At 48.5% G+C, this 576,716-nt stretch overlaps 1 long non-coding RNA gene across 1 annotated transcript; it reads right to left on the reverse strand.

The window, feature by feature from the left end:
- Positions 1–45,299: 45,299 nt before the first annotated feature.
- On the reverse strand, positions 45,300–464,207 carry LOC138471779 (uncharacterized). Its single transcript, XR_011268507.1, has 2 exons — positions 464,093–464,207; positions 45,300–48,618 (listed from the first exon to the last, which is right to left on the reverse strand). It is a non-coding gene; the product is annotated as an uncharacterized lncRNA (long non-coding RNA).
- Positions 464,208–576,716: the final 112,509 nt, after the last annotated feature.

Here is a 576,716-nt window from a genome sequence, read left to right on the forward strand (position 1 = left end):
GCATAGCTATGTCTGGGGAATGTCTGTTTAGATGCTGCAGAACTAGCTGTCTTTTGATGCTGGCACCCAATCCGTTCACGTTCCATGCCAGGAGTTTAAGCTTGCTTTGGGTTGAAGTGTACTCAGCTGCCATTGTCAGTGCGGGATCTGTTTACACAGTTGTATTTCCGTGGATGCATATGTAACAGTTCTGTGATATTAGGTTCGCATTTCGTGCTCGTCGTGCCTCTGTATGATGAACATTGAACATATGTAACAACCCCAACTCCCCCCACCCTATACTCCACCCACAACTGAAGCATCTGTCGACCCAATGTAAACTTCTGAACGATTTAACTGTCATCTACATCTGCCTGCCCCGTGGCAATCCGTTTTCAGAGTGCGGATGTACTAGATGTTGCGTCTCAGGGGGAAACACAAGGCAGGGTGTTGGAACTCCGCTATCCGGTGTTCCGGTTTCACTTAGTGTCCGGGGGCGGGATGGGGGGGGGTGCTGTTTAGACGGCCGCCAGCCGGAATTGCCGTCATCGTCGCGTTTGCGGTGTACAGTACAGCACCTTTGCGGTATGTTAGTAGTAATCTGGATATTCAAGATATTGGTAATGCCTTCTAATCCTCCGCATGTTGCAGGATTCCGTTTTGCTGTTGTTGTTCATGATCAGGTGGTCGGTCAGGGCGAGGTCTATTCCGTTCTCCTCTTCGTCTTCCGTCAGCGCTCCAGTCGCCATCTATGTGCCTTTCAGCCCAACTCCACGCCTCTTTAGGATCAGTGAAGTGGACTGTTGTGTTCCTATGAAATATTTTAAGCTGGGCGGGAAATATGAGCCCATATTTAACTCCCATTGATTGCAGTCGTTTTTTAAGGGGATCAAATGATTGGCGCGCTTTCTGTACTTCTCTAGTGAAGTCAGGGAAAAACGCAATTTTTGACCCATTATACGTAATAGTTCCTTTAGACCTCGCCAGTTGCAGTACTGTGTCTCTATCTCTATAGTTTAGGAACCGTGCGATGACTGTGCGTGGAGGTGCTCCTGGCAAGACCTTACCGGTGGGAATACGGTGGGCTCGCTCGATGGAGAAGAATTTGGAGAAGGACTGTACGTCATATATATCCGCGAGCCACCCCTCGAGGAATAGTTCCATGCAATCTCCTTCAGCTTTTTCTGGAAGACCCAGTATGCGGACATTGTTCCGTCTTGATCTGCCCTCACTTTCGTCTGCTCTTGCTTCCAGGAGTTTTATGCATGCCACCATGCCAGACATCTGTTGGTTCACACCACGAAGGTTGTCCTCGGTTTCGGAGATCCGCATCTCCGCTTCCCCGGTGCGCGAGGTCAGCTTCTGGAGATCATGTCTCAACAAGGATACGTCCGCACCTATGCTGTCCATCTTTTTCTCCATGGAAGTTCTGGCACTGGCAATTGCACCCATGATGTCTCTGAGGGAAATATTATCTTCCATGCAGTCCAGCTCCTGTTGTGTTGGCCTTTCCGGGGAGCGAGAAAGTGGCGTGGTTGCGTATTGTTCAATCCTGCTTTGTGTGGAGGTCTTCCTGGGCTTGTCTTTCCCCATTGCAGGAATGGTGATGAGGTGGCGGTAGGGGTTGATCTGGCGGGTGGGGCCCCTTGGGGGCCAGGGAGGCGAGTGTTATTGTTGGGGAGATTCGGGTATGGCCGCTTCGTGGCTACAAGAGTTCGCAGGAGGAGTATCTATGTTCCATGCGTTTGCATCTGGGTGCGTGTTGGGGGAGGCTCCACGGATGGGTTCGGCTGTTGGACCGGAGTTCTGTGCACCGCGGCTGTGTGGGTGCCCCGCAAAGTAACGCTCGTGATAGTGTGTGAGTGCGCTTCAGATGCGCGGAGGGAGTGTGACACCGGCTGGTTCCACGGGCGGCTCGGTGGGTGGACGAAAGAGTTCTGTTCAAGCCCAGGGGCTCAAGGGTGGTGGGCATACGTAGTCCGGCAGGCGCAGCGTGGTTTGTATAGCCAGGGGGGCCTAAAGTCTCTCTCCGTATCGCAGGGGTGTTCCTCCGGGGTTGGAAGCTTCGCTTAGTGGGTGCCACACATATGCTGGGAGCTGGGTTTATGCAGTTATGTCGCCCAGTGCATGGTGTGTACCCATGTATGTCCAGGGAATGTCACACAGGATGTCAGGGTCCAATCCCCCGTCTCCCCCTCTCCTTACCGCTATCCGGGTCGCCAGCGAGCGACCGGGGAGATAATCAGGAGCCGCTGTCAGGGCACTCGTGGTATCCTGTCGGCCACCGTGTCCGTATTATACTCCACTCGTGGTGCAAGCCAGCGGAATGCACAGGCAGCCTTCTTCGTGGATTGGTAGGGCCCGTTTTGGGCCGTGCACGTGTTTCGGGCCAGGAGGTGGGAATCGCCGTTCACCTCTCCCCTTCCTTCACTCCTTACCCCGGTGTTGCAGCTGGGAAGGATGCCCTCGTGTTGTGGGAATTACCGGCGGTCCAGGGGGAGGGGGAAGGCGAGTCCTCGTTGACTCTCACCGTACAAGTGAGGTGGCGGTGCGGCTCTCCACAGGCTCTCCTCTGCGCTCCGGTCAGCGGAACTCGCTGACAGCCGACCGGATCTGTTGGTGTCCGAGTGCAGCGGCTGGGTCTCGCCGTAAAAACGCGCGCGCGGGAGCAGCGGACGCCTCGTCTTTCACTCGGCGTGGCCCTGCAGCCGGGGAGGCGAGTGTGCGATTGGCTCCGGACAGTCGCTTCTTTCCTCACAGCCAGCGGGTGGGTGACCGTGCGCACCTCGCAGTTTCCTCGAGGTGGCTGCAGTTTCAGGGATCCTCGGCCTCTGTCTCTGTCTCCCCTGTCCTCAGGCGGCCATCTTGGTTTCTGGTCGCGGCCCGCAGCTTGTGTGCGCTGAGGGCTGTATCTCGTAAAGCCCGTACCGATTTGGGTCTGCGACGTTCCGACTCGAGGCAGCAATAGTTCCAACGTCGTGTGGTATTTTAAAGCTTTTAATCTCGATTTCTAACGACAGGATGGATGTAGGATTGGGCTGGCGGCCGGGAGCAGCGAGGGATCACGTCCGCATCCTGCGCCTGCTGGCCACGCCCCCCCCCCCAAAACTGCTGATTGCTTAAAAGTATTGTGTAGACATAAGAATCTCACTGAGAAGGGCAAGAAAATGGAACTTATAGAAAGATTGTTAGAAAACCAAGTCTGGGAGAATCTACCCCCCCAGCAAATGTATAAAACAGTGATGGTAGTGATCGGAATCAAAGTCTTGATAATGAGTCAGAAGAGGAAAGTGAACCTAATGAAGTTAGCCACTCTGAGCCTTTGTCCTCCTTACCTACTGTACCTACTGGGCCTATACCAGGTCCTACATGTAACCCTGCTTATTTTGAACTTGAAAAAATGAAGCTTGAATTAGAGTACAAACGTTTTATTGCTCAATCTGATAGAAACCAAGAGCTAGAGTTCAGAAGAATGAATGCCCAGGCTGAGCAGAAGCAAGCTGAGTTAAGACTCAGAGAAACAGAGCTTCATCATGAACTAGAAATGAAGAAGTTGTCTGTGGAAAATGCTTCTCTCTCCTCTGGTTCCTCTAGGAGTTCCAGTCCCAAAAGACCCCGGATGCCTAAGGAATTAGTGGGTATGTATGAACCTAAGTTGGATGTGTTGGATTGGATAAAAATGTTTGAGTATAATCATGGGCTCCAGGACATCACAGGGAATGTGATAAACAGTGTAGTTAAGGTGTGCCAGGGAATGGAAGCGCTTGAGCAAGTAAATCACGTGAGCACTGCTTGGTATTGTAACACAACTAGCTGCTGCACTATGGTGAAACAAGTAGGCACCTCAAAACCTACTACACATGAAAGAAAAACAGTCATTGTTTCACCAAATACATGTGCTGCTAGCACCACAAAATAGATATCTTACAATGAGAAAATAAGATTAGTAAATGAAGCAAAACCCTCAAGAGAGTCACTAATAACATTCGCAACGTTATCTTTCATAATTTAATCATGTCCATGTTCAAGAGTCAGAGTTATATGCCAACACGTGTTTCGACCTCCACAGGTCTTTTTCAAGGCAAAGCTCTGCTCACAAAAAATGTAATGAGAAAACAAGTTAATACATTAATTGGACACAATCCACATTCCAGAAACCAAAACAAGGACAAGGCAGGATATTACAGAACAAGGAAAACAAAATAACAAGAAAAAGTACATTTAAATAAAGACAAAAGCAAAAAGATATACAAGGAATAAAACATAAAATATACATTACCAAGACCATATTGATGTATAAAATAAACAGGAACATGTCACCACTGGTACATAAAAAATAAGGGAAAGTAACAAATGAAGACTTATACACCAAAAGAAATTTCAAACAAAAATGGCATAAAAATCAGTATAAATACTACAAAAAATGTCAAGTGGAATATAATCTAACCAATTTGAATCACATGTGTCATCAACAAAAGCCCAGTGACGAACACTGCCATGCCCGCCACCTTGCCCGCAAATGAATAGTGAGAGGCACACTGTGTAGAATGTGAATGAAAGCCTGGTTCATACTTGTGTCATACACCTAATTTCGGTGTCACTTCCATCATAATGACATCCATTAACTCAATCTTATTTCAAAAAATATTTGTTTAATGACCCAAATTGCAATGCTGGCCAAATAATATTCACATAAGTCACCATCAAAAGCCCAGTGACAAACAAAACCATGCCTGATTCTGCACCCACAGATGAATAGAGAAAAGCACACTATATGAAATGTGAGCGGAAGCCTGGTTGAATACTCTGACATGCAGTGTCCCGATATATTTCAAAAGGGGTTAATTACCCAAGTTGCAATTCTAGCCAAAAAATATATTTGTTTCAAAAAGGGACTCGGACCTGACCGCAATCGTGAGCCAGACGACCTAAATAAAATGAAAAGTGATATATCACAAAAACGATTTCTGAAACCAATTAGCTATTATCAAACGGTTCCCATAAGGTAATAATACATACCACGAAAAAATATAATTAACTAGTGAGGAAATGAAAATTCGTCGTGCAGCCACTTGTACATGGATAGCATTAGTTCGGACACTTCCAGCCTCTGAATGGCATTGCCTGTTAAAGCAAAGCAGAGTCTGTGTTAAAATTCCACAGACTTCAAATTTACACGTTCAGAATGCAAAGCTAAAAAGGTGCGGTGATAAACAAATTTACGTAAGTAGTTTGCCGTCTGTTTCTGACAAGTTTGTGACTCATAGTAGTCTGGCCGGCGTTCGTCCCGGTATTCATGTTGCTAGTAGAAAGGACCTAACGGTCACATGACGCATCCCTAGGTAGGTCACATGATTAGATCGATCACGTGATCCGGAAGAACAATTAGATTAATGTGAAATGATTAGTATTAAAAGACTAATCGTTGTCTAAAACCTTGGCCACTAGATTAAGAAAAATATATATGGATTACATGATGTTACACAGAAAAAGAGGGGGAAGGACGAGGGTCCAATCCTATAACACGGTGCCGGTCACATTACCCAATACATTCTCTTGATCCCTAAAACCGTACTTGAATAGTGACGACAGGTTGCATGATATATAAATAAAGGCTAATACATATTATAGTAAGTGGGTCATTATGTAAAATTGTGAGAACACACCCCACAAAAGGGAGCCCGTAGAACTAGTGTAAACGTGTAAAGCACACAAAATCAAAACTGAATTTAAATATGATCGAAGTGCCGGATGCTAATAAAATATAATAATGTGCTACTATATCAGCCAGTATTGGCATCAGTGCAAGCTACAAAATTAAAGTAACACATGACGCGGACATGAGCCCGTGGGATTATTCCTCAGACGAACTAGTAGCAAAGAAAAATAATGGAGGAAAAAGATCCCCAAAATCCCCCTATCCTCTGTGATAGATGGATAGCGTGTATACGAGTGCTCTTGACTACTTACAAAGTCTTATGTTAAAGATGTCTTAGTTACTTACCTGTAACTGTATTTCTCCAGCATTGGTATCTTTCATAGATTCACATGCTTGAATATTCCCCGTCGTCAGACTGGGAATCCTCGGTGATAAATTAAATAATAATAATTTTTTTTTAAATATATATATATATAAATATATATATACTGCCATATAGCAGTGCATGTACATAGCCCATTATAGCCTATGAGCCACTTCATTGTGTAGTCCCTCCACCTCACTTTGGTCCTTTATGGCCCCAGCCAATGAGGTGGCAGGGCTTAAGCTCCGCCCCCGGCAGCCATCTTCAGATTTTGAACCGTAGAGATTACAGCATGATGGATGCCAAGCCTAGGAGCAGCCTCTCAGGGGAGGCGGGCGGGCGCATGTGAATCTATGAAAGATACCAATGCTGGAGAAATACAGTTACAGGTAAGTAACTAAGACTTCTCCAGCATTGGATCTTTCATAGATTCAGATGCTTGAATAGAATACCAAGCAGTTAAAACATGCCACCATTATGAACAGATATACATCATTACAGAAAGACATATTTCTGATCAAACCTTTACCATGCAGCAACACAACGGTTACATACTTCGGGAAAGGTGGGAAAGGAGTCTGGTCCTACCTTATACAAAGAGATGGCGGAGCACTGCCTGTCCAACTGCAGTTTCTTTGTTGGTATCTTCAGTCAGGCAGTAGTGTTTCACGAAAGTATGCAGAGTGCTCCACGTGGCAGCTCTGCATATGTCTTTCAAGGCCACCCCTGCGTGGAAAGCTGTTGACGCCGCTCTTCCTCTGGTGGAGTGCGCAGACGGCGGTCTATTTAAAGGGTCGCCTTTCAACTGATGACAGTGGGTGATGCAGGACGATACCCAGCATGCCAGGCTTTGTTTGGATATATGTTGGCCCTTGGTACGGCCAGAGAAGGAAATGAATAGCCGGTTTGAGGAGCGGAACTCCTTGGTTCTTTGCAAGTAAAACTTCAACACCCTAGAAACGTCTAGAGAGTGTAATGTCCTTTCCGCTTCCGAAGCGTGATTCTGGAAGAAGGTAGGTAAAACAATGCGCTCAGTGAACGACATCTCCGAAAGTACCTTGGGGAGGAACTTCGGGTGAGGCCTTAAGATGACGCGGTCCTTCTGGAACAAGGTAAATGGAGGTTCCGAAGACAAAGCTTGCAACTCACTGATCCTTCTGGCCGATGTGATGGCTACCAGGAAGGAAGTCTTCCAGGACAAGAATTTCATATCACATCTATGTATGGGCTCGAAGGGAGGTTGCATGAGGGCTGTTAAGACGGTGTTGAGGCTCCAGTCCGGAACTGGTGTAGGTGTAGGCGGATAAGTACGCATTAGCCCTTTCAGGAAGATCTTGATCGCTGGTAAGGAGAGTAAGGCTTGCGTCTCCGCGGTTACTGTGTAGGCCGCTATGGCTGACAGATGGACCTTGATAGAGGACAGTGAGAGCCCTGATTTAGCCAGGTGCAATAAGTAAGGCAGAATTTGATCAACCGAGGCCGTGAGGGGATCGATCGCAGAGGTCTCGCACCATTTGGAAAACCTGGTCCATTTTCTGGTGTAGGTGAGTTGCGTGGACGGGGCTCTAGCGGCCCTGATGATATCCCAGCATTCTGATGGTAACTTTAGGTGCATCAGTTTACGCTGCTCAGGAACCATGCTTTGAGGGACAGGCTCCTCGGGTCGTGGTGGAGGACCTTGCGGTTCTGTTGTGTCAGTAGATATTGATGTGATTTGAGACGAATCGGGGTTTTGCAGGATAGATGTCTCAGCGTCGGGTACCAGACTTGCCGTGCCCAATCGGGTGCAATAAGAATCAAGGAACAATCCTGTTCTTTCACCCTGCGAAGTACCCTCGACATGAGGGGAATGGGTGGGAAGGCGTAGAGGAGCTTCCCCGACAAATCCACTGAGAACGCGTCTCCCAGCGATTGGTGCTCGGGGTATCTTGACGCAAATCTCTTGCATTTTTTGTTGTTCCTGGTGGCGAAAAGGTCGATCTGCGGATGGCCCCATAAGGCAAATATCCGTCGGGTTTCTCTGTCGTCCAACTCCCACTCGTGTGACGCTGTGTATTCTCTGCTTAATCTGTCCGCTAGGACATTGTCTACTCCTGGAAGGTGCTCTGCCCTGATCTGTATCCCGTAGCGCAAGGCCCATGCCCATAGCTGTTGGGCTTCTTGTGACAGAATCTGAGACCTCGTGCCTCCCTGCTTGTTTGTATAGTGCATGGAGGTCGTGTTGTCTGTCTGGACCGTAAGAACTTGACCAGCTATAACCGGTAGGAAGGCTTTCAGCGCCAACCTTACGGCCCTGAGCTCCAACACGTTGATGTGGAGCTGGGACTCTTGTGCCGACCAAGATCCCTTGGTTTGGAGGTCCGCAAGATGAGCGCCCCAGCCTGATAAGGAAGCGTCCGTCCGCAGCAGGAGGGTCGATGTGGGTGCTTGAAACGGCATTCCCTGTAGAAGATTCCTCGGAGCGTTCCACCATCGAAGGGCCTTGTGCAACGTCAATGGAATCTGGACAATGTCTTCCCAGCATCTGAAAGCTTGTTTCCATTGGTGGTCCAGAGCTTCCTGAATCGGCCTCATGCGAAGCCTGCAGTTCGGTATGAGGAATATGCATAATGACATCATGCCCAATAGGCATTTGTAAGAGCGTACAGATGTTGTCTCTTTCTGTAGGAAGTTCGAAGTTGAGCGTAGAATCGCTGCTATTCTCTCTGTGGATGGTCTCACTCTGGGAATGCTGGAGTCGAGCTCGGCTCCTAGGAAGAGAGCTAACTTGCTGGGAACGAGGCAGGACTTCGTCTGGTTGATGGAGAAACCTAACTCTTTTAGGAGGTTGACCGTCCTCGACACTGCCGAACGAGCCTTTGCAGCTGAACTTGCCTTTATCAGCCAATCGTCCAGGTATGGAAAAACGTCCGTTCTTGCTCTCCTGAGACTTGCCGCTACCGGTGCCAGGCATTTCGTGAAAACTCTTGGCGCCGATTTTAGACCGAACGGAAGTACTTGAAACTGAAAGTGGAGCCCTCCCACTGTGAACCTGAGGAACTGCCTGTGTGCTGGATGGATCGGAATGTGGAAGTATGCATCCTCCAAGTCTAAAGTGGCCAAGAAGTCGTGCTTGTTTAACCAAGGTAGCACCCCTTGTAGAGCTACCATCTTGAAAGTTATGCGCTTGATGAACTTGTTGAGAGCCCTCAGGTCCAAGATGGGCCTCCATTGACCGTTTTTCTTTCTGACGAGGAAAAATCGGGAGTAGAAACCTTTTCCCCTCTGAGAATAGGGTACTGGTTCTACTGCTGCCTTCTGGAGCAGTTTTTGCACTTCGGACATGACCTGACTTAGCATATGCACTCTGCGTGGAGTTGGAGGCAGGGAAGGAGGTTGGTCCAGAAATTCCAAGGTGTGACCCTTTCGGATCACCTGTAACACCCATTTGTCCGATGTAATTGACCGCCAGCGCTGGAAAAACTGGCTCACCCTTCCCCCCACCGGGGCGTGGCGGAGGGGGGGGGATTGGTCGTCAGTTCTGCTTGCCTTGCGACTTCCCTTGGGCGGAGCCACGTCTGCCTCTATGGGCGTATCTGTTGGATGACTGATATTTATTGGCTTGGTATGTGCCGCCTTGTGCTTTTTGACTATAGGAGGAACGACTGTATCCCCTGAACTTGGAAGATGAACCTCTAAAGGGACGAAAAGACCGAAGGTCCTTACTTTTGTCCTTTAAAGAACTGATGGCTCTGGCTGTGTCAGTGTCTGTCTTGATTGCCTTCAAATGGTCTACCTTTTTCCCAAAGAGATGTTGGCCGTCAAATGGCATGTCTAGTATCTGCGCCTGAACTTCAGGTCTAAAGTTAGTAGCCTTCATCCAGGCCTGCCTTCTGAGCACTGTGCCGTGCGCCATCTGTCTGAAGCCTGATTCGGCCACAACAACTGCTGCGTCGATCATGTGATCCGATGTTGCTTCACCATCTGCGATTATGGATCTTGCCTCCTCCTGGAGCTCCGGTGGTAATTGTTTCGCCAAGTTAGACATGCGGAGCCAAAGCTCGCGATCGAATCTTGCGGTCATGGCCAGTGCATTACCCGCTCTGATTGTAAGTGATGCAGAAGATGATACTTTCCTGCCCATGGCTTCCAATTTACGTCCGTCCTTATCCGGTGGGGCCGACAACGGTGAGGAGGGGTTGGCGAGTTTCTTTCTGGCCGCCACTGTAATAACTGAGTCCGGTTTCGTATGACCCCTCAAACAAAGCGGTGCCGAATCCGGAGCTTTATATTTCTTTTCTGGCCTGGACACCAACGCCGGAGTCGATAAGGGCGTAGATAGGATCTTGGATCCGGAATCCCAGATGGTATCGAGGAGGGGAATTGTGGTCACTGTCCTCCTTCGTTTGTCCCTGTGCTCGTAGAGCACTGATTGCCTTTCCTCCGAAGAGACCTGAATTTTAAACAGTTCTGCGGCTTTACCTATTATGGTGTGGAAAGAGACGAGATCATCCGGTGGTGAGGCCTTGCCCGGCGAGTCTCTCCTCCTGGGCTTCTCGACGACGTAGTCATCCCAATCGTCTGGCTCCTGAGTAATTTCTCCTTCTTCTGGTTCCGAAAATTCACCAAAAGGATCCTCCTGCCAGTCTGATACCGAGATGGTGGACGGTACCATGGTGGGATCTACGTCCGGAGATCGCGGTCTGTGCGATGACTGTGGTGACGGGACTCTTGTAGGTGAAGCACTGTGGGTGCTGCTCCTCGGTCTTCGAGCAGGTGATCTCATCCGTTTTTGCGGTCTACTCCTGTAGGGAGAGCAACCCGATGTGCCTGGAATCGGGGATGACTCTCTAGGAATGGGATTAATCGGAATTTGCTTCTCCCTTTGCCGTTTGTAAAATTCTTCTACAATCCTCTGCACGGATAACATGAGCACCGGGTCATGAGGATATTCGGATTCTCCCGTGGACGGGTGCCAAGGAGGGCTGTATTGTTTCGGTAAGGGACCGATGGACTCTTCCACCACTTCCGCATCGGAGAATTCTTCCTGAAGAATTATATCCGAAAGTTCTGCCATGTGCCCCAAAGGTGAAAATTGCTGTACCAGAGGTTCAGTTACAGTATTCTTCTCAATGATATTGCTTGTAATGACAGGAGCTTCAAGAGTGATAGGCAGTAATTCCTCTGTAACTGCCGAAATTTGCGGTGCCTCTGAAGGCGTTATGGATGATGTTATCCTCGTCGACGACTGAGATTTTCCCGTCGACGAGGGCTTCGCCGCCGACCGAGATTTTCCCGTCAACGACTGAGATTGTCCCGTCGACGAGGGCTTCGCTGTCGACTGAGATTTTCCCGTCGACGACTGAGATTTTCCAGTCGACGAGGGATTCGTCGTCGAAGACTGACATTTTTCCGTCGACGAGGGCTTCGTTGACGAATGTGGTTCCGTGGAAGACTGCGTCATGGACGAATGCTTCGTGGACGAGTGGACGAGTGGTGTTTCTTGCTCGTCGACGATTGCTTCGCGGTCGACATGTCCGATGACGATGATCTAACTGTCGACGATGTCTTAAGCGTCGTCATCGTCGATGATGGTTTCGTCGACGGTATGGCCGATGACGGGCCTTTACCTTTCCCTTCATTCGTGGGCGGTTTACCAGCCGACGACTGCCCCCCCCCCCCGTTTTTTGCAAACTCCTCCTTACCTCTGGAGGCAGATTTTGCTGACTTTTTCTGGCTTGACAGGTCAACTGGAGGCAGAAAGGGTATCAATTCCAGCTTCCTCTTTTTGGATTTGGGAGAGGAACTCCTTTCCACTGAAGAGGCCCTTCTCTTTGAAGTTTGCCTCTCAGATGGAATGCTGGATTGGACAGGAGCTGTTCTGACAGACTCTTCGTCCGAAGAATGATCCCTGGATTCCAGGTATGAAAGGAGTCTTCTATGCCTGTCATGAAGAGTCTTGGTGGAAAAAGTTTTACAAATCTCACATTTTTTAATGTCATGTGGGTACAGACAATAAATGCAGTGCTCGTGGGGGTCCTTGTAGTAAACCAATTTCGTCTTGCACCTCGTGCAGTCCCTGAACAGAGAAGGCTTCCTGACAGCCTGAGGTGCCTCCATTCCTGAAGAGAAGTTCAGTCGACGATTTTGAGAGGAAAACAACAAGTTTTACCACCAAGGTTAATTGGAAAGAAAGCCCCTAAGAAGGGGAACAAGATGGAATATATTTTACAAATATATACCACACAAAAGTAGAAAGAATTTGAAAAAGCTCAGAGAGCTTGAGGATTCCCTGTGTCTGATAGACTGCGGTGAAAAATCTGAAGATGGCTGCCGGGGGCGGAGCTTAAGCCCTGCCACCTCATTGGCTGGGGCCATAAAGGACCAAAGTGAGGTGGAGGGACTACACAATGAAGTGGCTCATAGGCTATAATGGGCTATGTACATGCACTGCTATATGGCAGTATATATATATATATATACATATATATATATATATTTAAAAAAAAAATATTATTATTATTATTTAATTTATCACCGAGGATTCCCAGTCTGACGACGGGGAATATTCAAGCATGTGAATCTATGAAAGATCCAATGCTGGAGAAACCTGGAGTTATATGGTAGGTCTGGTAAGGTTAGTCAGAAACAACTATATGGATTAGTGGGATATAGTATTTGACTATGTCTAATGTGATAATCTAGCAAGCGCGGCGCAAGCACACCGCTGGCCACCAGGCTCCAGTGACGACACGTGATAAAATTCTTGCAGAAAAGATTCATATCAGACTGGATATCACACCACATTGCCTACCTACAGGAAAACATGTAATTCTGTGTCACTATTCAAACCCAAGGAGGTACAGCGTAGTCTACAGATAGTACGTGCTTCCAATTGTCGTAACAGAGCAAGGCGATCACCCCCCCTTAGGTGAGATCGAGCTTGCATTAGGTCAATGAACTATAGATCTCTCACATTATCCATTTGATGGTGTTCTTGCCAATGTATAGATAATGGCAGTTTGGAATCAGGCTTATTTAAACTGACAAAATGTTCTCGGATGCGAATTCATACTTCCCTAATTGTGGATCCCACATAGACTTTGCCACATATACACAATATAGCATACACTACAAATTTGGTCTTGCAATTTATAAAGTCACGTATTTGTATAGATAGACCATTATGACACACAAAAGAGTCCGAATTGATAGCATGTTTACAGAAATTGCATGTGCCACATCGATGAAAGCCCTTCGGCTTCGGAGGTAGCCAGGTAACCGGCTGTGTAGGGTTGGATGAAGGAGCTAGAAAAGAGGGACATAAATGATCTTTAAGTGTCTGGTTCCTAGTAAGAATGAATTTAGGTTTATCCAATATGTATGGCCCTAAATCTGGGTCCAGCTGGAGTAAATACCAATGTTTGGCTAATAGTCCATGTAACATATCTGAATTCTGTACATATTTAGTAATGATGCGTACATCAGAATGGCTTTTATGTTTGCACGGTTTCTGTGCACAAAGTGTATCTTCTCGTGGTATGCCGCTGGCTTGTTGCATACCTTGTCTAATAATTTTGGCAGAGTAGCCTCTGTTCCTGAACATTTCACAAATTTTGTCGCACTCATCAACAAAGTCCGATGTAGCACTGCAATATCTATGAGCTCGATGGAACCCCCAACGGGATGTTATCTATCACTGATCGTTTATGACAGCTTGTAGCATGCAAAATTGAGTTTACAGCTGTGGGTTTTCTAAAGGTTTGTGTGTGTATCTGACAGTCAGAAATACTGATATCTAGATCCAAAAATACAATTCTATTTGGGCTGCATGCCCCACAAATTCAATGCCAAAGTTATTATTGTTCAAATAATCAGTAAATTCATGAAAAACATCCATTGTGCCATTCCAAATAAAAAAAACATCATCAATGTACCTTTTCCATACTACAATGTGGTCTGTAAATTTATGTGGGTTAAAAATGTATTGTTCTTCAAAATTCCCCATAAAGAGGTTGGCGAGCGACTGAGCATATTTGGCCCCCATAGCCACTCCTCTAGTTTGAACGTAGTAGTGACCATTAAACAGAAACTGATTATGTTCCAACGTAAATGCCAAAACGTCTTTGATCATAGATACATGTTCTGCAAAGGATGCTGAATAGTTCCGAAAAGAGAAATCTATAGTTTCAAGTGCAAGGTTGTGTTGTATAGCAGTATATAGAGAGTTGACATCAAAACTCGCTAATATATATTGATCTGACCACTGAGTGAAGATAACACCTGTAAAGTGTGCGTGGTATCTCGTAAGTAGGCAGGTAATGTAATAACCAAATCTTTGATTGCAGTATCAATATACTGGGATAGACTCTCTGTTGCCCACCCCAGACCACTTAAAATAGGCCTGACTTGTGGCAGATCAAGAAATTCTTTATGAATCTTGGGCAAAAAATACATAGTCGGCATGACCGGGTTTGCCCGATATAAATGCTGTTTCTCATCCTCAGAAATTAGTTCCCGTGAGTGCCAGTTGTGAATTAGGTTTGACAAGTTAAGAACTGTTTGTACGGTTGGATTACCCGGTAATAGTCTATAACAACCTGGAGTGGCTAAGTGTTTATCAGCCATCTTAATGTAATCAGCTTTGTTTAGTATAACTATATTTCCGCCTTTATCGGCTTCTTTTATAACTATACCTGGGTCATGCATCAAAGTAGTAAGTGCTTTTTGCTCACAGATAGATAGATTATTATATTGATACGACACCATCCTCGGGTGATCTATAAGATGGTGTAAATCCTGTGTAACTGCTTGATGAAATGTAACTATCAAATTTTCATTCTGTGAAGCCGGAATAAATTTGGATGCCCTTTTATGTTCCGGTAATTGTAAATTCAATTGTTGAATGCCCAAGTCTAGTTGTAGTTGGCTTGCATGATATCGTGAGCTGACTTGGAGCAATAGGAATATTCCTGGGTTTAAACTGTTGCACCTGCGTGTGAAAATATTTTTTGAGCTTCAGCTTCCGTATGAACTTAAACAGATCAATTTGAAAATCGATGAGGTCAGGCTTCCGGCTTGGTGCAAAGGACAAACCTTTATTCAATACAGACATTTCCACCGGGGTAAGTACTTTAGAAGAAAGATTATGAATTAGGTTTTCAGAATGGATTTGGATTGTAGGTTCCTCAGACTGGCCCTTGTTTGACGTCTGTTTATGTTGTGCCCTATATCTGATCCTAGATCCTCTTCTTCCTCTGAAGATGTAGTTGGTGTTGCTATAGTACGTCCTAAAGGGACAGTAAATCTCACATGTTTATTCGTAGTTGCATTGTAATTGGAAAAATTCCCTTTTTTGTGCCTTTTAATTTCCGCCATGAAACCCCTTCTACGATGTGTTAAGGAGGGGATAGGATTATCGTCCCCTGAGCCTTCTGATAAATTAGATGGTTCTTCCTCAGAGTCAACCTCTGAGGAGACTCGAGTTCCCATAGGTGTTTTAACCATCGGGCCAATATTATCCTTATCAAACTTGGCCTGAAATGTGTATACTCTGTCGTTTTTGTAATCTCTCTCGTCCCGAAAGAATTTCCGGATTTTGGGGATCTTTTTCCTCCATTATTTTTCTTTGCTACTAGTTCATCTGAGGAATAATCCCACAGGCTCATGTCCACGTCATGTGTTACTTTAATTTTGTAGCTTGCACTGATGACAATACTGGCTGATATAGTAGCACATTATTATGTTTTATTAGTATCCGGCACTTCCATCATATTTAAATTCAGTTTTGATTTTGTGTGCTTTACACGTTTACACTAGTTCTATGGGCTCTCTTTTGTGGGATGTGTTCTCACAATTTTACATAATGACCCACTTACTATAATATGTATTAGCCTTTATTTATATATCATGCAACTTGTCGTCACTATTCGAGTACGGTTTTAGGGATCCAGAGAATGCATTGGGTAATGTGACCGGCACTGTGTTAGAGGATTGGACCCTCGTCCTTCCCCCTCTTTTTCTGTGTAACATCATGTAATCCATATATATTTTTCTTAATCTAGTGGCCAAAGTTTTAGACAACTATTAGTCTGTTAATACTAATCATTTCACATTAATCTAATTCTTCTTCCGGATCACATGATCGAACTAATCATGTGACCGATCTAGCGATGCGTCATGTGACCTCTAGGTCCTTTCTACTAGCAACATGAATACCGGGATGAACGCTGGCCAGACTACTATGAGACGCGAACTTGTCAGAAACAGACGGCAAACTATTTAGGTAATTTGTTTATCACCGCACCTTTTTAGCTGTGCACTCTGAACGTGTAAATTTGAAGTCTGTGGAATTTTAACACAGACTCTGCTTTGCTTTAACAGGCAATGCCATTCAGAGGCTGGAAGTGTCCGAACTAATGCTATCCATGTACAAGTGGCTGCACGACGAATTTTCATTTCCTCACTAGTTAATTATATTTTTTCGCGGTATGTATTATTACCTTATGGGAACCGTTTGATAATAGCTAATTGGTTTCAGAAATCGTTTTTGTGATATATCACTTTTCATTTTATTTAGGTCATCTGACTCACGAGTGCGGTCAGGTCCGAGTCCCTTTTTGAAACAAATACATTTTTTGGCTAGAATTGCAACTTGGGTAATTTAACCCCTTTTGAAATATATCGGGACACTGCATGTCAGAGTATTCAACCAGGCTTCCACTCACATTTCATATAGTGTGCTTTTCTCTATTCATCTGTGGGTGCAGAATCAGGCATGGTTTTGTTTGTCACTGGGCTTTTGATGGTGACCTATGTGAATATTATTTGGCCAGCATTGCAATTTAGGTCATTAAACAAATATTTTTTAAAATAAGATTGAGTTAATGGATGTCATTACGATGGAAGTAACACCGAAATTAGGTGTATGACACGAGTATGAACCAGGCTTTCATTCACATTCTACACAGTGTGCCTCTCACTATTCATTTGCGGGTGCGGTGGCGGGCATGTCAGTGTTTGTCACTGGGCTTTTGTTGATGACACACGTGATTCAAATTGGTTAGATTATATTCCACTTGACATTTTTTGTAGTATTTATACTGATTTTTATGCCATTTTTGTTTGAAATTTCTTTTGGTGTATAAGTCTTCATTCTTTACTTTCCCTTATTCTTTATGTACCGGTGGTGACATGTTCCTGTTCATTTTATACATCAATATGGTCTTGGTAATGTATATCTTATGTTTTTTTCCTTGTATATCTTTTTGCTTTTATTTTTATTTAAATGTATTTTTTCTTGTTATTTTGTTTTCCTTGTTCTGTAATATCCTGCCTTGTCCTTGTTTTGGTTTCTGGAATGTGGATTGTGTCCAATTAATGTATTAACTTGTTTGCTCATTACATTTTTTGTGAGCAGACCTTTGCCTTGAAAAAGACCTGTGGAGGTCGAAACACGTGTTGGCATCACAGGGAATGAGTTACTTCCCTGGTTGTTCTCTAGGCTTCCCCCTGTTTCAACTGATGTGGTAATGGAGTTGGGGGAGGTGGATAAGAAGGATTATGAATGTGTGAAACTAGCTTTGATAGCTAGATTTGGGAAGACCCCTTCCCAGTACCTTAAGAGGTTTAGGACCCTCAAAAAGCATGATGGTACCCCTTGGGCTACCTGGATGAGTGAAAGTTTGAAAAACGTAGAGGGATGGATTAAGGGTTACAGAGTTAACACTTATGAAGGAATGAAGAATCTTGTAATGTTGGAGTCAATTTATGATGCCTGCTCTCCTGAGCTCAGACAGCACTTGGCTGATTCAAAGGAATTAGATTCCAGGAAGTTAGCTAAGGCTGCTGACTTGTGGGTTGCCAACAGGGCCACTCACAAGGATTCTGGGGCTACTCAGAAAAAGGATGAGGGAAAACAGCCAAAAAAGGACTCCAAAGAGAATTCTAATAATTCCAAAGAGGGCCCCAAACAAAACCAAAAGGGTTAGCCACAAGGGAAACCAAATCAGGCTAGTGTACCTCCTGGTGCCAAACCAGAAGGAGGTCAGAACAAGCCACCATTCCAGAAAGCATTTGGTAAATGCTTTGTTTGTGGCTCTACTGACCATGTGAAAGGAGATCCCAGATGTAAGGGTAAACCTTCAGGGGTCCATCTTGTCTCCTTAGCCTTCGCTCCAGAGGAGGAAGTACAAATGGCAAGTTGAAACTTTCTATTGCAGGCTGATGAACCCATTGGAGTCTCAGCCAGTGTTTCTTTAGTGTCTCTGGGTTTGTGGGAACAACAGAACTTAGATGTCTATAATTCTATCCCAGATAATACTAAAGAGTATTATAAGGACAGTGCCCAGGTGAATGGTCAGGAGACTCCTGCCATTAGGGACACTGGGGCCAGCATAACTGTGGTGGATGAATCGTTTTTTCAGGCTGAGGATGTTGCTAAGGCACCGAAACGCCTCACCAAGTTAGCTGGGGGGTCTGTGCAGATGCTTCCCCAATTACCAGTTCTCATCCAGTGTAATGACATGACTGTGAAGATACCTGTCAGCATACAAAGTGAGGTACCCGGAAGGGTTCTGCTGGGTAATGACTTAAAAACTCTTGGGAGTAGTGTCACATACCCCCAGACTTCCTAGTAAAAGGTTACAGGAGCTCACCAGACCTGCAAGGGAGCGAACCATGAGAGGTACTCCCAAGGAGATGATGAAGAAAGAGATGATCACTCCTGCTCCACTGGAGATGTCAGCTGCTGTCTCTAAGAAATTAGAAGGAAAAGGGAAACCTAAAACTTCTAAAAAGAACCTCACAGCCAGCACTCCAGTGCAGCCAACAAGGACTTCCCCTAGGTTGTCCAAAGTTACACCAGTAACCCCCCCTCCAGCTGAGGCTGAGAGGGAGGTACAAACCTGTGTGGTTGAACTAGACTCTGAAGAAGAGCTAGTGGAAAGCCAGGAACTCATTGGAGATCTGGATCCTGTTGACCATCCTGAGCTGCAGTCTTTACTGGCAGAACGTGGACCCAACAGGGCAGACTTCAGTAAGGGACAGAGAGAATGTCCAACTCTGGAAGGTCTTCGCCACCAGGCAGATGCTCAGGCTGAAGGGCAAGAGCCTGGGAAATATAGGTTACACTGGGAAGATGGCCTCTTCTACAGTGAACCAACAGAGTCTGCCCCTACAGACAACAAACGACTTGTAGTACCCCAAGAGAACAGACCACAGTTCTTGCAGTAGCCCATGAGATTCCTTTGGCTGGTCACTTGAGTTTCAAGAAGACTAAGGAAAGGCTCTCACTCTACTTTTATTGGCCAAAGATGGGGGCTGAAGTAGATAAGTACTGCAGGAGCTGCCACACCTGCCAGACTTCGGGTAAGGTTGGCTCCAAGAATGTGGCACCTTTAGTGCCTCTCCCTGTAGTCCCATTTGAGAGAGTAGGGATTGACATTGTTGGTCCCCTTGATCCTCCAACCTCCTTAGGCAACAGGTTTATACTTGTTGTAGTAGACCATGCTACTAGGTACCCTGAGGCCATTCCTATGAAGACTGTTACAGCTCCGGCTGTGGCTAAGGCCCTCCTTGGTATTTTTACCAGGGCTGGGTTCCCTAAGGAAGTAATCTCTGACAGGGGGTCGAATTTTATGTCCCACTACATGAAAGCCATGTGGAAAACCTGCGAAGTTACTTCCAAGGTCTCAACCGCATACCACCCCCAGACAAATCGGATGGTTGAAAGGTTCAACAGAACCATGAAGAGCATGATAGGTGCTTTAGAGGACCCCCTTAAAAGAAAGTTGGACCTTCTACTGCCATGCCTTCTCTTTGCTTATAGAGAAGTCCCTCAGGAGGGAGTAGGTTATTCTCCCTTTGAACTTCTTTATGGTCATCCGGTCAGAGGTCCATTGGCCCTGATCAAGGAAGGGTTGGAGAGTGCTCCTTCCCCCAAGCCAGTCAGAGTGACTATGTGATAGGTCTCCGAAGGAGAATGTCACAAAGATGGCAGAAGCAAGTGATAACTTGAAAGCTGGACAAGCATTGGTCAAGCACTGGCATGACCAAAAGGCTAACATGGTTGAGTGTCACGCCCCCATCCACGCTCCCCTCTGACAAACCCCGAAACCCGACCCCCACCACCACGAAAACACGGCAGGCACATAAAGCCCACCTGGTCCCCACACTTGTCAGGACACGCTCTCGCCTGCAGGCCTGCCGGCAAGGGGTTGGCCAGGAACGTCAACGCTGACTTCTGCCTCATTTCCTGTTTCGGCGTTGGCAGTGCCGTGGAGACGCGCCACAGGCGTCCTGCAACGTCTCAGTTTCCGACGCCTGGGGAGCCCTTCTTAGCACGTTCGATCACGTGACGGGTGACAGGGTCACGGTCACGTGATCGTGGTTCAGCGTTCAAAAGTGACGCGCTGACTGCCATTCAGCGCTTCACAGCTGATTCCTGTTTGGCGTTTCTACGGACTAACCTTGCTACCTCGACCTCGGATTGAATTTTGGATTCTGATTTGGTTCTTCCCCTCATTGTACTTTTACCTAGAACTTGCTACCTCCTGCATACGACCTCGGCTCCTCTCTCGGATTGGTTTGGATTTCCTTTTTGGTACCTTTGCTGGAACTTGCTTTCTCCGGACACAACCTCAGTTTTCCCATTGGACTGTTGTTGGATTTTCCCTTTGTTACAGCCTTTGACTTTGTTCTTTGGATCACGTACTATTCAGGTCTCCTCTATCTGAGTGGCTCATAGTTTCAAGTTTCCTGCATCAGGTGGTGACTACTCCTTCTCAAGTGCCTTGCCAGGCTGCCATCCTGTCGTCAACCTCTGCCGGCTGCCTCAGACAACATTCCCTACAACAACATTGGGTTCCGACCAACTACTCAGGGTAAGCCCCTTGTAGATTCATTAAGTATTCGGGTCTGGGTTTGTGTTTATTATCTAACCCACTTGTTTGCCTTACAGTGGTCGGTGGGCCATCTTCCGGCATTCCTGGTTCCGGCTGACGACATTCACCACCTGTAGCTTCAAGGATCGCTCGGGCAGTAACTTATTGTTTGCTCGAGTGGTACTTGGGGACGGAGGTATCATCGTCTATACGACCATCAAGTCTTGACATTGAGTTTACTCAGGACCAACTAGTTCTCGCTATGATTCCAACAAGGCAGAGGGCCTTGCAAGACAAATGGATGGGACCCTTCAAAGTTGTGGGTAAACTTGGAGAGGTCAACTATCTGGTGGATTTGGGCAATCCCTACCAACAGACTAAAAGCATATGTCTCCAGACCTGATGTAGGAGCTTTGCTTCTAGCATCATCAGAGGAAGAAGAAGAGAGTGAAGCTCTTCCTGATCTCCTCAGAGGCTTACCTTTAGACGAAAAAATTGAAGGAGTAAATCTCTCTTCAAACCTGACACCTGAGCAACAGGAAGAGTGCACATCTATGTTAAATCAGTTTGCCTCCCTGTTCTCACTTTCACCAGGCTTGACCCCTTGGGGACAGCATGACATACTCACTGGTGACTGTCTGCCAGTCAAAAGCAGAGGATATTGAATGTCAGAAAATGTAAGAACCCACATCAAAGGTGAGGTCAGCAAGATGCTTGATCTCGGGGTAATAGAGCCCTCTACTAGTCCATGGTCTAGCCCAGTTGTGTTAGTACCAAAGGCAGGATCTAAAGAACTTAGATTCTGTGTGGATTACAGAGCTCTCAATGCAGTCACTAAGACTGATGCTCACCCTTTGCCAAGGACAGATGAGTTGGTGGATAGACTTGGTGCAGCCAAGTTCCTCAGCACATTTGACTTGACGTCAGGCTATTGGCAAATAGCCCTGACAGGCCATGCCAAGGAGAAAACTGCATTTTCTACCCCAGTTGGCTTATACCAGTTTAAGGTTATGCCTTTTGGATTGAAAAAGGCACCTGCTACATTTCAAAGGATGGTAAACCAGGTTCTGAATGGGATGGAGGACTTCTGCATGGCATACTTGGATGACATAGCAGTGTTCAGCAATTCCTGGGAAGAACATGTGGACTACCTAAGATATGTTTTGCAGGCTCTTGGAAAGGCCAATCTGACCATAAAAGCGAGTAAATGCCAGATTGGACAGAGTAAAGTGGTCTACCTTGGACATCAAGTAGGAGATGGAGAAATAAGGCCTTTGCCCAGTAAGATTGAAGCTGTGCAAAATTGGACAACACCTACTACTCAGACTCAGGTGAGAGCCTTCTTAGGCCTCACTGGGTATTACAGGAATTTCATTGAGAACTATGGGTCCATAGCTTCTCCATTGAATGTCATCTCCCCTCCTAAATTCCCTAAAAAGGTTAAGTGGAATGAGGAATGCAATCAGGTCTTTGAAACCCTGAAAAAGGCTCTTTGCCAAGCCCCAGTACTCAGAGCTCCTGACTACCACCAAACTTTCATTGTGCAAACAGATGCGTCAAATGTAGGAATAGGTGCAGTCCTCAGTCAACTGGATGGGAAAGGTAGGGAGCACCCCATTTGCTTCATCAGTAGAAAACTGAAGGATCCTGAAACAAGGTGGGCAACCATTGAACGAGAGTGTTTTGCTATTGTGTGGGCTCTGAAGAAGTTTAGGCCATACTTGTATGGTTCTACTTTTGTCATTCAGACTGACCACCAACCCTTGAGATGGTTAATGCAAATGAAAGGGGAAAACCCAAAACTATTGAGATGGTCAATCTGCCTGCAAGGGTTTGATTTCACTATTGAGCACAGGTCAGGGTGTCACCACCAAAATGCTGATGGTCTCTCTATGATGTATGTCATCGACTAGAGGTATGAGATTCATCCAGGAGTGGATTAAATCCTCCTGTCCCTTAGTCTGGGGGGGGCGAGTGTTAGGGAGAATTCACTCTTTAGGCTGAATTTCCTAACCTAGTGAGTCCCCCAGCAGCTTTGCTAGATTTCTGGAGTTTGTTTTTTTTCTCCTGCCAAGAGTGAGACTCTTTTTCTCCCACTCTTGGACATGATTTATGGTGTTCCTTTGACTGTTTATGTGTTTTATGGGCTATGGGGTCCTTTACTCCATAGGGCCTCATGTGTTTTTACTATGTGTGTTACACAGCACCGTCCGTGCAGTGAAACAGGGGTGTCATAGTGACACCCCACCATAGACTCCATACCCTGGGACTGACTACTGTCTCCCAGGGCATGTAAAGTCACCATTGGCTTTACTAGTCCCAAATTATTAACAGAAACCGGTACAAACCATCATATTGTGGACGTACTGGTCGGGGCAATTCGATTGCCCTGGGGTCTGTTAGTCGAGGGGGCATGTCTCCGTCACCCCTGATCGAGTTTTGGCTGGTGGCAGTGGATACTACTTTTTATATTCAACCGCGAATATATCCCTATGGGATTTTCCCATTGTTCGAGGCTACCAACTTTAATTATTTAATTCTCATAGCCTCGAACATACCGCCGGTTTATTTATTTAATATTAATTCGCCGGTTGGTATTTTTTGCCAGGACTTGATTCTAAAATGGCGTTTGTGTTCTCTTCTGTGACTCCAACCCAAATCGAGCCCTTTGTTCCACTTTTTGGCGGGCTTCGCCACAGAAGTCGCCAAAAGTGGTGCCACTCTGTCTGGGTACCACATGGGGTGTCGGAGGGGGTTTAGGCACCCTGGCTCACCACTTAGCATGTTTGATTGACAGCTAGGCTGAGTGAATGGGGGTGTGCTGCATAAAAGCAGGGCTTTGGGGACTGGTACTTCAGAAGTCACCACAGGACCTGAGAATCCGACGAGGGAGAAGCTGAGCCGACCTACCACGACGACACCACTGGTGGAGCCCTGCAGAACTGACTCACCACTTCCCGACGACAGAGAAGATCTCCCAGCTGGAGAGGGTTCTTCCCCTGACTGGTGGGCACAACCAGTTTACCTTCTTTTCCTCGCATCCCAGGACGTCTTGTGGTCGAATTGCCCGTGCCAAGCACCCCAGAAACCGGATAGCCACTTACCAATGGACCGCAAATAAAAGGACTGCTCCTTTTACCTGAGAACTCCGCGGCTGGTTTCTTCCCTGGCAGTGCAACGGACTCCTGTCTTCCTCCCCGACGAGATCCTCTCTTCCCCCGGACGAAGCACCGACTTGCATCCGCTGCCAGGAACAACTTCCCCCGCTGGAGTATTCTCACCACTTTAAGGTACTGTGTCCGCCAGGCCTCCCTTTCTAAAGATTGCTACAAGGTAATAATAATTCCTTAACCTTCAGGACTGGGCTGGCCGCCTTGACCATCTAACTGGTCCCTTTCTTTGGTCCAACTCTTTCTGAACCTTTTCAAGACTTTTGTGCACTTCAACCGTGTGACCTTGGAACATTTCGTTCTGATCCTCTTAAAGTGGATCCGGCCTTCTGAACTCTAACTTCACGGTTTTACTTTGCCTTCCTCTCTTGTTGTGTTCTTGTGAAAGTGTTGGGATCTGTTTCAAATTATACTCTGCTTTTCTCTCCCTTTTTAAAACAAATATTAGAGTGCCATCTGCGTTAAGCGCTCACCGCTGTCTGAAAATAAGTGGGGCTTTACTTAAGAATTGTCTAATATTCTTTTAAGGGAGTGTATATCTTTCAGGGACCGTGTTTTTGAACTGCTTAACATTAGTGCCTGTGTATTTTACTAGATGTGGTTTTAAATAAATAATTATATCTCTTTTACACCAAGCCCTGGTCAGTGTTTACTATGTTCTTTTGACCTATTGTGAATACTCTGTAGACTGCCTAACTCTTCTTGAGGGAAGTCTGACTGCTCAGCCACAGCTACCAAGGGAATCTGTGTGGTACAGACTCCTATCAAGTGGGTTTACTGCCAAACACATGTAGTCTTAAATCTTTTGCAGTGATCCCAGAGGGAACTGCACAGGTTTCTGCCTAACAGTATAGATTTGAGCATTCTTCACCTGGTCGAGAAGTTCAGGAATGAGTGGCAGAGGATACCTATTTTTTACGGTAATCTGGTTTAACGCCCTATAATCTATGCAGGTCCTGAGGTCCCCTTCTTTCTTCGGTACGAATGAAGAGAGCTGAGGAGGCTGGAGACTTGGATGGGCGGATGAACCCATTAGCTAGATACTGGTCAAGATATGTTCATATATGATTTTCCTGCGAAGTCAGAGCGTAGATTCTGCTGCAGGGGATGTGTGCTCCCAGAACCAGATCAATTTGGCAATTTAACATTCTGTGTGGTGGTAGGGTGTTGGCTTGCTCCTTTTGGAATACATCCGCAAAGTCTTGATATTTGGAAGGCGATGAACGTGACATCCCCAAGATGGATTTCCCTTGTGTTGTAATCTCCTCACATCCTTAAGGTAGCAACCCTTGGTGCATTCTCGAGGAAAGGTCAGCTTTCTGGTGCACCAGTCAATCTGTCGATCCAGAAAAACAGACACCCCTCGATCATGGGGAAATGTACTATGTTGGCCGAAGACCAACCGTCTCATGCTCTTAGTGTTAGTAATACATAATCATAAACTTGACCGAAGTGCAGCCATTTTAAGGTGACAGAAATCGCCATCTTGTTTTCTCTAACATTTGCTTATTGCTTTCTGTTCTAAATGCTTCGCTGACATGATATTCTGCTTTACCAGTGTGCAATGCAAGGCCAAGGGAAATATGCTGAAACATAACGTAGCAACCTGATAGAAATACCCGGTCTCCTCCCACACGCTATCCTTGAAAGAGGGCAGCGAGGCATCCTAATCAGCCCACAGGTGCCAGTGTGTCTCGAAAACACAGTGAAAATACTCGGAACGAACATTAAATTGCTTGAATTATGTTCTTCTTTGCGGCCCCCCTTCTCGAGCCCTGTAGAGTCCTGGAGAGCAAGTTGACCCCCAGGACCCAAATAGAAACTAGGAGATAGGAAGGCCTGGAATGTGGCTCTCCTCCCCCCCACATGCAGCTTGCTAGTGAGAACAGAAGCATTCTGTTCTATGTCTGCAGCCTTACAAAATTGCAAACTGTTGCTAAAACAAATGTTTGAGGTGTCAAACTCGTCACGATTGTCAATCATCGTGCTCAGTTCAAAGGAGATGTGCAAGGGGCGGTTTTTGATGTGACACTACTGATTGTAAGATGTTAGTTTTGTATATATGTAACTGATGTCTGTGTCTCGCTCTCTTGCGTCTCCCGAGGTCTGTTAGACACACATTGCGAGGCGTGAGACCAGTTGGCCAACTGAGACTATTTACTTTGCAATAAACCCTAGCTTTTGGCAATACAACCTTGTGTCTGGCGTATCAGTTCGTGTGTGGTGACTGTGCCTTGTTTCCACAATCGAGGGTCCCTCAGGGGCCCCTTCAAATCCTTGTGTTATGGGTTTCCAGCCATGGCATTCCTAAAATCATTTGGAACTGGGGGGTCCCTATGAGATCAAACAAAATGCTTTCCCGGTGACCATCCTGACATGTCAGCATTACCTTGTCGGTATGTTGAGTTACTGGCCCCGAAGATATCTGAGAGCCATCCACGGTAGTGACATTTTCCGACTGTGGTTTTTGCTGAAGCGGAAGCCCTATCAGTGCAGCCAACCCCTGATCGATATAATTTCCCACTGCACCACTATCAATGTAGGCTTCTAGAGCATGCATTTTCAATGGTTGTTGGGGGTGGGCTATTAATACTGGAATGACCAGATGTGAGGTTGTTACAACTCTCTTGACTCTGCTCGACAAGTGGAACTCTACACTTGCCGGGCGTCCGAGTTTTCCAGCTCCTGTTCCTTGTCTTGGCTGTCATTGTCAGTGGCACCTACCACCTTCTTGGGGGGTTTTGTAGGGCAATCCCGTAGGAAATGTCCAGCTTTTCCACAATATAAACAAAGCCGCTGTTCTCTTCTTTTTTCTCTTTCAACCTTAGAATTGGGAGCCCGTCGTCCCCCTAGTTGCATAGGTTCAGGGGTTTCATGACCCTTGGTCTGAGTGTCCCAAGGCCTTATATGACAATGCATTACTTACCGTAAAAGCATTTCTGATGGTTGTATCTGCTTAGATTCACATGCTGTGCATAGGTCCGACATCCAGTGGTCACTGCAGAGTATTGCATTTTGTTTTTCGTAGTCGAAAAGGGGACGTCGACAAGGCGTGTCTGTAACACTATCCCTATAGTGACGTGTGTTGTACCCACAATCCCTCACGCTTCGAGGTCCCTCTGTTTGTATTTTTCTGCCCTGAGGGAGCCTTCTAGACGTGAGTGAGTACAGAAAAGAGAGAAATATAGAAAGATGTCTATGTTCCTTCCATCCAAGCGGGGAGGAAGGGTGGGCGCATGTGAATCTAAGCAGATACAACCATCAGAAATGCTTTTACGGTAAGTAATGCATTGTCTTCTGATGTTTGTTAATCTGCTTAGAATCACATGCTGTGCATAGACTAGCGAGCAGTACCCGGAGTTGGCGGTGGGTTATGAGAAGGAACAGTAGAGAAAAGATGTCTTAATACTGCCTGTCCCACCTGGGAGTCAGATCTAGAGTGTGCATCTAGACAGTAGTGTTTTGTAAAGGTGTGCACAGAACTCCAGGTAGCCGCTTTGCAGATGGACTCAAGGGGAACATTTGCAATGAATGCTATGGACGCCCCGTGCCTCGAGTAGAATGTGCTCTTGGCCTAAAGGGCAGCTCTCTTTTAGCAAGAGTATAGCAGAGAGTGATGCATTGAACAATCCATCTAGAAATAGTGGACTTTGAAACTGCATCCCCTTCTCTTCCTGCTGCCACCGAGACGAAGAACTGATTAGTCTTCCTCAGTGGTCTGGTTCTTTCCATGTAGAATATGACCGCTCTGCGCACATCTAGCGTGTGCAGAGTCTTTTCTCCCAAGTTGGAAGGATTTTGTAAGAACGCTGGTAGTTCTATAGACTGGTTTACATGGAATTTTGAGATGAACTTTGGAGCAAACCTTGGGTGAGTGCGTAGAACCACTTTATCTTTGTGAACTGTAACAAAGGGGTCTAGAACAGAAAGAGCCTGTAGTTCACTTACTCTCCTGATGGAGGTGATAGCTATTAGAAAAGCAGTCTTAAGAGTGAGGTCTTTAAGAGATGCTTTGTGCATGGGTTCAAATGGTGAGCCCATGAGTTTGGTAAGTACCACGTTAAGGTCCCATCCGGGAGCTGGGTCAGCTATCGGGGGGTGTATTCTCTTTACTCCCTCCATGAAGGCCTTTATAACAGGGATCTTCCACCACGACACTTTGAGTTGGGAAGTGGTGTATGCAGAAAGTGCCGCTAGGTGGACTTTAATGGAATTGAACACTAGACCTGAATCCAATAAGTGGGTCAGGTATAGAATAATATGTGTGGGAGAGCAGTCAATTGGGTTGATGGTCTTTCCTCTGCACCAAATGACAAATCTCTTCCATTTGCTAGAATAGCAGTGGCGAGTGTTAGGTTTTCTGGCTTCCCTGAGGATGTCCATGCATCTCTGCGGGAGCTGTAGATGTCCAAATTCTATGATCTCAGGAGCCAGGCTGCTAAGTTCATGTTCTGGGGGCATGGATGCAGAGTCCTGCCCCTGTCTTGTGACAGCATGTTGTACGGGCAGGGGAGTTTCACTGGGGGAGATAGAGACATCTCCATCATGTGAGCGAACCATGGCTGTCGGGCCCACATTGGGGCCACCAGTATCATGGTTACTTGTTCCTGGTGCATCTTGTGCACTACCTTGTTGAGAAGGGGAGTCGGGGGAAAAGCGTAAACAAATCTCCCTGACCATTGAATCGACAGACCGTTCCCCTTGGATTGGTTCTGGGGGTACCTGGAGGCGTAACTTTGGCATTGTGAGTTCTCCAGGGTTGCGAACAGGTCTATTTCTGGGAACCCCCATTGCGTGAAGACGTCGAAGACGATGTCTTCGTGCAGACGCCATTCGTACTCTTCGGGCAGGGGGAAATCTCTGCTGAGTTTGTCTGCCAGCAGATTGAGTTCCCCTGGTACATGTTGTGACAGAAGGAACATATTCTGTTTGAGAACCCATTTCAAAATACGTTTTGGGCCAGTTTGGACAGTCCTGGAGAGTGGGTTCCCCCCTGTTTGTTGATGTAATACATGGCTGTGGTGCTGTCTGTAAGGACCATCACTGTCCTGCCTTGTAGGTGTTCCTTGAAGGCTTTTAGCGCCTTGAACACCGCTAGTAGCTCCAGAAGATTGATGTGTTTGGATGTCACTCCCCGTGAGCAGTTTGATGGGATAGGTGAGCCCCCCATCCTGTGAGGGATGCGTCTGTGGTTAGAGTGGCTTCCGCCGCAGGTGTGGCAAAGGGTTTCCCTTTTTCTAGGTTTTCTTTTGTCCACCACCGTAGCGAGAGAACTAAGGCCTGCGAGACCACTACTAGGTCGTCCCATAGTCCGCTGGCCTGACACCACTGGCTGTTGAGCCACTCCTGCATTGGGCGCATGCGCAGGCGCGCGTGAGGTACCAAATAAATACACAACGCCATCATGCCTAGCAAGTGCATTGCTTTGCGTACCGTCACCTCTCGACCGGTCACATATTGAGGGATCTGAAACAACATGTTTTGGACCCTCTCTTTGGAGGGGAAGACGAGGCCGTCCTTTGTTTGAATTAGAGCCCCTAGGAATTGTTTGATTTGGCTGGGGTCTAGGCTGGACTTCTTTTCGTTGATGGAGAAGCCCAACTGGAACAAAAGGTCTACAGTCTTCTGGGTATTGGAGAAGCATGTTTCGTAAGAATCCCCTGTTATGAGCCAGTCGTCGAGGTAAGGGTAAACTGGGATGGACAACCTGCGCAGGTGGGCCGCTGCCACTGCCAGTACCTTCGTGAATACCCTCGGTGCTGATGCTATCCCGAAGGGTAGCACTCTGAACTGGTAGTGTTTGCCCTCTATCGTGAACCGGAGGTATTTTCTGTGCGCTGGCAACATTAAAATATGAAAGTATGCATCTTTCATGTCCAATGTTGTCATGTAATCCCCCTGAGATAGCAGTGGGATTACTTCCTGTAGGGTCACCATACGAAACTTTTGGGGTTTGATGAACTTGTTCGCTGGGCGCAGATCTAATACAGGGCGCATGGTTAGATCCTTTTTGGGTACAAGGAAGTACACTGAATAAATACCTTCCGTTACCTGAGATAGAGGCACGACCTCTATGGCTCCTTTTTTCAGCAGTTGATGTACTTCTTGTAGAAGGATGGCAAGGTGTTCCGGTGACATGCGTCGTCCCCTCGGGGGTTTGTATGTTGGGGAACTGTTGAATTCGATGCAGTATCCGTGGGCTACGGTGGAAAGTACCCAGCGGTCTGACGTTATACCCTCCCATGCTGGAAGAAAGGATGTTATCCGGCCCCCGACCGGTGTTGCATGGGAGGGGACGCGAATCTTCGTGTCACTTGGTGTTGTTAGGGGCTTGGGAACCTCTGGGGGTGGACCCTCGCCCTCTTCCTTTGCCCCGGCGCTGTCCTCTTTGGCTGTACTGGCCACTATTGGTCTGGAAATTGGTGGCAGGGTACTGTTGCTGCTGGTTTTGTTGTTGGCGTTGGCCACGAAAAAAGCTTTTATTGCCATAGCCGCGCTTGTTAGCGGGCTTAGAGATTTGGTCAAGAGTTTTGATAGTATCAAATTCTTTTTTAGCCATCTCCAGAGCCTCATCCACCGCTTTCCCGAAGAGGTTTGAGTCTTCAACAGGTTTATTTATTAAAGACGCCTGTGTCTCCGGTTTGAACCCCGAATTGCGCAGCCATACGTGTCGTTTTAGGACTATTCCCTGAACTAGGGAACGTCCCGCAGTTTCTGCCGCATCCAGAGAGCTCTTTACAATACTCTGGTTGACCTGGGTTCCTTCGCCAATAGTTGAAAGCAGGCGTGTACGTAATGGTTCCGGCGCTTCTTCGGCGTCTTTGCGTAGTTTGGCCCACTGCGCGTCCGCATAGCTAGCGAGCAAAGAATTGTTGTTGGCAATTCTTGCCGAAAAGGCGGCCGAGGATGTAATTCTTTTTGCAAGGGCATATAACCGCTTGCCCTCCTTGTCAGGTGGCGCCTCACTGGTGGAAAGTGGTACCCCTGCCCTCTTTCTTGTGTTGGTTACTACCAGGGAATCCGGAATGGAATGTCCCCTGATGTACAGCGGGTCTGAGGGTGAAGGAGTAAAAAGTTTTTCAATTCTAGGATTGACCCCTCTGATAAGTGCGGGTGTGGACAGCGAAGGGACGATTCTTCTCTTCACCGAAGCGAGGAGGGGAATTGTCTGACTGACCGGGGGTTTCTCCTTAATTACCCTTTCTACAAAGTCTAATTCAGGGGAGAGCTCCCCAGTGTCCAGTTCGAAGTGTGCTGCTGCTCTGCGCAACAGGGCATTAAATGTGGGTTGATCGTCAATGGGAGACGTATTTCTAACAGGTGAAATGTCAGGCGGATTTAGGTTCAGGACATCAGTGTCGGAATATATTGATGGTGATTGCCAGGGGTGAGAAGGTTCTTCTGGATTTTCTCTGAAGCCTTCTCCTACCAAGTCTGGGCTGTCTTCCAGACCTTCCTCCTGGTTCCGTCCGTCTTCCTCGCCCATAAAATCATCCTCTTCCTCAAAATAATGTTCCTCCCCAGTGAGGTCATACACACTGTGGAAGTCTGAGGCTGTGTCCTGGTGAGGATTGACTAATCTTGGAATTTTGGCCCTGGGGTCCTCCTGAGGCCCTTCTCTTATTCTCTTTGGAGTGGGAGGGTCTTGGGCATTCATAAACCTCTCCATTCTTTCCATGCAGAGATGGAGCCTTTCCATGGTTTCATGGGGTACCCCTGAGCGGTCTAGCGGGGGAAAATTGGTGTCTTGTAGCTGAAAACGACTCGACCTCTCCCATAACGTCGAGGAAAGTGTCCCGTCGCCCTCCGAAAAACCTTCAGGTGTGCTGGGAATCCCTTCGACTGAAGGAGATCATCCCTGTGTTTTCGGCGTGTCTTTCGACCTTTGCGTAGCGCTCGACGTGTCTTTCGGCGCACGCTTGTGGGTGTCGGCTACCACGATCCTCGCCAAGCTCTCAGCGACTCGTTTGTCAGCGGAGAGCTGTGGTTTCGACGTTATGGGTGTCAAACGCTCTACGGCGGCATGCGCTTTCTGCTGATGCGCTCCGGCCGATGATTTGGGGGCGGCGCCCTTATTTGCTGAAAGCCCAGTCGCTGGTCGCGGCTGCGGTTGCGAGAGGGGCTTCGAACCCGAACGGTCCGAGGAGGCCGCCGGTGAAACCTGCGTCTCCTTGGGCGCTGATGCTCTCTTTGCCTTCGGCAAAGAAGAGCCATGGGTTGTGTGCTTATGTGTGGTCTTGTGTGCGTCAGTGTCGCCGGGGTGTTCATCCCCATAAGCAGGGCGTGAGCCGAGCCCGTCGGGGCCGGGGACAGACGACGAAGCGCGTGTGCGCTCTCTAGGGGGGTTTACGACTTCCGTAGCGGAGGTCGTGGTATCACGTTCCTCGTCACTGTCGGAGGTAGCGACGGTGGGTGGAGCGTCAGCCTTCGACATAGCGTAGGCCGCCCACCTTTTCACCCTACGGTCTTTTAGAGTCTTCGGCTTAAGAAGCCGACAAGCCGTGCAACCTTCCTCCTTGTGATCGAGGGGCAAGCAGCGGTTACACCGTGAATGCTTGTCCTTCCAAGTAAACTTGCCCTTGCAAAGCGGGCAAAACCTAAAGGGTGTCCTCTCCATAGCCGAGGCAATAAAACGTGATAACCACCCCAAGGGAAAGGAAGGGGAAAAGGAAAGGCATTCTCAGAAAAGAATTAGAGATGTCCCACGACCCCCACTCTCCCTACTGTATTTGGCCTGCGAGGCCAGGCCACGTGTTCGGCAACGCCGAAGGATCTCCTCCGCTCGTCCCCTCCGTCGAAGATCTTGCTCGGCGGAGACAGCTTCACAACAGCGTCGAGGGGGGGATCGATATGTTCTATATTAATATAGGAAAAACGACCAAAGGTCGAGGAGATGAAATCTGCAATGTCTCTCGAGGAGCTCCGCGTAAAGGCGACCAGTAGCTGGGCGGAAAAAAACAATCTGAGGGACCTCGACGCGTGAGGGATTGTGGGTACAACTCACGTCACTATAGGGATAGTGTTGCAGACACGCCTTGTCGACGTCCCCTTTTCGACTACGAAAAACAAAATGCAATACTCCGCAGTGACCACTGGATGTCGGACCTATGCACAGCATGTGATTCTAAGCAGATTAACAAACATCAGAAACACTGATCGCCCTTCAGCCCTTGTGCGGTCCAATTTTCGGTCTTGTGACCAGTGGCCTAACTGCACATTTAGATTAAAATAGTCTGCACAGCATTCGGGTGGGTTAACAACTTGAGCTAGTACGTCCTTTAACTCACCACAAAGCCCCCGGTAAAACAGTGTGGTCCTTTTCTCCTCTGGCCAGTTGGTCTGTGCTACGAGGCGGTTGAAGGTGGCAATGTACGTCATTAAGTCATAGGGCCTCATTACGACCCAGGCGGTAAGGGGTTTACGGCAGCGTAAACAGCGCCGACCCTTACCGCCTGAGTACGAGATCCCTTAGCGCCATGGCGGATTTAACACCTGCTTTTAGCAGGTGTTAAAATCCATGGCGCTAAGGGCCCATGGAGTTAATTACGCCACCGTAATTTACGGTGGCGTAATTAACGCCTTCCCCACTCCCATTATGCCCTATGGGGCAAAAATGGGAATGGGGAAGGGTAAATGGGGATTGGGGACTTACCGCCCCGCCAAGGTCGGAATGGGGTGGTAAGTCCGCCAACCACCATGGCGTAAACGTAGTTTACGCCATGGTGGTAAAGTCACGGCCCAGGCGGTAACTTACCGCCTGGGTCGTAATGAGGCCCATAGTTTCCTTGCCTCAGAGATAGTAGTTTGTTGTCCAATGCCTGCCCTTCAGTGTGTCTGGCGAACAGTTTTTCCAATTCCCGTTGGAATTCTGCAAAGTTCCGAAGTATTGGATCATCCTGAGCCACTCATGGTATAGACACATCAGCTGTGCAGCCTCCCAAATAAGAAAGCACAAAGGCCACCATAGCACTGTCATTAGGGAAGGCTCCAGGTCGACACAAAAAGTGGAGGCGGCACTGATTCATGAACACTGCATATTTGTTCGGGTCGCCAAAAAAGCGTTCGGGTAGAGCAAGTGGAACTGCCCCTGGGAGTACCACCTGTAATGGTGGTGAAGGCTGTGGCACCGGCGTTGGTGTAATTCCGGGTAATGGTACTTGTCCTGCGTGTGTCTGAAGCATTTGTTTTGCAAGGTCATCTGTTCGTTCTCGGGCTATAATAAGGTCTCTCCTCAGGGAATTAGTCTCCTGTCTGGATGAATGCACCTAGTCCCGTAGCTCTCCCAATAGCTGGGCTAACTGGTTGGTTTTGGAAGTTTTCATAATGCCCAGGTGGAAGTTTGGACTGGCTTTGCGTTCTGTTACGCTCACCTGGTTTCCGCGGTTGGAGCCCTCCCTTGGCTTGGCTCCTCGAAATCACCTTCCCCTTCAGATAGTGGTCGGACCTGCGGCTCGGGACATGGGTGCTGCCCCTGCGTGAAGAGGCAATGAGAATGGAGTGGGGATATCATGACTTCCCCCCAGCCCTTTCGTGCCAGAATACAGTGGGCAAGCGCTTTCCCATAGAAGCTCACCTGTAGTTTTGGGATGTTGAGCTGTCTGTTCTGCTTTTCCTAGCAGGGGCACGCAGAATGGACCAATTTAATTGACTGGCCCGTGGGAGTGTTGATCCAGACTAGCTGCGACCAATCCACATAGGAGGTAAGTATTTGTTTTGATTATAGTTCGATTAGACTGTCTGTATTCCGTCTAATAGTAATTCTTGCAATGTCTCATTCCTTTTCCATAGGTACGGAGAAGTATATATGAATTGAAGAGAATCCGGAAGACCTTAGAGGCTGATGGAGTTTCTAGAGTGACAGGTAAGTTGGTCTTTATCAGGGAACTCTAGTCTCTTGTGTTATGCGGCCGTGCGATCAATATGAATATGAGTTCTAACCTGTTGTGTCCTTATTTTCTCGTAGGTGCAGGCCAACGATGAAGAATGGCGTCCGGATTGCCGATGAAGATTCACGGTTGCAGGAGGACGACTCTGACTTTGACCGTGATGGAATGCCGGTGAGAAAGAAGACTTCGGCTCCGACCGTAAAGGAATGCAGGTAAGAATCCGGCACAGGCCGCGATGAGTTGCAGGCAAGATGCGCGCTCAGCGATGTAGCGGCTGATAGCAGGTAGGATGCACGCCCAGAGGTGTAGCGGCTGCCTGCAGGTAACGCACACCCAGCGATGCAGTGGCTGCCAGCAGGTAAGAAGCGTACACAGCGATGGAGAAGTTGGAGTGAAGACGCTTGCGGCGGTGTAGCGGTAGACTGCAGGTAAGAAGTGTTCTCAGGAGTATCTTCAGGATGAGGCTGTTGAAATCCAGGGATGCGCAGGTAAGCACACAGCGGAGAGCGTTACGCTGCTTGAAAGCAGAATAACGCGAAGCGAAGGCACGTGGATGGGCTGGCCTTATATAGGCTGGTTCAGACCCCTCCCTTTAGCTGCGCCTACAAACTTCACCTTGCCCTTCTTTGGAACTGTAGCACGTGCCTCCCAGTTCTGTTCCATGGCCACGCCCGGCCCCGTTGCACACGCCCTTGGACTAGAGTGTGCAGAGCACACTTTAAAATGAGCCTGTTGCCAGAGGCGCCAGGACTGGGCCCAATGGGACCCTGGGGATGAGGAAGGACTGGCCCCATGACTAGTGACCATGACACCACTTCAGGGGAGCTAAACTTGTTCATTTACATATCGTTTGTTTATTTGTGGTTTGTTAGTCTGTGATATTGAGCTGCTCTTACTAGTGTAATGTTTTCAAACTGAAATAAATGTATATTCTTTTACCAAGAAACCTTGAGTGTTTGTTTGAATCACTGCATTTGTTGGTCCTTTGTGTAACTTGTTCTACTGCTCACTTTACTCTTGTGATAAACCTGGCTGCTCAGCCATCGCTACCACTTTACTGTGTAGTACAGGCTTGTACCAAAGGTGAAATTGTACTAACACTTGTAGTCTTAATTGTGTGTAGTGTTCCCAAAGGGTACTGCACATGATTATGCCTAACACCTTCAACAAAATTAAAGTTTGTTTCCAGGTTTCACTTAGGCTGAGGATTCTTCACCCTAGGTCCCCGTCTTCCGGGCGCTAACCCATGTTCCTCGTAGTGTTGGGTGATTGCTGTTCACCCCCTGGATCTCCCTCTTCTGGGCTTGGATCCTAAAACAGTTACTTTCGATATCAAGGCCTTTGGTGGTTGCATTTTCCTTGTCCCAAGGACCTGATAGTCCCTCTTTGTTCTCAGCCTCCCTCCACTGGGTTCACTATGGCTTTTCTCGTGTGATGGATTCACCCCTGGGTCCCCCTCTTCTCGGCGCAGACCCCTCTTTGCTTTCAGCCTCCCTCCACCGGGTTCACTATGGCTTATCCTCCCTTCATAAATCTTAATGTCTTTTTAAACAGTTCTAGTAGACATCCCTCGGCAGATTCACTTTTGCCAACACACTGTTTCTTGGAACTTTAGACTTGCTCCCTTCTCGTCAGCATCCCTCTTCCGGGTTCACTCTTGCCAACTTCACATTCACATTTACTTTCACTGTTTGCAGGATTCACTTTCCTTGCTTTCTTTAGAGTTCTTAGGTCACAGCCTTTTGACTGTACAGAGATTTTGCTCGACCTCCTATATGACCACTTTGACTTATCTTGGTGACTGTCCTACAGCCTTCTGGCATTTGCGGTTTCACTCAGACGGGGCTCGACCAGAGTATCTCGAGTTAGCATCCAGGTGGTGCCGGTTCCCTCTATAGCTGGTCTCCCCTCAACCCATTACAGTTCCTTGAACTTGGTTCAACTTGCCACTTTGCATCTTTCATTCACCACAGCCCGGTTCTTACCGGCTCTCCCCTCGAGTCACCGGCTGTGATGGACCGCTTGGCTTTCCTCCTAACTGGAGTGGAGTAGATTGTCCTACAAGATAGGATGGGGGAAACAGTGCTATATGGATTTACAACCCTGGACTTAGAGGGGTTTTTGGTGATCTCGGAAGGGTGGGTTTTGACATGAGTAGGAGGGTTTGTGAGGCACATGGGAATGACCGGAATTATTAGTATGAAGTGAACAAGGGGAATTGTGGGATTGGTAGTGTTTTGTCTGAGCAGATGGGGATTGGGGGAAATAGTGACTAGAGAGAAAAGAATGACCGGGAGTATGCGGGTAGGGAACAGGAAAATAGGGATTCTGGGTGGTGCGGTTTTGAAGTGCAAGGTGGTTTGGGCTCCTAGAGTATTTACTGGATATGGAGGGGACGTCGGAATGAGACAGTAGAGGTCCAATGGGAGGAAGGGAGGTAGATCTAGTACAGCCTACGAAGATTTCAGGGATCTCATCTGCCACTCCCTTTTCTCCACTACAATACTGCATCTCTCTTGGGTTATTCTCCTGAGCATAACCCGGGTTCCCCTACCCAGGTGATCTATTCTCGCTCTTTCGGTCCCAGTGTTGGGCTTGTAGCGCATCAAGCCTTCTCTGACCATCCATCCTCTCCAATTGGTTTTCAAATATTTGACTACCATGGCAAGCTCGGCATCTTTGCTTGCGGCTGCCTCCCACTCCCGCTCATTGATGGTACCCTCAAAAACCAAAAGAAGTCTTTGTTCTCACAATCACCCACCACACCTGCAGTTTCACCTTCATTTTCAGCCCTGAAAAGAAAATCTGCTAGTACATTTTCCTTCCCAGGAACATTTACCACAACATACACCAGTCATTGCATGGAAGTGACCCACCTAACAATCCTGCGGAACACACCATCAAGCCCTTTACTCATAGACCCTCCCACAAGTGGCTTGTGATCAGTGCACACTGTGAAAGCTGGGCCCTACAAAACCACTTCAAATTTCTTGACAGCCCACACAACTGCAAATGCTTCTCTTTCAATCACCGATTATTGCACTTCCACACACCTCAACACCCGTTATGCAAAGGCAATAACTCCGTCAATTCCTCTTTGGCTCTGCATGAGCCGTGCTCCCAAACAAGAATAATTTGCAGGAGGCATAACATAGGTTTCATGTCTGTGTCAAGATTTCCCAAAGCAGGAGCACTCGCAATGGCCTGTTTAACTTTAGCAAACTCCTCCTGAGACTCACAGGTCCAATTAAACAAAACACCCTTCTTGCACAATTCTCTAATGTTTTAACATCTGTCTGCAAAGTGCCTGACAGACTTCGAGCAGTACTTGACCATGCCGGGAAACAACATAACTCCTTGTCTGTCCTTAGGAGGCTCCACATTTATTATAGCAACTGCCAACTCCCTTTTTGGCTCTAGTCCCTTCTCACTCAACCAACGCCCTAGATAATCTGCAGAGGCTACCCAGAAATGGCACTTTTCCTCCTGAATAGTAAGTAACATGGGCCAGGATCTGTAGCTCACTGGTGAGCCTTATATCATATTCCTCTGAGTTCACACTCGAAATGAAAATGTAATCCTAAAAGTACACAATGCCCTTGATATCTGTCAACAGAATGTACATTATGTTATGTTCCGGCCATGGAAGGTTTGGCATAGATGGTCCCTTTCCCGACTTAGGTGATCGATCTATGACTAGAACCGTTACGTACGGTCTAGTCTTCTTCCAAGATGGCCGCTTCCAGGCAGCGTTTCTATAACAACGCACTGAAACCTACGTTCAGTGCGTTGTATCGCTCCCACTTCCTGTTTTGGCTTCGGTACTCTTGTTCAAGTTGCCAGCTGTTCGCTCTTGGTCCTGCTTGCGGAAGTTTCTCCGGCTTCCGCCCCTCCTCGCTCTGTACCTCTCCGCCCGGCTTCTTCCCTTGCCTTCTTCCCTCGCTCCCACTCTCTCTCATCCGGCTTTGGTTGAGTGCTCTCCTTCTGCTCGCCTCCGGCTCCCAGTGTCATCTCTGTTCGGGCCACAGGATTCCTTTCCTTTCCTGTGCCTCTGCACACACTAAAGCCCCTCTAGGCGTTCATCCCTATACCTCGCTCTGTTCTGTCTTCTTCTTCTTACAATTACCTTCCACGGAGCTTCCCCCTGAAATTGGATAATTTCTACGGTCTGCAGTATCTCAACCGCCGGTCCGATCAAGCTCCACATTCAGCCTGTGTGCTTTTAGGGTTTTTTGGTGCCACAGAAGCTTTTTCCCTGGATTCTCGGACGGGCTTTCTGGGGGTCCCTCTTGGCGGGGAGTTCCTCAGTTGCCAAGGTGGCCTCCAGTGGAGCCCGTCCCTACCTCCACGATAAGAAGGTAAAGGGCCAAAGAAAGAAGACCCAGACGGCTACTACTAGAGGAAGTAGAGGGACCTCACGAACATTGAGCACATCTTCAGGAACCTCAAGTGAGGAGGGGTCACGGGAGAGAGACCTAGCCGTTAGCAATCACGATACATTACCCTTTGAGAAAAAAACCACAGCCACAGAGACTAGGCCAAAAGGCATCTTCCTAAACCTGAATGTGCCCTCATGTGTGGCAAATGTGGTAAAATCCCTAGAATCTGGATGAAGACTAATTTGGTCATACTCTGAGGCCAAATCTAGTGTGCTGAATACCTTAGCACCAGCAGGAATGCTAACCAGCTTGCCAATATTGGCAAGTGGGAACTTATCTCTCACCACACAACTGTTTAATCCCCTAAGTTCCACACCCACCTTACTTGTCCATTGGTTTTACGGACCACAACTACAAGAGACACCCATTCAGATTTCTCATTGACCTCTTTGACACCCTCACGCTCCAGCTTCTTGATTTCAGCAGAAAAATACTCCCTAAGATGTATTGGGACACTCATGGCACTGGCTAGCTTTGGCACTGAACCATGATTGAGACGCATGCAATGTTGTAAACCCTCAAAACAACCAAGAGACTCCTTGAACACTTAACTAAACTTGTCTTCAGGGCTAAGGTCTTCAAGCTGAGCTAGTGCCGCCACATGTCCCGGTACGCTGGGATCAATTATGATCCCCATCGCCCCGCTGTTCATACCAACCTAGTGTGAAAAACTAGAGGGTGTTGCACTGCCTAGACCATGGGATCCCTTTCTCAGGTGGACAGGGCACAGCCATCGCCTTTGGACACAGACCCTGGGGGTGGACAATTGCGGGAGGATCACCTGGATGATGGGTCCTTCGGGAATGGGGGAGGAACACCCGATGGCGAGACATGGTACCCTCCCTTTCCAAATACCCCTATCCCATCCTATTTTAAAGGATATTCCAACTTCCTAGATCCCCCCTCCTTTCCTACACAAACACTGAGTCGAGGAAGAGGAGGTCTGAGACTAAAAGGAGTACCGCCCATGCAATACTTTGGACATGCCTTACTAATAAGATCAGGCAGGGTCAGGTATTTGACCTTAATTACAAACGCCTGGTACCTATTAGCTCTCCCCACATTGTTAAAAGGTTGAACACTGAGACACAATCTGAGCAAGGCGATGCACAAGAAGGTGCGGTTCTTCCAGCGCCACGGTGAACCAGGCGGAGCAGAGTGACAGGCCAAGGTACAGAACCGAGGTACGGAGAAACCATGGACACCCCGGCAAGAGATTGTTACCTCCGAAGGGCCTTGAAGGTTGCGCTAGGAAGCCCAGACAGAGAGAAGAGACCAACCTCTTCTGTATTTCAAGGATACCAGCCACCCTGCCGGGTGAATGGCAGAGTTGGGGAGGTGCAGCAGCAGTTGTGGTATCAGCATTGACTCCATGATCAAAGCCGCAAAAGAAAATGAATTAACACAGCCGGCGAGTTGATGAAAGCAATGAAAGTGCAGTCTTTGTTAAATGAAACTTGACGGCAACTGTATCCGACAAATGCAAATGTGCCGATAAAACGCAAGAGAAACCAAAGCATTGTAATGAACTGTAAATTAAAGATGCAAAGTAACAGAGTGGTCCAGCAAAAGAAGATTGCCCAATGGAAAGTCTTTGTGAAATGACTGATGCCGTAGAAGCGGCGGGAAGAGAATGAAACTGAGATGCAAGATTTGAACTGATGTTAGGTATGATCCCTGCTGAGGGAAATCTGGATGTGAGAGATGTCTTCGAACTGTTAGGTTTGATCCCGGCAGAGGGAAACCTGGATTTGAGAGATATCTTTGAACTTTGAAATAAGTACTGTGCTCAAAACTACATTTACCAAGAGGCCTTGGTGTAGGAGAGAAAAAGTGACGTTTGAGGAAAGAAGGTTGATGTGGTCATGCCGAGGTAAGAGCAAAAGCCTCACAGTTTCAAAAGTCTTTGACAGCGGAAGGAAAGTGAAAGCAGGCTTGAGCCCGACAGAGGGAAGCCTATGAAGGTGTGATTGAAGCTTGGGGAAGGGAACCCCCACAAATTGTGATTGAAAGGTTTGAGCCCGGCGGAAGGAAACCTGTACTGAATTGTGGTAACCAGAAGGAAACCAACTTTTGTTGAACTGTATTAAAAGTTAAAAGGTGACCTGGGCTGGAGTGAAAGCCGAGAGGTACAGCGGATAAACTAGTGACTTTTTGTGAAAGGTCAAGTGGGCCGTAGTCCACGAAACAAACTGCATCCTTGTGTCTGAAGCCAGAGTGTGTCGCAAGGTCCAAGTGTTCCACCTTACCCTGTGCTACAAAACGTGGGGAAGGGAGTTTATTCAGCCATACTGACATTTTGAACACCGATTTTCCTTTTTGCATTACACATTCCCTTACACATTTATTGTCTTAAAAAGAGGGAAGTCATTAGGTTTATTAGTACAGGCCATTTTATTTTGACTAAGGACTGAATTTTCATTTTATTTGATGTTCGAGAATACTCCCATCTTAGTTATAGGGCAGGATAGGCGTTTTCCAACCCCTTTTAAACCATCAATAAAGGTTTTGAAACTTGCAGCTGTTAGGTCAGTGTCTACTTGTGATATCATGCCTCCCTCATACTAGTAAACTTCCACCTTTTTCCGACACATAGGGTGGTCGCTTTACCCTAACCCTTGAGTTCTGCTTGAAACACATCTTGTATGTCAATGTGTACACCACCATAGACAATTGCTCACACATTCAGTGATCTACGTTTCACCCCTTTGAAGCTCCTCATCTAGACATGATTGTCGACTATGGTATATTCGGACTCTGAAATGATGAACAGTCGTACATCAATCCCATTCACATTAACTACAGCATGTGGCTTCGCCCCTTTCCTTGGTCTGGAGCCTATCTTACTAACATACAAACTAATACCCTCTGCATCGTCTATAGCTGCATCCTCAAATCAATATATCCGTCTGCCTGTATTTAATTTCTCGAATTCCACTCCTTGAAATGTTTTTGCAACAGCAAGCAAACTGACCCTTCTTCCCACATTTGAGACAGGCAGCCTTAATAACAGGGCAGGAACCAGAGTTGGCAAAGTGAAACGTGCTACCACATCTGAAATATTGCTTAACCCTGGCTCCTTTGTTTTCTCAGCTTGGCTCCCTTGTTTTTTCAGCTTCCTTCTTTTTTGTCTGACTCCCCCTTTAATACACTGGCTGTCTTTTGATGGGTTTGATATTGGTATTCTTCCCTTGCCTGTGACTGCCTCCCATGGCGCACACCTTGTCGGCTATTATCGATTTTTTTTCTTGTCTAATTCTTTTACATTCGCCATCATGCGCTTCATTTTGTTGCAATGTCTAAAACTTCCACCCAAACTGGAATTACCTTTAGTCCAAGGGCTTCATTACAAATCAGGCGGTCCGGAAATAATGGTGGCGGTAAACCCGCCGCCACTGTTGTTTCCGGACCGCCTAATCCCAACTCCTGCAGGTGGGAGGTGATGTTCCCGCCAGGTTTGACCTGACGGGTTTAACACCGCCCGCCTGCAGGCGGACGAGGAAACACCGGCACCATCACGAGATGCTGCCGGTGTTTCCATGATCCCCATTCCCATTGAGTCCTATAGGACTCAATGGGAATGGGGATTAACACCATTCCGCCTCCGTGATTCCCGGGAAACTGGGGTTGTAATGCCCCGGTAATTCCGGGAATCACGGAGGCGTAATGGTAATACGAGTCCGGCGGTAACCAGGCGGTTTTACTGCCTCGGTTACCGCCGGACTCGTAATGAGGCCGCAAATCTCCTTTGTAAGTTTGCTCTCTCCCACTTTTAGCATGAACTGGTCTTGCAAGCGTTCATTATGTGATTGGCCAAAGTTACAACTGCTGGCTAGCTCTCTCAGATCAGTGATGAAGTCCTCAATGGACTCATCTTTCCTTGGCTCCCTGGTACTAAAGTGGAACCTTTCCCCAAATAATACTTGACTTTTTCTCAAAGTATTGTCTTTTAGGCATTCAGCCATTCGCCACAGACTGGTTCCTCCTCTCCATTTCCTTTTTGGGCAATGCACAATTCTGGAAGACTTTTCAGTATTCTTCTATTTTCAAACCTTAGACTGTGCATGAGCAGGGCACTCTGACATTCAACATGGAAAGTAGGTCCATGCATGGCCAGGAAGTCTTCTTTCCAGGTCTCCCATATAACAGCTGGATGCTGTTTAGGACCTCGGGCGATCTGGCGTGTTATTAAGAATTAAAATCATTAAATAGGCCCAGGATAGGCAAGAACTGAGGTGGCAAACTACTCATGTTGCCTTTTAAAACCACAAAGTGGCAGGGTTGCTATGTACTTGGGTATAGTTTACTGAGTTCCCTGTATTATTTTGCACAGTGAGACTCGTTGTTGGTATCAGACGACCAAAAAATAAAAACAAGAAGGTACCTCAAAATGTTCCTCAGAGAGCAGTCATTGTAAGCGTGGTGGTGGTTAGACAAGGACCTGCCCCACCAAGATCGCTCTGTTACTGTGAGGTTTTCAGTTCCCTTGGCAACCGTAACGTCCTGCAAAATGTACAGATGCTCGTAGGTACTTTCTTCTAATGGAGCGGCTCACCAATGTTAAAGCAACTTCTTTCCTATGGCAAAGTCGTGCTCTGTCTGTTGAGAGGTGAGAAGGTTCCCCGTCACCCCAACGCCTAGCCTGGGGAGCGCCTGACAGCACCCCACTTCCATGGCCAACTCAGCTCGACGGCAGGTCGATGATTATAGGATCTGACCTGCTTTGACATCATCACAGCCAACTCCAATGGCCTGCGGCTCTGGCACCCTCAGTTGTTGTCCTCAGTGCACTGCAGCGCTCAGTGCTTCATCAATCCCCCACCCGGCAAGCTTTCTCCGAGCTTCCTCCTCCTCTAACAAGGCCCGACCAATATGCTTGGTGGCCTCTGTGTACAGCACCAGCTCGTCTCCAGTATTATATAGTCACGGAGGCACGTAAGAGTTGAACTTCTTCATTATTGAAACAATACAACTCTTAGGCTCATGGGTACAGAGACCCTCTTTAGCCAGTCTCAACTGACTCTCTCCAACTTCCACTAAAGCCTTCATTCCAGAAGAATAAAGACCCCAATTTATACTAACACATCCAAGCAACAGTACATAACTATTTACAAATGAAAATGTTGATCTTTGATTATATAACAATTCCCTTATTTTATCTTTCGCAGCCATCTACCCTCTGTTATTCTTATTTTCCTGCAGGAGATTAAGTCATGGTTATCCTTGGGCGAGTACACATAACGCTCAGACAGGGATAGGAACTTTGAGACTACTATGGTGTGGTGTTGACTTGCGTTATGAAAGGTAATCCATTCTATCTGATGCCAACGAATCAGCAGCATCAAGTGAGGTCTTAGCAAAGTTGTGCATCAGCCTGTTCATCCCTGCCCTCTTGTGCCTCCAAAAAACGGCAACCAAAAAACAAACAAACTCAGGGGAGCAGGTGATTCCCCTAGCATCTGGGAAATACAATCTATCTATATAGCAAAAGGAAAAGCACAGTGACATACAGCCCCATAACGAGTTGGGCGGTAGCCATTAAATGCAGTGGTAATGCTATTACTGCCATATTTAAGGGCTGGCCCAATCACGAGTTGGCAGAAAGTTGGAGTTTTACCTCCATGTTTTTGCTGGACGTAAAAATCTCCACTTTCTGCCAGTTTTCGCCGCTATTACCGCCGGCAGTAATAGTGCCGAAAATCCCCATAGAGTCCAATGGGGATTTACAGCCTTACCCTACTTGGGATCTGGCACGAATTGCACCAGACCAAGTGGCGGTAATGCTATGTGTTGGTGGTATCCTGGCGCAATTACCCCTGGAATACCACCAAGGATGTGATAGAGCCCATACAGCTTTACTTAAGTAGAACTATCTTAATTGGTGGTCACAGAACTCACTTCATTGGTGGTCACAATTAAAAATCATAACGATTCTTTCATATTATAGACAAGTATCGAAACAACTTTTTTATTCATTTCAACAAGGACTGGTTAGAAAATAGCATGATAACACTCCATGCATGATTTAAAACATACATTAAATGAACATACAAGGACAAACAGTGCAAGAATTAACATTAGGAGTAACATTATTTGGGAAAGATAATCACAGGTGATTAGTCACCCCTTTTTCTATACAAAAACACCCAACATGTTTTGTTCCTCAATAGTTCCAAAGGCAAGACATTCCTCAGGGATATTACAATTCCCAGATACAATTTCAAAGTGATATTGTCCCAAAGAATTATTAGCCAGGTGTGGTTCAAACAACGACGACAATCATGCTGTATAACAATTATATTTCATTTGTTATCTTGAATGAGACCTTAAAAACACAATGGAGAGAGAGATCATAATTTGAATTCTATATTTGACTCCAATTTTATCAAAAATGACATCGCAACCCCAACACTTCTAAGGTAAAGGGAGTACCTGGATATGTTTCCATGGAATCACTCGTTTCCGCTTGACATAATTTATATTATTAGCACCATCTGTGTGCATGTTCATACAATAGCCAGTGCTACATGTGTAATCAATCACACAAAGGTCTCATAAGACTACATTGGAGAAAAGTTCCCCAAAGATCTAGTATTCTCATACTGGTACCACAAATGTTAGTACAACATTGTTGCTTACCCTACTCATCTTGGTGTGTGTTATACCTTCTATCGTGGATGTGGTGAGTCATCTAGGGTCTGTCAATGAGATTGAGGAAGATTATAAGTAATTCACTCTTACAGGGGTCTAATACCTTAACCTTATTTTCCCAAACATACTAATGCATCAAGAACTCACCACAAAGTGGGTACTTAAACTCCTGCATAGCCTGTGGGATTTGTTGGATCGGCGTACTGGCTAACAATGGCCGCCACCTATATCATGTGATGCTCTGCATCACATAAACGTACGGACGTCATCACATTCTGTATTCAATAACAGTAAATGTATTACTACACAGGTAGTCGCCACCATAACAAGAAACCAGGGTTTAAAAAACTAACCATATTTCTTCTATATCCATGTTAAGCCACTGTGTAGTGAAATTTGAGATGTGAGCGTAATGAGTGCGTGGAATGGCAGAAGTAACTTGATATATGGACATCAACTAATTGCTGGTTATTTACCTTCTTAGATGCTTCTCATCCACACATTAGATTTACACGGTGTAGTTTTAATTACTGGCGAGGAAATATTACCTTTGATTTATTTGGTAGCATTTCAGATTGATATTGAATTTTTCCAAACTTTAATACAATGTGGTTGGTGAGCTCATCATTCTCCCAATTCTCCAGTTTTGAAAGCCCTGTGTCCCTAGCAGATGTGAGCACTGGTCCTAGAGCTGATCTCCTAGCCTCCTCCCGCCTTTAAAGCAGGCTCGATTCTTGGTTCTTTGCTTCGTCTCTCTTTCTGCTCTCTGACTCTCCCTGCTGCTTTGCTGCTTTCTCTTTCCACTGTTTTCTCTCTCTTGCCAGCGCTCTTATCCCCCTATTATAGCCTAATCTCACTTTGCGCTGTTTATTCCCTCTCTGATTGGGCCTCTGTGGTTTCTGGCAGTTACAGGCCTCCAGATTGGTTACCGGACAATAAAGTTCCTCCATCTCTTAACTTGAGTCTTTTAAATAGCTAGTGGCCATTTAGATTCACGCAAAAGTTCACAGGGATGCTGAAAGGGTAATCAGTTTTGGTCTAGCATTCCCCACTCTTCTCTGTATTTAGTTTTCTCTCGAGGCTTCTTGCTCCAGTGAAAGGGCCTTGTGTGGGCTGACTCTGCTTTTTGGACTCAAACATTTAGGTAGCAAAGGGGCGACAGGTTCACCTGCAGTTCAAGTAGTATTGGTCAGGCGATAAAACCACCTGAACAGAGGTCTGAAAACTGTTGTTCTGTAGATGTGCAGTATAACTCCTATAATCTCTACCCATTGACAATGCTGGCTAGGGCTGATAGGAGCTGTAGTCCAAATCTTCAGGAGAGACAAAAGTTGCAGACACCTGTCATTTTGCATTAGGTTTAATTTAGGTTATTCGCTTTGCTGCATGATTCAACTTTTGGGGACTATGCTGTATGCCCTCATGTATATGTGAAAAGTAATTATTCTGCTTAATCAGTCGGCTGTAGTCATTGAGGCTATGAATTGAGAAAAGATAGAACGCATGAGTTCTGATATTTACATAACCTTTTGCAAAATATACATTACAAAGAGTTTCATGTGAATGACGCCAATGCCTACACATAGGTGCTGACACGTTTCTACCTCCACCTCCAACAATTAGAAAGATGCCCAAACCCCCAACCTCCACCCCCTCAACTTCCTGCCCCGTCACACTCTCTGTCTCTCTCCTTCTCCAGCGATGCCATATCATGCTGTCAACTGTCTACAACAACTGAACCATCCTAAATTTTAAACAGTGCACATGTTAGCAATTCCTTCACTTAAATAACTTAAATATCAGCTAGGAAAATTGTGCTGTAATGTTAATTAACAGTGAAGCCTTTGTACCCACTAGTTTGTTTTGTATTGCTTGCTAATGTGTTGGCACTGACTAACAATATTATTGTTTTTACCATTTTTCTCGGAGTCTGTTAGACACTCGTGTTAGCAGGATTTGTCCAACAAAGACTTAAATACATCATTTTTGATCTGAGTGTTTTTTCTTTCTTTCAAAACAGGGACACCCCTTGGAGCCTAAAGTATGTTGATGCAGCATGGCCTAAGACTATCATCTTTCACTTGTTGTCTTGTTGTTTGTGATAATTGATAATGAAGGACAGTACCAAGAACGCTTTAATAATGTGAATCCATGAAACTATGATGATCTGTCATTGAGTGAGTAATGCACTGCTAAATTTAGGCACATTCATATGTATCTCTCAGTCAATAATGTTAATTAGTCGGATAGTTTCCCATGAACCAGAAACAAATTATTGTGTCTGGTATATTGACATCATAGTTGTGCAGAGAGAGAGTTTGGGAGAACAATACAAGGAATGCACGCTTTTTTGAAGAACTAGAAATGAAAAAAATGCTTTGAAAAGACTGAATCTATATTTTTCAAGGGAAATCCTATATAGACTGAAGAGACATTATGACTGTTTTTGAGTGTACTAAATAAATTTCACTGCATTAACATGACAAAATAAAGTTTATTGAGTATTTTAACAAATAATCTATAAAATTCTCTTTTCTTAAGCAACAACCTTGGCTCTGTTACGTTTAGGACTTCAAGACGATGTTCCACTTCTTCTTCCCTGTTCTTTTCTAAAATAAAAGTAAAATAAGACTTTTGTCAAACACACATATATGAATCGTTGTGATGAATTTTGCATTCCTTTCTTATTTTACTGAACATAAATAGGTATTTGACAAAGGAAATGTTTAAAGCAACATTTAGTACAATCTGGTCAAAACCATTCAATTGTGACACGCAACAAAGCCCTTGTTCTGAGCAATTACAAAGCTGACGAAATATCCTCATGTCAATATGACTGAATACATTGGCAAGCAAAAACATCAGATAATTGGCAGTGACGCTATGCAGTGGTACAGATAAGATTTTGGAGTGGGAGTATTTTACTCCCTATTTTTTTTTAAGTTGGCACTAAAATGATTTTTTAGGGAGTAAACATTTAAGACCAGTTCACAATGGGAGTATTTTATAAGCAAGTACAAATATATGTTTTAACTGGGAAACGGAAATGTTTCTGTAATAATTATTTCTTTGCACCTAGTTATGCATAGAGATTAAAAGATGCATGTTTACTTCTTCCGATCACGCTGTCATGATAGCAGTTTTTGCTATCTGCACTGCTTGTCCAAACATATCCAAGGAGCTGCGGGAGTGCAAGCAGGGGTATAAGCTCATATGTGTCTGTTTCCAATTTTTTTTTGGGAGTATTTTTGCCCCCTATTTTTATTTGTTCACAGTATTTGTTTATTTTAGGGAGTAAAAGTGGCCGATACACCCCTTATCTGTAGGGCTGATGCTACGAATCATAAAAGACAAGGGGGGTCATTCCGAGGTTAGTGCTAAGGGAACGATGCCGGTAAAGGAATACCGGCATCGATTACCGCTACGGGCTATTCTGACCAGCCTGACCGCTATTATAGGCATCGTAAAGTACAGTGCTGTTAATAGCAGTCTGGGCGCGGGCACGCCACCCACCATGCTGGCAATAGCGGCATGCCGTAAACTGGAATAGATCACAAGTGAAGCGGACATGCAAATAACGGCCTCATGAAGGCGGAAAAAGTGGTTACCGGCATGCTGTAAATACTGGCATCGCCGACCTAACGTAAAATACCCTGAGCAGTGTTCCCAACTGCCACAGGTGCACACAATCAGCACAGGTGGAGGCAATGGAGTCAGGCCCAGTACAAAAGGAGCACACCCACACACCACACCCTCTCCCACACCAAGATGATTCCAATAGTAGTAGCATTACTGGAGCTGGAGGACATGCTTGCATTGCCACAACATCAACAACAACAGCCGGCACCACAGAGAAGACGAAGGAGGAGAAGGAGGGTGAGACAGGCCCAGCATGCCCCACCAGTGCAGCCACCGTTACCACGCTGGCAGGCCCCAAACCCTCACATCAGAGCCAGTCCTTTCAACCTAACCCCTGAGCAGATCCACACCCTGTACCTTCTGGACCGGGACACCCTCACCACCATAGTGGACCTGATACACGACGACATAGTGAGCCTCATTGAAATACGCACCGCCATCCCCCCTCTACTGACGGTAGTGTCTGTGCTCCACTTCCTTGCCACAGGCACCTACCAGCACACAGTGGGGCACATGCATGGCATTTCACAACCCTTTTTTTCCCGGATTCTGAACCAAGTGCTGGATGCCCTCCTCAAGCACACAAGGGACTACATATCCCTACCACGGACTCCCTAGGAGATATTTGATACAAAAGTTGCCTTCCATGCACTGGCAGGCATGCCAAATTGTGTAGGTGCCCTCGACAGCACCCACGTGGAGTTGGTGGTCCCGCATGCCATGGAGGTGGTGTACCGCAACCGCAAGCAATACCACTCCATCAATGTGCAGATGGTATGCAACGCCAGCAAGATCATCACACATTGTTGTGCCCGATATCCCGGATCAACTCATGACTCTATGGTCCTGCGGAACTCCACACTACCATGCTTCATGGAGCGACATGCTGGACGACGTGCCTGGCTGCTTGGTAAATTGCAGGACTGGCACATGGCATTGAAATGGGGGGAGAGATGCACACACCACCATGCTGCCAATGTTGATGTGACTGCACGATGTGCACATCACCGAACACTTTGCCCCAAACCATCACAAACTGTACATGACACCCAAATCCCATATGAATGAAGTAAGGTCGACACCTATCACTACATGACTAACAGGAAACCACACCACATCCCACAACACGTGCACCACTCATCAGCGGCCCTCACCCTCCGTAATGCCATCCTGCACCATGCAGTGCATATGCACTATGTTGCTGTCTCCAGCATATCACCACACATGACAAGCATCCCTGTGAGTGCATCAAAGTGAACCTACTAGGGAATCCACTGTCTGGCACAGGGCCGGCACACTCACAGGAGTGCTGCATGTCACCATGGGAATGATCAGTGCTGATTGGCCAATATTGCACAGACTACTGCCAACGCTCCCTCTAAGTAAATCTCACAGAACACAACACCTCACTAATTTGACACTAACACAGCTGTATGCATACACGATGCATGTGCAACAAGACGTCAGTGCACACCATGTATCATCTTGAAGATGCAACCCACACCATTAGTCCATGGCACAAGACACATTGAGGGACTGAAAATGGCGTCAATGTATCCAGGGACATGTGGGCAACGATAACCTGCAGGCATGTGTGACTAGTACAGCTGTCCAACTTGAATCGCCTAACATTTACCTTTAATTGCCTATCATGCAGGTGATAGTGGCTATCCCTTGAAGATGTGGCTCCTCACCCCTGTCCGAAACCCACAGAACAGGCACGAGGAGGACTACAATCGTTCCCATACCCGTACCCGTGTGGTCATCGAGCAGACCTTTGGCCTTTTGAAGGCACGATTTGCTTAGCCGGTCGGGTGGGGTACTCCTCTATAGGCATGAGAAGGTGGCCAAGATCATCATGGCATATGTCATGCTGCACACTATGTGCATCCGTCGGAACGTGCCCCACCCCCTGACATTGAACTGCTACCACCTGGTGATGGTGAAGGGGAAGAAGATGTGGCTGGACATCATCGCGGTGCCGATGCACAGGAGTTGTGCGCCAGTCAGTGATTGCACAATATTTCTGACACACATGGCAGCAGAGGGTGACATGATGGTTGGAGAGAGGGCACTGGGTGTGGGGGTACATTTACACTATGCACTGTAAATGAATAAATGACACATGCGTAATGATGAATGTCCACTCAGGTCTTGTTTTTCACACAACGGGTGTATTAAATATAACAATGTAAACGTAAGTGCAAAAACCCTCCACCACCCTCACCCCCTCCCCCTACCCCCCCACACACCCTCCCCCTTCCCCCCCCACCCCCCACAACTCTCACACACACCCTCCCCCTTACCCCCACAACTCCCCGACACAAGTCCCATTGAGTTTACGAAGCCTACATGAGGCTGCCCTGACAATTAATCGGAACTCCCTGGTCCAGGGGACAGCATGTCTTGCTGGCACAGGGTACGGGCCGACCTGCGGAGCGGGCTCGTTTGCGTAGAACTGGAGGAAGACGGTGTGGCCGCCTGCTGTGGTTGTGTAGCGGGATGCCCTGCCTCCACGGCATCCGCTATGCGGCCTAACACCTACCGGAGGGCTGAGACCTTCTTGCAGAGGCGGCTGGTGTTGTCAGAGAATGATCTAACCATGGAGGCAGTGTTGTCCGTGATGGACCTGCCTAGTGCGGCTAAGTCCTGACGCCACTTCTCTCTGGCCAGCCTGTTGTCCTGAACAAACTCGCGCGCAAGGGCAGTTAGCAGGTCAGACCGCTGCGGCCCTGCGGGTGCACCTGTGTAGGTAGTCGGCACATGGCTGTCCTGTCCAGCCTGCTCAGCCTCCCTAGCCCTGGAAATTGGACTGAAGTTTCCCTCTGTCTGCTCATGACCAGACTGCTCCGGGGTGGTGGCCTGCTCTGTATCGAGCGACGATACTTGGGGGGAATGCTGGTGGAGTTGGGGTATGGACCACATCCAAAACATCGTCCTCCATGGGGATCCAGATGTCCTCCTGTGTGTCCTCCAGTCAGGGGTGCCGTGGCTGCAACCTCCCCAGCCAAACTCGACTCCTCCGATTGTTGTGCCTCGCATGCATCATCAGGCTGACCAATGGGTGGAGGTGGTGCTTCGCCCTCCACGGGCCTTGTTGGCACCGGTGCAATGGGTACCTGGGGTGACTTGGATGTTGGTACACGGCACCCCCTGGGTTGTCCCCTCGAGGTTGAAGGCCGGTTGCTGTCATCCTGGGACCTCTTTCGGGGTATGGCCTGTGCAGGTGTTGCGTCCTGCCCATCGCTTTCATGGTCAGTGCCTGTGGGGGTCGAAGAGAGGGACGACATGAGTGATGTTTTGATAGGCATCATACATACATTAGGACAATTGCTCATCCACACAATTTGGGGTAATAGGCATTTGTGTTAGGATGGGCATGTTCTTTGATACATGGGTGGTTAATGCAGGCATACGTCTGCATCACTCATGTTGCCCAGGAGTAGTGTTATCTGACATGCATAGTATTTTGGCCATGCACGCTGTGTGACTCGTGGCATTTCCAACTTTGTGTGGTATGTGTCATTTACAATATTGCCTTGCATCGGGCATCTGCATGTGTATGTAATGCATCAGCCTACTTTGGTGGGAGTGTTTGTGTGTGGGCGACCATGGCTTGGCTCTATGAACTGACACATTGGCTGACTTTCATCAGAATTGGCATTGCAATGTTTACTTTGGACACTCAACTCCATCGCCCGATGTTGTGGCGCCACACCCCATCTCGCCAACACCTTCAATGCCTTCCATCCCTATCATGCTGGTGCAGATGTCCTCCCATGGGGTAAGTTTGATCGGGGAACTGGGACCTCCTCCTGTTTCCATGGCCTGGCTGCGGTTCACAGAGAGGATGTTTCGCACCCTTAGTCGCAGGTCGTCCCAGCGCTTGCAGCAGTCTTTAATTGTGTGTGGTGTGTTCCCCACAGCACTGACCTTCTGGCCAACAAGTGCCCAGATCTCTTAATTCTTTAGCACTGCCTCTCTCCATGTTGTTAGAGAACACAATGGCAGCATGTCCTGCAGTGTGTCCACCAGCATCTGCAGCTCATCCTCATTGAACCGTTCTTTGCACAGGCGGGCAGCTCCCTTCTTCAGGGCCTTAGGCATAGTGGTGTTGGAGGTGGATGTTTTGCAAAAATCATCAGAGTCCCAGGGTCCTGTGTGGTGAGGAAGGCAATGGATTGTGTTTTTAAAGATGGCCGCCGTGCTCCTTCCCGTTCCTGTGCGATGACGCTACTTCCGGTTCCGCGTATTAGCGGTGACCGTAAATTGCGGTGACAGCTAATAACGGCGCCCCTATTTACGGTCACCGCAAATGCCGCTTTGAACAATGTCGGTAGTGTTACCTGTGCTATGCTTGATGCCGCTAAGGGCATTTTGGGTGCCTTTAACGGCATGGTGCAAAATACCTTACCGGCATGGCGTAAAGCTCGTGCCCGTGAAGTCGTAATAGTCCTCTATTAGCGGACTGGTGACAGCCCGGACACGCTATTTACGCCATACTGGTAAGGAAGGAACAAGTTATTTACCTGTAACTGTTGTTCTCCAGCATGGGTCTGGCATGGATTCACATGCTCATGAATATTCCCCGTCGTCAGGCTGGGAATCCTTGGTAAAGAAAAATCAGTATCAGTTTCGTTTCTGATCTGTCTTTCGTAGTAGTAACCAATCACTGATCTCTGCGTCATACTAACCACAGCCAATGACTGCCATCTCCCTAAGCCAATGACTGCCATCTCCCTAAGCCCCGCCTCTGGCAGCCATCTTCAGATTTGGTAGCACGTGAAGAGGCAGAGGGGTAGGTGGGAGGGTTCGCATGTGAATCCATGTCGGACCCATGCTGGAGAACAACAGTTACAGGTAAGTAACTTGTTCCTTCGCCAGCGTGGGGTCTGGCATGGATTCACATGCTCATGAATAAAAGAATACATAGCAGTACACACATGCACAACCACGGGAGGTGGCAAAGGCTCAACATTAAGCATTACATCAAAACTCAACATTAAGCAATTCTTACCTCCTCACCAGGCTCACCTTAGGCGAACAGGTTGCGCAGCACTGCTTGGCCGACCCTGGACTCCACCCTGGAATCCCGATCGACGCAGTAGAATTTCGTGAAGGTGTGCGTCGACCTCCATGTAGCAACCCTGCAGATGTCCAGCAAGGGCACACCAGATAGGAATGCCGTGGTAGCTGCGATCGCTCTGGTGGAATGGGCTCTCGGACGCCCAGGCAGCGGTCGGTTTGCCAACCGATGGCAGTACATGATACAGCTGGAGAGTCATCTGGAAATGGAAGCCTTCAAGAGAGCCTTCCCCTGATTGACAGGTCCAAAGTTCACAAAAAGTTGTGACGTCTTCCGAAAACACTTTGTGCGGTCCATGTAGAACTTCAGCGCTCTAGCCACATCCAGCGAGTGCAAAGTCCTTTCAGCCGGCGACGAAGGCGACTGGAAGAAAACAGGCAACACCAAGGGTTCATTGAGGTGGAAGTCCGACGGCACCTTGGGCATGAAGGAGGGGTGCGTCCTGAGCACTACCCTCGTGTCATGAAAGGTCAAGTACGGGGGCTTGCAGGAAAGGGCCTGGATCTCCCACCCGTCGTGCGGAGGTGATGGCCACAAGAAACGCTGTTTTCCATGACAAGAACTTCAACGGAGCCGAGTGCAGAGGCTCGAACGGAGGTCCCATGAGCTTGGTCAGCACCACGTTGAGCTCCCACGCCGGGGCCTTCACCGGCGGGAACGATCTGAACAGCCCGTTCATGAATTCTTTCACCAGACGATGAGACCACAAAGACGACCGTGCCATGGTTCTGGTGTATCGGGAGATCGCAGCAAGATGAATCTTGATGGAAGCGTGCGCCAGTCCAGCGTCAGCAGGTACGGCAGTACTTGGGGAGCCGTAATCCGTAGAAGGTTAATCTTCTTTGCGTTGCACCAGACATAGAACCTCTTCCATTTGTGTCCGTAGCATTTAAGAGTTGAGGACGCCCTTGCAAGAACCTCTCTGCAGTCGGCCGGTATGTCGTAACCTCCAGGAGCCAGGCCTGCAAGTTCAGCGACTTCAGGTCGTGATGGAGGATGGCGCCTCCTTCCCTGGAGAGAAGATCCGCGTCCACTGGCAGTTTGATTGACGGGGACGCTGACAAGTCCAGAAGGTTCGGGAACCATATCTGCCTCGGCCACGCAGGTTTGACGAGGATCATCCTGCACCGTGACCTCTTGAGCTGGTTGATGAGCCGGATCAGCAGCGGCAATGGAGGGAATGCATATAGGAACAGGCCCTCCCAGGGGAATGAGAAAGCATTGCCCATGCTCCTCGGCTGGGGAAACCTGCCGGCGAACCTCCGGCACTTGGAGTTCGTCGCCGTCGCGAACAGGTCGATCTGGGGTGTGCCCCACCGTCGGAAGAGGCGTAGTTCCCACTCGTGGCACGAGCGCAGCTCTCTGCTGAGCGAGTCGGCGATGGTGTTTTTTATTCCTGCCAGATGAAATGGCACCAGAAACATCCCTTGGGCGACCGCCCAATGCCACAGATCCTGTGCCTCCTTGGACAGGGCTGGGGATCTGGTACCACCCTGCTTCCTGATGTAGAACATGGTGGTGGTGTTGTCGGTGAAGATCCTCACCACCTTGCCCTTGAGGGACGGAAGAAAGGACCTGAGGGCCCAAAACACTGTCTTCTGGTGGCCCGGGGTCTGGAAGTCCATGCCCGCCGTCAGATGCGCGCGGGTGCCCTAGCACCGGATCGCTCGTCGGAAACTCTCGTCGAGTGTGATACTCTCCTCGAAGCTGCCCGTCGTCTGGATCCAGCGCGTGTCCAGGAACTCCTGCAACGGGCGCATCCGGAGCCTGCACAGGCGGATGAGATAAATGCAAGAAGACATCATTCCGAGGAGGGACTTGATGGACCTCACCCTGGCCGCGTCCGCAACCAGCATCCGCTGCACCTTGCCCAAGATGGCCCTCGTCCTTTCCTCCGACGGAGAGGCCAGAAGCGACACTGTGTCGAGCTTCGCTCTCAGAAACAGTGCGTCTTGCGCGGGCACCAGGTGGGACTTGGCGTAGTTTATGGAGAATCCCAGGTCCGTGAGTAGTTGGACGGTCCTTGCCGTGTGCTCCACGGCGAGCTCCTTCGTCTTTGCTCGGATGAGCAAGTCGTCCAGGTAGGGGTAGACGTGGATCCCCTCTAGACGCAGCCGCGCCGCCACCGGTGCGAGGCACTTGGTGAACAGCCTGGGTGCCGACCTCAATCCGAAGGGAAGGGCTCTGAACTGGTAGTGATGCCCTTGGACCACGAATCTGAGAAACTTTCGGTGTCCCTTTAGGATGGGGATATGGAAGTAGGCACCCTCCAAATCCAACGACGACAGGAAATCGCCCTCCTCCAGTTGACCCAGGACGTGTTGGAGGGTGACCATCCGGAACTTCTGTGCCTTGATGAATTTGTTCAGTCGTCGTAGGTCCAGGATGGGACGCCATCCTCCCGTCTTCTTCTTCACGAGGAAGTATCTTGAGTAAACTCCGGAGCCCCGAAGCCTCTTTGGGACGAGCTTGATGGCGCCCTTCCTGAGCATCGCCCTTACCTCCAAGAGAAGTTGAGGGACGTGATGTTCCTTCCTGGCCACAGGGGGGACGCGCGGGCACCTCTTTAGAAACTCGAGCGCGTGACCCTGAGCCAGGGCGTCCAGCACCCAACGGTCGGTGGAGATGGACTCCCACATGCTGACGAAACTCGCCAGCCGGCCTCCCACCGGGGTGCTTCGGTGGGGGCCCGACCCCACGGCGGGTTCAGTCCTGCTTCGATGAGGCTTTGCCGCCTTGTCTTCCTTGGCGACGACGGCGGGGTCCGCCCGACTTGCCTCGTCCCCTGTAGGCTTCCTGTGACGACGAACGGGCCGCTTGACGATAGGTGGAAAATCCGCCGCTGGAACATTTGAAGGCACCCTGTTTGCCTCCGCCGCTCCGAAAGAGCGGCCGTCGTTGCTGGAGAACACCAAGAGCCCGGGCCGTCTCCGTGTCCGCCTTGATGGCTTGTAGGGAATCGTCCACTGTTTTCCCAAACAGGTTGCTCCCGTCAAACGGCATGTCCAAGACTCTGGTCTGCACGTCCTGACGGAAGTCAGTAGCCTTGAGCCATCCACGCCGCCTAAGGCACACGCCGTTGCCCAACTGGCGAAATCCAGTGTCAGCGATGTCCGTCGCTATCGTAATGGCGTGGTCCGACGCCACTTCTCCTTCCTGCAAGATCTCTAGGGCCTCCGCCCTCTTGTCGTCTGGTAGGAAGTCCAGCAGGGGGGCGAGTTTGTACCACAACTCCCTGTCATAGCGGGCTACGATAGCCAAGGCGTTGGCAGCCTTAATCGTCGTCGCTGCCGATGAGATGACTCTGCGTCCCATTGTGTCCAATTTCTTTCCCTCGCCGTCCGTCGGGGAGGTTGACGTAGAGGCCGCGCCCCCCCGCTTTCTTCCTGGCCGCCGCGGAGACGACCGAGTCCGGTGTCGGCTGTGCCCGAAGGCACAAGGGGGCCGCGTCTGGGACCCGGTACTTCTTCTCGTACCGATCCCTTCTAGCCAGCGTTGTGGATGGGTTTTTGAGGAGGGAGAGACCCTCATCCCAGATATCGTCCAGTAGAGGTACAGCGAGGACCGTCTTCCTCTTGGTCTCGCGCCGTTGATAAAGGAAACCTTCCTTCTTCTTCTCTTCTGGGCAGAGCTGGAAAAGCTCGGATGCCCTGGCGATCATGGCGTGAAACGATCCAATCTCGGCGGGCGGGGAAGCCCAGGTGGGAGGTGACGACGGGAGATCCTCATCGTAAACCTCGTCGTCTGTACCCGTCGCGGCCGTGTCAGTCCCCGTATCATCCCCACGTGTCATGGACGGGGAGGAGGGCTGAGCAGGGCGCGATGGTTGAAAAGGAGGTGGAGGATGAATCCTTCTTCTCTTAAGAGGAGGGCTCCCAGAAGGGCCTGGCTCCGGGTCCCCCGTCGGGAGCGGTTCCTCCGTTGGTGGTAACGGAAGTCTTGTCCTTATCTCCGAGCATAAGGACTGTATAGCCAACAAAATGGCCGCCGAGTTGTCTTGCGGCACTGGTTGAGGGGGTTCCGACGGGCGATCAGGAGCCCCGTCGGCACCCTCGACGTTCTCGTCGTCTCCCACGTCGGGATCCCTCCCGACAGGATGCTCTTCTTCCACTCCAGTGCCGTGGCCTAAGACTTCGATCAGCTCCTCCTCAGAGGTTGAGGCCGAATCCACGATGACCTCGTGCCCCCCCTTTTTCTTCTCCGTCGGAGGTTTCACGGGGGTCCTGTGGATGGGCATGAAAGAGGACTCCCTCCGCGGTGGCAGAGAGATTCTGGGCCCCGAGGTCGCCACCACTGGTGTAGCCTCCACAGGCTGAGCCAGGGCCGCCGCGACTGTCTCGATAGAGTCCTTGGCCGGATGGATCAAGGCTTTCACCACCTTAGGTGCGCTCGACCGGGGTCTCTCCAGGAGCTTCGCCGGGTGCTCGGCCTTCCTCTTACCCGAGCCAGAGCGTTGGCTCGTGGTTGATGGCGCCGGGGAGGATGTGCCCTGCCTGGCCCCCTGTAGAGCCCCACCGTTCGGCGCTCCCGGTGCCAGCGGACTCGCGGTGCTTGGCCTTCTGTTGGACCCCCGTCGCCGGGGCGCCCTCAAAGGTCTTAGAAGACCGCTCAGACTTCTTCTTCTTCTCGCCTGACGGGCTCTTTCCTTCCAGCCAGTTGGCGAGACGCTGATGGTGGTCCTTCATGGTCCGCTCCGACATATTGCCGCAAAATGCACAGTCCTTCTCCACGTGCGTCTTGTCTCATGCAGGCAGTAAAGGCAAAGGGAGTTTTCGTCCTCCTTAAAGACATTCTGAAGCTGGCATCCAGGGCAGACCCTGAACAGCTTTCCGGGCATCGAGCTTCCCTTCTCCTGGGCCATGCTCGAGAAGGGCCTGAGAAACTTCTGGAGTCCTCCAAAAGCGTGGCTCGACGAAATCTTCACCCTTGAGGGGCGTAGAAGAATCCGACACGGGTCCCCGTTGATCAGATAAAGAAAAGGTGGAGCTTGAGGCTCTTTTGACCGAAAAAGAGAACATTTTCCTAAGAAAAAGCGTGAAAAAAGCACTAACGCTCGAGAGCAATAGCACGAGGATCCCAACACTTGAACGTGCAGTAAAAATCTGAAGATGGCTGCCAGAGGCGGGGCTTAGGGAGATGGCAGTCATTGGCTGTGGTCAGTATGACGCAGAGATCAGAGATTGGTTACTACTACGAAAGACAGATCAGAAACGAAACTGATTTTTCTTTACCGAGGATTCCCAGTCTGACGACGGGGAATATTCATGAGCATGTGAATCCATGCCAGACCCCATGCTGGAGAACGTTACTTACCTCCAAACTCGGAAGGAGGGCCAAGGTTTCCGACGCATGTAACCCTAGGTTTATTGAGCCTATAAAAAAAGTGCAGTAAGTATGATTTACTGTTCTTTTCTTTATGCACAAGTCAGTTGTGATGAAATTACTACTGCTCTGCAGGAGTACAAGGATGAGTAGTGGCTAAACTGCCTACTCAGCCCTACACTACTCCTAAACCAAAGTGATCCTGATCACAAAGGTGAAACAGGCACAGCCGAAAGCTATTACTCCTTTGCCTTATGTGGTAGCACAGGCTGAGGGGAGGCTATGTCTTCTGGAGGGATAGCTGATGACAGTAGCAACCCAACTAACTTAAGTGCAATGGGTACAAAATACAACAATGCTTAATCAAGGTTCTATTAACATATGGGGCCTCATTCCGAGTACGGCGCTAACCAATGGCGCTATTAACGCCTTGGTTGACGCCGTACCCGGACCGGCAGCGCCTTGGTGGATGGCGGAATTACCGCCCCATTCCAAGGTTGGCGGGGCGGTAATTCCCCATTCACCAAGGCTCTTCCCCATTCCCAAATGAGCCCCCATAGGGCTCAATGGGAATGGGGAAGATGCGAATAACGGTGACCGTTCATTACGGTCACCGTTATTGGCTTGGAGGCCCCTTTGTGCCCTCGACTTTAACACCTGCTCAAAGCAGGCGTTAAGGGCGAGGGCGCAAAGGGAACTCGGAGTATGGCGGTAAGGGATCACCGCCACCGGTCTCGTTACCGGTGGCCGCTATCCCTTACCGCCATACTCGGAATGAGGCCCATAGACATGTAATCAAACAATACAATTCTATCAACAAACTAAAAATACTAGCATTGTGATTCTTGCTCCAGAGTACCCCCACTGAATATGTATGCACCCAGCTGTCCCCAATGCAAATTGGGTCTAGCTGTCCCACTGTCATTATTTCTCCTCGTTGTCCATATGTTGCTTCAGCTCCAGGGCTTCCTGATGTCGTTTTTCTTTTAAGTACCTCCACTGTAAATTGTGCTTGTAGGTGTCTGACTGTGATTTTGTTCAAGGTGTTCCCACTGTAATTTTTCTCTAGATGTCACCACTATGATTCTTGTTCATAGGTGTTCCCCCCCTATGACTTCGCTGCAGAGTATCCCTACTGTAATCTTGCTCATAGGCGACCGCACTGCAATTTTAATCCAGGTGTCTGCAATGTGTTTTTGCTCTAGGTATTTGTATTGCGATGATGCTCAAGGTGTACCACTGGGATTCTTGCTCCTTGATGTTCCCACTATGGCTCCTAGGTTTCCACACTGATTTTGTTTCTGGTGCCTCCACTATAGGTTTGCTGCAGGTGTCCACGTGGTAATTTTGATCCTGGTGTCCCCTTTGTGATTCTTTCTCCTAGGTGTCCCCTTCTGGATTCTGCTCCAGGTGACCTCTGCTGTGACCTTGCTCCTATGTGTCTTCCCTGTGATTATTGCTCGTAAGTGTTCCTACTATAGTTTTGCATCTAGTTGTCACCAATATAATGCTCCAGGTGCTGCCCACTGTGAATTGTGCTCCTAGCTTTCCCAACTGTGATTATCCTCCAAGTATCCCCACTATAACTACGTTTCCTCTTTGTCCTAACCCTGATTTTACTCCTAGGTGAGCCCCCTATGCCTAACACGCCCTAGGGGACAGGGAAAACGGGAGCCACTGGGCGTGACCCTCCCGTCCACCCACACCTAGAGGACAGGCCGTTCCTTAGCAGGGATCTGTGTCACCCTCCCTTGTCTCAGGAAGCCAATGCCTTCATTGGCTATTTAGGAATTGCACCAAATCACTGTTGGAATGTTTTACCTCATTTGGTTTCTGACCTGCTACTGTTGCCATCACAAATCCAACGGAGTGTTCCTTCTCCTTGCAGACACAGATATAAAATCCCTATGAGACCGACACGAGAGCCTGCCCCCACCTTTTGAGGCAGAGTCAGTCTCACACATACTGAGCGCTGCTGCCTGCATCCTGGCCAAGAGCTGAGAAGCTTGGCCTGCTGCACCGAGAAGAGATGCAGCCCCCTGAACATGGTCGACCGGCACCTGCTGGAACCAACACTGAAGTCCTGTTAGGAACTGACAGGAAGCACCAAGACATGTGCATCGACGGGGAAGACCAGAAAGAAGTGAAACTTTCCTGCCGCCTCCCTCAAGGAATGTCACAGCAGCGCGCCAGGTACGCAGAACATTCAGGGAAACGGGGCAGACCGGCCTGCACATACCAGAAGCTGGGATGAGACAACGAAAGGGCCAGGAGGGGCTGACGCACTATACAGCCCGAGATGGGATGAGAATTCATTTACCCCATGCCGGCTAGAGAAGGCGAAAGGCCTTAGAAAGGCTGAGGCTGCAGGTTGCCCAAGACAGCGTGAGAATAGGAATACCCCACAGCGGGGTCGGAGACTAAAAAGCATGAGAGTGGCTTAGAGCTCGAAGAGCCCAAGGGGGGCTGAGAGAGTGGATACCCCACAAGGGGTTGTAAAACCTGAGATTCCAGGGATTGGTAGGAACCGTAGGGGTTCTGAATCAAGCCAGGAGTGGCCCGGCTATCTAAGGATTCTTGAAGAGACTTTGTTTTTTGTAGAACTGTGCCACAGGCCCTGAGGCCTAGAGACATTCACTTTTCCATTATGCCAGGCGTAGGAGACCCTATGGAAACCGATGTGCTGGAACTGTAAGAAGGGCAGCAGATCCAGAGACATTGGTTGGCATCAAGGTAGGTCAGTGCAGTGCAAGTCGAAAACCAGCCGATTGGGCCAGATTCCCTTAAGTATTTTCATTTATAGTTCTTGTTACTTTGTAGTGGTAGGATTAGGATCAGGCTAGTTAGGTTTCTAGATGGAGGGCAGCTTTACCTTTGTACGACATCCTGACATGAACCCTTTCACACTCTTTTCTTTCTTTCAGCATAGGGACCAGAGTGATAGCATTAGAACAGGGTTTTGGCACTGAAATAAAAGTCTTTCAGTACAAAACAAAAGAGTCGTCCCTATTCTGATTCTGACTTACCACAAGTGGTGTTGAATTGAGATGTGAACAACCTGACACAAGGTTGGGACCTATGTTTATGAGACGCACACCTACTTGAAAGGGACACCCCCTACTTGAAAGGGACACCCCCCCAATGCGGTATCACTACATAATATCCCCAACAAAAATATTGCCGTAGATATGGCCATTTGGTTCGCCATAGGCAATATTTTTGGGGGGATATTATGTGGGAGCAGGGGTCGTGGGATGTCCCCCACACATTAAAAATGATGCAGGGGTTATGGGGGTGTCCCTCTTATGTTCCATGTGTGAATTACGCTGCAAAAATATGGCGATTATTTATTTATTTTTAAACAATTTTGATTTTTATTTTAACAAACCACGCACCAAACATTGCAACACTTTCGGACGGTCATAGTCCGCATCAAAACATCTTTTATACAATATCATCCCTCGTCTCCCTCCCCACAAACTTGAGTCGTCTCCTCCATGCCATCTGCCTGGGATCTTTCGAGTTTCTCAGTATTTATCAACTCATATGAGTCTTCCGTTTCAAGATTGACCTGGTGGGGGTTTGTCATTATGGTCACCAGTTGCCTCCAGGCTATCAAGAGAGCCCACTTCCTCCTCTAGTGACAGCTTCATACCACACCACGGTTTCCGCTTCAGCCCATTTCAAGAGGTCTGCCCACCATATCTCCACCCTGGGCCTCTGTGTCGTCTTCCAACCCATAACTATTCTACGCTTGGCTAGGATGTAGGCCAGGTCCTTCATTTTACTGACGTGTTTTGAATTACATGGTTTAGGGAAACACCCGAGCATGCATGCCCAGGCAGACCCCACATCAAGCACCACCCCTCCCCTGGCCATTTTCATCTTTATTTCTTCCCAGAATCTCTGCACCTCAGGGCAAGCCCAGAACATATGCAACAGCCCTGCTTCTACCTCCTCACACTTGGGGCATTTCTGTGTGGCCGAGCCTACGAACCTGGCTATTCTCCAAGGGGTCAAATAAGCTCTGTGGGTGATATACAGCTGTATCTGCTGAAGTCTAGCATTCCGGGATACCTTCTTGTGGTATCTCTGGACTCTATCCCACTGTCCCTCTGTCATGGGTTCCCCCATCTCTTCTTCCCAGTCATGCCTCAGTTGCAACAGCTCCTTCCCTGCTTTTGCGCTCAGGAGCTCATATATCCAGGATATTTCGTGCCCTCCCTCCGAGACATCATACATCGATTCTATGGTGGCATCAAGTTCTTCCGCTAACGCCGTCTCAGGCCACCTCTGCCTCACCCGTTTCATGAGCCTGGTGTAAGTAATATATTGGCCTTTATGCACCCGTCTCCTCATGCAGCCTCTGAAATTCCAGTGCCTCCCCCTCCTGCCATACATCTCCGAGGGTGGCTAGGCCCACTGGTTCCCAATATCTCTGGACCCCTTTGAACAGTTGAGAATCTTCCCCGCATAGCACCGCCAGCGGGACCTGCTGAGAGTGCGGGTCTGGGTCGCCCACAGTCCTCCATGCTCTGCGCCAGACTTCCCAGCCCAACACCAAAAGACTCCCCATCCCTACCATTTTATTTTTATGCAACCACACTGTCTCTCCAAGGAAGTATGGGGCTGTATCACCTCGTATGAGCCTAGCCTCAGCCGAGTCCCCTCAGTAAGCCACCTAGCCACATACATCAGCTGTCCCGCTAAGTAGTACAATTCAAGTTCGGCAGGTTTTAGCCCCCCTCCCTGTCACATGCATTTTGTAGTTTCCACAGGGCCACCCTATTTCTGGAGCTGTGCTGCACAGGCCATGAAGTCTCACAAAAAAGCGTCTAGGGATCAAATACGGGACATTCACAAAAAAATGCATGAGTCTGGGCAATACCACCATTTTGAGCAGCACTGCTCTTCCCATCATAGCAAGGGGTAATCTAGACCAGAACACCATACTGTTTTTAATTCCATCCACTGCTTTTTCCATATTGTGTTTGTGCTCTGCCTCAACACTATGGTAGATGTGTACGCCCAGATATCTGAACGTCTCAGTCTGCCAAGGTATATGCAAAATGGGAAGCCTTTCCAATGGGATCCCCTTATACCTGCCCAAGGGGAACAAGCTGGACTTTCTGGGGTTCACCGATATGCCCGAGAGGGTGGCATACCGATCCATCACCTCCAGCACATATTTCAGGTTTTCTTCCGGGTAGCGCAAGTAAAGGATCATATCATCTGCGTATAGTGATATTAGGTGTATTCCTCCTGTCATACTGATCCCCACCTCCCCGTATTGTTGCCTCAGGCAAATTGCCAGGGGCTCTAATGCCAGAATATATAACATGGGTGACCAGGGACAACCTCGTCTGGTCCCTCTGCTGAGTTGCCATTTATCTGAAATTACTGTTCCTGTTTTCACTCTCGCTATCGGGGAACTATATAACAGCTGGGCCCACCTAATGTATTCAGGTCCCATCCCGTATCCTTTCAGAGTTGCCAGCAACCACAGCCACCGCACTGACTCAAAGGCTTTAACCGCGTCCAAGGACACGATAGCTAGCTCGCCCGGGTCTCCATCGGTCTGATCAATGATGTGGTGCAGCCTCCTGTTGTTGTTATATTTCTACCGGGGACGTAGCCTGTTCGGTCTGGATGTATCAACTTGCCTATTACTCTCTTAAGTCTATTGGCCAGCGCCGCCGTGAGAATCTTACTATCCTGGTTGAGCATAGACAAGGGCCTGTAAGACCCACACTCCTCGTCCGACTTGCCCGGTTCTAGGAGCGGGATGATCACAGCCTCCCGGAGGGACGCCGGCACTTCCCCTCGCTCATAAGCTTCATTGAACACGGCCAGCAGCGGCTGGAGTAACTCCTGCTTGTATGTTTTGTAAAACTCGCTGGGTAGCCCGTCCGATCCGGGCGCTTTACATGTGGGCAAGTGTTGAATCACTGGGTCCAATTCGTCCACAGTGATGGGGGCCTCTAGCTCTGCTCGTTCCAGGTCATCCAAGGTGGGCAAACCTATGTCATCTATTGTTTCCTGTATTTCTTGGCTCATGTCCCTTCCTGATCCTCATATAGTCGTTTGTAATATTTGAGGAACTCCTTGTTTACCCCTTCCTGTGTGTTACATATTTGGCCTTCCACGTCTCTTACCTCTCTGATCACCGCGCGTGGGGTCTCATTCTTGTATAGCCATGCCAGTAACCTACCCAACTTATCCCCCCCAGCGTGAAGCCTCTCTGTATATTTCTTATAATTTAGCTTGCACAATCTATCCCAGATTCGGCTACAGGTCATCTGTAGATCCTTTATCTTGGCACTGTCCTCTCGGGTGGTCCCCCCGCTCTGTGACAGGTCCTCTAGCTCTCTTTCTGTTTCCTGTAATTCCCGTTCGATACCCCCTTGGAGCCCTTTGGATTTGGATATAGCTACCCCACGCACCACCATCTTAAATACCTCCCAGACTGTTCCCACGGAGCTTACACTGCCCATGTTGATTTCAAAGTATTCTTCGATGGCCTCCCTCAGATCCTCACGAAATCCTGCATCCTGTAGAGCCTCAGCTCTAAGCCTCCATGTCGGGATTTGCGCTCTGGGAGGTTGGTGTTGCCAATCTATGACCAAAGGTGAATGGTCGGAGAGTACCCGGGCCTTGTATTCCGCACCCACCATCTCTCCCACTATCTCAGTGGCAACAAACACATAATCCAATCTCGTATGAAGGTCATGTGGGGCTGCGTAATGCGAGTACTGTATGGCGATTATTTTGCGGCAGCATTAACACATGGAACCCCCAATGCATTGGCGTTGACTTCTTTAGCTTACCTAGACCAACTGCGAATTGTAATGGAGAAGCGATTGCTCAGCGAACCTGCACTTACCTTGGGTGTCACAGCAGTATGGCCCCCTAACACGGACTTGTATGCTTTGCATCGCAAGCCGCCCTTCTTTCACCATGACGGCCCTGTGTGAGGAAAAGGGGTGCGGCTATTTGTAACCTGCCACAAATGTCAACCTTCCTGGGCGGGAAGACAGTGTCCGATTGGTGAGGGCCAGTACTCCAATGGGAGAAGGAGGGGGAGGACAAGAGGGGCAACGGGAAGCAGGGAGTTAATGGTTGTTTGGATGAGGTCAGAGGAGGAGGTGATGACAGATCAAGAGACCAGCTGGAAGACTGCTGGTGGATTGGCGCATAGAGGTGATTTGTGGAAAAGGTGACATATTGGCTGGTGAGAGCAAGTGGTACTGAGTGGTGAGTGTGCTTGCAAGGTCATTGAGTGAAAGTGTTAGACGGAGTATAGGGAGTGAGTGGAAAATTGCTGTGAGAGTGAAAGGAGTGTGACCTGGAAGAAGGTGGGAGGAGTAATAGTAGTAGTGTGGAAATAGTGGGGAGGAGTGTGATGCCGGAAATGCATCTGAGGGACAGGGCCTCTGAATCCTTGTCCTTTTTCTGTTTTTACCGTGTGTTCTGTCATGTTTTCTGCCCAGGAGTCCATGAGGGACTCCTGGCAGTGCAGCTCTCTTTTGGTTTGGTGAACAGACCCATGGGATACCCTTATGGCACCCATGGGTAGGGGTACAACCCTGTGCCCCTAGTGTATGTTTTTGGGCACCTGTGGGTGGCCCACAGAGCAGGGTATGGGCTGGTGGCAGCTCCATGCTAAACTTGACAGGTGCTCTGGGTGTCCTCCATTTTGGGATACCCAGGCCCTGCCATTGGGATCAGTTGATTCCTGATAGAAACAAGATGGCCCCTGTGGCCTCTTGCTTTCTATTGCCTGTTGTCTTGTTTTTCCCAAAGTCCTGGGAAGCCCTGGCTCTGTCCCTTCCCCCTGGCTGGCTGTTGGGTGGAAGTTCCATATATGGTGTTGTTGTGAAGGCCCAGCTAGACTGACTGGAGCCTTCCCAGTGACTGTATGTTATGGGTACCTCCTGTGGGTGGGACCTGGGTGAATGGAGTGTGTGACCAATATACACTCCTTGTTGTGGTTGTCTGGTTTCTGGCATGAGAGACAAAGACTGAGACAGCCCTGCCCGAAACTGGCCTGAATGCAGTGTGTAGTGTTGAATGGCTGGGTACTTGTCCCAATCCACATTCCTTGTTGTGAGTGTCTGAAAGGGAGGAGTGTGGCCTGAATGCACTGTGTGCCTGATTGGCTGACTGACTGCATGAATGCCCTTCTGTGTGATTGGCTGCTGTGTGTGTGCCAGCAGTGTGGATGAGAGACAGAATAGTATATCTGGGGACCTCTCACCACTGGAAATTGTTCAGAAGCATTCAGAAGCTGAGTCTCCACTCAAGAGTAACTGGATTTGCTGATCCTCGACGTCCAGCTGGAAGAAGAAGACTTGCTGTGGCATTTGCTTCGACGGAACTGAAGGTTGTCGAAATCGTCGAGGACTGACCCGAGAGAGGACCTGGCTAGGCGCCCTCTTCCCGTGCTCCGAGGGACCATCGAGCACCGCTGAATCTTCGCCGAAGCTCCCTGGACGCCAGACCATCGAAAGGCTGCCGACCGGAGAAGGGGACTGCCGAGGAGACCGAAGTAAAGCACCCGGACATCGACGCTGTCGAAGTCCATTGCCGTCGACCAGGGTTCGCAGGTCTGTGCAACCGCTGGAGGCCCGTCGAAGTTGTGTTGCCCAGCCGTGGGAACCACTTGACGCCGAGCCGCCGACGACCGGAGCCGTCCGCTCCTTGCCTAAGAACATTTGACTCGAAGGACTCCCTCGTCCGCACCGTCGACCGCTTTTGTCCTGCCGGAGAAAGTCGAGGACGACCAACGCGCCGAGGAGAATCCGCCGGTGGGTTTCCCGCCACCTCACGACCCCAAAGACTCGAGCGACTCGACGCCCTTGTTGGGCTACCGTCCTTCACAATCTTTGCGGTCCAGAACTATTGTCGCCGAGGTGCCCCGCACGCCTCTTCCTCGCAGGACGCCGACGTCTCGACGCCGACGAGCACCGCTCGGATCGAAGCCTGCCGCCTCATCGACGCCGTTCTACCCTGTTTGTTGTCGGACGTTCGACGCCCCGTGTCTCCCGCTTGAAAGGGAAGGCATTCAAGAAGGGCCGTCGATTCCCCGACACCGAACACCGAGTTCCTCGACGCTTCTCGACGCCTCTCGACGATCCGTGACTCCTGCTTTAAAGGGGGTCATTCAAGAAGGATCTGTCGACGCCTCTTCGAAGAACTCGACTCCACCAGGTACATTGGGGGGGTAAAAACATTGTAGGAGAGAATAAGACTATTGAACAATATATGGACTGGGCTTGTGTTATATCTCTTTATTTTACAGGTTGCCCAGGTGGGGGGATCTCCACACAGAACTGTGTCCAGTAGCGAGGGCCAGTATTCTGCCTATTGTTTCAACCCTCTGTTATCTCTCCTCTCTCTATTGCTGGTTTCCTTCTTATTGATCTGTGTGCTATTTTAACAGTATTGTGAATGCACTTTAATGAGGTCTAATATTAGTGGTCCCACTTTAGAATTGTAGGTATTTACCATTATTGATTTTCCTGAGCACAAAGTGCGTTATTGTGATAAGTGTACATAACCTTTGAATATTAATTATATAAAGACTGTGTTTTCAGTAATACAGTGTGTGGACATTCCTTTGTGGGGGCTTGGGGGATACACTGTACTTAAGAACCAGCCTGCATCACCTCCTGAGAAGCTAGGCCTTGATTGCTCGTCCATTGCTACCGTAATCGAGAATCTTGGCTGGGGTCTTCTGTGCCTCTCCTCTACCATATAGAGAGCGGAAGTACAGACCCCCCCACCGGTCTTGACAAGCTGGTGGCAGCGGTGGGATGCTTATGGTTTTAAGACTCAGTGTATAACCGTGCCACTTACAAAATATCCGCACTTTATTAGATTAAGGTTTGGGTGTGTACCCAATAACTGCATTACAGGCAATGGAGCCCATTGCAAATGGTAAATTGACTCGGATGAGCTTAGAGGCTCTCCAGAGTGCTTGTGAAGCCAGGGAGTTAGACTTTGTGGATAAGTCTAGGGCTGAGCTGATAGCTGCCCTGGTGGACTACCAGACTGATGGTGAAACCCTTGATGAAGGGGGGGATGCAACCAGTGAGGACTCTGCCCCTGGGGTTGTCGCTGAATCTGTTTCTGGGAATGCCACCATTCCTGCTGCCTCTGTTCCAAACCCCAGCAATTCCATGGAACTTGAGTTATTAAGGATGAAATTGGCCTTTGAATATCGCAAGTTGGAAATAGAAGCTGAGCTTAAGAAAGAGGAGCTGGCACAGCAAGTGGAACTCAAGAATAGGGATCTTGCGCTCAAAGACAAGGACACTGAATGTCAGAGAATCCAGCTAGAGAGAGCTAGAGTGGAGACTTCAGCTAGACCAATTGAGAGTGGCAGGTCCCCAGCCACCAAGTTTATGAAAGATTTGGTTGGTGTGTTTGTGGAGGGTTCAGATATCCTCCAATGGATTGAAGCGTTTGAAATGGCTTGTGCAATTCATGATGTAGATAAAAGAGATTGGGCTAAGTGTTTGTTAAGCAGAGTGCCTCAAACTGGATATGACTGTATTCTGAAGCTGAGTGTGGAAGAAAGGGGTCAGTATGAGTGTATGAAGTCTGCTTTGATTGCCAAGTTTGGCAAGACACCTACCCAATACCTTAAAAGGTTCAGGGATTTTAAGAAAAGAGAGAATGTGTCTTGGGTTGACTGGGTGACTACTGCGCACATGAACATGATGGGGTGGATTGACGGTTACAAGGTGAAAACTTTTGTTGAGTTGTCCCACTTCTTGTTTTTTGAGCATTTTTCTGAAGCCTGTTCACCAGAGCTGCGTCAGTATGTGGCTGACCAGAACATTTTGGACCCCTTTAAGCTGGCTAGGTTGGCTGATAAGTGGGTCTCCCACCGGGTGTCCCCTAAGGACTCCAGTGGGAAGGACAAGGACAAAGAAAAGGGGACCTCTCAGAAAGCTGAGGAGTCCCAAAAGCAATCACAGTCGGGTAAACCAAAACCTTCCTCTCCTAAGACCCAAAAATCTAGTGGGGATAAGTCCTCTGTGGGTGGGAATAAGAGTAGTGGTCCACCTGCTGCAAAGCAGGTTCCCAGTGGTTCCAGTACCGTACCCCGCACTCCTGGCACTTGTTGGGATTGTGGGGCTCTGGATCACAAAAGGGGTGACCCCAAGTGTAAAGGTAAGGCACTTGGAGTACAGGCTGTCAGCCTGACCTACCCTTACCCCGTGGCTGAGGTGGAGGCCACTGTCCTCCCCTCCTCTACAGGAATCACATTTGGTGCTCCGGTAGAGATTTCCTTAGTGTCCCTTGGGGCCTGGGACCAGTACGCAGAAGTACTGGCAACTATCCCGCAGAACACCCGTAGGTTTTTGAGAAGTGTCCTCTTGAATGGCCAGCCTTCTACTGGTTTGAGAGACACTGGGGCAAGCATGACAGTGGTGGACAGGACCCTGCTCAAGCCAGAGGACTATGTAGGTGCTCCTCTGAGAACCACCAGGTTAGCTGGTGGGCCTCCCAAATTATCGCCTGTAGCCCTAGTCACACTCATGATTGGAGACAAGACAGCAAAGCTTCCTGTCCTGGTTCAGGACAATGTCCCTGCTAACATTCTGTTAGGAAATGATCTAGTAGAGTTGGGGTTGATCTCGGATGGTCTTCCCATGACTGCTGCTGCAGTCACTAGGTCACAGGTGACACCGGGTCTGGCTGTGAGTCAGGTACCCGAGCCAAAGGCGAGGCCTAAGGCAAGAAGAAGGAAGACCAAGAAGGCCACCTCTGTGGAGGGAACACCTTCTCTTCCTGCTGTTCCGACAGCACCCATTGGGATCCATGCTCCGGACGGGCTGGGTCCAGTGGAAAACCCAAACTCAACTCCTGTGGGAGAAGAGACAGAAGACTCTCCTGTGGGAGAGGTTCTCAACCCGGAGGATCATCCCGACCTTCAATGCTTGTTAGCTGAAGGGGGACCCTCCCGGGCAGACTTCTGTAAGGGACAGAGAGAGTGCCACTCTCTCGAGGGCCTGAGGAAACAGGCCCTGTCCCAGGCACAAGGTGAAGTGCCTAGGACATTCAAGATTTATTGGGAGGGTGAGCTCCTTGTTAGTGAGCCCACTAAGCCCGAACCTGGTGCCCGCAAGAGGTTGGTGGTACCCCAGGTTTACAGGCCCTTCCTACTGCAGTTGGCGCATGAGGTGCCCTTGGCTGGTCATCTTGGGACCAAGAAGACTAAGCAGAGGCTCTCTGCCCATTTCTACTGGCCACGGATGGGAGTAGAGGTGGAGTCCCACTGCAGGACCTGCCCAACTTGTCAGTTGTCTGGCAAGACTGGAGGCAGGGTCATTGCCCCACTGCAGCCATTACCAGTGGTTGGCACACCATTTGAGAGGGTGGGCATCGACATCGTCGGTCCCCTTGACCCTCCCACTTCAGGTGGACATCGGTTCATCCTGGTCTTGGTAGATCATGCCACCAGGTACCCTGAGGCAATACCCCTTCGCACTGTTACTGCCAAGGTGGTTGCCAGGGCTCTCCTGGGCATTTTCACCCGTGTTGGATTCCCCAAGGAGGTTGTCTCTGACCGAGGATCCAACTTCATGTCTAGTTACATGAAAACCATGTGGAAAGAGTGCGGGGTAACCTACAAGTTCTCCACCTCTTACCACCCCCAGACCAATGGTCTGGTTGAGAGATTTAACAAAACTCTCAAGGGCATGCTAGGTGCTTTGGAAGAGCCCCTAAGGAGGAAATGGGATCTCCTCCTGCCATGCCTGCTGTTTGCTTACAGAGAGGTACCTCAAGAGGGTGTTGGTTTCAGCCCCTTTGAGTTACTCTTTGGACATCCCGTGAGGGGGCCCCTCGCCTTGATCCGAGAAGGTTTGGAAGCCACCCCTCCAGGTCCCGCCAAGCAAGTGGGGGACTATGTGTTAGGCCTCAGGCGGAGGATGACACAAATGATGGGTCAGGCAACAGCAAATCTCAAGGCCAGCCAGGAATTGAATAAGTACTGGCATGACCTGAAAGCTTCGCAAGTGGATTGGACTCCGGGACAGGAAATCCTTGTGATGGAGCCTACCAAGCCTAGAGCTTTGGCAGACAAGTGGACTGGACCCTTCAGGATCATCTCCAAGATGGGCGAAGTCAATTATCTGGTGGACATGGGAGCCTCTGGGGTAGCCCCCCAGGTATTCCATGTCAACAGGCTCAAGCCTTTCCACAGGCGAGCAGAGGTCTCATGTCTCTTGCTAGCTTCAGGGCAAGAAGAGGATGAGAGTGAGCCCCTTCCTGATTTGCTGCATAGCAACCCTCAGGATGGCTCAGTGGAGGGAGTACAACTCTCTCCAGATTTGACAACAGAGCAGCAGAGGGCCTGCCGGGCTTTGCTCCAGCAGTATGCCCCTCTGTTTTCACTGACACCGGGCCTTACACCGTGGTGTAAGCACGAAATTGACACTGGTGACAGTGTGCCTGTCAAAAGCAGGAGCTATCGTATGTCAGATACCGTCAAAAACCACATCCAGGCTGAGGTCGCCAAGATGTTGGATCTGGGTGTTATTGAACCCTCCACCAGTCCCTGGTCCAGTCCAGTGGTCCTTGTCCCCAAGGCAAGTTCCCCGGCGGGTACCAAGGATTGGAGGTTCTGTGTGGACTACCGAGGAGTCAATGCCGTCACCAAAACTGACGCGCACCCATTGCCCAGGGCTGATGAGCTCGTGGACACTATAGGTGCTGCCAAATTTGTGAGCACCTTTGACCTTACCTCAGGCTATTGGCAAATAGCTCTGACGGACCATGCCAAGGAAAAGACGGCATTCTCCACACCTGAGGGACTCTACCAGTTTAGGGTCATGCCCTTTGGGTTGAAGAATGCCCCTGCCACCTTCCAGAGATTGGTCAACCATGCGCTCAGTGGGCTGGAAGCCTTTTGTGTGGCTTACTTAGACGACATTGCCGTCTACAGTTCCACCTGGGAAGAGCATTTGACACATCTGGATAAGGTGTTGCAGGCCTTGAAAAGGGCTAACCTCACTATCAAGGCCACCAAGTGCCAGATAGCTCAGGGGAAAGTTACCTATCTTGGTCATGAGGTAGGAGGGGGTCAAATCCAACCTCTCTCCAGTAAAGTACAGGACGTACAGAACTGGGAGACTCCCACTACTCAAACCCAGGTGAGAGCCTTTTTGGGCCTCACTGGGTACTATCGCAATTTCATGGCAGACTATGGAACCATAGCTGCACCCCTGACAGCTCTAACTTCACCCAAACAGCCTAGGAAGGTTAATTGGACTGAAGACTGTCAGAGGGCCTTTGATGGCTTGAAAGAAAGTCTGTGTAGGGCACCTGTGTTGAGTGCGCCTGACTACAGCCGACCCTTTATCGTCCAGACGGATGCCTGCGACACCGGAATTGGAGCTGTCTTGTCCCAGTTAGATGACAAAGGGAGAGAACATCCTATCATATTCATCAGTAGACAACTCAAGGGTAGAGAACTTAGGTGGGCTACTGTTGAAAAGGAATGTTTTAGTATAGTTTGGAGCCTTAGGCGTTTTAGGCCCTACCTTCCGGGGTCCACCTTCAAGGTCCAAACAGATCATAAGCCCCTGAAGTGGCTTATGCAGATGAAGGGTGAGAATCCGAAATTGCTCAGGTGGTCGATTAGCCTACAAGGGCTAGACTTCACCATAGAGCACAGACCAGGGAAGAGTCACGATAATGCAGATGGCCTTTCCAGAAGGTATGTTGACCGTCTGGATGAGGGTGTCTATCCCGTGGGAGATTAGGCACCCTCCACCTCAGTCTGGGGCGGGCGACTGTGATGCCGGAAATGCATCTGAGGGACAGGGCCTCTGAATCCTTGTCCTTTTTCTGTTTTTACCGTGTGTTCTGTCATGTTTTCTGCCCAGGAGTCCATGAGGGACTCCTGGCAGTGCAGCTCTCTTTTGGTTTGGTGAACAGACCCATGGGATACCCTTATGGCACCCATGGGTAGGGGTACAACCCTGTGCCCCTAGTGTATGTTTTTGGGCACCTGTGGGTGGCCCACAGAGCAGGGTATGGGCTGGTGGCAGCTCCATGCTAAACTTGACAGGTGCTCTGGGTGTCCTCCATTTTGGGATACCCAGGCCCTGCCATTGGGATCAGTTGATTCCTGATAGAAACAAGATGGCCCCTGTGGCCTCTTGCTTTCTATTGCCTGTTGTCTTGTTTTTCCCAAAGTCCTGGGAAGCCCTGGCTCTGTCCCTTCCCCCTGGCTGGCTGTTGGGTGGAAGTTCCATATATGGTGTTGTTGTGAAGGCCCAGCTAGACTGACTGGAGCCTTCCCAGTGACTGTATGTTATGGGTACCTCCTGTGGGTTGGACCTGGGTGAATGGAGTGTGTGACCAATATACACTCCTTGTTGTGGTTGTCTGGTTTCTGGCATGAGAGACAAAGACTGAGACAGCCCTGCCCGAAACTGGCCTGAATGCAGTGTGTAGTGTTGAATGGCTGGGTACTTGTCCCAATCCACATTCCTTGTTGTGAGTGTCTGAAAGGGAGGAGTGTGGCCTGAATGCACTGTGTGCCTGATTGGCTGACTGACTGCATGAATGCCCTTCTGTGTGATTGGCTGCTGTGTGTGTGCCAGCAGTGTGGATGAGAGACAGAATAGTATATCTGGGGACCTCTCACCACTGGAAATTGTTCAGAAGCATTCAGAAGCTGAGTCTCCACTCAAGAGTAACTGGATTTGCTGATCCTCGACGTCCAGCTGGAAGAAGAAGACTTGCTGTGGCATTTGCTTCGACGGAACTGAAGGTTGTCGAAATCGTCGAGGACTGACCCGAGAGAGGACCTGGCTAGGCGCCCTCTTCCCGTGCTCCGAGGGACCATCGAGCACCGCTGAATCTTCGCCGAAGCTCCCTGGACGCCAGACCATCGAAAGGCTGCCGACCGGAGAAGGGGACTGCCGAGGAGACCGAAGTAAAGCACCCGGACATCGACGCTGTCGAAGTCCATTGCCGTCGACCAGGGTTCGCAGGTCTGTGCAACCGCTGGAGGCCCGTCGAAGTTGTGTTGCCCAGCCGTGGGAACCACTTGACGCCGAGCCGCCGACGACCGGAGCCGTCCGCTCCTTGCCTAAGAACATTTGACTCGAAGGACTCCCTCGTCCGCACCGTCGACCGCTTTTGTCCTGCCGGAGAAAGTCGAGGACGACCAACGCGCCGAGGAGAATCCGCCGGTGGGTTTCCCGCCACCTCACGACCCCAAAGACTCGAGCGACTCGACGCCCTTGTTGGGCTACCGTCCTTCACAATCTTTGCGGTCCAGAACTATTGTCGCCGAGGTGCCCCGCATGCCTCTTCCTCGCAGGACGCCGACGTCTCGACGCCGACGAGCACCGCTCGGATCGAAGCCTGCCGCCTCATCGACGCTGTTCTACCCTGTTTGTTGTCGGACGTTCGACGCCCCGTGTCTCCCGCTTGAAAGGGAAGGCATTAAAGAAGGGCCGTCGATTCCCCGACACCGAACACCGAGTTCCTCGACGCTTCTCGACGCCTCTCGACGATCCGTGACTCCTGCTTTAAAGGGGGTCATTCAAGAAGGATCTGTCGACGCCTCTTCGAAGAACTCGACTCCACCAGGTACATTGGGGGGGTAAAAACATTGTAGGAGAGAATAAGACTATTGAACAATATATGGACTGGGCTTGTGTTATATCTCTTTATTTTACAGGTTGCCCAGGTGGGGGGATCTCCACACAGAACTGTGTCCAGTAGCGAGGGCCAGTATTCTGCCTATTGTTTCAACCCTCTGTTATCTCTCCTCTCTCTATTGCTGGTTTCCTTCTTATTGATCTGTGTGCTATTTTAACAGTATTGTGAATGCACTTTAATGAGGTCTAATATTAGTGGTCCCACTTTAGAATTGTAGGTATTTACCATTATTGATTTTCCTGAGCACAAAGTGCGTTATTGTGATAAGTGTACATAACCTTTGAATATTAATTATATAAAGACTGTGTTTTCAGTAATACAGTGTGTGGACATTCCTTTGAGGGGGCTTGGGGGATACACTGTACTTAAGAACCAGCCTGCATCACCTCCTGAGAAGCTAGGCCTTGATTGCTCGTCCATTGCTACCGTAATCGAGAATCTTGGCTGGGGTCTTCTGTGCCTCTCCTCTACCATATAGAGAGCGGAAGTACAGACCCCCCCCACAGGTCTTGACAAGGAGAGACTAATAACATTGGAGGTAGAAGATGAGAGAGAAATCAGAAGGAGAGGGGAGGAAGACGGGGAAAGGAATGATGGCAGAGCGAGTAGGAGGAAACAGGGGACAGCAATAGGAAGAGACAGGGAGAGGAACATTAGGGCATCAGCGGAAGACAGGGTGGCATTTGAGAATTTTTAAGGCACAGCCCTATAGTTCCCCTAGAAGAAGCCCCATTGGTAGTGTAGGACCAATGTAGGAAGTTCCTGAGGAATCTTAGGCAGTTTCAGTATTTGTCTTTAGGCTCTACTTTATAGCCAAGACACAAGACATTTTGGAGAAACTGGAAGTAAATACTAACCCAAGGATTAGGGATGCCAGGCTTAGGGAGAAATTGGTGCATTAAGACGAGGGAGAGAGAGCAAGAGAGTCAGTCCAAACACCCTGCCAAAAATCACAATTAAAACCCAGGAACCTTCTCTGAGAGTGTGAGTGTGTTCTTTAAGCCATCTGTCACATAAGCCACGCACAGCAATTTAACAAACCCTCCCTCCCAACTCACATCAGAATTCTACATTTCTTCAATCAACTTGTATAACACAGTCCCAAGTAATGTACCCTCACTTTATAGACGCAGGTGTCTCCCCTCTGGACACAATTACATTGAGAGCTCTTGACACAAACCACTAACAAAGGCACCTGCAAACCGTACCTGGATGCTTCTGAACTGCACTCACCAACACGCACAGCATTTTTCCTCTGTCCTCACTAACCAAAACCCACCCTTTTCTTCAAACCCCACAGCACCAATAGACCATGCAAATGGTATATAGCATGGCATACAACATAACCAAACATACATAACAAAGTAATCTCTCAGGTTTCTTCCTTTTTAGTATCCTAACAAAGGGATTTTACTAAACAGCTGTTTAATCACAATATCTACTTGACGCTTTGCCCAGTGCTTCATGATATTTTAGTCTTAATTTCCCTGGTGTCTGTGGTGTATTTCCGCTTCTCTCTTTTTTTTTTCTTTTTTTTTTATTATTATTGTATTTGGTTTATTCAAACCTTTACAAATCAATGAATATACAAAACTCATAAAACTCGTAAAAACAGACTTTCAAATCAATATAACAGCAATTTGCAACTCATTAAACAACGAGTACATTTCATAATTTTCGAAGTTAAAATCATATATCTCTTATCCTTGTTTAAGAACACATTCATCTATATAACCTTGGTCCTCACTAGGCGTTCTTAGAAGACACTTACAACCTTTATATTCTGACAATCTTTAAAGCAAGCAGTTTTGCACTTCCTCACCCCATTCCAACTCCGACTTTGCACTTGCCGGATGTTTTGTCACGTCACTTTACAGATTATTGTTAAAAAGTCTATCACTTTGCACTTCAGTGCTGTGCTTGTCCCATGCAGCATTTCAAACCACAGTTGTTCCCTAAATACATGTGATGTATCAGATACAAATTCAGAGAAGTGAACAAATCTTTCATTCGCCAACATAGGGCATACTAACAGCAAGTGACCTAATGTTTCAACCGCCTCTGAGTTTTCACAGAATCTACATGAATTCCTATACACAGTGCTTAATTTTCTAGCGTGACAGATTTCATTTGTATTTAGAACATTGAACCTAAATCTCATTACACTGTTTCGGAGTTTCCTAGACGGATACTTTTGGTTCGAGTTCAGGTAGCCATTTCCACATGGATACTACTTGATTGTATAGCTTTGAATTCATAATCACTACGTTGTTATTCACCCAATCAAAAGCTTTCATCAATGTTTTGATCTTTGTAGGTTTCTCGAAGAGACACTTCATTGAGACACCAAGATTAAATAAAATATTCTTCACTTCTAATTCTAAATCCGTCATATATTTCTCCGTTACATCATCATTTATTATTTTATATAGTGAATTAGTCCCAGCCAAAATGCATTTTCTGTACAACATCACTCTTTTACATTCCATTATGCATTTTAGTGAACAGAGACCAAACTCATATCTTATGACTTCTAGTGGTGTACACTTTGGGATGAAGAATAATACTTTTTTCCAAATTGATGCTTCTATAGTTTTTAGTATAGGAGTCAGTTTCATCGGATAGAATTCCAAGCCATATGTTAGCCTCGGTATAACCTTTAACATATAGAAATCTCTGCATCCCTTCATTGTAAATGTACCAAACTTCCTTTCAATGGCTTTTAGTTGATTTCCAGCCTCTTTCGCCTTAGATTCTAAGCATTTTTTGCAAAGCCTACCGTCATGTTACTTGCAAAGGTAAATCCTAAATATTTTACGGCTTTCTGCAATCTTAGCTTAGTTCCTTCCACACACCACACTGGCTTTGAGCTTACACTGTTACATTTCCCCAAATTTATTACAACAGTTTTTGTAGGATTAATTTTCAGTTTTAAGTCTTTAATGAAAGCCGAAAAAGCATCTATTAACCTCTGTAACCCTATCTTTGAGCGATCCATTAACAAGAAGTCGTCAGCATATGAAACACAATTCACCACAATCCCCCCGATCCTGGGTGGTAACATCCAAACAGCTTCTAGTTTAGCATTGGCTCCTGAGACATAGAGATTAAACAAAATCGCCGCCAAAGATCATCCTTGCTTCAAGCCATTTCTAGCACTTATTTCTCTAGACATCAGTCCTTCATTATTTAGCCTAACTTTTAAGACTGTATTTGTATAGAGGTGAATGATCATGGCTAACAGACCGCTTTCAATTCCTAAGGCAATAAGCCTTTGCCATAGTATCGGTCTGTCAACCCAGTCAAATGCTGCCGTTAGGTCCTTTAAGGCTGCATACAATGGCACAGACTCACTTTTCTTTGCCTTACTTTGCAACAATGCTACTAGCAGACCCCCAGCATCCGAACCTAAGTTCTTCCTAAATTCAAACTGCCTTGCGTCTAGAATTTCTTTCTCCTCCATCCATTTCAGGAGATTTTCCAATATCAGGGCTGCAAATATCTTTGCCTCTATATTGATTAAGGATATTGGCCTGTAATTCTTCGGACACTGCCTATTACCTTTTTTGAATATGAGTATAACATACGAAAGTTTCCACGAAGCAGGCATTGTTTGGGACTGGATAACATTGCTAAATATAAAGTGCAATATTCTGGCCCAAAGCTGGCCACTCTGTTTAAGTATATTACCTGTTAGGTTATTGGGACCAGGCGTGGCCGATGGTTTTAATTTTTGAATCATTATCATTATTTTGTCCACTGAAACATCTAATTCCCAAGTGCCTTCCTTCCATTCAATTTCTGCTATACTTTCAGTCAAAGGAGCATACAATTTCTCAAAAAAATTACACCATATTAACTCACTGATAGGATTAGTAGTTAGTTGTGCTTGCGATACTTCGGTGCCATTGATAAGAGCCCAGTAGTTCCTAGAATTGGTCTCCTTCATCGCGCTTATCATGGCTTCTACATCTTTCTGCTCTAGGTGGGCGCGATGGTATATCCTCCAGTTCTTATAAGCTTGTCGGCATACTCTTTCTTGGTCTTTTCTCATTACGGGAGGCAGGTTTAGTTTTTTGATAACACGTAATTGCTTATATAACACAGCTCTATGTTCCTTAACCTCTAGATAGAAGACATGCTTGCTAATCCTTTTACTGATAACTTGCCCTGTTTGGTTTTTGTATCAGAGCTAGATTTGTAAGCAGTAACTCGTCAAACCCCTCAATGGAATATGTTTCTATTTTTTGTCCATGGATCTTGTCTCATAATCATGCCACATCATATTATTGAATTTATTTACCTTACAGTTGTTCCATTTGATCCTATTTCCTCTCACATTGACATATATTGGGACACAAAAGGCATTTCTGATTTTATTTTTTTTGTCAAGGTTCAGGTTAATTGATAACATTGCATGATCGCTTTCAGGCCTCAACTGTACTAACATATTTTCTGAGTCCTTTACCAATTTATCACTCACAAAAATATAGTCAATAATGGAAGACTCTCCCCGTGCATGCCATGTACACTTATCATTAAACACCATTTCCAATCCACATGCTCTTATGGAATCAAGCCAAAGCGCTCCTCTATATCGTTTGTCTCCTTTTTGTGAGGAGGTGAAACCCTTCTCTCAAAGAAGCCATGCCATTTCTATGCCAGATAAGTTACAATCTGCATTCATGTCACCTGCTATTATGACAAAACCGCCTGGGGCACATACAAGCCATTCCTCAATTAACTCATTTACTTCTTCTAGCATCTTCTCTAGCATTTGATCTTCATATTCCCCACAGTTCCAATACACATTTATTACCATTAGACCCACCCTACCATTTAGTGTTTTTAGATAAAAAGTTGCCACCATGCAAGAAGTGTACAGAAGTTTAACTGATCGTATTTCTATATCTTGTGAGTTACGATAAGCCAGTACTAGGCCCCCCTTGGGGCGTCCTTTTTGCCCACGTATGCCTGGGAGACACATTACCACATAATCATTCCATATCAATTGCCCACATGCCCAAGATTCTTGTACGAGTACAAAATTAAAGTTCTCTAGTGCTTGGCATACATTTTTATTCTGGGCTAAGTGAGAGTACCCTCTGGAGTTCCACAACACCAGCTTATATGGGTCTTTGTCGCTATAGTGGCTTCCCTATATTTTTCAGCTGTTCAAGGGAGTCTTTAAGAGACACTGCCAAGGTTCTTAATTCCTTCATTTCTGCTAGGGACATAGAGTCCTTGTAACCATAATCATTGTCATCCTTTTTATCCAATGAATAGATGTTGTGTCACATGTCCATTTCTATTTACTGGTTCCGCAACCACTTGTTTTAGGAAATTATATGCGTCAAATCCCCTCTTTTGCAGTGAACCCGCTTCCTTCAAAATCAGCTCACGCACCAGAGGCGATTGAATCACCAAGCGCACAAAGTCGTACCTTTGTGGATGGATATAGTCCACCAGTTGTATGTCAGAAGAAGATATTAGGGACAATTCTGGGATGTCACTGAACAGACTTAATACATAAGGTCTGTTGAGGTTTGGCGAATAATGATCGTCAAAGACATAGTATAGAATAAGACTGGGAACCTCAGGAAAATGCGGGCGTCGAAGTAGATCATTGTAATCCCTCCCAACACCTGTGTAGTTGCTCTTTTCCTCCCTATTGTCTTTAGCATTCCTATCATCAGTGACATTTACCGGGGCCCACCACTCCCTCTCTCCCCCTGCGTCTTGCTTTTTCCAGTCTCCTTGTCTGAGAGTTACGGCCTGTGCACTTCCTACACATCCCATATCGTTCTGCGGCAAGGCCTTCTCTGATATAATCCTTGATTTTTCATAAAGTACACTTGCCTGTTTAATTAACCCTAAATCCTTCTCTTTCAATAAATCCTTTATAATCTTCCGCACAGAATCCTCAGTTAAATAATTTCCTGATGCGGCAGAATCAGATTCATTGCTTTTATCAGACTTCGTACCCGTAGTGTCAGAACAGCTTTGGCGTGGCATTCTGTGCTTTGAGTTTTCCAGCTCGCACACTGTATTTATATTTGTACTCCCAGGCATGCCATATGACTCCTTTAAATCACCATTGCTCTTGGGAATTATCTTTTCTGCCATGTTTGGTGGGTCCTCCTGATTTAGGACTATTGCCTTCCCATTTGCTCTTTCTTGTATGCGGTCCCCTACTCCCACAGATATATCCATACATTGTCCTGTTTCTTCTCTTTGTGGAATCTTTATGCGTAAAGGGGCGTCAGGATTCTTAAACAAATCGAATATGTCCAGCATCCCCATTTCCAAATTCTTTAAATTAGTGTCAATTCTATCAGTTACTACCTTATGTTTCATAGCTTCCGCTAAATCATTTTCTGCATCGTAGTAACTAGACCGCTTGTCAACATTTCTGGTAAGCTCTTTTTCACTCGTCAGATTATATTTAGTTTGGTTACTGCCGGCTTGCTGCTCTATAGGGGACTCAGTAACCGTAATTGCATTATCGCCCTCTTTGGGGCAGGGTTCCGCTTCTCTTGTATTGGGCTCATGCAGGAACTTACGTGATGATACATTCAGAGCCTTCTGTGCCTGCACTTGCTTCCTCTTAATTTTTTTCAGTTTTTTTTTAGAGATATTTACATTAAATATCTCAGCAACTTTAGTGGCAGGATTCGCTGCAGTAGGTAAAGAGAGATCGACATCAATTATAATGGGGGGATTAGGTATAGTCGGCACAGAGAGCTCCTCAGATAGACTCTCTGGACCAGTACCATCAGCTACACCTACATCACAACGGCCCTTCACCCTTGAACCAATCCTGGTACTCCATGGATTACTCTCTTTCTTATTCTCCTTTTGCGTATCAGGTTTTTCACTAAGGCTTCTATTTGGTACAGTCTCATTACCCTCCCTCTGTTTTTCCTTTATGTTCCTAGTCGAGGATTGGTTCTGTGTATTATCAACCGCCCCTAGAACAGGTAACCCAAATTTGGACATCTTTTCAGCAAACATCTCAGGCCACGCAGTTAGCGCAAGCAGAATTTCATTTAAGATTCTGGTCTGTGCTTTTACTTCTTTATACAACTGAGAGTTATCTATGCCCCTTTCATTAGTGTCACCCAAGCAAGGCTTATAATTTGCTTAGGTGCTTACTGTGGCCAACTTGTTTACGCCCGTGCTTGTCGCGGTCTGGTTTGAGGTATCTAAATGCTCTGATAGACCTAACATTGTTATTTTTCCTGATAGAAAAATGGGTGGTGTATCCATAAAGGATAAGCCTAGGTTTGCCTTATTGCAAGCGCCAGGTATCTCCACCTGCCTTCTTTCCTCATTGAAAAGTGATTGAGAGGACACCGGCAGATCATTTACACATTCATCATCAAAGGGGAACTTGGTGGTATTTTGTGCACATTCCACCAGCTCATCATCCGTGTCCGGGGAATCTGGGAGAGGAAGAGCAGCAGCATACGCAATACTCATTTTTCTAGTTTTTACACTATTATTCAGCATTGCACTATTGCGTTTGCTGTCTATATTTTTCCTTTTCATTACTGCAAACAGCAAAACCGAAGTAATAACAGGGAAGCAGTTACACTATTATCACATATCACTCCCCATTCCAATAGAGACCATAGGCCTGTTACCTGAGAGGACTTTTCGACCTCCTTCATTGCATTATAAGACCCTGGGCCCACCTGCACATCCTCTCAGCCTAACAGCCAAACAGCACACTTGGCGACACTTGGATGCGCGCGCAGGATGCGCGTGCGTGGTTAATTTAAAGAGAATTCTGGGAAAAAGATGAAAAAGGGGCGTGTCTATAGCTCGCCATGCATCTAAGAGAAAAAGAGAGGGGAAAAAAAAAACGTAACAGGCGACAGGTGTGCGTTCCAAGGGGCCAGTGGAAAAGATGTTGTAACCCGGGAGGAGCCACCAGCCCAGCCCAGCCCACAAGCACTCACTATAGCCCAGCCCAGCCTAGCCCACAGGCACGTAGTAACACAGTGACACACACTTTACTTTCTTGCTTGCATAAATAATTACTGTGGATAATGAAGTCCTTAGACAAAAGTCCAACAGGCAGCGTTTCGCCGCATTAGGAGAGTAGGGCTTCCTCTTGTGCATGCAACCTTTCAGCAGAGTCCGGCAGAGTCCAGTCCAAACGCCAAACAGCACACTTGGAGACACGTGGATGCGTGCGCAGGATGCGCGTGCGTGGTTAATTTAAAGAGAATTCTGGGGAAAAGTTGAAAAAGGGGCGTGTCTATAGCTCGCCATGCATCCATAAATGACTTGTTCACAAATTTCCAACCGATTTCATAACCAGATATCCGCCCTATGTTCCTAGAAGACTGACCGCCACATACTGAAACCACCAAGATACAACCTAAAACAGCAGGAGGTAGAAACTGGTCTCTTCAGGGATCCCATGTTTGGAAAGGCATCCTTCTCAAATTTTAACACAGACAAATTTGGAACTGGACATATGCTTTTAGTTGCCGCTGCAGAGTCGCAAACGACCGTTAAGCGGTTTGCGGACTTATTGTGCAACCAGGTGCGATACGAGTCTTTCCTGAAGGTTAGCGTCTTCTTCCTATCCAAGAAACTGACCCTAGCTTCTCTCTTTTGGATTGTTACGTTTTCTGTTAAGTAAGACTTGTTTATTTAATGATGACACGTTGTCTCCCATTTCCAATAGCCATTGTGGGCTATATGGTCAATCTTCTAATCTGTTACTAATTTGAGTTGCAGTTTTAAAAGAAAAACTTGTTATGTTCCGGCCATGGAAGGTTTGGCATACATAGATGGTCCCTTTCCCGACTTGGGTGATCGATCTATGACTAGAACCGTTACGTACGGTCTAGACTTCTTCCAAGATGGCCGCTTCCAGGCAGCGTTTCTATAACAACGCACTGAAACCTACGTTCAGTGCGTTGTATCGCTCCCACTTCCTGTTTTGGCTTCAGTACTCTTGTTCGAGTTGCCAGCTGTTCGCTCTTGGTCCTGGTTGCGGGAGTTTCTCCGGCTTCCGCCCCTCCTCGCTCTGTACCTCTCCGCCCAGCTTCTTCCCTTGCCTTCTTCCCTCGCTCCCACTCTCTCTCATCCGGCTTCATTTGAGCGCTCTCCTTCTGCTCGCCTCCGGCTCCCAGTGTCATCTCTGTTCTGGCCGCAGGATTCCTTTCCTTTCATGTATCTCTGCACACACTAAAGCCCCTCTAGGCGTTCATCCCTATACCTCGCTCTGTTCTGTCTTCTTCTTCTTACAATTACCTACCACGGAGCTTCCCCCTGAAATTGGATAATTTCTACGGTCTGCAGTATCTCAACCGCCGGTCCGATCAAGCTCCACATTCAGCCTGTGTGCTTCAGGCTTTTTTGGTGCCGCAGAAGCTTTTTCCCTGGATTCTCGGATGGGCTTACTGGGGGTCCCTGTTGGCGGGGAGTTCCTCAGTTGCCAAGGTGGCCTCCAGTGGAGCCCGTCCCTACCTCCACGATAAGAAGGTAAAGGGCCAAAGAAAGAAGACCCAGACGGCTACTACTAGAGGAAGTAGAGGGACCTCACGAACATTGAGCACATCTTCAGGAACCTCAAGTGAGGAGGGGTCACGGGAGAGAGACCTAGCCGTTAGCAATCACGACAAAACTTTATTCGTTTTCACATAGAATCAACAATCTGTTGCTGTTTTTGAAATACTGCCTGCATTGCGATGATACATCTCAATCCGAGATTCTGATATCATGAACTCTTGTGATGGAAACGTTTTTACATGAAGAAAGCAGTAACCAGTGATAATATCACTGGACAAGTATCATTTCTGAAATACTTTTTATTTCTATTTTCACCCAGACCACCATCCAGCACTTCCTCAAATATTTTAGGACTGGAGTTATAAAATGAACCTTGTAATAGAATATGTGGGACGTGCTTGTTGTTTAAAAAAACAATTTATTGCAGCACTATTATCACATAGAAACACTAAGAAATTAACTGTAATATCATTCATGATCCTTCTAAATTTAATATTTCCATGAACTGATTTAATTAATATACGTAAAAATGATTCTCTACTATGTTTAAAACAAACATAATGATGTTGATAAATCTGTTGTAAAATAATATAGTGTGCCTGTGTGAAAGGTGGATATGTTGTTATTCGAAATTAACCATTCGTAGCCAAGGGTAATGCTTTTACAATGATTAAGATAAGATACTGCTAAAGCTCAGACCACCCCTAACCTGTTCTCCATAGAGGTGTAACAACATGTATTGTAGGTTTACTGCCATTTGTGTGTTACTGTATTGATCAGTTTAAGTAATGCAATGTCTGAATTGAAAATCACACCCATATTTCTCTATATATTAAGCAAAAAATCTGTTAGTTTGTTCCTTATTATTATTATTCTTTATTTGTTTAGTTTTGTACGAAACTTTACAAAATCTTCATAAAACATTCACAATACATTTAAAACGCCAGATCTAAAAACATCTGCAATCAAAATATCATACATCCAATGTTTTAAAATATGAACCTATTAAAATATTAGTATTTAAAATAATTCCAATGATTTTAAAATACATTTCATTACTATTACTATTTTACCAACTATACAGTTTCCTCAATGCAATTTCTGTATTAATTCCTTTATGCTAACAGTTTACAGTATATCTATACATCTGGCCTCACATATTCTTAAAACATCCTTCAGTTTCATAAAAGTGTAAAATACCATCTATTCTATTTAAATCTGTAATGCTTAAAGGATAGTTCCGGGACTTTTTTTTATTGTCCCTATGGTTCGGCCATGTGTTTTTAAGCATAAATCGGTAGATCGTAGAAAACTTTCCTATGGACCTTACCCGACTTTTCGTCCATTAACGCACTTGAAATCAGCCGCCATTTTCTGATAATCCTATCATTTCCCCCCATCGACCTGGCTCACCTGCTTTTGCGGCACTAAATCAATCCCCCGCCCCTGAAACAGACTTTATCAAAACATTCATATTCCCCGCCTCTATCCATGACGTGACTGTGCTGCATAGGCAAATGCGCCCAGGCGTCTTCTACGCGACTCCACACAGAACCCGGAAACCAACACAGATTAGCTCACAACACAGCGCGCCACAATTCGGAATATGAAACTGTACTTTTAAATCAAACCGCAAGATTGTAAATTTGGTACATTTATTTGACATCAAATGTTTAGAGAATATTCAGCGATTTGCATTTTTATTTGCTCACGTTCCAAAAAGTTCGTTTTGAGGCACGCGATGTTCCTTTGCTGTACACAGGGTCTTAGATCATCTCACAATACAGCGCCACAATTCGGAATATGAAACTGTGGTTTAAAAGCAAACGGCAAGATTGTACATTTGGCAAAGTACATTTATTGGACATCAAATGTTTAGAGAATATTCTGCGATTTGCATTTTTCTTTGCTCTCGATCCAAAATAGTTTGTCTTGAGGCAAGCGATGTTCGTGTGCAGTACACAGGGTGTTGGTTTACGATAAAATAAGCTCTTCGGTCGCACTGATAATCGCATGGCTGTTCCAACAACGAGGCACTAGGCCACCACAATGGTGTTGCATCTAGCCGTTAGTACCGCGTAAGGGCATACTTGTTTGGCGATCGTCCCATAAAATGGTCAGGGTGGTAACGTTGTTCACGCGGAGAAGCAACTGGCGGTTGTAAAAGCCATCCGCCGGTGTCTGGTACTCGTGACACATACAATAATGAAGGATGTACCTGTTTTAAAAACATAAAAAATGAAATTAGTCTCACCATCAGATCTTTATTAAAATTATTCATTTTATATATTAGGTCGGGAAATTATTTCATAGCTAGAACAGTGCAACTGGGTATTATACGTCAAGGGTGGGCTGTCGGATACTGAGACAGTCCCCCAGTGCAGGGGTTGACAGGGAGGCAGTGCAGGTGGAGAGTGGAAGGGCCCAGGACCGAGGACGCAGACAGCGGACCAGTTGTAGCAGGGGAGAGGGAGAGAGAAAGCAGAAGCAAAGAGGAAGGTTTTGAGGTGCTTCCGTAAAAGGAGATGGTTCTCCTCAAGATAGTGCGCGGTACAAAACAATATGCCACATAGAACGAACAAGTACAACTTAACCCGTCTTTAAAGCTACTGTATAGTAATTAAATTGCGGTATAAACTCATCTAAAGAGTTACTTACATTATATTTGCATTTTCCATTGTGTCTGTGCGTAGGGCAGCCCCGAAATACCACTCCTTCTATGCCGACGTTATTTCTTCTAATGAACGAACATTAAATGGCTTTCGTTTCTGAAATTATATTCATTATCGTTTCTTACGTTATTGCCCCACACCCCCAAAAAGAAGTCTTTCGGGATGGTCCCGGCCTGTCAAGGTCAAATAACAATAGAACCTTATACTGAGTCGTGGGCCATTCCGGCACCCGAGCAAAAAATCAAAGCAGCTGACCTTCACTTTGAACGAGCACACATTCCTAGTTAGCTACATTCAGTGTAAGGCCATCTCACAGGACTCACAGAGCAATCACTTTTATTTACACAATACATAGCTACACATATTCAATGGGCCTGCGACATGAGGAGACTCGAGAGAACAGACAATCAAATTACAATCATTTAAACCGTGATGTGTATTTCTCAATGAGCTCTTCTTTAGGTGGACATGGAACAGAGGCAATGTTGGGTGGCAATGCAGTTGTCCCCTGCACAGGTTCGTTCACAACTCCATGTATGTGCCTATCTAGGACATCAACAATAAGTCTCTCAATAAAGTCATAATGCATATCCTCAAACACTGGTTTGATAACCCATTGTTTACTTCTTTTAGTGAAGGCCTTATTGTAGCGAAGCGTCCCTAAAGTTCCGGTCGTCCTACTTTGTTGACGACCAACATTATGGTTATGTGCCAAGACCGCTAGAAGAGTCCGATTTATCATGCCCTCCATGCCAAAATGCAATCGTTTTGGCCTGTACTTTAGGCACATATTGTGGAACACCTCCAAATCTCCTGTGTGGCAGAATTCCGTGAGTCCCCTCAAATCTCTTGTTATAGTTTTATCAAATACAATCTTTTCAATGGCTTTGTGAGTGGGTGATGAAGGAATCAACCACTTCTTCTTCTGTGCCTCCTCTGTGGACAAATGGCCATGTTCACAATTGTGGAAATGTTGGTTTGTGGTCCAGCGGTGAACGTTGCTACAGTATAGCATTACTGACCGCCATTTTTCCAGTAGAATTTCCAACGACCCTCCACATGTTTTTGAGCTCCACCAAAGATGGTTGCTGATTGACTTGGACCACTGTGAAATACCTTGCATATCTTTTTTTTTACCTGCAGCTGACATTTTTTTATTGATTGTTTTTGCAAGATGCCAAACGTCAAATAGGTGATTTATATTTTTGTACTCTTCTCTCATAGTCTTGGCAATTGAAACGTGTCTGTCCGTGGCTATCAGGTCGATCACCATTCCCCGCGATTGTAGTTCTTGCAATGATGCTACAAAGCCAACTTTCTCCATGGCCACTGAGGATGTACTTTGTGACACCTGCACGACCACCGAACTCACAATTTTCTTACTTTCCATGTCCTGAAAGTGGTAGGTGCAGTACTTGGCTGAAAATCCTGGGCTGTCGCACTGTCCATCACCGGCTAGCCTGAACCGTTTGCCCGCGAATGTACTATCAATAGACATTTTTTCCATTCTCCAAGCTTCGCTAATGGCTGGAAATAGATAATCGGTTTGGTATTTGTAGAACTGAGTTTTCGCAATGAAATGGATTCCCACAAACTGAAAGAAAGACTCTAACTTTTTAAAACTTGAACCACTAAAAAGTGCAGCCGCTGCACAAAGTAGATTGCCTGCTGGCAGTCGCCCCAGCATGGGTTGTGCAGACCATGAGAAAGGATGATATTTTGTACAGGTGGCATGTATTTTAAGGTTAGTGCCTCGAATTGCACGAGTCACATTAATCAATGGCTCCCCACATACTTCCCCACCAACCGAATGCCCACATTTCATCCGAATAATAATATCAATCAAACAACTATCGAATACAATGAATTTGGCCTCTTTCCTTATACTGTCACTCTGCATCCCAGCTGGTTAGGCCTGTAATGTTGAGGACATGTCACTCACATGAAAGGTAGAATCTCTGATATCGTCTTCCGCTATGTTCAGTGATATTAATGGTGTTTCATTGTCGTCCACTTCATTCTCTTCCATTGCAACATCTGTTCCTTCTCCGGCGATGGGGGAATAAAACAATTTCTTCAATTTTCTCGCGGTCTTAGTTTTTGCGGGTGTGGATTCTGTGAATTGATCTCCGACTGCATCCGAACTACCAGGAGGACATTCACTATCAATGGCTGGTGGTGGTATAGCTCCATTGTCAATCACTTCATATTCTTCCCATTGGCACGATGCATCTCCAGTCTCAAGTCCCTGCCAAAAGGTTTGACAAGCAACATCTCTCGTTCGCTTCACTGTCTGTGTAGATCTAGTTCGTACACCCACTCGCAACTAGAGGACAGATTGGAAAAGGGATGTTCAGTTTAAACACAAATTACAGTATTGAACTATTAACAGTGAAAAACAGCATAATATAGTGACCAGGACACTAACCTTTTTTTGCTTTCTTTTCTTTGAAACTTTCTTGCCTCGAACTTCAACATCAGGACGCTGTTGCTCCGACTCGTGTGTGCATGTCTCCACTTCCTCTTGCGCTGCAACGACTATATTTTCATGATATCCATCACGCATGATATCCATCACGCACTGACGCTCCATCGACTCCCTGAAACATAGAACTTTCATTAGTTTGTATAATAATATTGAAAACACGAAATGTACTTGGGGACCAATACCCACGTACATCTCAATAGCAAAACACGAATGAACGCTTTGTGTAGAACATTCAAACGACAATTATTCACGCATTGTTGATCTAGTTAGATGGAACTGTCAAGATCCATACCTCGGGCTCCTCATAGACTTCCATTGATGATATTATTGAAGATGATGCTTCAGTGACTCCCTGAAACACAGTAAGTGCATTAGTATGGTTTTCTATTTTGTTAAAAAGAACATAAACTTTGTGCAGGCGTCAACGGCTCATCTAAATAGACCTGCACAAATGATCAGTTGTCTAAAATAAATAATGGATATCTAAATATGATTCGATTTGCTCGATCGTTGGAAGTGTCACCACCCAGAGATCTGCATCAACTACTAGGGGTGATGTTCTTGTAGAAGAAGCTCCGTCATCTCCCTGAAACATAGTACTTGCGTTAATAAAGAAGGAAGTATAGCGGATGTAATCACGTAATACGATTTCGCTTGATCGAACTGTCAGTATCCATACCTCGAAATGCATAAGAACATCAAGGGACGATGTAACTGCGGTGCACACTTCTGCAAGCTGTTGCGCCGACCCGTAACTGCATGCTCCCCCTTCTTCTTGGACTAATGCTCCATCGACTCCCTGAAACATAGGACTTTCATTAGTAATGAACACAATATTGAAAAAAGAAGACACATAGGAGGGCGACGACAGAAGGACATATCAATGTCTAAAAACGAAAGAAACATTGTGTGTAACAATCACGCTACAAGAATGCAAGATCTGATGATCTCCATCGATGGAACTGTCCGGAAACGTACCTCGAGCATCTGAGTGACATCAACGGTTGTCGTCAATGCGTTGGACTCCTCAGCATCTCCCTGAAAGACAGTACTTGCATTATTTTGGATAACAATAATTAAAACTGAAAACAAAGACTAGAGGACGAGTACAAGGGTGTACCATTAGGTAAAATAATCACACGATAAATTAAAACTATTGATTTACATGCCTAAAACAAGTCAGTGGCAGAATAGCTAAGTAAGATTACCCGATAGGCGCTTGAAGTGGCTGATGACTGCAATAACGACACGTATGGAGAATCTTCCGCCTTCATATTGAGTGGATACATAAATGGGGAAATTATTGTTAGCTAATGCTACACACTACCGCAAGGCCGAGAGATAAATACGTAAACTTGACTCACCAGTGGAGGGATGTGGACGAATAGAGTGGGAATAGCGGTTGAGAGCAATTTTCGCTTCGCTCGCGGTGTGTTCTTCTTTATTAGCAATGATGTGGAGTACATGCCTGAGCTAAAGTGCCTGCTGCAGATGCGGTATCGATCACCCCTCTTGTCCGCAAAGACTTCTATGACTCTACTTTCAAGCTCAGACGGTGGATATCTGCAATATCGGACCCATTCTCTTATCTGATCTATTGTCTTAGGGAAAACATGCATTATAGTACCTTCAGATTTATTATGGGTCTTCGAAGGGCAACCGCCAATGGAACAGGCAGGCATTGTGGAAAGTTCTGAAAAGTAAAGATCAACAATTCTCTATGAATACCAATGTGTTAAAAAATTAAATGACACATAAAAGGTTCAATGCAAGGTTCGTTTTGGTTCTTGGAACTATACACGTTATTCACATGCGGATAAGTATTTGAATAACTTTAAAAAAATAGAAAAATAATTTGACTAAACGCAGAACATGTGACTAGTTCCTTGCATGTACTGTCTTGAACGAAAAGAAATTGGACGCAAAATGATTATGGTACATGGCCTTACCTTGATGAACAAACAGTTAGATGCAGGGATCAGAGTAGTTTCTTGTCGTAGAACAGGGAGCAGTTCACAGGTTGCAAACTGACGAGTTTCCTCGAAGTGGTCACGGAAGTTCACAGAGACGAAGAGCAGATAACCAGCACCTTCACGGGTTGACTAGCAAAGCGCAAAGAAGTTCTCATTAGAAATATGAAGTGGGTTATAAAGAATTCGAAACAGGGGTGTGTTTGTGAATGACGTGTATATGTCGTGGCATTATGCGGTTTGCAGGGGGGCGTCCAGCGTGAGGGGGGATGCTTGGCAGGAGACACGGGGTCTGGAGGTAGACATGGGAACAACAACCCATGCTCTATAGACCACTTTGAAGTGTACATGGTCTTTGGCACCTCTTGGCCTTTATCGCTCCCTGACAGCTCCACTTGCCAGCACAAGTACCCCGGTGCGAACTGCCTTTGATAGGGCGGGGGGTGGATTGGGGCGGTGGTCGTGCAGACAAGACACAGGAAGACTCGTGAATGGAGACACACTTATGTGGATTGCAGGGGGGCGTCCAGCGTGAGGGGGGATGCTTGGCAGGAGACACGGGGTCTGGAGGTAGACATGGGAACAACAACCCATGCTCTATAGACCACTTTGAAGTGTACATGGTCTTTGGCACCTCTTGGCCTTTATCGCTCCCTGACAGCTCCACTTGCCAGCGCAAGTACCCCGGTGCGAACTGCCTTTGATAGGGCGGGGGGGGGTGGATTGGGGCGGTGGTCGTGCAGACAAGACTCGTTTGCCGCCGGGCCTCACCAAGGAGAGGCCATCTAACTGCATGTAAGAGGCAGGCTGCAGGATCTAGTACATGGAAGGCAGGGGGGTGAGTTTATAAATACCTCACCCTCCCAGGAGAATATATGGGTGCAGTTCACCCTGGAGACCCTGGATGCCTAGGCAGTTAGTCAGCAGCAGGCTGGCCTGTGGTGGCAAGGCGGCACGGGCCAGAGGGGGTCATCTCTGTACCCGGTGCCCAAAAGGATGATTTATTATGATCAACCATATTGATTATTTACCTATAACCATGTTTTGTATCAATAAAATCCAACGGCCTTTTATTGCCAACGCTTGAACAAAGTGGTGTGGTAAGTATTTTTGGGGGAGGAGGCAAGGCCGGGAGGCTTGATGCCAACCCGCAAAATAACATATGTATGTCTGCTGCATATATGGGTTCAACGGTTATGTGGATTGAAGGTGGGCGGCCAGCGTGAGGGAGGATGCTGGCCGGAGATATGTGGTGTGACAAGACAAGGCACAGGAAGACTATTCAATGGAGACACACTAGATTCATTTAAAAAATCAAAACAACCATTGTTAAAATATATGTTGGGTTTTATTTTAGATCTTAATTTCAATTGAACATAAATAATAAACATTACACATTGTAAAGTTCCGGTTGCAGCACATCCAGGGAAAATCCGCGGTATTGTCCACTGTCGCTGGGGAAATGTTGTCTAATGGCAAGTACCGCACGGGCAGGTATTACTCTCCGAACGTGGTGTCCGAGCCTCCCGTGAAGCCACCAAGTGAAGCAACGATAGGCCACCAGCCTGTACCACCTGTGAAAATGAAAGATGCAAACTGTATTAAAATGACAAAACTTTCTTATCACTGTCGATTCAGGTAAAAAATGTCATTCTGCTTTGAAAAAAATTCTATCTAGAAAATGCACATTATGGAACCAATTTACATGCATTCGAATGATATGTAGATGTAATTTTATATGTGGGAGACGACCATGAAATAGTAGTGGCATCACTGACATCACAACCAGAGTATACTTACTCGTTACTCGGATTACGCGGACGAACAGTGCCGCGAAGTTCGTGCATAAGCACCATCATCATCCTCAACACGGCCCGTGAGAGGCAGGCTTCCCTGAACTCTGGCAGCTCGGTGATGCATTGCGGACTTGGCTCGCCTTCCGAAATGTAGGCCAAGCACCCGGAATTTTCACGGCAGCAGCAGTTCTCCTCCTCAGTTGGCATTAGCTCGCACCGATTGCACGTGCACCAGGTGGAGACGCCGTCCATGCGACATGGTCCAGGCTCTTCATCCGTTGACTGGTCCTCCCAACTACCGTCCGAATCCCCATCGTTTTCGCGTGCTTGCCTTTCCAGTAGTTCTTCCTCGGTGTACTCGGGCTCGTACATATACGGCATTATTGTAGCCATTGTGTGGTAAAGAAAGTAAAATAATTTACAGAGATGGTACAGGTGTTCACACGGGCTACAAGCGGCGAAGGTAGCTGACCAGAGCACAGAAACGAGTCACAGAATACTCAAAGTAACACAGAGAGAGTAATGGAATCGAAAATCTGCTGCTGTGTGTTGTGAAACGGTGTGTTTATACTTATTGAGGAAAGAGGCGTCCTGCCATTTCCATGGCGACACTTCATTAGCTGAGGCGCAGCGATTGTTGACACGAAACGTGCTTTGGCGTTGGGAAATGGGCGGTACGCGTCTGCTGATGTCAGGTTCAGGGGCGGGGGATTAGATTTAGTGCTGCAAAAGCAGGTGAGCCAGGGCGATGGGGGGAAATGATAGGATTATCAGAAAATGGCGGCTGATTTCGAGTGCGTTAATGGACGAAAAGTCGGGTAAGGTCCATAGGAAAGTTTTCTACGATCTACCGATTTATGCTTAAAAACACATGGCCGAATTGTAGGGACAATAAAAAAAAAGTCCAGGAACTATCCTTTAACTAAGCAACCAACACTTTATCAAAAAACCTCATCGGTGTAGTTCGAACTTAAATTTAATTCTACTTGGTTGTGATACATATACATGTGATACATATGCATTGCATTCGATAACAAGCTCAAATCTCTTTCTGGCTATTTGCCAAACCTGATAAAGGGCAATGTGTACCTTTTGGTTATCTGTATTCAAGCAGTATATGCAAAAGTCATCACTCTTAATACAATTGTAGTTTGACTCAAAGGATCCTAACAAAATCATACCCATGGTAGCACACTCCGTCAGAATATGCCTTGGTGTCTCAATGTATTCAGATAATTTACAGAGATGACAATATCTCTCACTATGATGTAGACCCAATTGTGGTCCCACTAGAGCCAGTACTTGTAGCTGATTTATCCGCAACTTCAGCCTAAAGGCACGCACTTCAGGCATGGGCATTTTGCGGTTTAAGATAACTGAGATACCCCATCCATATAAATATGGCTACCCAGGGTCTCCACATGAGAATAATTTGCCACCGAGTCCCATTGCTTTTTGAAAAAACATGCTGCAATGTTTCATAGGAGGTGCCCCTTGAAAAATCCGGCTGCCAACCTATTTGATCAAAGAGGTCGTTAACCAAACCTTCGAAACTGTCTTTTCGATGGCTGAGATCGGCCAATAGGCCAAGTAACTCACATTTGGGGTCTACATGGATTTTCATATATAATAGGCCCTGTTTTCTCCGTAATTCAGCTCTCAATGATGTCAGACCCAGTTCTAATCTAATATATTGTACAGATGCCCCAACTTTGAGTCTCATCATCCGTTTCCAAAAGCAACCTTCAATCTTATCTAGCCAAGACATATCTTGCATGGCAAGAGCTTCGAGTCCATAAAGCACCATCGGGGCAAAGCATTGTTTGTATAACATGAATATACCCTCTCGGGAGTATCCAGCTGTATCTCTTGCAAATTTCAATATCTGCACCATCAGCTTTGAAGCATTTGTCTTCTTAGCTTCTATGATACTTTTATATGTTTTAGTACCACTTATTTTTAGTCCTAAATAAGGATACAAATTGACATATTCTAGCTTCCCTAGAGACGTATTAAAGATGGGACATGTTACTTTTTTTTGCAGATCCATCCAATACTTTAGTCTTCCCCATATTGATGGTGAGTTTAGTAAGTCACATAATTACACAAAGGGCCTCATCACGAGTTTGGCGGTAACCCTTAAATGCAGTGGTAGCGCTATTACTGCCGCATTTAAAGGTCAGCCAAATCACAGCTTCGGCTGATTTCCCTAAAGCTCTAAGCTGGGGGGAAATCCGCCAAAATTTCGCGCTCTTACAGCCGGCAGGAAATCCGCCAGCGGTAAGAGCGTGAAATTTCCCCATTGAACCCAATGGGGAATGCGGAATTCCCGAATGGGCTCAATGAGGAATGGGCAATACCCGTTCCGCCAAACCCTTGATCCGGCGCTGTTAGCGCTGGGGGGGTTTGGCAGTAGGGCTATTAACCCCGTTACAGCCCAACTCGTGATGAGGCCCAAAGTCTCGAACATAGCCTTTGCACCAGAGTAAGTGTGGTTTAAAAGTATGAGTTCGTACGCATATAAGAGGCAAGGTATAGGGCAGACACCCACCCCCGGACAACATCCCACCTCTGGATTTTACCATTCTGGAAGATCAGACTTGTATAAATTATACAAGGTCTGTGCTAGGGTACAACCCTCTTTCACTCCCCTCTGCATTTCTACCATTGCTGTTTGTTATGGTGTTTAACTGGGGCAGCTTATGTATGATGTATAGAACCTTGCTGCAATGATGACACCTTGTAATATTATGCTTTGTTATTAGAATGTTACTGTTTGAGTTAGTTCAGTTGATGCTGCTCTTTGAGATGGCTGGGGGTCTTTTGTATCCAGCTTTACCTAGCAAGCAATAAACCATATATACAATCTATTTGGAGTGGTTCTTTGCTTCAAAATTTGGCGACGAGGATGGGATGGAAGCTGTGAGGGAGCAGTAACTGGATTCCGCCGGGCAGTAAGAAATACGAGACCCCCAGCCGCGAGCCTTGGTGGCGAGGAGCTGCCCTACGCCCGACCTGCACTATACGGGTAAAAGGAGCAAGCCAGCGCACGTTTTGCCTACCTGGAGACGATCGCGGCAGGCTGCTGCTGCATTGGGTGTGGAGATCTCCCTGGGCTGCTTGGCGGTACTCTGTCCCCAGAAATTGCCTGTGGTGCTGTCCTGCGGCGGGTTGCGACGACCCGTGCTTGCCGCGCGGAGGGGGTGAGTGCCAAGTTCCTTCGCCGGCTCCACTATTGGGGAGGAGGTACCCGGGAGCGGCGCAAGCTATAGCGCTGAGGAAGCGTGAGCCCGAGTGTGGAGGAAACTCGAGGAAAGCACCCGGCTCCGCAACACATGACGAGGAGCCATGCGAGTCTGAGCGTGGAGGAGACTCGAGGAAAGCATCCGGCCCCGTGACGCGAGGCACGTCACCTGTGCGGATGTGAAGCCGTCATCTGCATCGTTCGCATCTGCGGATACAGTGACGGGACGTCGCGCGTTTGGATTGAATCGCGGGAGAGGGAGAAGCACCGGAAAGCCTCGAGATACTGATACCCGCCTAGGGCCACAATGTGGAGGGCGGCAGCGTGCATCGAAAGGAGCATCAGGATGTAAGTGCAGCCAGGAATAAGTGTATCCAGGCAAGTTTGAATTGGTTAAAGGAGACGTGATAGGTGTGCTCAAATTTAACGTGTCGGGAATAAGTGCATCCAGCCAAGTGTGTGCACAACTTTTACGTGTCTGAGGGTCGACTGACTAGTGTGTAGCTTTCTGGTGCACAAAAGGGCACCAATCAACCCATAAGCAAACATGGCACTGTCTGGAATTCCAGGTCCGCAAATGTTTTTGCAGGCTCCTGGTCCTCCAAGAATCAAATGGGGGCCCTGGAAAAAGGGTTCTTTGCACTACGTACAAGCCACGTGTGGAGCAGGCATGTCAGTAGAAAGGAAGGTGTCGATGCTCATGCATCTCCTTGGATATGAGGGGCAGCGAATTTTTGAAACATTACCTGAATTGAGCGAACTGGATGTGGAAGAAGGTATGAATGATTTTGATGCAGCATTGGCAAAACTGGACAAACATTTCGAATTAAAGATAAGCACGTGTTGGAACGCTATCATTTTGGAATGAGATTTCAGCATGAGGGTGAGTCGTTTGAAGAATACATTACTGCCCTGAGACATTTGTCACTGAACTGCAAGTTTGGGGAAAAACTGGATGAACATATTAGAGACCAGTTCATGTTACACTGCTCTAATGACAAAATTAGGGAGGAAGTATGGCTGAAGGATGACCCCGATTTAGATGAAGTAGTGGGCATTGCAAAAAGAATTGAGCACACTTTGAAGTGTGTGGCGAAGCTTACTGTGAAAGAATCCAAAACTGTTCAACAGACTGAAGTCTTGAAAGTTGGTGATAGGAAAAGAGATGTGACTAAGGACCAAAAGAAAAGGAAAGGGAAAACGTCCAAACGGGGTGACATGAATCAAGGGAAGGGTGATAATAATGTCCCAATCGCCAATAAGACCATGCAGAGGGAAAGTACACAAGAGGGGAAAAAGGAGAGAGGAACGATTATGCTTTAGGTGTGGGAGCGCCCGTCACCTATCTAGCTCTCTGATATGTTTGGGGAGAAGAGCTTTGTGTAATAAGTGTAAACGATGGGGACATTTTGAAAATTGTTGTTCCAATTATAGTGTTGGAGCTGGGAGGAGTGTCATGATAGTCGAGGAGGTTGATGGACCCTCCTCAGATGAATATGAAGGTTCAGAAAATGAAATTGTTACCGTAAATATGGTCCAGTGTTCGGAAATTGATGAAAGCGAACATCCTTCAGCTTGGGTGGAGGTGAACGGTTGCCAGGTTAAAATGTTGGCAGATTCATGTTCGAAAATTACCTTAATGTCGAGGGCCGTGTATGAAAATGTTGTTGGAGGTAGGATGGATGATTTAAGCCCGTCGGACAAAACTCCGGGGGGATATAGTGGCACCAGGATTGATGTTTTGGGATATTGCCCGGCTACTTTCAAATTTAAAGACAGAATTACATGTGGTAAATTGTACATCACCAAGAAAGGTGAGACGTTGTTGGGATAGAAAGAGCAAAGGGGTCTATGCATTAAATTAGATCCTAACAGCAAAGAACAGATGTTGAATGTAGAGAAAATATCTGTGGACTGCGGTATGGATGATGTTCCCAAGAGTTTGATTGGCAAATATCCCGAAGTGTTTAACAAAAGTGTTGGGTGCTTAAAAGGAATGGTTCATAAGATTGTTTTGAGGGATGGATGCAGGCCTGTAGCGGCAAAGCTTAGGCCGTTGCCAGTGTCAATGCGTGATGCTGTGAGAGTGGAGTTGGAGAAATTAGAGAAAACTGGCATCATTGAACCAGCGAAGGCGGTCGAATGGATTTCTCCTGTGGTGGTTGTGAAAAAGTCAGGTGGTGATTTGAGGGTATGTATAGATTTAAGAGAATTAAATCGGTGTGTAGTAGCAGACCGACATCCTCTCCCGAATATGGGGGAACTTTTGACCAGAATAGGGAACGCCAAATATTTTGCCAAATTAGACTTGGCGAGTGCCTACCATCAAATCAATCTGGATGTAGAATCACGGAAGCTGACGGCTTTCATTACATACAAAGGCATCTTCCAGTTTCGGCGTATGCCATTTGGTTTAATATCAGCTTCATCGGTTTTCCAGAAAGTCATGGATAGGTTATTCAAATGTATTACGAACGTATGGTGTTTCCAGGATGATGTATTCGTTTGTGGGATTACTGAAGATGAGCTAAGAAGGAAACTGTGTACGGTTTTGGATATATTCAGGGCACGAGGTATTACGTTGAGTAGTGAGAAATGTGTTTTTTCTACTCAAGTTGTAGAATATTTACGACACGAAATATCAGAAGAAGGGTTAAAACCTAAAAAAGCTTTGGTGGATGGTATAAAAAGATTGCAGTCTCCGAAGAATAAGGCAGAACTACGATCATTTTTGGGAACAAGAGGTTTACCACCGTTTCATAGAAAACTATGCTGATAGTGTGCACACACTCAGAGCATTGTTGAGGAAAGGGGTGGAGTTTGTTTGGGATGAAGAATGTGAAAGAGAATTTGTTGAGATCAAATCCAAAATCGATATGGCCAAACCTTTGGCATTGTATGACACTAAGAAGAGGACAATTCTATCTGTTGATGCGGGTGAAACTGGCATCGGAGTAGTTATGTCTCAAGCAGGAATTGGTGGGGGAGAGTCAGTTGTGTTGCACGCATCACGCATGTTGAGAGGCCCCAAACTAAACTATTCGGTGTTGGAAAAAGAGGCTTTGGCATGTCATTGGGGGATAGAAAAGCTGAGAAACTTTGTGTGGGGACAGGAATTTGTATTGTGAACGGACCACAAACCGTTGAAGGCTATTTTTGAAAGCAAAGGTTTGGACAAAGTGTCGAGAAGGGCTGCCTGTTGGGTGACAAGTCTGCAATGTCACAAATTTAACATTGAAGTAGTTGCTGGCAAGGATAATGTGCAGGCTGATCATGCATCCAGAGTAAGAGTAAAAGATGAGGACGATGAGGAAGGGTTAGAGGTAAATGAAAATATGGTTTTTGCCATGGTTGAAGGTGTGCTGCACAAAGAAGAATGGATTGAAGCATCTTTGTCTGATGAGATGTGGAGGCGCATAACAAGTTTTATTAGAGATGGCTGGCCGGAGAAAAGATTGTTATCTGGTGAAGAACGAGCACTGTGGGAGGTGAGGGCTGAACTTTCGGTGAAAGATGGGCTAATATATCGTTGGGACAAACTTGTTGTTCCAGTATGCCTAAGGAAGAGACTGATAGCTATTGCTCATCAGGGTCATATAGGCATTTATAAGACCAAAGAGGTAATTAAGGCTGATTATTGATGGCCAGGTATGGACCGCGAGATTGAGAAGACTGTAGGAGGATGCATAGATTGCATAAGGTCGGGAAAAGGGATATCTGCTGTGGTGCAACCCGTGAGAGGAGTTGAAAGTCCCAATGTTGTCTGGCAAGATCTGGCCATGGATGTTTTGGGCCCAGTGGATATGGGCAGAGGTCGAGGTAGGTTTGTGTTGGCCTTGGTGGATAGGTTCTCGCGGTGGACGGAGTTCAAATTATTGAGAGAAGTCACAGGTCAGTCTGTTGTGGCATTTTTGGAAGAAATATTTGAGAGGGAAGGGTTGCCAAGGAGTGTGTTGACAGACAATGGTCCACAGTTCATGGGAGCATTCTTTCAGGAGTACATGTACAAATGTGGTGTCAAACATAAAAAGACGGCACTGTATTATCATCAAGCCAATGGTATGATTGAAAGGGTCAACCGCTGTATAATGGAAGGCATTAGGAATGCGGTTGCGAGTGATCTTGATGGGAAGGTTGCAGTAAAAGAACAAATGTATGCTTTGCGGATGGCCCCAAATGCTGAGACAGGAGTCAGCCCATTCGAGTTGATGAGAGGACGGACGGGTAGTACGATGTTGTCCCCGGCCTGGTTTGGTCGCGCGAGAGAGACTGATAATGTGGTGAAGGAGGTAAAAAGGAGTATGGATGAACGAAAAAAGAAGAGGGTCAAGGAGATCAATGAGAAGTTTCCAAGAAAGAGAACGACGGTTAAGGTTGGTGATCTAGTCAGAATAAGGAAAGCGGTCATAAAGAGAAAGGGTGATCTGTTGTATTCAGAGCCTGTTAAAGTCGCACAGTTTTTTGATGGAGCTGTGAAGTTGGAGAGTGGACAGGTGTGGAGTTTGGCGAGAGTTGCAAGGGTAAGGGATAAAACCTGCTGAGGGTTGCATCATTTAATCTCTCGCTGTGCAATGTAGGGTGTGCTAACCCGCATTTTTATCCATATATGCTAATAGTGTGCGTATCTAAATCCAATAAAGTGTAAATAGGTTTTGTCATTGGATAAGGGAGGGGGGTGTGTTATGGTGTTTAACTGCAGCTTATGTATGATGTATAGAACCTTGCTGCAGTGATGACACCTTGTAGTTCTATGCTTTGTTATTAGAATGTTATTGTTTGAGTTAGTTCAGTTGATGCTGCTCTTTGAGATGGCTGGGGGTCTTTTGTATCCAGCTTTACCTAGCAAGCAATAAACCATATATACAATCTATTTGGAGTGGTTCTTTGCTTCAACACTGTTGCCATGCCTTCATCTGTAAGCCTAACACCAGACTTACGCGGTAATTCATAGATTTCAGCGCAGAGGCAGCGCATGCGAGCAGCGCAGAGAGGGAGCGTGCGCCAGAGTGCGCCAGCCGTGTGCGCTAAACAGCATTCTGGCGCACCGCATATTCATGGAATTTCAAAGCCATTTTGAGCGCTGGCGCAGATGAACATCTCGCAGCGCCAGTTACGCCCCCAAGAATGCCCCTTGCGCAAGGAAAAGGCATTGAAATCCCCAATGCAGCGCAAAAGGCCGCGCTAACCCTGCACCAGTTCACAGGGCTGGTACAGTGTATTTCGGGGGTGCGCGGTAAGTATCACACACGATAGGCCTTGTGCGAGCGGGGTACATGTATTTCGGGGGTGCGCAGGAAGTTTTACATGCGATAGGCCGTGTGCGAGCGGGGTATGTGTATTTTGATGGGTGCACGGGAAGTTTCACACGCGATAGGGCTTGTGCGAGTGGGGTATGTGTATTTCGGGGGTGCGCAGGAAGTTTCACATGCGATAGGGCTTGTACGACTGGGGTATGTGTATTTCGGGGTGCAAGGGAAGTTACACACGAGATAGGCCCTGTGCAAGCGAGGTACGTGTATTTTGGGGGTGCGCTGGAAGTTTTACATGCGATAGGGCTTGTGCGAGCGGGGTACGTGTATTTTGGGGGTGCGCAGGAAGTTTCACATGCAATAGGCCTTGTGCAAGCGGGGTACGTGTATTTTGATGGGTGCGCGGGAAGTTTCACACGCGATAGGGCTTGTGCGAGTGGGGTACGTGTATTTCGGGGGTGCGCGGGAAGTTTCACATGCAATAGGGCTTGTACGACTGGGGTACGTGTATTTCGGGGTGCATGGGAAGTTACACACGCGATAGGGCTTGTGCGAGTGGGGTACGTGTATTTCGGGGGTGCACGGGACATTTTACACGCGATAGGGTTTGTGCGAGCGGGGTACGTGTATTTTGGGGGTGCGCGGGAAGTTTTTACACGCGATAGGCCTTGTGCGAGCAGGGTACGTGTATTTTGGGGGTGCGCGGGAAGTTTTACACGCGATAGGGCTTGTGCGAGTGGGGTACGTGTATTTCGGGGGTGCGCGGGAAGTTTCACATGCGATAGGGTTTGTGCGACTGGGGTACGTGTATTTCGGGGATGCACGGGAAGTTTTACACGCGATAGGGCTTGTGCGAGTGGAGTACGTGTATTTCGGGGGTGCGCGGGAAGTTTCACATACGATAGGGCTTGTGCGAGCGGGGTACGTGTATTTCGGGGGAGCGCGGGAAGTTTCACATGCGATAGGGCTTGTGCGACTGGGGTACGTGTATTTCGGGGATGCACGGGAAGTTACACAAGAGATAGGGCCCTGTGCAAGCGAGGTATGTGTATTTTGGGGGTGCGTTGGAAGTTTTACACGCGATAGGGCTTGTGCGAGCGGGGTACGTGTATTTTGGGGGTGCACGGGACGTTTTACACGCGATAGGGTTTGTGCGAGCGGGGTACGTGTATTTTGGGGGTGCGCAGTAAGTTTTTACACGCGATAGGCCTTGTGCGAGCAGGATACGTGTATTTTGGGGGTGCGCGCGAAGTTTTACACGCGATAGGGCTTGTGCGAGCGGGGTACGTGTATTTCGGGGGTGCGCGGGAAGTTTCACATGCGATAGGGCTTGTGCGACTGGGGTACGTGTATTTCGGGGATGCATGGGAAGTTTTACACGCGATAGGGCTTGACTGAGTGGGGTACGTGTATTTCGGGGGTGCGCGGGAAGTTTCACATACGATAGGGCTTGTGCGAGCGGGGTACGTGTATTTCGGGGGTGCGCGGGAAGTTTCACATGCAATAGGGCTTGTGCGACTGGGGTACGTGTATTTCGGGGATGCACGGGAAGTTACACAAGAGATAGGCCCTGTGCGAGGGAGGTATGTGTATTTTAAGGGGGCGCGGGAAGTTTTACACGCGATAGGGCTTGTGCGAGCGGGGTACGTGTATTTTGGGAGTGTGCGGGAAGTTTTACACGTGATAGGGCTCGTGCGAGTGGGGTATGTGTATTTTGGGGGTGCGCAGGAAGTTTTACACGTGATAGGGCTTGTGCGAGCGGGGTACGTGTATTTTGGGGGTGCGCGGGAAGTTTCACACGCGATAGGGCTTGTGCGAGCGGGGTACGTGTATTTTGGGGGTGCGCACGAAGTTTTACACACGATAGGGCTTGTGCGAGTGGGGACGTGTATTTTGGGGGTGCGCGGGAAGTTTCACACGCGATAGGCCTTGTGCGAGCGGGGTACGTGTATTTTGATGGGTGTGTGGGAAGTTTCACACGAGATAGGGCTTGTGCAAGTGGGGTACGTGTATTTCGGGGGTGCGCGGGAAGTTTCACATACGATAGGGCTTGTACGACTGGGGTACGTGTATTTCGGGGTGCACGGGAAGTTACACACGAGATAGGGCTTGTGCGAGTGGGGTACGTGTATTTTGGGGGTGCACGGGACGTTTTACACGCGATAGGCCTTGTGCGAGCAGGGTACGTGTATTTAGGGGGTGGTGGGAAGTATTACACGCGATAGGGCTTGTGCGAGCGGGGTACGTGTATTTCGGGGGTGCGCGGGAAGTTTCACATGCGATAGGGCTTGTGCGACTGGGGTACGTGTATTTCGGGGATGCACGGGAAGTTTTACACGCGATAGGGCTTGTGCGAGTGGGGTACGTGTATTTCGGGGGTGCGCGGGAAGTTTCACATACGATAGGGCTTGTGCGAGCGGGGTACGTGTATTTCGGGGGTGCGCAGGAAGTTTCACATGCGATAGGGCTTGTGCGACTGGGGTACGTGTATTTCGGGGATGCACGGGAAGTTACACAAGAGATAGGCCCTGTGCAAGCGAGGTACGTGTATTTTGGGGGTGTGTTGGAAGTTTTACACGCGATAGGGCTTGTGCGAGCGGGGTACGTGTATTTTGTGGGTGCATGGGACATTTTACACGCGATAAGAGTTTGTGCGAGCGGGGTACGTGTATTTTGGGGGTGCGCGGGAAGTTTTTGCACGCGATAGGCCTTGTGCGAGCAGGGTACGTGTATTTTGGGGGTGCGCGGGATGTTTTACACGCGATAGGGATGTGCGAGCGGGGTACGTGTATTTCAGGGGTGCGCAGGAAGTTTCACATGCGATAGGGCTTGTGCGACTGGGGTACGTGTATTTCGGGGATGCACGGGAAGTTACACAAGAGATAGGCCCTGTGCGAGGGAGGTATGTGTATTTCGGGGGTGCGAGGGAAGTTTTACACGCGATAGGGCTTGTGCGAGCGGGGTATGTGTATTTTGGGGTGCACTGGAAGTTTCACACGCGATAGGCCTTGTGCGAGCGGGGTACGTGTATTTTGGGAGTGCGCAGGAAGTTTTACACGTGATAGGGCTCGTGCGAGTTGGGTATGTGTATTTTGGGGGTGCGCAGGAAGTTTTACACGTGATAGGGCTTGTGCGAGCGGGGTACGTGTATTTTGGGGGTGCGCGGGAAGTTTCACACGCGATAGGACTTGTGCGAGCGGGATACGTGTATTTTGGGGGTGCGCATAAAGTTTTACACACGATAGGGCTTGTGCGAGTGGGGTACGTGTATTTTGGGGTGCGCGGGAAGTTTCACACGCGATAGGCCTTGTGCGAGCGGGGTACGTGTATTTTGATGGGTGTGCGGGAAGTTTCACACGAGATAGGGCTTGTGCGAGCGGGGTACGTGTATTTTGGGGGTGCGCACGAAGTTTTACACACGATAGGGCTTGTGCGAGTGGGGTACGTGTATTTTGGGGGTGCGCGGGAAGTTTCACACGCGATAGGCCTTGTGCGAGCGGGGTACGTGTATTTTGATGGGTGTGTGGGAAGTTTCACACGAGATAGGGCTTGTGCAAGTGGGGTACGTGTATTTCGGGGGTGCGCGGGAAGTTTCACATACGATAGGGCTTGTACGACTGGGGTACCTGTATTTCGGGGTGCACGGGAAGTTACACACGAGATAGGGCTTGTGCGAGTGGGGTACGTGTATTTTGGGGGTGCACGGGATGTTTTACACGCGATAGGGTTTGTGCGAGCGGGGTACGTGTATTTTGGGGGTGCGCGGGAAGTTTTTACACGCGATAGGCCTTGTGCGAGCAGGGTACGTGTATTTAGGGGGTGGTGGGAAGTATTACAAGCGATAGGGCTTGTGCGAGCGGGGTACGTGTATTTCGGGGGTGCGCGGGAAGTTTCACATGCGATAGGGCTTGTGCGACTGGGGTACGTGTATTTCGGGGATGCACGGGAAGTTTTACACGCGATAGGGCTTGTGCGAGTGGGGTACGTGTATTTCGGGGGTGTGCGGGAAGTTTCACATACGATAGGGCTTGTGCGAGCGGGGTACGTGTATTTCGGGGGTGCGCAGGAAGTTTCACATGCGATAGGGCTTGTGCGACTGGGGTACGTGTATTTCGGGGATGCACGGGAAGTTACACAAGAGATAGGCCCTGTGCAAGCGAGGTACGTGTATTTTGGGGGTGTGTTGGAAGTTTTACACGCGATAGGGCTTGTGCGAGCGGGGTACGTGTATTTTGTGGGTGCATGGGACATTTTACACGCGATAAGAGTTTGTGCGAGCGGGGTACGTGTATTTTGGGGGTGCGCGGGAAGTTTTTGCACGCGATAGGCCTTGTGCGAGCAGGGTACGTGTATTTTGGGGGTGCGCAGGATGTTTTACACGCGATAGGGCTTGTGCGAGCGGGGTACGTGTATTTCAGGGATGCGCAGGAAGTTTCACATGCGATAGGGCTTGTGCGACTGGGGTACGTGTATTTCGGGGATGCACGGGAAGTTACACAAGAGATAGGCCCTGTGCGAGGGAGGTATGTGTATTTCGGGGGTGCGAGGGAAGTTTTACACGCGATAGGGCTTGTGCGAGCGGGGTATGTGTATTTTGGGGTGCACTGGAAGTTTCACACGCGATAGGCCTTGTGCGAGCGGGGTACGTGTATTTTGGGAGTGTGCGGGAAGTTTTACACGTGATAGGGCTCGTGCGAGTTGGGTATGTGTATTTTGGGGGTGCGCAGGAAGTTTTACACGTGATAGGGCTTGTGCGAGCGGGGTACGTGTATTTTGGGGGTGCGCAGGAAGTTTCACACGCGATAGGACTTGTGCGAGCGGGATACGTGTATTTTGGGGGTGCGCATAAAGTTTTACACACGATAGGGCTTGTGCGAGTGGGGTACGTGTATTTTGGGGGTGCGCGGGAAGTTTCACACGCGATAGGCCTTGTGCGAGCGGGGTACGTGTATTTTGATGGGTGTGCGGGAAGTTTCACACGAGATAGGGCTTGTGCGAGTGGGGTATGTGTATTTCAGGGGTGCGCGGGAAGTTTCACATACGATATGGCTTGTACGACTGGGGTACGTGTATTTCGGGGTGCACGGGAAGTTACACACGCGATAGGGCTTGTGCGAGCGGGGTACGTGTATTTTGGGGGTGCACGGGACGTTTTACATGCAATACGGTTTGTGCGAGCGGGGTAGGTGTATTTTGGGGGTGCGCGGGAAGTTTTTACACGCGATAGGCCTTGTGCGAGCAGGGTACGTGTATTTTGGGGGTGCGCGGGAAGTTTTACATGCGATAGGGCTTGTGCGAGCGGGGTACGTGTATTTCGGGGGTGCGCAGGAAGGGAGTAGTTTCTTACCTGTAACTCCATTTCTCCAGCGTTGGTATCTTTCATGGATTCACATGCTTAGAATATTCCCCGTTGTCAGACTGGGAACCCTCGGTACACATATATAGTCGTTTCCTATAGGAAAAAACTTCCGACACTTGTGTGTCCTATCCACATCCACGTCCTCTCCGGGGCCGTCCACGCATGCCCCGTAGGACGTAATGGTATAAAAGCCCCGCCCCCGCGGGACCCGTCAGATTTCGGCCCCTCCAAAGTAGGAAGGGGAAACCTGTTTATGCACATATGTTGCACATTGCATTTCGGGGAGGCTCGTGGGCGCATGTGAATCCATGAAAGATACGAACGCTGGAGAAATGGAGTTACAGGTAAGAAACTACTCCCTTCTCCAGCATTGGATCTTTCATGGATTCACATGCTTAGAATAGATTGTATAGCAGTATCCTAGAAGAAGGAGGTGAGAATGCAATGCAACATACATCACAAAACCACTCCCAGTCCAAATATATATATATATATGTACGTAGGCAGCAACATATTTTCTGATATAAACATATTCATAATACATAATTATATATATATATATATATATATATATGTATATATATATATATATATATACTTAAAATCGACACATCAAGGAAAAACAAACATAGGCAAAGTAAGAGACAACAGCTTCACCATATTTGGGTTACCTCATTGAAAAAGATGGCGCAGCACTGCCCTTCCCATCTGTACTTCATCCGCATCCTGCCTTTCCAGGCAGTAATGGTGTGTGAACATGTGTGGGACTGACCATGCCGCCGCCTGGCAGATGTCTGTCAGAGGAATTCCTGCCCATAGCGCCGCGGAGGAGGCTGTCAATCTCGTGGAATGGGCTCTAGGGTGCCCTTGTAGGGGCCTCCCGGCCTTGGAGTGACTAAAAACAATCGCTGACGAGACCCATCAAGCCAGACCTTGCTTGGAAATTGCCCTTCCTCTCGTCGACGGACCATATGCGATGAACAGCTGTCTGGTAGTTCTGAGTTCTTGCGTTCTTTGCAGATAAAACTTTAACGCCCTTTTCACATCAAAAGTATGAAGAGCCTTTTCCGCCGTCGAAGACGGGGTCGCAAAGAAAGTAGGGAGGACAATGGTCGAGTGTTTGTGATAGACCGTCGGCACTTTCGGGATGAAAGTAGGATTAGTTGATAGTATCACTTTGTCCTTAAAGAATCTCATATATGGAGGGTCTATGACTAATGCCTGTAATTCCGACATTCTTCTAGCTGACGTAATGGCAATTAAGAAAGCCAGCTTCCACGATAGGAACTGCATGGATGAAGAGGACATTGGCTCGAAAGGGGGCTTCATTAAGGCCGCCAACACCACATTTAGACTCCACGATGGTGGGAACCGCTTTGTAGGGGGAAAAGTTCTAAAGAGACCCCTCATGAAATGTTTCACCAGTCTGTCGCTGAATAACGGTGAGGACTGTCTCCTCCTCGTGAACCTTGAGATGGCCGCCAGGTGCACCTTGATGGATGACGAGGATAGCCCACTCTCTGCTAGGTGAAGAAGATACAGTAAAATTTGTCCTGGAGTTACTTCCAAAGGCCGTATTTCGTGCTGCGTTTGACACCACATACAGAACCTTCGCCACTTGTATATGCATGACTTGTTAGTCGAAGGAGCCCTAGCCGCCTGCAGAATTCTCCGGCAATCCGACGAGACTTTCAAATTGCCAAATTCTGAAAAGTCAGGAGCCAGGCAGTCAGGTTGAGGCTGTCTGGATTGTGATGCCACACCGTTCCCTTGTCCCTGGACAGGAGATTCGGCACTTTCTGGAAAGCTATCGGCTGTTCCAACGACAGATGTAGGAGGTTGGAAAACCACGGTTGTCTCGGCCAATACGGTGCCACTAGAATGACCCGGCATTTGTATCTGCGAATCCACTGTATTGTCCTCCGTATAAGGGGGAACGGAGGGAAGGCGTACAGGAACTTGTCTGTCCACGGAAATGAGAACGCTTCCCCTAGGGATCCTTTCTGAGGCCATCTGCTCGCGAACTGCTCGCATTTCCTGTTTTCTTTCGTTGCGAAGAGATCGACTGAGGGGTGACCCCACCTTTCGAAGATTTTTTGCAGCTGAATGGTGTCCATCTCCCACTCGTGTATCTGAGCCATGCTCCTGCTCAGGGAATCCGCTTGTACGTTCTTCACTCCTGGAAGATGGTGAGCCACTATAGATATGTTGTGTTTCAAAGCCCAATGCCATACCTTTTGAGCCTCCACAGAAAGGGTCCTGGATCTCGTGCCGCCTTGTTTTATCAAGTAGAACATGGCTGTCGTGTTGTCTGTCAGCACTCTTACTCTCGACCCCTTGATATGTGGGAGGAATGATTTCAAGGCCCATCTCACTGCCCTCAGTTCCAACACATTGATATGCAGGCGTGATTCGGTCGGAGACCATCTGCCCTCTGTTTGGTGGTTGTCCATGTGTGCTCCCCAGCCCGTCAGGGATGCGTCCGTGATGATGGTATTCTGAAATTCTGGTTCTTGTAGAGGAACCCCTCTGTCCAGGTTGTGAACGCTTTTCCACCACTGGAGGGCTCGGATGATACCGTCGTCGTCGATGGTTATCCTGTCTGACCACCGGCCCGTGGCCTGCTTCCATCTGTCCGCCAGGAACTCCTGTAGAGGCCTCATGAACAATCGACAGTTGGTTACTAAGTGGATGCAAGAAGCCACGGAACCTAGGATCGCCACATACTTCCTCACTGAAAGCGTGCCATGTAAGCGAAGTTGACTCGTCAGTTGATTGATCTTTGACATTCTGTCTAGGGAAGGTTTCACTATTCCCGACTGGGTTTCGAATTGAGCTCCCAAGAACTAAGGCCTTAGAGAGGACTTTTCGAAGTTCACTGCGAACCCCAGTCGTTGCAGAAGCTGTAAGGTGGCCTGTACGCTGTCGTTGGTCGACGCCGAGGAGGATCCCCTCACAAGCCAGTCGTCGAGGTATGGGTATACATGATGCCCTTTCTTTCGCAGCCAGGCTGCCACGGGTGCCAAACATTTTGTGAACGTTCTTGGGGAGGATTTGAGACCAAACGGGAGCACTGCGAATTGGTAGTGTGTCTGACCTACCATGAACCTCAGAAACTTCCTGTGTTTTTGACACATAGGAATGTGGAAGTACGCGTCCTGTAGATCTAGAGACGCCAAAAAATCCCCCACTTGGACAGACCTGATCACTTCTTGCAGTGTAAGCATTTTGAATTTCCGACTCTGTAAGGTCTTGTTGAGGTCGCGCAGGTCGAGAATGGGACGCCATTTTCCTTTGGCTTTTTTACCACAAAACACTGTGAGTATACCCCTTGGCCTTTCTGCGATGCAGGGACTAACTCTATGGCACCTTTTTGTAACATAAGTGCTACTTCCTGCAGCAAAATGTTCAGATGTGGTTGGGGTAGATGTATCGGTCGACATTTTGGAGGTTTGCATTTGAATAGTAGAGAATGTCCGTATCTCACTGTGTCCAAAACCCACTGATCTGTTGTGATGTTTTCCCATTCTTTGACGCAGCTTGACACTCTTCCTCCCAGAACGGTGCGCTTCCCGTCATTGCTGGTCTTTCTGTTTGTTCGTCGACGACGAATAAGTCGGTCGTCTCTTGGATGACTGGAAGTTTCTGCGCCGGCTTGAGTTTTGAGAGGCGCGCCTATATCCTTGGGAAGGGTATGCCGATCTGCCAAAGGATCTATCCCTGGTTGCAGAAAATCTTGAGTTGCCAGATGCTCCTCTAAAGGGACTAAAGGAACGAAAGTGTTTACCACTCTGAAGAGAACCCAACGAACGTGCCGTATCCGAGTCCTCCTTCATCCCCTTCAAGGCCTCGTCCACCTTTTCTCCGAAAAGAAGATCACCTTCGAAGGGCATGTCCAATACTTTATACTGCACCTTGGGCCTGAAGTTGGTGCACTTAAGCCAAGCCTGGCGTCGTAGAACAACTCCGTTGTTTATCTGCTTAAAGCCCGAATCTGCCAGGTCCACCGCTATGTTAATAGCATGGTTCGACGCCTCTTCGCCTTCTCGTACCAGAGACATCGCCGTTCTTCTATGTTCCTCCGGGAGGTGGTCCAGAATAGGGGCTAGCCTGTGCCACATCTCCCTGTCGTACCTGGCCACAATAGCCAGAGAGTTGGCTGCTTTCACAGTTGCAGCACCCACGGAAAGAACCTTCTTACCAAACACGTCCTGGCGTCTTGCCTCATTATCCGGAGGGGTAGAGCATTTATGTTGGGCCTTCGCTTTCCTCGTCGCCGCTGCCGACACCACTGAATCAGGTGTAGGTTGGGCCGAGAGACACTTCGGAGTCTGGCACTTTAAATTTCTTTTCAATGCGGCCTTTGACGGACGGTTCAGAAAACGGGTGACGCATGGTTTGAACACCTTCTTTCCAGACATGATCTAAAATGGGTATCGAGAATATTGAACGTCTATTCTTACCCATATGGTGGAAAAGAAAGCAGTCCTTTTTCTCCTCCTGCTGGACCAGGCCAAACTCCTTGCACGCCTTTTCCATCATTGAATGAAAAGTGCCAATATCGTCCGGTGGTGACGGGTGAGTGGGGCTCTTTGGTGTTTCCAGTTCCACATCCGAAACCCAGGATGGATCCCTAGATGGAGACAGAGAGATATCCGATGCTGACCCACGGTCAGATAAAGAGTCTGAAAGCTCACCCTCCTCCTGGACCACTGGAGTCACCGGAACTCCTATCGTTCTGGTTGGACGGTGTGACGGGCCGGCTCGTCGACGGGGGGGGTCAACGGTACAGGTGGAAGCCTTTCATCCAGCGATTTCAGCAGCGAGTGTAAGGAGGACAGGACCTCCATGGACAGGGCCGATTGAGAGCTTGGAAGTTGGGTAAAGACCTGAGAGCAGGTTGCTCCTGATGGCGACTTGGCTCGCAGGCCAAGGTCCTCCGGGCCCGCAATCCTGAAACTGTCGTCTTCTTTCGAGGAAATCGACACTGCCTGTTCCTGCAGCAATGTGTCCGGCAACCCCAGATCAAAAACTTCTGGTCTCCAGGCCAGAACTTCGGTCGACGAGGACATTGTCGCCGTCGTCGTCATAGGGTTGATGACGGGGGAAACCAACTGCGTCAGCGGCAGTGAGGACACTGACTGGTTCGTTGTCGTCGACGGTGGGCCTGCAGGTGGCTTAGGCGGTCCCGCCTTAACAGCGCTCTCCCTGCGTTTATCCGATTCTCTACTCGTGGCAGATCTATGAGGATCGCCCGAGGAGGATTTTGGCCTTTCCTTTCCTTGTTTTTTCGACGAAGATGATGATGATGTCTTTTTTGAAGATTCTTTAGAAGAGTCCTTGGAAGAGTGGCTTCGTGGAACATCTTTTTCCGCCGGTCGAGTCTTCTTCACCGGTGGTTCCGATGAGGTTGAGCGGCGAGGGGCTCCCGATGTTTTCGTCGAGGCCACGCTGCGCACGGAGCCAACCTCCGACTGAGGGTATGCTCCCGCCCCGTCATTTAACCACGATACCAGCCGCCGGCTCCGATCTTTCAGGGTTTTCTGTGAAAAACCTTTACATATTTCACACTGGTCTGCCGAATGGTGAGGGTGGAGGCAATAAATACAATCGAGATGGCCGTCCCCCTCGTAAACCTTCTTCAATCCGCACGTAGCACACGGGCGAAAGAGAGGTTTTCCCGACATTCTGATAAAACCAATAACCTCACAGAAGCTCGTGCGAGTAATTTCAACGATAGCCTAGAAAGTAAAGACTACGCGAGGAGATCCCACTATCTTTGGAGACGGTTGAAATCTGACGGGTCCCGCGGGGGCGGGGCTTTTATACCATTACGTCCTACGGGGCATGCGTGGACGGCCCCGGAGAGGACGTGGATAGGACACACAAGTGTCGGAAGTTTTTTCCTATAGTAAACGACTATATATGTGTACCGAGGGTTCCCAGTCTGACGATGGGGAATATTCTAAGCATGTGAATCCATGAAAGATCCAATGCTGGAGAAGTTTCACACGCGATAGGCCTTGTGCGAGCGGGGTACGTGTATTTTGATGGGAGCGCGGGAAGTTTCATACGCTATAGGGCTTGTACGACTGGGGTACGTGTATTTCAGGGTGCACGGGAAGTTACACACGAGATAGGCCCTGTGCAAGCGAGGTACGTGTATTTTGGGGGTGCGTTGGAAGTTTTACACGCGATAGGGCTTGGGCGAGCGGGGTACGTGTATTTTGGGGGTGCACGGGACATTTTACATGCGATAGGGTTTGTGCGAGCGGGGTACGTGTATTTTGAGGGTGCGCGGGAAGTTTTTACACGCGATAGGCCTTGTGCGAGCAGGGTACGTGTATTTTGGGGGTGCGCGGGAAGTTTTACACGCGATAGGGCTTGTGCGAGCGGGGTACGTGCATTTCGGGGGTGCGCGGGAAGTTTCACATGCGATAGGGCTTGTGCGACTGGGGTACGTGTATTTCGGGGATGCACGGGAAGTTACACAAGAGATAGGCCCTGTGCGAGCGAGGTATGTGTATTTTGGGGGTGCGTGGAAAGTTTTACACGCGATAGGGCTTGTGCGAGCGGGGCACGTGTATTTTGGGGTGCACGGGAAGTTTCACACGCGATAGGCCTTGTGCGAGCGGGGTACGTGTATTTTGGGAGTGCGCGGGAAGTTTTACACGTGATAGGGCTTGTGCGAGTGGGGTACGTGTATTTTGGGGTGCGCGGGAAGTTTCACACGCGATAGGCCTTGTGCGAGCGGGGTACGTGTATTTTGATGGGTGTGCGGGAAGTTTCACACGAGATAGGGCTTGTGCGAGTGGGGTACGTGTATTTTGGGGGTGCGCGGGAAGTTTCACACGCGATAGGGCTTGTACGACTGGGGTACGTGTATTTCGGGGTGCACGGGAAGTTACACACAAGATAGGCCCTGTGCAAGCGAGGTACGTGTATTTTGGGGGTGCGCTGGAAGTTTTACACACGATATGGCTTGTGCGAGCGGGGTACGTGTATTTTGGGGGTGCACGGGACGATTTACACGTGATAGGGTTTGTGCGAGCGGGGTACGTGTATTTTGGGGGTGCGCAGGAAGTTTTACACGCGATAGGGCTTGTGCGAGCGGGGTATGTGTATTTCGGGGGTGCGCAGGAAGTTTTACATGCGTTTTCGCTAGCGCGAGAGGGGTACGTGTATTCTGAGGGGTGCGCAGGGAGTTACACACGCGATTTGGCAGTGTGGTCCCTCCCTGGTGTGTCCCTACCCACCTCCCCATGCCACGCAGGCAGCCCATCACCCCTGGGCATGCCCCGCAGGCAGGCCGCATGGCACCATGCACCTGGGAGACTTCACACATGTCCACCACCCACCCACCATTGACAGGTACCTGCCAGCAGGCCCCGACTCATGTCCCCCCACCCACTCACTCACCCACCCAGCAGTGACAGGCACCTGCCAGCAGGCCCCGACTCATGTCCCCCCACCCACCCAGCAGTGGCAGGCACCTGCTAGCAGGCCCCGACTCATGTCCCCCCACCCACTCACCCACCCAGCAGTGACAGGCACCTGCCAGCAGGCCCCGACTCATGTCCCCCCGAACACGTCATCACGATCCACAATCATGGCCCTTACAGCCACCCAAATACCACACCACGCCACCACAGTCCAAACACACAAGCAAGTATTACATCCATCCCACATTGAAATCCCCATCACATGATACATCCCAAATGGCAAGTATGCACATCAATACATGTTCGTCACACGCACACAATGGGTGCAAGTGAATGAGAAAACCCACATCGTGACATGCATGAAACCAATGAGAGAATACCACACATTGAAGTATGAAATAAAAATGTATTAAACACAAAAGCAAGGGAATGAAATGAAATCACACAATAATGGAAATAAACAAAATGCTGCATGTCCAAAATATAATTAAAAAAATGTGTGAAAGCAGAATCCAAATAAATCCAAATGAACATGGGTCCAAAGTGTCCGTCCCTCAAAACAAATCAAAGGTAAAAAATAAGAAAAATCCATTGATCCATGGTAAAAAAAATAATAATGAAGTGAAATCCAGTGTTCAACTATATACAAAGTACAAATCCAGGGTCCATGAGCCCAACTATGCAAAGGAAACCTACAAAAAACCCTACCTAATGAACAACTATATACAAAAACGTGGGGCATTGTCCAAGCGCTGCAAATGAAAGAAAAACAGAAAGGAACCCTAACACTAATAAACTATATACAATGGCGGCGGGCAAGTCCTACGGCTTACTTGTCGATTTCCCGGGTCAGGGCATCATCGAACTCCCGTTCTACGTACTGGAGGCGGGCCTGCTCCATGGCCCCGAGGTTTCGCAGGGATAAAGCCATGTCCACCTCCAACTCCCTGCGAATTGCCTTGAGGCACTCAGCCCGCCTCAGCGCCCTGCACATGGAGTTCTCCGCCCTGACCATAGTGAGCTGTGCCTCTTCCGCCCGCCGCCGCTCTGATTTGCTGGCCCAACCACTGCCACACGGAAGACACTCCCAATCCAGGGTCCTGCAGCCCTCCGGCCGATGCCTGCCCCTCTGATGTTGATGGCCCCGAGCCATCATTGCTCCCACCTTGAGCCTGCTGCTGCCGTGCCTGTGCCCTGCATCTTTATGCCTGCACGTCCTCCTCCTGCTGGGGTCCAGTTGTTGGGGTGCCCACCCCTGCTGGACCTCCGACTCCCGACTGTGGCAGGGATGTGTCCTCCACCAGCCTGGCCGCTGGGTCAGAGGCAGCTACACCGGGTACCCAGGTGATACTTGGGCCGGAAGATGGCACAGAGGACGACTGGCGCATAGGGGGTTCAGTTGAGGAGGGGGTCGGTAGAAGGTCCAGCACACGGAGGAATCCAGCACTGGTGACCCGTCCTAGCATCCTAGTAGGTCAACGCGGTCAAAGAGGCATCCCACATAACGTGTAGAGTCTTCACGAAAACCCTGCAGGTCATCTCGGATGCCGCGTTGACGCAACACCATCCCAGCCAGGATAGGCTCAACACGGTGCCGTATTGCCACGTCCGCAGGGAGAGGAAGGCCAGTTGTTGTGCGCTCATCCCCTCCCTGAAAACGTGTCTGGACAAAGGCATCCCTGCTTGTGCGGGATGATGCAGTCACAGGATCGGGTCAGGATTACACGCAGGCACTTCCATGGCGGCCTGTGCTGCCTCCTGTCCCTGCCCCTGGACTGCACCACTAGCACCAGTAGAATCCCCCCCTCCAGACCCTGTGTGTGTCCCTTCCACGGCCTCCTCCTCAATCAAACCCCCCACCAACCTGGATGACTCTGTGCCACCTTCCTCCATCGGACCCTGTGGGGTCTCAGCTGCCCCTTCTGCTGCCGAGGAGTCCAACTCCGACCTCTGCCTCTTGGACCTACCCTCGGCAGCTGCGGCCATGGACGCGGCACCAGACTCCTCACTCCCCGACGAGATGACAACATGGGAGGGGAGCGGGGCCTTGCGTCTCCGGCTGGCGGTGCGATCCCTGCCGCTTTGCTCCACAGCACTGTCTCCGCCCTCTTCATCAGTTGACGCTGCAGACAGGGAGTGATAGAACACAGGCATCAGGGCACTGTACAATTGTCTAATACACATATGACAGTTGCACATGAGTGGCAGTGTCAGACTTCACACATGGCATCACACTCCCTAACACACATATCATTTCAACTCACACACACGAGCAAAATCAACAGGAATGTTGCACCAGGCAGCACATCCATACACAAACAAACAGCATGAACAGCCGAATGTTAGCCTGACGTCACATGCAACACAGGGAGTGCAGAACACATGCACACACGCCACCAGACATAAATGCATCTGTACATCTCCACACCTGTCGCAGTGATTTCATTGCCATCCATGTTACATCTGCCAATCAGCCTCCTACATGTCAGTGTCACATGCATCCATGGTGTATCACAGTTGCACACTTGTCAAATACACATGCACATAGTGCAGATACATGCAGGTGAAACCAGCATCCATGTGTGACACCACAACCATGCCACAGTACATACCCAGACATTTAAACATGTGCGCACCTACACATGCATTCGACCAGCATGCAATTGCCATCCCACCCACGTTGATGCCAGCCACAATGTCCATCCAGATCCTCTTCCGTCCTTCTTTGTCGGCACACAAACTTCCAAAGAGGGCATCATACTGCCCCAGGACTCGCTCCACCAGGATACCAACTTCATTGGCACTGAAGCTGGTTGCCCTCTGCCTCTCTGCTGGGGGGTTGCCACTGGTGCCAGATGGTGTTGTGTCCGACATGGCAACCCCCGAGGCAGGTGTGGGTGGGCAACTGGGTCCCGGGGCTGGGCTGTGGAGAGATGGAATCCCAGTCGGGAGTCTTCTGTTCCAGCAGGGGTGGTCACAGCAACTGGACCCCTGCAGATGGTTGACGTCTCACACATGACAGCACTCACACGTGGCAGGCTCATGTCCCTGTACGTACACACCCATACATGGGCCTACAAAGACATATGTGCAACCTGCACACTCCTGGAACACCTCAACATGCACAGTGTCCAATCAGTACGCATGTATACTTACCGCTCGACTCCGGACACATCTGCCTCTGAAGGACCTGGAGGTGGAGCGCTGGGTGTATAAGTTCCAGGACCCTCATCCGGTTGCTGGTTAGGTGGACCAGGCACCCCTCAGCATCTGCTGCCTTCAAGAGGCGCCGGGCCTTGTTGAGGGTCCTGGGCCTGAAGCCCTCCCAGCGCTTCCGGACGTGTTGAATGTCGCGGACTGCCATCCCACCCACGTTGATGCCAGCCACAATGTCCATCCAGATCCTCTTCCGTCCTTCTTTGTCGGCACACAAACTTCCAAAGAGGGCATCATACTGCCCCAGGACTCGCTCCACCAGGATACCAACTTCATTGGCACTGAAGCTGGTTGCCCTCTGCCTCTCTGCTGGGGGGTTGCCACTGGTGCCAGATGGTGTTGTGTCCGACATGGCAACCCCCGAGGCAGGTGTGGGTGGGCAACTGGGTCCCGGGGCTGGGCTGTGGAGAGATGGAATCCCAGTCGGGAGTCTTCTGTTCCAGCAGGGGTGGTCACAGCAACTGGACCCCTGCAGATGGTTGACGTGCAGGCACCAAACAGCAGGGCACGTGGCCAGCAGGCAGGCAGGCAGCAGCAGATGGCAGGTCGGAGCGTGCTCGGGACTCTGGGGGGCATGAAAATGACTTTCTGGGCAGGAGCGTGGTCTTCCGTGTGTTGTTGCGTGGCCAGCTTGATACGGAGTGATTTGCATGTGAAAAAACTGCACGTTAGCATGTAATTCGAGGAAAGGCCCTTAGCGCGTAAGCGCGTCTGTGACATGATGCGCAAGGGCGCTTCCCTCAACACGGGTGCATGTTGATTGTACACGTGCAAAAACTGCACGTCCGGGTGTTACTGCGTGTAATTGGAGGAAAGACCGTTAGTGTGCATGCGTGTACGTGACGTTGCACGTGTGGGCTGGGTTAAAAGGTACGCATAGGACGCCATTTTCTTGTACGTGCTTTTTGTGGAGAGGGAGCAGGTAATTCTTGTACTTCTTGTCGGTTCATACGCAATTACTTCACAACGGTTCCAGTTCGTACTCCCGGTATAGTCAGACAGCATTCAATTCTTCTTTTGGCGGGGGTGTTGCCAACACGCATACGCGCGTCTTTTTCACATTCTTTTTCCAGGCAGATGGTGAGTCACGCACGTATCTTTCAACTGTGGTTGCTCCTGTGTGTCGCGTACCCACCCAGAGGTCATTGTAGCCTGCATGTACCACGCGTACGCTTATTTTTGTGTTTCTGGGTTGGGTGCCACAGCGTAGTGCGGGTTCCTTATTCCACGCACGTGGTCTACCAGGGGTCGCGTGCACATTAAATGTTGTTTTCGGGGCGCCTGAGCATTGCGTGACCAGTCATCTTCCCCCAGGGGTCACAGACAGCCTTGCTAGAGCACTAGGGTACGTATTCCATCTAGTACCCTACACCTTTCACCCCAATTGCCCAGGACAATTGTTTACTGCACATCCCATTCGCACAACAGTGTCATAGTTGGGAGGCGACCAAGCAGTAAGGGAGGCAAAGGTGGCCGACCTCAAAGAGGTGGGCGCGGTAGGGGACGTGGCCAGGATGTGCAGGGTGGCCCAAGAGGCCAGTGTGTGGAGGACCAATCAGGGACACCTCTGCCCCCCCATCAATGGGTCGGGGAGATGTAGCTGACACCATCCTAGCTCAGGGCTTCTTTTTTTTTTAAACTTTTATTTTTGAACGGCAGAAGTACACAAGGCACACACAAGGCAATAGGTGCATAGCAGTTACATCATGGAGCAGCACATCATAAAGGATACAGCAATCACAACATGGACAGCCGGGCGGTATCTGAGAGGGAGCATATCAATCCAAAAACAAAGGAACAAAGTAGGGGCTCACCCAGTGGGATCAGAGCCCGACGGGGCAGGGGACAGACCAGATTCGGGGGTGCCCTCGCCCCGGATACTAAGGTAAGTGTTAAATTCAGCCCAAATGTTCCTGGGGCGAGACTGGGCGGGGAGCATAGACAAGTATTCTTCCTCGCAATTGCGTGACCAGGTGAGTAAGCGCAACCATTTCTGAAAGACCGGGGGAGCGGGGCTTTTCCAGCTCTGGAGTATACACTTTTTGGCAATCATACAGCCTATGTTTAGGAACTTAGCTAGGCGTCTGGATGCATGGGTTTTCCAGACCCCGAACAGAATCGACAAGGGGTCAGGATCAACCACAGTTTCAGCTATGCCAGAGAGTGTTTTCAAGATGCATTCCCAGAACCCAGATAGCTCCCTACAGAACAGAAACATGTGCAGGTGATCAGCCTCCTCAGCTCCACAGCGAGGGCACCCTGCCGCAGCGGCTCGGGCGAACGCCGAAGTCCTGTGTGGAGTATAGTAGAGCCTATTGAGGAGTTTGTACTGTATGGCGCGGTAGCGGAAATTGAAGGAGACTTTTTTGGTGTGTAAGCACATTGCGCCCCAGTCGCCATCAGACAACTCCAGGCCCAACTCATTCGCCCAGCCGTCGCGCGCCCTAAGTGCTGGAGTTGTGATGGACTCCTGAAGGATCCTATATAGTGAAGAGACGACACTGCGGGCGCCGCCTGAGTTGGCAATGTATGCGATCGCCGGGTTATCCGGGGGCTCATCGGGAAATGAGGGCCATGCAGTGCGGAACGCTGCCCGTAGCCTATAGTATTGGAGGGTCTCCAAGGCGGATCTGGTGTGGCCCTGCTTCCATGTTTGGGGGTCAATGAACTTGCCTTCTGGGTAGAAATCGAACAGTGCTTGATACCCCAGCGTTCCCCAGTGTTGGGCCAAGGCGTTATCGTGTGTGGGTTCCAAGTCAGGCAGGCGCCACACCGGGAGCCATCTGTAGTAGGGGGGGACCCGTCCGTCGGACATAGCAAGCGTTCCCATGCGTGGATGGTCGTAGCGACAGGGTCAATGGGTGAATCAGGTGTGTAATGGCGATGTAAATTAAGGGACATCATGTTGGTGCCCGCGGCCGCTAGTCGCTCTAACTTGACATGTGGACGCGTTGGGGAGCCCGGGTACCAGTGGGTGGCATGTTGAGCCTGGGCCGCAGTCCAGTAAAGTAGCAGATTCGGGGCAGTGAACCCCCCTTGTTTATAGGGGAGCGCCATGTCAGACCACTTCTTACGCACTGCACCGGAGTGCCATAGGAACTGAGCGCATAGTGTATGCAATTTAGTGAAGTAGGCCTTCCCTGGCCACACGGGAACGTTGCTAAAAGTGTAAAGAAGCTTGGGGAGAAGGATCATTTTAATTAGGGAGAGACGACCAGCCATGGATAGTGGGAGCGATCGCCATCTTGACATCTTGGCCTCGGCGGTTTGCGCCGCGGTGGAGTAATTGTCGGCTATCAGAGTAGATTTAGTCAAGGATATCTGCACCCCCAGGTATCTGACACCATCCGGGGACCAGCGAAGGGGGTACTCAGTGGTGGGTTGTTGGGTAGATTTCGTAAGCGGGAAGATATCTGACTTTGAGTAATTGATCGTGAAGCCAGATTAGGTGCCGATACAGGTAATGTCCCTCAGTATGGGGTCAATGTGGGTCACGGGCTCTCTAATGTATAATAGCACGTCATCTGCGTATAGAGATATGATTTCGGGGTCATCCTTCAACCGTATCCCCTTGCGGGAATGACGAGCATGGACATAATCCGCCATTGGCTCAATTGCGAGGGCAAAGAGGATCGGGGAGAAGGGGCAGCCCTGCCGGGTACCCCTGAAGAGTGTGAAGGGGTCGGATGTCAAGGAGTTAGCCCTGACCCGGGCCACAGGGGAGGCGTATAGTAGCTTAATGAACCCAATCATGTTTGGGCCAACTCCCATCGTCTCCAGCACCAGCCACGTGTAGTTCCAAGAGACCATGTCAAAGGCCTTCTGAGCATCCAGAGTAACCGCCACGGCCTGGGCATCTTGATTTATACGGGACATAACATTAAACAGTCTCCTTATATTATGAGAGGTGGACCTGCCGGGGACGAAGCCCGCTTGGTCCTTGTGAACCAGATATGGCATAATGGGGAGAAAGCGGTTAGCTATGGTCTTAGCAATGATTTTCGTATCTAGGTTCATGAGGGAAAGGGGCCTGTAAGACCCACACTCGTCGTCCGGTTTACCAGGCTTGAGTAGTACCGTGATGACGGCCTCACGCATGGACGGGGGAAGAATAGAGGAGCGGAGCGCTTCGACCCAGACCTCGAGCAACTTGGGAGCCAGTATGGACACGTGTTCTTGATAAAACTCAGCCGTGAGGCCGTCAGGTCCCGGCGCCTTGCCTTTGGGCAGGTTAGAGATGGAGGTTACTATTTCATCCAGCGTTACCGGGGAGTCCAGCTGGTCGCCGGCAGCAGGGGAAATTTTGGTGGTGGGGATCTGAGCAAGCAGCTCGCGCATGTGTCGTTCGGAGTGTTCGGGAGGCTGGGAGTAGAGGGACCTGTATATATCTCCAAAATCTGTTGGTCAGCCCACTGTGCGTTGCCAGATGCGTCTTTGATGGAGGTGATCTGAGCTCGGCCAAATTCCCCCCTCACCACTCCTGCCAATGTCTTCCCCGGTCTGTCACCCTCGCCATATTTCCTGGCAGCCTGTGGGCGGCTGAAGTACTGGACTTCATTGGTAGCGAGCGCATTGTACGCCTGCAATTCCTCGCTGATTTTGAGAAGTAAGGCGGGATCGGCGCCAGTGGAGCATTGCTGCTCCAACTGTTTCAATTTAGCTTCAGAGCGATCAAGGCTGGCTCGGATAGCTTTCAGTACCCCGGCTTCCCGTGAGATGGACATCCCCCTGATGTATACCTTAAAGGCCTCCCACCGAACCGCGGCTGAGGTGTCCTGGAGAGAGTTGTGGTCAAAGAAGGATATAATGTCTGCAAGGATATCAGCCCTAAAGACAATGTCCCTGAGGGCCTCATATTTGAAACGCCAAGTGCTCAGTGTCGGGGTGGGTATACCCAGCCTCACAGAAAGTGTGATTGGAGCGTGGTCAGACAGAGTGCGGGGGAGAATCCAGGACCCCTCCACCCCTCCCATGGTTTCACTGGACACTAAGAACAGGTCTATACGAGACGAACTGTCGTGGACAGATGAGTAATAAGTATACTCCCGGGACAAGGGGTGTACTGTCCTCCAGGCGTCGCAGACATTGAGCGTCTGCATATGGCCACGCAACCTGCGTGCGGCACTGGTTAGGGCTCGAGAGGACGTGCCAGTCCTGTCCAGGACAGTGTCAAGAATAAGGTTTAGGTCACCCCGCCATACAATCTGGACCCCCACGTAGCCCAACAGTATGGCAGTTACCGCATCGAAGAACTCAGGAGAGTCAACGTTGGGGCATTAAGTGTTAACAAGTAGGTATTCTCTATTCACCATCGTGCAGTGTAGTATGACATAGCGACCCTCGGGACATACGTAACTTTTGTGCAGGATGAATTTGATCGATTTATGGATCATTGTGAGGACTCCCCTGGATTGGGAGGAGTAGGAAGTAAAGAATCTAGTGGGACCCCACGACGGGGCCATGGTGCCCGGAATGTGGGCATTGGAGTGTGTCTCTTGTAGGAGTAGTATCTTACAGCCATGTCTATTAGCAAAGGCCATGATCTTGCGGGCCTTGGTGTGATTGCTTAATCCGCGAATGTTCCAGGACATTATGACGGTAGACATGTCAGTGGCGGATCTCTAATCCCGGTATACCCGCATCAATGAACATCCCAGGTATAGCAGCAGTGCGCACTATCGGGGTTGAGGTCGGGAGTGCGCTTATGCTTTGCCAGTGTGCGTGCCTTGAGCCCTAGTATGCCGTTTTTTCCAAATACCCCATTCCCACCCTCCACCCTCACCGCTGACCCAACTACAGCAGTGTGAACAACACCCACCCTCAACTGTGCAGAGCCGAGCCGGCCCCAACATGGCCCAGACTGCCCAAAAGCCCAACAGGGGCTGACCCACAATAAGGGCATATACAAAAACAGTGCAATCGCAGTGGGGTGCGCCGTTGCCGTGCGGGAGCACGCTAGGAACCAATTGGTTCCGTTACAAAACGAACATTGTTAGCGGGCAATACGTGAATACCCCAATCCCACCCCATGGAGCGCAGGGAGCAACACACACATCACGGAGATCCAACAACCCAGCCCAGGCGGAGCCATGAGAAGAACCATGCCCTAGTGGTCGTGAATAGAGGGCAACGGTTGCAACCAGACCACGGGAGCTGTGCATGTTAGAGAGCAGCAGGAGTAAGTGTGGGAGAATAACTTGGACGGGGTGACAGTTGCTCCTCAAGGAGCAATAATTAAGCCCACATAGGAAAGCATTGTATACAAGTGAATACAGTGGTGTGATCACTCATGTATATGAACAGAGAGTGGCAGGAGTCAATCCACATATAAGCATAGTATCAAGACATCGCAAGGCAATCATAGAATTCACTCATTATTCATATTGTCATCAGCCGGAGGATGGAGCGGAACATGTGCCTCGATGAATTTAACCGCCTCAGAAGGCACTGTAAAACAGTATAGTTTGTCGTTGAACGTAAACCTCAAGCGTGCAGGGAAGAGGATGGCATAGGGGATGTTCCTTTCCCTGAGGAGTTTCTTCACTCCAAGGAACTGGCGACGTTCCTGCTGAACTCCGGTGGAAAAGTCGGGGAAAATCCCGATCACCTGCGAGTCAAATCATAACTCGCCTTTTTCCCGTGCGAGGCAGAGAATTAGGTCGCGGTCTTTGAAGCTCAGAACCTTGGCAATGATGGGTCTCGGAAAGTCACCGGGTTTAGGCCGGGGTGACAGCGCCCTATGGGCCCTCTCAATGGTAAAGAAGGGAGACATGTCTGGGTTACCCAGTAGTTCCCTCAAGAGATCCTCGACCGCCAATTCCAGTCGACCCTTCAGCGCATTTTCAGGGACACCAACGATGCGTATATTGTTTCTGCGCGACCTAGATTCGAGGTCATCACATTTGGCTTTAACCACCTTCATATCCGAGACCAGAGTGGACACCGTGCCCTGGAGTGTAGATATATTATCTTCATTGGTTCCAATCCTGTTTTCGGTCTCCGTGATTCGAACCCCCTGCTGATCCAGTTTGGCTCTTAGTGAGGCTACATTGGTAATTAATGTCATCAAGCTTTTCATGGAAAGCTGCAAAGTTTCTAGCCATGGATTCCATTATCGCTGTGAGGTCAGTTGTGGGTGCCTCGGCGCATGGCGGTTCGTCAGCTGGGTCGCATGGTGCGTGGGCCGAGTCGGGTCTCAGGGCGGCTTTAGCGAATTTGTCCATGGCCCCGGTTTTATTGTTATTCCTCGATCTGTTGGACATCGTGAATGATGTGGCAGGGCCCTGAGCGGCCAGAGTGAAGACTCGAGTGGGGAGATGTAGGAGAGGTTCAAGGCAAATGACAGTGGTCCAGCCCGCCGATTCAAACAGATCCTGACAGAGGCGGTAGGGGCTGTGGCATCAGGAAAGTATAGAGTAGCAGCAGGGAGGGCGCGATCCAACCGCCCTAGAGGGTGATGATGGTGTCCAGAACAGACCCCGAGTGAGCACCATAGAGAGTACCAACCGAAGGAGCGTGGGCCTTAGTGCTTAAGCGGGTATTGCATAGGGCCGTGAAGGTGATGACCAGCAGGGAAGCCGGGCCGTGCCAAAGTGTGGGCCTCAGTATTAATCCGGGGGTCGTTGCGCCCGGAGGGAGGCGGCAGCGGGCCGATTCGGGTCCACCGGGATGCAGGGATACGGGCCCAGAGACCAACCAGAGTGGCGCGGGAGCTAGCCAGGGCCGCCCGGCGCGGGGACAGAGGCCCAGGTCGAGGATGGCCTGTAGCGGATACGGGGGCTCCGGCGCGCAGCAGCCCCAGCAGCTCCTCACCTGGTATGCAGCCCGCAAGTGTCCAGTCAGGGAGTAGGTGTAGCTCCTCAGGTCCTCGGGTGTCGCCGGGGGTAGATCCGGTCTGGGCGGCAGCGCAGAGCGGAGGCCGTAAGGCGCAACCAGGCCGCAAATGTCAGACCAGTGGGGCCCCAGTCAAACGCCGCAGCCAAGCCCAGCGGCGGGCGCAGCTCCACCAGGAGGGGCGCACCGTCCAAGTGTCGAGCAGCGCAGAGGAGGGACAGCCAAGGGCCCCCCAGCACCGGGCCCCCCGGCCGGGCAGACCGGGCTAAGCGAGGCCCGAGGGCCCCAGCCCCAGAACGGGGAGAAAGTCCAGGATGGCCGGCGCAAGGCACAGCCCAAACAGCGGGCGCTGGTCCGACGAAGGGTGCGACCCAGTCCGCGGCGCTCCCGGCGCAGATCACAGGGCACCGCGATGTGCGTCTCAGCAGGCGGGCCACTGGAGGGATGCGGCAGGGGAGGACGTAGTGTGGTGGCGGGAGCCAGGGAAGGAAGGCCTCGAGGATCTCGCAGAGTAGATCTCCGGTTCCCAAGGTCCGATCCGAGCCAGGATCACAGCGACACGTAGCCACAGCTATAGGGATGCCAGTGGGTCGGTCGGGTAGGCGCAGCGCTGCATTAGCCCGCAGATGTCATCGGATGAAGAGCGGCTGTGCACGGAGCTCAAGAGCTAGGCAGCCATCTTGACGGCTGCTCAACAGCGCCCCCCTAGCTCAGGGCTTCTTAACCCGGGCCATATTGTCAACCGAACCGGCACAGGATGACTCCCAGGCTGACTTCCGTGTCACCAAGTCAAAGTCACATGTGGCGGTGAAAGCTGCTGTCACCAGGCCACGTGGATCTGGGGCAGCAATGTCATCTGCTGCCCAGTAGCCAGGGTGAGGAGGCTGCAGGGCAGCTGCAGCTCAATCCACCCCAGCTCCGAGTCTCCCAGCCGGGACAGTGTTCGTCCAAGTCCATCACACTGAGGTTGGTCCTGCCAACATCACCCAGCAGCCAATGCCTGCAGTGAGACCTTTGGTCATCATGCCTTTGGCTACTTCCAGTGCCCAGTTCACCTGCGCTTCAGCCCCTACCAATCAGAGCGGCGTAAGCCACTCAGGGTCTACACCACCTTCCAAGAGGAAGAAGGGTGCTCTTGCGGTACAGGCTGGGACCCCAGACACGGCTAACCACTCCGGCATGTCAAGGAAGCCTAGTTTCAATGATGCAGAACTAGACGCACTTGTGGGCTACGTGTCGGCCCATGGCCGTGAAATGGTGGAGACTGCAGGGTGCAAGACTAAGGGCCTCATTACACGGATGGCGGTAGGGATTTACCGGTACCGGTAAAATACCGGTACCGGTAAATCCCTACCGCCTTACTACGAGGTCCCTTAGCGGGTTGGTGCTTTAACGTCTGCTTTTTGCAGGCGTTAAAAACCAACCCGCTAAGGGACCTCGGAGCTAATTACGGCACCGCAAAATTGCGGTGCCGTAATTAGCGCCTTCCCCATTCCCATAGAGCCCTATGGGGCAGTAATGGGAATGGAGAAGGACAATGGTGGAAGGGGGATTTACCGCCCCTCCAACCTTGGAATGGGGCGGTAAATCCCCTTTCCGCCAAGGCGGTGCCGGTATTTTACCGGCATGAGCCATGGCGCTAATAGCGCCATGGCTCACCGCCTACCGTGTAATGAGGCCCTAAGACTGCTCAACGTAGGGCCCACTGACAGACCATCGTGGACCACATTAGTTCCCTTGGATTTGTGAGGCGCACAGCTGATGATTGCTCTAAGCGGTGGAATTACCTGAAACGCAGATTAAAGAACAAGCTGGCTTCCAATCATGCCTCTACTCTGGTGACTGGCGGTGGGTCTCCACCAGAGGAGGAACAACTCACTGAACATGAGTCTATCGCTGGAGCCTTCGTCACAGAGGATCTGATCCAAGGCGTGGGAGACCCACCAAATCTTAAAGCAATGTCCCGTGAGTGCCCATGCATGTGTGTGCAATCCATGTATATGTTGCTTGGGTAATGTGTTCTGATTGAGTGCCAGGTGAGGCTGTGCAGTCATGACTGCTATGGGTCACCCATGTGGTCCCTCCAAACCATTCCCCGGCCTTGGATTTCACAGTATCCCCTCTTACCGCAGTTGACAATTTGCACCTGATTACTGCACTTGCCCTTCAACTGTCATCTTGCCACAACATTGTTCATACTGTTTTCCTGTTCATTCTGCCTGATTGATGTAATCATTAGCATTTTTAACACACATTTTTATGCCGTACTGCCCCAAATGTGACATACTTCAGTCATAGATAACACCCCACAATGGCCCACATTTCTTACCTTATTATGGGAATGATTTCACCAATCAGGCTGATTGAGTAATGTGCACCTACACATGGCCTGCACACAATCAATTTGGGGACCTGTTTGAATGTTGAACATGACAATTGTCTTCTGTCATGTCGAAGTGACCAACCATTGATGTATCCATGTGCCTGCCATCACTGCATCAGTCAACACTGGCTTTGTTGCAGCGTGTCACATGCATGTTTTGTCACACTATTTTGCATGTTTTATTTCATGATGTCCATCTCACATGGATCGGTGGCAGTACTGATTTGCTACCATCTGGGTGTCCTTGTCAAATCTGCCATAGCTATGCTACATGCCATCTGTGTGCTGGAATGTGTCATGTATGTGGATTGTCCATGCCGCTCACAGGCTAATGTTTGATGCCAGTGCTATCCAGCATGCAGCACATGTTGGTTTTCCATCTTGGAGTCCTCAGTGTCTGCTTTTTGCCCCCCCTTCCAACTCATTGACAGTGCATGCATGCTAGAGTTATTGTCATGTGTGACATGTGTCATTTATGTACTGGATGTCTGGCTCGTCATGCCTATGTGTGTGGGTTATGGTGCTCATGGCTGCTTTCATTACTTTACTTTTATGTTTTTGCAGGTGATGAGGAACTTGATGCTGTTGAGGAGGAGATGGCGCAGAGCCAGGAGGACACACAGCCACAACCGGGCACCAGTGGAGGACGTGGGGTGGTGGTGGGTGAAAACCCATTACACCTACAGACCATACTGTCCACGGGTGTCTCTGGGTACAACTCCGGAGACCTCTATGAATCAGGTGCTGAATCGGACATTGAGACATATGCAGGTGAGTTTTTCTGGCAGGGATGCTGCTCTGTCCAACCCACTTGCACCGGGGGTAGACCCCTCTATGGGGCATTCAGTGTTGGAAAGTCCGCCTGTGGCGGTTACGGATGCAGGGTCACACTCCACAATATTTGCTCCTGTTCCTGGGCCAGCAGATCAAAGGAGGAATGCAGTCCTGCAGCCTCAGGCAGTGCCAGCACAGCAAGGTGCACATCACCTTGCCCCAAACAGGTGTGGTGCCCGCCAACGCGGTGGCCGTGCGCCACCAGGCAATGCTGTGTGGGAGAACTCCATCTACACTATAGCAGCACAACAGGGGGCATAGTGTGAAATGATGGCTCAGGCCATGGATAGGGTGGCCACTTCCATTCTCCCCCCTGAAAGGTAGGTGGAGCTCCAGCAGCAGGCAACATAGTCCATTTGCCACTCACACAGGGAGGACATGTTGGCATCCGACAGGGACCGAAGGGCTGGAATGGAGACTCTGCGCACAGCCATATCTGCAGAGTCACAGGCCCACAGGGAAGCGCTGAGGTTACAACACAGGTCCCTCAGAGATACTCTGTGTGAACTTGAGGTGTCCCAGAGTACAAGGTCAGAACAGCAGCTGGAGCAGCTGACACGCACACTGTCAGCTGAGCTCCAGGCAACCCGTCAGGAGATCTGGGCATCACGCAAGGGCATGCAGGCAGAAATGCGTGCTACCCGTGAGGTGCTGCATGGGGATCTCGAGACCATCATCCTGTAGAACCAAACCTTTCACACCCGCATGATTGCTGCCATGGAGGAGCATGCCAGGGCTTTGCGTGGTCTGCCTCCCATATCACGCCCACCTTCTGATGAAGCACCAGAGGGTGATGACAGCGACGGCAGTTCTCCCACTGTAGCGTAGCTGTGCAGGCCATGAGCCCATGGAGGTTTTTTTTTCTCAACATCCACGCATGTGGGTGTTGGGGTGCACCCTGTACCTCGTCCCTCCTGGGTGCCCCCCCCGGTCCACACATGGCCATTTTTATTTTTTATTTTACAGTGTGTTGCTTTGTGTGGCTCCCGTAGGCATTCACTGTGTATTCCAGCTGGGCACATGCAGGCTTGTCCTGTCTTTGGGTTAGAAACTTGGGTTCCTGACACACACACCCCTCCTGCTTCCCCTTTCCATGGGCTCGCAAAGGGTGTGACCAAGTGACAGTAACTTACACAGTGACATTGGGCTCCCATAAATTGTCTGGGCAGTCTGTAGTCAAAACTGTGTATACATCCCTAGTGGGGATTGTTCAATTCTCCACTGCATGGTGTATGGTTCTACATCCATGACTTTTTCCTTATATACATGTACCTTCTTCATGTCTTAACAAGCCCGTCTCATTTGCAGATGCAGTTCATGTTGTATGCAGTACACTGACATATTTGCCTACCAGCAACACTCTGCAGTTGGAAGGGGTCGATGTGCTGCCTTAGTCAGGTTGTGACACTTGCAGTAGTTTAATTTTTTACTGTCATATATTGCCACTGTTTGATCCTGTACTGATATTTTGTCTTGCTGGTAACTATTTTTTCATGTGTGTTGTTTTTTATTCATTAGTGAGCGGTAATTGTCTGTGCCCTGTTTCCATTTGGGACAGTGCACTTTGTGACACTTGTGTCATGTGTTGTGCATTCATTTGGTTGCTTTCACATTGCATGCCATGCCATGGTGTATTGGGTAGCTGAGATGGGGAGGGGTTGGGTGACATGCCACTATTTTGATGTGGTATTTTGCAAGGGGGTACTCCTTCATGCTGCATGAATGTGTGGCTTTTTCTGACACAGCATTGGGTGTGTTTAAGTAGGTAGGGATGCACACAATGTAGCACTTCCAGGTGAACAATCTCAGGCTGCAATGGTTGTGACAGTCGACTGTCCCTTTTGTCATCATCATTGATTGTCTGCTGGTATGTGCCAGGCCTGTGTGCACTCCGCAGGGGTGGGATTTTAGGTGAAGAAATTTGCCAAAAGCTGGGTATGGGCTGCCTCACCATGTGCCCTTTCACCACCCATGCGCAGCGGTCGTGCATGTGGTTGGGGATGTGGGGGCACCACCATGACCACCGGCACGCCCCGCGGGGTTGCAACGTTGTGCAGGACACATGCTGCCACTATGATCCTGCACATTAGTGGGGGTGCATATAGCGGCAAAGGGAGCGGTAGCGTGACTTCAGCACTCCGAATGTGCGCTCCACTATGCCCCGGGTTGCAATATGGGCTGTGTTGTATCTTACCTGGGGTGGTGTGGTGGGGATCCGAATTGGCGTCTTCATGTAGGTGCTCAGAGGTTAGGCACTGTCCCCTGGGGAGGTGATAATGGTTGGCATTAGTGGGGTTTTCACATTTCTCGGTGTCTGACATGCATGCATGTGCAGAGGCATTTATACTCACCAATTAGCCATGTGTCGTCATGCCGCTCAAATTCCAGGTCCCGGTTTAGAGGTGACATTCTGAATATGAAACTATCATGGCTGGACCCTGGATAGTTGGCATATACTGAGGTGATGATTCCTTTGGCATCACATACAACCTGCACGCTGATGGAATGCCAGTTTGCGGTTTCGATAGATGTGCTCAGTGGCCCTGGGAGGACGTAGAGCCACATGTGTTCAATCAATGTGTGCAATCAATGGCACCTAGCACTTTGGGGAAGTGTGCCACCCCGTAAAAGTCCTGGATGACAGCCTGCCTTTCTGCAGGTGTTCTGGGCATGTATATGTGCCTACGGACTGAGGGGCGTGCAGTCATGATGGCCAACACTTGGTGTAGGCAGCGTGACTGCGTGGCTTGTGAGACACCCCGACTATGGCACTTGTCCGCTGAAATGACCCAGTAGCCAAGAAGAACAAGTTACTTCTTACATGGTAACGTTCTTTCGATGGGATGTTCCTCCAACGTATTCCTTATCTTTGATAATTTCTCTCCAGCTTGCTGGCCTCGGAAAAAGAATTCTCAGTAGAGGGCGCTGCACATCGACGTCCGTCGAGTTGGTGTCCCTCGACAGCCACCATATCGGCGCCGACGTCACCAGGCCCATAAATAGCCACGCGCAGCGTCCGTTGCTCAGTTCCGTTTTGTAGCATAAGATAAGTCCTGCATGAATTGGTTATTGACCTTGAAGGAGCGTAAACTGCAACCACAAGGGAAGTATTACTGCGGGGCTGGATGGGAGGGGCGATAAGGAATACGTCGGAGGAACATCCCATCGAAAGAACGTTACCAGGTAAGAAGTAACTTGTTCTTCGAAGGAATTGTGTCCTCCGACGTATTCCTTATCTTTGATAGACTCCCATAGCAGTGGTGTGTAATTGGAGGTGGGAGTAAAAACGCCATGTTTCCCTTTAGGAATGAACAGAATGTAATACGGCTTTGCCAAACCTAGTCTCTTGACTAGAGGAGGAATCCAGGTTGTAAAATCTTGTGAAGGTATATGCAGACGACCATGTGGCAGCCGCACATATGTCTCGAACCGGAACCCCTCTTTGGAGGGCCAAAGAGGCTGCAATACCCCTGGTTGAATGAGCCCTAAGATTTTGAGGATGCTCTTTCCCTGCTAGTTTGTAACATTCTAGAATGGCCAAAATAATCCATCTGGAAATGGTCTGTTTTGTTATCGGTAGTCCCAATTTGAGCCCTGAGTAACCTACGAACAGTTGGTCTGCTTGCCTAATCCTAGCAAGTCTGATGATGTAAAAGCTTAAAGCCCGCCTTGGGTTCAGCCTATGTAGCCTTTCTTCCTCTTTCCCCGGATGGGGAGGAGGATAGAATGAAGGTAAGGTCATTTTCTGAGTGATGTGGAATTCAGAAACCACCTTTGGGAGGAAATTAGGCTTCACCTGTAGGACAACTTTGTCTATATGAAAAATTGTATGAGGGGGTTTACAAGATAGAGATTGTAATTCGCTCACCCTTCTAGCAGATGTTAGTGCCACTAATAGGACAGTTTTAAGGGTGAGAAATCTTAGCGAACAAGAGTGGAGTGGTTCGAAAGGAGTACCCATCAGGAAATTTAAGACTAAATTTAAGTCCCATAACGGAACTTGGAATGGTCTTGGAGGATAGACATTAGTTAATCCCTTTAGAAATTGTATTACTAAGGGTAATTTGAAATACGATGGCTCCTCTGCAGTGCGCTTGAAGATCTATAGCGCTGCGAGATAGCCCTTGATAGTGCCAACTTGAAGGCCTGAATTTGCCAAATAGAGTAGAAAGGATAACACCGTTGGTGTACCACATGAAAAGGGGTCGATATTCTCTTCTCTACACCAGCTGCAAAATTTGTTCCAACGGCAGCGGTATAAAGACTTTGTTGCTCGCCTTCTGGCCAAAAGCAACACCTCCATGACGTCATCAGGGAGGTCCCAATCCTTGTATCTCAACCTTTCAGAAGCCAAGCGTGAAGGTTGAGAGTTCTGATGTCTGGATGGAGAACCTGACCTCCCTTCTGTGAGAGATGATTCTCCTTGAGTGGAAGGCGAATTGGAGGGCAGATGGACATGTCCAGAAGGTCCGGGTAACACGTTCTCATGGCCCTGTCTGGGGCAATTAGGATCATGGTCCTCTGGAATCTTTTCAAGCTCCTAATCATTTGAGGAATGACAGGGACTGGTGGAAACGCATACATGAGTGAAAACTCCCAGTCCAGTACGAACGCGTCCCCTCGAGCTCCTCTCGGGGGAAATTCCCTTGAACAAAACAGATTGCACTTCCGGTTGGTACTGGTGGCGAACAGATCCACTTGAGGGGTTCCACAAAGAGCGAAGATCTCCTGAAGGACTTCCTGAGCTAGTTCCCACTCGTGGGAGACTGTGCCCTGCCTGCTCAGAGCGTCCGCCGTCAAGTTCTTATCTCCGGCTAGGTGAACTGCCGATAGAGAGATTCATTCTTGAATTGCCCAAAACCAGAGCTGCATTGCCTCTCTGCACAGTGGCAGTGATCCCACGCCTCCTCTTTTGTTGAGGTAGTGCATGGCCACTGTGTTGTCCGTCATTATCAGGACATTTTTTCCCTGTACTGATGGCAGGAAAGCTTTCAGCGCTAGTCTGATCGCTCTCAGCTCCAATAGGTTGATGTGTAGTCTGGAGTCCGATGGAGACCAACGACTGCTGATGGTCAAATCGTTGGCATGGGCTCCCCACCCCGTGAGTGAGGCGTCTGTGACTACTGTCATCTCCGGCCATGGTTGCCAAAACAGTTCTCCTTTCAAAATGTTCTCTCGATAAACCCACCATTGAAGGTCCCGGGCTACCTTGTCCGGAATCCGAAGGAGATCTGTCATTTTTCTTGAGAACTGCGACCACTGGGTTCTTTGTGCCCACTGGAGAGATCTCATTCTCAGGCGACCCTCTGGCACAAGGAAGATGCACGATGCCATGAGGCCTAGCAACCTCAAGAAGTCGAAGGCTGGGAGATGTTGGGCATTTTGAAACTTGGTGACCATCTGCAGAATATCTTGAGCCCTCACCTCTGGTGGTGAGGCTTTTCCCAGAGAAGTGTCCCGGACCGCTCCGATGAACTGGAGTATCTGTGATGGTATCATCTGTGACTTCTTTAAATTGAGGGAGAAGCCCAGTTTGTGAAGGAAGTGGCAGACATAATCTAGCTGTATCTGAGCTTGTTCCGAAGATACAACACTGATCAGCCAATTGTCCAGGTAGGGGTAGATGTGAATCCCTCCCCTCCTTAGACTTGCCGCCACTACCGACATTAACTTGGTGAAGACCTTCGGGGTGGAGGTCAGCCCAAATGGCAGAACTCGAAATTGATAATGAGAGCCGCCAATTGCGAACCTCAGGTATTTCCTGTGTTTTAGATGGATTGGCATATGGAAATAAGCATCCTGGAGGTCCAGAGATACCAGCCAGTCCTGGAGCTGGAGGGCCTGAAGGATCTGAGAGAGAGTTACCATCTTGAACTTGTCCTTCCTGAGGAACTTGTTCAATTCTCGTAAGTCCAAGATGGGTCTCAGTCCTTCGTCTTTCTTCGGTTTCAGAAAGTAGGGGGGGGAGTACCAGCCCTTGTTCCTCTCCGCTACAGTTACCGGTTCTATGGCACCTTTCTCTAGCAGGTCTACAATTTCCTGCAAGAGGAGCGGATCTGGAACTTTCAGAGAGCTGTTCCCCGGTGGATGACTCTGAGGGATGCATAGAAAAGGCAGGCAATAACCTTGGGCAACTGTCTCCAATGCCCAAGCATCTGACTTAATAGCCTGCCATTCCGTCAGATGTTGAGTTAACCTGCCCCCTACTGGTGTCTTGTGAGGATAGTCCTCAGAGCGGTTTGGAGGCGGCTGATACAGATGCCGAGGGTAAAGAGGCACCTGCTGCTGCGGCTTTTGTATTTTTAACCCTTCCACCTCGGGTGGATTTTTACTGACCCCTTCGAACTGGCTGTCCTCTGCCTCTTCCGAATGCGGAATAGAAGCGAAAGGACTTACCTCTCCAAGAGGTTCCTGAGGGTCGATATGGTGTCTGACGGATTGCAGCTCCCAGGGATTTTGCTGCTGCCTTTGATGTTTGTAGCTTTTCTAAACTGTCATCCGCCTTCTTACCAAACAAAGAAAAACCGTCAAAGGGCATATTCAATAGTCTGCTTTGCACATCTGGAGCAAAACCAGACTTTCGCAACCAAGCAAATCTCCGGGTTGTTGTACTTGCCGCCATGGCCCTGCTGATGCTGTCAGCAGAATCGATGCCAGTTTGAAGGGATTCGCACATTGCGTCTTTACCATCCTTAATGATGTTTAGAAATGCTTCCCTTTCTTCTCCCTCCGGGAGGCAGTCAGCCACTGATGAAGCACACTCCCAAAGTGTGTGGCTGAACCTTGTGAGCGTACAAGTAGCATTGATGGATTTCAACGCCATGCTACATGCAGAAAATACTTTTTTGGCCATAGAGTCATATCTCTTGTCATCCCTGTCCTGTGGGACAGTAGGGTAAGCCGATTTACTACCTGATGAAGTGGCTGCCTGAACAACCAGACTCTCCGGAGTTGGGTGTCTGGATAAATATTCAGGGTCAGCAGTAGACACCCTATACTTGGCTGATAATTTTTTGTTAACTGCCGGGATAACCTCAGGGGTTTCCCAGTTTGCCAATATTTTCTCTGTAATGCTGCATGAAATGGCACCACAGGATACTCCTGTGGACCTTTAACCAAAATGTCTGTGAGGTCGTCTTGCTGAAAAGCAGGTGAGGGTGTAGACCACCCCATAAACTCTATTATCCTTGCTATCAACGTTCTATAAGGTGTTTCAGCATGTTCCCCTGGGTCTGGTTTGGCAAATTCCACTTCTGGGGAAGTGTCCAACCCACTTGCTTCATGTAAGGATTCTTGGAGGTCCTTTAACCTACCTTCCTCAGAGGTAAATTCCTCTGGTACAGGAGTTTCATATCCCTGCAACTCAAAAGGTCTCTCCTGATACGAATGCTCCCCTTCTTCATAAATAGATGCTAAGGCTCTGGAATGATAAATCCCATTTCCAGAGCAGAAGGGGCCAAATTCGTCATAATTGGCTGAGAAAATGTCAACGTCGTCGACGCAGACATTAAAGGCTTCGAAGCCATCGAAAAAGGTGTCGAGAAAGTTGGTAGAGGCCTCGAGGAACTCGAGAGTATCGGAATTCTACTCGAGGTTGTCAACGACATTCTCGTGATCGAGGATCTGGGTATAGCCACTGGCTGTGAGGTGGCCGTGGGTTTGTCCTTTCTCGGCGTCGACGTCGAAGACAGCGTCGAATCGACTGACCTGTGCGTCGAAGAACCCTTCGATAATGGCGTCGAAGACGCAGATCTATGCGTCAAAGGGACTTTCGACGCCGGCGTCGAAGAAGCGACCTTGCCTTTACTCGAGGGTTTGTGATGCTCTCGAGTAGCTTCTTTCGCCGGGTGCTGCGACTCGCTGCGTTTTGATTTTTCGGGTCTTTCACCCAGGGTATCACCCTCAGCAGTCTTCGAGGGGGTCGAGGCCACTTTCTCGAAGACGCTAAGCATCTTTTTCCTGAATTCCTCCCACTCAGCCTGAGAGCTATGTATTGTGGGGCAGGAGACCCTTTTCGGGGAAACGGAAGAAGACGAGGAAGGGGATCTTCAACGTCTCTTTTTTGAATGCTTAGATCTCGAAGAGTGATGGAAACTGCTTCGAGACCTAGAACGAGAATGTCTTTTGTGATGGCGAGGAGACGAATGTCTCGACTCCACCGAGGAAACTTTCGAAGAAGTTTTAACTGCCTTATCTCTCTCGAGCTTCCCCTTACGCTCCTTCAAGGCTTTCGCCATCATGGGCATGCAGTCCTCGCACTCCGAACAATGGTGCTCGACTCCCAGGCACCACAAACAGATCCTGTAAGAATCCGTCAGCAACATTTTCTTTCCACAGTCTCAACATATTTTGAAGCCGGACCGCGGAGTCGTTGGTTCGGATGAGGAAGCCATCAAGTACGAGTCAGTATTCTCGAGGAATAATTAAGTATATTTGACTGAAGAACTGAGCAGCGATATTCCGAGGTACCACGAAGCGCGGAAAAACGGAACTGAATAACGGACGCTGCGCATGGCTATTTAGGGGCATGGTGACGTCGGCGCCGATACAGTGGCTGTCGAGGGACACCAACTCAACGGACGCCGATATGCAGCGCCCTCTAAAATGTTCCGAGGCCAGCAAGCTGGAGACAAATTATCAAAGATAAGGAATACATCGGAGGACACAATCCCTTCAAAGTGCAGTACATTGAGCACCTTTTCCAAGGGGCTCAGTGCTTGGGAGCAGAGGGTGGGTGATGTGAGGTCATCCTCCCACTCCCTGACCAGTTCTAGGATTATGTGTGGTGGAATCCTGTACCTCCCATACACCTGGTCATCAGGCATCCCAAAAAGGCTGGTCCTGGGTAAAATAATGCGGGGCCTGGCTATCCTCCTCCTGCGGTGTCCCACGACCACTGCTGCGAGGAACAGTATATTCATTGTAGCGTATGAGCTTGTTTGTTGTTTGCGCGCACTTTTATGCTGCGTGGGGCCGCTTATGCCTGCTTTCTGCTGGTGTACGTGTTTCCGGATTAGCATGTCTTTTTTGGCGCACGGCTTTCCCCTGTTCGATTCCATGAATATGTGTTGTTAGCTCGCGTGTGGGCGTTTCGAGCATTTACCTCCTGTACTTCTCCCGTAACGCCCACATTTTCACTCGTTGTTCCCCATTCCGCGTGTTACGCACTGTGTTCCGCCCACTTTTCTTGTTTAGTGACGTGTGCGCCCGCGTGCGCCACCCACGGATTTGGCGCACATCCTTGGTTTTTCAAGTGCAGCGCATTCCATGAATCAATGAACGGCTGCGTGCGCGGCTTCAGCACGCGTGCGCTGCGATTTTCACGCTTGCGCTCCTCTTTTCGGCGCACATTTATTCCATGAATTACTCTGTTAGTGTGCTGGTGCAGGCACTTCAGAATATTGTTCAACCAGGACGGGCCACCCCCTGCAAGTAAGTTCTCAAACAGGCATGCCTGCCCTATCTTTACTATCAAAAGCGGCCTTAAAGTCCACAAATATTAAATACAAAGTCTGTCTCCCTGTGTCAAGTGTGCTTCTTATAACTGTATCAAGGACTCTAATGCTGTGGTTCCTGCCCGGCCCGAAACCCAGTCTGAGTGAAATGTAATATCTTAAATCCTTTCACCCATACTTGAAGTGCTTCCAACACAAAGGTCGAAAATATATTACCTGTTACGTCTAATATAGATAATAATCTATAGTTTTCTGGAAGGTTCCTGTCCCCCTTTTTGTTCCTTATTCAATTCCATACAGTTCCACCAATCTACACCACATTTTGCATGGCTACCTGTTAGGACCCTCTAGACATTACTGGCTACATTACATTTGGACACCCCAACGCTTTCCCCAGATTTCAGCCCCTTCACACATGAGACGATTGCCTGAAATCAGAGAAACATCAATGTGGTCGTAGACGGACCAGAGAGAGCTAATTTTAAGCATCTCGGAGCAAGGAACAAAACTCAATTGGGACTTGGAAAACCACGTTTCAAGGCCCTAGGATGCACCATTTTGAGATATTTGCAGTGCAATGCACTGCACCAGGGTGAGGCGACAGGTGGAGAGAGCACACAGACGGTCCCAATATGCTGCAGCACGCCAACTCTCGCTTCCCCTCCACGTCTGCACCGAAGTACGTCAATCAGCCACATGCGCCCATTCTCAGCGCAGTTTACTTCAGAGTTCAAAGCACATCAATCGATAAGCGACTCAGAACAGCGTTCTACACGATCATTGATTTTCAACAATTGATGAGTGTGTTATCATGTCTGTCCACAGAACCTGTGCGCGGTGCAGGCACTTTTTGCTAGTGTCTTATAACACTGAGAGTGTGCGGGTCAGAGTTGCTGATGGCCATGAGGAAGGAAGGAGCAGAGTTTTTTTTTTAAAAAAAAAACATTTTTATTTTCTTAACCACAATATAACATACAGACTTCCATATACATTTACATGATCATATGCTGACAGTGTGTCTGCATAACCCCCCCATTTCCCTCCTCCCTTGACCCAGCCTATCTCTCCCGCCTTAATCTGTGTTGCATCGACTGCTCCTAATGCGCATTGACTTAATCCGCCAATCATGACAGGGCTTCTACTGCACTTTGCATTTAGGCATGCCTTGAGGCCATCAGTTCCTGCACTATCTGCTTCCATGACTCTAAGTGTGCATTTTATTCCCCCTGGCCTCCGCGTGCTGCCTCTTGCCACACTGTGGTTTCGACCAGTGTCCATTTCTGGACGTCTCTCCACCACCTGCTTTTGTCTGGACCTTTGGGTGCTTTACAGCCCATTGCTATCCAGCGCTTCGCTAGGATATATACTAAGTCTTTCAGCTTGTTCACGTGTCTTGCCCGCTTTGGGCGTGCAAAAACACTGTAGTGGTTAGGAAGAGGAAATAAAGAGGTATGTTGGCTTTAAGATACTTTTATTGATAACAATATAATACATGTATTTGTATACATGGGAAAGTAGATTGGACGTAGAGCCCCACCAACTGGCAGCTACAACATATCGGTTGTCCTTTGAAAAGTTGTTTTTGTTCTCTCACGCGCTGTAACACGTCTCATGCATTCCAGGAGCTGGTTCATACGCAAGCTGGATCTCGTGGTGAGGTCTCGTGACAGTAGGAAAGGATATGTACATACTACACATCTCCCCTCCTTAGCTTCCCACTGATCACCAAGAGATTACATTGAGGTCTTTCCACATGTTCCCACACAAAATCTTTCATATGGTCAGGTATGCAAATAACCCTTCCTCTCTTTGACTTGCGTGAAGAATCTGGTTTAAGTTTTGGCAACGACATTTTTGACAAACTTTTCCCATGCACTACATCTTTGACACACTCCTCATTGTCTCCTGCATCCTCACCACTACCCACAATTTCCAGATCTCTATGCACATGATCATTAGGTGTATTTACTCCATGTGATTTTACCACACACCCTCTCAATGTTCCAGATCCTACCATCCTCGACTCTTACTGCATGCCTGAAAACTTCAACCACTCCTACAGGTTAGGACCACTTCCACGGTCACTCCCTCAAGACAGGGGGAAGTTTGATCCTTACAAACCCTCCTACTGTTGGGGATGTTCTTTTTTTTTATACCACCTAGGGAACTGTCATGAGCCTGCTTGTTTTTTAACTGCATATTCCTAATATTTTCACATGCATCCCCAAAATCTTTCCTTACAACAGTTACTCTCTTCGTCCAGGGTGGAGTCAATTTGGTGTTTGCCTTGCAACCTCTACTCAATTTGAATGGGGACAAGCCTGTTGTACAATGTGGGGTGAAACGGTAAGCAATGATTTTCTTTCTCGTGGCTTCCTCCCATTTCAAACCATTTGCCCATGCCCACCGTATGGCATCTTTCAGTATTTTGTTGAAGCGCTCAGCTACCCCATTAGTCTGTGGGTGATATATGGCACTTCTTTTGTGTATAATAGAATTCCCTGCACAGAAATTCTGCATATCTTTTGAGTGGAATTGAATTCCATTATTTGTCAGGATACTCTTTGGTAATCCTTCTCTTGCACAAATCTCAGATAAAGATTCAACAACTATTTTTGCAGTCATACATGGCTTAATCAAAATCTCCACCCACCTGGTTATAAGATCAATGACTACTAGACAATACTGCTGTTTGCCATCACTGTAAATTGGGCCTAATATATCCACCCAGAGATCATCCCAGATCTTTCCTGGAATGTCTGTTACTACCATGTGATATCTCACATTCATACATACTCGTATCACTTTCATTGCAAAGGATGCAATCTTGTATGACCCTTTCGATTTGTAGATCTCATCCTGGCCGCCTAAAGTCATCACGTATCTTTTGTTTCGTCTTCACTATTCCTTGGTGACCCTCGTGACCCAAATCGATAATTCTTTGGCTTAAACTTACAGGTGGGATGATTCTGTCACTCCTCATAACTCTGTTATCCTCTATTTTTAGTTCATTTGAAACTCTCCAATAGTCTATGAGATTACACTCTTCATATTTAGTTTTCTTCAAAGAGTCTTCACTTTGAAAAATTTGTTTTAATTGCATCAACAAAATGTCTGACTCTTCTGCTTCTTCCCATTTTTTTTTTCTGATATAGATAAGGCTTCGATATTCAAAACAACTTCTGAACTTGTTTCATTACCATCGTCAATCTCGGAAATGTTGGTAAGGTGCGATAGAGAATCAGCAGCACAATTTCTTATACGTGGTACATATCGTACTGTACAATTATGCTCCTGCAAAAGTATCACCCATCTTCTTATGCGATTGGACACATTATCTAAACCTTTTGACATGCAGTAGCGGTTTGTGATTTGTGCGGAATTCCACCTCCGCACCCCAAATGAAATTCCTGAACTTTTCTGCCGCCCACTTGATGGCTTATGTTTCCTTTTCTATAGAAGCATAAGATTTTTCTGCGCCTTTCAATAGTCTGGATGCAAAAGCAATCAAAAATTCCTTTCCATCAACCTCCTGTGTGACAACTGCTCCAAGACCCAAATTACTGGCATCTGTAGTAATCACAGTTTTCTTGCCGCTTCTGAAATTCTTCAATGATGGCGCTCTGCTCAATTCTAACTTGATCAATTCAAATTCCTCTTCACACTCGACATTCCATTCAAACATTTTCTTTTTTAAGAGTTCACGGAGCGGAATAGTGTGGAGGGCAAAGTCCCGTATGAATTACGAGTAGTACTCTGCCATACCAATGAAGGTAAGCACTTCCTCCTTGGATTTGGGTCTTGGCATGTTCTTTATAGCATCAGGTGTTTCTTTGGCCGTATGCCTTCGGCTGAAATTGTGTGCCCCAAATATTCAATTTCATGACAATTAATGTTGCATTTTTCTCATACAACTTCTTGCAAGCATATAGTAGTCTTTCATGATGTAATTTTTGATCGATGGCATGTACTAAAATGTCACCTTGAAAGCAATTAATGCCTTGGTCCCCTTCAAAAAGTTTGTGCATAATCCTTTGAAAGACTGAGGCAGCAGATATTAACCCAAAAGGTAATCTTTTATATTGGTACCATCCATCCGGTATAATAAACCCTGTCATACTTCTGGAGTTCTTGTGTAATTTCACTTGGTGGTATGCTGAAGTTAAGTCTAGAGTGGAGAAATGTCTTGAAGGACCTATAGTGGACACAATTTCTTGAATATCAGGAAGAGGGTGTCTGTCAGGACCAACACACTTGTTGAGTTCCCGCATGTCCACACATATTCTTAATTTCCCAGATTTTTTTCTGAGGACGACTAATGGTGATACCCACTCACTGGCATCTATACTTTCTATGACACCCTGGTCTTCCAAATTTTGATTTCTTTCTTTACTTCTTCCCTCATAGAGAGTGGAATGTTAAGAAATTGTTGTGCTTCAGGGGTATACTCCGGTTTCATCTTGATTTCATGTGCAAATCCACGTAGACATCCAATTTAATTCCTAAAAACACCTTTCATTACTTCATCATTGTCCTTGGTCTTCATGCTCATCTCAGGTTTCATTGTGTCATTTTCAATATTCAATACTGACTCACTGGCACTGGCATCCAATTTTACCTTGAATTTGCTTTGATGGGTCCAACACAATAGGGGTGTCCTTCCTGCTTTTGTGATGTTTACTTTTCGATTTGCTTTTCTATTCTTGAATTTTAGTGTGCCCCAGAACCACCCAACGATATCTATTTTGACTCCACCATAAGCTGTGGGCATTATGTCTGGCTCATGTAAGTATTCATGTCTATTCCTGTCCCACATTGTCTGTGGTACAAGTGTATTTGGCGCCAGAATCAATCATCATGTGCATGTTAACTCCATCAACACATACTGTGGACTCTCCATTTCTTCCTCCTTCTCTTCATCTGTTATGAAAAAAATACATTCCTCATCATCTCCATCACTATGGTTATCATGACCTATCCAATTCGTCGAAGTGTTCTGTCCTCTACAAAATCTGGCATAGTGTCCTTTGCCTTTGCCACAAATAATTTTCAGAGCAGGACATTCCGGGTTGTCTGCCCAATGATCTGTATGATCACATCTGAAACACCTGCCAGTGTTCCTCCTCCTTGGACAGTTTCTTTGCCTGCCTGGGCTTCTCTTCCTTTCTTCCTTGCATATGCTCTGGAAGACCCTTTGTTCCTCTTGTCTTCACTCCATGGTGGTCTGCGAGTCCTCTCCAATCTGCCTCTCCTGCTTGTTATTTCTGCCACTTGAGCTATTGATTCATTGTTCCTATTTGTATTCATCACCGTGATATTACTTTTCGGGATATCATGTTTGATTTCCACAGTTTGTATTCTGTTTTCCAATTCTTGAACACATCTCTCAGTGTGTTCAACCTCCTTGGCTACACATAGAACAGTGTCCAGAGGTGGGTCATCTTCAGCCCATATCCTTTCTCTTTACTACTCCTGCACTACAACATGACCTAGTCTCTCAGCCTCTCATCCAACTGTGCATTATAATTACATGTTCTAGCTAATTTTCTCAATTCAGTTATGTATTGTTCGACACTTTCTCCCTCTTCCTGTACTCTCTTCCCAAATTTATAACGTTCAAGAATAGTGCTTATTTTTTTTTGTAGTGTTTGCTCATTTTTGTTACAGAGCATTCATATTCATTTAAGTTAGTATCTTCATCTGGAGGTAAATCAAAGGACTTGATCCATCTCTTCCATGGTGTAACCGGCTCTCCCACTTCAGACGAGAAAAGCATGGGTGGGACACTATTTAAAGACATGCTGGAGTTATGTTGAATCCCATATGACAAGAGTAAATGGGAATATAGATTGCAGCAGACTGTAGATTGTTCTTGTACTGAAAGCAAACATTTGTATTATGCTATCCTATGGTATTGCAATCTCTGATTCCTGAATTTCCTGCATGAGTGTACAAATGTAATATTAAATATGCCGTGCTGTCCGTATTGCTCCGTGCTACTGTGAACCTTCAAGTTTCATAGACATATAATATTCTTGCTTGGCGCTTTAAGTTTATTATTCATTGTCTTGGCGCCTTAAGTTTATTATTGAATGTCTCTTCAATCACACCACATCAGATTGCCAGCATATAGTTAATTTGTGTTGGCCTTTCCCTCCTATGCGTTGCCGGGACTTAATAAGGCGTTCCTATACCGTTTATTACTGTTTATTACGGTAGTGCGTAAGAAGAGGCAAAGAGGAAAGGAAGCCAGAAACAGATTTAGGAAAGTGCAGTGAGGCGGAAGGTTGGAGAGAGATGGTTGGCTGTGGGCAGGGCGCACAAACGAGAAGTTTCAAACTGACTTACTTGTGTCGGCCGTTCATGAGAACGGAGTGGCAAAAGCAATCCAAAGACATATTTCCTCTGAAGAGAAAAACATGGAAGACGGCTGCAAGCGGAGCAGCAACAGCAGTGCTAGAGCTGCTGCAAAGCCGCTGCGACGCTCCACGACGAGATGAACAGGAGGAGGCGGTGGCGCTCAGAACTATCCTCGTAGCCACGAGTAGTGGCTAGGAAGAGGAAATAAAGAGGTATGTTGGCCTTAAGATACTTTTATTGATAATTATATAATACTCTTATTTGTATACATGGGAAAGTAGATTGGACGTAGAGCCCCACCAACTGGCAGCTACAATATATCGGTTCTCCTTTGAAAAGTTGTTTGTGTTCTCTCTCGCGCTGTAACACGTCTCCTGCATTCCAGGAGCTGGTGCATACGCAAACTGGATCTCGCAGTGAGGTCTCGTGACAGTAGGAAAGGATATGTACGTACTACAAACACCTAGCATGCAGGCCTTGGGGGATCATGTGTCCAATGTTATACCTGCCTGGGCTAGGGCCAAGGCTATGTCATACTAATATGGACGTATCTTCCCACATGCCCTGTACATATGCACCAGGCCGGCATTCATTAATCTGCTTTTAGGGCAAGACTGTTCGGAGGCATTGTTAAATTTGGGTATTCTGCCCGGGGTTAGTTACACCCTATGTGTTATGTACAATTGGATTAGCTGGAGTCTCGCATTCCTGGACACTTTCTTATGATAAGCCAATGTTCTGCTCCATTCTGCGTCTGTCAATTTCTCTTGCAGGTACACCTCTCAACTAAGCCTAGTCTGCTCCTGAATGTCCCCCTTCTGTGACATCAATAGCTCATATATTCTCGGCACTGCGGCCCCACCTTCTGAAATATCGTAAAAGGTTTCTATCCCTTCATCCTCCTGTAACTACTCTTCCGTTCCCGGCCATTTTCCTTTAGCATAGTGATGAGCGAGGCGTATGTTACGTGTTATCCTTCATGTATACCTGTCTCCGCTATGAGTGCTCCAAAGTCCATAGGCCTGCCCTCTCGGAATAAATTGCCCACCGTTACCACTCCAATGGGCTCCCAAAACCTCCTCACATTTAATCTGAGTTGGGATACTTCCTCTCTTAATGTCACTAGTGGGATCTGAGGGGAGTAGGGTATGTCCTTCTCTAGACAGCGCAAGGCCCTATGCCATATCATCTTACCTAGTGTCAACAACAGCGGGGGTTTCAAAACCCTCTGCACCTTCGTCCATATCACCTCCTTCAGATAAAATCGGGTACATGCTGACTGTAGCAGCCTCGTTTCTTGGGAGTGCTCATTCGACAACCAACTTGGAACGTACTGCAGCTGGCACGCCAGAAATTATGCCTCAAAGTTGGGTACTTTAATACCTCCCTGATCATACAGCCTCTGCAATTTCGACAGTGTCATCCTGCATCTTGATTTATGCCATAGAAAACTACGGCATATTGTGTCGAGTGACTTTAAAAAACCTTTAGGTATATTGTACGGGATGTTAGTAAAGAAATGTAGAAGCCTAGGCAGTACCACCATCTTTAACAATGCTGACCTGGGAGCGGTAACCTGGCCCAGAAAATCATAGATTTCTCGATATTTCCAAGCGCTTTCATCGTGTTCTGTGTGTATGCTGTTTTAGGATCATGAAAGATGTCTACTCCCAGATATCTGAATTAATTCACTTCCCACTATATCAGCATTACTGGTAATGTGTTCAGGGGTTTCCCTTTATACCCAGCAAAGGGGAACAGATTTCTGAGCATTAATCGTGATACCAGATACATCCGCATATCTCTCGAGTTGGTTTCAGGGTGCTGTAAGTATAATAACATGTCGTCGGCGTGTAGAGAAATCAGATTATCGGTGCCCCTTACTGCTATGTCTGCTTCCCAATATTATTTTCTAAGAAGTACTGCTAGTGGCTCTAGGGCCAGAATGAATAACATAGGTGACCCTGGCCAACCCTGCCTCGTGCCTTTCTCCAGCAGACATTGGTCCGAGATGTGGGCTCCCGTCTTGACCCTCTCTATTGGGCTGCTATACAGCAACTGCACACACCTTATGTATGTGGGCCCTATGCCGAACCACTGCAGGACCGCGAACAGCCATGGCCATGTGAGCGAATCAAATACTTTGACCGCATCTAACAAGGCCACTGCATACTGACTTGAACTGTTTTAGGTGTGATCAATGATATGGTGTAATTTCCTTAAATTGCATGTGATATTCCTGTCTGTGATGTACACTGACTGGTCTGGGTGTATTAGCTTAGATATTGCCGGCTTAAGCCTGTTGGCCATTAATATTTTCCCATCTTGGTTAAGCAGAGACAGGGGTCGATATGATCTGCAGTCTGCCGCTGGCTTATTGGGCTTGAATAGCGAAACAATAACTGACTCTCATAACAACATTGATAACGTGCCAATTTCCAGTGCCTCATTTAACATGGCTAATAATGGGGGTACTACATCTGTTATGTATTCTTTATAGAATTCACTGGGTAATCCATGCGCCCCTCAGCCCTTGCCAGTCGGCAATCCTCTAATGGTAATTTCCAGCTCCTCTTTGGTTCTGGGGGCTTCTAGATGGTTCGCTGTCTCTGCGTATAAGTGTGGGAGATCTATCTGTTCCAAGGCTTCATTTATGTCCCATGCTTGTATTGCCGATGTCTCATTGTATAGCTCTTGATAATACTCCTGAAAGCGTTTGTTTATGCTATCGTGCACCCTATGGAGCTCCCCGTTTCCACCAGTGATCTTGCTTATCATGTCCCGTTTATGTTTGCTTTTACACAACCTGGCCAACAGATGTCCCAGTTTATCTCCTTCGGCATGCTGCCTTTCTACATATTTCCTGTAGTTCAGCATGCCTAGTATGTCCCAATGCACTAAACATTCCTGCTGCAGACGAGTGACCTCTGTGGCCCGGTCCTTGGTCGTGTCTCCAGCATTCTCTAAAACGTCCAATTTGGTTTCGGCCTTCTGCAAATCCCTTTCAATTTAAGCCTGCATTCCTTTCGCTTTAGCTATCGCCGTTCCTCTTATCACTACTTTAAAGGCTTCCCACAATGTACCAACCGATGTAACACTCCCTGTGCTGTTCATAAAATACTCTTTCACTCCTTCCCTTCCTCCCTCCCTCAGGAGTTCCTTGAACATTAGATCTTTCAGAGATTCACTTCTAGGCCTGCTGTAGGGGGGAGCCCTGCCATGTGACCACCAAAGGGGCATTGTCTGATAGTACCCGTGCTTTGAATTCAGCTTTCTTAAACTCCCCCACCGTCCCGTCACCTGTGAAGACATAGCCTAGTCTGGTACGTAAATCTTTGGAGGCTGTATAATGGGAATAACCTTGAGCTTGGGGGTGTAGTGTCCTCCATATGTCAGCTAAGTTGAATGCTGGTAACCAGATATTTAAGGCTGCAGGGCTTGGGTGTTTCTTCTTATTGTCTGATCTATCAGGTTCTGGGTGCAGTGTACAAATGAAATCTCCTCCCAATACTACTGCATCATCTCTATATAAGCCGATAAAGGGGTACAAATAAAATAGGCTGCTGTATCGTGATTTGGTTCATAAGCGTTAATAATGCACACACGTCTCCCTTCCATAAGTCCCTGCACTATAATCAACCTCCGCCATTCATCCACGAAGGTCCCAAGAACTTTAAATGGTAGTGTCAGTGCTATCCATATTAGGACCTCTCTGACGTATGCAGAATACGATGAGCCCACCGTTGTCCCCTTCCATTTTCAGCGTAGAACAGTCAGTTTCTCTGCTGTGAGATGCGTCTCCTGCAGAATCGCTATATCAATTTTCTGACACCATAAATAAGTCATTACCCCCTGTCTTTTAATGTACCTATTTAGTCCCCTGACATTCCATGAGGCTACTCTAAGTTCCCCCATCATAAATTGGAGATCCCCATTCATACGTCAACGTAAATGTCGCAGCAGTCCATCAAACATATATACATTTCTTGTGTGGATCCATAGGCTAACCCCCAACTAACTACCCCCAACTCCCTCTCCCCCCCCAACAATTGCCCAGCTCAATATCTTGTGCTCAGGCATCCCTGCTTTTCACCTCCACCCTGTTGCTTGTCCTGGTGCAGCAGGCGGATACATAACCGCTAGTATCCATAAACAAATCCTCTCTTCGGTGAAGAACACCTGCCCAGAGTACGTTCTCGGATGGGAACTACTTTCCTGGCTCCTGTTTCTGCAAAATTATTGGTGTCTGAAAATTGTTTAAACTAAAAAATCGCTCCTCGCCGCAAGCCATCTGCTGGGTCTGGCAACTTCCTCACCAGTTCACCGTAGGTTGCTACCGTGTATCACCTTCGTCCGGTTGCCCCCACCTGTTGGCATGTTTTCCGCATCCATCCATTTGTGGGCGTCCTCCGGGGTATCAAAGAAGAAGGGCTTTCCTCTGCTTATTACTTTCAGCCGTGCTGGGTACAACAGCATGTACTTGAGGTTTGCCTCCCGCAGCCTCCTCTTTACAGATGTAAATTGCATCCTCTGTTTTTGCACCTGCAGGGTGTAGTCTGGATATGCGATTATAGTAGCTGAATTGTGCTGTATCGTGCTGCCATTACGGAAGTGTTCGAGAATCCTTTCTCTATCTTTGTAATTTAGAATCTGTGCTATAATGCGTCTTGGTGGTGCTCCTGGTGGTGGTTTCCTCATCAGGGAACTATATGCCCTTTCTACAGTGAAGCCCTGGGTCGGGGTACCTGGGCCGATTTTTTGTAACAGCCTAGTCTCGATGAAATTGGTGAGGTTTGTGTCCTCCTCTCCTTCTGAGAGTTCAATAATTCTGACATTGTTACATCTGGCGCTTCCTTCTGCATCTTCCACTCTGCCCTCCAGGTTCCTCACTTGCTGCTGCAGTATTGACACGTCCCGCGAGGTGTCATTTAGGTTAGCAGTGTGAACTGCGACTTCCTTTTCTATGGCTCCAGTACGTTCTGCAAGTGATCGTACATCCTGCCGCATGTTATCATCCAAGCTGATAGCTTGCTACTTTCAGGGCTGCTACGTCGTCCAGAACTTGCTGGTCTCCCTTTGTTTGGGGCTGTTCTCCTTGTGCACCTGGGGTCGCCAGCATGGCGTTCTCCATCCCACTTGTAGATTTAGTGAAATTGTCTAACGTAGGTTGCTTTGACTTTTCTTCTGCGCCTTGGACGCCACGATTAGTTCACCCAGGGCTGGTTCTTCTGTTTCTATTTATTACGCCCCCGTTGTTGCCCGTTCCGCTAGTCAAGTCTTGTTATTAGATGGAGGCTGCCTCAAACAACTTGTGCTGTGATGTTATCATCCCTGATGCATACCGTGTAATTTGCCCCTGATCGGTGCGCCCTGGCCCGATCAATGGCTGGCGTGGTATTTCCCTCCACAGAGGTGGGTAGTCGCCCAGTTGCATGTCACCACTGAGGCAGTGTCTCTTGTACTTGATCACACCCAGCCTGTGGCTATTTGCGCCCTGTTGACCCCCTCTTGCCCTGCTGGCCAATTCACTTTGCTGTGCACTCCTACTGTCCCGGTGTAGTATCGACTGTGCCGCCGCCCCATTACCGGCACTAAACTGCATGCACTTATTCCTAGCGGGCCTTGATTTGTGGTCCAGCATTTGCCTTTGTTAGCCCCGCTTTAGGTTCCTGTCTGCGGGGGGATGTGGATTGCAGCGTCCTCCAGCGGCTTATTCTTCGATAACCCTTTGGTACTCTTGATGACAGGGGTATTGTAGCTGCCACAGTCCCTTAATACGTCAACCGTGGGTGGCGTCCTCTCTCTATAATCATTCTTAGTGTGCCTGGTCTGGCGGTGGCAAGGGGGCCGGGACCAGGCATCTCCTTCTTCCCTATGTGTGACCTAAAACTCACACGTGCCAGGTCTTCTGTCTCGGCTGTAATAAGCTGCGGGGCGGCCTGTCTCTAAAACCACAGCCCCCCCTCTCACACCATACTTCCTTATGTGCTTTCACCGGAGCGTCCCCCACAGTCCCACTACATGTGCCACTCCAGCTTGTGTTCACCCAGCCCCTGCTCCCGGGTCGTTCCTGTCTAGGCGTGGACTGCAGTAGCCCACTGTTCACATCAACAGATGGGTGTCACTTTATTTTGCAGTTCTGTTCTTGCCGATAGGGGGCCTGTTTGTGTCTATGTGTACCAATGGTCTCCTCTGTAGTCCACCTTACGCACTTTCTGCATCAGCGGATGGTTGTATTTTAAAGTGCAGTCCCTACACCACAGGCAGGGGCCTGCTTCAATATTGTGCAACAATGGTCCCCTCTGTGGTTGTCCTCGCGCACTATGTGCATAAGCGTCCGAGTGTCTCTGATTGATGAATCCTTGCTCCGCAGGCAGGGTCTGCTTCTATCTATGTGCTCCAATGGTTCCCTCTGTAGTCTGCCTTGCTCACTGTTTGCGTCAGCCGATGGGTTTATATTATTGCACATTCTTTAATCGTAGGCAGGGGCCTGCTTTCCTCTACGTGCATTAATGGTCCCCTTCAGTGTCCGCCTCTCGTTCGATTCGCATCAGCAGATAGGTGTTTTCTTGATCGTTAGTTCACTTCCAGCGCACCAGGGCTGCTTCCACCTACGCATATCGATGGGTCCCTCCTTGGTCCGCCTCCATGTTGCTCTGGGATATGAGTCCGGTGCTGGGGGCCTCGACTGACACCGGACACTCCCATGCCTTTGTGCGCTTTGTGTTCCATCCAGCGTGTAAGACACAGCCTGCCTACGCTGCTGCTCTGCCGGGTGGCTCTTCTCGCAGGCTACCACCAACACGCCCCTTACCTTTCTGTGTGCGGCTCTCACAGTGCTCCCACAGCAGGTTTTGGCACACACACTAGTCTTCTTTTCTGCCTTTTGGGTCACGGTACACTGCTAGTGAAGTGTCTATGCTGTCCGCTTCTATCTGCTTAACTCAGAGCCACCCATTTCATGTTGGACTCACAGCGGGGGCCAGCCGGGCTCCTCAAATGTTCGCTCGCCGCTCCCTCTTTGTTATCATGGCTTTGTTTTACTCATATGCTAGCTCCAGCCAAGCATCCGCCATCTTACGTTTGTCACTGCGGGCTAGGCTCTCAGCTTTTCGAACCCATGCTCGGCTTTCCGCCACCTTTTGTTTTCGCTCCCGGCTGTGCCGGCCTACTTCAGACGTACGAAGTTGTGTTGGCTGGAAGCTTCCCCCGGTAATGCCGGTATTACAGGCCAGGATCATTCATGATTGGCAGGAGCCGTAGAAGTGCTCTTACAGCATGGCTGCTGGCCACGCCCCCAAAGAAGGAGCAGGGGGTTATTCACACCAGAGAGGATGACTTTAATCCTGGATGTAATGTGTTTTCCTTCATCCAGTTCTGGATAAAGATGAATCACTTGGTAATGTGCAAGTTATTTAGCGATACAAGATCAGTTGGGCATGAAGCTGGAATGCCACAGTCATAGGCTGAATGATGGCAATACATAAAGGTAGTACATAGGTGTTTAACAATCATGCTTGCATTACTGCTCCGACTGGAACACCCACAAGAGTTTATAAATCATATTTTGGACACTAAATTATTGCAAGTACATGACGACTCCGAAGAGATATTGTTGAAATATAGAAACATGTGGTAATTTAAATTTCTAACCTGGTTTATTAGTCAGCACGTTATCTTTGAAAAACACCAGTTCTACGGATAAGATTTTGATGTGGGAGTATTTTATGCCCTATTTTCTAAAGTTGGGAGAAACATGATTTTTTTATAGGAGTTAAAGAGGAAGTCACATTCCCAATGAGACTATTTAGTAAGTGAGTACACATAAGCTTTGACTGTAAAACAAATATTTTGTAATCAATATTTTATGTACCAAGTTATTCATTCACTACTAGTCCAAACATATCCATGGAGCTGTATTATTAAAAGGATGAGGCAGGCTCCTATGTGAGTATTTTACTCCCTATTTTTATTTTTTGGGAGTATTTGTCTATTTTTATGAAGAAAGAGTGGCCAGTACATTTCTTATCTGTAGGGCGGAAAGACACATTTTTGTGTGCTTTGTGATTTCTGCCTAAAGAACACTTGTAAAAAAGAGCAAATGTTAGCATTTTTACGGCACTTTTGACATACTACATTTGTAGATACAAAATGATTCTAATATTTCATTAACTACCCCATGATACTACATTCATATCTGTCTCCCTTTCACCAATACAGGGCCTCATCACGTCTGTCTGTAACCCTTCAAAGTGTCGGTAATGGTAACAGCGCCACCAATACCGCTCTGCCGGATCATGAGCCGACGCTAATACCACCGACTGTAAACGCAGGTGGCCCTATTACAGCTCTCCACACAAGGCGCAAACACAGCCGCATCACACATCCATCCTCAGCGGTATTAGCACAGAAAATCGGCGCAGATATCACCGAAAACATGGCACAGTTATCTCCAGCATCCAACTTGAGGTAAATGGACACAGGAGGCAGGAGACAAGGCACAGGTGCAACCAATAAACTCCAAATGGCTACATAAGGCACACCCTTACCCCAAACACAGTATTCCACACCATGCTGCCATTAGCCACTGTGAGCATGCATATGGAAGCCGAGAGGCAGGAGGAGCAGGCCAGGGCACAGGGAGAGTAGGGGGAGGAGAAGAGTACAAGCAAGGTGTGCACCCATCCCCAGGGACAGGCCCTCACCCTTGACCCTCAATGACACCCAGTTGGTGACTCTGTACCGCCTCAACAGTGAGACCATTACTGAGCTGCTCAGTACAATACATGAGGACATAGGGAGCAGGATAAACATCCATACAGCTGTGCCGCCACTGCTCATGCTAGTGTCAATATTACAATTCCTAGGCACTGGCACCTTCCAGCACTCTGTTGCCATGATGCACGGCATGACACAGCCCATTCTGTCCAGTTCTTGCCAAGCTGCTGGATGCGTGCCTGCGGTATGTACAACACCACATCGCACTGCCCACCACCTCAGCCCAGGTGAATACCATGAAGGCAAAGTTCTATGCCATAGACCAATTGCCTAATGTGATTGCAGTCCTGACCTGCACCCATGTTGCGTTGGTGGCAACCCAGGCACACAAAGCAGTGTACCCATATCGCAAGCACTACCACTCCCTGAATGGGCAGGTGATCTGCAACACCAACATCACTGCCAGGATACATGAGAGGCAAAGAGGACAACAGACCTGGATACTGGGTGAGTAAAACTGCCGGAACCTATGCACTGTGAAGCACCTGACCAAATTGGGAAGGGACTTGGGGGAATAATGACACAAAGCATGGGATGTCAAAACCAGTATCCGGCCAGCTCCCGCACCAATGAAAGGGTACAGCGCAGGGAGCATGCACATGTTGAACACACCTGGACGGACATGCAGATGAACACATACAGCAGTAATCCATTCCACACACACGACTACAGGTGCCACAATGCATCAGGCATGATCACAAGCATGAACAAACACAGTTCCACATTGCAGCACACAACAGCAGCACTGCCAGGGCTGCACCCATCTGCCCATGTACACCCACCCCACAATGCTGACCCACTGCCCCCAGAAGCTTAGGAAATGCATATAGGTATCCCAGCAAGCCGCATGCTCGCGAGCAATACCCAGCCACAAGACAGCCACCAGGTACACATGTCACAGTCAGACACATCACAATACATCTGCTGCAACGTAACAGCGTGCATGTGATGCCAATACAATGAATGATACCAGTGACACAGCATGCACAGACGTTGTACGGGCACATGCCATGGAATGAAGCCCAATATGCATGCACATGATGACCATTGCCATGACTAATGACTGTGTCTCTCCCCATGCAGGTGACCCCGGATACCCGCACCTGTCTTGGCTAATGACCCTTGTGCGTGATCCACAAACACTTACAACCACGCACACAGCAAAACCTGTGTGCGCATTGAGTGCACCTTTGGACTCATGAAGGCACGTTTTTGCTGCCTAGATCGTACAGGCGGAGCCCTTATGTACGCTCCAGAGAATGTAGGACAAATAGTGCTTGCGTGTGCCATGCTACACAACATCTGCCTAAGGAGGAATGTGCCCCTACCCACTGAAGTGGACATGCCACCCCCAGAAGAACATGACAAAGTGCCTGAGGCAGAGGTCACAGCAGGCAACGTCAGAGAGGACGTGAGGGATGGGAAACTGGCTTGTAAAACACTGATTGATAATTTCTTCTAAGTCATTTTCCTGGCACAAGCCATCCCCACTGTGTGACTGTCACTACTGCAAATAAACTCCATAATGACACGGTCAGGAATGTCCTTGCATTGATGTAGTTCAACTGTTTATTCTAACTATATGCCCTGGCTATCCCCCCTACCCCTTCCCACCACTAACTCCCCAGCACACTATCCCCATGGCCCCTCCCACCACCAACTCCCCAGAACACTATCCCCCCCCTCCCACCACCAACTTCCCAGCACACTATCCCCCTTCCGACCACCAGCTTCCTGGCATGACCACTCATGTCGGCCAGCATCCCAGTGTCATTCACTTTCGGGTCCTCTCCGATCCCCTTGCCGGCCCCAGGTGATCTCGGGCACAGTAGTCGCTGTGACTGTCGTTGTGTGCCCGGCTGTGAACCGTCTGTGGGCATGGTGGAGGTGGATGGGACAGACTCTGCCACAATGTTCCGCTGCAATTCATTTCCCTGCCGTATGACTTCCACTAGGGTAGAGACTCCCTCCGTCATCTCACGTCACTTTGCGCCTAGTGTGTCACAGTGGGCGTGTTTGCACCGTTCTCGGACCTGTTCCACAAGATCTGACGCACTACCCTGAAGGTGGCCCCCTGAATACAGTTCCTGATGGACTGCGGGTGTGCAGAGTGAGTGCACCCGATTGCTTCCATCTGGAAATACCTGTGCTTCATCACACCTAGCCTTTGCAGCAGCATGCTGCGAGATGGCCTACGGTGTCTGGGAGGGGGCTCTGCACTGCGCACGGGGCTGCAGGCAGGTGAGCCATACCTTGGGGTGTCCACCACCGGCTCGGGTGTCATCACGCGCTGGCTGCATGGACTGCTCCCTGGGTATTGATGGCGCTGGCAGCGCGGACTGCTCCCTGGGAATTAATGGTGCTGGCGGCGTGCACTGCTCCCTGGGGATTAATGGCGCTGGTGGCGCACACTGCTCCCTGGGGATTGATGGCCTTCAGCAAGTGGTTACGCTGGGCTGCTGTCCCCCTCTGGCTCCTCAGTGTCTGTGGCAGGAAGTGTTGCCTCTGTCTCCGTGGTTACGGTTGTGGCTAAGGGTGTCTATGCTGGAACGGATGTGGTCGGACATGAATGCTTGGGGTCCTTTGTGGCTCAGCACCCCCTTCCCGGGTGGCAGTGACATGGTGGTGTTGGGGGGTGGCTTGTTCCATGGCGCTGTCATGGCTGTATAGGGAGCTGATGTGCAGCCGGCAGGGCAGTTCTGTGGTGCACAGTGATTGGCAGGCTGGGAACATGTCTGTGTGTGGGACGTGTACTTTCCTGTGGCTTGTCTGCCATGCCCTCTTGTAGGGCAGGCTTACTGGGCCCGATACATACTGGGGTGAATGCTGCACAGTGCCATGGTTGCTAATGCACCTCAATCCTGCTGGCACAGAGTGTGCCAGTAGGAGTGAGGTGCGCATGCCATCTGTTTGATTCACTTGCCTGCCAATCCCGCTGCTGTAACGCTAAAGGGGTGCCCTTGGTGCCCTGCCCCATGGCAGCTCTTGGGGTGGCCGATGTGCGGCCCCGTCACTCTGCTCTGCCAGAATGCCCAGCTTTGGGGTCTGCTGACTTGTGTCCCTCCCCACTGGTGCTTCTTATACTGGGTTGTCATTTGTGCATGCATTGCTGGGGTCACTCACCTCCTGGCTCCTGCCTCTGCACTGCCGACTCCCTCTATCCCCTCGAGGTTGAGCACCATACTTCATTTTCCCCCTCATGCAGTGAGGATCAGTGGCTCAGCAGTGCCTCCTCCTGTTGCCAGGGATGCCTGGCGGTGTTGGGACAACAGTCCTTGCACCTTACCCTCAGGTCGTTCCACCTTTTCTGGCAGTCCTCACCATCACGGGGTACACTGGCAACTCTTGTGACCTTCTGGGCGATATTGTGCCATTTTGCTGTCCTCGCTGCCCACTGGTCTTTCTTTGCCGGGCTCCATACAGACCTCACAGTGGGCCACTGCCTCATCTGTGAGGACCACGAGCTCACACTCGCTAAATATGGGCTTTATGAGGCGATGTTCGGCCCCCTTGCTCTTAGCCTCTCCTGAGATACTTTTGATGTTTTGCAGTGCGGGATGGCTGTAGGAAGTGGATATATTTAATGGATTGTGTTTTTCAAAATGGCCGCCACAATGCTTCCCGTTCCGGCGCTGATGCAATTTTGGCAGCTGCCAATAGTGCCGGGATTGCCGGCGGTAGCGCTATTACGGCTGGTTTTCAAGCAGTAGCCCTTATTTTGGTGAAATTACTGTTGGGCGCTAATAGCGTTACCATCGGTGTCAGGGGCGCGTGCACTCAAGGTTGTGATGCGGCGCAGATAACGTTAAACGACCTGGGGGTAACGCTATTGGTTCCATACCTCTCAGAAATAGCCTTCTCTTTTTGGACTGAACTGCTATTGAGAAATGTATGCGATCTACTTTGAATGCAACTGCAAATTTTCTTAAACTGTAAGGCACGTTTACCTGTGGTGGTCCCACATGCCAGGACATGGACTATGATGTGCCCCCTTTACATATGGCCCCCGCCGGCCGTGCACACGCTTCACGTAACTGTTTCAGCGGTCCAGTGGAAGACTGCTGCAGCATGGTGTTTCTGGACTCCTTCTAATGATCCTTCCAGATCCAGCTGCATGTCACAACGCTGTGGATTGCCAGCCTCACTCTGCCGCTAACCTGTGTTCCCTGCCCTTGTCTTCCTGTGTTCCTTGTCTTCTGACCTCTGCTTATTTGTTCCTTCCTTTGCTTCTGTTTCCTCAGATAATCCTATTCCTCTTGCTCGCCGGACTCCTGTCTTCCTGCTCCCTGGAGTTCTTCCTTTGTTCATTCCTTCTGGCTGCTTCAGCGCTGCCTCCTCACCCACTTCAGTAGCAAAGTGGAGGGATTTTCCCACAGTGGGGACAGCTCCCCCGGGGGGGTCAGTGTGTACTCTGATTTCTTATCTTGATAAGAGCACCCGCTGTGGCTGCTGTCAGGGGTCGACTACAGCCTCTTTACTACAACACCCAAAGAGGTAAGGTAAGGGTGACTACTGACATTAGGTCACTCTTCTTTTTTGCTGACCTCTATCTGCCCTCCACTAGTTGGAACAAACGTCTAGACCTTATTCTTAGATTATCGCCTCTTCAGGTAAACAGGACAGTGGCAAGAAAGACCCAGAGCATGCGTTATGGTCACCTTTTTTTTTTACCACATACACAAGTAGTTGTAAATTCCTCTGTACCATACAACTATATCAACAGAGACCTAATTTTCAGATTTCTGCCCTGATTAGGGCCCTCTCTTGGTTTTCAAGCAAAAAGTTGGTAGTGGTCTTTGCCCAGTTCCAGCTCTCCACAGGCTCTCAAGGCAACAAGGGAAGTAGGATGCTTGATCCATATCTGTGATCGCTTTCATATTCGAAAAGAGTAGCTCCTAAAAACAAGACCTCTGTTAGCTCCCACTCCATGGTAATGGCTGCCTGTATAGCCTCGATTTAGTGATTCTGTTAGGCAGAATCCTGTGTAATGCCCTTAGGGAACACTACACATAATTAAGACTACAAGTGGTAATACAAGTTCACCTTTGGTACAAGCCTGTACTACACTGTTAAAGTGGTAGCAGTAGTGGAGCAGCCAGACTTATCTCAAGAGCAAATGAGCAGTAGTAGAAATTACACAAAGGACCACAATTACTGTGACTCAAGCAAACACTGACTCAAGGTTTTTGGTTGAAAAGTAAAAGTACATTATTATTTTTAAACCATCTGTTTGCAAAACACTTCACTTCTATTAAATTAAAACCACACGTAAAATACACCACACACAACCAATTCTCTTTGTGCAGAACAACTCAAGGTAAGTGCCTTTTGATTTGGCGGACCGGTGTTGTGAAACAAAAGACGTTACCGGGAATAGATATGCAATCACTTTTTGACAGTAATGACAGTTCGATCTTAACGAAAGAACACACTTAGCACCTGAGTTAACAAAAGAGAGTTGGGGGCAAAAATCATAGGCAATACTTTTGTCAAGGCAGACAGAATCAGAGAACACTTGCTGATAGGAAAATAAAAGTCAATAGGCCTGCGCCAATGTCAAGTGGAACCGGGTTCTTGTTGTCGAGGATCACACAGTCAGATAGTTCAAGATTCAGCGTTGCCAGCAGTACTTGGATATTGTCAACAGAGGAAGCAAAAGTTATAAGAGGGAAGGAGAAGGGTTCACCATAGTTCCTCGAAGCTGGACACAGTACCTTATTCTTTGAAGAGGCTGGTGCCACGGCAGTTGTTTGTGGTAGTTTCCTGAAGACTTACAGTTCCTGGAGCTTCAGTCGTGGGGACAAGAAGGAGGACGTCTGGAGTGAGCTGCACTACGCAGGGATGAGGCCAGCAGCAGCGACAGTGAATAAAAGGTGCGCTCCTTTAAAACAGGAGAGGCTCTTCAGATGGCTATCCGGACCACTACAGCAGTGTGCAGCAATTTCGACCACGAAGAGGATCCTCTGGCTGTGGAAGATGAGCTGGTTGGCCCCACCAGGCTCAAGGGAAGAAGACTCTGGACTGGATCTTCTCTGGTCGTTGAAGGGTAGATAGCTCAGGACTGCAGCAGGGCTTCACCGGGACTCGGGGTTGCAGCAGCCGTCTTCTTCTCCGCTTCGCTTCGGTTCCTTGGAGTTCCAGTGGCGACTCTGACTTCCAGCCCAAGAGTTCTGCCTTTTATGCGAAAATCCCCCATTCACACAGCCTGGCTGTCAATCACACAACAGGGGGTTGTCCAGCCCGGACAACCACCTCAGCCAATCATGGCAAAGTGCGACTTGGGTTTCCTAGGATACCCTGTGCAGGGGGTGACTACACCCCTACACCCCTCCTCACTACAGCCCACCTAAACACCCAGGCGCCAAGAGGAGGGCTTCTTTGCAGAAGCCCGCCAAAAGACGGTGAACAAAGAAGGCAAACCTGGTTTGCCGCGCAAAGTAAAACACCAGAAGGACTTTAACAAAAAGAAATGGCGAATAAACCTGACCGGAGCCAAAAGAAAGAGTATTTGGTTAAGCGGGTTTATGTCCGAGGCTAATATAATAGCCTGGAACAATACCACGTTTATATAGTATAACCGCGGTAGAAAAGTTAGGGTAGATACCACTGCCACCAGCCAAGTCTAAATGTTAAAAGAGCAAAACAAAGCTCAGAGAGGCACAGACAAAAGGGGATAGGAATTAACCTTTTCCAGTACCCCATGTAAAATGTGGTGTACTGGGTCTGTAGTTTTAAATGACTACATAAAGTAAATGGCAACTTTTTTTTTTTAAACTTGTTTTTGTTTGTCTTGACAACACACTTGAAAAAAGAACAGAGGACGGCCACATGGCAGCAACAGCGATAGAAGTAAGCATACATCTTCAGCAATACACAATGGTTTATCTGTGGGGAAGTGGGGGGGATCAGGGTGTAAACAAGGTACCAGCATTGGGGTCGAACAGACGTACGGATAGCACGATAATCACATTATGATGAACATATGGGAGAAGACTGTGCAGAGTTTGAGGGGGAGGACAAGGAGGTCATGTAGTCACGGAACCTTCGCCAGATATCCCTTGGCCGTGAATGTGGATGTTGCATTGCACTCCAGGTCTCCTCCGTGTCATGAGCCCATGTAACTGATCTAAGCCATTGTGAGTGTACTGGTGCCCTAGGTCGGAGCCAACATAAAAGTATGCAGCGGACCGCCAGCAGCATACAGAGACCCGCAAGCCTCCTTGATTTCCGGCCCAGCTGGGGAAAGTCATGGAAGAGACAATGTAGTGGGGTGGGGGCAATGGAGTGTTCCAGCATGTCTGACAGCGTGGAGCAGATATCGGTCCAGAATTGGGTAAAATGAGGGCAATGCCAAAGCATATGAATGTAGGTTGCTTGATCCATGCCGCACCTGGGGCAACTGGAGGTGGCGTCTGGGAACATACGGTGTAATCTCTCAGGTGTATGACGATATCTATGCAGGATCTTAAACTGTATGAGCTTGAATTTCAAGTTATAAGATACATCTTGAGTGCGAGCGCACATTCGGGACCACCTTTCGTGAGTGATCTCCACCTCAAGGTCGACCTCCCAACTGTGTTTCAGCTTAGTGAAGGCGGGAGCTGCTCTAGTCTGCACTAGGGAGTATAGTCTTGACACTTTACCTCTAAAGGATAGATAGGAACAGAGTTCTGCAACTATGGGGTCATCAGGTGGTGTTGAGGGGAAATCAGGGTATCTAGATTAAGATTACTTCGAAGGGAGGAGAATTGTAGCCATGCAGTGGGCCTGCGCTTGAGGGACGGAGGAAGGTCCGACCACTCAATGAAGTTGCCTTGTTGGTATACATTGCGAAGCGACAGGAAGCCAGCGTCAGCCCAGCGGGTCACGATAGATAATGGGATAGGTGGGACATCCGGGACGAAGTTCCACAGTGGCAGGTCTCCATGGAATGGGTGCGGTGTGTTAACCAAGGCCCAGAGTTTGGTAAGGGCTAGGGAAGTGCTAGCCACAGGGTCTGCCGAAGTCGGGGTCGGAAGGTATGGGCTTGAGGATGAGGGAACGCAGCACCCGATCGGAAACTGATAGCTTCTCGAGTCGGACGTGCGTGGGGAGGAGGGGAGAGGGGGTCGGTGGTGTTGAACCAATGGGAAGCGAATTGGGATTGGGCCACCACCAAATACCTAGAGAAATCTGGGGCGCTAAAACCCCCAAGTTCCTTAGGGGTGGTAAGCGTACAGAGTTTAAGCCGGACAGCGCCTGAGTGCCAGAGAAAGTTGTTTGTAATATGGCGTAGTGACTTAAAGAATGCAATGCCTGGCAATATAGGTAGATTGGTGAAACAATCCAGGAGTTGGGGTAATACTACCATTTTAAGAATGCCAATTCTACCTGCTAGTGAAATGGGGAGCCTAGTCCAACTGGAAGTTTTAATGGCCAAGGTCGACAGATAATTCAAGTAATTGTCCTCGCGCAGCTTCGTTGTGTGGCGGGATACCTTAACCCCCAGGTATGTAAAGCTAGATTGAGACCAGGTGAAATCCATTGGATCGGAGGGGGGTCGCGTACAGTCAGTAAGCAGGAATAATGTAGATTTGGTGCAGTTAACTTTTAATCCCGATATATCACCGAACTGGGCAACATCCGCAAGGATAGGGGCAAGGTTGGTGTCTGGTGAGCAAATGTACAGAAGAGCATCGTCTGCATAAAGGGAAACTATGTCGGCCTGGCCCGCTGTGCGCAATCCCCTATGGGAGTGTGACTGGCGAATCATATCAGCGAAAGGTTCAATGGCTACGGCAAAAATTAGTGGGGAGAAGGGGCATCCCTGCCGCGTCCCTCTTGCTATCCGAAAGGAGACGGAACATCTGTCCTCAGTACGGACTCTGGCTGAGGGAGAGGTGTAAAGTAACTTAACCCAAGCCAGGAAGTTGGGACCAAATTTACATTTCACAAGAACCCGCCATAAGTATTTCCACGAGAGTCAAAGGTCTTCTGCATGTCCAGAGTGGTTGCCACCGCCTGTGCGGTGGGGTTGACCCAGCGGATCACGTTAAAGAGTCTTCGCAAATTTAGGGATGTGGACCTTCCTGGGACGAATCCTGTCTGGTCAGGGCGAATAATGTGTGGCATAATTGGGGCTAAACGGTTGGCTAGGAGTTTGGCGTATATTTTAACATCACTGTTAATCAATGAGAGGGGCCGATATGAGCTACATTGGGAAGGGGGCTTGTCCAGTTTGAGAAGGATTGTAATCAATGCCTCCCGCAGGGAGGGAGGAAGTATACCCTTTTCACACGATTCCTCCCAAAGGGATAACATGTGCGGGACCAGTAGTGACTTATAAAATACAATGGGAAGCCCATCCGGGCCAGGGGCTTTGCCAGATGCTAATGACTCAATGGCTTCGGCGAGCTCCACGGGAGTGATAGGTCTCTCCAAGGAGATACCAGCTTCGTCGGACAGGACAGAGAGAGGGAGAGAATCCAGGAAGGAATCGATTTCCGATATGGGGGGACCATCAACTTCAGAGTTCAGGGAGGTGTAGAACGCAAGAAATTCGGAGTTGATGTCCTGTGGGGACACAGCCATGGAACCGTCCGGCCTCGCTATGGCCGGGATATTAGGGGCGCCGAATTTGCGTCGGAGCAGCTTTGCCAGTAAACGGCCGGCGGGGAGTTCACCTTCGCCATATCTTCTCGCCGAGCAGGGGGAGTCCAGGAATTTGATCTCTCGTTCCGCAAGGGTACGAAAGTTATCCAGTTCCGAGCCCAATAACGAGAGCGTGGTTAGGGAGTGGTCAAGAGCATATTGGGCCTCGAGATCGGCTAGGGTTGATTCGCTAACGGAGATATCTGCGCAAATTCTCTTAAGCATGCTACACCCCTTGGAGATAGCGACGCCCCTCATATATGCTTTGAATGATTCCCAGAGCATAGCGTGTGTTGTCACAGAGTCCACATTGAACTCGAAGAACTCTTCAATGGAGGATTCGAGCTCAGCCGCAAAAGCCTGTTCGAGGAGCGTATGGGAGCTTAACCTCGACTACATCGGTCTATTGGCGTCAGGGCCCCAGTTCAGCGAGATGATAACAGGTGAGTGGTCAGATAATGTTCTGGGGAGGATAGCCTGGTGAGACAGAGACCTAACTAGCATGTCGGTAATGAGCCATCTATCTATTCTAGAGTGCGAATCGTGGACTGTGGAATAGAATGAGTACGCTCGGGAATCAGGGTACATTAGTCGCCAGGGATCAACTAGTGACAAGGTTGGGAGTGTTGTAAGTATGGTGTAGGCCGCTCTGGAGAGTTGGCGAGGACGCGAGCCCGACCTGTCTAGGGTGACATCCAATATAGTGTTAAAGTCTCCTCCCCATATGATCGGGATCAAGGGAAAGCTTTCCAGGACCGAGGCTAGGTGTAGCTAGAAGTCAGGGTCGTCAACATTAGGACCGTAAATGTTTAGGATAGCTATCTCCTGGCACTGCAGCGTGCCGATGGTTAACACGTATCTGCCAAGGGGGTCTATCCGTGAGTGATTGCACACAAATTTCAAACTTCTGTGTAGTGTAATACCTTTGGGAGCCCCACTGTTTAGTGAACCGTTCACACTGTTGGGAACGAGCATGGGTTTCTTGCAAGCAAAGAATTTTGACTCCATGGCGCTCGGCGTATAACTGTATCTGGCACATCTTTTTGTGGTTGCCCAAACCCCGGACATGCCAGCTCATGAAAGTCAGGTCGTTACTCGTCATTTGTGCAGGGATGTTGGTTCAGCCTCAGCAATGTGTTACCAAATAAGAGAAAGTCTGTCGATCCAGTCGAGGGAGGATCTCTGCCTCTGTGTATATGATGTGGTGCTGTGGAGCATGTGGCGCCCCTGGTGGATGTCAAGCCATTTTCAACCATAACTACCCCCCCCGCCCCCAAACCCCCTCCCACATCCCTCCCCCAACCAGAGGGAAGAAACCCAAACCAATTAACAACAACAAAATACTAGGCATCTGCACCTGGGGGGCTGTAAGTTAGCCTAGTGATGGCACGCTGAACCGGGGAGAGCGTAAGGATATTACACAGTGCAGCAGTAATAAGTAAAGTACATAGTGTTGGCGCGAGGGAGCTGCAGGGCTCCAGAATATCAGGAAAGGAGGAGCCTGGAGCACAAGCGAACGTCGAGGGTCCTCGGCCGCCGCCACAAGGGCGACCAGTGAACACATTATGATCCGGGTGGATCCAGAGCCCAGTCAATCAAGTCCGGGGCCCGAGATCGGCTGTGGAATAGTCTCCAAACTGGGATCTCGTCCGGGGGGCGAGGCCGCCCCGAACACAATAAGGCTGTGCGAGAACCAATGTCGGCACCGTCAAAGGCCGCTGGGACAACAAGAACAGAAGCGGCGGCCGAGAATTTCCAGCGGAGCTTGGGTGCCATAGGGAGCCTGGCAGCAATGTCAGCGTAACTGACATAAGTATGAGCAGGGGTCATCCCAGGGCTACCCTATGCAATAGGAGTGAGAGGGTCATCCGGGAAAGTGTTCATCAATGAATTTCGATGCCTCTTCTGGGACGGTGAAGAAAAAAGTGTGCTTTGAGTGTTCAATTCTTAACTTCGCTGGGAAGAGCATTGAGTACCTGACCCCCAAGTCCCGAAGCCTCTTTTTTACAGCAAGAAAGGTTTTGCGCTCCTGTTGCACAGCGACAGAGAAATAGGGATAGAGATTAATTCTTGCCGGCCCAAGGTGAAGCTCCCCCTTGGCTCTGGCTGCACGAAGCAAGGCGTCCCGATCCTGGAAATTTAGGATCCTGGCGATGATGGGTCGGGGAGGTGCACCCGGTCTAGGCTTGGCAGTAAGAGAGCGATGTGCCCTTTCGACCGCGAAGTGTGAGGAGAGCTTCGGGGTGTCTGGTATTGTTAAGAGGATACGTTCTACATAGTCCTCCATGGGCTCTTTGATATTATCCTCAGGAATGCCAACGATGCACAGGTTATTACGCCTAGATAGGGATTCAAGGTCCTCGTTCTTCTTCTCCACTGCCGAGACTCGATTGGTAAGTGTGGAAACCGCAGCCCGCAGCGATCCCAGGTCATCCTCAGCAGTGCCTACCCTGGTCTCAATCTCAGCGACCCGGCTATCCGTTCTTTCGATATGCGCTTTTATAGAAGAGATAGTACCGTTCATATCGTCCAATTTAGAGTGCAATGCGGTAAATCCCTCTCTCATGTATTCAAGCATTTTCTGCGAGTCATCGGAGGGTGAAGTTTTGAGACCGTGGGTGACTCCTCAGGGGGATCGTGCAGCGTCCTGGACGGAGTCTTGGCAAACATATTGAGCGAGCTTTGTTTCTTCCCAGCGCCAGCTCCTTTTGTCATGGTGGTGCTGGAAGTTGGGCTTCCGGGACTACAAGGGGCGCCGACAAGGGCGCGTGACCGTTACTGTGTAGATAGTTGTCTAGATGGGGGGGGGGAGTCAAAAAGGATGATGGTGAGGCGCAGTTGGCAACGGCTTTCCGAGCTGGGGTTGAATTCAATGGGTTAGGACTGCGGTTCTGTCCCGGAGGTGAGGTGCAGGATTATTTCTGTGGGTATGCCCTCCCGGTGCGTGTGGTAGAAGGGGGACCAAGGGGTCTTGTGTCCCCGACTGTTGTGTTGGAGCAGGAGAACGACTGCCAGATTGGTCACGTTGATTGTAAAGGTGGAGCTGGGGGGTGCCAAGAGTGTGCTGTCACTGTGAACATGCGATCCGGACGTCGGGCATCCACAGACTGGTGTAGTAGGCAGGAGCAGCCGGCTTGCAGTGAGTATGGGGGATCAGGAGCAGTGGACTGTAATCCTCTGGGAAAGTGGTATATGTTCAAGCAGCAATGTCGCCGTGCGTGTCCACGCAGGCCACGGAGGGGGAAAAAGGAGCGGCTGATGGAGAGTTACTGGAGTGCAGGACCGTGGCGCGAGCCCGCGCCAGTATGATCAGGCTGCCGTAGACTGAGACTGTGCAGGAGCTGAGAGGTCAGAGCCCCCCCCGCACCTCCCCACCACGCTGTTGATGCAGCCTGTGTGGAGTTGGGAGGGGGAAGGCAGAGGATGGGCGAGCAGGCCATGTGGAGGCGCGGGGCCCCACAGCGCTATCAGGCAGTCCTCAGGATCAGGCAGTGGGGGACCACGATGCCCCAAGGCATCGATCGGAGGAGGCCGCCGGTGAGCTTAATGGGCCCGTTGGGGCAGAGTAGTGGATGGACCCGGGGAGTCCGGAGCTCACACAAACGCTTGCGGTGGCCCCGCTCGCCGAGGAGGGCTCGGGTGCCCCTCCCCCTCGGCAGCCTGCAGCACCACTCTCTCAGATGGAGGAGAGAGCCTGCGCCGGGAGAATCGGGCCGCCGCAGGTCAGGACTGTGCAGGAGACAGCAGTTCAAAGCCCCCCGCAGCTCCCTACCTGGTCTCCGAAGTGGCCTGTCAGGAATCAGGAGGAGGGCGGCAGAGGAAGAGCGAGCAGGTCGCGGTAAGGCGCCGGGCACCGCAGCAATGTCGGGCACTCCGCGGTAACAGGGACCAGGGGCTCCGATGCCTCCAGGCGTCCCAGGAGACAGTCGGCGGAGGAAGCAGAGGCCCCAGGGCCAGCTGGGGTGATGTGCTGGAGGGATCCGGAAAGGTCACCAGTGGCCGCGGTGGCCCCGCTCGCCGAGGAGGGCTCAGCGCCCCTCCCCCCGGCAGCCTGCAGTGCTGCGCTCTCAGATGGAGGAGAGAGCCGCAGGCGCTGGAACCGCAGGTCGGGGCGGCCGGGCACAGCCGAGTGCCGCAGGAGGATCCTACAGGAGCGCAGGGGCACAGGAATCAGCAGGGAGATGTCGGATGGGCTCCCACGTCCACTCTGTCAGACCAGGCTAGAATGGGTGCACTGGAAGGGCATTTTTACAGGATATTCTTCTCTCCCGGTTCAGAGCCCTGACATCAGGCGGCCATCTTGTTTCGGTGCAACAGCGCCCCCCAAGTAAATGGCAACTTTACCTGTTTCTGGGGGACAGTAGTCAGCCCCAGGAAAATTGAGTCAGAGGGAAGTCTCAAAGACAACCCTGTGTTACTGCACTGAAGGTGCAGTGTAACATACATAAAAGTGGGTCCTATGGAGTGGTGTGCCCCAGAGCCCAAGATAACACAAACAGCACAAATACACAAGGCAAAACACTTTAATAGTGGGAAAAAAGGCTCACACTCTTACCAAGTGGAATAAATAAACTCCAGAAATCCAGCAAAGCTGCTGGGGGACTCACTAGGTGAGGGAAAATAGCCATAGAATGAGAATTGTCCCTAACACTCGCCCCTCACAGACTAAGGGACAGGAGGATTTAATCCACTCCTGGATGGATCTCGTACCTCTAGTCGGTTATAAACATCCTAGAGAGACCATCAGCATTTTGGTGGTGACTTCCTTCTCTGTGCTCAGTGGAAAAATCAAATCCTTGCAGGCAGATTGTAACGCTCACCTGATTCCCGCAGAGGCGCCGGTCTTGACTGGGTGAATGCCGTATCTTCAAAGGTGATGTGTAACACACGGTTGGCTCTTTGGGCTGGACCTCTGTGCACTGTATGTCTGACTTGAAGAGTAAGATGTCTTAGGTAAGTGAACGCCGAGCTCTCCATCTGCCTCGGGGCAGGGTGCCGTAACCAGTTTCTTCACTGGATAAGGGTGCAGGCCTCTTGACCTCAGAGGACTGCTGTCTGTCGTTAACTGCACGAACGGTAAGTTCTGGGCACTTCAAATGTCTTAAAAGTCTTTTGTAATGATATCTCTTGTTTTGCAGGGAAAGAAGAAGGCAGCTGCAATTATGCCTCTATTGCGGCAATTCAGGACACTTTCTTCGGGACTGTCCCGTGAAACCAGCTAAGAAGACTGTAGGAGCCGCGGATACCTGTACCACAAATCCTGAGCAGGGAAACGACCTCGCCCGTCAAGAGTAGAGGTCCTCTTGCCGAGCGTTAAGATCTGTCCCGTGACCTCGCATTTCGTGATACCCATGGTCCTCATTAGTCCTGAACGTCCGGATCGTTTGCATGCAATTGAAGCTTACATTGACAGCGGAGCAATCGGTAACTATGTGGACCGTGAAATGGTATCAAGGATGAATCTACCCCTTGTCCCTAAGGCAGTAAAAGACGTCATCACTACTGTGGATGGCACGGAGATAGCCTCCGGACCAGTAACGCATGCCACCCAAGAAGTGACGTTGCTGAGTCACAATGGACAACGGGAGAGAATAGTGTTCGATGTAATCAAGGCCCCTCAGTTCCAGATCATTCTGGGAATCCCTTGGTTAGAGAAGCACAATCCTCAGATTGATTGGCGAGCAAAGACGGTTCAGTTTCCAGAGTGTTCTACCACTTGTTATCCTAGACCTGATGTTTCATTAGCGGCGATCTCTTCTGAGGAGATTCTCAAATTACCTCCTAAATACCAGGAGTTCCAAGACGTCTTCCAGAAGGATCAAGCTAACACTCTACCTCCTCATAGGTCTTACGACTGTCAAATAGATCTGATACCTGGAACAACTCCTCCTTGCAGCAGGATCTATGCCCTCACCGAGCCACAGAACCTTCACCTCAGACAGTACCTGGACCAATACCTAGCTAACGGGTTTATCCGTCCTTCAAAATCTCCAGCTTCATCGGCTTTGTTCTTCGTTCCGAAAAAGGAAGGAGACCTTAGGACTTGCATAGATTACTAGATTACCGTGCCCTGAATCAGATCACTGTTAAAAATAGATACCCGTTACCTTTGATCCCTGAACTCCTGGACCAAGTCAAAGATGCATGTATATACACAAAGCTGGATCTCAGAGGAGCCTACCACTTGGTACGGATAAAAGAGGGCGATGAATGGAAAACGGCCTTCCGCACCAAGTACGGGCTATTCGAATATCAAGTGATGCCCTTTGGACTGTGTAATGCTCCTGCTGCTTTCCAATATTTCATGAACGATGTCCTTAGAGAGCTCATTGACGTGTGTGTAGTTGTCTACATTGACGACATCCTCGTATATTCATCATCTGAAGAAGAACATCAGAGACACGTTAAAAAGGTTCTCGAGAGATTGCGTCAACATAGTCTTTTTGCTAAGCTTGAGAAATGCGTTTTCAACGCAACGGAAGTCGAGTTCCTGGGATTCATATTGTCACCTAACGGAGTCCATATGGATTCAAAGAAAGTTGATGCAATTATCAAGTGGCCATCACCAACCTCTGTAAAAGTAGTTCAAAGCATGTTAGGATTCGCTAACTTTTACCGCAGATTAATTCCTGAATTTTCCCGGATAGTCCAGCCCATCACCGCTCTGTTGAAAAAGAACAAACGTTTTGAGTGGTCTTCTGAAGCGGAACAAGCTTTTCAAGACTTAAAAGCTAAATTCATTTCTGCACCTGTTTTAAAACATCCTCGCCCAGAACTTCCTTACATCATGGAAACGGATGCCTCTAGTCTTGCTATGGGAGCAGTGTTATCACAAAGAGATTCGGTCACAAACCAACTACATCCGGTTGCCTTTTGGTCCCGCAAGTTTTCGCCTCCTGAGATCAACTATTCAATTACAGACAAGGAACTTTTAGCCATCAGATCGGCCTTTAAAGCCTGGCGGCATTATCTTCTTGGAGCCAGACACACAGTCACCGTAATGACCGACCACCGCAATTTACAATATCTAAAGACAGCCAAAGCTCAGTCTTCCAGACAGCTTCGCTGGGCTCTGTTCCTAGCAGAATTTGACTTTATAATTACTTATCGACCAGGTAGTAAGAACGGAAAGGCGGATGCCCTCTCCCGGATGGGAGTAGATGAACATTTGATCAATCCAGATCCAATACCCATATTCCCAGAACAAAGGATTTTGGGTTTGGTCAGCACTCAATCTTTTGAAGACATCAAGACCACGGTGAAATCGCTCCTAACTCCGACCGATTTGCAGGACTGGCAATTAAAGGGAAAAGAATTCTCAGTAGATCAAGACCTACCATATTTCCGAGGACGATTGCACTTGCCCTGTGAGAAACTACAAAAACAAGTAATCTCCGGTTATCATGATTCTCTAATGGAGGGGCACCCTGGCATTACCAAAACCATGGAAAAGATTAAAAGACATTTCTGGTGGCCATCGTGGAAAAGGGATATTAGAGACTTTGTAATCTCCTGCGCTGTGTGTGCCCAGAATAAAAGTCAAAAGCAAAAACCAGCCGGCCTATTACAGCCACTTGACATTCCTCCCTGTCCATGGCATACCCTGTCCATGGATTTTATCACGGACTTACCTCCATGCTTGGGATATACTACCATCTTAGTAGTCGTGGATCTATTCTCGAAAATGGCTCACTTCATACCCTTGAAGGGTCTGCCTTCAGCCTCAGTATTGGCCCGGGAATTCTTGGCAAACATCGTTCGCTTACACGGTTTTCCTTCGGTTTTAGTCTCCGATAGGGGAAGTCAATTCATCTCCCACTTCTGGCGCAGTTGCTGTCGTCTAGCCCAAGTTGATGTAAGACTTTCGACCAGTCACCATCCTCAAACTGACGGAAAAACCGAAAGGACAAACCAGACATTAGAACAATATCTACGCTGCATGCTCCAACAAACAGAAAAACCCTGGAAGGACATTCTTTGGATCGCTGAATACGCTTACAACAATTCGACTCATTCTGGAACCGGGAAGACTCCTTTTTTCCTATTATATGGACACCATCCTAGAACCTCCAACGTGGATCCTCCCCAAGAAATTGAAGCACCTGCTGTGCATCACTTGCATTCGGAGATCACCTGTGCCTTTAAGGAAGCCACTGCCCATCTGCAAAGAGCTAAAGCTCAATTCAAAAAGGCAGCCGATCGGCACCGTAAAGAGGCCCCTCACTACGCTGTAGGAGATCAAGTCTGGTTATCCACTAAGCACCTGCCTTTAAAAGGACCCCGCACTTTCATCCCGAGATACCTTGGGCCCTACCTCATATCTACCATAATTAATCCGGTGGCTGCCAAATTGGAATTACCTACGCATATGAAAATACATCCAGTATTCCATGTCTCCTTATTAAAACCAGTACAACCAGAAACCCGATTGACTAAACTCCCAGAACCCGTTTTGGTAGACGGAGAACTCGATTTCGAAGTGAAGAACATCCTAGACTCCAAAATTTCCAGGTCTAAATTATACTATCTGGTTGATTGGAAAGGATATGGTCCCCAGGAAAGGTCTTGGGAACCCTCAGAACATGTCCACGCACCTCGTCTGGTCAAGAGATTCCATCTGAATCACCCCGACAAGCCAAAGCCCCCGGGAAAGACACACTTAGGAGGGGCCTTGAGGGGGGATACTGTCATGATCACTGCTTCCAACGAGTCAGGACCAGCCCAACGTCCTTGGAAGCAGGCCCCTAACCCTGATTGTAGGCACCAGCCGTTCCCCACAGGGACCTTTTGGACCTTGTCCTGGCGCCGGTGGCACCAGGCTCATCAGAAACATCGGTCCCGGCACTGGAAGCGCCGGGCTCATCATTGGTGTGAAGGTGCTTGGGTGGCCTTACCTGTGGCAGACCATGCTGCTTACTTACCAGACTCTTAGAAGTCCTCGGTGAACTGGGACTACTTTCTTACCTGGGTGGGGCAGCTCCACTCCCTGGATACAGCACTGGAACTCTTCTGGAAGCAGGAACTCTTTTCTTACCTAGGCGGGGCCGTGGAAGGAGACGCCTCATCACTCCTAGGCTATTTAAACCACACCCGATTGATGAAATGTGCTTCGCGTTATTCTGCATCTGCAGCAGAACGCTCACCGAGTCTGTTCCAGCCTTTCTTCTTTGGATCCTGAACCTGCAAGAATTATACTTACCATTCCTGTACCCGATCAACATCAGCACCTGCAAAAGACCAGAAACAACAGGTTAGCAGAACGAACTTTAACACGCAGTGTTTACTTACCTGATCCATCGGCAGTGGCCGTGTCTCACGCTGCATCTTCACCTGCAAAGATAAACAGCATTATTCTACTTACCGGCACGCTGTGCATTCCGGATTCTTCACGCTGCATCTTCACCTGCAAAGATAAACAGCATTATTCTACTTACCGGCACGCTGTGCATTCCGGATTCTTCACGCTGCATCTTCATAGACCACAGCAGTGTTACACTTACCGGCACGCGGCGAATTCCGGATTTCTTCATTCTGCATCGTCGTCTGCAAAGACAAAGAAAGAGACAGTAAGAGCGCTTGCCATACTTACGCAATTTCAGGCGCTTCACCGCCACGCATAAAAAGACTATAAAGAGTAAAGGTGTCCAGAAACTTACCGGTCGTGCAGACAACGACGGTACCCATCCTCTGAAGTCAAGAGGCCAACGTTTCACCAGTGAAGGAACTGGCAACGGCACCCTGCACTAGACGCAGATGGAGAGCCCAGCATTCACCTATCTAAGGTGAGCACGTTGACCTGGGAGGGAGGCTCAACAGTCAGGCTGAGAGGAGAGAGATAGGGACATTCACAACCCAGACCTTTAACCCCCATATTATTTCACCTGCAGAAACCTCACCCTTCGAGTCCGACACACAGTGCGGAGAGGTTCGACCCCAGAAGCCAACCGAATCCTGCACATCACGTTTCGTGTTACAGACACCTTCCTGCCAAGACCCGCGCCTCCGTGGGAATCAGGTGAGCGTTACACTTCTGCCATCATGTGTGACATTCTCCTTCGGAGACCTATCACAGGGTCAGTCACTCTGACTGGCTTGGGGGAAGTAGCACTCTCCAACCCCTCCTGGATCATGGCCAATGGACCTCTGACTGGATGGCCATAGAGAAGTTCAAAGGGACTGTAACCTACTCCCTCCTGAGGCACTTCTCTATATGCAAAGAGAAGGCATGGCAGTAGAAGGTCCCACTTTCTTTTAAGGGGTTCTTCTAAAGCACCTTTCATGCTCTTCCTAGTTCTGTTAAACCTCTCCACCAACCTGGTTTGGGGATGGTAGGCAGTTGAGAACTTGTAGGTGACTCCGCAGGTTTTCCACATGACTTGCATGTAGTGGGACATAAAATTGGTTCCCCTGTCAGATATCACCTCCTTAGGAAAAACTACTCTGGTAAAAATACCAAGTAGGGCCTTAGCCACAGCCTGAGCCGTAACAGTCCTCATAGGTATTGCTTCAGGATACCTAGTAGCATGGTCTACTACAACCAGGATGAACCTGTTTCCTGAAGATGTGTGAGGATCAAGGGGACCAACAATGTCAATCCCCACACTCTCAAAAGGAACTCCCACCACTGGGAGAGGCACCAAAGGTGCCACATTCTTGGCTCCACTCTTGCCAGAGGTTTGGCAAGTGTGACACCTCCTACAGAATTTGTCCACTTCTGAACCCATTTTAGGCCAGTAGAAGTAGAGCGAGAGCCTTTCCTTGGTCTTCTTAAAACTTAAGTGACCAGCCAAAGGTATCTTGTGGGCTAACTGTACTCACTAGAGGTACTATAAGTCTTTTCCAGTATCCAGGGGTTGACTCAGTCGGTTCACTGTAGAAGAGGCCATCTTCCCAGTGTAACCTATACTTTCCAGGCTCTTTCCCATCGAGCTGAGAAGCTGCCTGTAGGCGAAGACCTTCAAGAGTAGGACACTCTCTTTGCCCTCTGCTGAAGTCTGCTCTGTTGGGTCCACCTTCTGCCAGTAAAGACTGCAGCTCAGGATGTTCAACAGGGTCTAGATCTCCAGCCAGAGTAAGATCTTCTTCTAGATCTGTTTCCTCAGTATCTAGTTGAACCATACAGGGTTGAACCTCACACTCTGCCTCAGCTGTTGGAGGAGTCACAGATGTGACTTTGGACAGTCTTGGAGATGTCCTTCTGGGCACAATGGTGCTTGCTGGTTTCTTGCTGGCAGACTTGGGTTTCCCCTTTGTCTCCTTCTGTCCTGCAATAGCAGTAAGTAAGTCCTGTGGACTTGGGGTGATAGCTTCTTCTATCAAGTCCCCAGGAGAGCCTCTCAAGGTTCTCTCCCTAGCAGACCTTGTGAGCTCCTGCTTCCTTTTGCTGGGAGGCCTGAGGTACTAGACACAACTCCAAGAGTTTTAAGGTCATTACCCAACAGGACTCTCCCAGGTAAGTCACTTTGCACACTTACAGGTATTCTGACAGTCATGTCATTGCACAGGATGAGAGCTGGTAACTGGGGAACCATTTGCACAGGGCCTCCAGCTAACTTGGTAAGGTGTTTGGGTGCCTTAGCAACATCCTCTACCTTGAAAAAACACTAATCAACCACAGTTATGCTGGCTCCAGTGTCTCTGATGGCAGGGGTCTCCTGACCATTCATAAGAACACTATCTTTATAATACTCTTTAGTATTATCAGGGATTGAGTTATAGACATCTACGTTCTGTTGTTCCCAAAGACACAAGGACACTAAAGAAACACCAGCTGAGACTCTCATGGGCTCATCAGCTATTAACTGAAAGTGTCCACTGGCTATAGGTACTTCATCCACCTGGGAGAAGGCTAAGGACACAGTGTGGACCCCTGAAGGTTTACCCTTATAGCTAGGATCCCCTTTCATATGGGCAGTTGGCCCACAAGCAAAACAATTTCCAAATGCTTTAATGAATGGGGGTTTGTTCTGACCTCCATCTGGTTTGGGACCAGGTGGTACACTAGCCAGATTCGTTTGCCCTTGTGGTTTACCCTAGTTATGTTTGGGGCCGCCCTCTTTTGGATTGGAATTATTGGAATTCTCTTTGGTGTCTTTCTTTGACTGCTTTCCCTCATCCTTTTTCTGAGTTGCCCCATAATCCTTGTGAGTAGCCCTGTTGGCAACCCGCAAGTCAGCAGCCTTAGCTAACTTCTGAGGATTTATCTCCTTTGAATCAGCTAAGTGCTGTCTAAGCTCAGGAGAGCAGGCATCATAGATTGACTCAAACATTACAAGATTCCTCAAACCTTCATAAGTGTTCACTTTGTAACCCTTAACCCAACCATCTAAGTTCTTCAAACATTCACACACCCATGTAGCCCAAGGGGTACCATCATGAATTTTGAGGGTCCTAAACCTCTTAAGGTACTGGGAAGGGGTCTTCCCAAATCTTTCTATCAAAGCTAGCTTCACACACTCAAACTCCTGCTTATCCTCCTCCCCCAACTCCATTACAGCATCACTTGCAACAGGGGGAAGCCTAGAGAAAAGCCAAGGAATCAACCTTGAATCCCATGATTGTACTCAAACATTGCTAACCAATCCAAAACATCAAGTTTAGTCTCATACATACCAATCATTTCCTTTGGCATACGTGGTCTCTTAGGGCTGGAAGACCTAGAAGACTCTGGGAGAGAAGCATTTTCCAAAGACAATTTCCTCATTTCTAGAGCATGAGCCATCTACATTTCTCTTACCCTTAATTCTTGATGTTTCATGGCAGATTGTGCATCAATACGTTTCACTACTAATTCAAGTCTCATTTTCTCCAGAGCAATAAACTCAGGAGTGAGTGTAGGACCTGTGGGGGTCCCTGTGGACAGAGGTTGTGCTGTCTGAGCAGGCAAGGGAGTTGTAGGGTTTCCTAACAAGGACTCATCTACTTCTTCTAATCCAACAGTCTCAGAATCAGAAACATCACTATCCACATTTGCTGGAGGGGTAAGTCCTTCTGACCCACTCTCCGGACTTTGCTTTCCCATTAACTTAGCAACCAGTTCAGATTTCTTTCCTTTTCCAGAGCGATTATTTTCCCTACACATGGTTCTTAGAACCTCAGCAGTATAGTTTAAGAGACCCTCTTCACTGTAGTTTTCCATATTTGACATGATGTTTCAGTTAACAGAATTAGTGGTGTTTAGCCTTGTGGTTGATTGACCCAAGGTAATAGCAGCACTCTAAGTGTAATCACTATACTTAAAAATCCTCACCGCTGTACACCAGTGTTAGGCAGAATCCTGTGCAGTGCCCTTGGATACCACTACACACAATTAAGACTACAAGTGGTAATACAAGTTCACCTTTGGTACAAGCCTGTACTACACTGTTAAAGTGGTAGCAGTAGCGGAGCAGCTAGACTTATATCAAGAGCAAATGAGCAGTAGTAGAAATTACACAAAGGACCACAATTACTGTGACTCAAGCAAACACTGACTCAAGGTTTTTGGTTGAAAAGTAAAAGTGCATTTATTTCTAAACCATCTGTTTGAAAAACACTTCACTTCTATTAAATTAAAACCACACGTAAAATACACTACACACAACCAATTCTCTTTGTGCAGAACAACTCAAGATAAGTACCTTATGATTTGACTGACCGGTGTTGTGAAACAAAAGACGTTACCGGGAATACATATGCAATCACTTTTTAACAGTAATGACAGTTCGTTCTCATGTAAGATACGCGTATCTGCGGAAAGAAATGTTACCGGGGTAAAAACACACTTAGCATCTGAGTTAACAAAAGAGAGTTGGGGGCAAAAATCATAGGCAATACTTTTGTCAAGGCAGACAGAATGAGAGAACACTTGCTGATAGGAAAATAAAAGTCAATAGGCCTGCGCCAATGTCAAGTGGAACCAGGTTCCTGTTGTCGAGGATCACACAGTCAGACAGTTCCAGATTCAACGTTGCCAGGAGTACTTGGATAATGTCAAAGGAGGAAGCAAAAGTTATAAGAGGGAAGGAATACAAAGGCAAGCCTTGGATGAGGAGAAAAAGGGTTCACCCTAGTTTCTCGAAGCTGGACACAGTACCTTATTCTTTGAAGAGGCTGGTGCCACGGGAGTTGTTCCTGGTAGTTTCCTGCAGACTCAAAGTTCCTGGAGCTTCAGTCGTGGGGACAAGAAGGAGGATGTCTGGAGTGAGCTGCACTACGCAGGGATGAGGCCAGCAGCAGTGACAGTGAATAAAAGGTACGCTCCTTTAAAACAGCGAAGGCTCTTCAGATGGCTATCCGGACCACTACAGCAGTGTGCAGCAATTTTGACCACAAAGAGGATCCTCTGGCTGTGGAAGATGAGCTGGTTGACCCCAACAGGCTCAAGGGAAGAAGACTCCGGACTGGATCTTCTCTGTCGTTGAAGGGTAGATAGCTCAGGACTGCAGCAGGGCTTCACCGGGACTCGGGGTGGCACCAGCCGCCTTCTTCTACGCTTCTCTTCGGTTCCTTGCAGTTCCAGTGGCGACTCTGACTTCCAGCCCAAGAGCCCTGCCTTTTATGCGAAAATCCCCCATTCACACAGCCTGGCTGTCAATCACGCAGCAGGGGGTTTGTCCGGCCCGGACAACCACCTCAGCCAATCATGGCAAAGTGCGACTTGGGTTTCCTAGGATACTCTGTGCAGGGGGTGACTATACCCCTCCCTCACATTTAGCCCACCTAGACACCGAGGTGCCAAGAGGAGGGCTTCTTTGCAGAAGCCCGCCAAAAGACGGTGAATAAAGAAGGCAAACCTGGTTTGCCGCGCAAAGTAAAACACAAGAAGGACTTTAGCAAAAAGAAATGGTGAATAAACCCGACCCGAGCCAAAAGAAAGAGTTTTGGTCAAGCAGGTTTATGTTCGAGGCTAATATAATAGCCTGGAACAATACCACGTTTATATAGTATAATCGCGGTAGAAAAGTTAGGGTAGATACCACTGCCACCAGCCAAGTCTAAATGTTAAAAGAGCAAAACAAAGCTCAGAGAGGCACAGAAAAAAAGGGATATGAATTAACCCTTTCCAGTACTCCATGTAAGATGGGGTGTACTGGGTCTGTAGTTTTAAATGACTACATAAAGTAAATGGCAACTTTACCTGTTTCTGGGGGATAATAGTCAGCCCCAGGAAAATGGAGTCAGAGGGAAGTCTCATAGACAACCCTGTGTTACTGCACTGAAGGTGCTGCGTAACATACATAAACGTGGGTCCCATGGAGTGGTGTGCTCCAGAGCCCAAGGTCACAGAAACAGTAAAAATACATAAGGCAAAACACATGTAAGAGTGGGAAGAAAGGCTCACACTCTTACCAAGTGGAAAAAATAAACTCCAGAAATCCAGCAAAGCTGCTGGGGGACTCACTAGGTGAGGGAAATTAGCCATAGAATGATAATTCTCCCTAACAGATTCCTCCCAGCTTTCAGGTTTACTGTAGTTTATATTTGGTAGGCTGTGGCGGAAGAGGCCACATGCACGTTGTTGCCGTTAGCATGTGCATGGTCTGAGTTGCTGCATCTGTGCACTAAAACAAAGTCCATTGCCTTACTCTGGGGTAAAAGGTAAGGGAACCATAAGGGCCAGGGGCCGTCACTCATTAAGCAATGCTAGGCCCAGGGGGCTTAGTCAGTATGCAAGGAGGAGCTGTTTGCTCACTCCACTCATGTGGACTCTTGTCCCATGGATCCAATAGGGGTCATGTCGCTCTAAGGGATCTTAGTACAATAGAATCCCAGCGTGTTCCACCCTCCCTGCATGCTCTAAACTATACCGGGCAGGCTGGAAAGCACCATTGACATAGAATTACACTCAGCCCTAAGGCGTCCCCTGTGGCGCTAGTTTAGGCTTACAAGTGGGAAAACATAAGCAAGCCCATGGAGAATGGGGCTCTAGCATACTCAACTCTCTCCGCCCATGTGTCAGCGAAAGAGTCAAGATAGTGGTGTGCCCATTTGTCAGCTCAAGTCAGAGAGGCACACGCCAGGCAAGTGGCAGTATAAATGTGAGCAAGTGGCAAGGATGTGAGAGAGCAGGCTACATCAGAAAGTAGAAGTAAGGAATCTGTGACCCCACTAGGAAAGAGATTATACAGGCAGTGTGAGGAGGTAGAGGAAGACTGGGTTTTGGGGAAGAGAGACAGGTACCCTGGCCTAGCCACGGGTTGAGACTTTTAGGATAATCCTGGCATCAGACCAGCCTTCTTTCGTTTGCCACTAAGGCTTAATATTGTAGCCTTGAGGCTCAAGGAAAATGGCCTCAGGAGAATGAAACAACCCGGATGAATAGCAGACAATACGAGGAAACAAAAAACCAAAAAAGAATTAATTGTGGCATCTACAAACTGTAAGTGACTTAGTTATTTCTAGGATTCGACCAAGGAGAGCGAGACTTGGTTTCATCAAGAAAAATTTGATTGGCCAAGAGGCTTTTGCAAAGGTGAAACCCTGAAAAGCAATCCTGTGCTATTGTCCTCTTTTACTTTGCCCAAGTCTTGTATTCATCCACAATAAATACTCTTTTCCATGTTTGCTCCGTATTTATTCTCTTCTGCTTAATGACAGATCCCAGGGATAGAAGGCTCTACTCTTCACATGGATATTTTGACCTTTCAGGAGCACCATGAGGCCTTTCCACTATTGCTTTACTTTAATTCAGAACAAGGGCCAGGAGATTTATTTTCATGTCCCTTTGTACTTCCGCTCACCTCTTCTGCCCACCACGTCTCCTTCCTTATTGCTTCTCCACTTCCTTGGTGTTCGTTGCACATTATTGCTGCTCGCTGCTCTCCACTCTCTCTTTCTCTATTTCTTTTCTGCTTTCTTCACTTCTCTAACACACCTCCATTTTCTTTACTTGTTTCCCTTACTCAGCTCTTTTCTCTCTTTTCTCTTTTTTCCCGTCTATGTTTCTCACTCTCACCTCCTCCCATATTTACATTTTCCACCTCCCTCCCTTGCTCCATATTATTTTTCTCTTCCTATTGCTCTGCTCGTCTTCTTCCGCCTGTTTCTCGTTTGCACCTTCTCCTCCATTCTTCTTTCATTTACCCCTCTTTCTATTCTTTTGCCCTTCCTCCTCACCCTCTCTCCTGCCCGTGAGCTTGAATCTCCCTCCCCGACCTTAAGTCTTACCCTTGTCTCCTTACATCGTTCCTCTTCCTCCTTGTTTCAACTGTTTTCTCCTTCCCTCTTAACCAGTGGTCTTCAAACATTTTTGGCCTGGCTGCCCCAAGCAAAATGTGGGCAGGCTGGCACCCCCCAAAAATGCCAAATGGACAGTAAGTCCAAATGGTTATGAACTATTGCGCGCCGTCCCCACACCCTACTCCCAGTGTAGCCCCTGGGCTCCCCCACCTGCTCCCATCACAGTTTCTGGACTCCCTCATCCCACTACTACCCAGTCCCTGTGCTTTCCCCACCCCACCACAGACCATGGGCTCTCCCCACACTGATCCCACTAATATCCCATGGCTCTCCCCATTCTGTTCCCACACAGTCCCTGGGCTCCCCTCACCCCCTTCCCAGCATAGTCCCAGGACCAGTGGCATAAATATTTCCCCCAGATGTGCCATAGCGACCGAGCTTAGCGTGGGAGCCTGAACCAATCAAAATGGAGACCGGGGTTTCTGTCCCCAGAAACTTTTTTAAAATAATGGGTTCAAATGTTGCATTTTAGAGCATACTTTTTTTAATGGAGTAAAAAGCCAGTTTGCAATTGGCACAGAGGGGCCCAGCGCGCAGGCATGGTCTTTTTTACTGGACATATATGATAGGGTACGACGTCCTTTCATCGCCTGCTTTTTCATCCCCAGGCTTTTAAACGTGCACATTACATCGAATGTGCTCATGGAATTTTTTAGGGGGGGTGGGAAAGGGCAAATAAGGGTTTGGGCGGGTGGGCAATAGCAAATAATAAGTGTGGGTGGAGGGTTTGGGGGGACTCCCCCCAAAACAAAAAAAAAAACGGTGAGCACATTCGGTGGAATGTGCACGTTTAAAAGCCTGGGGATGAAAAAGCAGGCGATGAAATGAAATGGAACCATATGATAGATGTCCAGTAAAAAGATACCATCCCTGTCCCCCTGGCCTCACATTGCCTAACACGTGATTATGTGTGTATGCGAGGCACTGGGGGGCCCAGAGGGAAAACATGGTATTTTTGACTGGACATCTATGATAGATGTCCAGTAAACAAAATACTATACCAGTCCCCTGGGCTCCACAGCACTTCAGGAGAGCTGATTTTGGCAGGTGGGTAGGGGGATTGTATTGTATTTTATTTATATAGCGTGCCAAGCCCTGGGGCATCTGGGCACATATCTTGCAGGCACATAGAAATTATAAGTTACTCACTGTAGTGACTAACATACTCCTAGTCCTTAGTCCCCTTTCCTCCATACTGCATGGGCGTCCTTTCCTAGGGACGGGAGACAAAACCCTTTTCACCAGAAAAAACCGTCTTCCCCTTTAAATTTAGAGGCGCACGGAGGTGCAGCCCTGGGAGCATGCGCTGCCCTGAATCCACCTTGCGGCGCCACAACTCAGTACCCATAGACGCGTAGACAATAGATGAATGTTGCCTAATGACACCCATTGTACTAGGGGGGAGGATGGTGGGACGTATGGGGGAAAGGTGACTAGGGACTAAGAGTATGTTAGTCACTACGGTGAGTAACTTACAATGACTCTTACGTCCCGTCCCCTTTCCTCCATACTACATGGGCGATTACAACTGAGTGTAGCCCCAGGGTGGAGAGAAGACCCTCCTTAAGCAAACAGATTTCTAAGATCCGCCTGTCCAAAGGCCCCGTCTGATCTAGAGCCGGCATCCAAACAGTAGTGCTTGCAGAAAGCCGAAGGGGTGGCCCATGTGGCCGCCCTGCTTATGACCTTCCAGGGGACATGCCTCTGGAAAGCGATGGCCGTTGTCTTGGATCTGACTGCGTGGGCGTGCATGTTGGCAGGCAGTGGTTTATGCTGTCCCTCGTAAGCTTCTTTGATGGCAGAGACCATCCAACGGGCTATGGAGACCATGGAGGCCTGATACCCCGGGTCTTGATCCACTAAAGGTGACAAAAAGTGCGTCCCACTTGCGGAAGCCCTTGGTCCTGTCTAAGTAGAATTTCAGGGCACACCTGACATCCATGCAGTGCAGAACTCTCTGCGCCTCGTCTTTGGGCACAGCAAAAAACACAGGCAGCACTATTTCTTCGTTCAGATGGAATGCGGAAGGCACCTTAGGTAGGAATGCTGGGTGTGTCCGCAGGACTACTTTATCCCTTTGAAACGTAGTATATGGCTCTGAGGCGGCCAGTGCCTGGATTTCACCAGGGTGAGGCCGACTAGCAAGGCCGTCTTAATGGTGACCAGCCTCATGTCCGCAGACGCCATTGGTACAAATGGCTTGTGCGCTAGGGCACCCAAAACTATGTTGAGGTCCCACACGGGGTGCAGCCTCTTGATGGTCGGATAGAGCCTGGCGAGAGCTGTCAAATTATTCTTGACAATCGGGTTGGAAGAGGAAAAGATCTCCTCTGAGTTTCAGTAAGCGCCAATTGCTGCCAGGTAAGTGTGGCAAGTGTCTATCTCCACGCCAGAATGTATGAGGTGCGCCGAGAAGGAGAGCACGTCGTCCAAGGTACATGCAAGGGGGTTGATACCCTAAGAGTCTGCCCAGTGGCAGAACCTGGTCTGCTTGCTCTTATACTGGGCCTTGGTAGACTTGCTCCTGGCGCCCTGTATGATCTCTAGATTAGCCTGGGAAAGGCTGAGGTGACCTAGCATGACCTGTTCAGGAACCACGCTGTAAGGGCTAGTTTCCGTGGAGTGGGTGGATGACCCTGCCCCCCTGCTGCGTCAGAAGATGTACAGGGCTGTCGGAAAGTGAATGGGATGCCTCTCTGAGAGGCTGAACAGCTCAGAGAACCATGGCCTGGCTGGCCACCGTGGAGCTATTAGGATGATGCTGAGGTGTCGAGACTCCTTGATCTTGCAAATCACCCTGTGTTTTAGCTGTGTGGGCGTGAAGGCGCATGCTGTCATTCCATCCCACCGAATGTGGAATGCATCGCCCAGGGAGCCCGGGCTCTGACCCTGCCAGGAGACGAACAGTTGGCACTTCCTGTTGTCCCAGGAGGCAACGAGGTCCACCTGGGGGTGTCCCCATTTGTAGAAGATTTCCTGCAGTACTAGGTCGTTCAACTGCCACTCGTAGTTGCCCGCTCCCAGTCTGCTGAGCCTGTCTGCCTCCAGGTTGGATTCCCCCGGCAGGTGGATGGCCGTGAGGTAGATGTTGTTCTAAGGAACCCATTCCCACATGCTGACTGCCAGTCTGCACAGTGGGGGGATCTGGTACCTCCCTGCCTGTTGACATAGAACATGCTGGTCGAGTTGTCTGTCTGAATGAGGACGACCTTGCCATCAATAACCGGAAGGAAGGCTCTGAGCGCCAGCCAGATGGCCTTCAGTTCCAGCCAATTGATGTGGTGTGTTAGGCAGAATCCTGTGCAGTTCCCTTGGGGAACACTGCAAAAAGGTTAAGACTACAGGAGCAGCAGTAAACCAATTGGTAGCAGTCGGCACCACCCAGATTTACCTGGTAGCTGTGGCTGAGCAGTCAGACTTCCCTCAAGAAGAGTAGGGCAGTATGAAGAGTATACACAATAGGGTCAAAACACAGTAGAGCAAACAAACACTGACCAGAGCTTTGTATGAAAAGTATATAATTATTTATTTAAAACACACTTTAGAATACACTAGCACTCTCAATGAATAGTAATCTAAAACACAGTCAGGTAAGTACACACACCTCCCTTGATAACTATCAGACAAGTCAAGGTTAACGCACAACTATTTGTTAAGACAGAAGTGAGTGCTTAACCTAGATGGCACTCCAATAGTTTAGGTTAAAAAGGGAGAGAAAAGGCAGAGCATAAAATAAAACGGTTTTCAACACTTTTAAGAGTTCAGAGCAAGGGGAGAAAGGCAAGTTATACTGTAGAGCCAAAGTTCATAGACCAGGCCCACTTTAAATGGAGCCAAGCGAAATGTGCCCAGGATCACACGGTTTAAGGTCCACTGAAAGTCTTTGCAGACTGTTCAAAAGAGGTTGCGGTGAGTCAAAAGATATAGGGCCTCATTACGACTCAGGCGGTAAGGGTTTTACGGCGGCGTAAACAGCGCCGACCCTTACCGCCTGAGTACGAGGTCCCTTAGCGCCATGGCGGACTTAACACCTGCTTTTAGCAAGTGTTAAAATCCATGGCGCTAAGGGACCATGGAGTTAATTACGCCACCGTAATTTACGGTGGCGTAATTAACGCCTTCCCCACTCCCATTATGCCCTATGGGGCAAAATGGGAATGGGGAAGGGAAAATGGGGATTTACCGCCCCGCCAAGGTTGGAATGGCGTAGTTTACGCCATGGTGGTAAAGTCACGGCCCAGGCGGTAACTTACCGCCTGGGTCGTAATGAGGCCCATAGTTAGAAGGCCTGGGGCCAACCAAGTTTAGAAGCCAAGGATTTAAGGGTCACCTTTAGCAATCTGTAGAAAGGGAGGCCAGGCAGGACACAGTACCTTAAAGAGAAAGGAAGCTCCAGCGGGGGCAGTTGTTCCTAGCAGTGGTTGAGGTTCGTGGTTCCGACCAGGGGAAGAGAAGATCTCATCGAAGAGGAAACGTGGAGTCATTGCACTGCACAGGGATGAAATCAGCCGTGGAGTTCCCGATTAAAAGGTGCGGTCCTTTTATTTGCGGTCAAAAGTGGTGAGGTTGGCTATACGGCCGCCGGGGTGCTTGGCACAGGCGATTCGGCCAAGTGACGTCTTTGGAAGCAAAAAAGGGCGAACTGGTTGGTCCTACCAGCTCAAAGGGAGAAGACTCTCCAGCACAAGATGTTCTCTTGTCATTGCAAAAGTGGTGAGTTCGTTACAGCAGTGCTTCACCGGTGGTGTCGTCGGTTGCAGGTGGCTCAGCTTCTTCCCAGCTTCTCAGCTTCTTCTTCTCCCCAAAAAAGTGGAACAAAGGGCTCAAACTTGGTCAGAGTTACAGAGAGGGACACAAACGCCATTTTAGAATCGAGTTCTGGCAAAAAGACCCAACCGGTGATTTAATATAAATAAATAAACCAGCGGTATCTTTAACATTGCACCAAAAAGTGGTGCGTTTAAAATCAATGGGAAAATCCCATAGAGAATATTCCAGAGGAATATTTCACGTGGTAACCACTGCCACCAGCCAGAAACTTGACGAGGGGGGACGGGACAGTGCCCCCTCGAAAACAGACCCAGGGGCAATCGAATTACCCCTTAGCAGTACTTCCACAATATGATGGTTTGTACTGGTTCTGTTCACAATTGTGGACTAGTAAAGCCAATGGTGACTTTACATGCCCTGAGAGACAGTAGTCAGTCCCAGGGTATGGAGTCTATGTTTGGGGGTCACTGTGACACCCCTGGGGTACTGCACTGAGGGTTCTGTGTACCACACATACAGAAAAATAGATGATACCCTATGGAGTAAAAAAGAAACCCCATAGCCCATAAACACATAACAAGTCAAGGACATACCTCAAATCATGTCTAAGAGTGGGAGTAAAAGAGTCTCACTCTTAGCAGGAGAAAAAAACAAACCCCAAAAATCCAGCAAAGCTGCTGGGGGACTCACTAGGTTTGGGAAATTAGCCTTATCAGAGAATTCTCCCTAACATGGTACTCCTGCCTGGTCCAGGTGCCATGGACGCTGTGGTTGTCCATGGTGGCCCCCCAACACTCAAGAGAGGAGTCCGTGGTGATGGTGACCTGTGGGATAGGTTCCCGGAAAGGCTTACCCGTCCGCAGGTTGCAGTCCCTGGACCACCAAGTGAAGTCCGGGTGAAGCGATGGAGGAACTTTGATCATCTCTGACTGGGAGCCTCGATCCTGGTTCCAAGATGCTGCAAAGTGCAGCTGTATCCTCCTCATCCTGAGTCTTGTATGGGGACGGCCAAGAGGACTGCTGCCATGAGACCCAGTAGGTGTTGGTACCATCAGGCCGAGGTCACTTCTCTGCTGAGGAAGGGCGCTGTGGCCCTTTTGATGGCCATGATCTTGTCCTCTGAAAGAAAAACTTTCTCAGAGCATGTGTCCCAGATGAGCCCCCAAGAAGGTCAGTCTCTGCGTAGGCTGTAGCTGCGACTTCTTGAGGTTGAGTGAAAAACCCAGCTCGTGCAGTGTTCATAAGAGCGTGGAAAGTGTGGTGCACTGCTTCCGGAAATGTCACCCTGATGAGCCAGTCATCGAGGTATGGGTAGATGTGGTGGCCCTGAGACCTGAGGCCAGATTCATCAGCCTGGTAAAGACACTGGGGGCCGAGTTGAGGCTGAAAGGAAGCACCTTGTATTGGAAATGGTAGCGCATGAGCCTGTATCATAGAAAAGAACGATGAGACTGCCAGATCGGGATGTGTAAGTATGCATCCTTCAGATCCAGGGTGCACATCCAGTCTCCCTTGCACAATGTCTCCACTATCAAAGCTGGCGTAACCATCTTGAATTTTGGTAGAGCTAGGGAGAGGTTGAGGGTGGAAAGATCCAGCATAACTCTCAGGCCCACCTGGTTCTTTTTCTAAATGGGCAAAAATCCTGGAGTGAAAGCCCAAGCCTCGCTGGGAGGCTGGGACTACCTCCACTGCCTGGATGAGTGACCGGATCTCCGCCAAAAGAGTTTCTGCCCCAACTTGTGGGAGTGGAGTGGAAGAGGGAGGAAAGGCTGGGATAGGGAGGCGGTACCCCGTGGATACTACAGAGAGGATCCAGGGGTCTGCGAAATTCTGTCACCAGAAATTCGCATGGAGAGCAAGCATGCCCCACACTGGAGACACCTGGACCCGAAGGGGCGTGTCATGCCTTCTTTCCCTCTGAGGCTGTTGCAGAGGAGGGGGACTGGAAAAATCCCTTACTCCCCCCCTTTTTTTTGCTTGCACCGATGTTGGGTCGGCGAATGGTCAGGCTTCCTGGACCTCCGCTCTTGGAAGCCGCAGAACCCTCCGTATGTACGCCCCTTGTCAGAGCGCTGCTGTGACTGGGTGTATGTTTTGGGTGTGGTCTTTGTAAGGATGGATAAGGACTTGGCCGTTTGTGAGCTGTTTTTCTTTTTGTCCAGCTCCTCGTCCGTGGTGGAGTGGAAGAGGTCACCCCCTTCGAACGGAAGGTCTAAGATGCGTTCCTGGATATCCGGGTTGAATTTAGTAGCACGGAGCCAGGCTGTTCATCTCATGTCTGTGGCAATGTAGATGGCCCGGCCAGAGGTGTCAATGTGGGCCACAGTGGATTCCATGATGTCTTGTGCCACCATCTTGGCCTCTGCCAGTCCCGCCTTGAATCGTGATTGGCTCTGCGCCGGAAGCTCCGGTAGGAAATCGGCAATTTCCCGCCAAAGCCTCCGGTTAACGGCTGACAGCTTGATGAAGATGCAGGGACGCGTTGGAATACAGCCTCCAAGATCTTCTCCTCCTTGCCTAACAGCGCCGCGGAGGAAGTGGCCGATGACGACTGCGGCTTGGAGTATAGTGATGCCGCAGCGATCACCGAAGAGTTTGGCTGAGGGTGGGCTGATAGCAAGAGAGTATCCCCCTCCATTTTCCTGTACTTGGCGTCCAGGTGTCGATTGACCGGCGGGACCGAGTGGGGCTTGAGCCAGCCCTTTTTGGCCAAGACGACCATGTTCTTCTGTATTGGGATCCCCGTTCTTGATGTGGGACGCAGCATGAGGACTTCTGCGAGGACTGCCTCTGCTGGTTGCTCAACCTCTGGTTGAGGAAGTCCCAAATAGTCCCTGCAAGACGTTTGTGGAAGGCCTTGGCTGACGATGGTGTGTCGGAGTCCTCCTCCTCATTCGTGTCCACCTGAGGGTCCGGTTGGTCCAGCACCAGTGGAGGGGTGCTGGGAGCTGAAGGCTGGAGTGTGGAGACCGGAGCGGGAAGCTGCAGTGGATGCTGGTACGGAACCGCCAGCACAATTGGTTGGGGGGCCTGAGCGGGTGGCCGAGGCTGCACACGGTGCAGGGGTGCCTGCGGCGCCGGGCCATTGGTTGGAGCACGTCCCTGAGTATGACGCCCATCCGAGGAGATTTCATGAGCCCAAGGAACCTTTAAAAAAATCTGTCCTCACAGGCCGGAGTGGTAGGCGATAATGACGAGGTAGCAGGCGGCTGCTGGAGCAGTTGCGTTGCCTGCTCATACGGACGCAGCGGGAACCTGCCCTGTGCAATTGAAGGGTATGCTGTAGGCCACATACTTGGTTGACACCAGTCCCACCTTGACACATGTTCCTCCACCTGCTACCTGCCTTGGTGCGTTATCAGGCAGATGTCAGGAATGTCTGGCACGGCGGCCATTTTGTCAAGCTGCCTTCAACATGCATGCGTCGGGTTGCTCAGCTTACTGGGCCTGCCCTGTCCAGCACTCTTGAGTGTGGATCATGGGGCATATCCTGTCCCTAGACCGAGGCCTGGTAGGCACTTCGCCCTCCGCGGATCTGCCAGCAGAACTGCGTATAGGCACCCCCTCGGACATGTTGCCAGCACTAGGGCGTAGCCTCTCGGGTGAAGACCTGGTAAAAGAACCTTCCGGTCCCCCAGCACTGTCACCGGGAGGATCTACTGACCCCTCGGCCTGTAGGCCGGTAGCTGATGCAGCCTCGGCACTCATGCTGGTATGAGGAGCTAAGTGGTCCCTCCCGCGCGGGCATGTCCTTGGGAAGGAGACTCCCTTGCGGGGTGCGCTGGAAAAGAGCGGGCCTACCTTGGGCTTAGATCGATGATAGCCAAAGTCCCTTACGTCCGTTGGAGGCGATCTCTGGAAGAGCTCCCTCCACCTGGATAGTCTGTTCTTCAGAGACCTCGAGGAGAGCACGTTGCACGCGGTACAAGGTTGCCAGCCGTGGTCTGGGCCAAGACAACGTAGGCAGAGGGCATGGGGGTCTTTAGTTGGAAAGAGCTCGTCGCAGGATGGACACTTGCTGAATCCTGCAGAAGTCGACATGCGCCGGGGAGGAGTGTGACGCCTGAGGACCGAGTACCTGAATGATAAAAAGACAAAAAAGGCAGAAGAGAAGAAGTATCTGCGTGTGGAATTACATGGCCGAAGCCAAACCCAGGAGTGCTGGTGAATTCGGCCCATTCCCGTTGATGCGGAAAAGGGGACTGAGGTGTGGCGCCAGAGGGCGTAGTCAGGGCAGCGCATGCTCCCAGGGCCGCATGCCCGCGAGCCTCTAAATTTAAAGGGGAAGAAGTTTTTTTCTGGTGAAAAAGGTTCTGTCTCCCGTCCCTATGAAGGGACGCCCATACAGTATGGAGGTAAGGGGTCGGGACGTAAGAGTAAGAGAGGTATTTACAGTTACATAGTAGAGATTTGCAGTTACATATAAGAATATTTACATATGACATTATTTACATATGAAATTGGATGCATACAGTTCCATAGTATGTATATGCAAATACATATAGCATAATTTCTAAGTGGCAATATTTACATATGACGTTAGATAGGCATTGTGTAAAAATGTGATTGGCAGTACAGTCATTATAACAGGTACGCAGCAGCCTTTACAGAGCTTACAGTTTAAGGTAGAGCGGGAGCAAATATTAGTCCACGTTCATGGTGAGCCCGATTTTGACATTATTTATAAATTTGTGGAATGAGGGTTGAGTTCTGAGGGTGGAGGGTAGAGTGTTCTAGGTTTTAGCTGCTTAGACGGGGAAACTTTTGCCTCCAGCCTTTTGGGGCTTAAACCCAGGGATGATAAGGCAGTTAGCTTGTGAGGATCTGGATGGTCACATTTGAAGGGGAGTGATAGGGTTTTGAGTCTGATTCTTTGATTGATTGAGAGCCAGTGAGTACTGCGTTTTAACTCTGTGATGTGGAGTGATCTAGGAAAGTTAGTCGCTGCTCTAAGCGCATTGTTCTGGAAGGTTTGTAACTTTTTTAGGTTGTATTGGCTAGTGCCTAGGTATAGTGCATTGCATCAGTCTTACTTGGTTAAGACTAATCTTCTAGCTAAGGTGATACAGTTAATTGTGGTTAGGAAAGGCCTACAAGCGTTAATAAGCTTGCAGGTGTAGGCTGTATTAGCTGCAGTACCGTTGATTTGTCTTGATAAGGAAAGGGAGGAATCAATGTAAATGCGTAAGGTTTTTACATCCTTCGATACCTTGATGTCATTGCCGTCAATGGTGAATGAGTTAAACTGTTTGTCCAGTTTGTTAAGTCTAGCTTGGGTTCCTACAAGGAGTAACTCTGTCTTATCGTCGTTAAGACAGAGGGCCTCATTACGAGTTTGGAGGCAGCCATGGTGCTTTTAGCACCATGGCTGCCTCCAACCCGGGCTCCATTACCGGGTTCCTTCAGTGAGGAATAACCGGGTCATTCCAACATTGGAGGACCTGGTTATTCCTCCTTGAAGGAACCCTTCCCCATTCCCATTTGAGCCCCCATAGGGTTTTACCAGACGTCTGGTCCGGGTCCCGCAAAGGGAACCTCGTAATCGGCACTGACGTAATGAAGGGTTCCGGTCCCATGTCGGCACCCTTCATTACGTGAGCGCCAGGATTGTAATGAGGCCCATAGTCCTTGTTCTGCCATCCAAGATTGAATGATTATGTAGATGTCGTTTAAGCATCTGGAATCTATGTTGTAATCACCTGTAATGGGGATCAGAATTTGGGTGTCATCAGCATAATTTGTGTATGAGACACCCAAGAGATCTAGGTCATCAAATACAGGCTTTGTAACTATATTATGAAGCGTAGGGGAAACACATGAGTACAGGCACAGGTGTAGCAGATGTCGATGGGCAAATACTCTGGTGGTTCTATTGTTGAGGAATGATTGAGTCCAGGAGATAGCATCGTCAGAGAAACGGGCTGCCAATGAGAGGTGGTTGCAGAGTGTTGTGTAGTCTACTAAGTCAAAGGCCGCTAATAGATCGAGTAACAGAAAGAGGGCATGGTTGTCTTTATCTTTTATAGTTTCTATTTGTGTTACTAGATCTATCAGGGCTATTTCCCTGCCATGCCTTGGTCGGAAGCCTGATTGACGGAGCCCTAGTAGGTTTTTACTTTCCAGATGATGCTGAATCTGTAGGTAGGCAGCTCTGTCCAAGATTTTTAGGAGGAAGGGCACTGTGGTGATTGGTCTATATTGGTCGGGGTATTAGGGTCTAGGGAGGGTTTCTTTAAAAGTGGCAGGACCCAGGTGTCTTTCAGATTGGTAGGTACTGTATTGGTTGCAAAAGAGGCATTTATTAGCGAAGTGATAAAGGGTGCAAGATCCTTTGCTGTCTCTTTAATAATTGTTGCTGGACAGATATCGCCCAGATATCTAGATGGTTTTAAGCTTAATATTACATCCTCAACTTCCTTAGTGCCAAGGGGGGAGAATTTGAACAGGTCCTGTTGCTCAGGTGGCGGCATTTGAATTACGGGTTGGGGGAGGTTAGTGACAAGACTAGCTTTTTTAGTCTCACTTTTAGTTTGGAGGAGCTCAATTATGCCAGAGAGAGCTTTTTGAGTATTATTGCACCATGTGAGGTCTTTGGTACAGGAGATGGGTGGTGTGGTGGGAGATTCTAACTCTCGTAGTTTGCTAAAAGGTTCTTTTGTATTGGATTTGACTTTAGCGATCCGGTCGTTGTAGGAATTGCATTTTACTAGGAAGAGTGCTGATTTGTAGGTAGATGAGGCTAAGCTTAAGTTTTCTTTGTTAGATGTTGTGGGGAGGTTTTTCCACATGGTTTTGGCAGCTCATTGTTTTTACGCAGAATTCTTAGGTGCGGGGTGAACCAAATGTTCAAGTGTGAGCGAGGATTAGCTTTCACATTTTATGTGGTGCAATCTTATTGATAGCATTGATATTGTGGCATTGTAGAGGTCCACGAGGGCAGTAGGGTCATCATTGAGAGTGGAGGAGTTGGTGAGAGGTTGAAGAGGTGCGATTAGTTCAGGCGCTGTTACGCTGCGCATGTTTCTGGCTAGTCTAGGATTGTGCAACAAATGCATTTTTAAAATTACTTTGTTGTACAAACCTCCCCTCACCTGCCAAAATCATCTCAAAGGACCAACACAAACACACACACACACACACACCCATTCACACAGCAAGCACTCTATCATTCACATGAGCACCCATTATCATACACTCACTCATAATACAAGCATACACACATGGGCCTTATTACGGGTCCAGCGGTAGCATGGGAATGGGGACACAGGAGCACCCGCACCGTTAACAACAGTGCCAGTGCTCTTGTGAGAACTCTGCAAGCAGGTGCTGTCCTTCCCGGTAGGTCTGACCGTGGCGGGCGGGATGGCACTCGCCTTGAGAGTCGTACTGTGCCGGTCCGGTAACAACAGTGCTGGTAGGCTTACTTGACCAGCACAGTTATAATGAGGCCCACATTTAAATAAAAAAAGCAAAAACGGTTATGGGTTGGTGCCACAACAATACTAGCTGATGTAACAAAGCATCCACCTATTATTTTGGATTCAGTTTCCTGGTAGTAGTGCTACTGCTGGCCATTCATTCTAGAGACTCATGTTTTCTATAATCATGTAACGGCTCTGGTTTCTGACATGTCTGGTAATACACATGTGAAGAATTCAAGACCTACAGATTGATGGGCGAGAAGATGTTCCACATCTTTGACTTGCAGTGAGCTAGCACCCTATGCTGGTACTATTGGTATTTCTGATGCCTGTCTTGACAAACTGGGCTGTCCTTTGCATAAAACTAGTTACGCTTTCCAAGGGGTGACTCATTGCTACGTCACCAAGGGGTTTCAGGGACAGGAGGGCAGGTATACAAATATGGCTAGGGATGGAAAGGGAAGGCTGTGGGATCTTCCATATACTTCCTCAAAGATCTGCATCATGGAGCAGGTGTTAGTTCCCGGATCCCAGGATCATCCCAGTCCCATCCTGTAGCCTCAAGAATGTACTTGATAACAGTACCCACTGATGTTCTCCTCAGAATACCATGCTTACGGTGTGGGCATCTACATTTTCTCACCCTGGAAGAGATACTCATTTGAGCATGATGCATCTGGCTAAAACGTGGAGTCTTATTTGTTGAACTTACCTCAGAAGAATTATCAACTTCATACCATTGTATGTTGGGGTAGTACATTGTTGTGTTGTCCATTGGAAGTAGAACATTACTTGTCCAGTATCAATGAAAGGAAATCTTTCAGGGCCAGAGGACAACTGGTTGATGTGATAAAACTGCTCCTTTTCTACCCACTGACGCAGGGTGGATAATGTTTCCATTTTGCATTCCATGATACAGGCATCTATTAATATTGCTATTTCAGTGGCAGGGCTTCAAATCATAGCCCATTTAATCAGATTTGAAGCATTGGTCCACCATGATTGTGAAGGTAACATACTCTTGTCCGCCTATAGATCTGTATTTTACTTACACTGACCCTTCACGCAGGGCTTCAAATCATAGCCCATTTAATCAGATTTGAAGCATTGGTCCACCATGATTGTGAAGGTAACATACTCTTGTCCGCCTATAGATCTGTATTTTACTTACACTGACCCTTCACACATTACAGAAACAAATGCATATGCAATGAGGCAGAAGGTACTATGAACATGCATGATGCCACTGAAATCAGAAAAGTAGAGATGTGTCTTGCTGTTGGGTGAGATATCTGTGTGTATTTTCTACAGAATGGATAAGCATCTCTCTTGCAAAATATACATGTTTCCTTTCAGGGTGTCGATGGTCGAACCCTAGTGTGAGAGACGGGCCTCAACGACCGGTGGGGGGTGCCTGTACTTCCGCTCCCTATATGGTGGAGGAGAGGCACAGGAGACCCCAGCCAAGAATCTCTATTTGGTAGCAATGGTCGAGCAATCAAGGCCTAGCTTCTCAGGAGGTGATGCAGGCTGGTTCTTAAGTACAGTGTATTCCCCAAGCCCCCACAAAGGAATATCCACACTCTGTATTGGTTAGAACACAGTCTTTATATAATCAATATTTAAGGTTATGTACATTTATCATAATAACTCACTTTGTACTCCGGCAAAATCTACAATGACAAATATTTACAATCCTAAAGTGGTACCACCCTAGATCTCATTACAGTGCATGAACGATACTGTACAATGTCACACAGACCAATAGAGTGAAACCAGCAATAGAGAGAGGAGAGAAAATAAGATGGTTGAGCAATAGGCAGAATACTGGCCCCTACCACTGGACACAGTTCTGTGTGGAGATCCCCCCACCTGGGCAACCTGTAAATAAAGATATAGCACAGGCCCAGTCCATATATTGCTCTGCAACTCTTATTCTCTCCTAAAATGTTTTTACCCCCCCAATGTACCTGGTGGAGTCGAGCTCCTGGAAGAGACGTCGACAAACGTCGAGGAACTCGCTGTTCGGCGACAGGGAATCGACGGCCCTTCTTGAATGCCTTCCCTTTCAAGCGGGAGGCACGGGCCGTCGAACGTCCGTCGACAAACGAGGTAGAACGATGTCGATGAGGCGGCAGCTTCGTCCGAGCGGTGCTCGTCGGCGTCGGAACGTCGGCGTCCTGCAAGGCGGAGGTGTGCGGGGCACCTCGATGACAATAGTTCTGGACCGCAAAGATTGTAGAGACGGAGGCCCAGCAAGGGCGTCGAGTCGTCCGAGTCTTTGAGGTCGTCGGGTGGCGGGAAACCCACCGGCAGGTTTCTCCTCGGCGCGTTGGTCGTCCTCGACTTTCTCCGGCAGGATAAGCGGTCGACGATGCGGTCGAGAGAGTCCTTCGATTGAATGTTCTTAGGCAAAGGAGCGGACGGCTCCAGTCGTCCGCGGCACGGCGTCAAGTGGTTCCCACGGCTGGGCAACACAACTTCGACGGGCCTCCAGCGGTTACACAAACCTGCGAACCCTGGACGACGGCAATGGACTTCGACGGCGTCGATGTCCGGGTGCTTCACTTCGATCTCCTCAGCGGTCCCGTCTCGGGTCGACAGCCTTTCGAGGGTCTGTCTTCCAGGGCGCTTCGGCGAAGATGGAGCGGTGCTCGATGGTCCCTCGGAGCACGGGAAGAGGGCGCCTTACCAGGTCCTCTCTCGGGTCAGCCCTTGACGAACTCGTCAGCCTTCAGATCGGTCGAAGCAAATGCCACAGCAAGTCTTCTTCTTCCAGCTGGACGTCGAGGATCAGCAGTTCCAGTTACTCGTAGAGTGGAGACTCAGCTCCCTGGCTGCTTTGGGAGCACAATGGTCGCTTCTCAACCAAAGGTCCCTTCTGAACACTTTTCCAGTGGTGAGAGGTCCCCAGATATACTATCTTCTCTTTCATCCACGCTGCTGGCACACACTCAGCAGCCAATCATACTGCAGGGCATTCATGCAGTCAGTCAGCCAATCAGGCACACAGTGCATTCAGGCCACACTCCTCCCTTCCAGACACTCACAACAGGGAATGTGGATTGGGACAAGTACCCAGCCATTCAACACTACACACTGCATTCAGGCCAGTTTCGGGCAGGGCTGTCTCAGTCTTTGTCTCTCATGCCAGAAACCAGACAAACACAACAAGGAGTGTATATTGGTCACACACTCCATTCACCCAGGTCCCACCCACAGGAGGTACCCACAACATACAGTCACTGGGAAGGCTCCAGCCAGTCTAGCTGGGCCTTCACAACAATACCATACATGGAACTTCCACCCAACAGCCAGTCAGGGGGAAGGGACAGAGACAGGGCTTCCCAGGACTTTGGGAAAACAAGATAAAAGGCCATAGAAAGCAAGAGGCCACAGGGGCCATCTTGTTTCCTATCAGGAATCAACAGATCCCAATGGCAGGGCCGGGGTATCCCAAAATGGAGGACACCCGGAGCACCTGTCAAATTCAGCACGGAGCTGCCACCAGCCCATACCCTGCTCTGGGGCCACCCACAGGTGCCCAAAAACATACACTAGGGGCACAGGGTTGTACCCCTACCCATGGGTGCCATAAGGGTATCCCATGGGTCTGTTCACCAAACCAAAAGAGAGAGCTGCACTGCCAGGAGTCCCACATGGACTCCGGGGCAGAAAACATAACAGAACACACGGTAAAAACAGTAATAGGACAAGGATTCAGAGGCCCTGTCCCTCAGATGCATTTCCAGCATCACACCTAGTATTGCATGTTCTAAACTATTGAGGGCGTAGACTTTTCCTGGCTTGCTTGCAGGCCTAACTGCTCTAAATGATAGATCATGATGTTTAATGACTGCACAGTTGAGTCCTTCTTTGACGGTTTGGTCTTTTGCGTAACTAGCACAGATAAATATATTTTTCGTCAGAAACGCTGTCATCACTATCATGCACTAGGAAACTGAGCTGATTTAAGGATGGAAGGAAGTACTCTGTGTTGATACTTCCATTGGTAAACCTTTGGAAACACACTGTGACCTTCCATGAAGCCATTTGAAAGAAGGCTTCTGGGTGATTGATGGCTGTCAGCCAGTCTCCCTTTCGCATGTGGACTGTGGCAGAGGAAAGGCTGTTACTCTCTAGTCTCTCGTGTGCATTCCACATCCCTATCCCCGGCATCTGGTTACTCAGATTGTTGACTAGCGATAGCTAACACCAACTATCTAAGATTCTAAGATGAAGGCCTAAAGGCTGTTGCTATTTTTGTGTATCTCCTTCTGTTTTCTTTTTAAGTGGTTTCCTGTCCTGATAAGTCACGGATTAGGATTTGAGTATATTTCCTTAGTAGTCTGGTGCCCTGACTGATGCCCACTACCTGTTGCTCTGGTTTTTCACTCACTCTTGTTCATTTCACTTGATTTTCCATCACTATAATCTATCTCTCCACTCTCTCTCTCTCCAAATTCGCTACTCTCTTCCTCTCTGCCTCCTCTGCTTCTCAGTCCCTCTGATGGTCATACACTCTCCTGGTTTCTCCTCTATCCTCTAATCTCTACACTCCCCACCTTTCTAATTTCCTCTATCTTCTCTCTACTCTCCCCTCCCAACTCTTCTTCCACTTTCACTCCCTCAGATACACTCCTTACTCTCACTCACTTTCCCGACTACACTAACCCAAACACCCTTCAGACACTCCAATCATGTATTCACCCACTAAACACACACACTCTTTCAATCAGCTGCCACTCTCTCTCACAATCAACACCTCATATGTACAAATATCCACCACAATCTTCTAATTGCTCTTCTCCACCTTCCTCATTCCGTCTGATCTCTCGATCTGCCTCTGCTCCACCTGACCTAACCCAAACATCCCTCATTGTCTGTTTCCTTGTCCATCTTGTTCCCTTTCTTATCCATTGGCTCTCCTGTTCAATTGATTCCCAATCTAAACTCTGTTTCCCTCCAGGTTGTGCCACAGCAGCAGGAGATTTCAAAACCCCTTTGTAGTCCTGCCTCCTTCTTGTGTGCAGCACTCACTGCAGAACCCTCAGTTCGAGTATCTGTGCTTTTGCTGCCATTTTGGAGATGCACTGAGTTTTGAATGGAGTGGGCAATACTTTGCTGAACTGGTGAAAATGTGCTTCCTTCTCCGAGACAGCCAGCGGTTTCATTCCAAGCACGGGAAGCCCCCTTCTCTACAGGACCTTCTGGGATGAGTAGACCTGTAGAATGATAAACAGAATTCTGGCAGGCAAGAAGGACATTATGCATTGGGAGACAAGATAGTGGTTTCTGGTACATACAACATGGTACAAAGAGGGGGGTCAGAGACTGCAATCCAACTCACTCACCCCGCATCTGGGGCAGGACTGGCTTGGTTGAAGACCCTTTTAGGCCTCCTGCCCCAGGCTGAGAGGGGTGTAGGGGAGGCATGGTATCACAAGTATGACACTGACACAAAAGTTACAAGTTTCAAAACCTTTACTGGACTCTTGGGGTTTGGAAAAACTCATACGTTGCCCTAGCTATGATGAGAGTAGTCTCTACCATCAAATAATAAAGAAAACACAATCCTAGTCAGTATATAATAATAATAATAATAATAATAATAATAATAATAATAATAATAATAATAATAATAATATATGTCAAATCCAAAGGCCTCTACTAACAAAACCTAATGCCTGCCCTATCTCTTATACAAAAGTGTGTAAAGGGGAATGTGTATGCAAAGGAAAGTCAGTGTTATAACATAAAGGATCAAGGTGGCTGAGTCAGCTCTCCTCCCCACGTTGGACAGCACGGAGTAAGGCGACCCCCGTGAACAGGATGACACACTCACATTCTTGTTTTTTTGGCATATCTCACTTGTCTGAATTTAGTTCTTTATGTCAGAATGGATACCCGGCCAATAGAATTTCCCACTGATATGGGCTTGGGTTTTAGATTGTCCCAAGTGTCTCCCTGTCAAATGAGAGTGTGCAATCTCTAGCACAATCTTGCGATGGGTTTGCAGCATTATTATTTGGGTCTTACTTTGAGGGACTTCCCTTTTATTGTTCTTCTCCCTCAGGAATCACTTGCAAGAAAGCCTCTACGAGCACTGGATCATTTCTCTGGCGAAAGCTAGGTCGGGAAGGATGGTAGGTTAATCTTTCCCTTTTACTTCGATTGTATGTATCCCTCGACCTCTCCAAAGCTTAAGTTACCTCTCTTAGTTTACTCAGGTTCAGTTTCTTCCTCAAAACAGGGAAATAGAGCTTTCTCAAGAAATCCCTGTGCAATTTTGTCCCCAGGATGTATTTCAAAGGGGGTCTCGCCATGGTTCTGTAAAATAACTTTTATGTCTCTCCGAAAGTCTGGATCTATACGTGCTAGAACATCCAGACCAAACTTCCAGGCTAGGCCAGACTTTGGGCCAGTCTTTTAAAATCAACCCGCAGGGGGTATTAGAACTAAGTCAGTGGGAATCATCCCTCTTTTCCCGCGAGGGATAGTGGCTTCTGTGCTGCTGCATATATCAAAGCCTCTGGATTCTTTCGTGATGACCGAGGGGTTTGAGGCTAAGTTTCTTGAATCTTAGGGTCCCCCAATTTGTCTCAATTGAGTCATATCCCACTCTGACACCATGGATAAGGGAGGCATGGTATCACAAGTATGACACTGACACAAATATTACAAGTATCAAAAACTTTATTATATCCTTGGGGTTTGGAAAAACTCCTATGTTGACCTATAGCTATGACATTCCCTGATGACTATCCCTAGCGTGACGTGTAGTGTACCCAAAATCCCTCATGCGTCTCGCCGATTGTGTATTTTCTGCTGTGAGGGAGCCTTATGACCAACGTGATTGAGTACAGAGAGAGAAGGTGTAATATGTCTATGTTCCTTCTACTCCATGAGGGGAGGAAGGGAGGGAGCATGTGAATCTAAGCAGATCCAATCATCAGAAATGCTATCACGGTGAGTAATGCATGTCTTCTGATGCTTGTTAATCTGCTTAGGATCACATGCTGTGCATATAGACTAGCGAGCAGTACCCAGAGATGGTGGTGGGATGTGTGAAGGAACAGTAACAAAGAGATTTCTTAGCACCACTTGTCCCACCTGAGAATCAGACCTAGAGTGTGTATCTAGGCAATAGTGTTGTGTCAAGGTGTGTACAGAACTCCAGGTTGCTGCTTTACAAATGGGCTTGAGAGGAACATTTGCAATAAATGCTATGGAAGTCCCCTTGCCCCAAGTTGAGTGTGCTCTAGGCTTGAAGGGCAGATCTCTCTTGGCAAGAGTTTAGCACAGTGTGGTGCAGTTTACGATCCACTTTGAAATAGCTGATTTAGAGACAGGGTCCCCTTCCCTTCCAGCTGCCACTGAAAAGGAAAACTGTTTTGTTTTTCTTAGTGGTTTTGTCTTCTCCAAATAATAGATCACTGCTCTCCTCACATCAAGTGTGTGGAGGCTTCTTTCTGCCACGTTAGTGGGGTTTTGGAAAAAGGTGGATAGTTCTATTGATTGGTTCACATAGAACTTTTAAATAAATGTAGGCGCAAAACATGGGTGAGTGCGAAGCACCACCTTATCGTTATCCTTGTGAACTGAAAGGGCCTGGAGTTCACTAACTCTCCTTCTTGATATGATTGCCACCAAGAAGGTGGTCTTGTAGGTGAGTGCTTTAAGGCTATCCTTATGCATAGGTTCAAAGGGAGGCCCTGTTAGTCTAGTAAGTACAACGTTCAGGTCCCATCCGGGAGCTGGGTTGAAGTATTTTTACCGCCCGCCCCTATAAATGCCTTGTCTTGTGTTTGAGAGCCCATTTCCATATTTTATGTGACAGTTTGGATAGCCCTGGAGAGTGAGTGCCCCCTGTTTGATCAGGCAATAGATAGCTGTGGTACATCCGTGAGGACAAGGAGTGTCTTGTTTGTTTGTTTTATTATTTATAATGCGCGGATATACCCGGGGGTATCAAGGCGCAGCATTTACAAGAATATGCAAAGCTTAGTTACAAGTATAAAATGTACATGTTGGCAATGGAAGTATATACAGAGCATAATGAGGAGAACAAGCAATATATACAATATAAACACGAGTACAAAGTGGGTGCACAAGGTTGCACAGTGTGCGGGTAGCATGAGTGAAAGCCTTGGCACATAGCTATCTTGGTGGTCCCTCGTTTTCAACCATGAAACTAGCATGGATCGGAATTTCAAGTAGGGCATGTCTGCTCTAAGGTTGGGAGGCAAGGAGTTCCAGAGTTTGGCTGCTTTTACTGGAAAACTGTTACCTCCTGTGGTGGCAAGTTTGAAATTTGGGACAGAGAGGCAGGCTTTGTATGCAGTTCTGAGGGGTCTCGAGGATGCTTGTCTATGGAACCTGTTGATCAAATAGATCTGGCAGCATTGTTAAGAGATTTGTGGGTTAGAGATGCCGTTTTTAGGAGGATTTTGTCTCTAGTGTTTGTCTCAGAGCCAGTTGTTCTGTTGGCTGAGTCCTGAGATGTGCTCTCTTCTAGGGATGCCTAGGGCTGCTCTCAGGGCGTTATTCTGTAGGGTTTGTAGCTTGTTGGTGGTAGCCTTGGAGGTTCCCAGGTAAAGGGTGTTGCAATAGTCAAGGCGGGAAAGTATAAGGGCTTTAGCGAGTGTCTGACAGAAATAGTTTGGCTGAGCGGATTAGTTTACACGTGTATGCAGTTGAGGATGCCAGGGAATTCAGTTGTCTTTTGAAGGAAAGGTTAGAGTCCAAGTAGAGACCAAATGTTTTGACCTCCTTTCCAACTTTGATATTGTTCCCATCTATCATGAAGGAACTGTAGGCAGGGCTAAGTTTCTTTAGACTGGACGTGGTACCCAGGATGATAAGCTCAGTTTTCTCATCATTCAGGCATAGTCCATGAGTGGCCATCCATGTCTGAATGATGATGTACACCCTATTTAGCAAGGCCAAATCCTTTTCATAATCTCCAGAAAGCGGAAGGAGGATCTGGGCATCATCTGTGTAGTTAGTATAGGTGATACCGAGATGATCCAAATCATCGAAAAGGGGCTTGGTAAATATGTTGTACAGTGTGGGGGAGACACTGGAGCCCTGTGGGACACCACAAGTGATGGGAATGGGGTCTGCTGCAGCAGTGGGAGAGAAGACCCTGATAGTTCTTCCGTTGAGGAATGAGGTGATCCATTTGATGGCCTCTGGAGAGATGTGTGCTGCTGTATGGAGATGTGAGCATAGGACAGAATGGTCAACCAAATCGAAAGCTGCAGATAAGTCAAGAAGGAGGAGCAAGGCAACTTGCCCTTTATCCCTGAGAGTATCAATCTGAGCTTTTAGGTCAATAAGTGCAGTTTCAGTCCAATGTTGGGGACGGAACCCTGATTGTCTGGGTCCTAAGAGGTGGTGTTCTTCCAGGTGCTTCTGTATTTGTAAATAGGCGACCTTGTCGAGGATTTTTAATAGGAAGGGAACAGTAGTTATAGGTCAGTAATGTGTGGGTATGGCTGGGTCCAGAGTAGGTTTTTTTAATAATGGAAGAACCCAGGATTGTTTTAGGTTGGAAGGGATGAAGCCAGTGTTGAAGGAAGCGTTGATCAGTTTAGTGATGAAGGGTGAGAGGTCACGGGCGGCCTCTATCTTTGATGAGCTGTGCTGGGAACAGATCTCCCTGGCAGTTGGATGGTTTCAAAGACAGGATAATTTTTTCTACTTCAAGAGAATTGACTTTGGAGAACTTGAAGCGGATAGGATCTGTAGTCGTGTGCTTATCCTGATTTTTGGAGGGGAGAGTGTCTTTTAGGGCAGCTTTTATACTAGAGATTTTACTTTGAAGGGTCACAATCTTATTTGCCAAGGCATTTTGAATATCTGAGCACCAGTTTTTATTTTTGGTGCAAGTATCAGGGGGTAGTATGGGGGTTTCTACTTCTTTAAGTATAGAGAAGAGTTCTTTCATATTAGATTTCGCTTGGGATATGTGAGAGTCAAAGGAGGTTCATTTGGCCAGGTAGATTTCTTTTTTGTAAAGTGCGGTTAGTTTGGAGAGTTTGAGTTTGTTTGCGGCTGAAGGGGATTTTTTCCAGGTGGCCTCGCAATTTCTTTTTTGCTGCCTTAGGTTTTTGAGGAATGGGGTGTACCATTTGTTAAGGTGCGTTTTCAGTTTACTAGGTCTGAGTTTAAGTGGGACGATGAGGTCCAACGAGGAAGCCATAACCTTGTTGTATTCTTCAACCAGGATCTCTGGATCCAGGTTATCGGGGAGTGTTTTAAGTGTGGGAAGTAGATTCGGGATCAGTCTTTCTGGTGTAATGTTCTTCTTGTTTCTGGTGAGAGTTGGAGGGGCCGTAGTGTTAGGCGGAGGTGGGGTCTGTCAGTGGACAACAAGAACGATACCAGGTGATCGGTCCAGACTAGTGGTGAGGTATTGGTGATATTCGCTAAGCAGTTCTGGTCGGCCAGCCAATCAAGTATTCTACCTTTCGAATGAGTGGGTGCCATACTTCTTTGAGCAAAGCCTAATTCAGCAAGAGTGTTAGCTATGGTGCTGGCTGTTTGGTCTGCCGGGTCATTGTAGCCCATGTTAAAGTCTCCCAGGGTGAGAACTTGAGAGGAGCTTTTAAGATTGCTAGATAGAATGGCATTGAGGTCTTCATCAAAGGTGCCAATAGGGCCTGGCGGGCGATAAATCAAATGGATATTGAGGGTTTGGGTATTAGTGAGTGGGACTTTGACTGATAGTGTTTCACAAGAGGGGATATTGGAAGAGTTTGCTAGTCTCATGGACAGACTGCATTTGTGTATGAAGGCGACGCCCCCTCCTCTGGAGTTGGGGCGATCTTGCCTCAGGATGGAATAGTTATCTGGGACTGCTAGCATGAGCATGGGGCCTGCTGCAGAATGTAGCCAAGTCTCAGTGATGGCGAGGAAATCAAGATCTTCTTTAAGGATCAGGCCTGCGATTTCTGTGGCGTGAGCTACTAATGATCTGGCGTTGATCAGAGCTCCCTTGATTTTAGGGCTGGCTGTGTTTTTAGTAGTAGTTGTGTGACGTTTGTCTTGTGTTGATTCGACAATGCCCTGACTGCGGAGGTTATGAGGCGGTCTGGTGGTGGGGTTGTAGGGTAGATTAGAAGTTTTGGTGGAAGAACTGGATCGAGGAGGCTGTTCTTTGGACTTCTGTAAAGTGGGCAATGAGCGGGCTAGAGGCTCATACATTTTGGCTAGTCTAGCTCTAAGTCCTAGGTTCCTATCTATGGTAGTACGAGGGAGACTGGTGGGGAGTAGCTGAAGGTTGTTTATGTCTAAGTGTGGTGCCTGGTTAATAAGAGTAGTTGGAAAAGGCATGTTGGGTAAATGCGGAGCCATCTTAAATTGAGTTACACTGTTTAGGACGATGACGACGCATGCAAACATACTAGTAGTAGATGGAAACATACTAAGTGGTGGTGAGAATATTGGTAGGCTAGGGAATAGGCTTTGGTAACGCTAGTTAGGCCAGTGTGTATTTATATTATGGATCTAGGCCATAGGACACCAGCTAGATTCGAATATGGCAATGAGGCTAAAATGCATAGAACACCATCTAAGTTCAAATATGGCAGTGAGGTTAGAATAGAACACCATCTAGATTCAGAATATGGCAATGAGGCTAAAATGCATAGAACACCGTCTAGATTAGAATATGGCAATGAGGCTAAAATGCATAGAATATGGCAATGAGGCTAAAATGTATAGAATATGGCAATGAGGCTAAAATGCATAGAACACCGTCTAGATTAGAATATGACAATGAGGCTAAAATGCATAGAACACCGTCTAGATTAGAATATGGCAATGAGGCTAAAATGCATAGAATATGGCACTGAGGCTAAAATGTATAGAATATGGCAATGAGGCTAAAACGCATAGAACACTGTCTAGATTAGAATATGGCAATGAGGCTAAAATGCATAGAGCACCATCTAAATTAAAATATGGCAATGAGGTTAGGATGCATGGAGTGCAGTGTTTGATGAAGGTCATGGGCTGTCAGTCTTTCGAGAGAGGTGAGTGATCACAGTACTCACGGTGCAATTTCTACGTTGTTGGGCGCCGGAGCGTGTAATGCCTGTGGAATATGAGCAACGCTCATAGTTCTGGCCACAAATGCGCGGAGGAGCGGAGTTTTAGGGCCTGGGCTCTGGCAATCTCTGGACAGGTTTAGGACAGGAAGCCTTGGGAGCCTGGCCTTAGGAGGCGGGCCGGCTACTTGCCTGCCGGCAAATCACACTGGGAGTATGAGCAGGGCTCCACCCAATCCACGGAATGGTTGCACAGGGCAGGATCACAACAACGGAGGAGGGGCAACACCTGAATTACAGGCGGCCATCTTGCAGGGGGGAGACCCTCGTGGTTTTGGGTCGTCGTTGGGCAAAATTAGCATAAGCAGCAACACAGTGCAAGCTGTGTAAGCATATGTTTCAATTTAGCTGCAGAAGTCGCTTCGAGGTGCGGCTACGCTGTGTGCCGTATTGCTAAGGGTTTCCAAATTAGCAGTGGGGCAGCAACAGGCTTACCGTGTGCAGGGGGGCTCATCCGGGGGGCATCCACTGCGCCAGAAGTGGAGTCGGAGCTCCTGCTCGTACGACGGGCGTTGTGGAAGATGGGGCTTAGGACAGAAAGCCTTGGGAGCCAGGCCTTAGGAGGCGGGCCGGCTACTCGCTTGCCGGCGAATCACAGTAGGAGTATGAGGAGGGCTCCAGCTAATCCACGGAATGGTTGCACAGGGCAGGATCACAACAATGGAGGAGGGGCAACACCTGAATTACAGGCGGCCATCTTGCAGGGGGCGACCCTTGTGGTTTTCGGTCGTCGTTGGATAAAATTAGCATATGCAGCGACGAGGTGCACGCTGTGTAAGCATATGTTTCAATTTAGCTGCAGAAGTCGCTTCGAGGTTCGGGGGACGGCAGCGCTGTGTGCCGTATTGCTAAGGGTTTCCAAATTAGCAGTGGGGCAGCAACAGGCTTACCATGTGCAGGGGGGGCTCATCCGGGGGTCATCCACTGCGGCAGTCTTCCCCTGGAGGTCTGTTTGGAATGCCTTCATGGCTTTGAACAATGCTAGCACTTCCAACAGATTCATGTGGTTGGTTGCTACTGCTGGGGTCCACACGCTGTGCGCCGTCTGATGAAGGAGGTGAGCCCCCCACCCCTTTAGAGATGCATCCGTGGCGAGAGTGGCTTCTACCACAGAGGTGGTGATGGTCTTCCCTTGCAAAAGGTTTTCCCTTGACCACCACTGCAGCGATTGAACGAGGGCTGTTGAGACAACCACTAGATTGTCCCATTGTCCGCTGGCCTGATACCATTGGCTCGAAAGCCATTTTTGCATGGCACGCATGGGCAGACGTGCCTGAGAAACTAGGTAGATGCAGGAGGCCATCATCCTTAACAGTCGCATGGCTTTCCGTACCGTCACCTCGCCATTGGCTACATAGTGAGGGATCTGGAATAGCATGTTTTGAACCCTCTTGTTGGAGGGAAAGACGAGACCGTCTTTGGTCCGAATTAGAGCCCCCAGAAACTGCTTGACTTGGCTGTAGTTTAGGTTGGACTTTTTTTCTTTGATCGAGAGCCCTAGACTGAAGAGGAGATCTACCGTCTTTTGGATGTTTGTTAGTCATGTTCCGTACGAATCCCCTTTTATTAGCCAGTGGTCAAGGTAAGGGTAGACTGTGATGGACTGCCTGTGCAGGTGAGCAGCTACTACCACCAGTACCTTCGTGAACACCTCTGGGGCTGAGGCAATGCCGAAGGGAAGGACCTTGAACTGATAGTGCTTGTCCTCTATCATGAACCTTAGGTACTTTCTGTGTGCTGGCAACATTAAAATATGAAAGTATGCATCTTACATATCCAATTGCTATGTAATCCCCCTGCACCAGCAGTGGGATTACTTCTCGCAATGTTGTCATTCTGAACTTTTGCTGTTTGCCAAATTTGTTTGCTGGGCGCAAGTCTAACACAGGGCGCATGGTGAGATCCTTTTTGGGTACAAGGAAGTACACTGAATAAATGCCCTTGTTTACCTGATGAATGGGGATGACTTCTATGGCGCCCTTTTCCTGAAGGATCTGCACCTCTTCCAGCAGGATCTGCAGGTGTGCTGATGAGAGGTGTCTGCTCTCTGGTGGATGGTATCAAGGTGGCCAGTTCAACTCGATACAATAACCGTGGGTGACGGTCTTGAGCACCCACTGGTCTGATGTGACCCCCTCCCATGCATGAAGGAATGATGTCAACCATACCCCGACCGGGGAGGCTTGGGAGGTGACCCGGACTGGGGAGTCATTTTGATGCAGAGGCTGGGGATACCCTTGGGGTGGAGTTTCTGCCTCTACCCTTGCCTCTGCGTTGTCCCCTCTGCTGGTATTGGGTATTGCCAACCGAACCTTGTCCGGAGGACCATGGGGTACCTCCTACGTTATACTGTCCGTGTGGAGATCGTGAGAAGGACTGACCCCGAAAGGAACAGTGAGAGTTTGCACCTCCCTGCTGTTGAAAAGGCTTGGCTGTGATTTGGTTGAGAGATTTGAGTGGTTCATGCTCTTTGTTTACCGTTTCCAAGGCGTCATCCACAGCCTTACCGAACAAATTAAAATCTTCCACGGGCCTGTTTATCAAAGATGCTTGAGTCTCTGGCTTAAAACCTGAATTCTTTAGCCAGGCGTGCCTCTTGAGAAGAGTACCCTGTGCCAGGGTGCGTCCCGCCATCTCTGCAGTGTCTAATGTGTTTTTAAGGATGTTGTGTCACCTGCCTTCCCTCAGAAATGACTGCCAGCAGGCGTGATCACGCAGGTTCAGGGACTTGGAGGCCTCCTGGAGCAGGTTCCACTGCACATCGCTAAAGCTCACGAGAAGAGTAGTATTATTAGCAATTCTCACAGGATATGCTGGCGACGTGGTAATACGCTTGCCAAGGGCATAGAGTTTCTTGCAGTCTTTGTCGGGGGGAGACTCTGCAGTAGACAGTGGCACCCATGCCCTTTTCCTGGTGGTGGTAACAGCCAGGGAGTCTGGTGTGGCATGCCCCCAAATGTACATTGGGTCAGATGGAGAGGGGGCGAAACAGTTTCTTGACCCAAGGGTTGATAGCCCTTGTAAAGGAAGGGGACAGTGAGGAAGGTGCAAGGCACTTCTTAATGGAATTCAGCAGGGCAATAGCTTGACTTGTGGGAGGTTTCTCCTTTAGAACGTCCTCCACAAAATCAGAGTCCTGAACAGCTTCCTGTGTAGTGATTTGGAAGTGGTCTACGACCCTCTTCAGGATGGTATTGAAAGCCATTTGGTTGTCAATAGATGATGGCTGCCTCTGTTGAGGCGAGGAGGGTGAGTCAAGGCAAATAACATCTGGATCAGGAGTTGGAGTGGGTGAGAGCAAAGGTGCTTCACCTGCTGGATGATCTTCTCCCCAATCTGGACACTGGTCAGTTTCGTCCTGCCCAAAAGGATTGTCCTCCTGTTTATAGGGGTCCTTATATGTCTCCTCAGGTTCTGAAAACTCAAATACTTCTTGGTGAGTTTGAGTTTGGATTGGAAGCTTCTGCAGTTTTGGTAAAATGGGGCACAAATCCTCCTCCCTATGTCTCTTGGGAGTAATAAACCTTTCAGCAAAGTCTATAAACTGTGACATTTTGTCCATGTAATTTTCAAACCTCTCTCCGGTCCACAGGGATGAAGCAGAGGTGTCTGGAGAAGGGAAAGGCTCACTAGAGGGAGGGGATTTATCCGATAAAGCATTAGAGATGCTGGGCCCCTTCAGTGTACTCCTCTCAACGAGAGGGGGTGCTTTTTGGTCGTTCCGCCGCTGAAACAATAGCCTCAAGACTCTTGTGTAACTCTGGTGGTTGTATGTGGGATTTCGATGTGCCTGCAGGGGATTTTGACGTGCCTGTAGGCATCATCGCTGTTAACTGCTCTACCGAAACCTTTGCAGCTGACACGCTCTTAGATGGTGTGTCGGCACTCATGTGCTTTTTAGAAGAGATGCCCTTATGAGTGGAATGCGCACATGCATGCCGAGAAGTCGGATGTAGGGAGGGCGCCGGACCGTGAGGTTCGGTAGGCACCGCCGATTTTTTTTGGCGGGCCTGTTGCCGTCTGATGCTTCTATGACATATCGGTCGAGGAAGCTCAAGGGGGTTGTATGTTTATCCTTGGGTGGTGCGTGGGTACCCTGTCACTGGGGTGTGATCTCCCCACAGCTGTACCGGTGGCCTGCTTGTTGGGAACGGGAACCTGGGAACCGGAAGGTTCCGCTGAAAGATCTATGGCCTCCACATCAGAGCCATGGCTGCCGCTAGAGTCCTCGTCACTCGAGGAGACAGCGCCAACGGGGGAATGACTTTCGGCCTGCATCGTGTAGGCCGCCCACTGCTTTGTCCGCCTACCTTTTAACATTTTAGGACGAAACAGTTTGCAGGACTTACAGGATCACTCATCATGGTCACGAGTTAATCACCTATTGCATTTGCGATGGGTGTCCCTTCAAGGGGTATTTTCCGTTACAAGACGGACAAAACATAAAAGGAGTCCTCTCCATATCCAAGGTAAAAGGCAGCAGCCAGACCAAAAAAGGAAAGGGAGGGGAAGAGGAAATGCATTCTCAGAAAAGAATCAACCCAGGGCCCCACTCTCCCTACTGTAAGGGCCTGGCCAGACGTCGATCGATACACCAGTCGCTGAAACAGCAGTTGGATGGCGTCGGCTTAAAGATCCAAAAAGTGGTCGTCAAGAAGAAGTCAAAGACTAAACGACCATCGGTCGTGGGACAACAAATAATTAATTTGCAATATTAACTCTGACGAGCTCTGCATAACGCGACCAACTAGTTGGGCGGAAAAAAACAATCTGAGGGACCTCGACGCGTGAGGGATTTTGGGTACACTGCAAATCACGTTAGGGATAGCGTTACAGTCATGGCCATGTCGATGTCCCCTTTCGATCCTCGAAAGAAAGATGCAATACTCTGCGATTACCACTAAATGTCAGACTATATGCACAGCATGTGATTCTAAGCAGATTAACAAGCATCAGAAATCAATGTATACATTTCTTCAAAACTTCTTTCCATATACTAAAAGCAGCAGCCGTAATTACCATTGATGATGCGCCCAGTAGTGTAGACCAAAATTGGTCTCCAGAGCAGTTGTCGGTATTAGTAAGAATAGAGAATCTGCAATGATTTGCAATTCGTCAGTATGTGTCAACATGTCTGTATTTCTGTGTGACATAATTGGCATAGGTGTTCTTTATAAGAGAATTTTTGCCAGGCTCCAAGTAGGTCCATTGTGAAGAGCAAATACAATCCTAAATACAGGATAAAACATTTTAGTTCATTAGTACAGAACTTTATCAGGTGTGTAGATGGTGAGTGTCTACGGCAACCTAGTCTTAAAAAGTTGTTATATCTGGTTTTACCACATAACTTATTTACGTTACTTGCCATATCCCAGTGTCTAGCTTTTCTTTTGATTTTTTTTCCATGTAATTAGGATCGGAAGTCAGCACATTAGCAATCAAGCTCAATTCAGAAATAAAAGTTGTTGGGGTATTTGCAAGTTAGTCAAGAAAACTGTTTTTAGCACCCTGGTTAGTCTCTTTACCCATGAGCAAGAATAGGTCATTTGAGATCTGTTTGTTACCCAAAAACTTAGCGTATAAGAGAGTTCTTTGTACGTATCAAGAAGTTTTCAACGAAGTGACCCCGAACTCTAATCGCAATGCCTCTACAGGGACACAGTTAGCGACGCTTATAACCGAGCGCAATATTTTGCCTTCCAACTGTTCCAACCAAGAGACCTGTTTGTGGTTCCCGACAACCATGCCATATAGTACAGGAGGTACCATACTGGTGCAATATGCCTCCAGTAGTCCTTTGATATTATACCCACCACGGTTCTTAATAAAATGTTTAAGGCCTGACCATTTTCACCACGCTTTCGGAGCAATGTTTTCTTGATAGTAGGAGACTCCAGGGTTTGAAGTGATCGGGAAACCAAAGTAATTATATTTGAGCACTCTGTCTAGGTGAGTCTCGCCTATGTGCCAAGCATATTTACCCTTGTCAGTTCCTTTTTTACTTAAATGCAGTATTTTAGATTTAGGTATATTAATAACCATGGCATTCTTTTTGGCATAGTCTGCCAATGCGTTTATGGAGCACTGTAGGCCAACTGGGGTAAGGTTGAGCATGACGATATCGTCGGCATATGATAGCTACAGTATCTTTGTACCGTTTATGCTTGGAGGAAACTTGTTTATGCAGGAAAAAACTGTACTCATGTCTGCAGTGAAAAGATTATACAACATTGGTCCCAGCACACAGCCTTGCTCGAGGCCGTTATTGGTTTGCATATATTTAGTGAAGCGACCCACCGATTTCAAGAGAACTGTACATGAAGTGTTGGTATACAATTGCTGTACAACAAATCGCCATCTATAAACGATGCTATAAGTTTGTCCCAGAGTAAAGCTCGTGGAACAAGATCAAAGACCCTGCTGAAATCGATACAGCAACAATAAAGATACAGTCTAACGGTCTATTAAGCTTCTTTGTTTCCCCTGCTAGATATTGCAAGACACTTATATTTGTGATAGTATTATCATTTATTTTTAAATCCTGTCTGAAAAGGACTGAGTATATCTCTATCTTCAGCCCATCTAGTCAGTTTACGCAGAAGAATAGTAGCAAATATGTTTTGATTCATATCCATCATGGCAAGTAATCTATAATTTTGTGGGTTTAGCCTATCGTCCTTCTTAAAATTAGGGACCAAAATCGATTTTTGCCAACTGAGGGGAAGGATTCCAGTTTCTTCAATGTGCCTCTACAATAAAACAAGTATCTGTGCCCACAGAGTAGGGTGGGCCATAAGTATGACATTATGCATACCATCAGGTTCTCGGGAGCGTTAACCTTTTACATTTTTAATGATGGTACACAAAAGCTCCTCTTCAATATCAAAGTTGGCCATGCTAGGAGTAGGAACCTGAATTTTATTCCGATCTAGCACTATTTCAGAGTCATAGTACAAGCCAGCGATTTATTCTGCCCATGTTTTTTCAGAGACAGGGTTTAGCTCGCACGGGCTGGTACCCATCTTGTGTTCATTAAAGTAGGCCCAGGATGTTTTACTGTCGTGCATCTTCAGCCAACTTAACAACAGAAGCCGATTGTTATGGTTTGTTGACGATTTGTAATGTTTGTGCCAATTTCTCTTTTTTGTTGCCAGATTTTTCAAACGAGTCAATTTATCCTCACTGCTCAATGATGTTTCTTTTATGACCATGTCTCTGGCTTTGCCATAGGCTTTCCTTTTTTTCTACTATATTTATGTCATATGGTTGATTAATTTCTTTTGCAGTGCCATTAGTGATCCTTCCTCCAACATTTACCTTCTGTGTAAGGTTAACGTATATCTGAACCATGTTATTCAGGTGCCAATTTGCGTTGATCAGGGCTGATACTATACCATTCTTATCCTGTAAGAAAGCCTCATTAAAGACCTTAATTATTTTTCCTGTCCAACTTATACGGTTGCACCTTATATAGGAACCGACACTAACAGCCATGTAATTTTGTACATCGATAAGAGGTATACAACAGTGCCATTTGATCACAGCACAATTCCTCAGATTGATAAATACAGTTCTGACTTGTCTAAACACAGTTTTAGACTCTGGGTCCGCAATGATATAATCAATATGTGTCTTATAATTACCATTCGACCATGTGTAGGTCCTTCCAGTGTCTCAGAATCTCAGCTCATACCGATCCAAAAAAACAAGCCAATCATTTGAACAATTCAATTTACAAGATGAGGAACAGTGTAGATCTTTTGCATTTAAGTCACCTGCTATAGTCACTGGTCCAGTATTTACAAGGCTGGACAATAGTAAGATAATGTCTTCGATGACTGCAATAATGATCTTGGTGAATGATACTCCATAAGGTATTTGCCCCAGTGTCTCTTGGTATTGGTAGTTCTATACCACAATCAGAAAAGTTCAAAGAAATATTCCTCTTAAAGCAATCACCTTTTAACGTCCCATTTGTCAGGGTTGATCTTGACCACTGCGCATTTCAGAGTTTGTTCACTTTGCCACTTTAAACAGGACATCCAACATTTCGCAGAGACTTTCGAGTGGGCTACTTCCTTTGGCCGGACCACTCCGCTACTCTGTATCTTATCAGTATGTGCACAACCTTCAATTGTGAGATATACTGTTGCGGCATCAATCTTTCCTTGACAAAAACCGGCCTCTCATGTCTTTCACTAACTCACCGGTTGTGTTCATTCATTTCTTGTCTCTGCAGCTTTGATTCACGAGTCAAGGTTTGATATCACGGCTTGGCCTCGCCTCCCCAACTCTGTCGTTCACCCAGGAGGCTCGCTGGCGTCCTTGAAATACAATGCAGGTTTCTTCTTGTCTGGGATTTTGCTTTCTCCACGTATCCTTTATGGCTTCCCGGAGGCAACAACCTCTTGCAGGGAACTTCACGGTTTCTCTATCCTCCGCTCTTGTCCCTCGATCGGCCGTCCTGTTCCAGTGGGTTTGCCTTCGCCCTGGAAGATCTTTTCCTTCTTGTGTTCGACCTTGCTCAGAGTGTGTCTCTATGTTCCACCTTTTATCTGCGTGGGGGGGGGGGGGGTTAATCGGTATCAGAGGTATGTGATTAAGGTCAAGTGCCTGACTTGGCCTGATCTGATTAACTGGACATGTCCAATGAGATATGTATGTGTTAGCCTCTTTACTCTCAGTCACCCTGTTCCTCGGCCCAGTGTTTGTTAATAAAGGGGAGGGGTTGGGATGTTGGAAAATCCTATATAATAGGATGAGGTATGGGAATGGGAAAGGGGGGATACCGCGCCTCACCACTGGCTGCCCTACTCCCTCTCAGGTGATGCTCTGGCACCAGTCCACCCCAGGGTCTGGATCCAAAGGCGATGGCCGTGCCCTGGCCACCCGAGAGAGAGATCCCTGGGGACTGGAAAGTGAGTCACCCTTTGGTTTCCCACAGGGGTTCCTGCCCCCCTGAAAGAGCAAGCCCTTGACCCATCACAATGAGAACATTTTGTATTTCTTCACCCATTTGTTCAAAGACCTGGGATCCAAGATACATCTGAAATCCTACTGTACACTTTTTTTATTGACTATAAAATAAAACTCTATTACATTCCCTTTCCTCTTATTTTCTGCAGGACTGGTTCTATGATCTTTGTATTACAGAAAAATGTGTCTTGCTTAAGCATGGCTCATGTTTTGCAACTGCACACGGCTTACGAGGCATGTCTTGACTAGTCACCTTGAATCATATTCCATACCCCTGCTTGAAGATGGAATTGATTTGGGGGTGGGGTAGCTCTAATGCTTTTTGCAAATATACCCACTTACATGATTTCCACACCAACTACATCTTTCTTTGAAAGCACAGCAGAAAAATGTATCCTGGACCCCAATATATGCCTGACAGTAGTCATCACCAGAGGTCTCTTCCCTCATGGAACAAATGGGTAGACTTCATCTGAAACCACATCTAACTTCCTCCTCGTTATGTAAGATATGAGAACTTTGTTGGATTGCCATAACAGCGCTGCTACATCTTTCCTCAATCGGTGTGACATGCTTGGCCTGAACATTTGGTCGACCAATTCCACCCATATACGAGGTTGCTCTTTAGATACCAGTCTAACTTCTTCACACCTAGGTCTCCCTTCCATGCAAGTCGCCCGTCCTCCCTGGACAGACCATTACCACCTCCTGTCTAGTTTTCTAAAATGTTTGTATTCGATCAACTCTCTCTCCATACCCAAGGTAAGACCTATGTTGCAAGTGACCACAGACCTTTTTCCAACACCTTCACAGACCTTACAGTGAATGGATGTGACTCAGAACACCTGACCTTAAACCAGTTTAATGAACTCACAAGGACGGTGTATATCTTGGCACCACAAATCTGCAAAAAACAATATCCAAAACCATTTTCTGGAGTGATACCCATCTTCTTCTTCTAGAAGGAAATGCACATAGCATTAGAGCATGGCTGGTGCAAATCCAAGGTCCTAGGTCCTGGCAAATCACAGGGTCCTGGCGACAACAAAGCCTGCTTACACCATCTGAAAGGCTACCATGCAGCCATACTTCAGAAGAAGAAGGCCTTACTACATGACTGGATAGACTGCTATGGCCATAACTCCGACAGCTGAACTGTTCAAGATATACAGGAAAATCAAGTCTCCACTCCAATGCTCTCCTTCTAAAGCTCCCTTCAAATAATTAGTAGACACCTCTCAATGTTTTTCTGCATAGATACAAAGCATCCAATAGGATATCACTGGTCTGACCAGATCTTTTGTGCCCCCACACCCAAAGATAACTACTTAGGGGAGTTTAAATTCTTTCAAACCAGTGTAGCAATCTGATCTCATCCATTTAGCCTGATATATGATAGCTTCTGCTGAACAGGTTCACTGGTGCCCGGAAAAAACCATCAAGGAGAACATTGCTGCTCTATAATGTGCACTAACTTCTCTCGTGACGTCCCTATCTTTCTAAAAAAGTTACGCTACTAAATAAAGCCAACAATTACCCCAATATTTTTGTAATCAACTGTTGTCCAATTTGAAACACTCCATTAATCTGTAAGATCCTCAAAATAAATTGCTGCTCATCTACTGCTGGAGTTCACTGAAGCCATTAATCTTCTAAGTGATCCCCATTCAGGATTCACATCTTTACGAGGTACAGAGACCACACTTCTATAAATGAGGGATGACACCAACACCCCTGCCATCTTTCTACTAGATCTCCGAGCAGCATTTAATATGGTTAGAAACGCCCCATTGCGGAGTCAATTTAAAATCTCTTTTGTTATATATGGGGTCACCCTAAAATGTATTCCCTCCTCTTTAATAAAGAGGGACGTCCAAGTCTGCTCAAGCACTTTACTCTCTAAACTGATCACCCTATCCTATGATTTCCCGAGGGTGCTATCTTATCTTTACGGCTATCAAATGCATACATCAGGCCCCTGGAGGACATTATTTCTCCTTATTGTGCCACTGTGCAAAACTTTGCAGCTTGCTTTCAATTTATTGGGTGCAGCTGTGGACCAACAATGCATTTGCTCTTTTTTGCTAAAAACCCAAAACTGGATATTCAATAAGACTCTAAAACGAAGATAATTTACTTTGGTTTCTCCATTCCCCAGATCTCCCTTTCCCCTGTCCCTCATCAGTAGGAATCCTGCCATCTGAGTCTGCCTCAGCAAAAAACTTGGGTATGTAATTCACTTGCCGTCTCACCAACTCCCAACAGATGCATGAAGTTACGAAAAAAAATCTCTTTTCCAAGTCCAGGTTCTTAAATGCATTCTCCCCCTGCTAAACATGCCTCAAAGAGTACAAGTATCTATGGCAATGGTAAAATCCTGTCTGAGAAGGCCATCTAATGGAAGTTGTGGCAGGAAAGACTGCCTTGCTTTCTATTTTGCTTAGTGAAGCTCTGCACAAACTGGCGTTTTGGGAAAAGCATTTTGCTGCTGCATGAACTACATGAACTACATGAACTACTGGTAGCCCTTCTACCATCTTTAAATCACGCTGAGGCAGCGTTCCTGAAATCCCCCATAAAATCTGGTCAAAGGCGCTAAGCGCCGCAAAGGGCATCTAAGGTCATTCTTGGCAGGGAAGACTGACTGTATAAGTCTTGCTGTCTATTTTGCTTAGTGAAGCTCTGCACGAGCCAGCGTTTTGGGAAAAGCATGTCTCTGCCGCATGAACTACTTGTAGTCCTTCTACCATCTTTACATCAGGCTGTGCCTCCCGGACGTGTTCCGGAAATCCCCATACAACCTGGTCAAAGGCGCAAAGTGCCACTAAGGGCAGTTGAGGCTGTTGTGGTGTTGTGGCCTCCTGCCTCTGCCCTGTTGTATACATTTTGAAAGAAGCTCCCACAAGGAAGTATTGAGCCATGGAGTCACCTTAAGTGGCAACTGCAAGGTGAGTGCTATTGTTAGGAAAGATTTCTGAACAGGAGGACCCTCTGCCCTCTCTGAGCATTTGACATCTGTGGACTCAGGCACTGGAGACAGGACAAAGACATAGCTGGAAACAGACACCCTGGGCACTTGGTTCAAAGTCATCTTTAATGCAGATTCAGAAGAGAGACTGGAAGGCACAGTGAGCTCCTACTATCAGCTTGCTTATATAGGCCTTTTCAGTCTGATACAATAATTCATGCAAATTCATTATAGATTTCCAATTGGCACTCTTAATTAGCATTTACTCCCTCCTGATCTCCAATTGGCAGGCTTGCATATCAATCATCAAGCCACAGTGGCTCATCTTGGCAAGCAACCGTTAACTGACACATAATCTGTTAAACTTGTGTGAGATCCAGCCGGACCTCATTATAAATCCTTTCTCGCCTGCCAAGAAGCAGCCCCTTATCTGATTCTTGAGACCTGCCAAATTCACTTGGCAGGCTATACCGGGAATATCCTCTATGAGCTAATCCTACTTGCTGCCAAAGAATATTCCAGATCAGAATGAGTCAGCCCTTCTGACACCAGCTTGCAAGACACCATTTTGTATTTTGGCATCCACCTTAGAATCTATCTGAGCTTGTTTAGCCTACAGACTCAGCCATGCTACCAAACAGCGAATCTACTTTTGTACATAACTTATTTTCTGTCTAGTTTTCAGATTACATTTTAGATATTCATGATGTATGTCTAATACCTGAGACACCCTCCATCTCCTGGGTCATTCTGACCCCAAAAATATATGTCACCCTATATGTACTTTGTATCTTCAAAAAGCACCAAAATTCTGATTTTTGCAATGCTGGAACCACTGATCAGCATGGCATGTTACCTGTATTCAGTTTGAGGGGGGAGGGGTCTAGGACCTCCTTTACACTACCCCCCGGTCTGTATTTAGACACATATTCAATACATGACCACTACAACCAATGTCCACCCTCCCCCATATTCAGTGTATCTATGCATCCCTGTCCCAGTCACCCCCTCAGTGTGGTGATTTGTCTCAACATGGGAGGTATCATAAAAAACATTTCTACAGATTCAACAAAACTTCAATCATATTACATTCTCCTAGTCTAAAATATATATATGTATATCCATTTCTGAATCTTATGCATGCATCCTTAAAGAATACCTTTGTTTGCTTCCATCTGGATCCCCACCTCTATTACCTAATTAAATCTAAACCAACTATACACAACAGTCGATTTGGGCTACCACAAGAATCGGGAGAAATCATTCTTTGACGAAACCCACCAGCCCATTTCTTAATTGTCCACATGTGACTTTTACTGCACACTTTCCTTCCTCCTACCCCACAACACTTCCTTGCTTCCTGCCCTCCTCTATATACACATTACAATGTTTGGTTTTCTTTCATTTTTCTTCCATTTGCACATCTTTCACCCAATTCATCTTCTTTTAGTTTATTCTTCATCTATGGACCATCTTCATGGCATGTCCTTTTTGTATTCGTCCATTAGGCTGCTTTGCAGCACGTCCTTTTAAGTTCATTTGTGCTTTATATCACAGAGTACTCAGACTCTTAGTCTTTCTAATTTAAAGCCAGATAGCCAATGGGGGTATTCAATTGTTTCTGGGGAACACAAGGATGGGGGAGTTAAGGATAATTTTTTAACATAAAACAACTGTAACTGGGCATCTGGCTGGGGCCCTCGATCTGTTCCCTTTGCTCACCGGATCAGTTGCTGCCAATCTCCTGGTGTATAGGTTTCTCTCTCATCCATCTGTAATATCAAACTGAATGAGTTTCTTTCGTAAAATAAGTATGTCTTTATTGTCAGTACTTCCTCTTCAACCCCCAGCCCTTAAAAAGCTATGCGTTTCTTTTATATACTCCTGCCTCCTAAACAATTTCTACTGCATTTTCTCCATTTCTAATATAACAGGATGGCTACTTCTTTCTTTCTTTTTGCACACCTTGGTTTTACTTTATACTAAACATATACTGGCTGACACCGGGACTTGGCTATGATATGAGGTTATATAATATATACATATGCCTTTGTCTGGCATTGCCCTATTTTTCATGGGCTTTTCTGACATAAAAAATTGCATAGCGTACTTAACCCTTTAACTGCCATGGGTATATCCCCCCAGTGCCAGGGCCTTTTTTGGTGATTTCGGTATGTGGCCATTCAATGGCTTGTAACATTTTTGTTACATGAGATATCTCGGCCAAATGTGGCCCCTTTTTTTCCCACATGTAGGCGGTCGTAACGACACCCAGGAATCCTAGGTTGCTGTAGGGGGATGAGAGAAAATAAGCAAAAGGGGCGAAATTATTTTTTTTCTTTCTAAAAATGCAAATAAAATGATGTACAGAGAAGCCTGTGGTTTATTCCTTGTAAGAGCTAGGAACAAATGGTTTGCTGTGCTGAATTCCCCAATTTCCCAGCTTTCAAGAACAGGTTGAGTGGAAACGGAAAAAAAAATATTTTGATGTGGTTATCAACTGTTTTGTAAGAGGTAGGCAATTTTGGCCATTTTTGCCAATTGGACATGCATGGACGGAATGGGAGAAAAGGGTAGGAAAGCCGAATTGGAGGACAGAAAAGCACACATTTCTGAAAAGTAGAGAAAATTCAAAGTTTAGGAAGGGGTGATTTGCGTAGGTCAGGCAAACACTAGGTAGGGGAAAATGCCACAGATTGGGGGAAAAGCGGGAAAATGACCGAAAAAAAGGTATGTGTTGGACATGGTTGACTTGGAACTGCAATGGCTTCTATGAATTTTGAGAAAAGCAATGCTCTGCTACATTCCCCCGACTCTTGCAGTTAGGAAAGCACACATTTTTTGTAGTGTTTTACAAAACAAGCAATACCACAAGCCAAACACTGAGCCATGGTACACAGGACTTTTACGCTCGCGGCCTGAACAGATGCACTTTGCATGTGTAAACCGGCAAAACCAATGTGGTGAGGAACGGCAAGCACACATTTTTTGAAAGAGCACAGGCAGACCTTTTCAAGGGTAGGTGACTTGTACAGATTACAAAAGTGTATGGTGCCTAAAGCAGCGACTAAATGTAGGTCACATTTGGGAAATGAAAGGGTTGTGTGACAAAGGGCACCAGCAAATGGATCAAAACGTTATGAAAACCACACAAACACAACAAATGTTATACCTTCCCGCATTCCCACAGGTGTGCCGATGAAACCAGTACCTCACATGTGTGGGTGCACCTAACTGGGCACCAAGGGGAAAGCCTAAAACACAAGTAACCCCAAGTCTGTTTCGACACCTGAATTTGACACTTTCTCCAGACAAGCGCAACATACAGATATGGGCCTCGGGTGTCCAAGCCACCAAGGAAAACAGGGAACCCCATGCATTTCCGAAAAGAGGACACCAGTGGGAATCCGCGGAGGTATGATTTGCGCAAATCGGCCCAGAATTTATCACCCAGACACCCCTGCAAAGTCCGAAATGTTGGAAAAAAATGCATTTCACACACATTTCACTCGGCTCACCCATCGAAACACGCCCCCAACAACACATGGCCTACCGTCCCACGTTCCCACAGGTGTTGCGATCAAAACGGTACCTCACATGTGTGGGTGCACCAACCTGGGCGCCAAGGGGAAAGCCCAAAACACAGATAACCCCAAGTCTGTTTTCACACCTGAATTTGACAATTTCTCCAGACAAGCGCAACATACAGATATGGATCTCGGGTGTCCAAGTCACCAAGGAAAACAGGGAACCCCATGCATTTCCGAAAACAGGACACCCGTGGGAATCCGCAGAGGTATGATTTGCGCACATCGGCCCAGAATTTATTAACCAGACACCTCCGCAAAGTCCAAAATGTGGGGGAAAAAACACATTTTCCGCTCATTTCACTCGGTTCACCCATCGAAACACGCCGCCAAAAACACATGGCCTATCGTCCCGCGTTCCCGTGGGAATCCTCAGAGGTATGATTTGCGCACATCGGCCCAGAATTTAATACCCACACACCCCCGCAAAGTCCGAAATGTGGGGAAAAACGCATTTTCTGTTAGGCAGAATCCTGTGCAGTTCCTTTGGGGAACACTGCAAAAAGATTAAGGCTACAGGAGTAAGCAGTAAACCCAATTGGTAGCAGTCTGCACCACCCAGATTCACCTGGTAGCTGTGGCTGAGCAGTCAGACCTCTCTCAAGAAGAGTAGGGCAGTATATAGAGTATACACAATAGGGCTAAAAACATAGTAGAGCAAACAAACACTGACCAGAGTTTTGTATAAAAAGTATATAATTATTTATTTAAAACACACTTTAGGCAATATACTAGCACTCTAAATGAAAAGCAAGTTAAAAAAACAGTCAGGTAAAGTAAACACACCTCCCTTGATAACTATCAGACAAGTCAGAGTTAAAACACCACGATTTGTTAAAACAAATGTGAGCGCGTAACCTGATGGCACTCCAATAGTTCAGTTAAAGGGAGAGAAAAAGGCAGAGCATAGAAATAAAACAGGTCCCAACACTTTTAGGAGTTCTCAACAAGGGAATAAAGGCAGTATATACTGTAGAGCCAAAGGTCATAGGTCAGGCCCACTTTAAATGGAGCAAAGCGAAAAGTGCCCAGGATCACACGGTTTAAAATGCAATAAAAGTCTTTGCAGAATGTTCAAAAGAGGTTGGGGCTATTCAAGAAGGTAAAGTTAGAAGGTCTGGGGCCAACCCCGTTGGAAAGCCAAGGATTTAAGGGTCACCTTGGGCAAACCGAAGAAAGGGAGGCCTGGCAGGACACAGTACCTTAAAGAGAGAGGAAGCTCCAGCGGTGGCAGTTGTTCATGGCAGTGGTTGCAGTCCATTGTTTCGACCAGGGGAAGAGAGGATCCCGTCAAGGAGGAAACGTGGAGTCGTTGCACTGCACAGGGATGAAACCAGCCACGGAGTTCGTCAGTAAAAGGTGAGTTCCTTTTATTCGCGGTCAAAGTGGTGAAGCTTGGCTATCCAGCCACCGGGGTGCATGGCACGGGCGATTCTACCAAGAGACGTCTTTGGAAGGCGAAAGGGGTGAACTGGTTGGTCCCACCAGCTCAGAGGAAGAAGACTCGTCCAGCAGAAGATCTTATCTTGTCGTCGGGAAAGTGGTGAGGTCGTTGCAGCAGGGCTCCACCGGTTTTGTCGTCGTTGCAGATGGCTCAGCTTCTTCCCTCTTCGGATTCTTAGGTTCTGTGGCGACTTCTGAAGTTCCAGTCCCAAAGGCCCTGCTTTTATGCAGAAAACCCCCCATTCAACAGCCTAGCTGTCACTCACACATGCTAAGTGGTGAGCCGGGTGGCTCACCACTGGGCCAATCAGAATAGAGTGCGACTTGAGTTGCTAAATCAACGCAGTCCAGGGTGCCAATTCCCCTCCCCACACATCCTGTGGAACCCAGACAGAGTGGCATCATTTGCAGGGCTTCTGTGGAGAAGCCCGACAAAAAGTTGAATGAAGGACTCGACCTTGGTTAGAGTTACAGAGACGGACACGAACGCCATTTTAGAAAAGAGTTCTGGCAAAAAAGACCCAACCGTTGATTTAATATTAAATAAATAAACCGGCGGTATCTTTAACAATGCACCAAAAAGTGGTGCGTTTAAAATCAATGGGAAAATCCCATAGGAAATATTCCGGTGGAATATTTTGCGTGGTAACCACTGCCACCAGCCAGAAACTCGACAAGGGTGGACTGGACAGTGCCCCCTTAAAAACAGACCCAGGGGCAATCAAATTAACCCCTGGCAGTACTTCCACAATATGATGGTTTGTACTGGTTCTGTTCACAATTTAGGACTAGTAAAGTCAATGGTGACTTTACATGCCCTGGGAGACAGTAGTCAGTCCCAGGGTATGGAGTCTATGTTTGGGAGTCACTATGCCACCCCTGTGTTACTGCACTGAGGGTGCTGTGTAACACACATGAAAAACAGATGATACCCTATGGAGTAAAAAACCCCATAGCCCATAAGCACATACAAAGTCAAAGACATACCTCAAATCATGCCTAAGAGTGGGAGGAAGAGTCTCACTCTTAGCAGGAGAAAAAAACAAATCCCAAAAATCCAGCAAAGCTGCTGGGGGACTCACTAGGTTTGGGAAATTAGCCTTATACGAGAATTCTCCCTAACATTTTCCACACATTTCACTCGGCTCACCCATCGAACCGCGCTGCCAACAACACATGTCCTACCGTTCCGCACAGGTGTCCCGATGAAAACGGTACCTCACATGTGTGGGTGCACCTACCTGGGTGCCAAGGGGAAATCATAAAACACAGGTAACCCCAAGTCTGTTTCGACACCTGAATTTGACACTTTCTCCAGACAAGCGCAACATACAGATATGGGCCTCGGGTGTCCAAGCCACCAAGGAAAAACAGGGAACCCCATGCATTTCCGAAAAGAGAACACCCGTGGGAATCCGCAGAGGTATGATTTGCGCACATCGGCCCAGAATTTATTACCCAGACACCCCCACAAAGTCCAAAATGTGGGGGAAAAAACACATTTTCCGCACATTTCACTCGGCTCACCAATCGAAAAACGCCGCCAACAACACATGGCCTACCGTCCCGCATTCCCACAGGTGTACCGATGAAAACGGTACCTCACATGTGTGGGTGCACCTACCTGGGCGTCAAAGGGAAAGCCTAAAACACAGGTAAACCCAAGTCTGTTTCAACACCTGAATTTGACCCTTTCTGAAGACAAGCGTGTGATGCTGGAAATGCATCTGAGGGACAGGGCCTCTGAATCCTTGTCCTTTTTCTGTTTTTACCGTGGGTTCTGTTATGTTTTCTGCCCCGGAGTCCATGTGGGACTCCTGGCAGTGCAGCTCTCTCTTTTGGTTTGGTGAACAGACCCATGGGATACCCTTATGGCACCCATGGGTAGGGGTGCAACCCTGTGCCCCTAGTGTATGTTTTTGGGCACCTGTGGGTGGCCCCAGAGCAGGGTATGGGCTGGTGGCAGCTCCGTGCTGAAATTGACAGGTGCTCTGGGTGTCCTCCATTTTGGGATACCCAGGCCCTGCCATTGGGATCTGTGGATTCCTGATAGGAAACAAGATGGCCCCTGTGGCCTCTTGCTTTCTATTGCCTGCTATCTTGTTTTCCCAAAGTCCCGGGAAGCCCTGTCTCTGTCCCTTCCCCCTGACTGGCTGTTGGGTGGAAGTTCCATATATGGTGTTGTTGTGAAGGCCCATCTAGACTGGCTGGAGCCTTCCCAGTGACTGTATGTTGTGGGTACCTCCTGTGGGTGGGACCTGGGTGAATGGAGTGTGTGAAAAATATACACTCCTTGTTGTGGTTGTCTGGTTTCTGGCATGAGAGACAAAGACTGAGACAGCCCTGCCCGAAACTGGCCTGAATGCAGTGTGTAGTGTTGAATGGCTGGGTACTTGTCCCAATCCACATTTCTTGTTGTGAGTGTCTGGAAGGGAGGAGTGTGGCCTGAATGCACTGTGTGCCTGATTGGCTGACTGACTGCACGAATGCCCTGCAGTATGATTGGCTGCTGAGTGTGTGCCAGCCGCGTGGATGAGAGTGAGGATAGTATATCTGGGGACCTCTCACCACTGGAAAGGTGTTCAGTGTTCAGGAGGAACCATTGGTTCAGAAGGGACCTTGGTGCTCCTAAAGCAGCCAGGGAGCTGAGTCTCCACTCTACGAGTAACTGGAACTGCTGATCCTCGACGTCCAGCTGGAAGAAGAAGACTTGCTGTGGCATTTGCTTCGACCGATCTGAAGGCTGACGAGATCGTCGAGGGCTGACCCGAGAGAGGACCTGGTAAGGCGCCCTCTTCCCGTGCTCCGAGGGACCATCGAGCACCGCTCCATCTTCGCCGAAGCGCCCTGGAAGGCAGGCCCTCGAAAGGCTGTCGACCCGAGACGGGACCGCTGAGGAGATCGAAGTGAAGCACCCAGACATCGAAGCCGTCTGAGTCCATTGCCGTCGACCAGGGTTCGCAGGGTTGTGGAACCGCTGGAGGCCTGTCGAAGTTGTGTTGCCCAGCCGTGGGAACCACTTGACGCAGTGCCGCCGACGACGGGAGCCGTCCGCTCCTTTGCCTAAGAACATTCAATCGAAGGACTCTCTCGACCGCGTCGTCGACCGCTTATCCTGCCGGGGAAAGTCGAGGACGACCAACGCGCCGAGGAGTAACCTGCCGGTGGGTTTCCCGCCACCCAACAACCTCAAAGACTTGGACGATTCGACGCCCTTGCTGGGTTTCCGTCTCTACAATCTTTGCGGTCCAGAACTATTGTCATCGAGGTGCCCCGCACACCTCCGCCTTGCAGGACGCCGACGTCTCGACGCCGACGAGCACCGCTCGGACGAAGGTGCCGCCTCTTCGACATCGTTCTACCTCGTTTGTCGACAGACGTTCGACGCCCCGTGCCTCCCGCTTGAAATGGAAGGCATTCAAGAAGGGCCGTCGATTCCCCGTCGCCGAACAGCGAATCCCTCGACGTTTGTCGACGCCTTCGAGGAGCTCACTCCACCAGGTACATTGGGGGGGTAAAAACATTATAGGAGAGAATAAGACTTACAGAGCAATATATGGACTGGGCTTGTGCTATATCTTTCTTTACAGGTTGCCCAGGTGGGGGGATCTCCACACAGAACTGTGCCTAGTGGTAGGGGTCAGTATTCTGCCTATTGCTCAACCATCTTATTTTCTCTCCTCTCTCTATTGCTGGTTTCACTCTATTGGTCTGTGTGATATTGTACAGTAGTGTTCATGCACTTCAATGAGATCTAGGGTGGTACCACTTTAGGATTGTAAATATTTGTCATTGTAGATTTTGCCAGAGTACAAAGTGAGTTATCATGATAAATGTACATAACCTTAACTTTTGATTATATAAAGACTGTGTTCTAACCAATACAGAGTGTGGATATTCCTTTGTGGGGGCTTGGGGATACACTGTACTTAAGAACCAGCCTGCATCACCTCCTGAGAAGCTAGGCCTTGATTGCTCGACCATTGCTACCGAATAGAGAATCTTGGCTGGGGTCTCCTGTGCCTCTCCTCCACCATATAGGGAGTGGGAGTACAGACACCCCCCACCGGTCGTTGAGATCCGTTCTCTCACACTGGTGGCAGCGGTGGGATGCTTATGGTTTTAAGAATCAGTGTATAACCGTGCCACTTACAAAGGATATTTGCCCTTTATTGAATTAAGGTTTAGTTGTGTACAAGGTAACTGCATTACAAACAATGGGGTCTATTGCGAATGGCAAATTAACTCGGATGAGCTTGGAGGCTCTCCAGAGTGCTTGTGAAGCTAGGGAGTTAGACTTTGTGGATAAGTCTAGGGCTGAGCTGATAGCTGCCCTGGTGGACTATCAGACTGATAGTGAAACTCTTGATGAGGGGGGGAATGCAACCAATGAGGACTCTGCCCCTGGGGTTTCAGCTGAATCTGTTTCTGGGAATGCCGCCATTCCTGCTGCCTCTGTTCCAAACTCCAGCAATTCCTTAGAGCTTGAGATATTAAGGATGAAATTGGCCTTTGAATACCGCAAGTTGGAAATAGATGCTGAGCTTAAGAAAGAGGAATTGGCTCAACAAGTGGAGCTCAAGAATAGGGATCTTGAACTCAAAAATAAGGACCTTGAACTCAAGAGCCAGGACACTGAATGTCAGAGGATCCAGCTAGAGAAAGCTAGAGTGGAGACTTCAGCTAGAACCAGTGAGAGTGTCAGGTCCCCAGCCACCAAATTTATGAAAGATTTGGTTGGTGTATTTGTGGAGGGTTCGGATATCCTCCAATGGATTGAAGCGTTTGAAATGGCTTGTGAGATTCATGATGTGGATAAAAGAGATTGGGCGAAGTGTTTGTTAAGCAGAGTGCCTCAAACCGGGTATGACTGTATTCTGAAGCTGAGTGTGGAAGAAAGGGGTCAGTACGAGTGTATGAAGTCTGCTTTGATTGCCAAGTTCGGCAAGACACCTACCCAATACCTTAGAAGGTTCAGGGATTTTAAGAAAAAGGAGAATATGTCTTGGGTTGACTGGGTGAGTGCTGCGCACATGAACATGATGGGGTGGATCGATGGATACAAGGTTAAGACTTTTGTTGAATTGTCCCACCTCTTGTTTTTTGAGCATTTCTCTGAAGCCTGTTCACCAGAGCTGCGTCAGTATGTGGCTGACCAGAACATTTTGGACCCCTTTAAGCTGGCTAGGTTGGCTGACAAGTGGGTCTCCCACCGGGTGTCCCCTAAGGACTCCAGTGGGAAGGACAAGGATAAGGAGAAGGGGGCCTCTCAGAAAGCTGAGGAGTCCCCCAAGCAGTCACAGTCGGGTAAACCAAAACCTTCCTCTCCTATGACCCAAAAATCTAGTGGGGATAAGTCATCTGGGGGTGGGAATAAGAGTAGTGGCCCACCTGCTGCAAAGCAGGCTCCCAGTGGTTCCAGTACCGTACCCTGCACTCCTGGCGCTTGTTGGGACTGTGGGGCTCTGGATCACAAAAGGGGTGACCCCAAGTGTAAAGGTAAGGCACTTGGAGTACAGGCTGTCAGCCTGACCTACCCTTACCCCGTGTCTGAGGTGGAGGCCACTGTCCTCCCCTCCTCTGCCGGTATCACATTTGGTGCTCCAGTGGAGATTTCCTTAGTGTCCCTTGGGGCCTGGGACCAGTACGCGGAAGTACTGGCGACTATCCCACAGAACACTCGTAGATTTTTGAGAAGTGTCCTCTTGAATGGCCAGCCTTCTACTGGTTTGAGAGACACTGGGGCAAGCATGACAGTGGTGGACAGGACCCTGCTCAGGCCAGAGGACTATGAAGGTGCTCCTCTGCAAACCACCAGGTTAGCTGGTGGGCCTCCCAAATTATCACCTGTAGCCTTAGTCACACTCATGATTGGCGACAAGACAGCGAAGCTTCCTGTCCTGGTTCAGGACAATGTCCCTGCTAACATTTTGTTAGGAAATGATCTAGTAGAGTTGGGGTTGATCTCGGATGGTCTTCCCATGACTGCTGCTGCCGTCACTAGATCACAGGTGACACCGGGTCTGGCTGTGGGTCAGATACCCGAGCCAAAGGCGAGGCCTAAGGCAAGAAGGAGGAAGACCAAGAAGGCCACCCCTGTGGAAGGAGCACCTTCTCTTCCTGCTGCACCCATTGGGATCCATGCTCCGGACGGGCTGGGTCCAGTGGGAAACCCAAACTCAACTCCTTTGGGAGAAGAGGCAGAAGACTCTCCTGTGGGAGAGGTTCTTAACCCGGAGGATCATCCCGACCTTCAATGCTTGTTAGCTGAAGGGGGACCCTCCCGGGCAGACTTCTGTAAGGGACAGAGAGAGTGCCTCTCTCTCTCTCTCTCTCTCTCTCTCTCTCTCGGGACTGAGGAAACAGGCCCTGGCCCAGGCACAAGGAGAGGTGCCTAGGAACTTCCGGATTTATTGGGAGGGTGAGCTCCTTGTTAGTGAGCTCACTAAGCCTGAACCTGGTGCCCGCAAGAGGTTGGTGGTACCCCAGGTTTACAGGCCCTTCCTCCTGCAGTTGGCGCATGAGGTGCCCTTGGCTGGTCATCTTGGGACCAAGAAGACTAAGCAGAGGCTCTCTGCCCATTTCTACTGGCCACGGATGGGAGTAGAGGTGGAGTCCCACTGCAGGACCTGCCCAACTTGTCAGTTGTCTGGCAAGACTGGAGGCAGTGTCATTGCCCCACTGCAGCCGTTGCCAGTGGTTGGAACCCCATTTGAGAGGGTGGGCATCGACATTGTCGGTCCCCTTGACCCTCCCACTTCAGGTGGACATCGGTTCATCCTGGTCTTGGTAGATCATGCCACCAGGTACCCTGAGGCGATACCCCTTCGGACGGTTACGGCCAAGGTGGTTGCCAGGGCTCTCCTGGGCATTTTCACCCGTGTTGGATTCCCCAAGGAGGTTGTCTCTGACAGAGGATCCAACTTCATGTCGAGTTACATGAAAACCATGTGGAAAGAGTGCGGGGTAACCTACAAGTTCTCCACCTCTTACCACCCCCAGACCAATGGTCTGGTTGAGAGATTTAATAAAACTCTCAAGCGCATGCTAGGGGCTTTGGAAGAACCCCTAAGGAGGAAATGGGATCTCCTCCTGCCATGCCTGCTGTTTGCTTACAGAGAGGTACCTCAAGAGGGTGTTGGTTTCAGCCCCTTTGAGTTACTCTTTGGACATCCCGTAAGGGGGCCCCTCGCCTTGATCAGAGAAGGCTTGGAAGCCACCCCTCCGGGTCCCGCCAAGCAAGTGGGGGACTATGTGTTAGGCCTCAGACGGAGGATGACACAGATGATGGGTCAGGCAACAGCAAATCTCAAGGCCAGCCAGGAATTGAATAAGTACTGGCATGACCTTAAAGCCTCGCAAGTGGATTGGACTCCGGGACAGGAAATCCTTGTGATGGAGCCTACCAAGCCTAGAGCTTTGGCAGACAAGTGGACTGGACCCTTCAGGATCATCTACAAGATGGGCGAAGTCAATTATCTGGTTGACATGGGAGCCCCTGGGGTAGCCCCTCAGCTATTCCATGTCAACAGGCTCAAGCCTTTCCACAGGCAAGCGGAAGTCTCATGTCTCTTGCTAGCTTCTGGGCAAGAAGAGGATGAGAGTGAGCCCCTTCCTGATTTGCTGCATAGCAACCCTCAGGATGGCTCAGTGGAGGGAGTACATCTCTCTCCAGATTTGACAACAGAGCAACAGAGGGCCTGTAGGGCTTTGCTCCAACAGTACGCCTCTCTGTTTTCACTGAAGCCAGGCCTTACACCGTGGTGTAAGCACGAAATTGACACTGGTGACAGTGTGCCTGTCAAAAGCAGGTGCTACCGTATGTCAGATACCGTCAAGAACCACATCCAGGCTGAGGTCGCCAAGATGTTGGATCTGGGTGTTATTGAACCCTCAACCAGTCCCTGGTCCAGTCCAGTGGTCCTTGTCCCCAAGGCAAGTTCCCAGGCGGGCACCAAGGATTGGAGGTTCTGTGTGGACTACCGAGGAGTCAATGCCGTCACCAAGACTGACGCGCACCCATTGCCCAGGGCTGATGAGCTCGTGGACACCATCGGTGCTGCCAAGTTTGTGAGCACCTTTGACCTCACTTCAGGCTATTGGCAAATAGCTCTGACGGACCATGCCAAGGAAAAGACGGCCTTCTCAACACCTGAGGGACTCTACCAGTTTAGAGTCATGCCTTTTGGGTTGAAGAATGCCCCTGCCACCTTCCAGAGATTGGTCAATCATGCGCTCAGTGGGCTGGAAGCCTTTTGTGTGGCTTACTTAGACGACATTGCCGTCTACAGTTCCACCTGGGAAGAGCATTTGACACATCTGGATAGGGTGTTGCAGGCCTTAAAAAGGGCTAACCTCACTATCAAGGCCACCAAGTGCCAGATAGCTCAGGGGAAAGTTACCTATCTTGGTCATGAGGTAGGAGGGGGTCAAATCCAACCTCTCTCCAGTAAAGTACAGGATGTACAGAACTGGGAGACTCCCACTACTCAAACCCAGGTGAGGGCCTTTTTGGGTCTCACTGGGTACTATCGCAATTTCATGGCAGACTATGGGACCATAGCTGCACCTCTGACAGCTCTAACGTCACCCAAGCAGCCTAGGAAGGTTACTTGGACCGAAGACTGTCAGAGGGCCTTTGATGGCTTGAAAGAAAGTCTGTGTAGGGCACCTGTGTTGAGTGCGCCTGACTACAGCCGACCCTTTATCGTCCAGACGGACGCCTGCGACACCGGAATTGGAGCTGTCTTGTCCCAGTTAGATGACAAAGGGAGAGAACACCCTATCATATTCATCAGTAGACAACTCAAGGGTAGAGAACTTAGGTGGGCTACTGTTGAAAAGGAGTATTTTAGTATAGTTTGGAGCCTTAGGCGTTTTAGGCCCTACCTTATGGGGTCTACCTTCAAGGTCCAAACAGATCATAAGCCCCTGAAGTGGCTTATGCAGATGAAGGGTGAGAACCCGAAATTGCTCAGGTGGTCCATTAGCCTGCAAGGGCTAGACTTCACCATAGAGCACAGACCAGGGAAGAGTCACGATAATGCAGATGGCCTTTCCAGAAGGTATGTTGACCGTCTGGATGAGGGTGTCTATCCCGTGGGAGATTAGACACCCTCCACCTCAGTCTGGGGGGGGCGACTGTGATGCTGGAAATGCATCTGAGGGACAGGGCCTCTGAATCCTTGTCCTTTTTCTGTTTTTACCGTGGGTTCTGTTATTTTTTCTGCCCCGGAGTCCATGTGGGACTCCTGGCAGTGCAGCTCTCTCTTTTGGTTTGGTGAACAGACCCATGGGATACCCTTATGGCACCCATGGGTAGGGGTGCAACCCTGTGCCCCTAGTGTATGTTTTTGGGCACCTGTGGGTGGCCCCAGAGCAGGGTATGGGCTGGTGGCAGCTCCGTGCTGAAATTGACAGGTGCTCTGGGTGTCCTCCATTTTGGGATACCCAGGCCCTGCCATTGGGATCTGTTGATTCCTGATAGGAAACAAGATGGCCCCTGTGGCCTCTTGCTTTCTATTGCCTGCTATCTTGTTTTCCCAAAGTCCCGGGAAGCCCTGTCTCTGTCCCTTCCCCCTGACTGGCTGTTGGGTGGAAGTTCCATATATGGTGTTGTTGTGAAGGCCCAGCTAGACTGGCTGGAGCCTTCCCAGTGACTGTATGTTGTGGGTACCTCCTGTGGGTGGGACCTGGGTGAATGGAGTGTGTGAAAAATATACACTCCTTGTTGTGGTTGTCTGGTTTCTGGCATGAGAGACAAAGACTGAGACAGCCCTGCCCGAAACTGGCCTGAATGCAGTGTGTAGTGTTGAATGGCTGGGTACTTGTCCCAATCCACATTTCTTGTTGTGAGTGTCTGGAAGGGAGGAGTGTGGCCTGAATGCACTGTGTGCCTGATTGGCTGACTGACTGCACGAATGCCCTGCAGTATGATTGGCTGCTGAGTGTGTGCCAGCCGCGTGGATGAGAGTGAGGATAGTATATCTGGGGACCTCTCACCACTGGAAAGGTGTTCAGTGTTCAGGAGGAACCATTGGTTCAGAAGGGACCTTGGTGCTCCTAAAGCAGCCAGGGAGCTGAGTCTCCACTCTACGAGTAACTGGAACTGCTGATCCTCGACGTCCAGCTGGAAGAAGAAGACTTGCTGTGGCATTTGCTTCGACCGATCTGAAGGCTGACGAGATCGTCGAGGGCTGACCCGAGAGAGGACCTGGTAAGGCGCCCTCTTCCCGTGCTCCGAGGGACCATCGAGCACCGCTCCATCTTCGCCGAAGCGCCCTGGAAGGCAGGCCCTCGAAAGGCTGTCGACCCAAGACGGGACCGCTGAGGAGATCGAAGTGAAGCACCCAGACATCGACGCCGTCTGAGTCCATTGCCGTCGACCAGGGTTCGCAGGGTTGTGGAACCGCTGGAGGCCTGTCGAAGTTGTGTTGCCCAGCCGTGGGAACCACTTGACGCAGTGCCGCCGACGACGGGAGCCGTCCGCTCCTTTGCCTAAGAACATTCAATCGAAGGACTCTCTCGACCGCGTCGTCGACCGCTTATCCTGCCGGGGAAAGTCGAGGACGACCAACGCGCCGAGGAGTAACCTGCCGGTGGGTTTCCCGCCACCCAACAACCTCAAAGACTTGGACGATTCGACGCCCTTGCTGGGTTTCCGTCTCTACAATCTTTGCGGTCCAGAACTATTGTCATCGAGGTGCCCCGCACACCTCCGCCTTGCAGGACGCCGACGTCTCGACGCCGACGAGCACCGCTCGGACGAAGCTGCCGCCTCTTCGACATCGTTCTACCTCGTTTGTCGACAGACGTTCGACGCCCCGTGCCTCCCGCTTGAAATGGAAGGCATTCAAGAAGGGCCGTCGATTCCCCGTCGCCGAACAGCGAATCCCTCGACGTTTGTCGACGCCTTCGAGGAGCTCACTCCACCAGGTACATTGGGGGGGTGTCAAGACCGGTGGGGGGGTCTGTACTTCCGCTCTCTATATGGTAGAGGAGAGGCACAGAAGACCCCCGCCAAGATTCTCGATTACGGTAGCAATGGACGAGCAATCAAGGCCTAGCTTCTCAGGAGGGGATGCAGGCTGGTTCTTAAGTACAGTGTATCCCCCAAGCCCCCACAAAGGAATGTCCACACACTGTATTACTGAAAACACAGTCTTTATATAATTAATATTCAAAGGTTATGTACACTTATCACAATAACGCACTTTGTGCTCAGGAAAATCAATAATGGTAAATACCTACAATTCTAAAGTGGGACCACTAATATTAGACCTCATTAAAGTGCATTCACAATACTGTTAAAATAGCACACAGATCAATAAGAAGGAAACCAGCAATAGAGAGAGGAGAGATAACAGAGGGTTGAAACAATAGGCAGAATACTGGCCCTCGCTACTGGACACAGTTCTGTGTGGAGATCCCCCCACCTGGGCAACCTGTAAAATAAAGAGATATAACACAAGCCCAGTCCATATATTGTTCAATAGTCTTATTCTCTCCTACAATGTTTTTACCCCCCCAATGTACCTGGAGTCGAGTTCTTCGAAGAGGCGTCGACAGATCCTTCTTGAATGACCCCCTTTAAAGCAGGAGTCACGGATCGTCGAGAGGCGTCGAGAAGCGTCGAGGACCTCGGGGTTCGGCGACGGGGAATCGACGGCCCTTCTTGAATGCCTTCCCTTTCAAGCGGGAGGCACGGGGCGTCGAACGTCCGTCGACAAACGAGGTAGAACGATGTCGGAGAGGCGGCAGCTTCGTCCGAGCGGTGCTCGTCGGCGTCGGCGTCCTGCAAGGCGGAGGTGTGCGGGGCACCTCGATGACAATAGTTCTGGACCGCAAAGATTGTAGAGACGGGAGCCCAGCAAGGGCGTCGAGTCGCTCGAGTCTTTGGGATCGTGAGGTGGCGGGAAACCCACCGGCGGATTCTCCTCTGCGCGTTGGTCGTCCTCGACTTTCTCCGGCAGGGCAAAAGCGGTCGACGGTGCGGACGAGGGAGTCCTTCGAGTCAAATGTTCTTAGGCAAGGAGCGGACGGCTCCGGTCGTCGGCGGCTCGGCGTCAAGTGGTTCCCCCGGCTGGGCAACACAACTTCGACGGGCCTCCAGCGGTTGCACAGACCTGCGAACCCTGGTCGACGGCAATGGACTTCGACAGCGTCGATGTCCGGGTGCTTTACTTCGGTCTCCTCGGCAGTCCCCTTCTCCGGTCGGCAGCCTTTCGATGGTCTGGCGTCCAGGGAGCTTCGGCGAAGATTCAGCGGTGCTCGATGGTCCCTCGGAGCACGGGAAGAGGGCGCCTTACCAGGTCCTCTCTCGGGTCAGTCCTCGACGATTTCGACAACCTTCAGTTCCGTCGAAGCAAATGCCACAGCAAGTCTTCTTCTTCCAGCTGGACGTCGAGGATCAGCAAATCCAGTTACTCTTGAGTGGAGACTCAGCTTCTGAATGCTTCTGAACAATTTCCAGTGGTGAGAGGTCCCCAGATATACTATTCTGTCTCTCATCCACACTGCTGGCACACACACAGCAGCCAATCACACAGAAGGGCATTCATGCAGTCAGTCAGCCAATCAGGCACACAGTGCATTCAGGCCACACTCCTCCCTTTCAGACACTCACAACAAGGAATGTGGATTGGGACAAGTACCCAGCCATTCAACACTACACACTGCATTCAGGCCAGTTTCGGGCAGGGCTGTCTCAGTCTTTGTCTCTCATGCCAGAAACCAGACAACCACAACAAGGAGTGTATATTGGTCACACACTTCATTCACCCAGGTCCCACCCACAGGAGGTACCCACAACATACAGTCACTGGGAAGGCTCCAGTCAGTCTAGCTGGGCCTTCACAACAACACCATATATGGAACTTCCACCCAACAGCCAGCCAGGGGGAAGGGACAGAGTCAGGGCTTCCCAGGACTTTGGGAAAAACAAGATAACAGGCAATAGAAAGCAAGAGGCCACAGGGGCCATCTTGTTTCCTATCAGGAATCAACTGATTCCAATGGCAGGGCCTGGGTATCCCAAAATGGAGGACACCCAGAGCACCTGTCAAATTCAGCATGGAGCTGCCACCAGCCCATACCCTGCTCTGTGGGCCACCCACAGGTGCCCAAAAACATACACTAGGGGCACAGGGTTGTACCCCTACCCATGGGTGCCATAAGGGTATCCCATGGGTCTGTTCACCAAACCAAAAGAGAGCTGCACTGCCAGGAGTCCCTCATGGACTCCTGGGCAGAAAACATGACAGAACACACGGTAAAAACAGAAAAAGGACAAGGATTCAGAGGCCCTGTCCCTCAGATGCATTTCCGGCATCACAGTCGCCCCCCCTAGACTGAGGTGGAGGGTGCCTAATCTCCCACGGGATAGACACCCTCATCCAGACGGTCAACATACCTTCTGGAAAGGCCATCTGCATTATCGTGACTCTTCCCTGGTCTGTGCTCTATGGTGAAGTCTAGCCCTTGTAGGCTAATCGACCACCTGAGCAATTTCGGATTCTCACCCTTCATCTGCATAAGCCACTTCAGGGGCTTATGATCTGTTTGGACCTTGAAGGTGGACCCCGTAAGGTAGGGCCTAAAACGCCTAAGGCTCCAAACTATACTAAAACATTCCTTTTCAACAGTAGCCCACCTAAGTTCTCTACCCTTGAGTTGTCTACTGATGAATATGATAGGATGTTCTCTCCCTTTGTCATCTAACTGGGACAAGACAGCTCCAATTCCGGTGTCGCAGGCATCCGTCTGGACGATAAAGGGTCGGCTGTAGTCAGGCGCACTCAACACAGGTGCCCTACACAGACTTTCTTTCAAGCCATCAAAGGCCCTCTGACAGTCTTCAGTCCAATTAACCTTCCTAGGCTGTTTGGGTGAAGTTAGAGCTGTCAGGGGTGCAGCTATGGTTCCATAGTCTGCCATGAAATTGCGATAGTACCCAGTGAGGCCCAAAAAGGCTCTCACCTGGGTTTGAGTAGTGGGAGTCTCCCAGTTCTGTACGTCCTGTACTTTACTGGAGAGAGGTTGGATTTGACCCCCTCCTACCTCATGACCAAGATAGGTAACTTTCCCCTGAGCTATCTGGCACTTGGTGGCCTTGATAGTGAGGTTAGCCCTTTTCAAGGCCTGCAACACCTTATCCAGATGTGTCAAATGCTCTTCCCAGGTGGAACTGTAGACGGCAATGTCGTCTAAGTAAGCCACACAAAAGGCTTCCAGCCCACTGAGCGCATGGTTGACCAATCTCTGGAAGGTGGCAGGGGCATTCTTCAACCCAAAGGGCATGACCCTAAACTGGTAGAGTCCCTCAGGTGTGGAGAATGCCGTCTTTTCCTTGGCATGGTCCGTCAGAGCTATTTGCCAATAGCCTGAGGTAAGGTCAAAGGTGCTCACAAATTTGGCAGCACCTATAGTGTCCACGAGCTCATCAGCCCTGGGCAATGGGTGCGCGTCAGTTTTGGTGACGGCATTGACTCCTCGGTAGTCCACACAGAACCTCCAATCCTTGGTACCCGCCGGGGAACTTGCCTTGGGGACAAGGACCACTGGACTGGACCAGGGACTGGTGGAGGGTTCAATAACACCCAGATCCAACATCTTGGCGACCTCAGCCTGGATGTGGTTTTTGACGGTATCTGACATACGATAGCTCCTGCTTTTGACAGGCACACTGTCACCAGTGTCAATTTCGTGCTTACACCACGGTGTAAGGCCCGGTGTCAGTGAAAACAGAGGGGCATACTGCTGGAGCAAAGCCCGGCAGGCCCTCTGCTGCTCTGTTGTCAAATCTGGAGAGAGTTGTACTCCCTCCACTGAGCCATCCTGAGGGTTGCTATGCAGCAAATCAGGAAGGGGCTCACTCTCATCCTCTTCTTGCCCTGAAGCTAGCAAGAGACATGAGACCTCTGCTCGCCTGTGGAAAGGCTTGAGCCTGTTGACATGGAATACCTGGGGGGCTACCCCAGAGGCTCCCATGTCCACCAGATAATTGACTTCGCCCATCTTGGAGATGATCCTGAAGGGTCCAGTCCACTTGTCTGCCAAAGCTCTAGGCTTGGTAGGCTCCATCACAAGGATTTCCTGTCCCGGAGTCCAATCCACTTGCGAAGCTTTCAGGTCATGCCAGTACTTATTCAATTCCTGGCTGGCCTTGAGATTTGCTGTTGCCTGACCCATCATTTGTGTCATCCTCCGCCTGAGGCCTAACACATAGTCCCCCACTTGCTTGGCGGGACCTGGAGGGGTGGCTTCCAAGCCTTCTCGGATCAAGGCGAGGGGCCCCCTCACGGGATGTCCAAAGAGTAACTCAAAGGGGCTGAAACCAACACCCTCTTGAGGTACCTCTCTGTAAGCAAACAGCAGGCATGGCAGGAGGAGATCCCATTTCCTCCTTAGGGGCTCTTCCAAAGCACCTAGCATGCCCTTGAGAGTTTTGTTAAATCTCTCAACCAGACCATTGGTCTGGGGGTGGTAAGAGGTGGAGAACTTGTAGGTTACCCCGCACTCTTTCCACATGGTTTTCATGTAACTAGACATGAAGTTGGATCCTCGGTCAGAGACAACCTCCTTGGGGAATCCAACACGGGTGAAAATGCCCAGGAGAGCCCTGGCAACCACCTTGGCAGTAACAGTCCGAAGGGGTATTGCCTCAGGGTACCTGGTGGCATGATCTACCAAGACCAGGATGAACCGATGTCCACCTGAAGTGGGAGGGTCAAGGGGACCGACGATGTCGATGCCCACCCTCTCAAATGGTGTGCCAACCACTGGTAATGGCTGCAGTGGGGCAATGACCCTGCCTCCAGTCTTGCCAGACAACTGACAAGTTGGGCAGGTCCTGCAGTGGGACTCCACCTCTACTCCCATCCGTGGCCAGTAGAAATGGGCAGAGAGCCTCTGCTTAGTCTTCTTGGTCCCAAGATGACCAGCCAAGGGCACCTCATGCGCCAACTGCAGTAGGAAGGGCCTGTAAACCTGGGGTACCACCAACCTCTTGCGGGCACCAGGTTCGGGCTTAGTGGGCTCACTAACAAGGAGCTCACCCTCCCAATAAATCTTGAATGTCCTAGGCACTTCACCTTGTGCCTGGGACAGGGCCTGTTTCCTCAGGCCCTCGAGAGAGTGGCACTCTCTCTGTCCCTTACAGAAGTCTGCCCGGGAGGGTCCCCCTTCAGCTAACAAGCATTGAAGGTCGGGATGATCCTCCGGGTTGAGAACCTCTCCCACAGGAGAGTCTTCTGTCTCTTCTCCCACAGGAGTTGAGTTTGGGTTTTCCACTGGACCCAGCCCGTCCGGAGCATGGATCCCAATGGGTGCTGTCGGAACAGCAGGAAGAGAAGGTGTTCCCTCCACAGAGGTGGCCTTCTTGGTCTTCCTTCTTCTTGCCTTAGGCCTCGCCTTTGGCTCGGGTACCTGACTCACAGCCAGACCCGGTGTCACCTGTGACCTAGTGACTGCAGCAGCAGTCATGGGAAGACCATCCGAGATCAACCCCAACTCTACTAGATCATTTCCTAACAGAATGTTAGCAGGGACATTGTCCTGAACCAGGACAGGAAGCTTTGCTGTCTTGTCTCCAATCATGAGTGTGACTAGGGCTACAGGCGATAATTTGGGAGGCCCACCAGCTAACCTGGTGGTTCTCAGAGGAGCACCTACATAGTCCTCTGGCTTGAGCAGGGTCCTGTCCACCACTGTCATGCTTGCCCCAGTGTCTCTCAAACCAGTAGAAGGCTGGCCATTCAAGAGGACACTTCTCAAAAACCTACGGGTGTTCTGCGGGATAGTTGCCAGTACTTCTGCGTACTGGTCCCAGGCCCCAAGGGACACTAAGGAAATCTCTACCGGAGCACCAAATGTGATTCCTGTAGAGGAGGGGAGGACAGTGGCCTCCACCTCAGCCACGGGGTAAGGGTAGGTCAGGCTGACAGCCTGTACTCCAAGTGCCTTACCTTTACACTTGGGGTCACCCCTTTTGTGATCCAGAGCCCCACAATCCCAACAAGTGCCAGGAGTGCGGGGTATGGTACTGGAACCACTGGGAACCTGCTTTGCAGCAGGTGGACCACTACTCTTATTCCCACCCACAGAGGACTTATCCCCACTAGATTTTTGGGTCTTAGGAGAGGAAGGTTTTGGTTTACCCGACTGTGATTGCTTTTGGGACTCCTCAGCTTTCTGAGAGGTCCCCTTTTCTTTGTCCTTGTCCTTCCCACTGGAGTCCTTAGGGGACACCCGGTGGGAGACCCACTTGTCAGCCAACCTAGCCAGCTTAAAGGGGTCCAAAATGTTCTGGTCAGCCACATACTGACGCAGCTCTGGTGAACAGGCTTCAGAAAAATGCTCAAAAAACAAGAGGTGGGACAACTCAACAAAAGTTTTCACCTTGTAACCGTCAATCCACCCCATCATGTTCATGTGCGCAGTACTCACCCAGTCAACCCAAGACACATTCTCTCTTTTCTTAAAATCCCTGAACCTTTTAAGGTATTGGGTAGGTGTCTTGCCAAACTTGGCAATCAAAGCAGACTTCATACACTCATACTGACCCCTTTCCTCCACACTCATCTTCAGAATACAGTCATATCCAGTTTGAGGCACTCTGCTTAAAAAACACTTAGCCCAATCTCTTTTATCTACATCATGAATTGCACAAGCCATTTCAAACGCTTCAATCCATTGGAGGATATCTGAACCCTCCACAAACACACCAACCAAATCTTTCATAAACTTGGTGGCTGGGGACCTGCCACTCTCAATTGGTCTAGCTGAAGTCTCCACTCTAGCTCTCTCTAGCTGGATTCTCTGACATTCAGTGTCCTTGTCTTTGAGCGCAAGATCCCTATTCTTGAGTTCCACTTGCTGTGCCAGCTCCTCTTTCTTAAGCTCAGCTTCTATTTCCAACTTGCGATATTCAAAGGCCAATTTCATCCTTAATAACTCAAGTTCCATGGAATTGCTGGGGTTTGGAACAGAGGCAGCAGGAATGGTGGCATTCCCAGAAACAGATTCAGCGACAACCCCAGGGGCAGAGTCCTCACTGGTTGCATCCCCCCCTTCATCAAGGGTTTCACCATCAGTCTGGTAGTCCACCAGGGCAGCTATCAGCTCAGCCCTAGACTTATCCACAAAGTCCAACTCCCTGGCTTCACAAGCACTCTGGAGAGCCTCTAAGCTCATCCGAGTCAATTTACCATTTGCAATGGGCTCCATTGCCTGTAATGCAGTTATTTGGTACACACCCAAACCTTAATCTAATAAAGTGCGGATATTTTGTAAGTGGCACGGTTATACACTGAGTCTTAAAACCATAAGCATCCCACCGCTGCCACCAGCTTGTCAAGACCGGTGGGGGGGTCTGTACTTCCGCTCTCTATATGGTAGAGGAGAGGCACAGAAGACCCCCGCCAAGATTCTCGATTACGGTAGCAATGGACGAGCAATCAAGGCCTAGCTTCTCAGGAGGGGATGCAGGCTGGTTCTTAAGTACAGTGTATCCCCCAAGCCCCCACAAAGGAATGTCCACACACTGTATTACTGAAAACACAGTCTTTATATAATTAATATTCAAAGGTTATGTACACTTATCACAATAACGCACTTTGTGCTCAGGAAAATCAATAATGGTAAATACCTACAATTCTAAAGTGGGACCACTAATATTAGACCTCATTAAAGTGCATTCACAATACTGTTAAAATAGCACACAGATCAATAAGAAGGAAACCAGCAATAGAGAGAGGAGAGATAACAGAGGGTTGAAACAATAGGCAGAATACTGGCCCTCGCTACTGGACACAGTTCTGTGTGGAGATCCCCCCACCTGGGCAACCTGTAAAATAAAGAGATATAACACAAGCCCAGTCCATATATTGTTCAATAGTCTTATTCTCTCCTACAATGTTTTTACCCCCCCAATGTACCTGGAGTCGAGTTCTTCGAAGAGGCGTCGACAGATCCTTCTTGAATGACCCCCTTTAAAGCAGGAGTCACGGATCGTCGAGAGGCGTCGAGAAGCGTCGAGGACCTCGGGGTTCGGCGACGGGGAATCGACGGCCCTTCTTGAATGCCTTCCCTTTCAAGCGGGAGGCACGGGGCGTCGAACGTCCGTCGACAAACGAGGTAGAACGATGTCGGAGAGGCGGCAGCTTCGTCCGAGCGGTGCTCGTCGGCGTCGGGGCGTCGGCGTCCTGCAAGGCGGAGGTGTGCGGGGCACCTCGATGACAATAGTTCTGGACCGCAAAGATTGTAGAGACGGGAGCCCAGCAAGGGCGTCGAGTCGCTCGAGTCTTTGGGATCGTGAGGTGGCGGGAAACCCACCGGCGGATTCTTCTCTGCGCGTTGGTCGTCCTCGACTTTCTCCGGCAGGGCAAAAGCGGTCGACGGTGCGGACGAGGGAGTCCTTCGAGTCAAATGTTCTTAGGCAAGGAGCGGACGGCTCCGGTCGTCGGCGGCTCGGCGTCAAGTGGTTCCCCCGGCTGGGCAACACAACTTCGACGGGCCTCCAGCGGTTGCACAGACCTGCGAACCCTGGTCGACGGCAATGGACTTCGACAGCGTCGATGTCCGGGTGCTTTACTTCGGTCTCCTCGGCAGTCCCCTTCTCCGGTCGGCAGCCTTTCGATGGTCTGGCGTCCAGGGAGCTTCGGCGAAGATTCAGCGGTGCTCGATGGTCCCTCGGAGCACGGGAAGAGGGCGCCTTACCAGGTCCTCTCTCGGGTCAGTCCTCGACGATTTCGACAACCTTCAGTTCCGTCGAAGCAAATGCCACAGCAAGTCTTCTTCTTCCAGCTGGACGTCGAGGATCAGCAAATCCAGTTACTCTTGAGTGGAGACTCAGCTTCTGAATGCTTCTGAACAATTTCCAGTGGTGAGAGGTCCCCAGATATACTATTCTGTCTCTCATCCACACTGCTGGCACACACACAGCAGCCAATCACACAGAAGGGCATTCATGCAGTCAGTCAGCCAATCAGGCACACAGTGCATTCAGGCCACACTCCTCCCTTTCAGACACTCACAACAAGGAATGTGGATTGGGACAAGTACCCAGCCATTCAACACTACACACTGCATTCAGGCCAGTTTCGGGCAGGGCTGTCTCAGTCTTTGTCTCTCATGCCAGAAACCAGACAACCACAACAAGGAGTGTATATTGGTCACACACTCCATTCACCCAGGTCCCACCCACAGGAGGTACCCACAACATACAGTCACTGGGAAGGCTCCAGTCAGTCTAGCTGGGCCTTCACAACAACACCATATATGGAACTTCCACCCAACAGCCAGCCAGGGGGAAGGGACAGAGTCAGGGCTTCCCAGGACTTTGGGAAAAACAAGATAACAGGCAATAGAAAGCAAGAGGCCACAGGGGCCATCTTGTTTCCTATCAGGAATCAACTGATTCCAATGGCAGGGCCTGGGTATCCCAAAATGGAGGACACCCAGAGCACCTGTCAAATTCAGCATGGAGCTGCCACCAGCCCATACCCTGCTCTGTGGGCCACCCACAGGTGCCCAAAAACATACACTAGGGGCACAGGGTTGTACCCCTACCCATGGGTGCCATAAGGGTATCCCATGGGTCTGTTCACCAAACCAAAAGAGAGCTGCACTGCCAGGAGTCCCTCATGGACTCCTGGGCAGAAAACATGACAGAACACACGGTAAAAACAGAAAAAGGACAAGGATTCAGAGGCCCTGTCCCTCAGATGCATTTCCGGCATCACAGGGGGTAAAAACATTATAGGAGAGAATAAGACTTACAGAGCAATATATGGACTGGGCTTGTGCTATATCTTTCTTTACAGGTTGCCCAGGTGGGGGGATCTCCACACAGAACTGTGCCTAGTGGTAGGGGTCAGTATTCTGCCTATTGCTCAACCATCTTATTTTCTCTCCTCTCTCTATTGCTGGTTTCACTCTATTGGTCTGTGTGATATTGTACAGTAGTGTTCATGCACTTCAATGAGATCTAGGGTGGTACCACTTTAGGATTGTAAATATTTGTCATTGTAGATTTTGCCAGAGTACAAAGTGAGTTATCATGATAAATGTACATAACCTTAACTTTTGATTATATAAAGACTGTGTTCTAACCAATACAGAGTGTGGATATTCCTTTGTGGGGGCTTGGGGATACACTGTACTTAAGAACCAGCCTGCATCACCTCCTGAGAAGCTAGGCCTTGATTGCTCGACCATTGCTACCGAATAGAGAATCTTGGCTGGGGTCTCCTGTGCCTCTCCTCCACCATATAGGGAGTGGGAGTACAGACACCCCCCACCGGTCGTTGAGATCCGTTCTCTCACACTGGTGGCAGCGGTGGGATGCTTATGGTTTTAAGAATCAGTGTATAACCGTGCCACTTACAAAGGATATTTGCCCTTTATTGAATTAAGGTTTAGTTGTGTACAAGGTAACTGCATTACAAACAATGGGGTCTATTGCGAATGGCAAATTAACTCGGATGAGCTTGGAGGCTCTCCAGAGTGCTTGTGAAGCTAGGGAGTTAGACTTTGTGGATAAGTCTAGGGCTGAGCTGATAGCTGCCCTGGTGGACTACCAGACTGATAGTGAAACTCTTGATGAGGGGGGGAATGCAACCAATGAGGACTCTGCCCCTGGGGTTTCAGCTGAATCTGTTTCTGGGAATGCCGCCATTCCTGCTGCCTCTGTTCCAAACTCCAGCAATTCCTTAGAGCTTGAGATATTAAGGATGAAATTGGCCTTTGAATACCGCAAGTTGGAAATAGATGCTGAGCTTAAGAAAGAGGAATTGGCTCAACAAGTGGAGCTCAAGAATAGGGATCTTGAACTCAAAAATAAGGACCTTGAACTCAAGAGCCAGGACACTGAATGTCAGAGGATCCAGCTAGAGAAAGCTAGAGTGGAGACTTCAGCTAGAACCAGTGAGAGTGTCAGGTCCCCAGCCACCAAATTTATGAAAGATTTGGTTGGTGTATTTGTGGAGGGTTCGGATATCCTCCAATGGATTGAAGCGTTTGAAATGGCTTGTGAGATTCATGATGTGGATAAAAGAGATTGGGCGAAGTGTTTGTTAAGCAGAGTGCCTCAAACCGGGTATGACTGTATTCTGAAGCTGAGTGTGGAAGAAAGGGGTCAGTACGAGTGTATGAAGTCTGCTTTGATTGCCAAGTTCGGCAAGACACCTACCCAATACCTTAGAAGGTTCAGGGATTTTAAGAAAAAGGAGAATATGTCTTGGGTTGACTGGGTGAGTGCTGCGCACATGAACATGATGGGGTGGATCGATGGATACAAGGTTAAGACTTTTGTTGAATTGTCCCACCTCTTGTTTTTTGAGCATTTCTCTGAAGCCTGTTCACCAGAGCTGCGTCAGTATGTGGCTGACCAGAACATTTTGGACCCCTTTAAGCTGGCTAGGTTGGCTGACAAGTGGGTCTCCCACCGGGTGTCCCCTAAGGACTCCAGTGGGAAGGACAAGGATAAGGAGAAGGGGGCCTCTCAGAAAGCTGAGGAGTCCCCCAAGCAGTCACAGTCGGGTAAACCAAAACCTTCCTCTCCTATGACCCAAAAATCTAGTGGGGATAAGTCATCTGGGGGTGGGAATAAGAGTAGTGGCCCACCTGCTGCAAAGCAGGCTCCCAGTGGTTCCAGTACCGTACCCTGCACTCCTGGCGCTTGTTGGGACTGTGGGGCTCTGGATCACAAAAGGGGTGACCCCAAGTGTAAAGGTAAGGCACTTGGAGTACAGGCTGTCAGCCTGACCTACCCTTACCCCGTGTCTGAGGTGGAGGCCACTGTCCTCCCCTCCTCTGCCGGTATCACATTTGGTGCTCCAGTGGAGATTTCCTTAGTGTCCCTTGGGGCCTGGGACCAGTACGCGGAAGTACTGGCGACTATCCCACAGAACACTCGTAGATTTTTGAGAAGTGTCCTCTTGAATGGCCAGCCTTCTACTGGTTTGAGAGACACTGGGGCAAGCATGACAGTGGTGGACAGGACCCTGCTCAGGCCAGAGGACTATGAAGGTGCTCCTCTGCAAACCACCAGGTTAGCTGGTGGGCCTCCCAAATTATCACCTGTAGCCTTAGTCACACTCATGATTGGCGACAAGACAGCGAAGCTTCCTGTCCTGGTTCAGGACAATGTCCCTGCTAACATTTTGTTAGGAAATGATCTAGTAGAGTTGGGGTTGATCTCGGATGGTCTTCCCATGACTGCTGCTGCCGTCACTAGATCACAGGTGACACCGGGTCTGGCTGTGGGTCAGATACCCGAGCCAAAGGCGAGGCCTAAGGCAAGAAGGAGGAAGACCAAGAAGGCCACCCCTGTGGAAGGAGCACCTTCTCTTCCTGCTGCACCCATTGGGATCCATGCTCCGGACGGGCTGGGTCCAGTGGGAAACCCAAACTCAACTCCTTTGGGAGAAGAGGCAGAAGACTCTCCTGTGGGAGAGGTTCTTAACCCGGAGGATCATCCCGACCTTCAATGCTTGTTAGCTGAAGGGGGACCCTCCCGGGCAGACTTCTGTAAGGGACAGAGAGAGTGCCTCTCTCTCTCTCTCTCTCTCTCTCTCTCTCTCGGGACTGAGGAAACAGGCCCTGGCCCAGGCACAAGGAGAGGTGCCTAGGAACTTCCGGATTTATTGGGAGGGTGAGCTCCTTGTTAGTGAGCTCACTAAGCCTGAACCTGGTGCCCGCAAGAGGTTGGTGGTACCCCAGGTTTACAGGCCCTTCCTCCTGCAGTTGGCGCATGAGGTGCCCTTGGCTGGTCATCTTGGGACCAAGAAGACTAAGCAGAGGCTCTCTGCCCATTTCTACTGGCCACGGATGGGAGTAGAGGTGGAGTCCCACTGCAGGACCTGCCCAACTTGTCAGTTGTCTGGCAAGACTGGAGGCAGTGTCATTGCCCCACTGCAGCCGTTGCCAGTGGTTGGAACCCCATTTGAGAGGGTGGGCATCGACATTGTCGGTCCCCTTGACCCTCCCACTTCAGGTGGACATCGGTTCATCCTGGTCTTGGTAGATCATGCCACCAGGTACCCTGAGGCGATACCCCTTCGGACGGTTACGGCCAAGGTGGTTGCCAGGGCTCTCCTGGGCATTTTCACCCGTGTTGGATTCCCCAAGGAGGTTGTCTCTGACAGAAGATCCAACTTCATGTCGAGTTACATGAAAACCATGTGGAAAGAGTGCGGGGTAACCTACAAGTTCTCCACCTCTTACCACCCCCAGACCAATGGTCTGGTTGAGAGATTTAATAAAACTCTCAAGCGCATGCTAGGGGCTTTGGAAGAACCCCTAAGGAGGAAATGGGATCTCCTCCTGCCATGCCTGCTGTTTGCTTACAGAGAGGTACCTCAAGAGGGTGTTGGTTTCAGCCCCTTTGAGTTACTCTTTGGACATCCCGTAAGGGGGCCCCTCGCCTTGATCAGAGAAGGCTTGGAAGCCACCCCTCCGGGTCCCGCCAAGCAAGTGGGGGACTATGTGTTAGGCCTCAGACGGAGGATGACACAGATGATGGGTCAGGCAACAGCAAATCTCAAGGCCAGCCAGGAATTGAATAAGTACTGGCATGACCTTAAAGCCTCGCAAGTGGATTGGACTCCGGGACAGGAAATCCTTGTGATGGAGCCTACCAAGCCTAGAGCTTTGGCAGACAAGTGGACTGGACCCTTCAGGATCATCTACAAGATGGGCGAAGTCAATTATCTGGTTGACATGGGAGCCCCTGGGGTAGCCCCTCAGCTATTCCATGTCAACAGGCTCAAGCCTTTCCACAGGCAAGCGGAAGTCTCATGTCTCTTGCTAGCTTCTGGGCAAGAAGAGGATGAGAGTGAGCCCCTTCCTGATTTGCTGCATAGCAACCCTCAGGATGGCTCAGTGGAGGGAGTACATCTCTCTCCAGATTTGACAACAGAGCAACAGAGGGCCTGTAGGGCTTTGCTCCAACAGTACGCCTCTCTGTTTTCACTGAAGCCAGGCCTTACACCGTGGTGTAAGCACGAAATTGACACTGGTGACAGTGTGCCTGTCAAAAGCAGGTGCTACCGTATGTCAGATACCGTCAAGAACCACATCCAGGCTGAGGTCGCCAAGATGTTGGATCTGGGTGTTATTGAACCCTCAACCAGTCCCTGGTCCAGTCCAGTGGTCCTTGTCCCCAAGGCAAGTTCCCAGGCGGGCACCAAGGATTGGAGGTTCTGTGTGGACTACCGAGGAGTCAATGCCGTCACCAAGACTGACGCGCACCCATTGCCCAGGGCTGATGAGCTCGTGGACACCATCGGTGCTGCCAAGTTTGTGAGCACCTTTGACCTCACTTCAGGCTATTGGCAAATAGCTCTGACGGACCATGCCAAGGAAAAGACGGCCTTCTCAACACCTGAGGGACTCTACCAGTTTAGAGTCATGCCTTTTGGGTTGAAGAATGCCCCTGCCACCTTCCAGAGATTGGTCAATCATGCGCTCAGTGGGCTGGAAGCCTTTTGTGTGGCTTACTTAGACGACATTGCCGTCTACAGTTCCACCTGGGAAGAGCATTTGACACATCTGGATAGGGTGTTGCAGGCCTTAAAAAGGGCTAACCTCACTATCAAGGCCACCAAGTGCCAGATAGCTCAGGGGAAAGTTACCTATCTTGGTCATGAGGTAGGAGGGGGTCAAATCCAACCTCTCTCCAGTAAAGTACAGGATGTACAGAACTGGGAGACTCCCACTACTCAAACCCAGGTGAGGGCCTTTTTGGGTCTCACTGGGTACTATCGCAATTTCATGGCAGACTATGGGACCATAGCTGCACCTCTGACAGCTCTAACGTCACCCAAGCAGCCTAGGAAGGTTACTTGGACCGAAGACTGTCAGAGGGCCTTTGATGGCTTGAAAGAAAGTCTGTGTAGGGCACCTGTGTTGAGTGCGCCTGACTACAGCCGACCCTTTATCGTCCAGACGGACGCCTGCGACACCGGAATTGGAGCTGTCTTGTCCCAGTTAGATGACAAAGGGAGAGAACACCCTATCATATTCATCAGTAGACAACTCAAGGGTAGAGAACTTAGGTGGGCTACTGTTGAAAAGGAGTATTTTAGTATAGTTTGGAGCCTTAGGCGTTTTAGGCCCTACCTTATGGGGTCTACCTTCAAGGTCCAAACAGATCATAAGCCCCTGAAGTGGCTTATGCAGATGAAGGGTGAGAACCCGAAATTGCTCAGGTGGTCCATTAGCCTGCAAGGGCTAGACTTCACCATAGAGCACAGACCAGGGAAGAGTCACGATAATGCAGATGGCCTTTCCAGAAGGTATGTTGACCGTCTGGATGAGGGTGTCTATCCCGTGGGAGATTAGACACCCTCCACCTCAGTCTGGGGGGGGCGACTGTGATGCTGGAAATGCATCTGAGGGACAGGGCCTCTGAATCCTTGTCCTTTTTCTGTTTTTACCGTGGGTTCTGTTATTTTTTCTGCCCCGGAGTCCATGTGGGACTCCTGGCAGTGCAGCTCTCTCTTTTGGTTTGGTGAACAGACCCATGGGATACCCTTATGGCACCCATGGGTAGGGGTGCAACCCTGTGCCCCTAGTGTATGTTTTTGGGCACCTGTGGGTGGCCCCAGAGCAGGGTATGGGCTGGTGGCAGCTCCGTGCTGAAATTGACAGGTGCTCTGGGTGTCCTCCATTTTGGGATACCCAGGCCCTGCCATTGGGATCTGTTGATTCCTGATAGGAAACAAGATGGCCCCTGTGGCCTCTTGCTTTCTATTGCCTGCTATCTTGTTTTCCCAAAGTCCCGGGAAGCCCTGTCTCTGTCCCTTCCCCCTGACTGGCTGTTGGGTGGAAGTTCCATATATGGTGTTGTTGTGAAGGCCCAGCTAGACTGGCTGGAGCCTTCCCAGTGACTGTATGTTGTGGGTACCTCCTGTGGGTGGGACCTGGGTGAATGGAGTGTGTGAAAAATATACACTCCTTGTTGTGGTTGTCTGGTTTCTGGCATGAGAGACAAAGACTGAGACAGCCCTGCCCGAAACTGGCCTGAATGCAGTGTGTAGTGTTGAATGGCTGGGTACTTGTCCCAATCCACATTTCTTGTTGTGAGTGTCTGGAAGGGAGGAGTGTGGCCTGAATGCACTGTGTGCCTGATTGGCTGACTGACTGCACGAATGCCCTGCAGTATGATTGGCTGCTGAGTGTGTGCCAGCCGCGTGGATGAGAGTGAGGATAGTATATCTGGGGACCTCTCACCACTGGAAAGGTGTTCAGTGTTCAGGAGGAACCATTGGTTCAGAAGGGACCTTGGTGCTCCTAAAGCAGCCAGGGAGCTGAGTCTCCACTCTACGAGTAACTGGAACTGCTGATCCTCGACGTCCAGCTGGAAGAAGAAGACTTGCTGTGGCATTTGCTTCGACCGATCTGAAGGCTGACGAGATCGTCGAGGGCTGACCCGAGAGAGGACCTGGTAAGGCGCCCTCTTCCCGTGCTCCGAGGGACCATCGAGCACCGCTCCATCTTCGCCGAAGCGCCCTGGAAGGCAGGCCCTCGAAAGGCTGTCGACCCGAGACGGGACCGCTGAGGAGATCGAAGTGAAGCACCCAGACATCGACGCCGTCTGAGTCCATTGCCGTCGACCAGGGTTCGCAGGGTTGTGGAACCGCTGGAGGCCTGTCGAAGTTGTGTTGCCCAGCCGTGGGAACCACTTGACGCAGTGCCGCCGACGACGGGAGCCGTCCGCTCCTTTGCCTAAGAACATTCAATCGAAGGACTCTCTCGACCGCGTCGTCGACCGCTTATCCTGCCGGGGAAAGTCGAGGACGACCAACGCGCCGAGGAGTAACCTGCCGGTGGGTTTCCCGCCACCCAACAACCTCAAAGACTTGGACGATTCGACGCCCTTGCTGGGTTTCCGTCTCTACAATCTTTGCGGTCCAGAACTATTGTCATCGAGGTGCCCCGCACACCTCCGCCTTGCAGGACGCCGACGTCTCGACGCCGACGAGCACCGCTCGGACGAAGCTGCCGCCTCTTCGACATCGTTCTACCTCGTTTGTCGACAGACGTTCGACGCCCCGTGCCTCCCGCTTGAAATGGAAGGCATTCAAGAAGGGCCGTCGATTCCCCGTCGCCGAACAGCGAATCCCTCGACGTTTGTCGACGCCTTCGAGGAGCTCACTCCACCAGGTACATTGGGGGGGTGTCAAGACCGGTGGGGGGGTCTGTACTTCCGCTCTCTATATGGTAGAGGAGAGGCACAGAAGACCCCCGCCAAGATTCTCGATTACGGTAGCAATGGACGAGCAATCAAGGCCTAGCTTCTCAGGAGGGGATGCAGGCTGGTTCTTAAGTACAGTGTATCCCCCAAGCCCCCACAAAGGAATGTCCACACACTGTATTACTGAAAACACAGTCTTTATATAATTAATATTCAAAGGTTATGTACACTTATCACAATAACGCACTTTGTGCTCAGGAAAATCAATAATGGTAAATACCTACAATTCTAAAGTGGGACCACTAATATTAGACCTCATTAAAGTGCATTCACAATACTGTTAAAATAGCACACAGATCAATAAGAAGGAAACCAGCAATAGAGAGAGGAGAGATAACAGAGGGTTGAAACAATAGGCAGAATACTGGCCCTCGCTACTGGACACAGTTCTGTGTGGAGATCCCCCCACCTGGGCAACCTGTAAAATAAAGAGATATAACACAAGCCCAGTCCATATATTGTTCAATAGTCTTATTCTCTCCTACAATGTTTTTACCCCCCCAATGTACCTGGAGTCGAGTTCTTCGAAGAGGCGTCGACAGATCCTTCTTGAATGACCCCCTTTAAAGCAGGAGTCACGGATCGTCGAGAGGCGTCGAGAAGCGTCGAGGACCTCGGGGTTCGGCGACGGGGAATCGACGGCCCTTCTTGAATGCCTTCCCTTTCAAGCGGGAGGCACGGGGCGTCGAACGTCCGTCGACAAACGAGGTAGAACGATGTCGGAGAGGCGGCAGCTTCGTCCGAGCGGTGCTCGTCGGCGTCGGCGTCCTGCAAGGCGGAGGTGTGCGGGGCACCTCGATGACAATAGTTCTGGACCGCAAAGATTGTAGAGACGGGAGCCCAGCAAGGGCGTCGAGTCGCTCGAGTCTTTGGGATCGTGAGGTGGCGGGAAACCCACCGGCGGATTCTCCTCTGCGCGTTGGTCGTCCTCGACTTTCTCCGGCAGGGCAAAAGCGGTCGACGGTGCGGACGAGGGAGTCCTTCGAGTCAAATGTTCTTAGGCAAGGAGCGGACGGCTCCGGTCGTCGGCGGCTCGGCGTCAAGTGGTTCCCCCGGCTGGGCAACACAACTTCGACGGGCCTCCAGCGGTTGCACAGACCTGCGAACCCTGGTCGACGGCAATGGACTTCGACAGCGTCGATGTCCGGGTGCTTTACTTCGGTCTCCTCGGCAGTCCCCTTCTCCGGTCGGCAGCCTTTCGATGGTCTGGCGTCCAGGGAGCTTCGGCGAAGATTCAGCGGTGCTCGATGGTCCCTCGGAGCACGGGAAGAGGGCGCCTTACCAGGTCCTCTCTCGGGTCAGTCCTCGACGATTTCGACAACCTTCAGTTCCGTCGAAGCAAATGCCACAGCAAGTCTTCTTCTTCCAGCTGGACGTCGAGGATCAGCAAATCCAGTTACTCTTGAGTGGAGACTCAGCTTCTGAATGCTTCTGAACAATTTCCAGTGGTGAGAGGTCCCCAGATATACTATTCTGTCTCTCATCCACACTGCTGGCACACACACAGCAGCCAATCACACAGAAGGGCATTCATGCAGTCAGTCAGCCAATCAGGCACACAGTGCATTCAGGCCACACTCCTCCCTTTCAGACACTCACAACAAGGAATGTGGATTGGGACAAGTACCCAGCCATTCAACACTACACACTGCATTCAGGCCAGTTTCGGGCAGGGCTGTCTCAGTCTTTGTCTCTCATGCCAGAAACCAGACAACCACAACAAGGAGTGTATATTGGTCACACACTCCATTCACCCAGGTCCCACCCACAGGAGGTACCCACAACATACAGTCACTGGGAAGGCTCCAGTCAGTCTAGCTGGGCCTTCACAACAACACCATATATGGAACTTCCACCCAACAGCCAGCCAGGGGGAAGGGACAGAGTCAGGGCTTCCCAGGACTTTGGGAAAAACAAGATAACAGGCAATAGAAAGCAAGAGGCCACAGGGGCCATCTTGTTTCCTATCAGGAATCAACTGATTCCAATGGCAGGGCCTGGGTATCCCAAAATGGAGGACACCCAGAGCACCTGTCAAATTCAGCATGGAGCTGCCACCAGCCCATACCCTGCTCTGTGGGCCACCCACAGGTGCCCAAAAACATACACTAGGGGCACAGGGTTGTACCCCTACCCATGGGTGCCATAAGGGTATCCCATGGGTCTGTTCACCAAACCAAAAGAGAGCTGCACTGCCAGGAGTCCCTCATGGACTCCTGGGCAGAAAACATGACAGAACACACGGTAAAAACAGAAAAAGGACAAGGATTCAGAGGCCCTGTCCCTCAGATGCATTTCCGGCATCACAGTCGCCCCCCCTAGACTGAGGTGGAGGGTGCCTAATCTCCCACGGGATAGACACCCTCATCCAGACGGTCAACATACCTTCTGGAAAGGCCATCTGCATTATCGTGACTCTTCCCTGGTCTGTGCTCTATGGTGAAGTCTAGCCCTTGTAGGCTAATCGACCACCTGAGCAATTTCGGATTCTCACCCTTCATCTGCATAAGCCACTTCAGGGGCTTATGATCTGTTTGGACCTTGAAGGTGGACCCCGTAAGGTAGGGCCTAAAACGCCTAAGGCTCCAAACTATACTAAAACATTCCTTTTCAACAGTAGCCCACCTAAGTTCTCTACCCTTGAGTTGTCTACTGATGAATATGATAGGATGTTCTCTCCCTTTGTCATCTAACTGGGACAAGACAGCTCCAATTCCGGTGTCGCAGGCATCCGTCTGGACGATAAAGGGTCGGCTGTAGTCAGGCGCACTCAACACAGGTGCCCTACACAGACTTTCTTTCAAGCCATCAAAGGCCCTCTGACAGTCTTCAGTCCAATTAACCTTCCTAGGCTGTTTGGGTGAAGTTAGAGCTGTCAGGGGTGCAGCTATGGTTCCATAGTCTGCCATGAAATTGCGATAGTACCCAGTGAGGCCCAAAAAGGCTCTCACCTGGGTTTGAGTAGTGGGAGTCTCCCAGTTCTGTACGTCCTGTACTTTACTGGAGAGAGGTTGGATTTGACCCCCTCCTACCTCATGACCAAGATAGGTAACTTTCCCCTGAGCTATCTGGCACTTGGTGGCCTTGATAGTGAGGTTAGCCCTTTTCAAGGCCTGCAACACCTTATCCAGATGTGTCAAATGCTCTTCCCAGGTGGAACTGTAGACGGCAATGTCGTCTAAGTAAGCCACACAAAAGGCTTCCAGCCCACTGAGCGCATGGTTGACCAATCTCTGGAAGGTGGCAGGGGCATTCTTCAACCCAAAGGGCATGACCCTAAACTGGTAGAGTCCCTCAGGTGTGGAGAATGCCGTCTTTTCCTTGGCATGGTCCGTCAGAGCTATTTGCCAATAGCCTGAGGTAAGGTCAAAGGTGCTCACAAATTTGGCAGCACCTATAGTGTCCACGAGCTCATCAGCCCTGGGCAATGGGTGCGCGTCAGTTTTGGTGACGGCATTGACTCCTCGGTAGTCCACACAGAACCTCCAATCCTTGGTACCCGCCGGGGAACTTGCCTTGGGGACAAGGACCACTGGACTGGACCAGGGACTGGTGGAGGGTTCAATAACACCCAGATCCAACATCTTGGCGACCTCAGCCTGGATGTGGTTTTTGACGGTATCTGACATACGATAGCTCCTGCTTTTGACAGGCACACTGTCACCAGTGTCAATTTCGTGCTTACACCACGGTGTAAGGCCCGGTGTCAGTGAAAACAGAGGGGCATACTGCTGGAGCAAAGCCCGGCAGGCCCTCTGCTGCTCTGTTGTCAAATCTGGAGAGAGTTGTACTCCCTCCACTGAGCCATCCTGAGGGTTGCTATGCAGCAAATCAGGAAGGGGCTCACTCTCATCCTCTTCTTGCCCTGAAGCTAGCAAGAGACATGAGACCTTTGCTCGCCTGTGGAAAGGCTTGAGCCTGTTGACATGGAATACCTGGGGGGCTACCCCAGAGGCTCCCATGTCCACCAGATAATTGACTTCGCCCATCTTGGAGATGATCCTGAAGGGTCCAGTCCACTTGTCTGCCAAAGCTCTAGGCTTGGTAGGCTCCATCACAAGGATTTCCTGTCCCGGAGTCCAATCCACTTGCGAAGCTTTCAGGTCATGCCAGTACTTATTCAATTCCTGGCTGGCCTTGAGATTTGCTGTTGCCTGACCCATCATTTGTGTCATCCTCCGCCTGAGGCCTAACACATAGTCCCCCACTTGCTTGGCGGGACCTGGAGGGGTGGCTTCCAAGCCTTCTCGGATCAAGGCGAGGGGCCCCCTCACGGGATGTCCAAAGAGTAACTCAAAGGGGCTGAAACCAACACCCTCTTGAGGTACCTCTCTGTAAGCAAACAGCAGGCATGGCAGGAGGAGATCCCATTTCCTCCTTAGGGGCTCTTCCAAAGCACCTAGCATGCCCTTGAGAGTTTTGTTAAATCTCTCAACCAGACCATTGGTCTGGGGGTGGTAAGAGGTGGAGAACTTGTAGGTTACCCCGCACTCTTTCCACATGGTTTTCATGTAACTAGACATGAAGTTGGATCCTCGGTCAGAGACAACCTCCTTGGGGAATCCAACACGGGTGAAAATGCCCAGGAGAGCCCTGGCAACCACCTTGGCAGTAACAGTCCGAAGGGGTATTGCCTCAGGGTACCTGGTGGCATGATCTACCAAGACCAGGATGAACCGATGTCCACCTGAAGTGGGAGGGTCAAGGGGACCGACGATGTCGATGCCCACCCTCTCAAATGGTGTGCCAACCACTGGTAATGGCTGCAGTGGGGCAATGACCCTGCCTCCAGTCTTGCCAGACAACTGACAAGTTGGGCAGGTCCTGCAGTGGGACTCCACCTCTACTCCCATCCGTGGCCAGTAGAAATGGGCAGAGAGCCTCTGCTTAGTCTTCTTGGTCCCAAGATGACCAGCCAAGGGCACCTCATGCGCCAACTGCAGTAGGAAGGGCCTGTAAACCTGGGGTACCACCAACCTCTTGCGGGCACCAGGTTCGGGCTTAGTGGGCTCACTAACAAGGAGCTCACCCTCCCAATAAATCTTGAATGTCCTAGGCACTTCACCTTGTGCCTGGGACAGGGCCTGTTTCCTCAGGCCCTCGAGAGAGTGGCACTCTCTCTGTCCCTTACAGAAGTCTGCCCGGGAGGGTCCCCCTTCAGCTAACAAGCATTGAAGGTCGGGATGATCCTCCGGGTTGAGAACCTCTCCCACAGGAGAGTCTTCTGTCTCTTCTCCCACAGGAGTTGAGTTTGGGTTTTCCACTGGACCCAGCCCGTCCGGAGCATGGATCCCAATGGGTGCTGTCGGAACAGCAGGAAGAGAAGGTGTTCCCTCCACAGAGGTGGCCTTCTTGGTCTTCCTTCTTCTTGCCTTAGGCCTCGCCTTTGGCTCGGGTACCTGACTCACAGCCAGACCCGGTGTCACCTGTGACCTAGTGACTGCAGCAGCAGTCATGGGAAGACCATCCGAGATCAACCCCAACTCTACTAGATCATTTCCTAACAGAATGTTAGCAGGGACATTGTCCTGAACCAGGACAGGAAGCTTTGCTGTCTTGTCTCCAATCATGAGTGTGACTAGGGCTACAGGCGATAATTTGGGAGGCCCACCAGCTAACCTGGTGGTTCTCAGAGGAGCACCTACATAGTCCTCTGGCTTGAGCAGGGTCCTGTCCACCACTGTCATGCTTGCCCCAGTGTCTCTCAAACCAGTAGAAGGCTGGCCATTCAAGAGGACACTTCTCAAAAACCTACGGGTGTTCTGCGGGATAGTTGCCAGTACTTCTGCGTACTGGTCCCAGGCCCCAAGGGACACTAAGGAAATCTCTACCGGAGCACCAAATGTGATTCCTGTAGAGGAGGGGAGGACAGTGGCCTCCACCTCAGCCACGGGGTAAGGGTAGGTCAGGCTGACAGCCTGTACTCCAAGTGCCTTACCTTTACACTTGGGGTCACCCCTTTTGTGATCCAGAGCCCCACAATCCCAACAAGTGCCAGGAGTGCGGGGTATGGTACTGGAACCACTGGGAACCTGCTTTGCAGCAGGTGGACCACTACTCTTATTCCCACCCACAGAGGACTTATCCCCACTAGATTTTTGGGTCTTAGGAGAGGAAGGTTTTGGTTTACCCGACTGTGATTGCTTTTGGGACTCCTCAGCTTTCTGAGAGGTCCCCTTTTCTTTGTCCTTGTCCTTCCCACTGGAGTCCTTAGGGGACACCCGGTGGGAGACCCACTTGTCAGCCAACCTAGCCAGCTTAAAGGGGTCCAAAATGTTCTGGTCAGCCACATACTGACGCAGCTCTGGTGAACAGGCTTCAGAAAAATGCTCAAAAAACAAGAGGTGGGACAACTCAACAAAAGTTTTCACCTTGTAACCGTCAATCCACCCCATCATGTTCATGTGCGCAGTACTCACCCAGTCAACCCAAGACACATTCTCTCTTTTCTTAAAATCCCTGAACCTTTTAAGGTATTGGGTAGGTGTCTTGCCAAACTTGGCAATCAAAGCAGACTTCATACACTCATACTGACCCCTTTCCTCCACACTCATCTTCAGAATACAGTCATATCCAGTTTGAGGCACTCTGCTTAACAAACACTTAGCCCAATCTCTTTTATCTACATCATGAATTGCACAAGCCATTTCAAACGCTTCAATCCATTGGAGGATATCTGAACCCTCCACAAACACACCAACCAAATCTTTCATAAACTTGGTGGCTGGGGACCTGCCACTCTCAATTGGTCTAGCTGAAGTCTCCACTCTAGCTCTCTCTAGCTGGATTCTCTGACATTCAGTGTCCTTGTCTTTGAGCGCAAGATCCCTATTCTTGAGTTCCACTTGCTGTGCCAGCTCCTCTTTCTTAAGCTCAGCTTCTATTTCCAACTTGCGATATTCAAAGGCCAATTTCATCCTTAATAACTCAAGTTCCATGGAATTGCTGGGGTTTGGAACAGAGGCAGCAGGAATGGTGGCATTCCCAGAAACAGATTCAGCGACAACCCCAGGGGCAGAGTCCTCACTGGTTGCATCCCCCCCTTCATCAAGGGTTTCACCATCAGTCTGGTAGTCCACCAGGGCAGCTATCAGCTCAGCCCTAGACTTATCCACAAAGTCCAACTCCCTGGCTTCACAAGCACTCTGGAGAGCCTCTAAGCTCATCCGAGTCAATTTACCATTTGCAATGGGCTCCATTGCCTGTAATGCAGTTATTTGGTACACACCCAAACCTTAATCTAATAAAGTGCGGATATTTTGTAAGTGGCACGGTTATACACTGAGTCTTAAAACCATAAGCATCCCACCGCTGCCACCAGCTTGTCAAGACCGGTGGGGGGGTCTGTACTTCCGCTCTCTATATGGTAGAGGAGAGGCACAGAAGACCCCCGCCAAGATTCTCGATTACGGTAGCAATGGACGAGCAATCAAGGCCTAGCTTCTCAGGAGGGGATGCAGGCTGGTTCTTAAGTACAGTGTATCCCCCAAGCCCCCACAAAGGAATGTCCACACACTGTATTACTGAAAACACAGTCTTTATATAATTAATATTCAAAGGTTATGTACACTTATCACAATAACGCACTTTGTGCTCAGGAAAATCAATAATGGTAAATACCTACAATTCTAAAGTGGGACCACTAATATTAGACCTCATTAAAGTGCATTCACAATACTGTTAAAATAGCACACAGATCAATAAGAAGGAAACCAGCAATAGAGAGAGGAGAGATAACAGAGGGTTGAAACAATAGGCAGAATACTGGCCCTCGCTACTGGACACAGTTCTGTGTGGAGATCCCCCCACCTGGGCAACCTGTAAAATAAAGAGATATAACACAAGCCCAGTCCATATATTGTTCAATAGTCTTATTCTCTCCTACAATGTTTTTACCCCCCCAATGTACCTGGAGTCGAGTTCTTCGAAGAGGCGTCGACAGATCCTTCTTGAATGACCCCCTTTAAAGCAGGAGTCACGGATCGTCGAGAGGCGTCGAGAAGCGTCGAGGACCTCGGGGTTCGGCGACGGGGAATCGACGGCCCTTCTTGAATGCCTTCCCTTTCAAGCGGGAGGCACGGGGCGTCGAACGTCCGTCGACAAACGAGGTAGAACGATGTCGGAGAGGCGGCAGCTTCGTCCGAGCGGTGCTCGTCGGCGTCGGGGCGTCGGCGTCCTGCAAGGCGGAGGTGTGCGGGGCACCTCGATGACAATAGTTCTGGACCGCAAAGATTGTAGAGACGGGAGCCCAGCAAGGGCGTCGAGTCGCTCGAGTCTTTGGGATCGTGAGGTGGCGGGAAACCCACCGGCGGATTCTTCTCTGCGCGTTGGTCGTCCTCGACTTTCTCCGGCAGGGCAAAAGCGGTCGACGGTGCGGACGAGGGAGTCCTTCGAGTCAAATGTTCTTAGGCAAGGAGCGGACGGCTCCGGTCGTCGGCGGCTCGGCGTCAAGTGGTTCCCCCGGCTGGGCAACACAACTTCGACGGGCCTCCAGCGGTTGCACAGACCTGCGAACCCTGGTCGACGGCAATGGACTTCGACAGCGTCGATGTCCGGGTGCTTTACTTCGGTCTCCTCGGCAGTCCCCTTCTCCGGTCGGCAGCCTTTCGATGGTCTGGCGTCCAGGGAGCTTCGGCGAAGATTCAGCGGTGCTCGATGGTCCCTCGGAGCACGGGAAGAGGGCGCCTTACCAGGTCCTCTCTCGGGTCAGTCCTCGACGATTTCGACAACCTTCAGTTCCGTCGAAGCAAATGCCACAGCAAGTCTTCTTCTTCCAGCTGGACGTCGAGGATCAGCAAATCCAGTTACTCTTGAGTGGAGACTCAGCTTCTGAATGCTTCTGAACAATTTCCAGTGGTGAGAGGTCCCCAGATATACTATTCTGTCTCTCATCCACACTGCTGGCACACACACAGCAGCCAATCACACAGAAGGGCATTCATGCAGTCAGTCAGCCAATCAGGCACACAGTGCATTCAGGCCACACTCCTCCCTTTCAGACACTCACAACAAGGAATGTGGATTGGGACAAGTACCCAGCCATTCAACACTACACACTGCATTCAGGCCAGTTTCGGGCAGGGCTGTCTCAGTCTTTGTCTCTCATGCCAGAAACCAGACAACCACAACAAGGAGTGTATATTGGTCACACACTCCATTCACCCAGGTCCCACCCACAGGAGGTACCCACAACATACAGTCACTGGGAAGGCTCCAGTCAGTCTAGCTGGGCCTTCACAACAACACCATATATGGAACTTCCACCCAACAGCCAGCCAGGGGGAAGGGACAGAGTCAGGGCTTCCCAGGACTTTGGGAAAAACAAGATAACAGGCAATAGAAAGCAAGAGGCCACAGGGGCCATCTTGTTTCCTATCAGGAATCAACTGATTCCAATGGCAGGGCCTGGGTATCCCAAAATGGAGGACACCCAGAGCACCTGTCAAATTCAGCATGGAGCTGCCACCAGCCCATACCCTGCTCTGTGGGCCACCCACAGGTGCCCAAAAACATACACTAGGGGCACAGGGTTGTACCCCTACCCATGGGTGCCATAAGGGTATCCCATGGGTCTGTTCACCAAACCAAAAGAGAGCTGCACTGCCAGGAGTCCCTCATGGACTCCTGGGCAGAAAACATGACAGAACACACGGTAAAAACAGAAAAAGGACAAGGATTCAGAGGCCCTGTCCCTCAGATGCATTTCCGGCATCACAGGGGGTAAAAACATTATAGGAGAGAATAAGACTTACAGAGCAATATATGGACTGGGCTTGTGCTATATCTTTCTTTACAGGTTGCCCAGGTGGGGGGATCTCCACACAGAACTGTGCCTAGTGGTAGGGGTCAGTATTCTGCCTATTGCTCAACCATCTTATTTTCTCTCCTCTCTCTATTGCTGGTTTCACTCTATTGGTCTGTGTGATATTGTACAGTAGTGTTCATGCACTTCAATGAGATCTAGGGTGGTACCACTTTAGGATTGTAAATATTTGTCATTGTAGATTTTGCCAGAGTACAAAGTGAGTTATCATGATAAATGTACATAACCTTAACTTTTGATTATATAAAGACTGTGTTCTAACCAATACAGAGTGTGGATATTCCTTTGTGGGGGCTTGGGGATACACTGTACTTAAGAACCAGCCTGCATCACCTCCTGAGAAGCTAGGCCTTGATTGCTCGACCATTGCTACCGAATAGAGAATCTTGGCTGGGGTCTCCTGTGCCTCTCCTCCACCATATAGGGAGTGGGAGTACAGACACCCCCCACCGGTCGTTGAGATCCGTTCTCTCACACTGGTGGCAGCGGTGGGATGCTTATGGTTTTAAGAATCAGTGTATAACCGTGCCACTTACAAAGGATATTTGCCCTTTATTGAATTAAGGTTTAGTTGTGTACAAGGTAACTGCATTACAAACAATGGGGTCTATTGCGAATGGCAAATTAACTCGGATGAGCTTGGAGGCTCTCCAGAGTGCTTGTGAAGCTAGGGAGTTAGACTTTGTGGATAAGTCTAGGGCTGAGCTGATAGCTGCCCTGGTGGACTACCAGACTGATAGTGAAACTCTTGATGAGGGGGGGAATGCAACCAATGAGGACTCTGCCCCTGGGGTTTCAGCTGAATCTGTTTCTGGGAATGCCGCCATTCCTGCTGCCTCTGTTCCAAACTCCAGCAATTCCTTAGAGCTTGAGATATTAAGGATGAAATTGGCCTTTGAATACCGCAAGTTGGAAATAGATGCTGAGCTTAAGAAAGAGGAATTGGCTCAACAAGTGGAGCTCAAGAATAGGGATCTTGAACTCAAAAATAAGGACCTTGAACTCAAGAGCCAGGACACTGAATGTCAGAGGATCCAGCTAGAGAAAGCTAGAGTGGAGACTTCAGCTAGAACCAGTGAGAGTGTCAGGTCCCCAGCCACCAAATTTATGAAAGATTTGGTTGGTGTATTTGTGGAGGGTTCGGATATCCTCCAATGGATTGAAGCGTTTGAAATGGCTTGTGAGATTCATGATGTGGATAAAAGAGATTGGGCGAAGTGTTTGTTAAGCAGAGTGCCTCAAACCGGGTATGACTGTATTCTGAAGCTGAGTGTGGAAGAAAGGGGTCAGTACGAGTGTATGAAGTCTGCTTTGATTGCCAAGTTCGGCAAGACACCTACCCAATACCTTAGAAGGTTCAGGGATTTTAAGAAAAAGGAGAATATGTCTTGGGTTGACTGGGTGAGTGCTGCGCACATGAACATGATGGGGTGGATCGATGGATACAAGGTTAAGACTTTTGTTGAATTGTCCCACCTCTTGTTTTTTGAGCATTTCTCTGAAGCCTGTTCACCAGAGCTGCGTCAGTATGTGGCTGACCAGAACATTTTGGACCCCTTTAAGCTGGCTAGGTTGGCTGACAAGTGGGTCTCCCACCGGGTGTCCCCTAAGGACTCCAGTGGGAAGGACAAGGATAAGGAGAAGGGGGCCTCTCAGAAAGCTGAGGAGTCCCCCAAGCAGTCACAGTCGGGTAAACCAAAACCTTCCTCTCCTATGACCCAAAAATCTAGTGGGGATAAGTCATCTGGGGGTGGGAATAAGAGTAGTGGCCCACCTGCTGCAAAGCAGGCTCCCAGTGGTTCCAGTACCGTACCCTGCACTCCTGGCGCTTGTTGGGACTGTGGGGCTCTGGATCACAAAAGGGGTGACCCCAAGTGTAAAGGTAAGGCACTTGGAGTACAGGCTGTCAGCCTGACCTACCCTTACCCCGTGTCTGAGGTGGAGGCCACTGTCCTCCCCTCCTCTGCCGGTATCACATTTGGTGCTCCAGTGGAGATTTCCTTAGTGTCCCTTGGGGCCTGGGACCAGTACGCGGAAGTACTGGCGACTATCCCACAGAACACTCGTAGATTTTTGAGAAGTGTCCTCTTGAATGGCCAGCCTTCTACTGGTTTGAGAGACACTGGGGCAAGCATGACAGTGGTGGACAGGACCCTGCTCAGGCCAGAGGACTATGAAGGTGCTCCTCTGCAAACCACCAGGTTAGCTGGTGGGCCTCCCAAATTATCACCTGTAGCCTTAGTCACACTCATGATTGGCGACAAGACAGCGAAGCTTCCTGTCCTGGTTCAGGACAATGTCCCTGCTAACATTTTGTTAGGAAATGATCTAGTAGAGTTGGGGTTGATCTCGGATGGTCTTCCCATGACTGCTGCTGCCGTCACTAGATCACAGGTGACACCGGGTCTGGCTGTGGGTCAGATACCCGAGCCAAAGGCGAGGCCTAAGGCAAGAAGGAGGAAGACCAAGAAGGCCACCCCTGTGGAAGGAGCACCTTCTCTTCCTGCTGCACCCATTGGGATCCATGCTCCGGACGGGCTGGGTCCAGTGGGAAACCCAAACTCAACTCCTTTGGGAGAAGAGGCAGAAGACTCTCCTGTGGGAGAGGTTCTTAACCCGGAGGATCATCCCGACCTTCAATGCTTGTTAGCTGAAGGGGGACCCTCCCGGGCAGACTTCTGTAAGGGACAGAGAGAGTGCCTCTCTCTCTCTCTCTCTCTCTCTCTCTCTCTCTCTCTCGGGACTGAGGAAACAGGCCCTGGCCCAGGCACAAGGAGAGGTGCCTAGGAACTTCCGGATTTATTGGGAGGGTGAGCTCCTTGTTAGTGAGCTCACTAAGCCTGAACCTGGTGCCCGCAAGAGGTTGGTGGTACCCCAGGTTTACAGGCCCTTCCTCCTGCAGTTGGCGCATGAGGTGCCCTTGGCTGGTCATCTTGGGACCAAGAAGACTAAGCAGAGGCTCTCTGCCCATTTCTACTGGCCACGGATGGGAGTAGAGGTGGAGTCCCACTGCAGGACCTGCCCAACTTGTCAGTTGTCTGGCAAGACTGGAGGCAGTGTCATTGCCCCACTGCAGCCGTTGCCAGTGGTTGGAACCCCATTTGAGAGGGTGGGCATCGACATTGTCGGTCCCCTTGACCCTCCCACTTCAGGTGGACATCGGTTCATCCTGGTCTTGGTAGATCATGCCACCAGGTACCCTGAGGCGATACCCCTTCGGACGGTTACGGCCAAGGTGGTTGCCAGGGCTCTCCTGGGCATTTTCACCCGTGTTGGATTCCCCAAGGAGGTTGTCTCTGACAGAGGATCCAACTTCATGTCGAGTTACATGAAAACCATGTGGAAAGAGTGCGGGGTAACCTACAAGTTCTCCACCTCTTACCACCCCCAGACCAATGGTCTGGTTGAGAGATTTAATAAAACTCTCAAGCGCATGCTAGGGGCTTTGGAAGAACCCCTAAGGAGGAAATGGGATCTCCTCCTGCCATGCCTGCTGTTTGCTTACAGAGAGGTACCTCAAGAGGGTGTTGGTTTCAGCCCCTTTGAGTTACTCTTTGGACATCCCGTAAGGGGGCCCCTCGCCTTGATCAGAGAAGGCTTGGAAGCCACCCCTCCGGGTCCCGCCAAGCAAGTGGGGGACTATGTGTTAGGCCTCAGACGGAGGATGACACAGATGATGGGTCAGGCAACAGCAAATCTCAAGGCCAGCCAGGAATTGAATAAGTACTGGCATGACCTTAAAGCCTCGCAAGTGGATTGGACTCCGGGACAGGAAATCCTTGTGATGGAGCCTACCAAGCCTAGAGCTTTGGCAGACAAGTGGACTGGACCCTTCAGGATCATCTACAAGATGGGCGAAGTCAATTATCTGGTTGACATGGGAGCCCCTGGGGTAGCCCCTCAGCTATTCCATGTCAACAGGCTCAAGCCTTTCCACAGGCAAGTGGAAGTCTCATGTCTCTTGCTAGCTTCTGGGCAAGAAGAGGATGAGAGTGAGCCCCTTCCTGATTTGCTGCATAGCAACCCTCAGGATGGCTCAGTGGAGGGAGTACATCTCTCTCCAGATTTGACAACAGAGCAACAGAGGGCCTGTAGGGCTTTGCTCCAACAGTACGCCTCTCTGTTTTCACTGAAGCCAGGCCTTACACCGTGGTGTAAGCACGAAATTGACACTGGTGACAGTGTGCCTGTCAAAAGCAGGTGCTACCGTATGTCAGATACCGTCAAGAACCACATCCAGGCTGAGGTCGCCAAGATGTTGGATCTGGGTGTTATTGAACCCTCAACCAGTCCCTGGTCCAGTCCAGTGGTCCTTGTCCCCAAGGCAAGTTCCCAGGCGGGCACCAAGGATTGGAGGTTCTGTGTGGACTACCGAGGAGTCAATGCCGTCACCAAGACTGACGCGCACCCATTGCCCAGGGCTGATGAGCTCGTGGACACCATCGGTGCTGCCAAGTTTGTGAGCACCTTTGACCTCACTTCAGGCTATTGGCAAATAGCTCTGACGGACCATGCCAAGGAAAAGACGGCCTTCTCAACACCTGAGGGACTCTACCAGTTTAGAGTCATGCCTTTTGGGTTGAAGAATGCCCCTGCCACCTTCCAGAGATTGGTCAATCATGCGCTCAGTGGGCTGGAAGCCTTTTGTGTGGCTTACTTAGACGACATTGCCGTCTACAGTTCCACCTGGGAAGAGCATTTGACACATCTGGATAGGGTGTTGCAGGCCTTAAAAAGGGCTAACCTCACTATCAAGGCCACCAAGTGCCAGATAGCTCAGGGGAAAGTTACCTTTCTTGGTCATGAGGTAGGAGGGGGTCAAATCCAACCTCTCGCCAGTAAAGTACAGGATGTACAGAACTGGGAGACTCCCACTACTCAAACCCAGGTGAGGGCCTTTTTGGGTCTCACTGGGTACTATCGCAATTTCATGGCAGACTATGGGACCATAGCTGCACCTCTGACAGCTCTAACGTCACCCAAGCAGCCTAGGAAGGTTACTTGGACCGAAGACTGTAAGAGGGCCTTTGATGGCTTGAAAGAAAGTCTGTGTAGGGCACCTGTGTTGAGTGCGCCTGACTACAGCCGACCCTTTATCGTCCAGACGGACGCCTGCGACACCGGAATTGGAGCTGTCTTGTCCCAGTTAGATGACAAAGGGAGAGAACACCCTATCATATTCATCAGTAGACAACTCAAGGGTAGAGAACTTAGGTGGGCTACTGTTGAAAAGGAGTATTTTAGTATAGTTTGGAGCCTTAGGCGTTTTAGGCCCTACCTTATGGGGTCTACCTTCAAGGTCCAAACAGATCATAAGCCCCTGAAGTGGCTTATGCAGATGAAGGGTGAGAACCCGAAATTGCTCAGGTGGTCCATTAGCCTGCAAGGGCTAGACTTCACCATAGAGCACAGACCAGGGAAGAGTCACGATAATGCAGATGGCCTTTCCAGAAGGTATGTTGACCGTCTGGATGAGGGTGTCTATCCCGTGGGAGATTAGACACCCTCCACCTCAGTCTGGGGGGGGCGACTGTGATGCTGGAAATGCATCTGAGGGACAGGGCCTCTGAATCCTTGTCCTTTTTCTGTTTTTACCGTGGGTTCTGTTATGTATTCTGCCCCGGAGTCCATGTGGGACTCCTGGCAGTGCAGCTCTCTCTTTTGGTTTGGTGAACAGACCCATGGGATACCCTTATGGCACCCATGGGTAGGGGTGCAACCCTGTGCCCCTAGTGTATGTTTTTGGGCACCTGTGGGTGGCCCCAGAGCAGGGTATGGGCTGGTGGCAGCTCCGTGCTGAAATTGACAGGTGCTCTGGGTGTCCTCCATTTTGGGATACCCAGGCCCTGCCATTGGGATCTGTTGATTCCTGATAGGAAACAAGATGGCCCCTGTGGCCTCTTGCTTTCTATTGCCTGCTATCTTGTTTTCCCAAAGTCCCGGGAAGCCCTGTCTCTGTCCCTTCCCCCTGACTGGCTGTTGGGTGGAAGTTCCATATATGGTGTTGTTGTGAAGGCCCAGCTAGACTGGCTGGAGCCTTCCCAGTGACTGTATGTTGTGGGTACCTCCTGTGGGTGGGACCTGGGTGAATGGAGTGTGTGACCAATATACACTCCTTGTTGTGGTTGTCTGGTTTCTGGCATGAGAGACAAAGACTGAGACAGCCCTGCCCGAAACTGGCCTGAATGCAGTGTGTAGTGTTGAATGGCTGGGTACTTGTCCCAATCCACATTTCTTGTTGTGAGTGTCTGGAAGGGAGGAGTGTGGCCTGAATGCACTGTGTGCCTGATTGGCTGACTGACTGCATGAATGCCCTGCAGTATGATTGGCTGCTGAGTGTGTGCCAGCCGCGTGGATGAGAGTGAGGATAGTATATCTGGGGACCTCTCACCACTGGAAAGGTGTTCAGGAGGAACCATTGGTTCAGAAGGGACCTTGGTGCTCCTAAAGCAGCCAGGGAGCTGAGTCTCCACTCTACGAGTAACTGGAACTGCTGATCCTCGACGTCCAGCTGGAAGAAGAAGACTTGCTGTGGCATTTGCTTCGACCGATCTGAAGGCTGACGAGATCGTCGAGGGCTGACCCGAGAGAGGACCTGGTAAGGCGCCCTCTTCCCGTGCTCCGAGGGACCATCGAACACCGCTCCATCTTCACCGAAGCGCCCTGGAAGGCAGGCCCTCGAAAAGGCTGTCGACCCGAGACGGGACCGCTGAGGAGATCGAAGTGAAGCACCCGGACATCCACGCCGTCGGAGTCCATTGCCGTCGACCAGGGTTCGCAGGGTTGTGGAACCGCTGGAGGCCCGTCGAAGTTGTGTTGCCCAGCCGTGGGAACCACTTGACGCCGTGCCGCCGCCGACGGGAGCCGTCCACTCCTTTGCCTAAGAACATTCAATCGAAGGACTCTCTCGACCGCGTCGTCGACCGCTTATCCTGCCGGGGAAAGTCGAGGACGACCAACGCGCCGAGGAGTAACCTGCCGGTGGGTTTCCCGCCACCCAACGACCTCAAAGACTTGGACGATTCCACGCCCTTGCTGGGTTTCCGTCTCTACAATCTTTGCGGTCCAGAACTATTTTCATCGAGGTGCCCCGCACACCTCCGCCTTGCAGGACGCCGACGTCTCGACGCCGACGAGCACCGCTCGGACGAAGCTGCCGCCTCTTCGACATCGTTCTACCTCGTTTGTCGACGGACGTTCGACGCCCCGTGCCTCCCGCTTGAAAGGGAAGGCATTCAAGAAGGGCCGTCGATTCCCCGTCGCCGAACAGCGAGTCCCTCGACGTTTGTCGACGCCTTCGAGGAGCTCGACTCCACCAGGTACATTGGGGGGGTAAAAACATTATAGGAGAGAATAAGACTTACAGAGCAATATATGGACTGGGCTTGTGCTATATCTTTCTTTACAGGTTGCCCAGGTGGGGGGATCTCCACACAGAACTGTGCCTAGTGGTAGGGGTCAGTATTCTGCCTATTGCTCAACCATCTTATTTTCTCTCCTCTCTCTATTGCTGGTTTCACTCTATTGGTCTGTGTGATATTGTACAGTAGTGTTCATGCACTTCAATGAGATCTAGGGTGGTACCACTTTAGGATTGTAAATATTTGTCATTGTAGATTTTGCCAGAGTACAAAGTGAGTTATCATGATAAATGTACATAACCTTAACTTTTGATTATATAAAGACTGTGTTCTAACCAATACAGAGTGTGGATATTCCTTTGTGGGGGCTTGGGGATACACTGTACTTAAGAACCAGCCTGCATCACCTCCTGAGAAGCTAGGCCTTGATTGCTCGACCATTGCTACCGAATAGAGAATCTTGGCTGGGGTCTCCTGTGCCTCTCCTCCACCATATAGGGAGTGGGAGTACAGACACCCCCCACCGGTCGTTGAGATCCGTTCTCTCACAAAGCGCAACATACAGATATGGGCCTCGGGTGTCCAAGCCACCAAGGAAAACAGGGAACCCCATGCATTTTCGAAAAGAGGACACCCGTGGGACTCCGCAGAGTCATGATTGGCACACATCGGCCCAGAATTTATTACCCAGATACCCCTGCAAAATCCGAAATGTGGGAAAAAAACACATTTTCTGCACATTTCACTCGGCTCACCCATCTAAACACGCCGCCAATAACACATGGACTGCCTTCCCGCGTTCCCACAGGTGTTCCAATGAAAACGGTACCTCACATGTGTGGGTGCACCTACCTGGGCGTCAAGGGGAAAGCCTAAAACACAGGTAAACCCAAGTCTGTTTCGACACCTGAATTTGACACTTTCTCCAGACAAGCGCAACATACAGATATGGGCCTCGGGTGTCCAAGCCACCAAGGACAACAGGGAACCCAATGCATTTCTGAAAAGAGGACACCAGTGGGAATCCGCAGAGGTATGATTTGCGCAAATCGGCCCAGAATTTATTATCCAGAAACCCCCGCAAAGTCCGAAATGTTGGAAAAAAACGCATTTCCTGCACATTTCACTCGGCTCACCCATCGAAACACGCCGCCAACAACACATGGCCGACCGTCCCGCGCTCCCACAGGTGTCGCGATCAAAACGGTAGCTCACATGTGTAGGTGCACCTACCTGGGCGTCAAGGGGAAAGCCTAAAACACAGGTAAACCCAAGTCTGTTTCGACACCTGAATTTGACACTTTCTCCAGACAAGCGCAACATACAGATATGGGCCTCGGGTGTCCAAGCCACCAAGGAAAAACAGGGAACCCCATGCATTTCCGAAAAGAGAACACCCGTGGGAATCCGCAGAGGTATGATTTGCGCACATCGGCCCAGAATTTATTACCCAGACACCCCCACAAAGTCCAAAATGTGGGGGAAAAAACACATTTTCCGCACATTTCACTCGGCTCACCAATCGAAAAACGCCGCCAACAACACATGGCCTACAGTCCTGTGTTCCCACAGGTGTCCCGATGAAAACGATACCTCACATGTGTGGCTGCACCTACCTGGGAACCAAGGGGAAAGCCTAAAACACAGGTAACCCCAAGTCTGTTTCTACACCTGAATTTGACACTTTCTCCAGACAAGCGCAACATACAGATATGGGCCTCGGGTGTCCAAGCCACCAAGGAAAACAGGTAACCCCATGCATTTCCGAAAAGAGGACACCCGTGGGAATCCTCAGAGGTATGATTTGCGCACATCGGCCCAGAATTTAATACCCACACACCCCCGCAAAGTCCGAAATGTGGGGAAAAAACGCATTTTCTGTTAGGCAGAATCCTGTGCAGTTCCTTTGGGGAACACTGCAAAAAGATTAAGGCTACAGGAGTAAGCAGTAAACCCAATTGGTAGCAGTCTGCACCATCGAGATTCACCTGGTAGCTGTGGCTGAGCAGTCAGACCTCTCTCAAGAAGAGTAGGGCAGTATATAGAGTATACACAATAGGGCTAAAAACATAGTAGAGCAAACAAACACTGACCAGAGCTTTGTATAAAAAGTATATAATTATTTATTTAAAACACACTTTAGGCAATATACTAGCACTCTAAATGAAAAGCAAGTTAAAAAAAACAGTCAGGTAAAGTAAACACACCTCCCTTGATAACTATCAGACAAGTCAGAGTTAAAACACCACGATTTGTTAAAACAAATGTGAGCGCGTAACCTGATGGCACTCCAATAGTTCAGTTAAAGGGAGAGAAAAAGGCAGAGCATAGAAATAAAACAGGTCCCAACACTTTTAGGAGTTCTCAACAAGGGAATAAAGGCAGTATATACTGTAGAGCCAAAGGTCATAGGTCAGGCCCACTTTAAATGGAGCAAAGCGAAAAGTGCCCAGGATCACACGGTTTAAAATGCAATAAAAGTCTTTGCAGAATGTTCAAAAGAGGTTGGGGCTATTCAAGAAGGTAAAGTTAGAAGGTCTGGGGCCAACCCCGTTGGAAAGCCAAGGATTTAAGGGTCACCTTGGGCAAACCGAAGAAAGGGAGGCCTGGCAGGACACAGTACCTTAAAGAGAGAGGAAGCTCCAGCGGTGGCAGTTGTTCATGGCAGTGGTTGCAGTCCATTGTTTCGACCAGGGGAAGAGAGGATCCCGTCAAGGAGGAAACGTGGAGTCGTTGCACTGCACAGGGATGAAACCAGCCACGGAGTTCGTCAGTAAAAGGTGAGTTCCTTTTATTCGCGGTCAAAGTGGTGAAGCTTGGCTATCCAGCCACCGGGGTGCATGGCACGGGCGATTCTACCAAGAGACGTCTTTGGAAGGCGAAAGGGGTGAACTGGTTGGTCCCACCAGCTCAGAGGAAGAAGACTCGTCCAGCAGAAGATCTTATCTTGTCGTCGGGAAAGTGGTGAGGTCGTTGCAGCAGGGCTCCACCGGTTTTGTCGTCGTTGCAGATGGCTCAGCTTCTTCCCTCTTCGGATTCTTAGGTCCTGTGGCGACTTCTGAAGTTCCAGTCCCAAAGGCCCTGCTTTTATGCAGAAAACCCCCCATTCAACAGCCTAGCTGTCACTCACACATGCTAAGTGGTGAGCCGGGTGGCTCACCACTGGGCCAATCAGAATAGAGTGCGACTTGAGTTGCTAAATCAACGCAGTCCAGGGTGCCAATTCCCCTCCCCACACATCCTGTGGAACCCAGACAGAGTGGCATCATTTGCAGGGCTTCTGTGGAGAAGCCCGACAAAAAGTTGAATGAAGGACTCGACCTTGGTTAGAGTTACAGAGACGGACACGAACGCCATTTTAGAAAAGAGTTCTGGCAAAAAAGACCCAACCGTTGATTTAATATTAAATAAATAAACCGGCGGTATCTTTAACAATGCACCAAAAAGTGGTGCGTTTAAAATCAATGGGAAAATCCCATAGGAAATATTCCGGTGGAATATTTTGCGTGGTAACCACTGCCACCAGCCAGAAACTCGACAAGGGTGGACTGGACAGTGCCCCCTTAAAAACAGACCCAGGGGCAATCAAATTAACCCCTGGCAGTACTTCCACAATATGATGGTTTGTACTGGTTCTGGTCACAATATAGGACTAGTAAAGTCAATGGTGACTTTACATGCCCTGGGAGACAGTAGTCAGTCCCAGGGTATGGAGTCTATGTTTGGGAGTCACTATGCCACCCCTGTGTTACTGCACTGAGGGTGCTGTGTAACACACATGAAAAACAGATGATACCCTATGGAGTAAAAAACCCCATAGCCCATAAGCACATACAAAGTCAAAGACATACCTCAAATCATGCCTAAGAGTGGGAGGAAGAGTCTCACTCTTAGCAGGAGAAAAAAACAAATCCCAAAAATCCAGCAAAGCTGCTGGGGGACTCACTAGGTTTGGGAAATTAGCCTTATACGAGAATTCTCCCTAACATTTTCCACACATTTCACTCGGCTCACCCATCGAACCGCGCTGCCAACAACACATGTCCTACCGTTCCGCGTTCGCACAGGTGTCCCGATGAAAACGGTACCTCACATGTGTGGGTGCACCTACCTGGGTGCCAAGGGGAAAGCATAAAACACAGGTAACCCCAAGTCTGTTTCGACACCTGAATTTGACACTTTCTCCAGACAAGCGCAACATACAGATATGGGCCTCGGGTGTCCAAGCCACCAAGGAAAAACAGGGAACCCCATGCATTTCCGAAAAGAGAACACCCGTGGGAATCCGCAGAGGTATGATTTGCGCACATCGGCCCAGAATTTATTACCCAGACACCCCCACAAAGTCCAAAATGTGGGGGAAAAAACACATTTTCCGCACATTTCACTCGGCTCACCAATCGAAAAACGCCGCCAACAACACATGGCCTACCGTCCCGCATTCCCACAGGTGTACCGATGAAAACGGTACCTCACATGTGTGGGTGCACCTACCTGGGCGTCAAAGGGAAAGCCTAAAACACAGGTAAACCCAAGTCTGTTTCGACACCTGAATTTGACACTTTCTGAAGACAAGCGCAACATACAGATATGGGCCTCGGGTGTCCAAGCCACCAAGGAAAACAGGGAACCCCATGCATTTTCGAAAAGAGGACACCCGTGGGACTCCGCAGAGTTATGATTTGCACACATCGGCCCAGAATTTATTACCCAGATACCCCCGCAAAATCCGAAATGTGGGAAAAAAACACATTTTCTGCACATTTCACTCGGCTCACCCATCGAAACACGCCACCAATAACACATGGACTGCCTTCCCGCGTTCCCACAGGTGTTCCGATGAAAACGGTACCTCACATGTGTGGGTGCACCTACCTGGGCGTCAAGGGGAAAGCCTAAACCACAGGTAAACCCAAGTCTGTTTCGACACCTGAATTTGACACTTTCTCCAGACAAGCGCAACATACAGATATGGGCCTCGGGTGTCCAAGCCACCAAGGAAAACAGGGAACCCCATGCATTTCCGAAAAGAGGACACCTGTGGGAATCCACAGAGGTATGATTTGCGCACATCGGCCCAGAATTTATTACACAGACACCCCCGCAAAGTCCGAAATGTGGGAAAAAAATACGCATTTTCCGCACATTTCACTCGGCTCACCCATCGAAACACACCCCCAACAACACATGCCCTACCGTCCCGCGTTCCCACAGGTGTCCCGATGAAAATGGTACTTCACATGTGTGGGTGCACTTACCTGGGCGCCAAGGGGGAAGCCTAAAACACAGGTAACCCCAAGTCTGTTTTCACACCTGAATTTGACACTTTCTCCAGACAAGCGCAACATATAGATAATGGCCTCGGGTGTCCAAGCCACCAAGGAAAACAGGGAACCCCATGCATTTCCGTAAAGAGCACACCCGTGGGAATCCGCACAGGTATGATTTGCGCACATCAGCCAGGAATTTATTACCCAGACACCCCTGCAAAGTTCGAAATGCGCTGCCAACAACACATGGCCTACAGTCCTGTGTTCCCACAGGTGTCCCGATGAAAACGATACCTCACATGTGTGGGTGCACCTACCTGGGAACCAAGGGGAAGGGAATAGTTTCTTACCTGTAACTCCATTTCTCCAGCATTGGTATCTTTCATGGATTCACATGCTTAGAATATTCTCCGTCGTCAGGCTGGGAATCCCCGGTACATTATAAAGACCCTTTCCCATAGGAAAACTTTTTTGACGCTTATGCGTCCTATCCACCTCGTTTTGTATCATGCGTGCCCGCGTCGTCAGGACGCCATGATAGAAATACAGGACCCGCCCCCGCGCTCCCTCAGATTTCGGCCCCCAAAGTAGTGGGGGAACCAGTTTGCATGCCCAGGGGAGGCAGGCGGGCGCATGTGAATCCATGAAAGATACCAATGCTGGAGAAATGGAGTTACAGGTAAGAAACTATTCCCTTCTCCAGCATTGGATCTTTCATGGATTCACATGCTTAGAATAGATTACATAGCAGTACCACCCCGAAAAGAGGAGGCGTGCATGCAAACTCACATACTTTCCTCACAATGCCCGTTCCCTATGGTCGTGTACCCATCGGCAATTGTTAACATAGAAAACGAACAATATTCAATCATAATTGCAACAAGATCTAACCCCTCAACCAGGGCTTACCTTATTGGAATAGGTGTCGAAGCACCGCCTGTCCCATCCGAGTATCTTCGGCATGTTGTTGTGACAGGCAGTAATGGCGGGTAAAAGTGTGTGTAGCCGCCCAGGTAGCCGCCATGCAGATGTCCCCCAGAGGGACTCCAGACCACAGCGCTGTCGACGATGCCGCCGCTCTAGTTGAATGAGCTCTTGGGCGTCGCAGAAGAGGCTTCCCAGCCTTGGAATGGCAGTACGAAATGGTAGACGATACCCATCTTGACAGTGCTTGCTTTGAAATGGCTTTGCCTTTAGCACCCAAACCATATGCCACAAACAATTGCCTCGTTTCCCTGAAAGGTTGCCTGCGATGAAGATAAAACTTGAGAGCCCTTTTCACGTCTAATGTGTGTAACGTGCGCTCCGCTCCCGAGCATGGCTCTGGAAAAAACGTAGGTAAGACAATAGAGGAATGTTTATGGAACACTGAAGGAGCTTTCGGTATGAACTGTGGGTTAGTGGCAAGGACCACCTTGTTCTTGAAAAATCTTAAGTATGGTGGGTCTACCATTAGAGCTTGGATTTCCAAAATACGTCGGGCTGAAGTGATGGCCACCAGGAAGGCCAATTTCCACGACAAAAACTTTAGAGACGATGATGACATTGGTTCAAAAGGAGGTTTCATAAGAGACGCTAACACCAGATTGAGGCTCCACACCGGAGGAAATCTCTTCTCGGGAGGGAAACTCCTGAACAAACCTTTAAGGAAGTGCTTAATCAGGCGGTCGCTGAATAATGGTGCGGAATGTCGTTGACGTGTAAACCTGGAGATGGCGGCCAGATGTACTTTTATCGACGACACCGATAAGCCCTTTTGAGCTAAGAACAGCAAGTATGGAAGGAGCTATTCCGGCGTAATCGACTGCAGAACCAAACCTGGTTGATCCACACACTACTGACAGAAACTCCTCCATTTGTACGAGTATGAAGTGTTTGTGGAAGGTGCTCTTGCCACTTGCAGAATACGACGACACTCCTCCGGAATCGTTAGCTGACCAAATTCGGCGAAGTCAGGAGCCAGGCCGTCAACTTGAGGCTGTCCGGGTCGTGATGCCAAACGGTACCCTCCTGTCGAGAAAGAAGGTTGGGGATCTTCCAGAACCTCATTGGCTCCGCCGCCGCTATGTGCAGCAGGTCTGAAAACCACACCTGTCTGGCCCAATACGGGGCCACCAGAATCACCCGACATGGGTGCTTGAGGATCCATTGCAACGTCCTCCGGATAAGAGGAAAAGGAGGGAATGCGTACAGGAATTTGTTCGTCCACAGGAAGGAGAACGCATCCCCCAGTGAGCCCTGCTGAGGCCATCTGCTTGCATACTGCGGGCATTTCCTGTTGTCCTTCGTCGCGAACAGATCGATGGAAGGATGTCCCCACTTCTTGAATACATGTTGTAGTTGCTGGTCGTTCAGCACCCATTCGTGAACTTCATTCATTTCCCTGCTGAGGGCATCTGCCTCCACATTTCTCACACCTGGCAGGTGGAACGCCAAGATTAGCATGTTGTGTTGCAGGGCCCAATGCCAGATTTTCTGTGCCTCCATCGACAGGGACCTGGAACGTGTTCCTCCTTGTTTCCTTAGGTAAAACATTGTAGTCGTGTTGTCCGTCATGACACGCACCACAGAGTCTCTCAGTTAAGGAAGAAAAGATTTTAGAGCCCACCGCACTGCTCTCAGTTCTAGCAGGTTGATATGCAGGGAGGACTCTTGTAACGACCACCGGCCTTGTACCTGTAACGTATCCAGATGAGCTTCCCATCCGCTCAGCGATGCATCCGTCACCACCGTCTTCTGGAACTCCGGTTCCACCAGAGGCATTCCTTTCGTTAAATGAGTAGAAACTCTCCACCAACAGAGTGCTTGTACCAGTTGTTCGTCGATGACCAGTCTGTCGGACCAGCGACCTTGGCTCTGCGCCCAACGGTCCGCTAGAAATTCCTGGCAAGGCCTCATAAACAGACGGCAGTTGTTTATCAACGGAATGCAGGATGACATGGTCCCTAACAGGGACATGTATTTGCGCACCGACACCCTGGTACCGCATCTCCATTCCGACGCCTTGCTTTGTAGCTTCTGTATTCTTTCGCTGGATGGTCTTACAAGGCTTGTGTGCGTATGAAACTCCGCTCCTAGAAAGACCAAGGTCCTCGAAGGCTCTACTGAGGACTTGCTGAAGTTTATCGCGAAGCCCAGTTCCTGTAAGAGGGACATCGTGGCCCCCAGACTGTTTCGTGTTTGTTCCATGGACGAACCTCTGACCAGCCAGTCGTCTAGATAGGGATAGACATGGTGACCGTCCTTCCTTAAATGGGCCGCTATAGGGGCCAAACACTTGGTGAACGTCCTGGGGGAGGACTTGAGACCGAACGGGAGGACCTTGAACTGAAAATGCTTTCGCCCGACGACGAACCTTAAATATCTCCTGTGTCGTGGACGTATTGGGATATGAAAATATGCGTCTTGAAGGTCTAGCGACGACAGATAATCCATGGGTTGCACTGACCTGATAACCTCCTGGAGCTTTAGCATTTTGAATTTTGAGCTCTTTAGCCATTTGTTGAGTACCCTCAGGTCGAGAATGGGCCTCCATTTTCCATTTGGCTTCTTGACAACGAAGAACCGGGAATAAACCCCATTTTCTTCCTGTGCCACAGGAACCCCTTCTACCGCTCCTTTTTCCAGCATAAGCGCCACCTCTTGTCTTAGAACTCGAAGGTGGGGCTGGGCCGAAAACACTGGCGGAAGACTTGGAGGCTTGTTTTTGAATTGCAGCGCATGACCCATGCGAATCGTGTCCAGAACCCATCGATCTGTGGTGATGCATTTCCATTGGTCGATATGATGAGACTCGACCCCCCAGGACGTTCCGAAGGCCGTCATTGGTTGCTGGTTTGCTTGTCCTTCGTCGACGAGGGACCCGAGCCGCGTCGTCTGGAGGCTTGATAATCTCTGCCTCTACGTGCCGACTGGGATGCCCGTCTGTAACCTTGTGAGGAGTATGAGGGCCTGTTAAATCCACGGTCCCTAGAGGCTCCAAAGCGGGAGTTTCCGGAAGCACCCCTGAAGGGGCGAAAAGAGCGAAAACTTCTACCTGTCTGGAGGGCGCCGAGAGACCTAGCGGTATCCGTGTCTTCTTTCATTCCCTTCAAGGCTTCATCTACCTTGTCTCCAAACAGATGTTCTCCTTCACATGGCATGTCTAGGACTTTGTATTGGACTTCAGGTCTAAAAGTAGTACATTTGAGCCACGCTTGTCGACGTAGTACTACGCCATGATTGATTTGTTTGAACCCAGACTCTGCTAGGTCCACCGCAATATTAATTGCATGGTTCGAGGCCTCCTCACCATCTCGTACTAGCAACATGGCTGCTTTTCGTTGTTCTTCCGGCAGATGTTCTAGGATAGGGGCTAGTTTATGCCACATCTCCCTATCGTATCGTGATACAATCGCCAAGGAGTTGGCTGCTCTTACCGTCGTGGCGCCAACTGAGAGCACCTTTTTTCCAAAGGCATCCTGCCTCCTGGCCTCGCTTTCTGGTGGGGTTGAACATTTTTGCTGTACTCTGGCCTTCCTAGGCGCTGCCGCCGATACCACAGAGTCTGACAGAGGCTGTGATGTTAGACATTTTGGAGTGGACTCCGGAGCTTTAAACTTTTTCTCAATACGCCCCTTAATAGCCGGCTCCGAGAACGGATGACGCATCGTCTTGAGGCCTTCTTGCAACACGTGGTCCAGGATTGGGATGGCAAATACCGATTTCCTCCTTTGACCCATGTGATCAAAAAGAAAACAGTCTTTCTTTTGCTCCTCAGGAATTAAGCCGAACTCGGAACACGCTTTTCCCATCATTGCATGGAAGGCTCCCACATCATCCGGAGGAGATGGTTGTGCCTGGCTCCTCGTAGACTCTACCTCTACATCCGAATTCCATGTTGGGTCTCTCGACGGTGACAGGGAAATGTCCGACCCTGAGTCACCTCGTATAGAATCGGACTCTGATAGCTCACCCTCCTCCTGCGCTCGAGGACGATCCTTCACCACCTGGGAGGCCGACAGGCTTTTGGTCGTCGAGCAAGCTGCTTGAGCTTGTTCGTTGACGGAAGGTGCAGAAAATATCAACGATGAAGTGCCAGGCTGAGGGATCTGCGTATCCAGACGCTGCAGGAGCTTCTGAAGTGTATTAAGCACATCCAGAGACAAAACCGTCTGGGGGGTCAGCAACGTCGAGTATAGAGGGACCACACCCCCACTCGCACTCGTCATCGACGTATTGGAAGGCCGTAAGCCCAAGTCCGACGGCTGCATAACCATGCCACATTCTCCTTCCACCGACGACACCGACAAGGCCGTGTCTGGCTGCAGTAGGACCTCAGGGGGGGCCGGGTCACAAACCTCTGGCTGCCAGGCCATAGATTGAGTCACCGTCGACGAAGGAATCCCCACCGCTGCTGCCTGAATAGTAATAGGCATCGTCATCGACACCGGGGTCGACGAGCAAGTAGCCGGCACCGAGCCTTTAGACTTCGTAGATGATTTAGTTGCCGACTTCCCTGCTGAGGCGTCTCGACTCACGGAAGACCTAGGTCGGTCCCCTGAGGAGGATTTTGATGCCGCTTGCCTCTCCGTCTTAGAGGATGAGGAGGAGGAGGACTTTTTGTGTGATGAGGAAGACCCAGCATGCTTCCCCGTATGCTTGTCCGCAGGGCATTTTTCGACAGGCCGCACCTTCTTCGAGGGAGGTTCCGACTTGCTCCTGGAGGCCGTGGAGCCAACTTCTGATGCCGGATAGGCACCCGCTCTGTCGTTAAGCCAGTCGACCAACCTTCTTTTCCGGTCTTTAAGGGTTTGTTGGGAGAAACCCTGGCATATCTCGCATGTATCCGCCGTGTGGTGCGGGTGGAGACAGTAGATACAATCCATGTGGGCATCACCTTCATAGACTTTTTTGAGTCCACATGTCGCACAAGGACGAAATAAAGCTTTTCCGGACATATTTTTTCCAGAATGTAACGTTGCCGAAGCGAAAATACAACCTAATTTCGATTAGCAGTAACCACGAGGATCCCACTACTTTGAAAGACGGTTGAAATCTGAGGGAGCGCGGGGGCGGGTCCTGTATTTATATCATGGCGTCCTGACGGCGCGGGCACGCATGATACAAAACGAGGTGGATAGGACGCATAAGCGTTGAAAAAGTTTTCCTATGGGAAAGGGTCTATATAATGTACCGGGGATTCCCAGCCTGACGACGGGGAATATTCTAAGCATGTGAATCCATGAAAGATCCAATGCTGGAGAAAGCCTAAAACACAGGTAACCCCAAGTCTGTTTCGACACCTGAATTTGACACTTTCTCCAGACAAGCGCAACATACAGATATGGGCCTCGGGTGTCCAAGCCACCAAGGAAAACAGGGAACCCCATGCATTTCCGAAAAGAGGACTCCTGTGGGAATTCACTGAGGTATGATTTGCGCACATCGGCCCAGAATTTATTACCCAGACAGCCCCGCAAAGTCCAAAATGTGGGGAAAAAAACGCATTTTCCGCACATTTCACTCGGCTCACCCATGGAAACACGCCGCCAACAACACATGGCCTACAGTCCTGTGTTCCCACAGGTGTCCCGATGAAAACGATACCTCACATGTGTGGGTGCACCTACCTGGGAACCAAGGGGAAGGGAATAGTTTCTTACCTGTAACTCCATTTCTCCAGCATTGGTATCTTTCATGGATTCACATGCTTAGAATATTCCCCGTCGTCAGGCTGGGAATCCCCGGTACATTATATAGACCCTTTCCCGTAGGAAAACTTTTTCGACGCTTATGCGTCCTATCCACCTCGTTTTGTATCATGCGTGCCCGCGCCGTCAGGACGCCATGATAGAAATACAGGACCTGCCCCCGCGCTCCCTCAGATTTCGGCCCCCAAAGTAGTGGGGGAACCAGTTTGCATGCCCAGGGGAGGCAGGCGGGCGCATGTGAATCCATGAAAGATACCAATGCTGGAGAAATGGAGTTACAGGTAAGAAACTATTCCCTTCTCCAGCATTGGATCTTTCATGGATTCACATGCTTAGAATAGATTACATAGCAGTACCATCCCGAAAAGAGGAGGCGTGCATGCAAACTCACATACTTTCCTCACAATGCCCGTTCCCTATGGTCGTGTACCCATCGGCAATTGTTAACATAGAAAACGAACAATATTCAATCATAATTGCAACAAGATCTAACCCCTCAACCGGGGCTTACCTTATTGGAATAGGTGTCGAAGCACCGCCTGTCCCATCCGAGTATCTTCGGCATGTTGTTGTGACAGGCAGTAATGGCGGGTAAAAGTGTGTGTAGCCGCCCAGGTAGCCGCCATGCAGATGTCCCCCAGAGGGACTCCAGACCACAGCGCCGTCGACGATGCCGCCGCTCTAGTTGAATGAGCTCTTGGGCGTCGCAGAAGAGGCTTCCCAGCCTTGGAATGGCAGTACGAAATGGTAGACGATACCCATCTTGACAGTCCTTGCTTTGAAATGGCTTTGCCTTTAGCACCCAAACCATATGCCACGAACAATTGCCTCGTTTTCCTGAAAGGTTGCGTGCGATGAAGATAAAACTTGAGAGCCCTTTTCACTTCTAATGTGTGTAACGTGCGCTCCGCTCCCGAGCATGGCTCTGGAAAAAACGTAGGTAAGACAAGAGAGGAATGTTTATGGAACACTGAAGGAGCTTTCGGTATGAACTGTGGGTTAGTGGCAAGGACCACCTTGTTCTTGAAAAATCTTAAGTATGGTGGGTCTACCATTAGAGCTTGGATTTCCGAAATACGTCGGGCTGAAGTGATGGCCACCAGGAAGGCCAATTTCCACGACAAAAACTTTAGAGACGATGATGACATTGGTTCAAAAGGAGGTTTCATAAGAGACGCTAACACCAGATTGAGGCTCCACACCGGAGGAAATCTCTTCTCGGGAGGGAAACTCCTGAACAAACCTTTAAGGAAGTGCTTAATCAGGCGGTCGCTGAATAATGGTGCGGAATGTCGTTGACGTGTAAACCTGGAGATGGCGGCCAGGTGTACTTTTATCGACGACACCGATAAGCCCTTTTCAGCTAAGAACAGCAAGTATGGAAGGAGCTGTTCCGGCGTAATCGACTGCAGAACCAAACCTGGTTGATCCACACACCACTGACAGAAACTCCTCCATTTGTACGAGTATGAAGTGTTTGTGGAAGGTGCTCTTGCCACTTGCAGAATACGACGACACTCCTCCGGAATAGCTGACCAAATTCGGCGAAGTCAGGAGCCAGGCCGTCAACTTGAGGCTGTCCGGGTCGTGATGCCAAACGGTACCCTCCTGTCGAGAAAGAAGGTTGGGGATCTTCCTGAACCTCATTGGCTCCGCCGCCGCTATGTGCAGCAGGTCTGAAAACCACACCTGTCTGGCCCAATACGGGGCCACCAGAATCACCCGACATGGGTGCTTGAGGATCCATTGCAACGTCCTCCGGATAAGAGGAAAAGGAGGGAATGCGTACAGGAATTTGTTCGTCCACGGGAAGGAGAACGCATCCCCCAGTGAGCCCTGCTGAGGCCATCTGCTTGCATACTGCGGGCATTTCCTGTTGTCCTTCGTCGCGAACAGATCGATGGAAGGATGTCCCCACTTCTTGAATACATGTTGTAGTTGCTGGTCGTTCAGCACCCATTCGTGAACTTCGTTCATTTCCCTGCTGAGGGCATCTGCCTCCACATTTCTCACACCTGGCAGGTGGAACGCCAAGATTAGCATGTTGTGTTGCAGGGCCCAATGCCAGATTTTCTGTGCCTCCATCGACAGGGACATGGAACGTGTTCCTCCTTGTTTCCTTAGGTAAAACATTGTAGTCGTGTTGTCCGTCATGACACGCACCACAGAGTCTCTCAGTTGAGGAAGAAAAGATTTTAGAGCCCACCGCACTGCTCTCAGTTCTAGCAGGTTGATATGCAGGGAGGACTCTTGTAACGACCACCGGCCTTGTACCTGTAACGTATCCAGATGAGCTCCCCATCCGCTCAGCGATGCATCCGTCACCACCGTCTTCTGGAACTCCGGTTCCACCAGAGGCATTCCTTTCGTTAAATGAGTAGAAACTCTCCACCAACAGAGTGCTTGTACCAGTTGTTCGTCGATGACCAGTCTGTCGGACCAGCGACCTTGGCTCTGCGCCCAACGGTCCGCTAGAAATTCCTGGCAAGGCCTCATAAACAGACGGCAGTTGTTTATCAACGGAATGCAGGATGACATGGTCCCTAGCAGGGACATGTATTTGCGCACCGACACCCTGGTACCGCATCTCCATTCCGACGCCTTGCTTTGTAGCTTCTGTATTCTTTCGCTGGATGGTCTTACAAGGCTTGTGTGCGTATGAAACTCCGCTCCTAGAAAGACCAAGGTCCTCGAAGGCTCTACTGAGGACTTGCTGAAGTTTATCGCGAAGCCCAGTTCCTGTAAGAGGGACATCGTGGCCCCCAGACTGTTTCGTGTTTGTTCCATGGACGAACCTCTGACCAGCCAGTCGTCTAGATAGGGATAGACATGGTGACCGTCCTTCCTTAAATGGGCCGCTATAGGGGCCAAACATTTGGTGAACGTCCTGGGGGAGGACTTGAGACCGAACGGGAGGACCTTGAACTGAAAATGCTTTCGCCCGACGACGAACCTTAAATATCTCCTGTGTCGTGGACGTATTGGGATATGAAAATATGCGTCTTGAAGGTCTAGCGACGACAGATAATCCATGGGTTGCACTGACCTGATAACCTCCTGGAGCTTTAGCATTTTGAATTTTGAGCTCTTTAGCCATTTGTTGAGTACCCTCAGGTCGAGAATGGGCCTCCATTTTCCATTTGGCTTCTTGACAACGAAGAACCGGGAATAAACCCCTTTTTCTTCCTGTGCCACAGGAACCCGTTCTACCGCTCCTTTTTCCAGCATAAGCGCCACCTCTTGTCTTAGAACTCGAAGGTGGGGCTGGGCCGAAAACACTGGCGGAAGACTTGGAGGCTTGTTTTTGAATTGCAGCGCATGACCCATGCGAATCGTGTCCAGAACCCATCGATCTGTGGTGATGCATTTCCATTGGTCGATATGATGAGAGACTCGACCCCCCAGGACGTTCCGAAGGCCGTCATTGGTTGCTGGTTTGCTTGTCCTTCGTCGACGAGGGACCCGAGCCGCGTCGTCTGGAGGCTTGATAATCTCTGCCTCTACGTGCCGACTGGGATGCCTGTCTGTAACCTTGTGAGGAGTATGAGGGCCTGTTAAATCCACGGTCCCTAGAGGCTCCAAAGCGGGAGTTTCCGGAAGCCCCCCTGAAGGGGCTAAAAGAGCGAAAACTTCTACCTGTCTGGAGGGCGCCGAGAGACCTAGCGGTATCCGTGTCTTCTTTCATCCCCTTCAAGGCTTCATCTACCTTGTCTCCAAACAGATGTTCTCCTTCACATGGCATGTCTAGGACTTTGTATTGGACTTCAGGTCTAAAAGTAGTACATTTGAGCCACGCTTGTCGACGTAGTACTACGCCATGATTGATTTGTTTGAACCCAGACTCTGCTAGGTCCACCGCAATATTAATTGCATGGTTCGAGGCCTCCTCACCATCTCGTACTAGCAACATGGCTGCTTTTCGATGTTCTTCCGGCAGATGTTCTAGGATAGGGGCTAGTTTATGCCACATCTCCCTATCGTATCGTGATACAATCGCCAAGGAGTTGGATGCTCTTACCGTCGTGGCGCCGACTGAGAGCACCTTTTTTCCAAAGGCATCCTGCCTCCTGGCCTCGCTTTCTGGTGGGGTTGAACATTTTTGCTGTACTCTGGCCTTCCTAGGCGCTGCCGCCGATACCACAGAGTCTGACAGAGGCTGTGATGTTAGACATTTTGGAGTGCACTCCGGAGCTTTAAACTTTTTCTCAATACGCCCCTTAATAGCCGGCTCCGAGAACGGATGACGCATCGTCTTGAGGCCTTCTTGCCACACGTGGTCCAGGATTGGGATGGCAAATACCGATTTCCTCCTTTGACCCATGTGATCAAAAAGAAAGCAGTCTTTCTTTTGCTCCTCAGGAATTAAGCCGAACTCGGAACACGCTTTTCCCATCATTGCATGGAAGGCTCCCACATCATCCGGAGGAGATGGTTGTGCCTGGCTCCTCGTAGACTCTACCTCTACATCCGAATTCCATGTTGGGTCTCTCGACGGTGACAGGGAAATGTCCGACCCTGAGTCACCTCGTATAGAATCGGACTCTGATAGCTCACCCTCCTCCTGCGCTCGAGGACGATCCTTCACCACCTGGGAGGCCGACAGGCTTTTGGTCGTCGAGCGAGCTGCTTGAGCTTGTTCGTCGACGGAAGGTGCAGAAAATATCAACGATGAAGTGCCAGGCTGAGGGATCTGCGTATCCAGACGCTGCAGGAGCTTCTGAAGTGTATTAAGCACATCCAGAGACAAAACCGTCTGGGGGGTCAGCAACGTCGAGTATAGAGGGACCACACCCCCACTCGCACTCGTCATCGACGTATTGGAAGGCCGTAAGCCCAAGTCCGACGGCTGCATAACCATGCCACATTCTCCTTCCACCGACGACACCGACAAGGCCGTGTCTGGCTGCAGTAGGACCTCAGGCGGGGCCGGGTCACAAACCTCTGGCTGCCAGGCCATAGATTGAGTCACCGTCGACGAAGGAATCCCCACCGCTGCTGCCTGAATAGTAATAGGCATCGTCATCGACACCGGGGTCGACGAGCAAGTAGCCGGCACCGAGCCTTTAGACTTCGTAGATGATTTAGTTGCCGACTTCCCTGCTGAGGCGTCTCGACTCACGGAAGACCTAGGACGGTCCCCTGAGGAGGATTTTGATGCCGCTTGCCTCTCCGTCTTAGAGGATGAGGAGGACTTTTTGTGTGATGAGGAAGACCCAGCATGCTTCCCCGTATGCTTGTCCGCAGGGCATTTTTCGACAGGCCACACCTTCTTCGAGGGAGGTTCCGACTTGCTCCTGGAGGCCGTGGAGCCAACTTCTGATGCCGGATAGACACCCGCTCTGTCGTTAAGCCAGTCGACCAACCTTCTTTTCCGGTCTTTAAGGGTTTGTTGGGAGAAACCCTGGCATATCTCGCATGTATCCGCCGTGTGGTGCGGGTGGAGACAGTAGATACAATCCATGTGGGCATCACCTTCATAGACTTTTTTGAGTCCACATGTCGCACAAGGACGAAATAAAGCTTTTCCGGACATATTTTTTCCAGAATGTAACGTTGCCGAAGCGAAAATACAACCTAATTTCGATTAGCAGTAACCACGAGGATCCCACTACTTTGAAAGACGGTTGAAATCTGAGGGAGCGCGGGGGCGGGTCCTGTATTTATATCATGGCGTCCTGACGGCGCGGGCACGCATGATACAAAACGAGATGGATAGGACGCATAAGCGTCGAAAAAGTTTTCCTACGGGAAAGGGTCTATATAATGTACCGGGGATTCCCAGCCTGACGACGGGGAATATTCTAAGCATGTGAATCCATGAAAGATCCAATGCTGGAGAAAGCCTAAAACACAGGTAACCCCAAGTCTGTTTCGACACCTGAATTTGACACTTTCTCCAGACAAGCGCAACATACAGATATGGGCCTCGGGTGTCCAAGCCACCAAGGAAAACAGGGAACCCCATGCATTTCCGAAAAGAGGACTCCCGTGGGAATCCACTGAGGTATGATTTGCGCACATCGGCACAGAATTTATTACCCAGACAGCCCCGCAAAGTCCAAAATGTGCGGAAAAAAACACATTTTCCGCACATTTCACTCGGCTCACCCATCGAAACACGCCGCCAACAACACATGGCCTACAGTCCTGTGTTCCCACAGGTGTCCCGATGAAAACGATACCTCACATGTGTGGGTGCACCTACCTGGGAACCAAGGGGAAGGGAATAGTTTCTTACCTGTAACTCCATTTCTCCAGCATTGGTATCTTTCATGGATTCACATGCTTAGAATATTCCCCGTCGTCAGGCTGGGAATCCCCGGTACATTATATAGACCCTTTCCCGTAGGAAAACTTTTTCGACGCTTATGCGTCCTATCCACCTCGTTTTGTATCATGCGTGCCCGTGCCGTCAGGACGCCATGATAGAAATACAGGACCCGCCCCCGCGCTCCCTCAGATTTCGGCCCCCAAAGTAGTGGGGGAACCAGTTTGCATGCCCAGGGGAGGCAGGCGGGCGCATGTGAATCCATGAAAGATACCAATGCTGGAGAAATGGAGTTACAGGTAAGAAACTATTCCCTTCTCCAGCATTGGATCTTTCATGGATTCACATGCTTAGAATAGATTACATAGCAGTACCATCCCGAAAAGAGGAGGCGTGCATGCAAACTCAAATACTTTCCTCACAATGCCCGTTCCCTATGGTCGTGTACCCATCGGCAATTGTTAACATAGAAAACGAACAATATTCAATCATAATTGCAACAAGATCTAACCCCTCAACCGGGGCTTACCTTATTGGAATAGGTGTCGAAGCACCGCCTGTCCCATCCGAGTATCTTCGGCATGTTGTTGTGACAGGCAGTAATGGCGGGTAAAAGTGTGTGTAGCCGCCCAGGTAGCCGCCATGCAGATGTCCCCCAGAGGGACTCCAGACCACAGCGCCGTCGACGATGCCGCCGCTCTAGTTGAATGAGCTCTTGGGCGTCGCAGAAGAGGCTTCCCAGCCTTGGAATGGCAGTACGAAATGGTAGACGATACCCATCTTGACAGTCCTTGCTTTGAAATGGCTTTGCCTTTAGCACCCAAACCATATGCCACGAACAATTGCCTCGTTTTCCTGAAAGGTTGCGTGTGATGAAGATAAAACTTGAGAGCCCTTTTCACGTCTAATGTGTGTAACGTGCGCTCCGCTCCCGAGCATGGCTCTGGAAAAAACGTAGGTAAGACAATAGAGGAATGTTTATGGAACACTGAAGGAGCTTTCGGTATGAACTGTGGGTTAGTGGCAAGGACCACCTTGTTCTTGAAAAATCTTAAGTATGGTGGGTCTACCATTAGAGCTTGGATTTCCGAAATACGTCGGGCTGAAGTGATGGCCACCAGGAAGGCCAATTTCCACGACAAAAACTTTAGAGACGATGATGACATTGGTTCAAAAGGAGGTTTCATAAGAGACGCTAACACCAGATTGAGGCTCCACACCGGAGGAAATCTCTTCTCGGGAGGGAAACTCCTGAACAAACCTTTAAGGAAGTGCTTAATCAGGCGGTCGCTGAATAATGGTGCGGAATGTCGTTGACGTGTAAACCTGGAGATGGCGGCCAGGTGTACTTTTATCGACGACACCGATAAGCCCTTTTGAGCTAAGAACAGCAAGTATGGAAGGAGCTGTTCCGGCGTAATCGACTGCATAACCAAACCTGGTTGATCCACACACCACTGACAGAAACTCCTCCATTTGTACGAGTATGAAGTGTTTGTGGAAGGTGCTCTTGCCACTTGCAGAATACGACGACACTCCTCCGGAATCGTTAGCTGACCAAATTCGGCGAAGTCAGGAGCCAGGCCGTCAACTTGAGGCTGTCCGGGTCGTGATGCCAAACGGTACCCTCCTGTCGAGACAGAAGGTTGGGGATCTTCCTGAACCTCATTGGCTCCGCCACCGCTATGTGCAGCAGGTCTGAAAACCACACCTGTCTGGCCCAATACGGGGCCACCAGAATCACCCGACATGGGTACTTGAGGATCCATTGCAACGTCCTCCGGATAAGAGGAAAAGGAGGGAATGCGTACAGGAATTTGTTCGTCCACGGGAAGGAGAACGCATCCCCCAGTGAGCCCTGCTGAGGCCATCTGCTTGCATACTGCGGGCATTTCCTGTTGTCCTTCGTTGCGAACAGATCGATGGAAGGATGTCCCCACTTCTTGAATACATGTTGTAGTTGCTGGTCGTTCAGCACCCATTCGTGAACTTCGTTCATTTCCCTGCTGAGGGCATCTGCCTCCACATTTCTCACACCTGGCAGGTGGAACGCCAAGATTAGCATGTTGTGTTGCAGGGCCCAATGCCAGATTTTCTGTGCCTCCATCGACAGGGACCTGGAACGTGTTCCTCCTTGTTTCCTTAGGTAAAACATTGTAGTCGTGTTGTCCGTCATGACACGCACCACAGAGTCTCTCAGTTGAGGAAGAAAAGATTTTAGAGCCCACCGCACTGCTCTCAGTTCTAGCAGGTTGATATGCAGGGAGGACTCTTGTAACGACCACGGGCCTTGTACCTGTAACGTATCCAGATGAGCTCCCCATCCGCTCAGCGATGCATCCGTCACCACCGTCTTCTGGAACTCCGGTTCCACCAGAGGCATTCCTTTCGTTAAATGAGTAGAAACTCTCCACCAACAGAGTGCTTGTACCAGTTGTTCGTCGATGACCAGTCTGTCGGACCAGCGACCTTGGCTCTGCGCCCAACGGTCCGCTAGAAATTCCTGGCAAGGCCTCATAAACAGACGGCAGTTGTTTATCAACGGAATGCAGGATGACATGGTCCCTAGCAGGGACATGTATTTGCACACCGACACCCTGGTACCGCATCTCCATTCCGACGCCTTGCTTTGTAGCTTCTGTATTCTTTCGCTGGATGGTCTTACAAGGCTTGTGTGCGTATGAAACTCCGCTCCTAGAAAGACCAAGGTCCTCGAAGGCTCTACTGAGGACTTGCTGAAGTTTATCGCGAAGCCCAGTTCCTGTAAGAGGGACATCGTGGCCCCCAGACTGTTTCGTGTTTGTTCCATGGACGAACCTCTGACCAGCCAGTCGTCTAGATAGGGATAGACATGGTGACCGTCCTTCCTTAAATGGGCCGCTATAGGGGCCAAACACTTGGTGAACGTCCTGGAGGAGGACTTGAGACCGAACAGGAGGACCTTGAACTGAAAATGCTTTCGCCCGACGACGAACCTTAAATATCTCCTGTGTCGTGGACGTATTGGGATATGAAAATATGCGTCTTGAAGGTCTAGCGACGACAGATAATCCATGGGTTGCACTGACCTGATAACCTCCTGGAGCTTTAGCATTTTGAATTTTGAGCTCTTTAGCCATTTGTTGAGTACCCTCAGGTCGAGAATGGGCCTCCATTTTCCATTTGGCTTCTTGACAACGAAGAACCGGGAATAAACCCTTTTTTCTTCCTGTGCCACAGGAACCCGTTCTACCGCTCCTTTTTCCAGCATAAGCGCCACCTCTTGTCTTAGAACTCGAAGGTGGGGCTGGGCCGAAAACACTGGCGGAAGACTTGGAGGCTTGTTTTTGAATTGCAGCGCATGACCCATGCGAATCGTGTCCAGAACCCATCGATCTGTGGTGATGCATTTCCATTGGTCGATATGATGAGAGACTCGACCCCCCAGGACGTTCCGAAGGCCGTCATTGGTTGCTGGTTTGCTTGTCCTTCGTCGACGAGGGACCCGAGCCGCGTCGTCTGGAGGCTTGATAATCTCTGCCTCTACGTGCCGACTGGGATGCCTGTCTGTAACCTTGTGAGGAGTATGAGGGCCTGTTAAATCCACGGTCCCTAGAGGCTCCAAAGCGGGAGTTTCCGGAAGCCCCCCTGAAGGGGCTAAAAGAGCGAAAACGTCTACCTGTCTGGAGGGCGCCGAGAGACCTAGCGGTATCCGTGTCTTCTTTCATCCCCTTCAAGGCTTCATCTACCTTGTCTCCAAACAGATGTTCTCCTTCACATGGCATGTCTAGGACTTTGTATTGGACTTCAGGTCTAAAAGTAGTACATTTGAGCCACGCTTGTCGACGTAGTACTACGCCATGATTGATTTGTTTGAACCCAGACTCTGCTAGGTCCACCGCAATATTAATTGCATGGTTCGAGGCCTCCTCACCATCTCGTACTAGCAACATGGCTGCTTTTCGATGTTCTTCCGGCAGATGTTCTAGGATAGGGGCTAGTTTATGCCACATCTCCCTATCGTATCGTGATACAATCGCCAAGGAGTTGGCTGCTCTTACCGTCGTGGCGCCGACTGAGAGCACCTTTTTTCCAAAGGCATCCTGCCTCCTGGCCTCGCTTTCTGGTGGGGTTGAACATTTTTGCTGTACTCTGGCCTTCCTAGCCGCTGCCGCCGATACCACAGAGTCTGACAGAGGCTGTGATGTTAGACATTTTGGAGTGGACTCCGGAGCTTTAAACTTTTTCTCAATACGCCCCTTAATAGCCGGCTCCGAGAACGGATGACGCATCGTCTTGAGGCCTTCTTGCCACACGTGGTCCAGGATTGGGATGGCAAATACCGATTTCCTCCTTTGACCCATGTGATCAAAAAGAAAGCAGTCTTTCTTTTGCTCCTCAGGAATTAAGCCGAACTCGGAACACGCTTTTCCCATCATTGCATGGAAGGCTCCCACATCATCCGGAGGAGATGGTTGTGCCTGGCTCCTCGTAGACTCTACCTCTACATCCGAATTCCATGTTGGGTCTCTCGACGGTGACAGGGAAATGTCCGACCCTGAGTCACCTCGTATAGAATCGGACTCTGATAGCTCACCCTCCTCCTGCGCTCGAGGACGATCCTTCACCACCTGGGAGGCCGACAGGCTTTTGGTCGTCGAGCGAGCTGCTTGAGCTTGTTCGTCGACGGAAGGTGCAGAAAATATCAACGATGAAGTGCCAGGCTGAGGGATCTGCGTATCCAGACGCTGCAGGAGCTTCTGAAGTGTATTAAGCACATCCAGAGACAAAACCGTCTGGGGGGTCAGCAACGTCGAGTATAGAGGGACCACACCCCCACTCGCACTCGTCATCGACGTATTGGAAGGCCGTAAGCCCAAGTCCGACGGCTGCATAACCATGCCACATTCTCCTTCCACCGACGACACCGACAAGGCCGTGTCTGGCTGCAGTAGGACCTCAGGCGGGGCCGGGTCACAAACCTCTGGCTGCCAGGCCATAGATTGAGTCACCGTCGACGAAGGAATCCCCACCGCTGCTGCCTGAATAGTAATAGGCATCGTCATCGACACCGGGGTCGACGAGCAAGTAGCCGGCACCGAGCCTTTAGACTTCGTAGATGATTTAGTTGCCGACTTCCCTGCTGAGGCGTCTCGACTCACGGAAGACCTAGGACGGTCCCCTGAGGAGGATTTTGATGCCGCTTGCCTCTCCGTCTTAGAGGATGAGGAGGACTTTTTGTGTGATGAGGAAGACCCAGCATGCTTCCCCGTATGCTTGTCCGCAGGGCATTTTTCGACAGGCCGCACCTTCTTCGAGGGAGGTTCCGACTTGCTCCTGGAGGCCGTGGAGCCAACTTCTGATGCCGGATAGGCACCCGCTCTGTCGTTAAGCCAGTCGACCAACCTTCTTTTCCGGTCTTTAAGGGTTTGTTGGGAGAAACCCTGGCATATCTCGCATGTATCCGCCGTGTGGTGCGGGTGGAGACAGTAGATACAATCCATGTGGGCATCACCTTCATAGACTTTTTTGAGTCCACATGTCGCACAAGGACGAAATAAAGCTTTTCCGGACATATTTTTTCCAGAATGTAACGTTGCCGAAGCGAAAATACAACCTAATTTCGATTAGCAGTAACCACGAGGATCCCACTACTTTGAAAGACGGTTGAAATCTGAGGGAGCGCGGGGGCGGGTCCTGTATTTATATCATGGCGTCCTGACGGCGCGGGCACGCATGATACAAAACGAGATGGATAGGACGCATAAGCGTCGAAAAAGTTTTCCTACGGGAAAGGGTCTATATAATGTACCGGGGATTCCCAGCCTGACGACGGGGAATATTCTAAGCATGTGAATCCATGAAAGATCCAATGCTGGAGAAAGCCTAAAACACAGGTAACCCCAAGTCTGTTTCGACACCTGAATTTGACACTTTCTCCAGACAAGCGCAACATACAGATATGGGCCTCGGGTGTCCAAGCCACCAAGGAAAACATTTCCGAAAAGAGGACTCCCGTGGGAATCCACTGAGGTATGATTTGCGCACATCGGCACAGAATTTATTACCCAGACAGCCCCGCAAAGTCCAAAATGTGCGGAAAAAAACGCATTTTCCGCACATTTCACTCGGCTCACCCATCGAAACACGCCGCCAACAACACATGGCCTACAGTCCTGTGTTCCCACAGGTGTCCCGATGAAAACGATACCTCACATGTGTGGGTGCACCTACCTGGGAACCAAGGGGAAGGGAATAGTTTCTTACCTGTAACTCCATTTCTCCAGCATTGGTATCTTTCATGGATTCACATGCTTAGAATATTCCCCGTCGTCAGGCTGGGAATCCCCGGTACATTATATAGACCCTTTCCCGTAGGAAAACTTTTTCGACGCTTATGCGTCCTATCCACCTCGTTTTGTATCATGCGTGCCCGTGCCGTCAGGACGCCATGATAGAAATACAGGACCCGCCCCCGCGCTCCCTCAGATTTCGGCCCCCAAAGTAGTGGGGGAACCAGTTTGCATGCCCAGGGGAGGCAGGCGGGCGCATGTGAATCCATGAAAGATACCAATGCTGGAGAAATGGAGTTACAGGTAAGAAACTATTCCCTTCTCCAGCATTGGATCTTTCATGGATTCACATGCTTAGAATAGATTACATAGCAGTACCATCCCGAAAAGAGGAGGCGTGCATGCAAACTCAAATACTTTCCTCACAATGCCCGTTCCCTATGGTCGTGTACCCATCGGCAATTGTTAACATAGAAAACGAACAATATTCAATCATAATTGCAACAAGATCTAACCCCTCAACCGGGGCTTACCTTATTGGAATAGGTGTCGAAGCACCGCCTGTCCCATCCGAGTATCTTCGGCATGTTGTTGTGACAGGCAGTAATGGCGGGTAAAAGTGTGTGTAGCCGCCCAGGTAGCCGCCATGCAGATGTCCCCCAGAGGGACTCCAGACCACAGCGCCGTCGACGATGCCGCCGCTCTAGTTGAATGAGCTCTTGGGCGTCGCAGAAGAGGCTTCCCAGCCTTGGAATGGCAGTACGAAATGGTAGACGATACCCATCTTGACAGTCCTTGCTTTGAAATGGCTTTGCCTTTAGCACCCAAACCATATGCCACGAACAATTGCCTCGTTTTCCTGAAAGGTTGCGTGTGATGAAGATAAAACTTGAGAGCCCTTTTCACGTCTAATGTGTGTAACGTGCGCTCCGCTCCCGAGCATGGCTCTGGAAAAAACGTAGGTAAGACAATAGAGGAATGTTTATGGAACACTGAAGGAGCTTTCGGTATGAACTGTGGGTTAGTGGCAAGGACCACCTTGTTCTTGAAAAATCTTAAGTATGGTGGGTCTACCATTAGAGCTTGGATTTCCGAAATACGTCGGGCTGAAGTGATGGCCACCAGGAAGGCCAATTTCCACGACAAAAACTTTAGAGACGATGATGACATTGGTTCAAAAGGAGGTTTCATAAGAGACGCTAACACCAGATTGAGGCTCCACACCGGAGGAAATCTCTTCTCGGGAGGGAAACTCCTGAACAAACCTTTAAGGAAGTGCTTAATCAGGCGGTCGCTGAATAATGGTGCGGAATGTCGTTGACGTGTAAACCTGGAGATGGCGGCCAGGTGTACTTTTATCGACGACACCGATAAGCCCTTTTGAGCTAAGAACAGCAAGTATGGAAGGAGCTGTTCCGGCGTAATCGACTGCATAACCAAACCTGGTTGATCCACACACCACTGACAGAAACTCCTCCATTTGTACGAGTATGAAGTGTTTGTGGAAGGTGCTCTTGCCACTTGCAGAATACGACGACACTCCTCCGGAATCGTTAGCTGACCAAATTCGGCGAAGTCAGGAGCCAGGCCGTCAACTTGAGGCTGTCCGGGTCGTGATGCCAAACGGTACCCTCCTGTCGAGACAGAAGGTTGGGGATCTTCCTGAACCTCATTGGCTCCGCCGCCGCTATGTGCAGCAGGTCTGAAAACCACACCTGTCTGGCCCAATACGGGGCCACCAGAATCACCCGACATGGGTACTTGAGGATCCATTGCAACGTCCTCCGGATAAGAGGAAAAGGAGGGAATGCGTACAGGAATTTGTTCGTCCACGGGAAGGAGAACGCATCCCCCAGTGAGCCCTGCTGAGGCCATCTGCTTGCATACTGCGGGCATTTCCTGTTGTCCTTCGTTGCGAACAGATCGATGGAAGGATGTCCCCACTTCTTGAATACATGTTGTAGTTGCTGGTCGTTCAGCACCCATTCGTGAACTTCGTTCATTTCCCTGCTGAGGGCATCTGCCTCCACATTTCTCACACCTGGCAGGTGGAACGCCAAGATTAGCATGTTGTGTTGCAGGGCCCAATGCCAGATTTTCTGTGCCTCCATCGACAGGGACCTGGAACGTGTTCCTCCTTGTTTCCTTAGGTAAAACATTGTAGTCGTGTTGTCCGTCATGACACGCACCACAGAGTCTCTCAGTTGAGGAAGAAAAGATTTTAGAGCCCACCGCACTGCTCTCAGTTCTAGCAGGTTGATATGCAGGGAGGACTCTTGTAACGACCACGGGCCTTGTACCTGTAACGTATCCAGATGAGCTCCCCATCCGCTCAGCGATGCATCCGTCACCACCGTCTTCTGGAACTCCGGTTCCACCAGAGGCATTCCTTTCGTTAAATGAGTAGAAACTCTCCACCAACAGAGTGCTTGTACCAGTTGTTCGTCGATGACCAGTCTGTCGGACCAGCGACCTTGGCTCTGCGCCCAACGGTCCGCTAGAAATTCCTGGCAAGGCCTCATAAACAGACGGCAGTTGTTTATCAACGGAATGCAGGATGACATGGTCCCTAGCAGGGACATGTATTTGCACACCGACACCCTGGTACCGCATCTCCATTCCGACGCCTTGCTTTGTAGCTTCTGTATTCTTTCGCTGGATGGTCTTACAAGGCTTGTGTGCGTATGAAACTCCGCTCCTAGAAAGACCAAGGTCCTCGAAGGCTCTACTGAGGACTTGCTGAAGTTTATCGCGAAGCCCAGTTCCTGTAAGAGGGACATCGTGGCCCCCAGACTGTTTCGTGTTTGTTCCATGGACGAACCTCTGACCAGCCAGTCGTCTAGATAGGGATAGACATGGTGACCGTCCTTCCTTAAATGGGCCGCTATAGGGGCCAAACACTTGGTGAACGTCCTGGGGGAGGACTTGAGACCGAACAGGAGGACCTTGAACTGAAAATGCTTTCGCCCGACGACGAACCTTAAATATCTCCTGTGTCGTGGACGTATTGGGATATGAAAATATGCGTCTTGAAGGTCTAGCGACGACAGATAATCCATGGGTTGCACTGACCTGATAACCTCCTGGAGCTTTAGCATTTTGAATTTTGAGCTCTTTAGCCATTTGTTGAGTACCCTCAGGTCGAGAATGGGCCTCCATTTTCCATTTGGCTTCTTGACAACGAAGAACCGGGAATAAACCCTTTTTTCTTCCTGTGCCACAGGAACCCGTTCTACCGCTCCTTTTTCCAGCATAAGCGCCACCTCTTGTCTTAGAACTCGAAGGTGGGGCTGGGCCGAAAACACTGGCGGAAGACTTGGAGGCTTGTTTTTGAATTGCAGCGCATGACCCATGCGAATCGTGTCCAGAACCCATCGATCTGTGGTGATGCATTTCCATTGGTCGATATGATGAGAGACTCGACCCCCCAGGACGTTCCGAAGGCCGTCATTGGTTGCTGGTTTGCTTGTCCTTCGTCGACGAGGGACCCGAGCCGCGTCGTCTGGAGGCTTGATAATCTCTGCCTCTACGTGCCGACTGGGATGCCTGTCTGTAACCTTGTGAGGAGTATGAGGGCCTGTTAAATCCACGGTCCCTAGAGGCTCCAAAGCGGGAGTTTCCGGAAGCCCCCCTGAAGGGGCTAAAAGAGCGAAAACGTCTACCTGTCTGGAGGGCGCCGAGAGACCTAGCGGTATCCGTGTCTTCTTTCATCCCCTTCAAGGCTTCATCTACCTTGTCTCCAAACAGATGTTCTCCTTCACATGGCATGTCTAGGACTTTGTATTGGACTTCAGGTCTAAAAGTAGTACATTTGAGCCACGCTTGTCGACGTAGTACTACGCCATGATTGATTTGTTTGAACCCAGACTCTGCTAGGTCCACCGCAATATTAATTGCATGGTTCGAGGCCTCCTCACCATCTCGTACTAGCAACATGGCTGCTTTTCGATGTTCTTCCGGCAGATGTTCTAGGATAGGGGCTAGTTTATGCCACATCTCCCTATCGTATCGTGATACAATCGCCAAGGAGTTGGCTGCTCTTACCGTCGTGGCGCCGACTGAGAGCACCTTTTTTCCAAAGGCATCCTGCCTCCTGGCCTCGCTTTCTGGTGGGGTTGAACATTTTTGCTGTACTCTGGCCTTCCTAGCCGCTGCCGCCGATACCACAGAGTCTGACAGAGGCTGTGATGTTAGACATTTTGGAGTGGACTCCGGAGCTTTAAACTTTTTCTCAATACGCCCCTTAATAGCCGGCTCCGAGAACGGATGACGCATCGTCTTGAGGCCTTCTTGCCACACGTGGTCCAGGATTGGGATGGCAAATACCGATTTCCTCCTTTGACCCATGTGATCAAAAAGAAAGCAGTCTTTCTTTTGCTCCTCAGGAATTAAGCCGAACTCGGAACACGCTTTTCCCATCATTGCATGGAAGGCTCCCACATCATCCGGAGGAGATGGTTGTGCCTGGCTCCTCGTAGACTCTACCTCTACATCCGAATTCCATGTTGGGTCTCTCGACGGTGACAGGGAAATGTCCGACCCTGAGTCACCTCGTATAGAATCGGACTCTGATAGCTCACCCTCCTCCTGCGCTCGAGGACGATCCTTCACCACCTGGGAGGCCGACAGGCTTTTGGTCGTCGAGCGAGCTGCTTGAGCTTGTTCGTCGACGGAAGGTGCAGAAAATATCAACGATGAAGTGCCAGGCTGAGGGATCTGCGTATCCAGACGCTGCAGGAGCTTCTGAAGTGTATTAAGCACATCCAGAGACAAAACCGTCTGGGGGGTCAGCAACGTCGAGTATAGAGGGACCACACCCCCACTCGCACTCGTCATCGACGTATTGGAAGGCCGTAAGCCCAAGTCCGACGGCTGCATAACCATGCCACATTCTCCTTCCACCGACGACACCGACAAGGCCGTGTCTGGCTGCAGTAGGACCTCAGGCGGGGCCGGGTCACAAACCTCTGGCTGCCAGGCCATAGATTGAGTCACCGTCGACGAAGGAATCCCCACCGCTGCTGCCTGAATAGTAATAGGCATCGTCATCGACACCGGGGTCGACGAGCAAGTAGCCGGCACCGAGCCTTTAGACTTCGTAGATGATTTAGTTGCCGACTTCCCTGCTGAGGCGTCTCGACTCACGGAAGACCTAGGACGGTCCCCTGAGGAGGATTTTGATGCCGCTTGCCTCTCCGTCTTAGAGGATGAGGAGGACTTTTTGTGTGATGAGGAAGACCCAGCATGCTTCCCCGTATGCTTGTCCGCAGGGCATTTTTCGACAGGCCGCACCTTCTTCGAGGGAGGTTCCGACTTGCTCCTGGAGGCCGTGGAGCCAACTTCTGATGCCGGATAGGCACCCGCTCTGTCGTTAAGCCAGTCGACCAACCTTCTTTTCCGGTCTTTAAGGGTTTGTTGGGAGAAACCCTGGCATATCTCGCATGTATCCGCCGTGTGGTGCGGGTGGAGACAGTAGATACAATCCATGTGGGCATCACCTTCATAGACTTTTTTGAGTCCACATGTCGCACAAGGACGAAATAAAGCTTTTCCGGACATATTTTTTCCAGAATGTAACGTTGCCGAAGCGAAAATACAACCTAATTTCGATTAGCAGTAACCACGAGGATCCCACTACTTTGAAAGACGGTTGAAATCTGAGGGAGCGCGGGGGCGGGTCCTGTATTTATATCATGGCGTCCTGACGGCGCGGGCACGCATGATACAAAACGAGATGGATAGGACGCATAAGCGTCGAAAAAGTTTTCCTACGGGAAAGGGTCTATATAATGTACCGGGGATTCCCAGCCTGACGACGGGGAATATTCTAAGCATGTGAATCCATGAAAGATCCAATGCTGGAGAAAGCCTAAAACACAGGTAACCCCAAGTCTGTTTCGACACCTGAATTTGACACTTTCTCCAGACAAGCGCAACATACAGATATGGGCCTCGGGTGTCCAAGCCACCAAGGAAAACATTTCCGAAAAGAGGACTCCCGTGGGAATCCACTGAGGTATGATTTGCGCACATCGGCACAGAATTTATTACCCAGACAGCCCCGCAAAGTCCAAAATGTGCGGAAAAAAACGCATTTTCCGCACATTTCACTCGGCTCACCCATCGAAACACGCCGCCAACAACACATGGCCTACAGTCCTGTGTTCCCACAGGTGTCCCGATGAAAACGATACCTCACATGTGTGGGTGCACCTACCTGGGAACCAAGGGGAAGGGAATAGTTTCTTACCTGTAACTCCATTTCTCCAGCATTGGTATCTTTCATGGATTCACATGCTTAGAATATTCCCCGTCGTCAGGCTGGGAATCCCCGGTACATTATATAGACCCTTTCCCGTAGGAAAACTTTTTCGACGCTTATGCGTCCTATCCACCTCGTTTTGTATCATGCGTGCCCGTGCCGTCAGGACGCCATGATAGAAATACAGGACCCGCCCCCGCGCTCCCTCAGATTTCGGCCCCCAAAGTAGTGGGGGAACCAGTTTGCATGCCCAGGGGAGGCAGGCGGGCGCATGTGAATCCATGAAAGATACCAATGCTGGAGAAATGGAGTTACAGGTAAGAAACTATTCCCTTCTCCAGCATTGGATCTTTCATGGATTCACATGCTTAGAATAGATTACATAGCAGTACCATCCCGAAAAGAGGAGGCGTGCATGCAAACTCAAATACTTTCCTCACAATGCCCGTTCCCTATGGTCGTGTACCCATCGGCAATTGTTAACATAGAAAACGAACAATATTCAATCATAATTGCAACAAGATCTAACCCCTCAACCGGGGCTTACCTTATTGGAATAGGTGTCGAAGCACCGCCTGTCCCATCCGAGTATCTTCGGCATGTTGTTGTGACAGGCAGTAATGGCGGGTAAAAGTGTGTGTAGCCGCCCAGGTAGCCGCCATGCAGATGTCCCCCAGAGGGACTCCAGACCACAGCGCCGTCGACGATGCCGCCGCTCTAGTTGAATGAGCTCTTGGGCGTCGCAGAAGAGGCTTCCCAGCCTTGGAATGGCAGTACGAAATGGTAGACGATACCCATCTTGACAGTCCTTGCTTTGAAATGGCTTTGCCTTTAGCACCCAAACCATATGCCACGAACAATTGCCTCGTTTTCCTGAAAGGTTGCGTGTGATGAAGATAAAACTTGAGAGCCCTTTTCACGTCTAATGTGTGTAACGTGCGCTCCGCTCCCGAGCATGGCTCTGGAAAAAACGTAGGTAAGACAATAGAGGAATGTTTATGGAACACTGAAGGAGCTTTCGGTATGAACTGTGGGTTAGTGGCAAGGACCACCTTGTTCTTGAAAAATCTTAAGTATGGTGGGTCTACCATTAGAGCTTGGATTTCCGAAATACGTCGGGCTGAAGTGATGGCCACCAGGAAGGCCAATTTCCACGACAAAAACTTTAGAGACGATGATGACATTGGTTCAAAAGGAGGTTTCATAAGAGACGCTAACACCAGATTGAGGCTCCACACCGGAGGAAATCTCTTCTCGGGAGGGAAACTCCTGAACAAACCTTTAAGGAAGTGCTTATTCAGGCGGTCGCTGAATAATGGTGCGGAATGTCGTTGACGTGTAAACCTGGAGATGGCGGCCAGGTGTACTTTTATCGACGACACCGATAAGCCCTTTTGAGCTAAGAACAGCAAGTATGGAAGGAGCTGTTCCGGCGTAATCGACTGCAGAACCAAACCTGGTTGATCCACACACCACTGACAGAAACTCCTCCATTTGTACGAGTATGAAGTGTTTGTGGAAGGTGCTCTTGCCACTTGCAGAATACGACGACACTCCTCCGGAATCGTTAGCTGACCAAATTCGGCGAAGTCAGGAGCCAGGCCGTCAACTTGAGGCTGTCCGGGTCGTGATGCCAAACGGTACCCTCCTGTCGAGACAGAAGGTTGGGGATCTTCCTGAACCTCATTGGCTCCGCCGCCGCTATGTGCAGCAGGTCTGAAAACCACACCTGTCTGGCCCAATACGGGGCCACCAGAATCACCCGACATGGGTACTTGAGGATCCATTGCAACGTCCTCCGGATAAGAGGAAAAGGAGGGAATGCGTACAGGAATTTGTTCGTCCACGGGAAGGAGAACGCATCCCCCAGTGAGCCCTGCTGAGGCCATCTGCTTGCATACTGCGGGCATTTCCTGTTGTCCTTCGTTGCGAACAGATCGATGGAAGGATGTCCCCACTTCTTGAATACATGTTGTAGTTGCTGGTCGTTCAGCACCCATTCGTGAACTTCGTTCATTTCCCTGCTGAGGGCATCTGCCTCCACATTTCTCACACCTGGCAGGTGGAACGCCAAGATTAGCATGTTGTGTTGCAGGGCCCAATGCCAGATTTTCTGTGCCTCCATCGACAGGGACCTGGAACGTGTTCCTCCTTGTTTCCTTAGGTAAAACATTGTAGTCGTGTTGTCCGTCATGACACGCACCACAGAGTCTCTCAGTTGAGGAAGAAAAGATTTTAGAGCCCACCGCACTGCTCTCAGTTCTAGCAGGTTGATATGCAGGGAGGACTCTTGTAACGACCACGGGCCTTGTACCTGTAACGTATCCAGATGAGCTTCCCATCCGCTCAGCGATGCATCCGTCACCACCGTCTTCTGGAACTCCGGTTCCACCAGAGGCATTCCTTTCGTTAAATGAGTAGAAACTCTCCACCAACAGAGTGCTTGTACCAGTTGTTCGTCGATGACCAGTCTGTCGGACCAGCGACCTTGGCTCTGCGCCCAACGGTCCGCTAGAAATTCCTGGCAAGGCCTCATAAACAGACGGCAGTTGTTTATCAACGGAATGCAGGATGACATGGTCCCTAGCAGGGACATGTATTTGCACACCGACACCCTGGTACCGCATCTCCATTCCGACGCCTTGCTTTGTAGCTTCTGTATTCTTTCGCTGGATGGTCTTACAAGGCTTGTGTGCGTATGAAACTCCGCTCCTAGAAAGACCAAGGTCCTCGAAGGCTCTACTGAGGACTTGCTGAAGTTTATCGCGAAGCCCAGTTCCTGTAAGAGGGACATCGTGGCCCCCAGACTGTTTCGTGTTTGTTCCATGGACGAACCTCTGACCAGCCAGTCGTCTAGATAGGGATAGACATGGTGACCGTCCTTCCTTAAATGGGCCGCTATAGGGGCCAAACACTTGGTGAACGTCCTGGGGGAGGACTTGAGACCGAACAGGAGGACCTTGAACTGAAAATGCTTTCGCCCGACGACGAACCTTAAATATCTCCTGTGTCGTGGACGTATTGGGATATGAAAATATGCGTCTTGAAGGTCTAGCGACGACAGATAATCCATGGGTTGCACTGACCTGATAACCTCCTGGAGCTTTAGCATTTTGAATTTTGAGCTCTTTAGCCATTTGTTGAGTACCCTCAGGTCGAGAATGGGCCTCCATTTTCCATTTGGCTTCTTGACAACGAAGAACCGGGAATAAACCCTTTTTTCTTCCTGTGCCACAGGAACCCGTTCTACCGCTCCTTTTTCCAGCATAAGCGCCACCTCTTGTCTTAGAACTCGAAGGTGGGGCTGGGCCGAAAACACTGGCGGAAGACTTGGAGGCTTGTTTTTGAATTGCAGCGCATGACCCATGCGAATCGTGTCCAGAACCCATCGATCTGTGGTGATGCATTTCCATTGGTCGATATGATGAGAGACTCGACCCCCCAGGACGTTCCGAAGGCCGTCATTGGTTGCTGGTTTGCTTGTCCTTCGTCGACGAGGGACCCGAGCCGCGTCGTCTGGAGGCTTGATAATCTCTGCCTCTACGTGCCGACTGGGATGCCTGTCTGTAACCTTGTGAGGAGTATGAGGGCCTGTTAAATCCACGGTCCCTAGAGGCTCCAAAGCGGGAGTTTCCGGAAGCCCCCCTGAAGGGGCGAAAAGAGCGAAAACTTCTACCTGTCTGGAGGGCGCCGAGAGACCTAGCGGTATCCGTGTCTTCTTTCATCCCCTTCAAGGCTTCATCTACCTTGTCTCCAAACAGATGTTCTCCTTCACATGGCATGTCTAGGACTTTGTATTGGACTTCAGGTCTAAAAGTAGTACATTTGAGCCACGCTTGTCGACGTAGTACTACGCCATGATTGATTTGTTTGAACCCAGACTCTGCTAGGTCCACCGCAATATTAATTGCATGGTTCGAGGCCTCCTCACCATCTCGTACTAGCAACATGGCTGCTTTTCGATGTTCTTCCGGCAGATGTTCTAGGATAGGGGCTAGTTTATGCCACATCTCCCTATCGTATCGTGATACAATCGCCAAGGAGTTGGCTGCTCTTACCGTCGTGGCGCCGACTGAGAGCACCTTTTTTCCAAAGGCATCCTGCCTCCTGGCCTCGCTTTCTGGTGGGGTTGAACATTTTTGCTGTACTCTGGCCTTCCTAGCCGCTGCCGCCGATACCACAGAGTCTGACAGAGGCTGTGATGTTAGACATTTTGGAGTGGACTCCGGAGCTTTAAACTTTTTCTCAATACGCCCCTTAATAGCCGGCTCCGAGAACGGATGACGCATCGTCTTGAGGCCTTCTTGCCACACGTGGTCCAGGATTGGGATGGCAAATACCGATTTCCTCCTTTGACCCATGTGATCAAAAAGAAAGCAGTCTTTCTTTTGCTCCTCAGGAATTAAGCCGAACTCGGAACACGCTTTTCCCATCATTGCATGGAAGGCTCCCACATCATCCGGAGGAGATGGTTGTGCCTGGCTCCTCGTAGACTCTACCTCTACATCCGAATTCCATGTTGGGTCTCTCGACGGTGACAGGGAAATGTCCGACCCTGAGTCACCTCGTATAGAATCGGACTCTGATAGCTCACCCTCCTCCTGCGCTCGAGGACGATCCTTCACCACCTGGGAGGCCGACAGGCTTTTGGTCGTCGAGCGAGCTGCTTGAGCTTGTTCGTCGACGGAAGGTGCAGAAAATATCAACGATGAAGTGCCAGGCTGAGGGATCTGCGTATCCAGACGCTGCAGGAGCTTCTGAAGTGTATTAAGCACATCCAGAGACAAAACCGTCTGGGGGGTCAGCAACGTCGAGTATAGAGGGACCACACCCCCACTCGCACTCGTCGTCGACGTATTGGAAGGCCGTAAGCCCAAGTCCGACGGCTGCATAACCATGCCACATTCTCCTTCCACCGACGACACCGACAAGGCCGTGTCTGGCTGCAGTAGGACCTCAGGGGGGGCCGGGTCACAAACCTCTGGCTGCCAGGCCATAGATTGAGTCACCGTCGACGAAGGAATCCCCACCGCTGCTGCCTGAATAGTAATAGGCATTGTCATCGACACCGGGGTCGACGAGCAAGTAGCCGGCACCGAGCCTTTAGACTTCGTAGATGATTTCGTTGCCGACTTCCCTGCTGAGGCGTCTCGACTCACGGAAGACCTAGGACGGTCCCCTGAGGAGGATTTTGATGCCGCTTGCCTCTCCGTCTTAGAGGATGAGGAGGAGGAGGACTTTTTGTGTGATGAGGAAGACCCAGCATGCTTCCCCGTATGCTTGTCCGCAGGGCATTTTTCGACAGGCCGCACCTTCTTCGAGGGAGGTTCCGACTTGCTCCTGGAGGCCGTGGAGCCAACTTCTGATGCCGGATAGGCACCCGCTCTGTCGTTAAGCCAGTCGACCAACCTTCTTTTCCGGTCTTTAAGGGTTTGTTGGGAGAAACCCTGGCATATCTCGCATGTATCCGCCGTGTGGTGCGGGTGGAGACAGTAGATACAATCCATGTGGGCATCACCTTCATAGACTTTTTTGAGTCCACATGTCGCACAAGGACGAAATAAAGCTTTTCCGGACATATTTTTTCCAGAATGTAACGTTGCCGAAGCGAAAATACAACATAATTTCGATTAGCAGTAACCACGAGGATCCCACTACTTTGAAAGACGGTTGAAATCTGAGGGAGCGCGGGGGCGGGTCCTGTATTTATATCATGGCGTCCTGACGGCGCGGGCACGCATCATACAATACGAGGTGGATAGGACGCACAAGCGTCGAAAAAGTTTTCCTACGGGAAAGGGTCTATATAATGTACCGGGGATTCCCAGCCTGACGACGGGGAATATTCTAAGCATGTGAATCCATGAAAGATCCAATGCTGGAGAAAGCCTAAAACACAGGTAACGCCAAGTCTGTTTCGACACCTGAATTTGACACTTTCTCCAGACAAGCGCAACATACAGATATGGGCCTCGGGTGTCCAAGCCACCAAGGAAAACAGGGAACCCCATGCATTTCCGAAAAGAGGACTCCCGTGGGAATCCACTGAGGTATGATTTGCGCACATCAGCCCAGAATTTATTACCCAGACAGCCCCGCAAAGTCCGAAATGTGGGGAAAAAAACGCATTTTCCGCACATTTCACTCGGCTCACCCATCGAAACACGCCGCCAACAACACATGGCCTACTGTACCGCGTTCCCACACGTGTCCCGATGAAAACGGTACCTCACATGTGTGGGTGCACCTACCTGGGCGCCAAGGGGGAAGCCTAAAACACAGGTAACCCCAAGTCTGTTTTCACACCTGAATTTGACACTTTCTCCAGACAAGCGCAACATACAGATATGGGCTTCGGGTGTCCAAGCGACCAAGGAAAACAGGGAACCCCATGCATTTCCGAAAAGAGGACACCCGTGGGAATCCGCAGAGGTATGATTTGCGCACATCAGCCCAGAATTTATTACCCAGACACCCCCGCAAAGTCCGAAATGTGGGGAAAAAAACGCATTTTCCGCACATTTCACTCGGCTCACCCATCGAAACACACCCCCAACAACACATGCCCTACCGTCCCGCGTTCCCACAGGTGTCCCGATGAAAATGGTACTTCACATGTGTGGGTGCACTTACCTGGGCGCCAAGGGGGAAGCCTAAAACACAGGTAACCCCAAGTCTGTTTTCACACCTGAATTTGACACTTTCTCCAGACAAGCGCAACATATAGATAATGGCCTCGGGTGTCCAAGCCACCAAGGAAAACAGGGAACCCCATGCATTTCCGAAAAGAGCACACCCGTGGGAATCCGCAGAGGTATGATTTGCGCACATCAGCCAGGAATTTATTACCCAGACACCCCTGCAAAGTTCGAAATGCGGGGAAAAAAACAAATTTTCTGCACATTTCACTCGGCTCACCCATCGAAACACGCCGCCAATAACACATGGCCTACCGTCCCGCATTCCCACAGGTGTCCCGATGAAAACGGTACCTCACATGTGTGGGTGCACCTACCTGGGCGCCAAGGGGAAAGCCTAAAACACAGGTAACCCCAAGTCTGTTTTGACACCTGAATTTGTCACGTTCTCCAGACAAGCACACCATACAGATATGGGCCTTGGGTGTCCGAGCCACCAAGGAAAACAGGGAACCCCATGCATTTCCGAAAAGTGGACACACGTGGGAATCTGCAGAGGTATGAGTTGCACACATCGGCCCAGAATGTATTACCCAGACACCCCTGCAAATTTCGAAATGTGGGGAAAAAAACACATTTTCTGCACGTTTCACTCGGCTCACCCATCGAAACACGCCACCAACAACACATGGCCTACCGTCCTGCGTTCCCACAGGTGTTTCCGATGAAAACGGTACCTCACATGTGCGGGTGCACCTACCTGGGCACCAAGGGGAAAGCCTAAAACACAGGTAACCCCAAGTCTGTTTCCACACCTGAATTTGACACTTTCTCCAGTCAAGCACAACATTCAGATATGGCCCTTGCGTGTCCAAGCCACCAAGGAAAACAGGGAACCCCATGCATTTCCGAAAAGAGGACACCCGTGGGAATCCGCAGAGGTATGATTTGCGCGAAGCGGTCCAGGATTTATTACACAGAACCGCAGACAAAGTGAACATGTGTTTTTTCCCCACCAAATATCACACTTTGTCGGGGATTGTGGCTTATAAAAACTGGGGCAATTTGTGCAAGGCAGACCTCTGTGGATTCCCACGGGTGTCCTCTTTTGGGAAATGCATGGGTTTCCCTGTTTTCCTTTCTGGCTTCGACACACTAGGCCCAAATCTGTAGGTTCCCCACATGAACAGAATGGGATGTGCCGAAAGGCTTGGGGTTACCAGTGGGTTACCCTTTTCCTTTTGCCCCCCCGGTAGGTGCACCCACACATATAAGGTACCTTTTTCTTCGGGACAACTGTGGGAACGTGAGAAGGTATGACATCTGTTGTTGTCGACGTGTTTCGGTGAGTGGACACAGGGAAATGTCTCCAAAATTGGCTGGAAATGAAGACAATTCTCAGACATTTCGCTCTGGCCACCCACCGAAACACACCGCCAACAACACATGGCCTATCGTCCCGCATTCCCACAGGTGTCCCGATGAAAACGGTATCTCACATGTGTGGGTACACCTACCTGGGCGCCAAGGGGAAAGCCTAAAACACAGGTAACCCCAAATCTGTTTTCACACCTGAATTTGACACTTTCTCCAGACAAGCACAACATACAGATATGGGCCTTGAGTGTCCAAGCCACCAAGGAAAACAGGGACCCCCATGCATTTCCGAAAACAGGACACCCGTGGGAATCCGCAGAGGTATGATTTGCGCGAAGCGGTCCAGGATTTATTACACAGAACCCCAGACAAAGTGAACATTGTGTTTTTTCCCCACCAAATATCACACTTTGTCGGGGATTGTGGCTTATACTGGGGCAATTTGTGCAAGGCAGACCTCTGTCGATTCCCACGGGTGTCCTCTTTTGGGAAATGCATGGGTTTCCCTGTTTTCCTTGCTGGCTTCGACACACTAGTTCCAAATCTGTAGGTTGCCCACATGAACAAATAAATGGGATGTGCCGAAAGGCTTGGGGTTACCAGTGGGTTACCCTTTTCCTTTTGCCCCCCCGGTAGGTGCACCCACACATATAAGGTACCTTTTTCTTCGGGACAACTGTGGGAACGTGAGAAGGTATGACATCTGTTGTTGTCGACGTGTTTCGGTGAGTGGACACAGGGAAATGTCTCCAAAATTGGCTGGAAATGAAGACAATTCTCAGACATTTCGCTCTGGCCACCCACCGAAACACACCGCCAACAACACATGGCCTATCGTCCCGCATTCCCACAGGTGTCCCGATGAAAACGGTATCTCACATGTGTGGGTACACCTACCTGGGCGCCAAGGGGAAAGCCTAAAACACAGGTAACCCCAAATCTGTTTTCACACCTGAATTTGACACTTTCTCCAGACAAGCACAACATACAGATATGGGCCTTGAGTGTCCAAGCCACCAAGGAAAACAGGGACCCCCATGCATTTCCGAAAACAGGACACCCGTGGGAATCCGCAGAGGTATGATTTGCGCGAAGCGGTCCAGGATTTATTACACAGAACCCCAGACAAAGTGAACATTGTGTTTTTTCCCCACCAAATATCACACTTTGTCGGGGATTGTGGCTTATACTGGGGCAATTTGTGCAAGGCAGACCTCTGTCGATTCCCACGGGTGTCCTCTTTTGGGAAATGCATGGGTTTCCCTGTTTTCCTTGCTGGCTTCGACACACTAGTTCCAAATCTGTAGGTTGCCCACATGAACAAATAAATGGGATGTGCCGAAAGGCTTGGGGTTACCAGTGGGTTACCCTTTTCCTTTTGCCCCCCCGGTAGGTGCACCCACACATAGAAGGTACCTTTTTCTTCGGGACACCTGTGGGAACGCGAGAAGGTATGACATCTGTTGTTGTCGACATGTTTCGGTGAGTGGGCACAGGGAAATGTCTCTAAAAATGGCTGGAAATGAGGACAATTCTCAGACATTTCGCTCTGGCCACCCACCGAAACACACCGCCAACAACACATGGCCTACCGTCCCGCATTCCCACAGGTGTCCCGATGAAAACGGTACCTCACATGTGTGGGTGCACCTACCTGGGCGCCAAGGGGAATGCCTAAAACACAGGTAACCCCAAGAATGTTTCGACACCTGAATTTGACACTTTCTCCAGACAAGCGCAACATACAGATATGGGCCTCGGGTGTCCAAGCCACCAAGGAAAACAGGGAACCCCATGCATTTCCGAAAAGAGGACATCTGTGGGAATCCGCAGAGGTATGAGTTGCGCACATCGGCCCAGAATTTATTACCCATACACCCCTGCAAAGTCTGAAATGTGGGAAAAAAAACACATTTTCCGCACATTTCACTCGGCTCACCCATCGAACCACGCTGCCAACAACACATGTCCTACCGTTCCGCGTTCGCACAGGTGTCCCGATGAAAACGGTACCTCACATGTGTGGGTGCACCTACCTGGGTGCCAAGGGGAAAGCATAAAACACAGGTAACCCCAAGTCTGTTTCGACACCTGAATTTGACACTTTCCCCAGACGAGCGCAACATACAGATATGGGCCTCGGGTGTCCAAGCCACCAAGGAAAACAGGGAACCCCATGCATTTCTGAAAAAATGGACTCCCGTGGGAATCCGCAGAGGTATGATTTGCGCGAAGCGGTCCAGGATTTATTACACAGAACCCCAGACAAAGTGAACATTGTGTTTTTTCCCCACCAAATATCACACTTTGTCGGGGATTGTGGCTTATAAAAACTGGGGCAATTTGTGCAAGGCAGACCTCTGTGGATTCCCACGGGTGTCCTCTTTTGGGAAATGCATGGGTTTCCCTGTTTTCCTTGCTGGCTTCGACACACTAGGCCCAAGTCTGTAGGTTGCCCACATGAACAAAATGGGATGTGCCGAAAGGCTTGGGGTTACCAGTGGGTTACCCTTTTCCTTTTGCCCCCCCGGTAGGTGCACCCACACATATAAGGTACCTTTTTCTTCGGGACACCTGTGGGAACGTGAGAAGGTATGACATCTGTTGTTGTCTATGTGTTTCAGTGAGTGGAGACAGGGAAATGTCTCCAAAATTGGCTGGAAATGAAGACAATTCTCAGACATTTCGCTCTGGCCACCCACCGAAACACACCACCAACAACACATGTCCTACCGTTCTGCGTTCGCATAGGTGTCCCGATGAAAACGGTACCTCAGATGTGTGGGTGCACCTACCTGGGTGCCAAGAGGGAAGCATAAAACACAGGTAATCCCAAGTCTGTTTCGACACCTGAATTTGACACTTTCTCCAGACAAGCGCAACATACAGATATGGGCCTCGGGTGTCCAAGCCACCAAGGAAAACAGGGAACCCCATGCATTTCCGAAAAGAGGCCTCCCGTAAGAATCCACAGAGGTATGATTTGCGCACATCAGCCCAGAATTTATTACCCAGACACCCCCGCAAAGTCCGAAATGTGGGGGAAAAAACGCATTTTCCGCACATTTCACTCGGCTCACCCATCGAAACACGACGCCAACAACACAAGGCCTACTGTACCGCGTTCCCACAGGTGTCCCGATGAAAACGGTACCTCACATGTGTGGGTGCACCTACCTGGGCGCCAAGGGGAAAGCCTAAAACACAGGTAACCCCAAGTCTGTTTTCACACCTGAATTTGACACTTTCTCCAGACAAGCGCAACATACAGATATGGGCCTCAGGTGTCCAAGCCACCAAGGAAAACAGGGAACCCCATGTATTTCCGAAAAGAGGACACGCGTGGGAATCTGCAGAGGTATGAGTTGCGCACATCGGCCCAGAATTTATTACCCAGACACCCCTGCAAAGTCCGAAATGTGGGAAAAAACCCCAATTTTCTGCTCATTTCACTCGGCTCACCCATCGAAACACGCCGCCAATAACACATGGCCTACCGTCCCGCATTCCCACAGGTGTCCCGATGAAAACGGTACCTCTCATGTGTGGGTGCACCTACCTGGGCGCCAAGGGGAAAGCCTAAAACACAGGTAACCCCAAGTCTGTTTCGACACCTGAATTTGTCATGTTCTCCAGACAAGCACACCATACAGATATGGGCCTTGGGTGTCCAAGCCACCAAGGAAAACAGGGAACCCCATGTATTTCCGAAAAGAGGACACGCGTGGGAATCTGCAGAGGTATGAGTTGCGCACATCGGCCCAGAATTTATTACCCAGACACCCCTGCAAAGTTCGAAATGTGGGGAAAAAAACAAATTTTCTGCACATTTCACTCGGCTCACCCATCGAAACACGCCACCAACAGCACATGGCCTACCGTCCTGCGTTCCCACAGGTGTCCCGATGAAAACGGTACCTCACATGTGCAGGTGCACCTACCTGGGCACCAAGGGGAAATCATAAAACACAGGTAACCCCAAGTCTGTTTCCAGACCTGAATTTGACACTTTCTCCAGACAAGCACAACATACAGATATGGGCCTTGGGTGTCCAAGCCACCAAGGAAAACAGTGAACCCCATGCATTTCGGAAAAGAGGACACCCGTGGGACTCTGCAGAGGTATGATTTGCGCAAAGCGGTCCAGGATTTATTACACAGAACCCCAGACAAAGTGAACATTGTGTTTTTTCCCCACCAAATATCACACTTTGGCGGGGATTGTGGCTTATAAAAACTGGGGCAATTTGTACAAGGCAGACCTCTGTGGATTCCCACGGGTGTCCTCTTTTGGGAAATGCAAGGGTTTCCCTGTTTTCCTAGCTGGCTTCGACACACCAGGCCCAAATCTGTACGTTGCCCACATGAACAAAATGGGATGTGCTGAAAGGCTTGGGGTTACCAGTGGGTTGCCCTTTTCCTTTTGCCCCCCCGGTAGGTGCACCCACACATATAAGGTACCTTTTTCTTCGGGACACCTGTGGGAAAGTGAGAAGGTATGACATCTGTTGTTGTCGACGTGTTTCGGTGAGTGGACACCGGGAAATGGCTCCAAAATTGGCTGGAAATGAAGACAATTCTCAGACATTTCGCTCTGGCCACCCACCGAAACACACCGCCAACAACACATGGCCTACCGTCCCGCATTCCCACAGGTGTCCCGATGAAAACGGTACCGAACATGTGTGGGTGCACCTACCTGGGCGCCAAGGGGAAAGCCTAAAACACAGGTAACCCCAAGTCTGTTTTCACACCTGAATTTGACACTTTCTCCAGACAAGCGCAACATACAGATATGGGCCTTGGGTGTCCAAGCCACCAAGGAAAACAGGAAACCCCATGCATTTCCGAAAAGAGGACATCCGTGGGATTCCACAGAGGTATGAGTTGCGCACATCGGCCCAGAATTTATTACCCATACACCCCTGCAAAGTCTGAAATGTGGGGAAAAAAAACACATTTTCCGCACATTTCACTCGGCTCACCCATCGAACCACGCTGCCAACAACACATGTCCTACCGTTCCGCGTTTGCAAAGGTGTCCCGATGAAAACGGTACCTAACATGTGTGGGTGCACCTACCTGGGTGCCAAGGGGAAAGCATAAAACACAGGTAACCCCAAGTCTGTTTCGACACCTGAATTTGACACTTTCTCCAAACAAGCGCAACATACAGATATGGGCCTCGGGTGTCCAAGCCACCAAGGAAAACAGGGAACCCCATGCATTTCCGAAAAATGGACTCCCGTGGGAATCCGCAGAGGTATGAGTTGCGCACATCGGCCCAGAATTTATTACACAGAACCCCAGACAAAGTGAACATTGTGTTTTTTCCCCACCAAATATCACACTTTGTCGGGGATTGTGGCTTATAAAAACTGGGGCAATTTGTGCAAGGCAGACCTCTGTGGATTCCCACGGGTGTCCTCTTTTGGGAAATGCATGGGTTTCCCTGTTTTCCTTGCTGGCTTCGACACACTAGGCCCAAATCTGTAGGTTGCCCACATGAACAAAATGGGATGTGCCAAAAGGCTTGGGTTTACCAGTGGGTTACCCTTTTCCTTTTGCCCCCCCGGTAGGTGCACCCACACATATAAGGTACCTTTTTCTTCGGGACACCTGTGGGAACGTGAGAAGGTATGACATCTGTTGTTGTCGACGTGTTTCGGTGAGTGGACACAGGGAAATGTCTGAAAAAATTGGCTGGAAATGAAGACAATTCTCAGACATTTCGCTCTGGCCACCCACCAAAACACACCGCCAACAACACATGGCCTACCGTCCCGCATTCCCACAGGTGTCCCGATGAAAACGGTACCTCACATGCGTGGGTGCACCTACCTGGGCGCCAAGGGGAAAGCCTAAAACACAGGTAATCCCAAGTCTGTTTTCACACCCGAATTTGACACTTTCTCCAGACAAGCAAAACATACAGATATGGGCCTTGGGTGTCCAAGCCACCAAGGAAAACAGGGAACCCCATGCATTTCCGAAAAGAGGACACCCGTGGAAATCCGCAGAGGTATGATTTCCGCGAAGCGGTCCAGGATTTATTACACAGAACCCCAGACAAAGTGAACATTGTGTTTTTTCCCCACCAAATATCACACTTTGCCGGGGATTGTGGCTTATAAAAACTGGGGCAATTTGTGCAAGGCAGACCTCTGTGGATTCCCACGGGTGTCCTCTTTTGGGAAATGCATGGGTTTCCCTGTTTTCCTTGCTGGCTTCGACACACTAGGCCCAAATCTGTAGGTTGTCCACATGAACAAAATGGGATGTGCCGAAAGGCTTGGGGTTACCAGTGGGTTACCCTTTTTCATTTGCCCCCCCGGTAGGTGCACCCACACATATAAGGTACCTTTTTCTTCGGGACACCTGTGGGAACGCGAGAAGGTATGACATCTGTTGTTGTCGACGTGTTTCGGTGAGTGGACACAGGGAAATGTCTCTAAAATTGGCTGGAAATGAAGACAATTCTCAGACATTTCACTCTGGCCACCCACCGGAACACACCACCAACAACACATGGCCTACCGTCCCGCATTCCCACAGGTGTCCCGATGAAAACGGTACCTCACATGTGTGGGCGCACCTACTTGGGCGCCAAGGGGAATGCCTAAAACACAGGTAACCCCAAGTCTGTTTCGACACCTGAATTTGACACTTTAGCCAGACAAGCCCAACATACAGATATGGACCTCGGGTGTCCAAGCCACCAAGTAAAACAGGGAACCCAATGCATTTCTGAAAAGAGGACACCCGTGGGAATCCGCAGAGGTATGAGTTGCGCACATCGGCCCAGAATTTATTACCCATACACCCCTGCAAAGTCTGAAATGTGGGAAAAAAACCACATTTTCCGCACATTTCACTCGGCTCACCCATCGAACCACGCTGCCAACAACACATGTCCTACCGTTCCGCGTTCGCACAGGTGTCCCGATGAAAACGGTACCTCACATGTGTGGGTGCACCTACCTGGGTGCCAAGGGGAATGCATAAAACACATTAACCCCAAGTCTGTTTCGACACCTGAATTTGACACTTTCTCCAGACAAGCGCAACATACAGATATGGGCCTCGGATGTCCAAGCCACCAAGGAAAACAGGGAACCCCATGCATTTCCGAAAAATTGACTCCCGTGGGAATCCACAGAGGTATGATTTGCACACATCGGCCCAGAATTTATTACCCAGACACCCCCGAAAAGTCCGAAATGTGGGGAAAAAAACGCATTTTCCGCACATTTCACTCGGCTCACCCATCGAAACACGGCGCCAACAACACATGCCCTACTGTCCCGCGTTCCCACAGGTGTCCCGATGAAAACGGTACCTCACATGTGTGGGTGCACCTACCTGGGCGCCAAGGGGAAAGCCTAAAACACAGGTAACCCCAAGTCTGTTTTCACACCTGAATTTGACACTTTCTCCAGACAAGCGCAACATACAGATATGGGCCTCGGGTGTCCAAGCCACCAAGGAAAACAGGGAACCCCATGCATTTCCGAAAAGAGGACACCCATGGGAATCCGCAGAGGTATGATTTGCGCACATCAGCCCAGAATTTATTACCCAGACACCCTCGCAAAGTCCAAAATGTGGGAAAAAAACAAATTTTCCGCACATTTCCCTCAGCTCACCCATGGAAACACACCGCCAACAACACATGGCCTACCGTCCCGCATTATGATATGATATTTATAACGCGCCTATAGACAAGTGTTTCAAGGTGCAACGGGGCAGGGGGGGGACAAGGGGAGACAGACAACGATCCTACTAGGCCAGGTGTCATTCAGATCGCGCAAGTGCAGGGTGGAGGGGAAGGGAAAAGTGCAAGGGGGAAAGGGAGGGGAGAAGTGCAGTACAGGTTTAGTGGAACAAGATAAATAATAAGGGCCAGCTGGTGGCAAGTGCAGGATAAGCGCAGACAAGTGCTGGAAGGAGGGGCTGTAGGGATACAGAGACAGTCCCACAGTGCAGGGATTGCCAGGGAGGCAGTGCAGGGGAGAATGGCAGGGCCGTGGACCTCGATAGGTAAGTGGCCCCGTTGCAGATTCAGTGCATTTTCAGTAATATTAACAGGGGAGAGGGGGAGAGAAAGCGAGGCAAAGAGGAAGGTTTTGAGGTGCTTCCGGAACCGGAGATGGTTCTCCTCCAGTTTCAGGGAGGCAGGAAGGCTGTTCCAGAGGGAGGCCCCTGCTGAAGAGAGAGATCTACCCCCAAATCGTTGCTTGGAGAAGCAGCTGACCCTGAGGGAGTTGGAGGTGGATGAGCGAAGAGCTCGACAAGGAAGATATTTAGGAAGAGAGAGTTGAAGGTACCCTCAGGTGTCCCGATGAAAACGGTACCACACATGTGTGGGTGCACCTACCTGGGCACCAAGGAGAAAGCTTAAAACACAGGTAACCACACGTCTGTTTCCACACCTGAATTTGACACTTTCTCCAGACAAGCGCAACATACAGATATGGGCCTCGGGTGTCCAAGCCACCAAGGAAAACAGGGAGCCCCATGCATGTCCGAAAAGAGGACACCCGTGGGAATCCGCAGAGGTATGATTTGCGCACATCGGCCCAGAATTTATTACCCAGACACCCCCGCAAAGTCCGAAATGTGGGAAAAAAATGCATTGTCCGCACATTTCAGTCGGCTCACCCATCGAAACACGCCGCCAACAACACATGGCCTACCGTCCAGCTTTCCCACAGGTGTCCCGATGAAAATGGTACTTCACATGTGTGGGTGCACCTACCTGGGCGCCAAGGGGAAAGCCTAAAACACAGGTAACCCCAAGTCTGTTTTGACACCTGAAATTCATACTTTCTCCGCAGACCATACAGATATGTGCCTCGGTGTCCAAGCCACCAAGGAAAACAGGGAACCCCATGCATTTCCGAAAAGAGGACATCCGTGGGATTCCGCAGAGGTATGAGTTGCGCACATCGGCCCAGAATTTATTACCCATACACCCCTGCAAAGTCTGAAATGTGGGAAAAAAAACACATTTTCCGCACATTTCACTCGGCTCACCCATCGAACCACGCTGCCAACAACACATGTCCTACCGTTCCGCGTTTGCAAAGGTGTCCCGATGAAAACGGTACCTAACATGTGTGGGTGCACCTACCTGGGTGCCAAGGGGAAAGCATAAAACACAGGTAACCCCAAGTCTGTTTCGACACCTGAATTTGACACTTTCTCCAAACAAGCGCAACATACAGATATGGGCCTCGGGTGTCCAAGCCACCAAGGAAAACAGGGAACCCCATGCATTTCCGAAAAATGGACTCCCGTGGGAATCCGCAGAGGTATGAGTTGCGCACATCGGCCCAGAATTTATTACACAGAACCCCAGACAAAGTGAACATTGTGTTTTTTCCCCACCAAATATCACACTTTGTTGGTGATTGTGGCTTATAAAAACTGGGGCAATTTGTGCAAGGCAGACCTCTGTGGATTCCCACGGGTGTCCTCTTTTGGGAAATGCATGGGTTTCCCTGTTTTCCTTACTGGCTTCGACACACTAGGCCCAAATCTGTAGGTTGCCCACATGAACAAAATGGGATGTGCCAAAAGGCTTGGGTTTACCAGTGGGTTACCCTTTTCCTTTTGCCCCCCCGGTAGGTGCACCCACACATATAAGGTACCGTTTTCTTCGGGACACCTGTGGGAACGTGAGAAGGTATGACATCTGTTGTTGTCGACGTGTTTCGGTGAGTGGACACAGGGAAATGTCTGAAAAAATTGGCTGGAAATGAAGACAATTCTCAGACATTTCGCTCTGGCCACCCACCAAAACACACCGCCAACAACACATGGCCTACCGTCCCGCATTCCCACAGGTGTCCCGATGAAAACGGTACCTCACATGTGTGGGTGCACCTACCTGGGCGCCAAGGGGAAAGCCTAAAACACAGGTAACCCCAAGTCTGTTTTCACACCTGAATTTGACACTTTCTCCAGACAAGCAAAACATACAGATATGGGCCTCGGGTGTCCAAGCGACCAAGGAAAACAGGGAACCCCATGCATTTCCGAAAAGAGGACACCCGTGGGAATCCGCAGAGGTATGATTTGCGCACATCAGCCCAGAATTTATTACCCAGACACCCCTGCAAAGTCCGAAATGTGGGGAAAAAAACGCATTTTCCGCACATTTCACTCGGCTCACCCATCGAAACACACCCCCAACAACACATGCCCTACCGTCCCGCGTTCCCACAGGTGTCCCGATGAAAATGGTACTTCACATGTGTGGGTGCACTTACCTGGGCGCCAAGGGGGAAGCCTAAAAAACAGGTAACCCCAAGTCTGTTTTCACACCTGAATTTGACACTTTCTCCAGACAAGCGCAACATATAGATAATGGCCTCGGGTGTCCAAGCCACCAAGGAAAACAGGGAACCCCATGCATTTCCGAAAAGAGCACACCCGTGGGAATCCGCAGAGGTATGATTTGCGCACATCAGCCAGGAATTTATTACCCAGACACCCCTGCAAAGTTCAAAATGCGGGGAAAAAAACAAATTTTCTGCACATTTCAATCGGCTCACCCATCGAAACACGCCGCCAATAACACATGGCCTACCGTCCCGCATTCCCACAGGTGTCCCGATGAAAACGGTACCTCACATGTGTGGGTGCACCTACCTGGGCGCCAAGGGGAAAGCCTAAAACACAGGTAACCCCAAGTCTGTTTCGACACCTGAATTTGTCACGTTCTCCAGACAAGCACACCATACAGATATGGGCCTCGGGTGTCCAAGCCACCAAGGAAAACAGGGAACCCCATGCATTTCCGAAAAGTGGACACACGTGGGAATCCGCAGAGGTATGATTTGCGCACATCAGCCAGGAATTTATTACCCAGACACCCCTGCAAAGTTCGAAATGTGGGGTAAAAAACACATTTTCTGCACATTTCACTCGGCTCACCCATCGAAACACGCCACCAACAACACATGGCCTACCGTCCTGCGTTCCCACAGGTATTTCTGATGAAAACGGTACCTCACATGTGCGGGTGCACCTACCTGGGCACCAAGGGGAAAGCCTAAAACACAGGTAACCCCAAGTCTGTTTCCACACCTGAATTTGACACTTTCTCCAGTCAAGCACAACATTCAGATATGGCCCTTGCGTGTCCAAGCCACCAAGGAAAACAGGGAACCCCATGCATTTCTGAAAAGAGGACACCCGTGGGAATCCGCAGAGGTATGATTTGCGCGAAGCGGTCCAGGATTTATTACACAGAACCGCAGACAAAGTGAACATGTGTTTTTTCCCCACCAAATATCACACTTTGTCGGGGATTGTGGCTTATAAAAACTGGGGCAATTTGTGCAAGGCAGACCTCTGTGGATTCCCACGGGTGTCCTCTTTTGGGAAATGCATGGGTTTCCCTGTTTTCCTTTCTGGCTTCGACACACTAGGCCCAAATCTGTAGGTTCCCCACATGAACAGAATGGGATGTGCCGAAAGGCTTGGGGTTACCAGTGGGTTACCCTTTTCCTTTTGCCCCCCCCGGTAGGTGCACCCACACATATAAGGTACCTTTTTCTTCGGGACACCTGTGGGAACGTGAGAAGGTATGACATCTGTTGTTGTCGACGTGTTTCGGTGAGTGGACACAGGGACATGTCTCCAAAATTGGCTGGAAATGAAGACAACTCTCAGACATTTCGCTCTGGCCACCCACCGAAACACACCGCCAACAACACATGGCCTATCGTCCCGCATTCCCACAGGTGTCCCGATGAAAACGGTATCTCACATGTGTGGGTACACCTACCTGGGCGCCAAGGGGAAAGCCTAAAACACAGGTAACCCCAAATCTGTTTTCACACCTGAATTTGACACTTTCTCCAGACAAGCACAACATACAGATATGGGCCTTGGGTGTCCAAGCCACCAAGGAAAACAGGGACCCCCATGCATTTCCGAAAAGAGGACACCCGTGGGAATCCGCAGAGGTATGATTTGCGCGAAGCGGTCCAGGATTTATTACACAGAACCCCAGACAAAGTGAACATTGTGTTTTTTTCCCACCAAATATCACACTTTGTCGGGGATTGTGGCTTATACTGGGGCAATTTGTGCAAGGCAGACCTCTGTCGATTCCCACGGGTGTCCTCTTTTGGGAAATGCATGGGTTTCCCCGTTTTCCTTGCTGGCTTCGACACACTAGGTCCAAATCTGTAGGTTGCCCACATGAATAAAATGGGATGTGCCGAAAGGCTTGGGGTTACCAGTGGGTTACCCTTTTCCTTTTGCCCCCCCCGGTAGGTGCACCCACACATAGAAGGTACCTTTTTCTTCGGGACACCTGTGGGAACGCGAGAAGGTATGACATCTGTTGTTGTCGACATGTTTCGGTGAGTGGGCACAGGGAAATGTCTCTAAAAATGGCTGGAAATGAGGACAATTCTCAGACATTTCGCTCTGGCCACCCACCGAAACACACCGCCAACAACACATGGCCTACCGTCCCGCATTCCCACAGGTGTCCCGATGAAAACGGTACCTCACATGTGTGGGTGCACCTACCTGGGCGCCAAGGGGAATGCCTAAAACACAGGTAACCCCAAGAATGTTTCGACACCTGAATTTGACACTTTCTCCAGACAAGCGCAACATACAGATACGGGCCTCGGGTGTCCAAGCCACCAAGGAAAACAGGGAACCCCATGCATTTCCGAAAAGAGGACATCCGTGGGAATCCGCAGAGGTATGAGTTGCGCACATCGGCCCAGAATGTATTACCCATACACCCCTGCAAAGTCTGAAATGTGGGGAAAAAAACACATTTTCCGCACATTTCACTCGGCTCACCCATCGAACCACGCTGCCAACAACACATGTCCTACCGTTCCGCGTTCGCACAGGTGTCCCGATGAAAACGGTACCTCACATGTGTGGGTGCACCTACCTGGGTGCCAAGGGGAAAGCATAAAACACAGGTAACCCCAAGTCTGTTTCGACACCTGAATTTGACACTTTCTCCAGACGAGCGCAACATACAGATATGGGCCTCGGGTGTCCAAGCCACCAAGGAAAACAGGGAACCCCATGCATTTCTGAAAAAATGGACTCCCGTGGGAATCCGCAGAGGTATGATTTGCGCGAAGCGGTCCAGGATTTATTACACAGAACCCCAGACAAAGTGAACATTGTGTTTTTTCCCCACCAAATATCACACTTTGTCGGGGATTGTGGCTTATAAAAACTGGGGCAATTTGTGCAAGGCAGACCTCTGTGGATTCCCACGGGTGTCCTCTTTTGGGAAATGCATGGGTTTCCCTGTTTTCCTTGCTGGCTTCGACACACTAGGCCCAAGTCTGTAGGTTGCCCACATGAACAAAATGGGATGTGCCGAAAGGCTTGGGGTTACCAGTGGGTTACCCTTTTCCTTTTGCCCCCCCGGTAGGTGCACCCACACATATAAGGTACCTTTTTCTTCGGGACACCTGTGGGAACGTGAGAAGGTATGACATCTGTTGTTGTCTATGTGTTTCAGTGAGTGGGGACAGGGAAATGTCTCCAAAACTGGCTGGAAATGAAGACAATTCTCAGACATTTCGCTCTGGCCACCCACCGAAACACACCACCAACAACACATGGCCTACCGTCCCGCATTCCCACAGGTGTCCCGATGAAAACGGTACCTCAGATGTGTGGGTGCACCTACCTGGCCGCCAAGGGGAAAGCCTAAAACACAGGTAACCCCAAGTCTGTTTTCACACCCGAATTTGACACTTTCTCCAGACAAGCACAACATACAGATATGGGCCTTGGGTGTCCAAGCCACCAAGGAAAACAGGGACCCCATGCATTTCCGAAAAGAGGACATCCGTGGGAATCCGCAGAGGTATGAGTTGCGCACATCGGCCCAGAATATATTACCCATACACCCCTGCAAAGTCTGAAATGTGGGAAAAAAACACATTTTCCGCACATTCCACTCGGCTCACCCATCGAACCACGCTGCCAACAACACATGTCCTACCGTTCTGCGTTCGCATAGGTGTCCCGATGAAAACGGTACCTCACATGTGTGGGTGCACCTACCTGGGTGCCAAGAGGAAAGCATAAAACACAGGTAATCCCAAGTCTGTTTCGACACCTGAATTTGACACTTTCTCCAGACAAGCGCAACATACAGATATGGGCCTCGGGTGTCCAAGCCACCAAGGAAAACAGGGAACCCCATGCATTTCCGAAAAGAGGCCTCCCGTAAGAATCCACAGAGGTATGATTTGCGCACATCAGCCCAGAATTTATTACCCAGACACCCCCGCAAAGTCCGAAATGTGGGGAAAAAAACGCATTTTCCGCACATTTCACTCGGCTCACCCATCGAAACACGACGCCAACAACACAAGGCCTACTGTACCGCGTTCCCACAGGTGTCCCGATGAAAACGGTACTACTGTACCGCGTTCCCACAGGTGTCCCGATGAAAACGGTACCTCACATGTGTGGGTGCACCTACCTGGGCGCCAAGGGGAAAGCCTAAAACACAGGTAACCCCAAGTCTGTTTTCACACCTGAATTTGACACTTTCTCCAGACAAGCGCAACATACAGATATGGGCCTCAGGTGTCCAAGCCACCAAGGAAAACAGGGAACCCCATGTATTTCCGAAAAGAGGACACGCGTGGGAATCTGCAGAGGTATGAGTTGCGCACATCGGCCCAGAATTTATTACCCAGACACCCCTGCAAAGTCCGAAATGTGGGAAAAAACCCCAATTTTCTGCTCATTTCACTCGGCTCACCCATCGAAACACGCCGCCAATAACACATGGCCTACCGTCCAGCATTCCCACAGGTGTCCCGATGAAAACGGTACCTCTCATGTGTGGGTGCATCTACCTGGGCGCCAAGGGGAAAGCCTAAAACACAGGTAACCCCAAGTCTGTTTCGACACCTGAATTTGTCATGTTCTCCAGACAAGCACACCATACAGATATGGGCCTTGGGTGTCCAAGCCACCAAGGAAAACAGGGAACCCCATGTATTTCCGAAAAGAGGACACGCGTGGGAATCTGCAGAGGTATGAGTTGCGCACATCGGCCCAGAATTTATTACCCAGACACCCCTGCAAAGTTCGAAATGTGGGGAAAAAAACAAATTTTCTGCACATTTCACTCGGCTCACCCATCGAAACACGCCACCAACAGCACATGGCCTACCGTCCTGCGTTCCCACAGGTGTCCCGATGAAAACGGTACCTCACATGTGCAGGTGCACCTACCTGGGCACCAAGGGGAAAGCATAAAACACAGGTAACCCCAAGTCTGTTTCCAGACCTGAATTTGACACTTTCTCCAGACAAGCACAACATACAGATATGGGCCTTGGGTGTCCAAGCCACCAAGGAAAACAGGGAACCCCATGCATTTCGGAAAAGAGGACACCCGTGGGAATCTGCAGAGGTATGATTTGCGCAAAGCGGTCCAGGATTTATTACACAGAACCCCAGACAAAGTGAACATTGTGTTTTTTCCCCACCAAATATCACACTTTGTCGGGGATTGTGGCTTATAAAAACTGGGGCAATTTGTGCAAGGCAGACCTCTGTGGATTCCCACGGGTGTCCTCTTTTGGGAAATGCATGGGTTTCCCTGTTTTCCTTGCTGGCTTCGACACACTAGGCCCAAATCTGTAGGTTCCCCACATGAACAGAATGGGATGTGCCGAAAGGCTTGGGGTTACCAGTGGGTTACCCTTTTCCTTTTGCCCCCCCGGTAGGTGCACCCACACATATAAGGTACCTTTTTCTTCGGGACACCTGTGGGAACGTGAGAAGGTATGACATCTGTTGTTGTCGACGTGTTTCGGTGAGTGGACACAGGGAAATGTCTCCAAAATTGGCTGGAAATGAAGACAACTCTCAGACATTTCGCTCTGGCCACCCACCGAAACACACCGCCAACAACACATGGCCTATCGCCCCGCATTCCCACAGGTGTCCCGATGAAAACGGTATCTCACATGTGTGGGTACACCTACCTGGGCGCCAAGGGGAAAGCCTAAAACACAGGTAACCCCAAATCTGTTTTCACACCTGAATTTGACACTTTCTCCAGACAAGCACAACATACAGATATGGGCCTTGGGTGTCCAAGCCACCAAGGAACACAGGGACCCCCATGCATTTCCGAAAAGAGGACACCCGTGGGAATCCGCAGAGGTATGATTTGCGCGAAGCGGTCCAGGATTTATTACACAGAACCCCAGACAAAGTGAACATTGTGTTTTTTCCCCACCAAATATCACACTTTGTCGGGGATTGTGGCTTATACTGGGGCAATTTGTGCAAGGCAGACCTCTGTCGATTCCCACGGGTGTCCTCATTTGGGAAATGCATGGGTTTCCCTGTTTTCCTTGCTGGCTTCGACACACTAGGTCCAAATCTGTAGGTTGCCCACATGAATAAAATGGGATGTGCCGAAAGGCTTGGGGTTACCAGTGGGTTACCCTTTTCCTTTTGCCCCCCCCGGTAGGTGCACCCACACATAGAAGGTACCTTTTTCTTCGGGACACCTGTGGGAACGCGAGAAGGTATGACATCTGTTGTTGTCGACATGTTTCGGTGAGTGGGCACAGGGAAATGTCTCTAAAAATGGCTGGAAATGAGGACAATTCTCAGACATTTCGCTCTGGCCACCCACCGAAACACACCGCCAACAACACATGGCCTACCGTCCCGCATTCCCACAGGTGTCCCGATGAAAACGGTACCTCACATGTGTGGGTGCACCTACCTGGGCGCCAAGGGGAATGCCTAAAACACAGGTAACCCCAAGAATGTTTCGACACCTGAATTTGACACTTTCTCCAGACAAGCGCAACATACAGATACGGGCCTCGGGTGTCCAAGCCACCAAGGAAAACAGGGAACCCCATGCATTTCCGAAAAGAGGACATCCGTGGGAATCCGCAGAGGTATGAGTTGCGCACATCGGCCCAGAATTTATTACCCATACACCCCTGTAAAGTCTGAAATGTGGGAAAAAAAACACATTTTCCGCACATTTCACTCGGCTCACCCATCGAACCACGCTGCCAACAACACATGTCCTACCGTTCCGCGTTCGCACAGGTGTCCCGATGAAAACGGTACCTCACATGTGTGGGTGCACCTACCTGGGTGCCAAGGGGAAAGCATAAAACACAGGTAACCCCAAGTCTGTTTCGACACCTGAATTTGACACTTTCTCCAGACGAGCGCAACATACAGATATGGGCCTCGGGTGTCCAAGCCACCAAGGAAAACAGGGAACCCCATGCATTTCTGAAAAAATGGACTCCCGTGGGAATCCGCAGAGGTATGATTTGCGCTAAGCGGTCCTGGATTTATTACACAGAACCCCAGACAAAGTGAACATTGTGTTTTTTCCCCACCAAATATCACACTTTGTCGGGGATTGTGGCTTATAAAAACTGGGGCAATTTGTGCAAGGCAGACCTCTGTGGATTCCCACGGGTGTCCTCTTTTGGGAAATGCATGGGTTTCCCTGTTTTCCTTGCTGGCTTCGACACACTAGGCCCAAGTCTGTAGGTTGCCCACAAGGACAAAATGGGATGTGCCGAAAGGCTTGGGGTTACCAGTGGGTTACCCTTTTCCTTTTGCCCCCCGGTAGGTGCACCCACACATATAAGGTACCTTTTTCTTCGGGACACCTGTGGGAACGTGAGAAGGTATGACATCTGTTGTTGTCTATGTGTTTCAGTGAGTGGGGACAGGGAAATGTCTCCAAAATTGGCTGGAAATGAAGACAATTCTCAGACATTTCGCTCTGGCCACCCACCGAAACACACCACCAACAACACATGGCCTACCGTCCCGCATTCCCACAGGTGTCCCGATGAAAACGGTACCTCAGATGTGTGGGTGCACCTACCTGGCCGCCAAGGGGAAAGCCTAAAACACAGGTAACCCCAAGTCTGTTTTCACACCCGAATTTGACACTTTCTCCAGACAAGCACAACATACAGATATGGGCCTTGGGTGTCCAAGCCACCAAGGAAAACAGGGACCCCATGCATTTCCGAAAAGAGGACATCCGTGGGAATCCGCAGAGGTATGAGTTGCGCACATCGGCCCAGAATATATTACCCCTACACCCCTGCAAAGTCTGAAATGTGGGAAAAAACACATTTTCCGCACATTTCACTCGGCTCACCCATCGAACCACGCTGCCAACAACACATGTCCTACCGTTCTGCGTTCGCATAGGTGTCCCGATGAAAACGGTACCTCACATGTGTGGGTGCACCTACCTGGGTGCCAAGAGGAAAGCATAAAACACAGGTAATCCCAAGTCTGTTTCGACACCTGAATTTGACACTTTCTCCAGACAAGCGCAACATACAGATATGGGCCTCGGGTGTCCAAGCCACCAAGGAAAACAGGGAACCCCATGCATTTCCGAAAAGAGGCCTCCCGTAAGAATCCACAGAGGTATGATTTGCGCACATCAGCCCAGAATTTATTACCCAGACACCCCCGCAAAGTCCGAAATGTGGGGAAAAAAACGCATTTTCCGCACATTTCACTCGGCTCACCCATCGAAACACGACGCCAACAACACAAGGCCTACTGTACCGCGTTCCCACAGGTGTCCCGATGAAAACGGTACCTCACATGTGTGGGTGCACCTACCTGGGCGCCAAGGGGAAAGCCTAAAACACAGGTAACCCCAAGTCTGTTTTCACACCTGAATTTGACACTTTCTCCAGACAAGCGCAACATACAGATATGGGCCTCAGGTGTCCAAGCCACCAAGGAAAACAGGGAACCCCATGTATTTCCGAAAAGAGGACACGCGTGGGAATCTGCAGAGGTATGAGTTGCGCACATCGGCCCAGAATTTATTACCCAGACACCCCTGCAAAGTCCGAAATGTGGGAAAAAACCCCAATTTTCTGCTCATTTCACTCGGCTCACCCATCGAAACACGCCGCCAATAACACATGGCCTACCGTCCCGCATTCCCACAGGTGTCCCGATGAAAACGGTACCTCTCATGTGTGGGTGCACCTACCTGGGCGCCAAGGGGAAAGCCTAAAACACAGGTAACCCCAAGTCTGTTTCGACACCTGAATTTGTCATGTTCTCCAGACAAGCACACCATACAGATATGGGCCTTGGGTGTCCAAGCCACCAAGGAAAACAGGGAACCCCATGTATTTCCGAAAAGAGGACACGCGTGGGAATCTGCAGAGGTATGAGTTGCGCACATCGGCCCAGAATTTATTACCCAGACACTCCTGCAAAGTTCGAAATGTGGGGAAAAAAACAAATTTTCTGCACATTTCACTCGGCTCACCCATCGAAACACGCCACCAACAGCACATGGCCTACGGTCCTGCGTTCCCACAGGTGTCCCGATGAAAACGGTACCTCACATGTGCAGGTGCACCTACCTGGGCACCAAGGGGAAAGCATAAAACACAGGTAACCCCAAGTCTGTTTTCACACCTGAATTTGACACTTTCTCCAGACAAGCGCAACATACAGATATGGGCCTTGGGTGTCCAAGCCACCAAGGAAAACAGGAAACCCCATGCATTTCCGAAAAGAGGACATCCGTGGGATTCCGCAGAGGTATGAGTTGCGCACATCGGCACAGAATTTATTACCCATACACCCCTGCAAAGTCTGAAATGTGGGGAAAAAAAACACATTTTCCGCACATTTCACTCGGCTCACCCATCGAACCACGCTGCCAACAACACATGTCCTACCGTTCCGCGTTTGCAAAGGTGTCCCGATGAAAACGGTACCTAACATGTGTGGGTGCACCTACCTGGGTGCCAAGGGGAAAGCATAAAACACAGGTAACCCCAAGTCTGTTTCGACACCTGAATTTGACACTTTCTCCAAACAAGCGCAACATACAGATATGGGCCTCGGGTGTCCAAGCCACCAAGGAAAACAGGGAACCCCATGCATTTCCGAAAAATGGACTCCCGTGGGAATCCGCAGAGGTATGAGTTGCGCACATCGGCCCAGAATTTATTACACAGAACCCCAGACAAAGTGAACATTGTGTTTTTTCCCCACCAAATATCACACTTTGTCGGGGATTGTGGCTTATAAAAACTGGGGCAATTTGTGCAAGGCAGACCTCTGTGGATTCCCACGGGTGTCCTCTTTTGGGAAATGCATGGGTTTCCCTGTTTTCCTTGCTGGCTTCGACACACTAGGCCCAAATCTGTAGGTTGCCCACATGAACAAAATGGGATGTGCCAAAAGGCTTGGGTTTACCAGTGGGTTACCCTTTTCCTTTTGCCCCCCCGGTAGGTGCACCCACACATATAAGGTACCTTTTTCTTCGGGACACCTGTGGGAACGTGAGAAGGTATGACATCTGTTGTTGTCGACGTGTTTCGGTGAGTGGACACAGGGAAATGTCTGAAAAAATTGGCTGGAAATGAAGACAATTCTCAGACATTTCGCTCTGGCCACCCACCAAAACACACCGCCAACAACACATGGCCTACCGTCCCGCATTCCCACAGGTGTCCCGATGAAAACGGTACCTCACATGCGTGGGTGCACCTACCTGGGCGCCAAGGGGAAAGCCTAAAACACAGGTAATCCCAAGTCTGTTTTCACACCCGAATTTGACACTTTCTCCAGACAAGCAAAACATACAGATATGGGCCTTGGGTGTCCAAGCCACCAAGGAAAACAGGGAACCCCATGCATTTCCGAAAAGAGGACACCCGTGGAAATCCGCAGAGGTATGATTTCCGCGAAGCGGTCCAGGATTTATTACACAGAACCCCAGACAAAGTGAACATTGTATTTTTTCCCCACCAAATATCACACTTTGCCGGGGATTGTGGCTTATAAAAACTGGGGCAATTTGTGCAAGGCAGACCTCTGTGGATTCCCACGGGTGTCCTCTTTTGGGAAATGCATGGGTTTCCCTGTTTTCCTTGCTGGCTTCGACACACTAGGCCCAAATCTGTAGGTTGTCCACATGAACAAAATGGGATGTGCCGAAAGGCTTGGGGTTACCCTTTTCTATTTGCCCCCCCGGTAGGTGCACCCACACATATAAGGTACCTTTTTCTTCGGGACACCTGTGGGAACGCGAGAAGGTATGACATCTGTTGTTGTCGACGTGTTTCGGTGAGTGGACACAGGGAAATGTCTCTAAAATTGGCTGGAAATGAAGACAATTCTCAGACATTTCGCTCTGGCCACCCACCGGAACACACCACCAACAACACATGGCCTACCGTCCCGCATTCCCACAGGTGTCCCGATGAAAACGGTACCTCACATGTGTGGGTGCACCTACTTGGGCCCCAAGGGGAATGCCTAAAACACAGGTAACCCCAAGTCTGTTTCGACACCTGAATTTGACACTTTAGCCAGACAAGCGCAACATACAGATATGGACCTCGGGTGTCCAAGCCACCAAGGAAAACAGGGAACCCAATGCATTTCTGAAAAGAGGACACCCGTGGGAATCCGCAGAGGTATGAGTTGCGCACATCGGCCCAGAATTTATTACCCATACACCCCTGCAAAGTCTGAAATGTGGGAAAAAAACCACATTTTCCGCACATTTCACTCGGCTCACCCATCGAACCACGCTGCCAACAACACATGTCCTACCGTTCCGCGTTCGCACAGGTGTCCCGATGAAAACAGTACCTCACATGTGTGGGTGCACCTACCTGGGTGCCAAGGGGAATGCATAAAACACATTAACCCCAAGTCTGTTTCGACACCTGAATTTGACACTTTCTCCAGACAAGCGCAACATACAGATATGGGCCTCGGATGTCCAAGCCACCAAGGAAAACAGGGAACCCCATGCATTTCCGAAAAATTGACTCCCGTGGGAATCCACAGAGGTATGATTTGCACACATCGGCCCAGAATTTATTACCCAGACACCCCCGCAAAGTCCGAAATGTGGGGAAAAAAAACGCATTTTCCGCACATTTCACTCGGCTCACCCATCGAAACACGCCGCCAACAACACATGCCCTACTGTCCCGCGTTCCCACAGGTGTCCCGATGAAAACGGTACCTCACATGTGTGGGTGCACCTACCTGGGCGCCAAGGGGAAAGCCTAAAACACAGGTAACCCCAAGTCTGTTTTCACACCTGAATTTGACACTTTCTCCAGACAAGCGCAACATACAGATATGGGCCTCGGGTGTCCAAGCCACCAAGGAAAACAGGGAACCCCATGCATTTCCGAAAAGAGGACACCCATGGGAATCCGCAGAGGTATGATTTGCGCACATCAGCCCAGAATTTATTACCCAGACACCCTCGCAAAGTCCAAAATGTGGGAAAAAAACACATTTTCCGCACATTTCCCTCAGCTCACCCATGGAAACACACCGCCAACAACACATGGCCTACCGTCCCGCATTATGATATGATATTTATAACGTGCCTATAGACAAGTGTTTCAAGGTGCAACGAGGCAGGGGGGGGACAAGGGGAGACAGACAACGATCCTACTAGGCCAGGTGTCATTCAGATCGCGCAAGTGCAGGGTGGAGGGGAAGGGAAAAGTGCAAGGGGGAAAGGGAGGGGAGAAGTGCAGTACAGGTTTAGTGGAACAAGATAAATAATAAGGGCCAGCTGGTGGCAAGTGTAGGATAAGCGCAGACAAGTGCTGGAAGGAGGGGCTGTAGGGATACAGAGACAGTCCCACAGTGCAGGGATTGCCAGGGAGGCAGTGCAGGGGAGAGTGGCAGGGCCGTGGACCTCGATAGGTAAGTGGCCCCGTTGCAGATTCAGTGCATTTTCAGTAATATTAACAGGGGAGAGGGGGAGAGAAAGCGAGGCAAAGAGGAAGGTTTTGAGGTGCTTCCGGAACCGGAGATGGTTCTCCTCCAGTTTCAGGGAGGCAGGAAGGCTGTTCCAGAGGGAGGCCCCTGCTGAAGAGAGAGATCTACCCCCAAATCGTTGCTTGGAGAAGCAGCTGACCCTGAGGGAGTTGGAGGTGGATGAGCGAAGAGCTCGACAAGGAAGATATTTAGGAAGAGAGAGTTGAAGGTACCCTCAGGTGTCCCGATGAAAACGGTACCACACATGTGTGGGTGCACCTACCTGGGCACCAAGGAGAAAGCTTAAAACACAGGTAACCACACGTCTGTTTCCACACCTGAATTTGACACTTTCTCCAGACAAGCGCAACATACAGATATGGGCCTCGGGTGTCCAAGCCACCAAGGAAAACAGGGAGCCCCATGCATGTCCGAAAAGAGGACACCCGTGGGAATCCGCAGAGGTATGATTTGCGCACATCGGCCCAGAATTTATTACCCAGACACCCCCGCAAAGTCCGAAATGTGGGAAAAAAATGCATTGTCCGCACATTTCAGTCGGCTCACCCATCGGAACACGCCGCCAACAACACATGGCCTACCGTCCAGCTTTCCCACAGGTGTCCCGATGAAAATGGTACTTCACATGTGTGGGTGCACCTACCTGGGCGCCAAGGGGAAAGCCTAAAACACAGGTAACCCCAAGTCTGTTTTGACATCTGAAATTCATACTTTCTCCGCAGACCATACAGATATGTGCCTCGGTGTCCAAGCCACCAAGGAAAACAGGGAACCCCATGCATTTCCGAAAAGAGGACATCCGTGGGATTCCGCAGAGGTATGAGTTGCGCACATCGGCCCAGAATTTATTACCCATACACCCCTGCAAAGTCTGAAATGTGGGGAAAAAAACACATTTTCCGCACATTTCACTCGGCTCACCCATCGAACCACGCTGCCAACAACACATGTCCTACCGTTCCGCGTTTGCAAAGGTGTCCCGATGAAAACGGTACCTAACATGTGTGGGTGCACCTACCTGGGTGCCAAGGGGAAAGCATAAAACACAGGTAACCCCAAGTCTGTTTCGACACCTGAATTTGACACTTTCTCCAAACAAGCGCAACATACAGATATGGGCCTCGGGTGTCCAAGCCACCAAGGAAAACAGGGAACCCCATGCATTTCCGAAAAATGGACTCCCGTGGGAATCCGCAGAGGTATGAGTTGCGCACATCGGCCCAGAATTTATTACACAGAACCCCAGACAAAGTGAACATTGTGTTTTTTCCCCACCAAATATCACACTTTGTTGGGGATTGTGGCTTATAAAAACTGGGGCAATTTGTGCAAGGCAGACCTCTGTGGATTCCCACGGGTGTCCTCTTTTGGGAAATGCATGGGTTTCCCTGTTTTCCTTACTGGCTTCGACACACTAGGCCCAAATCTGTAGGTTGCCCACATGAACAAAATGGGATGTGCCAAAAGGCTTGGGTTTACCAGTGGGTTACCCTTTTCCTTTTGCCCCCCCCGGTAGGTGCACCCACACATATAAGGTACCGTTTTCTTCGGGACACCTGTGGGAACGTGAGAAGGTATGACATCTGTTGTTGTCGACGTGTTTCGGTGAGTGGACACAGGGAAATGTCTGAAAAAATTGGCTGGAAATGAAGACAATTCTCAGACATTTCGCTCTGGCCACCCACCAAAACACACCGCCAACAACACATGGCCTACCGTCCCGCATTCCCACAGGTGTCCCGATGAAAACGGTACCTCACATGTGTGGGTGCACCTACCTGGGCGCCAAGGGGAAAGCCTAAAACACAGGTAACCCCAAGTCTGTTTTCACACCTGAATTTGACACTTTCTCCAGACAAGCAAAACATACAGATATGGGCCTCGGGTGTCCAAGTGACCAAGGAAAACAGGGAACCCCATGCATTTCCGAAAAGAGGACACCCGTGGGAATCCGCAGAGGTATGATTTGCGCACATCAGCCCAGAATTTATTACCCAGACACCCCCGCAAAGTCCGAAATGTGGGGAAAAAAACGCATTTTCCGCACATTTCACTCGGCTCACCCATCGAAACACACCCCCAACAACACATGCCCTACCGTCCCGCGTTCCCACAGGTGTCCCGATGAAAATGGTACTTCACATGTGTGGGTGCACTTAGCTGGGCGCCAAGGGGGAAGCCTAAAACACAGGTAACCCCAAGTCTGTTTTCACACCTGAATTTGACACTTTCTCCAGACAAGCGCAACATATAGATAATGGCCTCGGGTGTCCAAGCCACCAAGGAAAACAGGGAACCCCATGCATTTCCGAAAAGAGCACACCCGTGGGAATCCGCAGAGGTATGATTTGCGCACATCAGCCAGGAATTTATTACCCAGACACCCCTGCAAAGTTCGAAATACGGGGAAAAAAACAAATTTTCTGCACATTTCAATCGGCTCACCCATCGAAACACGCCGCCAATAACACATGGCCTACCGTCCCGCATTCCCACAGGTGTCCCGATGAAAACGGTACCTCACATGTGTGGGTGCACCTACCTGGGCGCCAAGGGGAAAGCCTAAAACACAGGTAACCCCAAGTCTGTTTCGACACCTGAATTTGTCACGTTCTCCAGACAAGAACACCATACAGATATGGGCCTTGGGTGTCCAAGCCACCAAGGAAAACAGGGAACCCCATGCATTTCCGAAAAGTGGACACACGTGGGAATCTGCAGAGGTATGAGTTGCACACATCGGCCCAGAATGTATTACCCAGACACCCCTGCAAAGTTCAAAATGTGGGGAAAAAAACACATTTTCTGCACATTTCACTCGGCTCACCCATCGAAACACGCCACCAACAACACATGGCCTACCGTCCTGCGTTCCCACAGGTGTTTCCGATGAAAACGGTACCTCACATGTGCGGGTGCACCTACCTGGGCACCAAGGGGAAAGCCTAAAACACAGGTAACCCCAAGTCTGTTTCCACACCTGAATTTGACACTTTCTCCAGTCAAGCACAACATTCAGATATGGCCCTTGCGTGTCCAAGCCACCAAGGAAAACAGGGAACCCCATGCATTTCTGAAAAGAGGACACCCGTGGGAATCCGCAGAGGTATGATTTGCGCGAAGCGGTCCAGGATTTATTACACAGAACCGCAGACAAAGTGAACATGTGTTTTTTCCCCACCAAATATCACACTTTGTCGGGGATTGTGGCTTATAAAAACTGGGGCAATTTGTGCAAGGCAGACCTCTGTGGATTCCCACGGGTGTCCTCTTTTGGGAAATGCATGGGTTTCCCTGTTTTCCTTGCTGGCTTCGACACACTAGGCCCAAATCTGTAGGTTCCCCACATGAACAGAATGGGATGTGCCGAAAGGCTTGGGGTTACCAGTGGGTTACCCTTTTCCTTTTGCCCCCCCGGTAGGTGCACCCACACATATAAGGTACCTTTTTCTTCGGGACACCTGTGGGAACGTGAGAAGGTATGACATCTGTTGTTGTCGACGTGTTTCGGTGAGTGGACACAGGGAAATGTCTCCAAAATTGGCTGGAAATGAAGACAACTCTCAGACATTTCGCTCTGGCCACCCACCGAAACACACCGCCAACAACACATGGCCTATCGTCCCGCATTCCCAAAGGTGTCCCGATGAAAACGGTATCTCACATGTGTGGGTACACCTACCTGGGCGCCAAGGGGAAAGCCTAAAACACAGGTAACCCCAAATCTGTTTTCACACCTGAATTTGACACTTTCTCCAGACAAGCACAACATACAGATATGGGCCTTGGGTGTCCAAGCCACCAAGGAAAACAGGGACCCCCATGCATTTCCGAAAAGAGGACACCCGTGGGAATCCGCAGAGGTATGATTTGCGCGAAGCGGCCCAGGATTTATTACACAGAACCCCAGACAAAGTGAACATTGTGTTTTTTCCCCACCAAATATCACACTTTGTCGGGGATTGTGGCTTATACTGGGGCAATTTGTGCAAGGCAGACCTCTGTCGATTCCCACGGGTGTCCTCTTTTGGGAAATGCATGGGTTTCCCTGTTTTCCTTGCTGGCTTCGACACACTAGGTCCAAATCTGTAGGTTGCCCACATGAATAAAATGGGATGTGCCGAAAGGCTTGGGGTTACCAGTGGGTTACCCTTTTCCTTTTGCCCCCCCCGGTAGGTGCACCCACACATAGAAGGTACCTTTTTCTTCGGGACACCTGTGGGAACGCGAGAAGGTATGACATCTGTTGTTGTCGACATGTTTCGGTGAGTGGGCACAGGGAAATGTCTCTAAAAATGGCTGGAAATGAGGACAATTCTCAGACATTTCGCTCTGGCCACCCACCGAAACACACCGCCAACAACACATGGCCTACCGTCCCGCATTCCCACAGGTGTCCCGATGAAAACGGTACCTCACATGTGTGGGTGCACCTACCTGGGCACCAAGGGGAATGCCTAAAACACAGGTAACCCCAAGAATGTTTCGACACCTGAATTTGACACTTTCTCCAGACAAGCGCAACATACAGATACGGGCCTCGGGTGTCCAAGCCACCAAGGAAAACAGGGAACCCCATGCATTTCCGAAAAGAGGATATCCGTGGGAATCCGCAGAGGTATGAGTTGCGCACATCGGCCCAGAATTTATTACCCATACACCCCTGCAAAGTCTGAAATGTGGGAAAAAAAACACATTTTCCGCACATTTCACTCGGCTCACCCATCGAACCACGCTGCCAACAACACATGTCCTACCGTTCCGCGTTCGCACAGGTGTCCCGATGAAAACGGTACCTCACATGTGTGGGTGCACCCACACATATAAGGTACCTTTTTCTTCGGGACACCTGTGGGAACGTGAGAAGGTATGACATCTGTTGTTGTCGACGTGTTTCGGTGAGTGGACACAGGGAAATGTCTCCAAAATTGGCTGGAAATGAAGACAACTCTCAGACATTTCGCTCTGGCCACCCACCGAAACACACCGCCAACAACACATGGCCTATCGTCCCGCATTCCCACAGGTGTCCCGATGAAAACGGTATCTCACATGTGTGGGTACACCTACCTGGGCGCCAAGGGGAAAGCCTAAAACACAGGTAACCCCAAATCTGTTTTCACACCTGAATTTGACACTTTCTCCAGACAAGCACAACATACAGATATGGGCCTTGGGTGTCCAAGCCACCAAGGAAAACAGGGACCCCCATGCATTTCCGAAAAGAGGACACCCGTGGGAATCCGCAGAGGTATGATTTGCGCGAAGCGGTCCAGGATTTATTACACAGAACCCCAGACAAAGTGAACATTGTGTTTTTTCCCCACCAAATATCACACTTTGTCGGGGATTGTGGCTTATACTGGGGCAATTTGTGCAAGGCAGACCTCTGTCGATTCCCACGGGTGTCCTCTTTTGGGAAATGCATGGGTTTCCCTGTTTTCCTTGCTGGCTTCGACACACTAGGTCCAAATCTGTAGGTTGCCCACATGAATAAAATGGGATGTGCCGAAAGGCTTGGGGTTACCAGTGGGTTACCCTTTTCCTTTTGCCCCCCCCGGTAGGTGCACCCACACATAGAAGGTACCTTTTTCTTCGGGACACCTGTGGGAACGCGAGAAGGTATGACATCTGTTGTTGTCGACATGTTTCGGTGAGTGGGCACAGGGAAATGTCTCTAAAAATGGCTGGAAATGAGGACAATTCTCAGACATTTCGCTCTGGCCACCCACCGAAACACACCGCCAACAACACATGGCCTACCGTCCCGCATTCCCACAGGTGTCCCGATGAAAACGGTACCTCACATGTGTGGGTGCACCTACCTGGGCACCAAGGGGAATGCCTAAAACACAGGTAACCCCAAGAATGTTTCGACACCTGAATTTGACACTTTCTCCAGACAAGCGCAACATACAGATACGGGCCTCGGGTGTCCAAGCCACCAAGGAAAACAGGGAACCCCATGCATTTCCGAAAAGAGGATATCCGTGGGAATCCGCAGAGGTATGAGTTGCGCACATCGGCCCAGAATTTATTACCCATACACCCCTGCAAAGTCTGAAATGTGGGAAAAAAAACACATTTTCCGCACATTTCACTCGGCTCACCCATCGAACCACGCTGCCAACAACACATGTCCTACCGTTCCGCGTTCGCACAGGTGTCCCGATGAAAACGGTACCTCACATGTGTGGGTGCACCTACCTGGGTGCCAAGGAGAAAGCATAAAACACAGGTAACCCCAAGTCTGTTTCGACACCTGAATTTGACACTTTCTCCAGACGAGCGCAACATACAGATATGGCCCTCGGGTGTCCAAGCCACCAAGGAAAACAGGGAACCCCATGCATTTCTGAAAAAATGGACTCCCGTGGGAATCCGCAGAGGTATGATTTGCGCGAAGCGGTCCAGGATTTATTACACAGAACCCCAGACAAAGTGAACATTGTGTTTTTTCCCCACCAAATATCACACTTTGTCGGGGATTGTGGCTTATAAAAACTGGGGCAATTTGTGCAAGGCAGACCTCTGTGGATTCCCACGGGGTGTCCTCTTTTGGGAAATGCATGGGTTTCCCTGTTTTCCTTGCTGGCTTCGACACACTAGGCCCAAGTCTGTAGGTTGCCCACATGAACAAAATGTGATGTGCCGAAAGGCTTGGGGTTACCAGTGGGTTACCCTTTTCCTTTTGCCCCCCCGGTAGGTGCACCCACACATATAAGGTACCTTTTTCTTCGGGACACCTGTGGGAACGTGAGAAGGTATGACATCTGTTGTTGTCTATGTGTTTCAGTGAGTGGACACAGGGAAATGTCTCCAAAATTGGCTGGAAATGAAGACAATTCTCAGACATTTCGCTCTGGCCACCCACCGAAACACACCACCAACAACACATGGCCTACCGTCCCGCATTCCCACAGGTGTCCCGATGAAAACGGTACCTCAGATGTGTGGGTGCACCTACCTGGCCGCCAAGGGGAAAGCCTAAAACACAGGTAACCCCAAGTCTGTTTTCACACCCGAATTTGACACTTTCTCCAGACAAGCACAACATACAGATATGGGCCTTGGATGTCCAAGCCACCAAGGAAAACAGGGAACCCCATGCATTTCCGAAAAGAGGACATCCGTGGGAATCCGCAGAGGTATGAGTTGCGCACATCGGCCCAGAATATATTACCCATACACCCCTGCAAAGTCTGAAATGTGGGAAAAAAACACATTTTCCGCACATTTCACTCGGCTCACCCATCGAACCACGCTGCCAACAACACATGTCCTACCGTTCTGCGTTCGCACAGGTGTCCCGATGAAAACGGTACCTCACATGTGTGGGTGCACCTACCTGGGTGCCAAGAGGAAAGCATAAAACACAGGTAATCCCAAGTCTGTTTCGACACCTGAATTTGACACTTTCTCCAGACAAGCGCAACATACAGATATGGGCCTCGGGTGTCCAAGCCACCAAGGAAAACAGGGAACCCCATGCATTTCCGAAAAGAAGCCTCCCGTAAGAATCCACAGAGGTATGATTTGCGCACATCAGCCCAGAATTTATTACCCAGACACCCCCGCAAAGTCCGAAATGTGGGGAAAAAAACGCATTTTCCGCACATTTCACTCGGCTCACCCATCGAAACACGGCGCCAACAACACAAGGCCTACTGTACCGCGTTCCCACAGGTGTCCCGATGAAAACGGTACCTCACATGTGTGGGTGCACCTACCTGGGCGCCAAGGGGAAAGCCTAAAACACAGGTAACCCCAAGTCTGTTTTCACACCTGAATTTGACACTTTCTCCAGACAAGCGCAACATACAGATATGGGCCTCAGGTGTCCAAGCCACCAAGGAAAACAGGGAACCCCATGCATTTCCGAAAAGAGGACACCCATGGGAATCCGCAGAGGTATGATTTGCGCACATCAGCCCAGAATTTATTACCCAGACACCCCTGCAAAGTCCGAAATGTGGGAAAAAACCCCAATTTTCTGCTCATTTCACTCGGCTCACCCATCGAAACACGCCGCCAATAACACATGGCCTACCGTCCCGCATTCCCACAGGTGTCCCGATGAAAACGGTACCTCTCATGTGTGGGTGCACCTACCTGGGCGCCAAGGGGAAAGCCTAAAACACAGGTAACCCCAAGTCTGTTTCGACACCTGAATTTGTCGCGTTCTCCAGACAAGCACACCATACAGATATGGGCCTTGGGTGTCCAAGCCACCAAGGAAAACAGGGAACCCCATGTATTTCCGAAAAGAGGACACGCGTGGGAATCTGCAGAGGTATGAGTTGCGCACATCGGCCCAGAATTTATTACCCAGACACCCCTGCAAAGTTCGAAATGTGGGGAAAAAAACAAATTTTCTGCACATTTCACTCGGCTCACCCATCGAAACACGCCACCAACAGCACATGGCCTACCGTCCTGCGTTCCCACAGGTGTCCCGATGAAAACGGTACCTCACATGTGCAGGTGCACCTACCTGGGCACCAAGGGGAAAGCATAAAACACAGGTAACCCCAAGTCTGTGTCCAGACCTGAATTTGACACTTTCTCCAGACAAGCACAACATACAGATATGGGCCTTGGGTGTCCAAGCCACCAAGGAAAACAGGGAACCCCATGCATTTCGGAAAAGAGGACACCCGTGGGAATCTGCAGAGGTATGATTTGCGCAAAGCGGTCCAGGATTTATTACACAGAACCCCAGACAAAGTGAACATTGTGTTTTTTCCCCACCAAATATCACACTTTGTCGGGGATTGTGGCTTATAAAAACTGGGGCAATTTGTACAAGGCAGACCTCTGTGGATTCCCACGGGTGTCCTCTTTTGGGAAATGCATGGGTTTCCCTGTTTTCCTAGCTGGCTTCGATACACCAGGCCCAAATCTGTACGTTGCCCACATGAACAAAATGGGATGTGCCAAAAGGCTTGGGTTTACCAGTGGGTTACCCTTTTCCTTTTGCCCCCCCCGGTAGGTGCACCCACACATATAAGGTACCTTTTTCTTCGGGACACCTGTGGGAACGTGAGAAGGTATGACATCTGTTGTTGTCGACGTGTTTCGGTGAGTGGACACAGGGAAATGTCTGAAAAAATTGGCTGGAAATGAAGACAATTCTCAGACATTTCGCTCTGGCCACCCACCAAAACACACCGCCAACAACACATGGCCTACCGTCCCGCATTCCCACAGGTGTCCCGATGAAAACGGTACCTCACATGTGTGGGTGCACCTACCTGGGCGCCAAGGGGAAAGCCTAAAACACAGGTAATCCCAAGTCTGTTTTCACACCCGAATTTGACACTTTCTCCAGACAAGCAAAACATACAGATATGGGCCTTGGGTGTCCAAGCCACCAAGGAAAACAGGGAACCCCATGCATTTCCGAAAAGAGGACACCCGTGGAAATCCGCAGAGGTATGATTTCCGCAAAGCGGTCCAGGATTTATTACACAGTACCCCAGACAAAGTGAACATTGTGTTTTTTCCCCACCAAATATCACACTTTGCCGGGGATTGTGGCTTATAAAAACTGGGGCAATTTGTGCAAGGCAGACCTCTGTGGATTCCCACGGGTGTCCTCTTTTGGGAAATGCATGGGTTTCCCTGTTTTCCTTGCTGGCTTCGACACACTAGGCCCAAATCTGTAGGTTGTCCACATGAACAAAATGGGATGTGCCGAAAGGTTTGGGGTTACCAGTGGGTTACCCTTTTCCTTTTGCCCCCCTGGTAGGTGCCCCCACACATATAAGGTACCTTTTTCTTCGGGACACCTGTGGGAACGCGAGAAGGTATGACATCTGTTGTTGTCGACGTGTTTCGGTGAGTGGACACAGGGAAATGTCTCTAAAATTGGCTGGAAATGAAGACAATTCTCAGACATTTCGCTCTGGCCACCCACCGAAACACACCGCCAACAACACATGGCCTACCGTCCCGCATTCCCACAGGTGTCCCGATGAAAACGGTACCTCACATGTGTGGGTGCACCTACTTGGGCGCCAAGGGGAATGCCTAAAACACAGGTAACCCCAAGTCTGTTTCGACACCTGAATTTGACACTTTAGCCAGACAAGCGCAACATACAGATATGGGCCTCGGGTGTCCAAGCCACCAAGGAAAACAGGGAACCCAATGCATTTCTGAAAAGAGGACACCCGTGGGAATCCGCAGAGGTATGAGTTGCGCACATCGGCCCAGAATTTATTACCCATACACCCCTGCAAAGTCTAAAATGTGGGAAAAAAAACACATTTTCCGCACATTTCACTCGGCTCACCCATCGAACCACGCTGCCAACAACACATGTCCTACCGTTCCGCGTTCGCACAGGTGTCCCGATGAAAACGGTACCTCACATGTGTGGGTGTACCTACCTGGGTGCCAAGGGGAATGCATAAAACACATTAACCCCAAGTCTGTTTCGACACCTGAATTTGACACTTTCTCCAGACAAGCGCAACATACAGATATGGGCCTCGGATGTCCAAGCCACCAAGGAAAACAGGGAACCCCATGCATTTCCGAAAAATTGACTCCCGTGGGAATCCACAGAAGTATGATTTGCACACATCGGCCCAGAATTTATTACCCAGACACCCCCGCAAAGTCTGAAATGTGGGGAAAAAAACGCATTTTCCGCACATTTCACTCGGCTCACCCATCGAAACACGCCGCCAACAACACATGCCCTACTGTCCCGCGTTCCCACAGGTGTCCCGATGAAAACGGTACCTCACATGTGTGGGTGCACCTACCTGGGCGCCAAGGGGAAAGCCTAAAACACAGGTAACCCCAAGTCTGTTTTCACACCTGAATTTGACACTTTCTCCAGACAAGCGCAACATACAGATATGGGCCTCGGGTGTCCAAGCCACCAAGGAAAACAGGGAACCCCATGCATTTCCGAAAAGAGGACACCCATGGGAATCCGCAGAGGTACGATTTGCGCACATCAGCCCAGAATTTATTACCCAGAAACCCTCGCAAAGTCCAAAATGTGGGAAAAAAACAAATTTTCCGCACATTTCCCTCAGCTCACCCATGGAAACACACCGCCAAAAACACATGGCCTACCGTCCCGCATTATGATATGATATTTATAACGCGCCTATAGACAAGTGTTTCAAGGTGCAACGAGGCAGGGGGGGACAAGGGGAGACAGACAACGATCCTACTAGGCCAGGTGTCATTCAGATCGCGCAAGTGCAGGGTGGAGGGGAAGGGAAAAGTGCAAGGGGGAAAGGGAGGGGAGAAGTGCAGTACAGGTTTAGTAGAACAAGATAAATAATAAGGGCCAGCTGGTGGCAAGTGCAGGATAAGCGCAGACAAGTGCTGGGAGGAGGGGCTGTAGGGATACAGAGACAGTCCCACAGTGCAGGGATTGCCAGGGAGGCAGTGCAGGGGAGAGTGGCAGGGCCGTGGACCTCGATAGGTAAGTGGCCCCGTTGCAGATTCAGTGCATTTTCAGTAATATTAACAGGGGAGAGGGGGAGAGAAAGCGAGGCAAAGAGGAAGGTTTTGAGGTGCTTCCGGAACCGGAGATGGTTCTCCTCCAGTTTCAGGGAGGCAGGAAGGCTGTTCCAGAGGGAGGCCCCTGCTGAAGAGAGAGATCTACCCCCAAATCGTTGCTTGGAGAAGCAGCTGACCCTGAGGGAGTTGGAGGTGGATGAGCGAAGAGCTCGACAAGGAAGATATTTAGGAAGAGAGAGTTGAAGGTACCCTCAGGTGTCCCGATGAAAACGGTACCACACATGTGTGGGTGCACCTACCTGGGCACCAAGGAGAAAGCTTAAAACACAGGTAACCACACGTCTGTTTCCACACCTGAATTTGACACTTTCTCCAGACAAGCGCAACATACAGATATGGGCCTCGGGTGTCCAAGCCACCAAGGAAAACAGGGAGCCCCATGCATGTCCGAAAAGAGGACACCCGTGGGAATCCGCAGAGGTATGATTTGCGCACATCGGCCCAGAATTTATTACCCAGACACCCCCCGAAAGTCTGAAATGTGGGAAAAAAATGCATTTTCCGCACATTTCAGTCGGCTCACCCATCGAAACACGCCGCCAACAACACATGGCCTACCGTCCAGCTTTCCCACAGGTGTCCCGATGAAAATGGTACTTCACATGTGTGGGTGCACCTACCTGGGCGCCAAGGGGAAAGCCTAAAACACAGGTAACCCCAAGTCTGTTTTGACACCTGAAATTCATACTTTCTCCGCAGACCATACAGATATGTGCCTCGGTGTCCAAGCCACCAAGGAAAACAGGGAACCCCATGCATTTCCGAAAAGAGGACACCCGTGGGAATCCGCAGAGGTATGATTTGCGCGAAGCGGTCCAGGATTTATTACACAGAACCCCAGACAAACATTGTGTTTTTTTCCCCACCAAATATCACACTTTGTCGGGGATTGTGGCTTATAAAAACTGGGGCAATTTGAGCAAGGCAGACCTCTGTGGATTCCCACGGGTGTCCTCTTTTGGGAAATGCATGGGTTTCCCTGTTTTCCTTGCTGGCTTCGACACACTAGGCCCAAATCTGTAGGTTGTCCACATGAACAAAATGGGATGTGCAGAAAGGCTTGGGGTGGGAGGGAGAGGTCCCCCAAATATGGTCGGACAGGCCCCCCAGTGGGTGGGGCAGTAAGGTTTGGGCACCCCGGCACCAGATTGGCACACCAATGTGCCCCTCTGCGCCAAGGCAAGTTTTGTAAACAAAGAAAAAAATGAAAAATGGTACACTACACTTTAGGGCGGGCTGAGGGGCACCCTAAACCGCCAGGTAATTTTCCAATGTAATAGGGGGTGACCCTCTACCCCCCCACACCAAATACAGGGGGGGCATCTCATTCAGCCCTCCCTGGGGCAGATAAAGAGGGGGCCATCTCATGCAGCCCTCCCTGGGGTCAGATGCCCCTTCCTAGGAGCAGATATCTGCTCCCAGGGAGTGCTACAAGGGGTGCCCCCATTTCCCCTTGGGGTGAGGGGGAGAGGGCCACCCCCTTTTCTGTAAAATATATCCCTGGTGGCTAGTGGCCCCCACTCCCACCCAAAATTCCTTTTTTTTGTGCTTTTCGTTTTGGCCCCTTCCCTGGGGGCAGATGATCAGCCATCTGCCCCCAGGGTTGTACCCATATGTGCCCCCATGCTTTGAGGGCCGGGAAGGGGCGAGGGTTGCTTACTGTAAGCAGCCCCCACCTCCCCCCGCTTTCAATGACATCCCTGGTGTCTAGTGTGCATTGCTGCCCGCGCATCGAGCGCCCTGCGCCCCATCCGCAGGCAGCAATGCTGTCACACACGGTGTCCTTGGAAAGGGGAGAATCTCCCCTTTCCAAGGACACCATTTCCGGAAAAATCCCTGGTGGCTAGGGCCCCCAAAACCCCTCTCCCTTCCCATCGCGTTTTTTTTCTGTTTTTTATTATTATTTTTTTGCCCCCTTCCCTGGGGGCAGATGATCAGCCATCTGCCCCCAGGGTTGTACACATATGTGCCCCCATGCTTTGGGGGTGAGGGGGGCGAGGGCTGCTTACTGTAAGCAGCCCCCACCTCCCCCCCCATTCAAAGACATCCCTGGTGTCTAGTGTGCATTGCTGCCCGCGCATCGAGCGCCATGCGCCCCATCCGCAGGCAGCAATGCTGTCACACACGGTGTCCTTGGAAAGGGGAGAATCTCCCCTTTCCAAGGACACCATTTCCGGAAAAATCCCTGGTGGCTAGGGCCCCCAAAACCCCTCCCCCCTTCCCATCGCGTTTTTTTTCTGTTTTTTATTATTATTTTTTTGCCCCCTTCCCTGGGGGCAGATGATCAGCCATCTGCCCCCAGGGTTGTACACATATGTGCCCCCATGCTTTGGGGGCCAGGGGGGCAAGGGCTGCTTACTGTAAGCAGCCCCCACCTCCCCCCATTCAAAGACATCCCTGTGTCTAGTGTGCATTGCTGCCCGCGCATCGAGCGCCCTGCGCCCGATCCGCGGACAGCAATGCTGTCACACAGGGTGTCCTTGGAAGGGGGAGAATCTCCCCTTTCCAAGGACACAATTTCCGAAATAATCCCTGGTGGCTAGGGCCCCCAAAACCCCTCCCCCCTTCCCATCACGTTTTTTTCTCTGCATTTATTATAATCTTTTTTGCCCCCTTCCCTGGGGGCAGATGATCAGCCATCTGCCCCCAGGGTTGTATACATATGTTCCCCCATGCTTTGGGGGCCAGGGGGGGAGAGGGGGCTGCTTACTTGAAGCAGCCCCCTCCCCCTCCAGTCACAAACGGATCCATGGTGGTCCAGTGGGTTGCTGGTCACGGATCGAGCACTCTGTGCTGATCCGTGACCAGCAATGCCTCATATATGTGGTGTCCTTGGAAAGGGGAGACCTCCCCTTTCCAGGGACACCACTTTTTCCTCTATCTCTGGTGGCCTAGTGGGCCCCAGGGCCCACAACCCCCTTCCACCTTCCCCGATTTTTTTTTCTTTTCATTTTCACCCCTGGGGGCAGTGATCATCTGCCTCCAGGGGTCTCCGGCGCTGTGGCCCCATGCTTTGGGGCCACGGGGGGAAGGGGGCTGCTTACCTAGTAAGCAGCCCCCCGCGTCACAAACAGCTCTGCATTGATCCGGTGACATTGCTGCCCAAGGACCGCGCGCCCTGCGCACGATCGCGGGCAGCAATGCCACACAATGGGTATCGTTGTAAAGGGGAGAATCTCCCCTTTCCAATGATACCCGCCTCGATCTCCGGATTGAAATACAGGTGGAGATCGAGGCGGAGAAAGGTGAACACTCACCTTCTGTTTTCACCGCAGCAGCCCGAAATGGCTGCTGCAGTGAAAATTACTTTCACTTTCACGCCGTCGTCCTTTACGCACGCCGACGTGAAACTGAAGGTAATCCAGCCTCCTGGCAGTGAGGGGGGACCTCCCCCTCACATAGCCTGGGGGTTGGATTACAGTTTTCAGCGATCCCTGCTTTGCAGGGATCGCTCAAAACATCGTGCCAAAAAAGGACGAGCTATCTCGTCCTTGGCACTGCGTGTGCAATTCCAAGGACGAGATATCTCGCCCTTGGCACTGTAGGGGTTAAAGGAAACCTTTCCTCTATGGTCGACATTCTCAGACCAAAGAGTCATGTAGTCTACCTCTTTATAATAAAAATAATGATAAAAACAGAAAACATAACAAATTCAAACAATTTTTTTCCCTCCCAAAAAGGTTGACTTCTTCAATCGCTCCTCTTCTGTCTTGTATGGGTTCTTGCTTTCTGCAGACAACTGAAATAGAGGCAAAGTCACATTGGGACTGGCATAGTGGTCAGTTTTTTTCCCTAGCATAGACCCTTGCTCCTTCCTGTCAATCAAAAAAAAAGTTTACTGCGGCCATTTCTTGACCCTTTCAGCCCACTCAAATATAGGCTACCTTTTCGGAAAACATAAAAGGACGTTGTTGCACATTTTGAATCTCTTTCAGATTTTACCACACGTCTAGTAACAGCCCTGTGTTTGGTATTTTTTCAGCTATGTTTTTGAAGTCCTCTTTCTGCTAGCGTGGGACCGCAGTCTTCTTCTTTCTTTGCTGTGCCTTTATTCTTTTGAGACATAATTGACTATTTCGCTGATCCCCGATTGCCGCTCCACCTACACTAATCTGACCTACCCCTGTTATTTGGACCCCAGTCATTGATTCTACTAAGTGCATCCGAGTGTGACATATAAGAAATACATTGTCTTGCCTCTCCTAAATATTTAATGTATTTTGCCAAATGTACCCATTTGGCATCTCGCCATTTACCAGAATTTCAAAAAGGTTACCCCACCTTCAATCCAAATTCTTCTTTGTCCTTGTCGTTAGATATGGCCATACTTGCAAATACATGCTATTCTGTGCTCACACCTGTATGCGCCCTTCTTGGGAAAATGCAGTCTATTTAAAAGACTATCCCTTACTGCCTTTTTTCTGTACTAACCTGGGTCCTCTTACTCCTAATAATGATCATTAGTCTGTTCACACACTTGCTGTGTCAACTGATACTTAACTCTTCCTTCTCTACCTGTTCACTAAATATTTATTTTTGTCATAATGTAATGTTTCTTCCCATTATATTTGCTATTCCCTGCTAGTGCCATGTAGACATTCCTCCTGTGCTCAAGGATGATAATACTTTTCATCTGTAAAACATAAATCACCCTCATCCTATAATTTAAACAACGTTTTGTAACTTAATATGTTCTTTAGTCTAGTTCTATAAAAAAAAAATCTCATATTATCAGATCAATTTTGGCCATCCATACCTCTTAGGCCTTTCACTAATCATATTTTATTTTTATTAAAATACACTACACTATTCAATTATAACCAGCACCTTCCATTGTGCCTTTTTGTTTACAAATCTGGATACCTTATCTACTTGTGTTCGTCGCTGTTTTTAATATCCATTCATTCAGTTTTTGAATTATTTATTTATTTCACTAAATTGACGTCAATCTTTTGGTTTGAGCTTCTTATTCTGTGCTTTTATCCCTATTTAGTTATGATTAGCCTACATTAATTCATCTAATTACACTGCAAACTCTCATGTGTTTCATATTATAATTTTGTACATGTGTATAGTTTTATTCTGTTCCCCTATTCTTTTTAATAGACCTATGTCATAAGGACCTATGGTTCACGGGGCACTTGGCATTCTCTCTCCAAGTCTTCTGAAATTATGCTGAGCACTGCGGCATCATTTGTCATGTGTTTATGAGATTTCCTTTTCCTCTTCCAGTGTGAGATGCTCCTAAAAACACCACTTCATTAGTTGTTCAATCTCCTCTAAAGATGTCATCATTAATGACGTCAATCAACCTAGACCCGTCCTTGAGAACTATCACTATCATCCATGGTCTACTATCATTGTCCATTCCCTTGAGCATGGCCATTTTCTTACGCACTATGGCTGCTTTTAAATCCATATGGATAGTCTGTCCCCCCTCGTGGTCCTTAGATATCCGTAGTCCAAACAAATATTCATCAGGTATTTTCACCATTTTCTGTACTAGGACAAATAGCCATGTTAATAGACTGTTCATCTCATAAATAGAAAACCCTCCAACTCAATTGGAGCAACTTGCAGAGCCACTTGCTCTGTGAGTGCCAGTATACATTTAACACATTTAACTAGTGTATTCCAAAAGCTGAACACATTGTCCCTTGGTAAATAAATAAAATCATCATATTAAAGTTTGCCATCAATTCCTTCCCAATATTTAACTGGTGTCTATCACAAATATAACAAAGATTCATTCATGTCACACTCTCCCATAAAGACTAATAATTCATCAATGAAAAAGACACTCAACCCATATTTTCCAAAATAACCTAATCACCAATGGCAATTCCCACCATTGAACCTTTCCTCCTACATTCATAGACGTGCAGTCCCAGTGTCTACCATTAGAGCAATGATTTCGCCTCCTACCGCCACATTAACCCTTGGCTCCTCTTGGGGCCTAGTGTCAGTGATTGTCCTGTGAACTCTCTTATAGTGGGTGCATGTATACCCCTGTCCTTGTGAATGGATTTCCTCCTACCACAGTGGCACCTCCTATTCCTAGTTGTCAATACCTGTCCTGTGTTTTGCATATTACTGAATCTGCATTGCATGGGGCTCGCTGCAAATGGCCCTGTAGTGAACTCATTTTGCACTTGCTTTAGCTGCTGTACCTTTTGCACTCTCAGCGCTCATGTCTGATACAATAATTCTGATCCTGGGCAAACCCTTTCCTAGTTCGTGAGCTGTATACTGGGGGATAAGCTGTCAACGCCTCTTGAGAATTGTCCATCTTGTGCATACCCTTGGCTCCCTTATGTGCACACAATATGCTCTATCATCCCACATATCCAATACACAGGAGGAGCTCTTTTAACTAGCCCCCTTGATTAAATCTTTCTTGCACATTTTGTTTATCATTCTGCATATTCTGAAACCCACCTTGGTTATTTTGAAAACCACCCCTTCCTCTGTAGGCTATTCCTCTATCGTGTGGCATACACCCATAACCTCCTTGATCCATTTGGTGCTGATTATTCGCCTGTAATGTACCCACAAGCTTGCTATATTTCCAGTCCTCCTCCACTTGTCAATATTGACCCTTCTATGGCATACCTTTGACAATGTGTTCTGAACTAACTTGGCTTCCTCAAGTTTTCCTAGCATTGCTTTTCTCTTTATTCTTCTCCTACAACAGCAAACAGTGATTGCATTATAGTCACTGTTTCTCAGGTCACAGTTTCACTTCCATTCCCACTTGCTTCCCAAGTACCCCTGTTCCTGTTCAAGCAATCCCTGACATAAAATGTGGCATAACACTGCCACTGTTTTCACCCCACTTGTGTGCTTCAAAAATACACTGCTCCTACATATGAGCAATCAGATCCCCATCCTCCCTAAAAAGGAAATCTAACTTCCTTCACATCATATTTTTTGCAAAACATAATATCCCTAACTGGTGTTTTCAATGTAAAACAAAAGCATCCTGTGTGTGTGTTCTCATTGACTTCCTTCTTCTGACTACCTATGTGTGTTTTTATGTGCATTGCCTGTAATCTATTGATTGCTTGTACTTCCATAAAATCCTGTGTACACGTTTGTGTATGCCTGCGCATATGCGTGTGCACGTGTATTGCGTGTTATCTTAGCCCCAGTGTACCTTGCGAGCGCTTCCCCTCATTGCCAACTGCTTCCTCATTATAAACCCACATTTCTGCATCTTTACATGCACTTCCAATATTTTCGCCAAAAAGGGTGTTTTTATCTTATTTATTCTTGCTATTCCCTATATAAATATTCACTGTGCTTAGTTCAGTGTCCTCCACTAATACATTAACCTACTTTTTAATATAATTTGCACACATAATTACATTTTTACTCTCAGCGTCATACTTCTCAATTTGTGTGATCCTGTACACATTTTTCCTTTTCTTCTCCAAAAGCCCCTATATTGCATAGTTATACTATATAATGAGGGGCACACTGCCCCCCTCTGCGCAACCCTCCAATCTGCACCAGCCTTGGTGCACATGCCTAAACCTGCATGTATGATTTTTCATTATATTGTAGTGCATATCCCATGCTTCTCTCTGTCCCAAACTACCAATATCTTTACCATACTGGTTACCTACAACACTCCCCTATGCGTCTTCATTTACAATGATCTTTCATAATGCATTAAAAACAGTTTTTAACAAAACATTTTCCTTTCTCGTTCTTATTTGCACAATTGGCCCAGGCATGCCCCAAGACCCATGTCCTTTGCAAATGGCCCATCCCTCCTCAACAGGGGACAGTTAATTGCCCAACATAAAATCAACAAATCAGGGGCGCTCTTAGTGTATGCCCCAACAAAGAAACATCCATCACTACCCCACTAAACGACCGACCAACCCCCTTAGAATGGGAAGTGACGTATGCAACCCTAAACAAATGACTCAATGGGGCCCACAGCTCTCACATATACAATAACAACGGGTCAAATTACCTCACAACATATAAATTCAATCCAGCACTTGTCCCAATATCTGGTTTCCATAACCACACACTAATGCTATGAAAAAATCCTATTTTTCAAAACCTACATTTTTATTCATTTTCTCAGCGATTATCAGTCATGTTGACCCCTAACTGTCGGCCCACACTAAGGAACAAAAACACTATACATTTGTACCTTAAAAACATCAAAAAAACCACAAGTTCACTTAATGAGTTCTGTATCAAATCTACATTTCCATATGGGTCTGGGCAAGCCCCGTGCCACTTTCAGCCGGGCTGGAAAACATTTTTCCAAAGCTGCACACATAAATCCCTAAACATATTTCTTACATACTTACACACATACTAACTTTAGCCCTAACAATAGCTACATGTTTCAATCATTTCCTCATGACTTTTTATGTATCTGTCCCTTTTTTCAATGGTTGCACATATACAAATGGTTTCCAAATTCACCCACAGCCTCGCTGAAAACATTTGTCAACTGCATATTGCTGCTTCTGCGCAAGCTGTCTCAGCTACATTAACTCACAAGACTATCCCTGTTCTGTTTTTTCCTGCAATTATAAATCAGTCTGCTAACTGTGATCTCTTCCACCTTGAACAGACATTCTGGCTGCGTCCAGCAGCGCGGATTTGAACATATTTTACTGTGTGTGTCGGCACTGGTTTCCGTGTTCCTTTCTCTATGAAATTTCATTTTTAAAATATATTGCATACCTTATTAGTTCTGCTTTCTTAAGCAAGAAAGGAATGTGATGTTGGATGTGGTATCACTTTGATTTAAAACCCCTAAATTCCTCTCTTTATAACTGCGCAGTTCGGTTTATAGCAAGATTAATTTCTCTCCCATCTCATGCTTTATCTACTCTTCGTTTACATTAAGCGCTGTGCAGATTTGTACCTTCCAAAGCAATTTGGCCAGCTAAGTCTCTTCTCTGTTCATGTATATAAACATTAACCCTGTATCTACCTCAACTCACATGCCTTAAATGTGCAATGTCAGTCATAACGTTGGCTTCATTTGTGTTATGTAGCAACACTCCACATGACATCACTCTTGTATATATCTTCATGTAAATGTATCTTAAGAGCCTACCATTAAAGCCAAGAAGTTACCCAAAGAAGCCTGGAAGTCACTTTGTAACAATTTCATTCTGTCCTTCCACCAGCAGCCTGATTTCTTCTCCATTACATCTCAGATAGTGCATATAAGAGCGCCCATCAATCGTTTATTTATACCTATCTTTTTTGCTGATCCCTGCCTATTTTTAAATTGGTGCAAATCACCTTTCTTGATTTTTATCTCAATTTTATACACTCACTGTCGCTCTTCGACATCTTAATTTAAAACAGACACATAACAGACAGACTGGTCAATTTTTTACATAAGTCTTCAGCGCTCTCCGCTCTCTTTCCCATAAAAAAATCAGATAGGAGTTTAAATATTTCCTCTCATAGATGTATCTATGTGCCACCTAAGTACCCCTTGGGATTTGAAATGGCTTGTTCTAGACACTCCTTGAGCTTATGACTCTGGGCTTATATAGATGCTCCTCGTCTTGACGCTCCTCGTCATATATAAACCAAATAACCCCCTGTTACTTTATACTTTTACCACAATCCCCTTAACAATACATGTTTTTTTTTACCCCTCTATCTCCGTCCATCATAAATACATATCATAATCCACAGACGTCAAAGTGCCCGCCATCAATCATGCTGAAAGCAATGGGGAGACCTCCTCTGGCAAAAATGGGGGCATACTGCAGATTAATTTACTTACCCTGCCACTCTCCCCAGGGCATCTCCCCAACTCTGTCAGTATCAGACCCGGGTTCTTTGTCCCTGGAATATCTTCACGGTCCCTCTGTGTGGTCGCCAAGTGAACAGGAGGACCCTCTGCCCTCCCTGAGCATTTGACATCTGTGGACTCAGGCACTGCAGACAGGACAAAGATGGAGCTGGAAACGGACACCCAGACACTTGGTTCAAAGTCATCTTTAATACAGATTCAGAAGACAGACTGGAACACAGTGAGCTCCTACAATCAGCTTGCTTATACAGGTCTTTTCAGGCGGATGCAATAATTAATGCAAATTCAGGATACATTTCCAATTGGCTCTCTTAACTAGCATATAAGCCCTCCTAGTCTCCAACTGGTTGGCTTGCTTGTCAGTCACCAAGCCACAGTGGCTCATCTTAACAAGCACTAGTTGACTGACACATAGGGCCTCATTACACAGTAGGCGGTAACCATGGTGCTATTAGCGCCATGGTTGCCGCCGGTATTTTACCGTGTCCGTCTTGGTGGATGGTGGAATTACCGCCCTACTTCAAGGTGAGCGGGGGCGGCAATTCCCCATTCATCAAGGCCCTTCCCCATTCCCACTTTTGCCCCCATAGGGCATAATGGGAATGGGGAAGGCGCTAATCACGGTACCGCAAATTGCGGTACCGTAATTAGCACCAAGGTCCCTTTGCGGGTTCGTTTTTTAACGCCTGCTAAAAGCAGGCGTTAAAGTACCAACCCGCAAAGGGACCTCGTAATAAGGCGGTAAGGGTTAACGGTCACCGGTACCCTTACCGGTGACCATTAACCCTTAACGCCTACTGTGTAATGAGGCCCATAATCTGATAAAACTTGTGTGAGATCCATCCGGACGTCATTGTAAATCCTTTATTGCCTGCCAAGAAGCAGCTCCTTATCTGATTCTCAAGACTTGCCAAATTCACTTGGCAGGCTATATCGTGAAAATCCTCTATGAGCTAATCCTACTTGCTGCCAAATAATATTACAGATCAGAATGAGTCATTTGTACGTGTAATACCTGAGACACTCCATCGCCTGGGTCATTCTGACCCCAAAAATATATGTCGCCCTATATGTACTTTCTATCTTCAAAAAGCACTTTTGCAATACTGGAAACAATGATCAGCCTGGCATGTTACATGTATTCAGTTTTCTGGAGGGAGGGGTCTAGGACCTCCTCTACATTTCCATTTATGGGTAATTTTCCCTCCAGTTGTGAACCCCTCAACTTGTTGCTTTTGTCTGACCAGTGTAGCCTGACTTTTACCAGTGGAGCCCGGCCTTATGCTGTACTCCGCAGGGCTTTTGCTCATCTTGTTTAGGGGAAACTGACATGCCCTATAGACTGTCAGTACTGGGAGACTTTGTGTTCCTTAGTCTTTCACTTTGTTGCCATTTCTTGGCAGCATTTTATCAGTGCACAATGTTCCTTCCAGTACAGTGTGCTGGGGTCTCATTTTCATTTTTCAGGCCCTAGACATGCTCAAAGGATTTTTGGTGAATGTACAAGTGTGTCCAAGACAGAACTTGTGGCAGCAGTTGCTTTTAAAGCATTTTTGACTCTTTTCAATGGTCCAAACCGTGTTTACTGCATTTGCACAGGACAGTGACCAGTGCCTAAAATTGCCATGCTATGAGGTCCTTTGTTCTGTCTTTTGGCCATTTTGTCCCTTTGTCGAGCAGACCCGGGAAATTCCTTATATGGTCATGCAGACCCCCACGCAAACCAAAGCTTTCACTGGCTTTGGCATGCCTTGCGTGTGTGTGTCCAGGATGTCTGCTGTGCTGGGATTACTGGGACCTCCGGGGTCCGTGATTGGTCGATGCCTGGAATGGTTGAATGTGAGCAGATCTCCTATTGCTTTTTCTTCGTTTGGCACAAAGGAGATTTCGGATAAGAGAAGGCACACTAGACCTATTCCAGGTCGATCCTCTGAGCTCACACCGAACTTAGTTGGAGCCCCTATTTCTCATCGATCACAGAAGGCCTGTAAGGGCGCTTTGACCAGTTGGAGTAGTGGAACTAACTACTCTAGGCACCTCCTGCCTAACCTACAAACAAGCTTGTAGGTGACCTTTGATCCGGAATCGCCGCCGTCTCAAGTTGTGACTTGAGACTTTGGGAACCGTAAGATCTTGGTAGAAGGCACTCTCCCGCTGAGTTTCATACACCTAGCATTCCTAGGTCTGGAATTAGGAGTCTGTCTGAACGCAAGCCTTTGCGGTACCCGTGTGACCTGCTGTGTTGACGAGCTTCATGGGTGTCTTGCTGCTGTGCCCTCCTGTGCCCTAAGACAACCTGCAGTGGAAATGGCCCAATCCCTTCCCCAGAAGCAGAGAAAATGCCACTGTCCCGCCATGGACTGAGGTCCCAGAACGCAGCCACTGAAAGCCGGAGAGACACGCTACTGCTGGGCTCGAACCTGCAAGTGAACTGGACTTGAATGGGAAACTTTGGACCAGACTGCATCGAGGGTCGGTGAGTACTTACAACACTTACCTGTGGCCTCAGGCACATCCATAGGCTTTTATGCACGTTTGTCACCCATGAGCCACTCATCTCTGTGAGGATAGTCTGAACTACCATCCTGTTCCCGATTCCTGGAAATAGCTCTGCACTCTTGTTGAGACCCTCCTTGAATAGTGGAACTATATTCTTCATCGCCTTACCCCCCCTTCCTGAGACACTACAGCCCCTTGAATAGACCATTTTGTACTTTAACGCACAATCGAGTGCTGCCACGTTGAACGTACTTTTGAGCACAAGGCGGAACACTTCATAGGGATTGAACTGCCTGTTAGTTAGGGTTGAGACTCCTAAAGAATTGCCTAAAGTATATTTGCACTGTCTGACCCTCTTCTGTTACAGGTTGTGGATCTTTGCTTGTTAAATATTACTTTAGGCCAATAGTTAATGTATATATGTTCCCTAGTATAGTGTTGTGTTACTATTGTTAATATTGCTGTGGTTTCATCTTGTGTTCGATTTAAAAGGCCTTTAATAAATGTATATATATTTTTGATACATACACCTGACAGAGTAATTTGTAGTGCCGTTTACTGTGTGTGCTCATTGTGGACTTTCGATCACCCTCATCCCTCCTGAGACCTAGTCTTGACCGCCGCCAATGCTACTTTTATTGGTCTGCTTGTCCAGAAGGTTATCCTGTTCCAAGAAACTAGGCTGGACTTCTGAACCTCTGCCAAACAGGTAAGAGTTAAAAAAGCCATCTTACCAGCTATCACATAAGAATATTGTTTGTATAGTTAGACAATTGCATTTTACTGTGGCAAGGCTCCTTCCGATTATTATAAATACAACAGGAAATCATGGTGCAAGTCTAACCTAGCCCTAAGGAGAAGTAACCAAGCTAACAAATCGCAAAAAATGAAACTTGGTCTACGGTTTCTACTGAAGTTACTCAACCTCATATCAATAAATCTAAAAGGACTACAAACAAATTTATAACTGACACTCAACCTAAAATCACTGGCTTCTTCCTGGCAAAACCGGTCGACATTACCACTCAGGGACAAAGTGCTAGCTGTTCGGACAGTGCCACAGTTGCCTGTTAACAATCAGTCAGGAAATGCACAATGCTCTACCTTAATCGACAATAACAATTTGTTACTGAACTTGTGTTTAAATCTACAAAGAGATTCAGTGGGAGATTTGGTTCTTGCCCTAGTGCCAAGTGCCCCCTCACAGGAATTTGACAATATTATTGGTCCTAATTTGTCAGCTTCGCCGGACCTGCCCAGATTAAGAGAAGCCACAGAATACACGATAACCTCAGACAGTGAAATGGAGACCACTATGCAGTCGAGTTTGATCAATAGTATTGAAGGGATCACAACTACGTAATGGAGCGCTGTTGCAGCCACGGTGGATGCAGTTTTTGCATTATGTTCTGCCATTGCTACGGAACAGAAGGGCATTAAACTTGCACTTGCAAAAGTGGTTGATGTGATTTTGGTGCATAGTGCACCCCCTCAGCCAAAGAACATAAATAATTAATCTCTGGACTGTTACTCCACCCCCTCGTCTACTCCATGCACAGAACAGAGCCTTAGATGGGTTACGACTGAAGAACAAGACATTATTGTACCTGTAGAAGGTGGAGACCCCGGAGAAAACAAGGGAAGCATACGATCAGCAACTTATGGAGGAACCTACATCGTTGGCAACATTAGGTGAGAAGGACAATGCATGGGGGGGGGGGTGACCAGGCCCAAAAAACCTAAAAAAGGTTTAAAAAAAATGAAAAGGAAGGCAGAATAGGCAAGTTAAGGCAACATGTGGCAACACATTCACTGAAACTAAAGTAAGCAGTGACCAAGAGAAATTGAAATATAACGGATCAGCAGTCGTAACTGGCGGACCTCCTTCTTTATCCATGCAACCTATTTATTTAATTTATTTATTGATAATTTGTTAGGCGCTTTATACAACGGAATTGTGTTTCAGAGCGCCACAAGGCTCAATGGGAAGGGAACACGGGAGATAATAACAGTGGCAATAAACAAAAAGAAAAGACAACATATGTAAAGTTTTGGTCCTACTAGGCCTTGTGGCATTTGGCCGTGCAAGTGCATTGAAGAGAAGTGCAGGGTAGCGAGATGGGGGCTGAGGGGTGCAGAGGAGTGGACAAGTGCTGGAGGAGTGACCATGAGGGAAGTGCTAAGGAGTGCCAGGAGGAGACCTTCAGGCTAAGTGCTAGTGCAGGCAGCTCTCAAGGGTGGAATGTGGAGTCACCAGGCAAGGGCCTGCAGGACAATGCAGTGGGGGTGCTGGTGATGACTGGGAGGAAGGGCCTGAGGGCTTGTGGGGTTCATGAGGAACAGGGCACTGGTCACAGCGGCAGTAGTAACAACAAAAGGGAAGAGGGGAAGAGGTAGAGAAGAGCAGAGTTTTGAGCACTTTCCGGAACCTAATGATGTCCGGCTCAAATCTGAGAGGGGCAGGGAGGCTGTTCCAAAGGGAGGCACCAGCCGCGGAGAGAGATCTGCCCCCCACTCTCTGCTTAGAGAAATGTTTGGCAGTCAGAGAGTGGGAATCAGAGGAGCGTACGGGAGTATTTAGGGAGGGAAAGTTGGAGATAGCGTGAGGCCAAGGATAAGCCTTACAGCCTTCTTCTGTATTAGCTGCAGGGGGCGAAGAGAGGAGAGAGGGATACAGTCCCTGGGCTTGAGGCCAAGGATAAGCCTTGCATCCTTGTTCTGTATTAGCTGGAGGGGGCGAAGAGAGGAGAGAGGGAGGTTAAGAAAGAGGCTGCTGCAATAGTCTAACCTGGAAAGGACCAGAGCTCTGGAGACATTGAGCTTCTGGTGGAAGGTGAGAAAAGGAAGAATGCCTCTGAGGAGGTGGAGTTAGAAATGGGACTTTTTGATAAGGTCCATGATGTGAGGTTTGAAGGAGAGAGTGGAGTTGAAGATGACCCCGAGGTTTTTGGCCTCAGAGGATGGAGGGGTTAAAGGACCCAAGGAAGGTGGCCAGCGAGTAGGAGGAAAAGAGGGCACATGTGTCCCGATGTGGAGGATCTCTGTCTCGATGGCATTGAGACAGAAATCGTTCGCTGAGCACCATGCCTGAATGGCAGACAGACAGTCAGGGATGAGGGAGGAGGAAGAGGGGGAAGTAGGGGGAAGTTTGAAGGAAAGCTGTGTGTCATCGGGGCAGCACTGGAAATGAGGGTAAAAGGAGATCAGATGAGCAAGAGGGGTGAGATAGAGATTGAAGAGCCAGGGCGAAAGGATTGAGCCATGCGGGACAACCCAGATAGAGAGGGTGGTGGAGGAGGAGAAAGGGCTCAATTGCAATTGAGAAGAGCGGTAAGTGAGAAAAGAGGTCAGCCAGTCCAGTGCCCCGTCAGTGATGCTGACGGTGTCAGTCATTTTATGAGGATGGAATGGTTGACTGTGTCAAAGGCAGAGGAGAGATTGAGGAGAATGAGAACAGCAGGAGAGTTGGAGTTGAGATTTGTGAGCATGGGTCCACAGGTTTTCAGGAGAGCAGTTTCCGTGCCTCTGGATGCTTGGAATCCAGGTTGATGTTCATGAAGGCACCCAACAAGATCAGTGTGGAGGGTCTGTTGGAGGAGGGCCAACTTTTCCAAGAGTTTACTTAGGAAGGGGGTAATAGTGATAGGGCGATAGTTAGCCATGCAGGACAGAATATTTAAGAGAGGGTGCACAAGGGAGCCCTTGAGGGTTGGAGGGAAAGAGCCAGAGGCAAAGGAGCAGTTACAGAGGTCTGCAAGGGCCGGGGCGAGAGAGGAGATGGTTTAAGTTACTTAACTGTAACTATTGTTCTCCAGCATGGGTCTGGCATGGATTCACATGCTCATGAATATTCCCCGTCATCAGACTGGGAATCCTCTGTAAAAGAAAGAAACAGTTTCAGTTTCACCTAACAACTCTATGGGCTCATTACGAGTAACCCGGTCTGGAAATAACAGTGGCGGTAAACCCGCCGCCACCGTTGTTTCCGGACCGGTTGATCTCGAGTTCTGCAGGCGGGAGGTGTAATTCCCGCCAGGTATAACCACCCGCCTGCAGGCGGACGTGGAAACACCGGCACCATCACGAGATGGTGCCTGTGTTTCCACTTCCCCATTCCCATTGAGTCCTATGGGAATGGGGACTCAATGGGAATGGGGATTTACCGAATTCCGCCTCCGGAATTCCCGGGTCACCGGTCGTAATGTCCCGGTAATTCCAGGAATCACGGAGGCGGAATGGTAATACGAGTCCGGCGGTAACCTGCCGGAATTTCAGGCACGGTTACCGCCAGACTCGAAATGAAGCCCTATTTCTCCTCTAAACCAATTACTGTCCTCTGGGTCCTACTGCCCCCATCCAATGACAGTCCACTCCCTAAGCCCCTCCTCTGGCAGCCATCCTCTGATTTTTACTGCACGCTTCAGTGTTGGGAGTCCTCGAGTTTGCTCTCTGAGCTACTGGTGGCAGAATGAGTGTTTTTTTTTACAGAAAAAGTTACATTTTTGTTTCAAAGGAGCCTGTGTTCTCTTTTCTTCATCTGCCGACAGCAAGGACTCATTGTCGGTGAAGTTCCCTGCCCCTCAAGGGCGATGATCCATCAAAGATTCTAGAAGGCCATCTTGGGCGTACTTCGCGCCCTCCAACCATGTCGGAGAAGAAGGAAGAAGGTCCCTCTTCAGACCCTGAACCAAATGTGGGCTACGAAATGTGTTTCTTGAAAGACAAGCATCTGCAATGCCTCTAGAGCTTGCAACAGGAGCACAAGTAAATAGAGTGCGAGATATGCCTCGGGTTCGCCAAGAAAACAACCAAGGACAGGCATAGTAAGATGGCGGCATGGCTTAATGTGAACAAGGCCTCTGACCCATGCTCCGAGCAGGGTCCTGCCTCGTCCAGGATTGGCCGGTCCGAGGAGCGGTCTCCTAAGTCCCTTGAGGGCGCCTCATCCGTGGGGACTCAAGATAAGGCCAAGAACTGCAAGTCCGAGTCCACCGAGTTTGCAGCGAAAGCGGGTCCCAAAGTGGATAGGGCACGATCAGCATCACCTTCCACCTCCATTGACAGCATACCTTCAAGCTCCAGTTCAAAGAGGAAGTCATGTACCCCAGCTAAACTACGGGAGAAATCGGAGATGCCACGGACGGAGGAGAAGAAGGCTGTGAAGCCCAAGCAGGCTCAACCGGCACAAGCAAAGACCTTGTCAGCGACTCTGCCAACGCCTACTACCACCACGGCAGTTACGGGTGCTGATCTACTTGTGTTGGTCCCAGGGCTCAGATAGTGTCCTTGCCCCCAATGCGTGACCCCGCCGCAGTGACTTTGGCAAAGTCTGTAGGCACACCAGAAGAGGTGAAACTAGCCCAGGCCCGGGTTCAAGACCTTCAGGTGGGAAAAAAAGGCAGGGGGCGGTAGGCGACGAGGCCCCGAAACAGCCCTCCCAGGCTATCGCTCAAACCATGGAGGTCTTGTCTACGAACAACGAAGATCGAGAGTCCTTACATACGGTCCACGAGGACGTTGAAGAGGAGGACGACGGCGCAGGTCTTAGTTTTCCTGTTCTGCCTTCTAAGCCGAGGGGCATTTCCTTGGAAATTCTGTCGACTCTATACACTTAGGTGTCAGAGATCCAGATGAGGATGCCTCTGGCACCGGTGGTCCCCCAGGGTCCCAATCAGCCTCCAGCAAAGAAGCGTAGGCGTCATCTGATGCCCCCATATCAACCTCCTTCACCACATCGGGCCCCTTCTCCCCCAGCAGACCCAGACACGGGTACGGGAACGGATATGACAACGGATGATTACAAAGACATTGTTGCAGTGGCCGGTGAAATCACCAAATTTGGATGCTACACGAGGTGGGGTAGTTCCACTCCATGATCGCCAGGGCCTCTGAGCTATTCCAGCTGGTGCCCGAGGAAACCAAGAAGGAGGGCTTCTCGTATCAAAGGCGCGATGCAAAGAGGAAGACTATCATGGCGGTGCCTTTTCTGTACGATGTTTGGGAGGAGGGTCTGACCTTCATGAAAAACCCTTGCACAGCTCAAGCCAAGTGGGATAGGCTGGAGAAGAAATATAGGATGCCAGACTCCGCACCAAAGTGCCTGAGGTCACACCCACCGCCGGACTTGGTGATATCGGCTGTCGCGAGGAAGCGGTCGGCTAACCCGTCCTCGTCATCTTCGGTCCCTCTGGACAGCAAGGGGAAAAGGATGGACGCCATGGGAAAGAAGGTGATTTACACTGCAGCTTCCACTATCAAGGCGGCCAACACACTGGCGTTCCTGGCTAGGTACAACAGGGAATTGTGGTACAAGCTAGGACCGATCCTGGAGTTCCTTCCTGACGACAAGAAGATGGAAGCCCTCGCTCTGTTCCAGGAAGGGGAAGTGGCGTCAGATCACGCCATCACAGTGGCATTGGATGTCCCCAACCCAGCCTGATAACGGGAAATATTCATGAGCATATGAATCCATGCCAGACCCCATGCTTGAGAAATTGTCATTAATGGTTCTGTAGTAGCAGGGGAGCACCTGTTTGCAGGAGGCCTTCATAGAGCGGACCACCTCAGAGACTTCATCTAGTGTAATGGGCAGGAGGGAGGGGAGTGAAGGGGTAGGCAGGAGGGGAGCCAAGTGAGGCAGGGGAGTGGGAGAGGAGATGGGGGTGGTGGAGAGCGAGGACAGGATGTCCTAACTTTTGGATGTGAAATGGGAGGCCAATGCAGTGCAGAGGGCCTGGGAAAGAAGGAGAGAGGTGGAGACTGCAAGTGGATTGGCAAGTTCCTTGCAGATTTTGAAAAGTTTGTCAGTATTGCTGGAGGCTCCAGTGATGAAGGCTTGGATGTGGACCCACTTTTTGGAGCGGATAGAGGTGCGATATTGCCTTTGGAGCAGGTGGCAGGCCCGTTTGTCAGAGGATGAGCCCAATGTCTGCCACTTCCATTCAGCAACTCTGCACTTGCATTTCAGAGAAGCTAGATCAGAGTCGTACCAGCTGTTGTTTTTGGTGGCAGGTTTTATACAGATCCTCATGGAAGGGGCAATGATGTTGACAATGATCGAGATGGCAAGATGGAGATTAGCAAGGGTTGAGTCAGCAGGAGAGTCACGAGTGGGGGTCGGAGGCGGGATGAAGGTGGAGGCACAAGCAGCAACTGACACTTGCTTCATTGGTCGAATGACAGTGAAGGAGGCTGGCAGTGGTAACCGGATTTGAGATAGGGATGTCACCAGAGATGAGGGCATCACGAGTGTGGCCAGCAGAGTGAGTCAGGCCTGAAGGGAGAATGGTGAGAGAGAAGGAGTCACAGAGGACCTGGAACTGAGAGGTGGTTGATTCAGGGGAGTCGAGTTGGATGTTGAAATCACCTAGGAGGAGGCGATTGGAAGAAGAGCTTGAAAGAGATGAAGCAAGGTAGGCCCATTCAGAGAGGAAGCGGGACACAGGGCCAAGGGGTCTGTAGATAGTGGCGAAGGTGAGAGAGAAAGAGGGGGAGACCCCAAGCCTACAGATGAGGCATTCAAAAGAAGAGTAGGATTGAGTAGGAATGATGGAAGGAGGGACCCAACTGGGAAAGATCAGGGCCACTCCACCTCTAGTCCTGTTGAGTCTGGGTTTGGAGAGGATTTTGTAGCCTTCAGGAAGGAGAGATTCAAGAGCAGTGACAGAGCTGGCATCGAACCACGTCTTGGTAAGAGCGAGGACGTCCAAGTCAAGGTCTTCGAGAAGGAGATAGATGTCAGAGGAGTGTTTGACAGCAGAGCGAGCATTCAGGGTAGCTGCGTGAAGTTGCTTACCATCTTTGAAGGTTTTCTAAGGGGGTTTACGGGGGCGTGGTACTCCCATTGGTGGTGGTGGAGGGATGAGGGGAGGGGAAGAAGGGGTAGCAGGAGAAGGGAGGATGTTTATGAGAGAAGGCAGGCACTGGTCCAGAAGGAGAAGAGCAGGTTGAGAACTGTGGGCCATAATGGTGCCATTGTGATATACATTAATGATGTAACTAGAGGATGGGGAGTATGCAAGGAGAACTTCACACCTAGTGCCACAATTAATGGGAAAGGAGGAGAAAGGAGAAAGAATGGAGACCAGTTGGGGGGTTCATAGGTCAGGAGAGGGGACAGTGATATGATATATTTTATTTGTATCGGGCCCATACACAAGTGTTTCAGAGCACGACAAGGCAAGGGAGGGGAAACAAGGGAGGACAAAACAACGATCTTCCTAGGCCCAGTGACATTGAGAAAGTGCAAGTGCAGGGGAAGAATGGAAAGTGCTGAACACGTGATAGAACAACAAAAGGTAGTGCGGCAAGCAGGTGGTTAGTGGGAGAAAAGGTGTAGACAACGGGTGTCTGATAAGTGCTGGATGGGGGGTTGTAGGGTAGTGGATATAGACCCAAGCGCAAGGGTTGCCAAGAGGCAGTGCGGGTCTGTGGCTGGGAGGGGAGAGATCTGGGCCCAAAGTCAGAGGGTAACCAGGTGCCTGGTGCCAAAAGCACAGATTAGCAGGGGAGAGGAAGAGCAAAGTCAGAAGCAAAGAGGAAGGTCTTGAGGTGCTTCCGGAACAGAAGATGGTTCTGCTCAAGTTTCAGAGAGGCAGGGAGGCATCCCCAGAGGGAGGCCCCAGCTGAGGATCTACCCCCAACTTGTTGCTTGGAGAAGCGACTGACCGAGGGAGTTAGAGGTGAAGGAGCGAAGAGCTTGAGTAGGAAGATATTTATGGAGGGAGAGTTGAAGGTATTGTGGACCCAGGCCCCAGAAAGCCTTGTGGACAATGCAAAGGGTCTTGAATGTAATCCTTGCAGTCAGTGGGAGACAATGGATAGATTTCAGGGCTGGAGAGATATAATCCCAGGGCTTGAGGCCAAGGACAAGTCTTGCAGTCCTGTTCTGGATGTGCTGCACAGGGCGGAGTGTGGTTGCAGGCAGATTTAGAAAGAGGCTGTTGCAATAGTCCAGCCTATAGAGAACGAGAGCTCTGGAGACAGTGAGCTTCTGGGGGAAGGAGATGAAAGGAAGCATACCTCTGAGCAGGTGCAGTTGGTAGTTGAATTTTTTTGAGACGTCAGAGATGTGTGGAGAAAAGTAAAGCGTGGTTTTGAAGATGACTCCAAGGATCTTAGCCTCCGCAAGTGGGAGCATGGACAGGGCCAAGGAAGGTTAGCCAGAGAGTGACAGGAAAGAAAGGTGCGGGTGTGCCGATGGGGAGGATCTCTGTCTCACTGGCATTAAGGCAGAGGTCGTTGGTCGGTGCACCACTCCTGGATTGCAGACAGACAGTTGGAGATGAGAGCGGGAGAAGAGGTAGCAGAGGGGAGTCTGAAAACAACTTGGGTATCATCTGCATAGCGTTGAAAAGCCGCGGAGAGAGATTAGACCCCTGGGGAACACCACATGTAGAAAGTGAGATAGAGCAAAGGAAGGACCCAAGTTGGACCTGGGAGGGGGTTAGGCGCTGCACGCTATGCGCCTCTTCCCGCCACCCACTGCGAAGCCACCCTTGCACGCCCTTACCTCAAGGGGCTGGCTTCTTGGCATTTTCCTTCCGTGGCAGGGTCCTGGCGCCTCTACCCGTGTTGGCGGTTCCCTCCGCTTTGCGGTACGGGGATGCGCTGGTTCCGGGGTAGGTCTGTTGAGGGCTCCCCGCGCATGCCCAGATCTCCCTGCTCTTCGGGCTCTGAGCAACAGCGGCTTGCGTTGCAAGCCTTGTTATGGTGCCGCCATTACAAGTGCATCCGCGGAAGCACAGTCCATCGCGTCTTAATGTGTGCAGAGCAATGGTGCTTCGCACCGGACTCTGTCCTCGCTCCTTGTTGCTTTTTTCTTGAAACCTTGCTCTTGCCCTCTGTGCCCTGACCCTATTGCCTTGGGCCTATTCCTGCCTGCCCCTGCTTTCTCTCTCGCCTTTCCGTGGCCTGCCATCTTGCCCTTCCCCTTGTGCTTCCTGCTCCCTTCCTTCCTCTTCTGCCTTGCTTCCCTTCTCCTTGTGCTACTGGTTGTGGATCCCGTGCTGCCTGGTTACTGTCTTCTGCTGCTCCTGACCGGACCTTTGGATCTAATGCTACATCAAATAGGTTAACCCCTTGTGGGCATACGTAGTTGGTGTACAAATATTATAATAAACAATTAGATGTCCACGCTGCAAACAACTTAATATGTTGGACACATTACAATAATTTATAGAAGTTCATATCGTGCAAATAAAGTCAAGGAGAGTATCACAAATGTTCGTAATACAATTTTTATATATGCAATAAAAATTAATGTTTGTATTTTTGTATCTTTGAAGCATACAGACAAAACACAAAAAGGATATCTGCCTAAAACATATGGTTTGACAAATACTGAATCAAAACAGTGAAACATTCCAAAATAATCCAATGAAACAAATGAAAAAGAGAGAGAAAACCAAGAATATAAAAATCGTACAGTATTTATTTACAATCTAAATTGTCATGTACTTCTGGGTATAGTTGGTAATACCCTGAAGGTAGAACATGATTAATTAATAATCATGGCTTAAGTCTGTCAGGACACAATTAATTAATACTCATGCCTTGAGTCTGCCTACGTGTGCTTATAGAATCTAATGTTTTAACAGGGCCCCTTCTAGTTTTCTGGGCATTGAAGCACGTTTCGGCGTACCAGCAGTGATGGCATCCATACACTCCTTCCTCGGGGCAGGTAAATAACCCTAATCGGGGGGATGGCGGGGGAGTGGCAGAAAATATATAGTTTCGGAATAGTGTCTGAAAGGAGTTTGAGATAATCTGCAGTTCATTTAATTCACTGCCCATCGCATTATGAGAGCCCCACAAGTCACTTACCCTGTGCCCCTCGCAAGGGTGTGGGGGGTTTTGCCCAAAACTGTGGGTTCTTCACATTGGGGACAGCTCCTTCTCGCAAAGTCCGCCTGGTATCTCAGTTATTGTTAAGTAAAAATTTGAGAATTATCCATATCATTCAGATGCCCACACTGAATGTGGCATGCACGGGAACAGTTGCATGGCGCATATAGTGGATGAGGTGGCCAGCTACCCATCTAGCAAGTAGGAAGTTATATTGAAAATGTACCTGGAAGTCTTGTAATGTATAGCAGGGAAAGATGGTGCGCAGCTCATCTCTGTGTTGAGAACGTTGATCAGAAGCCTGTCGTGCAGAGATACTTAATTTGCCCTGCAAGGCAAAGAAATGGACAAGCGTAATAAATGTGTGCATTGTAAGTGCACTTCACGTAAAAAATTGTGTTCAGGAAGTTTGTGACAGAACATAATAGTAAACGTTGCAAAATAATCGTACCTTGCCATTTCATGCTGTCGGTGTATATATCTTTTAAATGGACAGAGACCAGTAGATCCAGACGCCGTCAGACGTTCATGTATCGCATGCTGAAGTGCTGAAAGTAGATTAAGCACTATTGTAAAATCTACGTGAGACTCGATCTCAAAGATGCATGCTGCGCCCGTAGGTTCGGTAAATACCTTGTTTCAATTGTGCGAGAAAAACGCATGTCCTCTCAGTCTAACAACCCTTCGTTGTCACAGTATCCTGAAGCTGTTATGAATGGATGCCGCAAATGGCTGCGCGCGACCATGCCACGTTGTTATTATGTCGCCATAGTACCTTGCTTTCGTTTTAGCAGGCTAATGGAGATAATGATGCACGCGGCTGCACGAAGTGGGCCCACTTTGTGGTTTTGTTACCTAGGCAAGTTGCTTTCTGATACAGACTACCGTCCGCTCACATCTAATTCTTGTTCTGATGAGATATTGTGAAAATGCTCCCGCAATTGGCTACGGCTACTGGGAGGCCCAGCTCCATTTTAAGTGTTACTGTTCTGTAAATGCTTGAACTCTGGCAAACTTTCATAAGCTTGTTAGGTTATGTCGTGAGTGGCTGCGACCTTTGGATCTACCATCATCCATTCTGACCGGACCCTTGGACTCATCCATTCTGACTGGACCCTTGGATTTATCACCATCAGCCTTCCCTGTCAGTGCTTGCACTGTTTCTGCACCACGTAAATCTGCTGGGAAGTGCTGTCCCGTGGCATGGGGAACTGATCCAGGATCCCCTAATCGCATTCTGGTGGGTCTTGGGTTGGTTTCTCGTGTCACCTTATCTACTGATCCTGAGGCAGTCTGGCGTCAAATTCCACCGTCACCAGGAACATCAAGTACGAAGCGACAGCGCGACGCTCTGCTTAAAAGAGGGTCGATGGAGAGGAAGGCAGTCAGCCAAGCCACGGCCTGATCAGTGATACCGAGGTTATCATGGAGGCGATTAAGCAGGATGACATGGTTGACCGTGTCAAAGGCAGAAGAAAGATCGAGTAGGATGAGGACAGATGGGATATTAGAATCAAAGTTGGAGAGCAGGTCTTCACGGATGTTCAGGAGAGCAGTATCCGTGCTTCTGGCAGTTCTAAAGCCAGACTCATGGTGGTCATGGAGACAACCAACAGAATCGGTGTGAAGTTAAGAGGATGTCCATGAAAGTCTGCCTGGAAGAGGCGTTGACGTAGGTGTCAGCGATGGGAAGGCCTGAGTTAGAGTCCAGGAGAGCTTTTTTCAGTTATTTCCTTCCAGACTTTGTCAGAGAGGAAGGATATGTAATAGAAAAGCAGTTGGAATAGATAGCAGAGATGGAGAGTGCCATGGGAGTAGTGAGGGAGAGTGATAGGCAAGGGAGCTGCAGAGTGCACAGAAACTCACCAAGTGGCCTAGCAGCCAGGCAGGCACAGTGGAGGAGGTGTGCAAGGGAAGACAGTCAATGCACAGATTGAAGAACCCTCCAAGATTCAGATTTCCACAAAAGGCACAGATGCAGCGTTAGGGAGAATTCCCATTTTATGGCTAATTTCCCTTACCTATAGAGTCCCCCAGCAGCTTTGCTGGATTTGAAGGGTTTGTTTTTTTCGTCTGCTAAGAGTGAGACTCTTTTTCCCACTCTTAGACATTTTTGCTATGTGTGTTCTAGGCTATTTTTATGTTTAATGTCTACGGGGTTTCTCTCACCCCCATAGGAACCATCTTTATTCACATGTGTTACACAGCACCCACCGTGCAGTAACACAGGGGTGTCAGAGTGACCCCCAAACATAGACTCCACACCCTGGGACTGACTACTGTCTCCCAGGGCATGTAACGTCCCCATCGACTCTACTAGTCAATTTTTGTGAACTAAACCAGCACAACCCATCTTACTATGGAGCTACTGGGAAGGGTTAATAATTTTTCCCTTATGTTCATTTTCGAGAGGGTACCGTACAGTCCTTCTCTCAAAAGTTTCTGGCTGGTGACAGTGGTTACTACTGTAAATATTCGACCACAAATATTTCCCTATGGGATTTTCCCATTGTTCGAGGCTACCACATTTTCTGGCAGCCTCTAACAGACCGCCGGTGTATTTTAATATTAACTTTACTCCAGTAGGTTTTACTTGCCAGAACTTTAATATAATTTCTTTCTCGTGTCTTTCTCTAAACTCCTAACCCAGGTCGGGGATCCTTTGTTTGTCCTTTTGTCGTGCTTCTGCCAAGGAGCCCTCCTTTCCGCGTCACTGAGTCTGGGGTGGGTCCATTGTGTGGGATGGGGAGTAGGACCCCTGGACAGGGTTGCCTCAGCAACCCATGTTGCACTCTATCCTGATACGTCGCCACTGGAACTAAGAAGCCGAAGAGGAGAGAAGCCAAAGACATCTGCAACGACGGAACCACTGGTGAAGCCCTGCTGCAGCGTCTCACCACTTTTCTCCACACGACGAGAGGAGATCTTCATCTGCAAGAGCCTTCTTCCCTTGAGCTGGTGGGGCCAACCAGTTTGCCAATCGCCTTCCCGGACCTGCCTTGGTGGAATCGCCAGTACCCTGTACTCGGGAGACTGGATAGCCAGGCACCAGTCCACCCGGACCGCAATTGGAGCGTACCTTTTATTCGTCGGGCAGCATCGCTGCTGGTTTCATCCCCGGATAGTGCAGTAACTCGAACCTTCCTCCATGACGAGAGCCTCTCTTCCTCTGCTGGATCCCCCGAACTGCAGGAACTACCAGGAACAACCGCCACCGCAGGAGCCACTTCTTCATTTTAAGGTATATTGTTCCGCCAGGCCGCCCTTTCTGCGTGGTAGTGCTAAAGGTGTCTTACATCCTTTACCTACCTGTTGGGTTGTCCTCCCCTCTCTCTTAACATTGTCTTTCACCTTATGCATCCTTTTCAAATCGTTAACCAAAGACTTGACTGCAGCTACAAGAACATTTTGCTCCTGGGCCCTTACCCTGTACCACTGACTCTGGCACAGGCCTACTGACTCTGGCTAAATTGGTTAGAACTGCCTTCTCTAGATTGCTTCTCAACTAGAAATGTGTTGGTGCACCTACTTCTTATAATCATCCTTTCCTTCCCATTTTTTAAACTTGTGAAATGCCATTTGGCTCAGTTTTCATTTAAGTATTGTCTATACTGATGCACTCCCTTGCTTAAACTGGTTCACAAATTTATGTAAAGTGTTGCTAGGGTGTGTAAGAAGATATTTATGTATAACTTGTGCTTTCCCTCCCTTGTGAGAAATTGCTAGAGTGCCATTTGTGTTTGGTTTACACTGTGCCGTTTTGCTCAGTTTTCACTCTTGCTCAAACTTGTCTACAATTTAACTAGGGAGTGGTGTATGTTTTCTTTGACCGAATTTAACTTGCTTAATATTTGTGATAACTGTGGTTGACTAGAAGTGTGTAAAATAAATATATATTCCTTTTTAATACAAAGCTTTGGTCAGTGTTTCCTTGTTCCATAGTACTGAAGGCCTATTGTGTAAACCCTGAATACTGCTCATATCCATCTTGAGATAAGTCTGACTGCTCAGCCGCAGCTACCAACTAAATCTTTGTGGTACAGACTGATACCAAAGGGGATTTTTTGCTGTCACCTGTAGTCCTAATCTTCTGTAGTGCTCCCTAAGGGAACTGCACAGGATTCTGCCTAACACTGGTGTACAGCGGTGAGGATAAAAGTATTGGATTTACATTTTAGAGTTCTGATAGTACCTTGGTTCAAATAACCACAAGGCTAACTATCACAACAAGTTTATTTTAAACCAAGTCAAAAATATGGAAAGTTACAGCCAGGAGACCCTCCTTACTAATACTGCTGATTATTTAAAGGACCTGTCTAGACAGAAAGGTCTTCCAGTCAAAGGCAAGAAATTAGAAATGATTGATAGACTGTTAGAGAAACAAAGTGTCATGAACCATCGGACGCGTCCCTGCTGGACTTCCTGGTCCCTGACACATAGGGGCTTGCACTCAGCAGTACTCCCAACATGGGCGTCAAACACAGAACGCTGTTTACCAGATTCCGCGTCGGATGCATCATGTTCTATAAAGCAGACAGGATCCCGCGGCCCTGCGCGTCTCAACGCTACTGCTTGCAGTGGCTAGACGTGTGCTGCTGTAGTTCGCTCTTGCTAACTTCTTTGATTCCTGGTTCCTGGTCCCCCTATTATTTCCTCCTCATTCATTCCTTCCCTTTTTGTCTTCACTTGCATCCTGGATCTCCGTGTACTCGCTTCCCGAGTACACGCTTTGCTGTTTCCAGGACTTCCCAGGCATTCTAAACGATCCAAGAATCGGGACGCTGAACGCACGCTGGAACCCGAGGACATACGCACAGGGTTATACAAGACCCGCACTGTGCGCAAGAAGACTCCATCGAAGAACTGTAATAAACAACACAGACAGGTGAGAAGGGGGGAAACCTGTGACAGATTGAGACGCCAACAAACCGAAACTGATACGGACATGAAGGCGGCAGTCCAAGACCTCATGCGCGGGATGCAGGAGTTAACAACAGAAGTTCAGAATCTCAAAGCCGAGAATGCCGCATTAAAACAATTAGTCCTGTCACATGATTCCGTGACCAAGGAAAGTGTATTCCTGGGCGGAGTAGTGGATAAATATGATGGTTCATCAAAAAACCTTCGCGGATTCCTTGATTTGTGTTTAGTCCACTTTACCTTTAAGCCCTACTACTTCTCTAGCCCCATGGCAAAGGTGGGCTTTATGATCTCGCATCTTTCCGGGAATGCATTAACAAGGGCTACGCCCTTGGTTAATTCTGGAGATGCCATCCTGGATGACTATGATGGGTTCGTACAGGCTCGCCAATGCCCCAGCGGTCTTCCAATTTTTCATGGATCGGGTGTTCTCCGATATGCTGTTCCTCTTCGACATAGTTTACGTGGACGATATTCTGATATATTCCAAGGACCATCTTAAGCATGAAGAGCATGTTAAGGCAGTCTTACAGAGGCTACGTGAACATAAGCTCCTGGCTAAACCCGAGAAATGCCTTTCTACTGTTCACTATCTAGGATTTGTTCTTAGTCCAGAAGGAATTGGTATGGACCCCTCAAAAGTAAAAGCCATACTATCCTGGTCTGTTCCACAGATTCAATCCTTCCTGGGGCTTGCCAACCTTTACCGGAAATTCATACCTTCCTTTTCTGAGATAGTTCAACCAATTATTACATTGTTGAATAAGGATACTCCCTTTCTCTGGACAGCAGCCCAAGATGAAGCGTTCCAACGATTGAAGGCGGAGTTTACACAAGCCCCCATCCTGGCTCAACCTGACATCGATCGACCTTTCCTAGTGGAGACGGATGCCTCCAACTACGCCATCGGAGCAGTTCTAAAGCAGGAATTTGAGGACAACTTAGAACACCCCATCGCTTATCTCTCGTGAACCCTAACTCCCAGCGAGACTCATTATTCTGTCTTGGCAAAGGAACTGTTAGCCATCCGTCAAGCCTTCACAGAGTGGCGTCATCTACTCCTGGGAGCAAAACATCCTGTTCAGGTCCGTACGGATCATCAGACTCTTCAAGTTTTACAATCTCTGGAATGTAGGAATAGTCGTCAAGCCCGTTGGGCCTTCTTCTTCGCCCAGTACCAGTTCCAAATCCATCATGTCCCTGGAACACACAACATAATTGCTGACGCCTTATCCCGACGTCCCGACTACGAAACTCTTGAAGATCGGTCCTTCCCAAAGATGTTTCCCCACACAATTTTTGTAGCCCAAGCAATCAGTCTCCTGGAAGACATTCGGATTCAAACCCAGTCCTCAGAGATCTGGAAGGAATTTACAGGGAAGAATCGATGGAATCTTCGAACAAAGGACGGGTATTTGTTCAAGGATAATGGCCTGGTCATCTCCACACAGAGACTGCGACAAAGGATTATAAACCTCTGTCACAATACCCTTCACTCAGGACATCGTGGCATCACCAACACTCTCCGTTTAATACAAAGACAATTTTGGTGGCCAAAAATGAAGGTTGACGTCCAACTGTACATCCAAGCCTGTGCAGTCTGCAATCAAAATAAGCATGACAACAAGAGACCGGCGGGTCTCCTACTTCAACCGACACTACCGACAAGGCCCTGGGAATATATTGCTACGGACTTTATTGTGGATACACAGGGGATACACGACTATCATGGTCACCATTGATTTAGTCACTCACATGGCTCATTTTACACCATTGTATAAACTACCATCTTCCTCAGAACTCGCTGGAATCTTCCTGGAACACATATTCTGACTTCATGGACTCCCTTCCAAGATCATATTAGACAGAGGACCTCAATACATATCCCAATTTTGGAAACACTTATGCCGTACACTAGGAATCCAACGTGCCCTCTCCTCAGGTTATCATTCACAGACTAATGGAGCTACAAAACGTGTGAACCAAACCCTAGAGCAATATCTTTGTTGTTTCACCACCAAGAGCCAGGACGATTGGTCACTCTTAATACCTGTGGCTGAATTCGCCTACAACAATTCGGATCACTCGGCTGTCAAGACCAGCCCTTTTTTTTGCAGCCAAGGATTCCACCCTTCGGTTCCACCATCCATTCTCCCACATCCTACACCAGTACCTACAGTTGACTCCTGGATTGAAACCCTCCTCAACGTACACAAGGAAGCCAAAGAACACCTTGAAAGGGCCCGAACTAACACCAAGCTAATGCTGCATAATGCAGACTCCAAAAGAAGACCAGGGCCTTCCTATGCAGTGGGTGATAAAGTCTGGCTATCCTCGAAACTACTGCCTCGACACTTACGACTGAATAAGCTGGCTCCCCGGTACTATGGCCCCTTTTCCATAAAGGAAATTATTAATCCAGTGGCCTTCCGACTCAAACTACCAGACTCCTGGAAGAGGATCCACCCAGTGTTTCACACATCTCAAAGGAAACCCTACTACCAGTCCTCCCGGACTGCTCCAAGGTCTACCCCTGTAATTACTGATGACCAGCTAGAATACGAAGTGTCCAGAATATGTGACTCCAGGTACAGAGGTGGTCAGCTACAGTATCTGGCTGAGTGGAAAGGGTACCCTCCCAGTGAACGCAGCTGGGAACCAATCTAAAACCTAAATGCCCCCAGACTACTCAAAAGGTATCATCTTATACACCCAGGCAAACCCGGAGGAACCTGCCTTCGGAGGAGGCATGCTGTCATGAACCATCGGACGCGTCCCTTCTGGACTTCCTGGTCCCTGACACATAGGGGCTTGCACTCAGCAGTACTCCCAACATGGCCGTCAAACACAGAACGCTGTTTACCAGATTCCGCGTTGGACGCATCACGTTCTATAAAGCAGACACGCCCCCGCGGCCCTCCGCGTCTCAACGCTACCGCTTGCAGTGGCTAGACGTGTGCTGCCGTAGTTCGCTCTTGCTAGCTTCTTTGATTCCTGGTCCCCCTATTATTCCCTCCTCATTCATTCCTTCCCTTTTTGTCCTCACTTGCTTCCTGGATCTCTGTGTACTCACTTCCCGAGTACACGCTTTGCTGTTTCCAGGACTTCCCGGACATTCTGAACGATCCAGGAATCGGGACGCTGAACGCACGCTGGAACCCGATGACATACGCACAGGGTTATACAAGACCCGCACTGTGCGCAAGAAGACTCCATCGAAGAACTCTAATAAGCAACACAGACAGGTGAGAAGGGGGGAAACCTGTGACACAAAGTCTGGATAGTGGTGCTGTAGTGCCCACTACCCCAGCAAATGTAGCAAACAGTGAAGAGGATGATGTTGAAAATGTTATTGTTGAAACAGATGTGGAAGAGGAGGATAACAATGTCACCCCCTCTGGCCCTCTACCTGCTCAAAGGCCTCAACCTGTGGCTACTGAACCTTTACCAGGTCCCACATTAAGTCCTGAATTTATCTCTCTAGAGAAAATGAGACTTGAACTAGAATTCAAAAGAATTAGTGCCCAAACTGAACAGAGACATCAAGAACTAAGGCTCAAACAAATGGAGCTCAATCGTGAGCTTGAGATGAGGGAATTGTCTTTGGAAAATGCTTCTCTCCCCGAATCCTCTAGATCTACCAGCCCAAAAAGACCCCGGATGCCTAAAGAGATTGTGGGTATGTATGAACCTAAGTTGGATGTATTAGATTGGCTAGCTATGTTTGAATATAATCATGGGCTCCAGGATATCACAGGGAATCAGTTTATCCCCCGGTTATTCTCTAAGCTCCCCCCTGTTGCATCTGATGTGGTAATGGAGTTAGGGGAGATGGATAAGATGGATTATGAATGTGCAAAGCTAGCTTTGATAGCTAGATTTGGGAAGACTCCTTCTCAGTACCTTAAGAGGTTTAGGACCCTCAAAAAGCATAATAGTACCCCTTGGGTTAATTGGGTGAATGAGTTTTTGAAGAACTAGAGGGATGGATTAAGGGTTACAGAGTTAACACTTATGAAGGAATGAGAAATCTTGTAATGTTGGAGTCTATCTATGATGCCTGCTCTCCTGAGCTCTGACAGCACTTGGCTGATTCAAAGGAAATGGATCTTAGAAAGTTGGGCAAGGCTGCTGACTTGTGGGTTGCCAACAGGCCTACTCACAAGGAATCTGGTGTCACTCAGAAAAAGGATGAGGGAAAACACCCACCAAAAGGGAACCAAGATATTTTGAATACCTCCCATTCCAAAGAAGGCCACAAACAACAAAATAACCAGTGTAAGCCCCAAGGGAAACGAAATAGGGCTAGTGAGTCCTCTGGTGTTCAACCAGAGAGAGGTCAGCAGAAGCCCCCAATCCAGAGAGCATTTGAAACATGCTATGTCTGTGGGTCAACTGACCATATAAAAGGAGATCCCAGATGCAATGGTAAACCTGCAGGGATCAGCACTGCCTCCTTAGCCTTCTCCCCAGAGGAAGACGTACAAATGGCTAGTGCTCACTTTGAATTTTTTCTAAAGAAAACTTGAGTCTTCAAGCAACAGTATTCTTAGAGTCCATGGGTCTGGTTAGCAAACAGAATAGGGATGTGTCTGACTCCCTTCCAGAAAACTCTAAACTATATTACATGGACAGTGTTCTTGTCAATGGCCAGTATACTCCTGCCAGGTGAGACACTGGCGCCAGCATAACAGTAGTGGATGAAAGCTTTTTCAAGCCTGAGGATGTTGCTAAGGCACCCAAAGGTCCCACTAAATTTTCTGGAGGTCCTGTCCAGTTGTTTCCTATTCTACCAGCCCTCATTCAGTGTAATACCATGACAGTGAGGATTCCTGTCAGTGTTGAGACTGAGGTGCCTGGGAGAGTCCTGTTGGGGAATGATCTAAAAACTCTAGGAGTAGTATCCAGTACCCCCAGGCCTCCCAGTATGGAGAAGCAGAACCAAACCAAATTGGCTAGAGAGGCCACCTTAAGGGATCACTCTAAGCCTATGGGAACCTCTACAGGGAACCCCTCTACAAGCCCTGGTGTTAGTAAGTTGACCTCTAACCCAGGCAAATTTCAGGCTAGTATGTTAGGGAAATGGGAGCCCCAACCAAGCTCCAGCATTGTTCCTCCAGTTTTAGAATCTCTGACTCCCCCTGCTTCTGAGGAAGAGGTGGATAGACCAGCTGGGCCCCTCTCTAGGCCTAAGAGAACTGGTAATTCTCAGTGCTGGTGTAAAACCCGAAACGAAAAGTCTAAGGTCAAAAACCTTCAGACTGTCGGACCTTCTACAGAAGACTCCAACCCAGATCCTATTATTAGGAGGGAAACTCCTAAAGTAGGTAAGGTTAAATATAAGAGGAATGGGAAGCAGGTACATTGCCTAACCCCAACCCCTAAACCCAAGAGGCCTAAGACCCAACCTGCTCCCAACAGAGAGGTGGTGAGGACCCCTGGAGGCATCCTCTAGATCTAAGGGAACCCTTTATAAGGACCCCTTGAGGAAGCCTATCACAGGTTCAGGAGTTGTACCAACTTCTGAGGGACTGGTCAACCAGATCCCCTATAGATTTAAAAAGAAAGATGTTTCTCAAAGGGTTTGTAGGTCATATAGCTTACAAAGGAAAACCTTTGATTATACCATTGAGCACAGGTCAGGATGTCACCAACAAAATGCTGATGGTCTCTCTAGGATGTTTATAACCGACTAGAGGTAAGAGACTCATCCTGTCCCTAAGTCTCGGGGTTGGGGGGGGGGGGGTGGTGTTAGGGAGAATGCTCATCTTATGGCTAATTTCCCTTACTTATAGAGTCCCCCAGCAGCTTTGCTGGATTTGACGGGTTTGTTTTTTTCGCCTGCTAAGAGTGAGACTCTTTTTCCCACTCTTAGACATTTTTGCTATGTGTGTTCTAGGCTATTTTTGTATTTAATGTCTATGGGGTTTCTCTCACCTCCATAGGAACCATCTTTATTCACATGTGTTACACAGCACCCTCCGTGCAGTAACACAGGGGTGTCGTAGAGACCCCAAACATAGACTCCATACCCTGGGACCGACTACTGTCTCCCAGGGCATGTAAAGTCCCCATCGAATTTACTAGTCAATTTTTGTGAACCTAACCAGTACAACCCATCTTACTATGGAGGTACTGGGAAGGGTTGATCATTTTTCCCTTATGTTCATTTTCGAGAGGGTACTGTACATTCCCTCTCTCAAAAGTTTCTGGCTGGTGGCAGTGGTTACTACCGTAAATATTCGACCGTAAATATTTCCCTATGGGATTTTCCCATTGTTCGAGGCTACCACATTCTCTGACAGCCTCTAACAGACCGCCAGTGTATTTTAATATTAACTGTACTCTGGTTATTTGCCAGAACTTTAATGTAACTTCTTTCTCGTGTCTTTCTCTAAACTCCTAACCCAGGTCGGGGATCTTTTGTCCGTCCTTTTGGCGTGCTTCTGCCAAGAAGCCCTCCATTTGGCGCCACTGAGTCTTGGGTGGGTCCATTGTGTGGGAGGGGGAGTAGGACCACTGGACAGGGTTGCCTCAGTGGCAACCCATGTCGCACTCTATCCTGATAGGCTGGCGGGTCTCCCGCCAAGATGACCACTCCACTTTGTGAGTGACAGCTAGGCTGTATGAATGGGGACTTTTTTGCATAAAAGCAGGGTCCTGAGGACTGGAAGAGCAAGATGTCACCACTGGAACTAAGAAGCCGAAGAGGAGAGAAGCCAAAGACATCTGCAACGACTGAACCACCGTTGAAGCCCTGCTGCAGCGTCTCACCACTTTTCTCCACATGACGAGAGGAGATCTTCATCTGCAAGAGCCTTCTTCCCTTGAGCTGGTGGGGCCAACCAGATTGCCAATCGCCTTCCCGGACCTGGCTTGGCCGAATCGCCAGTACCCTATACTCGGAGACCGGATAGCCAGGCACCAGTCCACCCGGACCGCGATTTAAAGGAGCGTACCTTTTATTCGTCGGGCAGCACCGCGGCTGGTTTCTTCCCTGGGTAGTGCAGTAACTCAATCCTTCCTCCACGACGAGAGCCTCTCTTCCTCTGCTGGATCCCCCGAACTGCAGGAACTACCAGGAACAACCGCCACCGCAGGAGCCACTTCTTCAATTTAAGGTACATTGTTCCGCCAGGCCGCCCTTTCTGTGTGGTAGTGCTAAAGGTTTTTTAAATCCTTTACCTACCTGTTGGGTTGGCCGCCCCTCTCTCTTAACATTGTCTTTCTCCTTCTGCATCCACCTTTTCAAATCGTTAACCAAAGACTTGACTGCAGCCACAAGAACATTTTGCTCTTGGGCCCTTACACTGTACCACTGACTCTGGCATAGGCCTACTGACTCTGGCTAAATTTGTTAGAACTGCCTTCTCTAGATTGCTCCTCAACTAGAAATGTCTTGGTGCAACTACTTCTTATAATCACTCTTTCCTTCCCATTTTTTAACCTTGTGAAATGCCATTTTGTTCAGTTTTCATTTAAGTATTGTCCATACTGATGCACTGCTTTGCTTAAACTGGTTCACAAACTTATGGAAAGTGTTGCTAGGGTGTGTAGGAAGATATTTATGTATAACTTGTGCTTTCCCTCCCTTGTGAGAAATTGCTAGAGTGCCATTTGTGTGTGTTTTACACTGTGCCGTTTTGCTCAGTTTTCACTCTTGCTCAAACGTGTCTACAATTTAACTAGAGAGTTGTGTATGTTTTCTTTAACCGAATTTATTGTGTAAACCCTGAATACTGCTCATCTCCCTCTTGAGATAAGTCTGACTGCTCAGCCACAGCTACGAACTAAATCTTTGTGGTACAGACTGATACCAAAGTGGATTTATTGCTCTCACCTGTAGTCCTAATCTTCTGTAGTGCTCCCTAAGGGAACTGCACAGGATTCTGCCAAAGGGCACTAATACATTACAAAATGGAGGATGCAGCAATTTACAAAAGTACACCTAGATTTGATTTTGACAAAGAGCACTAGTACAGCACAAAATGGGGGATGCAGCAATTTAGAATAGCACACCTAGATTTGATTTTGCCAAAGAGCACTAGTACAGCACAAAATGGGGGGATGCAGCAATTTAAAAAGCACACTTAGATTTGATTTTGCCGAAGAGCACTAATACAGCACAACATGGGGGATGCCACAATTAGGAAAAGAAATACAAACATCACCGACGGAGTAGCTGTAAACAAGCCACATGCTCCATCTACTAGGTGAACAAGTGTGACACTTTAATACTGCCAACCAAAATGAAGAATTGGGGCACGAGGAAACAATGGTGTCTCTTACCGAAGAACCCTCATGTCAGCCCTTAGGCCATAGGCAGTTGTCTGGATCTGCTATCATGAACTTTCAGGGTGATCTGTCATGCCCTCCTCGCATGGGCGCTCCCGGAGCCGGCGGCCCTGCACACTTACCATAGCCCACCGACTCAGGGGCTGTGCCGCTGTTCCAGCTTTCTTCCGGCCTACGGGACGCTCCGTTTCCCAGCGGCATCCCGGCGGGAGGTTCCATGGCCCCGAGGCTCTTCCACGCTGTCACGCTCCTCTGTCTTCCGTCCATGGCGGTTACCATGGAGGTCCGGGACGCTCAACGGGGCCGCAGCGTTTTCCACTCATGTGACCAACGTTCGGCCACGTGAGCATACGAAATCAGGAAATCCGCTATGAAGGCCTGGCTTTTCTGCACGTCCCTGCTTCTCAGCTGTGCTTTTGGAGTAGCGTTTTCTGACTTGTTTTTCTTCAGTCTTCCTGTGTTTATCTGACCTCGGCTTTGGAGTTTTGACTGCTTCAGCTCAACCCTTTGGATTTGTAACAGACTTGGTGGTTTATGGATCTTGGAGTTTGTATTTTGGACTGCCTCAGCTCTTCCCTATGGATTTGTAACAGACTTGGTGTTTTTTTGGATCTTTGGCTCTGAATTTTGGATTGCTCCTGCAATTTCCTTTTTTTATTATTGGTGAACTGGTCCATTTTTGGGTTTTCCCAAGGAACTCTGGTGGACAATATCAAAGGAACAGACTCTGGAACCTTGTCATATGCTGCATTTCTCCCTTACCCTGGGAGAGCAGGTCATACCTATCTCGGGGCTCATTCCTCCTCACCGTGGTTCTTGCCTTGAGTTACCAACTAGGTAGGTTCCATTGCATGCATGACTCCACTGTATTGAAGATACTTGTCTGTTACCTAACCTGCATCCTTTTCTTCTAGCTACCTGTGTTTCCGGTGCTGCCGTTCCAGTCCACCTGTGGCCCCAATAATCGGTCAGGGAGTGCCTTCCTTCCTCTCTGACTGGTGCTTGGGGACGGAGGTATTATAATCCATCTAAGAGACTACGACTTGACAACATCATGGCGACAGAGTGGGCAGCGTTGTTAACTACGAAAAAAAAAGATCATGCAACTCAGCCCATTGGAAAATGGGTACAATAAATCAAAATTAAACCTATGATAGACAGTCCTTTTATGAACCAAAGTCACCTGCTTTAAAATCTATTAGCACGCTAGATATGGACCATGTGGAACTGCCTGAGGTAGATAGACTGAAAATTGGGCATTGTGGAGTTTGTGTCCCCACTGGAGGTGGAACAACAAATTATGGGCAAATACGTGACTTAGGGTTTAACCTCATGATAAATCATGAACATCTATTGCCCCCCCGCCTAAAGAGCTATTAGTACCCAAACCTGAAATGCTTAAAAAGACCCAGAATGGACATGTTGCTGAAAGATCTAGTCTCTTGTCTTGTAGGGAGAAGCCCACTCCTCTTTTACAAAGACAAACCCAAATTGAGCGATGGGTTCCAAAATAGTAGGGAAAGATTTTCCCTTATATGCACAAACGTGTAAATGTAAATTGTTCTCATGGAACACTGGGGGCTTCCGTTCCTTCTTATGCACTGATTTAGGATTGAAGGAGTTATTAGATAATGATATCTTTGCTTTTCAGGAAACGTTTTCAACTAGAGACTGATAGATGGGTTTAAGATAATCCATCAAAATGCGATCTCGAATGGCAGAGGGAGGCCCGTTGCAGGTCTCTGTATCAGTGCCAAGACTAATCTTAGCTTGTCAAAATGTGAGGTAGGGCCCTCTTACCCTTATGTGGTTAAGTGCAGTAGTAGGAGAGATGTCCCCCTATTAAAGGAGATACTGATCGTCAACATGCACAACCCGCCGGGGAGGTCATTCACATTGACTATTCAGGGATTTGGGTTGTTAATTGATCGCAGACAAACTAACTGAAATGTATTAGGTCGAACATACGATTTGTTCGTAGATGCAATTTTTGAAATAAACACTAAATAATTGCAATTACTTGACTATCATGAAAAATGAAATATTTAAAATGGTATAATAAATTTAAATAGACGGAAAAGGAAGTTAGTTTAGTGGAAAATAAAGAGACGAATGGGAGATAGAAACGCAGGCGAAATCTTACAAGAGTAGAATTTTGGGAAATGACGTCTTACGTGTAAACAGAAAGGGAATCGCAACGGAATATCAATGTCATGAGAGAAAGGGAAAAATGATGTTACGAGCGCGATCGATTGAAAGTTTAAAATTACAAAATTAACATAATATCAATTATTTAGCAGAAAATGCTGGGAAAACCTAGAAAACTAATGAAAAATAAAGACAGCAGATCAGCAAGGTTTGCCAAAAGGAAAGCATAGAAGTGAAACAATAAGGCATTTGAGGGGAGTGAATCGCGTTAAAGCGAAAATATGACAGAACACCAGCAAATATTATAGATAAAAAGGCCGCCCTAGACACAGAAGCCCTAAGTATCAACGTTTTAATATCCTCCTGTAGGATTGGACATTGCCATTCAGCATCCCGTATGAGATCGGGAATTGTCTGGTTACACTACACTGGTTTGTTCAAAGTCCCAAAGTGCCTCAACCATTGTTGTTCCGAGATGGAAGAAGAGAGGTCCTCACAGTTTATGGTTGATTTATTATTCAAAAGAGCCCAAAATGTTCTTGACGTATTGTCTTTCAAGGTACGGAGGATGTTTTCTCTATCTGTCTGATAAAGAACAGCTTGTGCCTTAATCTTGTTCTTCCATCTATTATTAATCTTTTTCCTCAATACCAGTTTCTCCCACAGGGGGTGGTCAGTTTTAGATAACAGTTGGAGCTCTCTAGATCTATTATTTTTAATACTTCTTATCGCCGAATAAATAATATGAGGATGTTTGTGCCTACCCCCACCTTGTCTAGACGGACTTGCTGTGTGTTTAATAACATTCCCAACATAATGGCAAAACATGTCATTGGTATAGAGTACAAGTTTATTCCCGTAGTTGGAGGCATTAAAGTCGGAAAGAAAGACAGCATTTGTTTTCTCCACATTCTTGTTTTAGCCATATTTACCTGTAAGTTGGAGTGTCAACATAGTTCAGCAGTCTTTCCCCAGGACACTGCACATTTTATCTGTAAGATCTTATGGTCACTGCACATGGTCCTTAAAAGCTTTTATTCCATTGCCAAGTCCATCATTGAATCTAAGGCAAAAATATGGTCAATTACGCTAGTTTGAACCCCTCTAAACCAAGTTGAGTGTTCCTCCCTGCTATTCAAAAGATCCCTAGCATTATGTACGCCCCATGAGTCTTAAAAATTCCCCCAAAAGCAGCCATGCATGTCTATTTATACCCAATAGGATGCATCTGAGCCAGTTCTGCCCCCAAAGGGCACTAGAGTATTAAATCTGGGGATTTCAACATTAAAATCTCCTACTATCACAATCATCATATTTGCAGATAGTTCTTGACATTCCAGCATAATACCCCCCAACTGTTTTAATGCTTCTTGAATATTCAATTTCAGGCTCCAGTTTATATTTATCAACAAAAGGTTGCACTGTCCAAAGAAGAGACTGCAATCAACCCGGTTCAATAGCACCAGGCACCAATCAGGTATCCTAAATACTTTGATGATGCAATGGCCAATATTCACAGCAACCGGTGTTAGCAAACCCCCGACGGATGCCCCAGCAGGCCCTTTTTAGCAAGAATTGAGTGCACAGTAAATCCGTCCAGTACATATTGCATAGTGAACCAAGTCTCCTGTAGACATATAATGGAGCACCTATTTAAGATGGAGCATATGTCTGGTGAGTTTTTCAAGAAGCAATTGCCCGTGGAATTCCAGCTTGCCAGGGTCAAATTTCTCAAGCTATTAACTATTAGGCTTCAAGCCCTGCAATTGCAAGATGTAATCCCGCAATGTCAAAGCCAACCATTTTAGGCTAGGTTCACCAAAGCTACCACTGTTGCTGGGCTGATTATTCAAGGTCATAGGGTTAGCAATTTTGACACCATGATGATCTTGTGATTTTGCCCTCCCTATCCATTACCACATTCTCCAGATCGTAACCAAATTTATGAAAGGTATCTAGTTCTTTAAATACCGCATCCATAGTCATATCTATCTGGTGGGGTGAACAAAATCTATAAGTTTTATATCACCCGTAGTGATTAGGGATGAGCTAGGTATTTCCCCAAACAAGGCCAAGACCTTGGGTCGATTTAATGAAACCGGCCCACCATAAGTGAACAAATAATGCATCACAATGCTCTGGTTTCAGGATAATGGGGTGGCCTGAGGTTGATCTCTTCAGCCTCAGTACCAGAAGGACCATTAGTGGGCCACCCTGTCACTTGATTCACATGGCGGGGTTCTAGCTCCAAAGACGACCCCGCAACTTGTACATCTGGCGTGTCTTTGTAAGCAGCACCCATGTGCTCACTATTACCTTTGGTATCCCTGGATTGATCACTCATAGACATCTTCACATCATTACGCTGTTCATTCATTACTGTAGTTGACACAATCTTATCTTTTAACACATGATCCTCATTTGTTGGTTGTACGTTATTGTCATGATTCCTGCCCCTCATGTCCCCAGCCCTCCAAGTTGTCAGGCTGGAGCCAGGCCACGATCACCTACATGGCTCTCAATGGCCTCTCCATCCCTCCAAAGACCCACTTGGAGTCAGACTTGGTGCTTGTGGCACCAGACTCACTCACTCCCATAGGATAACATTGGGGATTGGACCTGTAGTGCATTGATGGGGACAAGATGGATGCCCCCACATATTTTGGTTCCCAGAACTGCATGTGCAGTCCAGTCTTTTGGGTGTGGTTCAGCCCAGAGACACCTGGGATACCCAGAGACTATTTAAGCCACGCCCAGGCTGAGAAACATACTTTGCGTTTTCTGCACCTGCAGCGTGACACTCACCGTGTTTGGATCGGTCTCCAGTAGGCCTGCATCTTTCTTCTGCGCTCGGCTCCTGCAAGAACAAGAACATGTGGGAACAGCCTTACCTTGCAGCGCTTCTGCCCATCATTCATCGCTCCTTCTGTTCTGCTGGAATCTTCGGCGGTGTCAGTCCCATCACGGCACGCTGCTTCCTAAGGAAAAGGGAAAAGAACAGAAAAAAGGCATTAGTAAGCATTCTGCAGATCTTCGCTTATTTTTAAAGACTGTACGAGCTTCAAACGCTTACCTGAATCCCAGCCGCTCTGGGGGAACTCTGTCTCCGGAACTTCTCATCCATCTGCAAGAGGGAAAAGACACTCCAGGTTAGCGTGGAAACATCTAGAGGTGCCACATACCGCGCTTACTCACCGCATTTGTTCTTCATAACCGGCATCCACGCTGAAAACGTCGAGGCACCTAAAAGACACAGAAAAAGAACTCAGTTCAATACAAAAACAAAAGCGGTGTATTGTGCATCGCGCTCTCACTCACCTTCAGCGCTACTCATCTCAGCAGCACGCCATCATCTAAGGAAGGAAAGGAACAAAGTTAGAGAACTGTTCAAAAGACTCATTATACTTACCTGTCGGACTCTTGCCAGTGAAGTAACTAGGCAGCAACGAGCCCGCATCAATCAACGTGCCCGTGCGCTGAAAGCAGGACGGAGAGCACACTATCCAAGAAAACAAGGTGAGCTGTGGATCAAAGGGAAGGGTTGGACCACAGGGAAGAAGGGCTTCAAGCACACAGAGACAATAGGGAGTTAAACTCTACCAATCCTGTGTTTCAGGCCCAGTCTCCAGTCGAGTAGCCTTCAGAGATGGGTTCGAGGTCGTAAGAGATCAGAACAGGCTGAGTGACGTCCCTGTGGATACCAGGTGAGCTTTACAGTTATCATGTTCACCGAGCATCAATTTAATTACCCTTCTTATAACACGTTTCATCACCATGCCCCCCTCATGATTACTCTTAACAGGATCTGTGGATGCCTCGCCTGGTGTGAGGACACTAACTTGGACATCCGTGCCAACCCTGATGTGCTGGGAATTCAAGTGTCTTTTCAGCCCGGGGCCATTTAATTGTAGGCACTCTCCTCAACCTAAGAAGCAGAGGGATTTCTCCCCTGGGGATGAGCCCGTTGTGGGAAAATACTACAGTCAATGGGGCCCCCAATACCTGTTACAATTTCTGGTATCTGTCCCAACTCAAACACCAGTGGGGCCCAGTTCCAAGTGGACGGTACACAAAGATTTCCCTGATTTTTCTCAGTTGTTAGCTCTATGTGATTATTCATCTCGAGGGATACAGTCCTATCCGGGGTTTGGACAGCCCGGTCCATCACTTTGGGCCTCATTATGAGGTGGGCGGAATGGGTTTAACGGTGCCGATAATGGTGCCGGTAAACCCATTCCGCCCTATTACGAGGTTCCCTTGCAGGACCTGCTCTGAACGTCTGGTCAGACCAGATGTCCTTTGCGGGTCCTGCAAGGGGACCAGGGAGCTAATAACGGGCCCGTTAATATGGGGGCTCAAATGAGAATGGGGATGGGTTTTTTGAATGAGGAATTACCAGGTCCTCCAAGGTTGGAATGGCCCGGTAATTCCTCATTCAAGGAACCTGGACCCGAGTTTGGAGGCAGCCATGTCACTAATAGCACCATGGCTACCTCCAAACTCGTAATGAGGCCCTTTGTCTTTTTTATTTTTTTATTTTAAAGAATTAACAGGCTCCCCTTCACTGACTGATCTTGCTTCAGTGCGCAGATTGCTTTACTAAGATTACCTCTCGGGAGATCCTTAATGCCCTTGTTCTTTAATTTATCGCTCATATTATACGTGGCCAATGATCGCTCCATCCCTCTGCACAGAATCACATCTTCCCCATCTGCTTCTTCATTAGAATCAGATTGTCATCCGCCGTCACGGCCATTGCCGTAATTGGCGGTTTTATCCGCGTTGGAGCTCGAGACACAGAGGTAGAGTGTTTTAGTCCTTTCTCTGTGTTCTTGTCACCAGTTCCAGTTACGTGACGCAGCGCCGCTGGAAGTATTTAAACTCCCCACCTCCGGGTAGTCGCTGCGTTGCAACCCACTTTGGACACTTCCTGTTTCCGGGTTTCCCCGCTCCGATCCGATCTGCCAGAGGGTTTCCTGTTTGTTCCTGTGTTTCCTGTTTCCTTCCTCGGAACGCCTCCATTTCCTTCCGCTACTCCGGGCGGTACTCCGGTGTGCCTATTTTCTATTTCCCTCTCTCTTCTGATTTCCGGGAATTCTTCCCGTTTCTCTCTTTCTGTTGGCTCCTCCGAGCTGGCTAGCTACGCTACTATATTTCCTCTTTCTGGAACCATTGCCATTTATTCTAACTGCCACAAGGAGCCTCCGTCTCTCCTGACTCGACGATTGGACTTCTTCTACTCAACAATCAGCCTCTCTCCATTGCTCTCTTCAGCGACTATTCTGGGATTGAAGAGTGAACACTGCTCCGCAGGGTTTTTTCCCTTTTGGGTTTTTCCCTGATTCCGGCTTGGTTCCGGAAAGGGAGTCACGAGACAGCTGTTTATCCAGCGGTCACTGCGGCTTCCCTCCGTGACAAGCACATTCATCACAAGAAGGAAAGAGACTACCTTGCACGAAGACGTCTACAAGAAACTGTCAACTCGGACAGCTCAGGTGAGGAGAGTGTGCTTGTGGGGGAGAAAGAGTTTGAATTGCACTACTCATCACACAGATGCAGAGGATACAATCTCTTCTCTCACTAGCTTTCGCCAAATGCTCCTGGATACTTTCTCAGTTTTCCATTTTTTTTTCTTCAGGGGGTTCTTTTTTTGTTTATTATTTTTATTTCTAATTATTTGCTTCGGGGGCAATGGGTAGGGGAGATCTGGGGGGTGTGCTCAAGAAGAGCTGCTGGGAAAATCCAAGATGAGCTGACTATGCACACTATCCTTCTAAAGCAGCTGATTTCTGCGGTAGAAAGGCAAAACTGCCCCAATAGAAACTGTGGGAAGGTGGATATCAATTGATTGGATCCCGTGAATGCCCCGCTAGCAAATATGGGGCGGTGGGGCTTGTATTGCCAGTTACTGCCTTACCTCCCTCATCTGTACAGGTGCATCTTGGAGACGACCCGTGTGGTGAGTTAGCACTTAACATGTTAAGTGCTAACTCACCACACGGGTCGTCTCCAAGATGCACCTGTACAGATGAGGGAGGTAAGGCAGTAACTGGCAATACAAGCCCCACCGCCCCATATTTGCTAGCGGGGCATTCACGGGATCCAATCAATTGATATCCACCTTCCCACAGTTTCTATTGGGGCAGTTTTGCCTTTCTACCGCAGAAATCAGCTGCTTTAGAAGGATAGTGTGCATAGTCAGCTCATCTTGGATTTTCCCAGCAGCTCTTCTTGAGCACACCCCCCAGATCTCCCCTACCCATAGGTTGAACTGAGGATATTTCCCATTCTGCCTCTTTACCAAGTGGATACTGAGATAAGGCAAGAAGGGAGTTATCCGTTTCTTTTTGACTTTGAGAGTCCCCGCTGCCCACCACATGTGGAATTTTTTGAAGAAGGACCGTTGGCTCTGGGGTTTTATTCACCTCCCCCGATTCAATCAGCAGGATATTCATCGGCAACTCCCTCTCCTTTATTCAGATTTTGCATAGCAGCTTCCAACGAAGGTGGGGGGGAAAGGGAGAGTGTTAACGCAAGGGCCATGCTCATAGTGCCCCTCAGGGGTGTAAAAACCAGAGGGGAAGATAATATATCATCGTAGGGCCGTACCACGACCCTTGATTCACGCCTAGTTAGAGGTACAGTCCTTTAATATGTATATAGTTCATGCTTGCTCTTCTTCATTACGTACTCATGTGGATTAATCAGTTAAGCCTACAGATCAAACGTTTATGCACCCCAAGTCAAAGCTACGCAATTGATAATCATGAATACACACAATCCAACATGTATATTATACGTTGAGAAGTTATCACATTGATTACAGTACCTGCCGCCCTACCGCTCACCGCGACCACGTCGAACAGCCCAACACCCTGTACACTTTCGTACACTTCTGGTGTGTGCGCGATGCGCACGCCCGGGCTTGAGGTAGAAAATGAGGTCCAATGGTAGCCTCTGAGGGGTGGGCCGTGGCATGGGGCGGGAGGCGGAATCTGGTAAGAATGCAAGAATCTTCAATCACTATCGTAGCAGCAGTTTCCACAGAAAAGAAGGACAGCAGCTTCACCTCGCAGACGGCACAAATAGTGCAGATATATAAATCTGTTCAGGGAGCACAGTTCAAAGCAGCCCAACAGCCTGTACACTTTCGTACACTTCCGGTGCTGTCTTACATTACCCTAGGTGGCCCCCTGCTGTGACTGTTTTACATTACCCCAGGTGGGCCCCCGCAGTGACTGTGTTACATATCTACTATCTCCGACCTCCCACTGCAAGAGGAAAAGAAACATAGTCTGTTGACTTCAACCTAGTGATTTGCTGCAGAAGTGGTAAAGCACACTGTGCACAATATGTTGCACACACACACGCACACACACCACGGGTTCCATGGAAAGAAAAGAGCTATATTTGTGTGTAGGGCCAATTGTTGTGCTGAAAGACAAGTGTGTCTAAGAGCTAGATGAGACACTCTTGGTTGTGTAGTTGTGACACTTATTTCCAGTGCTTCAATGCCACAAGGCCATAGTTAAAAGCACTAAATAGAATGACGGCAATCCCTGGCCTCACGCCACGGTGGCCTGTTCGCGAGATCGGTCACAAACGCTGAGTGGTCTTCCTTCGGCACTGCGTGGTGCCCCGTCTACCACCAGCAATGCGTAACGTCATAAGAATGGGGTTTCGCAGGCTTTTGGGGGTGGTGGGGTCAGCAGAGGCACATCGGGAAAGAAGGCTTCTGCATAAAAGGTGCAGGTGGGGTGCTAAATCGAGGGGGGCATTCATTAGGACTGGTGTGTTTAGGCCATACCCCCTTAACGAGAGCCACCCCCTCACCTGAAATGGGGGGAGCTGGTTAAAACAAGGGGGGTTGGGGCACACTGACATTATCACCTTTGGTGCTCCCAGTCCCTCCTTTTAAATGAGGAGGGGCTGGGCACACCAAAGATGTGACACCAATGCACATCAGCTCTCACACACAGCAGGTAGCACTTTCATTCAAGGAGCTGCATGGCTGAAAGGTTGGCTGCAGAACTCTGCAGGCAACCCTTTAATTTCGTAGTTTCTTGAGTGAAAGGGTTGCCTTCTGCACGTCTCTGTACTCTGAGACAGGAGGAGGGCTGGAGTGCCCGTCTCCTCTATTGTTTCTGAGTAAAGAGTCATCACGCAGCAAGAAGCCCTTTAGCTTCATGAGTACAGAGACAACAGGCAGCCTGTTTAGCCAAAGGCTATGCTGTTATAAGGCTAACTTCAGGTGCCAGTACTTCAGTGTTAGAAAAAAGAAAAGGTGGTACCTTTTCCCTTTTTGCAATCTAAAGTGCTGCGAACTACAGGAAGCCCTTTAACCACGCAGTGCTCTGGCTTCACGGGCTGCCTGAGGTGTCGGCATGGCTTGGGCTTGTCAGTAGTGAGCCCTGGCAGGGCCCCAGCATGAGAGACCTTTTGGTAGACTGCCGGGGCTCGGCCCTGGCTAGCCCCAGATCACTAAAAGCTCTGGTACAGGTCCCATTGCCTTCCCTCTCCTCCTCTGTTGTTCTGTGATCACTGTACCACCGTCCAAACGACGAAGGGAGAGCGGCACCTTTTTCCCCACACACCAGCCCCTTGGCTCATGTTACCGATGAGGGCGGGCAGTTGGGGGGCACTCCAAAAAGATTTATTGCATATCAGCATTTGTCCATAGCTCTTGTTTGGATGTTCAGGGTCATCCGGTGAAATTGAGAAACTAGTGCTCTCCTGAGGGTTCCTAGCTGGCAGGTGCCACAGGAACCGGGGGAGCTGGACCAGTAGGCAGATGGAGCAGGTTCTAGGTTTCTGTTTTCCTGGTATCGCTCAACCCCCTTTCACACCAAATAATGTTTGAACCCTGCCATTTATGACATGCTATGCACTATGACATGCTCTGAACTATGATAAATAAAACTAAACATGCATAGAATTCAAAGTCACACCATGTACATGAAATGCTACAAAAAAGATAGGGTACCCAAAACTATTATATGAACTGCTGCAGTCTCTACCCCTCCTCTTGCCTCTCACGCTCTTTGCAATGCCCTTGCCTCTCACTTTATCTCAAAAACTCAGGACATCTTGTCCACCCTCTCCTCCACTCCCTCTCCTCTCCCCTCTCCGTCCTTAGTCGCTGACCCTCCTCCAGCCATCCCACCACCCTCCTTCTCGTCTTTTCCTCTTTTCTCCCCTGATGAGGTCGCTAGACAAGCCCGATCAATGAAAGCCTCGTCAAAACAGGTACATCCCTGTTCCTCTAAAACTATCAAGAACCACATTGATACCCTCGCTCTGGCCCTTGCCGATTTTTGCAACCACTCCTTTTCCTCAGGATCCTTCCCCTCTTAAGCACTCCCTTGTGCATCCTCTTCTCAGGAAACTGAAGAGGGAAAATCGAGACCAAACCCATGCCCCCTCACCCCAAGCGCATATATAGAAGAACAGCAGGAAGAACAAGGAGCGCACTTAACATTTGAACCAGGCCCCAGCGCACCCATGGGTGACAAATATGCTGAAACACACCCACTTCACCAACAGTGCAACTTCCATGCTACATTAGAATCAATGCTGCAATATCAGAATCTACAAACACAAAAATCCCTGTTTAAAGGCTTGCAAATGCCTATATGAATTAACATGGTCTAAATGCACGGTGTAAAGCCATGTTTCAGGAAAATTACAGCCAAGTTCATTTCACTCACTGAACACTGGCTGCGGGAGCCTCATCAATGTTCCTCGCAAAACATCCGAACTGCCAAGGCCGCAAATTCAAGATAAAATTGCTTTCTGCAGACAAACATTCCTCGCAAAAACCCCCGAACTGCCAAGGCCGCACATTCAAGATAAGACTGCCATAAATGTGAATAAATCACGGCAACCCAGTGTGCTTTTTTTTTCTTTCTGGGAAAGAAAGACATTTTCTCAAGGACTCGCACAACATGTGAAACATGGAACAAGTTACTTACCTGTAACTGTTGTTCTCCAGCATGGGTCTGGCATGGATTCACATGCTCATGAATATTCCCCGTCGTCAGGCTGGGAATCCTCGGTAAAGAAAAAAAAACCAGTATCAGTTCCGTTTCTGATCTGTCTTTCGTAGTAATAACCAATCACTGGTCTCTGCGTCATACTGACCACAGCCAATGACTGCCCTCTACCTAAGCACCGCCTCTGGCAGCCATCTTCAGATTTGGAAGCACGTGAAGTGGCAGTATGACCAAGTGAAGAGCCGCAGAGGGGTAGGCGGGAGGGTTCGCATGTGAATCCATGCCAGACCCATGCTGGAGAACAACAGTTACAGGTAAGTAACTTGTTCCTTCTCCAGCATGGGGTCTGGCATGGATTCACATGCTCATGAATAAAGAATACATAGCAGTACACACATGCACAACCACGGGAGGTGGCAAAGGCTCAACATTAAGCATTACATCAAACTCAACATTAAGCATCTTACCTCCTCACCAGGCTCACCTCAGGCGAACAGGTTGCGCAGCACTGCTTGGCCGACCCTGGACTCCTCCCTGGAATCCCGATCGACGCAGTAGAATTTCGTGAAGGTGTGCGTCGACCTCCACGTAGCAGCCCTACATATGTCCAGCAGGGGCACACCAGAAAGGAACGCCGTGGTAGCTGCGATCGCTCTGGTGGAATGGGCTCTCGGACGGCCAGGCAGCGGTCGGTTTGCCAACCGATGACAGTACATGATACAGCCGGAGAGCCATCTGGAAATGGAAGCCTTCGAGAGAGCCTTCCCCTGATTGACAGGTCCAAAGTTCACAAAGAGTTGTGACGTCTTCCGAAAACACTTCATGCGGTCCACGTAGAACTTCAGCGCTCTAGCCACATCCAGCGAGTGCAAAGTCCTCTCAGCCGGCGACGAAGGCGACGGGAAGAACACAGGCAACACCAAGGGTTCGTTGAGATGGAAGTCCGACGGTACCTTGGGCATGAAGGAGGGGTGCGTCCTGAGCACTACCCTTGTGTCGTGAAAAGTCAAGTACGGGGCCTTGCAGGAAAGGGCCTGGATCTCTCCCACCCGTCGTGCGGAGGTGATGGCCACAAGAAACGCTGTTTTCCACGACAGAAACTTCAACGGGGCCGAGTGCAGAGGCTCGAACGGAGGTCCCATGAGCTTGGTCAGCACCACATTGAGCTCCCACGCCGGGGCCGGAGCCTTCACCGGCGGGAACGATCTGAACAGTCCCTTCATGAACTCTTTCACCAGACGATGAGACCACAAGGACGTCCGCCCCGTGGTTCTGGTGTATCGGGAGATCGCAGCAAGATGAATCTTGATGGACGCGTGTGCCAGACCAGCTTTGGCCAGCGTCAGCAGGTACAGCAGTACCTGGGGAGCCGTAATCCGTAGAGGGTTAATCTTCTGTGCGTGGCACCAGACAGAGAACCTCTTCCATTTGTGTCCATAGCATTTAAGAGTCGAGGACACCCTGGCCTTTGCAAGAACCTCTCTGCAGTCGGCCGGTATGTCGTATCCTCCAAACTCTAGCGCTGCAGGAGCCAGGCCTGCAAGTTCAGCGATTTCGGGTCGTGGTGGAGGATGGCGCCTCCTTCCCTGGAGAGTAGATCCGCGTCCACCGGCAGCTTCATTGGCGGGGACGCTGACAAGTCCAGAAGGTCCGGGAACCATATCTGCCTCGGCCACGCAGGTGCGACGAGGATCATCCTGCACCGTGACCTCTTGAGCTGGTTGACGAGCCGGATTAGCAGTGGCAAAGGAAGGAACGCGTAGAGGAACAGGCCCTCCCAGGGGAACGAGAAAGCATCGCCCATGCTCCTCGCCTGGGGAAACCTGCTGGCGAACCTCCGGCACTTGGAGTTCGTCGCCGTCGCGAACAGGTCGATCTGGGGTGTGCCCCACCGTCGGAAGAGGCGATCCACTAGATCCTGCCGTAGTTCCCACTCGTGGCACGAGCGCAGCTCCCTGCTGAGTGAGTCCGCGATGGTGTTTTTTATACCTGCCAGATGAAACGGCACCAGAAACATCCTTTGGGCGACGGCCCAATGCCACAGGTCCTGCGCCTCCTTCGACAGTGCTGGGGACCTGGTTCTGCCCTGTTTCCTGATGTAAAACATGGTGGTGGTGTTGTCGGTGAAGATCCTCACCACCTTGCCCTTGAGGGATGGAAGGAAGGACCTGAGGGCCCAGAACACTGCACGGAGCTCCAGGACGTTGATATGGAGGGACTTCTCCGTCGGGAGCCAAAGGCCTCTCGCGTGCAGATTTTCGGTGTGCGCTCCCCACCCTTCCAGGGAGGCATCCGTGGTCACTGTCTCCTGGTGATCTGGGGTCTGGAAGTCCATGCCCGCCATCAGATGCGCGCGGGTGCCCCACCACCGGACCGCTCGGCGGAAACTCTCGTCGAGTGTGATCCTCTCCTCGAAGCCGCCCGTCGTTTGGATCCAGCGCGCGTCCAGGAACTCCTGCAACGGGCGCATCCGGAGCCTGCTCATGGGAATGAGGTAGATGCAAGAAGACATCATTCCGAGGAGGGGCTTGATGGACCTCACCTTGGCCGCGTCGGAAACCAACATCCGCTGTACCTTGCCCAGGATGGACCTGGTCCTTTCCTCCGACAGGGAGGCCAGAAGGGACACTGTGTCGAGCTTCGCTCCCAGAAACAGTGCGTTTTGCGCGGGTACCAGGTGGGACTTGGCGTAGTTCACGGAGAATCCCAGGTCCGTGAGAAGTTGGACGGTCCTTGCCGTGTGCTCCACGGCGAGCTCCCTTGTCTTGGCTCGGATGAGCCAGTCGTCCAGGTAGGGGTAGACGTGGATCCCCTCGCGGTGCAGCTGCGCCGCCACCGGTGCAAGGCACTTGGAGAGTACCCTGGGTGCCGACCGTAGTCTGAAGGGGAGGGCTTTGAACTGGTAGTGACGCCCTTGGACCACAAACCTGAGGAATTTTCGGTGCCCCTTTAGGATGGGAATATGGAAGTAGGCATCCTCCAAATCCAACGACGACAGGAAGTCTCCTTCCTCCAGCTGACCCAGGACGTGCTGGAGGGTGACCATCCGGAACTTCTGCGCCTTGATGAACTTGTTCAGACGTCGCAGGTCTAGGATGGGGCGCCATCCTCCCGTCTTCTTCTTCACGAGGAAGTATCTCGAGTAAACTCCGGAGCCCCGAAGCCTCTTTGGGACGAGTTCGATGGCGCCCTTCCTGAGCATCGCCCTTACCTCCAGGAGAAGCTGAGGGACGTGAAGCTCTTTCCTGGCCACGGGGGGGACGCGCGGGCACCTTCTTTGAAACTCGAGCGCGTGGCCCCGGGCTAAGGCGTCCAGCACCCAACGGTCGGTGGAGATGGACTCCCACACGCTGACGAAGCTCGCCAGCCGGCCTCCCACCGGGGTGCTTCGGTGGGGGCCCGACCCCACGGCCGGTTCAATCCTGTTTCGACGAGGCTTTGCTGCCTTGACCTCCTTGGCGACGACGGCGGGGTCCGCCAGACTTGCCTCGTCCTCTGTAGGCCTCCTGAGACGACGAGCGGGCCGCTTGACGGTAGGTGGAGAAACCGCCGCCGGAACCTTTGGAGGCGCCCTTGCCTCCGCTGCTCCGAAAGGGCGTCCGTCGTTGCTGCAGAACCCCAAGGGCCCGGGCCGTCTCAGTGTCCGCTTTAATGGCCTGAAGGGAATCGTTCACTGTTTTCCCAAACAGCTTGTTCCCATCGAACGGCATGTCCAGGACTCTGGTCTGTACGTCTTGACGGAAGTCCGTAGCCTTGAGCCATCCACGCCACCTAAGGCACACGCCGTTGCCCAACTGGCGAAACCTAGTGTCGGCGATGTCCGTCGCAATAGTGATGGCGTGGTCCGACGCCACCTCACCTTCCTGTAGGATCTCCAGGGCATCCCCCCTCTTGTCGTCCGGTAGGAAGTCCAGCAGGGGAGCCAGTTTGTACCATAGCTCCCTGTTGTAGCGGGCCACGATAGCCAAGGCGTTGGCCGCTTTAATCGTCGTCGCTGCAGACGAGATGACCCTGCGCCCCATAGCGTCCAATTTCTTTCCCTCGCCGTCCGGTGGGGAAGTCGATGTGGAGGCCGCACCCCCCCCGCTTTCTTCCTGGCCGCCGCGGAGACGACGGAGTCCGGGGTAGGCTGCGCCCAGAGGCACAGGGGGGCCGCGTCCGGGACCCGGTACTTCTTCTCGTACCGGTCTCTTCTAGCTGGCGTCGTGGACGGGTTCTTGAGGAGGGTGAGGCCCTCATCCCAAATGTCGTCCAGTAGAGGCACCGCGAGGACCGTCTTCCTCTTGGCCTCGCGCCGTTGATAAAGGAATCCTTCCTTTTTCTTCTCCTCAGGGCAGAGTTGGAAAAGCTCGGATGCCCTGGCGATCATGGAGTGTAACGATCCAATCTCGTCGGGCGGAGAAGCCCTGGTGGGAGGTGACGACGGTAGATCCTCGTCGTATACCTCGTCGTCCGTGCCCGTCGCTGCCGTGTCAGTCCCCGTATCATCCCCTCGGGTGGACGGGGAGGAGGGCTGGACGGGGCGCGACGGCTGAAAAGGAGGTGGAGGGTGAATCCTTCTTTTCTTGGGTGGGGGAACACCAGAAGGTCCCGGTTCAGGATCCCCCGACGGGAGAGGTTCCTCCGTCGGCAACGGTAGTCTCGTCCTTATCTCTGAGCATAAGGACTGTATAGCCAACAAAATGGCCGCCGAGTTGTCTTGCGGCGCTGGCAGAGGGGAATCCGACGGGCGATCAGGGGCCCCGTCGGCACCCTCGACGATGTCGTTGTCACCTGCGTCGGGATCCATCCCGACGGGCCGGTCTTCTTCCACGCCAAGGCCCTGGCTTAAGACCTCGATCAGCTCTTCCTCCGAGGTTGAAGCCGAATCTACGACGACGCCCTGCCCCCCCTTTTTCTTCCCCGCCGGGGATTTCACGGGGGTCCTATCGATGGGCACAAAAGAGGACTCCCTCCGAGGTGGCAGGGAGACTTTGAGCCCCGAGGTCGCCACCACTGGTGTAGCCTCCACAGGCTGAGCCAGGGCCGCCGTGACAGTTTCGATAGAGGGCTTGGCCGGACGGATTAAGGCCTTCACCACCTTAGGTGCGCTCACCGCCTTATCCTTGAGGGGGGGGACACTGCCTCGCTCCCCCTCCGATGGGGCCTTCGAGCTCGACCGGGGCCTCTCCAGGAGCTTCGCCGGGTGCTCGCCCTTCCTCTTACCCGACCCAGAGTGTTGGCTCGTGGCTGAAGGTGCCGGGGAGGGTGCGCCCTGCCTGGCGCCCGTAGAGCCCGACCGTTCGGCGCTCCCGGTGCCAGCGGACCCGCGGTGCTTGGCCTTGTGTTGGACCCCCGTCGCCGGGGTGTCCTCAAAGGTCTTAGAAGACCGCTCGGATTTCTTCCTCTTCTTCTCACCTGACGGGCTCTTCCCTTCCAGCCAGTTGGCGAGACGTTGACGGCGGTCCTTCATGGTCCGCTCCGACATATTGCCGCAAAACGCACAGTCCTTCTCCACGTGCGTCTTGTCCTCATGTAAGCAGTAGAGACAAAAGGAGTGTTCGTCCTCCTTAAAGACGTACTGCAGCTGGCATCCAGGGCAGACCCTGAACAGCTTTCCGGGCGTCGAGCTTCCCTTCTCCTGGGCCATGTCCGGGCCTGAGAAGCTTCTGGAGTCCTCCAAAAGTGTAGCTCGACAAAATCTTCACCCTTGATGGGCGCAGACGAATCCGACACGGGTCCCCGTTGATCGGATGGAGAGTCGATGGAGCTTGAGGCTCTTTTGACCGAAAAAAACAAAGTTTTTGAGAAAAAACGTGAAAAAATAGCACTAACGCTCGAGAGCAATAGCACGAGGATCCCAACACATGAACGTGCGGTAAAAATCTGAAGATGGCTGCCAGAGGCGGTGCTTAGGTAGAGGGCAGTCATTGGCTGTGGTCAGTATGACGCAGAGACCAGTGATTGGTTATTACTACGAAAGACAGATCAGAAACGAAACTGATACTGTTTTTTTTTTTCTTTACCGAGGATTCCCAGAATGACGACGGGGAATATTCATGAGCATGTGAATCCATGCCAGACCCCATGCTGGAGAAAAATTGTAACAAGAATGGCGCAGCCCAGCGCCCAGAGCCCAGGTGCGAACTGCTTGTTCAGCTAAAAAGTTATGGGAACAAAGTCACATTGCAACAAGTTAGAATTAGGTAATGGGGCTGGCACAGCTAAATCAACCCACTGACGCAAGAGGTTAATATCCAATTATCAGGCTCTCTATAAGGGCTACATAGGTAACCTACCACTTTGCAGCCAATAGCAGGAGGAGATAGGTTTCTGGGAGCTGATCCAATTCTGTGAGGTCAGCCTGCAGTGTGATTATAAAGCTGGCTTGCAAGCCAGCCCCGGTGGAGACTGCGCCTGAACTCGCGGTGTGCACGATGCTTTGTGTGTGTTTTTTTTCTTTTCTTTGCCCAGAAATAAATGCAGTTTGAAACATGCTGCTGCCTGCTTGGGACTCTGTTGCATTTCTGGGGGCCATATGGGAGGTGTTGAGGCCTCCCATAGCTGGTGAGGGTATGGCTGCTGGCCCCCCACTGCCCTGGGGGGGGGTCCAGCTTCTCCCCAACAAGTTGGTGCCCTCTGTGAGGCTCATTGCTCATTGTAACATGGGTAAATGAGCACTGCCTGCGCAAGCCCTGCGCTGACCTGAGCTCCCTGCCGCCGACTCAAGGAAGCTGTGGGACCCTCGCCTGCACCTGAAGACCACCGGAAAACGCGTAACCGGCTAAAGGCTTCGGGGGCCACTTGGAAATACCCCGCTTGAGGGCAGGTGAGAGCCCTGCAGGAGAAGGGGTCCGGTGAAGCGCATTGAGGGGGTGTCCAGCAGCGGTGCAACTGCCAGTGCAGCATAGGAAAATGTAAGTCAACCAGCAACATGGGCTTTGAGGGGGGGAAATGTTTAAAATATTATGATGCATTGTTGATCAGTATGTTGCAGAAATGTTAAGTTCTTTTGTTTGGGTAGAAACTGAGGGAGGGATTGTAAATTGGGTGGTGGGTGATTGTACATTGTCGCAAAATTCAGCGCATTGGTGATGATCGGCACGTGAATTGTAGTTGGGACTGGGGTGGTGGCAGTGGTCCCTTCTTGTGTTTTTGAGCCTATTGGGTGGGGTAGTGACTCCCTACATATAGAACAGGAGTGCCGCGCTGATTGGTCTGGATGGCGAGTTCATGTACGGGGGTCTGGATTTCCTATGAATTGACGTTATAGATCAATGAGTAGATGAGGTTCCCTGCTAATTGAGCGTTTTAGTTCAGTGAGTGGATGATGTTTCCCCGCAGGAGGTAGCTAGATTGTTCCCGAGTGCGGAAGATAGTTGGCTGGTTAAGGTCCCCTGGTGAGGAGCGTATCACACGTGAGGCGAAGCAGCGTGTGCAGTCCAATTATAAGAGTTTTATTGTGGTTTACCTTGTTCCAGTTGAGACAGGAAGACAGCTGTGGGGATTGTGGGGTTTTATTTTGGGATTTTTGTGGGGTTGGGAGAAATGGGTTATTGTTCTGTGTATGCACATTTGTCTTTTCATTTGCACTGTGTTTTTAGTTTGGTGACGTCACCCTCAGATTGATGCATAGGACATAAAGTTTTGATGGTGAGGAGATAGTGGTGTGGTTTTGGATTTGGAGAATAGGTGACCCAGAGGCGGTGTGTGGAAGACACATGCGCAAGATTGTGGGGGTGTGCCGGAGAAGGCAATGGTTTGGTGAAGATGGGCTGCACGTGGAGTGCACTGGCTAAGGTGCGGAGCCAAGAAGGCTCACAGAAGTTGAAAAATGTTCAATTATCTTCTAACTTTTGCTCCCTGAACAGCGGACAATCGAAATTTTTGAATTGAATAGAGGTAAAATGTATCACACAATACAGAAATGACTCCCCTTCACCTGTTGTGTAGCACACAGCTTCCATGCCGAAATAAGTCAGTAAAACATAGGGCCTCATTACACGGAAGGCGGTAATCCAGGGTGCTATTAGCACCCTGGACCATGCCGGTAAATTAGCGGCACCGCCTTGGCGGAAAGGGGATTTACCGCCCCATTCCAAGGTTGGAGGGGCGGTAAATCCCCCTTCCGCCATTGCCCTTCCCCATTCCCATTTCTGCCCCATAGGGCTCTATGGGAATGGGGAAGGCGCTAATTACGGCACCGCAATTTTGCGGTGCCGTAATTAGCTCCGAGGTCCCTTAGCGGGTTGGTTTTTAACGCCTGCAAGAAGCAGGCGTTAATTCCTCCAACCCGCAAAGGGACCTCGTAGTACGGCGGTAAGGGTTAACGGTCACCGTTGCCATTAACGGTGACCGTTAACCCTTACCGCCGTCCGTGTAATGAGGCCCATAGTGTGCAAAGATTCAAAAGTACTGAAGGTAAATTAAAAAGACCATGGCTGCTCATAGGTGGCTTCTCCAGAAGTGTGCAGCAATCGCTAAGGACACACATACACAGCACTTACACGGGAATAGCTTTAAAAGCACATGGCTACAGTTGAACTGTGTGCACGAAGGAAAGGGAAGATGCGAGGGGTCAGCTGATGTTTAACAAACACGAGCAGAGGGAAGAGGGGACTCACCCTTCTGAACCTCCGGGAGTGTAATATTTGATGACACAGGGGCAGAGAAAGGCAGATGAGGATAAGTAGGCACAAAATAAATTATTAAAGTATGCAATGGGAGGGGCAGTTAAAAACAGCCTCAACACACACGCACAAGAATGACAATAGCAGTGTCAACAATCACCACAATATGCACCGCCCATGTGGGGAGGATACATGGGGCAGGATGGGATCATTTCAGCAGACACCACAAGCACCAACGCAGGTACTGTTACCACTACATGTACAGACACAACAAATGACAGCACCACTACCCCAGGACTGACTAGAATGACAACACAGGGGCACTGCACAGCAGCCAGCACCCATACAGAACACTGACACAATAGCAATGGTACCGGTTACATGACTGGGTGGGGTCTTCCTGATGGGGAACAAACCTTTCAAAGGACATAGATTGACATTATACCGCTAATAGGACAGCCCAAGACAAACTTGATTTGACTCACTCTGCCACACACACTCATGCTTCACCTCCCCGACAGAGCGGGCGAGACGCGCGCCGACACACACACTCACGCACACTCAATAATGCAGAGGACAATTGCATAGGGGTGGTGATAGGTATCAAAACATTTTCTTTCCTGGGTGACAGTGGGGCGACTAGGCCATGCATTAGGGAAGAGAGATTTGTGACATCATGAGCGATGTGGATATGACCACCTTATTAACAGAGAAATCCATAACTTGTTAAACACCAGACATACACATGTTGAAAGTAAGGAAGATTGTTTAAGTATAATGGGGGTGCACGGTACAGAGGGGGGTGCATAATGATAGCGCATCACAAGAGAGTACATTTAGCTACATTTTGAGCACACATCTTTCAGTGAGGAGACTGGGCTCATGAATACACGATTAACACAGAGCAATTAAATGAGACACACAAGGTGGAAGAAGGTGCACTTGAGGGGGGAGGGCTACATTTCATTGACAGTTCACCACAGGAGAGAAATAGGGGTAAAGGGTGGATGATCCATGTTCCCAACAGAATTAATTTGGCAACAAAATGACAGTGCAAGTGGTAATGCCACTAGCGCTTTTGAAAATAGCACTGGCGCAAATGCATTAGCCAACACACATAGGGAAAGAGGTCATTGCTGCACGAACTGGAGAATGATGGTTGTATTAAAATTTGAGAGCAGATATTGGGGGGAGAAATATATTGTTTAAATGTAACAGTAATTACAGTAGTGGAGTAATAAAATACTAGACTAAATGAGTAATTAACAGAGTAGGTAGGCTTTAAAAAGTGGACATGGGGTGGGATAGAGAGAATGGGAGTAAATTGGTAGCGGATTTCATTAGTACCAGCTTAAAGTGCCTGCAGTTCACTGCGAGGCACGCCCAGAGAAGTGTGAGAGGAGCCATAAAAAAAAAACAAAAGATTTAAAAACCCTGCGATTATCTTAACTAAGTAACATGGTGCACTTAATTTAGAAACACAGCCACCCTACATGACAAATTTACCACCCTGATGTTTCCCTATTTAGCTTGTCAGTGCCTGATGCCCAACGGGACAAAGGCACGCACTATAAATAGCTTACAACAAAAGCACAGTAAATATAAAGATCCAAAGGCCCATTTGTACACTAGCACTCAAATTGCATATATATGATCCAAGTGTGTAATGAGTATCTTCACATAAATTAAGTGCCTACCCATTTTCTGAGTACATTTCGAATTGTGTAACAATTTACAGTCAGAGTGCCATTGAACGCCACCAGGTGGTGACAGGATGGTGCATAGGTGTACCATTGGCTCCTCCCACTAGGACACTGAATAGTGTGAGAGTAGTGCAGAGAGGTTAGGTCAAGAAATTAATTGAAGAATATGTAAATTCTCAGGTCTCAAGCGCTTCCATTTCATTTCTCGCCAGATATAAAGGACCCAGGGCAGGCCTGAAGACAACGGATAACCAACACCCAATGGCTATGGACTACAGTGGGACATTTTCCCCTCCTGACAGACTTTGTTAGAAGTGTAAGGCGTCAAGCCCTACAAAGCGGTGGCCACCCTGGCAACGAGGGAGCAACGATCAACAGGGCCAACGCAAGAGATTTTCATGAACTGCAAAATAGCACGAACACTCCCGAGTTAGGGAAACATGGCCATCCTATGGTCCAACGCACACTAGCAACTAGAATAGGGACTGACACACGCATTTCCAAAGTTTAATTGCGGTTCATATTACATTTTGTGCACCTACAGCTGTAACACTGTTTTGTTTCTTCTCTTTTCCCCGCACATGCAGGTTGTTGCGTATGTATGCTGTTAGAAATGTGTAGGAAATTTCCTTAATGTTATCTTCCATTAGAAATTGTAAGGTCTACTGAGTAAAACATTGTGAAGCATTCCCCACTCAATTGCCCACCCTATCAAGAACCTCAGACCCCTTAGAGCATGTTTCCCTGAAGTATATTTCCTTGCTTCCATTGAATAAACAGCCCAAGATTTTCCCTACCCATATTGAGAAATTTTGAAAAGGCGAAATGTCCAGGGGGAGGTTTGATTTTTGCCCTTAGTGATTGTTTAGTTAGCGGAGCTTGAGGTTACTAACAAGTACTAACGTATTAACGCCTTCCTTGCGATTTTCAGGCGGGCAACTTTATCATCTCATCAGCTGCAAGGACCCAGCAGCGTAAGTGGTTATGGGCACGCAAATAAGGACTTTTACCTTCACGATGGGACTATTAATGATGAACGAAATAATGGGGGCGGTACTTTGAAAATTATATGTAATGGTGAGCATTACCGCTGTATCCCCTGCTAACATTCCCTAACCTAAGCAGGAAGAGTTACGGCGTCAGTGGGTAAGGAAAAGCTGCTGCTAAAGTAAAGAGAGTTAAGGGCAGACACAAAGGGAGTAAAACATACACATAACACACATATCAGAAGTGACCAACAACATGCACACATGTACAAAATTGGTAGGGACACCACTGGAGAAAGCTGTCCTGACTGTTCTTTAACATATGCCGGAAGAGAATTGATTACAACAGAAATTACTACAGCAGAGCACGACGCCCATGTATGACAAGGTGCGAAGAAGATTGCAAGGGAAGACAGCATCATTGAGATTGAAAAAAAAAATAAAAAATAAAAATAAATAAATAAATAATAAAAGAAGAAAGAAAAACAAAAAGAGAGAAGAAAAAATAAAATGAAAAAGACAAAAATATGATAAGTGCCTAACAGAGTGGGAGAAAAGAGCAAAGATGGTTACTGAAGAAGGTCGTATATTGTTAAGGTACCAACGTTATGTTACCAGCACAACAGTGACAAGAAGTGGACAATCATGCTGGATGCAAGAAGGTTGAGAGAAGTTGCGGGATGAGAGCAGGAACATCACTGCTTATGGACTACTATTGAGCACATGCATCTAAAGATCAAGAGAAACTACCACTGAATTGGGGAGGAGAGTGTTCATTGGTGCGCATCAGCATGCCCTTGTTGGGGATGACCAAGGAAGATGTGAAGAGTGACACATTCACCAAGATGGAAAACAATGGAAGAAGAGAAACAGACAGAGGAGTAAAAAGAGGGGGGAATTACTTCTCGAGCGAGACAGAAGAATGATTGGGTGAAGTACCAGCATACCAAAGAATGATCAGCAAAAAATGCATCTGAAAAGAGAAAGCAAAGAACTAGCTAGTGCTTGCATGGTAATGGAGGACATCATGACTGCCTGGTTAATTGAAGGTGATAACGGAAGGACGAGTATCGAGCACAGCACCATTGTGCAAGATAGAGATACATTGCAAGAGAACAACAGAAGGAGACATCAGAATGCAAATAAGAGACATGGTGAAAGGAAGAGTCGGACTAAGATAGCGGTGTGCAACATGGTTCCAGCAGTAATAAAGGTGGCCACTCCCTGTGATCAGAGGAAGTACGAAGGGAAGTGAGTGTGGTGGAACACAGAAGGAGAACACTCATATATGTACTGTTCATCAACAACAATGCAGAAAATTATGGACACTTCAAGGAATTGACAAAGATATGCAGAGCGGAAGGAGGTGAATGTTGCTTGGTGGTGTGGTCGACAAAGTCGACCAGAGGGGGGACTGAAGAGGGAAAATCGAGACCAAACCCATGCCCACTCACCCCAAGCGCATATATAGAAGAACAGCAGGAAGAATAAGGAACGCACTTAACATTTGAACCAGGCCCCAGCGCACCCCTGGGTGACAAATATGCTAAAACACACCCACTTCACCAACAGTGCAACTTCCATGCTACATTACGATCAATGCTGCAATATCAGAATCTACAAACACAAAAATCCCTGTTTAAAGGCTTGCAAATGCCTATATGAATTAACATGGTCTAAATGCACAGTGTAAAGCCATGTTTCAGGAAAATTACAGCCAAGTTCATTTCACTCACTGAACACTGGCTGCGGGAGCCTCATCAATGTTCCTTGCAAAACATCCGAACTGCCAAGGCTGCAAATTCAAGATAAAATTGCTTTCTGCAGACAAACATTCCTCGCAAAAACCCCCGAACTGCCAAGGCCGCACATTCAAGATAAGACTGCCACAAATGCGAATAAATCACGGCAACCCAGTGTGCTTTTTTTTTCTTTCTGGGAAAGAAAGACATTTTCTCAAGGACTCGCACAACATGTGAAACATAAATTGTAACAAGAATGGCGCAGCCCAGCGCCCAGAGCCCAGGTGCGAACTGCTTGTTCAGCTAAAAAGTTATGGGAACAAAGTCACATTGCAACAAGTTAGAATTAGGTAATGGGGGCTGGCACAGCTAAATCAACCCACTGACGCAAGAGGTTAATATCCAATTATCAGGCTCTCTATAAGGGCTACATAGGTAACCTACCACTTTGCAGCCAATAGCAGGAGGAGATAGGTTTCTGGGAGCTGATCCAATTCTGTGAGGTCAGCCTGCAGTGTGATTATAAAGCTGGCTTGCAAGCCAGCCCCGGGGGAGACGGCGCCTGAACTCGCGGTGTGCACGATGCTTTGTGTGTTTTTTTTCTTTTCTTTGCCCAGAAATAAATGCAGTTTGAAACATGCTGCTGCCTGCTTGGGACTCTGTTGCATTTCTGGGGGCCATATGGGAGGTGTTGGGGCCTCCCATAGCTGGTGAGGGTATGGCTGCTGGCCCCCCACTGCCCTGGGGGGGGGTGTCCAGCTTCTCCCCAACAAAACCCACAGATGATCCGTCTTGTCCAGCCAATTTCTATTGCTACCTTTTTGGGCAAACTCCTTGAAAAGTTGGCCATCTCTCAGCTAAACTTTCATTCCGATTCTGTTGGCTGTCTCCATGACCATCAGTCTGGCTTCAGAGCTGGCAGAAGCACGGAAACTGCTCTCCTGAACATCTGTGAGGATCTGCTTTCCAAAAGTGACTCTACCATTCCCTCTGTCCTCATCCTACTCAATCTCTCCTTTGTCTTCGACACGGTCAACCATACTATCCTGCTCAACCGTCTCCGTGATAACCTGGGTATCACCGATCATGCTCTGGCCTGGCTGATGGCTTTCCTCTCCGATCGACCCTCCCAGGTCCAACGTGGGTCCTTCGTATCATCTATCTTCCTCTCCACCAGTGGTGTTACCCGGGGATCTAACCTCTCGCCCTGGCTTTTCAACCAATACCTGACAACTCTCGCCCGCTGTATTTTCTGCTCAAACTTCCAGTGCTATGCGGATGACATTCAACTTATTTCCAGGCTCCCCTCGGCCACCTCCTCTACCTCTCTCATCTCCGAATGCCTAACTGCCATTCAAGATTGGTGTGCTGCCAACTATCTTTGAATGCCAGCAAGACGGAGTTCCTCCTCATCGGCACACCATCACCATCCTTTCCCCTCATTCTCTGGCCGGCCTCCCTTGGCCCCCCTCCTATCCTCACCTGCAAGGCCAAGAACCTCGATGTCACCTTTCATTGCACACTTTTCCTTTTGAGGAGATTGAGCACTTTAACCCCCGGAGGAATGGTGGAACCTTTTGTTGAGTGGGGAATCTGTTGCATTGATTTTAGCAGCAGTAACTATTTTACAAACGGTTCGTTTTTTAAGGATTTAGGAAGATCTTAATGGTTAAGAAACTGTTTTGTTTTTACATTTTTTTGTAGAAAAAGGTATGCTGATTGGAAGGGTATTAGAGTAATTTTGTATCTTAAAAGGAGTAAACTTGGTTTTTAATGTGATTTTAGGGATAATGGGCCTGGTTCACAGAGCGTGTTCCTATGGGTTTGCACCATTATAAAACGCTTCTGTGAATCAGGCCCAATGTGTAAAGCATCGAAGGATGTGACTTGATGAATTTTGCAAAAGGTTTGCAATAAGCCAAAAAATGCAAAAAAAATATCAAATGTATCATAACTTTGAGATAAAGAGAAAGGGCCTTAGTTAGTATAAGCCTTACAATGTAATGATTTTAATTTGTTTAACAAAATATTTAAATGTGTGAATGTATGGTTGAAGATGCTGCTGTTTTAAGTGACTTTGCACTGAAAAAATGCTCTTTGCACTGTGCTAAATGCGCCTAATTCACACAAAAAGCACACAGTCTGCATGGACTTAGGGCCTGATTCATGGATTTATTTGCTCCACCCTAATTTATGGAACAGTGCAAAGTGTATTTTTGCTGTGCAAAGTCACTTTGTTCTGCACTGAACATTCTCCGAATTAGACCCCTAGCCTGTTACTTCATCTGATGACTGTTCAAAAAATCTATCCAGCGCAATAACTTAAGGATTTAACATAAAAATTGGCTGCGCCATCATAAAAATAGCTTGCGCAGTGCAAATTGGCTATTCCTCTTTAAGTTATTGAAGACTTCTGACAGCCGAAAATTCTGGCATATGTATAGGACCCATCTCTATGGGGATACTCCTCAGAAACTTAACCTGATTCCTGAAGAGATCTGGATTAAGTACATCTCTGGTAATCAGTTTTTATGTTTGGAGAATGATTGTTTGGCCAACCACCAATACCTGAGTGGACTGGACAAAGACATTCTCATGGTTATCAATAAGTTGAAGGGTTCCTGGGGCCCACAAACTTATATAATAACAAATGTGGCGATCAAAAGCAGCCCTAAATATTGAATGTTAGCGGTGATCTTCGCAAGAATATTGAACACAGGCATTATTCCCGCAAGTTGGAAAGAGTCAATCATTATACCAGTTTTCAAGAAAGGAAGCAAGACCGATCCTGCAGCTGACAGAGCTCTGGCTATGATTGACTTATGCTGTAAAATGTTTGCTGGTCATATTTTGCGAAAACTAAATGGCTGGATTAAGGAATTAGATGTATTGTCTATGTTGCAAACAGGTTTTAGGCGAGGGTGCAATACTTACGATAATATTTGGGAACTAAATTACATTTTGGCTGAAACGTTGCACCACTGTGGCAGGAGACTTTTATCTATGCTACATAGACTATTCCTGTGCATTTGATAGGGTCTCCCAACCCATTTTATGGAATAAACTTAAGACCTGGGGAATAGACTCGGACCTTCTCTATTTCATTAAACTGCTATAAACTGAGAATATTGTTCCGGTCGGAATGGACTTTGAGGGATCTCTTTCTTCCTCCAATAAAGTGAATTTATGATTGAAACAAGGATGCGTCCTTTCACCCTTGTTAATCAACCTTTATAAGACAGATTTAGATGTGTGTATAAGAGGAGCCTGCAATGTTTCTCCTCGAACAGGCAATGCTTTGGTTTTTATGGGTGACATATGCAGACAATACTATACTTCTGGACCAAACACCTATTGGTCTTCAACATTTGATTGATGCACTTGCCATTTATGCTGCCTCTAACAACATGAAGACAAACACTACCAAAACAAGGTCATGGTATTTGGCAAGAAAGATCGCAGTACTAAGCACAGATGGCGTTGAGAGAAAATTCAGCCTTAAAGTAGCCAATACCTATATTTACCTTGGTATCACAACATCATCTACACCCAATTCATCTTGTATAGCTAGCTACATCTATCCAAAGGTATTGAATGAATGGCGTGTGTCATTAAAAACGTCATCACACGAAATGGAGGCAAGAATGTAGAGGGTTATATGCAACGCTATAAGACAGGAAAAGTTTGATGTATCCTCTATAATCTGGAAACCATCCCTTCGGGAATGGTGACTTGTTTTGATAGACTTGAAGGTAGACTGTTATGTCCTATCCTTAGAGTTCCCCAGGCAGATCCGATGGAGCCACTCCATTGTGAATTAGGCTTGGTATCCCTTAGTGCTTTCTGGTTGATGCATAGAACAGAGTTTTATGTAAATCTATGTAGAGCGGAAAGCAACAGCACTTCACTTTTGCACATTTATGCTGGAAACCACATTCACCAAGAAACAAACTCCCTCCTTCGGGATGTGAAGAGAGCAGTCACTGTTTTTGTAGATTTTATAGATCTGACACTGCCCAATGATATCATTTATTCTCTTATTCACCAGAGAAATGAAAAAGTAAACCCTGATTTGAGACCGGGACCAAAACCTAAGTAAACATAATACTAAGAAAACATATAAAAAATATGCCCCTCAGGGGAACCAACCAAATATGCCCCTGAGGGGAACCAACCAGGTATTCCTTGTTCGTACTTATTCAAGCCCAGTAACAAAGGCGAAAAACTGCTTTATTAGCTATTTGCGGCTTAATTTACTCTCCAAACTTGATTATACCGGTAGTAGGAAGGCTATGAAGAAAGAGGAAAGACTTTGCAGTCTGTGTGGCGGTGCTATCGAAACCAGTAGACATGCAAGACATGTAAACTCAATGTAGTACAATGTTACAAAGGTATAAGTTAAGCCATGACAGATTTTTGCATAGTACCATGGTATTCCACTCAGACCAGTTTTGGAGCACTCTACACGGAGCAGAATCATTATGCATCACAATAGCAGCCTTTCATATCTGGAAGGAGTTTATAAAAAACATAAGAGGCCATGAAATGAGGTACATGAGTTAAGTACTTCCTCAAAAGGCAATTTTTATAAGGTACTACGGTCTAATGAATGTTTACATGATATACATTTTTATATATTAATGCTTTGAACGCCAGTACAAAATGTGGACACAGAGATTTTCAAATTAGAGATTGACATTCATGAAATATGGTCTTGATAGAAGACTCTTTTAAATGTGTTTCTTAATGTATTTATATGTATTTGTTGTAATGTGTGTATTTTAATGTATGATCACTTAATGTAAGTTCTTTGCACATGATTAATATGGTGTTTAAGGTTGGAAAATTCTAACCAATATAGTGGCACTTTAATTAAACAATGCTTTAAAAAAAATATTGTCTGGACTCCTGTAACTGTCTCTACCTATGTCTCCCTAAATCCTAACTCAGCAAATCCAGGAGATACAAAGCAAGGCTGCTACACTAGTACTTGGCGTTAAATCTCATGACCATATCCCCCCCCCGCGATTGTCATCCCACTTTGGCTTCTGATCGCCTCTTTTTATTCTTTCTGAACATTGGCCCTTAATATCCTATCCAGATGACATGAAGTACTGCCCAAGTAAGCGTCTCTTTTCATCCTCCTCCAAGACCCAAGTAGTGGCAAGTTTCTGGAAAAGAAAACTTCGCGGGAAAACACATGACGCCTCAGGGGCAATGGCCATGAACACCCTCCTGATGGTACTTAGATCTGAAGGGAGCAACACCTATTTGCGCAGAAGACTCAAAACACATCTCTTTCAGAAATGTACCCCTCCTGGACACTGACTTCCAGATCAATGTTCTGTAATATGTCCTCTCTGCTGATGGCTAGAAAAAAGAACATGTTACACGCCGTAGTGACAACTGTATGCCTAGTCCATAGTCCCCTTTCCTCCATACTTGTAGGACATTCCGTCCTTCGGGACAGGACCAGAGCTATTTTGTAGCACCATACAGAACATGTATGTCTTATTTTTACGATGCAAGCTCGGCGCTTGTGTGGCCACAGGCTCTGCTTCGCCAAGCCCCACTTCCGGGCCTCGCTCCCAGTCTTTTTTACCAGCCTAGGTCGGGTCCTAACGGATAAGCTAAGGCATTTTAGGGGGATGGTGGGAGGGCGTATGGAGGAAAGGGGACTATGGACTAGGAGTACAGTAGTCACTACAGTAATTTGTTCTTACTCTTACGTTCAATCCCATTTCAGCCATACTTGTGTTCACTAAAACGTGTCTCGCAAAGGGTGGAGGATGTATTTCCGAATTTAGCTAAAGAGGTTCTTCAGTACTGTCTGACCCAATTGAGTGTCTGCCCTCAAGCTCACATCCAGATATTAGTGTTTGCAGAAAGCCGATGGGGAGGCCCAAGTCGCTGCTTTTGCAATGGTATCCCAGGCGACATGTCTTTGAAATGCATCTGATGCTGCTTTGGCCCCGACTAGGTGAGCGTGAAGCCAATTACTGTGAGGGCGTTTCTGTAAAGTGTAGGATTCTAGAATAGCCACCACTACCCATTTAGCAATGGTATCCTTGTCTCCCAGTCTTTTTTTACCAGCCTAGGTCGGGTCCTAACAGATAAGCTAAGGCATGTTAGGGGATGGTGGGAGGGCGTATGGAGGAAAGGGGACTATGGACTAGGAGTATAGTAGTCACTACAGTAACTTTTTCTTACTCTTACGTTCAATCCCATTTCAGCCATACTTGTGGGAGATTCACTAAAACGTGTCTCCCAAAGGGTGGAGGATGTATTTCCGAATTTAGCTAAAGAGGTTCTTCAGTGCTGTCTGACCGAATTGAGTGTCTGCCCTCGAGCTCACATCCAGATAGCAATGTTTGTAGAAAGCCGATGGGGAGGCCCAAGTCGCTGCTTTTGCAATGGTATCCCAGGCGACATGTCTTTGAAATGCAACTGATGCAGCTTTGGCCCCGACTAGGTGAGCGTGAAGCCCTTTAGTGTGAGGTCATTTCTGTAAAGTGTAGGATTCTAGAATAGCCACCACTACCCATCTAGCAATGGTAGCCTTGGAGGCCGAAGAGCTATTGTTTGTGCCCCCAAATGTTACAAACAACTGAGGTGATTTACTAAACTAGGTCCTGTCCAGGGAAACTTCAGAGCCTTCCTGACATCTAAGGCATGCAAGACACTTTCCAGTTCCGAGGATGTGTTTGTGAAAATAAACTGGCGGACAAATCTCCTGGTTGATGTGGAATTTTCGACACTATTTAAGGAAGGAATGACAGGTGAGTGCGTAGCACTAATTTGTTGCGATGAAAAGTTGTAAAAGGCACTTCAGCAGATAAGAGCCTGTATCTCGCTTATTCTCCTGGCTGAGGTTATCACCACCAGGAATACAGTCTTTCATGATATTAGCCTGATGTGAGCGAAGTTCATTGGTTCAAATGGTTTGTGGCACAACGCTGTCAGTACCACGATTAGATCCCATTTAGCGTATGCAGGCTTGACTATGGGAAACAGACAGCGAAGACCATCAAAGTGCTGCTTCACCACTGGGTTTGCTATCGAGAAACATTGACTGTCTGTATTTAGATAGGCGCCAAGTGCTAAAAAATAAGTCCTACAGGTTTTGAGCTTGTTTCCTGAAGCGGACAGATCGAAAATGAAAGGGAGGACATCGTCCAATGAAGCAGATGCACTCTTGAGCTTCTCAAGGGACCAGTGACAGAACCTAAGTCACTTGCTCTTATATTGTGACCTGGTGGAATCTCTCCGAGCAACTTGCAGAATTCACATGTTGTTGCCCCAGAGACCTAGATGCCCTAAAGCCTCCATAGATAGTAAGTCCTAGCAAAATGGTAGAGATGTTGTGGTCTCTTTGTATAGGTTCACCAGATCCAAGAACCAGAACCTGGCTTGCCTGTACGCCATGTTTTGGCACAGTGCTTTGAGCGCTGGTCATTTCGGCGTTGAGCTTTTGGAAAGGCCTCTTTCAGGGCTGCACAGTTGGCCGCGACTAGCAGAGTGCAGCCACCTGTGTGCTGAGATATATATATATTTTTTTTTATTGTGCATTTAGTTTATATTCAATCAAGAATAAACTTTTGCACATTTAGCAAGAAAACAAGTAATATCACATTTTACAGAACAAAATAATAGAGAAAAAAATAAGAATAAAATAATATAAAAAAAGAAAAATTAATGCATACAAAACGTAAATATGATCATACAATATGATTAAAATGGACACAAACGACTACCTAAAGAGTCGCAAATTTCCATATATAAAAGGCTACAGCATTAACAACTATAGAGTCCGCCCCCATCAAAGCGGCCCAAAATTGATCTTTGCTTATGTTCTCTATAGATCTCACAAATCCCCTGTATCCTTTGACATACAATGGCTTCAGTACGGTACACGCTGTCAATATATGTCTACTTGTCTCTACTTCCCTAAAACAATACCTGCAAATGCCATCTTGCTCTGTTTTTTCCACTTATTCATGAACTCCTTTGTCCCTACTATGTTAAACCTGAGTTGCATCGTGAATCGTCTAAGACCTGGATTGGACCATTTTATGAAACAGCTTTAGGTTTACCATTTTTGAAGCCCTGACAAGAGTATTCTCTCTACCTCTTGAGACTATACAGTCTGTCTATCGCCTTGAACATGTCCATCTCCATTGTTTTCTTTTTTATGAGTGTTAAACAGTCCGGACGCTCACATATTACATCCATAGTGAGACCTAATTTGCACAAATAATCTTACGTAAAAGTATGCAGATCTTTAACAAAGTTATTTGGGCAGCTTTTATCCAAATCTTTGCCCAATAATTGAAGAAGATGATTCGAACCAAGGGCCATCTTGTCCATTTTGAGATATAGTAGAACCCTTTTAATTGACTAACATGAGAGCAAAGATTGTAAGCCATACTTCAATTCCAAGGCCTCTACTGGGCCCCTCTGTGCATGTTCATGAATGAGCGGAGAAGTTTAGCCTCCAATTTGTCAAGCCAAGCAACTTCCCCGGTTGACAAGGTCTCCAGGTCGTAAAGAATGGCTGGACATATACTAGTTTTATATGACATGCATTACTTACTGTAAAAGCATTTCTGATGATTGTATCTGCTTAGATTCACATGCTGTGCATATAGTCCGACATCTAGTGGAAACCACAGTAGTGCATCTTGTCTTTTCCGAGGATCGAAAGGGGACGTCGACATGGGCGTGCCTGTAACACTATCCCTAACGTGACGTCTAGTGTACCCAAAATCCCTCACGCGTCGCGGTCCCTCTAATTGTATTATTTCTGCTGTGATGGAGCCTTATGACTATCGTGAGGGAGTACAGAAAAGAGAGAAAAGTAGTAAGATATCTACGTTCCTTCCGCCCAAGCGGGGAGGAAGGGTGGGCGCATGTGAATCTAAACAGATACAATCATCAGAAATGCTATTACGGTTAGTAATCCATGTCTTCTGATGCTTGTTAATTTGCTTAGAATCACATGATGTGCATAGACTAGTGAGCACTACCCGGAGTTGGAGGTGGGATGTGAGAAGGAACAGTAGTGAAAAGATGTCTTAGCACTGCTTGTCCCACCTGAGAATCTGACCTAGAATGAGTGCCTAGGAAAGGTGTGCACAGAACTCCAGGTTGCCGCTTTGCAAATAGATTCGAGGGGAACATTTGCAATGAATGCTATGGAAGTCCCAGTGCCTCGAGTAGAGTGTGCTCTAGGCTTGAAGGGCAGTTCTCTCTTAGCAAGAGTGTAACAGAGGGTGATGCAATTGACAATCCACCTTGAATTGCTGATTTAGAGACAGGGTCCTCTTCTCTACCAGCTGCCACTGACATGAAAAACTTGTTTGTTTTTCTTAGTGGTTTAGTCTTCTCCAGATAGTAAATGACTGCCCTGCGCACATCTAGTGTGTGTAGGCTTTTCTCCAACACGTTAGTAGGGTTCTGGAAAAAAGTAGGCAGTTCTATAGACTGGTTCACATGGAACTTGGAAATAAACTTGGGCGCAAATCTAGGGTGAGTGTGCAGAACTATGCTATCTCTGTGAACTGTAACAAAAGGGCAGGGTCGGATTGGCCCCTCGGCCTTTCGGCCGTTGGTCGAGCCGAAATCGTACCTGGAGTGTGGGGGCCGGGTTTCTGGTCATGCCTGGGCCGGTTTGGGGAAGAAAAAAAATATTGAAAAATAATATATATTTTTTCTTCAAATTTATCTTTTCTTTCAAAAAGCCTTTCATCCTTCTTAGGTCGATAAATGAGTACCAACACAGGTTGGGTGATATTGTATGCATATTTGTTCTATAAAAAAGAGCTTAAGTGCTATACAATAACATATTATCATTTGGCCTTGGACGTCTGCTTGGATTCACAGTAATTTAGTGTGCTTAAGAACAATGCTATTTGATGCCACTTCCTGTTTTGTCAAGGGGTGAAAGGTCGTGTTTGATCGCTTCCCGGGATGTCACTTTGGGGCAGGGTCAAATGTCATCACTTCTGGTGATGTCATCAGAGGTCAAGGGTCGTGAGGCGAGGGGTGGGCCGCTTTTTTGAGGCAAGGGGTGGGGCACTTTCTTTTGGCTGACCGGACCTATTTCTTGTCCCAGTCCGACCCTGCAGAAGGGTCTAGAACTGAAAGGGCCTGTAGTTCACTGACTCTCCTTATTGAAGTGATTGCTACTAGGAAGGCAGTCTTGTAGGTAAGAGCCTTGAGGTTTGCTTTATGCATAGGCTCAAAGGGAGACCCCATAAGTCTGTTCAGTACAACATTTAGGTCCCATCAGGGAGCCGAGTTGGACATGTTGTTCCACCACAACACCTTTTGTTGTGATGTAGTGTAGGCTCAGAGTGTTTGTAACAAGGAGAAATGACAGGGAAAGTAACTAATTATTATGGACCTCAAAAAACCTACCTAAACTTCATGATGTTCCGGCAACACAGTCTAGAAAAAATTGGACTGTATGCTGATGAAATATAAAAATAATGTCGATTTATTACAAAATGTACCACAAATGGTTAAAACATCAATGGACCCACAAACACCAAACACAGTGGAAGAATATTAACAAATAACCTAATACCTAGACCTATCGTCTAAACAAACTTCTTACGTAATTGCACAAAACACAACAAGACTCAAAAATAAAACAATAAACATTCTACATGTGTTTAAAAAAAGAAATTCCCGACATGTTTCTGTTCATCAACGACTCAAACGGTTGAACATTCATCAGGGGAAAGCTTCTGTAAATATGCTGTAGACTGCTTCAACACTGTGCACAATGGGTCAGTTTTCACATTTCAAAAATGGATGTGATCTAAAATACAAAAATAAAGGGAAGTTATAGTAAGGGAGGGGTCTGTAGATACCAAATATACCTGCATACTTCAGAAAAAATACTGAGGCATGGAGTAACACAGGCAAGATAAACCAAATAACATCTGCCCTTCTATTAGTTCTAGAAATCAACTAAGCAATTACCTTAACAAATTGAAGTTGATATCAACAAATTACAAGAAGAACTTAAGAAAGATATGGATCTAGACGCTTTTAAGGTGAAATTAGAACAGCATTTTAAAGGGTTAATAGATTTCAAAAATGATACGACTCTGGAGAGAGTAAAACGAATGAGAAAAGATTTGTCTAACTTTAATCATGAAAAATCTTTCCCATATGTGGTTGATGGGTTTAAATTTGGAAACACCTTTCCAGTACAGAAATCCTCCAGACGAGTTCATTTTCGAGATACTTCTTATAGCTCGAGCGATGAGGGCAGCACAAGCCTAGATACAAAGCAAAATACTAACAGAGGGAGAGGGAGAGGCCAAAGAGGGTCCAACCAACAACGTCAGAGAATGCCTTTTTTAGGACAGGGTCCGAACAGAGGGGACTGGGACAACCAAATCAGAACAAGGAGTCGCTCCAGGAGTCAGTGGTGATTAATTTGTCAAACTATACTTTAAGTAAGGAAGAAGAGGCTATTTTGAACAAAGGGTTAAATTTTGTTGTGACTAAAATCCATGATCCGTTTGAGTTCAGGATTGAATTCCAGGCGTTTATGCGCAAAATTCATCTTAATGAATATTTCAGTGAAGAACAGCCATACACTAGTAAGAATCTGAGTGGTCTCCGCAATCCTTCATCCTTTTGTGCTCCCTCTCATTCATTCACTCCTGAATCTTTGGTGTTTGAGCGCCAGGTTCTTACTGAGGTTAAGAAATTGGAGAGCAAGAAAAGATCCATTAATTCCAACTTCAATAGTACACAAAGAGCGCTTACTAGGAAATTGACCAAAGAAAATTCATTGGTCATTAGACAAGCAGATAAAGGTGGGGCGATTGTGTTGATGAATCGGGGCGACTATATCGCCGAATGTGAAAGATTACTAGATGATGTTACCTGCTACAAACGCCTCTCAGAGGATCCTTCGAAAGCTCTGATTGAGGTTATAAGAGAAAAAGTTCAAAGGGCTCTGGATTTGGAAATGATTAGTAGACAGGAATACGAATATCTTACTCGAATGAATGGGAGAGTACCGGTATTTTATATCCTTCCTAAAATCCATAAAAATCTAACCCATCCTCCTGGCCGTCCCATTGTATCGGGAGTAAACTCCATCTTGGAGCCATTGTCAAAATTTGTGGATTTTTATTTGAGACCCTTTGTGCTCAATATGCAGAGTTACCTTAGAGACACAACTGATGCCATTGTGAAGATAGAGGGACTGCCCTTTGTATATGGCCAATCATTACTGATTAGCTTAGACATCCAATCGTTATACACCATGATCCCCCAAAAGGCGACACTGGAGGTTGTAGAAGACATTTTGGTTGGCAGAACAGATGGGCACCCTGTCAGTAATGGGTTCATTTTATGGTGCACTGAATTTGCACTTACAAAAAATTTCTTCCAATTTCAAGGCAAGTTTTTCCAACAAGTTGAGGGTACTGCCATGGGTGCAGCCATGGCTCCCAACTTAGCGAACTTATATGTGGAGTTCTTTGAAAAACCTGTCATATATCCGGCCACTAATCCCTTTCTTCAACATCTGAGGAAGTGGTTGCGATATATTGACGATGTGTTTATCGTGTGGGATGGTTCGGTGGAGGAAGCCAATGATTTTGTAGTATGGTTGAATTTGCAAAATCGTTTTTTGAAGTTCACTAAATGTATTAGTGCAAGTGAAATCAACTTCTTGGATATTACCATTTTCCACTCCATGGGCTCTTTGAAGGTTAAACCTTACAGTAAGATTACTGACAAAAATGCCCTTCTCAATTTCAACAGCCATCATGCTAAACACATGAAAATGAATCTACCTTTTGGACAGTTTCTCAGGCTGAAGAGGAACAGTAGCAGTAAGGAGGACTATAGCAAAAGTGCTAACATCTTGACTCAAAAGTTAGTAGCCAAGGGATATCCCCCACGTGTGATCAAATTGGCTTCAAAAAGGGCTTACAACAACAATCGGGAAGCTCTGTTGGAAAAAACTTTGAAAGAAAAAAGAGAGATTGGTACTGTGTTTGTTAACACGTATTCAAATCTCTCGTATAAAATAAAAACAATTGTGAATAAAGCTTGGAAGAAAGCATACCATGGTAAGAAGGTTTTACCACCCCTAGTTGCTTTCAAAAAGAGTCAGAGCCTACGCAGTATGTTGGTTCGTAATGATATAACTAAAACTCAGGGGAAACAAGTACGAGTGAGCACCTTGTGGGGTTTACCTGAAGTTAAAGGTCACTTTCCATGTGGGAAGTGTAGTATGTGTGCACAGACAGAAGAGAAAAAGAGTTTTCAGATATTGCCAGATCTTGTTTGGAATTTCAATGAATTAACGAATTGTAACACCCAAAATGTCGTTTATTTGATCAGGTGCCCTTGTAGTTTACAGTATGTGGGCAAAACAAACAGAATGTGTCGTATAAGAATGATTGAACATCGTAGTTGTATTAAAAACAAGGTAATTACAGCTCCTTTGGTGAAACATTTTTTGGAGAAAGGACATTCTCATACTGATTTCAGGTGGTTCATCTTGAAAAAAATAAGTGGCATTAATAAACAAGAGATTGATCGCAAGTTGCTCAATTTTGAACAAAAGATGATTTTCAAACTACAAAGCCACGTAGTGGGTTTAAATGAAGCAATTGATTGGCACTGTGTGAGTCTTATTTGAGACATAGTGATCCTAAGCAACGATCATTAGCTGCTTCTTTGATGCTTCTATGCCGTTACATCTATATAGTATGAACAAATTTAGATTGTATAAACTGATTGTTAATCGTTGTAGAAAATATCTATCTCTCTAAAAGGTTCTTCAACATAATGTTTCTTTAAGTTGAAAGATATGTCTTGAATTACATGTTTGTGTCCTAAAAATGTTTTATTAATGAATGAAAAGTTTACAAAAAGTTTCGAGGTATTAGAACATTTGTGTTGTAAATATAAGTGTGTAGGAACAATATCACTATGTGTGTTGGATACTGTAGGCTGTTTCCATACTTGTACCATGGGCGTTCCTATGCTCCTTCGGGGCATAGACGGACCGTTTGCTTTTGAGGCTGCTTCCCCTTTAAGTACAGCCTACCTGCCTTAAACCCTGTGCTACTTTATGTTTGGGTTGCAGTCCTTTTTCTATGATCATTGTTCCAACTCACTACCGGGGTCATTCCGGCTTTGATGTCATTTACCGGCCATGTTGTGCGGGTAGTCCTGTTTCTATGATCATTGATCCATTTTATAAAAGGGTCAGTCTGTTTTCCATGTCAATTACCGGCCAGTGGTTGCGGTCAGTCCACACCTAGGTGTTTAGATCGAGTGGATTAAGGAGCGCTTACCAATTGATTGGGTAAGTTGGATGTGTAGCCGTGTCACTCTGTGTAGGTTTCGGTAGTACCCGTGTTTTGAGTCACATTACCTTTATGTATAGTAAACGTTTGTGTGTATATATAGTAAGCTTTAGATATACACAGTGGTGAAATGTAGAAGGTCCGGGTACTATGGAAAATGAGTTGAGTACTGCAGACTAACAAGCCTTTTATATGTAGTCAGTGTTTTTGCTCTGTTTTATTAAGTGATAAGATCATGTAGTACGGGTTTTGGAATCACACCGGTACGGTCGAACATGTAGTGATACACCGTTAGCCTATAATTGTTCTGTTGTTGTTTTTTAGGTAGTGTGGATATTAACATTTTGAAGATCGGATTGAAATAGTGTTGTTGATCCTTTTCTTGAGATTCGACCTCCGGATTTAACCTGGTTTTTGTCTAAAGGTAATAGAGGTGATTCGCCTTTGTTTTTTCATTTGATGTTTCGATGGCTATACTCCCTTATTTAAGTACATTTGGTGAGTGTGTTTTTGTCTTTTGTCTTGACTCTACACCGCCCCGGATCAAGTTTTACGGCAATTTACTTGCGCTTTTTGAAACAATAGATGCACCTATCGATTGGTGTGTCGTGTAGCTCTGATTATTGGCACACTGTACTAGCAATTACACAGTTAAGGTAATTGCTTAGTTGATTTCTAGAACTAATAGAAGGGCAGATGTTATTTGGTTTATCTTGCCTGTGTTACTCCATGCCTCAGTATTTTTTCTGAAGTATGCAGGTATATTTGGTATCTACAGACCCCTCCCTTACTATAACTTCCCTTTATTTTTGTATTTTAGATTACATCCATTTTTGAGATGTGAAAACTGACCCATTGTGCACAGTGTTGAAGCAGTCTACAGCATATTTACAGAAGCTTTCCCCTGATGAATGTTCAACCGTTTGAGTCGTTGATGAACAGAAACATGTCGGGAATTTCTTTTTTTAAACACATGTAGAATGTTTATTGTTTTATTTTTGAGTCTTGTTGTGTTTTGTGCAATTACGTAAGAAGTTTGTTTAGACGATAGGTCTAGATATTAGGTTATTTGTTAATATTCTTCCACTGTGTTTGGTGTTTGTGGGTCCATTGATGTTTTAACCATTTGTGGTACATTTTGTAATAAATCGACATTATTTTTATATTTCATCAGCATACAGTCCAATTTTTTCTAGACTGTGTTGCCGGAACATCATGAAGTTTAGGTAGGTTTTTTGAGGTCCATAATAATTAGTTACTTTCCCTGTCATTTCTCCTTGTTACAAACATATTATTTTCCCTACTGGTGGAGATAGACTTTGTGTTAAGTAGGGTTTACCCATTTATAACACAGTGTAGGCTCAGAGTGCCACTAAGTGAATCTTTAGTGAATTAAAAACCAGCCCTGAGTCTAGTAAGTGAGTCAGGTACAACACAATATGTGTAGGCGAGCAGTCAATTGGATTGATGCTCTTGGAATTACATCAAATAACAAAACTCTTCCATTTACTGCAGTAGCAATATCGTGTATTAGGTTTTCTTGCCTCCCTAAGTGTGTCCATGCATCTCTGAGGAAGTTGGTGGTGCCCGAACTCTATGACCTCAGGACCCAGGCCGCTAAGTTCAGAGTTTGCGGTCAGGGATGAAGTGTTTCTCCTTTGTCCTGAGACAACATGTTGTAAGGGCAAGGTAGTTTCATGGGAGGAGATAGAGACATCTCCATCGGATGCGAGAACCAGGGTTGGCGGGCCCACATCGGGGTGACCAAAATCATAATGACTGGTTCCTGGTGTCTCTTGTGCACAATCTTGTTGAGTAGGGGAGTCGGGGGGAAAAGCGTAAACAAATTTCCCTGACCATGTTATCCAGAGACCGTTCCCTTTGGATCGGTTCTGTGGGTACCTGGAGGTGTAATCTTGGCATTGTACGTTCTCCAGAGTTGCGTACAGGTCGATCTCTGGGAAGCCCCATTCTGCGAAAACATTGGGGACGATGTCCTTGTGTAGTAACCATTCGTACTCTAAGGGCAGCAGGATGTCTCTGCTGAGTTCGTCCGCCAGAAGATTGTGTTCCCCTGGAACGTGTTGGGACAACAGGAATATCTTCAGGTAGTACATGGCTGTGGTGCTGTCTGTGAGAATCAGGACCGCCTTCCCCTGCAACTGTGTTTGAAAAGCTTTCAGTGCCTTGAATACAGCTAGGAGCTCCAACAGATTTTTATGGTTGGATGCTACTTCTGGTGACCAAAGTCTGTGCGCTGTCTGCTGAAGCAGGTGAGCCCCCCACCCCATGAGAGATGCATTTGTTGTAAGAGTGGCTTCCACTGCAGGGCTGGTGAAGGTCTTCCCCTTCAAGAGGTTTACCTCGACCACCACCACAGAGAGAGAACGAGGGCTGACGAGACAACCACTAGATGGTCCCATTTTGCGCTGGACTGACACCACTGGCTGCTGAGCCACTCTTGCATGGGGCGCAGACGCGCGTGAGGCACTAAGTAAATGCAGGACACCATCATACCTTACAGTCGCATGGCCTTGCGTACCGTCACCTCCCGACTGGCTACATACTAAGGGATCGGAAACATCATGTTTTGAACCCGCTCGTTGGAGGGGAAGACGAGGCTGTCTTCTGTCCGAATTAGAGCTCCCAGAAACTGTTTGATTTGACTGGGGTCTAGGCTGTATTTCTTCTCGTTTATGGAGATTCCCAGACTGAAGAGGTCTACTGTCTTTTGGGTATTTAACAGGCATGTTCCGTAGGATTCTCCTGTTATGAGCCAGTCGTCGAGGTGAAGATAAACTGGGATGATTTGCCTGCGCAGATTTGCTGCTGCAACCGCCAGTACCTTTGTAAAAACTTCTGGGGCTGATCAATGCCAAAGGGAAGTACTTTGAACTGATAGTGCTTGTCCTTTATCATGAACCTTAGGTATTTTCTGTGCGCTGGCAACATTGAAATATGAAAGTATGCATCTTTCATGTCCAATGTTGCCATGTTATCCCCCTGTGTTAGCAGAGGAATTACCTTTTGCAGTGTGACCATACGAAACTTAAGAGGTTTGACAAATTTGTTCGCCGGGCGCAAGTCTAGCACAAGGCGCATGGTGAGATCCTTTTTGGGTACAAGGAAGTACACTGAATAAATAACCTTGTTTACCTGTAGAAGAGGGACGACTTCGATAGCGCCCTTTTGATGCAGGATCTTGACCTCTTGCAGCAGGATCCGTAGGTGTTCTGGTGTCAGGCGTCTTAATCTCAGGGGTCTGAATCGAGGTGGTCAGCTGAACTCTATGCAGTACCCGTGACCAACGTTCCTGAGCACCCACTGGTCTGATGTTATCCCCTCCCATGCTTGCAGGAAAGATGTTAAACGTCACCCAACCGGGGTGGCATGGGAGAGGACCCGGATCTGAAAGTAATTTTTGACTGGAGGCCGGGGAGGCTTTGGGGGTGGAGTTACGCCCCCTTCCTTTTCCACGCTGTTGTCCTCTAGGTGGATACGTGGTGGTGGAGGTAGATCCCTGACATGAGGACCAATTGTTTCCAGAATTGTACTGGTTGTGAGGGGAGCGAGAGTAGGATTGCCCATGAAAGGAACGACAAGAGCCTCCACACCTCTCTGCTGAAAAGGCTTCTGAGTAATTTGGTTCAAGCTTTTCAGAGTCTCGTGCTCCTTCTTTGCTGTCTACAGAGTCTCGTCGACAGCCTTGCCGAATAGATTGGCCTCCTCCACCAGCTTATTGATTAAAGAAGCTGGGTTTCTGGCTTGAACCTGGAATTTTTTAGCCAGGCATGCTGTTTTAATAGGTTGTCCTGGGTAAAGGCCCTGTCCGCTGTTTCAGCAGCATCTAAAGTATTCTTTAGAATATTGTGATTTACCTGCTTGCCTTCTGATACAATCGCAAGCAATCTAGCCTGCACTGGTTCAGGGACCTTTTGAAGGCCCTCCTGCAGTAAATTCCACTGAACGTCTGAATAGCTAGCCAACAGTGTAGTATTGTTGGCTATGCATGTGGAGTACACTGCAGCAGTTGTAATTCTTTTCGACAGTGCGTAAAGCTTTTTACAATCTTTATCAGGCGGTTCCTCTGCTGTAGACAAGGGGACGCCTGCTATTTTCCTCGTAGTGGTAACCACCAGCGAATCCAGAGTAGAATGCCCCCTAATGTAGACGGGGTCAGTAGGGGAAGGATGAAACAGCTTCTCCACACGTGGAGTAACAGCCCTAGTTTGAGCGTGCTTTAACAGGGAAGGAGCAAGGCATCTCTTTACAGAATTTCATAAAGGAATAGCCTGACTGGCTTCTCCTTAAGAATGTCCTCAACAAAGTCTGAATCTGGCACATCCTCCTGTGCGGAAATTTGGAAATGCTCAGGTGCCTTCTTTAAGATAGCGTCAAACACCAGCTGGTCATCAACAGGTGACACCTGGCGGACTGGTGGGGATGGGAGGGGAGTCCATACACAGGGTGTCGGGATCCTGAGTAGGGTTAGGATGCCCAAGACTGATCATCAACTGGAGGGTGGTCCTCCCAACCCTGATTGGGATCCAAAAGAGTCATCAGCAGGATCATCAAAAGGGGCATCCTCCTGTGTATATGTATCCACATGGAATTCGTCATCAGTGATGTCCAGAATGTTCTTATCGTGATGTGGATCAAAGGTCCTTTGAAATTTTGTCACAGTCACAGGCATATAAGGGCTCTCCTCACGAGGCCTTTTTGAAGCAAACCTCTCAGAAAGTTCAACAATCCTTTCTAGTCTGTTCGTACACCCCTCAAATTTCTCCCTGGTCCAGGAAGAGGAACCCTGGGGGGCTATAAGAGGAAAGGGCTCTTCTTCTGGCTGACTTTCTCTAGAGCCGTAGACAAAGACACAGGACTCTAATTGTAATCTTTACAACATTCCGGGTGTTTCGACGCGTCCTTCGATGTGTCCTTAGCCTGTTCCTTGTGTTTCACCGCCGAAATGATCTTTGCGATGCTCTCGGTAATGATTGGCGTCACAGGGAGGTGTAAGGGCTGTGTAGACGGTTGCGCAGTAGATTTTTGTGCAACCGGGCCCTTCAGCGGCACAGACACACTCTTTTGATGCGTTTCGACGGCCACATGGCTTTTGGTGTTGGCGCCCTTACTTTTGGACTGCCTGGACGAATGCCGCTGATGCGGTTGCGGGGAGGGCTGGCAATCTCGGGAATCGGTGGGTACCGCCGAACTGGCTGACGCACCCGTTAGCGCCTTGGAACATTTCGACGGAACCGTCGAAGCAGTACCGGGGGTTGTGTCCTTAGTGTGGGAATCATATGCGTCCCTGTCGCTGGGAAGTATATTCCCCATAGCGGGACTCTCGCCGCGCCTGTCAGTGCCAGGGATAGATTACTTGGAGCAAGAACACTCCTGCGGAAGGTCAATGACATCCGATGTGGAGCCTTGGTCATCACTAATGTCTGCGTCACACTCTGCGGCTGTGGCGGCAGGGGAGTTACTCTCGGCCCGCGACATACCATAGGCCGCCCACCACTTTAAGCGACTTTCCTTTATAGTCTTGGGACGCAGGAGCTTGCAGGCCTTACAGGACGCTTTGTTGTGATCAAGGAGAAGACAGTTATTGCCCCGCCGGTACTTGTCTTTCCACTGGAATTTCGCCTTACAGGAAGGACAAAATCTATAGCTCAGGATCTGAAATGTGACAACAAAACCAAGGAAACAAAGAGAAGGGAGAAGGAAAGACATTCTCGAAAGAATATAAATCCCCAGTACCCACATTCCCTACTGTCTAGGCTGGTCAGAAGGCCCGGCCACGTGGTCAGCAGCACTGACCGGAGTACCAGCTGTTGAAATTCAGTCCTCAGCCGTCTTCAGCACTGGTATGTGAAGCAACCGTCGAAGGGGAGAGGTGATAGAAAAAACGACTGGAGGTCGGGAATATAACAATATTGCAATTTTTGGAAGAGCTTCGCATAAGGCGACCAGCTAGCTGGGCGGAAAAAAACAATCCGAGGGACCTCGATGCGTGAGGGGTTTTGGGTACAGTACATGTCACGTTAGGGATAGTGTTACAGACACGCCCATGTCGACATCCCCTTTCGATCCTCAAAAGACAAGATACAATACTCTGTGGTTTCCAATAGATGTCGGACTATATGCACAGCATGTGATTCTAAGCAGATTAACAAGCATCAGAAATTTGAATATATCCTTCTATGTTGCTGCCGCCCCTATGTTCAAGGTAGGACTTTATGGCTGCCATCTCCTCCATATTTTTGTACTGATGTGATCCTTGTATTGTGAGGCAGATGGTATGGACCATATAGAAAACCCCAAATAGAGAACTTCATTAACAGTGACCACAGTTCTACTGTCCAGGTGCCACTGCCTGGGAGTCCCACCCCTCCGTTGTCTCTAGTGAGATTCAGCAGTGTGTTGGGGAACCTGGATTTCTTACCCTGCCATAGGAAGTGTGCGAGGGAGCCTCTAATTTTCCCAAAGTAGAAGTCAGGCATCTGTATGGGGAGCATATGGAACAGATATAGGCTCTTAGGGAGAACCACCATTTTAATTGTATTAAGCCGCCCCATACAGGAGAGTGTGAGCTGAGTCCACCTCTCAAGATCTTTCTCTATCGTGGCCATTAGGGGGGGAAGTTTGCTTCATATAAAACTTTAGTTCTCTAGTGACATTAATGCCTAGGTAGCTCAGTGTTCCCAGACTGACCTACATGCCCATGGACGAAAAACGCTCTGTGCCCTTGTACCTGCCTTTGTCTTATGGAAACAGGACAGATTTGCCTGTGTTTATCATACAACCTTGCTAACTATCCATATGCTTCAATCACCTCTATTGCCGTTGGAATCGACTTTAGCGGATTCACCACATGAAGGCGGACGTCATCTGCGTAGAGTCCTAGTTTATATATCTTTCCCCCAACTGCGATCCCTTCCACTCGCCAATCCTGTCTCATTCTTTGAGCAAGTGGTTCTAGGGAAAAAACAAGCAATGAAGACAGTGGGCAACCTTGCCTCGTACCTCTTCCCAGGGTTAACCAGCATGAATATCCTCCGTTAACCACCACACAGGCCTGGAGGGAGGTGTAAATCGCCTTGAACCCTCTGAGGATTCTTTGTCCCAGACCTATCTTTGACAGGACCCTATATAAAAAGTCCCTCGTCACTCTATCAAATGCATTCTCCGCGTCTATGGAGAGAAGGGTCCCCCTGCATCCCCTGGGCTTCGTTAATTAGGTGGTGCGTTTTCCTCATGGTGTCTGCTCCCTGGCGTCCAATGACAAAGCCTACCTCATCAGAGTGTACTAGTTTTGGTAGGTGGCTCATCAGTCTAGCTGGAATAACCCTGGCATATATTTTCGCATCTATGTTAAGGAGCGATATTGGGCGATATAAACCTCAACATCTGGGGTCTCTGCCCTCTTTAGGAATCACTGTAATGAGGGCTTGGGTGAAGGAGTCGGGGGCTCTAACTGTCTCCGGGATGTCATTAAAGAGTAATATTAGGAAGGGGGACAGGGCCGCTATGAATGTCTTAAAGAAACCCGGGGTGAAGCCATCCTCACCAGGTGCTTTCCCAAGTTTGAGACGCCCAATGGCTTTCTTTATTTCCTCTCCTCTAATCGGGGCTTCAAGGATCTCCACCTCCGACTCCAGTAGGGAGGGAAGGTGAGACTCCACTAGTTATTTTTCAATGGTCTCTACAGGTGTTTGTCTTTCATTGCTATACAGGGCTTCATAGAATGGGGCTTCCTGGATCGCTTCTGCCATGTCTATGCCCCTACTATCTGCTCCTTCTATCTCAGAGACCCACCTTTCAGTCTGTTGCCTACGTAGTCGTGTAGCTAGGAGATCTAGGAGAGCATCAGCTTTGTCTCCTTTCCCATAAACCTTTTGTTTGAGGAACTGTAGGTTGCAGACTATCTTTCCTTCTTCCAACAGTTTCAGTTCCTCTCTCAAGCCCCTCGCCTCCATAAGGTGATTCTGCCTTTCTGAGGAGGAAGACTGAGCGAGTCAGTCGCCTCTATTTTGCCCCTTCATCCTTTTTCTATGAGTGCACGTTCTCTTTTCTTACGGGCTCCCTCCCTGATGAGGATACCTCTCTGCATGGCTTTAACAGAGTCCCACACCACTGCTTTCCTCACCTCCCCAGTGTTGTTAATGATGAAAAATTGTTTGATTTCGTTCTCCATTTCTTCCTTAAAGATCAAGTCCTTCCATAGTGATTCATTGCACCTACACTTGGAGTTTCGGGGGCATAGTCCCTCTCACTTAATGGCAGCTGAGACCATATCATGGTCAGACCACGCAATTGGGTGAATGTCAGCATCTCCCACACATCCTTAGACACATACAGATAATCAATCCTTGTAAGAGTACCGTGTGGTGCGGAGTAAAAAGTGAATCCCTTTTCCTGCGGATGTTGGTACATCCAAATGTCCCTCAGACCACAGAGATCCATGGCCGCCTGGAGCTCTGCTTCCCCTTGACCCTGAGATTCACAATTAGTGTCACATCCGGCCTGCATATCCAGGGTAGCATTCATCCATATATTAAAGTCCCCTCCAAGTATAAGGTATCCCTGTGCTTCTCCTATTATTCTATGGTCCTACGTAAGAATCTCTTCTGCCCTTGGTTTGGAGTGTAAATTGTCGCAAAGGTGACCCTTATGTTCAGGATTAGGCCCGATATAAGCAATGCCCTCCCCTCCGTGTCTGTCCACTTCTTTGTAACCTAACCTCCATTCGGATCCCTTTCCGTACCAGTATACCAACCCCCGCCTTTTTGAGGATTCCCGATCCGCAGTATTGACCACCTATGATTCCACTTGGGATCCTACGCTCCACACCCTTCCGATATTTCGTTTCTTGTAAGAATAGGATGTTGATCTCTGATCTTTTTTCTGGCAACTATAGACCTCTTTTTGGGCGAGTTCAGATCTTTAACATTCAACGTGCATACTCAGAGAGTGTCGCTCTTGCGAGTTCCCGTTACTGTGGCCATGTATAGAATCCATGGTAGTAGCATTTCTCCTTGTGCCAGACGTGCCCCTTGAGCTCAGCTATGGTAGTGGACATTCCTTGAGCAATCTGACCTAACAGGTTTCCCCTAGATTTCCTATCCTTTACCCTACATCCTCTTCCCCTCCCTCCTCCCTTTTCCCCCACTTCGCCCTTCTCCTCCCTTCCCCCCTCCCAAGGTGCTTGGTCCCTCCCAGTTACCATCACTAGGTGAGTCCGAGCCACTAGCGAGAACCAGAACCCTGTCCCCTGGTCTTTGTACCTCATTATCAGGTGCCCCCCGTTGCCACTAATCAACTAAACACCACATATATTCAACAATCTTAACATTTTTCAACATTATCAAACTGTCTGATAGTCTATTAGATGCCATCTGGGTCCTCTTAGCACTCTGTGTCCCTACAGTGAATGGACCAGTGTTTGCTTATAACTGGTTCCCCAGTTGAGGGACTCGTTTGTTTGAGTGCTTCCCTGCGCCCGCTCATTGCCACTATCTAGGGTAATTTCATGTTGCATTGGACGGGAAAACATTTAGCTTGATAGCTTTTCTAGAGCCAGGGATCCTTCTCCTCTTTGGGCCCTTGATTCACCATCCTCTGTCTCCTCCAATCTCCTTCTGGGCCTCCGGGGCGTGATCTTCTTCCCCTAATAACTCCTTTATGGTTTTACTGATCTCGTCCTGCGTTACAAGCTTGTGTTTCTGTCCATCTATTTCGAAGGAAATGGAGAATGGAAATCCCCATCTATAGCGTACTCCTTTATCATTCAGCCATTTTGTTAGGGGCAAGCACTGGCGCCTCTTTGAAAGGGTGAGGGAGGACAAGTCCTGAAATATGGAGATGCGCGCTGTGCCCATCAATATCAATCCTTTTATTTTGTCCCTGTCAAGGATCTTAAGTCTGTCCGGATAATTGTGGAACCGCACCAGGACCGACTGCCGGCCAACGGACGGGCTGTCAGCTCTGTGGACACTCTCAATTTTCTTGACATCCATCAAGTCATCGTCAAAGAGAAGTTTCACAATTTGGTGGATCGCGCTTTTGAGGTCCCCTTCTGTCTCTCCTTTTTTCATAATCCCGAAAAAACAGAGGTTGTTTCTTCTCTCTCGATTCTCAAAATCGTCCATCTTTAAGACCATTTCTGCTTCCCTTCGCTCTATTTTATACAGCCTGAGGTCTATTTGGGTTTCGATGGAGTCGAGTGAGGACTGGTTGTGTTCCACCTCTTGAAGCCTCTCTTCCATTTTGTCCAATCTGATGTTAATCTTATCTACTTTCCCACCAATATCAGCTTGCATGCCTCTAATTTCTTCTAGCAATGAGGCAATGTCTCCTTTGGTTGCGATTGAGTCCTGGCTTCCTGCCGCCATTTCCTTTTTGTTATCAGAGTCACCGCTGTTCCCCCTGCCCGGGTATGCAAAGCAGGCTAGTCTGTCTCTGGGTTCCAAATAAAGGCGGATCCCACAAAGCCCTCTTCACCGTGTCCCGGTCTCTCAGAGTTCCTCTACTCTCTTTTGCATGTGAGTGTACGAATCTGGACAGTGACAGGCGTACTAGGTTATAGCTGCCAAAGGGAAACTCCTGTTGTGGTTCAAGAGGTGTCAGTAGTCTCTCATGGCATGCTGAGGCATGCTAGTGTTTACGGGGGTGAACTCCCACCAGCGGGCCAGAGTGTCAATTGTCTGAAGTACACAGTCTGATTGTTATTCTTCTTTCCGCACAAGCAGGGCCTACGTGAATGCCGTGGGGATTGTATTGTTGTTTTACCCAGGTTACCTTCCACCCGTCACCCAGATATCTTTTCTAACCAATTCGTCCACTATGTGAAAAGACCCAGACTATTTAGAGCACGATCCCCTGGAGTACATTATCTTGTCTTTGTAGAGTATCTAGCCCAAACATACCCACAACTTGAGCATGGTGAACTCCCAGTGTTGGCCACATTAAGAGACCCATCAGTAAGGAAGGTCTGGGAAGTGGTATTTGCCTTTGCAATAAGTGATTATTTGGTCTGCACGTCTTAAGGGCACTGACAATACTAACACAGTAACACCTTTTTCTGCGCATTTCAGGCAGGCAACTGTATCACCAGGCTGCAAGGATCAGGCAGCATAAGTGGAAATGAAAGGGACAATAAAGAGCATTATCATTATGTCGTGTCTATTGATTCCTAGTTGCTTGATGCGATTCATATTATGGCAATTATATGTTTTTATTACTGCTACCGCTGTATCCTCTACTAAAATTTCCGACCCAATCAGGTGCGACGACCATGTCAGGTGGACAAGAGAACACTGCTGATAAGGTGAGAAGAGGTAAGCACAGTGTTGATACAGACATGAAGGGAGTAGACATGTATCTCACAGACACTGCTCGAGTGTCTAACAACATGTGGTACAAACATGACAAAAGTAGAAATGAGAAACCACTGTGGAGAGCTGTTATGTCTGCTCTTTAATCCCCTATGCCATGAGTGCCTCTAGAACATTCATCGCAACTGACTGAAATACCAGCAGCAAGGGCCCAGTGCATGATGTATCTCGCAATGGTGCAAACGCGAGGAAGATTCCAAGGGAAGATAGCAACATTGAGATGGATGTTAATGGATATTTGTATCACGCACTATCACCACCGGAGTGGTCCCCTGGCACTCTGGAGGCTCTGAAAAGGGAGGAGGGGGTGAGATTAGTGGGAATAAGCAGGAAAAGTGCAAGAGAGCAGTGATGTGCCGTTGGCAGCCTCAGCCCCGTTAGCACCGTTCACTGGGGTTGGGGTGTTTTTCCATTTGGTAGACTTTGTGTGCTGTCGTGCGAGTCTATGGCCCTCATTACGACTTTGGAGGTAGCCATGGTGCTATTATCACCATGGCTGCCTCCAAACCGGGCTCCATTACCGGGTTCCTTCGATGGGGAATTACCGGGTCATTCCAACATTGGAGGACCCGGTAATTCCTCCTTGAAGGAACCATTCCCCATTCCCATTTGAGCCCCCATAGGGCTTAATGGGAATGGGGAGGGAGTTAATAATGGGCACATTACAAATGGCCCGTTATTAGCTCCCTCTTCCCCTCACGGGACCCGGAAAGGACGTCTGGTTTTACCAGACGTGTGTTCCGGGTCCCGCAAAGGGAACCTCATAATCAGCGCTCCCGTAATGAAGGGTGCCTGTCCCTGTACCGGCACCCTTCATTACGGGACCGCAAAGGTCGTAATGAGGCCCAATGTGTGGTTTGTTTTGTTCTTCCAGTGTAGTGAAGTTTGTGCGGATTGTTGTGCCGTAGGGTTGTGGTTGTGTTTGGTTAGAGTTTTTTGAGAGGTGTATGCAGAGGGGTGAAATTGTTAGTGGATTGGTTAATTGGTATTTCTGCATGGAAGCGAGGCCCTAAACTACCATATTCTTTCAGGGTGGAGCGCGCAAACATCTCTGCACCTCTATATAGATCTGGCATCGGACGACATCCACAGTCCCTTCCACACATGACGTTCCACCCACATTCATAACCATGTCCAAGTTCGGCCCTTGCCCACCTCTGTCAAACCTGTCTGTATGAGGGGCAAGCAGGAGTTCGTGAGGCCATCCAAATCTTCTGGCCCTGACAGCATTCTCAATCCAGGCATCGTTAACCAACGATACTCCATCCAGATGTAGCAGTGATCAGCATTCAGAGTCTTATCCAGCCTCTAACGTAGGCTATCGCTCACAGCCCCTTTGAAGCGGTGCACATGTCACCACTCGCAGCTACGACTAGGTGCTGCTCTTGTCATTATTCACAACTTCGTCCTGCCACGGTGCATGCACATGTCCATAACTCAGTTCAATTTGTGACAGCTGCTAACATTCACACAACTCTATGGTAGGGTACCTGGTAGCGTTCATGGAGTGGGTGAGGTTGTTGGAAGGAGTTGGGTGGGGATGCTAACTTCTGTCCTTATGGCGTGTGGCTTGTGTCCTATTCGACCTAGCGTTGTCTCTCTTGTTAATGTCTGAGTTTACTTAGTCGGTTCTGGGTGTTGTCAGTGTCATCCGGAATTCTGTCATCTTGTTCTTTGTGTTTCCTGTTTGAATGTTTAATTCTTTCAATTTGAATTTGCAGTGTTGAAGCGTCAGGTTTTTAGATGTTTTCTGAATTGCAAATGGTCTTTGGTGTATCTTATTTCTTTCGGAATGTTGTTCCAGGTGTTTGCGGCTAGATGGGAGAAGGAGGATCGGCCTAGTTTTTTCGGTTCCAGGCAGATTTCGTCGCTTGATCTGAAAAGTCTGATTGGCTTGTAGATTGTTATTTTCTTTTGTAGGAATTCAGCTTCATGTCCGCTGATTGCCCTGTGTGTTATGCACATTGTTTTGAAGGTGATGCGATGTTTGATTGGGAGCCAATGTAGTATTTTTAGTGCTGGAGTGATGTGGTCTCTTCAGATATGATATGGCATTTGTAACGCGACTATAAACAAGTGTTTCAAGGCTAGTTTGAGGCTAGTTTAAGCTCTGGATAGTTTGAGGAGGAGTCTGGCTGCTGTATTTTGGATTTGTTGTAGTTTCTTCAGGATGTATTCTGGCATCCCGAGGTAGAGGGTGTTTGTGTAGTCGATTCTTGACATGATGAGGGTGATGATTGTGTTTTGTGGGCGAAGGAGAGGAAAGGTAGGATTCTTGTTGTGTGGAGGAGGAAGAAGCATTTCTTGATTATTACATTAATTTGTAGGTTAGTGTGTTGTCCATCAGGACTCCGATGTTTTTTACTACCTTAGATGGTGTTGGGGTGGTTCCCATTTCCGTCGGCGAGGGAATGTAGGTGCTGTTCTCTTGGTTTTTGGATACAATCATAATTTCTGTCTTTCCTGTGTTGATTTTCAAGTTGTTGGCGTTCATCCAGTTAAAGACTTCTTTAAGACACTCAATTAGGATTGAGTGATCGACTTGAGTGTCTTTGATTTTGTAGATGATTTAAGTGTCGTCTGCGTAGTTGTAGCATGTAATTTTGTGAAGATTCTGATTACTGGAGTCTGGGAGATGTTGAAGTATAGTAGTGATAACGAGGATCCTTGTGGTACTCCACAGTCGTTACCTCGTGGAGTAGATTTGAATGGTTTTATCCATACTGTTTCTGTTCTGTCTGATAGGAATGATTTAATCCAGAATAGTGCCATGCCCGTTATACCTATGTCTTCCAATCTTTTGGTTAGGTTGTCATGGCTAACTGTGTCGAAGGCTGCGGAGAGATCGAGGTTGTGTTGGAGTCAGCGTTTGTTTTTAGGTCGTCCCAGATGGATAGAAGTGCTGACTCTGTTCCTCCAGCGGGCCTGAAACCGAATTGTCCTTGGTCTAGCAGCTGGTGTTTTTCTACATGTTCTTGGGTTAATTTACATGCATACTTTTCTAGGAGTTTTGCCGGGTAGGGAATGTTTGAAATCGGTCTGTAGTTGGAGAGGTCTTCCACGCCGCCACTTGTGTTTTTTAAAAGTGGTTTGATATTTGCTGATTTGAAGGATCTTGGTACAATTCCTGTTGTGAGTGAGAGATTTTGGAGGTTTCTATAGTATTCTGATGGCGTTCCTTGTGCGAGGATTGATTTGTATATGTCGGGGGCTAGGGGTCCATGGGTGATCCTGCTTTCCTGCTGTGTTTTACGAGCTTGGCAAATTCCTCAGCTGATATTTCAGGAAAGTTTTGGATGGAGTTTGTGGCTCTTCGTTAGGTCCGGTCGGTTGAGTGTCTGGGTTGGTTGGTTGGTATGTTTTGTACGATTTGTCGGATGTCATTGATTTTGTTCTTGAAATGGTCTGCCAAGTCGTTGCAAAGTTTCTCAGAGGGGGTTGGAGTGTTGTCGCAACCAGGTGGGTTTCTCATTTCTTTAATGATGTTGAACATTTCTTTTTGTGTTTTGGTGGCATTGGTGATTCTGTCATCATAATGCTTTCTCTTCGCCTTTTGTATTTCCTTCTTGTATGCACGGATTTGTTTCTGGATTAGTAATTTCTTGTCTTGGTTGTATTCTTTCCTCCATTCCAAAGGAACATTCCCAATACAAAGACAATTACATAAAGACACTAGACAGGATGAAGAATTACTGGCAGCTAGATGAAGTCACACAGTACATAACTGACGGACCTGAGAAGGGAGAAATAAAGACTATCACATTGAAGGAACTGCCATGTCCCTGGTCAAGACTGAAGGAGATTGAGGAGATTGGAGGAAAGCCTGACTGCTGGGAAAGACCACAGCTATTAATGTATGGACAAGTGTACACTAACAATGGATGGCAAGATGGAGTGGTAAGAAGCAAGGCGCTGACACTAGCCCAATCATCAGTGAACAAGGTGCAGGAGGAAAATCACAAGTGCCTGAAAGAGTGGGACGTGATTACTACGTTCATGACATGGGTGGAGAGTGAAGCTGGAATGATGCCGATAATCCCCCTGAAGACACCAGCCCTGTGCTATCAGAACAATGGCGAGGTTGAAGTGGGTGAGAACATTGGGTGCAAAATAATTGACCGACTTGCAGCAATGACAGCAGGGACGGCAGTGCTGATGGACCACTACTGGGCTTGTGGATCAAAAGCGTATGAGAAGCTGCCACCTGAATGGGGAGGAGTTTGCTCATTGGTACACATCAATACTCCCTTTTTGGTCGTACCCAAGAAAGACGTAAAGCTCTACGAATTCCCGAAAATGACCGACAATAAGAGAAGGAAGAGGTTGGTTGGGGTGACACCAACAGCCCAGGTGGAAAAGGCTAAGAAACAGGAAGGATTGAGCAGAGTGAAGAGAGGGGAAATTACTTCTCTGAGGCATCAGAAACGGCACTGGACGATATTCCAGCAGAGCACAGGCTATTCAGCAGGATACATATGTTCTTTACATCAATAATACCAGGAATGCAGACATAGACAAACACCAAGTAGTTACAGATCACTTGTTGGGAGCTGATGGTCACGATTAACTCTACGGTGAATGGGTTCAACGCCATAAAGGAAGAGCTCAGAGCAATAAGGTTGGTGGCGCTCCAGAATAGATATGTTCTCGATCTCCTCACAGCTATGGAAGGAGTTTGCGCAAAGATAGGGAGTTACTGTTGCACATGCCAGCTAATGATGAAATAAAGGAATTATCTCTGACGCAGTGGCCCAGATGCATACCAAAATGGAAGATGAAGCACGAGAAACAGGGAAGGCCAAGAGCTGGAACAAGAGCTGGCTAGCGTATATATGGTCATGGATGCCATCATAGCTGTCAGACGGTGTCATGGTCATGAAGTCAGGGGGACAGGCATGCAGGGGTCGCATGTACAGGAGACCTGGGTGGACACTGTCCTGGCACCTTTGGCACCAGGCTCATGAACAAAAGTAAACAAGAACATCCATTTAACACCAAAAAGCTTTTATTATGGACATAGCACTTCAGATGCATTAACCTTGAACATTCCATCCATTAAGCAGGATGCATTAACCTTGAACATCCCATCCATTAAGCAGCCCCAAGTGTATTCTTGGGTGTAGCAGCTAATGGATTGCCTTCGCACGTGCTCACTCTCTAGGAGTGGCAGGGTGTGGCTGGTAAGCCGGCCCTAATGGGTGTGCCCACAATCTCAGCTATATAAGCTGCCCGATCCTCAAGACAGACGCGTCGCGTTATTCTGCACTTGCAAGCAGCGTAACGCTCACTGTCGCCTGAGGTCAGACTTACCTTTGAAGATCCTGCTTCCTGCCAGCATACTTACCAACTGGGGGAAGCAGTCCTTACCTGTACATCTCTTTGGAGAACCAAGTGTTCATCTTTACACTTTCCGCAACGCAGAAATCTTCATCTTGACACCGCAGCACGACACGCTCCATCGTCGACAGCAGTACCTGCAAGGAAAAACAGAAGACAAGGTTAGTCATCGAAAAAACAGTAAGTTTAAGGTTGCACTTCGCCATACTTTGCGCTTTCCTTAAACCATCATTTACCTGCTGTCGAACATTGTGGTAGCATCCATCTTCCATCTGGCCGCATCTCGCCTCTCACAGCTGCATTGAAGCCGCATTTCCATCTAAGGGAAAAAAACAAAAGAGAGACATTATTGCGGGCATAATTAGGAACAACATATAAAGACATTAAACAGAACGAACAGCATCAAAAGAGCTCAACAAAGACTTACCAATCATAAGGAGAAGCATAGTCACAGCTGGACTGGACTAATCCTTATCAGGGATCAGTGAAGGAACTAGATCCCATTCGACGCGCCCCTGCCAGAAGTAGCAGGACCGAGAGCTTATCTTCCATAATTCACAGGTGAGCTTTATGGGCCGGCGTATGCTCACAGAAACTGTACTTTGGGGTGAAGGGTTCGAGAGGTACAACAATCACAGATTGGCCCACTCACACACTCTTATCTCCACGCAGGAGCAGTATCACCACGAACCCCAGCTCACAGCTTTACTACTGAGGGAGAGGCCTGAAGAGGGTGATTAAAGTTCAGGGAGGGCTGCAACCATGCCCCAAAGCCTTCGCAGAGACCAGGTGAGCTTAACAGAACGCAAAGCCTCTAATACTCTCTGCCTGGGCGTTATGGAAACTTCAGAAACAGATCAGTTAGCCCTCTTACTATGGGAATTACAGGCTGAACTACATGCTTCAAGACAGGAAACCAATGAATTAGAGAGGAATCTTATTGTAACTCGAGAAAAAACTGACGAATTGGCAGGACAAATGCTACAAGCACAAGCAGGACAGGATCCACTGCCTGGAGGGACCCATTCTTCTCATTCTTCCACACCACAACAATCATTACAGGTTCAGGTGGTTCTTCCAGGAGCAGTGCCTCTAGCCCCTCCCGAACGCTTCATCGGTGACCCAAACAAGTTTGCTGTATTTATGAACCAATGTCGGTTTCATTTCTTGTGCAGACCAGGAGCCTTTCCTAATCAAGCCAAAGTGGCGTTTGTACTCTTGTATTTAGGAGGTAGTACGGCGGACTGGTCTATACCTTTGGTAAATCAAGATGACCCCTTAGTCCGGAACTTTGGACACTCAGACAATGGAGTCAAGATCTATTAACCTATATTGCAACCTACATTCTTACCGAGGGTTACGTGGAGAATTTAAGGATGTGTTGGCGCAAGTGGTGAATCCCCCTGAGAGTTGTGCGGACTACATAGACCTGACGGTGCAACTTAATCATAGGTTGCAGAATGGGAAAATGAATCGAGCTAGATCAGAGGGACAGTTAGTTTACGTACGACCTCGTGAGAATCAGACTAAACCACATGAACAGTCTGAGCCAATGCAAATTGGTGGATTTCGAAGTCCCCTAACCAAAACAGAAATGGAAAAAAGAAGACAATAACAGCTTTGCTTATATTGTGGGCAAGCAGGTCACTTCCTCTGTGACTGCCCGGTAAAACCACCCAAGAAAACGGTTGGGGCAACAGACAAAACTGATGAAGAAGAAGAACAGAACTCGGGAAACGTCAAAGCCCGGCAAGTGTGGGGGTCCGCTTGTCGAGCATGAAAAAGGAATCTGTACAGACCTTACATCTAGTCCTTCCAGTGCTTTTGGTGAATCACAAGCAACCGTCAAAAATACATGCCTTGGCGGCATATATTGATTGTGGAGTTGTGGGTAACTACATTGACCAAGATTTGGCTCTCCGAATAGGTCTTCCTCTCCGACAGAAGCAGAAATCGGAAAACGTCACTGCTGTGGATGGTTCTCAGCTATCATCTGGCCCGGTGACACAGTACACGAGAAAGTCAAGCTTCTGTGTCAGGACGGGTATCAAGAGGACATTACTTTCGATCTTATCAGTGCTCCTCAGTTCCAGATGATATTGGGAATGCCTTTGCTGGAGACCCACAATCCTAGGATCGACTGGCAAAAATGAGTTCTGACATTTCCTCATGATTGTGCCGACACATGTTACAAAAAAGATGACACCAATCTGAAACCGAAGAAAGGAATCGTGTTGAGCCTCATCAGCTCCTTACCGCTTGAATACCAAGATTACCAGGATGTCTTCAAAAAAGAGCAAGCCAATGTTCTGCCCCTGCACAGACCCTACGATAGTCAAATAGATCTTGTACCCGGAGCCCAGACTCCTTGCAGCCGAATTTACGCTCTGACGGAACAGGAAAATCAGCATCTTAGAACTTACCTGGATCAGTACCTGGCGAAAGGTTTCATTCGTCCGTCCAAGTCACCTGCCTCATCGCCCTTATTCTTCGTGCCTAAAAAGGAGCGGGACTTAAGAACTTGCATCGACCATAGAGCCATCAATCAGATGACAGTAAAAAATCAATATCCTTTACCACTTATACCAGAGCTCCTGGACCAAGTGAAACATGCTCAAATCTAGGCAAAACTGGATTTAACAGGAGCATACCATCTTGTAAGAGTAAAAGAGGGAGACGAGTGGAAAATGGCATTCTGCACAAAGTACGGCCTCTTTGAATACCAGGTCATGCCCTCCGGGCTATGCAATGCCCCTGCGGCATTCCAATTCTTTATGAAAGATGTACTCTGTGAACTACTGGACGTTTGCCCTCTTGTTTACATTGACAACATTCTAATCTACTCAAATTCCATGTAAGAACATGTAGGCCATGTCCGGGCAGTCTTAGAGAAGCTTTGACAACACCAATTGTATGCCAAGTTGGACAATTGTTTTTTCCATGTAACTGAGGTCGAGATTCTCGGTTTCATGCTCACACCACAAGGCGTATATATGGAAACACGAAAGGTGGATGCAATCCTCCAATGGCCCTCACCAACATCCACGAAAGGAGTGCAAAGCATGCTTGGATTCGCCAACTTTTACCGTTGGTTTATACCTGGGTTTTCACAAATTGTACATCCAATTACCTCCTTGTTAAAGAAAAATCAAAAGTTCCATTGGTTGACAGAAGCTGAAGAAGCCTTCTAGAAGTTGAAACTAGTATTCACTACAGCACCAGTCCTTCGACACCCACGACCAGACCTACCTTACATAGTTGAGACAGATGCTTCAAAAATAGACATGGGAGCAGTATTGTCACAACGAGACCCTGAAACAGGACAACTACACTCTGTTGCATTCCGGTCCCGCAAATTGTCAGCCCCCGAGTTGAACTACGCAATCACAGATAAGGCTTACTGGCGATTAAAGCAGTATTCAAGGCCTGGAGACATTACCTTCTTGGGGCATACATACGGTCACTGTCAACACAGACCATCGTAACTTGTAATACTTGAAAACTGCCAAAGGACAATCCTCGCGTCAACTTCGTTAGGCTCTCTTTTTCGCGGAATACGATTTTATTATCACTTATACACCTGGAGTACGCAATGGGAAAGCAGACGCTCTATCACGCATGAGTGAAGAAAAAGAGGCTTTTACAGCATCCGACCCCGTGGCCATAATTCCTAAGGAAGGAATTCAAACCAGAATAGCTGCCACCACGTGTGTGGATGACCAAAGAACCAGTTTGCAATTTCCGATGGATCAATCAACACAACAGGAATGGCTGTTAAAAGGTGACCAGTGCAGAATGAAAGACAATCTACCGTATTTCCAAGGACGATTATATGTCCAAGACCAAGAACTGCAAAAGCAAATCATCACAAATGACCACGATTCATTAGTGGAAGGACACCCAGGAATAGCCAAAACTCAGGCTAAGGTAAAACAAAACTACTGGTGGCCTGTTAGGGAGAATTCTAATTCTATGGCTAATTTCCCTTACCTAGTGAGTCCCTTAGCAGCTTTGCTGGATTTCTGGAGTTAATTTTTTCCACCTGGTAAGAGTGTGAGCTTTTCCCCCTCTCCTCCCTGTGTTTTGCCATGTGTATTTCAACTGTTTTTGTGATTGTGGACTCTGGAGTACACCACTTCAGTAGCCCTACTCTTTGTGTGTTACACAGCACCTTCAGTGCAGTGACACAGGGTTGTCTTTTAGACTTTCCACCGACTCCATTTTCTGGGCCTGACTACTGTCCCCCAGAAAAGGGTAAAGTTGCCATTAACTTTACATAGTCACTTTTAACCACCGATCCATTACACCCCATCTTATATGGAGTATTGGAAAGGGTGCCTCTGGATCATTGTTTCGCTCCCTTAACATTAAGACTTGGCTGGTGGCAGTGGTATCTACCCTAATTTTCCTACCGCGATTATATCACATAACGTGGTACCGTTTTAGGCTATTTTAGTAACCTCGAACTTTAAACCTGCTTGCCCAAATACTTTGTATTTTGGCTCTGGTTGGGTTTAATCGCCATTTCTTTTTGTTAACATACTTTTTGGGTCTTTCTTTGCGCGGCAAATCAGGTTAGCCTCCTTTGTTCGCCGACTTTTGGCAGGCTTCTGACCAGAAGCCCTCCTTTGGCGTCTGGGTGTCTAGGTGAGCTGAATGTGAGGGAGGAGTGTAGTCACCCCCTGCACAGGGTCTGCTTGGAGACCCAAGTCGCACTTTGTGTTGATTGGCTGAGGTGGTTGTCTGGGCTGGACAACCCCCCTGCTGAGTGATTGACAGCCAGGCTGTATGAATGGGGGATTTTGGCATAAAAGGCAGGACTCTTGGGCTAGAAGGCAGTCACCACTGGAACTGCAAGGAACCAAACAGAAGCGGAGAAGAAGATGGCTGCTGCAACCCCGAGTCCCGCTGAAGCCCTGCTGCAGTCCTGAACATCTCCACTTCAACGACAAGAGAAGATCCAGTCTGGAGTCTTCTTTGCTAGAGCCTGGTGGGATCAACCAGCTCACCCTTTCTTCAGTCAGAGAATCCTCTGCTGGGTCGAAATCACAGCTGTGCGGTAGCGGTCCGGATAGCCATCAGAAGAGCCCTTTCCTGATTTAAAGGAGCGCACCTTTTATTAATCGTTGTCTTTATCGCTGCTGGTGGCCCCATCCCTGGGTAGTGCAGATTGCTCCAGACGTCCTTCTTCTTGTCCTCACGACTGAAGCCGCAGGAACCATGAGACTGCAGGAACTACCAGGAACAACTGCTGTGGCACCAGCTCTCTCCAACGGAATAAGGTACTGTGCACATTTGGTCGTTCTCGCCGACTGACCATCTGGAATCAGGGTGAACCCTTTTCCTTCATGAAGATTTGTTCTTTCTTCCCTCACTCTTATAACTTTTCCTTCCATCTGACAATATCTAAGTACTATTGGCATCTTGAATCTCGAACTGTTCAACGTGTGAACCTCGGCAACTGAGTATCTGCTCCATTGACACTGGCGCAAGCCTATTGACTTTAATCTGTATCTTTGAACGAGTCCTCCGATTCCCTTGCCTTGACAAAAGTATTGCTGTGATTTGTAACCCCTTTTCCCCTTTTTTGAAATTCTAAAGTACAAAGTGTGTTTTAACTTCGTGAGCATTTCTATCCGCGGGTACGCGTTAGTATCGCAACACTGGTCTGTTAATCATAATGTACTTACCTTGAATTTGCTGGAACAAGTGGAAGTGCTTGTGTGTAGTGTATTTTATGTGTGGTTTTGAATTTATAGAAGTGAAGTGTTTTGTGAAGAGATGGTTTAAAATAAATGTACTTATATTTTTTACCTGAAACCTTGAGTCAGTGTTTGCTTGAGTCACAGTAATTGTGGTCCTTTGTGTAATCTCTACTACTGCTCATTTACTCTTGAGATAAGTCTGGCTGCTCCGCTACTGCTAACACTTTAACAGTGTAGTACAGGCTTGTACCAAAGGTGAACTTGTAGTCTTAATTGTGTGTAGTGGTCTCTAAGGGCACTGCACAGGATTCTGCCTAACACTGATGTACAGCGGTGAGGATTTGGAAGTATAGTGATTACACTTAAGAGTGCTGCTGTTGCTTGGGTTCAACTAACCACAAGGTTAAGCACCACTAATTCTATTAACTGAGAAATCATGTCAAATATGGAAAGCTACACTGAAGAGGGTCTCTTGAACTACACTGCTGAGGTTTTGAGAACCATGTGTAGGGAGAGGAGTCTCTCTGGTAAAGGAATACAATCTGAACTGGTTGCTAAGTTATTGGGAAAACAAAGTCTGGAGAGTGGGTCAGAAGGACTTACCCCTCCAGCAAATTTGGATACTGATGTTTCTGATTCGGAGAGTGTCGAAGAAGAAGTAGATAACCCTTTGTTAGGAGTTCCTACCAACCCCTTGCCTGCTCAGCAACCACAGCCTCTGTCCACAGGGACCCTCACAGGTCCTACACTCACTCCGGAGTTTATTGCACTAGAAAAAATGAGACTTGAATTAGAAGTGAAACGTACTGAAGCACAAACTGCCATGAAACACCAAGATTTAAGGCTCAGAGAAATGGAGATGGCTCATGCTCTAGAAATGAAGAAATTGTCTTTGGAAAATGTTTCTCTCCCAGAGTCTTCTAGGTCTTCCAGCCCTAAGAGACCATGTATACAAAAGGAAATGATTGGTATGTATGAGACTAAGCTTGATGTTTTGGATTGGTTAGCAATGTTTGAGTACAATCATGGGATTCAGGGTATCTCAGGGAATCAGTTGAATCCTTGGCATTTTTCTAGGCTTCCCCCTGTTGCAAGTGATGCTCTAATGGAGCTGGGGGAGGAGAATAAGCAGGATTATGAGTGTATGAAGCTAGCATTAATAGCTAGATTTGGGAAGACCCCTTCCCAGTGTCTTAACAGGTTTAAGACCCTCAAACAGCATGATGGTACCCCTTGGGCTACCTGGGTGTATGAATGTTTGAAACAGTTAGATGGTTGGGTTAAGGGTTTCAAAGTAAACTCTTATGAAGGTTTGAGGAATGTTGTAATGTTGGAGTCTATTTTTGATGTCTGCTCTCCTGAGCTTAGACAACACTTGGCTGCTTCAAAGGAGATAGATCCTAAGAAGTTAGCTAAGGCTGCTGACTTGTGGGTTGCAAACAGGGCAATCACAAGGATTCTGGGGAAACTCAGAAGAAGAATGAGGGAAAGCAGCCAAAGAAAGACAACAAAGAGAATTCCAATAATTCCAATCCAAAAGAGGGCCCCAAACATAACCAGGGTAAGCCACAAGGGAAACCAAATCAGACTAGTGTACCCTCTGGTCCCAAACCAAATGGAGGTCAGCACAAACCCCCATTCAATAAAGCATTTGGTAAATGCTTTGTTTGTGGGTCAACTGACCATGTGAAACGAGATCCCAGATGTAAGGGTAAACCTTCAGGGGTCCACACTGTCTCCTTAGCCTTCTCCCAGGTGGATGGAGTACCTATAGCCAGTGAAAACTTTCAGTTACTAGCTGATGAGCTCATGAGAGTCTCCGCTAGTGTTTCTTTAGTGTCCTTGGGTCTTTGGGAACAACATAATTTAGATCTCTATAACTCAATCCCAGATAATACTAAAGAGTATTACAAAGATAGTGTGCTTGTGAATGGTCAGGAAACCCCTGCCCCTGCATCCCGGATCTCTGTGTACTCGCTTTCCGAGTACACGCTTCGCTGTTTCCAGGACTTCACGGACATTCTGAACGATCCATGAATCGGGACGCTGAATGCACGCACCAGGTTATACTAGACCCGCACTGTGCGCAAGCAGACTCCATCGAAGAACTCTAATAAACAACACAGACAGGTGAGAAGGGGGGAAACCTGTGACAAACATGGTTGAGTTTACTCAAGAACAGCTTGTTCTACCTACAAGGCAGAGAGCCTTACAGGACAAATGGATAGGACCCTTAAAAGTTGTGGGTAAACTTGGAGAGGTGAACTATCTGGTGGACTTAAGCAATCCTAAGGAGGCTCCTAGAGTCTTTCACACCAACCGTTTAAAGGCTTATGTCTCTCGACCGGACATAGGAGCCTTGCTCCTAGCTTCAGCTCAGGAGGAGGAGAGTGAACCTACCTCCTCAGAGGCTTACCTTTAGATGAACAAGTGGAAGGAGCTAATCTCTCTTCCAGTCTCACATCTGACCAGCAGGGTGAGTGCAAATTACTGTTGAATCAGTTTGCCTCCCTGTTCTCACTTTCACCAGGCTTGACCCCTTGGGGCCAGCATGATATCCTCACTAGTGACTGTTTGCCTGTTAAAAGCAGGGGGTACGGAATGTCAGACAATGTAAGGACCCACATAAGGAATGGGGTCAACAAGATGCTTCATCTCTGGGTTATAGAGCCCTCTACTAGCCCATGGTCTAGCCCAGTTGCCTTTGTACCAAAGGCAGGATCTAAGGAGTTGAGATTCTGCGTGGACTATAGAGCTCTAAATGCAGTCACTAAGACTGATGCCCATCCTTTATAAGGACAAATGAGCTGGTGGACAAGCTTGCAGCCAAGTACCTCAGCACATTTGACCTCACCTCAGGCTATTGGCAAATAGCCCTGACAGACCATGCCAAGGAGAAACTGCATTCTCCACCCCAGCTGGCCTGTACCAATTTAAGGTAATGCTAAATTTCAGAGGATGGTCAATCATGGGATGGAGGACCTCTCCATGGCATAATTGGATGACATTGCAGTGTTCAGCCCTACATGCAAAGAACATATTGATCACTTAGGATATGTATTGCAGGCTCTGGAACAGGCCCATCTGACCATAAAGGCAAGCAAATGTCAAATTCGTCAGGGTACAGTGGTCTACCTTTGATATGAGGTAGGAGGAGGTGAAATAAGGCCATTGCCTAGCAAAGAACAAGCTGTACAAAACTGGGCCACCCCTACTACTCAAACCCAAGTGAGAGCCTTCCTAGGTCTCACTGGGTATTACAGGAACTTCATTGAGAACTATGGGACCATACCTTCTCCCTTGAATGTCATCTCCTCTCCCAAATTTCCTAAAAAGGTCAGGTGGAATGAGGAGTGCAATCAGGCCTTTGAAGGTCTAAAGAAAGCCCCTTGTCAAGCTCCAGTCCTAAGAGCTCCTGACTATCACCAACCCTTCATTGTACAAACTGATGCTTCAAATGTAGGTATAGGTGCAGTCCTTAGTCAACTGGATGAGAATGATAGGGAACACCCCATTTGTTTCATCAGCAGGAAGTTAAAGGATCTTGAAACAAGGTGGGCAACAATAGAACGTGAATTGTTTGCTATTGTGTGGTCACTGAAGAGGTTTAGGCCATACTTGTATGGTTCTACCTTCATTATTCAGACTGACCACCAACCCTTGAGATGGCTGATGCAAATGAAAGGGGAAAACCCAAAATTACTCAGATGGTCAATCTGTCTGCAAGGGTTTGATTTTTACATTGAGCACAGAGCAGGAAGTCACCACCAACATGCTGATGGTCTCTCTAGGATGTTTATAACCGACTAGAGGTATGAGATCAATCCAGGAGTGGATTAAATCCTCCTGTCCCTTATTCTGGGAGGGGCGAGTGTTAGGGAGAATTCTCATTCTATGGCTAATTTCCCTTACCTATTGAGTCCCACAGCAGCTTTGCCGGATTTCTGGAGTTTATTGTTTCCACCTGGAAAGAGTGGGAGCTTTTCCCCCCTCTTCCCTGTGTTTTGCCATGTGTATTTCAACTATTTTTGTGATTGTGGACTCTGGAGTACACCACTTCAGTATCCCCACTCTTTGTGTGTTACAGAGCACCTTCAGTGCAGTGACACAGGGTTGTCTTTTAGACTTTCCACCGACTCCATTTTCTGGGGCCGACTACTGTCCCCCAGAAAAGGGTAAAGTTGCCATGAACTTTACATAGTCACTTTTAACCACAGATCCAGTACACCCCATCTTATATGGAGTATTAGAAAGGGTTAATTCTTAGCCTTTTTTATCTGTGCCTCTGGAGCATTGTTTCGCTCCCTTAACATTAAGACTTGGCTGGTAGCAGTGGTATCTACCCTAATTTTCTTACCGCGATTATATTACATAACGTGGTACCGTTTTAGGCTATTTTAGTAACCTTGAACTTTAAACCCGCTTGCCCAAATACTTTTTATTTCAGCTCCGGTTGGGTTTAATCGCCATTTCTTTTTGTTAACATCCTTCTTGGGTCTTTCTTGGCGTGGCAAACCAGGTTTGCCTCCTTTGTTCGCCAACCTTTGGCGGGCTTCTGACCAGGAGCCCTCCTTTGGCATCTGGGTGTCTAGGTGTGCTGAATGTGAGGGAGGAGTGAAGTCACCCCCTGCACAGGGTCTCCTTGGAGACCCAAGTCGCACTTTGTGTTGATTGGCTGAGGTGGTTGTCCGGGCTGGACAACCCCCCTGCTTGATGATTGACAGCCAGGCTAAGTGAATGGGGCATTTGGGCATAAAAGGCAGGACTCTTGGGCTAGAAGACAGAGTCGCCACTGGAACTGCAAGGAACCAAAGAGAAGCGGAGAAGAAGACGGCTGCTGCAACCCCGAGTCTTGCTGAAGCCCTGCTGCAGTCCTGAGCATCTCCACTTCAACGACAAGAGAAGATCCAGTCCGGAGTTTTCTTCCCTTGAGCCTGGTGGGATTAACCAGCTCACCCTTTCTTCAGTCAGATAATCCTCTCCTGGGTCGAAATCACTGCTGTGCCATAGTGGTCCGGATAGCCATCAGAAGAGCCCTCTCCTGATTTAAAGGAGCGCACCTTTTATTCATCGTTGTCTTTTTCGCTGCTGCTGGCCTCCTCCCTGGGCAGTACAGATCGCTCCAGACATCCTTCTTCTTGTCCCCACGACTGAAGCCGCAGGAACCGTGAGTCTGCAGGAACTACCAGGAACAACTGCCGTGGCACCAGCTCCCTCCAACGGAATAAGGTACTGTGCACATTTGGTCGTTCTCTCCGACTGACCATCCGGAATTGGGGTGAACCCTTTTCCTTCATGAAGATTTGTTCTTTCTTCCCTCCCTCTTATAACTTTTCCTTCCATCTGACAACATCTAAGTGTTCTTGGTATCTCGAATCTCGAACTGTTCAACGTGTGATCCTCGGCAACTGAGCATCTACTCCATTGACACTGGCGCATGCCTATTGACTTTAATCTGTATCTTTGAACGAGTCCCTTGCCTTGACAAAAGTATTGCTGTGATTTGTAACCCCTTTTTCCCTTGTTTGAAATTCTAAAGTACAAAGTGTGTTTTAACTTCGTGAGATTTCTATCCGCGGGTAGGCGTTAGTATCACAACACCGGTCTGTTAATCCTAATGTACCTACCTTGAATTTGCTGGAACAAGTGGAAGTGGTTGTGTGTAGTGTATTTTACGTGTGGTTTTGAATTTATAGAAGTGAAGTGTTTTGTGAACAGATGGTTTAAAATAAATGTACTTATATTTTTTACCTAAAACCTTGAGTCAGTGTTTGCTTGAGTCACAGTAATTGTGGTCCTTTGTGTAATCTCTACTACTGCTCATTTACTCTTGAGATAAGTCTGGCTGCTCCGCTACTACTACCACTTTAACAGTGTAGTACAGGCTTGTACCAAAGGTGAACTTGTATTACCACTTGTAGTCTTAATTGTGTGTAGTGGTCCCTAAGGGCACTGCACAGGATTCTGCCTAACATGGCCAACCTGGTAAAAAGACAACGCCCAATTTATTGAAACCTGCAGTGTCTGTGCGCAACACAAGTCTCAGAAACAGAACCCTGCTCGCTTCCTACATCCCCTAACAGTACCGCCAGCACCTTGGCATACCCTGTCGATGGACTTCATCACGGATCTTCCACCCTGCAAAGGATACAACACCATATTAGTCGTTGTGGATTTATTCTCCAAAATGGCCCATTTCATCCCTCTGAAGGGACTCCCAACTGCGTCAACCCTCGCTCCTATGTTCCTAGAGCAAAATGTTCGATTGCATGGATTTGCATCAATATTAGTATCTGATCGTGGAATGCAATTTGTTTATGTCTTTTGGAGAAAGTGTTGTACGATTGCCAAAATCGATCTCCGGTTGTCCACAAGCCATCACCCTCAAACTGATGAGCAAACTGAACGAACCAACCAAACTTTAGAGCAATATCTCAGGTGTATGTTGCAACAGTCCGTGGATTCTTGGAAAAATATAATCTGATAGCTGAGTATGCATACAACAACTCAGTTCACACAAGCACAGAGCAAACTTCATTCTATACTGTGCACGGAAGACATCCGAGGACATCAGTATTTGATCCACCCGATACCCTGGAAATGCCAGCCATAAAAAACTTGCATAAAACCATCACTCAGGTTCTTAAGGAGGTGACAGAGCATCTGACCAAGGCTAAGGAAAGACAAAAACTGTTTGCTGATCGACATCGGAAGGAAGCTCTGGCCTACCAGATTGTAGAAAAGGTGTGGTTAGCATCCAAATATATTCCCCTGAAGGGGCCAAGAGCTTTCTGCCCAAGATACCTGGGCCCCTATACTATAAAGTCCATAATCAATCCTGCCGCCATGAAATTGGAGTTACCATCTCACATGAAAATTCACCCCGTATTTCATGTCTCTCTCCTCAAAGCAATGAAGTCCAATTCACGGCTTAGTTCTCTGCCACAGCCCAAAGTAATAGATGGAGAACCAGAATATGAAGTCAAATCCATTCTGGACTCCAAGGTGGTTTGATCAAAATTGCATTACCTAATTGACTGGAAAGGTTATGGACCTCAAGACCGAACTTGGGAACCCAATGAACATGTCCATGCTCCGCGTTTAATCAGACAGTTCCATCGCAATAATCCCACCAAACCAGGACCAGGGGGAGAACCACCCTTGAGAGGGGCCTTGAGGGGGAGTGTTGTCATGGTCATGAAGTCAGGGGGACAGGCATGCAGGGGTCGCATGCACAGGAGACCTGGGTGGACACTGTCGTGGTGCCTTTGGCACCAGGCTCATGAACAAAAGTAAACAAGAAACTCCCTTTAACACCAAAAAGCTTTCATTATGGACATAGCACTTCAGATGCATTAACCTTGAACATTCCATCCACCCTTGAGAGGGGCCCCTCTCAAGGGTGGTTCTCCTCCTGGTCCTGGTAAGCAGCCCCAAGTGTATTCATGGATGTGGCTGTTACTGGATTGCCTTCGCATGTGCTCACTCTCTAGGAGTGGCAGGATGTGGCTGGTAAGCCGGCACTAATGGGCGTGCCCACGATCTCAGCTATATAAGCTTCCCCGATCCTCAAGACAGACGTTTTTTGTTATTCTGCACTTGCAAGCAGTGTAACGCTCACCGTCGCCTGAGGTCAGACTTACCTTTGAAGATCCTGCTTCCTGGACATCCTGCTTCCTGCCAGCATACTTCCCAACTGGGGGAAGCTGTTCTTACCTGTACATCTCTTTGGCGAACCAAGTATTCATCTTTACACTTTCCGGAACGCCGAAATCTTCATCTTGGCACCGCAGCACGACACGCTCCATCGTCGACAGCAGCACTTGCAAGGAAAAACAGAAGACAAGGTTAGACATCGAAACAACAGTCACTTTAAGGTTGCGCTTCGCCATACTTCGCGCTTTCCTTAAACCATCAATTACCTGCTGTCGAACATTGCGGTAGCATCCATCTTCCATCCGGCCGCGTCTCGCGTCTCACAGCTGCACTGAGGCTGCATTTCCATCTAAGGGAAGAAAACAGAAGAGAGACATAAATAGGAGCAACATATAAAGACATTAAACAGAATGAACAGCATCACAAGAGCTCAAGAAAGACTTATCAATAATATGGAGAAGCATAGTCACAGCTGGACTGGACTAATCCTTATCAGGGCTCAGTGAAGGAATTAGATCCCATTCGACACGCCCCTGTCAGAAGTAGCAGGACGGAGATCTTATCTTCCATAATTCACAGGTGAGCTTTATGGGCCGGCGTATGCTCACCGAAACCGTACTTTGTGGTGAAGGGTTCGAGAGGTACAACAATCACAGATTGGTGCACTCACACACTCTTATCTCCACGTAGGAGCAGTGTCGCCACGTACCACCACTCACAGCTTTTCTACTGAGGGAGAGGACTGAAGGGGGCGATTCAAGTTCCAGGAGGGCTGCAACCGTGCCCCAACACCTCCGCAGAGACCTGGTGAGCGTAACAGATGGACTGAGGGTGATAGCAAGAGCTCTCGTACTGGGAGCAGTATAAATGTATGGGATCAAGGTCTGCATGGCAAGGTGCAAGAAAACAGCAGAAGAGAATACCGCAATGCAGATCCTGACAGATGTGAACATACGAGGGACGAAGGACGAAACAAGCTCAGATCGAAGATTGCACAGTGTGAACTATTTCCCACAGAATCTAGGAAGTTTGATAATCTGCCCTGACCCAAAGTACTATGAAGGGAAGTGGGTTTAGTGTAACCCGAAATGAGTGTGTGGCTACATGCACCGGTCATTCGACGACCACAAAAACTATTCCGGGTGCGGCAGTAAGGGGGTAACAGTGCCGGTAAGGATGCCGGTGCCGTTAACCCCTTACCGCCACATTGCAAGGTCCCTTAGCGGGAGCCGCTAAAGGACTAGGGAGCTAATAACGGGCACGTTTTTAACGGGCCAGTTATTAGCTCCCTCCCCATTCCCATTGAGCCCTATGGGGGCTCGAATGGGAATGGGGATGGGTAATTTGAATGAGGAATTACCGGGTCCTCCAAGGTTGGAATGGCCCAGTAATCCCTCATTCAAGGAAACCGTACCCGGACCGATTTTGGAGGCAGCCATGGCGCTAATAGCACCATGGCTACCTCCAAAGGTACACCAAGAGCTGAGAACATTTGCGGATCCTAGGACTAGAGATGTCAGCTCTAGCCAATCACAGTTCTGAATCCTAGGGGTGGGTAGCAACGGGCAAGAACCAATGGCAAGATCCACACACCGACATTGTTATAGATAGTGACTTGGGGATGGACATGGCTGGCGGCAACGTAAGACCAGAGGACAGCGCAAGACAGCCATCTGGCATGCCAAGAGCCAGAAGGTTACTGCAGTGGCAAGTGTACCCCCTGTACCCTGTGAGGGAGAGGACTGCTGCAAGTGGTGGAACGACCTAAGGGTCAGGGTGCAGGGACTGCTGTTGCAACACAATCAGGAGTCCCTGGTGACTGGAGGAGGCACTGAGGAGCCACTGGTCCTCACTATTATTGGTTACATGATGTGAGGACACTAGTATTGTTTAAATGATCAACACCTGAACCAGGAGAAAAAGTTCCTAAGCATATGACCAGATTGAAGAAAGTAACTGATATACGAAAAAGGACCTAAAGTTTCTGAGATTTATATAAGTATTAGTAGAATGCAGAAAGCAGGACCAGGCAAAGAAAGGCCCTACGTGTATAGTAAAATTGAGGAACATAAATGAGATACAAGAATCCCCTTGAGAAAGATCTAAAAGTGCATGCAAGGAAAAGACAGAAAGTTACTAAGCATACAAATAAATGTGCAAAATTGGGAAAATTGATTTAATCACCAAGAATCATTGTGGAGACAAATAAAAGAGGCTCTATAAACCCATATTTGAAAATGTCCCAGATAAAGAGGTTTCACATCTAGCATTCTGGTCATAAAAGTCAAAGATCATCCATTTTAGTCGAAAATAACCTGACAAAGTTGAAAATGTGTATACATGTTTGTCTTCAGTTTTGATTTTGAGATCTCCGGAGAGCTATACCTATATCACCAATATGTTGGAGGATAATCTGCAAAAATTCAAAGAGCCAAACTCACCTTTCCACAGTGTAGATTGAAATTAATATTCTCTTGCAGTTCGCAAAACAGTTTGAATTACACCTGCCTACCTTTAGTGATTGATATTTTTCTTAAACCCTCTCTAAAACAAGAATTAATATCACGTTCTTATATAGTGCTTAATTAAATATTCCATCTGCTACTAAGCCCTGGAAAAACAGGTTTTAGTTTTACCCAACTCATTGGTACTCAATTTATCGAACTTGTGAAGATGAAGAGAAAAGTTAGCCCTTCCAGGCTTCGGACTTGCGAAGACAGGTTGCACACTGGTTTGTGGAGTGATTAACCCACTCAATTATCTTAACAGTATATAACATTAAGGTGCTTTAAAAATATGACATAATAACACTGTTTTATTGATTTATTACCTTTTGGTCAGCAAAACACATAAACAAAGATTAACAAAATACCTAAAACTCCGAAAACAAAACATGCAGACTGGTCCACTGTGGCCATGTTGTGACCATTGCTTCAGCACTGGCTTTCCTCACCAGAGCAAATGTCTACGTAACATCATAGCCACATTTGGAATCAATTTTAAGGGAATGTATGAAGAAATACATCATTCTTTTGAAACTGTGTTTTTAAGCCTCTTGCAAGTTTGTAAGCAAAAAGTCAAAAACTGCAAAAAGGACACTTTTGTATTGTATTCGAAGTCGTTATTTACAGGACCTTAGAAATGTAACAAGTGGTAAGAAATAACATATACAAAGAATTCTAGTTTAAGGTGATTTATTTGTTTTGTCAGAATGGTTGACAGTTTTTCTGGGCATTTAGAGTATCTGCACTCTTTGAAACAGTCTATACATGGTTAGTGTCATAGGCACTTTCCTCCCTTGTCTTCTTCCAGCTTCTCCTTACCCAGGGCTTCAACCACCTTTCTTTGCCTTTTCCTTGGCCAGAGTTTCGGTTTTTGTTCTCTCAGCCTTTGTCCTGGCCAGACGTTCAGCCTTTTCTCTCTACACGTTCTCTTTGTCCAGGAACTCTACTTTTTTCTCTATTATCTCTCTTTCTCTCTCTCTCTCTCTCTCTCTCTCTCACACACTTTCTTGTCAAAGCATCAGCCTGTATCTGCTCTAATTGTTATCTCTGCTTTTACATTTGCTGCTTTTAATGGGCCAACCCCCTATCAAGGCACCATGGCTCACCTTTACCTCTGACTTTTCACAGGCCTCACCTCTTCACAGACAACATCCTATTTATTTCTCCTCTGTGGATATGAATGCCTCACTTACCATCTTCCCCTCTGCCTTTTCACAGGCCACATAATCTGTCTTTCTTTTCTCTGAATAAGGCTCTTCGCTAACCTTCTTCTGCTCTTTGAGTAAGCTAACCCTCTCAGCCTCCTCTACTCCTTTTCCTTCCCTCTCAGATGTTCTACTTTTTGTTTCCTTTCTCCAATCTCAGTTTTGTCTTTCTCTTCACCTTCTTCCCTCCTCAGGTTTTCTCTTATGCTCCACTCTGTTCCACTTTCTGGGTTTTCCCTTTTCTCCACATTCCTTGGCTCTCCAGGCTTCTCTTTCACACCACTGCTATCCAGGATTCATTCCACCTTCTTTCACTTTCCAGCTTTTACAGCTTGTCTCCTCCTCAGTCCGCTGATGGCCATCTCGTCCACGCCACAGTCCTTTTATCCTTTTTTATTTTTGTATTTTGCTGCAGTTTTAAAATAAACATTCAGCAACAAATACAATTACAGATTAAAACAAGTCATTAAACCTAGACATATAAAGGTTACACATCTACAAAAACTTTATAAGTAAAATATTCTCTTAAAATGTTTATCATCAAGCATCACATTCCCCATTTCATTTAATTTGAATTGTACTCTGCCCAAAATGCAAGTAGTAGGAGGTAATTAGAATTCCTTATAGCAATAGCATTTACCGAAAACAACTAGGAATGGGATTTCAATATGCTGTATCCCCTTTATTGCAGACCCACCTATCATTAAATTGGAGGGATTACTTCACTTGTCCAAGCGTATCCTCCTCCAACAGTTCTCCAGCTTTCTCAGTGGCAGAAGGTATCCCAAATTTAGAGTCTCAGATAGCCATTTACCTCTTTGGATTTCTTTTACATGTAGATCTGCAACCTGGTGTGATGGTTCTACTTTCTTGACTCTTCCTCTTTGGCTACAAGCTTTCCCTTTCTTGGGAGTCTGGTCTGACTCTTCCATGTACGTAACAGGTTTGTTTTTGGGCTATAATGTTCTTTTGTTGGACTGGGAGCTTGCAAAACCTTTCTCCTGTATTCTGTATTGTGGGGGTATTTTTCCAATTGATTTCAATGGGAGTGTTGGCTGCAGGAGTGTCTCTTTCTACAAGGATTTGCAGCTATGGGGAACACATTAGAGTCCCGTTTCCCCTCTAGTGTGGGAAAGAAGTAAAGTTCTCTCTGTGTGCTTGGTTATTGCATAGGGAAGAGTTGCACTTCTCACTGTCACCCTGGGAGTTAAATGGAACAGAGTTGTGAGTCCACTATAATTGCTTTCTTCAGAATAGAGAACATACTTCTGTGGGATGATCAGGATTTCCTCACAGTCTTTCTTCCCTCTGATGGGAGGATTGTGGGAGATGTGGTCCTTCTTTGATTGGTCCTTACAAGTCATCTGGGATCCGTGGTCTTAAGATATACTTTTAAGAATCCTACCTCGTACTGATGGCTTTGAAGAACTGGTAATATAATTTCTAGGTCCTTGTGACGATCACAGGGAGCTCACTTTGTCACAGGAGAATACACAGTATGGAATTACATTAGCAATATTGAGAGATACTATGATATTTATATTTTGACAGCTGGTTAATTCTTGTTGTTTGTAACAAATAATGTGAACATTACTCATTAAGGAGCCCACCATGCTTAGAGGTATATTGGGCACTTTGATGAGTTCACAATGGAAAGGATAGAGAAGAGACCCTGGTGGCCTCAGAGGCAACGTACAGGAAATTCCCCAGGGCCTTGATCCCATATCTAGCCTCGGTTTTCAAGTATGTCAGTGCAACCTAAAACCTCCATCATGGTACAGGAAAAAATAATAAGTTACTCACTGTAGTGACTAACGTACTTAGTCCTCAATCCCCTTTCCTCCATAATGCATGGGGTCCCTTCTTAGGGACTGGAGAGGGAACCTTTTTCACCAGAAAAAACCTTCTTCCCCTTTAAATGTATGGGTGCGCGGGGGAGTGGCCCTGGGAGCATGCGCTCCCCTGACTTCGCCCACGGGCGCCACACCTCAGTCCCCAAAGATGAGTCGACAATAATTTAACATTGCCTAATGACACCAGGTTTATTAGGGGGAGGATGGTGGGACGTATGGAGGAAAGGGGACTAAGGACTTAAGAGTACATTAGTCACTACGGTGAGTAACTTATAATTACTCTTACATACCGTCCCCTTTCCTCCATAATGCATGGGCGATTACAACTGAATGTAGCCCTAGGGTGGAGAGGAGACTCTCCTTAAGCAAATAGGTTTCTTAGAAGCGCCTGTCCGAAAGCCGCATCTGATCTAGAGCTGGCTTCCAAACAGTAATACTTACAGAAAGCCAAAGGGGTGGCCCAGGTGGCCGCCCTGCTGATGACCTGCCACAGGACCTACCATTGGAATGCAATGGCCGTAGCCTTGGCTCTGACCGCATGGGCTTGCATGTTAGCAGGAAGTGGCTTTTGCTGCCCCTCATAGGCTTCTTTGATGGCCAAAACCATCCGCCGTACTATAGAGGCCTTGGATGCTTGATACCTGGGCCTTGACCCACCGAAGGTGGCAAACAGTGCGTCCGACTTGTGGAAGTCCTTGGTCCTGTCCAAATAGAATTTCCGAGCACGTCTGACATCCAGACAGTGCAGAACCCTTTGAGCCTCGTCCTTATGCTCGGCAAAGAACGTAGGTAGGACTATTTCCTCATTTAGATGGAAAGTGGAGGCTATCTTTGGTAGGAACGCGGCGTGTGTCTGCAGGACTACCTTTTCCTTGTGAAAAGTAGTACATGGCTCTGAAGCCACAAGAGCCTGGATCTAGCTTACTCTGCAAGCCAAAGTGAGGCCCACCAGAAGAGCTGTCTTAATGGTGACCAGCCTGATGCCCGCGGAAGCCATTGGCTCGAACGGCTTGTGCGCCAAGGCGCCCAACACTACATTGAGGTCCCACATGAGGTGTGTTTTTTTGATGGGCGGGTAAAGTCTGGCAAGGCCCATCAAATGCCTCTTGACTATTGGGTTGGAAGAAGAGCAAACCGCCTCCTCCGTGTTTCTACAGGCCCCTATGGCTGCCAAATACGTGTGGCATGTGCCCACCTGCATGCCCGATTGTGCAAGGTGGGCCAAGAAGGAGAGCACATCGTCCAACGTGCACGTAAGCGGGTCGATCGCCTTAGAGTCTGCCCAGTGACAGAACCTAGTCCACTTACTCTTGTACTGGCTCCTGGTAACCTTGCTCCTAGCACCATGAATGATTTCTAGGTTAGCCTGTGGGAGGCTGAGGTGCCTTAGCGTGACCTGCTCAGGAACCACTCTGCAAGGGCTAATTTCTGTGGCGCAGGTGGATGACCCTGCCCCCATGCTGCACTAGAAGATGTGCTGGGCCCGTCGGAAGGTGAATGGGTGGCCTGTCCGAGAGGCTGAGCAACTCTGAGAACCATTGTCTCAGCGGCCACCATGGAGCTATCAGAATGATGCTGAGGTGACAAGATTCCTTTATTTTGCCGATCACCGAGCGGGAAGGCATATGCTGTCGTGCCGTTCCACTAAATCTGAAATGCATCGCCCAGGGAGCGGGGGGCCCTGCCACTGTCAGGACGCGAACTGCTGGCACTTCTTGTTGTCCCAGGAGGCAAAAAGATCCACCTGAGGATGCCCATATCTGCTGAAGATCTCCCGCAGCACCTGGTCGTTCAATTGCCACTCGTAATTGTCCGCTCCCAGCCTGCTGAGCCTGTCCACCACAAAGTTGGACTCCCTCGGAAGGTGGACGGCCATGAGGTAGATGTTGTTCTCCAGGGCCCATTCCCACCTGCTAGTCTGCACAGTGGAGGGGATCTGGTACCCCCCTGCTTGTTGACATAGTACATGCTGGCAGAGTTGTCTGTCTGTATGAGGATGACCTTGCCCCCAATGTGCGGAAGGAAAGCCTTGAGAGCTAGCCAGATAGCCTTCAGCTCCAGCCAGTTTGATATGAGACTCCTGCTGGGTCCAGACTCCATGGACGCTGTGGCTGGTCAGAGTGGCACCCCCAGTCTTCGAGAGAGGAGTACGTAGTGATGGTGACCTGCGGGGGCCGGCTGCCGGAAAAGCAGGTCCGTCCGCAGTTTGCAGTCCCTGGACCACCATGTGAGATTCGAGTGGAGAGAAGGAACAAGTTACTAACCTGTAACTGTTTTTCTCCAGCATGGGTCTGGCATGGATTCACATGCTCATGAATATTCCCTGTTGTCAGGCTGGGAATCCTCGGTAAAGAAAAAATCAGTTTCAGTTTAATTTCTGAACTGTCTTTCTACCAATAACCAATCACTGGTCTCTGGGTCATACTGCACCCAGCCAATGACTGCCCTATACCTAAACCCCTCCTCTGGCGCCATCTTCAGATTTGGTAGCACATAATTTGGCAGTAGGACCAAGAGAAGAGCTGCAGAGGGGTTGGAGGGAGGGTTCACATATGAATCACTCCCAGACCCATGCTGGAGAACAACAGTTACAGGTAAGTAACTTGGTCCTTCTCCAGCATGGGTTCTGGCATGGATCCACATGCTCATGTATACAAGAATACATAGCAGTACACACATGCACAACTACGGGAGTTGGCAAGGCTCAACCTTAAGCATTTCAACAACTCAACATTAAGCATCTCTTTCCTCCTCACCAGGCTCACCTTCAAGCAAACAGGTTGCGCAGCACTGCTTGGCCGACTCTGGACTCCTCCCTGGAATCCCTGTCGACGGAGTAGAATTTCGTGAAGGTGTGAGTCGACCTCCACAAAGCAGCCCTGCAGATGTCCAGCAAGGGCACACCAGCCAGGAACGCCATAGTAGCAGCGATCGCTCTGGTCGAATGGGCTCTCGGACGGCTGGGCAACGGTCGGTTTGCCAACCAGTGACAGTGCATGATGCAGCCGGAGAGCCACCTGGAAATGGAAGCCTTGAAGAGGGCCTTCCCTTGGTTCATAGTGCCAAAGTTCACAAACAGCTGGGATGTCTTCCGAAAACTCTTCGTGCGGTCCACGTAGAACTTCAGCGCTCTAGCCACATCCAGCGAGTGCAAAGTCCTCTCAGCCGGCGACGAAGGAGACGGGAAGAAAATAGGTAACACGAAGGGCTTGTTGAGATGGAAGTCTGATGGCAACTTGGGCATGAAGGAGGGGAGCGTCCTCAGCACTACCCTCATCTCATGGAATGTCAGATACGGAGGCTTACAGGAGAGGGCCTGGATCTCTCCCACTCGTCGTGTGGAGGTGATGGCCACAAGAAATGCTGTCTTCCACGATAGGAATTTCAATGGCGCTGAATGCAAAGGCTCGAATGGAGGCCCCATGAACCTGGTCAGCACCACTTTGAGCCCCCACGCCGGGGCTGGGGCCTTCACCGGCAGGAACGAGTGGAACAGTCCTTTCATTAACTCCTTCACCAGGCGGTGAGACCACAGCGACCACCGCCCCGGAGTTCTGGTGTAGTGGGAGATAGACGGCAGATGAATTTTGATGGGGGCATTAGACCCGCCCCCATAAAAAAAATTTTTTTAAATGCATTCGACCCTTTTTTTTCGGTCCTTTTGACTCAAAAAAATGATATTCGATCCTTTGTATTTCGACCCTTTCACCTATAACCGTTAAGGGTAGACGGGGACCCCCTGGAAGCGCAGCCCCGCCGCCACCGGTGCCAGGCACTTGGTGAAGACCCTTGGTGCCGACTTCAAACCGAAGGGCAGCGCCTTGAATTGATAGTGCCATCCCTGGACTGCAAAGCGCAGAAACTTTCAATGTCCTTTGTGTATGGGGATGTGGAAGTAAGCATCCTTCAGGTCCAGCGACGACAGGAAGTCCCCTTCTTCCATCTGTCACAGCATTTGCTGAAGGGTGACCGTCCAGAATTTTTTAGATTTTATGTATCTGTTGAGGCGGCGGAGGTATAAAATGGGTCGCCAGCCGCCAGTCTTCTTTCGGATGAGGAAGACTGCGAGTATACCCCGGAGTCCCAGAGTCTCTTCGGGACGAGCTCTATCGCGCCCTTTTCCAGCATCACTCGTACCTCCAGAAGTAGCTGTGGAATGTGGTTCTCTTTCCTGGCCACCGGTGGAAAAATGTGGTCACTTCCTTCGGAACTCCAGAGTGTGCCCGTGGGCCAGGGCATCCAGTACCCAACGGTCGGTGGAGATTGATTTCCACACGCTGACGAAGTTCGCCAGCCGGCCTCTCACCGGGGTGCTTGGGTGGGGGCCCGACGTCACGGCCGGTTCAATCCTGCTTTGCAGAGGCCTTGCAACCCTGAGCCCCTTGGCGACGACGACGATGTCCACCGGCCTGGCTGCGGCCTCTGTAGGCTTCCTGCGATGAAGTGGGCCGCTTGACGCTACCATGAAGAGCTGCTGCCGAATCCTTTGGAGGCACCTTGAGAATTGCATCCGGAGGTCCGAAAGGACGGCCGTCGCTGATGAAGCGTGCCCAAGGCACGGGCCGTCTCGGTGTCTGCCTTGATGGGCTGCAGTGACTCGTCCACCGCCTTACTGAACAGGTTGTTCCCGTCGAAGGACATGTCCAGTACCCTGGTCGATACATCCTGACGGAAGTCGCCGCTGGATCGTCTGCCGGAGGTAAGGCAACCTTGTCCATATCTCTGTACACAGAATGTGCAGCGCCAGCAAGATGTCTTCCGACCTGTCCGACGGCGGTGGCATTGGTTGCGACGGGAGCGTCGGCAGAGGCGTGGTGCCCTCCGGTTCCTCGTCAACCTGCCGTTCTTCGTCAGCTCCACCCTCGCTCTCCACGTCCGCCTCGTCGGGATCCTTCCCGTAGGCCCTGACCTCGTAGAACCTCTTGTCCAGAATTAACCACGCACCCCTCATTCTCGCCCGGGGCTTCACGGGGGTCTTTTCGATCAGTTGGAAAGACGATTCCCTCTGGGATGGCAGGGAAACTTTAGGCCTGGAGGCCGTCGCCTCTGCAGCCTTTGCCAGGGATGCCATGAATCCCTCAATCGAAGCCTTAGCAGGGTGAATCTGGGCCTTCACGACCTTAGGCGCATCTGAGGCCTTCACCGCGGGGGGGGGTGACCACCTCACTCCCCCTTGGCTTTCTCTGTCGGGACCGGCCGGGGCTTGTCCCGAAGCTTACCCGGATTCTCTGACTTCCTTTTCACAGAGCCAGAGCGTTGGCTCCTGGTTGAAATTGCGCCCGGCATGGCAGCTGAGGAGCCCAAACCAACGGCGCTCCCGGTACCCACGGACTCGCAGTGCTTTGCCTTCTGTTGGGCCCCCCTCGCCAGAGCGCCCTCAAAGGTCTTAGAAGACAGCTCAGACTTCTTTTCACCTGCTGCCGAGCTCTTCGCCTCCAGCCAGTCAGCGAGTCGTTTACGATGGTCCTTCATGGTCCGGACGGACATGTTCTTGCAGAACGCACAGTCCTCCTCCACGTGCGTCTTGTCACAGGGCAGGTGGTAGAGACACCGGGCGTGCTCATCTTCCTTGAAGACGTTCTGAAGTCCACATCCTGGGCAGATCCTAAACAGCTTGGAACCAACGGGCGTCAAGTCTCCTTTGTCTTGAGCCATGTCCATGCGGGGTAGGCCTCAAAGATCATGTGAAATCCTCAAAGAAGTTAAATTCGACGAGAGTTCGACCTTCAGGGGTGTAGAAATTTCCGAAACGGGTCCCCGTTAATCGGAAGATGAATCGATGGAGCTTGAGGCTCAATTTGACAGAAAAAACAAGAGTAAACTCTTCAAAAAAACGCAACACACAGTAAAATCTCGAGAGCTAAGCACGAGGACTCCCAACACTTGAACGTGCTGTAAAAATCTGAAGATGGCTGCCAGAGGAGGGGCTTAGGTAGAGGCAGTCATTGGCTGGGGGCAGTATGACCCAGAGACCAGTGATTGGTTATAAGAAGAAAGACAGTTCAGAAACAAAACTGAAACTGATTTTTTCTTTACCAAGGATTCCCAGCCTGACGAAGGGGAATATTCATGAGCATGTGAATCCATGCCAGACCCCATGCTGGAGAATGAGGGATGCTGACCAGCTCCGCTTGGGAGCCCCGCTTCTAATTCCATGAGGCTGCAAAGTGCAGCTGTAATCTCCTCATCCTGAGTCTCATGTGGGGGATGGCCAGACGGACCATGAGTCCCAATAATTGTTGGTGCCACTAGGCCGATTTCACTTCTCGGGTGAGGAAGTAAGCCGTGTCCCTCTTAATGGCTGTGATCTTGTCCTCTGAGGGGAACACTGTCTCGGAGCACATGTCCCAGATGAGTTCCAGGAAAGTCAGTCTCTGCGTAGGTTGCACCTGAGACTTCTTGAGGTTGAGCAAAAATCCCAGGTCGTAGAGAGTGCTCATAAGAGCAGAGGAAGTGTGGTGCACTGCCTCCGGTGAAGTCGCCCTGACGAGCCAGTCGTTGATGTACGGGTAGATGTGGTGGCTCTGGGCCCCGAGCAGGGCAGCCACTGCATTCATACGTCTGGTAAACACCCTGGGAGCTGAGTCGAGGCCGAAGGGTAGCATCTTGTATTGAAGTGGCAGCCAATGATCCTGAATCATACAAAGGAGCAATGCGGCTGCCAAATCGGGACGTTTAGATAAGCGTCCTTCAGATCCAGGGAGCACCTTCAGTCTCCCCTGCACAATGTCTACGCTAAGAGTGCTGGCATAACCATCTTGAATTTTTGAAGAGGGAGGGAGAGGTTGAAGGTGGAAAGGTCCAACACAACTCTCAGGCCAGCCTGGTTCTTCTTCTGTTTTGGGAAAATCCTGGAATAGAAGCCCAATCCTTGCTGGGAAGCTGGGACTCTGGGACTTCTTCCATTGCTTGGCTCTCAACGAGTGACCGAATCTCTGTCAATAGAGATGCTGTACCAATCTGTGGGAGTGGAGGGGAGGAGGGAGGAGAGGAAGGGATCGGTAGGCAGTACCCCGTGGATACTACAGAGAGGTTCCAGGGGTCCGCGAAATTCTGATGAAAGGACTGTGCATGACGGGCAAGCCTGCCCCCACCTGAGACACGTGGGCCCAAAGGAGGGCGTCATACCTTCTTTCCCTCTGAGGCTGTTGCGGAGGAGGGGGACTGGAAAAAGCCTTTAACCCCCCACCCCTTTGTTATTTGCACCGGTGTTGACTCGGCGAAAGGTCAGCCTGTGGTGGACCACCTCTCTTGGAAGCTGCAGAACCCTCCAAATGTCCACCCCTTGTCGGAGAGTTGATGTGACTGGGTGTACACCTTGGGCATGGCCTTTGTAAGGATAAAGACTTTGCAGTTTGCAAACTGTTTTTCTTTTTATCTAGCTCCTCGTCGGTGGTGGAGTGAAAGAGGTCACCACCCTCAAATGGAAGGTCCAATATGCGTTCCTGGACGTCCGGATTAAATTTAGTAGCCCAGAGCCATGCCATCCTTCTCATGTCCGTGGCGATGCATATGGCCCTAGAGGTGTCAATGTGGGCCCCGATGGTCTCCATGATATCTTGCGCCACCATTTTAGGCTCTGCCATCCCGCCTTCAAACGTGACAGGCTCTGCACCGGAAGTTCTGGAAGGAAGTCGGCTATTTCCCACCAAAGCCTCTGGTTAACGGCTGCCAGCATGGCATCCGCATTGGCTTGATGAAGATGAAGTGAAGCGTTGAAATATAGCTTCTTCATGTACGCCTCCAAGATCTTCTCCTACTTGCCTAGCAGCGCAGAGGACGAGGTGGTCGACGACTACTGAGGCTTTGAGTAGAGTGACGCCGCAGCAATCACAGATGAGTGTGGTTGAGGGTGGGCCGACAGTAATAGTGTATCCCCCTCCATTTGCCTGGACTTGGCGTCCAGTCGTCGATTGACCGGCGGGACCGAGTGGGGTTTGTATCACCCCTTTTTAGTCAAGGCGACAACATCCTTTTGCATTGGGATCCCCATTCTAGCTGATGGGTGTTGAGTGAGGATCTCTGCGAGCACCCCTGCCTCTGGTCACTCTACTTTGGGCTGAGGAAGACCCAGGAACTGTGTCAGCCCTGCAAGTCGTTTGCGGAAGGCCTTGGCTGATGATGGTGTGTCAGGGTCTTCTTCCTCGCCTTTGTCCACCTTGGCGTCTGGCTGGTCCGGCGCGGGAGGAGGTGTGCTGGGCGCCGAGGTGTGGAGACTGAAGCGGAGCCGGAGGCTGGTACGGAAGTGCCTGAACTGTGGGAGGCAGGGGAGCCAGAATCGAAGGAGTCGGCACGGGCAACGCTGTCTGTAAAGGGGCCTGCAGCGCTAGAGCCATAGGAGGAATGACTATGGGCGCGGTCGGCGGGGCTGGGGGGAAATGTCCCTGATAGCATCCCTGAGGATGACTCCCATCTGAGAAACTTTTCAAAGAACCTGTCCTCGCAGGACGGTGGGGTGGCAGGTGATATTGATGGGATCGCGGGCGGCTGCTGGGGCTGAGGCGTATTCTGTCTAGTTGGTTGCAGAGGGAACCTGCCCTGTGCTGTTGGTGGATAAGCTGTAGGCCACACACCTGGTTGACCCCAGTCCCACCTTGTAACTCTTTCACTCTTTCACCCACCTGCATCATTCCTCTGGGAGGTATCGGAAGAGCGGCCTGGAGGCCGGTAGCTGAATTAGCCTCAGTACTCGTGCTAGTATGATAACCTGAGAGGTTCCTCCTGCACAGGCGTTTCCTTGGGAAGGTGTCACCCTTGCGGGGTGTGCTGGAAAAGAGCGGCCCTACCTTGGGCCTTGACCGATGCCTGACGAAGCGACTTCTCAAAGAGCTCCCTCCACCTAGCCAGTCTATTCTTCAGGGCACGCGAAGAGAGTGCGTCACACGCGGTACAACCCTCCCATCCTTGGTCGGGGCCAAGACAGCGGAGGCAAAGAGCTTGGGGATCTGATGTAGGGAAGAGCCCCTTGCAGGATGGACACCTGCTGAAGCCTGCTGAAGTTGAAATGCGCCGGGTAGGAGCGTGGCACCAGAGGACCTGATTGATAAAAGAAGACAAAAATACAGAAGAAAGTATTCAGGGAAGAGCGTGTGGTATTACATGGCTGAAGCCAAACACAGGAGCGCTGGTGAAATCGGCCTGTTCCCGTCGACGCGGAAAAGGGGACTGAGGTGTGGCACCGTTGTGCAGAGTCAGGGGAGCCGCATGCTCCCAGGGCTGTGCCCCTGCGGGCCTATAAATTTAAAGGGGAAGAAGGTTTTTTCTGGTGAAAAAGATTCTGTCTCCCGTCCCTATGATGGGACGTCCATGCAGTATGGAGGAAAGGGGATGGGACGTAAGAGTATGACATATAGGCAGAGAGGAGAAACATGTGGAACATAGGAAATACCACTCATGAGCCTGTGATGAAAGAACTGCATTAACCACAGGTCGTTGCCAGGTGACAATAAAAAACAGGTGCACAAACTTACCTTGCAAGTTGCACTGAGAGCCATCTCTGCACCATGGCAAGTGTGCTTGCGGTCATTCCATGGGGCAGGAGAATCACATTCACAGGAATTTAGTATCGGAATACCCCTATTGCTGCCCTGGAGTATGGTGGTCATGAAGGAAGAGGCACCGGACTACAAGATGGCAGACAACCTTTTCCTGCCCTACATATGCAGAGCCATAACATGGTCTAACAGACAAGTGAACACACATGGGAAAGTTGTGGTTTTCTCAGGGACCCACCAATTCCAAAGCCCTCTGCTGGTTACTGTATAACTGCCACACATCACCATCTCACATCCAGAGTTAGATGCCAGAATAGAATGTAAAAGGAGGATCAACCACAAGGGGAGTTTGGATGTTATGAGACTTTTAGACAACACAGACATAGGTGAGTGGAAAGAAGGACATAGGAGCGACCAGAGAGGGGTCAGAGCAGAGAGAGGGAAAGAAAGTGAAGAGAATTAGATACATCTAGAGATAAAGGAATGAAAGGAGGTGAAGGAAATATCTGAAAAGAGATGAAGGAGAGAAGAAGGCACTTCACAGTAGCGAGGGGGAGGAGGAGGGGGAGTGGGAAAGGAATGTGAGGGGAGAGGGAGAGGGAGAAACAGAGGTGGACAACTGGTAGAGGAATAATAGCAGAAGGCGAGCAATAACTAAATGGAAGGAGGTGGCAGTACGACTCGTCAAGACCTGGGCCACAAAGGTGCTCCTATGCTGGTGGATAAGCTAGAAATAAGAGAGTAGAGGAGGTGATATCTATTCCAGTCTTAGGTTCAGAGTGTGTGTGCATTTGTCTCCCCAAAGAAGAACATGTTCCATTATGAAAAGGGCGGCAAATACCACCACAACATTCAGTATGAGAAAAAGTCCAAACATGTAAAACTACATTATTAGTTTTAAAAAGGTAAAACATTGAACCTAGAGGTTACCTGATCAACTGTTCTTCGATGGCAATCACTAAAGGAAAAACGCTTACACAGAGCCTCAGGAGATAGAATGATATAAGGCTGCAGGGCAAATCCAGGATCAATGGCAGAGCTAAATGATGAGCTGCAAGGCATACGCAAAGCATTCAGAACTCAAAGCAATGTTAAACACAAGAATAAAAAAATAAAACATCAACATGAGTGAAACATTCCAGTACTTCCAATTACAGTAAAGTGTCCACATTTTGGAAAATGTAACATATTTGCCACAAATGATAGACAAAAAGAGTTGCATGAACTGTAAAGAATGTCTGGAACATGTAATTATTTTCAGCACAGTTGTATGAAACATTATGAGTGTGGTGGTAATTTGGTGGTAATACCGCCAAAACCTGTAATTTGGCGGTGTGGGAAAAAGGTAACGGAATTACCTCCAGCACTGCCAAACTCGTAATGAGGCCCACGGTTCCTACAATTCGATACAGCTAGTGTTGGAAATGCAGCATTTTTTGTCATAGCTATACTAACAGAGAAATAACATTAAAAAACATACATATTGCAGGAATGGGCCGTTACATAATATTTGGCTTTGGCCAATTGTGAAACTTTGTAATTGTGCATCATTTGTGGTGATTTATTTTACACACTGAGAGCCGACCATTGTAAATTTGTTATATGACATGCATTACTTACCGTGACAGCATTTCTGATGATTGTATCTGCTTAGATTCACATGCTGTGCATATGGTCCGACATCCAAGGGTAACCGCGGAGTATTGCATCTTGTCTTTCGGGGACCGAAAGGGGACGTCGGCATAGGCGTGTCTGTAACACTATCCCTATCGTGACGTGTGTAGTACCCAAAATCCCTCACGCGCCAAGGTCCCTCCAATTGTATTTTTTCTGCCATGAGGGAGCCCAAGGCTATAGTGAGTGAGTACATAAAGAGAGAAGTAGTAAGAAGTCTATGTTCCGTCCACCCCGAGCGGGGCGGTAGAGAGGGCACATGTGAATCTAAGCAGATACAATCATCAGAAATTCTAATACGGTAAGTAATGCATGTCTTCTGATGCTTGTTAATCTGCTTAGAATCACATGCTGTGCATAGACTAGCGAGCAGTACCCGGAGTTGGAGGTGGGTTGTGAGAAGGAACAGTAGAGAAAAGATGTCTTAGTACTGCTTGTCCCACCTGAGAATCAGACCTAGAATGAGTGTCTAGGCAATAGTGTTTTGTAAAGGTGTGTACAGAACTCCAGGTTGCCGCTTTGCAAATGGACTCAAGAGGAACATTTGCAATGAATGCTATGGATGCCCCAGTGCCTCGAGTAGAATGTGCTCTAGGCCTGAAGGGCAGTTCTCTCTTAGCAAGAGTGTATCATAGTGTGATGCACTTGACAATCCACCTTGAGATAGCTGATTTAGAGACAGGATCCCCTTCTCTACCAGCTGCCACTAAAACCAAGAATTGTTTAGTCTTTCTTAGTGGTTTAGTTTTCTCCAGGTAAAACATGACTGCCCTGCGCACGTTTAGTGTGTGAAGGCTTCTTTCGGCCATGTTAGTAGGGTTCTGGAAGAAAGTAGGTAGTTCGAATGACTGGTTTGCATGGAACTTTGAAATAAATGTAGGCGCAAACCTGGGATGTGTGCGCAGAACTACCTTATCTTTGTGGACTGTAACAAAGGGGTCTAAAACAGAAAGAGCCTGTAGTTTGCTAACCCTTCTGATAGAAGTGATAGCCACTAGGAAGGCTGTCTTATAAGTCAGGTCTTTCAGACTTGCTTTATGCATAGGCTCGAAGGGTGCTCCCATGAGCCTGGTTAAAACCACATTCAGATCCCACCCAGGAGCTGGGTGAGAGATGGGAGGATAAATCCTCTTAACTCCTTGCATAAAGGCTTTAATCACCGGTATCTTCCACCACGATACCTTTTGCTGTGATGTGGTGTAGGCTGACAAAGCAGCCAGATGAACCTTTAGGGAATTAAAGACTAACCCAGAGTCCAACAGGTGGGTTAGATACAACACAATGTGTGAGGGTAAGCAATCGATAGGATTGACACCCTTGGAATTGCACCAGATGACGAAACGTTTCCACTTGCTAGCATAGCAATAACGTGTATTAGGTTTCCTCGCTTCCCTGAGTATGTCCATGCACCTCTGAGGGAGTTGCAGGTGTCCAAACTCTATGATCTCAGGAGCCAGGCTGCTAAGTTCAGGGTTTGGGGGCACGGGTGTAGGGTTCCCCCCTGTCCTGAGACAACATGTTGTACGGGCAGGGCAGCTTGACTGGTGGGGAGAGGGACATTTCCATCAGGTGAGCGAACCAGGGTTGGCGGGCCCACATGGGGCCACTAGTATCATGGTAACTGGTTCCTGGTGCATCATGCGCACTATCTTGTTGAGAAGGGGAGTCGGGGGAAAAGCGTAGACAAATTTCCTCGACCAAGTTATTCAGAGACCATTCCCCTTGGACCGGTTCTGGGGGTACCTGGAGGCATAGTCTTGGCATTGGGCGTTCTCCTGAGTAGTGAACAGGTCGATCTTTGGGAACCCCCATTCTGCGAAGACGCTGGATACAATATCTTCATGCAGTCGCCATTCGTATTCTTCTGGCAGAGGAAAATCTCTGATGAGTACATCTGCTAGAAGATTGAGTTCCCCTGGAACATGTTGGGACAACAAAAACATCTTGTGTTTGAGAGCCTATATCCAAATGTTTTGGGACAGCTTGGATAGCCCTGGAGAGTGAGTGCCCCCGTTTGTTCAGGTAATACATTGCTGTAGTGCTGTCGGTTAAGATCAGCACTGTCTTCCCTTGCAGTTGTACCTGAAAGGCTTTCAATGCTTTGAACACTGCTAATAGCTCCAGTAAGTTTATATGATTGGACGCTACTCGAGGGGACCACACTCCGTGTGCTGTCTGCTAAAGCAGGTGAGCCCCCCACCCCGTGAGAGATGCGTCTGTCGTGAGAGTGGCTTCCACTGCAGGGGTGGTGAAGGTTTTCCCTTTCAGGAGGTTTTCCCTCGACCACCACTGCAGAGAGAGAACGAGGGCTGGCGAGACAACTACCATATCTCCCCATTGTCCGCTGGCCTGACACCACTGGCTGTTGAGCCACTCTTGCATGGGACGCATGCGCAGCCGCGCGTGCGGAACCAAGTTTATACATGACGGCATCATCCCTAGCAACCGCAATGCTTTGCGGACTGTCACCTCTCGACTGGCTACATATTGAGGAATCTGAGAGAGCATGTTCTGAACCCTCTCGCTGGAGGGGAAGACAAGACTGGCTTCCGTCTGAATTAGTGCCCCCAGAAATTGTTTTACTTGGCTGGGGACTAGGCTGGACTTCTTTTCGTTGATTGAAAAGCCCATGCTGAAGAGGAGATCTACTGTTTTTTGGGTGTTCGAAAAACAAGCGTTGAACGAGTCCCCCGTAATGAGCCAGTCGTCGAGGTAAGGGTAAACTGGGACTGATAGTCTGCGTACGTGTGCTGCTGCCACTGCCAGGACTTTGGTAAACACCCTTGGCGCCGAGGCGATGCCGAAGGGGAGTACTTTGAACTGGTAGTGGTTGTCCTGGATCATGAACCTTAGGTATTTTCTGTGCGCTGGCAACATTGAAATATGAAAGTATGCCACTTTCATATCCAATGTTGCCATGAAGTCCCCCCGTTTCAGCAATGGGATCACTTCTTGTAGTGTTACCATGCAAAACTTCTGGGGTTTTATGAACTTGTTCGCTGGGTGCAGATCTAGAACAGGACTCATGCTGAGATCCTTTTTGGGTACAAGGAAGTACACTGAATAAATACCTTTGTTTACCTGAAGAATAGGGACGGCTTCTATGGCGTCCTTTCCCAGCAGTGCTTCCACCTCTTGAATCAGGATCTTTAGATGGTCCGGTGAAAGGCGCCGTGAGCGCGGCGGTCTGAACTGTGGAGGTCGGAAGAATTCCACGCAATAACCAAGGGCGACCATCTTTAAGACCCACTGGTCGGAGGTTATCCCCTCCCATGCTTTGAGGAAAGATGTTAATCGGCCCCCGACCGGGGAGGCATGGCAGGGGACCTGGACTAGGTGGTCATTTCTGACCCGAGGCTGTGGCTCCTCTGGGATTGGGGCCTCTGCCTCTACCCTTGCCACGTTTCTGACCCCTTGAGGGATAGAATGCGGGGTTTCCAGATGTTTGGTTATTGTTGAAGCTGCCCGTGCCATAGTTGTTTTGACCGGCATGAGCTTGTCCTCGAAAGGACCGCCGAGAGTTATTACCCCTCTGGGACGGGGGTTTTGTGTAATTTGTTGCAGAGACTTTAAGGTCTCATGCTGCTTCTTGGCTGTTTCCAACGCTTCATCAACTGCCTTCCCAAAGAGGTTAGACTCTTCGATGGGCATACTAATGAGGGAGGCCTGAGTTTCAGGTCTAAACCCCGATGTACGCAGCCATGCGTGTCTCTTCAGAAGAGTCCCTTGTGCAAGGGCTCTGCCAGATGTTTCTGCAGTATCCAGGATGTTTTTGACCACATTCTGGCTAACCGGTTTTCCTTCCGCAACAATGGCGAGAAGCTTGGTCCTGCTCTGGGACCTCCTGAAGGCCTTCTTGGAGCAGGTTCCACTGGGCATCGGCATAGCTTGCTAATAGTGTAGTATTATTAACAAACTGAATGGTATATGTCGCTGCTGACGTGACACGTTTGCCTAGGGCATACAATCTTTTAGACTCCTTGTCCGGAGGTGATTCTCCAGTCGCAAGGGGTACCTCTGCTCTCTTACGAGTCGTGGTCACCACCAGTGAGTCCGGGATGACATGCCCCTTGATATATAGGGGGTCGGGAGGAGAAGGCCGAAATAATTTTTCGACTCTCGGGTTCACGGCCCTTGTCTGGGCAGGTGTGACTAAAGATGGAGCTATCTGCCTCTTAACAGAGTTAAGGAGGGGAATGGATTGACTTGCGGGAGGTTTTTCCTTAATAATGTCTTCCACAAAATCCTGCTCAGGCAAAGCCTCTTGAGTGGTCATTTTGAAGAATTCTGCTGGTTTTTTCAACATGGTGTTGAAAGCTACCTGGTCATCCACAAGGGAGGCCTGGCGAGCCGGAGTGGAAGAAGGAGAATCGACGCGCAAAATACCAGTCCTGATCTTGATGTGATCAAGGATCCTGTCCTTCTTGCTGGGTTTCCTCCCAGTTCTCCGTAGCCTCTTGTTGATCTTCTCCATAATTATCCAGAAAAGAGGATTCCTCTTCTTCAGTATAAATGTCCCTGTATGTGTCCATGTGGGCCACGTCTTCCTCTTGGAAAGCCTGAGGCTGCACATCTTGATTTGAAGGTTAGGGTCTACCCGAGCCTTTTTCGGCGGAGGCTGGTCAGCAGAACTGATAATCTGCTCCCGCCGATCCATGCATTCCTTGAATTTTTCAGTAGTCCATTTCGAGGACATAAGAGGGCCTAGGTGGAGAGAAACAACGTTCTCCGCCCTTTGGCGTCGAGAGAAACTTCTCAGGGTGTCTGAGAGACGCTCTTGACTATCCACGTAAGAGTCACCGGAATCGCGGCCCAAGTCCGTCGAAAATCTTTCCGCGGCCTGGCCCATAACTTTCTGCGGGACCGGGGTAAGGCCAAACGCTGCTGCGATCCTACCGATGCTCTATCTGATAGTAACTGAATCGTCGTGGGACAAAGCCTCCGACGATGTAGCGGTAGCCGAAACGCCGTCCGCGGCACCAGAAGGAATCCAAAACTTTGGCACGTGCAGATTGGGGAGTAGCGCCCTTATTAATTTTTGTTTGCCCAGTCGTCATGCGCTTTTGCGGATGTGGGGAAGGCTTTGGATCTACACGATCCAAGGGAACCGTTGAAATTTTCAACGGATCCGTTGGCGCTTTCGCCTTTTTCGACAACGCGTCGAAGATGGCATAGGGGTTGTGTGTTTAGTGCGATGTTTATGTACGCCCTTGTCGCCGGGTGTAGTCCCTGTAGCAAGACCAAAGTCGAGCCTGGAAGGGTCGGGGACGAGCGTGGCAGAGCTAGAAGTGTCCATCTAAGGTCTATAACTTCCGCATTGGACGTTTGGCCATCCGAAGAACCCCCGTCACTTTCGGCTGGTGTTGCGGGAGGGGAAGAAGGCTCCATGCGTGACATGCCGTACGCGGTCCACCGCTTTACACGGCGATCCTTAAGTGTTTTAGGCTTAAGGAGCTTGCACGCCGAACACCGCTTTTCGTCATGCTCTAGGGGGAGACAAGTGATACAAGTCCTGTGCTCGTCCTTCCAAGGATATCTGGCCCTACACTTAGGGCAGAATCTAAAAGGATTCCTTTCCAGGGAAGGATGACCAGACCGAAAGGGAAAGAAGTGGAAAGGAGGAAAAACATAATAACAATATTGCCACCCCGAACCCACTCTCCCTACTGTATAGGTCGGCCAGAGGGCCCGATCACATGGAAATCCGGCTGCCGAATCTTAGGCGCCGAGACCACAGCCGTAGACGATTCCTCCGTATTCTTTGTCGAAGATGTTCTTATTAGGCGAAGTGACTTAACAGGGCATAAACCAAAAATTCGGTAAAGATAAACAATGTCTCTAGTAAGAGCTCTGCTGTAGGGCGACCAGTTATCTGTTATCTGGGCGGAAAAAAACAATCTGAGGGACCTCGGCACGTGAGGGATTGTGGGTACTACACACGTCACGATAGGGATAGTGTTACAGACACGCCTATGACGACGTCCCCTTTCGGTCCCCGAAAGACAAGATGCAATACTCTGCAGTTACCACTGGATGTCGGACCATATGCACAGCATGTGATTCTAAGCAGATTAACAAGCATCAGAAATCATGATATAGTTCAATTTGATTCAATGTAGTGTTTGTTGAAACAGCTTTAAAGCTTTGTTAGAAGTCAAGTGCCCAGCGCATAGCATGTTCTTTGTTCATTAAACCACTAGAAATTAGATGCACTGACTTTATTATTTTTCTTTACAAAGAACAGAGAAAGAGTTTGGGATCGTGTTTGTCAATTTTTTTAATCCAACAAAAAACAAGTATTGATACCTTTTATTGAACTGTGAGTCCAATACTTGGATTTAGTATGATCTTTAACAGACTGCAACGCTTCAACTACACGCTTATAATAGCAGCTTTACTCCAGTGAAACGACTCTGGATATGGGCCAAATACTGCAAAAGAGCATCTAAGCTGAAAGAATCTTTAGAAATAAAATGAGCATTAGCCAACTGCATAATATGTATCACACTAATAAGGCCTGTCAATGCAATTAGATGGACACCGGCCCAAAGATGAGAATGTTTCGTATTAACCCTCCACACTGTAGAAGAAGAATACCCAACATATAGGTGACAGGGATCGCTGTATTACATTACAAAGTATGGTGTTTGCCAAAAGTGATGGCAGAGTTGAAGGCGGACTGGCTCAAAGCCAGAGGTTACAGCCAACCTGCTTCCAGAAGGAATAACCTTGAAAGTTGTCACTCCACTCTCTGTTATGAAAACAGATGCTGGTCAAAAGGTGTGTAGGCATGTTTGGCTAGCCAATTAAACAATATATATAAAAATCACCTCAATCAAAGGGAGGTGAACATATGGAGAGATGTAGATATCAAGAGGTGAGGCTGAATGCATGATAAAGAGATGAGGCTGCCAAGTGATGTGGACAGAAAGTGAATGCAATCAGGCACTGTAAATCACATGTTGTTACACTGAATGCTGAAATGCAGTTGTTTCAAAATGCACCTTTGATCTTAGGATAACTTGTAAAATTAATGCACAAGTATTTTTCGCTGTAGGATTTTACAAACTGAAGGCACATTAGAACTTGACGCCTCATTAATGAATTTGCAATTTTTATTTATTTATTTATGTATTTGAATTTGTATAGCACACATCGGCCCATGGGCATCGTGGCGCTGTTACAGTATGCTCACTTGGTACAAAGGTACATTACAGCAGGTAAGTACATTAGATACAATACTTGGTGCACAGATACATTACAGCGGTATGCATTCCATACGGTAAAAAGGTGTGCTGGAAGGTGATGAGACAGGTTAGTTGAATAGAAGGGTTTTGAGTTGTTTGCGGAATGTGAGGTAGGATTTTTCATTTCTTAAGGCAGTGGGTAGCGCGTTCCAATTTTTGGGTGCCAAGTGTTGGAAGCTGGATCCGCCGGCTTTACTTCTTTTGAAGGTGGGTACATAGATCTGGTTGGTCAGATGGGATCTAGTGGGTCTGGTGGATGAGTTGATGGTGATCTTTTCGGATAGGTAGGGAGGAGCGTCATGAGATAGGCATCTATGTGTGATGGCCATGGTTTTGAAAAGGATACAATCTTTTACTGGTAGCCAATGGGCCTCTTTCCTGGCCTGTGAGATGTGTTCCCTTTTGGGAATGCTCAAGGCAGCTCTTAATGCATTATTCTGTGTGATTTGCATCTTGTTTATATTTTTGGCAGAGGTGCCGAGGAATAGGGCATTGCAATAGTCGAGTTTAGTGCCTACTGTTGCTCTGGCTATTGATAGGCAGTGAAGATGAACGGTTTAACCGCATTGATATCCTTGGTGGTGAGTGCGGCAGAGGAGGCTATGGCGTTGACCTGGCGTGACATTGACATTGTTGAATCAAGGTAAACTCCTAGGGTTTTTACTGATGATGAGGCCGTGATGGTGGAGTTGTCGATATTGAAAGTTTTGTATTGCGGTGAGAGTTTGCTTAATGTTTCCTTAGTGCCTGCTATGAGGATCTCTGTTTTGTCTCTGTTTAAACAGAGGCCGTTGGCTGCCAGGTTTGGATGGCTGTGTTGATCTTGGTTTGCGCCGCAGTGTCTTGTTCATAGGTACCTGTGAGAGGGAGTAGGACTTGTGTGTCGTCGGCATAGTTGGTGTAGGCTATGTCACGTCCATCATTGTTGAAAATAGGGAGGGTGAATATATTGTACAGAGTAGGAGCTGTACATGACCCTTGTGGGACTCCACAATGGATGGTGGTTGGGGTGGTGCAGGAGGAGTCTGAGAAGACTTTCATGAGTCGGCCCTTGAGGAAGGAGGTAACCCATGCGATGGCTTGGGGAGAGAAGTGGGCTTTGTTTTGTAGTTGTATGCCTAGGATGTCGTGGTTGACCAGGTCAAAGGCCGCGGACAGATCCAGCAGGAGCAGGAGTGCCGTTTTGCCTTTGTCCATGATGTCGCTGAGTTGTATTTTAAGATCCAGTAAGGAGGACTCGGGAGGGTGAATATATTGTACAGAGTAGGAGCTGTACATGACCCTTGTGGGACTCCACAATGGATGGTGGTTGGGGTGGTGCAGGAGGAGTCTGAGAAGACTTTCATGAGTCGGCCCTTGAGGAAGGAGGTAACCCATGCGATGGCTTGGGGAGAGAAGTGGGCTTTGTTTTGTAGTTGTATGCCTAGGATGTCGTGGTTGACCAGGTCAAAGGCCGCGGACAGATCCAGCAGGAGCAGGAGTGCCGTTTTGCCTTTGTCCATGATGTCGCTGAGTTGTATTTTAAGATCCAGTAAGGAGGACTCAGTTCCGTGTCCTGGACAGAAGCCTGATTGCCTTTTTCCTAGGATGTGATTTTCTTCCAGATACTGCTGAATTTGTGTGTAGGCCACTTTATCCAGGATCTTGAGCAAGAAGGGGACGGTGGCGATGGGTCTGTAGTTGTTGGCATTTTCTGGGTTTAAGGTAGGTTTATTGAGGAGTGGGCGTACCCATGCTTCTTTTTAGGCTGTCTGGGACTGAGTTGGAGTTGAAGGAGGCATTGATAAAAGACTAGTTCAATTTTGTTTAGAAGTGCGGACTGTATGGTGTTGCACCATGTTTGATCTTGGACAATCTCTTGGGTTGTGGTAATTGGTGTGGATAGTTCTTGGTAGATGGCCTAGAGTTCTCTTGATTCTGAGCTGGCATTGGAGATTCTCTCGTTGTATGAGGTGGATTTGGCAGTAATAATGGGTTTTTTGTATTGTGTGGCTATAGTTTTGTACAGAGATAGTGAAGAGTCATTGGGTGAGCTTTGCCATTTATTGAGGGCTTGGCGTTTTTTGGTGCGCAATTCCTTTAGTTTTGATGAGAACCAGGAATTAGAGTGTTTGATGTATTTAGCTTTTTTATTTTGGAGAGGGACGATGATGTCTATCGTTGTGCTGATTGTGGATTTGTAAAAGTCCGCCAGTACCGCTGGGTCTGAGGCAGAGGGGAGGTTTGTGGTGAGTGTGTCTAGGTAGGGGATAATCCTTTCTTTAGTGAGGTGTTTGTCACTCCTAGCCTTGGCTGGTAGTGTTGGGCGAGTTTTTTGGCTGTGGTTGCAAGTATAGGGATGATGAAGTGTATAGGTTAATGGTCAGACCATGGGGTGGGTGTGATGGACCTGATGTCGATGTTGCAGTTGTGGTCCACTACACAGTCAAGGGTGCATCCTTTATGGTGTGTGGGTGTGTGGATATTTTGCTCGAAGCCTAGCTCTTGGAGTGCTAGCGCTAGTGCTATGGATGGTCTATCCTTCTGGTCATTGAATCCCAGGTTGAGATCGCCTAAGAGGATGGTTTTTGTGGTAGTTTTTAGGTTTTCTGCTAAGAGGTGTGTAAGGTTGTGGTGGAAGTCAGATATATGGCCTGGTGGGTGGTATGCTAGATTGATGGTGATGGTATTGTTGGAGGATAGTGAGATATTGGCTGCGAGGGAGTTGATGTTCTCTGCGAGGTTGGAGGGAGTTTGTCTTAAGTCTATGTGGTCCTTGATTATGAGGGCTACTCCCCCCGCCCGGAGTATCCGTAGTAACTGTGCAATTATTAGTAAGTTCACAAGCAGTAGTAACTGTACATTCTCAAATAATTGAGTACATACTTTTGACTGTGTAAGGAATGTTACTTAGCATATCTGCAACAGAATATGAGAACTGTGACCTTTTTCAATAATCAGAAGGGATTAAGGGGGTGTTTAAGCTTAGGTAATCAGCAAAAGGGGACTGTTAAAGAAGGGTGACTTTCAATATGCTTGTAATACAATACAAAAGACATTTGAGTGTCTTTCCGTTTCTAAAATAAAAGTGCCACCTATGTACCCATGTTGTCTCATATTGTTTTTAAAATGCAAACAGTGATCAAAGATATTCATGGAAAAATGCATGCTGGTCTAAAGAAACTTGATAGGAAAATTCACCAAATATGAAAGCAAATACATTTCCGTTTTACATCCTAAATTAAACTATGCTTCTTTCGAAATAAAGGGACCAACACAAAACTATTGCGATAGTTACATTAATTCAAGGTATACTTTGAGGGGGCAGTTTGCTAAGAAACAGTTACTTCCCCTAAAAACACACTTTCGAATTGGACACATTTCTCTGCTGCTACTGCATCTTGGCCAACTCAGATGAATTTAAAATCTGCCCCAGAAACAGATAAGTATACACTAGTCAGGGTATAATTAGGGCTCCAAGTTTTCTGTTTTTACTTTTTTACACATTAATACATACAGAATCACTCTGTTTCCTTTCAGTATTTATTTGTAAAAAGCACAATTCATGTCTTTGGATTAGCTATTCAGGGGGTCAATCATTCCTTCCATGCCCATAGCTGTGCAAAGTAACACACTGTAGAGGCTTCAAAAAGTGCCTTGTTTCTCTTTGAAGTTGTTTAAAAGGTTAAAGTAATGTCTATCAAGCGGTGAGATTCCCATTAAAGGCAACCATGTGCTACATTTTTTATTGGAATAAATGCAGAAAAGCGCAAGTTGCAAAATATTTTTTCAGAGCAAGTATAAATGTGGATACAGATTAAATTACTAAAAAGAAAAAGTTACTTCCCAACTGGTAACGTTCTTTCGATAGGATGTTCCTCCAACGTATTCCACATCTTTGACATGTAATGTCCACAGCTGTGCAGTTCGGAAACTTTTTCAGCAGAGGGCGTCCTGCGTCGATGGCGTTGGGTCAATGTCCCTCGAAGGCCTCCGTCGAGGGTGACGTCACCGGATGTTATAAATAGGACGCACAGCGCCCGTTGCCTCAGTTTATGTTTTTTCCTCCATAACGTGTGACAATGTCAGGAATATGGGGTGGTGGAGACGAAAAAGGAGGTATTTAAATCTAAAAAGAGCTTAAGTATTGGTACATGGTGTTGGAAAAACTACATTTCCCAACAGCCCCTTTGACAATTCGTAGTCCTTGCCGTGCGCGTTGGCCAGCTGTCTTTAATTAGCAACAGCTTATCACGGGCCAACGGCACAAGGCAGGTGTGGCTTATTATTTTCACAAGGCGAAGCCATGCCGGAGGTTCGTGTGGTCTCGCGCACGTCCTAAACTTCCTAGAGGATTCCGGGTATGTGGTAGCAGCAGCACACGGAGAACTACGTGGTCCATGAGAGAACGAGTGGCGGAGCACGGGAAGTGCAAGGAGGACTTGCGCCGCCTCGTTCAAGCTCCGCTCCCATACCGGCGCTGACACTGTGAATGGTGCCTCACTTCTATCAAGGCGTCATCATTCTTCGTCTGGGACGGCTTGCGAGTCTCCCAGACGCACATATAAGTGCTCAATGAGTTTTTTTGCTTGCGTGAATTAACGTGAGGCAATGTTTGCATAATTATCTCTTTGAAGATAAACAAAGACTTTCAGGAGCATCTCACATGGGTAGAACTCTATGATTAGTCCATGTCTAAGGGATTACTGAATGTTTCTACAATGGAGGCACTAAGCTGGCATGCAGTACAACATAAAGCTTAGATTAGGGGCTGCTCCCTCAGTGTATTTGTTTGTTGGAATCCATTCTCTGTTAGTGTTGAACTTGCATCTTTGGTCCTACATGTTCTATGAGTTTTTATGTTGCTTATGCTTGCCCAAAGTGCCATGTGTCATGTTCTTCATGTTGGGAATCACATCCCATGAGTTTGTTTCATTTACGCTTGCATACATGTATTCTATGTCCTGGTAATTTCTACATGTGCCTGTATCAAGGGGCTATTAGAGAGCACAAATACACTAGCTAAGGTACTTATTTGGTCTGTATTAAGGGGGCATGTTTGGTGACCTATGTGTGTGTTATGTTTCATGGTATACGATCTACATATTGGACAGTGTAGGGTTTTTTCCTGTTCTTCCCCCTATCATATCCACTTTAGGTGTTTCCTAACTCTCTATCCAGTTTCCCTTAACCTCCCCTTCCCCGTCCAAACCTCTCCCTAACCATCTTCCCCCCATTGGCTGCCACGTGGTATCCTGTGTTTTGAATATCAGGTATCTGTGCCAACCACGGGTGGAGGGTCGACTTCATTCGGCTTCTGTGGTTCGGGGGAGAGTGTCGACACTTTTCTCCCCTATGGTGTTTTTGACAGACACCAATGCCTGCTGGACTCCACATAGCCTTGCAGAAACATAAGCTGCAATCGCATAGAAAATTCTTCAGAGGGGCAGGCTGGGAGGGCGATGTGGAATACGTTGGGGGATCATCCAATCGAAAGAATGTTACCAGTTGGTAAGTAACTTGTTCTTCAAATGATTTGTGTCCTCCAACGTATTCCACATCTTTGACAGACTCCCAAAGCAGTACCAGAAGAATGGAGGAGGGAAAATAATTTAGAGTACCCAATCAGATGGCAGAATAAAGAACCGCCTTACCAAAGGCCATATTTGGACCATGGAGTGTATCCAGGGAGTCATGTTTAACAAAGGTGTGGATAGAAGCCCATGTGGCTGCATCACAAATATTCCTAATAGGAATTCCCTGCTGCAGGGCTGTGGAAGTAGCCACGCCCCTAGTGGAATGAGCTTGCAACCCTTATGGAGGGTCCTTGCCCGCCAAACGGTAACATTCAGTAATGGTGAGGATAATCCACCTGGACAAGGTCTGTTTTGTAACAGCCTGGCCCAATCGATGAACAGCATACCCCACAAAGAGTTGATCATCCATTCTGACCCTGGACATCCTAGAAATATAAAAGCTCAGAGCTCTCCTAGGGTCCAACCTATGGAGTCGGTCCTCTTCCTTACTAGGAGGAGGAGGAGGATAAAAAGAAGGAAGAACCACTTTCTGGCTCAAATTAAATTCAGACAATACCTTAGGTAGAAAGGATAGACGTACCCTCCGCACAACCCTATCCTTGTGGAACACAGTAAAGGGCGGCTGAGATGAAAGTACCTGCAATTTACTCACTCTGTGAGCGGAAGTAACCGCAACCAAGAACACCGTCTTGAAAGACAATAATCTCAAAGGACAAGAGTGCAAAGGTTCAAACGGAGCATCCATAAGGAATTTCAACACCAAATCAGATCCCAAACTGGCACCTGGAAAGGGGACAGCGGGAACACATTAGTGAGGCTTTTAAGGAATTGTGAAATCAAAGGAATCTTAAAGTAAGAACATTCCTCAGACGAGCGCTTGAAGATAGACAGCACCGTCAGGTAACCTTTAATGGTACCCACTTGAAGGCCCCTGTGAGCCAAAGAAAGCAAGAAAGACAAAATCATGGGAATGAAACGCTGAAAAGGATCAACATTGTGTCCTATGCACCAGTCGCAGAATTTACACCAACGGCAACGGTACAGGGATTTTGTCGCTGGCTGCCAGGCCGAAAGCGACACCTCCATCACGTCATCCGGGAGGTCCCAATCCTTATACCTCAGCCTTTCAGATACCAAGCGTGAAGGTTGAGGGTCCTGACCTCTGGATGGATTACCTGACCCCCAGGCGCCAGAGCAGATCCTCTTGGTAGGGAAGACGACGCAGAGGGCAGATGGACATTTCTAGAAGGTCCGGGTACCACGCGCTACTGGCCAAATCCGGAGTAATGAGGATCATGTGGGATCCGAACCTCTGTAACCTCCTTAACACTTGAGGAATGACAGGGACTGGAGCAAACGCATACAGCAGCGGTAATGACCAATCCACCACAAATGCGTCTCCTAAGGCTCCTCTCGGAGGAAATTCCCTTGAGCAGAATCTCTTGCACTTCCGGTTGGCACTGGTGGAGATCCACTTGTGGGGTTCCCCAAAGGGCAAAGATCTCCGATCTCCAGAAGGACTTCCTGAGCCAACTCCCACTCGTGAGAGACCGTGCTCTGCCTGCTCAGAGCGTCCGCTACCGCATTGTGAAATTTCCTGCTGAATTGGCCAGAACCAGAGCTGCATTGCCCCTCTCTGCACAACAGGAGTGACCCTACCCCCCTTTTTTGTTGAGGTAATGCATGGCCACTGTGTTGTCCGTTCTGATCAGGACGCTCTTCCCCCGCACAGACGGCAGAATAGCCTTCAGGGCCAGCCAGATGGCCCTCAGCTCTAACAGGTTGATGTGGAGCATGGACTCCGACGGAGACCAACGACCACAGGCGGTCAAGTCCTCGGCATGAGCTCCCCATCCTGTGAGGGAAGTGTCCGTCACTACAGTCACCTCCGGTCATGGTTGCCAAAATGGCTCCCCTTCATCAGGTTCTACTCATTGGCCAACCACAGCAGATCATGTGAGACCAAGAATGGAATCTGAACGGGATCCAACATCTTGCCCGAAAACTGCGACCACTGCATCTAGAGAACCCATTGCAAAGATCTCATGCGCAGTCTGGCCTCTGGCACCAGAGAAATGCAAGACGCCATGAGGCCGAGCAACCTTAAGAATTCAAAAGCCGGGAGAATCTGAGAAAGACGTATCCAACACAGCTCCGATGTACTGGAGCCGTTGCGAAGGTGTCAGATGCAACTTCTTGAAATTGAGGGAGAAGCCCAGGCGTTGCAGGGAGCGGCAGGTGACACAGAGGTGATCCAATGCTTGTTTGGGAGAACATGCAAGGATCAGCCAGTCGTCCAAGTAGGGGTAGATCCCACCCTCGCCTGAGATACACTGCCACCACCACCATCAGCTTGGTGAAGACCCTCGGGGTGGAGGTTAATCCGAAAGGCAGGACCTGAAACTGAAAGGTCAAGTCACCAGCCGAAAAACTCAGGTACTTTCTGTGCTTGGAATGAATCGGCACATTAAAGTAAGACACCAACCAATCCTGAAGTTGAAGGGCCTGGAGGACTTGAGAAAGAGTGACCATCTTGAACTTGTCCTTCCTGAGAAGTTTGTTCAACCAACGCAAAGCCAGGATGCGTCTCAATCCCCCGTCTTTCTTTGGAATCCAAAAATATGGGGAATACCAATCCTTGTTCCTCTCAGCCACAGGCACCAGTTCTACAGTGCCATTCTCCAGCAGAGTTAGGATTTCCTGCACAAGGAGCGGATTCGGAAGCTTCAAAGAGAGATTTCCCGGTGGATTGTCGTGAGGCCGCTTTAGGAAGGGAAGGCAGTAGCCGTGGGCTATTGTATCCAGAACCCACGCATCTGAAGTAATGGCTTGCCATTCTTTGAGATGCTGAGACAGTCTTCCCCCAACCGGTGAACAATGGGACATGGCCTCATGCTTGTTTAGGAGCGGTTGTGGCACAGGCTGAAGGCAAAGAGGCAGCTGCCTGAGCGGCTTTGGCAGCTCTATTTTCCCGACCACCACGGGTACTTTTACGCTGACTCCTTTGACTGACGGCTCTTCTCGTTCTACCAAAGGAGGAATAGAAACGAAAATAACCTCCCCTTCAATGCTGTCCCCTAGGACGAAAAGGCGGAGGCTGGCGCACTGCGGCGCTCAAAGGTTTTTCTGCAGCTTTCAAGGTCTGCAACCTCTGAAGGCTCTCGTAAACCTTGCTGCCAAACAAATGGGCGCCATCAAAGGGCATGTTCAAAAGATGGGCTCGCACATGCGGAGCAAAACCAGACTTTTGCAACCACGCAAACCTGCGTATAACGGTTCTCGCAGCCATGGACCAGCTAACACAGTCGGCCGTGTCCAAGCCCGACTGAAGGGATTCACACATGGCATCCTTGCCATCCTGCACGAGAGCAAGGAAACCATCCCTTTCTTCCTCCTCAGGAATATGCTCAGCCGCTAGAGAAACACAGTTCCACAGAGTGTGTGAAAACCTTGCTAAAGCACAAGTGGAGTTGGCAGATTTCAACGCCATACCCCCCGCAGAAAACACCTTCCGAGCCCCACCTTCGAAGCGTTTGTCGTCCCTATCTGGAGAGATGGTAGGGTACGCCGCCTGCTTCAAGGTGCCCGAAGCCGCCAGAACCACCAAACTCTCGGGAGTGGGGTGAGATGAAAGGTAGCTGGGGTCGCTACTGGAAGGGCAGTATTTCTTAATTAACGATTTGTTAACAGCCGGAAGAGATTCCAGCCACTGCCAAGCAGCCACCACCCTTTTCTGTAAGGTAAGATGAAAAGGTAGCACCGGGTCAGAGTACGGACCTTGATCTAAAATGTCTGTTAGATCATCTTTTACAAAATCTTCAGAAGGACTGGACCAGCCCAGATACTCTGTGATCCTAGCCATGAACCGCCTATAGGATGACTCAGCATGAGCCCCAGGCTCAGGCCTGCCAAATTCCACTTCCGGAGAAGTGTCCAACCCACTGCCACAACTCCTCCAATTGACTGTCTCCAGAAAAGACAGGATCCACATCAGGCCCAACAGGGTCCATATCAAAGTCAGACCTTTCCTCCTCCTCATATATGTCATCCACAGGGAGGTAAAAACCTTGCCTCGGGACAGAGGAAGGCCTGGAGTCCACCACAGGTTTTAGCAAGTGTTCAGGACGGGACCCGCAAAGGGATAACGGGGTCAATAACGGTACCGCAATTTGCGGTACCGTTATTGCCGCCTTCCCACTTCCCATTGGGGGTTCAAATGGGAATGGGGAATGGCCCTGGTGAATAGGGAACTATCGGTCCCGCCGACTTCGGAATGGACTAGTAATTACTCCATTCACCAGGCCGGAGTTGGAACGATTTTGGAGGCAGCCATGCCGCAAATAGCGGCATGGTTACCTCCAAACTCGGAATGAGGGCCCATATCTCCAAAATCAGAAGGCAAGCACACTGGCTCCCTGTCAAAGAGAGAATTGTCTTCAAAACTCTTGCCCTCACCCACAAATGCCCTCATTAACTTGACACACAGAATTACCAAGCACACTGCCACAAGACCCTTAATATCATGCTATGCCAACATGATTGTCATGCCCACAACGCGAAAGGTGCACACAGGTGGCTCCAGCTTCCCAACCCAAGCAGCCATGCACTGGGACGCACTGCCAACTCACTTAAGACTTATCCAGTCACACCTAGCCTTTCGCAAGGCTATCAAAACCAGGCTCTTTGTCTGAATTGCATCTTCCTTTACTATGAATCTGCATTAGTCATTTCCTGCATCTGTGTTTGTTACTGTGTAACCATGAGATCCTTGGGCACCTGCCAGTAAATCATAAGTCCGTTCATCTTCTGTAACAGCGCCTCAATGCCTTATGGGCTGCAAGCGCGCTTGACAAATGCAAATAAATAAAATAATATGTCTTGGGTGATGTTGTTCCATTGAATGATACTGGGGTGGCTCTTCCCCAGTCTGTCATTTAATGGACTTGCCTTCTCCAAACAATTCAGAATGAAATGTCGATAATATCAGACCAAGTCTTGTGGGATCCCGTCTCGTGTGTTCAGTTTATTCACTCTTTAGCTGCTACAGTTCGTGTCCGTTCTGTAAAGCGGAGGACACTTTATTTAGTCAGGAGAAGTCTGTGTTTACACTGCTTCTTGGTACTGTGTCTCGATGTGACATATTGTGGGACCGGTCCCTGTATAAGCACTGGGTCCCACTCCTATGTCACATTTCGCTTTGAGATCAAGGGTATTTTCTGTTCTATTCAAAGAAAGGGGTAGAAAAACTCACCGCTTTGGTACCCTAAAGAGTAAATAAACTGAACACACGAGATGGGATCCCACAAGACTTTTTGTCATTTGCTAGACGCATATCTTAAAGGTTGGTTTATAATGAACGCTGAGAGAATCGTGAAATAATTAATGCTCAATTAAGAAATAATCACAAAAAGTAACAAATATATTCTCTATTATTCTTAGATGAAACAATTAATAGATCTGTTATCCACATCTGAGGAAGGGTTAAACGACAGCCCGAAATGCGTAATGTAACGATAGGAGTTGCCTCTGTTAAGAAGAATCAACAACAAACAGGACATTGAACTTAAAATCCTATCAGGATATCAAGATAATATTAGGAGTTACTCAAGTGAATGAATTTGGATATAATTTATATATATTTTTTCGATTAATTTTCAACAGAGTCTTTTTTGATATAATGTGTTTAAAAAATATGCGAACCGTATACAATGTAATGATTGTAAATTACAATGGTAATGCTTTATTATTTATGTTTGAAGACCAACGAGAACAGACAGTTCTAAAATTAAATAAAATTAAATTTCATTTAATGTGTAAGAGATTGCTTGCTGTGAATCCATATAGAAAAACACGTAAGCCTTTACTGTATTCTAAATTGTTTCCGATTATATGGGACAAAAGTGTGTCCTTGTCTTCGCATCCCGTGCATCACGGGAAGCCATCACTATACAGATGTTCCTTGGATACCTATGCTTCGAGAATCTTTCCCTGTCTGTTTTGTGCAATAAACAGCAGTAACTCTTTGCACTTGTGTGTGCCTCATACTCCTTTGGGATGCGGGAGGAGTTGGGGCTTCCCCAACCCCAAAGGTCCGCAGACGGCCCTGCCAACCCCTGGGAAATTACCCCTAAATATTCTCTTACGGAATGGGAAAATGAACATTTCAGGGAATACTTGGAAGAAAAAGTAGCTAAGGGGTTTATTAGACATTCTCAGTCTCCAGTTGCATCACACTTGTTTTTTGTCCCAAAAAAGGATGGCACACTACAAACTTGTATCGACTACAGAGCATTGAATAAAGTAACTATAAAGAACAGATATCCAGGCCGTTTCCAGGCCGGTTCCTAGTGAAAGCCTCGACATCCAAAGCATCAAATGCAAAAGCCTAAAAAAAAAATGCATCGAAAAAATGCATTAAAAAAAAATAATTTTTAATGGGGGGTCCCCACCAACCCTCGTTTTTTTAACCCTTAAAACCGAATTTAATTTAAAAAAAAAACCTTTAACTACAAAAAAATCAATTTTTTCGATGCATTTTTTTTGGAGATTTTTGCATTTGATTCTTTATATTCGAGGGAATCACTGGATACCATCCAGGCCCTCTTATTGCGGTAATGTTGTATCATCTTCTAAGCGCATATATTTTCACCAAGTTTACATATTTGAAGCTTATCATTTCGTGGCAGTTCGACAAACCGATGCATTCCAGACTAAATTTGTTTATATGAAGATCAAGTGATGACTTTCGCCGAGCGAGATAATCAAGAACTGAAAAAATATTTGAGGGCGGATAGGCGGAATGTCATTTGGCAGATCTGATTTGGGTGGGGGAATTTAGCTATAACAATTCCGTAAAGAATTCCACCACCATGTCTCCCTTCTTTTGTAGTCAAGGTTTTCAGCCCTATTTTTTTCGTAAGATGGTTGCTGAAGGGAGTTGGAAACCAAACATGGACGAGAGGTAACATGTGATGAAAGAAAATGTGTCCAGGGCAATTAACACCTTACAAGAAAGTAAGATTAAATATGAGAAATGTGCTGTTCAGAAGTACAGAATATCAATTGGGTGAGAGCCTGATAACACCTGATGATTTTGTACCCACTTCTGGTGACAAAATTAAATATAATGCTTACATTGTTAATCTACGCCCAGGATAAATGAACTGATGAAGAAACTGGGCCCAGCAAGATTCATCTCCACGCTTGACCTGACAAAAGGCTATTGGCAGCTAGCTCTGAATGAAGAGGATAAACACAAGACCGTTTTTTCAACGCCTGGTGGGTTATTTCAGCTCACAATCCTGTCCATTGGTCTACAGAGACCTCAAATGACCTTCCAAATGGAAGGCCAGAGGGTTTTGATGTTCATCAGGACATTAATTTCACTCATCACTTTCGAGATGAAGCTGCTTCCATGGTCCGTGAGTATTTCAGATAGAACACCTACACTCGGGAAGAAGGGGATGAGGGCCTTAGGATAGCTTTGGTGGTGTTGCTTCTCAGGTGGAACGGTTCAGGATATTTGGCCACATAGTCAACGATTACCAGGATGTATTTATTTCCTGACTTGGATGGTTTGAAGTGGCAGGCTGTGTCTGTGCCAATCCTGAACAAGGGGACATCAGTGATGGGCAGTATGATAGGCATTTGCCCCTACTAAGGCACTTAATGGCAAAGAAAATGTTCTTGGTTGATATAGGTGCATTTAGACGTTCCAACTGTTTAAGCAGAACTTGAGGAAGAGGAATATCCTAAAATAAACGCTGCATCTTTGCAATATGTGGTTGGGAACATAGTTCCCTGCAAAATAGTTTAAATTGTTGGTTGGTGCTTAAGGTACAGCACACTTTCATACCAATTGCATTCCTGGCAATTTGATAATATTTGCATGCAGCTTGGTAAGGCACTTAGCAGCTCTCTCTGAGGTGATCTTTGTATTAGTTTATGTAACCTTTACACTATTTTCGAGGCACCAACATGCTTATGCTTCATCTCCATCATGGTTATAACCTGTTATAGTTTGTATTTCTTGACATGCCTTGAGCGCAATTTGATCGACCGGAGACATGCATTGACCACATTTGTAGGCCTTATGCGCATCCCTCTAGGTATTTATATGGACTTCTTCATTATAGTTAAACTTGCAGAACTCCTCTAGAGCCTATTGAATCCTTCAACTGAAAGCTCTCTGGAAACTACTTCCATCACAAATCTGCCATACCTTGCCATAATCATGGAACACTTTGTCACAAGCCAACTTCAACAGCACTTTAGCACAAACAACCTCCTCAACCCCTTTCAATCAGTTTTCCGTCCTGGCCACAGCACCAAGATTACCACACTTCACATCCTGGATGATCTCCACAACATCACTGAAAAAGGGCGCACAGCCTTTCTATTCCTCCTCGACGTTTCTGCAGCTTCCAACACCATCAACCAAACCATTCCCCTAAAACTCTCAGGCACTGTTTTTAACTTGTTTAACTTCTTCCTCACTGACAGGTGTGACAAGGCCAGTAATTAGGCCTTGTCCACAAGGGACAGAAGCCCTCTCAGCCAGGGCTGGGAGACAAAACAGGGAGCCATCCAGAGACAGTACTACAACTGAGGTAGACAGTTACAGCAGAGAGGGTTCCAATTCCTGTTCCCCCGTGCCAGAATGCTTACCTACAGACCTTTATCTCCCGCCATTCCTCTACTACAAGACACTCGCCAAACACCAGACGAACTTGATACGGCTGTGAGGAGAGACAACTAATGCCCCACAAACACCACAGTCAAGCACACGAGATTGAGACACCCAAGAGCACCATAAACCGTCCATGAAATTGTGTAGCCGAAGCCCAGTGCCATCAAACCAGAGACGTGGCAAGTGAGAGAGGGGAGCCGCAGGACTTACACGGCCACTGCACACATAGCAGTTCACTGCAGCACACTCTTGGTTCCATTGTTATTGTTTTTTTGGACATACTCGACCATCAGGGACAGGTTAAGGGAACTGGGCACCAAGCCAAAAAGCTTACCTTCAATGGCATGGTGAACCAGCTCCCACATACAAACTTGGACATTGACCTGCCAGGGCGCCATCAACGCTCCACGACAGGAACAAGCAGAAGAAGTGTGAGGGGTCTTTTCCTCACACATACACAACCTTGGGGAGAAAGACAGGAAACTATTGCCTAAGGAAATAAGACCAATCCCTATAGGGAATGGGCAATATAAGACAGGAACAGGAAGGAGAAGGTGTGGGCTTACCGGGTGAGATCAGTAGAGGATGACCAAGAGACCAGCAGGAGGAAAGCAGGAGATGCCAATTGTAGAGGAGATTGTTTGAGAAGTTGAGGCATTGGTTTAGGAGTAAGAATGGTTCTACAATTATAGTGTGCATGGGTGTGTGGCATGTGAATAGAGAAAGTTAATGTAAGGAGTGAATGTGAACTGACTGATACTGGGTGAAAGGAGAGTGTTTTTGTAATAAGGAGGGAGGCATTTAGGAGTGGGAGGAGGGCAGCAGTAGAGGGAGTGGAGTAGTAGGAGGAGGAATGTAGAAAGGGGGAGTAGTGAATTGGATTGTGAGAAGTTGGTGCATCAAAGGGTGGAGGTAAGAAGTAGGAGTGAAACCTCAAAGGGAACTTGTTAGAGGATTAAATCGAGGGGAATGGTAGTAAAAGTAGAAGAGGTGAGGTGAGTTGGCGTAATTCATCTATCCTGAATACATGAGCATGTGCAAGGCACTATCCAAACTCCCACTAGAACACTAGCCTATTGCTAGAGTAGGGACAGCTAGGCAGTCCCTGAGGGAGTCAAGATAGTCTGATTATAGGGGAACCATCTATAGAAGAAGAGAAGATCATAGCCACTAGGTGTTACCGTTAAATAGAATAAACCAGGGGTTACAGACGCCTGTGTCAGGGAGAAGGTTTGTGGGAGGCGAGAGAGAGGGATGGCAATAGGCCCCTCAAATGAAAATTGTGAACTGTCCCGAAGACTCAATGGTAGGACATCCTTTCATCGCGGGATGTTTTTTCATGGGGGTTTTTACCACAGATTTTTTTAATGAAAAAACGCATCGAATTTTTTTGGCGGGGTTCCAAAAATATATATATATTGGGTGTGGGTGTTAAGGAATATATTAAAAATTAAAGGGGATGGGTGGATTGGGGGGAACCCCCCAAAAATAAAAATGTGATATTTCTTTCGTAAAGAAATCTGCGGTAAAAAAAAACCAGCAAAAAAACATTCCGCAATGAAATGACATGGAACCGACTCAATGGGGCAGATTCTCAAAAATTAGCTCAAATGAAAAATGCGCAAAAAAGGTGCATTTTTCATTTGCGCTAAATGCTGAAATACGCAGGTCACCTTGTTCTCAAAGGTGACTCACACATCTCAGAAGGGACTGGACATAGCACACGGATGCGTTGTCCAGCCTCTCTTGCAGCTGCTGACACTAATTTATGACAGGCTCTCAGCAGCCACGTGGGAGCTGGACAAGCATTTCACAAAGACGGGCCTACATCTCATTACTTGCGCCATAAACGTTTTCAGAAATTGTCCCACAGTGTTTTCTGTGCCATCTGTGACCCAGGGCACACTTCATCTGCATTCACCCTATGGATCAAATCCCACGCCAGTCAAACATGGAGTACCACAAGTATTTTACCCTTCTCCCCTCTGATTGATCAATGTATATGTTTGATCCCTCACACAGACTGTAGTCACCCACAACATCCACTTTCCCCAATGCGCAGACAACACACAAATATACTTCCAAATCTCCACCCATCAAACATCCACACTGTATCTCCACCATTACCACCTTTATGGCCACTCACTTCCTAAAACTCAATCCAACTGTAATAGCACCTCATCTGCCCCAGACACAAACCTGACCTTACTTCCTGGATCGAAACCCACCAAGCTTTTATATATCACATAGCTGCCATCAGCAAAACATGCAAACTTCCACATGTACAAGTTAAGACATTTCTTTCACTTTAACAGCTTGGGTACCACAGTCCACGCACCTAGCCTGATCCAAGGTGGATAAAGCAATCCTCACTGGACTCTACATTGTATACAAGGACATCCACCTCTGCCCATTGTGCCTTCACAACAAACTGAAACCCATCACGCACAAAAACAACACACAAGCCAACTAAAATCTACGCATTCCACTCTGCAAGCTAACCTCCACACAATCAAACTTTTCCCAAGGAGCACCCAGGACCTGGAATGTCCTCCCATCCCACATATGTACCCTCACTTTCCACCATCACCTTCCAAAAAAGCCACAAAACGTGCCTTTCCCCTCACATAATCCAGCAACACCACCTCCCCTGCGATCCTTTCTAAATCCTAATCTTCCTATCCTGTTCTGAAAGCATTTGTAACTTCTTTTTCACCTCATTCCTTTGAACTTTCTAAGGCACTCCAAGACACACTGAGTAGGGCCATTGCTGTATACAAGTTTAAATGAAAAAAATAATCCAAATGTCTATATCTGAGCACTGTGTGATTCAATTGCCATCTTGGCGGTTGTCTGGGAATATGTGGTAGGGCCAGCTGCAATGTGGGAGGGGTGTGATTGGATAGTATGGTTGGTAAAATATTGGATGCCGCCATCTGTGGCAGAAGAGTTTTGGAGCAAACCACGTATTTAACTTCATGTAGCTACCATGGAGGCACGAATAGGAGGTGTATTCTGCATGTAAGACGTGCAAAGCTCGCCATACATCAGTATATGACAGACATGCTCTGATATCCATAAGGGCCTGTGCCACCGTTGAACAATCTAGCCTCTGTGAAAGGACTATGTTACAATCCCTACGATCAACAGGTCTCTGGAAAACACTGCAGTAGATTTTGTAAACAAGCCAGAGAAAAAATCATGGTCTATCGTCAACTGACACATATAGGTATTCACTATGGTAATGTCCTGGTCACTATAGTACCCTGGGGCAATAAGTATTAACCTCCTGGATCCTGAGGGGATTCTTTACAAACAAAGTGGAAAGGGCAGCAACATAGGAACCCCTCTTTTCTTTGTCCTGTATTGGGCATGGAACCCCTGTCCCACCCAGCCAATGCAGAGCTTTCTTAGATTTCACCAAATACAGATGAGACCTTTGAAGGTATGCTATATTCAAAAACATGTCCCTAAGCTGATTGAATAAACAATATTTCTTTATGGAATCACCTGATCCTGTTCACATCCAGGTTACCGGTTTTAGTGATGGTTTAATTGCAGCATATTAGCTCCCTCTCATTACAACTACTCCACCAAACAAAATCTGTCCCGCAATCACCTGAATAGTGTCAGGTGAAAGCCTATGCCATAGTAGCCCATGCTGTAGTCATCCAGTCACCCACATGGCGTACGCCCCACCCTTTTATTTATCCCACTTAATGACCCATGATATGCTTTAATGTGAACTATATATCAACATATAATACATAGGGGGTCATTATGAGGTTGGAGGTAATGGAAAAACGATGCCGGTAAAGGATTACCAGCACCGCATACCGCTCCGGGCTATTGTGACCCAAGAACCCGGTATTAGAGGCGCTGCTAATAACGTTGCCACTAATAGCGGCATGGGCACGGGCACACAGGCCTTCAGGCCGGCAATACCGGGATGCCGCTAACAGGAGGACATCACAAGTCAGGCGGACATGCAAATGCTGGAATCATGAAGGTGCTAATTCGGGATACCGGCATGCCAGAAATACTGGCATCGTCAAGCACCTGTAAACTGCTACGAGCAGTGTTCCCAACTACCACAGGTGCACACAATCAGCACAGGTGGAGGCAACAGAGTCTGGCCCAGCACAAAAGGATCACATGCACACACCACACCCCTTCCCACACCAAAATGATTCCACTAGTAGTTGCAATACTGGGGCTGGAGGACATGCTTGCATTGCTACACCAGCAACAACAGCAGGCACCACAGAGGAGACGCAGGAGGAGAAGGAGGGTGAGACAGGCCCAGCATGCCCCACCAGTGCAGCCAGTGGTACCACGCAGGCAGCCCCCAATCCCTTGCATAAGAGCCAGTCCATTCAACCTAACCCCTGAGCAGATCCACACCCTGTACCGTCTGGAGCGGGACACCATCACCACCATTGTGGACATGATACACAACGACATTGTCAGCTTCATTGAAATATGCACCGCCATCCCCCCTCTACTGAAGGTAGTGTTGGTGCTCCACTTCCTGGCCACAGGCACCTACCAGCACACAGTGGGGAACATGCAGGGCTTATCACAACCCTTACTTTCTCGCATGCTGAACCAAGTGCTGGATGCCCTCCTGAAGCACACAAGGGACTACATATCCCTACCACGGACTCCCCAGGAGATCTTTGATACAAAAGTTGGCTTCCATGCACTGGCAGGCATGCCAAATTGTGTTGGTGCCCTCGAATGCACCCACGTGGAGTTGGTGGTCCCGCATGCCATGGAGGTGGTGTACCGCATTCGCAAGCAATCCCACTCCATCAATGTGCAGATGGTATGTGACGCCAGCAAGATCATCACACACTGTTGTGCCCGATATCCCGGATCAACTCATGACTCAATGGTCCTGCGGAACTCCATGCTACCAAGCTACATGGAGCGACATGCAGGACGACGTGCCTGGCTGCTTGGTAAGTTGCATGACAGGCACATGGCAGTGAAATGGGGGGATAGATGCACACACCACCATGGTGTCATTGTTGTTGTGACAGCATGATGTGCATATCCCAAAACACTGTGCCCCAAAGAATCCCAAACTGAACATGACAACCAATTCCCATAGCAATGAAGTAAGCTGCACAACAACATGAATCAAATGCTATCTTTTACGGAAGAAGAAATAGACAACATCATAGAGGGGCCATCTCTCTTCAATTTTGCAGGAGCACAGCAACATATTGCTTCCACAGCCTCAGGAGACGTTCTACTAAATCTAAAGAAAAAATGCTTCCGGACGGAAGTTCATGCATATTTTCTTAGGCAGTACCTCAGAGTAAACCTTGTACCAATGGGACTATTGGTCAGAAATGAACCAGCATTATTCCTTGAGGACAAGGAATATATGCTGGGTTTCAGTAAAATCTCGACAAAATGCAGCAGGGACCTAATGGCCCTCACCATAACGACAGCACAACGCATCCACGCCAAAGTACAACAAGATCTAAAAGAAGAAGAAACTACATTTCTAAATGATGACAGTCTGTCCAACGCCAGAGAGAAGCTGAAAGAAATTGACAAAGCCTTTGACCAATTTACTTCTATCACATTGGAGAAAAAACATAAAAAACTGGCAAAGGACATTAGCAATTTCAAAATAGAACTAGTTTACCCATATCTCTCGGCAGAATATAAGGACAAGAAGGAAAAGGAGAGACTTGCTAATCAAACCTCGGCCAACAGAAATAGAGGTAAATGGGTCTCTCTTTCAGACACTTCAAGCTCTGATTCGTCATCAGGAGATTCCAACCAAAACAGGTACAAAAACAGACAACAGGGACAATATCAACCTCCCAATCAGGTGCCTTTTTTAGGACAGATGGCCCCCAGAGGCGCATACTGGGGGCCACCTCCGCATCCCCAGGCAATGCAGTTTTTCAACTACCCCCAGTGGGGACAACGCAACCAGAGGAGGAGAACCATCCGAGGGTTCTAACTGAAATACCAATTTTCAACTTATCAGGATATGTGCTTTCCAAAGAAGAAACTTCCATCCTCACCAAAGGACTATCGTTTGTATCTACAGAACATACAGAATGGTTCAAACTGGATACTGAATTATCCAATCTCTTCAGAAGTATCAGAAGGAAAGTGTACTTCAGGGATAAAGACCTCCGTCCAGAACAAGATGACACAGGACTAAGAATTAAATCCACATTCAATCCAATGGAAAACGAGGTACCCAGTTCCTTGCTTACTTTTGAAAAATGCATAACAAAAGAAATAAGAAAACTCCAAACCACTCTTCAACAGATAAGACGGAACTTGACCACTGGTGAACGCAAGGCCTTAACAACTTTAGCAGAAAACAAGAATTTGATCATAAAAACAGCTGATAAAGGTGGTGGAATTGTGATTCAGAATATCACGCAATACAAAGGAATTGTGATGCAATTATTAAATGAAGAAGGCAACTACAAAAAACTAAGGAAAGACCCCTCAGTTGCTATAAAACACAAAATCCAGGAAACAACTAGATTTGCACTAGAGCAAGAGTGGATCACAGAGCGGGAGGACATTTTCCTGAATACTTCTGAAAACACAACACCGGCTTTCTATGCTCTTCCTAAACTCCACAAAGACAGCTTACACCCTCCAGGTAGACCGATTGTGTCAGGTTGTGGTTCAATTCTTGAACCAATCTGCAAATTCATAGACCATTTCCTGAAGCCCCTAAGCCAGCAAACACCTACGTACCTAAGAGATACCATGTCAACTATCACCAAATTTGAAGGACGCCAATTCAACAGCGAACAGGAAATCCTAGTCACCATGGACGTAGTTAGCCTCTACACCAACATCCCACAAGTAGCAGCGGTAGAGTGCATTCGACATCATCTAACTCACTTCATGACCCAGAAAAGAGTTCCCACCAACTTTATAGTGGAACTGCTTGAAATTGCGTTAACCAACAACTTCTTCACATTTGATGACGAATATTATCTGCAAACTAGTGGAACAGCAATGGGAGCAGCATTTGCCCCGAGTTTGGCAATAATTTTTATGGCAGAATTTTAAAAGCAACATGTCATTGACACATCCAATCCTTTCCAAGATAAAATCTCCTCGTGGTATAGATATATCGATGATGTCATTTTGATATGGAATGGGAATGAAAACAGCCTTACCTCATTTTTGGAGTGGATCAACACTCAGACCCAAGAGATAAAATTCACCATGCAAAACAGCAACATTGCCATTCATTTTTTGGACCTCACCATCTTAGTCAAGAATGGCAAATTGCAATGCGATCTTTTCACAAAAGAGACTGAGAGAAATACCCTTCTTCACTACAATAGCCATCACCCAAGAAATCTAAGGGATAACCTTCCATATGGCCAATTCTTGAGACTGACGCGCAACTGTACAGAGATGGATACATTTCAAGAACATGCCATAAAACTACAAAGTAAGCTACAAGAAAGAGGGTACCCCAGAAAACTCGTCAGGCGGACCATAAAAAGAGCCAAATACACGCCCAGAGAAAGCCTGCTAACACCTAGATTGAAAAATCAGGATCAAGAGAATACTCTCACATTTGTCTCCACTTTTGACCCTGACACAACCAAATTAAAAGGAATATTGAAAAAATGGTGGCCCCTGGTACAATTAAGCCTGCCAGAAGAAAAAACACCAAGAATGGCGCTCAAAAGATCCAAGAATCTGAAGGACATGCTATCACATGCCAGACTAGAGAAGAAATCTCAAAGATCCATGCTCTGGAACATGCGGGAAATAAGGGGACACCACCCCTGTGGCACTTGCACAGTCTGCCGCTTCACCAGGAAAATGTCTTCATTTAGAATAGGTGAAAAAGACTGGCAACTCAGACAGTTCCCAAATTGCAAAACAGCTAATGTAATTGACATTATTGAATGTCCTTGTGGTCATTGCTACGTGGGGCAAACAACTCGTCAAATCCACAAAAGGATAGGTGAACACAGATCCCGAATCCGATGTAAATCTGCCAATGCCCCAATGGTACAACATTTCATCGAAAATCATCATGGACCAGACGATATCCTGTGGTGGATAGCAGATTCAGTACCAAATACAAGTAACGCTACTAACTCACTCAACCATAAAGAGGCGTGGTGGATTTTTAAACTTAAAAGCACTACCAACGGCCTACCCACTACCCATGTGCTTCTGCAGATAATCATACATCTAGGAGTCTTATTCTCCACCTCCTGAGAAACCCTTTACCTCTCCTGTCTTTTATAGACACCACCAAAGATGGCATTTAACTAGATCCTTAGCTATTCTTCTCACCCCACAAGGTCCCATCGTATTTCATTTTATTTACGCTCACCTTGTAGGAGCCGCATGTCTTCCAACACGGCCCCTACAACTATACTCCCTTTCAAGTGGGGAGCACTCAATTACTTGTTCTCTAAATACAGCATTACATTGATTGTATATATTGCCCCCTCAAATATGAGTTGCTAAATACATCTGGCCTCCAAACTTCCATACAGCCTACACAAGTCACGGGGCATATACATGAGCTTTTCCAAACCTTATTCACGAAGAACTGGGCACTACGTTTCCCAATGCGCACGTTCAAATGACTAGCATCCCACAATGGCAGGCTTGCATAGAAATGCTGCAGGAACTCGGGCACGGACATGCGCACATGCCGGTCAGTAGAACAAACACTACCCCCGGCACGCATGCGCATCCAGCACAGCCGTGCACAGCTCGGCTTTTTTCTTTGGGGATTTTCCTTGTGTGTACGTGGCGCTCCAGTCGCAAGTTACACACGCGACTCCACTCGCCAGCCTGCATTAAGCTTGGGACACGAATTCCAGGTAATCAGAGCCCCTAACCTTTGCATTAGATTGCAGACCTTATTTACACTATCTAACAAAACGGGTGCACATATCTCGTTTCTTAACAGCTACAGAATAGAAATTGTAGCTGCTTCACCCAACCACCATACCATACGGGTCCGAAATCCTGCGGCCATTTGCCAATCTACCGGCATCCCATGCCTCTCCTGTGATTTTCCACACAGAAGTTACCTAGCAAGGTGAGCACTTGCTACTTTTATGCACTTAAGTCACCAAACTCCAGTTTTGACTACTAGCAACCGTAAATTTACCTAGAACTGTATGTGTTTATGAATCCTGCAGCCTTTCTCAGCTTGCTGTTAGCACTTAGAAGCTTACTTTATCCTGCACCTCACGCTATTCTGGTGCCACAAGCAATCTCCAGATTCATGCAGCATTGCAGCCCCTAAGGTCAGTCTCCTGTCTCCCCTGCCCCTTTATTGTGGTGTACCATATTCTTGGAATAGATTATGTCTTGTGTCTTTAATAAAACAGTTTTTAACTCTTAATTCAGACAATAATAGTTTCCCCATATCTCTATCCTAGGGAGACCTACTCCAGGCCCAAGATGAAGGCACTTAGCCGAAACGTCTTAAGGACCAACATTTACATACTTCTCCTGGTCCCAACATCTTTTTGATCTATATCTAGACGTCGACCACATGTTAGGTCACCCTCCAGCCTGGCTACAGACAACCAAGAGTTTCATCATTTACTGATTCTGTTTTGGTTGTCTTGTATTGAATACACGTTAATCACTTGTCACTAGAGGTGGTGGTTACACAGTGTTCTTTAAAGCACTATCTTGTTTTATCTTTGCATTTCTGCAATTTATCTTGTCATAACAATCGTGTGAGGGCAAGGCTAAAACTGTGAATTAACCTCCCTGCACACTCAGTATTTGTGAATGAATTTTTTGCATTTCAGTTTGTTTTCTCTACAAAAACCTCTTTATTAATACTACTGATGCATGACTACTAAATGCATCCAGCAGCAAAATAAATTTAAAAGCTTTATCTATTTTTGTCTGAACTCCTTCTTGTACATCCTCACATTTAAAGTGTTTTTGTATTTTCTTGGACACAATATAAATTACCTAGGCCTACTACAATCAATAAGTAGTCCCCCCAAAAAAATTTTACACGTCAGAACAGACCCCCTTTGTTAACCAAGTATCACCAGCCCATTGTTCTGCCATAGTTGGGCTATCCCTCCAGTTACCAATGTGTGACAAGTACAGCTGTCTATCATGAATCGACTAACATATACCTATTATTTATTCTCATGCAGGTGATAGTGGCTATCCCTTGAAGCCGTGGCTCCTCACCCCTGTCTGAAACCCGTAGAACAGGCACGAGGAGGACTACAATCGTTCCCACACCCGTACCCGTGTGGTCATCGAGCAGACCTTTGGCCTGCTGAAGGCACGGTTTCGCTGCCTTAGCCGGTCGGGTGGGGCACTCCTCTACAGGCATGATAAGGTGGCCAAGATCATCATGGCATGTGTCATGCTGCACAACATGTGTATCTGACGAAACGTGCCCCTGCACCCTGACATTGAACTGCAACCACCTGGTGATGATGAAGGGGATGAAGAAGATGTGGGCGCACATCATCGCAGTGCAGATGCACAGGAGGGACGTGCTGTGCGTCAGTCAGTGATTGCACAATATTTCTAACACACATGGGTGTAGAGGGTGACATGAAAGTGGGACAGAGGGCACTGGGTGTGGGAGTACATGTACACTATGCACTGTATATCAATAAATGGCACATATGCAATAAGGAATGTCAACTCAAGTTTTTTTTTTCCTGCTACACAACGGGTGTATTTAACTGTTCAGTATTACAAAGTGCTCAAACCCTTCACACCACATACCCTGTCCCACCTCCCCCTACAACTCCCCCACATACCCTCCCCCCTGGGTCTCCCCCACAACTCCCCCACACACCCTCTCTCCCTCCCCCACCCCCGCAACTCCCACACACATGGTGTCCAAGGAAATGCAAAAGGTGTCTGTGTCTATTGTCCTAATTTGGCTGCCACATTTACATATGTCCACTACCCGCACCTGTTGGTGGCATGTCAGATCTCTACAAGGTGCGCGCTGACCTGCGAAGGGGGCTGGTTTGGGTGGAGCTGGATGACGATGGTGGGGCTGCTTGCTCCAATCTGGGGGCTGGATGCTCAGCCTCCAAGGAATCCGCTATGCGGGAGAGGACCTGCCTCAAAGCAGACACTGCCTCGCATATGCGTGTATGCGTGTAGTGGTGGCCTCAATGGCCTGCCTCAGGGATGCAGTGTTGTCGCGGCCCTCCTGCCTTGCCAGGGCACTGAATGACACAAACTGCCTGACTAGGGCAGTGAGCTCCTCCTGGCGCTACACTGTGTGTTCCATCTGCTGCACCCCTGCCTGAACACCGGTGGAGGTGGATGGTCCATGTGTTACATCCCCAGATTGTGTTGCTCCTCTGTGGGGCTCATGCTCCCTTCAACTGTCTCCCATCCAGACTGCTCTGGTGTGGTGTCATGGTAGGAGTACATAGGTGGGACCTGGGGTGATGGTGTGGGAATGGGTGTGGCAGGTGATTCAGAGGAGTCATCCTTCACTGGCTCTGTGCTTCCTCGTCTGCCTGGGGTGCCATAGCTGCTGCTTCCCCAACAGAGCTGGTTGCTGCTGAGAGGGCCCCATCGGCCACTGTCTCCTGTGCAGGGGACACAGGTGATTTGGGGACTGTAGCAGTGGCCCTTGGCGGCACCAGTGCCGTGGCATCCGGTGGTGTTTGCCCCTTCTGTGCCTGTCGTGGTCTGGCTGGCACTTTGGATGTCGAAGGCCTGTTGCCTTCTTCCCGGACCCTCTTCCAGGGTGTTGTTGCCCGGGGGGGAGAGTCCTGGGCCTCGCTGTCAGGATCAGAGCCTGTGGGGGACCGAGAGAGGGGCGGCATCAGTGATGGTTCAACATGCATCATGCATACATTGGTATTATTGGTGTTTAACACATTTGAGGGTATTAGGTACTGGAGCTTTGACGTTCACGTTGCTTGATATATGGCTGGAGCATGCAGGCATTTGTCAGGGCCACTCATGTTGGAGCTGGCATATGCTGTGTGACATACATTTCTGTTGTGGACTGCGTGCAGTGTGACTTATGCCATTTTCATATATGTGTGGTGTATGTCAGGTATGGCATTGCCATGATGTATGCATGTGCATGTGTCTGCTGCGGACGGCATCTAGGCAGGGATGTGTCATATGTGTATGTAATGGGCCATGCATTTCCTCTTTGGACGGACAAATTGGTGGACTATCATCATACTTTGCATTACAGTGTTTTCTTAGGACACTCACCTCCATCCACCGATGAGGTGGTGCCACGTTCCATGTCGCCCACACCTTCTATAGCCTCGATGCCAATAGTGCTGGCGCAGATTTCCTCACACTGGTTTAGCTTGATGGGTGAGCTGGGACCACCGCCAGTAGCCATGGCCTGGCTCCGGTTTGCCAACAAAATGTTCCTGACTCTCAGGCGCAGGTTGTCCCATCACTTGCGAACCTCCTTGATTGTGCGGGGGTGTTCCCTACGGCGCTGACTTTTTGGGCAACAAGTTGCCAGATCTCTTTCTTCTTAATCTGTGCCTCTCTCTTGAGGCTGTTGGCAAAAACTACCTCTGCATTGTCGGCCAGTGTCTCTGCCAGCCGGGATGTGCCTTTTTTTACTGCCTTGGGCATGATGCTGGTGGTGAAGGTTGATATCTACAGTAATGCCGTATCCATTGATGCCGGTCACGTTATTTGGAGGAGGACGCCGGAGGTTGTGCTGTCTGCTTTTTCCATGATGCCGCTAAGGGCCATTTTTTTGACTTTAGCGGCATGCCGCTAATGTCATTACCGGCATGCCGCTAAGCTCATGCACTCGAACTCGTAACAGCCCACTATTAGCGGGCTCTTTACTACACGGACACAGTATTTGCTCCATGCCGGTAAGGACTGTTTCTTACCACCAACCTTGTAATTACCTCCATATTTCATCTATTAAAGATCCAATAAAGAAATATAATTGTGCACTTGACAGATTGTGAGAACATTCAATTTCTTTTCAGTTATTATACCGTAAAGTGCATGCATTACCAACAACCTTTATGTGAGTTGATATGGGATGTGCTTGAGCGAGAGTACAAAACACATGCCTGACTCCCCCATCTGATAACCATTCCGCAAGAATCAGCAGTCCACCACTGGAGCCAAACATGCATTGAAACTCTCAGCATGCCCTTGAGAGTTTTATTAAATCTCTCGACCAGACCATTGGTCTGGGGATGTAAGAGGTGGAGAACTTGTAGGTTAACCCACACTCTTTCCACCTGGTTTTCATGTAACTCGACATGAAGTTGGATCCTCTGTCAGAGACAACCTCCTTAGGGAATACAACATGATAAATAGTCCGAAGGGGTAGAGCCTCAGGGTACCTGGTGGCATGATCAACCAATACCAGGATGAACCGATGTCCACCTGAAGTGGGAGGGTCAAGGGGACTGACAATGTCGATGCCCACCCTCTCAAATGGTGTGCCAACTACTGGCAATGGCTGCAGTGGGGCAATAACACTGCCTCCAGTCTTGCCAGACAACTGACAAGTTGGACAGGTCTTGCAGTGGCACTCCACTTCTACTCCCATCCTTGGCCAGTAGAAATGGGCAGAAAGCCTCTGCTAGTCTTCTTTTAACAAGATGGCCAGCCAAGGGCGCCTCATGCACCAACTGCAGGAGGAAGAGCCTGTAAACCTGGGGTAACATCAACCTTTTGAGGGCACCAGGTTTAGGCTTAGTGGGCTCACTTACAAGTAGATTACCCTCCCAATAAATCTGGAATGTCCTAGGCACTTCTCCTTGTGCCTGGGACAGGGCCTGTTTCCTCAGATCCTCGAGAAAGTGGCACTCTCTCTGTCCTCTACAGAAGACCGCCCAGGATGGTCCCCGTTCAGCCAACAGGCTGGTCCTCTGGGTTGAGCACCTCTCCAGTAGGAGGGCCTTCTGTCTCGTCTCCCTAAGGAGTTGAGTTTGGGTTTACCACTGGATCCAGCACGTCCAGAGCATGAATCCCAATGGGTGCTGCAGGAGCAGCAGGAAGAGAAGGGGTCCCTTTCGCAGAGGCAACCTTCTTGCTCTTCCTTGGTCCTCGTGTCTTGGGGTTCCCCGTCGGCGGGGGTACCAGACTCGCAGTCAGACCCGATGTGGCCTGTGATCAGGTGACTGCCGTAGCAGCGATGGGTAGACCATCCGTGATCATCCCCATTTACACCAAATCATTTCCTAACAAAATGTTAGCAGGTACGTTGTCCTGAATCAGGACAGGAAGCTTCACTGTCTTATCGCCAATCGTAAGGTTGACTAAGGCTACAGGTGATGATTTGGGAGGCCCACCAGTTAACCTGGTAGTTCTCAGAGGGGCACCTACATAGTTCTCCGGCTTGAGCAGGGTTCTGTCCACCGCTGTTATGCTCGCCCCAGTGTCTCTCAAACCAGTAGAAGGCTGGCCATTCAAAAGGACACTTCTCAAAAACCTACGGGAATTCTGTGGGATTGTCGCCAGTACTTCTGCATACTGGTCCCAGGCACCAAGGGACACTAGGGAAATCTCTACAGGAGCACCAAATGTGATTCTTGTAGAGGAGGGGAGGACAGTGGTCTCCAGCTCAGGCATGGGGTAAGGGTAGGTCAGGCTGACAGCCTGGACTCCAAGTGCCTTACCTTTACACTTGGGGTCACCCTTCATTTTGATCCAGAGCCCCACAATCTCAACAAGTTCCAGGAATGTGGGGTACGATACTGGAGCCACTGGGACCCTGCTTTGCAGCCGACGGACCACTACTCTTACTCCCACCCACATAGGACTTTTCCCCACTATTTTTTGGGGTCTTAGGAGAGGAAGGTTTTGGGTTACCAGACTGTGATTTTTTCTGGGACTCTTCAGCCTTCTGAGAGGTCCCCTTTTCTTTGTCCTTGTCCTTCCCACTAGAGTCCTTAGTGGACACCCGGTGGGAGACACACTTGTCAGCCTGGCCAGCTTAAATGGATACAAAATGTTCTGGTCAGCAACATACTGACGCAGCTCCGGTGAACAGGCTTCTAAAAAATGCTCAAAAAACAAAAGATGTGACAATTCAACAAACGTTTTCACTTTGTAACCATCAATCCACCCCTTCATGTTCATGTGCGCAACACTCACCCAGGCAACCCAAGTCACATTATCTTGTTTCTTAAATTGTCTGAACCTTTTAAGGTATTGGGTAGGTGTCTTGGCAATCAAAGCAGACTTTATGCACTCATACTGACCCCTTTCTTCAACACTCAGTTTCAGAATACAGTCACATCCAGTCTGAGGCACTCATCTTAACAAACACTAAGCCCAATATCTTTTATCAACATCATTGATTCTACAAGCTATCTCAAAGGCTTCAATCCATTTGAGGATATCAGAACCCTCTGCATACACACCAACCAAATCTTTCATAAACTTGGTGGCTGGGGACCTGACACTCTCAACTGGTTTCAATGAAGTTTCCACTCTAGTTTTTTCTAGCTGGATTCTCTGACATTCAGTGTCCTTGTTTTTAAGTTCAAGGTCCTTATCCTTGAGTTCAAGATCCCTATTCTTGAGCTCCACTTGTTGAGCCAACTCCTCTCTCTTAAGCTCAGCTTCTATTTCAAACTTTCAGTATCCAAAGGCCAATTTCATCCTTAATAACGCATGTTCCAAGGCATTCCCTGAAGAAACATTGCTGGAGGTCGGAACAGAGGCAGCAGGAATGGTGCCATTCCCAGAATCAGATTCAACAACACCCCCAGGGGGAAGGCCCTCATTGGTTGCATCCCCCCCTTCATCAAGAGCTTCACAATCAGCCTGGTAGTTCACCAGGGCAGCTATCAGCTCAGCCCTAGACTTAGCCTCAAAGTCTAATTCCCTGCCTTCACAAGCACTCTGGAGAGCCTCTAAGCTCATCCGAGTCAATTTACCATTTGCAATAGATTCCATTGCTTGTAATGTAGTTATCTTGTACACAACTAAACCTCAATTTAACAAAGTGTAGATATTTTGTAAGTGGCAAGGATAGACACTGATTCTTAAAACCATAAGCATCCCACCGCTGCCAGCAGGGTAAAGACTGGAGGGGGGTGTCTGTACTCCTGCTCTCTATATGGCAGAGGAGAGGCACAGAGAACCCCAGCCAAGATTCTCTATTATTGGTAACGTAGTTGAGCAATCAAGGCCTAGCTTCTCAGGAGGTGAGGCGGGCCGGTTCTTAAGCACAGTTTAGTCCCCAAGCACCCACAAAGGAATGTCCACACACTGTATAAGTTAAGACACAGTATTTATATGAATAAGGTTCAAGGTTATATACACAATCATGATAACACTTTGTGCTCCGACAATTCTAAAAAGGTAAATATATACAGTTCTAGGCGGTACCACGATTACTCTGATTCCATAAAAATGCATCAACTGTACCCAGTTCAAATAGCATACAAATGAACACAGTAAAACAATATCCACCATAGAGTTAGGAGGAAGACAAGTTGGTTAGACAATTGGCAAAATGCTGGGCCCCTACCACTAGGCACAGTTCTGTATGAGGATCCCCCCACCTGGGAAACCTGTAAATGAACATGCACTACAAGCCCAGCCAATACATTGTCTATTAAGGTCTTATCTTCTTCTATAGTTCTGCAACCCAAATGTACCTTGTGTTGGAGAGTTCTTCGTCGGGGAATCGACGGGCCCTTCTGGAGTGTATTCCCTTTCAGGCATGGGCCACGGGTCATCGAACTTCCGAGATGAAGGAAAGGTGAACGTTGTTGTTGAGACAGCAGCTTTGATCTTCGCGGTGCTCGTTGAAAAAAGCTTGTGAACTTCCTGTGAAGAAGTGGCGTACAGCGCACCTCGACGACAAGAGTTTGTTGCTGCAAAGCGTCAATGAAGAACTTTGGCCCAGCAAGGGCATCGAGTCATCAGCGGCAGGCATCGGAGAACGGGACATGACCCTGGCTGGCTTCACTAGCTTCGTTGGCGTCTCTGAGGTCTTCGGGTGGCAGGAAACCCACTGGCAGATTCTCCTCAGTCGTCGGCGGCCTTGACTGTCTCCGGCAGTATGAAAGCGGTCGACGAGGTTGAACAAGGGAGTCCTTGGATCAAAATGTTCTTAGGCAAAGGGAGCACTGCTGCTACGGTCGGCGATGGTGGATGGCTGTCCAGTGCTTCTCTTCGATCTCCTCTGCGGTCCCCTTCTCTGGTCCGCAGCCTTTCGTAGGTCTACCATGGAGCTTTGGCAAAGATCAGCTGGTGCACGATGGTCCCTCATAGCTCGGGAAGGGGTCTCCTAGCCAGGTCCTCTCTTAGGTCAGTTCCTTGAAGGCACAGCAGCTTTCAGATTAGCGAAGGACAGCAGCAGAGTGTTATGTAGGATTCCTTCCTTGTACGTATTTGTATGAGTGGTTCTGGAATGCGTGTATTCCAGAACCATTCGGTTAATAGGTTGTGTGTTCGGTGGCCGCTGCCCTGGAGGCTCGCACAATAAATAATATATATATAAATCATCACATCGCCTCATCTTGCATCCTTTACAACATTGGTGACGAGATTGCTGAGGTGTGAATGGGCCTCCGCGGAAATCAGTGAACACGTTGAGCACTAACTTATCTCTCAGATACTCATCGGCTATCCTCGTGAATTTGCAAGTGGACATGAGATTCTTCAGAGCAGCCATATAAGTGTCCAAAGATTCATTCTTTAATTGGCGCCTTGAAAAGAAGCGACATCACTCCAAGACAACATTGACCTTGTTCAAACTTTCTGTTGGTGTCTCCAGATCCACCTTCAATGCCATCTATATCTGGGACAGCCCTGCATATTCTCAGACCTTCTGCACCTATGCAATTTAAAAGGGTGGCTTCTTTCAAATCATCATTGTATTTTGCTCCCCGAATGGCCCTCAAGTACACCTGGAAACCGTCCACCCATTGCTCCCACGAGCCTACGGGGTTCCCTGGTTGAGATAGGAACTGAACTGGGGCAGTCACATGTTGCATGGCCATGATGTTGTTGTAGGCTCTTTATTCAATGGCAACACTGATTAAATGGCACAATAAAGATCCTGCATAAATGTCAATGCCCCTCATTATGAGGAGCGCGGTAAAAACAGGGTCATTACCGGCATGGAGGAACTAGCGGGTCCATGCTCGTATGACACTGCTAATAGCGGGTGATTACGAGTGCGCGAGCATGCGCGAACCCACAAGCTGGTAATGGCCATACCGGCATGCCGCTAAAGGCAAACCAACCCCCCGATAGCGCCATCACGGGACCCGCCGATACCGCCTCCCCCTAGGAGGAACCCCTTAATATCGACCCGTTAATAACAGCATGCAAATACCGGGCTCGTAATACCGGACCCGGAAGTAATGTCATCGCGTCGGAACGGGAAATGCGGCGCCGGCCATCCTTAAAAACACAATCCATTGCAATCCTCCCAAACCACCAGTTGTGTTCAGGAGAGACCAGTGCCAATCCCTTCACCATGCCAAAGGCTACCAACAACCCCCCGCCTGCGCAAAAAAGCGTTTTTCAGATGAAGAACTTAACATGCTGGCAGACACCCTTGCCGCACATGCAGATGAGATCAACCTGCAGAACCTGAAGAAGGAGGTGCAACAGCGCAAAAAGGAGATCTGGGAGGAGGTAGCCCGCAAGGTCTCGGCAGTCGGCACCACCCCACGGGCAGTGAAGAACTGCAAAAAGAGGTGGGATGACCTCCGCCTCAGGGTTTGGAATATCCTGGCAAGCAACAGGAGGGAGGCCATGGCTACAGGCAGGGGTCCCCACTGACCTGCCAAACTGTCACGCTGGGAGGAGACTGCAAGCACGTTTATTCAGATGGAGTCCATTGAGGGATTTGGGGAGATGGAGACGGGTGCCGCAACATCTGCAGATGGAGGTGAGTGACCCTGCAGATCCCTGTAGGGGAATCCATGACGTAGCACAAGTGACGTGGAAGAGAGTCTAGGCAAGGCCATGCATGTGCCAACACACACATGAACATATACATGTGCAGATGGAGGGCCAAACCCCGCCACACTGAAATGCATGCTGAGTGCCAATCCCATTACCAACACACAGCCAACACACACGGACTGTGCCCATGTAATACATCACACAAACCCCAACACAACGGCATGCCACCTGCCATGCATCAAACGCCAAAATGCCCCATCATACCACACTGTGTGACACACCTGTAAGATATGAATGCATGATACTCCACAACACCAAATGATGCATCTAGAATGTAACACCATCACTGATGGCCTGCATCTCTTCTAACCCCCCAGGCACCGATGGAGAAGATACCAGCGAGGAGCCAACCGCAATCCACGTCCCAGCCAAAGACAACGGCCACCGACAACACCACCTCCCGGGCAGCCTCGCAGCCCACACCAACACCCAGGGCGCCTGATATCGTGGACACTGAGCTGGCTACACCAGTGGAAGGCGAGGCTGTTGACCCACTGAGCAACACTGATACCGCAGTGGAGGAGTATGTGGACCAGGATGGACTGACCAATGTGCCATGTCCACACTCCCCAAGCCCTGTGTCCACCCCCCAACCCCACACCTGGAGCAGTGCAGATCCCTTGCTGCATGACTCTGACCTCAGCAGCCTCCCCGAGGACAGCACGGCCATTGCAGGCCCGGTCACAGCACCTTCGTCCACTGCTGCTCCCACCAACAACCTTGAGGCATGGCTAGCGAGGGTGGAGGCCAGACAGGACTCTATGTTGGACCTGCTCAGACAATATGTCGCTGATAGGGAGGTCACGAGGCGTGCGATAGCCCAGGTCATAGCGGGGACCACAGCCACCATAGCGGCAAACACTGCTGCCGTCAATGCCTCGGCATTATTGATGAGAGACAGTCTGGGGGCCATCACGCAGGTCCTCACTTCCATCTTGCTGCACACGCAGCAGCCACAACCCGCACCAGCCGTGGAAATCCACACAGCTTCTACCCCATCCACCACACCCGCTTCCTATGCCCCCACTTCCTCTGCACCCTCCAGCCATGTGCGTCTAACAAGACATAGTGCCAGGCACTCTGAAATGCTGCCCCCGGACATCAAGAAGTCCAGGAAATAGTGTTGGAGAACTATGGGAGTGGCTCAGATGGTGTTGGCAGTGAATGGGTGAATTAGGGGGAGTTCACTGGGGGGTTTTGGGAGTACATTGGGGGATTTTGGGAGTTCATTGGGTGGTTTTGGGAGTTCACTGGGGGGTTTTGGGAGTACATTGGGGGGTTTTGGGAGTTCACAGGGGGGGTTTTGGGAGTTCATTGGGGGTTTTGGGAGTTCACTGGGGGGTTTTGGGAGTTCACTGGGGGGTTGGGGAGGTTGCACATTTCTGCTGCTCATATCAATACACCCGTTGTGTGAAAAATCATTCAATGCCTGGACATTGTTCATTTCGTGTGTATGCTTTTCATTAATGACGGTGCACAGTGCCCAACTCCCCACATTCCCTGTGTGCATGTCCACATGGACCCAGTGTACAATGTGTCACTGACACATATCCATCAACCTCCCTGTGGATCAGAAGTATTTGTCAATCAGTGATTGGCGTACTGCACGGCCATCCTGTGCGATCACGTACTGGCAGGGGTGCTGCTTCCCCTCCGTCTTCATCCTCATCATCCTCACCCGGTGCATGCATGTCAATGTCAGGTGGCAGTGGTACATTTCTCCCGACACACATGTTGTGCAGCATGACACAAGCCATGGTGATCTTTGCCACCTTCTCAGGCGCATAAAGGAGTGCTCCACAAGACCTGCTCAGGCAGCGGAACCGCGCCTTCAACAGGCCAAAGGTCTGCTCAGTCACGACATGGGTAGGGGTATGTACCCGATTGTACTCCTCTTCATGGCTGTTCTGCCGGTTCCGCACAGGGGTAAGTAGCCATGGCTTCAAAGGGATATCCTCCATCACCTGCAAGCGAATACAGATAGGCCTATGTGAGTCAGTCTGAGCTGCCAGTTCAAGATTCACAGTCATGGCCGCAGCTATTTGCTGTCGACCTGCACATGTCCCTGTACGTATGCACGAATATTGATTAGATGCATTCTATACTGCAATGTGGTGTGGTAGTCTGGATGGCGTTGTACAGATGATGCAGGGTGAATTAATGAATGCTGATGCCGATGTACTGTGGTTGTAGGACGATGCTTTGCCTCCCATTTCTGCTGTGTATACTACACTGTGCATGGTCACACTAGCCACATTGGCAAAGTTACAATCCTGTTTAGTCATGCATTGCTTGACATACGCATGGTGGCCAGGTTGTGCGTCTTACATGTTGTCATTGATATAGGTAATTGGTCAAATGTGTGCCAGTGATGTGTAATGTTGGGGTTAGGAGGTTCAGGTCAGGAGTGTTTAGCTCTGCATGCATTCTCCACTCACCATCCATTCCCACCCAGGTGGAGTATGCACCCCCCCATTCCCATCGAGGTGGAGTATGCATCTCCCCCCCATTCCCACCCAGGTGGGGTATACATTTCCCCAAATTCCACCCAGGTGGAGAAGGCATCCCCCCCAATTCCACCCAGGTGGAGTATGCATCCCCCCATTCCCACCCAGGTGAGTATGCATGCCCCCATTCCCACCCAGGTGGAGTATGCATCCCCCCCCTTTCCCACCCAGGTGGAGTATGCATCCCAACGCATCACTACCCAGATGCACTGACATGGGCCAGTCAGTCAACTCACCAAGCAGCCAGGCACGTCGTCCAGCATGTCGCTCCATGTGACGGGGTAGCGTGGAGTTAGGCAGCACCATGGCATGTGTTGATCCGGGAAATCGGGCGCAGCAATGTGTGATGATCTTGCTGGAGTCACATACCATCGACACATTGATGGAGTGGTATTGCTTGCGAGTGCGGTACACCGCCTCTACGGCATGAGGGACTACCTTCATGGGTGCAGTCCAGGGCACCAACACAATTGGGCATGACTGCCAGTGCATGGAAGCCTACTTTGGTGTTGGCTATCTCCTGGGCAGTCCGTGGTAGGGATATGTGGGTGCTAGCGTGCTTCAGGAGGGCATCCAGCACTTGGTGAAGCATGCGTGAAAATAGTGGTTGTGAAATGCCATGCAGCTGCCCCACTGTGTGCTGGTAGGTGCCTGTGGCCAGGAAGTGGAGCACAGACACCACTTTTAGTAGCGGTGGATGGCAGTGCGTATTTCTATGAGGCTGGCGATGTCGTTCTCTATCATGTCCACTAAGGTGGTGATGGTGTCCCGGTCCAACCGGTACAGGGTGTGGATCTGGTCAGCGGTTAGATTGAATGGACTGGGTCTGATGCGAGGGATTGGTGGCTGCCTACGAGGTACTACTGGCTACACTGGTGGTAATTGCTGGGCCTGTCTCACCCTCCTCCTCCTGCGTCTCCTCTGTGCTGCCTGTTGTTGCTGCTGTGGTTGTTGTTGTAGGTGCTGTTGTTTCTGTAGTTGTAGCGGTATAGCGATGTCCTCCAGCGCCTTGATTGCAACAGCTAGTGGTATCATTTTGGTGTAGGAAGGGGTGTGGTGTGTGGGTGTGGTCCTTTTATACTGCCCCAGGCTCCATTGACTCCACCTGTGGTGATTGTGTGCACCTGTGGCAGTTGGCTTGACTGCTGATTGCTGTTTAGGGGTGGTCCGCGATGTCTTTATGGCCTTCATCGTGCAGGCCCTAATTACCGCCTTCGGGATGCCGGTTTCGCATGCCCGCGTGGGTTGTGATGGGCTCCTATTACTGGCATCCCGGTATTTACTCCACAAAGGGGCGCGTGTACACACGCATGCCGGTATGGGGGGCACGGTACGGGCGGTGGCAGTATTGTTGGGTTGTATTGACCCAGACTCGTTAACGATGCCGGTATTACCATTCCGCCTTCTTTTTTTCATTACCTCCATTCTCGTAATGAGGGCCAATTTGTGTTGAAATCCAGTGCATCCTTTATTGTCTCTGTCTCCCTGTAACACCAATGTATCACTATGGCGTATAAACAACTTGTCTCTCTCACACCAGCTCAGTTGAAACTCCTTTGCAGGCTCTGTTGAATATCAATGTCCTGGTTGCTACGGCAACCCATAAACAATTCCTAAAATGGCCGCCACATTTGGGCATGCACAAACTCTAACGTGTCAGTTGCTCGCAGGAGCATTTAAATGATGCTGTTCAATTCGGCGAGGTATATGGGTCCACAATTTGATCCTCCCCCCAACGCGCTCTGTAGGGTGTCTGTCATGATCTCTGCTTCCAAAGGGTCAGGGTTTTCCCAACTCCCTTGGAAGCAGATCCATAACCCAGGTTCCGAGTGCCAACCAGTCCCAATTGGGACCTTTTGGACCCAGTCCTGGCGCCAGTGGCACCAGGCTCATAAATATTCCCTGTCCCAGCGCTGGAAGCGCCGGGCTCATAATGCTTGGGTGGATTTACCTGCAGCAGACCATGCTGCTTACTTGCCTGCCAATTGAGCCTTTGATCCTCTTCTGTTTGGAACTACTTTTCCTGTTGGATGGGGCAGGAGCCACTCCCTAGATTCAGAACACTGGAACTCTTCTGGAAAGCAGGAACTCTTTTCTTACCTAGGCGTGGCTGAGGAAGGAGACACCTAAGCACTACAGGAGGCTATTTAAACCACACCCGATGGATGAATCTTGCTTTGCGTTATTCTGCATCCTCTGCAGCAGAACGCTCATCGTGTCTTCTGCATCTGATCCTGGGCCTAAGGAAAAAGGCTTACCATCCTGAATCCAGTCTTCAGCAACACCTATAAAGACAAGAAAGAACAGGTTAGCATTACGGTCTTCAGTGACAGCTCTTCACTTACCTGGTCCATCGGCTGTCACCAACGCCTCGCACTGCATTCCGGCATCTGAAAGACAAAGGCTTACCTACTCTTCGTGCGCTCCGGAGGACTTCACACTGCATTCCGGCATCTGAAAGACAAAGGCTTACCAACTCTTCGCACGTTCCGGAGGCCTTCGGCGCTGCATCCCACATCTGAAAGACAAAACAAGGTGCGTTTAAAGACATTGGGGAACTTTAATACTCACGTGCCATTACTCCTTTCCACATCTAACCCAGTGGGTATTCCGGCACCCTGCAGCCGCTCCGAACTTATACCTGCAAAATAAAAAGACAGTTAGAGCGCATCGTGAAGCAGGCAACTAGCGCTTACTTACGTGCTTCCAGGCGCTTCTATTCATCACACAGGCTCCATCTTCAACTCACTTCAGCCCGTCATCCGCCATCGCCGGAACCCTGCAAAACAAGAAACATCATTACTAAAGACTTTAAAGACATTAGAATTACTCGAAACTTACCGTTCGTGCAGTAAACGACGGACAGCAGTCCTCTGAAGTCAAGAGGCCTGCTCCCCTTATCCAGTGAAGAAACTGGTTACAGCACCCTGCCCCGAGGCAGATGGAGAGCACGGCGTTCACTTACCTAAGGTGAGAGCGTTAACCTTTGGGGTTCTACAGGAGAAGAGAAAGGGAAGAAGAGAGAGACATTCAATAACCCAGTTCCTTAATCCCATATTTTCTATCTGCAGACATCTTACCCTTCGAGTCAAACATACAGTGCACAGAGGTCCAGCCCAAAGAGCCAGCCGTGTGTTACACATCACCTTTGAAGATACGGTACGCCCAGTCAAGACCGGCGCCTCTACGGGAATCAGGTGAGCGTTACAGTGTCAGCCCAACTCACTCTCACCCTCTGCTTGAGTGCTCCCCTCTGCGTGGCTTCAACAGTGACGCACAGGCTCTTCCCCGCTTGGGTGCCATCCCTGGGTGTGTAAGTGGAAGGTGAAGACCCGGAACAGGACAACTTCAGAAAAGCAATAGGCAATGAGAGGAATGACTATGACCAAAGTGTGGGTGCATAATCACAGATAAAAGATGAAATTTCGATGGATGCATCGCATGTGTACAGGGGTGATCGGGTCATTCCACCTGCCAGTCTCAGAGAAAGGATAATATCATTGGCACATGAAGGACACATGGGAAGGGATCTTACAAATAGATGGGTGAGAAGCAGCTACTGGTGGCCAGGAATGTGGGCGGACATGGAGGAAACGGTCAGAAATTGTGTTACATGTGCCGCAAGTGATAAAGTAAGGAGAGTAAGGTGATGATGATACCTGCACAGGTTTGGTCCAAATTGGCGATTGATATTATGGGACCTTATGAGAACTTAGATGCTCTCAAAATCTACATTGTAGTACTGTTGGATTACACCTCAAAATGAGTGGAGTGGGGTGTCATCGAGGACAATATTTCTGCGGGAAGAATTGTGCATCTTTAAGTGAGATATTTAACAGAGAAGGTGATCCAAAGGAGATAGTTTCTGATAATGGAGCTCAATTTACCTCTATGGAATTTCAATCATTTCTAAAAGAAAGAGCAAGTGGACTATAACCACGTTATTATACCACCCTATGGCTAACGGCCTTGTTGAAAGAATTAACAGCTTTGTGAAGAATATCATACAGTTGCCCTTGATGAATGCACTTCCATGAAGAGAAACATTGAAGGAAGCCCTATGCGCTTACAGGACCACTCCACATTCTACGACTGAAGTGGAACCATTTACCATGATGCGAGGCAGAGTAGCCTCCAACCGTTTGAGGCCTGCGTGGATGTTTACCAACAACTGTAGTGTTCATGTCGATGTTGAGGAGATTATCAGGAGAGTGAAAGACGAACAGGCCAGGTATAAGCATTATTATGATTGCAAGAATGGTGTAATGGAGAGTAAGATCAAAGTAGTAGACTTGGTTTGTGTGAAGGAGCCGAGAAAAGTGTTGAAAGGAGAGTCCAAGTTGAGATCCCCACAGAGGGTAATAAGCTGTTCTAGGAAATCTGCAGTTTGGGAGGATGGCAAGAGGTGGTCTTGTGATGATGTGGCAAGGATAAAAGAATCTAATTTCCAACCAAGACCACAGGAGTCGGCTGGCTTTGAAGGCAGCAGAATGTGAGTTTAACAAAGAAGTTCAAGACTTTGGAACAAAGATTGCTGAGCCTGGAGGCACATTATCACGGAGGAATCGCAGAGATCCAGAACTTTGATAAGGATTTTATTTATTACTGATGATTTTCCTATGGTATCCTACCGGCTGAAACTGTGTATCCTTTTCTAGTATTTTAAGTTTTTGTCTTGTTATGTTGCTTTCTTTCTTTGTTTTCTTTATCAAGATTATGGGAGGGAGATGTTATGTAGGATTCCTTCCTTGTACGTATTTGTACGAGTGGTTCTGGAATGCGTGTATTCTAGAACCATTCAGTTAATAGGTTGTGTGTTCGGTGGCCGCTGCCCCGGAGGCTCGCACAATAATTCATATATATATATTTTTTTTTTTTTAAAGCATTTAGCGTAAAAAAATACAAACTTTTGCTTATATACAAATTTTTCCCTCATCCACATACACAAGCCAAACCCATTATTTTCCTTCTTTCTTAGTTCTGCATCAGAGTGGATCCAGATTTGGCTATGTGTTAAAAAAAAATTTTGTCCATTGGGTTTTTAGACCATTTCAAGTCGCTTTAGCATCGATTCAAGGAAGATTTCTAAAGCTTTGGTAATTTTCCTATTTGGATTGTCATATAAAGCTGACCACCATAAGTCGGAATCTAGATCACATGCTGGAGACAATGTTGGTTGTAATATGCATGCCCTTTCAGTTCTAAGTTCAGGGGAAAACATGATTAGGTGTCGAGTCGATTCGTCTTCTTGTTTGCATAGTCTACAAAGTTTTTCTTTCTTTTGCCAGGCCATATCTGACCAGATTTGTCCTTGTTCGTAGAATGTTCAAACAGAATCGCAATATTAGATCTCTATGATTCTGATTGGCGCTTTTTTCTAGATATCCTGGCAATATCTGTGGGCATCTAGTTATCTTTTCAGACAAGGTATGATGACTCGAAATCGCTCTTGCACGTTCTGTTTCTGCCCAATCAATGGATAGCAGAAGTAATTTTACCCTCTTCGGATGTTGACACAGGGCACTCATTGATACGTTCATATTTTACAGTATTTCCTTGCATTTCAGTTTCCATTTGTCCATTGGCCAAAAGGAAATTCTCCCTCCTTCCTTCTTTAGTATTTGATATTGTTTTGGACAATCTTCCAGCAAGATTTTTCTATAGGTGGCCAGTGTTTTCCAGACTATTCGAGCTTGCATAGAGTACAATCCCAGCTCGTGCCGTATAATATTTATTGGGACACATATAGGAATTCTCAGCAATTTACACCAGAATCTGGCTTCAAGTTCGTCCCACGTTTCCCATGGGATCCTCAGGGCCGTTTCTCCTGCGTATGTTACGGTAGGTATTAGTTTAGCGTTGTAAAATTCTACAATAGGGCGAATGGAGAATTTGCAGAACTTTCTTTTCAATATTAATGCCTGTGATGTTAATTGATCCATTTTTCGCTGTAGATGATCGATCCAAGGTTGCTCACTCCAATTCGCGCTCACGATTGCTCCCAAGTATTTAGTGTCTTTCACTATTTTTATTGCTTCATTCTCTATGTGCCATTTGAAAGCTTTCTTGGTATTTGGACCTGGTTTTTCGATTATCATTATGACTGATTTTTCTGGATTAATTTTTTGTTTGATTTCTTTCAAATGAGTGTTTAATGCTTTCAGTTTCCTCTGTAGCCAGATTTGGGCTTTGTCCATCACTATAAGGTCATCTGCATATAGTAGGTGACCTATTTTTGTTTCTCCTATTTTAGGAGAGCAAGCTCTTAATGGTTCCAAACAATCTTTTACATCCAAGATATAGAAGTTGTACAGTATGGAAGCTAGTGGGCATCCTTGTTTTAGCCCACACTTTGTCACGATTGCCTTTGTCAGATTTCCCTTTCGATCCAATCTCACACGCATCAATGTATTTGTGTGGAGAGTTTTAATAGCTTCTATCAGATCTATCGGACAGCCTTTTTCTGTCATTTTAGCCCAGAGAATTTGTCGATCCACTCTGTCGAATGCTGCCGCCATGTCTATTGAGGCAATAAAGAGTTTTTGATTTTCATGGATGGTCTTTGCTTTTAATAGATTTAGAATTAGGAGGTTCAGACTACAGTCTACATTTTCTACGAAACCTGCTTGTCTATGATCGAAATTACCAGAGATTTGAACCCATTCCTTTAATCTTTTTAGAAGTATACCCAGTGGTCGAAGTGTACGAAAAGAAGCAGTGGAACTATGTTCCCTGCTGGCCTGCCCCTGTTCCCCACAAACCCCATTGTCACAACCCCTCCCACGCACAATACACCCCCCCAAACACTTGCACCTGCTGTTTAAGGGAACGTTCAGTGCAGTGCACTGAAAGTGAAGGTTTCAACTTCTTCCTACACTTTTATTTTAAAACAAAACCATTCCGGAACGGTTTCTTTTTAAAATAAAAGTACAGGAGCTGTACAAGGTAATTTAAAAAAGTATAGCAGCACCGCTCCCGACCGCTCCCGCTCACTTCGACCACTGAGTATACCAACATAGAGTTTACCTATGGCGTCCAAAAGTGATATTGGACGATAATTCTCTGGACAATAGTAATAGATGTTGTCCAAGATTCTGGAATCTGCCTTATTTTTACTATTTGTGTAAAGAGTACAAAGCACATGTTTGCCCATACCTCTGGGGCTTGCTTTAATATTTCATTTGTCAGGACATCTGGCCCTGGGGCTCTGGATCTACTCACTTTCGTGATCAATGCTAGAATTTCACTTTTCGTAAATTTGATGTCCCAGCCATTTTCCTTGTCTCGAGGGAATAACTCATTTGCAAGCTCACAGTTTTATTTTGCTTCAAAATATTGTTCCCATTTGCTTTCATGTATAGGATTAAGTTGTTCTTCACCTTGTTGATTTCCCTTTAGCAAAGACCATAAGTATTTTGAGTTTTTATTTCGTGTTGCCATAAGCATCTGTTCAGAGTCTTTTTGAAATAGTATCGCCCTATGGGATTTGATCCAATTTCGATGCCCTTTTTTGAGTGCCTTACTTTTTATTGCCATATCATCACAAGCAATATTCTGTTTTTTTCAGGGCTCTTAAGTCTCGTGCTAACTGTCGTTTCTTTTCCGCTATTTCAGTGTTAAAATGGTGCACCCTGTTTTTTTGTGTTCCTTCTTTTAGTTTCAGTGGCCACATCTTTTCCTGTTGTAGATTCCCATTTATTTATTGATTTAGTTAACAGGGGAATCACGTTGGTTGTTATTCTCAGTCTGTTTCAACCCTCATTTGTGTCAACTTCAGTTGGCCAAATTTTCCTTTGTTCTTTGTCATTTTTATTAGCGATGTCTGTCTCTAAGCAAGTGAGTTTTAGAATTTTATGATCACTACTTTTTGTTGGTAGAATGTTTAGAGACATTATTGTGCCAAAAGTTTCTCGATCTACAAAGAAATAGTCCAGAGTTGCAATTGAATTGTACGATGCCCATGTGGGGTTTCCTTCTAAATCTCCTTCTACATTACCATTCACTTGTAAAAGGTCACGGTTCTCCATTTCCATTTGCCATTTTCTCGCTCTCGATTGTCGATTGTGATTCGTCATCTTTACCTGGTTCTTCTTATTTTTATCACAGGAGATATTAAGATCACCACAGAAAATGAATGCCGGACTATCGTATTCTGATCTCAGTTGATCCAGATAGTTGGTAAGTGTTTCCAGTAAGGTTTGTCCATCTTTGGCCTTAACATTCCAATACAGGTTAAAGATGATTAGAGTATTTTTTCCCTCTTTCGTTTGGATTGCCATTTCCTTCTACTTCTTCTTGCAGAATTATTATTTGTGTCCGAGAGGATGGCTGAATCGTACGTGTTACATTTCCACCATACGTATTCTTTATAATGGTTAAGAGGCCTGCAGAAGGTCTACCTTTTTTTCCTTTGAGAGCTTTGTTCAAATAACAGGTCGCACAATGTAAATATGTTTTTTCTTGCAGCCAACACTCTTGAATGCAAATAATGTCTGCGCTCATAATTTCGTTATTTATTTTTTCTACCAAATGATGAAAACCTCTTGTATTCCAGGAGGCGAATTTTGTTTTTCTTCGCAGATCCTGGCCATCGATCTAGTTTTTTGTTTCTTTTGATTTTGTATCCAGTGTTTCTGCTAACCATCCCCATGAGCTTTCTGTATCAATTTTTGTTTCAATGGCATGCTCAGTATTCGGTTCGGAAGCTAGATTCAATTTCTCATTTCCTTTGATTTTCATCCGAAGAGCATTTGGGCCCCGCAGTATTGTCGGAGAGAACCGTATAGGTCTATAGTCCACTTCATCTTCACTTTGATCCCCGCAGGCATGTTTTGGCTCTTTGGAACTTTTTTTCTTTGGTATATTCTTTTTTGGGTCTTTTTCACTCTGTTGTTGATTTTCTATTTTGACATCAAAACCCAGTACTCGGATGTCATCTGCTGCTAGCCATATTGAGTTCATCACCGCCTGTGATTTTAAGTGTATGCATATTCTGTCCGTATGTTCTTCGTTCAGGAATTCTACCATTTTTATGTCTTTCGGTTCGATGACTCTCAATTGAGGGACATTATGTAAGAGTTTCATTAAATTTGATCTATTTAAGATCAGACCGTCCTTTGCTCTTAAAACTCTCTCCATTCTTAGTTTGTATAAATGGTTTTGGTTATTTGAGGGCTCTGATTTGTTCTTATCGCTCCTTCCACCCTTGGTGTCATCGCATTCATAGGAGCTTTTCAATCCTGAGCTCTTATTTACGTTTGTGCTCTTTCTTACCCAACCTTTGCTAGATTGTTCAATCATAGCATTAGGCAGATGTTGCTGCTTTTTTTCCAAATAATTTTTCTTCTCAATTTGCATTCTTTTTTCATGCAGAGTTTGAAAGGTCAGAGCTGAAGCGTCTAGACTTTCCGGTGATTTGTTTTCCTTGTTTCCAGGATCTTCACAGTACTCCATTGACTCTTGTGAGCTTTCATTCTCATATACTGATAAGAGTAGTAGAGATTCTTGGTCATTTGACTCATGTAAGGAGCTTTCTAAAGTACTCTCTAGTTCCACATCTTTGATATGTTCTCGATCCTGTTTTTTTGTTTGTAGTAGCTTATACTTTTTTTCGTTATATGCACTTGTTGAATAGGATTCGTTGTCTCTTGTCCTATAGGCTTTAGATTTCTGATAAACTGCCGTGTTCCTTCAAATGTCAACCGTTTTTGGTTTGGCAAGTTTTTAGGCTTTTTGTCTAATTTTTCCACGACTTCTTTCTATCTTTTTTGTTGTTTTTCTGAGTCGTCCTTTGATTTATCAACCTTGTCTGGTCATTTTGATTCTTTTATATTTTCAATGGAGAATAATGGACAAGTACCATTATGCTGATTTTGGCCGTCATTATGTTGTGTAACCTGTACCATTAGCCCGTTGTTCAAGGCATCTTCCAAGTTTCTTTCATTTCTTCGATTGCCTATTGGCAGATTTCGACTGTCCATTTGATCTGTCACACAAGTGCTTGCTCTTTCAGTTTTTCTACTCCGAAAGTCCGTCACAATTACCCTTCTTTGTTCCTCGCATGCCCTTGGGTTTGTGTCCAGTTTTTCTGTTACAGTGCATTTGTTCTCAGATTCGACGTAGTCTTTTTGGCTCTCTGATTTAAGTAGCTTGATGGTGTCACTGAAACAGTGCAAGAAAGCTCTCTTATCTTGCCGAGCCTCTTCATTTAGGTCACTTAGGGTCTTGATTATGCCATATTCTGACTCTTTTTCTCGTGCCTTTATTTCTTTTTCGACCTCTAACTGTTTTTCCACCTTAGTTCATTTAGTTTGGATTTGTGCCAATACATGGGCTTGATCCTTACAGTTTTTGTGTAGTGCCTCATAAAGCTTTAAATATGGAGCAAGAGCTATCTTCATCATTGACCCGACAGCAGCTTGCATGTTTGCACAAATGTCTATTAATGGCCATGCATTTTGTGACGGAACTTGTTCTCTTTCAAAATCATTTTTTTTTTATTCCACGCTGTTTGGGCTTGGCACGATGTGGTGTTCGTCATCCGGCTGTGTGGTCGAAGTCATGCTGCTACTTATTTCTTGAGGTACATCTTCATTAGATATTCGTGGTGGAAGAAATACATCGTCTTGCAGTTCTGAAGTGATTTTTTTGTTCACTTCCTCTTCTACAATCATAGCACTTTTGTTTTCATTTTTTTTCCTTTTTTCCAGGACCATAAAAGCAGTAGATTTATTTACTTCGCCTCTCCATATTGCCTTTTTGTTCGAACGGTCTGTGGAGTTGAGGTGCTTATTGGTTCATTTATAGATATTTTTTGGGCTTCATCCAATTTTTCAGATTGTTTCTGTTGGTCAGAAGCTGCATTTTTTGCGGGAACATTTTTAATTCCTTCGGTCTCTGTAATCATTTCACCAGTAAGTATTTTGCTGGAGCCGCTTTTGTCTATTTCTGGCTGTTCGTCCTGAGACAATGTTTGCTCACATCGGCCAGACGCTAGAAGAAGGTCATGGTCTGACATTTCCATTTCAATTTGCTGCTGTTTGGAGTCCATAATCCTAGATAGCATGGTATGATCTTTCTGCGAGGAGAGTAAGTCTTTCTTTTGGAAGTGCCATTGTATGGTTTTTATTCCTGAGAGGGACGAGGCACGCGGTTTAAGTTTCCGAATGGGAACTTGTTTCAGAGGACCACCTGCTCCATTGATTAGGTTTGTTTTTGCATTTGTTTTTTCTTGTGTCACGAGATTAGATGATTTTTGTGTGTTACATTGTGCGAGACTCTTTTCCAGAACACACATTGTTTCTTTGTTGTGGGAGGACAATAGGTTTGATTTGTCCTTCTCACACAATTTCTGTGCATTTTGTTTTACTACTGTACTTTTTATTTTTGTAGCTTGGGGGCTTTCCATGCCATCCAAACACACTGCTGCTTCAATACTCTCATATAGAATACTTGGTATAAATGTTTTTGGTACTTTGACTTTATTATTGATTTTATTATTCATTTTTTGCTTTATTGCAAAAGAGGCTTCTTCCTGTGGAAGACAGAAGCCTTCGTTCCTTGCTAGCTCGCTCGCATACACCACCCCACTCTCGGGCAGCGAGTCTCCAGTTCGCATTCGCTCCTCTAGACTTCTCTCGGCTCCGCGAGCTTTGCCTGACTCTGCTGTCATGACTTCATCACCATGCGCATGCGCGTCTCCACTAGCCCCGTCGCATAACACAAATTGCAACCCGACCTGACTGATAGAGGAGCTGCGCAACGGTGAGAAGTGAAATTTATCCAGGACGGGTGAGGAGTTTACAGGGGGGGGTGGAAAAGGAAGGGGTGGGTGAGGGGGGGATCGGGGAGGCAGTGGTTTTGTTTGTGTGGAACATACCGTCAGTGGGGAGTACGGGTGCAGCAAGGAGCAGAGAGCATGGCTTACCTAGATCTTGCGTGCCACTCATTACCTCACTTTTGTCCCCCATTGAACCCCCGGCACTGGGCAATTTCGAGCGACTACGGGTATTAGGTACCTGAATGCTTACCGCGTTGCCGAAAGTTCACGGTCGATGTAGAGTCCATGTTGAGCCTCTAGCTTCACACTGCGCCGAACACTCCGCACAAAAGATCCTAAAAATATGAATCGTAAATTGTATACGGCACGGCAGTCAATTACCTTTATGATGCGCTCCTCCAGCGCCAAACAGCCGCACAACAGCCTGTGGGCTTGTCTCCAACAGGCTTAACGCCGCAAGGGTGGTAGCCTCTGTCCTGTCAAGGAGCCCGGAATCACGTGATGGGATCACGTGCAGCTGTTACCACGCCTCCTCCAGGAAGCGCGTTAGTACAGCGGTGCAGGCAAGAGCCTGGATCAGCTCGCAATGACGGCTCAATAGGTAGGTAGGAGCAGCTTCTGCTCAGATGAAGAGTACTTTTTACAATGAGTAGCACACACTGGGCGGGCGGCAGCCTCTGTCCTTTCAAGGAGCCCGGAATCACGTGATGGGATCACGTGCAGCTGTTACCACGCCTCCTCCAGGAAGCGCGTTAGTACGGCGGCGCAGGCAAGAGCCTGGATCAGCTCGCAATGCCAGCTCAATAGGTAGGAAGGAGCAGCTTCTGCTCAGCTTCTGCTCAGATGAAGAGTACTTTTTACAATGAGTAGCACAAATCATATATATGTAAATCATCACATTGCCTCATCTTGCATCCTTTACAACACAGTGGTTCTTCTTCTTCCAGTGGGCTTCAAAGGTAAGTATCAGTTTCAATGTCAATTTCTACTTCAGCTGCTGAACGATTTCTAACAGTGAGAGGCCCCCAGATATACTGTTGATCTCCCATTCACTCTGCTGGGTCACACTCGGGCAACCAATCACTCAGAAGGGCATTCAGGCAGTCAGGCAGCCAATCAGGCACACAGTGCATTCAGGCCATTCTTCTCCATCCAGACACTCACAACACAGAATGTGGATTCGGACAAGCACTCTGCCATTCAGCACTACACACTGCATTCATACCGGTTTCGGGCAGGGCTGTCTCAGTCATTGTGTCGAACACCAGATACTAGACACCCATAACACAGAACGTGTATTCGTGACACACTCCATTCAGCCAGGTCCCACCCCATGGGCGTACCCACAACATACTGTCATTGGGAAGGCTCCAGCCAGCCTGGCCTGTACTTCCCCACAATACCATATATTGAACTTTCACCCAACAGCCAGTCAGGGGAAGGGACAGAGTGAGGGCTTCCCAGGATTTTGGGAAAATAAGGTAGCAGGCAATAGAAAGCAAGAGGCCACAGGAGCCATTTTGTTTCCTATCAGGAATCAACTGATTCCAATGGCAGTGCCTGGGTATCCCATTATGGAGGATACTTAGAGCACCTGTCAAATTCAGCATGGAGCTGCCACCAGCCCATACCCTGCTCTGTGGGCCAAACACAGGTTCCCAAAAACATACAACAAGGTCGTACTCCCACCCATGGGTCAGAGACTGGTGTAGCATCCAGGACAAGCGAAGCATTTGGAGCTTCCCCTTTCACTAATGGCTCAGAGTTTTCACTGTTCGATCTCCGGCATTCAGCTGATGTCCTACGCCCCGGCATTTCTCCTTCTACTAACTAGCGGCTGCGCCTCTCTCAAGACCAAGCACGAGGGAGACACGCTGATACCGAAGGGAGTTTACCCTCTTACTATTTTGGCTACTCTTCACAACCTCTGTGGAATGCCACCTAAGGAGATTTCCCCTATTTAATCTACCGACTCAGCTTTGGATCTATACTAGCGAGTCGTTCTGCAACAGACGGCTTATTCCGTCGACACTACGTCCGTCCTACTTTCTCTGCTGGAGTACACTATATTGCCACTTCAGTGTCTTGCAATCAAGGACCGATTAAGAAGTCCACCCTTATTATTGAAGCGGTGTGCCCCCACGGGAACTTCCCAAGGCTGCATTGACTCTTCTCTCTCCACTTGGAGCCTCCGAATAGGATTTTGCCTGTTAAATTTCTTCTCCTGATGAATGTTCTATATTGATTCCCAAAGAACAGAAACATGTTGAGTCCTTCTGCTCTGGATTTTCACAGTCAACAAAGATGTAATGTCTGTCAATGAGTTGATAAATGTATACAATGACTGACATGCATTGATACACACAAATCTTTATTTGTTACACAAATCATTCATTGATTGTGACGTTTTCCTATTAACTTTGTCTGTTTGTTTTAGATACACTGTTCGTATTTTGTAGCCTTTGTGCTAAGCCTTGTACATTGATTTAATTCTTATTTCAATCATTGTTTATATCATATTAAATGCTACTGATTTTGTTTATTAGTGTATCATGTTGGTTCACTTTGCCCAATGCTCCCTATTATCCTGAACTCTATCTCCTTCATAATATATTGCCATAAAGGTACCCCAAGGGTCTGTTCACCAAACCAAATACAGGAAGAGCTGCACCGCCAGGAGTGACACATGAACTCCTGTGCAGAAAACACGACAGAACATACATGATAAGGCAATAAAGGACAAGGATACAGAGGCACTGTCCCTCTGATGCATGCATTTCCAGCTTCACAGTAAGAAACTGTCCATTTTATGGCTAAGGCTTCAAGCTCAATTGTGCCATATTATTTTGCCCTGGGATATAAATTTCGACTAATGAAAAGACTTGGATGTGCGATGTCATCATGACCATGTTTGTTTGTTTGTTTATTTTATTTACATAACGCACCTGACCCAAAGGTATCTGGGCGCTTTAAAGTACAGTTACATGATTATGGCAATCCCTTTGACAAAGGGTGGAATACATACAGTCAAAAGGGTATGACACATTGGCAAAAGATAAGTACATGCATCAGTAATAGACAAAAGCAAAAGGTAAGTACATGCATCAGTAATAGACAAATACAGAAGGTAATTTGTTTACACACAAGTACTATGCAGTAGTGATTTAGTTCTCACCGAGTATCCAAGATATGACGCTTCCCCTAAAGATGAAAAATATTTGAATGGCCCTAATGTTAGCTGGGAGGGAGTTCCATAGTTGGGAGGCCAGGACCAGGAAGCCAGATCTGCCAGATCTTTTAAGGTTAAACCTAGGAACCGTCAGGCAGGACTTGTCTGTGGATCTAGTGATACGTGTGGAGGATCTACAGGTGAATTTTTCTGTGAGATAGAGGGGGCCGTGTGGTGCACTGCTTTGAAGGTAAGACATAAGGATTTGAGTTTAATTTTTTCATTTATGGAGAGCCATTTGTGTTGTATCCTGGTTGCTGAAATATGTTCATTTTGGGGTATATTTAGGGCAGCTCTAAGAGCATTATTTTGCAAGGTCTGAAGTTTGTTGATTACTGTTTTGTTGGCGCCTAAGTATAGCCCGTTGTAATAGTCCAATTTGGAGCCTATGAGAGCTCTGGCTAGGGTGAGACAGCTTTCGGAAGATGGCATCGGTCTGCAAGCTCTTATCAGTTTGCCTGTGTAGGCAGTGGCCAAAGCGGTCATATTTACTTGTTTGCTAAGTTTGGAAGTAGCATCTAGATAGAATCCAAGTGTTTTTACTGCTTTGGCGATTGGGATGTTGTTCCCGTCTATATTAAATATGTTATAATTAGGTCCAAGTTTGTTTAAGTTGACTGTGGAGCCAACTAACAATAGTTCAGTTTTATCATCGTTCAGGCACAGGCCATGGGTGGCCATCCGTGCCTGAATGATGGTATAGAGTTTGTTTATCCTAAGTACATCTATGTTATAAGAGCCCGCAAAGGGTAGGAGTATCTGAGTGTCATCTGCATAGTTGGTGTAAGTGGCACCAGCATGATCCAATTTGTCAAACAACGGCTTTGTAAAGATGTTATACAAAGTGGGTGAGACGCAGGGCCCTTGGGACACACTGCAGGTGATCGGTATTGGGTCGGCTGCTGCGGTGGGTGAGAAGACTTGCATGGTCCTTTTGTTCAGGAACGGTTGTATCCATGTGATAGCCGAGTTGGAGAAGAAGGTTGCTGTTTCCAAGTGATCACAGAGTACCTTATGGTCAACCAAGTAAAACGCCGCTGATAGGTCAAGGAGGAGCAAGACAGCAAAACCACCTTTGTCTTTCAGGTCATGAAAACCTTGGGCAAGAACAGCCCATAACCCAAAATAGATGGTGCATATGTTCTTACCACGTCCTACTATGAATGATTATATCATTGATATAAGCCCCACAGAAAGAGAAATATGGCTCCAAGACTTGGTCCATTAATCTTTATAATGTGGCTGGTGCCCCGTGAAGTCCAGAGGGTAACACTTTAAATTGCAATAATCCAATAGGGTTGGAGAAGGTTGTTTTCTCCTTGTTCTTCGTATTAAAGGGCACTTGCCAGTAACCTTTTGTCAGATCAATCGTGGAGAGGAAAACAGCAGCTTCCAATCGATCAATCATATCGCCTATCCATGGCATAGGATAACTGTCAAATTGGGATACCGCGTTCACCTTCCAGAAATCAATACAGAGGGCCTCATTACAACTCAGGCGGTCCGGAAATAACGGTGGCGGTAAACCCGCCGCCACCGTTGTTTCCGGACCGCCTGATCCTGACTCCTGCAGGCGGGAGGTGATGTTCCCGCCAGGTCTGACCTGGCGGGTTTAACACTGCCCGCCTGGAGGCGGACGAGGAAACACCGGCAGCATTACAAGATACAACACCATTCCGCCTGCGTGATTCCCGGAAAACCGGGGTTGTAATGCCCCGGTAATTCCGGGAATCACGGAGGCGGAATGGTAATACGAGTCTGGCGGTAACCAGGCGGTTTTACCTCCGCGGTTACCGCCGGACTCGTAATGAGGCCCAGAGTCTCCATGATTAATCTGGCTTGTCAACAAATACTCCCGGAGAGGAGCAAGGACTCTGGGATGCTTCAATGATATCAGTTTTATTTATTTATTTATTGTGCTTTTATAAGGCTCTTATACATCAAGGAATTGTGTTTCAAAGCACCCACAGTGCAAAGAGGAGGCAAACAGGGGAAAAGGCAATTAACACTGATGAACAAAGACAGAGGCCGTCCTATTAGGTCTTGTAAGCATTTGGATTGTGCAAGTGCAGAGATAGAATGGAGAGGGACGGGGGTAAGTACAGGAAGGTCCACAGAGGACTAAGTGCTAGAGAGTCAGTTGCAAGCAATGGTAAGTGCCTGGTAGAGATCACTTGGTGGGTGGTCACCTGCCAATGAATAAGTACAGGCCTGTGGGGCAGCACAGGTTAGTGGGTGCCCAACGGCAACATCTGGGGAGACGGAGGGGGCTGTTGTGATTGGACAGAAGGCCAGGACCTAGAAGAACACATACGGACTCAGGCCACCATTCACAGAGACTGTGGGGTTTAGCACGGGAGGGAGAGGGGGAAAGAGGAGATGAAGAGGAAAGTCTTGACGAGTATCTGGAATTTGAGGATAACCCAAGGAAAGAGATCTGCCACCACCTTGCTGCTTAGCAAAGCGCTAGACATGCTCTGAGCTGGAGCAGGAAGAATGTATAGATCTGGAAGGAGAGAAGTGGTGAGAGCAACTTGTAGATAGCGTGGTCCCTGGCCCCAGACAGCTTTATGGATGATGCAGAGGGATTTCAATTTTTTCCCTGCAGCAACCGGGAGCCACTGGAGAGATTTTAGGGCTGGAGAGATACAGGCCATGGGCTTGAGGCCAAGGATAAATCTTGCAGCTTTATTCTGGAGAATTTAAAGGGGGTCGAGAGAGGAAGAGGGCAGATTAAGGAAGAGGCAGTTGCAGTAGTCCAGCCTGGAGAGTACCAGAGCTTTAGAGACATTGGCCCTCATCATAAGGTTGGCGCTCCGGTAAGAACGGCACCGGTGAGGCAATACCGGCATCCATTACCGGGCCGGTATATCATGACCCTAGATGCCGTTGCTACCGGCATCGTCAAGGACCCGCTGTGGCCGTGCACCACCGTACCGCGTGCGGGCACACGCGCAGATGGGGAGGCCTTAATACCAGCATGCCGCAAAGAAGAGGACACCACGAGTCGCACGTACAAGTACATACCGGCATCGAGATGCCGGTAAGAAGGGCCACCATGATGCCGGCAATACCGGCATCGCGGCCCACCCGTAAACTGCAAACTGCTGTATAACCAAGTGCCACAGGCGCACACAATCAGCACAGGTGGAGGCAATGGAGTCAGGGTCAGCACAAAAGGAGCACACCCACACACCACACCCCCTTCCAAGCCAAAATGCTACCACTTGTACTTGCCATACTGGGCCTGTAGGACATATCTGCACTGCTACTCCTTGAGCAGGCAGTACGACAGGAAACACAGAGGAGACGCAGGAGGAGAAGGAGGGTGAGACATGCCCAGCAAATCCCACCAGTGCAGGCAGTCGCTCCCCGCAGACAGCCAACAATCCCATGTATAAGGGCCAATCCATTTGACTTAACCCCAGCACAGATCCACACCCTGTACCGCCTGGACAGAGACACCATCACCAACATAGTGGAACTAATACAGGATGACTTGGTCAGCCTGATCAACATCCTCACAGCCATCCCCCCTTTGCTGAAGGTGGCATCTGTGCTCCACTTCCTGGCCACAGGCACTTACCAACACACAGTGGGCCAAATGCATGGCATGTCCCAATCATGCTTCTCTGTTGTGTTAAACCAAGTACTGGATGCACTACTGAAGCACACAAGTGCCCACATATCCTTACCAAGGACACCACAGGAGGCAAATGCCACCAAAATAGCATTCCATGCACTGGCAGGCATGCCCAATGTAATTGGTGCCCTCGACTGTACCCATGTAGAGTTGGTAGTCCCACATGCCGTGGAGGCGGTGTACCGCAATCGGAAGCTATACCATTCCATCAATGTGCAGATGGTGTGTGATGCCAGCCAGATAATAACACATTGCTGTGCCAGATACCCAGGATCCACGCATGATGCCATGGTGCTGCGGAACTCCTCACTACCCCGCTACATGGAAGGAGATGTTGTACGAAGTGACTGGCAGTTGGGTGAGTCTGCCCTCTGGGCAATGGGGGCAGATGGATTGGGGGAGGGGTACATGCAAATGCAAGGGGAATGCTCTCTGGGCCATGGGGGCAGATGGATTGGGGGGTACATGCATATGCAAGTGGAATGCCCTCTGGGCCATGGGGCAGATGGATTGGGGGGTACATGCATCTGCAAGGGGAATGCCCTCTGGGCCATGGGGGCAGATGGATTGGGGGGTACATGCATATGCAAGGGGAATGCCCTCTGTGCCATGGGGGCAGATGTATTGGGGGGTACATGCATATGCAAGGGGAATGCCCTCTGGGCCATGGGGGCAGATGGATTGGGGGGGGTACATGCATATGCAAGGGGAATGCCCTCTGGGCCATGGGCGCAGATGGATTTGGGGGGAATGGAAGTTTCTTAAGTCATCCGCCGACACACAGCACTCACATTTTCATGCAAAATGCCCCTAGCCAAGACATACATTGGGTGGCCTGGTGGTTTAAAAGCCTAGGACACTAGGTCGTGTATGTCACACAAGGCTCCCTCTATGGATTGGCATGCACTGTAAAGGGCTGACAGTCATGTGGATGTGGATGTGGCTGCCAATGACGAGATCGTGCATATGAACTTGAATGATGTACAGGCTGAGCACACCTGTCAACTGAGCCTCATCCTCACACATACCTCCTTCTGCTACCATGTAGGTGATGCTGGATATCCTCTGAAGCCGTGGCTACTCACCCCTGTCAGGACCCCGCAGATCAGGCACGAGGAGGACTTCAATCGTGCACATGCACGTACACGTGTGGTCATTGAGCAGACGTTTGGCCTTTTCAAGGCACGGTTTCGCTGCATCAGCAGGTCGGGAGGGGCACTCATATACGGGCCTGAGAAGGTGGGCAAGATCATCACGGCATGTGCAATGCTGCATAACATGTGCATCCCGCGGAACATACCCCTGCCACCTGACGTGGAGCTGCCACCACCTGATGAAGTAGAAGGAGAGGAAGGAGTAGAAGTAGGACATAGGCCAGGATGCGAAACAAGTGAGGGTCGCGCAGTGCGCAAAATGGTCATAGACCAATCATTATGATGTACTTTGATGTAGAGGTTGCCATGTGTTGTGAACTGTGGGCACTGGGTGTGTGGGCACATGTGCACGAATCACCATGAAGCAATAAATTGACATACAAAAAATCAGCAATGTCCACTCATGTGATGTTTGCTACACAACTGGTGTATTCGTGAGGAATTTAGTGCAACATGATTCAACAATCCACGCCCGCACCACCCCTCCACCTCCCCCCACCCTACGCCCATACCCCCAAACACACCAGTACTACACACTACACCCACCATCCCTCCACCTCCACCCACCCTACTACCATGCCCCCAAACACCCCCGTACTACACACTCCACCCACCCCCTAACACGCAAAGTCAACTGGCACGACATGTGTCTGGATGTATACCCAAAGAGATTCTGCAGGGTGGCCCTGCTACTGTTGAGCCCCCTTCGGAGATGGGGGTTGGATCTCTGAGCGGCAGGAACTCTGCAGGAACATGCGCACTGGGCTGGTCTGCCTCGAGGTCGCTGGCGTGGATGATGCAGATGACCCAGATGGTTGTGATCCCAGGGGCAGGGTTTGCCGTTGGTCCATGCTGTCAGCAATCCTGGTGAGGATCTGACCCAAGGCATTGAAGCCATCACGCGCTTGCTGTGCACTTGAGTTAATGGCCTGGATTACGGCCGCAGTGCTGTCCTGGATGATACGCCGTGTTGCCTCCCCTTCAGCAAGGTACTGCTGCACATAGCCTTGCATCACCTCCTGCCGGGCCTCCATCCTGGAGAGACGTCCCTCAAGGTCCCGTATGGCAGTGTGGGTTGTGGTTGGTGGGTGATGTGGTGGCACAGCATGAATCATGGGGCTCTGCATGGCCGGAGACCACTCTCCATGGCTGCCCTGGTCGGATGAGTCCCGCCGAGGTGTGTCCTGTGGGGTGGCCTGCGGGCTTGGTATGTGCACTACAGGCTCTGAGTGGACAAGTCCTGCATCGCCCTCATTGTCCGGCTCAGCTCCCTCATCAACACTATGATCTGCCGATGCAGCCATCACCCCAATTGTACTGGCAGCAGCAGACTGTGTGCCTTCCTCCATGCCTGCTGTGTCCTCAGACAGTGTGGATGGTGTGACCAGGGGCGCAGGGGCAGGTGTCTGCTCGTCCTGTGTTGTTGTCTGTGTGGCTGTATTGGCACCGGTTGTTGACCCGCTTCCCGCTTGGCCCATCCTTGGTCCACTTGAGGTTGATGGTCCTGTGCCATCAGCTTGCCTCCTAGACCTTTTGGCTGCTGTTGTGCATTGTGCACTCCCATGTGCTTCATCACTGTCTGTATCCGTACCTGTGGGGGACAGAGAGTGGCAGGGCATCAGTGATTGTGGCGCTTGCATTATGCATGCAATGGTCTTTGGGCACGTGGCGCCATCTGATCAGTTGCATTCCTGGCTTTGTAGGGGACTGTGTACATGCAATGTTGGAGGGTGCATTTTGAAAGCGTAGTCGTGTTCACATGTACACCATGTTGGCTGCTGTTGGGCCTTGATGTGTGTTGGGAGTGTCGTCCTGGGTGACACATGCCCGTAATATTTGTGTCGGGTGTGTATTCGTGTATGGGCGCAACATGCATTGGGATGGGATAGTGGTGGACCCGGCATGTGTATATGGATATGTGTAGGTGTGCATGATGGGCCATGTATCAGCTGGCGTTGCTGCCACATTTTGGGGACAATGATTTTGATTAGTTATCGTGTTTTTGTAGGGACACTCATCTTCATCTGCCGATGTTGGCATGCCAAACTCTGCTCCACCAACTCCTTCAATTGACTACACGTCTATGACGGAACTGCATGTCTCCTCCCATCTGGCCAATTTCAGTGGTGAGAGTGGTCCTCCTCCTGTTGCCAGCCCCTGGCTCCGATTGGCCGACAATATGTACCAGACTCTCAGCCTGAGATCGTCCCACCGTTTTTTACAATAGCGCACTGTGTGTGAGGTGGTGCCAACTGCACTTACTTTCTGGGCAACTTCTTCCCAGGTGGCCTTCTTCTTTAGCTGGGCTGGACGCCTGAGGTCATTGCAGAACACCACCTCAGCATTTGACACTAGGGTGTCGGCTAACATGTTGAGCTCCTCGTCCGTGAAACGTGGTTTGCGCAGGCGGGCCGTGCTTTCCGGGTAGCCTTCGACATGTTGTCCGTAGTGGCCTAGGAGTTGTGGTGTAGAAGGTCCTGTAGGTGGAGGATGGCAATGGATTGTGTTTTTGAAGATGGCCGCCATGGCATTTCCCGTTCCGGCGCGATGACGTTACTTCCGGGTCCGGTATTAACGGACCCGTTATTAGCACTATGTTCATAACGGTAGCACTATTTAGGGGTTGCCGAGGCCGGAGGCGTTCTGTGCATATTGGTCGATGCCGCTATCTGGGGGTTTGAGGGTCGTTAACGGCATGCCGGTAGTCCGTTACCGGCATGCAGGGGTGCGCATGCTCGCGCACTCTTGATCTCCTGCTGTTTGCGGGTTGGTGCCAAGCCGGACATGTTATTACCGCCATGCCGGTACAGGCTGATTTTTAGCGCCAACCTTGCGATGAGGCCCATTGAGCTTCTGGGGAAAAGTGAGGAAAGGAAGAATACCCCTGAGTAGTTGGAGTTGAAAAGAGAGAGAAGAGTCAAAGATGACTCCAAGGTTTCTGGCTTCAGTTGAGGGAGAAGGGGGAGAGCCCATAGAGAGTGGCTAGAGTGAGGGGAAGAAGGATTGAGGAGGAGTCCCAATAGGAAGGATCTCAGTCTATCTGGCATTGAGACAGAGATTGTTAGAGACAAACCAGGACTGGATAGCAGATAGGCAGTCAGGAATGGTAGAGGAGGTAGAGAGAGGATTAGATGGCAGTTTTAAGATGAGATGGGTGTCGTCTGCATAACACTGGAACATCTTCTTCACTTCCTGTCTATTGCTTGTCTTGCTTCATGTATCCAATATGGCTTTAAATGGACAACCTCCCTGGGGGTGTACGGATGTACTGAAAACCCCTTTGACTCTACCTGGTTTGTTTTTAAAGACATCTGGAAACTTCCAATAAGTCCTGTAGATCTCGTTTCGGAGTCTGGGGTAGATAGGAAAGAATTAAAAGTTTCTTTATCTGAGTCGTCTCAAGATACTAGAGAGATTCACTGCTGTGCTTTTTATGGGGTCCTCTCTCCATTCCGTGATATCAGTCTTGATTTGCATGTCTGGCTGAGAGATCCGATAGTTGTATGGCCCTGTTTGTTCCATCACCTCATAGGAACCATGCCATTTAGACAAAATCTTGATCTCAGATGTTGGCAACAGAACAAGAACTTTCTGTCTGCAAGAAAAATACCTAAGTTGAGTTTTTAAATAATAGGATAGCTTCTGATTTTCTTGGGCTTTGGCTTAGTGGGGTTGAACTATTGTTGTCACAGTGGCCATGTGTTCTTTTAAAAGTTTGGCTGTTTATTCCAAGATGGCGGCCGAGCTGGGTAGACATGCGTGAGCGTAGCTCTGTCTCCCAGCTCGGGCCGCAACAATAAAGAAAAACAAAAAAACAGGCACCCACCCCACCAAGAATCGCCTACCTCCCACGGAAAGAGTAGAAGGGGAGAAGTGCCACCGGAACGACCAGGTTAGAGGCGATCGAGCTAAAACACTCGCACCGGCCCAGGACAGCCTTCCCGCCGGCGCTGAAGCACCGACAAGAGCCGAGATCCCGAGCCCGCCAACTGCATGCGGTGCTTTCCGGACAGAACCAGCAAACAGCCCGGGCGCCGCAGAACGGGACCCGAATGAGAGGAGTCGGACCTCCTCCCGAGTGAAAACCCTGCGGAGGGACGAGAGGCCAGGTAGAGGACGCCGCCCTGACGGGACACCATCAAAAAGAAGCAGGCAGGGCTCGAAGCCATCACAGCACCGGTAAGAAGGGAAGCAGACGTGGGAGAGGCCATCCGGGAGAAGGAGACGGTCAGGCGAGGAGCCGCACACCCGCCAAATCCGAAAGAGAAGGTACCAGAAGTGGGCGGCGGGGACCAGACAGCAGAGCCCAGCGGAACCCAGCGGCAGTCGGCCGAGCCCAGCGGAGCCCAGCGTTGCAGCCGAAACATCAAAAACAGGTACGAGGCAGGGAAGAGATCCCGGGAAAAGCGGAGAGGGAGCAGCAACACCGCCCCAGTACGCAGCATAGAGGGAAACCAACTCGAACACTGGGGGAAGAGGTGAGAGGGAGCCTCCCCCCCCAGAAATATAAGGGACTAACACCAAGAGCCCGGCATAGCCCTTCCGAATCAATAGAGACACGGTCTCCCCCCCACGGCGGCCACCCTAAAGCACAGAAAGACGGAGAGAAGACCCTCTCCACCACCGCTCAAGGCACCAGGAGGAGAGCATAGCGGCCCCCAGAGGGATAGACCCCCAGACACGCACTATAGATTGTCAACAAAGAGAGCCAAAACCGGGGGAGGAAACCCCTTTCAAGCCCCAAGAAGTGGAGCATATTTCATACGAACAGTCAAAAAGCAGAGGGGCCCCTTCCATAGCAGGGGGGAAAACGGATCTACAAAACGCAATCCGGGACCGGAAGGCCCGAAGAGAGAAACACGTTAAGAAGCGCACGGAAAGGAAATACACACATGTCCAAAGCTAGGACGAGGCTTGGGTCACAGGCCTCGGCGACAAATAAAAGCAGAGCTAAACAGGTCCAAGATTTGACCCAAATCTGGGGAATAGGAAATGCAGTATCAAAGCTAACAAATAAACAGAAAAGTAAAGGGGGAGATCTTACAGAGCGAAACGAAGATATAGATATGGCCTCACGAGAAGACATGAAAAACTGGTTTAAGGAATGTCAGGACCAGTTCATTGCCTCAACACAGTCGCAATTTGACAACATGAAGGGAGAACTTAAACAGGCAATACAGGAACTATAAAAGGACATAGAAACCCTAGAGGAGAGGACGGACAGCCCAGAAAGGACGGTCCAGAATATGGACAAAGAGGCACTCCAACAAGCAGAAGCACAAGACCGCCTTGCACGTCTGGCGATTGGAACTTGAATCACAAACAATGCGAAGATTTGGAAAACAGGTCTAGGAGATTAAACAAAAGCATTAAAAATATGCCGGAAACCGTACAGGATAAAGACCTTAGCACAGCAGTACAACAAGTATTTCAAGACATACTAAAGGACGACTCCGGGGAAGAAATACACATCGACAGAATACACAGAGTAGGCCCTCGGAGAGCAGGGGAGCCCGGATCCCACTCAAGAGACGTTCTAGTGGCCATGACACTCTACGCACAAAAGGAACAAATCCTGAGGAAGGCCAGGACAATAGACCAAATAAGAATGAACGGAAAAGAAATACTGCTGTTCCAGGACTTGGCACAATCCACGCTCAGAAAGAGAAGAGAAATGAGTCAACTAACCAAACTCCTAACCGAAAAACAAATACGATATAAATGGACATTCCCCTTTGGCCTCCTATTCACCTGGGAAGAAAGACAATATTGAATCGCAACATGCGAAGAGGGCTTCAAAATCATGGGATCCCAGGAACAAGATACAGAGCCCACGAAAACAAGTGAACCCCAAAAACAACAAAGACAGCCGAGGGGATGGCAAACGGAGAAACAAAGAACAAGACTCCAATCCCGCAATCCAGAGTAAAACTAAGCCTCCCAGGAAGAGAAACTCCCACGCAGGATCGGAGGGAGCGGCAACATTGGCACAGACATTCTACCCAGGGTAGGTGCCTATATGTAAGTGCGGCAGAGCCCCGAGACCACCGTTGAATCTGCACCACAAGCAGGGTTTAGGAGTCCCTGCGAACCGTTAACCCTGAGATGTTAGAGGGCATGGAGCAAAGGCACAACGCCAGAGCAACCATAGGGCCCAGAGGCCTCCTCAGGGACAAAGTTGTGGAGGTGAGGGGCGGGGGGAGTTCAGGGGGAAGTTTGGAGGGGAAAAGAGTTAATCACTAGTGCTAAAGCATACCACGACGACCCACAGGATGGATTCAGTAAGAAACACGACACATATGAAAGAATGGGGCTGAAAATCTTAACAAACAACATCAGAGGGCTGAACACGACTGGGAAAAGGAAAAAAACTGAACACTTCCTACACAGAGAGAAGTTTGACATAATTTTGCTCCAAGAAACTCACATACAGAAGAAGAGGAAAAGTCTAATCCGGATAAGAGGCTACAAACAAATTATCCAATCCAACGACGAAGAGAAAAAAAAAGGAGTACTCATAGCCTTCGCTAACCATCTACAGGTCCAAATCAAAGCGACATTAGCGGATAAAAACGGCCGCTTCATCTTTGCGAAGGTCCAGATAGACAATCGCAATTTAACCATCGCAACCCTATACGCCCCAAATACGGGCCAAGAAGGATTTATCAAAAGAACGTTCAACAAATTAGAAACCTTTGCGGAAGGAGAAGTGATCCTCACTGGTGACTTCAACTTAACATGGAGCCAGACAGAAGACAGATCAAATCCCAAAATCTCCCAACAGGGGACCCCATCACCAGCGCTCAAACAGGCAATGCAGAACTTGGCACTAGAGGACGTGTGGCGAAGACTCAGAGGACCAACCAAAGGATATACGTCCCACTCACACGTACATGATACACGCTCCAGGATTGACTTCATATAGGCTACAGGAGCCCTAGTTGGAGAAATTCAGGACATTGAAAAAGGCTTAATATCACTATCAGACAACGCTCCACTATGGATCACCCTTCCCAAGCTCTGGAAACAATCGGGTCTATGGCGATGGACGCTCCCCAGAGAAATTATACAAGATACAGTGGTGAGAGAAACAATTAGAGAAAAGATAGAGGAATACTTTGTACAACGATACCCCGGACGTCTCCCCAAGCACAACATGGGAAGCCTTCAAAGCAGTGATAAGGGGACATTTAATAGCGCTGAAAGCACAAAAAGATAAACTCTCATACAAATGGGAAGACAAGCTGGGGAAAAAACTGGAAGAAATAAGAGAAGAAATGACAAAGAATACCTCAAGGAAAAAGTAAGAGAGCATATCGACACATCCAGAGTCAGATAGACCTGATAAGGACCAAAAGAGCCAAAACGCAACCACTGCATACAAAACACTGGTACGCGATGAAATCAAATAAAGCAGACAAGCTACTAGCACGACTAACTAAAAGGCAAACGGCAAGAACAAACCGTGAAAACCCTGATAGATGGACAAGGAGCAAAGAAAACACAAACAAAAGACATTAAAGAAGTATTCCGAGAGTTCTACCAGAACCTGTATACATCACAGCGTCCGGACAAAGAGGCATAGGCGGCATTCCTGACAGGGATAACTCTTCCAACAGTAACACCATCAGAAAAAGTGGCTCTCGATGAACCAATAACGACAGAGGAGGTGGCGAACGCAATAAGAGACCTTCCTAGGAATAAAGCTCCAGGGCCAGATGGCTTCACCGCTGCTTTCTACAAAACATACGCGGAAATATTAACGCCCTATCTAACCACTCTATTCAACACCTTCAAGACATCGAACAACATTGTCGCCTCCATGAACAAGGCAAAGATCTTCCACAAAAAGGGGAAAGATCTAGAAAACCCGGGCTCATATCGCCCAATTGCCCTAATCAATATCGATGCCAAACTCTATACAAAGGTCCTCGCCAACAGGCTAGCACCCCTGCTCTCCAAACTAATTCACCAAGAACAATCGGGATTCATCCCTAACAGGAAAACCCACGACAACATAAGACGAATTGTACACCTCATAGAGGAGACTGGAATCATGGAAATCCCATCGACAATAATATCGCCAGATGCAGACAAGGCATTCGATAGGGTAGAATGGACCATGCTATTTGCGACACTACGGAAAATGGGCATGGGAAATTACTTCATAAACATGATTCGGGCCAATTACAACTCACCGACAGCCAGGATTGCAGTCAACGGGGAACTCTCGGAGCCCATCAAAATAGGAAGCGGCACAAAACAGGGATGCCTCCTGTCACCCCTACTGTACGCAATTTTTCTAGAACCCCTCCTAGCAAAGATCAGAGCGGCCCCAGACATAAGGGGCATAGAAATGGGAGGGCACAAGCACCAGACAGCGGCATACGCGGATGATATGATGATGACCCTGGCAGACCCAGGCAAGACGCTCCCCCTCCTTATCCAGCAGATAGACGATTATGGAACGATTTCGGGGCTGAAAATAAATAAGCAGAAATCATCGGTAATGGCCCTGGTGGGAGACAAAGATGGAATATACAAGACAACTAAAGACCTACAACTACAAATGGCCAAAGGAGTGAGATACCTGGGAGTAACTTTGACACCCCAGATAAAAAACCTCTAAAAGGGGAACTACTCCAAACTCATAGAAGAAGTAAAAAGTGATTTAAACAGATGGTACCCGCTGACAATCTCATGGTGGGGCAGAATAACGGTCATCAAGATGACGATTTTACCCAGACTGCTGTACTATTTCCAATTCCTTCCCGTCCGTATTCCGCCAACATTCTTTAAGACACTTTCCAAAATAATCACAAAATACATTTGGCAAAATAGAACACCAAGACTGTCGCAACTGGCGCTCACAGCACATAAAACAGATGGAGGAATGGCGCTCCCCCACTTTAAGAAGTACTACGAGGCGGCTCAACTGTGGGTGATACACAAATGGATCTCGGAAACTTCAGAAAAATGGTGGGAGGCACAGGATAGAGCAGTCGCTAGATCAAATCTGCGGCACCTCCTATGGAGAAAACCCGAGCATAGACATGAAAACATCAAACTAAGTGAAGTCATGAGCACCACCCTGGAAATATGGGACAGAGCAACTAAGAAGGAAATCCTCTCGATAGATCCTGCTCCATTTATACCAATTTTCGATAACCCCGACTTTTCCCCAGAAATGGTAAAAGGAACATTCCGGAAATGGCGCAAAGCGGACTGTACAAAAGTGGGAGACATGGTCGAGAGACATCAGATCAGAACCTTTACAGAATGCCAGGAATTGCTGGGCCTCACAGAAAAGGACAGATACCAGTATGAACAGATCCACCACTGGCTCACAACGCCAAGAATAACGAAGGCACTGACAAGGGACCTCACCCCATTTGAGACTTACATGATGACCCAAACGGGTGAAAAGAAATTTGTCTCCTCGCTTTACAAGTTCTTAAACGCCCAAGAAGAAAATAACATCTGGCAGTACATGAAAAAGTGGGAAACAACGCTAGGGAAACAAATCTCGAGGGATCAATGGACTTACCTCTGGCAAATAATCCCTAAATGGACACGGGCTATAAAAACGAGGGAAGCCTGCACTAAAGTGATGATTCAATGGCACTATACGCCAGAGAGAATCCACAAAATGTTCCCGACAAGACACATCTGGTGGGACTGTTTGGGTTCAGTCCTGGCGCCTTAGGCACCAGGCTCATCATAGAAACCAGTCCTGGCGCCATGGGCGCCAGACTCATAGACTTTACTTACCTGATGCAGACCATGCTGCTAGTGAGTCCAAGCCAACGTGAGGCCTGGATGGGACTATTTTATTACAGGGACTATTTTTTACTCGGGCGTGGTTCTAGGGACTTCTTACCTGGGACTACTTTGGAGGCTATTTAAACCACGCCCGAACAACACCACACGCTTCGCGTTATTCTGCATACAGCAGTGTAACGCTCACCGTGCCTGCAGCCTGCATCCAGTCTTCTGCCACGCCCGCCTCAAATCTGGAGCTCCTAAAACAAAGAGGAAAGAAAAGGACAAGGTTAGAAACAAACTATTTTCGAAATCCTCACCTGATTCCGGATCCATCTCGCCTCCGGACCTGGAAAGAACATCATTTCTGTATGTGTCGCATCTCCAGCTGCAGCGCTGCGCCATACTCACCAGTCCTCGCAGCATCTTTCGATTCGGCGCTGCCTCCATCATTTCTTCGCCAAACTCCGGCACCTGGGGGACAAAAGAACACAACAAGGTGAGCCGAGAAAACCAACAAATATAACTCTATTCACCATAGACTTACCTGATTTACCAGAGGAGGCATTATTCTATTACTCCCCACATCTTCATGTGCCGCACCTGCAAAGAGAGAGAAAACAACACGTTAAACACCTGCAGTATTTACCGGACAGCGTCGGGTAATACAGACTCTTACCTGAGCGCCACCAGCTGCCACAAGAGCATCTTCTTATGATCTCAGCTGCAAGACAAGGAAGGAAGGGGGGACAAGAGTGAAACATCGGACTTATTGAACTCTATGAACTTGATACTTACTGGACCTTGCCAGGAACCTCAGAGTCAATACTCTCCGGAACCCTCCCACGCCTTCAAACCAGTGAAGTAACTGGCATCAACGCACCCCTGCAATCCATGCAGGATGGAGAACTCATCTTTCTAGAATATAAGGTGAGATTGCTGAGAGGGCACTTCGGAGGTGATTAGGTGGGAGGACTGTGGCGGTGCCATCACTTGAATCCACGGGTGGCTAAATCCATCTCTGCCCTTGCAGGAGAATACTTCTACGGGTCAAGCAGACAAGATCAGGAGGGCCAGTCCAGTCAGTCATACCTGCACTACGCATCACGTTGGTGGAGATCGCAGCCGTCCGGATCCGACCGACGTCCCTGTGGGAGCCAGGTGAGCGTAAAACAATCTCTCCCTGTTACCCCACATTAGTCTATCCCAGAGCATTTCAGAAGACTCAATTGAACCCAAGTAATGCGACCCTGCATGCCCATGGCCACGCAACTCAGAATGAGATGCTTTGGTGTTTCTTTCACTGAATGCTCCCGGCATATCCTAGAGTTGATAATGGTGATGGATTTGTCCCATTTGCTCCTCTGCTCAAGCGTTAGCAATCGATTCAGGCGGAAGCGCATGTACACCCCACGTACATTTGGACAAGGGAATAGAGGCACATATTGTAGGGTTTACCCTCTGTTTCACCTTAATTTAGCATACTCTTCATAGAGGGAATACGTGGGCAACAAGTCACAAGTTTCACACCAATCAATCACAAATAATGTTTTCTTCACCAAATTAGGATTGATCTTCAGTTCCTCAATCGAGGAGCCTATTAAATACAAAATTGTATGCTTTTTTTTCCCTGAAGTTATTGATCGAGTTTGCCGACTGCAGGGCAGACTTCTCCCCAAATTTTGGTAAAGTGAGTTATTAGGGGGGGTTTAGGAATTTTGCATACTCTGACAATTTCGTCCACACAGCACTTCCTGCTAGTGACATCAATCCCATCTCGGGCCTGAACAGCACATTTGCCAAAGAATTAGCCATAACTGATGCTGCAATGTGTTAAGGCATGGTCAATGTCAAATGGTACAATAGCCAACACATACAGAATGGTCTACTCAACCTTCTACAGGTAGAACCTCACAAAGGGGAGAAGGGAGTAACGGCACAACTGAGAATACACTCTTTTCATTTGTGCAAGCAATGGCTTGAACCCTCCCTTCAGAATGTTTTCCAGAAGTCCCTGGAATAACTATTGGTCAGGCTAAAGCCTAGATATCTCATTAACTGTACTTGTTGCAAGGGCTGTTCAATCGCATCCCAGGTGAAGCCTTCAGACGCCTTTTAGGCGAGAAAATGCAGATTATTGATTTTTTCCCCATTTACCTTCAGGTTATTAGTAACTGCGTATTGATGGAAAAGAGTCAGCTTCCTGTGGAGGCCAAATGGTGTTTTGTCAATCAGGATAATGCCATTGGCATATGCTAGCCAATTGAGTATCATATTGCCGGACTTCACAGGAAAGGTGACGCCACACTCCCACGCTGTGTTTAAGTCAACCATATATATATTGATGAGGGTAGGGGCCATGATGCAACCCTGCCTAAGACCCACAATTGTAGTAACTGTGCCAACCTCCCCCGTAAACATTACCATCAGCACTGTGTCAGAATGTAGCAGCGCCAAAAGTTGTATCGTTTTCAGAGGGATGTTCCACCCAAGGCGTTTCTTCCTGAGTATATTTTGGCGGACAGTATCAAATGCACTAGACATATCTACTGATGCAATGTACACCGGACCCACCACTCCTTTTTATACTGCTGCCAATACATGCAAGAGTACTGTTGCATTCAGTGTGGCCCCCATACCAGAACGGAAACCCACCTAATAACGTGAGGGACGGTCTAATGGCTCTAAATGATGTTTAAGACCTGATTAGCGGGGTATGTCCAATGAGATGTGTAACAGTTAGTCTTGTTACTCTCAGCCGCCTGCTTCCTCAGCCCAGCGTTTGTGTGTGGAAAGGGGGGTGGGGGAGGGGAGTTGGGACATCGGAAAATCATAAACAATAGGATGGGTAAGGTGTACGGGAAAAGGGGGACTACCGCGTCTCATAATCGGTCACCTCACTCCCACTCCCCGAAGACCCCTCACCCAGGTGATCCTCCCACGCTGGTCTACCTCAGGTTCTGGATCCAAAGGCAATGGCCATGCTGTGGCAAGTACCTTTCCTATGCCTATAAAAAAAGCCCAAACTGCTGGCTTTGTCAATACTTGCAATGCTTGATTTGTATGCTATTCCTTTATCTGCTGTTAACCTTCATCTGGCTTTCGTTGCCACTTCTAGCCACTGATTTTTTGATCTTTTTCTTCCGTTATCTGTTTCTGGCTACCTCTCAGACCATCAGCTATGGATTACACACTTTACCTTAAGTCTATTTAAACAGAGATTATCTTTTTCCATGCTCATGCCCTTTATGATTGTTCTTAATATCATATCACCTACCCTTAACTTACTCTCTTTCATCTGCCCATAATCTTAGTGTCAATTTTGACTCCACTCTCCTTGGCCAATCACATTTCTTACTTGCTCCTGTTTCAACTGCTAGCTTATCCTGACTGGACTGCTGCCCTTTTCTTCTTGTAGGTCTACCCTCATCCATCTATTTTTAATACTGCCATTTGTCACCCTCCCTCACTGCACCCAGTCTCCATGCAATAAACTGGCTCTCATGTCCCACCCATCTCCAGATTTGTTTCTTATGTATTGTTTTAAACTGGTCCACCATGGTCTTGCTTCCAGTTTTCACTCATTTCTAGTGTTGGTCTCTACCCTTAATCAGACACCTCAGTCTTCTATGTTTCCCTTGGCTGGACCGCAGTCTAGTGTGCTTAACCTCGTTTTGACTCCATTGCAGTTCTTCCTCTCAAATGCTGGAAATTTCTTTCTCTGTACATCCTATTCCTCCTCTTCAAAAGCCCATCCTCTTGTGGCTCTCTTTTACATAAACGTAACCTCAGGTTAGGGACTTCTTTTTATATTAATTATGGTTATCAAAATTGTAAGCTTTGAAAAAAGTGCTATAAAAGTCCAAACAAAAACAATCAGGGCAGCTCACTACTCACCTTCTCGTGCCTACACCCATTACCGTCCATTTGATTGGATTTTGCTCTATGTTCCACCTCCACGCCAAGGGCATGGTTTCATAGTTGCAAGAAAAACCACATCACTACGGAAACACATATCCGCCCCCATTCTTATTACAGCCCAGCCTCCTTTTCAACTTGAAAACACTGGGTTGCTCCTCATCCTTCACCCCATTTGTCCTGAATCTATTCTCTTTCCTATCCTCTCATGGGGACAGAAGATTACTTCCAATTTTCACAGCTAGTCAAAGCTCTTAGCTGCCCCTTTCCTCTATCTTTTGCTTCCATTTGGGCAGAGCTCCCCTCCATGCCCCACCTCCAGTACACAAACCTGCAGGAATCGAATCAAGAATTTGATTAGAAGGAGCTAAAATCAGCTTCTGGGTATCCAGTGTCACTCAGTAAGCAGGAGTTACCTCTGGAAAGCCAGAAGCTGTTATATAGCAGGACAGCAATTTAACTCACACGTGAGGTGCCAACTGTACCTTTCTATTTGTTATATATGAACCATTGTGCTTCAGATGTCTTTTAGTGGTTTCGTAATGTTCATTCATATACATTCCTAAAAAAACAGAATTCATGTCCGGTAGGTCTGTTTGCATGGCATCAGTTGGACTGGGGAGCCTGTTTTTCTGATAGGCAATAACCAGGAGCTAAATAGCTTTCAACAATTTCAAACCCTTTAACTGGTTTGCAGGGCATTGGGCAACACCCCCTGCATAAAGGAATGGCATCTCCCCACTACCACGCAATACTCCACACCTTTTTAGCTTGGCAGCTCTGGGCTGCCATCAAGCCCAATGTTTCCTGAATCTGCTCTCACTCTTCCCTATACTCTCACTCTCCCTCGCCTAGCCAATCATGCAGGTAGAACAGCTATGCCAAACCACATTGCAGGGTGCCCCAGATAACAATAGATTCATGGACAATCCGAAGGATGATAAATCACTCCTGGAGAATAGAAAGATACCATCCCAGACATGTTCTTAAAAGAGGGTGTTCTGGGTGGGGGTAGAGTAAGAGGTTAGATTGCGGCTGAAACTTTAGAAAGGACATGATGTTACTTTGTTTTAAATTGCAGTGCAATAAACTCTACGTTGTTTGCTACTCTTCTAATTACATCAAGTGGGCTTACTTTCATCCACAATCTGTTGCCTTGCTGCAGACCTTTTGGTACCACCAGAAAATACTGATGAATTGTGGGCAGTCTCCCCTGAATCCTGCAGCACTGTATCTGACAAGTAAGGTGTTAACTATAAAAGTCCAGTGGGACATGCTTGAAGCCCCCATTATGGAGATAGAGCAAGGCATAAAATAAGTAGTGTCGCATAGCAATTTGCTATGCAATTCTGTAGGTTTGCTAATCAAATGGACACTTGTGTAGCAAAGTAAGGTATTTAAATTGCCCTCTTCACTGAAAGCACATCTCATCCTGCATTCCTCTCTTGCCCTCAGTGCTCTCTTCACCCTATTTCTCTGTTCATTTCAAGTGCTAATAGAGATAAAATGCAGCAGTAATCATCTCCTCCACTCTTAAGTGCCAAATGCATGCGTGGAAGTGCCAGGCAAAAAATGTATTTTATTTTCAAATAATTGCAAACCAGAAGTAATCGGGATGATACTATTATTAAGATTTCTATATCCTGACTGGCAAAGACCAGTTTGTGCCAATTTTATATATTTTTTTAAAATAGTCATGAAATTGCTTCCTAAAATGTAAGTTGTTACATAATGCATAATTGCAGTATTGATACTGTAAAACACTGCATTATCTCCATGCTTTACAGTAGAGTTTAGGTTAGTGTATCTAGCTTTCATAGCGTCAACTATATTTCATTTTGTTGAGGAAGATCCATCATTTTGACGAGTGAACACTTTTGAAAATGTACATGATCAAATGCTTTTGATGGCAAACCTAGTTCTGTAACCTGCAGGTTGCATACATCTTGCGACTGGTGCTCAAACCATGAGCGAATCCATACCTATTGGCATTCTTTTTATCATCCTGTTGCTTTATAGCAGGTACCCTGAAAGTGAGACAGCCACAAACTACACTATTCCACCTAGTTTGCCCTGTTCTCTGCCTGCTATGCAATCCAATCTGCTTAATCTCTTTATTTCCTCTTACATAATGACTACAAAGTGAACTAGATGCTTACGCAAAGTAGTGATCAATAGTTCCACCCAGTCTGTACATTTACAGATCTAATGCAATATCAAACACTGTAGTTAGCCTCCAGAACTCACTTTGCTTTATGATTATGATTTTATTATATATTACCACCTGCAGGGCACAGCTGGCCAAACTGTTTTCAGAGCCTTTTTTGTCTAATCTATTTATTTGTGTCCATTCATGCAGCTAACCTTTTACATTTTACAGACACTCATCTATGGCTTGCAAAGTCTTTTCGCCCACTCGCATAGTCGAATAGATTTCATGAAGGGCGAGTAGCATTTGCAAGAGATGTTTGAAACTTTTATTTAACATTCACTGGATGGCAGCAGTGTGCCAAACATAGTGGGTTTGTAATGACATGTAACAATTGACAGAAATCGCATTTTAAATTTGTTATCCTCCATTGCTATGGAGCGAGTGCATTTCTCTTAGGTTGAATAGGTAAACCAAGTTACCTAATCTGCAGGTCTAACTGAAGTTTAAAGAATTTGCAATGCCTGACTCCTCTCAATAATGTCTTATTTCAGCGGTACGCAAAAACTGCTGTATTGTTGCTCATGTCATGTCTTGGGTACAAATAACTTCTGGTGACATTTGCAATATTAGTACAAAATTGCTAATCAAATTAGTCTGTTTTACAATAAAAAAAATGTTCATTCGCAAACTCTGCTAATCAATATTTTTTAACACTGTTTTTATTAGATGTTTGCATAACATGATGCTAACAACTTACATGGCCCATCGGCCTAGCTCAGAGGCTGGGATTCGGCATCATCAATCCAGATTCATCCCTGATGTCCTCCCCCCGCCGCCTTCTTCTCCCCTCAGCCAGCTTAGAAGATACCGGAAGAGAAAAGACAGCGTCCCGGCTGTTCACATTATTCAGTGCTGTATCCTATCCACGCCCAAAGCATAAATGGTGGCCATTATTTTAGCAATGACGGTAACAATCACACAAACATTGTAGGGATATTTGCCATTATACAGTTGGGTAGGCAAGGACTGTCCAGAAGGGTGCACTGTTTCGCTACACCCAGTGTTGAGGAAATGTGTATTGTGGAAAACCATTTGTTGATGTTGTTCATTCAAACCTATTCTTGGCTTATCGACTGTGCATAGATGCAAATATATAATGCAGATGGGAAAAATTGTCAATATCGCCATCTTAATCAATATATGTGTCAACTTTATCCCTTAAGTGATCTGCTTGTGTACTTCTACCTCATCGTTGCAGGGCGGAGCATTCAAGTGAGCAGATTTTACTGATCATCATTATGCCTGCATGTTTGGTAGGGTATTGACTTTTTTCCAATGCATGATTAATAGCTTGCGTGCGGAGAAGAGGATCATATGTGCGAGCTTTCTTATAATTGGGTCGGTGTGCCAGTCAGCATCCTCTACGTCAAATAGCATTTGTCCGGGGGTCAAATCGATCATTATGTTGGGGACCTGGGTAATCATTTTGTGGACCCACTTCCAATATGCTTTTACCAGGGGACGTCCACATAATATGGGCCAGTGTACCCAGCTCACCACATTGTCTCCAACTTTCAAAGTGAGTGGATAAGATTCAAACGGTGAAGTTTACTTGGGGTGTAGTACAGTCTTTGGATAATTTTATATTGTATTTCTCTATTGCAAATATTTTGTGACATTGAGGGGAAATTTTCAAAATATTCAAATATATCACCCACGTCTACTGAGATATGAAGGTCATTGGACCATTGTGCCACGAGAGTTATGTTGCATTTGGTGTTATTTGGGATGCATATAGTGTAGAATGAATGTAGACGTGTGAACTCCGTCGGGTTTCGTTCCATTTCTAGTTCTCACTGCGATGAGGTACTTAGTAATGTCTGGCTGGTTGTATTGGACCAAATCACTTCATGTATGGTACAGTAATGTATCCGCTCTGTGTGTCGCAGTTGGAGAATTTGGCTAGATTCTTAAAGCACCAGTGGTGTATCCCCATCGTAGAGGTCTAGCACTCTTATATATTTGGCCAATGGGAGTTCTGATGTTTGTGTGGTGTGCTGTGGTCTAGGTATGTTGATAGAATAGCCCGTATGTTGATCCAGTCTGCAGCCATCCGTATACCGACACCCATCTGTTGTCTCATGTTGTGCCATTGCGTCAGCGAGGGGCCTATTAGTGGGTGTGAGCTAATATTTGTAGGAAGTTTATTTAGTGGAATGGCCATGATTTCTGCCGGTGTAAATGGTGATATAAGGTACAGTTCCATCTACCTCCAGCTAGATGTGTCTGATGTGTCCAGCCATCTCTTGGCCGAACATATTTTGGCTGATTGTTAGTATGTCTTCCAAATTGGAGCTGCCACCCCACCATCCTTTTTGGAGGCCTGTAGAATTTCCAGCCAGATTCTTGCCTTCTTCCCCATCCAAATGTATTTGGCTAGTTTTGTGTCCAAGTCTTTATACATCTGTTGCGATGTGCACAGGGTAGAATCATCGCTAAGTAAATGAGTTTCGGGAGGGAGTTCATTTTAAAAGCGTTGATGCGACCCATCAGAAAGAGCAGAAGTGTATTTCACCTGATAAGGTCCGATTTAATTTCTGCCAGGGTAGGTGGGTAGTCCAGGTCGGCAATTTCTTGAATGCAAGTGGTGACATGGATTTGCAGATATTTGATAGGCTCCAGATTGGAGGCGAAGAGGGGCAACCCCACCTGGGTCCCATGGTATATCTGGTCTAAGAGGTAGGACCTCCGATTTCGTCCAATTTACCTGGTATCCCGCCATAGGCCCAAATTCAAGGAGCAGTTGGTGTAGGCGGGGGAGCGAGACTGTTGGATTGCTAACATATACCAGGAGGTCATCAGCATATTGGGAAATTCAATGTTCTTCTGACCCTCTCATCACACTGTTCCAGCGTGCGTCAGTGCGTAATTTTCAGCTAATGGTTCAATGGATAGTGCATATAGGAGGGGGGGGGGGGAGAGGGCAGCCTTGCCTTGTGCCTGAGAATAAATTGAACATGCTAGAGGCGAACCCACTGGTGGTCACAGAGGCTTTGGGATTCATATAGAGTAGCCTCGCCAGCCCCAGGAGTGTTGGTGGGAACGTGTACACTGTAAGTGCCTTAAACATGAAGTCCCACCAGACTTTGTCGAATGCTTTTTTAGCATCGAAAGTCAATAATATTTCAACTGGGTCGTCCCTCCTGGCGAGTACATGTAGTAGGCGCTTAACATTGTCCGCAGAGTGGCGACTGATGATAAGACTTGTCTGATCACTGTGTATTAGTTTTGGGAGAGTTTCCAAGATTCTACGTGCTAGGCACTTTGGCAGAATTTTGGCATTAGCGTTTATTAGCGAAATCGGTAGGTATGACCAGCAGTCTTCTGCGTCCCGTCCCTGTTTATGGAAAACAACAATATTGGCTGCCATCATCGAGCCTGGTAGGTTGCCCAGTGTCAATGCCTTGGCCAACACTGTTTCGAGCAATGGGGCGAGGTGGTCCGACAGTGCTTTATATAAATCTATGGCGATACCGTCTGGTCCGGCCGCCTTACCTGCTGTTAATGAGGATATGGCTTGGGTTATTTCTGCTGTGGTATTTGGGGTCTCGAGATCACATGTTTTTGAGTCGCTAATTGACTTTAACCGGAGAGTGGAGAGGAAGGTGTCAATAAAATCTGCAGTGATCGACTTTGGGCTAGCATATAGTTCGCTGTAGTATTCTACAAAGTGTTTATTTATCTCCTGCTTGTTTGTTAATAGGTTCCCAGTACAGTCACGGATGCCAGCTATGTGTTGGGAGGCTTGTTTGGTGTGGAGGGCGATCACCATCAGATGGAGGGGTCTATCGGCATCTTGGTAGCAGGACTGTGACCAGCTAGTAAACGATTTCTGTACCCGTTGGGTGCATATTTGTTTGAGCTCTGCTCTTAGTTTGTTGAGTCGGACGTAAATAATAGGATCACAGGTCCGTTTATGTTGGGATTCTGTGGATCTAATATCGGCAACAATCAGATTTTCACGTTCCCTACATCTCTTAATTCTGTGGGCCCATTGTGAGATGCATTGCCCTCTAAGAAATGCTTTATACGCATCCCAGCAGGTGACTCGGCAATAGTCCGGGGATAAATTAGTTTTCCAAAAAAAGGCCAGTGTCGTCTACCAGGTGTTCTAAGAAATCTGGATATGAGAGTGCTCTTCCCGTCATGGGGAGTATTGTGCACTGTTTTATTTGTGATAGGACTGTCGCTGAGGCTACACAGTAGTCTAGTCCGGAATAGGATTGATGGCAGTTGGAGTAGAATGTGTAATCTAGGCATTGTCCGCGGAGGGTTCGCCAGATATCTGATAAGGTTGTGCGTTTACCTGGGGTCGGAGGTTGTGTCAGGGGTGTGCCCTGGCAGTTCATTGAGACATCCAGGACTGTGTTCCAGACGCCCCCTACGAGTGTGAGATTCCCCATGTGTTTCGCAGATTTTGTGAATACTTGCGTGAAGAAAGATGGCGTGTCATTGGTTGGAGCATATATGTTCAGGAGGCTTAGGGGATGCTGGCGTAACAGGCCCTGGATGAGGACATATCTCCCGTCCTTGTGGTGGAGTGCCTGGAACGGGACGCGTTTGTGAATGAGGTTTGTGAATGAGGGTTAAAACCCCTCTTTTACCTCTGTGCGGCAAGTGAGCTACTGCCCCAACCAATCCCCGTTTTAATTTCCCCGATTCGTGTTCGTCAAGGTGCGTCTCCTGTAGGAAAGCGATATCGCCTTGACCAGTAGGCCATAACCTTAACATTGGGACATGTCAACAGTGTCCCAATATTGCTTTGTGGAAGCCCATGCCCAGGAAGGGGCAGGAGAGATAGCAGGGATCTCGTCCGCCCTTGTGGCATGCTGATGGGATTCGTCAGGGCCATCCAATGATATTGGGAGCCCATGGGAGATGGGGCCAGGGGATGGCTCATGTGGAAGGCGGGTTTCTTGTTGTGCATCACGTAGGTTAACATGATTCAAACATTTAGATATATAAACATTAGTTGGGTAATCTTTTCGGGGATGATTTTCATCTACGGCACGGGGGATAGTTACTTTGGTCCTTGTGTGATGAAATTGGTAGGGGATGGGTGCCAGATGATAAAAAACCCCTTCATTCATGTCGGGGTCTGGGGTCATTGTAGTCAGGACCATTTAGGGCGTCTTCCGGATCGCTGTTGCTTGCTCCTAGGACGTTGCTGGCGTTGGATTTGCCATTGAGAAGGGTTAGATTGGTGCATTGGTCTCTCGTCTTCGGTGTCATCAGGGAAGTCTGTGTAGACTAGATCTTGTTGCCGCAGAAGACGCCAGGCATCCTCCGGATTATCGCAAGAGTGACATTTTTTGTCCAATTGGATGCATCAGACAGCAGGGGATGTTGCGCTTCATCTCCAGAACTGTGATGTTTGTCTCTTGGGTGCTGTGACCTATTGCTCTAATTTCTTTAAGAAGTGTCTGGAGCTGATTTTGCACATCCATCATTGTGTTTTGACATGAAGAGCGATGCAAGAGTGTGTCTGTTAGGCTTGCTTCGCTGTCTTTGCTGGCATCGCTTCTAGGGAGAATATTTGCCATGCCATAGAGGCTGACCGATTGCTGGCAGGTGGGGTGCGAGGAGCCCCTTTGGTGGTTGCAGTCCCAACGTATTGCCTGTTGATTGTTGAAGTGGTCGAAATATCGGCACCCTGCGACCCGGGAGTTAGTCAGATGACGTGCACATCAATGCCTGGTACAAAGGCGCTGGGGCTGGGGTAAGCTTTCAGATTGGTCTCCCGGGTATATACCCGTCGTGTTCGGTGTGCCTACTTCTTTGGCACAGATTTCGGATAGTATAGCTATCGCCATCACCTGGGTGAGCTTAGCCTATCCCGCCTGGCAATGAAACCCGCTTGGGTGAAGTGGTGGAGTGTTACCCGTGGCGTTTTAGGACATCTGAGGCATTTTGCTGTTATTGGGCTCCCCCGCTTATGAGCAGCAAGATGAGCAATGGTGAGCACAGCGGAAGATTCTGTTAGAGTTGTATAGCAGCAAACAACCAAGCCTCACGGTTCTTCAGCATGTGTAGAAAAAGCGGTAGACACTGCATGACTCCAGATATCCTGCTGGAGTGTAGCATGCCCAGTGGTTGGTATATTGGGGAGAACAGGGGTCACCTGGGTAGGTTGGTACAGCTGGCAGGAGGGGCCTCCGTGGGCTCTGCAGATGTCAGTGCACCCTTCGTCTGCTTCTGTTAATGTCCACCAGGCAATTTTGCTATCTGAACAGGAAGTGGCCCGATGATCCCTTGTGTCATGCCCAGTTACGGGTGTGTGTTGAGCAAGGAACCAACCAGTCCCATATAGTGCTGATTAATGCAGCCAAGGAGCAGTCATTGGCTTTGGTGTCCCTCAATTGTGGGTTTCAGACTTAAGTGGGTGAGTCAATTAGTGTTGTGGGGACGACTTACCGCATCATTGCTCCGTTATGCGGTTGCCCCAGGCTCCAACACGTTAAAGGGTCGCCAAAGCTGGGAACCCAGTGCAACTGTACAGTGCCGTCTGTATTCCGTCTCACTGCGTGGAGTGGGTGACTCTGACTTCAGTAGAAGCGCTGATGGGGGAGATGTGCCAGGGATTATTCTGTCAGACTTTGTCTATATCAGTGGAAAGGCTGTTCAGTTGTCCATTACACAGCCGAGGGGGTCTGCCTGCAGCCCGGCACACATCAGATCTTCACGCTGCAGTAGCTCCTCACTCGTTAAGAGATCGGAGCTCCGTCACATCTGTGGTGTGGTACGGTCTTCTGCACGTTAATCCAGCGTTTCAAGTGGTCCGGCCAGCTCAGCGCATGGGATTAGCATCTCTTTGATCCCCTTGTCATGGTGTGGCCAATGCTTAGACTTAATTCTTCGTCAGTAAGATCTCTGGGCTTCCATCCTGGCTCGACATCAATCATGATCTTCATCCCTATGGCTTTCTTCGCAGTTTTCTGGCATTGCGAGATTATTATCTTGATAACACAAACTCCTAATAGTATCATCAGTAGCAGGGCTCCTAGAAACTTGAATATGCCTGCCATCCATTGTGGGACCCACGAGAATAATGATCCAAACCAGCTGTCATCTTCAACTTCGTCAGTTTCATTGATCATCTGGTTCTGCATACCTATGCCTTCTGTTAAGGTTCCATTTTCCTCATCGTGAGAAGGTATAAATGTGCAACATGATTCTCTGATTTTTGCACAAACACCTCCATCCATTGCTGTGATCAAGTCAAGTACATATCTGTTCTGGTGAGTCATCAGTCGGATAGCCCTTAACTCTTCCTTGATCGCATTGAATCCTTTTATTGCTGTGTTGATGGTTTGCAGCAACTCCCATCTGGTTATCTGCAACCATTTAGTATTTGCTCCAACTTGGAATTTTGGCAGCATGTGTTCATATGGGAGTGCATGAAAAGCTTCTTGAGATTTGGCTGAAAAGTAATTCTCTATCTTTATCCGGGTTACCAGTTCCACAGATCTCCTTTTCCTCAGGCGAGCATCTGCTTTCGGGAAACTGTCAATATTCAGGTCGCTTTTCGGGATCACTAGTGCTGGAACGTGCACGTTCACTATTGTGCATATGCCTCCCCAGTTCTTTGGCAGTCTGATGTATGCTTTGGATTCACACGCCCAGTAATGATCCATAATCACTGAAGCTCCGTGAGTCATTCCTAGAGCTTCAAAAACGTGTCCACAGTTGGGGGGCGCTCGCAAGATACAAATGGCCGCCTGATTGCTGAGCTCCAGGTCTACTGAAAGATCCTGTGGAAAAAAATCTGTCTCAGACCTGCCTGGTGAACCCCGGGCACAGGCATCGATAGCCCGACTACCCGTGTGCATCCCCTGGAACTCATGTGTGCTAGCGACCGGGGAGGCCGGAGTTGTCCCACTCGAGTGCCGCGGCTTTGGTGTGCCGAGAGGCCGTGGGTGGGAGGAGCCTAAAGCCTCGACCTGCGCCCACTCTCCGTGCTGGGACTGGGCCACTGGGCTCCCTGGCGGCCCTGGTGGGGCGAACCGAGAGTTCGGACCTACGACCGAGGAGGTGCATAGCACGAGGCGATCCCGCACTGTGGGCTCCGGAGAGGCCTCCCTAACCATCGCCCTGTTAGGACACTCGGCGGGTGACCCGTCCGCATTGCAGTGCTACGCGGCTAAAATTGGGCATTGGAAGCGCCGTATCACCGTGAGAGGGGGCCGATACTGTGGCCAGCAGAGGAAGAGAGACACAACGCATGTTGGCGGCAGAAGGGGTGTGGGGGGGGTCCCGCCTGGTCGAGGTTCCCCTGGCTCTGTACAACAACATCCGATAAAGGTGAGGCAAGCCCAACTGTCACTCCTGTAAATCCTTAAGTGTGCTCCGGGCAATTAACTGTGAAATAAACTTGCAGGGCTGTGGCTCCCTACATCATATGCCACCCAGGGGCCAGCGGTAGTGATACACGCATAAACTGAGTACAGCCTGGTGAGTTCTATATAATCTACCACGAGTTGCCATCCCAGTATCAGAATACGTGGGAGGGTGCAGTCCACTCGGACATACTGGGTGGTTGCCCCAGATGACAGGGGTACAATCCCGCGTCCCGCTCCTGATACATGCTCCACAAAGCTGGGACAACGGAATACTCCATTAACACGGCTACCATAGCGGATACTATAATGGGGGAGCCATCTAAAATGGGCAGGAGCTCCAAGACCCCGGCAAGCTAGAAGAAAGGCCCGATGGATGCCTACACGGGAAGCCCAAACCCAACCTTGGTTGCAGATCTTCATTCTGCCACTGATGTGGCCTCGAACCCGGAACCAGGCGATCAAGTACATGAGCTAACAGCAATAGTGCAGAGTGGCTTCCTTTCGATTAATACAAAGCTGGATGACATTGTTTCCACCATAGGCTCCCTTAAGGCTAGAGTGGAAAAGGAGAGTGCACGTGTCACAGAGACTGAAAATAGAATAAGCACCAATGAAGACACCATTACACACCATACCAGAGTTATTGCCCAGATCAAAGAAAACGTGGCTAAATTACAAAACAAGTGCGAGGATCTCGAATCGAGATGAAGGACGAACAAGATCCGCGTGGTGGGGCTGTCGGAATCCTTTGGGAAAGGCCAGATGGAACGACAACTGGAGGAACTACGCAAAACCTTGTTTGGACAGGAGGCATTCTCTGAGCATTTTCAGATCGAAAGAGCACATCGTACTTTGGCCCCGATTCCTAAGCCGGGCGCCCCGCCACGCACTTTAATTGCAAGACTCCTGAATTACAGGGACAGAGACACAATCCTGCGCAAGGCAAGGGAGGCGGGGACACTCCAATTTGAAGAAAATGGCATCCATATATATCCTGACTTCTCTGCGGGGTGCAGGCGAGCAGAAGATCCTACGAGCCGGTTAAGAAGCTCCTATGGGAGCGTGAAATCCCGTACGCCCTCATTTTCCTGGGCAAAATGCGGATCCAGCACGCAGGCAGAGCGCATTTTTTTGAATCTCCAGCTGAGGCTACGCACGACATCAAAACCTCTATACCTCTTCCTCCTAAGGGGCGCACACCGGCACAAAACAACAGGCCCAGACCGGCGGACTGAAGGGGGATTTAAAAACTCATGAGACAAACGCAGGTATATCATATGGTTCATTGAGGGCCGTAGCTGAGAAATTGTGTAATATTTATCGGCCCAGGCAATGGGTTTAAGTGGAGGCTGGGACCCAGTCGGCGGCCATGTGAAACAACATGGCTACCCTTGGAATATTCCACGAGTTTGGTTTGATACATCGTCAAGTGGGGGGGGGATGTTGGGGGTGACGATGAGGGTGGGGGGAAGATCAGGTCAGTTGGGATTAGACGTTACAGTTCACGACTGGCCCTATTGTGGCACAAAGTTGGTAATTGTGATCTGAGATGTAAAAATGTGGTTGCATTTGTACCGGTACAGAGTAAATTGCACGAATACTATATAGTTGCTGTTCAGGACGATGGCAGATATTCACTCATGATGTACAGGCGATGGACTGAGGGTTAAACTGTTAACATGGAATGTTTGGGGGCTAAATATTCAGATGAAAGTTAAAAAAAATTGGTAACTACATCGCCAGATATAGCCCCCAGGTACTGATGTTACAAGAAACTCACATGGTGGGGACCAGTAACATGCACATACTGCCTAAATGGGGCTCCCTAAGGTTCTACACAGACTATTCTTCCCAGTCTAGGGGGGTCATCACACTCATTCATCCAGGGTTGGGTTTTAGGCCAGAGGGCCACAGGGTTGGCTCGTTGGGGAGATATATTTTGGTATGGGGAGAGATCGCCTCTCAGCGCCTTCTCCTAGTTAACACATATGGGCCCAATATGGATGACCCCGCCTTCTACTTAGAATTGTACCAGATAATCGTTTTGCTTGAAATCTCAAGGGTCATCTGGGGTGGGGACTTCAATCTGGTCCTTGATCCGGGGCTAGGTAGAGCCTCTAAGGTTGTCAGAGCTCCCATTAAAGCAGCCCTGAATCTGACACATATCCTGTCTCAACTTCTGTTAGTGGATTGCTGGAGGGAGCTACATCCCGATAGTAGAAGATACACATTTTACTCTTCACTCCACGACTCTGAATCAAGAATTGATTACTGGTTTGTCTCTTCATCCATGAAAACGGCACTGCGGGGGTGTGAAATTTTGCCACGCACTATGTCGGACCATTCCCCAGTGTTGTTAGACCTATTGCTCCAGAATGCGCCCGCACCCTCCAAAAGGTGGAGACTGCCCGGTGGAACGCTAGCAGACCCCGGGGTAGTGGAAACATTGCATGTTGATATTGTGGAGTATTTTACAAACAATGTGGGATCGGTTGATGAGATTTCAACAGTATGGGAATCCTTTAAGGTCTGGTTAAGGGGGTGTTGATATCCAGGTCTGCCGGTATGCTGAAAAGGGTGAGAACCGAGTTATCAGAGGTCGAAACCAAACTAGATAGGTTAGAAACAGACTAAACTCGTACCCAAAATAAAGACATATTGGCTGACATACACGCACACCTGCCAGAGTTTAACAAACTGGCCAGCAGAGAGGTGCAATATATTGCGGCACCCATACAAGCTTGAAGATATGGAGAAGGAAATAAGGCGGGTAGAACGCTATCCAATTTACTTAAGCAGGATAAACAACCCACCCTGATCACTAGCATTCATACAGCGCAAGGCGACATACGCCTCACTGATGCAGATATAAACAGGGAATTTGTGAACTTCTATAAACACCTCTATTCGAATAAAGATGTGAAATCACTCCCAGAAATTAGGTCATATCTTGAAGCCCTTTCACTCCCTAAAGTCCCTGAGGAGGACCGCCTGGCCGCGGATCTACCGATAACCCCAGACGAGATCACTGAAGCAATCAAGGAGCTGGCGTCAGGCAGGGCGCCTGGGTCGGATGGGATAGGGGCCGAATTTTACAAAGAGTTCCGCAAGGAACTTGTTCCAGTATTGATGAAGGTATGGGAGGAAGCTCATAAAGTAATATTTTGCCCACAACCATGAGGGAGGCTGTAATAACGGTCCTCCCCAAGCCACGATGACCTCCATAGGACGTATCGTCATATAGACCCTTGTCACTTATAAACACTGACGCAAAAATATTCGCTAAAGTCCTGGCGAACCGACTTCTCCCGGCTGTGCCTACCCTTGTTCACCCTGACCAGAATGGGTTTTATTCCCACAAGGTCCACAGCACTGAATCTGCGTAGGTTATTTGGCATTATGGCACGGATAAACCCGGGGAGAAGCGCGGTAGCCATATCCCTCGATGTGGAGAAGGCATTCAATTCCGTCTTGTGGGTTTACCTTCTGGCGGTTCTGGAAGCGTTCGGGGTGGGTCCTAACTTTGTAAAATATGTGCAGTTGCTATACACAAAACCTGGTGGTGCACGAGTGTTAACTAATAAGACCATCTCCGATATGTTCCTGTTGGGCAGGGGTACCAGACAGGGATGCCCATTCCCGCCCCTACTGTTCGCATTAACCATCGAACCAATGGCAGCTGCGGTCAAATTGAGACACACAAATCGAGGGATGCTGATGAAAGGGTCCACCCAGCTGGTTTTGCTCTATGCAGATGACACACTACTGTGTGTCAAAGAGCCTGAGGTAAACATAACACCTATAATGGAAGAGATACAGGAATTCGCAGAATATTCCGGGTACACCATAAACAAGACCAAGGGCCTCATTACACGGATGGCGGAGAACCATGGCGCTATTAGCGCCATGGTTCATGCCGGTAAAATACCGGCACCGCCTTGGAGGAAAGGGGAATTACCGCCCCATTCCAAGGTTGGCGGGGCGGTAATTTCCCCTTCCACCATTGCCCTTCCCCATTCCCATTTTTGCCTCATAGGGCTCAATGGGAATGGGGAAGGCGCTAATTATGGTACCGCAAATTGCAGTACCGTAAGTAGCTCCCTGGGTCCCTTTGCGGGTTGGTTTTTAACGCCTGCAAAAAGCAGGCATTAAATCTCCCAACCCGCAAAGGGACCTCGTAGTAAGGCGGTAAGGATTTACCGGTACCGGTATTTTACCGGTACCGGTAAATTCTTACCGCCATCCGTGTAATGAGGCCCCAAGTCTGAAATGTTCCCACTTACCACGACCACTAGGTGTCCTCTCACCACAGGAGGGCTTAAATGGTCAGAACACCACATCAGATACTTGGGCTTTCTGGTATCTAGAGACAAACACACGCTGTACTCCGATAATCATGAAAATGCACTACGTACTATTAGCACGACACTTCAGATCTGGGGACGCCGCCCAATCTCGTTAGCGGGTAGAGTTGCGGTCCTTAAAATGGTGATCCTTCCCAAGTTACTGTACCTCTTTGTCAACATCCCCATATGGCCGGGCAGAGTCTTTTTCACCAAACTCCGATCTATAGTTGTCACATTTCTCTGGGGCGGAAAAACGGCTAGAATAAGCTGGGAAAAAATGACAGAACCGTATAACATGGGAGGCATAGCGGCCCCCGACTTCAAGCTTTATTATTATGTTTCCCAGGCACAGTTTGCAAAACACTGGTATGAGGCCCCAGAAAATACACCCCACGCATTGACAGAGGAATATACCACACACCCCACAAATATACAATCTGTCCTCTTTGACACACAGTAGAGGGACACTTGCGATTACAACCCTGTGAGTTGCACGGTAAGGGCATGGGAGGCAATATTCAAAAGGCTGAAGATCGAGACACCCTATAACCCGGAGGTACCTCTTTGGAACTTCCGAGGCTTGCCTCCCACTCATGATGCTAGCGTACAAGAATTTTGGAACCCTGACGGGGAAATTAAACTAGGGGATATGTTTGTAGATGGGAAATTTGTGGATCTGAAGTTGTTCTTAAAGGCACTGGAAGATGGACCACTTAAAACACTCCAATACTACCGTATGAGGTCCGCATTTATTAAGAGATGGCGGCCGCTATTCCCGGACGAACCTGTGGCTCATCCGTGTATACAGTTAATAACGGCTACAAACGGTTTGGGGATCTCCAGGCTATACTCTGCGGTTCAGGCTCACACCCTTAAGCCCCAAGCTGAACCACGTTAGGGAGAAGTGGGAGGCAGATTTACAGACACCAATTGAGGAGGAGAAATGGGCGAGGTATTGCATGCTTACTAACAACGTCTCACTGAATTCTGGTCTGAGATTGATTCAATTCAAAATCCTAAACAGGCTACATTATACTCCTGCCAGGGTGGCAAGATTTGCACCGGATGCCTCCGACTCCTGCCCTAAGTGCAATACACCTCAGGCTGATGCTTTCCATATGTACTGGAAATGTCCGGTGGTGGCGGGGTTCTGGAGAGACGTGGCAGAATTATTGGAAGAAATAACACAGGTTCTCCCTGTTATGACCCCCCAGAAATACCTATTTGGCGATATTGGCAAATGTTCCGAAAAAATTTGAAGATTATTCAATATTACTTGTGCCATGGCCAAAAAATGCATACTTCAGAAATGGAAAAGTTCCGCCCCGCCCAGTATGAATCATTTTTTGCAAGAAGTAACACCTATAAACGAGGCAGAAGAACAGTTTGTTATGACCCAACCTGCATCATGCAGACGCAAGGGCATTTGGGGCCCCTTCAGGGTCTATTTATGTAACAATATTGGGAGTGATGACATGTCTCAGTGAACACAGAATCACATTAAGATGTACTCTTTGCTGTATATGCGAGTTGTGATGAGATATGGTGCCGTTGTACCTTTGTAACCATGAATAAAGAAAGTTTAAAAAAAAAAATGTGTCTGATTCTCTCCCATTTTCCTTGTGCCATTGTTCCTGAAGAATAATTTTGGCCTTTCCAGTGGCACTATCTGCAGGGGTCCTCCTCTGTCTTAGACCCATGTCAGTAATTTTGTGCATCTCAGCCATAGTGGTTTGCACAACCTCTGTGAGTTTTCTATTGCTTCCTTGAATGCTCCAAGGACCATCCATGCTCTGCAGATCACTACTCCTTCTTTCCATCTGTCTGGTGAGATCACTGTTCCCCAAATCTGCATTTGGCCTCTGTTCTTCCAAATTTCAGCCTCTTCTGGTGTTTTCCCTTGGATGTTCAGTCTCGGGTTTATTTCCCATTTTGTTCCTGTTCCTTTAAGTTTTTCGTAGCTGATCACATGATTCCTAGTATGAGCTCTATTTCTCGTCTTATGTCCTGAACATAATTATCTTCATCGGGGTAATCTGTTTCAGTTGCCCATATCAATGAGGCATCCCTCCCCATGAACTGGCCTCTGGTGTTGCACATTGCTATATGTGACAGACAGTGTGCTGTCGGGGCATCAATTTCTACAGCCACAAAGATCTTGGATTCCCCCATACTGTACAGTAGAAGTGCACAAACAAAGCATTCTCCTTCTGAAGTTCGCCTTCCAACTTCTTTCAGATGTTGGTACCAAATGTTGTTCCCTAGATGTGCTGTGCTGTCCAGGTAGTCGTTTAGCTCATTGTTATCTTCATGTAGGCTTCTCTTGATTCTCAGTGTCTTCCTGTAGTTTGCTATAACTACATCCCTAAATGCATCTGTGTGGCTTTTTCTTGCTAGAGGACTCTCAGGTATCCTGGTCCAGGGTGCAGGCTTCTTCATCTGTGCCATTTGAGTGGACAAGAGTCTGGCTGCTCTTTCCTGGTCCTCGTGGATCTTTTCTCTGCTGCGTGCAAGTACCCATGCTAACCAGTCTAACACTGGTCCGGTATATGGCTGTATGGTAGGCCTGGTGCTTGTCCCTTGTGTTGGAATATGCGTGCTGGATAATACAACCTCTGTTGTTCTGTTCTTCAGTTCCTCTTGTATTTTTCTTATTCTGGCTATGTTCGGTAGTAGTAGATCTACTAGGATTTGTGTCCTTGCGGAGAGTCCTTCTGCGGCCGCTTCTGTTTTCCTCAGGGTGTCTGGCAGGACTGCTTCTGTTGACTCTCCTCTTACTTCATCTCATTTTTTCTCATCATCTCCTGTGAAAGTTTTTTCGGTAGGCAGGCTTGTCTTCTCTGTTGCTTTGGTTTGAGGTTCTGTGGTCATCGACACTAGGCCTGGTTTGTGTGCGTTCAGTGTTTGTGTGCGTGTGGGTGTCAGTGCTTTGTCCTCATGCCTTTCGTGCCGACCCTGTCTCCGGCTTTCCTGATCATTCATTACCTCAAGTGTGTATGTATCACTGCTAATTACATTAATTTTCATTTCATTTACTTTACCATCAAATGTCCCTGGGACTGGAATAACTATATAAGGTCTGGGTGCATTTGTGGGTTTCATGCTACGTCATCAGGTGGGTGCACTGGAATTGGAACGCTTTGTACACCAATAAAAAATGCAGTTCTGATCATTAACGATAGTACAATAATGATAATCACAATGCATAGGCACATAATAGTTCGGTAAGAAAGGTGGCAGCATTTCCTTCCAGAAAAGCGAGGGTGCCTCTCTGCTTGTGGGAGGACCAGGTTACTGTTCTGGGCCCCCATCTCGATCATTTACCAAATGTCAATATTATTTTCTCTCCCACTCAAGATTGTTCTTTGAACAGTTTGTGTCATAAAGTGTCAAGTGCTTCACAAATGTCCCCCCTCTTGCGGAAGGTAATTGTCTCTTGATGCGGGATGCAATTCCCTTGCTAGACTATGGAAAAAATAGATTAGACTAACGCTATGATGAGTCAATTTAACTGTGCAGGTTCAAAATGTATGAGCTCTCGGTTCACTCCTTTAATCTGGTTCTATTCTACGGCTGCATTAGACGCAAGTCAGTAAAATGAAATAGAAAAAAATAACAACAAATATAACAATTTGGGCTCTTGACATTGTTCCCTCGATCAGTCCCTCGGCGGAAAGTTTCTTCAGAACAGATATTCTCTTTGATGATTTGAAAGTTCCACTTGGAGGATTATTCCATGCAGAAGCATTTACCAATAGTGCGATATTTGCTGGATCTTGGATGAATGTGGGGGCGTCAGTTTCGATAGGCCTCCCCACTAATTCAAGAAAGTCAGCCACTATGCGGAAAAAGACTCTGTGCACCAGTCTGCTGTCTTCTAGTTAAAGGGATATTCGTCCTGTCTTGCTGGGCTCAGGATTATAAGTTCTTTCCTTGACGAGAACAATGTCTGCACTGCCCTGACGTGTGGAGTGCGACCAGTATGCAGATTCTGTTTAAAAAATTGCTCAATTGTTCAGTGTTTGCTGGATCTCGAAGAAAGGTCAGAGTGTCTGTGGTTCTTCCAACAATAGATGGGCGCTCCTCGATTATGCGAAAGAAAACTGTATTGAGGAGTTCATCTAGTATCACCTGTGGTGGAAGCATTTGTGTCCTTATCACTGTACTCTGGGAGTACGATGAAGGCTTCCGCAAGGACAGTAAGCAGGCGTCTTATGACCTTCTTGTTCTCAGGATCTTGTAGAAAGTCTGTGACACGGGTGACCCTCCCTACCAGTGACGGATGTGATACCAATACTAAATGGAAGTAGGTGATCAAGTCCTTTGTGATGTCTCTACTGGGGGACACCATAAGTGCTGCCAAACAAAGTCTTAGTACTGGATGTATCAGGATACTGTATCTGCTTTCAATGTAAAAGTATTTGATCAAACTTTGTTATAGTCTTTTCCTTAAAAAGGCCCAAGTGTGATTTGTTTCAAAGTTCATGTCAACAAAACGTGCTGTGGCTTATATGCACAATTATCTTCTTCACCCTGCAACTAGGATGCAGAGAGTGTCCATTTTTTATGTCCTTAACCCTTTTCCTTTGCTTAGGGGACTGTCCAAGTTAAGCCAAAATTTGCACAAGGATTCTTTGTCTTGCTCTACTGCTCATGCGTCCTTCTTCCTCGTCATGGATCTCGTCTGCACGTGCTGTGGTTCTTCCCCATTGTCTGTATTTTTCTTCGCGGTGGGGTGCAGGCAGGGGGTTTTCCCCGATATAGGGCTTATTGTCATTTAGAAAAATCCATGCTCTCCTGCCCTCTAGCTTCACAGCTGACGGAGTGCAGTCCTCTACGATGAAGGGACCATTGAATCTTGGATCGTCCCACCTTTTCCTTGTGTAGTTTCTCACTAGCACCCTATCTCCAGGGAACACGTAGATCTTGAACTGAGACTGTTGCAGTGCCCCCTTCGGTGTTCTGTGCTGCGCTGCACCCTTTTCTTCTTCGTTGCAGCTGGTCTAAAATTACAGTAAGGCTGGATGTCATGCAGTTCAAGTACTTTTGTATTTCGGATCCTAGGACCTCTCGGGTTGACTGGGCATCACATCTAGTTCTGTCTCTAGGGGCAAGAGGGGTCCTCATCCTCCTTCCTGTGACTATCTCGTGTGGCGTAATATGATGGTCGGAGCCTGGTTGGTTCCAAAGAGCATACAACGCCAATGGAAGGCAGTGCAACATCCCCTCTTTAGAATAAGATTCAACTTGGCTATCCTTTCCTTTTACAAGCCGTTGAGCCTCTTACAAATCCCATGACCTTCTGGATGATACACCGACGATAACTTGTGCTTTATACCAAGCAACAAGCTGATCTGCTCAAAAACTGCATTTACAAACTGAGCCCCATTATCTGACCTCATCACTTCACATACCCCCCACCTAGGGAATACTTCCCTTACTAGGAATTTGGCTGCACAGGTAGAGTCTGGGTGTGTACATGGACCTGCTTCTATCCATCTAGAGAATGGACACACCACAACAATTAAGTATCTGTACCCGTTGCATTCTTGAATCATGTCGACATAATCGACATGCAGATGCTGAAAAGGCCCATTTGGCCGGGGGGATATTCCTCTCATGACTTTTAATGTGTGCCCCGCGGTGAATTGCTGGCAGATTATGCAGTTCACCATAAAGAATGCAACATGCTCAGCTAAATTCGGTATGAACCAGTCTTCCGCGAGCGTTGCTGCTAGATTCTCCTTTGTCAGGTGCATTGGGTAATGCAATTCTTCCAACGCTAATCCGGGCTACAGGCATTACTGGTTTACCAGTGCTGTCTTGCCACCACAAGCTGTCAGAGGGGTATACAGAACACCCTTGACGTTTCCACAGGTTTTTCTCCACCTGTGGTGCCTCCCCCTGGAGCTCCATTAGTTGCGTCTACCCAAGATCACTATAGGCTTCTGGTGTGGTTCATGCTACCATCATCCTTTCATGGGTGCATGCCACTTCTACTTCCATAACCGTCTCACTTTTGGATGCCATACGCTTGGCTTCCGTGTCTGCTGCGTGGTTTCCGCGCGACACAAAATCTGTCCCTTTCGGGTGGGTGGCACATTTCACGACCACTATGCCCACTGGGAGCTGTAGTGCCTTAATCAGCCTGTCCAATAAGGCTGCGTGCTGCACTGGTGTGCCGTCCGCTCGGAGGTAGCCCCTTCTTTTCCAGCACGCTAGGCCTGCGTGCACTGTGGATGTCACAAAGGCGGAGTCACTGTACACCGTTACTTCCTGGTCTGTGTGATTCTCAATGACGAGTATCAACGCCAATAACTCTGCAGCCTGCGCTGAGTAATGAGATGGTATTTGTGCTCTGACGAGTACTCGAAATTCTGTTACGCTCACCTGGCTCCCACAGAGGCGTCGATCTGACCTGGACAGCTGCGGTCTCCACCAATGTGACGCATAGGGCCGAGATGACGGACTGGACTGACCCACCTAGCTTCGTTTGCTTGGCACGTAGGAATATTCTTCTGCAAATGGAGAAAGGGAATTAACCACCCGTGGAGTTGAGCGTAAATCCCCCCACCCCCGCTGTTCTCCCCACAGATCACCATTGATGTCCCCTCTTATAGTCTCACCTGATGGTTTGAAAAGATGAGCTCTCCATCCTGCATTGAGCGCAGGGGCGCGTTGATAACCAGTTGCTTCACTGGCTCGAAGGAATTGGTGAGTTCCAGAACAATATTGACTCCGAAAAGTATGTAGTTCGTAAGAGTTCACATGTCTGACTTTCACTCTTGTCCGATTCCTTGCAGTTTGCAGCTTGACCCCAGCGAAGAGTTCCTCGTGGTAGCTGACGAAGTTCAGGTAAGGATTTGGCTTATCCTACACAGTTCAATAAAATAAGGCCAGAATGTAACCTGTGGCTTGTTCCCTTATTCAGGTGTGGAGAGAAAATATGAAGTTCGAGGAATAATGCCTCCGGTGGTAAAATTAGGTAAGTCTATTGTGGTGAGGAGAGTTCCCCTTGTTTGTCCTTTCGTCTCACCTTGTTTTCCTTTTGTTCCCCTTAGGGGCCGGGGTATGGCAAGGATGCAATGGACACTGCGCCGACCCGTGAAGAGGAATAGTACCCCAGGCTGTAATCAGGTAAGTCTATGGGGGTAGTTTCTATTGCTGTTCTTGTGTTCCCCTTAGGTGCCAGAGTGCGGCGGGAACGTGCAGAAGGATGCGGTGGATCGTGAGGATGCTGCGAAGGCCGGTGAGTTCAGTGCGGTGCTGCAGCAGACGAGGCGGCGCACATAAAATGCTTCTTTCTTCCAGCTCGACGGCGCGGTGGATCCGGAATTCAGGTAAAGATCGAAGGTTTTGCTCTTATTCTAACCTCTTCTCCTTCTGTTCCTCCCTTTTTCTAGGAGCTGCAGACTCGAGGCGGGCGTAGCAGAAGACTGGATGCAGGCTTGCAGACGCAGTGAGCGTTACGCTGCTAGATGCAGAATAACGCGAAGCGTGTGCTGCTCTTCGGGCGTGGTTTAAATAGCGTCCCAAAGTAGTCCCAGGTAAGTATTCCTCCCCAGCCCCACCCGAGTAAAAAATAGTCCCTAGGTAAAATAGTCCCTTCCAAGCCTCCTTTGGCTTGGAGCTCTGCAGCATGGTCTGCATCAGGTAAGCTTGCAGCATGGTCTGCATCAGGTAAGCTTGCAGCATGGTCTGCATCAGGCAAGTTCTACTCTATGAGCCTGGCGCCTATGGCGCCAGGACTGACTCTCTATATGAGCCTGACGCCATAGGCGCCAGGACCGCACCCAAACAGCCCCTAGCAGGGGTTTTTGGGCTTGCTCAAAATAACTCGATGCCTGCTTCCGGGGTTGCTGGACCTGGTCTGGTTCCCCAGGGGTAGGCATCATGACAAATTCTCCATTTGCTATGTGCTTCACCACAGCAACGCCTGTATACCTTTGTACGTCAACTTGATCGATTTTCTAGGACCCGTCAATAAAGACTATTTCCCCTCCTGTCAGGGCATTTTCTTTTACCCTGGGTATTTCATCATAGAATTCTTCATAATTTGCACAGTCATGTATCGGTTCTCCTTCAGTGACCGGCTCTGCTATGAACGTAGCTGCGTTCACTATTTTACATTGGATTATGTGATCGATGGATTTGATATGATCACTTCATAAGCAGAAGCTCTCTGAGATGTCAATGTGCCCTTTGGTTTCTCTAAAATGGCAATCAGTGAGTGCCCGACGTATGATGTCATGGGACATCCCATTACAATGGTTGTCGCCTTCTCTATGGCGAATGTTGCGGCAGCTAAACTTTGTTCGCATGGGAATTGACCTTTCATTACTGGGTCCAAGTTCCCACTGTAATATGCCAGGGACTTGTACCCCAACGAGGTTCTTTGAGCGAGCACATCCATCATGACGCTGCCATTCGGGTGCGAAAACAGGTAGAATTCCTCTGCATAGTTAGGAATTCCGAGAACTGGAGGTGTACAAATCGCTCTCTTGAGTACTGCAAACCCTTTTTCCATCACCTCAGACCACTCAATCTTTCCCTTTGTCACCGGGGCCTACTTTAGGGCCCGGAGTAAAGGCTTGGTATACGAGCTGTAATCTAAAACCCATGCTCTAACGTAACTGCATAGACCTAAAAAGCTCTGCATTTGCTTTATCGTTTGTGGCTTATCTGTGTTCAGTATTGCTTCAGCCCTTTCTGGGGTCACCTTCTTTCCTTCATGAGAGATCAGCTGGCCTATGTACAGCACTTCTTGTTGACAGTTTTGTAGCTTTTCCTTGTCAACCTTATATCCTTTCTCAGCCAGTATAGTCAGTAGCTGAACAGAGGCTGCCTGCATTGTTCTTCTGTGATACTGCAGATTTGAATGTCATCCACATACTGCAAGACAAAACTTTCTAATGTAATATTGCTTAGGTCCATCTGTAGGACTCTATTGAAAATGGATGGGGACTCACAGTACCCCTGTGCCAGGCTTGTGCTTTTCAGACGCATTTGCCTGAACGAGAATGACGTCAGAGTCACGGTGCAACAGGATTGAGAAAAGGGCATTTTTCAGATCAATCACCGTGAAATATTTTGCCTCAGTGGGTATATTACATAGGATTGTAGATGGGTTAGGGACTAAAGGGAAATCAGCTTCAACAATGTTGTTTAATGCTCATAAATCCTGGATTAAATGCCAAGACCCTCCCTCTGATTTCTTGACAGGATAAACCACCGTATTACACAGTGACTCTGATATCACTAAGATGCCCTAGTCCATCATTGCAGAGATCGGGCCTCATTACAACTCAGGCGGTCCGGAAATAACAGTGGCGGTAAACCCGCCGCCACCGTTGTTTCCGGACCGCCTGATCCCGACTCCTGCAGGCGGGAGGTGATGTTCCCGCCAGGTCTGACCTGGCGGGTTTAACACCGCCTGCCTGCAGGCGGACGAGGAAACACCGGCAGCATTACGAGATGCTGCCAGTGTTTCCGTGATCCCCATTCCCATCGAGTCCCATAGGACTCGATGGGAATGAGGATTAACACCATTCCGCCTCCGTGATTCCCGGTAAACCGGGGTTGTAATGCCCCGGTAATTATGATAATCACGAAGGCGGAATGGTAATACGAGTCCGTCGGTAACCAGGCGGTTTTACCGCCGCGGTTACCGCCGGACTCGTAATGAGGCCCATCGTCTTAAAAATCCCTTTGTCTGCCTCTCTAGACATGGGATATTGTCGGACTCTCTGCAAAATTGCTCCTGGCTTTAGTTTAATCTTCACTTCTACCACCCCCTTCAAGAGGCCTACGTCATAGGGTCCTGTTGTCCATACCGAGACAGGTACCTTAGCTATATCCTCGTCAAATTATTCCGGACGCTTCAGCACCAACATCATTCTCTGGGGCACGTCTCTTCTGATCATTTTTACCCAAAAGATAAGGATCACTTCCACTCTTGACTCTTCTGAGTCTGGTTGTTCTTCAAACAGATCTTCATCTGTGACTTCAGTCACTCGATACCCTTCTTCAATGGCGATGATCACGCACCATTGCCTGCCTTTATCATCGTATCCGTCGACCAATGCTACTTTCCCTCATACTGCTGCGGCATGTATCATCAAGGGAAATACTTGTCCCTCCTCTTCATGCATAGGTATTCTTAGTCTGAATAGAAACTCATCAGGGGTTCTCATAGTTCTGTCTGCGAGACCTGGCAATCCTGCCATAAGCACCCGCATGCCATACGCAAAAACATCTGGTTCCAGCGGTATAGCTCTCATGGCCATGCGTCCAGAGTATGCTCTAACTATTTTGCATACATTCGAATAATGCATTCCTGGAGTGGAGCATACTATGCCCGCCTCTGTGAACGAAATCGTCATGTTCAATTTTGTCATTAAGTCTCGACCCAAAATGTTTACAGGGGTCTGGCGTGAATATAGTAAAGGTACACTCATGTTGCACTCTCCTATGGAGACTGGGCGTGCGTCCGTAAAGGGAACTCGACTGTGAGCTCCTGTGAAACTCTGAGTATTTATGGCCTCCCCGGACAAGGAAAATTTGCCTTCACGTATGCACAAGCGTGTTGCACCCGTGTCAACTAGGAAGGAATATTCTTTACCCCCCATAACGACATTCACCAAAGGTTCCCTATGAGGGTCTGGTGTCACTGATAGGATAGAGCACATCAGGGTTCCCAGTGAGCTGTCCTAGTGTATATATAAGTTAGGCTCACTGTGCATTGGCAAATTTACCCCATTCCCAATGTTGCTTCCCCTTCCAGGGTTCTGGGTCTGTGGCATTTGTGGCGGTGCCTGTTGGGTTTTTCCTAGTGGAACATTCCCTATTTTTTGTGGTTGCACCCCTTGCTGCGCTCCTTGCGCTTGCTGCTACATCTTGTGACTCTGTGCAACTCCCTGTTGTTGGTATGCAGGTGGATTTGCCGCGCTTGTTCCCACTCCTTGGCTATTCTGCCATGTGCCTTGACTTCTGCACATGCGAGCCAAATGCCGTCATTCCACACAGCCAACATACTGGCGGTGGTCGGATTATTTGTCCATCTGACATATCCGAATTACCATTTTGCACGTTTTGAAAGCCTCCTTAATTACCTTGGAAACCTCCCTGATTGCTCTGCCACCCTCTTCCTCTAAACCCTCTTCCCCTCGGGTAAAATCCTACGTTTCCCTGATTATTCTGTTGTGGACTAGACGCCTGTTGCATGTTTTGTTCAGTTGCGTTAGTTAGCATGGCTCCTTCAAGAGCATACTTTGATAATTTATTTTGCACCAGCTTCGCTTCCTCATCCTTTCGAGTCGCCTCCTTTTTTCGATTCTTTTCCTGTAACAATCTACAGTAATGCGCGATAGTTAACTGTATTTCAGCCCAAGGTTTAGCCTCAACTCAACTACCAATTCCTTGAGCTGTTTCTGCACTGGTTCTGGCAACCCTTGGCACAATATGTGATAAAATACAGGAATAGATTTGATCCAAGATTCATGAATTTCGAGTACCCACGCGTCTTGGAAGTTCTGGATATAAAGTAATGGGTCTTCCGACTCCTTCATTTTTCGAGTCATTATAGCTCCCATATCAGAAGTGTCTGGGTAAAGCACCCATAGTGCTTTCCATACTGCTGCTGTGCAATTGTTAAATGGCACTCCGTCGTGCGCCGTGTTGATTGTGGTTACCCGGGGGGAGCCCGCCCGTGTCCACGCACCGTCTGCTCTCTCACTAAGTATGGCGATCAGGAGACCTTTAATGTCCCCTATATCTAGGGTGTTTCCTCCTGTCATTTTTTCTAACTCATGTATCCATTTTCTGGCTCCCGATGTCAGCATTGGAAGCTTGTTTTTCAGGTTTTCTCAGTCCATGTGTGCATGGAATATATTGTGGTCTTGCTCCCCCCTTTTCTAGTAGCGGAAATTGGAATGTGCAGCCTTCCTTTTCTTCTATCATAGCTCTCCTGTCTAATGCAGGGGTAATATTCCTGCATCGCCTTCTACCTGGCAGTGTCCTCAATTTGTCTACATAGGGCGGTGATGATACCACCCTCTGGTATGGGGTGTTCCTTCATGCCGGTCAGACTGTGTGGCTGACTCTGATGCCCTTGGTGCAGACTCGCTAGTGTCTGACCATCGCACCCCTTTGTCCCTTGGGAACTGTCTTTCGCGCCTTCTCCCTTCTTCATTTGCCTTGTGTTCCTCCTCTTCGGAGTCAGACATTGGTTGTTCCCAATTCACGCAACTCCTTGTGTCATCATCGTTTCTACTAATTTCTAGCCTATCCAGGGACAGTTTCCTACTGCCACTACTTCGGGTGACATCCTCAGTGTCATACAGCTGAGTGCTCTCCAGGCGCTCGTCCTCCCCCTCCCCTTGGGGTAATTGTTCTAACCCCATTTCATCATATATTTTATCGATCGTTTCCCCGATGCTTCTGGAGTCGAGGTCATCTTCAGTATTTGTCCTAGACGTGCCTGGTACTGAGTCGTACAAGGGAAATAATTCTTCAATGTCTTGCCAATCTACCACTGAATCAGGTTTTTTAACCTCCCTCTCCAAATATTCGAGATCGCGTGCCCTCTGTCTCTGCTTACGTCCAACATCATCACCAAATTCTTTGCGCTTCCTCGCCTCTTCTCTGACTCTATCTACTTCCCTTCTCTTTTCATTTCTATGTTGATCTGCCTTTCGTATCTCCTCATCTTCTGTCTCCTTATTGTTTTTTCACGTACCCTTTGCTCTTCTTCCAACCTTTGCTGTTTCTTTCTGTCCTGATAATAGGCTGTTCTCTGTTTGCGATCGAGCTGTTTTTCTTGCTCCTCGCGATATAGCTGTACTTGCCTCAGCCTATCTTTCCTCCTTATCTTTTCGTCCCTTAACTCCTTCTCGTTCTTCTTTCTCTGTGCCTCATCTAACCTCTCCTTAGGTCTCACAGCATCACTTCCTTTGCCATCTAATTTCAATAAGATTTGTCCTCCCATCCATTCGTCTTTTGCGAACGCTATCTCATCAGTGTTGTCTTCACTTCCTTTCCACTTCTTTCCCTTTCTCTCCTTATCAAGAGATGCACTAGTCTGTGCCTGATCCTTTCTTTCATCATCGCGTCTCTCCTTGTCCTTCGGGACTGCAGAGGCAAGATTCTTGTCCTTATCCTTCCCTTGATTTTCATCACTACTATAAGTAGGTGACTCATATGCGGGGTTGCTGTACCCTGTGGCTGCTTTAAGCTCCCTTAACGGGTAGAGTCCCTCAGGCTTACTTCCCTCGGGTTCTGTTTCAGGCGAGACAGGTGGCGCAGTAGGCGTCTCAACACCCTCTGTGCATACATTTAGTATCCAGTCTGCAGGTGGCTCTTCTTCCTTTGACTGTTCGAACATTTTCCAGAGTTCTAGAACAGCGAGGCATTTCTCTAGCTTCTTGCCTGTATATGTAGCATGCAAGTAAGTCGTCATATGCTGTAAGACGCTTTAGATAAAGACCCATTTTGTGGCCACGGCATAAACATCTTGTGGGCGGTACCCTTGACCCACTCGGTGCTATACTTTTTTAGCTTAGGTGCATGTTTCGGCAGCTGTTTACATAAGTGTGCTAATGGAGTAATGTCTTCCATGCTTAAATCTGTTTCTATTACTCTTATACAATGCTTCCATGCAACTTTAACACTTTCAATAATATGAGCGAGCACTAAACACCGCAAGCTCAAATCCAATTTTTTCCACCTAAATGTTATATTACCAATTTACTCAAAATAAATCAATTCGTATGTAATTCCATCTCAACTATCGAATTGCATAAATCTTAATCAGGTCTCACACAAAACACACAAAAAAGAATTCCTTCACATGTAATGACACAACAGAAGATATATGACAGACACTTAACAGACTAGACAGACACCAGCTGGACACAAATATGTCTGCCTCTAATTATTACCCCTACATGGAGTTTAAACGAACTCCGTTCATAACGTCTTTAAACGTGGTGGTAGCCTAATTGTCCACTTTTATGTGGGGCCCTGAGTTCACGTTTCTTCTGACCGCTATATTAAAGCACAGGAATAAGGCGTATCCTCTCTCTTCTCAGGTGTCCGTCCTGGTATCCACTCTTCTCAGGTGTCCGCCCTGGTATTCTATCTCTTCTCAGGTGTATACCCCGGTAACCTTTCACTTCCTAGGTGTCCGCCCTGGTATCCTTTCATTTATTCAATTATCCTGGGATTCCTTGGATAGGGCAGGGGATCTGGTTCCGCCCTGCTTCCGGATGCAGAACATTGTGGTGGTGTTGTCGGTGAAGATCCTCACCACCTTGCCCTTGAGGGACGGAAGAAAAGACCTGAGGGCCCAGAACACTGCGCGGAGCTCCAAGATGTTGATGTGGAGTGACTTCTCCTCCGGGAGCCAAAGGCCTCTCACGTGAAGATCTCCGGAGTGCGCTCCCCAACCTTCCAGCGAGGCGTCCGTAGTCACCATCACCTGGTGAGCTGGGGTCTGAAAGTCTGTGCCCGCTGACAGATGAGAGCAGGTACCCCACCACCGGATCCCCTGATGGAACGTCTCGTTGAGAGGGATCCTGTCCTCGAAGCTGCCCGTCGACTGGACCCAGCGGGCATCAAGGAACTCTTGTAAGGGGCGCATCCGAAGCCTGCAAAGGCACACCAGATAAATGGAGGAGGACATCATCCCGAGGAGGGACTTGATAGATCTTACCCTGGCCATGTCCGTGGCCAGCAGACGCTGCACCTTGCCCAGAATGGTCCTGGTCCTTTCCTCCGACGGCGAGGCCAGCCGCGCCACTGTGTCGAGCTTGGCTCCCAGAAACAGGGCGACTTGCGACGGGACCAGGTGTGATTTTGGAAAGTTGATGGAGAATCCCAGGTCCGTGAGCAGCTGGACGGTCTTCGCAGTGTGCTCCACGGCGAGCTCCCTTGTCCTTGCCCGGATGAGCCAGTCGTCCAGGTAGGGGTAAACGTGGATCCCCTGTAGGCGAAGCTGCGCCGCCACCGGTGCGAGGCACTTGGTGAACACAATGGGTGCCGACTTCAATCCGAACGGGAGGGCCTTGAACTGGTAGTGCTGCCCTTGGACCACGAACCTGAGGAACTTTAGGTGTCTTTTTAGAATGGGGATGTGGAAGTACGCATCCTCCAAGTCCAACAACGACAGGAAATCGCCCTTCTCCAGCTGTCCCAGCACGTGTTGGAGGGTGACCATCCAGAACTTCTGTGCCTTGATGTACTTGTTCAGTCGTCGCAGGTCCAGGATGGGGCGCCATCCTCCTGTCTTCTTTTTTACGAGGAAGTACCTTGAGTAAACTCAGGAGCCCCGAAGCCTCTCTGGGACGAGCTCAATGGCACCCTTCTTGAGCATCGCCCTTACTTCCAACAGTAGTTGAGGGACATGATTTTCGTTCCTGGCCACGGGTGGAACGCGAGGGCATTTCTTCTGAAACTCGAGGGCGTGCCCTTGGGCCAGGGCGTCCAGCACCCAACGGTCGGTGGAGATGGACTCCCACACGCTGACGAACCTCGCCAGCCGGCCTCCCACCGGGGTGCTTCGGCGGGGGCCCGACCCCACGATCCCTTCAATCTTGTTTGGAGGCCGCCTTGCCTCCTTGACCTCCCTGTCGACGACGACGGGCACCACCTGACTTGCCGCGTCCCCTGTAGGCTTCCTGGGACGAAGATCTTGCCGCTTGGCTGTACGTGAGGAGCCACTGCCGGATCCCTTGGAGGCACCTCGTCTGCCTCCGGACCTCCGAAAGGACAGCCGTCGTTGTTGGAGCACTCCCAGTGCCCGGGCAGTCTCCATGTCTGTCTTGATGGCCTGAAGGGACTCATCAACCGCCTTCCCAAACAGGTTGTTCCCATCGAAGAGCATGTCCAAAACCTTGGTTTGTACGTCCTGGCGGAAATCCGTCACCTTGAGCCATCCTCGTCGTCTCAGGCAAACGCCGTTGCCCAACTGACGGAAACCGGTGTCGGCAATGTCCGTTGCCAGCGTGATGGCGTGGTCTGAAGCAATCTCACCTTCCTGTAGGATTTCAAGGGCCTCAGCCCTTTTGGCGTCCGGAAGGAAGTCCAACAGTGGGGCGATTTTGAACCACAACTCCCTGTTGTAGCGGGGTACGATAGCCAGGGTGTTGGCCGCCTTGATAGTCGTCGCTGTGGATGAGATGACCCGTCGTCCCATTGTGTCCAGCTTCCTGCCCTCGCCATCCGGCGGGGAAGTTGATGTCGAGGCCGATGCCCCCCCCAGCTTTCTTCTTTGCTGCCGCCGAGACGACCAAATCCGGGGTAGGTTGTGCCCGAAGGCACAAGGGGGCAGCGTCGGGGACCCGGTACTTCTTCTCGTACCGGTACCTCTTTGCCGGCGCCGTGGCAGGGTTCTTGAGGAGGGCGAGCCCCTCATCCCAGATGTCATCAAGAAGTGGTACGGCGAGGACCGTCTTCCTTTTAGCCTTGCGCCGTTGGTAAAGGAACCCTTCCTTCTTCTCTTCTGGGCAGAGCTAGAAGAGCTCGGATTCCCTGGAAATCATGGCATGAAAGGATCCAATCTCGTCGGGTGGGGACGCCCGAGCAGGGGGCGACGGGGAACACGTCCCGTCGTCGCCTCCCTCGTCATCTGTACCTGTCGTAGCCGTGTCCGTGCTTGTATCATCCCTGTGGGTAGTAGACCGGGAGGAAGGCAGAGCAGGCCGCAGAGGTGGCGTAGGATGCGTCCTCCTCCTCTTATGCAGTGAACTTTCCGAAGTTCCTGGCTCCGGTTCCCCTCGTCGGCTCTGGCTCAGGTACCTTCGTTGGGGGGAGGGGCAACCTTGTCCTCATCTCCGAGCATAAGGACTGAATCGCTGACAAAATGGCCACCGAAGTGTCCCGCGGCGTCGCCCTCGTCGGGATCCCTCCCGATGGACTGGGCCTCTTCCACGACTTCGATGAGCTCTTCTTCAGAGGTCGTGTCCGTATCCACGATGGCCACCTGCCCCTCCCCCACATTTTCCAACGAGGACTTTGTGGGGATCTTCTCAATGGGCCTGAAAGACGACTCCCTCCGCGGTGGCAGGGACTCTAGGTACTGAGGTCGCCTCCAATGGCGTAGTCTCCACAGGCTGAGCCAGGGCCGCTGCGACATCCTCAATCGAGGTCTTAGGAGGGTGAATTAAGGCCATCGTCACCTTCTGTACGCCTGGGGCCTTCACCTTGGGGGGGAGGGTCCGAGCCTTGCTCCCCCTCTGCCGGAATCTTCGAGATCGACCGGGGCCTCTCCAGAAGCTTCGCCGGGTTCTCGGACTTCCTCTTACCCGAGCCAGAGCTTTGGCTCATGGTTGATGGCGCCGGGGAGGATGCGCCCTGCCTGGCAGCCAAGGAGCCCGACCGTTCGGCGCTCCCGGTGCCCGCAGACTCGCGGTGCTTGGCCTTTTGTTGGGCCCCCGGCGCGCCGCCCTCACAGGACCGCTCGGACTTCTTTTTCTTCTTCTCACCTGACGGGCTCTTCCCTTCCAGCCAATTGGCGAGACGGAGGTGACGATCCTTCATGGTCCGCTCCGACATGTTCCCACAAAACGCACAGTCCTTCTCCGTGTGCGTCTTGACTTCATTGAGACAGTAGAGGCATAACGAATGCTCGTCCTCCTTGAAAACAAGCTAGCATCCAGGGCAGGTCCTGAACAGCTTCCCGGGCGTCGAGCTTCCTTTCTCCTGGGCCATGTCCGGGGTAGGCCTCGGAACTTCTGGAAACCTCCAAAAGCGTAACTCGACGAAATCTTCACCCTTGAGGGGCGTAGAAAACTCTGAAACGGATCCCCCTTGATCGGATGTAGAAACGGTGGAGCTTGAGGCTCTATTTAACCGAAAAATGAGAAAAATCTCTACAGTACGAGGACTCCCAACACTTGAACGTGTGGTAAAAATCTGAGGATGGCTGCCAGAGGCGGGGCTTAGGGAGAGGGCAGTCATTGGCTGGGGGCAGTATGACCCAGAGACCAGTGATTGGTTACTACTAAGAAAGACAGATCAGAAACAAAACTGATACTGATTTTTTTCTACACCGAGGATTCCCGGCCTGACGACAGGGAAAATTCATGAGCATGTGAATCCATGCCAGACCCCATGCTGGAGAATCAATGGTTTCTAACCATCCTCTGCTACCAAGTGTACAGCGAGGGGGAGTGACCTCTGATCGGCCCATAGAACCGGAACTCACCCTCGAGTACTTTAAGACGAGATAGCTGCACCTTGAGGTGGATGGGGTGCAGGATTCTCGTACTCTGACACCAATCAATAAAGACAACTCAATGGTTTGGCAAAGGGGAGTCTGTTTAATGACAAGTACAAAAAACTGGGAAACAATGGAAATCAACAATGATGCGATGGCCCGTCTCACTTCAACTCCCAACAATCTTCATTCAAACAATAGTTATAGTAGAAATTCGTCATCATTGACGTGTAACACTCAAAAGTTTGTCATGCAATTCTATTGGTTGGAAAAGGTAATTTAAGTATAGGTGCTATATCTTTATATGGTAATGGCATGTTAGGATTGGATAACTCTTATCGGGTGGGCGTCTACGCCCTTTCCTCTACATTACTCATGCAACCGTCACTAAAAGTATGACGTCTCATTGGTTCTAATATCTATAGGACCTTAGATTATTTGGCCCACTGTGATTGAGCTGGCTACAACCCTAAGCATACAGCTCGACTTTAATTAGCAGCATGCAGAATGATCACCCAGATGCAGTATGCCCCAAGATTCACCCTGCCTCTTTCCATCAATCAGTACTTTAGGGCTATGTGTCAATTAGTTGGCTGAGGATGGCCTCGAAACTGTAGCTTCTTGTCAGGAAAAGTTATGGCATCTCCTGATTTGGTGACATCAGATGTTGGTACCTCTTTGCGCTTGGCTGGTCACGTGTTAGCACACCATGAATCGGCCTTGTTTTCCTTCTATTTGTTTATTTAATTCTCGTTCTCGGCCGCACCTGCCTGGGCCCCCTTATCTCGGCCCTCACAGGCAGGCTGCTCTGCTCTTAAATTTCGATTCTCTGAAGTTACTGCTCGCCTCCCTCTCTTTGGTTTGACCTTGATTTCCCAGGCACGGCCTGCTCCTTGCTGAGTTTCGATTCCGCCGTCTCTCTTCTTATTTTAGCTGGAATAAGAATTCTGGGTTAATTCTGCTTTTGTATAAAGTGGACTGCACTTATATAATGTGCTTCGTTGAGGTAGATATATGGTTGGCGCTTGCCGCTCTATTCCTCTACTAAGCATAGCAAGCCATACTGTTTTCTTAGCTTCTTGCGTTAAAAGCCTATGCACAGGCGTTTAGCTGGTTGAATATTTTCATCCTAATTACAATTTACGTTGCTTTATATTCCGACATCGTCTCTTCTTCTATGTCTGCGATATCCTTATTCATGGCGTTTCGTCTTTGTGCGTCAGCTTTTTGGTTGTCGTTTTTCATCTGTACGTCTGTCCAGGCACTTGACACATCATTCGCCTTCCATTAAGGCCCTTTGAGTTTCTTCTGGGACAATGTTTAAACAATCTTCATTTCTTGTCATTTGCTGATATGGTTGTCTCAATGGATATCTTACTGCCCATGGTTGTATGGTTATTGGGGCTTCAAAAGGTATTGGTCTTCTGAATGGCACTGGACAGAGCCCTAGTGCAGCTCTCTGCTGGTTTGCTTGCTCATCATACTTCACATATCTCGGTGTGAATGTTCCTGGTGCTTCAAAATGGGCGACTGGAGTGCGGGCCATATTTGAGACCTCCTCTACACCCTCTTAACTGGTAAAGTTCCTGGTCCAGATGACCTTTACACCTTGCTTCATAAAACCTTTATACAACTGGTGTCGACAACCCCTTACCAAATTATACAATTTCTTCCTGAGTATGGGATCGGTCTCAGAGTTGATGGGAGAGTCTGTGGCAATGCGGATTCCGAAACCAGGGAAAGACTGCTCTTCTTAATACGGATGTGAAAAGGTAACATAGTGCCATCTCGGTTGATGGGGGTTCTTCCAGAACTAATTGATGGTGATCAAACTGGGTTGCTAGACGGCACAATAATATTAGGTGAATTCTGAAAATTAAAAATAACATATATTTCTATTCAGCTCCTTCGTCATTATTTATTCAGCAAATATTGTCAACATAGTTGCTAATCTCATTTTTTCGCAATATTGATTTTGAACCTTCAGAATTAAATGTATTTGAGGTTTTTAATTTTCAGAATTCAAATCATTGAAACAAGGTACCGATCCGCACCTGATGAAGGGCATTCAGAGCCCGAAACGCCGAGTGCATTAGAGAAACCCTCAAACAAAAGAACGATTGGCCTGCTAGCCACCTACAAGTTTGATATATGGACTAAAAAAAAGTTTCTCTTAGAATATTAGGAAATGTACCTATAGATGAAGAAAGTGTTACACTTTCTTGTGTGAATTGTGACTTATATGGAAAGGTTTTAAGTATCTTTACTTTGATACACTGTTAAGCATGGAGTAATGCTAAAATATGTGTGTAACAATTTAAGTTTGGAACATTGAAAAAATTAACAAACGAATGGGGTACACCAGTTACCACCAAAT

This window comes from Ambystoma mexicanum, chromosome 8 (assembly GCF_040938575.1).
Source record: "Ambystoma mexicanum isolate Mex_15411 chromosome 8, UKY_AmexF1_1, whole genome shotgun sequence".
In the NCBI taxonomy this organism is placed as follows: domain Eukaryota; kingdom Metazoa; phylum Chordata; class Amphibia; order Caudata; family Ambystomatidae; genus Ambystoma; species Ambystoma mexicanum.